Source organism: Lissotriton vulgaris, chromosome 12 (genome assembly GCF_964263255.1).
Source record: "Lissotriton vulgaris chromosome 12, aLisVul1.2, whole genome shotgun sequence".
NCBI lineage: Eukaryota > Metazoa > Chordata > Amphibia > Caudata > Salamandridae > Lissotriton > Lissotriton vulgaris.
Genome location: NC_141700.1, coordinates 10,007,333 through 10,584,048, shown reverse-complemented (window position 1 = coordinate 10,584,048; position 576,716 = coordinate 10,007,333). Strand labels below are relative to the sequence as shown.

The window sequence follows — 576,716 nt, the reverse complement described above, 5'->3', positions numbered from 1 at the left end:
CCAATGGGTCAGCTCAGGCAGGTCCCCCAGTTCAGCGATCTGTTCCCCCGTAGGCTCCAGGGCATCCCCCTCAAGGTCTGCCTCCTCCTGGACCGTAGGAACTTCCGGGGCCGGTTTCCCGCGCCCCCTGCGCCTTCTCCCTAAGGCCGGTTCCTGGGCCTCTCCATCAGGCCCCAGGACCTCTCGATCACCCTTACTGGCTGCCATCGACCGGGTGGTTACGCACGCCCAGTCAGGCAGACCCACCATCCGCAGGTGAGTCGTTTTCTCCACCTTTTCCCAAGGGGAGTGCTCCAAGTCGTTCCCTAGCAAACAGTCAACAGGCATGGTTTTTCTCACACAGACCTGCAGAGTACCAGAGACCCCCCCCCACTCGAAGGGAACTTGAGCCATCGGACACTGACTCTCAGAATTATCAGCGTTGATAACCCTACAGTAGGCATGGGGTACAACCTGCTCTTGAGACACCAGGTGCTGCCTCACTGCAGTCACACTGGCTCCTGTGTCTCTAAGAGCCTCGGCTTCCTTACCATTGATGATCACCACCTGCCCATATTTTTTAGTGTTAGAGGGCAGGTAGTTCGTAGGGATCATCTCGCTGTCTCCTAACGAGACCAGGGTCATGTGAACGGGATCTCCACCCCCCGGGACCATCATTTCTTCTCCCAGGTGAACGCTAGTCACTTGTCGGGGCGGAGCACCAGTGGGTGCGGGTCTTCCAAATAGGCGACACTTGGGGTCACTGGATATGTGCCCAGGCTCGCCACATTTGAAACAATTGAAGGGCCCCTTTGGAACAGGTTTACCTGTCGGGGCCCCATTCTGCTTCGGGGGTGGGGGAGGCTGAGAACCCTGCTGCGGATTCCCTTGGGAACTACTTTGGGGGCCTTTTTGGAACCCTTTCTGTTTTCCCCCTTTGTCCCCCCCACTCTTCTGCTGGGGACCCTGCCCACTCTTGGCGGAATCTCCCACGGGACCCTTGTGGACCCTGGTGCTGAGCCAGCGGTCCGCCTCCTCAGCAAGCTTCCTCGGGTTGGACAGCTTGCTATCGATCAGGTGTTGGCGTAACTCAGGAAAACAGTGATCAGACAAGTGCTCCCATGCAATTAAATCAAAGAGACCTTGAAAATCATTAACTTTGTTACCTTTCACCCAACCATCCAGCGCTCTGCAAAAGTAAGTCACATACTCCACATACGTATTCCCAGGCCGCTTAGTACATCCCCTAAACTTCTGTCTATACATTTCAGGGGTAAGCCCGTACCTGTTCAACAAAGCTTCTTTCATGTGGATATAGGACCTCTGATTCTCAACGGGCAAATCTAGCAAGGTATCTCTCCCTTCGCTAAGGAACCTTCCCCACAACCCCGCTCCCCAATCCTTGTCAGGGACCCGGTGGGAGGACATGGCTACCTCATATGCCCTAAACCATTGTCCTATGTCATCCCCCTTAAAGAACTCCTTGACTACGTCCTTCGGGATATGCACTCTTGACTCTACCTGCACTGGCGATGTGCTGCCACCAGAGGGAGGACGATCCAAGTCTCTCTCCTTGAGACTTATCTCCCTCATTTTCACCTCATAATCCATCTGGTGCTTTCGCTCTTCCAGCGCCATTCTTTTCGTTTCGAGCTCCAGCTGGATTTTCAATTCTGCCAACTTCCTTTCGTGATTCCGGGTTTCCTTCCTGTCCGCCAGTTCCTCTGGCGACAGGCCTTTTCCAAAGCTGTGTTCGCTGTCCTGCCGCTCGAGATCGATCAGATCCCCAAGCGCATTCTGCTCCTCCGTTGCATTCTGCTCGGCGAGGACGTCTTGCTCTTCCGGGGTCTTTCGGGACTCTATCCAGGCTTTCAGGGCCTTGGAGAGCTGCGTTTTGTTTTTGCAGCCAGCGTGCGGAACTTTGAGTTTCTTGCAAAAGAATTTCAGTTCGTCCTTGGAATATTTATCCACTTTGGCGGGGTCCCACTCTACCTCCAACACCTCGGAGGTTGTGGACTCCGCTCCATCCAGGCTCTTTGTGCCCGGCATGGTTTCTGCACTCGGAATCTTCTTTCGGCAAAATTCAAAAAGCAAAGTCTGTGGCCAAGTACCTGGACCGTAGTCCTTGTGCAGTGGTCAGAAGCTTAGGTATAGATATCGCAAGTGTAAATTCGAAATCCTCACCGCTGCGTCCAATGTAGGAAGGGGGAGGCTCTAGTTGGCGCAGTGTAACACTAGCGACAAGCAGGGACTCTCTCTTCCTCGTCAGGGCTGAGGGTTACCTTCCAGACAACCTCTGCTTACCCTCTAGGTAGTGTGGCTTAAGCAGTCGTAGGCTAATCTTTGGGGCACATAGGGTTAAACACTTGCAACAGTACACCTTCACAACCAACCCACCACACAACGAGACCAGACTGTATTCTTGTAAAAATATATATCTTTATATAGATTTTACGCAGGCTTGTGAATACAGTCAATAACTTTATGGATACGGTTGCAGGATACTTGATTCAGGTTACCACAGTTCTTATCTCAGTTCTCTTGAGGCCCGTAGGCCGGGGTTAACCAAAGTTCTTTGTGGAGCCGGCGGCTTCCAGGGGATCTGTCCCACGTCGCGTTGCCTTCCCGGGGTCGCTGATCGTTGCGGCTCTTCGGCCGAGCAGGTCACTGGTCGTCCGGGGCAGCGGTGCTCTGTGGCGGCACGGTCCTCTCCTCGTCGTCCGCTCCGACCTTGGAGACGGCGGCTGTGCGGCGGTGACAAGTGGCAGTACGGTCCCCAAGTGCAGGACGTACCCAGCCAAATGTCGGTGCAGCTGTGGGCTCACAGCTGGGCTGTCGGGCAGGCTACCGACCTTGTGGATTCTCGTAGGGCAACTGCCCGTCCTTGCAGGTGAGTGACTGCTCGCTGTGCAGTCTCCTCGAAAGCTCAGACCGGACGGGTCCTCCTTCCCTTTGCTCTCGGGCTCCCGGTGCAGTTGCGGTCACGGTGTTCGGACTAGCGGCGGCTGGTCCTTGCTTTGCTCCCGCTGTTGCTGTGGGCCCCGGTCACGGTGGTCGGGATGACGTTGATGCCTTAGAGGAGATTCCTCTTTGTCGATGCTGCGGCGATGGTCAGCACCCGCAGTCGCTTTCTTCCAAGGGGGTAGCGTCCACTGGTCCTGGGACGCTGGTCAGGGGGCAAGTTCAGTTGCAAGCCCTTGGAGATCTCTTTGCAGAGTTTGGCACAAGTAGCACAAAAGTCTTTTCGTAGTCTTATTGTCTTCCTCTCCTTCAGCAGCAAGGCACCAGACACAGGCAAGAGTCAGCACCCTTCCTTGTCTCTCACGGTCCTTCTCGTAGGGCAGAATCTTTCTGTGGCCCAAACCGGATCTAACTTTCAAGGAGCAGGGCTCCTTCTTTTATAGGCCAATTCTTTTGTTCTCGCAGGCCAGGGGGGCCTTTGCATAGCCACTCTCAGTTCTGGAGTACCCCGGCGGGTGTACTCCGGCTTCTGCTTTCAGTGTGAGGGGCAGGCGCATCAGACGCCCCACAGGAGGTGGAGCCAGCATTGTCCGGACAGGGGTGGCCAGAGTACCTTGTTGATGGGGCTTCGCCCTTCCTGGGCCAGGTGCCGGCAGAGTCATCCGCCGCTCCCCAGGAGGGTGGAGCCAGCATTGTGGTGGCCGAGCACAGTGACAGTTCGAGTCAAGAGGCACTCCTACCTCCCACTAAGGTGTAATCTGCACATTCACCACCTGTCATCCCTCCAGCCCTGTCACTCACACATCCCAGACAGTCGGATACACATACTGGCAGAGGCAACTGAAATGGTTAGGCAAGCAAATGCTAACTTTCTAAAAGTAGCATTTGCAAACCCAGGATACTGAAATAAACTTGCCTACAAGAAATATCTCATTATCCTGAGTTCAGGCATACTAAACATGACTCACTACCATGCTCCTTGAGCCTGCGGGGGTTATAGGTTGTAATAATCCTCGCAGCTCAGTCTGGCCTAATGGAGCAGGTAGCCTTCAGTAGTGAAATACGGTCTTCGTTGTAAGTCACTACCAGGACATGCCACGCACATCAGGGCTTGTCCTACCTTACACCTACAACGCACCCTGCCCGCAGGCCTACCATAGGGGTGGCTAATATGTAGTCAAGGGAAGGGTCGGTGCTGGCAAGTGGGGACACTTGCCCAGCTAGCGTGACAGTACGAGACCGCACGCGGGTTCTGCGGTCGCAGTTCCCAGACACATCTTTACGGCTGCTTGGGTGGGTGGCGCAACCAGCGCTGCAGGCCCACCAGCAGTATTGGCATCTACAAGCCCCGGCACTCTCTCGTGCGCTTTACTAGGGTCTAACAGTAAATCCAATGCACCAATCAGGGATACCAATCGTATATACAATTTACAGTAGGGAGCACTTGCACTGCGGCACGGATCAGCCGTGGCGCAGTGCCCTGAGTATCGGAAAACCAGCAAAACATCGGAGGCACATCAGCAAAAAGTGGAAGGGAGACTCACGCCAAGGTGCCAGGTCTAACATCCTCCATGAAGGACCGCGTGACCGGCGGCTCGCCCGCAGTTGCGTCCGTTGATGCCCGGGAGGCCCCCGGGGACGGCTGCGTCCTGTCGCGTAGTTGCTGGGACCTGCCGAGCATTTCCGGCAAGGTGCGATCTCCTCGTGCCGCGCCACGTCTTCCAGTCATCTTGGGGCCCGGCAAAGCCCAGGGTCAGTTGCTGTAGGCGAGCGCCGCCGCTCGCGGGCACCAGATGTGAGGCCCTCGCCGAGGACAAGGGTAGTGCGTCACAGGCGACAAAATGGCGGTCCGGGCCTGGGCAAGACGGCCCCCGGGCCAGTAGGGCAGGCAGCAACGTCCGAATGGAGGCCTCCCGCCTCGTGCTCCCAGGGAGGGCAGCAGATGAGTCGGTGCCAGGACGAGTCGAGGCTCCCGTGTGAGAAGGGTGCGGGCAGGGGTCACTGGGCTCAGCCACACAAAGACAAGATGGCGGGAGGGTGGGACCCTGGAAGGCAGCCCGGGCCAGCAAGTCCGTGGGCAACTCTCAAATGATAACGGGTCCGGAAAGTATGAAACCGGTGCCCCCCTCCTTCACCAGTTGATTTGCCCGGCTCGGGCACTGCTCGAACTCCGCCATCCAGCGCCTCCAGGCGCGGAGTTCGCAAGGTGTCACCCTTCGAGACCCCGAGTAGGGGGGGGATTGCCGGTGCAGGGCTAAGGTCCGTTGCCCAGCAATGGTGCCTGCCACCAGGGCACCGGCCAGGAAGCCGCCTCACTCCGCGGAGTCCGTCTAGTCCGCTCCCTCTGGATCTCCGGCGTTCCGCTTTTCAGCACTCGGGCCAGCCAAGGCGCGCGGACAGCGCCGCACTACGCTCCGCCTCCAGGCTCTTCTCCTCGGGGCGACCCGGGCTCCACTCCTCGGAGCGATCTCCGAATAAACTTTTCGGGAACTTCCCCCGGGGCCACAGAAGTCAAAGTGGCACCAAAATGTGCCCCACGGACTCCGGCACAGTCCTCTCACCCGCGGAGCAGCCGCGGGGGGAGAGAAGCGCAGAAATCAGGGCTCAGGCTGAGCTGGGCCGGAGGAGCTACGGGAGGAAGCGTCCGCTCACCCCGCCATCTTGGCCACGCCCCTCAAACCTTCCTTTTTAATATTTCTAAATCAGCCCTAAGGTAGACCTAACAAGCCATTAGGCTGGGTGCTGTATACCAAAAAGTAGAATATGTACTTTTACATATCCCAGTAGTAAAAAACCCAAACTTGTCATTTTTACTGTGGAAAGGCTAAGTAGTCCCATTGGCAAGTACAAAGCAAGCTACCGACTGACACTTCAGCCCTGCTAACTTCTGAATTTGAATACTAAAGTCGGTGCTGTAAGGTATCAAAAGAATCAGTGCATTAAATCAGATTTAATGGTTGAATCAAATTAAATGTTACTGGTGAGCAAAGTGCAACTTAAGAAGTTGCCACTTTAGTTGCCCATGGTTTCATGTGCCCAATTACTGTTGTACTCAGGGTCTGCCTGCAGACACCTTTCTATCCTCCCGAGGGGACGTGCTGACGCCTCCCAGGAAAGATGACAATAGAGGCCTGCCACTGGAGGAGGTGTTACCTCCTCTGGGCTGGAAGCCACATGGGTGTTTGGCCAAAAGGCGAGCTTCAAACAAGAAGCTGCCTTTGAAGGGCAAATGGGGAACACTTGGGGGAGCGGCTGCTCTATTGTTTAGGTATCATAAAACAATGTCTCAAAAGGGTGTACATTAAAGGTCAGTTGCACGTTGAACAATTAGTAGCTGAGAATAGAATCAAAGCGGGAGAATAAACCAGGGAGACAACATGCTTTTGTAACATAAATTGTATTTTAGTGAATATACACATTTGACTTATTAAGCTTGATATAATTCTACCATCTTGGGAATGGGAGTGCACCCTGGAATAGCTAGATGTCACACTTCCCAGTATGTGGTCGTCAGGAACAAGGGAACCTGGTAGCACATTGCCTACAAACTGCATCCTACCCTGAGGACACCCCTGGCACCCAGAACCCAGATCTGGACTAGACTCAAAGGAGGACCGAAGAAGGACTGCCTTGCTGCACTGTGGAACCAGCAAAGATGGGCTGCATTGGCGTAGACTGCAGCTGACGAATCTGGTGGCTAGTAAAGGAGAGGGACTGTGTCCGTTGTGTCCTGCCAAGGAGAAGCCATCTCCAGAGCCCAGTCAAAGCCAAAATACTCTCCGGGTCAGTGAGCTGGCCTCCTGCTCACAGCACAGGGACAAAAAAGCTGAGAATCCTGCTGGGGTAAGTTGATAGCGAAAAGTCTTCAACCCACCGCCAACCACCCGAGTTCCCTTTACCCAGGAATGTTGTTGAAGTGCAGCTGGGACTTCTGAGTTATTGACCCAGGAAGGATTGGCCTGTCACTGCAATACTGGGAGACTGGTCTTCTGCCAGCACCAAGGTGACTTTGAGGGACGTCATCTCTGTGACCAGGACCACCTCACCCCTTGTGTGGACTGAGAAGTAGTTGAAACAAGATCTCCTGTTGCCTGCATTGCAGCCACAGTATCCCTTGATCATTTTCAGCATCCTTCATCCCTTGCATCAGAACAACTTCCAAAGGAAAGCTCTGCAAAGGATTTTAGGCCTGATACCGACTGAAAACTGCTTCACCTGCTGAGGGAACTGCTTCTGGGGACCTGGCTGGTCCTCCTGCCTGGCTCTACACTGGAGCTGGTCACCTAAAGTGACCCCCGTGTGACCACATTACACCTACTCTAAACGTTTTGCTGAAAACATTTGTTTCAAATTTCTTGAATTTGTTTGGGGGTTGAGTGATATAACCTGATTTACTATACAGTGTAAATTCTATATCTCCAGAGCCCTCTGGTGGATCTTTGTTGTTGTGGTGTCCAAAAATCTATAAAAATGCAGTCTATTTTTATAAATTGGTGTTGAATTTCTTTGGTGTCTTCTCGTTCTTCCTCAATGGTTTGGGTGCTGTTTAAATGCTTTACACTTGTTCCTCTGTGTGAGCCTCGCTGCCAACACCCAGAGCTCCCCATGTTTAACCTGAGGGTTTGACAGACGAACCTCAAGGGTCCTAAAGAGGTTGGTGGGTGTTTTACACAGAGAGGTTGCACAACCACACCATGTAATGCACTGCATTTCCTCACAATCCCACATGGTATTTTTGGTGAGAGGGGGCTTCGGTCCATACTGGGTGAATCCCACAAAGTACTCTTTTTGGGGAAGGGGCTGCTCTCCCTAATTGTGAAGATCCCATATAGTGTTTGCAATTTGATGGGGGCTTCTCTTCAACCTTTGTGGATACCATATACTATTCTTTCTGAGGTGGGCGCTTCTCTCCCTCCTGGGTAAATCCCATATAGTATTCTCTTTGGGAAGGGGCTTCGTTCCCTCCTGGTTAGATCCGATATAGTATTCCCTGGCGGGGTAGGGGCTGCTCTCCTTCTGGGAGGATCTCATATAGTATTGTTTCTGGGTAGGGGGATTATCTCCCTCCTAGGTGAATCCCATATAGTATTCTCTCTTGGGATGGGCTTTTCTTCCTCCTGAGTGGATCCCATATTGTATTCTCTCTGGGGAGCTGGCTTCTGTCCTCCCAGGTGGATCCCAAATAGTATTCTCTTTGGGGAGGGTGTTTCTCTCCCTCTTGGGTGGATCCCATAAAGTATTCACTTGGGAGGGACTTATCTCCTTCCCGGATGGATCCATATAGTATTCACTTTCGAGAGGGGCTTTTCTCCTTTCTGGGTGAATCTCATATAGTATTCTCTTTGGGAGGGGGTTTGTCTCCCTCCCTGGTGGATCCCATATAGAATTCACTTTCAAGAGGGGCTTCTCTCCCTCCCGGGTGGATCCCATATAGTATTCTCTTTGGGAGGGGCTTCTCTCCCTCATAGGTGGATCTGATATAGTGTTCTATGGGAGGGCTTCTCTCCCTCTCGGGGTGATCGTCCCATATAGTATTTGCATTGGAGAGGGGCATCTCTCCATCCTTTGTGGATCCCATATAGTATTTGTGAGAAGTTGGCCCGATATGCAGCGTTCGCTATTCTAGCGACCACTATGTATCGTTCCAAACGACCCTTATGGTGATTGGTTGTAGGTCAACCTTAGACCAGCTATCCCTGTAGCGTGGATACGAGCAGTCTTCGGGCTAAACTCTAGAGGGCGTGTTAAGCCAGCTGTTATACCATCACATACCCCTTGAACACCAAGTGAAAGGACACCACACAAGTGTTATGAAAATAAACTGTATATTTATTAAGAATCACAACAGCCCTGGACTCTTTATGAGGACAGGGTGCTAAGCACAGAACCAAAGCTCTTAGAAAATACTTCAAGTGCACAATTAAACAAATGCCCGAGGGCACGGAAAGTTCTAATGGTCTCGGGCGGACCCGACAAGGCAAGTCGGAAGCGAGGGACTCAGGACCCTAGAGTAAGGAGGCTATGCGGACACCGGAGTGCCGAAGTTACCTAGCCACGAGGGCTGCGGCTGCATAAGTCTTACAGGCGTCGGGGTCTTCGCTGACGAGCCAGGAGCCGGAAGAAAAGGAGTTGCTGGCCGGCGACCAGTGCTGAATAGTTCGTAGAGATCCAAGCCTGGATCAGAGATCGTTGATACCTGAAAGCTGAGGGGACCAAGTTCGTACTACTAGCCAGTAGTCAGAGGGTACCAGGAAGGCACCGGATGGCCGTCACCTCGACTAGGTGAGTGGGCGACGCTAGGCTCTGCAGTCTCACGGACCAGGAGGCGTTGTCGGCGACCAGGATGGAGGTGCGAGCTGTCCCACGAAGATCGATGCTGTCGGCGTCGCTGGGCCCAGGATTGGGGCAACAAGCCTTGGCAGATTTCAGGGCCACGAGGTGGGCCTAAAATGGCGTCTTGAGTGGACCAGGAGGGTCCGGGGTGCTTCTCTCAAAAAAGGAAGCAAAGGCCAGTCTGGAGCAACCAGACCAGCAGCGTTGGTTGTCGGGTGACGTCAAAGAAGGGCACAAGCCAGCGGCTAGTGACCAGACAACGTGTTGAGCGGCGAGCAGAAGGGCCCCACGCAGATCGTGGAGATGCTGGGAGGCTGCACTTCGGTGCTGGAGAGGCTCAGGGTCGGGGCTTCTCGGACCCCAGAGCACTCACCAGAGGATTCCTTCGGTGATCGTGCTGGTTTAAGAAAGCGTGCAGGTTTTGATGATGGCCGGTCCCTCGAGGTCTCGTCGCACCCACAGATCTCAGCTGAGCTGACGACGTGGGTAGAGGTCAGAGGTGCCAGGGAAGCCGGTTCTCGTCGAGCTGGGCAGTCAGATTCCTGAGGAAGGACTTGCAGCAAACCGCAGAGTTCTTAGATGGTGCCTGTGGATGCAGGGTGACTACTCCTTAGCCACAAGGGAGAAATCTTGAGAAGAGTCTTGAATGTCCTTTCGTAGAAAGTAGTTCTTGATTCAAAGATGATCTGATTTGGAAGGGTCCCCGCTCCGGCCTTTATCCTAAAGAAAGGGGTGGGTACATGACTAGGTCCTGCCCTAGGGGTGGGACCAGGAAGGGGGGTAGTTACACCCCTCTCCCCCTGCTGGACTTTCCCCAGGTCAGGGGCTGCGCGCCCCTGGAACTGGTTCTAGCCGGCAGATGCGTAGTGAGCACCGGGGTGCCACTCCGCAGTCACCTTCTTGCAAAGCCCTACCTACCCAGAATACACAAACCCTGTCTGGGACGGTGCGACACCGCCCTCGACAGGAAACCCTTTGTCCGAGATCTCCTCGCTGGAAGGTCTCCCAGCAGCAGGAGGTCAGACTCGTGTCTGTGGTGGCAGCGTCCATTTTGTGGAGCTGAGGCTTCAGTTAACTTTAACCGGGGTTCACAGTTACGTACATGTCGTGTCCCTCTAGAAGGGTGGAATGCTAACCTCATCGCCAGTATTGGTACGGGGTCAGCATCCCGATTCGTATGACACCTTACTCGACATGTCTTGATAACGCGATACCGAAGTTACCGATATGGTACGCGTTATCATGGAACAGCCATTGGGTCTTGGTTCCGCAAGCTGCAACCGGGCTCGGCTCGTGCCAGAGTCCAATTCACACGATTCCACGCACTCTGCCTTCAGGATTGTCAAGGCCTGCCATAGGAGTGGCTGATAGGAATGCGGGTGTCCATTTTAGGGTTAGATATAGGGATACTATATCTATAGCAACGGGCGAGTACGCCACGTTGCCCCAGCTGTCGCGCAGCCAGTTGTGTCAGATTTAGATGGCCATCCAGGGGTGGCATAATACATGCTTCAGCCCCTGGTAGGCCCTGGGTACACCGATGCCCTGAGTTACAGGGTCTGACAGGGTGGCCCAGTTCCAATTGGAAATGTACCTAAGGTACATGGAATCCATTTTAGAGAGAGAGCAGTAGGCCTGGGGTCCTGATTGGCAGGGCCCCAGGTCAACTAAGTCGGAAAACCAGCAAAACACCAGGCAAAAAGTCGGGGGTAACCATAGTCAGGTATCTACCTTCCTACACAACCCCCCCCCCTCCCCCCCAAACGAAAGGAGATAAGGCTATCCTTGACCAGGTAAGCCTATATTGCCTGAGTGGCCATATGAGGTGGTACATGCACTGACATTGTTACCCCCTGTATCATGGTCCACTAAGCAATCCCTCACCCTAAGGGTATCTGAGGGTCTCCACCATAGGGAATCACTACCTGTGGTGTGCTTTGGCAAAGTAAAAGGCTGGTGTGGGAATGGAGTACTGAAGTGAGACTCCACTACTGTTGGGCTCAACTTCCTCCAATCACTATCCACCATATGTGCCTTTCTTTCCAGTACTGAGTTGCTATGAGCTCTCAGGGTCAACCTCTGGCTACCTAAAGCTGGAGGCTGAGTCCCTCTGTTTGGCTTACTGGAGGGACAGGTCAGGTTTGGGGTTTTTAGGCCCCAGGTTTGGCTGTGCCCAACAGTGTCCAGCTGTGGGAGTTCCCTAACTAAGTTTAAGGGGGATCCCTCAGGAGTGTGTTTTATTTTCACTTGGCTAGGACTACTAGCTTCAGTGATCCTAATCTGCTGATTGGGAAATTCTTTTGGACAGGGGGCCCTTTGGGGTCCACCACTGGCCTCCCTGACCTTTACAGCCCTGGGCTGACTGAGGCAGGGTAGAGAGGGGCAGGTTACCTGCTCCAGACTGGGTCCCACCTGGGAAGGGTCCACTGTCATCAGGGGCTCTGCCAGGCTAGGCCTGACTACCTCTGGGGCAGTTCCTTCACCAGGGGTAGAGTCAGTTCCCTGAGGAGGCTGGCTCTCACCTAGTGTCTGGGAGGGGAAGACTTTTCTTCCTCCTCAATGCTCTCTGTCTGAGTGGAGTGATCCATTGTTTCAGGCTTCACAACACTATTATCGGTCTGAGTTTGAGCTGTGGCCGTCACAACTCCACCAACCTTTTCAGGAAGGGACTCAGTTTGGGTTTGGGCTGTGACCATCACAGCCTTGCCAACCTGTTCAGGTAAGGCATCTTTCTGGGATAGGGCTGTGACTGGCACAGCCCTCCTGACCTGTTCAGGGAGGACATCTTGGACTGGGGCTGTGGCTATCACTGCCCCACTACCCTTACCATGGAGGTTTACCATTTTAAAATGGGTTTCTTGCTCTACCTCAGCCCAGGCTGAGGTCTCTAAATCATTCCCCAGTAGGCAATCTACAGGCAAGTTTGGTGACACTGCCACTCTCTTGTGACCAGTGACACCTCCCCAGCTGAGATTTACCACTGCTATGGGATGATCTCTCTGTACTCCATCAATGTTCACTACCTGGTATGTGGCACCAGGCATAAGTTGCCTCGAGGGGACTAGGCTCTCAGCCACCATGGTGATGCTAGCCCCTGTGTCTCGGTAGGCCTCAACTTTTGAACCATTGATGAGGGGCTCCTGTCTGTACCTGCCCAAAGTGTTGGGACAAGTGGTGAAGTTGGCAAACCCCATGCCAGTCTCACAGACAAGAGTATCTAAGTCCGGGGACCTGGTTAGGCCAGAGTCCCCAAGCACTCCCAAAGAAAATGCACCCAGATTCTTGGGGGCACTCCCACCACCTGGGGGATTACTACTAGTAGTAACAGGAGGCTGGGAAGCTTTATTTGGGGGTATGTTCTCCTTATTATTGTTGGCCTTGGGACAACTGCTGTCAGTTTTGTAATGGCCCACCTGTTTGCAGGTGTGACAATAAGGTTTCTTTTGGGTTTTGGGAGAAGTTGGGGACCCACCCTTTTCAGAGGAATTTTGGGGCCCTGTGGTTTGATCAGAAGATTTATTCCCACCCTTCTCTTGAGGCTTGGTCGATTCCTTCTTTTGGTCACCACCCTGGTTCTACGGCCTGACCCTGGTTCTGACCCATTTGTCCGCCCTCTTACCCAATTCTTGTGGAGAGGTCAGATCAGAGTCTACCAGGTGCTGGTGTAATAACTGGTTCTGACAATTACTTAAGATTTGCTCTCTCATAATTAGATTGTACAATCCTTTAAAATCAGTAACCTTACTTCCCAGTAGCCAGCCTTCAAAAGCCTTAGTGGCACAATCGACAAAGTCAGACCAGTCCTGAGACTGAGCTTTCTGGGTATCCCTGAACAGCAACCTGTACTGCTCAGTGGTTAAGCCGAACCCATCAATCAGTGTGTTCTTCAGGACCTGGTAATTGTTAGCGTCCTCGACTCTAGTAGTGAGGAGCTTATCTCTACCTTTACCGTCAAAGGAGAGCCACAAGATAGCTGCCCACTGACTCTGGGGGATGCACTGTACAGTGCAGGCCCGCTCCAAAGCAGTAATCCATTTGTGGATGTCGTCCCCTTGCTTAAAGGGGGGCACTATCTTATTCAGGTGCTTAGTGTCTAAACTCCTGGGTTCCCGTGGGGGAATGCTGCCACCAGTGGGAATTGTCCCACTCAACTCTTGCTCTCGAGCAAAGGCGAGTCTCTCTTTGGCTAGGGCAATGTTGGACTTGGCCCGCAGGGCAGGTTCACCCCTAGACTTTTTGCCTTATTTGTGACCCTGTGTCAGTGATTTTTGGGTCTCTGCGCACTTTCCCCTGAGTCCCAGAGTGAAAGTGCGTGCGTGTAGTATGGCTGGCCTGCCCTCCCATAGGAATGCATGGGGAATGTGTGTATCCCTGGTAGTTCCTGATGCGTGGGGAGTGCAGGCTCGAGTTTGGTATGCCTGAACTCGTGAGAGTGAATGCTGCAAGATGGTGTCTGCGGCATGTGTGTGTCTAGTTGGGAAGTGCTACTTCTGGACATTGAGATATGTGTGCAGTGAGGGTGCTGGAGCGTGATTGGCTGGAGCTGGCTGGCATGCCAGGCTCCAGGAAGTCTGGATGGGTCTGCCCGGTGGTGAGTGGGAGATTAGCATGAGTGATGTGTGGGAGGAGTGTACCTGTGTCCTGGATGGGCTGGGTTTTCCCCACACAATGCTGGCTCCGCCCCCCTGTGGTGTGTCTAATGACCCTGGCCTCCCCAGTGAAAGGAATGGGTGGTTGGGCCATCAAGAGTGCTCCAGAACCAGCTGCGACTGGTTTTCCCCCCACCCTGCACATTGTAACAAAGGATTTGTTGGTATAAGAAGGGGCTGTGTCCCCACTGAAAATGTTCTACTTTGGAATCCTGCCAGAGGGGGCTTGTGCCGCTGCTGGGGCCAGAAGGACCGCCACTTGGGGAGTCTCCCTGCCTGGAGACCCAGTGTGCTGGCTCTGGCCCAGCCTTGCCCCCCCTGCCTGCCTCCAGCCCTGCTGGAGCCCTGTCCTGTCCTCCAGTGCTGGGGAGCACTGGGGATTCCTTGCCTGCAGCCTGAGAGCGCTGCTCTCTGCCCTTCAGTGCTAGGAGCGCTGAGATCGCCTGCCTAAGCGCTGGAAAACGCTGTATTTTTGCCTGAGCGCTGTGAGCGCTGTATCTTGCCCGCTTTGTGTGGGGATTTGACGGCGCGGGTGCCACCCCGCTCATTGCCGCTGTACTTTGCCCGGTTTTGATCGATCTCGAGGGAGCCCACTCCTCGGATCCTCTGGTAAGCCGCCTGCCTGCCTAGAAGCGAGCCGCCGCGCTGCCCGCGGCGACCCGGAAGTGGTGAGGCGGCCGACCAATCACTGTGCGGCCCCGGAGAGGCCGACCGGAAGTCCCGCCCCGCTGCCGCGACCCGGAAGTCAGGCAGGCCGGGGGCAGGACGAGAAGCAACCGGCCGAGGAGCGCCCCGGGACCAGCGGGAGAGACCCGCCGCCGCTGGAGAGCCCAGCGCAAGACCGGTGAGTGCCTGCCTGCAGAGGAGGGGGGGAGCGTCGGGACACATTGCCGGTGTCCGCCCCGCCCCCTCTCTGTAGCGTGACCTCGCGCCTGGGTGTGTTGAGCCTGAGGGCTCAGGGGGCCTTTCTTCATTTCACGAGCCCTGAGAGGCTCTGAGCGCCCCACAATCACGTCGAGTCCCCAGAGGGGGGACTCCCAAAGAGAAGCGCCCGTGTGTTTTGAGCCTGAGGGCTCAGGGAGCATCTCCACGTTTTGGAGCCACGAGGTGCCCCGGGGGCACCAGTAGCGTTCGAGCCCAGCGAGGCTCTTGGCCAGCATTCTTGCTTTGGGTCCCCAGAGCGAGGGACCCCCCAGCCCAGCGAGGCTGTACCTTTCTGTTGCTGGAGCCCTGAGAGGCTCAGCAGCCCCCCCCCTTTCTGGTGAGAGAGCCTAAGAGAGGCTCACCAGTGCCACAGTGGTGGTTCTTTGAGCCCCGAGAGGCTCCAACTTTGTGCTAACTTTCCCTGCTCCAGTTGTCCAGCACTTAGTGGACAACTGCCACGTTTAGGCCCTGACATTGGGACACCGGGACAAGTCACAGGTGGTGACTGGTGAGTTTGGGGAGAGAGTTAGTGACTTTTACACCTCTGAATGTTACGGCATCATGTGTTTTGCTTACACCTCTGAATGGGTAGTTTATTCATCATGTGTTCTCTTTGTCCTTTTACACCTCTGAATGTTACGACATCATGTGTGTTGCTTTTGCACCCCTACAGGTAGTGTGACGTGTAGGTGGTTGTTTTCTCCCTAGGTACAGGTGGTGCTAGGGAGGCCCTGTTACCAGTAATTACTGGTTGGATGCTATTACTGAAAGTATTGCTTTATTACTGAAGGTATTGCTAAAGTGCTATTACTGAAAGTATTGCTTTATTACTGAAGGTATTGCTAAAGTGCTATTACTGAAAGTATTGCTTTATTACTGAAGGTATTGCTAAAGTGCTATTACTGAATGTATTGCTTTATTACTGAAGGTATTGCTAAAGTGCTATTACTGAAAGTATTGCTTTATTACGGAAGGTATTGCTAAAGTGCTGAAAGTATTGCTGCTAAAAGTGTTGATACCCTTGACAGTGGTTCAAGTGGCCCTGTCCTGTACAAATATCCCTTGTAAATTCCGCCCGTGCCTGATTGGCACAGTGTAATAAGATGTGTGTTTTATCTGGTGTATATTTTTATAATACAAAGGCTATTTTTACATAACCTTGTGTGGAGTGTTTCTTTGTGGTGGGCCTTGGGTGTTTTTGCTGGGGTGCGTGCGCAAATACTTAACTTACATCGCCTCCAAGTTTAGCCTTGACTGCTCGCGCCACGTTACCTAGAGGGCGAGTGAGGGGTTATCTTGGCGTGTAACTCCCTTGCCCTGACACTTAGAACTGGCGATCCCTGACTGACCTTGACGCGAGTCTTGGCCGGCCAGGGTCCCGGGTCTAACATTGGCGGCAAGCGGTGAGGATAAGGATTTGTGTTTGCGTTGTACCACAGTAGCAACTGGCCACTACAAAGCTCTGAATTTTAGATGACCACATTGTTGGGGATTATTGTGTTTTGGTGAAGTTCCATTATTGCTTCTCCTGAAGAGTGTCATTTGATAATTGTGTTCAGTACATTTGTCCCCCGCCCTGCTTCCAGAGTTTGGTACCTGTGTCACTTGTGGTCAGGTTGAGAAGTCAGGGGTGGTAGAAACTGCCTTACCGATCCGAGGGGAGGGTGTGTGTGGATGAATGGTGTGTTTCCCTGGACGCATGAGTGAGTTCTTTTTTTTAGGAGAGTGGAAGTTTTGGAATTGTGTACTTCTACTTCAGATTGCTAGTTCCCTTGTGTTGCACGTGTCTGTGAGCATCCTGTCAAGATGGAATCTCCTTTTAACCTGTGTAGCCTGTTTAAGTACAGTATGCATGAGTTGGTACGGTTATGTAAGGAGAGAGACATCCCAGTGAGTGAGTCAGACACCCAGTCCAAGCTTAGGGATAACATGATCCTGTGGCAGAAGAGTGACTGGGAGCGTGAGCACAGTGAGAGGGAGAGGGCCCGGACCGCACACCATGAGGGTGGTGGGTCTGAGGAGAGCCCTGAAGAGTCTGATGTGGAGAGTGAGGTTGACAGTGGATGGGCGCCAGCAGAGAGCGAGTACCCCCTAGATAGGGAGTCCCTTGCTGGGTCCAGTGTCAGATGTAGCACCCCATCCCTTTCCCTGTCCCCAGAGGAGTGGATGGATAGGAGAGAGGAGAGGGAGCACCAGTTGGCCATGGAGAAGCTCAGGTTAGAGCATGCCTGGAGGATGGCGCAGCTGGGTGTGAATGAGCAGAATGCAGAGGCTGAGAGGGCCTTGGCCAGGGAGAAGATAGCCCTAGAGTGTAGGTTATCCCCTGACCGCAGTCCGAATTTTCTGGATCCCCCAGGGAGGGTGGAGTCCAGTGGTGGCAGCTTTTTAAGTGTTGGTGTTGACAGTCCCACTCCCAGTTCCCAGGGTATGGTTCCTGTTTCTCCAGAGGAGGAGAATAGGTTGAGGTTTAGGAACCTTAGAAAACCACCTCACCAGGAATGGAAGTATTTTGTGGATGACTGTTCAGATGCAATGTGGGACTGGCTGAAGGATAGCTTGACCGATGAGGTGAATGATGAGGTGGACAATGTGGTAAATATGTTCCTCAAGGAGCAGTTGCTCAGTATTGTCTGTCCAGAGTTGCGTCAGCACCTGCTGAAGTTGAAGAGTTTTAGTCCTTGGACCCTTGCAAGGGAAGCAGAGCGCTGGGAGAGCGCCAGAGGTTCTGCAGAGTCGCTAGAAAGTGAGTCCAACAGTAGTGGTACAGGGAGCTTCCAGCCCAGCGTGGTGGAAGAGGCTCAGTGTAGCCCAGCTAGGTCCCAGTATAGTGAGAAGGGTGAAGGGGCTGACTGCCTGGCTCAGTGGAGCAGGAGTCAGGGGGTGGCTGAGAGCACCCCGAGGCCCGAAGCCCTGTCTCAGAACTTGGGTGGTTTCTTGAGGGAACACCAGGTTGGGGACCTAGGCTGTCCTGTGAGTACACATGAGGAGGATCTCCTAGTGTCTAGGGAACCTGGAGTGTCTGTAACCAGAACTCCAGGGGTTCCAGTGTCCGGCAGTGTCGCTCCAGTTGGGAGGGCACAGAAGTCCGAAGCGAGGAGTGATTGGGGGACGAGTGTCCCAGTGGATGCACCAGTGGACCAGAGACTAGCCAGTTGGGCTAGGTCTTGGGTGGACCCGGGTGGCGCCACTTCTGGTCTGGGGGATCTTTGCGCCCTGTCAGGTGGACAGGAGGCGGGAGATCTGCGCCAGACAGACCGTCACACGACACATGGGTCATGTGTCAGCCTCAGGGGGATTGCGTGTGAGTCCCCAGAAGTCCTGGAGTGCCAGGCAATTATTCCACCAAAGGTTTTAGACCGGAGGTTGGGAGGCCAGGTGCAGGTTCGGCCTGACCTGAAGGGTAGGACGACTGTAAGCAGTGTCCTGACCGGTTCTTCCAGAGGAACTTCTCCAGTTGGGAGAGGGCAGAGCTCTGGAAGGGGGTGCAGAGGGTGGGAAAGCCCACCTCTGACCCCGGTGCAACCTGAGGGGTTAAACCTTAGGTTGGAATGGCGTTCGGGGTGTCCCGCTCGCAGGAGGAGGAACCCTGGAAGAAGAGGTAAGGGGAGGAAAGCCTTCTCTGAGACTCCTGGTCCGCCTGAGGTTGTAGGCCAAAGGTTGGTGAACCAGTGGCAGTCTAGTCCTGTCTTGCAGACAGGGAGAGTGGAGAATGGACACTATGTGCCAGGGGTTACGACCCCCCGCTCTGCGAATTGGCAAGGACTGGTGGCACCTGGGTGGCCCAGGGCCGGGTCCTGGCCGCGGACAGCTGAGGAGTACCAGTGGGGTAGCCCAGTTGGTCCTTACAGGAGCTTTAGAAGGAACCCTAGGGGTTCACCGTGGCATAGAACAGGAGAGTGTCCCGGCAGTGGCGGGCCTGCGTCCGTGTTCTATCGCCCCAAGCAGGGAAGTCCATCACGGTGGTGATTGTTCTCCCCTGCGTTTTGGCTGGAAGGGGGTTGTGTTGGACTTGGCCCGCAGGGCAGGTTCACCCCTAGACTTTTTGCCTTATTTGTGACCCTGTGTCAGTGATTTTTGGGTCTCTGCGCACTTTCCCCTGAGTCCCAGAGTGAAAGTGCGTGCGTGTAGTATGGCTGGCCTGCCCTCCCATAGGAATGCATGGGGAATGTGTGTATCCCTGGTAGTTCCTGATGCGTGGGGAGTGCAGGCTCGAGTTTGGTATGCCTGAACTCGTGAGAGTGAATGCTGCAAGATGGTGTCTGCGGCATGTGTGTGTCTAGTTGGGAAGTGCTACTTCTGGACATTGAGATATGTGTGCAGTGAGGGTGCTGGAGCGTGATTGGCTGGAGCTGGCTGGCATGCCAGGCTCCAGGAAGTCTGGATGGGTCTGCCCGGTGGTGAGTGGGAGATTAGCATGAGTGATGTGTGGGAGGAGTGTACCTGTGTCCTGGATGGGCTGGGTTTTCCCCACACAATGCTGGCTCCGCCCCCCTGTGGTGTGTCTAATGACCCTGGCCTCCCCAGTGAAAGGAATGGGTGGTTGGGCCATCAAGAGTGCTCCAGAACCAGCTGCGACTGGTTTTCCCCCCACCCTGCACATTGTAACAAAGGATTTGTTGGTATAAGAAGGGGCTGTGTCCCCACTGAAAATGTTCTACTTTGGAATCCTGCCAGAGGGGGCTTGTGCCGCTGCTGGGGCCAGAAGGACCGCCACTTGGGGAGTCTCCCTGCCTGGAGACCCAGTGTGCTGGCTCTGGCCCAGCCTTGCCCCCCCTGCCTGCCTCCAGCCCTGCTGGAGCCCTGTCCTGTCCTCCAGTGCTGGGGAGCACTGGGGATTCCTTGCCTGCAGCCTGAGAGCGCTGCTCTCTGCCCTTCAGTGCTAGGAGCGCTGAGATCGCCTGCCTAAGCGCTGGAAAACGCTGTATTTTTGCCTGAGCGCTGTGAGCGCTGTATCTTGCCCGCTTTGTGTGGGGATTTGACGGCGCGGGTGCCACCCCGCTCATTGCCGCTGTACTTTGCCCGGTTTTGATCGATCTCGAGGGAGCCCACTCCTCGGATCCTCTGGTAAGCCGCCTGCCTGCCTAGAAGCGAGCCGCCGCGCTGCCCGCGGCGACCCGGAAGTGGTGAGGCGGCCGACCAATCACTGTGCGGCCCCGGAGAGGCCGACCGGAAGTCCCGCCCCGCTGCCGCGACCCGGAAGTCAGGCAGGCCGGGGGCAGGACGAGAAGCAACCGGCCGAGGAGCGCCCCGGGACCAGCGGGAGAGACCCGCCGCCGCTGGAGAGCCCAGCGCAAGACCGGTGAGTGCCTGCCTGCAGAGGAGGGGGGGGAGCGTCGGGACACATTGCCGGTGTCCGCCCCGCCCCCTCTCTGTAGCGCGAACTCGCGCCTGGGTGTGTTGAGCCTGAGGGCTCAGGGGGCCTTTCTTCATTTCACGAGCCCTGAGAGGCTCTGAGCGCCCCACAATCACGTCGAGTCCCCAGAGGGGGGACTCCCAAAGAGAAGCGCCCGTGTGTTTTGAGCCTGAGGGCTCAGGGAGCATCTCCACGTTTTGGAGCCACGAGGTGCCCCGGGGGCACCAGTAGCGTTCGAGCCCAGCGAGGCTCTTGGCCAGCATTCTTGCTTTGGGTCCCCAGAGCGAGGGACCCCCCAGCCCAGCGAGGCTGTACCTTTCTGTTGCTGGAGCCCTGAGAGGCTCAGCAGCCCCCCCCCTTTCTGGTGAGAGAGCCTAAGAGAGGCTCACCAGTGCCACAGTGGTGGTTCTTTGAGCCCCGAGAGGCTCCAACTTTGTGCTAACTTTCCCTGCTCCAGTTGTCCAGCACTTAGTGGACAACTGCCACGTTTAGGCCCTGACATTGGGACACCGGGACAAGTCACAGGTGGTGACTGGTGAGTTTGGGGAGAGAGTTAGTGACTTTTACACCTCTGAATGTTACGGCATCATGTGTTTTGCTTACACCTCTGAATGGGTAGTTTATTCATCATGTGTTCTCTTTGTCCTTTTACACCTCTGAATGTTACGACATCATGTGTGTTGCTTTTGCACCCCTACAGGTAGTGTGACGTGTAGGTGGTTGTTTTCTCCCTAGGTACAGGTGGTGCTAGGGAGGCCCTGTTACCAGTAATTACTGGTTGGATGCTATTACTGAAAGTATTGCTTTATTACTGAAGGTATTGCTAAAGTGCTATTACTGAAAGTATTGCTTTATTACTGAAGGTATTGCTAAAGTGCTATTACTGAATGTATTGCTTTATTACTGAAGGTATTGCTAAAGTGCTATTACTGAAAGTATTGCTTTATTACTGAAGGTATTGCTAAAGTGCTATTACTGAAAGTATTGCTTTATTACTGAAGGTATTGCTAAAGTGCTATTACTGAATGTATTGCTTTATTACTGAAGGTATTGCTAAAGTGCTATTACTGAAAGTATTGCTTTATTACTGAAGGTATTGCTAAAGTGCTGAAAGTATTGCTGCTAAAAGTGTTGATACCCTTGACAGTGGTTCAAGTGGCCCTGTCCTGTACAAATATCCCTTGTAAATTCCGCCCGTGCCTGATTGGCACAGTGTAATAAGATGTGTGTTTTATCTGGTGTATATTTTTATAATACAAAGGCTATTTTTACATAACCTTGTGTGGAGTGTTTCTTTGTGGTGGGCCTTGGGTGTTGTTGCTGGGGTGCGTGCGCAAATACTTAACTTACATCGCCTCCAAGTTTAGCCTTGACTGCTCGCGCCACGTTACCTAGAGGGCGAGTGAGGGGTTATCTTGGCGTGTAACTCCCTTGCCCTGACACTTAGAACTGGCGATCCCTGACTGACCTCGACGCGAGTCTTGGCCGGCCAGGGTCCCGGGTCTAACAGGCACGTTCTTCCCTTTCGATCCGCAGATTGACTTCCCGCTCCTTCGCTTCGTACACTCTCCTCTGAGGTGATGTCATCACTCTTCGAGCAGAGCCTCGAGAGCCATTGGTTCGAACAGATCTGTTAGAGCCTCTTGACAGAGATCTAACTCGTCCGTTCCCAATGTTAAGCTGGCCCGAGAGAGGGCCCAGGGGTCTCCTAGTACCAATCTTGTGCCGGCTTAAGTTGTCCTGAGTTAGCTGACTAACTAAGACTGGACCTTCGTCTGCCTCGTCCCCAGATGTCTCTGGTTCCTCATCCTCCTCTTCGCCCTCGGCGGAGAGATGGATAAGGTCAGGGTCACCTCGGGTTCCCTCGAGGGGAGGCATATCCACTTCTGGATGAGAAGGGTCGGTGTTACCCGCCCTCCTGGCATCATAAGTCTCCAAGAGACCAATCAGAAACGGAATGGTAGGGTTTGCACCCTGTTTTAGCTTTCGAGATGTACAGATTTGTCGCATCTCGTGGAAGCTAAGTGCAGCATATCTGGAGGTGACCTGTGGAAGGTCGACTGACACAAGGGGAGACTCAGAGTTTCCTCCTTTGTCTGACATGCTGCTTCTAGTGTGGTGTAAGTGATGCACCTACCTACACTATGGGTTTACCTACTGATCCCTTGCTAAGAGTTGTAGCCAAGGTGTGCTAAGCCATGAGGAGCTACAACAGCTGGTTCAGTAGAACTCAGAGTATTCTAAGCTAAGTTATATGTACCTGGAGTACTTATGCGATCTTTCACAAGATATTCTTAGGATACGCGTGGTAAAACAACAGCAAGCTCAAATCCCACCGCTGCCACCAATGTGAGAAGTTGGCCCGATATGCAGCGTTCGCTATTCTAGCGACCATTATGTATCGTTCCAAACGACCCTTATGGTGATTGGTTGTAAGTCAACCTTAGACCAGCTATCCTAGTAGCGTGGATACGAGCAGTCTTCGGGCTAAACTCTAGAGGGCGTGTTAAGCCAGCTGTTATACCATCACATACCCCTTGAACACCAAGTGAAAGGACACCACACAAGTGTTATGAAAATAAACGGTATATTTATTAAGAATCACAACAGCCCTGGACTCTTTATGAGGACAGGGTGCTAAGCACAGAACCAAAGCTCTTAGAAAATACTTCAAGTGCACAATTAAACAAATGCCCGAGGGCACGGAAAGTTCTAATGGGCTCGGGCGGACCCGACAAGGCAAGTCGGAAGCGAGGGACTCAGGACCCTAGAGTAAGGAGGCTATGCGGACACCGGAGTGCCGAAGTTACCTAGCCACGAGGGCTGCGGCTGCATAAGTCTTACAGGCGTCGGGGTCTTCGCTGACGAGCCAGGAGCCGGAAGAAAAGGAGTTGCTGGCCGGCGACCAGTGCTGAATAGTTCGTAGAGATCCAAGCCTGGATCAGAGATCGTTGATACCTGAAAGCAGAGGGGATCAAGTTCGTACTACTAGCCAGTAGTCAGAGGGTACCAGGAAGGCACCGGATGGCCGTCACCTCGACTAGGTGAGTGGGCGACGCTAGGCTCTGCAGTCTCACGGACCAGGAGGCGTTGTCGGCGACCAGGATGGAGGTGCGAGCAGTCCCACGAAGATCGATGCTGTCGGCGTCGCTGGGCCCAGGATTTGGGCAACAAGCCTTGGCAGATTTCAGGGCCACGAGGTGGGCCTAAAATGGCGTCTTGAGTGGACCAGGAGGGTCCGGGGTGCTTCTCTCAAAGAAGGAAGCAAAGGCCTGTCTGGAGCAACCAGACCAGCAGCGTTGGTTGTCGGGTGTCGTCAAAGAAGGGCACAAGCCAGCGGCTAGTGACCAGACAACGTGTTGAGCGGCGAGCAGAAGGGCCCCACGCAGATCGTGGAGATGCTGGGAGGCTGCACTTCGGTGCTGGAGCAGCTCAGGGTCGGGGCTTCTCGGACCCCAGAGCACTCACCAGAGGATTCCTTCGGTGATCGTGCTGGTTTAAGAAAGCGTGCAGGTTTTGATGATGGCCGGTCCCTCGAGGTCTCGTCGCACCCACAGATCTCAGCTGAGCTGACGACGTGGGTAGAGGTCAGAGGTGCCAGGGAAGCCGGTTCTCGTCGAGCTGGGCAGTCGGATTCCTGAGGAAGGACTTGCAGCAAACCGCAGAGTTCTTAGATGGTGCCTGCGGATGCAGGGTGACTACTCCTTAGCCACAAGGGAGAAATCTTGAGAAGAGTCTTGAATGTCCTTTCGTAGAAAGTAGTTCTTGATTCAAAGATGATCTGATTTGGAAGGGTCCCCGCTCCGGCCTTTATCCTAAAGAAAGGGGTGGGTACATGACTAGGTCCTGCCCTAGGGGTGGGACCAGGAAGGGGGGTAGTTACACCCCTCTCCCCCTGCTGGACTTTCCCCAGGTCAGGGGCTGTGCGCCCCTGGAACTGGTTCTAGCCGGCAGATGCGTAGTGAGCACCGGGGTGCCACTCCGCAGTCACCTTCTTGCAAAGCCCTACCTACCCAGAATACACAAACCCTGTCTGGGACGGTGCGAACACCGCCCTCGACAGGAAACCCTTTGTCCGAGATCTCCTCGCTGGAAGGTCTCCCAGCAGCAGGAGGTCAGACTCGTGTCTGTGGTGGCAGCGTCCATTTTGTGGAGCTGAGGCTTCAGTTAACTTTAACCGGGGTTCACAGTTACGTACATGCCGTGTCCCTCTAGAAGGGTGGAATGCTAACCTCATCGCAGTATTGGTACGGGGTCAGCATCCCTTACTCGACATGTCTTGATAACGCGATACCGAAGTTACCGATATGGTACGCGTTATCATGGAACAGCCATTGGGTCTTGGTTCCGCAAGCTGCAACCGGGCTCGGCTCGTGCCAGAGTCCAATTCACACAATTCCACGCACTCTGCCTTCAGGATTGTCAAGGCCTGCCATAGGAGTGGCTGATAGGAATGCGGGTGTCCATTTTAGGGTTACATATAGGGATACTATATCTATAGCAACGAGCGAGTACGCCACGTTGCCCCAGCTGTCGCGCAGCCAGTTGTGTCAGATTTAGATGGCCATCCAGGGGTGGCATAATACATGCTTCAGCCCCTGGTAGGCCCTGGGTACACCGATGCCCTGAGTTACAGGGTCTGACAGGGTGGCCCAGTTCCAATTGGAAATGTACCTAAGGTACATGGAATCCATTTTAGAGAGAGAGCAGTAGGCCTGGGGTCCTGATTGGCAGGGCCCCAGGTCAACTAAGTCGGAAAACCAGCAAAACACCAGGCAAAAAGTCGGGGGTAACCATAGTCAGGTATCTACCTTCCTACAGTATTCACCTGAGGTCTGCCTGAGTAGCTCTTGGGAGAACCTCCTATAGATGGTGGGAGAAGGGTGGTACAAAAGGGATGAGAAAGAAACAGATAGCAAGAAGGGAGAAATGTCAGGGGTGACACAGGACAGAGGAGATACAATCAGCGAGAGAGGGAAGAGGGAGGAGAGAAAAGAAAAGAAGAGAAACAGGACAGAGTACAGTTTGCAGATCAAGTAGGCAGAGGGAGTGGGAGGAAAGAGAGTAGAAGAGCCGGGGAGATACATGTTACAGCAGAGACACATGCAGAGAACAAGGAGAGAGGGAAAACGAGGATGGAGGAGGAGGTGAAGCTGCAGGACAGAGGCGAAAGAGAGACATGCTTACTGGGTTGGAGAGAAATGAGAGAGGAGAGAAGGGGGTCCTAGATTAAAACCAGTAGGCAAAGCTTGAGAGTCTACAGGTGTTTCATGACCCTGGCACTCTGCGGGGCCCCGGCGGTGTCCCGGGGTGTGGGTCTGAGATGCTGGGATAGCCAGCTACTTCCCTGCCCTCAGGTCGTCTCAGAGAGGTGGTTAGAGTCTGTGCCAGGGGGCGCTTGTCAGCACTGCACATGCCAGGGTGTGGCAAGGGGGGTGTAAGGCACGGCACTGAGGCCCCTGCGGAGCAAGGGGCCGAGCTAGGGTGACCAACCGTTCATACATTTCACGGACAGCCCGTTATTTGGGCCTCCTGTCCGTTGTTAGTGAGAATTTCTTTCACAGACGCCTTTTGTCCGTAATTTTGGGGATGGCAGCAAGCTGTGCTGTTCCCCTGCCGCAATCGCAGGCAGCTCGCGCTCATCTTTTGAGCACATGAGGCTGCAGCGGCCCCTCCCTGACCTCCCTCAGTCGGTGGACAGGCCATGGTCAGTCTGACTGTGGATGATTATCACTTAAAGAATGACAACGGGCCAAAGGTGTGAAGGACCCGATATATCTGCTTAAGTGGGGGTGTCACAAGTGGGGCTCAGATAAGTGTTTCTTGGCCCTTTCTGACTTTGATCTGTGGCTCTCAGGTCAGCATAAGGCAGAATAACAAATAAACACAGCAGAATTTAGAGAGACACTGTGGCCTACAGAGTACCCCATGCCAAAGTCCATCGGCAATCCGGCTAGGAATTTGGGGGGTGGTCTAGTGAGGACCTACGATTCTACCCACAGATAAAGAGACTTGCTGGCGTGTGCTTCGACACACTGAAATCGCTCAGAAAGTTCCTTCCCCTGCTCCCCTGACCAGCTAAAGAAATGGTGATACGAGCCCTCATCTTGTCGCGCATTGACTATGCCAATGCAGTGTACATCGGCTAAAAACACTACAAACAATCCACAATGCTGCTGCTAGAGTCCTGCTTGGCATTCCTGGAAGATCTAGAATGAACCGACACCTTCGGGACCTGCATTGGCTACCTGTGGCCGGTTCAAAGCCCTCATTCGCTCATGGAGCTCTGCGTGGGTCGGCCACCCTATCTTAGGAGACGCTTTAGCTTCTAGGAGCCCAGGAGAGTGGAGACACTAGTAGCTTCTAGTAGTGGTTCCCCGCTTCCGCCTCACTCACAATGGGGGGCAGCTCTCTATCTTTCAAGGCCGCAGAACCCTGCAGTGCCCGTATGGGAAGCCGTTCATGTCAAAATTACAGATCCCCATATAAGACACCTCCTGCAATGCATGGAGTGCTGCAAAATAAATTTGAGACACACCAGAATGAATAGAACATATGTCTAAATAAAAACTAAACATGGCAGAGTGAATATACTACCTAGTGGACAACAGGAATAACACACACTCTGAATTGGATAAAAGGTATGTCGAGATGTATAGCAACAACGCTGAAAGAAATATGACTGTTGCTGAAAAGAATACAACAAGAAATCAAGTGAATATAAATCTTATTGCAATTATATAGACTCATGCTGAAATGAATAAACTAACACTGACCTGAATATGACACATGCTCAAAAGAATACAAGGTACGTTGAAATAATTATGACTAGTGTCAAAATTAATATAACTAAAAATAAACTGAATATGACACGTTAATATAAATATGATTGCAGTTGAAATGAATGTGGTGCACATTAAAATGGATATGGCCCTCACTGAAATTAATATGAGAAGCTTTAAACTGAACACAATATCCATTAAAATCGATGAAACATGGCAGAATAAATATTCTACCTATTGGAGAATGTGAATAACGCACTTTGAATTGGATAAAAAATAAACTGAGATGTTTAACAACTAGCTGAAAGGAATATGACTGTTGTTGAAAAGAATACAAGAACTCAAGTAAATATAAACCTTATTGAAGTGATATAGACTGATGCTGAAATGAGTATAACCCTCATTGAAACAAATATGGCACATATTAAATTGAATTTAACATGCTTTAAAATGACTGTGACACACATGAAGTGAATGTCAGACATACATCAATTAATATAAGCCATTTCAAAATTAATATGACACATGTTCAAATGAATATAAGATCATTTGAAATAAATATGGCACACAAGCTAATTAATACAAGATTTTCAAAAATTAACATTACTGAATGGTTTAAATATGACAAATATCGAAATTGATATAAATAATAGTGAAGTAAATAATACTCCTCTCGAAATGAATATGGGCTCCACTGAAATTGGATACGAATCACACTGTGTTTCATACTGCATGAACTGGAAAAGAGGGTGAGTGAATTGGATATGGTGAATTGTGTATAACATGCACTGAAAAGCACATGACACTATCAGCCAATCACAGAGAAGTTCAAGGCAAGCTCAGGAAGAAGAGAGGTTGTGGACTGGAGGAGCACATTGAATGAGCAGGCGCCCCCGTGCCTAGCGGAGGGGCGCCCTTTGTAGCGCCACGGGGCGGATTGGCCCTGAGAAGTGGGGCTGGATAAAGAAGGGCTGGACAGACTGATGTCAGTAGGAAGAAACGAAACTTAGCAGGTTATTTAAAAGTGGGCTCTGGGAGTTTCGTTCTCTTTGTCTCCTCTGACCACAGCAGGGCCACAGGAGCGTCGTTGAGGTGTATGGCAGGCTGGGTTGGAGGGGGCCTTGACGTAGTGTAATAATAGGTTAAATATGTTATTTGCTTATAAATGTTAGTTACTAATAGAGGCGTTTAGGGTTAGGGGGGCGCTGGTTCCCGCGCCTGGTTCTCTGCAAGTTGCTTCAGCCATTGTGTAACTGGGTGGCTGTAAGGGGATCCGCGGCATTATTCGAGCAGGACAGCTCGTTAATTTTACCGTTCGCGGATTTTTGGTTATTTCTCATGTTGTTTGTAGGTGTGTGGTGCAGTGGTCGCCCACCACAAGAGGCATGACGGGAACGGCGGTCCGGTCGTCCCTTCCGGTCGCACAGAGGGCTCCAAGTATGAGTGAGGTTCCGGGGCTCTCCTTCCGCTGATGAAAGAATGAAGAAAAGTCACGAAGTACAAGGAAGGTATTTATCTTCATTTGGTGGCAGAAATAACATTAGTGTGTTGGCTACGGACAGAGTGACTCAGTAACCGGAGGGTGGAAAGAGGCCAACGGTGTAATTGGAACACACAGGCTTTTGGTACACCGCATGTTGTATGTCAGCGGCGGGCAGAGCGGTTTGTATCCCTGCGTTCCGGAGTGTATATTGGCTAATGGGGCTCAATTCGCTTTATTTTAATGGTCGCAGGCCTTTAGTTTGACCTCATGCCCTTGTTCTCGGGTGTATATTTCTTACAGAGGCACAGCTCATTTTTAATTTTCCTGGCTACGTGCTTTTGGTAGACTGTGTATGGTGGGTTGGTTGCAGGCAGATCGGCGAGTAGCGCTGCTTCCTTGAGGGTATATTTGTTATGGGGGCATTAAGGTTTGCAGGTGTTGGTGTCGTGTTGCATGCACTTTTACCGTTTTTAAGGTGTTATGTTGATAGCGCTTTTCGACATATGCATCGGGTGCATAAGTGCTACACTTTGCCTGTAGTGATCTGTGCAGTTTCATATATTCACGTGTGCTTTACAAACACAACACAGGCTATGTTATATCGTGAATTTTGAGGAGTTGTGGCAAGTGGTTGTGTGTTTCTCCGAGAGTGCTTCTGTTTGGGGGTGTGTTAGCAAACGCTTATTGTTTTATGGGTGGTTGTTAATGATTTATGTCTTTAACAGGGCCTATGAACCGTGGTCCCTAATGAGATGGGGCGGCAAATTCCACTATTGGCGCAATTAACGTCTGCCCTCAGTTTGCGAGTCTTTCTATCTCTACTTTCGGCAGACAGAAACTAACACATTCAAATAGCACACATGCCTTGTTGGTAAAGGCAGGATTGGGCGTGAAGGCACGAATTGGGAAACATGTGATATTTGCCTGTAGTTGTGCAGTCGGAAAGGCAATGTGTATCCCGGCCTTAAACATGCAGTATTTCATGAGGTGAACTGCAGGAGAGGGTTAGGAGCTAGGGGGCTATGAGGCGAACGAAACTCAAGCGCGGTAATGCAGGTTACTCCATACTTGATGTGATTTAGCGTCTAGGAAGGCATTTGCAAAATTGGGCTACTGCTTACATAGATTGTGCGCCATCGAATTGTGTGGACTTCAATTGACCTTAAGGTTTTGAGCATGAGTTGGTACACTTTCATTGGTTTCTTTCACCAATTCAGCGCTACAACGCAGCAGATTCAGAGCTTACTCTAGGTTATTCTACGACTGAGCAAGGGGAGCTTAAAAGGGAGTAAAATACCCTTGTTTACCAGGAGCGAGCGGAAAGGTTCAGTCATATGTTTATTTTAGTAATGGGTTTGGCGATTTCTTAATACACACGTAACGGTTTGCAAAGTTTTGTTTTCACTCCCAGTGCCTGTTGGGCATGTGCATTAAATAGCTGGCAGGCCCGAACAGCAACCAGCAAGGAGTTGGAGGAGTCCGGGTTATGTGTGGTAACGGTTAACAGTTGGTATGTATGTATGTATGTTTATATTATGTTGGATTAAAGCATTCCACTATTAGTAAAACTGGGTACTTAATTCCTCCTGGGATTGCATTTCTTACAGTTCGTGCTACTTAAAGGTTCATAAAAGTTTGAAAACTGGATGGTGCATAATTTGCAAACACAATACATGTGTCTTTCAAACGCTAACCACGTTAAGTCCTTATAGTACGGAGAACGGACGTTAATAAATAGCATTTTCATCAATAAGTATTTGTCTCATCAATGAAGACAGTATAAACACGATTTGGAATTCACTGGAGTCAATTTCACTTCATTCTAATACCGCTAGCAGGTCTTATGTAGTTTATACACAGTGTAATTGGTTAGTGATTCAATGTAGGCTGCTAGGTACAAGGAACTATAAAATCGTTGCTGTTTCATGTTGGGATTTCCCATGGATACGGCAGGTACCAGTACGACTCGCACATCATCTGCACTCTCCATATGGTTTAAGCAGTCAAGGACCTTAACTATACTGCAGCAGTAATGGTTCAGTTTTGTTGTTTTTCATGGCGCATGTTATCATGTGATGCGGATAGGCTAGCTGCTCTGTCAAGCATGCCTTATTTGTTTTATTCAGTATCAATTTCAAGCAAATACAGGGTATAATTTATTTTCTACAAGGGTACGCGGGGCCTCGGGAAGCGATCTCACTGCTGTACTCTAAGGGCAGCTGTTGGTGCAGTGAGCAAAAATAACAATACAGTGGGCCGGTGTGGTCCAGGTAAATTTTGCACAGAGATGCAGGTGTGTATGTGTATATATGTGTAGATATATGTATGTGTGTATATGTGTATATATATATATATATATATATATATATATATATATATATATATATATATATATATATATATGTATATGTGTATGTATATATAGCGGGTGGCTTATTTCGAGTGGAAAGCGGGACAAAGGCCAATAACCAATGCTACATTCCATTGCCAGTCTCAGCCAGCAATAACAGTATCTATCTAGGTTGTTCGTTAAGCAAGTTTCTGCATAGGACTTACCTCATGGACAGTATTAACCTTAGTATCAGATTAGGCTTCCTGGTTTCAGCTGCTAGCTTTTAAGCCAATGCTTTAACAAACTAATATGCTAGGGTGAATTGGAACTGGTGCTCATGTAACTCGCGCCACATACTTCATTCCCATGTTCAGAGCGTGGCTTAGCAAGGCTGCAAGCACCGCAAGCTTCTCGCATATATATGTGTATATATGTATATCCATACAAATATAATAAAGAGAGAGCCCAAGCCTTTGAGGCGGGTAATCTCAGGAACCAAATCACCAATCACAACACCCAATTCAGCGTTGGAAAGGGCAGTTGCAGCAGAAGGACATAGGCTATGCAGACGCCCACCATATACATTTAAAAGGTAAAAGAACCGTGCCAGCAAAGTAGTCCCTTGTGGGCGTGACTGTGTTGTGCTGTGGGCGTGTGCTGGGGGCGTGACAAATGCTGGGGGCGTGTGGTACGTTCCGCCCTTCATGCCATGTCTCATATCGTGTGCTGTGGGCGTGTGCTGGGGCGTGGGTGTGTGCGGGGTGTGGGATTACGGAGAAAAAAAGCAAGCATTATGCCCAATATTCATTGCTTATTTCTTCCCAGGTTCTGTACATTCCAGCTCCGGGTGTCCACCCTGCTCCCTTTAAATACCTCTGCACCCCATAATTATAACCCACCCTTACTCCTTAAAATACCCCAACACCCTTAAACACTAACCCATCTTAACCCTATGAATATACCCTGTACCCCAAAACCCAAACCTATCCCTAAACCCTAAAATACCCCTGTACCCCCAAACCTAGCCCTGAACCATAAAAATAACCCTGTACCCCAAAACTAGCCGTGAACCCTTAAAATACCCCTGTACCCCAAAACTAGCCGTGAACCCTTAAAATACTCCTGTACCCCAAAACCCAAACCTACCCCTAAACCCTAAAATACCCCTGTACCCCCAAACCTAGCCCTGAACCATAAAAATAACACTGTACCCCAAAACCCAAACCTACCCCTGAACCCTAAAAACACCCCTGTACCCCAAAACTAGCAGTGAACCCTTAAAATACCCCTGTACCCCAAAACTAGCCCTGAACCATAAAATAACCCTGTACCCCAAAAAAACCCAAACCTACCCCTAAACCCTAAAATACCCCTGTACCCCCAAACCTAGCCCTGAACCATAAAAATAACACTGTACCCCAAAACCCAAACCTACCCCTGAACCCTAAAAATACTCCTGTACCCCAAAACTAGCCGTGAACCCTTAAAATACCCCTGTACCCCAAAACCCAAACCTACCCCTGAACCCTAAAAATACCCCTGTGCCCCCAAACCTAGCACTGAACCATACAAATAACCCTGTACCCCAAAACCCAAACCTAGCCCTGAACCCTTAAAATACCCCTGTACCCCAAAACCCAAACCTACCCCTGAACCCAAAAAATAACCCTATACCCCAAAACCCAAACCTAGCCCTGAACACTAATACCCCTGTACCCCAAACCCCATCCCTATCCCTAAACCCTAAAACTACCCCTGTACCCCATAACCCAAAACTATATCTGAACCCTTAAATTACTCAAACACCTCAAAACATATACCTCAGTATCCCAAAACATATACCCCTATACCCATACTTACCTTATCCAAACATAAAAAAACACATGCTTTTACCATTCATGCATTTACAACGAATTTCCTTGTAAATATATGCATGGTAAAAGCATATAAAATGTAATGCCATGCGTTATAATTGCATTGCGGAGTCATGGTACTTTTGTAATGAAAGTATGCAGAGTGATGGTATGTGGAAAGAAAGTTGTGGAATAATGGCTGTTTACCCTCCCCCGGTAAGTACATTGGTGGCACGGCGGCCCACATCTCCAGCAACATACTCATATTTTTTCACCACCGATTTTAAAAATGCACAGGTCTCTCTCATTGATGGCCAGCACCGTCATACACTTTTAGACACACCTCCCACCACAAGTTCTAGAACTTAGAACTTTAGAGCTGGGGAGCTACGTTTTAATCTCGGCATCAGCTCAACATCCTGTGAAGCCAGGCAAATCGCATTGTCTCCCCGTGCCTACCACAAATGAATGTGTTCTTCTGTAATGTAAATTGTGCTCATGCCATGTTGTTGAGTTCGCGCTATATAATATTGCTAGGAAAAATAAAGTAGGGAAACTCGAGTTCACACACTACTGAACGCGCACTCTGAAGTGCATCAGCAGTGCACTGTGAATCGGAGCGTTTCACATGCCTGTCACAGATAAGAAATGCTATCAAAACGAAATCCTACAAAACAATATACTACTGGCCGGCAGCAATTCATACCCGGACAACGTCGGGACGGGCTGCTAGTTTGTAATAAAGCTTGAAACATTGAGAGAACATATTTGAACCAGTTGTTGTTGAATGGTTGCACAGATTGATACTGTGGTGGCGCTGAGTGATGCTGTGGCGTTCAGTTATGCTGTGGTAGCACATAGTGATGCTGTGGTGCCCCTGAGTGATGTTGTGGTGCCCCTGAGTGATGTTGTGGTGCCCCTGAGTGATGCTGTGGTGCCCCTGAGTGATGCTGTGGTGGTGCCATAGATAGAGTGAGGGCCATAGAGAGAGAGAGTGAGGGCCATAGAGAGAGAGAGTGAGGGCCATAGAGAGAGAGAGTGAGGGCCATAGAGAGATAGAATGAGGGCCATAGAGAGATAGAATGAGGGCCATAGAGAGAGTGAGGGCCATAGAGAGATAGAGTGAGGGCCATAGATAGATTTGTGTGTGTGTGTGTGTGTGTGTGTGTGTGTGGTTGGGTGTGTGTGTGGTTGCGTGTGGTTGTGTGCGTGGTTGGGTTGATGTGTGTGTGGTGTGTTTGTGTGGTTGTGTGTGTGTGTGTGTGCGTGGTTGTATGTATGTGTGTTTGCAGTTAGAGAAGGATGTATGAGGAAGAGCAGCAGATCAGCACAGGAGAAGAGAACGGAGTTGAAGAAGGAGGCGCGTGGAAGAGAACAGCAGTTCAGCACAGGAGAAGAGAAAAGACCAGGGAGTTAAAGATGGAGGTGGGGTGGAAGAGAGCAGCAGATCAGCACAGGAGAAGAGAAGAGAACAGGGAGTTGGAGAAGAAGGTCGGTGGAAGAGAGCAGCAGATCAGCTCGGGAGAAGAGAATGGGGAGTTAAAAAGGAGGTGGGTGGAAGAGAACAGCAGATCCGCACAGGGGAATAGAACATTCAGTTAGAGAAAGAGGCGGGTGGAAGAGAACAGCAGATTTACTAACTCGCTTCCTGCTCCGTCATTTGCTCTTTTCCGCGCCAGGACACTCCAGAGTAACAGTGCGCGCTACAAATCCAATATAACATAACAATATAACATATAACAAGAGAAGAGAACAGGGAGTTAGAGAAGGGGGTGAGTGGAAGAGAGGAGCAGATCAGCACAGCAGAAGAGAACAGGGAGTTAAAGAAGGAGGTGGGGTGGAAGAGAGCTGGTGATTAGCACAGGAGAAGAGAACAGGGAGTTGCAATGAAATTATTGGTGAGACAATGGAAAAACTAACTTCAAAATTAAATGATAATTGTAAAAAAACTAAACGCTAAAGAATATTTATTTAAACATTTTTTAATCTGAAATATTGGTACAGATGTATATTAGGCAAAACTGTCCTAATCCAAATTGATGGAATCTAAAATAGTGGTACAGGACATACAACTTTAGGTGCACATCTGCCTCAATCAAAATGTACTTAAGTAACAGGGTTGGTGAGTTCATAGATCACCAATATTTTTTTCTTTTCATTCTTTATGCTTCTTTTTTGTAAACTTTGTTTTTTTTTGTCATCCTTGTGATGAAACTGTCTTCAGGGTTCACTCATTCAAAGCAGTATTCACTCATTCACAGTAGAATATAACAAGTCTGAATTGCCCTTTCTAGATCTTTTGATCACTGCAAAACCAGATGGACTCCATTCAGAGCTATACAAAAAACCTATGGCTCACAACTCCCTCTTGAGTTACGAAAGCTGCCATCCTAGGTCTTTGCGTAACAATTTACCTTTTGGCCAGTTTTTAAGAATTCAGCATAACTGTTCAGATAGACTCAGCTTCAACAAATATGCTTCTGAGTTAGAAGAGCAACTCATAGAAAGAGCATACCCCAAAAAAGTGGTTCGTCAATCAAAGAAACGCGCATCACACAATAATCGTGAAGGACTGTTGGAGCCCAAACCAACAAAAGAGAAAACAGAGCGAATCACTTTCGTGAATACCTTCAATACTAGATCTAATGCATTACAAAAAATTGTCAATAAACATTGGTCCATTCTAAACACAGGGGGAGACCAAATAGCGCGCCCTTTGTTTGCCTTCAAGAGAGGACCGAACTTGAAAGACAAATTAGTTCACACAAGACCTCCAACTAAATTACCACGCCAAGTAGGCACACTCTGGGACTCACCTACTGTCACAGGCCATCACCCTTGCGGTACATGTGCCGCATGCCCCCAGACAAGTAAATCTACCTCTATTAACATTGGAACGAACAGACCATGGGAACAACGCAGGTTCACGAATTGTAACAGTGAAAATCTAATCTACCTAATTACGTGCCCTTGCCAATTACGTTATGTTGGTATGACGACTAGGCGCATCAAGGTCAGAATATCCGAACACAAAAGTACCATTCGGTGTCGAAGGCAGGCAACTAGATTAACAGCACACTTTTTAGAGAAAGGTCACAGTCCAAATGATTTCCAGTGGACAGTTCTGGAGCAACCGCTAATACCAGAGCATGTTACTGATATATCAAACTTTCTCTTCTAACGGGAGCAAAAGTGGGTCTATCGATTAAATAGTGACGAGGCAGGACTCAATGAAGACATCCAGTGGATGTCATTATAAAATCTGAATAAACATTTGCAGAGATAATTTCTCTAATAATCAGTCCACTATATTGTTCCACAGTAAGATACTGTGCAAATGTAGACCTTCAGTGAACATCTGACATACAATAACATCTGAAAAATACGGATTTCTCCAATTAGATCATTCAATTAGGCTGATACTTGAGAACAGCGCTAAAATTATACAAACAGGGCAATGAAGCCCAGGATAGCTAGCTCTTCTTGAGATTTCGCAATATCTACTTTAGTAGGAGAGTTCCACAGTCATACCACACAATCGGCTTCCCGATTGTAGAAATATATATGGTTTTATAGACAATCAGTTGCGATTACCAGGCAAATACGCGGCTATGTAATTTGCGTATCCTGCGTATTTTTCCCTGCAAATTCATACAGTATGTTCCATGTTACAACTCGTTGGCACACCACGCGGATCTATGACAGAATATCGACTACAAAAATATCGACCTACAAGAATATCGAGTCAACAATATCGAGGGCAAAAATATCGACATCCTATCTACAACATGGTAAGTACAAAAATATCGAAAAAATAATATCGTTGTAAAAAATATCGATGTTAAAAATATCGATTTTTTTTAAAATATATATAAATGTAAAAGTAAGTATATAACACTAATAAATAAAATAAACATATTTAAAAGTATCTAATAATGTTTAAAATTAATAAATAAAAATATATACAGTAAAGATATAATATATATGTACTAAACAATAAGTATTAATAATTAATTTACTAAAAATACCCCTTTACCCAAAAACTGAAAACTGACCCTGAACCCTAAAAATACCTCTTTATCCAAGAACTGAAAACTGACCCTGAACCCTAAAAATACCCCTTTACCCAAGAACTGAAAACTGACCCTGAACCCTAAAAATACCCCTTTACCCATGAACTGAAAACTGACCCTGAACCCTAAAAATACCCCTTTCCCCATGAACTGAAAACTGACCCTGAACCCTAAAAATACCCCTTTACCCATGAACTGAAAACTGACCCTGAACCCTAAAAATACCCCTTTACCCATGAACTGAAAACTGACCCTGAACCCTAAAAAAACACCCCTTTACCCAAAAACTGAAAACTGACCCTGAACCCTAAAAATACCCCTTTACCCATGAACTGAAAACTGACCCTGAACCCTAAAAATACCCCTTTACCCATGAACTGAAAACTGACCCTGAACACTAAAAATACCCCTTTACCCATGAACTGAAAACTGACCCTGAACCCTAAAAATACCCCTTTACCCATGAACTGAAAACTGACCCTGAACACTAAAAATACCCCTTTACCCATGAACTGAAAACTGACCCTGAACCCTAAAAATACCCCTTTACCCATGAACTGAAAACTGACCCTGAACACTAAAAATACCCCTTTACCCATGAACTGAAAACTGACCCTGAACACTAAAAATACCCCTTTACCCATGAACTGAAAACTGACCCTGAACACTAAAAATACCCCTTTACCCATGAACTGAAAACTGACCCTGAACCCTAAAAATACCCCTTTACCCAAAAACTGAAAACTGACCCTGAACCCTAAAAACACCCCTTTACCCAAAAACTGAAAACTGCCCCTAAACACTCAAAATACCCCTTTACCCAAAAATGACCCTGAACCCTAAAAATACACCTTAACCCAAAGTTAAATAATATTTTTTAATTAGCAATTAATAATTAATTAACAATAACAATAAACTAAATATATTAGCACATAAGCTGTAATTAATATAATTTAATAATTATTATCATTTTTCCCCAATTAATTAATTAACAGTAACTAAAAATTATATATAAATAAATAACTAATAATGTAATTAACTAACTAATATTATTTAATTACCAATTAATTACTAATTTAAAATATGTACCAAATTATATTAATTAATTAACTAATTAATATTAATTATTTGCCAATTAATTAGTTATAGATATTTAAAAACATATATTAATTAATTAATTATATTAAATTACTCCCCACCCTATTCCCCTATAAACCCACATCCCGCTACAGAAAATATATATCAATTAATCAATTAATTATTTCCCAATTAATCAATATTAATTAGCAAATAATTATAATTAATTAATTAATCCTACTAATTATTAATCAATTTACCATAATTAAATTACTTCCCACCCTATTCCCCTATAAACCCACAACCCGCTCCGGTACTAAAACATCAAATTTACTTATAAATTTCTATATTATTATAGAAAATGTATACACATATAATAGTAATTATTTTAAATACTTAAATTAAACATATAACACATACATAATAAAAAACTATAAAATAATACAAATATCGATATTAGTGTCATCGAAATTATTAACATCGATATATATGCTATCGATATTACTAACTTCGATATTACTTACATCGATATTAAGTATTTCGATATTACTTACCTTGGGTCGATATTCTGTCCTACGATATTCTTGCCTTCGATATTATGCTCCTTCGATATTACAGACTCGATATTATGGTAAGTCGATATTTACAACTCGATATTTTGACTGTCTACCACACCACGCAGCTTTAAAAATGATACACTACAACTCCCATGCACACCATGCAGTTTTGGTAGTTTCTAGTGCACTAGAGGTCAATGCAACTACAATTCCAAAGTTTACTATGGTTTTTTGTAGTTCTAAGTGGTCACAAGGGCGATGTAGTCACATGACCGCAGACAAACAAAATGGCTCTTCACCAGAGCTCCGGCGCCCCCCCAGATTGCACAGAGGGACGCTCGGAGTACCGACAGGAAGGTAGGGAAGGAGTCATCATAACTAGTCAATGCGCTTTAATTGACATGCATAGAAAGTTTGCGTTTTTTTAAATAAAACGGAACAAGCTGCGCTCCGCATATTTGAGTTGCACAAATAAGTTTTCTGTGCAGACCCGCGTTCCTCGAGTATAGCGCAAAGTGTTTAAATTAATGCGTTAAATAGATGCCTCCTGTAAACACAAGTGGCATGCAGCGCTGAAACCTTTCCCCCCTTTTGGAATAAGCGGCGTGTCCCGCTCGCTACATTTCCAGGATTGCAGTTCCATGCCTCCTGTAAACACAAGCTGCAAGCAGCGCTGAACTGTCCTCCCCTCCTTTTGGAATAAGCGGCGTGTCCCGCTCGATACATTTCCAGGATTGCAGTTCCATGCAGCGCATGCGAGACCCCAATACAGATCGGGTGTGCCTGATGACAGATTAGATATATTAGATATATCAGAGAATAATGGTGTCCTAATCATTTATCATTTAATATATTTACCTGGTGCATTTTAAGATGTTAAAACGAGCCAATCAGTCTCTTGGTGTGCAAACCGGTTTTCAAATAAAACCACTCTCAAACAAAACTATTGACAAATATTATCTAGGTTTTCCGGCTGGGAACATGATATCTGTGCCCTTGGTGGTTATAACAATTAAACAAAATGTCTGCAAATTGAATGCCTCGACAAGGGCATCAACTTTACTTACCTTGACACGCATCATTCTGTATAATCAGATAGGCGTGGGCATGTATCTGTATATGTACTCCTGTACACATAGTCAATCATGTACAGATTAACAACGATAGTTCCAATGAACATAAGATAGTGATATCTATCTATAAGCAAATGAGATTGTGCTAACACGCGCACATTATCTGTGCGAACTCAAGCGTCATATTCTGTGTTTTTACTAGTGCGGTGCTCCTCATACCTGAGCAGCGGCCAGGTGGGGTGATGCTATTCCTCCAATAATTTGAGGTAAGAAAAATAGCAATTTTGCTTTCCTAATGACATGATATGGTGATTAATCAACCAATCTCATCCATAAATGTTGTCTTAGCCCGAATATGAGCTTAAGATCTTTCGCCTTTCTAAGTTTCTACTTTGTTTTCACAATTGCACGTATAATTGTTTTTTTGTTCACCAATAACAGTGGAGAAGACAGAACAGAAGTGAAAATATACAGGTGATATTTTTCCTTTATGTATTTAGACAGTAGCCATTAAGAACTAGGTCCTGAAGAAAGCAGTGATAAAATACATCACACTTGCTGAAACATGTTGACCATACTGAATAACAGATATTTTGTTAAATCTGTTTGTTTATTCACATTTTAATATTGGGAGCTTTGAGGGAACTGAATAAATATATGCATCCACTCAATAGTTACCTAATTTTAACATCACACTTTTTTTCACATTCACTTTGGCACTGTAATTTGGTTACCCGCATAACAACATTTTGACAGTCCTCACAATATACTTTAGAAATTTTCTAAAGTTATACTACCATTGTCAAACTGGTAGTAATACCACACTTTCTTCTGGGCAAGGAGAGCCCAGATGATGTAGGGCGGACTCAGGCGGGAACTGATGGGCACTTTTTTCCAAAGAGGAGAATTAGTGTACAGTAAGACACATAGTCACGTCACTACAATCACCATACAATGTGGTTTTTTGTTGTTTTCATAGTAGATTCTGGTTTGGCCTATTCGACTCCCAGACACTATTTCTAGTTGTTTATTGTTAGTAGGGCATGTATCTGGTGTGTCGTTAAACGAGCCCTAGGACCCCATCCTAATGTAATTGTTTTTTTAGGCCTGATAATAGTCCACACCTTCATCAGGGCAAACTAAGGACCAGGAGGCGTCGACGACAACCAGGAGCTGGATTTGAGCTTTCCCACGTCGAATGTCGAGAGCTGCAATGTCTGTATCTGGATTGAACCCAACAAGCCTTGGCAATAGCAACCCAGGCAGAAAGCAAAGATTGGCTTCGGAGCAGACCAGCAAGGTCTGAGGGACTCACCCGTTGGAGGGGAGTCAGGCCACGTCTGGAGCAACCAGGGAAGCCCAAGAAACAAAAGAGTTACCTTTGTGCGGACCCACCAGTCGACAGGCCAGGGATCGCAAAGGGGCCTTGAGCAGAAATGCTAGAAGCAGATGGTGCTCAGGGTTTGGACTACAAGTATCCCAGTGCAAACTTCGGGAAAGCTTGTGAAGTAGATGCACTAGCAAATGTGCACCGTGTCCAGGAGTTCCGGTCCCACGTCTCTTGTGATGACTGCGGGTCCCAGCTTTGCTGTAAACTCGTGTCGCCCTCGGAGATGTCTGGAAGTCCGTGTCCTGTGTTGCAAATCCTTCAGGATCTGGCGGGAGCCTTGGAAATGCAGACTAGCAAGATGCTTCTTTGGTGCCTGTTTGAACAGGGGAGTCACTCCTTTACCCCAAGAGGAGATTCTTCCGTCTTCTAATCGAAATAGAATGTCGAAGTACCAGGATATATGTTGCAGATTTTCGTCCAGATATAATCTAAAGTCCTAAGGACTGGGTTCCTATACTTATATACTAAGTTTAGGGGTTGGACTTACTCTAAGGTCTCACCTATGGGAGGACATGGGGAGGGGGTGGTTACACCCCTTCACCTTTGTCCAGTTTCGCACCACAGCAGGGGCTGAGTGCCCCTGCCGCTGGCTTGAACTGGGTTATGCACAGGCACACCAAGTGTGCCCCCAGCTCTGTCTGAAAAGCATTCACTGAATGCACCAGCCCAGCCCCAATACACTAATGCCTGCCTGGGGAGGTGGTTAAACCTCCCTGTGACAGGAAACCTATTGTCCAGGCCTCCCCTGCTGGAGTTTCATCCAACAGCAGGTCAGACTCGTGTCTGTAGCAACAGCATCCATTTTGTGATGCTGGGGCTCTTTCAAACTATTACCGGCCAGGTAAGTGTGTAGATGTCTTCTCCCTCTAGAAGGGTGGAATTCTACCCCGCTGCCAGGACTGGTGGGAGGGTAGGATTCCAAAGTGTTTGACAGCAAACACGACATGTTTTGATGCAGCCATTCCAAAGTTAGCATTTACAGCGAGGTTATAATGCACTTAAGAGTAAATGGTATGGCTGTATCACAAAACAGCCTCAGAGAATAGATTCCGAAAGCTGCAGAGGGGTCCTGCTCATGCATGGGCACCCTCTCACACAAAACCAGGCACTCTGCCTTCAGGATTGTTAAGGCCTGTCATAGGAGTGACTTAAAGGTTTACATGTGCCAGTATTTAAAGGTAGACATAGGTAACCTATATCTTAGTAAGGGGTGCTTACACCACCTTACCCAGGCTGTAGTAGCGGACCTGTGGTGCCATTTTGGAAGGATTCCCAGGGGTGGTATAATACATCCTTCAGCCCCTGGTAGGCCTCTGGAGTACCTATGCCCTTGGTACCTAAGGTACCATTTACTAGGGACTCACAAGGGTAACCCAGTAACCAATCTGGAGTGTACCTAAAGTACATGCAATCAATTTAGAGAGAAAGCAGCTAGGCTGGGGTCCTGAATACCAGAGCCCCAGCCAGACTAAAGTCAAAAAATAGTGAAACACCAGCAAAAATTGGGGGTAACCATAGTAAGCAGATCCTACTCTCCTACAGTCGGAGGGGGTGAGAAAGGAGGAATAAAATGAGTACAAGTGAGGGAAATGAGACAGTGGGAAGGAGGGAAAAAGCAAGAAAGAGGACAAAACGGGAGGAGGAGAGAGAACATGAACAACACATATTTGAAAAACTGTTTTTGATAAGGATTAGCTGCGAGTTCCTGCTTTTTACTAGCTTAGTGCCCTTCCTTTTCTGGTGCTTTACAACAGTTGTAAGCTTTTATTAGGGTTTCTTGTTTCTGAAATGGGTTTAATTTCTTGTATTTATATATTTCCCTCTTTTTTATTGCACGATTTTGCTTGCGAGAAAGTGTCACTCATAGTCGTTGAATGTCACTCATAATTACACTGTAATTATGAAAATGTCACACATAAGCAATCTGAAACCTTGACAGCTATGCAGAGGCCGCAGTGTTAAGTGTGTGGGAGAGGAGGATTACATGGCAGGGCGGTGTGGGCTCACACAATAGAAGCCTGTGGGAGAGCCCAGAGGCTTCTGTCCATCACAGGTGGCACTGCAGTGTTATTCAGGGGCGATCAGCTGAATGGGCCAGGCATGCGGACAGAAAGGATGGACAAGCCACTCGGACCTGCCTGAAACTGTGCTGCGGACCGATATAAATGCACCCAAGCCCTGGGCAGAGCAAGTGTGAGCGGAGAGTGTGTCACGAGATGCATAAAACCTATTGTGCCCGTAGGAGATGCCGGACTAGGCAGCAGTGTGTGTGGCCGTTACACTTTACTCATACAGATTTTCGAACGATGAGCCCCTGCCCACCGATTTAGTGATCCTGTCGCTTTTGAGGGGGAGGGACTGTTTTGCTGTGGTTTGATCCTGCAGTGAGTCCTGAACAGTAGGATAAGGAGCACCATGACCCCTTGAAATACGCATGCTACCTATCGGCCAATGCATGCTTTACAACAGCTGCTTGAGTAACTTAAAAAGTACTGTCTGCACTGCTATCGTCGCCAGTGAAAAAACGATTATGAGGTTAAAGTTGGTTAGAGCATTTATTGGTAACTCGCATACTCTTCTGTTTTATTCTCATTATGTCATCTGGATACGATCATCTGGATAAGAGACCAAATTTCCGTTTCCTCTTATGTGAGTCTAATATACTGATATGATTTTCCGAGATGTCATCATTGAGGTGAAAGTTACGTAATAGTTTTCCAGGTTCACTTTCATTACACACATTTTGGATTCTAAAGCTCAAACTTCCTACCTCTTATTGGCAGTGGTCGAAGTGGATCGCATCGGCAGGGCAAGGCGTGGCTCTGCTTTTCTAATTCAACAGAATCCGTTCCCCTACATATTTCATTTTCAAAATGTGTCCTAGGAGGGTTGAAATAGCATAGGCCTTTAGATAAGGCTCGGCCGTTGGGTAGCAGGCTGAGGACTTTGTCTTTTACTTCTTTTGCCCAGAGAAGACCAGGACAGAGTCCACTTCTCCTGGTCTGCAGCTGGCAGCTGCCCCACCTTCTCTCTTTCTCTTATTCCCTCTCTTTCTGTCACGCTCCTCCTCACTTGCTGAAAACCGTTACTTCAAGAAATGGTTCTCCGTTTCTTTTCTCTCCTTTCCTTTATTCGTTCCCTTGAGAAATAGATCCATAAACGAAGAAATACTTTTGCTGAAATTTCCTTTTTCTCTGATATTTTTCTGCACCAAATGCCTCAGGACAGAGAGAAAATAATGGTTTAAAATACGAAAAATAAATAACGAAATAAAGCAAGACACAGTTGTTGCAAAGTGGACTGGTTCATTTTAATCGCACCCAAACACCATATCGCCACTCTGCAGAGGTTGCTAGTGAAGCGCTACTTTCGTTTTCTCCTCTTTCTTTGAACAGCATTGTTTTCCCTGATTGGGGAAGTGCACTGTTTCTAGAGGTAATGCAATGCCTGGTTGATGCATGGAATGGAACACATTTAATGTTATCATTATCAGCTGTTTTTCTTATTTTTGTTTATATAAAATGTGTACAACAGCTCTGTGTTCAGGGATGCAGTATTTTTAAACTATACTGCTTCCATTTTGTAAGGATTTAAGCAGTGGACTTTGAAACGGGTTCTTCTGGGCCCTGTAGTCATGTCCTTAACTTTTCTGGCAAACACCATGTTGTTCCTGCTTACATTTCCCATGCTTTAATGTATCTTACATTCCCTTGGAGTGTTCGCTTTTTCCCAGAATGCTGTTACATTTTTTCAGGGGGCATATAATGCTTGTCCTGTACATAACTTAAATTGAATCTCATCCATGTGTGTATTGCGGGGCACAATTGGGGGTTGTAGTTGAAGGCCGTGTGAGTTTCTCTCAGTGGGGCAGTATGGAGTTCAGTGCTAGAGAGGATGTGGGACTACGGCCAGAGCTGCAGAATTTGGAACTGGGGAACCAGGTTCAGCCTTCATGACCAGTCCCCCAGACCACTCCCCTAAGGAAGCAAATTCCTGTGCTTGACCTTAGAAGGCCCCGCTAGTCCTTAAAAGCCTTGGTGTCTTAGCACCAGCAGGTTGGCCCTAGCAGTGGCAAGTGTGAGTTAACCTTGAAGGCCTGTCCACCACAATCCATACAGAAGTTTACCTCCAGTTTTGCGGGCAGGCCTACGAAGAAGCACACCCTAGAGCAACAGTGACTCTGTCAATGAGGTCTCAGGGCCCTTTAGACCAGAATGCCTCACCCATTGGTACCTCCATTGGCCTTGTTTCAGCAGTAGTGGTGCAACTCACCAGGGATCAGCAATGCATGATTTGCACACACACCGAATAAGGGCCATATTTACAAGTCCCTATCGCCACCAGAAGTCACTTATTTTAACTTTGTGGTGGTCATACGGGCTACACCTTATTTGTAAGGCAGTGTTAAGTCACTTGGCTTAACGATGCCTTATAAATAAGGCGCCCTTTCACGCTATAATTAGCGTGAACAGGATGGGCGGTGGGCGTTCCGCCGCAACAGCCATTAATTTTGAAGCTGCCCCATATTCACAACAGTGGAGTAAATATGGGGCAACACCATAATTACGACTAGGGAAAACCTGTCCATAAGAGGGCGCAATGAGGAGATGTACTTTATTTCTCCTTGTTTTTGCTTTTTTTATGTGTGCTGCATTGTGCAGCACACAAAAACAGCAAAACGCCATGCATGATTGTTTGTGCAGGAAGGTGTCCCTTCCTACACATAAAAAATCATTTTTAAAATGACGAGTTGAAATTTCTGTGTGCTGCACAAAGGAGCACACATAGAAGTGAAAAATCGCCATTTAAATTTGTCTATCTGCTTCATACACAAGCACTTTAAACATGTGCTGCCTGTTTTGGGGCCACTCGAATAATTCAGAAATAGAGGACAAAATGATGTTGCAGTGTTGACTAAATTATACAGCAAAAAAAAGGCTGCCGCATAATGCGGTACATTTTCAGATATTTTATTATTTTGACATTTTTACACAAACTAACAGTCTCTGCAAAGATTTTGCCTCTTAGTACCAGTGTAACGTTAAAAAGCAGCAGTGAGAAAGGTGACCAGTCAACCCTTGCGTAGGACCCTTCAATTCGCAGCAACACAAGGCACATTTCTTAGTAACTTATGATCTGTTTGAGCTACTAACAATTTTCAAGTTAAAATCATTAGATTATGCAGCAGATTATGTGGTAAATATGACAGAGCCATAATTAAGAGGAAAACATTTCCAAACTAGAATATTTTGCCATTTATGTTTAAACTGCTCTCGTGGAAAAAGGGAGGAGAGGTACTGATGACAGAAACTGCATGGCTCGGAAAAAAATGTATTGTGATTCCACTTTTATGCATATTTGGGATATTCTGTGATTGGAAACGTATCCCACTTTGTGAATATATTTTAATGTCAATAACTCATATTAAACCTTACACATGTATATCCATTGGTTGCATAAAGTAACGTAATATGCTGTAACTGGTCAGTGAAATGCCAAACAAATACTAAAAATTGTGATGTTTTGCTTTTTCTTGCCACACCTTACTGACCCAATCTCGGGTTGTTCCCGCCATCTGATTATCCTCCCACAGTTCCCCTACTTTTTCCCCCTACTTCAACCACTGCTTATTGGTCACAGAATGTTGGCATGAGTGAGTGTGGATGCACAAGAAGCCTGTATCTAGGTTGCACTATGTATGGATGAGAAGCTGTGTATGATACACAGAGGGTGTCGTTTGGGCATCAGTGTGTGAATCAGAGGCTGTGCACTGGGCATTGGTGCTCATGAATAAGAATCTTTGGATAGGGGACAGACAGAGCATATTAATGAGAACCTGTAGAGTGGACATCAATGTGTATGAATGAGATACTGTAGAGTGGGTATCGATGTGTATAAATGAGGCGGTGTGACAGGACTGCAGGGTGCATGAATGAGAAACTGTGGACTGGCCAGCATTGTTCATGAATGGCCATGTCAACTCTGCCTCACTGACGGGTCCCACCCACTTTAGACTCATATTCAGCCTCCTCATGCTCATCGACTGGGGGGAGTCACTGTCCTTTCAAACATATTTCTCCCTCTTAGAGCTGTATATTTTCCATTCATTGTAATGGGTTCACACTGCTAAACATAAGACTTCACCCAAATTTATTTTGTTGCCAGTTCGAACCTAGTAAACAGCGCATGCACTGTCTGTTGTGAGGCATATTGTGACTTAACAAGTACATAAAGGGGTTGGAGCGTTACTTGAGAATTATCAGGCTGGCTGGTATGTGAATGAGAAGCTGTGTACTGGGCGGCAGTGTGCCTCAATGAGAGGCAGTAGAATGAGCGGCATTGTACATGATTGAGAAACTATGGGCTTGGAGACAGGGTGTTTCAATAAGAAGGTGTGATTGGGCTGCAGTGTGCATGAATGAGAGGCTATAGTTTGAGCAGCATGTGCAGTCTGGGGTGCAGTGTGCATCACTGACAAGGCGTGCATTAGGTGTCAGTGTGCAGGAAAGAGAAGCTGTGATCTGGGGGCAGGTGTCTAGTGTGCGTAAAAGAGAGGCTGCAGTCTGGATGCCAGTGGAGGCAATGTAATGAACGTGAAGCACTGTATTTGCTGCTATGGAGATCATTTTAACGACCAGCAAAAGTTACCTTGTGCCTGATTTATCTTTGTTTCCTCCATTGTTTCCTTCTTCCTGCTGGTGGTGCCTCCCTGTCTGACCATCCCCTGAGCGCACACTTAACACCTCTTCTAACAGTGACAAGCTAGTGCGTTCAGGTAAGGGTGAATGGTTTAAGGCGCCTTACTGTGACATCTGCCCTGTTTAGGCCTGGAAAGGCTAATTATGGTCTAGGGCTGGAATTTCGGTCCTTTTTCCCTGTTGACCTGACCACTGTCCTTTTACCATTTCCCCAGTCCTCTCACATTCCTTCCATTTTTATTTATCCTAACACCTTTTCCTACAGGTGCCCTTGGCCCAGCCACCTTTGTGGTGTGATTGCAGTTAATGAAGTCCTTAGTTTACTATATGCTAAGGATTACTCGGTGGTCTGTACTTAAAACCCATTGGTGGTTTATAGAAGCTGGCCATATATCAAACCTGGGTGAATTCTCTACAATACTTGCATTGCTTTAGATTGCCACCAGAGATTGTCTTGATAGTGCTTCATTATGCTGGGCACATACATGACATGAGTGCATTCCATATAGTATGTAGTGGTGACCACTTTAACTGTAACATCAGTGTTTGGGTTTATGTCCCTTCTAGATGCCTCCACACCAAATATCTCCTCTGGTGAAGCTCTTAATCTTTCATGACATGCAAAGCCTGGAGCACACTCCCAAAGAAATTAAGGATCATCATAAGCCATTTAAAAATCACAAAAAACTCATATGTGCCGCTGCACCAAGTCTAAAGCAAATCTACTCACAGCTGACACCTCAACCAACATCCTTCTCTGGCCATGCGCAACAAATATAGTTGCCACCTACTGGACTATTCTGAAAGTGCTTTGGCACTTTGTCAAGGTGTAAAACAGTGCTATAGAAATACTATGCTACAGGACGATACTTGGCAGCAGTGTGCATGAAAGTGAGGCTATGAGCTGACAGCATTGTGCAAAAACGCGGGCCTATGGACCAACAGTGTTTATTTAAAGGCTGTAGACTGGGCTGCAGTGTCTACCGAGTGAATGACAGGCTGTAGATTGGCAGCTTGCGTATAAAGGAGAGTTTGTGGACTGGGCTTCAGTGTGTATAAATGAAAGGCTGTGTAGATTGCAACTCATGCATAAGTGAGAGGATGTGGACTGGGCTTCCCCTGCAAAATGTAATGAGGGGGCCTCGACAATGGCGATTAGAAAGGTAACCTGGCAGATATAGGAAAAGTTGTGCTGTGCATGGTCCCTGGTGTGATGGGATTACCAACGCTGCTAGGGTTGTACATGCCTATATTATGGTCCCTGCTTTACCTCCTGGAAGACTTCCCTCAACCTGACCTCAACCTGACCTGGGGAGGGGCTGCTCCACGTCTTCATGGCAGACGGCTTGTCTACCTCTATGGTCCTGAGTTCTGAAACAAACAATATCTTTTGTAAATTGAAGGTACGCCGAGGACACCCAATAAAAGGTACCAAAGCCACGAGGATTCCTGCTTCCTTCTTGCCAGTGGGAACATTCAGCTTGTATGCCACACAGTATGGTAGACTTTGTGCAAATAGTGAAACTGTACGAACTTAAGCCTGGTGTTTCCGCAATACTCTTTCACATATTGCATACCTCATCCCTTGCAAGTAAGTACTGGCAGAGGAGCTCAGTACACCGTTACCCTGTATTGCAGGTATAGGGATTCTACTAGTCTGCTATGCTTCGTCATGTTAAGCTTTGATTTGTTATGCTACAGTAGGAGAGGCTCTGCGGTGAACAATACGTGCTTAATGGAACTACTTTTTCTTGCATTGTTTTATATCAGATGTTTCCATTTTTAAGCAGTGAAACATCGTGGTACTGTAGAGGCCTGGACCCCTCTTTATGAAACGAAGCCATCTAGTGGACAATATTAATAGCGGTACGATTATAGAAGGCCAGACTGGACTAGAAGGACTGACTGCCTACATTACACAATTAAAATGGTGGTCAGTTTCTCAATACCTCAGAAGGCCAAAAAGTGGAATTGGCCTGTCCAGGTTTCAAACATGTGGCCCTCAGTATGCACACAAATGCCAGCAACGAGCATGTTACTTATTAAACTAAGTTCTGTATCAGGACATGGGTGTGTTAACTTTCCACTAATTATCTATTCCCTATCGGACCGGCAATCACAGGGAGTTCAGTGTATAAAATGGACCCCAGTCTGAGCTTGTGTTTAAGGCTCCAGCTCCAGAAGCAGATGTCTTCATCAAAACCTCTACTTTCTGTTCTACTGGGGAGCATCAGGCAGGCAAGAAATTGTACATTTAATTCAGGGCAACCACTTTGTCAGGCTGTCTTGCCTCATCACAATATTTTTGTTCGGCCGATTTGGGGCACCGCTGATCCACCAAGCAGGCTCTCCCCTGCAGTCTGCCTCAGAGAGCTCTCTGCATTACTCAGCCACCGGGCCCCACCTTATCAGAGTTGGACATAGGAAGCCTGCAGCACAGGTATTTTCTACTTGTACTCCCTTCCAGCAGTAGATAGGGTGATAACCCATCACTTGTCAGCTGAACAAAGGCCAGGGAATAAGGTGCTGACCATGCTCTGGCTGCATTATAATGTGGCTGAGTGAGGCACTTACTCTGTGGCGCCTGGCTTTTTTGTTGCGATATGGTGTGTCCCACTGCGGTTCTTTACTATCAACGTGTCATCTTTACTCGATCCAGAAACATTCACAAGCCCTTTGCCTTTGTCAATTCTTGATGAAGTCAATTCAAACGCCTGATGTCTCAGTCGCTTCCCAAAAGCAAAAGGATGAGTTTAGGCCCGCAGTGGCTCATGTTCATCTGGCAAGAATGCCAAACCCCATTCCTTTGAATTTACTTTGATTTAATATCAGTCATACTGTTAAAATACTATAAAGTCAGTGTTGATTTTTGGCCGTGCTACTCTACTAACAAAAGCAAGATGTACATTTTGTATGGTCACAAACCACTGTTTTCAATATCATAAAACATTCTATACTCGTTCCTAAAATGGGTTTGTGACTCCATACCAAGTCGATATTTTGAGGGAGTGTATTGTAGGCGTCCCTTCAAAATACTGAATCTGTATGAGATGATTAAACAGTTTTTGAATACAATCCTGTTTAAAGCATTGAGAAATTATTGGCTCCCAAATTGAGGTGGTATTTCATTAACAAACATAGTACTCCATTCCCTTTGTGAAGGTTAAAGAAAAATGTTTGCTCGAGAGAACGCTGTGGGCCGAAGATCCAGTGCTAAATCTCAAACAGACTTGGGGGGAAAATACCCCTTTTTTTAACTTACCTGTTTCCTTTAAAGAAAATGGGCTGCTTTAACCAAAAACGTTTAATTTATTTAAAGGTGATCAGAGACATGGTTTGACAGCCACATATTGTAATAAGTTGAAGTTTTCTATTTACCTACTTAATAGTCATGATGTAGGTCAAATTAAGACCCACTCCAAATTGGAATTTCAGAAACCAACATATCGGTCGGAAAATCATAAAATTACTGGTCGCAAATTGTGACCCAAGTTTGCCAATGATTTGGCTATTTGCCACAATAAGTGTTAATTGAGGCTGTTCTTAATGTTTAAAAACAGAATTTTCGACTTCAGATACCCCCCCCCCCTCTCCCCCGGTTCATGGTGAGCTAGCTGACACATGCGTGTTTCCTGCATACAAAAAATGTAGGTGGCAGATCAACAAGGACACTCAAAGCTGCCTTCGGTATCGCAATGCTTGTTTTCCACAAAGGTTTTCTTGCAAACTCTGTAAGATGTTCTATCACTATAAGTAGTATTTTTTCTATCCAACTGCAACAATATCAATGAATAGATGTCCAGGTAATTAGATGCAAAGCTAAGAATAGTAAATCTGCGAATCCCTGGAATTAGTTACCTTGACTACATTTTAGTTTTCAACGTTCTATACAATATTTTTACAGGTTATTAAAAAAGAATATTTAGAAATATAACCATTTTTATAAGATGCCTTATGGAGTACAGATTCAACCGGAATTAGGAGTGGAAATGTATTCTTTGACATGTACTGCCACTTCCAGCATGCTACCTTCCAGTGAACTCCCACGGTTGATGTGAGCATGAACCCTGAAGACATTAACAGGTACATCATGCCCACAGTTTTGTCATCTAATGCATAAAATAACATTTTATTTTTCATGGTGGGCCAGTCCTTACTGAAAGTCCAAGCACAGTCTCTTAGGTCCCATTCAAGCATTCCACTGGGTCCACAGTTTGAAGTCGAAAATTGGCACCCAAAAGGCTCAGATAAAACACAGTTTGCCCTCTAATAATGTGCATGCTCAGTTTGTTTAAATGTTTTCAAGAAAAGGTGCAGGTCGTGTGCTACCTTTCTGCTAGAAAATCATCACAAGACCCCAGGAGGACGAGAATTGGCCTTTGTCAGTGGTCTCCAGCAGCTAGCTTCAGATTTTCCTGTTTAGACTGAACTTTTTACAATCCGTTTGAACATAGGGCATTGAAGGACCTCTAACTGTGTCATTGACATATATTCATTTTTGAATTACTTTTAAATTATAATTTGACCAATAGTTTGACTTATTATAATTAGGTATTATTTATTATTTATTGCCGATTGAAGGAGGGCTTACCAACTCTTGGAGTACTTCATGCAATGGAAATTTATAAACAACTTTTTGAAGAGGCATTTATTTGGATGGAACAAGAAATCACCACTGATATCATTAATGGAATGCCCCGGTTACTTACCGGTAATCTTCATTACTCCGAGTCCTAGTCTTCCTCGCCACAGTAATTACTAATGAGCATTTTGCTCCTATAGAAACTCCAAGCAAACGTTAACCTACTAGTCTCCCCTATCCCTCCAATATGGCCCCCAGTGGCAACCACCAATCACATAAAAGGATCCAAGATCCACATCATGACCTGCAAACCAAAGCCATATACATGAAGCCACAACAAAGGGCCAGGAGGGAAGGGAAACTATACTGTGGCAAAGAAGACTAGGACTCTGAGCAATGAAGATTACCGGTAATTAACCGGGGCATTACCTCCTCGTCCGTCTTCATCGCCACAGTCATTTCTAATGAGCAGATACCAAAGCAATATCAGCTTCATGGATAGGAAACACCGCCCACATGTGGAAGGCAGTACAACAAAAGACACCAGTGACAACAACGGAGAGAGACACCTCTCAAGAAACCACTGAGTACGGAACCAAAGAGGCAAAGGCAACAGAAGCACCAACCTCAAGCCGGCAATGAGAAAAAAAGGCACGAGGTGAAGACCAAGTGGCCGTCCTGCAAAACACCCATGGAAACAACCTGAAAGGTGGTCCAAGAAACAGCAACAAAATGAGTAGAACGCCACCGAAGCGGACGAGAGGGAACCACCGACTGAAACAGACACCAAAAGGAGAGCTGCCCAAATTCACCGATGAAGAGTGGAAGAGATGTCAACAGTCCCCGATGGCAGCCAAAATGACAAACAAAAGGCCACCACAGAATAAGCAGCCGTGCAAGGCAAATAAAACACCAAGGCATGCCACATGACCAAAAATGAGCAAAGAGTCAACAGGAAGCATCACCTCCGCCAACCGACTAAATAAAGAGCACAAGCAGGCACAAAAGAAGGAAGAGCAAACAAGAGCACCCAAACCTTTAGAACATATATATATATATTTATGTTGAAATGTGATAACATTTTTTGATTATCAATGTAAAATGAAAGGATATATTTGTTGTTGAAATAGGTTATAAATACAATTATTTTTGAAATCCCATTAGTGTTCAAGTATTTATAAACTTGTAGCGGTTTTTCCGCCAATAGTAACAGTGCGCAGAGGTTAAGTGCTGTATACACTTAAGATAAGGTTTCTGAATCAGAGTGGCCCACCGGTCACAGCGAGGCCCCCCAGCGTTTCAGAGTCCGAGTCCACCGTGGGTTGGCCCCTCCAAGACTCCCTGACATCACCTGCAGCCTCTGCAAGGAGACCCCCAACCGCAAGTGGTCCGGTAGGGTGAAATCCGACCTCAAAAGACACCCATGCATCCAGCTGACCTGCACCCTGGAGAAGAGAACCTGAGGTGCACCTACGTCCCAGAGCACTCAAACTGACCTGCCCAGCTGTTGGTTCCTCCCGAAGTCTTCCTGGACCAAGCCTGCACCCAAAATCCAAAACCACCAACTCCCATTGAAAACAACAGGGCCCATGATGCCAAAACAGCACCCCGCCGCCCCTGTGCCGCTGTGGGTGCACCTTGTGTGCTAAACTGGATCCCCTGCCACCCTGAGCATAAGTCCAGGAGCTTTGCACCCACAACCTTGTGGCCTGCCGGTGAGGAGCCACCAACCGGAGGCCCCCTATACCCCATTGGATAAAATTGGACCTCATCACTCTGCCCCCGGCTGCCCTAGTGCTGCTGAGGGTGTTCTGGGATTCCATCCTCGACCCTGGGGGGAACCTGGTTTTAACCCCAGAAACAAAACTCCCACAACCAAGTACTTACCTTTAAACCGATAACTCCATTTCCTCCCCTAGGACTGCATTGACTGCTTTCTTGTGAAAACATTTCTGTGTGGAGTTGGTTTTGTATGAGAACTTGAAAAACTGCATATAACTAAAAACTGCTTTACTTACCTTTTATCTAGGAAATGTCCTAGTGTGATATCCAGGCATATCACACTGAGTGAAAAAAGCAATCTAAATAGTAATCAAAAGTAATCTGAGTAATTTCTACTGTATTGAAAGTATTTACAAACCTGTAACAGTCATTTTCATTCAGTGTGCTTGTATTGTTTAACCTGCCTTGAAAAGTACCATTTACACTTACCTGTGCCAGGCTTGCTTGGTTCAGTTCAGTCTTGATTAAATGACATCATTTGCTGACTTAAACACAACATGCATATACCACACAGGACACAAACGCATTACATACAGTTGGCATGTTAGCAACAGGATCTAGGTTAATGCATGAACTGCTACATGAGTGGCCCAGTAGGTCTCTTCTCCACTAATACAAGTAAAAAGGGCTTGTTATCTGTAAGGACGCCCAAGTTTTGCTAGCATTACATTTAGTTAGCCGGGTTTCTAAGACCTTGCAGATTTGCGATCTAACAAGGTTTGTAAGGTTTATATGTAAATTAATCTGATATCTGAGTGGCACTCTGACACCCCTACCACATTTGATTCACTTATTCTTCTGCTTCAGCCCAGCGGTGGGCGCCATCTTGAGTGTGGCAGGTGGGGACAGTGCTCAAGTCGGGCCGTCCTTCCCGCCCTTCTGGTGTATTTAACATAGCCCTTTGCAGCGCTCGGCGCCCTACAGTCGCTCTCCCTGGTGAGGGAAACTGGGGCTGCGAGCGACAGAGGAATATTAAAAACGAATTAGGCGAGCTATGTTCTAGAAATCGGCGCGTTTTTGCGTCTTGGAATTAATTTTAAAAACTGTTTCATTTTATCTTTGGGGGTCTTAGCTAAAGGGGAATTGATTTTAGTAGGCACTCTGACACCGCTACCACATTTGATTCACTTATTCTTCTGCTTCAGCCCAGCGGTGGGCGCCATCTTGAGTGTGGCAGGTGGGGACAGTGCTCAAGTCGGGCCGTCCTTCCCGCCACTCTTCCTCCCTATATAATGTGTAAGCCAACCAGACGGCTCAGCGGGCTGGCGCAGCGGGCGCGCCGGACGCGCGCCGAAGCCGCGCCTAAGCCAAGCCCGTCTGCGCCCGTCCGCGCCAGGACGGCGCCGGGCGCGGGCCATGCTGCCCAATTCAACCCTGTTCTCAGGTACGACTCTAACACGCTACTCGCTATGCGCCCGCCAACATCAAGCCATAGCTGCAAGGATCACCGTCCCATTGCTCACCTTTGGGGACCATTTTCATGCCGCTCCTGTAGATGGTCATCCTTGGGACCCACTGGCACCATCCCACACCCCTCCTCTCCACCGTCACATAAGCCGATTACCTTTCGTTGTGGACTCATCAACGCCAGATCCTTAGCTTGTCATGGACAAGATATCCATGACCTCGTACTTTCCCATGACCTAGACGCACTGTTCATCACTGAGTCTTGGCTAAATGACTCATCTAATCCTGATCTGGCAACTGCCCTTCCCCCTGATTTTACGATACTCAGACGAGACAGACCAGCCGGCAGGGGAGGTGGGTTAGCTATTATCATCAGAAAAGATGTTAGATTCCACACATTTGAACTGACCTCACTCAAGGACTGTGAGAGCTTAGGCTTTGTGATTCACATTAACTCCTCCACCTCTTTTACGGGTGGACTTGTGTATCGCCCCCCCGGAAACGCCACGCCCTTTCTGGACTCCCTGGATGACACCCTTGGATCTCACTTGACTCATTACCCCAGCTTTACTCTTCTCGGTGATTTCAATCTTCATTTGGAATCCCGCGCAGACTCCCACACTTTAACCTTTCAACAATCCCTTGATATCTTTGGCCTTTCTCAACTGGTCGTGCCCCCCACGCACTCGGCCGGACACACATTAGATGGCATCTGCACCAATTCAGCCACTATAACTGTATCCCCCCCAATCCCACAAATTTGGACTGACCATCATTTTATACCTTTTTCTATCAAGGCAAAACCCTCTCCCCACCCACACAGTAAGAATTCCCCCTCAACCTTTGCGATAAACTGGAAGAAAGTAGCTGAGTCCATTAAATCTCATCCTCAGCTCCCTACCCATCCTCCCACTATCGTAGGAGATGTATCGCAAGATTCCAAAAACTTCCACATCTGGATCAACAAATTGGTCCTGGATAAGTCCAACTCAACCAACCAAAAACCAATTTCCCATAAAAGGAAGCCCAATGCCCCGTGGTATACTCAGGCCCTCACCGATAGCCATCGTACGTGCAGGGTCCTTGAAAGAGAGTGGAGGAAAACATACGACCCCACCTCCAAAACCCTATACATTCGGCAGAGGAAACTATATCTGTCACACATAAAGAAAGCCAAAAAAGAGTTTTTCACCACAGCCATAGAAACAGCTAATCAAAAACAACATACCATCTTCAATATTGTTAAGTCCTTCACCCACCCCAAAGCCCTGGCACTGGAAATCCCCCCATCCCAAACTCTTTGTAACCAAATCGCTGATTTCTTTGTTGACAAAATTAATAACATCCACAAGGATTTCCCTCCCCCTGCCACCCCTCCCTTACTTCACAACTCTGATACACCTTCTTTTTGCAGTTTTTCACCAGTATCCTTGCCTCAATCCCAGAAGGCCATCATGACCTGCCGCTCGGGAGCCCCTACTGACTCCTGTCCCCCGGCCATCCTACATCTTCTCATTGAGGCCGTCAACCCTCTCATCAATTCCATCATCAATCAATCCCTCAGCTCAGGCACTGTTCCGGCTGAATGGAAGAAAGCCATCGTAAAGCCTCTAATGAAAAAGCATAATAAACCCCCGACAGACCTTTCCAACATGCGCCCAATTTCCCTACTTCCAGCATTAGGCAAAATTACCGAGCAAATAGTACATGCTGAGCTAAAAGCCTTCGTGGAAAACAACCATATTCTCCATCCTCAGCAATCTGGTTTCCGCTCCGGCCATTCTACTGAAACTGCTCTGATCGAGTTATCCGACACCATCAAGTTCCTGCAGGATGAGGGGAAACACGCTGTTCTCATCCTGCTCGACTTAACCGCAGCATTTGATACCATCTCTCATGCAATCCTCATCCACAGAATGCGCGAAATTGGTGTGTCGGATACCGCTCTGAAATGGATATCTTCATTTCTGTCTAACAGATCACAAACAGTCTCACTTGGCCCCTTTCTCTCCAGCGAAAGAACCATTCTATCAGGTGTGCCCCAGGGGTCCATTCTGAGCCCACTTTTCTTCAATATTTACATGGCCCCCCTGCTTACCCTGATTGAATCTCATGGCATCCTTGTAACATCTTACGCTGACGACACTCAACTTGTCGTCACCCTTGACAAAAAACTCCCCGATGCCGCTCTTAGATTCCAGAATTGCCTTTCCCAAGTCTTTGCATGGCTCAATAATAATCACCTCAAGTGCAACAGCGCCAAAACTGAGATTATACCCTTAGGCAAAGACACCCTTTTTTCTCCAAAAGATTGGTGGCCCCAACACTCTGAGGCACCTCCCAGTGCAGTCTCATCGGCCCGCAATCTGGGTGTCCAATTCGACTCGTCCCTCAGTTTTGACGACCATGCGCGCATTACTGCAGGGTGCTGCTTTAACCTCATTAGACAGCTAAAGAAATTCTTCGACTTTCTCCCTATTTCCGCCAGGAAATCAGTGGCCGTGGCTCTGATCCTGTCCAGACTCGATTATTGCAATGGTCTCCTGGCAGGTATAAAAAAGTCCACCCTTAAGAAGCTACAGAGCGTCCAGCACGCGGCGGCCAGGCTCGTTCTCGGACTTCCGAGAAGGTCCTCGGCCTCGGCGGCCCTCAACACCCTCCATTGGCTGCCCCTCCACAAAAGGATCCTTTTTAAACTCCTTGTTACTGTCTTTAAGGCCACTAAGAACACAGGCCCCTCCTATCTTCTCAAGCGCTTCCCTCAGTACACTCCATCGCGCTGCCTGAGGTCATCAGGAGCTAATCTGGTTACCATACCCAGGTTTAAGCTCAAAACGAAAGGTGGAAAAACCTTTTCACTCCTGGCGGCTAAGGCTTGGAATGGCCTTCCCTCTAACCTCAGGCACGCCCCTTCAGAAACCCTTTTCAGAAAACTTCTGAAGACTTGGATCTTCCTTCGACCCGACTCTTTGGTCCTCGCAGCCATATGATTCCCATTTCCATCAAGTTGGGTTCTTCTGATTGCTCAGCGCCAAGATGCTCCTTCCGGAGCGATAGTCGCGCTATATAAAAATGAATAAATATCAAATATCAAATATGGTCAGTCCTGCAGAGTTAACTCTCAAGCTTGGGAATGGGGAGAAGCAGGCCCACCGGTTGTTGGGCTTTGAGCTACATGCACCAAGAGACCCATAGCAAGGGGGAGAAGCCACTGATAAGGATGTTGAACACCCTGGTGTTGTGACCCATGCAGCCAGTCTCAGAGTGGCCTTCAGTTCAGAGAGGGAATATATCTGGGTTCACTGTTAAGAAGATGTCTTAGTGATAATTTGGTGCATGTATAATCAGGAGAGATAATAGTAAGGTGCATAGGTGGGTAGGGGCAAACTCCTGGGGTCACAAAAGGTTACAGGAGTAGGCGATGAAACACTGCAAAAATATTAATCATTTGTGGATAGACTGAATGGGTGTTCAACTAGTAACGGGAAGGAACAGAATAGTGGAATTAGAGAATGGAGCTATCTAGAAGAAACAAGCAAAGGTTATTGTCAGGATGTAACCGAGATTAGCATCTAGGCCATGTATCGCTAGCGACATGCAAAATATACAAACCAGCACAAGTAGAAGATAAAAGCATAATCAGAACTAATGTAAATAAATACCACAAGGAAGATGGAGGGTTTTGAGAATGGAAATTATAATGATACAGACTGAGTAGGGCCAGGGTGGAAGAGGTAAAAGCAACAACCAGGTGTATGGGAAGGGTAAGGGCAGGGAACGGCACAAGAAACTGGTGTATCTGATAGAGGCTTCTAGCTGCAGATTTCTCACCTTACATTATTTCCCAGGTGTCAGACTGGTTTTTGAGCAGTATCCTTTCAGGCGGTAGATGACATCATTCTGCTCTACGTATGCCTTGGCTGCTCTGTAAATTGCATGGTCTGAGCCTATATTGGAGCCACTCCAGCATGCTGACTTAAGTTCTTTCCTTTCCATGTCAGATACCACTGATCCATTCAGAGCTACCCTAGTAGCTTTCTGACTTTTTTCTTGCATTTTATTGAACCTTTTTGTAGATTTCTCTCCTGGTGTGACATGATATCCCCAAAGAGACCTACTGTTTATAAAACATGTGGTGCCTGTCACTGGCATATATCTGTGACAGACCCACACTCGGCTTGTCTATGGTGCTTGGATAAAGACCATGATTCTAAGATCTGCCACTACTGCTGAGCCAAGGACCCAAAGGCACTAAGGGAGTATTCCCTCAATCTAATCATCCGATGTCAGATGACCCCACGATGCTCAAGATCCCAGTTGAGCTCCACCCAGTGGTCGTCTCATTCTAAGTTGTTGGCTAAATCCCAACGCGAGAAGAAAACCAAGAAGCCGGAGAGATATTAGACTTCCTCACACCGATCTAAGTCATCAGGAGCGTCGGCCCTCCAGGCCATGCACTTCAGCGGAGCCTGAGACAGACTCCGTTCCGTGCTTTTACGTCTTTCTCTGAACCAGAATGAGCCCCGCCCAGCTGATAGGATTTTCTAAGGTCATGTACATCATATTTGGGGGGCCCGGCACCTCTGGAGTGCCTTCAGGCCCAACAGACTCAGGAAGGGCCCTCACTGGAGCCTCACTGGTAGGTTCACCGTAGGCAGCAAAACTTAAGAAGGAGTGAGAAGTCTTTACAGGAGATATATCCTCATCTTCACCAACAAAATGCTTCAACAAGCTATAAGAGGAAATATCTTGAATATCATAAAGTGCATGTATATGGTCTATCTGAGACCGGTAAGTAACGACACCCAGATAAATTGGTGCTCAGCTTACATTTTTCTCTGACTTGTGTGAGATTAAAGAAGAGTTTTTACGGATATATACCTGGGTATGTGTATATATATATAATTTAATATAGCCCCTAAACCTACACCATTAAATCACTTTTCTAGGTTTTGAGGGTTATTTTAACTCTCCAAGATCCCCTACCTTCACTCACAGTTATCACAGAACTCTGCTTACAAGCATGTCGAGTCCACTCACACACCTTATTTGTGTGGGTGAGGGTCCAATGATGAAGCAAGCAACAGGTGGTACCTGTGGGTGAGTCAAGATGAATGTCCTGACAGGTGCTTCAACCGAGTGTCGCCCCATCTGAACTCTAATTCTTTTTAATGAAGCCCTTACTGATCTCCTACTCAGGGCCTGGTGGAAGCCCGGCATAGGGCCTCATGTGCATAGTACAATTTCCTGTCAAAATTGTTCCACTCTTGGGGACCCCACTTTCCTTAACTAGCACCCCACCCTGGAGAGCTGAAAGGCCCAAGCCTCCAACTCTAGAGTGAAACCTTGTATGTTGCATACCACTCCACCGGATAGGGAGTACAAGAGGTTGAACACCTTTGGGAAAAGGAAGTTCTCTGTGTCTTCTGCCAGCCTTGCACTGCGGTCATCGAACACAGCATGCATCTTGGACCTATACTCGCATATGATATGGGACTCGGTTGCTCAAGTGCAGCCTATTGTCTCGGAGACCAGAGCCATTGCTGAAGGGAGAGATGCAGCAAAATTCAATTTTAGCTTAACTTATGGATGTGCCTTTTGAGAACTTTTCTCTTTTTGGAGAGAAGACGGGCTCATTGCTGGAGCACTTTAAGGATAGAAGAGCTACAGCCAGGTCATTGGGCTACTCCATGGCCCCTTGCCAATCTCAGTTCAGCTTCCACCAGAGAAGAAGTTTTCAAATGCATTAATACCTTTCCAACCTTTTCATGGCATTGGATGCAGGCCTCACAAACCAACTGGTAGAGGTAGCCAAAGAGCAGGCCTGTAACCCCACCTCTCCATCAGCCGTAGCCTCAAAACTCCTTTAGTTTGCCCTCCTACCATCATGTGCATCCAGTGGATAGGCCACCAGCTGCACCACTGAAGTTTGGAAACATCAGACCATTGTGTTTTACAGATTGCCAAAAGGGGCTACTCCATCCCCTTTGTGACAACCCCTCCACCTTTGTCATCCACTTACAATGGGTTGATGGTGGACCACCTCTCCTTGCTCTATCAGGAAGTGTTGGCTCTTTTGGCCAAGTAGCTTAATCATGAGGGTGCCGACATCAGAAGTAGGTCACAGATTCTATAGCTGCTAATTTCTGGTGCCCAAAAAGGACAGAGGCCTTCATACTATTCTAGACCTGCACCGTCACAATTTATTTCTGAGAAATGAGAAATTCAACATGCTCATGCTAGCTCAAGTCCTGTCTGCCCTGCATCCATGAGACTGGATGGTTGTGTTGGACTTGCAGGACACATATTTCCACATGCCTGTCCTGCCTGTCTACAGGCGTTACCTGCTATTCACGTGTGCCAAGAGCACTTTCAGTTTGCTCTGCTCCCATTCAGCTTTACCAGCACCCCTTGAGTGCTCACCAAGGTGATGACAGTGGTTGCAGCATGTCTGCAGAGGTCAGGGATTCCAGTCTTCACCTACCCCGATGATTGGCTGTTTAAGGCGGGCTGACAACAGTTGCCTGCCATTTCAAGACTACTGCGAAACTCCTGCACGTGTTGGAGGTTTACTATCAATGTGCTGAAGTGAAACCTGACTTCCTCCAATGTGCTCCCTTTCATCAGAGCTGTAGTGGACAAAACAGTTTCAGAAAGCTCAAGATATTCAGACTATGATACAGATGGTTTTAGACATTATCCTGGATTTTGGAATGAATGACCCTGAGGCTGTTTGCCTCATATCATCAGTTATCTTACTTGTAACACTTGCTCGTTAGCATATGCGGGCTCTGCAGTGAGACCTGAAGTTCCATTGGGCACAGCATCAGGTGAATCTCTCCAACATAGTCCAGATCTTGGCGGTAACTGTGAAAGATGTGCAATGGTGATTGACGAACCACGATTGGGTCAATGGCAACCCTCTCTACCTTCCTCAACCAGAGCTGACTATAGTGACAGATGCCTCACTCCTGGGCTGAGGTGGTCATCTGGGAGAGAAGGAGATCAGAGACTCTGGTCTCTGGCGGAGTTTGAGCTTCACATCAATATGTTGGAGCTTTGGATAATCAGCTTGGCATTAAAAGCCTTTCTTCCGTCAATCATGGGAAGACTGGTGCATGTGTTCATAGACAATAGTAGGGTAGGGTCGTGGACTCTTTCTCAAGGGGCTCTGCGTATCTGGACATGGCTGGAGGGTCATTTTCCTGGTGGTTCAACACCTGGCAGGCTCTTTAAAGGTCATAGCAGACAAACTCAGTCGATGATGCCTAGTGTATCACAAACGGCGTCTCCATCTAGAGGTGGTACAAGGTCTCTTTCAAGAGTGGCAGAGCCTTGGCTACATTTGTTTGCCACCGCCAGGACGCACCATGTCCACAATTTTGTGCAAGGGAGTTTCCAAGGCATCTTTCTCTTGGAGACACTTCATCTCAATTGGAGCTCCGGCCTACTGTATGTCTTTCCGCCAGTACCACTTCTGCACAGAGTTCTCAAGAAGATCAGGAATGACTGGGGCCCAGTCATTCTTGTGGGTCTGGATTGGGCAAGGAGAGACTGGTATCTCAGGCTGTTCCCCAATCATATTGCCTCATTGACAGAATCTTTTGTTGCAGCAACAGGAGGGTCCTGCACTCAAACCTGCACACCGTTCAGCTTTATGTTTGAATATTGAGCAGTAACAGCTGACAGTTTTCAAACTTTCTCACAAAGTCTGTGATGAATTCATGCAGCCAAGCGTACCTCCACAAAGTGGGTATACGCCAGCCCGCAGGGATAAAGTTGTTGCATGGTGTTTATCAGGGAACATTAATAGTCTATCTGCACCCATTTCTCAGATTGTTTTGTTTGGTCTATTATTGGCCCTGCTCTTGGCACAGTTATTTATAGGCCATTTCAGCCTTCTTGTGGTTACCAGACCAATCTACTTTGTTCAATGCTCCTGTTTTGGCTCAGTTCGTCAAAGATTTGCAACATATATTTCCTCCCAGGCATTCATCATGCTCCATTGGGACTTAATGTGTGCACACTTTCAGCCACTGCACGATTGCTCCCACCGCTGATTAACCATCAAGACTGCTTTTTTAGTGCCCATTACATCGGATAGAAGGGTAAGCAAATTGCAGGCACTCTCTGTACATCCTCCCTACACCATCTTCTATCTGGACAATCTGGTACTCCGGACACATGCCTCCTTCCTACCGAAGGTTGTGACTCCTTTTCATTTTGGCCAGAGCATCACACTACCTAACTTTTTTTCTACGCCTCACAGTTCAAAGGAGGAGGAGCGACTCCATTGTCTGGACCCAAAAAGAGAGTTGTTGTTTCTAACTTTATCGCACAAAAGATTTCTAGGTGGACGATCAACTCTTTGTGGGGTACGAAGGTGCTAAGAAAGGGAAGGTTGTGCAGAAATGGACCATCTCAAGAGGGATAGTGCTCTGCACAAATAACAGCTATGTATTGGGCAACTAGCAACCCCCTGAGGGGTTGCTTGCTCATTCCACCAAAGGCAAGGCGGCAACCACTGCATTAGCCTAAGTAGTCCCTGTCCTGGTCATCTGTGAGGCAGCACCATGGGCATCTCTGCTGATGCCTACCAAGCACTACTGCCTGAACAGCAGTCAGATCCTTTGGGAAGAGCACTTTGTCTGCTTAGTCCTGTAGGACTTCCTGGTTTAAATTAGCTTTGTATGCCCACCTCCCAGGAGAAATGCTTCAGTTTTGTATTTTAAGGTAAGAAATCTGTGGCTAGAAATCTCTATCAGATGATCAAGTTACTTACCTTTGGTAATGCCTTATCTGGTAGAGTATCTATGTAGCTGTAAATTGCTTACTGGTCATCCCATCCTCCATGATCGCAGACCTGATTACAGTGTGAGGGTCACCCTTCTAAGGGCCTTAGAATTTCAGTTCAGTTGTCAGTCTTCATCATAGTTCTGCATTCATGGGGTGGAAAGTCGCGAAAGGAACTGACATCAGTGCTCCAGGGTGGTATTTATATAGGCACCACGCATTGCATTGCCGGTGCAGACTCCACCAACACAGAGCCAAATGAGGCCACCTACGAGTGTGCAAGGGTACTGCTTGAAATCTTCTGGATCTAGTCTGACTCCTAGGTAATATTCTATGGTTAGGAATCTGCAGCTAAGTAGAGTCTCTACCAGATAATGCATTACCAAATATAAGTAACTTCTTGTGAGAAACAGACTGCAATGGTTAGAGGGACCAGGTAGACAAATTGTACAGGAACAGGAGTGTGGCACGGGGGAGATAGATATGGAGGTAAGATCTCAATGGGACCAAGTGAGGAAAAATGCATTATTGTGCAAAAGAAAGGTAGGAAGCATGAGTGTGTCTAGGAGCCCAGTCACAAAAACAAAGCAAAGTAAGAACAAAGCACGAAGAGATACAGGGCAGAAAATGGCACCACCAAAGAATAAAGAAGGAAAGGAATACAACTGATTGCATGGGATACTCCGAGTATGTACAGGAGAGTGGAAGAAAGAAACTGCACAACATTGAGAGTAAGCCAGAAAGAGAAGTATACTAAAGTTCATACCCTGTTGAGGTGGGATGAGGCGACAACACCAGGAAGGAGTACACATGGGAAGCTAGAGGTCTAAATGAAGGGAATAGATCCAGGTTGGAATGGGATCTAAGGAGAAATGGTACATGGAAGTACGCAAGAAGGGCGGGAAGTAGACAAATCAAAGGGGTCAAGGCTCTGTAAGGCACAGGACTGAATGGAGGAGGTAGCCCAAACATACAGAATACAAACTACAACACCATGGAAGCTGGCACAAAGATACTACATGTTAAATTGAGTGCTGGATGCTAAAGGAACAGGATTCTCCTAAGGGCTCCCCTCGAAATTGTCTGAAAAACGTAAGCAATAAATTGCCTTCAGCTAAGCTGTAGGCTGTGTGCCTGTTGGAAAGTGGATTATTGGTAGGAAAAATGTAGGTCTGCCAGTGGCAATAAGACCACTAACACATGGTAGGACTCAGCATAGGTCTTAGAAAATTATTCCTATGCTCAACCCTGGGTAACGTGGCTGTGAGCAGTCAGGCTTAACTTCAAAGACAGGTTTATAAAGCATTTAAAACACAATTTCAAAACAACACATAAGAAAAATCCATCATAAATTTATAAAAATAGTAAATACTTGTATCTCTAAAATGACACAAAAACCACAAAAATGAAATGTACGGAACCGGAGATATGAATTTTTAAAGATTTAATAAAATATAGCACTTAGAAGTTTATAGCATCATATTGTGATACCTGCTGGCGATAGATCGCGGCAAAGTCAAAGTTTCAGGCCGACCACGATGGAGCCCTGGGCGGCTCCAGCTTGCGCCAGGTCCCGGTTTCAGTTTCTACCTTCAGAGTTAGAAACTTTTAGGGAGTTTTTTCTCGCGAGGTCCCTCGAAGCTCCCAGCCAGTCCGGATCCAGTGAGGGTTTGCCAGATTGACTTGTGATGAGGTCCCGGTCAACTTCTCTGGAGCAGACGTAGAACATTTTTCAAGATCGCTTCAGCGGGACAACCCAGGAATCCAGGCTGACTGCGATGGAGCCCTGGGCGGCTTGCCGTTCGCGGTTGCTCCGGGTCACCTTTTCTACAAGTGGACTTATAAACTTTTCTGGAGCTCTTTCTCGTGGGGTCTCTCGATGCTCATGTAGCCAGATCCGGTGAGGGTTTGCCGGCTTTATATTTCTTCTAGTTCCTGTCAATCTCAGGAAGTTGGTGCGATGGAGCTTTTAGCGGGACGAACCTGGTTGGCTTGGCCGGCTCGCAGTTGAAGGCAGGCGGCCTGGCTGGCCAGGTTGAGTCGGTCCCTCTATGGAGCTTTTTTCAAAGTTGCTCCAAAGTTCTCCAAACTTTTGAACTTCTTCCTGAAGTTCCTTGAGGAGTCTCAAAGTGTCTCAAACTCACTCCAAGAGTCTGGAAGCTCCAAGATGGTCCTTGAAAGTTGAAGACTTCAGCTCCCACAATCCACTAGTACAAAACCCTTACAAATCCACTGGTGGTTCTCCAAGGTGCAGATTTAGTTGGTGATGTTCCAGATGATGAGATATTTTAACCTGCAGCCTTCAGGGAGTCAACTCTTTAGTCCTTTTTCAGCAACGTAATCCACAGAGCTGTAATTTCAGATGGTACAGTCCTCATAGGTCAGGCCTTAGAAGTCTTTGCACAACAATCTTCTCAGCTAGGCAACTTCTTGCTTCAGTAAGTTTCAAGCAGCAGACCTGAGAGGCTCTGCCCCTCTCAGATACTTATTCCAAGTTCTCTGGATCAGGCAGGAAGTCACTTCTGACCAATGGGAGCAGGATAGCTCCTTAAAGTTATGACCACATCCTGTAGAGTGTGGCATTATTTTGTCCCAGAGTGCATCATTCTTCCAAATCCATAATGGCTGATTTTCCAGCAAGGAGGTAAGGGCTGGCTAAACACATCCCTAGGATGGCTAATTTACTTAGACTCTCCCCCGCTGCATCTGCTCATACCTTCCTTAATCCTACCATCTGCCTGAAGTAGTAAGTTCAGAGCTTTAAAGGACACTGGTCTCTGCTCTCTTCTTTTAAGAACTTAGTTTACGACTCCTCCCTCTGGCCTGGCATTGCTATGGAATAGCACACTGACCTGCCAGCAGAGCTGGTTAACGGCAGGGGCTCATTATCACCTCTTCAAGGCAACCTGGCTAATCCACTTAACTCTGACCAATCAGGGCAGACCACTGAAAGGCTGAATTTGGACCTACAAACAAGAATGTCTTCTAACTTCCTGGATGTACATTTTAGGAGGAATTCAACAATATTATATTGTTGGATTTATTAATACCATTCTGGGAAGTCTTTGAATGGTAGTTTTATTCCCTTCCTATAAGGAGTTATTCTTTAATAACTTCTTGCAATGTTAATCTATGGGCCAGGGGATTTACAATGGAGAAAATGTCCTGGGCCAGTTTCCTAACACTAGGGCTTATAAACACATATTTTGTACATATTTCACTAGTTTCTACAGGAACCCCACCCCATGTGCATCTAGGGGAGACTTAAGGGGTTCTGAATCTGTAGAAATATTGCAGATTCTCCATCCACAGTGCTCCTAGCATTAAAGTCGAAATTTGAGCAGCACTTTCCCACAATGTGGGGAGTGAAATGTGAAATTTCACTTAACACAGGGCCTATGAAACTTAGGGGCATATTATCAAGGGGGTTTATCTCCGCTTTTTTGGCTTTAAAAGCCAAGAAAGCGGAGATAAAATTATCTCCCTATTACCAAGCTGTCTCTAACACCAGTTAGTGACAGCTAAAAGGAGATAGCGACCATCTTGGGCCCCACTTTGCATGTCAGTGATATTTATCACTAATGAGATGCAAAGTGGGCGTGCCAAGATGTTAGCGACTGGAAACAGTCCCTAACATCGCTATCTCCTATTACCAACTTTTGGAGATATTCGAGCTAAGCGCGAATATCTCCAAAAGCTAACACCTCCCCTGAGCAGTTCTTAGCCATGCTATCCAATGGGAGGTGGATAACATGGCTAAGAGCATTTGCTCGATAATGCATGAATATCGCTGACTTTTCAGCGATATTCATGCATTGCGGCCGTTTTTTATCGCATTTGCGATAAACCTTGCTAATAGCAAGGTTTATCTGCGATAAAAATCGCCGATGTGCGGCGATAATTTTTGTCTCTAAACAAGTTAGAGACAAAAATTATCGCTAGTTGTTGGTAATATGCCCCTTATTTTATAAGGGCATACGTTATAAATACCGAACCCCCCCCCCCCTCCCTGGGACACATAGGGGAGACCCTGGGGGTACGTAATATGCCCTAACATTGTAGGTAAACCATTTTTAAGTGCCTCAAACCCAAAAGTCGAGTTTGGGCACAATTTACTTTTTAACAGCAGTCCTGGCACCTAGGGCTGTTTTTAAACTGACCTCAGGCTTCAGCAATGCACACATGCAGGTGCAGAAAAATCTGCTGGCCTCCAAACTGCCATGCCCCAGGATACTGGGGGCTTCTATGTAGTTTCAATCCCCTGCCCTGTTATATACTAGGGGCTTATAGGGTGGGTCATGCCAATCACATGGGTACCCCATCATACCACTGTGTACCCTAGTGTATGCAGGTGTTTTAACTGTATTCTAATGTGTCTCTTTCAGCGTAGCCCTGGCCCTGGGCCTGGTTAGGCAGATCCCAGGGTCAGTCAGAGTCAGTTACCACCAGTACCATACAGCAAAAAGTTGGTGGGTGCCCAGGGCACAGAATGACTTGGTAACAGTACCCTTGCAAGTAGATTTATAACAAAAATGTCATGGGACCCAACATGGATCTAGGTGCAAGGGTGCACCTTCCAGACATCATCAAACCCCACAATCCAGGGTTGAAAAAAAGAAGACACAGCTGTGCTACAAGATCAGCAGAATCAGGTCTAGGGGAAAATTTAGTATGAATTCGTGAGACGCAGTGCAGCATGGCAAGTTTCTGTGGTGCATTACGTGAATGGGATAGAGCTCAGAAGGGCCATATTTCACATATATGGCACTCTTCAGCTTTCTTCCAGTGCTTTCACACTTGTTGCTGCTTAGCAACAATGCAGGCACCCTTGCATCAACTAAAAGGGTACCTGCATTACAGGCAGGACTGTTTATGTGCAATTCTACAAATAATACACATTACAAATGCATTTTTATTTTTCTATATGTGAAAATGTGGGAAGAATTTGGTCTGATTTCTGTTTCTGTTCTCATTGAAGCATAAGAAAGAGATATATTTCATTATCCCTTCGTCCTCTTTTGGCATAATCATCTATGGAATAAAAGCCTGGTCCTTTTTACAATGCCAGCATCAGTAAAAACCATGACCTTATGACCATACAACAATTACAGTGCCCCAAATTCAGAACAACATTTTTCCAATCACTGGCATAGCTAGCCTATGTGGTGATGGTGACTACCAAGTGGAAACTGAAGAACCTAGCCATGCTAGCTACAGACTCACTGCATACGTAATATGGGAAATGGGAGAAATATGTTAGGTATGGAAGTACTTATGATTCATTGTGACTGTGTTGATGTCTAAATGCAAAAGGGAAATATTCAGAACTATGAATACTACAGTGGTCTCTTCCGTCCCGATCCTACCTGATGCGCAAAACATTATACCCACAGAGAGCGAGAGAGATATACCAATTATTGACAACCAGACGCCCTCACATGAGGGCATTGCCTCAAAAGTGAGTGGAATTTCATCAGATAAAAGAGTTGTACATTTTAACATCAGTGCCGCCTCACTAAGTTGGATACACCAAGCAGATTGGCCCCGCTAGGGACAGGAAGTAGGGAAGTTTGAAATAATGTCCAAATCAAAAGTTATCGTTTTTCTGAGGAATTTCAATCTGACTCTGGTAACTGGCAATCAAATACATTTTGCCATTGGTCCCTTTAAACTGTGGAGCAAAGGTCCCAAAGTTCATGTGGTGTCAGAACAACCACAGGAGGACACTAATAATGTCCACAGGATGTCAGATGAAGTAGTTTTAGACTCTCTGAGACAGCTTTACCAATGAGTTGCATCGCCTTTGCGACACAACCACTAAGTCAGATTTATCAAGCCACACAAGACCACCTTACGTAGCCCTGCATGGCTTGATAAATCTAGAGTAAATTTCTGTGGTGCATTACACTATCCCAAGGAGGTATTTAATGGGTGGAGGGTGGGTGTTCCCCAGTGGCGGCTGGTGGATTTTCAAAGTGGTGGGGCGAAAAGTTCTGTACTATTCAGTGGCGGCTGGTAGATTTTCAAAGTGGTGACATGCTCCTATCACTCGAGAGTACTGCTCTGCTTCCGGAGATGTGTACCTGCCCCATAGAATAATACTGTGCGTGCCCCATGAGACGTGCACTGCCTGCCCCCCAGAGACTTCTACTGGCTCTCTCTCGGCCCCAGAGGTTTTTTTTTGCTCTGCTCCTACCCATGAGGTCACCATACCCTTTAGGGGGCTCCGCGCCAGTCACCAAAGCTCCTCACATCCAGAGAAACCCAGCTGCACGTGAAATGCTGCTTTACTCGTTGCCTGATTAATCGTAACAAATGGATATGCCCTAATACTCTTTTTGTGAATCGTACATTTCTCCCTGCTTCTTCAGTGAGAAAACTCAAGGTCAAAGAGGACAGGGGAATGAATACATGGCGATGATTCTGCCAGACGCAGTCGCGTGCAGACAGTATCCCCAGGGTTTCGTATACATTTATGGGCAATAAATTGGAGACAGCAGGGTCACAAGCTTATATTTCAAAAGGACCAAAGTGCATGGCGCATCGACTCATTACCGCGTTGCACAAATAACAGCTTGTTTGCATTCTGCTGGACAGAGATATATAATTTAGTTCCAGGACCATTACAGATGCGAACCCCAGGCTATATAGTTTACAAAGTTCGACCATTTTCTGTTACATAACACTCATTTGATCGCGACATCTGCTTTAGTTTGAGTGCGTACCTCGAGGACATATACATGTTTTTGAAGACTGTCCCATCACTTCTAAGACACCAACCACAATAGATCAGTCACGGCTCGCTCACAGGGGGGTGGGGATAAATAAAATAAAAAACTTACCTTGTCTTCACTTGACCGGGTCCGCACCATCTCTGCTCTGGGGTCCCGTTGGCGCCTAGACTGATGGCTGCCAACTTGCCGATGACGAGGGACAGTAGTAGCCAATCCTGATGCTGCTCTCTTTAGAGGAGAGCTGCTCTCTAAAGAAAGTAGCATCAGGATTGGGCTGAGCATTAAAAAAACGTCGTTCGTTTTTTGAGCAATGGGGTACGTTGCATTAGGCAGGCAAACCCCTAATCGGTGGTTTTTTTTAAAACCACATAGTTATCTAGTTAAAGAAGCCCTGCCGGGCAAACACCACATGCGCAGTGAGTGCGCACTGTGCCGGCACAGAGTCAGTCCAGCGCCACCCAGTGTCAGACAGTGCATACTGTCCAAGTCCATGACACACACCACGGCCGCAGGGCAATAATTATCGGGCAATTTATTCGAGCGGCGCGTTAATTTATAAAACTTTTACTAACGCGCCGCTCGAATAAATTGCCTGATAATTATAGGTGGGGCAACGCCCAAACGCCCTAATGGTAAAACCGCCACTGGTGTTCCCACACATTCACCCATGGATTTTGGCTCATTCCAAAATTACTGTCAGACCTGGGAATTAGTCAAAATGCTAAGCCTCCGTGGGTAAAGCGTAAGGAGGAAAAATACCTCTATTTCTCCTTTTTTGTTCCTTTTTCTATGTGTTCTGCAGCACACATAGAAAGAGGAAACTGCCTCAGGGGATTGTTTTAGTGCAGTAAGGTTTCATGCACAAAAACAGTCCTGTCTGCAAGGAAAGCACCCTTGCACCACGGTGCAAGGGTGTCTGCGTTAGAGCTGGGCAGCACATAGTGCGCCAGCGCAAACAACAGACAGGAATGCACCACTTTGGGTTAAATAAGGTGCAATTTTGACCTTTCTCTTTCACGCAGCATAGCTCAGCAAGGTGGCTTGCTGCACTGTGGGGCATGAAATAATGATAAGTCTGCCCTTCAGGGTGTCTGGCAGAGGGAAACAGCAAAGTTCAGTCTTTGTCCAGTTGCCAATGGTCAACTGGCATTCTTCATTGGAACGCTCTTTTCAGCTTTTTTAGGTTCCTGGAGATGCCCAGGGAATCAGCCTCATGATCTTTGGAGACCTTTCAGTCCTTGGGTTTCAAGAGGAAGGGGGTCTAAACTCCTCAGGTGCCTCTAACAGGTCGCAAAAGGCAAGAGCAGCAGATTCAGACTGCCTGGCATCCTTTCGCAAGTCTGGCATTTTTCTGAGAAAGGTGCCATACATTTACCCCCAGTCAAGAGATCTGGGTTAAATCCATCAATCTTTTGCTCACCATGCCACCCCAGTTTAGACCCAGCCGTATGCAAATCAGTGTTGACCCTGTTCCTGTACCAAGGGGAACAGGGTCAAAACTGATTTGCATATGGCTGGGTCTGAACCGGAATGGCATGGGGAGCAAAAAAACAATGGAGTTAGGCCCAGATCTCTGTACTGGGGTGAATGTTTGACATTGTATAGCATTCTGGCAATCAATTGTTCTTTTTGCATTTGTCACCCATGCTCTCCATGCCACTGGAGTCAAGCTAACCTGGCTGATGAGAAGTGATTCCCCAGGATGCTTGTTTCCAGTCAAGGGAAGACGTGGCTGGCGTTTCGGGCTGGACTGTTCCCATGGAGAACAGGGTTAAGACTGATTTGTTTATGGCTGGGTCTGAACTGGATTGGCATGGGGATCAAACACACGATGGATTTAGGCCCAGATCTCTGTACTGGGGTGAATGTTTCACATTGTGCAGCATTTTGTCCATTGTGCATTTTTCCCCATGCAGGAACGTGCTGCACTGGTCTCACAGCGGTGCATGTCTTAGGCACACCTAACCTTAGACACGCACTCCTGTGGGACCGCCCAACCTGGATTAACTCAAAATCCGGCGGATGATCTGACTACGGGTTTGGCAGTCTTGCAGTGTGGCGACCCGCTACGAGACTGCCAAACTTGTAATCAGGTCCTTAATATCTTAGTTGCCATATTCCTTTGAAAGTGTGTAAATTCAAATCCAATGAATATGTTACTTATGTCAACATATGTCATGTATGTTGTAACATGTGTCAGAATTATTTCAAGATGTGCAATATTCATTTTACCGGATGTTGTATTTAATTCAAAGCTTCTTATGTTTATTTACGTGTGGGCCATATTCATTTTAAGGTGTGTCAAATTAATTTGAACTACAATCCTCTTCATTTGACCATATGTCATATTTAGCTCAGTGTAGGTCATGTTCATTGTGACACTAGTCATATTTATTTCAACTTATCTTACATTTATTGGAGCATGGGCCATATTCATTTGAACATGGCTTGTATCCATTGCTGATTGTCCGGCATTCATTTCATATGTATTATTTCATTATTCTTTATTTCGGTTAAACAACCTTAAAAGAATGCAGTACAATACAATTTTAAAACATTACAATACAATATACATGTCTACCCAGTACCGGGTTAAGATTAAAAGGAAACTAGCAGCAGGGTCCTTCACGGTTAGATTAACACACATGTTCGAGGAGCACTTGATAGATAACAATTCATTAAGTTTAAAATAATACTATAAAAACAGCACAACGTCAAACGCTAAGATCAGGCCAGTTTCTAGTATCATTATTCTAGTTAAGTCACTCGATTTAAAGTGCAATATAAATCTAAATCAAATTCAATTACATGCACCACTTAATAGTAGTATTATCAGTCCAGTTGCATTTATAGTTACATGTTACACACACGTTCCAATGGGCATTACATATATACAATTAGTTCAGGTACGATAGAGTACAAATCAAGGTGCATTTCAGCTGCTAGACTGCAATCATGCCGACTGTCTGCTTACATTTTATAGCCATTTCTCTTCCTGACTATCGCTACTGATAGGAGGAAGCGGCTCAAACTAAATACTATTGGGCGTGCAGTATCTCTTTAAAAACTCTTTCGCCGTCTTTAATATGGCGAAGACCCAAGAGTTGGCATATGGGTTTTAACCATTTTTTCCTTGCCTGTAAATAAGCAGTGGGCATATCAATAGCACATGGGGCTCATCTTCCCTCAGACCCATTTCACATAATTCGCATAGATCAGATCCAATACTACCTCTTGGTCCTTTGTTGCAGTGCCATTTCGAAGTCCTAGATTTGATTTGAAGGGCACTATAGCGAAATTTTAAATATAACGATTTGGCCATAGGTGGGTAGATTTCATCCATAAAGGATTCTAATTTCATGTCCATTTTTAGTTCAAAGAACCTGAGGGTCAAAGTCCCCAGGTTGGAATTTCCCAACACAGAATCTTTGATATATTCCCAATACCTATTCTTAAGCAGTTTCTTAGAATTGTTGTTAATCGAATCCGGGTCTGACCAAAAGCTACTTAACCCTAGCTTTATAAACCACTTTTCAATGTAGGCCAACCATGCTAAACATGTGGAATTTTTTATTACCATTATCTCTTTTAACGCCTCTCTATAGTCCGCTAGCTCATCAGTGGACCAAAGACGAACCCAGTACAACAATGGGCGCAATGCAGCGTGGTCATCTGATCGGCGGAAATTAAGATCCCATAGAACCGGGGTGAGGGGAGTGGAGGCAGGTACACCTAAAAGCTGTCTGATGAATTTTTTTTCCTGAACTAAGAACATGCCTTTCGAAACATGTCCCCAAAGTTCTGCACCATAAAGGGAGGCAGATTGTGCTTTGTATTTGAACAAACTAATTGCTGGAGAGACTGATTTATAATAGCTATTTTTGTGTTTCCTTAAAATAGGAGCTTGATTCTGGACTAGTCAGATCTTTGAGGTTTCTAGTTGGGATTTCCAAGATATTTTACTATCTAAAGTGATACTCAGGTACTTAAAACTTTGGACTACTTCCATTTTTTCATTATTTATAGTGAACATTTTATTAAAACCTTTGTGTGGGTTGATTGTCATGACCTTGGTTTTGGATGAATTAATTTCAAGCTTCTTGTCCTGACAATACAACCTAAATTTGTTAAGAAGGTTCTGAAGTCCTTTGGGAGTTTGGGAAATTAAAATAGTGTCATCCGCAAATAATAATGCCGGAACGGCTTGACCATACAACTTGGGAGAGTCATACTCGCAGCCCAAGAGGGTGTCAGAGATGTCATTAACATAAAGGGAAAATAAGGTAGGCGCCATAACACATCCTTGCCTAACTCCTTTCACTATATCTATTTTCTCACTCAACTCCCCATTGGGCCCCCATCTGACTCTTGCAAAATTATTTTCGTGCAGTCTGATCAGTTGTTGGAGAATGTTCCCAGGGACACCCATATCATTTAGCATCCTCCAAAGTTTCCCCCTTGGAACAAGATCAAAAGCTGCTCTTAGGTCGACGAAGGCCACATATATATGGGAGTTCCTTATGTTAATATATTTCCATCCTAGACATAAAAATCTAAAAACCTGGTCCACTGTGCTAATTCTAGATCTAAAACCAGCCTGGTACTTTGTGAGAATAAAATGGTCCTCGACCCATGCACTAAGCCTAGTAAGGAGTTGGCGGGCAAAGATTTTTTGAGCACATCGATCAAGCTAATAGGTCGATAATGGGATGGATTGAACCTATCGCCTTTCTTAAATATAGTCACGATTTCTGCGCCCCTCCAGGTTTCCGGAATTGGGGCCCCTCGAGTTATTTTATTTGTAAGTAAATTAATATAGGGGGCCCAGATAGAATCCTCATGCTTCCAGAGGTCCCCAAGTATTCTATCTGGACCTGGAGCCTTGCCCGGTTTCACCGCCTTAATTGCTAAAATGGTCTCCGTTAAGTTGAAAGTTAAGGGGTTCTCATATGGAGCTAGCCTAATTTGTTTTATTACACAGTCTTCCTCTTCTCCCTTGCAAGAATAGAGCAAGGAAAAGTGTTTAACCCAGGTACTTTCTTCAAGAAATCTATCTTTTGCCACTGTAACCCCTTTCATGCCTCTTGCAATAAGGCTCCAGAAGGAGGTCTGATCATTTAGTTTGCAGGCCTCAAGCAAATCCGACCAGACTCTCTCGTCCCATTCCATCTTGGCTAGGTGGACAGTTTTTTTATAATGTGTCCTCTTAGCTTTAACGATGTCTAGTTGGTTCCCTTTCACGGCTTTGATAAGATCTGTTTTGGCTCGTCGACAAGCTTGATTGTACCAAGGATTTTCCTGTGAAGGGGACTGGCGACCGAGGTCCTTCCTTTTTATCGCCTTTGTCAGGATAATGCGAAGTTCTGTAATTAACTGGTCATGGGTCTCCATGACGAAGGAATTATCAATAACAACATCAGCATCAGCTAATGGGGTCATATGTTTAACAAAAAGTTGATAAATCTTCCTGATAGTACCCCCATTGCCCAACACCGCAGGCCACTTCAGACACCTGCGATTGTTGGATTCTATAGGTTCATGTGAGGGTATAGAGTCCATACTACCTTTTGGGCTAGAGGAAGTAAAAAGTGAGTTTTGAGCGAACAAAGAGAGTGGAAAGTGATCACTTTCGGTACGCTTATCCACCTTTATGTCCACTAGCATTGGCCATAAAGCCAAGGAGACTAGAATACAGTCTAGGTGGCTTATACAGTCCCCTCTAGCAAATGTTGGTCGGGTAGGACAGTCAGAGGAAAATCGCCCATTACATGCACGTAATCTATATTCCAGTGTCATGCTTAAAATTTGTAGAGCACTTGTTGTGCAGGCTACTTTATGCTCTGTATCAACATAAGGAATGTTATTAATACTATCCTCGTCCCTGTGGACATCTTCCAGGCCCAATATAGGCTCAAAATTCCTATTGAAATCACCACCTATAATTAGCATAGGGTTGTGACCAAGCTCCAAAATGATATTACATAACTGCGTTATTACTGGTGACTCCTTACATGAATTATGCGGTCTGCTATAAATATTGATCACATAAAGTGTGGGTCCTTTGTTTTTTTTTAGTTCTATGATCAATATATCGGGGTTGTTTCAATCTATTTGTTTAAAGGTAACCCCCATTGTGATTCTGGCCCAGATCATCAAGCCCCCAGATGGTCTGCTACCATGTATGTTAACAGCTGGGATAAAAAAGGACCTATATCCAATTTTATAATAGTTTTCTAGCCCCCAGGTCTCTTGGAATAAAATGAGGTCCCCGCTATCAAGATATTGGTGCCAAGCTGGATCAGGCAGATTCTTTTTTTATTCCTGCAATGTTCCAGGAGATTAGCCTGGCCTCCCTTGTTCCATTACAGGTCACATGCCCAGAGGCCATGATAGTACTCTCAGGAGCAACTAATATTGGTAGATCTGCGTCTACTGGACAAGCCATTAAGGTAGATGGATACGTAGCCCTAGGAGTACATTGGGTCCCGTCATCTAGTATAGGCAGAGATATTTCACTGGCCGGTGGGTTACCAAGTATCGCTACTAATTCTGGTGATTCTTGCCCTTGATAGTTGTATGGGTCAGGAACATTAAGGTTGAAAGTTTGGCTAGCACAGTTCAACCTTTCCAGATCCTCAAATATATTGCAGTTTCCCATCCTATTTATCTCTTTCATGGGAATGTCATTTGTAGAGGCAAATCTCTGGGTTATAGAATCGCATACTCCAAGGTCATCAGATACTATGCTACATGCCATATTATGACACCTCTTGAGTCAGTCAAAGTCATTTAGGCCTGACAGTATCCCGAATCTATTTTCTAGGCTTACCCCCCAATCATTTGCTGGAGCGCCCGCATCCCATCTATGTACCCCGGTATTCCACCTGGGCCTTAAAGTATTAGGGTGTGCCACCCCAAATCTATTTCCTAAGCTTATCCCCCAATCATTTACTGAAGCACCCGCATCCCATCTATGCGCCATGCGTTCCACCTAAGCCTTGAGGTATTTGGGTGTGTTACACTTTTCTGCTCACCATAAAAAAATTCAAGAGTAAGGGGGATAATAGTTCCACTCCTGCGTTGGGGGGGGAGTATGTTTGACAAGACATTAGGTAATACAGCCGAGTTAAAGAAGTTCAATACTACACAATCACCTTTGAACTTTTTGGTCTGTTCCCTATCCAGGCTACCCTCCTGGCCATCTTGATCTCCCCCGCTAACTGTTGTTTCCCCCATGGAGCCATCTGCATGTTGCCTGACAGCCAGTGTAGTGCCTTGCTAGACAGGGATCAAACAGATTCTGACTGGCCAGGTGGCAAGACGGGTACATTGGCCAACACCAGCACTAAAGGTGAGGCCTCTACCATAAATTGAAGAGAATCTTTTTCCGGGCACGGTGCGGTTGGCACAATAGGTCTTAATAAAGGGTCTTCTCTTGTCACTGCCTCGTTATCTGTATTTTCTGGTACCTGCCCATGGAGGATAGTCAATGCGGCGTTTCCACAGCCCTCTGCCACGCTCATAATATGCTCGTTATTTTTGTCTGCTAAATTTGATACTAGGGTTGTCATACTACCCACCTCCTCAGCTATCTTGTTCTGGACCCCACCCAATCTTTTTACCTCAGCAGTGAGCTTGTCAATTTTGCACACCAGCGGTTTGATAATAGCCTTTATCTTACAATCGATCATGTCAGCTATCCTATTAAATAGCTCATCATCCATGATTTGCCTAACACTATCTTCCTCATGATCCATACTTATAACCTTAGTTTTTGGTGGCGGTGTAACCCTTTTTCTCCCAGACCGTAATCCCCCACGCCTAAGCTGTGTTTTTCTACACTTTCTGACTGCCCTAGTTACAGGTCCAGGGGGGGGGAGCTTCCTCAATTATCGCATCCACCTGTGTGTCGGGGACAGTTTCAGCATCAGTTTCTGCGTCAGCCACCAACAGTGCGCTTTGATCGAAAATTTCATTGACATGGAGGTCAGTGTCAGGGGCGTCACTGTTGACAGCATGCAGTGGTGTAACTATCGGTGGCGATTCAGAGTGTTGACTCGGGGGTAAAGAATGGGGGATTGGCTCAGTCCTAATGACTGCCTTCTTTCACTGTTGATTTTAGTTACCACCTGAACCAGATAGTTATCCATGGTATTGGACGCGGTAGCCGCAATTTTTTTAGGCATATTATACAATCCCAAAAATTGATAAAGGGATTGATGCTAAAGAGTAATCAATGCACGAATTAAAGGAGACTAAATTAAGTAATGTCCCTTAATGCAGTAGGTTCAATTAGGCAATGTAGTCTTACTTCAGGGGTCTACCTCTGTCACAGAATGGGCAGGGGTCCTGGCCAGTCCAGTCACGGACAGTCTCGGATTGTCTAAGACTGTCCGCCCTTTGTCCGGGCTTCGTCCGGGCGTCCCGCTCGCGTCCCGCAAAGCGAAGGTGATGTTGCTTTTAAGCGCCTCCTGGCGCTGGTAGGTGACGCGTGAGCCACTAGGGCTGCTGGGGCTTGTAGTTCTGCCCCCGAGCCCGCTCTCCACACTGCGGCCCCACTCGTGATGTGAACTGAGCAGCAGGGCGGCGGGAGGCAGGCGGCAAGGTCTGCTAAGAGGGCTCTGGTAGCTGGCGCTTTCAGGAGCTTTCAGGCGTGTCAGCAGGAATTGGCAGTAGAGATCACAAGAGATTCCCCAGGCACAGCAGGGTGATGCTGCTTTTAAGCGCCTCCTGGCGCTGGTAGGTGACGCGTGAGCCGCTAGGGCTACTGGGGCTTGTAGTTCCGCCCCCTAGCCCGCTCTCCACACTGCGGCCCCACTCGTGATGTGAACTGAGCAGCAGGGCGGCGGGAGGCAGGCGGCAAGGTCCGCTAAGAGGGCTCTGGTAGCTGGCGCTTTCAGGAGCTTTCAGGCGTGTCAGCAGGAATTGGCAGCAGAGATCACGAGAGATTCCCCCCATATGTATCACAATCATTTGAAAAAGTGTCACATTCAATTTAATATGTGCCATATCGATTCCAATGGATGTTGTATTCAGTTTAAAGCTTCTCATATTCATTTCAGTGTGGGACATATTCATTTTAATGTGCACCAAATTAATTTCAACTGCAATCATATTTATATTAACATGTGTCCTATTCAGTTCAGTGTTAGTTGTATTCATTTTGATACTAAACATAATTATTTCAACGTATCTTGTATTTATGTGAACATATGTCATATTAAGTTCAGTGTTAGTTATATTCATTTTGACCCTAGTCATATTTGTTTCAACTTATCTTATATTCATTTAAACACGTGTCATATTCAGTTCAGTGTTAGTTTTATTCATTTTGACACTAGTCATAATTATTTCAACGTATCTTGTATTCATTTGAACACGTGTCATATTCAGTTCAGTGTTAGTTATATTCATTTTGACACTAGTCATAATTATTTCAACGTATCTTGTATTCATTTGAACACCTGTCATATTCAGTTCAGTGTTAGTTATATTCATTTTGACACTAGTCATATTTATTTCAACTTATCTTATATTCATTTGAACATGTGTCATATTCATTTGAACATGGCTTGTATTCATTTTAAAGAGTGTCAAATTCAATTTAATATGTGCCATATTCATTCCAATGTGGTTTAAATTAATTTCAGCACCAGTCTATATCATTTCAATAAGGTTTATATTCACTTGAGTTCTTGTTGTATTCTTTTCAGCAACAGTCATATTCCTTTCAGCGTAGTTGCTATACATCTCAACATACCTTTTATCCAATTCAGAGTGTGTGTTATTCCTGTTGTCCACTAGGTAGTATATTCACTCTGCCATGTTTAGTTTGTATTTAGACATATGTTATATTCATTCTGGTGTGTCTCAAATTTATTTTGTAGCACTCCATGCATTTCAGGAGGTGTCTTATTTGGGGATCTGTAATTTTGACATGAACGGCTTCCCATATGCCCGACCTTTTGAATTACGGACATCCGAGACCTCAGCTGTTTAAGAAGCAACTAAAGACTCCGTTTTCTTTTGTTTTCTTTTTTAAATCATGGTTTGCTTCGCTGTACATCTATGATTTCCAGGAGTATTTCTGAATAGAAATGAAGTGGAGCATTATATCAGTCCCTTGATGTTTGGTAAAATGCAACCCCCGTTACAAATCAATAGCTGTTAGTATGATGAATCAAACTTTTCACTTTGTGCTTGTGCCCAGGAGACCAATTTGCTGCGATAGTCACAGTTAACAGGTCGCCCCATTCCTTGCAGACACTGTATAAATACATATAGAACGCGGCCAATTAAATTGTTGACAAAGTATTTCAACATTTGACAGTGTTTGGTCAGAAAAGAGTAGGTTCTTTAATGGCAGCTCCACGCTCAAAGCACTAACAAGGAATTTCAAAACAAGTCTTGCAGAAAGGATGCGCAATCTCTGAAAAGAGTATGAAACCACATCGACCCCCGTTTGAAAAACGGCTCTATACAGATGAAAGCTTTGCTTATGATGCTTAATCCTTCTTTGTCCGTTTGGCTTGAGCAATGTTTTCCTGGCGGTGTATTTTTGTTGGTCTTTTTCCTTAGCTTCTATCAATTTTGCTATCTTCCAGGATAGCACAGCACTTGCCAGGAATAGTGGGAGAAGGGCCAAGATGACGAATACTCTAGGGCCTATTAGCAAGAAATAGTGATATTTATCGCTGAACGTGGTTAGCGACTTCTTTTTTATTGCTGGCTATCGCTGCATATTTTAGCGGAGAAAACATGCTATTAGCAACGTTTTTCTCCATTGTGCTAAAATATCCAGCGATACCAGCGAAATGCGAGAATATCTCTGGTAATCCAGTGATATTCTCGCATTAACGCCAATGGGGGCTTAATCTGATAATCCACCCCCATTGACTATACAGGTAAGGCGTTAGTTTATAGCGATTTTTTTTATTGCTTCGCCTGCCTTGCTAATATGCGATAGCAGTGTTAGCAACTGTTTGCAGTAGCGAATAGTTTGGGTACGCCCACTTTGCATGTCATTAGCTATAAATATCGCTGACATGCAAAGCAGGCCCCAAACCTGTAGCTATTGCCTAAAAGATGTTGCTAACTGCTGTTAGTGGCAGCTTGCTAATAGGGCGATAAAAATATCGCCGCTTTAGCGGGAAGAAGTCCTGCTAAAGCGGCTATATTGCCCTTGCTAATATGCCCCACAGTTTTTTAGTTAAGCTGCGCCACTTTCAGTTTCAGAGTTTTTCAGATGGCTTCCGCTCCAGGACACTCTTGAGTAGCCGAGCGCGATACAAATGCCGATACATAACATAACAGAATAATCACCATGATGCAGCTATGGGGAGGAGGCTAAAGGGTGCAAGAGTAGCCAAAAGGGGTGACAAGAAGTGAAGTGCACGATTGTCTCAACCTAATATAGACTTATTTTGACGTCTACTTATGCTGGTTGTCTATTTGCTTACTTATGTACCATTGTGCGACCTCCACTGATGGACCGTTTGTCCCAAACTTTTGTCCTGAATTTTGACCTTCTGTCCGTCCTGAATTTTTGTCCTGAATTTTGAGCCTTTGTTCTGAATTTTTATGCTCACTGTCCTGAATTTGCACCTATGTTGGTCACCCTAGGCCGAGACCCATTATAAGGTCCGACTTTCGGGGGCCCACTTCAGCCCATGATGAATTTTTTTATTTTTAAAGTTTTGTATAGCGCTAGCTAGACCCGTAGGTATCAGAGCACTTCACATACACATTGTGAAAAACAAAAGGGCCTTACATTACCTAGAAGGCTGACAGTAAGTAAGCAAACCACGGATAAAGAATATAGCATGAATAATAAATAACTGTGCAACAGAGGAGGAGAGAAAAAAAAGAGAAAACAAGGTGATTACCATAGTCCGTTCGCCAACAATCCTTGAATGGGAGTCACCTCGGAATATTGAGGTCTAGGTTAGTTGACGTTGTTCAGGAAAGTATTTGTTAAGGAGATGGAGTTTGAGGTCCCTTTTGAAACAGGAGTAGGAGGGGTTGCATCTGAGGACTCCAGGGAGAGCGTTCCACTTCCTGGGAGCGTTGCCAGAAAACGATCGGTATTGGGTGGTTTTCTTTTTCATTTTTGGGGGAATGAGAAAGAGTGAATTGGAGCTTCTCAGTGTTCTGGCTTGACCTGCTCTTACCAGTTTGTTGTTCAGGTAGTTGGGGGCTGGAGAGTGTAGGGTTTTGTGTGTGATGCAGGCCAGCTTGTAAATACATCTCCCTTCCATGGCAAGCCATTTGAGGGAGTTGACAGCTGGAGTGATGTGTTCAAATCTTTTTACTCCAGATACAAGTCGAGCAGCCATGTTCAGCACTGCCCTTAGAGGGGCTAGGCGAGCTTTTGGAGTCCCTGTAAAGATAGCGTTCCCGTAGTCGATTTTAGAGAGAACCAGGGATTGAACTACTGTTTTGAGGTCATCATGGGGAAGAAAAGGTTTCAGTTTGTTGAGGTGTTTTAGAGAGAAAAGAGCACATTTTGCAGAGTTTTTGATGTGGGCCTCCATTGATAGTTTCTTGTCAAGGGGGATGCCTAGAGACTTAACTGAGTCGGATAGAACGAGGGGGCAATTTAGGGCATCCAGATTCTTGAGCCACTCTTGCATAGGACGATGGTTGCTTTTTGGAGAGAATAGGATCAGTTCCGTTTTATCTGGGTTGAGCTTTAAGTGATTGACGTTGAACCAAGTTTGGATCTCCGTTAGAGTGGTATTGAGGTGTTGGATGTCATCGGGGGACTTGATTTTGGAATAGATTTGGGTGTCATCCGCGTAAAGGTGGTAACTCACTCCAGCTTTTTTCAAGATGATTGTGAGGGGCTCCATGAAGAGATTGAAGAGGGACGGGGAGAGGACTGAGCCTTGTGGTACCCCAAGTGTGACTTTTGTTGGCTTCGAGAGACAGGAGTTGATTTTAATTTGTTGTGAGTGGTGCTGAAGGAAGGAGATGAACCATTTTAGTACTGTGCCATTGATGCCGGAGCGCTTCGACAAGGTCTCTAGAAGAGCTGGATGATTAACTGTGTCGAATGCCGCAGATAGGTCAATAAGGATGAGTAGGCAGGCATCACCATCATCCAGGGCTATGCGAATGTCGTCCGAGACGTTGAGTATGGCTGTTTCAGTGCTACAACCTTTCCTGAATCCCGATTGAAGGGTGTCGAGGAGGTTGAATTCATCAATGTGTTTATTGAGTTGGTGGAGAACACATGACTCCAATGTTTTTGCCCCTCATAAATTCTGGAGAGGGCACCATCAAGGGGCAAAGATGAACAAGATGCACCCTCACAAGTCTCAGCCCGCCTTTCCCCTCCCCACTCACCAACAGCTTCACAAAGTGCAAATACAGCGAGATTAGTGGGCACAGGACTGCACCTTAAGAAAATGGTGGCACTCCCACTGGGATACAGGAGGGCACCATAAGGGAGCAGTGGCACACCCATCTGGCATACAGGAGGGCACCATAAGGGTGCAGTGGCACTCCCACTGGCATACAGGAGGGCACCATAAGGGTGCTGTGGCACTCCCATTGGTGCACAGGAGGGCACCATGAGGGCGTGGTGGCACTCCTGTTGGCGCACAGGAGGACCCCATAAGGGTGCGGTGGCACTCTCACTGGCTCACAAGAGGACACCATAAGGGTGCAGTGGCACTCCCACAGGTACACTAGGGCACCCTAAGGGTGCAGTGGCACTCCCATTGGCGCACAGGAGTGCACCATAAGGGCGCAGTGGCACTCGCAGTAGCACGCGAGGGCACCCTAAGGGTGCTGTGGCACTCCCACTGGCTCACAGGAGGGCACTGTAAGGGCACGGTGGCACTCCCATTGGTGCACAGGAGGGCACCATAAGGGTGCAGTGGCACTCCCACTGGCGCACAAGAGGGCACCATAAGGGTGCAGTGGCACTCCCACTGGCGCACAGGAGGGCACCATAAGGGAGTAGTGGCACACCCATCTGGCATACAGGAGGGTACCATAAGGCTGTGGTGGCACTCCCACTGGCACACAGGAGGGCCCATAGTGTGCGTGGCACTCACACTGGTGCACTGGCTCGCCTGCTTGCCCCTCAGGACTGCTTGTGAGTAGCAGTGCATGTACATATCCCCTGCTGTCGGAAGTGCCAGTCGATGAGAGGTAGATGACAGTCGCCACAGAGAAGGCAGGTGACAGCTGTCACGTAGGAGGCAGGTGGCAGTCTCCACTGAGGAGGCAAGTGGCGGTCTCCACATAGGAGGCAGGTGGCAGTCTCCACATAGGAGTCAGGTGGCAGTCTCCAAATAGGAGGCAGGTCGCAGTCTCCACAGAGGAAGCAGGTGGCAGTCTCCACCTAGGAGGCAGGTGGCAGTCTCCACATAGGAGGCAGGTGACAGACTTCAAAGAGGAGGCAGGTGCCAGTCTCTACATAGGAGGCAGTTGGCAGTCTCCACATAGGAGGCAGGTGGCAGTCTCCACAGAGGAGGCAGGTGCCAGCCATCACATAGGAGGCAGGCTGCAGTCTCCACATAGGAGGCAGGTGGCAGTCTCCACATAGGAGGCAGGTGGCAGTCTCCACATAGGAGGCAGGTGACAGTCTACACAGAGGAGGCAGGTGGCAGTCTCCACATAGGAGGCAGGTGGCAGTCTCCACATAGGAGGCAGGTGACAGTCTCCACAGAGGAGGCAGGTGTCAGTCTCCACATAGGAGGCAGGTGGCAGTCTCCACATAGGAGGCAGGTGGCAGTCTCCACATAGGAGGCAATCTCCACATAGGAGGCAGGTGACGGCCTTCACATGAGAGACAGGTGGCAGTCTCCACATGGGAGGCAGGTGACAGTCTCCACATAGGAACCAGGAGGCAGTCTCCACATAGGAGGCAGGTGGCAGTCTCCACATAGGAGGCAGGTGAAATACTCCACATAAGAGGCAGGTGGCAGTCTCCGCATAGGAGGCAGGTGGCAGTTCCACACAGGAGGCAAGTGACACTCTCACCATAGGAGGCAGGTCTCAGTCTCCACATAGGAGGCATGTGTCAGTCTCCACATAGGAGGCAGGTGGCAGTCTCCACTTAGGAGGCAGGTGGCAATCTCCACATAGGAGGCAATCTCCACATAGGAGGCAGGTGACGGCCTTCACATGAGAGACAGGTGGCAGTCTCCACATGGGAGGCAGGTGACAGTCTCCACATAGGAACCAGGAGGCAGTCTCCACATAGGAGGCAGGTGGCAGTCTCCACATAGGAGGCAGGTGAAATACTCCACATAAGAGGCAGGTGGCAGTCTCCACATAGGAGGCAGGTGGCAGTTCCACACAGGAGGCAAGTGACACTCTCACCATAGGAGGCAGGTCTCAGTCTCCACATAGGAGGCATGTGTCAGTCTCCACATAGGAGGCAGGTGGCAGTCTCCACTTAGGAGGCAGGTGGCAATCTCCACATAGGAGGCAGGTGAGAGTCTCCACAGAGGAGGCAGGTGTCAGTCTCCACATTTTTTTTATTACAAGCCGTAGGAAGAAAAAATACATTGGTACATTAATTTAATTAGGGATACATTAGACAAGAATTTACAATATCCAAGAGACAACCCTAGACAATAAAATCCCACAGCGATATTACAAAAACTACAATAATGCACAACTAGCCATATCGATATAAAAATACTATTAGAGAGACAACTAATATTATGCTTCAAAATTTAAACCTACCGATTTAATACGATAATAATATACAACATATTATTACCGTACTTAAAATATTAATTCCAAAACATATTAAATTACCCAATATAAAAACAACTGATAATGAGCTGCATCAAGATTATTATTATTATACCGTTTATAAAGTGCTAATGCAACAAGCATTAGAAATGCAATAGGTCTCGCAGCATTAGAGTTAGTGCTTTTAGAATTGTTTATGGGTTTTTTTGTAAATCTTTAGCATGAGGTTGAGGGTGAGTGAGGGTGAGGGGTTGAGGGTGAGTGAGGGTGAGGCTGAGGGGTTGAGGGTGAGGGTGAGTGAGGGTGAGTGAGGGGTTGAGGGTGAGGGGTTGAGGGTGAGTGAGGGTGAGGGGTTGAGGGTGGGTGAGGGGTTGAGGGTGAGTGAGGGCGAGGGGTTGAGGGTGAGTGAGGGTGAGTGAGGGTGAGTGAGGGTGAGGGTGAGTGAGGGTGGGTGAGTGTGAGTGTGAGTGAGGGTGAGTGGACTTCCATCCTTCCAAGGTCGGGAAATTAATATTTAAATGTATAATAATAAAACATGTCATTTACCTTCCTTAGAATCTGCAGAACTATAGTATGAAGCGCTGCATATACAACCTGTTATTCCAATTACCCACATCAATGGCAGTCATTTTATCAAGCATGAAACGCTGAGTTGGCCCTGTAGGAATACAAACTAGTAGTCTGCATTTAATGTACCCCTAGATTAAGTTTGTAACTTGCGTACAAACAACAAGCTTTCCAAATAGTTCCAACTCTGCAATCTTGTCGTTGCAGCAAACTGTTAACCTTCATTTTAAATGCAAAGCAATTAATTATGTTGCTGGTGCAGAAAGTACATCCGAATTGTGTCATGGTATAGTGGGATAAACATATAACAGACTACTAGCGATTTACAGACTTTCCAAAAACACTTTGAGACTATGCTACCCTAGCTCTCCTCAGGGTCCAGAAATACATGTATCAAATTATCTCAGTATAATGGGTCCACTATTTGGGGGGTGAGCCTCACCCCACGGGTTTCAGTGCGCTGTACAATCCGGGTGGAGATTTACAGTGGCAACAAGGGGAATAAACATGCTTTTTTGTAGCAGAAAACTGTTTTTGAAGGAATGGTCAGACCTGTGGGACAAGACAGCTTATATACTGTGATCACGCTCTACTTATGTCATACTTATGTCACAACCCCAGGGTGTCGGACACACATCTGCCCTATTGGACTGCAAAGTCTGCTGAGCGTCATAAATCAGTCACACGTGGAGAAAAAAAAAGACTACTCGTGTCCGCAACTGCACAGAAAGTTAAATATTAGCAGATTAGTAACGTATATACACATTAAAAAGGCAAAACTTAAAATACATTTTGTTTATGCTGTGTAAACGTGAAGGAGTTCAAAATTAGAGGCTATAATCTAAGTTGGGGCCCATAGTTTGATTTGCGGAAGTAGCATAATTTCAGCAAACAGTAGTGCTGATGACTGGCGGCCGCAGTTGGAAAAAATAGACACTGCTTTAGGCAAACAAAAAAAAAGTGATAGATCAAACTCTTCAGGGCGCTGCGACATTAACATTTCATCATCCCCCCACGGCCCCCCCGAGTCCCCGACAATGGCTCACAGCTCGGATGACGAGTCTGCTCTGCACCAAGCAGGCAGCGGTAAATTTCCATCGTCGGAGGCGGAGGCATCGGCTAAGTCCGGGGGGGTTGCTGTCTTGAGAACACGCTGTACATTTCCACAGGCAAACCTGGCCAGTCGCAGCGCTTCGAATGCAGCTGGCAGTCTGACGGTGTCACGAGAGGCACAAAAAAAAGAAGCAGGAAACAAGCGGATATTTTAACGGAGCAGTCGGTGCCGCCGCAGCTTCCTGCGAAGCTCTGGGCTCGGATTGTGGCGGGAGAGCTGGCGGCGGAGACACCAGGCCGCTGCCGAGGGGCACACGGTGCGACAGAGGAGGGCTAGAGGGACACGGGGACAATCTAGATCAGGGGCATGGCAGGGGAGGAGAGGAGGAGAGTAGGGGAGGCACGGCCTAGCGGCCGTGCAATCAAGTAGTGAGGGGGCGGAGAGGGACACGGGGACAATCTAGATCAGGGGCATGGCAGGGGAGGAGAGGAGGAGGGGGGAGGAGAGTAGGGGAGGCACGGCCTAGCGGCCGTGCAATCAAGTAGTGAGGGGGCTGAGCTGGGGGAGGCTGTGGAAGAGAGTAGGCAAGGCGACACGGCGGGAGGGGGCGGAGCGGGTAAACAAAGACGGACATGCACGCGCCCGTGACTTTTAAGGTCAATGCGCATGCGCATAAGCTTAATGTGCATGCGCATTGACCTTAAAAGTCACGGGCACTGCAAGGAATCGCCACGATTCCTTGCAGTGTGGATAAAGAGTGGATAACTCGCAATACTCTCGCCTTGCTCGATGCGCATGCGCATCGACAGGCGAGACCTAAAAAGTGGAAAGTCCGACACTTTAAAACCACCAAAAAAAACCACATTAATATAGTTCTGAAAGTGCTATTGTTATTACGTGCAAAATTGGCCTATATAAAGTGACCAATGCAATAAAGTGCCGATGTATAGTAGCACCAATAGAAAAACATTTCATGAAGTGCAAATATAATAACGTACAAAATGTTGTTTTTTTTTTGACTAATATACATGATAAAAGTGCTTAGCAATTTGATATAGCACGGCAAATGGATACTTGTATTTCCTCAAATGCAAATGAATTACCATCTTACAGTTAACTAAAATATAACAATCACCTTCCTTTTAGCAGTTCAAGCTTGTTAAAATGTTTCCAATTCCTTTCAAATCTTGCAATCACACCCACTCTACCTGCATAGGCTCTCTCAAAACTATATGTTCTTCTCATTTTATTAACCCACTTAACATGACAAGGACTCACCATAGATTTCCAATTTTGCAAAATCAGGGACCGAGCCACGGCAGTGGAAATAAAAATAAACACTTCTTCTGATTTATTGAACCTGTTCCTTTCTTTACAGATGCCGAAAAGGGCCACTTCCGCTTCTGGAAGAAGAATTTTCCCAGTTGCTATCTCCAAATCTGCGAAAATCTCTTTCCAGAAGGGTTCTAACTTAGGACATGAGAAAAAAATATGATACCAACCACCCTGTCCCCTGGTTTTGCATCTAAAACATTTATTCTCGCTTTCAGGGAACATTCTCTGTAGGGCCTCCGGGCTATAATATGCCAGCCAGCGAGAAAGAAAGGACATTCTCTTATAGTTAGCTGCTCGAAGTGCTCTGTTTCCTAAATAGCATATTGTCTCCCAATCTTTATCTGACAATACACACTGTAATGTGAGACTTATTTTCTCCAGGTGGTTAATTATTATAGTAGAAGATCCAGAAGGGAGTAACTTTTTATACCAGAATCCAATACCCTTATGTTTCTCCCCATATAACGCTGTTAACAAAGCATTGGGTGTTGTATCTAGATTTCCTACTTCTTTTCTTATAAAATAGATCAATTGCAAATATTGAAAAAACATGAGCCGCCTCGGATTCGTTCTATCTCTAACCATTTGCCAGCTAATTATCGTATTTTGAGTGAGAAGGTGCCTTATTTCACAGAATCCGGACGATTCCCATTCTGTCATATGACTTGAAGAAATCCTAAGGCCCATTTTAGCACATTCTGACAGTTTCAGATAAATAGATCCATCTGAACCGTGTTTTTCAAATAGAAGTTGTAATCTTGATGAATACCCCACCAGTGTCTTGTATCGTGTTCTCTTTGGGAGCTTTGCAGTTTTTAAGAAAATAAAAATTTGAAAACCTGATTCCTCAAGCATTCTATTTACAAAAAAGTTGTCTCTAGTCTGTCTATCCTTTAATAATCCTGCCATTATATCGAAAAAAGCTGCTTCGTAATATGTATTAAAATGGGGAAGTGCAAGCCCGCCTTGGTTAACAGGAAGTTGTATCACCGCGAGTTTAACTCTGTTGGCCTTTTTGTTCCAGATAAATCTTCTCATCATGGATTCTAGTTTGTTAAAAAAGGCCATATTGACTTTGATTGGAATGTTGCTAAACAAAAATAGAAGCAGAGGTAATATGTTCATCTTAATCAAAGCCACTCTGCCAATCAAAGATAAGGGCAGTATATCCCATTGTTCTAAAAGGCTCTTGATTTTATTCTTTGTTTTTATATAATTCAGTTGGAAAAGTTCTTGATAGTCTCTGGTCACATCAATCCCTAAATATCTTATTGGGTCCCTTTTTTCTGCTTGGGACTGAAGATCTAACGGAAGGAAATCTAAAGTTGAGTTTAAAATAAGAACTTCCGTTTTTTTCTCGTTGATTTTATAACCCCCAATCTTCTCATATTCCTGAAGCTCATTCATAAGATGTAAGATATTTTCTTTATCAGGAGCCATATATAGGATAATGTCGTCGGCAAATAGTTTTAACTTAGACATTCCAGCAATTGGGGGAGATATAGCATCATTATTTCTTATTTTTATTGCCAGGGGTTCGATAAAAAAAGTGAAAAGCAGGGGTGATAATGGGCAACCTTGCCTGGTGCCCCGGTTTATTTTAATCTTCCCTGCTTGCTTGGCATTTAATATCACCTGGGCTGATGCCCCTTCATAAATATTTTGTAGCATGATAATAATAGGGGCGGGGAATCCAAAATAACCCAAGGAAAAAAATAACGCTGACCAGTTAACTAAATCAAATGCTTTTTCTGCATCAATCATAAGAATGCATGCAGAAATTGAATTAATATTAAAATAATCTAGCGCCTGTATTAAATATTCTGTGTTGGCAGCCATACAACGACCGGCTATAAAACCCGTTTGGTCTTGATGTATTACCTCTTGGGCTGCCGACACGAATCTTTGAGCCCAAATTTTCATAAAAACCTTATAGTCAGAGTTTAATAGACTAATAGTGTCAGTCTCCACATAGGAGGCAGGTGTCAGTCTCCACATAGGACGCAGGTGGCAGTCTCCACATAGGAGTCAGGTGACATTCTCCACATAGGAGACAGGTGGCAGTCTCCACATAGGAGGCAGGTGGTCTCCACATAGGAGGCAGGAGGCAGGCTCTACATGGAAGTCAGGTGGCAGTCTCCACATAGGAGGCAGGTGAAATACTCCACATAAGAGGCAGGTGGCAGTCTCCACATAGGAGTCAGGTGGCAGTCTCCACACAGGAGGCAAGTGACACTCTCAACATAGGAGGCAGGTGTCAGTCTCCACATGGGAGGCAGGTGTCAGACTCCACATAGGAGACAGGTGGCAATCTCCACATAGGAGGCAGGTGGTCTCCAGATAGGAGGCAGGTGACAGTTTCCAAATAGGAGGCAGGAGGCAGTCGCCACATAGGAGGCAGGTGGCAGTCTCCACATAGTAGACAGGTGGCAGTCTCCACATAGAAGGCAGGTCGCAGTCTCCACATAGGAGGCAATTGGCAGTCTCCACATGGGAGGCAGGTGGCCGTCTCCACATAGGAGGCAGTCTCCACATAGGAGGCAGGTGACAGTCTCCACATAGGAGCCAGGAGGCAGTCTCCACATAGGAGGCAGGTGGCAGTCTCCACATAGGAGGCAGGTGAAATACTCCACATAAGAGGCAGGTGGCATTCTCCACATAGGAGGCAGGTGGCAGTCTCCACACAGGAGGCAAGTGACACTCTCAACATAGGAGGCAGGTGTCAGTCTCCACATAGGAGGCAGGTGGCAGTCTCAACAAAGGAGGCAGGCGACAGTCTCCACATAGGAGACATGTGGCAGTCTCCACATAGGAGGCATGTGACAGTCTCCACGTAGGAGGTAGGTGGTTCCTCCACATAGGAGGCAGGTGACAGTCTCCACATAGGAGGCAGGTGGCAGTCTCCACAGAGGAGGAAGGCGATAGTCTCCACATAAGGGGCATGTGGCAGTCTCCACATAGGAGGCAGGTGGCAGTCTCCACATAGGAGGCAGGTGGCAGTCACCACATAGGAGGCAGGTGACAGTCTCCACAGAGGAGGCAGGTGTCAGTCTCCACATAGGAGGCAGGTGTCAGTCTCCACATAGGAGGCAGGTGACATTCTCCACATAGGAGACAGGTGGCAGTCTCCACATAGGAGGCAGGTGGTCTCCACATAGGAGGCAGGTGACAGTCTCCACATAGGAGGCAGTCTCCACATAGGAGGCAGGTTGCAGTCTCCACATAGGAGGCAGGTGAAATACTCCACATAAGAGTCAGGTGGCAGTCTCCACATAGGAGGCAGGTGGCAGTCTCCACACAGGAGGCAAGTGACATTCTCAACATAGGAGGTAGGTGTCAGTCTCCACATAGGAGGCAGGTGTCAGTCTCCACATAGGAGACAGGTGGCAATCTCAACATAAGAGGCAGGTGGTCTCCACATAGGAGGCAGGTGACAGTCTCCACATAGGAGGCAGGAGGCAGTCGCCACATAGGAGGCAGGTAGCAGTCTCCACATAGGAGGCAGGTGACAGTCTCCACATAGTAGACAGGTGGCAGTCTCCACATAGGAGGCAGGTGGTCTCAACATAGAAGGCAGATGACAGTCTCCACATAGGAGGCAGGAGGCAGTCTCCACATATTGAACCTGCCTGGAAATTGCCTGACGACGTTTCTTGTCGACTGTGTGGTAGCCCTAAAGAGGACCTAATACACATAATCTGTCACTGTAAGATGCTATCCAAGGAACGGTCACACCTAAAGGAAAGTTATCGGTCCATGAAACTACGAACATGCAGATCAGCCATTATTGGAAGCCTGGATACTACTGCTCCAAGAATACACTGCAAGCTGGTGAAGTTCTTGCAGGCATTTGAGAAACGTATAAAAACCCCTGGCCAGAATGTGGTTTACTCAAGGGGTGAATTACTGCAGCTTAACTTGGGTAAGTCCCATCTGGAGCCGGCTACCATACATCGGCTGGGTTGCGAGGGCTTGCTAATCTCACCTAGGAGCATTAGAGGGTGACAGCGCACTTCAAACACCCATACCCTGAGCTACGGTCTATTGAATACCCGCTCTCTGCAGAGCCATAGGCTGGAGGTCTTCACACTTCTGGAAGACGGGGAGTTAGACGTCCTCGCGCTCACCGAAACATGGCTGGAGAATTGCTCAGCGCCAGATTTAGTGGAGGCCCTTCCAGATAACTATATGGCAATTCATTTTAACAGGGAGGGGGCCAAGAGAGGAGGAGGAGTAGCCTTTTTATATCAGTCATGCCTCCGTGCCGATAGGTTCCTCTCTGAAACCCTCGGAGGAGCAGAGGTTATGGGGGTTAAGCTCAGGCGGGGAGCGGTTTGTGTGGTGTTCTTGGTGGTATATCGGTCACCTTGGGCGTCGCCAGACTTCCCCACTCTCTTCGTGAGACTGGTCCAGGACCTGTGCACAAGATATGACAAAATGTTGATTGTTGGGGACTTCAACTATCATTGGGAAAAATCCCCCAAAGAATGACAAGCATTACAGATCGAGGAGGCGATCTCCTCCTTAGGTCTTACTCAACAGGTCAAGGGACCGACACATGAGAAAGGACATGTGCTCGACCTAGTCTGGACTACCATGCCAGCCCAGGGCGCTACGGAAATTCTCCCTTGTGCTTGGTCTGACCATTCTCTAATAAAGGGTAGACTCATACTGAGGGGCCCCCTGTCCAAACCTGGGGAGGGCTGGAAAACGGCCCGCTAATGGAGAAACCTTGATGGGGAGAAATTGGTCCACCTCTTAGAACACCGCCCTTCAGCAAAAGAGCAGGATGTCAACGTTGATGCTCTATGTGGACACCTCCAGCATAAACTGGGGAGTGCCATTGATGTGGTGGCACCTCTTCGCAGGATGAAGAAGGTGGCGAGAGGAGCTGGGGCGCCTTGGTATAATGATTCCCTTAGGGAGATGAAACGTGGGGTGAGGAAGAAAGAACGGGCATGGCGTAAAAAATATGACGCCATCTCCAAGAAAGAATACGTCTCATCCTTAGCCCATTACAAACTAGCCATACAATCTAGGAAGGCTGTGTTCTTCGAGGAAAGAATAGCTGCTGCAAGAAATCCGCAAAAAGAAATCTTTCGGGTCCTGGCGGAGCTCAGGGTGAACAAAGAGCAAAGTCCCGAGTTCACTCAGGAGGACTGCAAGAGGTTTCAGGACTTCTTCGTAAAGAAGATATCCGATATCTTGGACGAAATTGCGGAAACCGCACCCCTCGAATGTCCTTGCCTACCGGACCTTATCGCCCCGTTAAATATCCCACCATTAGCTGAGTTCTCCCCTATCTCCAAACAGGAACTACTTAAAATCATAGGCCGAGTTAAATCGGGTTCCTTGGTGGACCCTTGCCCTCCTGACATATTCAAGGTGGCAATGCCAGGAATTGAGGAAGAGGTTCTGCATCTACTGAACACTTCTCTTCGCACAGGACAGATCCCTCTAGCTTTTAAAGAGGCTCGCCTGATCCCCTAACTGAAGAAACCTGGTGCAGACACAAAATGTCTGAAAAATTTCCGGCCCATCTCTCAGTTGCCTTTTTTGGCTAAAGTGATTGAGCAGCATGTGTTAGCTCTACTCTCGGGCCATCTAGAGAGTAACAACCTGCTGGAGACCAATCAGGCAGGGTTCTGTGCTAATCATAGCACGGAACTAGTTATGTTATCCATTCTAGATGAGCTAAGAACTCTGGCTGATGTAAAAACACCGAGCGCCCTGATACTACTGGATCTCTCCGCGGCGTTTGATACCGTGTGTCACAAACAGCTTCTGTCGCGGTTGAGATCCTTTGGCGTCATGGGTACAGCACATGCATGGCTTACATCATTCTTGCAGGGTAGGACACAACGAGTGCAGCTGGGTGATCTACTTTCCACCCCTGCTCCGATCACCTGCGGGGTCCCACAGGGCTCGGCCTTGTCACCCCTACTTTTCAATATCTACCTGCAGCCACTCATTGCTCTCCTGAATAGGATGGACTGCCTAGTGTATAACTATGCCGATGACACCCAGATAATCATCCGGCTGGATGATGGTCCGGGAGCATCCACTAGGCTACAGGACATACTGAAAACCACAGTCAACTGGATGTCCGAGAACTCTCTGAAAGTCAATCCGGATAAGACGGAAGTGTTGCCCATCTCCATCTCGGGCAACCCTTGGAGCGAGAAATTTTGGCCTAGGGAGCTGGGCGCACCACCGAAACAGGCAGGCGCAGTCAGAAGCTTAGGCCTATATGTGGATAACAAACTATCCATGGAAAAACAAGTTACCACCGTAGTGGGCACCTGCATAGGCCTCCTAAGACAACTAAGGAAGATCTCTGCCCTACTTTCATTCCCTGCTTTGAGACACGTGGTCTCAGCCACAATTCTGGATAGGCTGGACTACGGGAACTCCCTATATTTAGGTTTGCCCCAGCGGCTGCTGGACAAACTACAGGGAGTTATGAATGATGCAGCGAGGCTGATATTTAAAAAACCAAGGACTGCTCATGCCTCTCCCCTGATGCAGGAGCTGCACTGGCTCCCAATTCGTCAGAGAATTGTCTTCAAAGGACTGTGTATCGCTCACAAGGCTCTGTATGGCAAAGCACCAAAATACCTGAAATCCCGACTATCCCCCTACACACCGGGTAGGACTTTGCGTTCGTCGGACGCCACTCTTCTGTCCCAATCCCGCTTCAAATTGACCACGGTGGGGGGCCGTGCGTTTTCCAACACGCTCCCAGCTTTATGGAACAAATTGGATCCAGAGCTCAGGAAGGAAAGTAACTTACTTTTCTTCAGAAAAAAACTAAAAACTGTATTGTTTAAACAAGCATGGAGCAGATCTTAGGTGCACAGTTGGTTTCAAGTGAATATAACATCTTATCACGTAAATCTGGACAGACAGCGCTTAGAGATCCCTGTGGTTATAACGTGCCATATAAATTAAATAAATAAATAAATAAATAAATAAATAAAAACAATATGAACAATTAATGCTTTGAATTTTTAACAGTGTAACATTTTTTTTGCGATAAATTTATAAATTTATAAATTTTATAATTGTGTGTGACATTCATCAAAATTGTTATGGTTTTAATTAACTAAACAATAAAATTTAAATTTCAGTGAAAAATTTCGAAAAATTTCATAGGAGGCAGGTGGCAGTCTCCACATAGCAGGCAGGTGAAATACTCCACATAAGAGGCAGGTGGCAGTCTCCACATAGGAGGCAGGTGGCAGTGTCCACACAGGAGGCAAGTGACACTCTCAACATAGGAGGCATGTGTCAGTCTCCACATAGGAGGCAGGTGCCAGTCTCCACATAAGGGGCATTGGGCAGTCTCCACATAGGTGGCAGGCGACAGTCTCCACATAGGAGGCAGGTGGCAGTTTCCACATAGGAGGCAGGCGACAGTCTCCACATAGGAGGCAGGTGAAAGTCTCCACATAGGAGGCAGGTGGTTCCTCCACATAGGAGGCAGGAGGCGGTCTCCACATAGGAGGCAGGTGTCAGTCTCCACATAGGAGGCAGGTGAAAGTCTCCACATTGGAGGCAGGTGGTTCCTCCACATAGGAGGCAGGTGTCAGTCTACACTTAGGAGGCAGGTGTCAGTCTCCACATAGGAGGCAGGCGACAGTCCCCACATAGGTGGCAGGTGACAGTCTACATAGGAGGCAGGTGACAGTCTCTACATAGGAGGCAGGTGACAGTCTCTACATAGGAGGTAGACGGCAGTCTCCGCGTAAGAGGTAGGTGGCAGTATTCACTGCCTCAGTTGTGATGTGCTGCAGTCCTGGGTAGCAGCGGGGATGTACAATGCCCGGCAGCGTGATTTCCACCCCATGTCGGCCGGGCAACCACGTTCAGGGAGTGTCTTGGGTGGAGCAAAGTTGTGCGCTCTACCCATCGTTTCAACAGGTCAAGGTTCCCGAGTCCACAGTGTGGGTCGCACTTTGCCCACCCCACAGATAATGCCAGAGGGGTTGTTCTAGTGCATTTCAAACATGCATGGTCTGGGGGTTGAGGCTCAGGTGCAAGGGGTGGTCCTAGGACTGGTGCAGGTGCCACTGAGCTGTGGTGTCCAGGACTGGACAGATGTTAAAGGGGCCATCCGGCAGACAGGACATATTATATCTCAAAACACCAGATGATGTCATCAAACAAAGGGGCATTCTACAGGAGTGATTCTTAATGTTTTTACTGTTTTGGACCCCCTCTTAATCTGTACTGGAATCTGGGGACCCCCACTGAGTCATTTTGGAATCTAGGGGCCCCTGCCTAAACAGTTTTGATGATTTGAGCTGCAAAACATTACCGAAAAATACAGAAATAAGCGTCAGTGAAACAAATACGCAAATGATGAAATATTTAATTCACAATCAAATATTTTTTTAAAAAACATTTTAATAGGAACTTTACTAAATTGAATTGAGGTCACACTTGGTGCATGCTGTAATCTGTTCGATGCAGTTGCACGGTTTCCATGAACAAATCTGGGGAGATGAACTTAGTTTTTAGATTTTAATTTAAAATGTCATCTCATTTACAGAACATATTCGAGTTTTTAATTGTGCGACTTTGTACACCTTATTGATCCATTAAAATTATTTAATTTTCTAAGCAGTCATGGATCCCCAGAGTAGTGGTGATTACTCCTGGGAAACAGTAGTGGGGCAGGAAGTGGGAGAGTGTTAAAAAAATCACGTACCTGCCGACCATCGCCTCTCCTCCGTCCTCTTCCTTCTGTAGAAGCAGGAAGCACTCAGGCTCCCCTGAGGCAATCACAGCGCTGCAGTGCAGCATTTTGATTGGTCTGAGTGCTGTGGTTCAGCGCTCAGACAGGGACTGGGAGTCTGGGCATTTTCTCCGCACAGGCTTTTCAATACAGCCAGTGGAGAGCATGCAAAGTGCGCATGACTGTTGGGACGGCCAAACAGTCACGCATGCTCAGAGAGTACCACCCCTTCTCCTCCCTGCCTCGCCCGCAAAACTGCCTCCGCCCGGAAAAATCAAAGGATAATAACGTTTCGTTATCTTTTCCTTTTTCCTTTTTTGCAGTGCTGAAAGGCAGTGGGGCGACGCTCCTCCACCTTATTGGAGGAGCCGCCTCTGCCCCTGAGAAGGTTTGGTGGAACCCGAAGGGTCCCCGGACCACAAGTGAAGCACCGCTGTTCTAGTGCGCGGATTATTGATGAATGTTAGAAATGCAGGTGTGGGTCAGGGGTCATGGGAGTAGGGACTGAGAGAGCGCAATTTGAATAGAAAGTATATCGTAGCCATATTTAGACGCATATATTATAACCGTAGGAATGAAATGCATATCGTAATGTGAAGTCGACGACTATAGCATAAAGTCAACTAAAGTGATAACATGGTATAGGAAATGTAAATGTATTTACACGTTAACATACATTAGATTTAGAAGGCTCGTATACAGAATGGGTAAATGTAGAAATGTGTAGAAATGCTTACGAAATGTAGAACGTGCACAGTAGAACTTATGTACGTGTGTAACTTTAAATGAAGAAACGGCGTGAAATGTAACATGGAAGAAATGTGCAGAGAACTTATATAACGATGTAACCAGTGAGAATATAAAAATTATACTCTACGTAGTTTATGTTCAAGTATAACCAAGACTTTGCTAAAGTACGAATATATAAATGTATGCCAAAGGTTATACGGCGTAGAAGGCCTTTTTGTAGGAATGCTAGAAGAGTTTAGGTCATTTGTGATTGTAACCTGACTGGTCAAGAGTTTGCAGGACCATAGTCAGATGTATGTAATTTAGTGGGCTTGTAAAAGTCGTAAATAGCTTGATGTGGACGTGAGAGCCAAGAAGTCTAGCACTTGTTAGATTTAAGGTGACAATGCCGGACGGAGCTTATTGCTCGTACGTGAGGAGAGACACTTAGAATTTGAACTATGTTTTGACAAGACCATTCACAGGACCTAGAAGGGTCAAGTTAAGCGACATAGAGTTAAAGTCTTGTCTAAGTTCATATGACATTTGATCTGAAAGAGTCAGTAAAAGTCGCCAACGAGATGATGAAGATGACATCTAAAGAGAAGGGTCAACTTAACGAACGACGCAAGGAAGTGGACCAATGGAAGAAGCAGAAGTTGACATCATCGGGGAAAGTCCGTGGTGGGCGTCAAGGGGCGTTTCACCCACACTGTGATTGTGTATTTTAGGGACAGCACCCCGGGGAGGAGGTAGCAATTGGCAAATGGGGATTAGGAACAGCGAGGCGAATTGCTCAGAGCGAAGGCAAGGGTAGATGCCTTGAGCAGATGCGCTGAGAGAGATCAGAGCGCAAGGGAGCAGTAGGCCGAGGACCCTTAGAGAGCGGATGGGTAGGCAGATAGGGTACTGCTTCTGAAACTTAAGAATTCCTTTAGAGGCTAAGAGAGTTTGAACTTCTTTGGGAGTCAAACTGCTGACACCTTTTTAGGGAAGAAACTTGCGAAGTAGGGATGTCACATAGCATAGAGTAGGGACAGTTTTAACTTGATTAATTTTCTCTTTCTGTAGATGACGCAAAGGAACCACTTCACATCGATGCTTTAAATTGCTGATTCTGGAATTGATTTTGTATTCTTTTGTACTTTTTGAGATTTATCCTAAGAGGATTGTATTCGCATTTAAATTTGACTTTTATATAAAACTTTCAAAACTTTATCAGTTGTAAGTGGTTCTTCAGAGTGGCGTCAGTTAATGGGGTTTGTCTAATCTATGCGGGGGTTGTCTTTTACTCAATGACAGGTACTAGCGGTCCAAAAATTGACGAATGAGATAAGTAATTAAATTGACTATAAATTGATATCAAAATCTCATTCCCCGCAGTTGGTAGCAGAGGATGGTTATCTTCTTGAGGAAGACGACCTAGGCCAGGTTAGTTTACCCCAAGGTCCCTAGTCATCATCGACCAGAAGAAGAATTGCAGCCGAAGACGGTGCTGACGGTGCGTCGAGAGAAAAGCAGCAGAGTCGGTCGAGAGTGAGTATAAGGGTCATGCGTTGTAAGATTGCGGTGTTTTATGTTGTTCCTGTGTTGTAATGTCAAGCGGAGTTGAATGCCTGTAGTGTGATTGAGGGAAGGTTGTGAGCGCGCGCAACCGGATGAAATCTTATGTCCAGAGGACTTAAGTGGTTCGGGTGTATCGAACACCCAGAGTAATTTGACTACCATTGAAAGGGGGTCATGAGGTACCATTGATTTCCCGACAGACCGATGATAGGGGGAGCGTATGAGTGAGTGTATGAGTAACGGACGCTGGTCGAACGTTTACTGTGTGTAAGTAACCTATCAGTTGAGGCAAGTGTCCGACCGTAAGAGGAAAGACGCTGTGCCAGTTGAGGTAGCAATTACAGTTAGACTGTGGCCGTACAGTCAGAGAAAAGTGATCGCTTGGACGGAAGTAGTCATTTTTCAGTGTATGAATGAAACGCATGTAAGATCGTGAGACGAGTTGAGAAACGAGGGAAACTGCTGAAGGAGAGACAAGTGACGTCAGCGTAGAGCCGCGCTGAAGATTGGTCGGTTGGTATAGAACCGCGCTGGGATAGGCTGATTAGCGAGAGTCGCACAGGGATTGGTGGTTGTCGTCAAGACGTAAATAAGGAAGAGAATTAGTAAGGAACATCGTACGTTATCAAAAATGAAGTGTTTCAAGGGTTTAGGAAAAATCTTTAAGAGAAAAAGGAGAAATTTATATGCAGAAGAAGAAGCTCCACCAGAAGGCACACCAGCTTTTCTTATGGCAGAAAATGTGGGCTTACACTCGATACTCTGGATCTCCGAGTGGCACAGGCTGACTGAAGGGCATAAGGAACTGGCGTTTCCAAGATTCGGAACGTTTAAACTAGACGTGTTGAACCAGCTGAAAGCGACAATGCTTTCAACGAGACCTCTACCGAGGCCAACACAATTTGAAGCCCTTGGTGCGTGGTTTAGAACAGCACACGAAAAGAACGTAAAAAGGCGCCAAGAGAGAGTGAGACGATCAGTAAAGGCAGTACAGGATGCCAAATGGGATGAAGAAGCTAAGAAGTGGAGAGTACAAAAGATAGAGGCCGACAAACTGTTCACCATGATAGAGGCCACGGGAGAAAGGAAACCTCTAGAACAGGAAGACGAGGAAAGCGAGTCGGAGGAGGATCTGATAGATAGGCTATTAACAGATAGACCACCTCCATACAGCGGGGAACTTGCGAGTCCCATATTACCGCAAGCGGACGGAGCTAGGTGGGGGGAATATAAATCGATCCCAGTAACAGAGTGGGATGCTAACAAGACCGAGGAAATACCCCAGACTAGTTCTGAACAGAGAGTAGTGGGAAGATTTGTGGTCCAGAAGGTGCCAGAGGCGCAATGTGCAAGGTCGTACCAAATGCCGGACGCTTTGCAAGTTCCGGTTACCATAGGCCCTATTGTGTCGATCTACAACCCAGAAGGGGTCCAGCAGGAGGAACAGGCACAATGGGACAGTGAAAGAGCAGAAGCGGAGAATAGGAATGCCACAATGAATCCCCAGAGGCAAACACTAGCACCAATGAGTCGGAGTACCCCATTAGATTCTGCAACGGGTCCTAGGATAGAACAGAGAGATCAAAGAGGGCCAATGGATTTGAGGGGTCCTAAACCGAAGTCCTTTAAGGAATTAAGAGAGTATTTGAGAGAATGGGAAACTGTCGAAGAGGCTCGGAATAGAAGTTTAGAAACGGGACCTGGGTGGAGAGAAGAGGACAACAGGATTCTCTCTCATTGTGGAGCTGGCGAAAGCAGCCCCGAGTGGGAGAGAGGGAGTCAAGAAAGCAGAAGGGATACTTGTCCTACTGTTAGCGGCAATAGGCAAATGTGCGATGACAGGAGTGCAGGGTGTGGCGAAGTGCCTCGCGTCACCTTCAGTGAAGGGGAACGTAGGACACAGGAGTACCGGAATACCTTTAGGTGCACACACCATGCCCCAGGTGAGGATGTGAGACACTGGAATCATGGAAACATGGAGAGTCGCGAAGCGTCTCGACATGCATCCGGGGATAGTGGACAGAGTCATGAGAACATAGGAAGTCGCGAAACGTCTCGCCATGCATCTGGTGATCAGGAACGAGATCACGGGAACGTGGAGGCTCGGCGAGGGCCTTTCATATTATTGAGCGACACTAGACAGCAAGCGAGTTCTAATGGGTTAGAGCAGAACGGTGGATCCTATCTCATATCTGGAGAAACCGAGCCGAAAAGACGGAATGTAGGGTTGGGGGATGGAGCATTATTCCACCATACCCCACGGGAAGATGGAAAGGCTTGGGATCTAGAGAGGTGGGAACAAAGAGATGGAAGCAAGACTCCTCATAACTCACCTGTGCTCAGGCGTAGGGCGCATAGTGGAGGTGAGAGGGATATGAGAGAACAACCTAGGACTGATGTACTGAAAGCTGAAATAAAAGCAAAGCGGCTCGATGTGATGAGTTTGAAGTCAGACTTGGATGAATTAATTGATGGCACAGTGGCACTAGAGAGATTAGATTTGTACACACCAGACAAGATATTGTTCTTATCCAAGGATATTACTCGAAGAGCAAGGTCAGCTCATGAGAACCTATCTAATTTGGCAAACAGGTATATGGTAGACCTGTCGCGAACTAAGGCTTTACAGAGTAACCATAGGCTAACTTGCACGGATCGGGATCTGGATGAGCGTAGAACGATCGCGCTGAAGGTACACATAAGGGAATTGATCATAAGTATCCGAATATGGAAAGATCTGGATAGATGGGAGGAAAGGTGGTCCAAGAAGGGCTCGGTCAGACGGAGTGCACTTGGGAAGTCCCAGGACGCAGATTTAATGCGAATGGAAGCCTTCCCTTTGCGAGAAATCGCGAATGGAAGCTACGTTCACGTGCCCTGGAGTAGGGGGGATTTGGCGGCATTTACCAATTCCTTCCCAAAACTTAGAGATAATCCCGTCGAATGGTACAAACAGGTAGAAAGATTCGTGAAGATCTCGAAGGTACTGTGGATCGATTTGAACACACTGTTCGATATCGTAGTACCCGGAGATTTGTGGACGGCATGCAAGCTTAGTGTTGAATGGCCTACTTGTGAGCCACCGAGAGACACTCGGACGAATGGTCCATCACTTAGAGTCATGGAAAAGTACGAGAGAGTAATAACATGGCTAAAAGATAAAGTGCCGGTGCAAGACATAGACTGGGTTAAGATAGATCGAACTACTCAGGAACCGAAAGAGACAGTTCATGAGTTTTATGAAAGGTTGCTGAAAGCATTCAAGCAGTACAGCGGGTTAGATGTAATGGATCCTAAGGACATAGGACAGTTTGTATCGAAGTTTGTCCTCGGATTGAGACCAGAAATATGCCTCATGATCCAACAGCATCTGATCTGTTGGCAGAACAAACCTTTAGATGAAATTCTGAGGTATGCAAGGTACTGTAGTGACGAGATAGACTCTAAGGCAAAGAAGCTCAAGGAAAAGTTAATGCTAGTGCAAATGCAAGCTGCTGGAAAGGATAAACAGCGGCAACAGGGAACGGGAACGCAAGCGAAAAAACAGAATAATCAGAGCAGAGATGAGGAAGAAAGACCGAGACCGAGAATGGATATCGCAACACTGAAAAAGACGACGAGATGCCATCAGTGTAACGAGGTGGGACACTGGCGACGCGAGTGTCCTTACAATGTTGAGACAGGGGAATTAGAACAGGAGGAGGAAGAGGTTCAGAACAACGCGGTTAAGGGAGCCACAGTCCCGAAGGGCAAGTTTGTCAAAGGGGGGACTCAGACTCCTCGAGCCCCGTTTCCTCAACCACCTCGCATTTCAAACGGAGGGAAAACCTACAGACAAATGCCATTGTTTGTAGGAGGAGAGGAATGCTACTACGTTGATCCACTTACAGGGCAGCGGGCGAATAGGGAGGAAGGTTGTACTCTAGGAGCCGCCTTGGAAGTAGATCAGAGAGGACCATACGTAGAGGCTGAAGTCGCAGGATGTCCTACAACCTTTTTGGTGGATACAGGGGCCACTCGATCCACGTTGAGATCTGCGGTAGTCCCAGGTCTGCCAATATCAGGAGAGATGGTTCAGGTGGTAGGAGTCGCAAACAAAAGGATGACGAATCCTCTGTCCGAACCAGTGTCAGTAAGGATAGGGAGTTACAGTGACGAACATCAGTTTGTGATCTGTGATTCTAGTCCTGTGTGCTTGCTAGGGAGAGACTTATTGTGTAAACTGAATTGCACGATACATTGCACACCAGAAGGAGTAGAAGTGCAGACAAATGACGAGGATGCTGATTTTAAAGTTGTGAACTCGCAGGAATGTGTGGAACTATATCCTACCTTAACAGTGGAGGAGCTTCCACAGGACTTGAGGGAGAAAGTCTCAGCTGAGGTATGGGATTTTACTGGGGAAGAAATAGGATTGATCAAGGGAGTAGAACCGGTAAAGATCTTGGTAAAACCCCATGCTGAGTATCCAAGAACACCACAGTATAAGCTAACGCCAGAGACGATCGCAGGAATAAAGCCTGTGATCGAATCCATGATCAGACAGGGAATACTGAAGGAGATCGTGGGTAGTCCATGTAACTCCCCGATCATGGGTTTGCAGAAACCTAGTGGAAAATATAGAATAGTGCAGGATCTACGAAAGATTAATAATATTGTTGTCTCATGTTGTCCAGTGGTACCGAATCCATCAGTGATATTATTTCAGATACCGTTCCAAGCTGAATGGTTTACCGTGATAGATTTGTGCCAGGCTTTCTTCTCGATACCGTTGGACGAGGATAGCCAGTATCTTTTCGCTTTTAAGCTGGAAGATCGCGTTCTAACATGGTGTCGTATCCCCCAGGGGTATACAGAAAGCCCATCGATCTTTAATCAGTTATTGAAGAAAAATCTTGAGAGTCTAGTACTGCCCAAGGATTCAGTTCTGGTCCAGTACATAGACGACCTCCTGGTTGCGTCAGAAACTGAGGAAGCTTGCAGAGAAGACACCATAACCTTGTTAAATCACTTGGCCGAGAACGGGCACAAGGTGTCTCCAGGTAAATTGCAATATTGTAAGACTGAGGTGCAATACTTGGGTCATAGGATTGAAAAGGGAAAGCGGAAGGTGTCTCCAGACAGAATAGAGGCGATTATGAAAATGAACGCGCCTACAACACAGAGAGAAGTCAGGATGTTTCTAGGCATGGTCGGTTATTGTCGACAGTGGATAGCAAACTTTTCACTGAAGGCTAAACCGTTATTACAACTGACGCACAAAGGAGTAAGTGATCCGGTACCATGGGACAAAGATTGTTTGATGGCATTTTTGCAGCTGAGGGAGGACTTATGTCGCGCCCCGGCTTTAGGAATGCCAGATTACACTAAACCTTTTTTGCTTTACTGCTGCGAGAGAGAGGGATGCGCCTTAGCGGTTTTAGCTCAGATCCACGGAGATGCGCGCAGGCCAGTGGCGTATTTTTCGGCTACATTAGATCCAGTAGCCGCAGCGTTGCCCGGATGTCTCAAATCCGTAGCTGCAACGGGTGTCAGCATTGAGAGATCGGAAAGCGTAGTCATGGGACACCAGCTAGTGGTGTATGTGCCGCATTCTGTGGAATTGTTAATGACTAGGACGAAGACCCAGCATCTGACGAATAGCAGGCTCACACGCTACGAGCAAGTCATACTGGCTGCCGAGAATGTGACCCTAAAAAGATGCTCTGTCTTGAATCCTGCAACTTTGATGCCACTTCCGAATGAAGTGGATGATGAAAATTGTACAGATCATGACTGCCTCGATGTGACTGAACTATGTACCAAACCGAGACGGATATCGTAGATGAGCCATTGACAGACCCAGACGAAATTTTCTTCGTTGATAGTTCATGCGTAAGAAACGATGTCGGTCAGCTGAGAGCAGCTTATGCAGTATGCACGATTACCAGAGTTATAGAAGCCGCTTGCCTGGAAGGAGTACACTCCGCTCAGGTAGCTGAAATTGTTGCTTTGACTCGTGCTTGCTTAGCAGGCGACAAACTTCGAGTCACCATATACACCGATAGCCAGTATGGTTTCGGGGTAGTTCACGATTACGGGCAGTTATGGTCTCAAAGAGGTTACATGACCTCCTCGGGTTCTCCCATTAGGAATGGAGAATTCGTGAGACTTCTGTTAGAGGCTTTGCAAAAACCTATGGCCATAGCTGTGGTCAAATGTGTTGCGCATACAAAGAACATTGATTTTGTGTCACAAGGAAACCGCTATGCGGATGAGGTAGCGCGCTATTGTGCAGAGCAGGGATATTCTCACACTGATGTAAAAGTGGGGGGAGTCCAGGAAAGAACTGAATTGACAATGTTGTTAGATACTGTAGATACATGGGATGAATTAAGAGCTGTACAGGAAAATGCACCAGATGATGAGAAAAGGAGCTGGGAAACAGCAGGTTGTGTAAAAAGCGAGATGAATTTTTGGGTTTCTGCCGACGGAAGGGCAGTTTTACCAAATGAACTTGTTAGTCCAATGGCAAGGAAATTGCATGGATCAGCACACATAGGAAGAGATGCTATGGTGAGAGTATTTAGACAAACGTGGTTTAATCCTAAGTTTAGAGTAGCGGCAGAAGCAGTGTGTTAGCGATGTGCGATCTGTCAGCAACTAAACGTGGGAAAGAGAACACCAGTTACCTTGAGTCACATAGGAAGGTCTGGGGGGCCTTTCAATCGGATGCAGATTGACTTTATAGAAATGCCTCCATGCAACAGACTCAGATACGTTCTAGTGATTGTTTGCATATTTTCTAGATGGGTTGAGGCTTACCCTACACGTAGGTGCGATACACTTACAGTAGCAAAATTATTGCTTAGAGAGTTAATACCGAGGTTTGGGGTGCCATCCTCTTTGGAATCAGACAGAGGAACTCATTTTAATAGCGAAGTGGTGAAGATGCTATGTTCAGCTTTGAATATCGATCAGAAGTTACACTGCAGCTATCGACCAGAAGCTTCAGGGATTGTAGAACAAATTAACAGTACCATCAAGTCCAGACTGGCTAAAGTTTGTTCATTGACATCCCTGAGTTGGCCAGACGCACTTCCAGTAGTTCTTATGAGCATACGTAGCACACCTGATAGAAGAACAGGCCTCTCTCCACATGAAGTGCTAATGGGGAGAGCTATGAGATTGCCATCGGTTCCGACTGCAGCACTAGTAAACATCACAGACGATTTGATCTTGGACTACTGCAAGGGACTATCTGATGCCGTTAATTCTGTGTCCCTCCAGGTCCAGGCTGCAGAGGTTCCATCAGCACAAGACTTGTGCCATGACCTGAGTCCAGGAGACTGGGTCCTGGTGAAGAAGCATGTCAGGAAGAACTGCTTAGATGTGCGTTGGCGAGGACCGTTTCAAGTCATACTTGTAACGCACACTGCGGTGAAGTGTGGAGGTCTACCAAACTGGATACATGCCTCCCACACCCGAAGAGTGCCAACACCTCCAGAAGAAACAGCTCCTCTCTCGGATGAGAATCCGGCGGGAAGCGGAGAAGCCATAGAGGGGGGAAGCCAAGCTGTAGAGGTGATCGAAGAAACTGAAACTGTGTTGGAACAGGACGACGAAGGTCAGGACACAAGTGGGACCGAAGTCGCCTCAGGAGAAGAAAGTAATTGGGAGTCCGACACGGATATCGAGCAGACTGAGAGTGACCAAGAAACAGGTCCTGGAACAAGGAGCGGGAAGACCAGAAGAGACGAAGCCAGTTGGCCGGAGAGAAGAAAAAGGCCAAGTTCGGAAGGAAAGCAAGAAAGAACTCTTGTCCCGATCGCTGAAGAATCGGATCAGGAGGAAGAAACGACAGACTCAGGAATTGAGAGTCCACGAAGATCGAGAAGGGTACGTGTGCCCTGCAGAAGGTACGCCACTCCAGAGTGGACTTATCTAGCAGATGTCTTGGGGACAGAAATCTGGGAGAGTGAAGAGCGTGAAAGTAATCGATCTCGATCCATTTGTGGCAGTGGAGATATGGATGTTGACGCCTGGACTCGAGACTGAGGGGTTACTGACTTTCACACTTCCCATACCCCCATACTTGAGTCGGATTAAAGATTTAGTGTTGAACAGATTACAATTTCCAACATTTGGTCATCAAATATCGGAGGAAGAAGATAAAGTCATTCGTTTCGGGTTGTTGGAACTTGTTGCAAGAGCTGCAGGTACGAGAATAATTGTTGATACTTAAAGACTTTTGTATGTATGTTGTAAAGAAGAAGATAACCTAGCGCCGAGTGGAAAGAAGAATAAAATTAGGGATTACATTTAGAGGACGGAGAAGGGCTAGGGTTGTCTGCTGCTAAAAAGAGAAAAGACATTGTTGTGAAAAAGAGACTTTGTTGATAAAAAGCACTTTAAAGGCTGAGAAAGCAAACAAGCAACCAAAGACTGGAAAAGAAATTTTCGCTAGAGAACGAGCTGCGCTGTTTGATGACATGGAGAACGGCAACCCAAACAGAAAAGCTAGATGCATAGTAGGTACACTTATAGCAGTGGTGATATTTCTCATAATTACAGTAGTAACAATATCTTACATAATAGGACATGAGAACGATAAAGAAATAGCAAATGTAAAAACTGTAACGACTTTGAAACCTGCTCTTGTGGGAAAGAAGGAGGAGAGCAATGTTTTACGTGAAAAGGCGTTACTTGCAGATGAAGCTCGTAGATTGCACGTAGACGAGTCACAGGGAAATTTTAGGTCAAACGCATACGCTAAATTGTTATATGAATATATCGATGCCATGGAGGCCAAAGATTGCTACGTTTGTATGCAGTTGCCGGCTTCTGTCGACGAAGGCATTAGGTATCACCATCTCCCATTGACTTATGGGATAACATGTAGTTTACTGCTTAGTATATTTTATGGTAGAGAAGGATTTGAGTACTACTTTTCAAATTATGATTCGGTACTGCCTGAAGTTCCGAATTATAAGCAAATGAATAAGTGGGACTATTACAAAAAGGAGGATAGACTGGCTAAATTCTTTCTTCCTTGGGATACACTAGATACATCATATGCACGTAGAAATAATCTGACTTGCAAGGTGTCAGAGGTAGAGAAAAAGTTTATTGGACAAGTAGATGACCGATACAGAAGGCAGAAGATTCTAAAAATGTCAGGACAATGGAAAATAGATTGGACAGAAGAAGAGAAGGCACATAAAAAGAAAGGTAGCAATGGTCCAATAGCATTGGATAGAACTCAGAAGGGAAAGTTATGTTTAGCTCGAAGCAAGACATATTATGAGAGTGAATTTGTAGGTGAAGTAAATTGCGAGCACGCTTTTAAGCTGGAGTATTACACGAAAGATTTTATGAAAGGGATGCAAGCTATTCCGAATGTGTATTTTGTATGCGGGAGAAATGCCTATGTAAAACTGCCTGACAATTGGTATGGTTCGTGTTACTTGGCAATTGTCTTCCCCAAAATATATCATGCAAAGGATTTAGCGATAATAGAAGGAAAGGCTTCGACGAGAACGAGAAGGGAAGTAGGAGATGCAGAGGTAGTAGGAGATGTATTTGGAGCGATGTTTCCATTGTTAGGTCTGATTCTTAACGATGTTAAGATTAGGAGGTTAGCGACAGTCGTAGATAGATTGTCTGCCAGTACTGCAAGGTCATTAATACTAGTCGAAGGTGAGATGCAGTCGATCAGAGCAATGGTTTTACAGAACAGACTTGCTCTAGATGTGATATTAGCAAAAGAAGGCGGAGTTTGCAAGGCTTTGAAGGTTCAGGAATGTTGTACTTATATTCCTGATAATTCAAAACCACTTGAGAAGGTCATAAGCAACATAACACAGATTCATCAAGAAATCGAAGATTTGTCAAAAATAAATGTTTGGGAAAAAGTAGGAAATGGAGTGGGAAAGGTTGGAAGTTGGTTTGCTAATCTTGGTAAAAGTATAATATGGTACATATTAAAGCCTTTATTAATAGTATTAATTTGCATAATTACGTTATTAGGATTAGTAAAATTATATAAATGGTATAGGTCGAACCAGTTACAAAGAACGATGAGAGATCAAGAAAGGAGACTAGCTGTGTTACAAGATCAACAGTATAAAAGTCTGAGAGCACTCGAATCGATAAAAAGAGGAAATGATGTAACTAGTTCTGTATAAAGGGATGTATTCAAATTGCTTTTAGTGATGACTCCTAAAAGTCATCAAAGGGGGGAACTGAGAGAGCGCAATTTGAATAGAAAGTATATCGTAGCCATATTTAGACGCATATATTATAACCGTAGGAATGAAATGCATATCGTAATGTGAAGTCGACGACTATAGCATAAAGTCAACTAAAGTGATAACATGGTATAGGAAATGTAAATGTATTTACACGTTAACATACATTAGATTTAGAAGGCTCGTATACAGAATGGGTAAATGTAGAAATGTGTAGAAATGCTTACGAAATGTAGAACGTGCACAGTAGAACTTATGTACGTGTGTAACTTTAAATGAAGAAACGGCGTGAAATGTAACATGGAAGAAATGTGCAGAGAACTTATATAACGATGTAACCAGTGAGAATATAAAAATTATACTCTACGTAGTTTATGTTCAAGTATAACCAAGACTTTGCTAAAGTACGAATATATAAATGTATGCCAAAGGTTATACGGCGTAGAAGGCCTTTTTGTAGGAATGCTAGAAGAGTTTAGGTCATTTGTGATTGTAACCTGACTGGTCAAGAGTTTGCAGGACCATAGTCAGATGTATGTAATTTAGTGGGCTTGTAAAAGTCGTAAATAGCTTGATGTGGACGTGAGAGCCAAGAAGTCTAGCACTTGTTAGATTTAAGGTGACAATGCCGGACGGAGCTTATTGCTCGTACGTGAGGAGAGACACTTAGAATTTGAACTATGTTTTGACAAGACCATTCACAGGACCTAGAAGGGTCAAGTTAAGCGACATAGAGTTAAAGTCTTGTCTAAGTTCATATGACATTTGATCTGAAAGAGTCAGTAAAAGTCGCCAACGAGATGATGAAGATGACATCTAAAGAGAAGGGTCAACTTAACGAACGACGCAAGGAAGTGGACCAATGGAAGAAGCAGAAGTTGACATCATCGGGGAAAGTCCGTGGTGGGCGTCAAGGGGCGTTTCACCCACACTGTGATTGTGTATTTTAGGGACAGCACCCCGGGGAGGAGGTAGCAATTGGCAAATGGGGATTAGGAACAGCGAGGCGAATTGCTCAGAGCGAAGGCAAGGGTAGATGCCTTGAGCAGATGCGCTGAGAGAGATCAGAGCGCAAGGGAGCAGTAGGCCGAGGACCCTTAGAGAGCGGATGGGTAGGCAGATAGGGTACTGCTTCTGAAACTTAAGAATTCCTTTAGAGGCTAAGAGAGTTTGAACTTCTTTGGGAGTCAAACTGCTGACACCTTTTTAGGGAAGAAACTTGCGAAGTAGGGATGTCACATAGCATAGAGATGGGACAGTTTTAACTTGATTAATTTTCTCTTTCTGTAGATGACGCAAAGGAACCACTTCACATTGATGCTTTAAATTGCTGATTCTGGAATTGATTTTGTATTCTTTTGTACTTTTTGAGATTTATCCTAAGAGGATTGTATTCGCATTTAAATTTGACTTTTATATAAAACTTTCAAAACTTTATCAGTTGTAAGTGGTTCTTCAGAGTGGCGTCAGTTAATGGGGTTTGTCTAATCTATGCGGGGGTTGTCTTTTACTCAATGACAGGTACTAGCGGTCCAAAAATTGACGAATGAGATAAGTAATTAAATTGACTATAAATTGATATCAAAATCTCATTCCCCGCAGGACCAAGGGGGTTTAGGGGAGCAACGCAAAGTGGAGGATTTAACCCCTCCCCTTCTACACCCCCCAGCAAATTTCACTCGTTTGTATTTCAGGCCTCGAGAAAAACAAACAACACATCTTCTCCGAGCTGTGAAATGCAACAGCGTCTGTGACTTTATTCTGCAGCTCCTGTCATCTAAATTGAGACGCCCCCTTGTGTTGAATGAATGAACTGCAGAGAGTGGTTGAGAGCGCCTGTGGTGTGAGATGGTGTCTCAAACACTGGTGCAGGGTGCTTGCTCGCACTGGATTTCTAGCAGCAGGACCGGTGCTTGCTTTGTAATAGAATATGTGCCAGGGCTCAAGCTTTCTCAGAGGCCTGCTGGTGCCAGAGCTGGATGTCAGGGGTGACGGGTACCAAGGCTGCCTGCCTGCTCTTCAGTAAACCCCAGGCGCCCTTCATCCAGCAGTCCCCGTCCCCCCCCCCCCCACCCCCACGCCTTTATCTCACTTCTGCAGCTTCTTTTCCGCCCCGGCTCTCTCCTTCTGTCTCCTTTTCAATGTTAGTCCTCCTTCTCCCCCTCCCCCTCTTTTCTCCCCTTCTCTCTGTCTTGTAAAAGTCTGAGCATGAAAAATAAATCCTGGCGCCCACAAATGAGTGTAAGTAAGTTACTGTATTTGTATAAATCATTTTCAGTATCTATAATAGTTAAAAGCAATAAAAACAGTATACATACAGCAACTGATCCATATTACATATCAACCATCCTCTCCTTAGGTTCCAGTAGCACAAGACACTCTACTTTATGCGCTGTTAGTTCAGCTTGGTCTGACTGCCTCCATCTGCTTCCGGAAATGATGTACATACACATTTTCTTCATAAGCTTCGTAATTTTGGCTAAGACTAATTCTATGATCCAGGGATTCGATCTTGTAATCACATAACCTGCAGCTTTTTGAAGCGCTGAATCCTGTTTTTCAGGAACGTTGGGGTGCATAACCCTGGATATTCATCTTTGGTTCTGCCTCCAAGTTGGAATCGATGTAAGGTTGTTTTGAATCTAAGGTTCACTCCTCGTGTTTGAAATCCTCAGAGTGAGTGCACCTTGTTCCAGGGCTGCATCCCTCAGAGCAGCTATCGGCATCCCTCCACAGCCGAGCCTCGTCCTCCCCAGGAGTGAGCTCAAAGGCGGGAGATCACACTCCGGGATGCATTTCTCTGCAGTGCTCACATTTAAGCCAGGGTTGTCGATGGAAGTTAGAATGAGTTACTCTCCCCGACCTCCCCCCCGCCCCCACACTTCAGTCCCAAGCATGATGAGTCATTGAAACAATTGGAGAGATTTAGAAGAAGTTCCAGATGAAGTCTGGAATGCAGATTTTCCAACGATCGGAGTTGTTTCCTATGGGTAGCACCGAGTCCTTGCAGACTTCTCTATGTGCAGGGCAGGCTCCTCGTGCACACAAAGAGGGGGGAGGGGCTTAGAGTTCAACCTGGTAATGGACGGACCAATGGGGCTTCTACTATAGATATCTGAAAATCTTCTGACTGACTAAGTTGCCTTATTTTTTGTTGCTTGTAGATATAATCTGCCCAGGATAGTTTACTGTGCATGGTTATTCCCAAATAATTATATTTGCCTACTTGATATGTGGGTTGTTTCCTTAGCTTCCATTTTTGAAGTTTCCATTTTTAGGTCGAGCCTGGGAGCGCATGCGCTGCTCTGCGAGACATGCTGTTTTGAAGTATGTACCGCCCACTCTCAGCACATATTTGTCATTGGCTTGTGTCATTCTCCTTCGAAAATGCTGGCTTCTGATTCGTTAATAGGCTTGTTCATCCTTTCTTAGTCCCGCCTTGTCTTCATTTGTAACCTCCCATGAAGACTGGCCCTTTCACTTCAGTTGTTACACGGTACGTCTTCTTTAGTCTGTAAAAACTATGGGGCATATTATCAACAGCTTGTGATAAATATCGCAGAGCGCGCTTAGTGCTATTTTTTTATTGCCGGCTATTACTGGATTTCAGCGCTGAGATAGAGCATGATTAACAGCGATTATCTCCAAGGTGTAATGAAATGCAGCAATAGTGGCGAAAAGCGCCTTTATCGCCGGAAAGCAGAGCTAAATATTTGAGATAATGGATTCCTTGCTGATGCGCCCCTGTGACCTTAGCCCTGCAATCCACCTCCCAGTATGTAGATGGCTAAGTCCACTTTGGAGCAGGTGTTAAAATCCAGCAATAAGGGGGGTTAGCGCGATTATTCCTGTTGCTAAGTGGGTCAGCTGCAGGCTTGTAAATACAGCGAAGCCTTGTTAGCGACTATTTCCATGTTGTTTTGCTCCAGTACGCCTACTTTGCATGTCATTAGCGATGTCATGCAGGACGATATGAAACAGGAGCAAAAACCTGGAAACTAGCGCTAACAAGGCTTAGCGCGAGCTTGTTAATAGGGTGATGTGAATATCGCCGTTTTAGGCAAAAAGTGCTGCTAAAGCGGCAATAAATACCCTTGATAATATGCCCCTATTTTCTTTAATGAGTTTTTCTTTCTGGAGGAGGGCAGGAGCATCTCTCGTGGCATTTGTGACCCCGGCTTCTTTATTTTACTCATAGCAAATGGGAGCTCTTCAGGGGCCATGGGGGAGAAGGGGCAACTCAGCGATGCCATCAAGCATTTGCAATGCAACAGGTCTCGCATCTGTGAGAGTTTAAGCTGTTGGCATTGTAATTGAGAATGCCTTTTATTTATATTTTAAAAAACAAAACATAAATAAAGGTGACATGTACAATGCCAAAAGCTCAAACTTGCGTAAATGCGAGACCTATTGCAATGCTTGTTTACCAAAAGCCATTATTTCCGTTGTTTTGAGATTCACAGGCAGTCCGTTGACTCACCAGGCCATCAGCTAAAGCTGTAACATTATCACTGGTGGAGACCCAGCCTGGATCCTAGGTTGATCTGCTGTCGAAGGTTTGTCCTCATTCACACATTCACCCACTTTTGTCCTCACTCGATAAACATGTAGCAAGAAGCGTCCGTTCTACATCGAGTAATATTGTAAGGCAACGAGTTTGGAATATCCTTAGAGCCCTTGTGTGCATTGGATGGAGGGTCGAGCCCTTCCGGGTGATGGAATCTGTCCAATGGGATTGCTTGATGACCAGGGCGAGTGCGGATCAGGCTGTATCCGGTCTCTGGGCGCCGCTCGGACCGGCAGCTCGCACTGACCGGCTCTTTCTGATCAGGGAAGCCATATCCTCTTGGGTAGCAGTGAAACGATCACTGTCATCAGATCTCAAAGGACATGTGGCTTCAATGAAGGTCTTGTAAATACACTTGCCAAGTGTTGTTTGTGAATAACCAGTGTACATATTCCAAGCTGAGGTTTCCGACCCCATGGCTGAGCAGTGCGTCCGCAGTTGCGTGTGTTTGTTGCCGCCGCAGAGTCATCCTGTTCCTGTGAATCGTTTCACTTGTTTCGTATCACTGCCCTGTATTTATATTTCAAGTATTTCACCTGATTGTCTCGTTTGTCAGGTCGAGATTCTGTCAAATATGCTGCAAGGTTCCTCATGCGGTCCCTTTGCAAGGTATTTGGAGATGGGTCTAGTTGTGTCTTGATTGTTAGGTACAGATCTTTGCTTCATTGTGAGGGCATCTCGAAGTCGCGCTCAGTACCGCCTCCCAGGCAGACGCTCGAGCACGGGATTCCAGCTTGCTAAGATTGCTGCTCGGAATTTAAGATATAATAATGTGTTCTGCTCTCTTATTCGTTATCACTGGAGATCAAGGATCCTGTTCCAGATGATGTGATCATTGAAGACTTGGAAAAGGGGCGATTTGCAATTCCGGAGTCACCCAGTGGAGATCCAACCAGCGCGAACTCAGGTGACTCTCGCGTCCAGGGCCTCAGCATCATCCATCCATGGACCTAGCAGGACTAGAGGCATCAAGAGATGACGGACCTCTGCCCTCTCCCTTCCCAAACCTGGCTGCCACCTTCAATGACGTCAAATACCAGCTGTGTGACACAACTGGGGCTCCCAAACCTTTTCAGACACCCCCTCTTATCCACTCACTGGAAACAACCCGAATACAAAGGGGCGCACTTCTTCCCGTGCACAAGTGTGTCTGGACAGCACTTCTGCACGTGACCCTTGCAACTTCACAAGTGTACAAAGAAAACAGCTGTAGTGAAAGGAAAGAGGGCCGGATTCCTGGAAAGGGTGAGCGATGACATGCTTAGAGGGAGGTTTGCAGGACTTGTAGTAAGGGGTGAGCAATGCTGGGTTTAGGAGGAGGGGGCTGGACTCACAGAGAGGGTGAGCAATGCTGGGTTTAGAGGAAGAGAGCTGGACTCACAGAGAGGGTGAGCAATGCTGGGTTTAGAGGAAGAGAGCTGGACTCACAGAGAGGGTGAGCAATGCTGGGTTTAGGAGGAGGGGCTGGACTCACAGAGAGGTTGAGCAATGCTGGGTTTAGGAGGAGGGGGCTGGACTCACAGAGAGGGTGAGCAATGCTGGATTTGAAGGGAGGAAGGCCAGACTCGTAGAGAGGGTAAGTGATGCTGGATTTAGGAGGAGGGAGCTGGACTCATGGTGAACACCCAAAATATCGAATCCAAAATATCGAATGGACAGAATATCAAATCAAAAATATAGAATGGACAGAATATCGAATTATCAAAAAATAGATAGGATACAATATCGAAACTGGGGTAGGAAATATCGAATTCCACAATATCAAATTTTATAATATAGATTCCTATAATATCGATTTTTTTTAGTCTTATGTATGGTAGTATATGTGTTAAAATTATGTATTATTTTTCTAATGTATGTTTAATTTTTTTTAAGTAATGAATGTTATGTAATTACATTTTGCGTAATTTAATTCCATAGCAGGTTGTGGATTTATAGGGGAATAAGGTGGGAAGTAATTTAATTATATAAAAAAAATTTTTCTTTATATATATTGATAATTCATTGATAATTCATTAATTATTAATTGATAATTACCTTTTATTAATTGGTAATTAATTTTTATTAATTGATTAATTGATCATTCTGTTAATTGTATTTTTTATTATTAGGAGAGGGTTGTGGGTTTATAGGGGAATACGGTGGAAGTAATTTAATTGTAATAAAGTTAATATTTATTTTTATTTATATGTATTGATAATTGATAATTAATTATATATTGGTAATTAATGTATTAATTGGTAATACATTTCTTAATTGGTAATTAATTGTTAATTGATCATTATTTGTAATTAATTTTTTATTGGTATTGATAATTAATTTAATCTTACTTGAATATTAAATAATTTCTTTCCCTACTGTTGAACTCTCTGGAATGGGAATAGTAGTTTTTACCCCTACGCTATCCAACGTTTTCCCTACTGTTGCACTCTCAGGAGTGGGAATAGTAATTTTTAACCCTATGCTATCCAACGCTTTCCCTACTGTTGCACTCTCTGGAGTGGGAATAGTAATTTTTACCCCTACGCTATCCAACGCTTTTCCCACTGTTGCACTCTCTGGAGTGGGAATAGTAATTTTTACCCCTACGCCATCCAACGCTTTCCCTATTGTTGCACTCTCTAGAGTGGGAAAAGTAATTTTTACCCCCACGCTATCAACCCTTTCCCTACTTTTGCACACTCTGGAGTGGGAATAGTAATTTTTACCCCTACGCTATCCAACGCTTTCCCTACTGTTGCACTCTCTGGAGTGGTAATAGTAATTTTTACCCCTATGCTATCCAACGCTTTCCCTACTGTTGCACTCTCTGGAGTGGGAATAGTAATTTTTACCCCTACGCTATCAAACGCTTTCCCTACTGTTGCCTCTCTGGAGTGGGAATAGTAATTTTTACCCCTACGCTATCCAACGTTTTCCCTACTGTTGCACTCTCTGGAGTGGAAATAGTAATTTTTACCCCTACGCTATCCAACGTTTTCACTACTGTTGCACTCTTTATTAATTACAAAACTTTTTTTATTTTTAATATTGTAATTATTATATTTTATTAATTTTTATATTTATATACTATGTTTATTTATATATTTATGTCAATATATTTTTTATAATGTTCTAAATATTTTATAATTAAGATTAATAATTATTTTATAATATTATAAAGTAAATTTATATTTAAAAAAATGTTTACAATTCATTTATTATTTTTACATTTTAAGCTTTTTTACATTATCTTAATTATGTTTTATTTAATTATGTTCATTATTTAATTACATTTCTAGTAGTTTTAATACATTAAAAAAATTCGATAGTTTAGTTAACTATATTTTAACATTCTATATTTTGGAAACGATATTTTAGTACTTACCTGTTTGTAGATAGGCATTCTATATTCTGTCCCTCGATATTTGGGCGTCGATATTTTGATTATTTGATATTTTGACCCTCGATATTTTGATACTGACCCTGATTCACAGAGAGTGTGATCGATGCTGGATTCGAAGGGAGGAAGGCCGGACTCGTAGAGAGGGTGAGCAAAGCTGAATTTTGAGGGGGGAGGGCTGAATTTGGAAAGAGGTTAAACAATGCTGGGTTTAGAGGGAGGGGTCCGGGCTCGTAGTGAGGGTGAGCTATGCTGGGTTTAGCAGGAGGAAGGTCGGACACGTAGAGAGGGTGAGCGATGCCATGTTTACAGGGAGGTTTGCTGAACTCGTAGGAAGGTGTGAGCAATTCTGCATTTAGAAGGAAGGGGCTGGACTCATAGATAGGGTGAACAATGCTGTATTTAGAGGGAGGAAGGCCGTATTCATAGAATGGGTACAATGCTCGATTTTCAAGGAGGGGGCCGGACTCATAGAAAGGGTGAGCGATGCTGGATTTAAAGGGAGGGGGGACGGACTGAAGGAAGTCACCCAATTAGGGCCACCCGGGTCATTCGTGACCACCTCTCAGCCTTCCATACAAATGAAGAGTTGATCAGATAGTAGAGAATACAAATCAAAGTTACTTATTAGTCATACATTCAAGCAGAGTCCGGTCTGACCAGCCTCCTTAGATAACTGCTGAGGAACTGACCCCCGTCCACATGGTAAAGTCAGATTTATATTTCCAACACCCTTAAGACCCGTCTAGACTGGAATTTTCCAGCCTGGGTGCTGATGAACAAAGGAGGTACAGAAAGATGGGCTACCATCCTGAGACTGGGTACACGCTATCTCAGTTTCAAGGTTACTCTCCCCTTGCTCGTCTTTCTGAGAGTGGGAGCAGACCTACCTACAGGGAAAAGCATGCAGTTACAGAATTATCTATTAATTAGTGCAGCGAAGCTCAACCTTGAATGATAAAGAGAAACAATTGAGGCTGCTTTCTGTTGAGGCGGACTGTATGAGATAGAAGCTTCATTTTGATCATAGTACAAAATGGCGGCTGGATACAAAATGGTGCTGCAAATGCTAACCTAACTTGCACAATGCTAGATGAAGTCCGCCTGATGCATTTTCAGTCTAACAGGACTCGTAGAGAGGGTGAGCAATGCTCTATTTAGATGGAGGAAGGCTGCACTCGTAGAGTGTGAGCAAAGCTGGATTTAGAGGGAAGAAAGCCGGACTCAAAGAGAGGGCGAGCAATGCTGTATTTAGAGGGAGGAAGGCCGGATTCATAGAAAGGGAGAGCAATGCTGGATTTAGAGGGAGGAAGGCTGAATTTGGAAAGAGGGTGAGCGATGCTGGGTTTAGAGGGAGGGGCGGGGCTCATAGAGAGGGTGAGCAATGCTGAATTTAGAAGGAGGAAGGCCGGACTTGTAGAAAGGTGTGAGCAATGCCGGATTTAGAGGGAGAAGGGCCAGACTCTGGGTATCTGGGATGATGCTAGGTTTAGAGGGAGGAGGGTTCAACTTGAAGAGAGGGTGAGCGATGCTGGGTTTAGAGTGTGGGGCAGGACTCGTAGAGAGGTTGAGTGATGCTGGGTTTGAGGGTGGAGGGCCAGACTCTGGGTTTCTCGGGCGATGCTGGGTTTAGAGGGAATAACTGAACCTTCTCTGCAAGTGCCAAAACCTGCAGTGCGTGTGGTAAGCAGAACCACTTCTCCAAAGTCTGTCGCTCGTCACAGAGAAGATGGCCCAAAGGCTCACAGAAGCAAGTGCGCTCAGTCGAGCTGCACCCAGATTACTACCCCAGCAGCGACATGGATGAAAATGATGTAGCCACTGTCCACTTGGTGAGGATGTTGAATATGCTCACAGTCACCCAGCAGACCACACTGGTTTGAAAGATCGGAGTGCAAGACCACTCCATCGCCGCGCTTATTGACACAGGAGCCACCATCAACCTCATGGCCTTTAATATCTACTGCAGCCTACCTAATCCACCAGCACTCCGCAGCACCACGGTGCAAGGTAATGCATTCGGCAACCATTCACCGTTGAAGTTGTGTGGCGTCTTCCAAGCAGATCTCTCTCACGACGCTACCCACCAACGTGCAAAGGTCTACGTGTTGCAGGAAGGGTAAGGGTTCCTACTTAGCTACTTAGCTATCGCACCGCTCAAGACCTCAACCTAATCCAGTTCACATTCAACGTGCACGCACACGACCTGGGCCGCCTGCTGTAGGATTTCACACCATTGTTGAGGGGATTGGGTATTTGAAAGGACCAGCCATCCAGTTACGCATCAATAAATCGGCTTCAATAGCTCTCAGGCACCAAAGAATTGCCTTCCATCTCAAGCCGGAGGTGGAGGCCGAGCTCCGACCCCTGGAGAGAGCAAGAAACACAGTTGATGGACAGAATGCAGAACAATGTCTTACATTCGCACCAGTACAAAGACCTGGACCTAAATCCATCGTTTTTTTGCACTCTACACCACCCTAGGTCAGACAATGGCTATATGCAAATCAGCCTTGACCCTGTGCCTCATGGGAACAGTCCAGCCCGAACAACCAAGCCATATCTTTCCTAGACCGGAATCAAGCATCCAAGGACCGGTTTCTGGCTATCAGCCTTCTTCAGCCTGGATAGCTTGACTCCAGTGATGTGGAGAGAGCCTGGGACTCACGTCTGAGCATACCCAGCCCACTCGGGGTGAAAATTGCAAAAAAACACAGTTGATGGACAGAATGCAGAACAATGTCTTACATTCACCCCAGTACAAAGATCTGGGCCTAAATCCATCGTTTTTGTTGCACTCCACACCACTCTAGGTCAGACAATGGCTATATGCAAATCAGCCTTGACCCTGTGCCTCATGGGAACAGTCCAGCCCGAACTACTAAGCCATGTCTTTCCTAGACCGGAATCAAGCATCCAAGGACCGGTTTCTGGCTATCAGCCTTCTTCAGCCTGGATAGCTTGACTCCAGTGATGTGGAGAGCCTGGGACTCACGTCTGAGCATACCCAGCCCACTCGGGGTGAAAATTGCAAAAAACACAGTTGATGGACAGAATGCAGAACAATGTCTTACATTCACCCCAGTACAAAGATCTGGGCCTAAATCCATCGTTTTTTTGCACTCCACACCACCCTAGGTCAGACAATGGCTATATGCAAATCAGCCTTGACCCTGTGCCTCATGGGAACAGTCCAGCCCGAACTACCAAGCCATATCTTTCCTAGACCGGAATCAAGCATCCAAGGACCGGTTTCTGGCTATCAGCCTTCTTCAGCCTGGATAGCTTGACTCCAGTGATGTGGAGAGCCTGGGACTCACGTCTGAGCATACCCAGCCCACTCGGGGTGAAAATTGCAAAAAACACAGTTGATGGACAGAATGCAGAGCAATGTCTTACATTCACCCCAGTACAAAGATCTGGGCCTAAATCCATCGTTTTTTTGCACTCCACACCACCCTGGGTCAGACAATGGCTATATGCAAATCAGCCTTGACCCTGTGCCTCATGGGAACAGTCCAGCCCGAACTACCAAGCCATATCTTTCCTAGACCGGAATCAAGCATCCAAGGACCGGTTTCTGGCTATCAGCCTTCTTCAGCCTGGATAGTTTGACTCCAGTGGTGTGGAGAGCCTGGGACTCACGTCTGAGCATACCCAGCCCACTCGGGGTGAAAATTGCAAAAAACACAGTTGATGGACAGAAGGAGTTAAGATCTTAAAGTATTGAAAAAAATGCATTTTGCAGGGTTACTGCTTTTTCTGATTTTGTCAACAAAGTAGGCCGCCCTTTCCTTTTGGTTGGCCCTTTCGTAGTTTGTGGTGGCTGCCTGATAATGCCCCGTCAAAACAGAGGGTCATAGTCCTGTCTCCATGCCCATTCCAGCCTTTTGCATGCTTTCCGGATTGTGACCAGCTTGCGGTTGTACCATGGGCTGGATTGGCTGTTACGACTCTGTGACCATCTAACTGGGATGAGTGTGTCAAGAGACCGCCAAATCCAGTCAGATAAGGCATTTTTGGCCACATCAGGATCATCCGGCATGCTAGGAATATGCATACAGAGGAGGGCATGAAACTGCTCAATGTCAAGTTTGTGCCGGGGTGTTTAAGGACTGACTTCTGGGCCACCCTCTGGAGGGGCTCTAACCCTGGGAATATCAGGGGTACAAGATAGTGGTCAGACCAGGTCATCGGAATAGGTGGATTGACCGTGAGGGTGGGTAGATTAGAGAAGGCAGGGTCTAGCAGGTGACCGGCAGAATGAGTGCAACCTGGTACAAGTTGTGTCAATTGAAGGGAGGCAAGGTCTGTCTGTTAGAAAGTTACCGATTTCACAGTCATGTTTGTTTTCCAGGTGCAAGTTCAGGTCGCCCATAATACTGAAGTTGGCTGTTCTAATAGCCAGTGTACCTGCTGCAGCAGTCAGCGCATCCCTAAACTCTTTAGAGGTCTCAGTCGTGGGGCAGATCAGGAGCCCAGACATAGTGAAAGTGGCATTAAAGGTGATCCGAAAACGCGCACATTCACAGTCCAAACAAACAGCGAAAAAGCAGTCGGAATCAACAGTTGCACTACCCTAATATATACACATCAGTCAAAGCAAAACCTTATTTGCCATAGTTGCCCACCTCTTAGGTCCACTGCTATAGAACCATGATTAAACAGAAAAAATATAGAACAGAGAGGCAACAAAATAAACTACAGTGCATGAATCAAGTTGTTTTTACAAAAAAAGAGTGTTCATATATGTTCACAAAAAGAGTAGTGGTCCTACAAGTTTTTCTTCAAATGTTTTTATTGTAGTCTTCAAACAATATCTTGACAGAAATGACAGCCAACGCGTTTCTCCCAGATTGGGCTTCCTCAGGGCAAAAGTGTATTAGTACACCAACGGCACTTCAGTACGATGCCACATGGATGGCGGACCTGGCTTTTTGTTGCCGAATTAGAAGCTGTCTATAAGTAGTGAGGTCGAGAGTTAGGAAAGGTCTATAGCAAAGTGACAGACATTGATTAGATAATACAATTTACGGTTTTTTGTAAATAAAAACCTAGAATGAAACAGTATATTAAGTCCACTTGTGTACAGAAACCAATGAGCAAAATCATTTCTGATATTGCTTTATTGTTTATTGTTGTTGACTATTTTTCTTTTGTTTTCTACTGTTTTTTTTAAAATATATATAGTTTTTATAAGTGATTATGTGTTTAAATTTTATATAGTCTTGAATTAAAAAATACAAAAGAGAAAATACAAAATCAATAGACATGAAACATATATACAGTGATGAAGGCAAAGCGGTAGACACCACTACGCGCGTTTCGGCTCTTGAGCCTTCTTCAGGTGACCGTCTATTGTTAGAGTTTCAAAGAGTCCAGGACTCACAGTTAGGTGTGGCGTGAATATAAAAGGTCAGTCGGTAAAGGCAGCTTCTTAAGATCTTGAGATGTGGAACGATGTAGTCCTATAGCTTGTCATATGATGTTATGACATCAGAGAAAAGGAGGTGGTAGAACAGTATAGTGGAGGTAGCTTAGATTCAGATCGTTATTTGTGTTGACATTTGTAGAACCTCCACGAGGATAACTTCCAGTGAGTAGATGGTAAGATGATGAGAGCAATAGTGAAGGAAACGAGTATTTATCTCCACAAGTTGATAAAATATCCGGAGGCGAGCAATAATGATGTATAATTGTTAGCACGAATATTTTGTATCCACCTAAAGATAAAGTAGAAAAGATGTCCCAGGAGCGGAAAATACTATGGAGGATGATCTGGTCATAGCATCGCCCGTGAGGTTTGATGAAAATAGTGACGCTCCTGGTAGAAAAGGACTGGTAGCAGTACTCGACCGCCAAAAGACCACACACCAGTATGCTAGAATGCAAGCCTTGCATTCTAGCATACCGGTGTGTGGTCATCCTCCATAGTATTTTCCGCTCCTGGGACATCTTTTCTACTTTATCTTTAGGTGGATACAAAATATTTGTGCTAACAATTATACATCATTATTGCTCGCCTCCGGATATTTTATCAACTTGTGGAGATAAATACTCGTTTCCTTCACTATTGCTCTCATCATCTTACCATCTACTCACTGGAAGTTATCCTCGTGGAGGTTCTACAAATGTCAACACAAATAACGATCTGAATCTAAGCTACCTCCACTATACTGTTCTACCACCTCCTTTTCTCTGATGTCATAACATCATATGACAAGCTATAGGACTACATCGTTCCACATCTCAAGATCTTAAGAAGCTGCCTTTACCGACTGACCTTTTATATTCACGCCACACCTAACTGTGAGTCCTGGACTCTTTGAAACTCTAACAATAGACGGTCACCTGAAGAAGGCTCAAGAGCCGAAACGCGCGTAGTGGTGTCTACCGCTTTGCCTTCATCACTGTATATATGTTTCATGTCTATTGATTTTGTATTTTCTCTTTTGCATTTTTTAATTCAAGACTATATAAAATTTAAACACATAATCACTTATAAAAACTATATATATTTAAAAAAAACAGTAGAAAACAAAAGAAAAATAGTCAACAACAATAAACAATAAAGCAATATCAGAAATTATTTTGCTCATTGGTTTCTGTACACAAGTGGACTTAATATACTGTTTCATTCTAGGTTTTTATTTACAAAAAAACGTAAATTGTATTATCTAATCAATGTCTGTCACTTTGCTATAGACCTTTCCTAACTCTGTTTCTTCCCTATGTATAGCAAGTGCTACTATATTATATAGGGGTCCCCTTTTTCCAAATATAAGTAGTGAGGTCCACACACTTTCTATTTAAATGTGGATACCAGTGTGCATTGAACAAGAACACGATCCTGACACAGAAGTGAATTTTCAAGTAAATCTTCCTCGAATACGTATGGTGGTCAAGTCTCAATGAGTAGTGCACTTATTTCAGGGTGGACACTATGATAGGTGTCCCTGGATGTGACAGGTTATAACGCAGAGCGCGATAAAGCCATCCAGTTCCATGTCTCGTGTCTTCGTAAGAATTAGTCTCTCCACAAAAAACCTGCACATTCACAGCCCACCAGGACCTCATTCGTAAGGGTGGCGACCCTGAGGGAGGGGTTCTGGACTCCGAGGGAGGGATGATGGAATTAGAGGGAGGGGTTCTGTACTCTGGGGGGGGGATTGGAATTAGAGGGAGGGGTCCTCGACTCTGAGGGCCAGGGTTCGGTTTAAAGGGAGGGGTTCTTGACTGATGGCTGGGGTTAGGTTGGAGGGCGGGGTCCTGGATAACCCTGGGCGTAGTTCGCGAAGTAGCGCTACGCGTAGCTAGGCGAAGTGCACTACTTGAGCTACGCGTATCTACACGTAGCTACGCGAACTGCGTAGTGCACTGTGCAAGATGCTGTTCTCACTGATTGCACAGTGCCGGATGCTTGTCCGCACTGTGCAATTAGTGCAAACCGCATCTTGCACAGTGCAACCGGTCGTTTTCTGCCGCTCGAGTAGATTTGTACTCGAGCGGCAGCTTTCTCAACGCGGACTAGTAGTTTCTCATCGCGAGCGGCCGCGAGCATACACGACCACTCGCAATGAGAAACCTGGCCTCCCCACATTGAAAATCTTGCCTGGAGGTTTATTTTCCACGCTGGCGATCAGCAACTTGATGTTGCTGATCGCGAGTGGGGAAAAAGTCTCGCCGGGATGTCATTTTGCTCGCTCGCGGTCACCAACTTGACGTTGAGGTCCGCGAGCAAGGAAAAAATGCCAGCTACACTATGCATTTTTGCACTGTGCTACGTGCAATTCGCGTAGCGCGTAGTTGCGCAAACTACTCAAGTGTAGCGTAGTCCTACGCCCAGGGTTAGTCCTGGACTCTGAGAGATGGTCTTGGACTCTGAGAGAGGGTCCTGGACTCTGAGAGAGGGTTCTGGACTCTGAGAGAGGTCCTGGACTCTGAGAGAGGGTCCTGGACTGAGGGGGTGGGGTGTCTAGACTCTGAGAGAGGGTCCTGGACTCTGAGAGAGGGTTCTGGACTCTGAGAACGGGTTCTGGACTCTGAGAGAGGGTCCTGGACTGAGGGGGTGGGGTGTCTAGACTCTGAGAGAGGGTTCTGGACTCTGAGAGAGGGTTCTGGACTCTGAGAGCGGGTTCTGGACTCTGAGAGGGGGTCCTGGACTGAGTGGGTGGGGTGTCTAGACTCTGAGAGAGGGTGCAGGACTCTGAGAGAGGGTCCTGGACTCTGAAGGGGTGGGGTGTCTAGACTCTGAGAGAGGGTCCTGGACTCTGAGAGAGGGTCCTGGACTCTGAAGGGGTGGGGTGTATAGACTCTGAGAGAGGGTCCTGGACTCTGAGGGGGTGGGGTGTCTAGACTCTGAGAGAGGGTCCTGGACTCTGATGGGGTGGGGTGTCTAGACTCTGAGAGAGGGTCCTGGACTCTGAGAGAGGGTCCTGGACTCTGAAGGAGTGGGGTGTATAGACTCTGAGAGAGGGTCCTGGACTCTGAGGGGGTGGGGTGTCTAGACTCTGAGAGAGGGTCCTGGACTCTGATGGGGTGGGGTGTCTAGACTCTGAGAGAGGGTCCTGGACTCTGAGAGAGGGTCCTAGACTCTGAAGGAGTGGGGTGTCTAGACTCTGAGAGAGGGTCCTGGACTCTGAGGGGGTGGGGTGTCTAGACTCTGAGAGAGGGTCCTGGACTCTGAGAGAGGGTCCTGGACTCTGAAGGGGTGGGGTGTCTAGACTCTGAGAGAGGGTCCTGGACTCAAATCAAATCAATTATCTTTATTTAGATATAACACATATATCTTTAAAAGAAGGTTACAAAATTCACATTGTGTATCAATAAATAAGATTAAAAAATCTTGAAGAATAAAAACATGGTCAGTTGACAGTCATTATAAAAATGGAAATTGTCTTCTCTTAAGCCTCTTTAAATAAAATAGAGTAGCTTGAAGCATGATGTATAGGGAAAAAAGTTGTCTCTTCTTCCCTTTTATATTATACTCGGCATCAATGGTATCCTACTTTTAGGAAGCAGCCGACATTCCTGAGGTTACTGGTCGTTTTATTTTAACCTCCCTAAGAGTTGGAAAGTGGAAGGGGCACTTTAGCAGGGCCTCTTTTGATTGAAATTGATGGAGCTGGGATTCGCATGTAAAGCGCCTTGCTCGTATGCAAAACCCTTGTCTAAACTGCATAATAATATTAACATCATTGTTCGTCATTCATAAAGTGTTTTCCCAACACGCGGGTGTCCCCAGGATGCTTGCTTGTTTGTCTTTTCTCGTACTAAACGAAGCTTGCACTAAAAATGGCTGCTTTGCCGAAATTCAGTCTGCGCATGCGTCGGTCATACCCATGTGATGTGACGCACTCGCATTCTGGAGGGATTCTGTGCTCATGCGCACTGTTGCAAACATGGCCGCTTGTCTCTCACCACGCTCTCCGCTTGCTACTGCTGCTTTAGCCTATCTATCTTTTCGCACTAAACCATAATGCTATAGTCATTATAAAGTAAGGGTTGGTTAGAATATTATCATGGTATACAGTGTGATCATTTTATATGTGATTTTAATTTGGTCTCGCTTACTTTTCATGTACCGCGTCTTTGTGGGCTGGGGCATACATGAGCGACGCCATGCTGAGGCTCCTCTGAACCCTGTCAGGTGACCAGGGAAAGTTCTAACTGCGCAGAAGCTAAATCTAGCCAGCTGGCTCCTGAAGCACAATGCGCCTGGGAACATCGCTGGGAATACGGAGTCTTACCTTGGAAAAAGCAATACTGTTGCTACCTATTGTGAACTGTCCTATACTGCTGTATTCCATGCATGGGAACGTGAACCCGGGGGGCGGGTGTGCAAAATTGAATATTAAGTATGAGAAAACTGAATTCTAGGAGGTGGTAATGACCGCACCACCTCTCCTGACCAATCACAATGTGGGAAACTGTCACTTGCAACATTAGTGGGTGGTCTGAGGGACCCCAAAACAGTATAACTGCCCTAGTTTAGCTTAGGAAAATTGTCCGACTTGTCCGAGTAGCAGACCTGTCACTGACCCTACGAACTCTATAGGTGCTCAATCTGAAGTGCTGCGGAGCACTCTGTCCATACTTTCCACAAACTCCTAAGGGGTGGAAATAATCCTAAGTGCTGGCGAAGCACTTTGCTGGGAAATTCGAAAACCCAAATCGGGGTTACTGGCGGATTACTTGCAGAGAGGGGTAACGCTGGCGTTGCTGCTGAAGCTGTGGGTGTTGGTCGTACCTTGGTGAGCCCAGTCCTGATCCCAAATCCTGAGGGGTATCCTGTCCTTACTGTCCGTGAGCTGTACCTGCTCGCATTCTGGCATTCCTTCCTGAGGGTCCTTGTCCCCGTCCTTCCAACTGACCCGTGGCCAGGGTTAGTCTTCTCCCAGACCTAGGTAAATATCAACCTGGGGGTTTGCGTTTCTCTCTCTCTCCCTCTTTCTCGTCTCCACTCTCTACTTTCTAAATAAATCTCTCTTGCCGAGATATTGCTCTATCTCATTGAGAACAAGTTATATGCTATTGTTTATTAGAATTGTTCCACTTCTCTCCCTACCTTTAGAGAATCGCCAATTGTTATATTGTGTTAGTATGTTCCTATTTTTCCCTTCCCTTTAGCCGATTGCAGTGATCTTAGCAGGAATAGCCTAGTACACATAGGTTAAGTACATGTTCTAGGTCCCATCTATGTCCTATTGTTTCTAGTATAAAGTTGCAGTGACTAGTTTGTTCTAAAAATCCTACCTCTAGTCTTCCCATATACACTAATGGTCTTAGCACTTATCTATAGCTACTTTATGGTTTTGATTTTGATATTAGATGCTTTATACTGCCTATCACTTATTGCCTTGTCATATTCTCTTTGAACTTCATATAAAACTTTAAACATCCTCAGGTGTCTGTGGTCATTTTACGAAATTGTGGAAAGTATTTTACTAATTATAAAGAGTATCTGATGTTAGGCCTGTCTACTATTTTCCCTGTTAGCTCCAGATCTGTCATATGAATTGTGCCTGTGGTAAGTCAGGTGCATGGTAAGCAGAGGTGAAACCAAACCTTAATTACTCATAGCAGCGTGCAGGAGGAGAAATCCTCACCCAGTTCACCCAAACTAATTAGTGTGGTAGTAAAGGTTTGCACGCCAAGGGCCCAGTGCGTGTAAAGAATTGGTAACTCAGGTGACCCGGGAGAACTGCGCGCTCTATCAAAATTACGGTATGCTTGCAGAATGAAGTTTATGAGTCTTATGTTTAGGGATGTGTTTTCCGGATTTAAAGCTACCATGATAGCTTGCCTGCAAGTCCTAGCACCCAGCCTATTCCATTCTGGTTTTAGTCTCCGCCTGCGTTCTGAATTAAAAGCTGGGCAGAGGCAGATCACATGCGACATAGTTTCAGCTGTTTTGCCATACCCTCTACAAGTTAAATCTTCAGCGGTGCGTCGCCAGGAGGGTAAATCTTTCAGGAATCGCCAGTCGCCCATTCTAATGGCGATAAGGCTGCGCTTTAGATGGAGTGAATATGTACAGGCCAGATAGGAGGCGGGGACTAGCCGTCTATAAGAGTTTACAAGAGCCCAGGCGTGACTGCGTTTCAAAAAGAGTGCTTTATCGATGATACTTGATCTCATTCTCACACCCTTTTTGATCCCTATTTTGAATGCTGTCTGACTAGGATTCAGGGCCCACAAATCACTTGCTGACATTTGCTGAATGGCGTCTTTAAAGAGACGGCCGTATGTTCCACCTGGATTTTTCTGGGTTATTTCTTCCCAGACTAGGGATTCTAATGTATTGGGGTCTGCTTGTCTTAGTTTGTGACAGAGATTAAGATATGCCCCGATGTTGGAGGCATCGTAGTTTATCAGTCCCATCTCCAGTCTTATCTGTGCAGCAGATGCGGATTTTGGCAGCTGGAGAACCTTTTTATAAATTTGGTTGTGTGCTGGTTCAAGGCTGTATTCATTTTCCCCCCAAATAACTCTGCCATACGATAGAGTAGGGCCAATTTTTGCTCTCATCACCTCCAAAAGAGGCGATAGGGTTGGGCCTGAGAGATTTTTTGCAAGCTTGCCTAGTGATACCGCAAGGGTTATTGCTTTGACTGCGATCTCGTTACGCTGCTTTCTAAAATTGTATTTAGAATCCAGGTGGACGCCTAGATATTTATATGACTGGCCTGTTACGAGGCTTATGTTGTTGAATGACCAACCACCACCTGTGTGTCGTTTCTTACCTAAAGGAACGACTTGCGTTTTTTTTAAGTTGACCTCTAATTGGTTAATAGTCGTATAGTCATGCAGTTTATCAAGGAGCCTTTGTAGGCCAACCCTGGTGAGGCTAAAAAGGACAAGGTCATCGCCGTACAAAAGGTTGCTTAGACCCAAGCCACCGACTTTTGGAGAATGGCTGTTGGTATCGTCCAGGGTCGCCGACAGATCTGCTATAAACAGGTTAAAGAGAAGGGAGGCCAACACACATCCCTGCTTCACGCCCCTAGTTGTCATTATTTTCCGCAAGAGATGTGTGCCGGACCCGAGCTTCACTCGAACCCATGTACGCGAGTGGAGTTCGATAATTGCCTGTAATAGATTCTCTGGAATCCCCCACTTTCTTAATTTTACCCATAGAGCCTCCCTAGGGACTCTATCAAATGCTGCTTTGAAGTCGACGAAGCAACAAAACACTAACCTAGATGTGTTTAGTGCCTTGTCGACTATAGTTGAAATTGCTAGCAAATTAGTGCTGGTCCCTGAGTTTGCAACAAACCCTGTTTGATTCATTGGCAACAGTTTATAGTCCTTTGCCCATAACCTTAGATCCTCCAGTAGGAGGCCTGCATAATGCTTGGCTTCAATATCCAGGAGGGCAATGAGTCTGTAATTGCTTGGTTGGGCACGTGATCCTGATTTGTAAATTGGGTGGATTATGGCGCCCCGCCATGAGTCCGGGATTGTTGCTGTTCTCAGAGCATAATTGAAGAGATTAGTTAGTGTTCCGGACCAGAAGACAATGTCAGATTTAAACAGGCTCTGTGGCAGGCCGTTTGGGCCAGGAGCCCCATCAGATCTTGCTTTTGTCATTGCTGTGGCTACTCTTTCTTGTGTCACTTCAAGGTCCATGTTGGCGGGGTGTAAGCAGTCGGCGGGTAGACTCTGTATGGTGGCAGGCCCATGGTTAATCTCATTTAAAGAGCTGCTTCCTTTGGAATCTGGGTATTCTGGAGACTTGAAGTGGTCAGATAGGCATCTTACCCAGTCTGATTCCTGGATGTTTGCAGATCCAAAGCTCGATGTGCTAGGATTAGTGTGGTTAATAAGAGCCCAAAATTTTCTAGAGTTTTTTTGCTTACTCTCCCACACCAGTTTGCACCAAAATTGGTTTTCGTGAGACCATTTATCTTTTTTGATCGCCAGCTTGAAGGATCTTTGAGTAGTTTGATAGTGAATTGTTCCCCGGAGATTTAGCCAGTGCCCGCAGGGCTGCGTTTCTTGCTTTCTTAAGTGACTTGGTATGCTGTGAGATTGTAAATGGACGTGTCTGAATTACCCTTTCGGCCTGATACTTTGCTGGAAAAAGGTGAGTCAGGTGGGAACAGGGCATTGTCCAGGTTAAAGTCGGGATTGCCTCTTGCTCGGGTCCTGGACTCTGAAGGGGTGGGGTGTCTAGACTCTGAGAGAGGGTCCTGGACTCTGAGGGGGTGGGGTGTCTAGACTCTGAGAGAGGGTCCTGGACTCTGAAGGGGTGGGGTGTCTAGACTCTGAGAGAGGGTCCTGGACTCTGAAGGGGTGGGGTGTCTAGACTCTGAGAGAGGGTCCAGGACTCTGAGAGAGGGTCCTGGACTCTGAAGGGGTAGGGTGTCTAGACTCTGAGAGAGGGTTCTGGACTCTGAGAGAGGGTTCTGGACCCTGAGAGAGGGTCCTGGACTGAGGGGGTGGGGTGTCTAGACTCTGAGAGAGGCTGCAGGACTCTGAGAGAGGGTCCTGGACTCTGAAGGGGTGGGGGTCTAGACTCTGAGAGAGGGGTGCTGGCATTAGATTGAGAGGCTCTGAACTCCTAGGGCGTGGTGCTGATGGACAGCTCCCGGCTGGGCACAACTAGAGACAGCTGGCACAGGTGACAAGGCACGAATAGAGAGCGCTGGAACAGGTAGAAGTGGCCACAGGACTCGAGGCGGTTGCGGGCGCAGAGAGAGACGGGTGATACAGTCAAAGACAGCTGGCGCGGGACAGGGCGGGAACAGGCTGGGTCAACAGGCACAAATAGAGACCGCGGGTACAGGCAGTGACAGTGGGCACGGGAAGAGACAGAGAAAGAGCCCATCCTCAGGAGAGACGTGTCTGCCCCGAGTCAGAGGCTGGGAGGAGGAGAGGGAGACAAGGAAAGAGCGAGGGGCGAGAGAGGGAGGGAGGGTGCAAGGTGAAACGAGAGAGGGGATCATTAGAGAAAGAGAGAGGGAGGAAGCAGGAGAAATGAGGGAGCGAGCAAGAGCGAACAAGAGAGAGGAAGAGAAAGAAGGAGACACAACGAGAGAGAGCGAGAAAAAGAAAGAGAAAGCGCGAGAGGAAGAAAACGAGAAATAAAGAGAGAGAGGGAAGATGGAACAGGGAGAGAGAACGAAAGAGAGGGAGCGGAAGAAAGGGCGGAAGAGAGAGGAGTGAGAGAGTGGAGAGAGAAGAGGGGGAGGGAAGAGAGTGGGAGAGAGACGGAGGAGGTAGAGAGACAGAGAGGAGGGTGGGAGAGGGAACGCTGGGGTTGTCAATGACCCGCTCCGGGCTTACAGACAGGCTACAGAAGAGAGAGACAGTCGGAGAGAGACCACAGTCCACGAGGGAGCAGAAGGGCAGGTGAGAGGGCACACGAAGGGAAGAGGCGAGAGAGAGAGGGCAGCGTTTGGGTGAGAAAAGTAAATGAGAGAGAGAGACTCTCGAGACAGCCGGACTTGGAAGGAAGGAGACAGCTGGAGAGACGTCCATGGGCAGAGAGACCAGGGGAGCAAAATCAAGGAGACTCCCAGGAAAAAGGGCAGCCTTTAAGAATAGAGGGCAAGGGAGGAAGAGACGCCTGCACAGAGGCAGAGAGAACAAGGTGGAGAGACAGAGAAGTCGTGGGCAGAGAGGACGAGGAAGAGAGGGAGGGGGGGGGGGGGTGTTGTGTGCCGGGTCGGAGAGGTGAAAGAGTGAACTCGGAGGTAGAGAGGGAGGTGCGCTGCACTGAGAGCTGGTGGTGGGGAGAGAGGACTGAAGTGGAAGAGGAGAGAGGTCTGGACCCGGAGAGAGGGGAGAGGAGGAGAGGGGAGGGGAGGGGTGCTGCTGGGGAGAGGGAGAAGCGCTGCATGCCAGAGAGGGAAGAAGAGAAGAGAGAGACGGACAGAGGGGAGAGAGGGAGGGATGCGGCGCTCTCAGCGAGGGCGCGGGGTTTAGAAGCACGAGGGCTGGACTCAGGGGGGGTGGGTTTACAGGGGTGTCCTGCACTCAGGGGAGGGGGATGGACTCTGAGGGAGGGGCTAGATTTAGCGTGCTCTGAGGGAGGGGTGCTGAGGGACAGCTCCCGGCTCATGTCTCTGCTTTGCTCAGGGTACAAGTTACTCAGATGCCTGATCAGCCAGGTACAGGACGGAATCCAAGACCCCTGCACCTCACGGGCGGGGGGAGACCCAATCAAATACCTGACCCCTACACCCCCTGCAGGGAGACATCGTAGAGTCTGAGACCCCCGCACAGCGCTGAGACGACACCGGAGGAATCTAAGCCGGGACCCCACATCTGACTGAGAGGAGGAGACCCCGGAGAATCGAAGCTGGAACCTGTGCACCCCCTGGACAGAGCCACCGGTCACCCCCGCCTATGCCACCGCCCACTCACCAGCATCCACTCCCGGCTTCGTCCCCTGCAGCCACGTGGACCCACACTCCTCCACCTCTGGAAGCCTCCCCCCTTCTGCATCTGCCTATGCCAGGCTTCAGCACCTGTGCCAACTACCCCCTCCTGAGCTACACTCGCCCTCGCCAAGCGCCCTCAGCCTATGCCAGTCTCTGTTAATCTGCAGCCAGGTGCACCCGCCCCATCCCCCACCTCTGGAAACCTCTCCCCTCTGCATCTGCCTATGCCAGGCTTCAGCGCCTGTGCAAACCTCCCCCCCCCCCCCCAACCAGTGCCAAGCGCCCTCAGCCTATTCCAGTCTCTGTTAATCTGCAGCCACGTGGACCCGCACCCTCGGAAGCCTCCCCCGTCTGCATCTGCCTGTGCCAGACTTCAGCACCTGTGCCAACTTTCCCCTCCTGAGCTACACTCGCTCAGCCAGTGCCAAGCACCCTCAGCCCATGCCAGTGTCTTTTCTCCTGCAGCCAGGTGCACCCGCGCTCCCCCCCTCTGAAGCCTTCCCTCAGCTGCACCCGCCTGTGCCAGTCTTCACCCATTTTGCCAGACTTCCTCTGTCTGTGCCAGCCTAGCTTGAGCAGTCCTTCACTCGCCAACATCAACGTGGGTCGTCCTGTGCCAGTGTGCGTCCTCCTGCACCCAGGTGCCTGCGCCGCCCTCCCCCCGCCTGTGCCAGCCTTCCTCGGGCTGTGCCAGTCTCTGTTCTACGCCCACGTGGGCCAGCGCTCCTCCACTCGACAGCCTTCCTCCAACTGCACTTGCCTTTGCAGACTTCATCCGCCCGTGCCAACCTTCCCCCTCCTGTGCCAGCCTCACTCCCCTGCATCCGCGCGCGGTGGTTTTCCTTCACCTGTGCCCGCCTTTGCCCACCTCTTCCACCCGTCACCCACCTGTGGCAACTTTTGACTACCTGTGCCAGCTTTCATCTACCAGTCCCAGCCGACCTCCTCCAGCTACGCGCACTGGTGCCACCCTTCCTCCACCGTCAGTCCCCTCTGCCAGTCTCCCTACACATGTGCCAGTTTGCTCCACCTGTGCCAGGCCACCGCTCCTGAAGGGGGCGCCTGCCGGACTCCGCGCCCGCCCCCAAGGTGGCCATGTGGGAAGCCTCTGCCAGCCCAGAGCTGGGCAACGAGTCCTTCCCGCTCAACGAGTCGTACCCGGGCAGAGCGCACTCGAGGGGCAACAGCACGGACCCCCGCAGCCCCCCCAGGCTGGTGGACGCCTGGCTCGTGCCCCTCTTCTTTGCCATGTTGATGGTGGTCGGGCTGGCGGGCAACGCCCTGGTGATCTACGTCATCTCCAAGCACAAGCAGATGAGGACTGTCACCAACTTTTATATAGGTGAGGGGTGTGGGGGCCTCGGGGTGAAGGGAGGGGGGGGGGGTGAGAAGGGCAGGGGATGGAGGGCTATGGAAATGAAGGGAAGAACCAACACGGGGGGAGGGGGATATTCAAGGGAGAGACGTGCAGGCAAGGAAGAGAGAGTGCTGACAAGGAAGGGAGAGTGATTTAGTGCTGACAAGGAAGGGAGAGTGCTGACAAGGAAGGGAGAGTGCCGACAATGAAGGGAGAGCCCTGACAAGGAAGGGAGAGTGCTGACAAGGAAGGGAGAGTGCTGACAAGGAAGGGAGAGCGCCGACAAGGAAGGGAGAGCGCTGACAAGGAAGGGAGAGTGCTGACAAGGAAGGGAGAGCGCCGACAAGGAAGGGAGAGCGCTGACAAGGAAGGGATAGTGCTGACAAGGAAGGGAGAGTGCTTACAAGGAAGGGAGAGCCCTGACAAGGAAGGGAGAGTGCTGACAAGGAAGGGAGAGTGCTGACAAGGAAGGGAGAGCCCTGACAAGGAAGGGAGAGTGCTGACAAGGATGGGAGGTGCAGGCAAGGAAGAGAGAGTGCCGATAAAGAAAGGAGAGTGCTGACAAGGAAGGGCGAGTTCTGACAAGGAAAGGAGAGTGCTGACAAGGAAGGGAGAGTGCTGACAAGGAAGGGAGAGCCCTGCCAAGGAAGGAAGAGCCCTGACAAGGAAGAGAGAGTGCTGACAAGGAAGGAAGAGTGCTGACAAGGAAGGGAGAGCCCTGACAAGGAAGGGAGAGTGCTTACAAGGATGGGAGGTGCAGGCAAGGAAGAGAGAGTGCCGATAAAGAAAGGAGAGTGCTGACAAGGAAGGGAGAGTTCTGACAAGGAAAGGAGAGTGCCAACAAGGAAGGGAGAGTGCTGACAAGGAAGGGAGAGTGCAGACAAGGAAGGGAGAGTGCTGACAAGGAAGGGAGAGTGCCGACAAGGAAGGGAGAGCCCTGACAAGTAAGGGAGAGCCCTGACAAGTAAGGGAGAGCCCTGACAAGGAAGGGAGGTGCAGGCAAGGAAGAGAGAGTGCCGATAAAGAAAGGAGATTGCTGACAAGGAAGGGAGAGTGCCGACAAGGAATGGAGAGTGCTGACAAGGAAGAAAGTGCCGACAAGGAAGGAAGGTGCAGGCAAGGAAGGGAGAGTGCCGACAAGGAAGGAAGGTGCAGGCAAGGAAGGGAGAGTGCCGATAAGGAAAGGAGAGACCTGACAAGTAACTTAGGATAGTGCCGACAAGGAAGGTAGAGTGCCGAAAAGAAAGGGAGAGAGTTGACAAGGAAGGGAGAGTTCTGACAAGGAAGAAAGATGCAGGCAAGAACGGATGAGTGCCTACAAGGAAAGGTGTGCCCTGACAAGGAAGGGAGAGTGCTGACAAGGAAGTGGGAGGGCTGACAAGGAAAGGAGAGTGGTGACAAAGAAGGGAGAGCCCTGACAAGGAAGGGAGAGTGCTGACAAGAAAGAGAGAGCCCTGAAAAGGAAAGGAGAGTGCTGACAAGGAAGGAAGAGCCCTGACAAAGAAGGTAGAGTGCTGACTAGGAAGGGAGAGTGCTGACAAGGAAAGGAGAGTGGTGACAAAGAATGGAGAGCCCTGACAATGAAGGAAGAGTGCTGACAAGGATGTGAGAGTGCTGACAAGGAAAGGAGAGTGGTGACAAAGAAGGGAGAGCCCTGATAAGGAAGGAAGAGTGCTGACAAGGAAGGGAGAGTGCTGACAAGGAAGGGAAAGTGCTGACAAGGAAGGGAGAGCCTTGACAAGCAAGGGAGAGTGCTGATAAGGATGGGAGGTGCAGGCAAGGAAGAGAGAGTGCCGATAAAGAAAGGAGAGTGCTGACAAGGAAGGGAGAGTTCTGACAAGGAAAGGAGAGTGCCAACAAGGAAGGGAGAGTGCTGACAAGGAAGGGAGAGTGCCGACAAGGAAGGGAGAGTGCTGACAAGGAAGGGAGAGTGCCGACAAGGAAGGGAGAGCCCTGACAAGTAAGGGAGAGCCCTGACAAGGAAAGGAGGTGCAGACAAGGAAGAGAGAGTGCCGATAAAGAAAGGAGATTGCTGACAAGGAAGGGAGAGTGCCGACAAGGAATGGAGAGTGCTGACAAGGAAGAAAGTGCCGACAAGGAAGGAAGGTGCAGGCAAGGAGGGGAGAGTGCCGACAAGGAAGGAAGGTGCAGGCAAGGAAGGGAGAGTGCCGATAAGGAAAGGAGAGATCTGACAAGTAACTTAGGATAGTGCCGACAAGGAAGGTAGAGTGCCGAAAAGAAAGGGAGAGAGTTGACAAGCAAGGGAGAGTTCTGACAAGGAAGAAAGATGCAGGCAAGAACGGATGAGTGCCTACAAGGAAAGGTGTGCCCTGACAAGGAAGGGAGAGTGCTGACAAGGAAGGGGGAGGGCTGACAAGGAAAGGAGAGTGGTGACAAAGAAGGGAGAGCCCTGACAAGGAAGGGAGAGTGCTGACAAAAAAGAGAGAGCCCTGAAAAGGAAAGGAGAGTGCTGACAAGGAAGGAAGAGCCCTGACAAAGAAGGTAGAGTGCTGACTAGGAAGGGAGAGTGCTGACAAGGAAAGGAGAGTGGTGACAAAGAATGGAGAGCCCTGACAATGAAGGAAGAGTGCTGACAAGGATGAGAGAGTGCTGACAAGGAAAGGAGAGTGGTGACAAAGAAGGGAGAGCCCTGATAACTAAGGAAGAGTGCTGACAAGCAAGGGAGAGTGGTCACAAGGAAGGGAAAGTGCTGACAAGGAAGCTGGAGTGCTGACAAGGAAGGGAGAGTGCTCACAAGGAAGGGAAAGTGCTGACAAGGAAGGTGGAGTGCTGACAAGTAAGGGAGAGTGCCGACAAGGAAGGTGAAGGCAATGAAGGGAGAGTGCTGACAAAGAAGGGAGAGTGCCAAGAAGGAAGGTAGAGTGCCGACAATGAAGGGAGGGTAAATTCAAGGAAGGGAGGGTGCTGCCAAGGAAGGGAGAGTGCTGACAAGGAAGGGAGAGCGCTGACAAGGAAGGGAGAGTGCTGACAAGGAAGGGAGAGTGCTGACAAGGAAGGGAGAGCGCTGACAAGGAAGGGAGAGTGCCGACAAGGAAGGGAGAGTGCTCACAAGGAAGGGAAAGTGCTGACAAGGAAGGTGGAGTGCTGACAAGGAAGGGAGAGCGCTGACAAGGAAGGGAGAGTGTTAACAAGGAAGGGACAGTACTGCCAAGGAAGAGAGAGTGACGACAAGGAAGGTGCAGACAAGGAAGGGAGAGTTCAAGCAAGGAAGGGGGAGTGCGGACAAGGAAAGGAGAGTGCCGACAAGGATTGGAGAGGGCTGACAAGGAACACCTGTTGCAGACAAGGCAGGAAGGTGGAGGCAGTACAGGGGAGCTGGGCTGGTAGTGATAGGACCACCGGCAGTACAGCGGAGCTGGGCTGGCAGTGATAGGACTACAGGCAGTACAGGGGGGCTAGGCTGGGAGTGATAGGACCACAGGCAGTACAGGGGAGCTGGGCTGGCAGTGATAGGACCACAGGCAGTACGGGGAAGCTGGGCTGGCAGTGATAGGACTACAGGCAGTACAGGGGAAGCTGGGCTGGCAGTGATAGGACCACAGGCAGTACAGTGGAGCTGGACTGGCAGTGATAGGACCACAGGCAGTACAGGGGGGCTGGGCAGGCAGTGATAGGACCACAGGCAGTACAGGGGGGCTAGGCTGGCAGTGATAGGACCACAGGCAGTACGGGGGAGCTGGGCTGGGAGTGATAGGACCACAGGCAGTACAGGGGAGCTGGGTTGGCAGTGATTGGACCACAGGCAGTACAGGGGGAGCTGGGCTGGTAGTGATAGGACCTCAGGCAGTACAGGGGAGCTGGGCTGGTAGTGATAGGACCACAGGCAGGACAGGGGGGCTAGGCTGGTAGTGATAGGACCACAGGCAGTACAGGGGAGCTGGGATGGCAGTGGAATGAGGTACCACAGGCAGTACAGGGGAAGCTGGGCTGGCAGTGATAGGACCACAGGCAGGACAGGGGGGCTAGGCTGGTAGTGATAGGACCACAGGCAGGACAGGGGGGCTGGGCTGGCAGTGATAGGACCACAGGCAGGACAGGGGGGGCTAGGCTGGTAATGATAGGACCTCAGGCAGTACAGGGGGGCTAGGCTGGTAGTGATAGGACCTCAGGCAGTACAGGGGAGCTGGGCTGGCAGTGAAAGGAGGTACCACAGGCAGTACAGGGGAGCTGGGCTGGCAGTGAAAGGACCACAGGCAGTACAGCGGAGCTGGGCTGGCAGTGATAGGACCACAGGCAGTACAGGGGATGCTGGGCTGACAGTGACAGGACCACAGGCAGTACAGGGGAGCTGGGCTGGTAGTGATAGGAGGTACCACAGGCAGTACAGGGGAGCTGGGTTGGCAGTGATAGGAGGTACCACAGGCAGTACAGGGGAGCTGGGTTGGCAGTGATAGGACCACAGGCAGTACAGGGGAGCTGGGCTGGCAGTGAAAGGAGGTACCACAGGCAGTACAGGGGAGCTGGGCTGGCAGTGAAAGGAGGTACCACAGGCAGTACAGAGGAGCAGGGATGGCAGTGATAGGACCACGGGCAGTACAGGGGAGCTGGGCTGGCAGTGATAGGGCCACAGGCAGTACAGGGGAGCTGGGCTGGCAGTGATAGGACCACTGGCAGTACAGGGGGGCTGGGCTGGCAGTGATAGGGCCACAGGCAGTACAGGGGAAGCTGGGCTGGGAGTGATAGGACCACAGGCAGTACGGGGAAGCTGGGCTGGCAGTGATAGGACTACAGGCAGTACAGGGGAAGCTGGGCTGGCAGTGATAGGACCACAGGCAGTACAGTGGAGCTGGGCTGGCAGTGATAGGACCACAGGCAGTACAGGGGGAGCTGGGCAGGCAGTGAAAGGACCACAGGCAGTACAGGGGAGCTGGGCTGGTAGTGAGCGGAAGGACCATAGGCAGTACAGGGGAGCTGGGCAGGCAATGATAGGACCACAGGCAGTACAGGGGAGCTGGGTTGGCAGTGATAGGACCACAGGCAGTACAGGGGGGCTGGGCTGGCAGTGATAGGACCACAGGCAGTACAGGGGAGCTGGGCAGGCAGTGAAAGGAGGTACCACAGGCAGTACAGGGGAGCTGGGTTGGCAGTGATAGGACCACAGGCAGTACAGGGGAGCAGGGCTGGCAGTGATAGGACCACAGCCGGTACAGGGGAGCTGGGCTGGCGGTGATAGGACCACAGGCGGTACAGGGGAGCTGGGTTGGCAGTGATAGGACCACAGGCAGTACAGGGGAGCTGGGCAGGCAGTGAAAGGAGGTACCACAGGCAGCACAGGGGAGCTGGGTTGGCAGTGATAGGACCCCAGGCAGTACAGGGGAGCAGGGGTGGCAGTGATAGGACCACAGGCGGTACAGGGGAGCTGGGTTGGCAGTGAAAGGAGGTACCACAGGCAGTACAGGGGAAGCTGGGCTGGCAGTGATAGGACCACAGGCAGTACAGGGGAGCTGGGCTGGCAGTGATAGGACCACAGGCAGTACAGGGGAAGCTGGGCTGGCAGTGATAGGACCACAGGCAGTACAGGGGAGCTGGGCTGGCAGTGATAGGACCACAGGCAGTACAGGGGAAGCTGGGCTGGCAGTGATAGGACCACAGGCAGTACAGGGGAGCTGGGCTGGCAGTGATAGGACCACAGGCAGTACAGGGGAGCTGGGCTGGCAGTGACAGGACCACAGGCAGTACAGGGGAAGCTGGGCTGGCAGTGATAGGACCACAGGCAGTACAGGGGAGCTGGGCTGGCAGTGACAGGACCTCAGGCAGTACAGGGGAAGCTGGGCTGGCAGTAATAGGACCACAGGCAGTACAGGGTGTAGTGTAGTTCCTATTTTCCCAATAGGCCCGGCGCATTGGAATAACATAAACAGTAGTATCGACGTAGAAGTGCGGATCTTCCAGGCCTCCACTGACTATGCTAAACTTAATTGGGTTTGTTACCAAGTAGCTCAGAGGTCACTGGAAACTTTGTTGACTGAATAGGAAGTGATCAGCTTCCCTGGTACAGACAAGAAGGGATTCAGTTTTCCAGTACAGGGGAGCTGGGCTGGCAGTGATAGGACCTCAGGTAGTACAGGGGAGCTGGGCTGGCAGTGATAGGACCACAGGCAGTACAGGGGGGCTGGGCAGGCAGTGATAGGACCACAGGCAGTACAGGGGGGCTGGGCTGGAAGTGATAGGAGGGACCACAGGCAGTACAGGGGAAGCTGGGCTGGCAGTGATAGGACCACAGGCAGTACAGGGGAGCTGGGCTGGCAGTGATAGGACCACAGGCAGTACAGGGGAAGCTGGGCTGGCAGTGATAGGACCACAGGCAGTACAGGGGAAGCTGGGCTGGCAGTGATAGGACCACAGGCAGTACAGGGGGGCTAGGCTGGCAGTGATAGGACCACAGGCAGTACGGGGAGCTGGGCTGGGAGTGATAGGACCACAGGCAGTACAGGGGAGCTGGGTTGGCAGTGATTGGACCACAGGCAGTACAGGGGGAGCTGGGCTGGTAGTGATAGGACCTCAGGCAGTACAGGGGAGCTGGGCTGGTAGTGATAGGACCACAGGCAGGACAGGGGGGCTAGGCTGGTAGTGATAGGACCACAGGCAGTACAGGGGAGCTGGGATGGCAGTGGAATGAGGTACCACAGGCAGTACAGGGGAAGCTGGGCTGGCAGTGATAGGACCACAGGCAGGACAGGGGGGCTAGGCTGGTAGTGATAGGACCACAGGCAGGACAGGGGGGCTGGGCTGGCAGTGATAGGACCACAGGCAGGACAGGGGGGGCTAGGCTGGTAATGATAGGACCTCAGGCAGTACAGGGGGGCTAGGCTGGTAGTGATAGGACCTCAGGCAGTACAGGGGAGCAGGGCTGGCAGTGAAAGGAGGTACCACAGGCAGTACAGGGGAGCTGGGCTGGCAGTGAAAGGACCACAGGCAGTACAGCGGAGCTGGGCTGGCAGTGATAGGACCACAGGCAGTACAGGGGAGCTGGGCTGGCAGTGAGCGACCACAGGCAGTACAGGGGAGCTGGGTTGGCAGTGATAGGACCACAGGCAGTACAGGGGAGCTGGGCTGGCAGTGAAAGGAGGTACCACAGGCAATACAGGGGAGCTGGGCTGGCAGTGAAAGGAGGTACCACAGGCAGTACAGAGGAGCAGGGATGGCAGTGATAGGACCACGGGCAGTACAGGGGAGCTGGGCTGGCAGTGATAGGGCCACAGGCAGTACAGGGGAGCTGGGCTGGCAGTGATAGGACCACTGGCAGTACAGGGGGGCTGGGCTGGCAGTGATAGGGCCACAGGCAGTACAGGGGAGCTGGGCTGGCAGTGATAGGACCACTGGCAGTACAGGGGAGCTGGGTTGGCAGTGATAGGACCACAGGCAGTACAGGGGAGCTGGGCTGGCAGTGAAAGGAGGTACCACAGGCAATACAGGGGAGCTCGGCTGGCAGTGAAAGGAGGTACCACAGGCAGTACAGAGGAGCAGGGATGGCAGTGATAGGACCACGGGCAGTACAGGGGAGCTGGGCTGGCAGTGATAGGGCCACAGGCAGTACAGGGGAGCTGGGCTGGCAGTGATAGGACCACTGGCAGTACAGGGGAAGCTGGGCTGGGAGTGATAGGACCACAGGCAGTACAGGGGAAGCTGGGCTGGCAGTGATAGGACCACAGGCAGTACAGGGGGAGCTGGGCAGGCAGTGAAAGGACCACAGGCAGTACAGGGGAAGCTGGGCTGGGAGTGATAGGACCACAGGCAGTACGGGGAAGCTGGGCTGGCAGTGATAGGACTACAGGCAGTACAGGGGAAGCTGGGCTGGCAGTGATAGGACCACAGGCAGTACAGGGGGAGCTGGGCAGGCAGTGAAAGGACCACAGGCAGTACAGGGGAGCTGGGCTGGTAGTGAGCGGAAGGACCATAGGCAGTACAGGGGAGCTGGGCAGGCAATGATAGGACCACAGGCAGTACAGGGGAGCTGGGTTGGCAGTGATAGGACCACAGGCAGTACAGGGGGGCTGGGCTGGCAGTGATAGGACCACAGGCAGTACAGGGGAGCTGGGCAGGCAGTGAAAGGAGGTACCACAGGCAGTACAGGGGAGCTGGGTTGGCAGTGATAGGACCACAGGCAGTACAGGGGAGCAGGGCTGGCAGTGATAGGACCACAGCCGGTACAGGGGAGCTGGGCTGGCGGTGATAGGACCACAGGCGGTACAGGGGAGCTGGGTTGGCAGTGATAGGACCACAGGCAGTACAGGGGAGCTGGGCAGGCAGTGAAAGGAGGTACCACAGGCAGTACAGGGGAGCTGGGTTGGCAGTGATAGGACCCCAGGCAGTACAGGGGAGCAGGGGTGGCAGTGATAGGACCACAGGCGGTACAGGGGAGCTGGGTTGGCAGTGAAAGGAGGTACCACAGGCAGTACAGGGGAAGCTGGGCTGGCAGTGATAGGACCACAGGCAGTACAGGGGAGCTGGGCTGGCAGTGATAGGACCACAGGCAGTACAGGGGAAGCTGGGCTGGCAGTGATAGGACCACAGGCAGTACAGGGGAGCTGGGCTGGCAGTGATAGGACCACAGGCAGTACAGGGGAAGCTGGGCTGGCAGTGATAGGACCACAGGCAGTACAGGGGAGCTGGGCTGGCAGTGATAGGACCACAGGCAGTACAGGGGAGCTGGGCTGGCAGTGACAGGACCACAGGCAGTACAGGGGAAGCTGGGCTGGCAGTGATAGGACCACAGGCAGTACAGGGGAGCTGGGCTGGCAGTGACAGGACCTCAGGCAGTACAGGGGAAGCTGGGCTGGCAGTAATAGGACCACAGGCAGTACAGGGTGTAGTGTAGTTCCTATTTTCCCAATAGGCCCGGCGCATTGGAATAACATAAACAGTAGTATCGACGTAGAAGTGCGGATCTTCCAGGCCTCCACTGACTATGCTAAACTTAATTGGGTTTGTTACCAAGTAGCTCAGAGGTCACTGGAAACTTTGTTGACTGAATAGGAAGTGATCAGCTTCCCTGGTACAGACAAGAAGGGATTCAGTTTTCCAGTACAGGGGAGCTGGGCTGGCAGTGATAGGACCTCAGGTAGTACAGGGGAGCTGGGCTGGCAGTGATAGGACCACAGGCAGTACAGGGGGGCTGGGCAGGCAGTGATAGGACCACAGGCAGTACAGGGGGGCTGGGCTGGAAGTGATAGGAGGGACCACAGGCAGTACAGGGAAGCTGGGCTGGCAGTGATAGGACCACAGGCAGTACAGGGGAGCTGGGCTGGCAGTGATAGGACCACAGGCAGTACAGGGGAAGCTGGGCTGGCAGTGATAGGACCACAGGCAGTACAGGGGAAGCTGGGCTGGCAGTGATAGGACCACAGGCAGGACAGGGGAAGCTGGGCTGGCAGTGATAGGACCACAGGCAGTACAGGGGGGCTGGGCTGGCAGTGATAGGACCACAGGCAGTACAGGGGAGCTGGGATGGCAGTGGAATGAGGTACCACAGGCAGTACAGGTGAGCTGGGCAGGCAGTGATAGGACCACAGGCAGGACAGGGGGTCTGGGCAGGCAGTGATAGGACCACAGGCAGTACAGGGGAGCTGGGATGGCAGTGGAATGAGGTACCACAGGCAGTACAGGTGAGCTGGGCAGGCAGTGATAGGACCACAGGCAGGACAGGGGGGCTGGGCAGGCAGTGATAGGACCACAGGCAGTACAGGGGGAGCTGGGCTGGCAGTTATAGGACCACAGGCAGTACAGGGGGATACCGTGCTTCTATAGGTGAAGTCCTGCCTTCCTTACTCTATAGGTGAAGTTGTCTGTCTATGCTTCTATAGGTGATGCCTCTTTCCTACCTCTGTAGATGATCCTTGCTGCTACGATCACAGACTGAGTCTTTCAGCGCATCCCTGATCTGTGTCCTGTGCTGACTGCCTCCCCTGTGATGTAGAGCAGCATATTACTCAGTGCCGGAGCCTGTGGCTGTGCCTGTGGCTGTAGGCGGTGGACGGGGTGCTGTAGATGGGTGGAGACACATATAGACTAGACTAGAGTTCGATGCATCTCTAGACAGCACACAGGCTGGGAGCCAGCCTGTAATGTACGTCCAATGCACTCCCAAGGCAATTTGTGTATCCGTATTTGTAAAGCGTGAACTACTCACCCTTACGGGTCTCAAGATGTGTGTGTGTGTGGGGAGGGGGGGGGGGGGGTTGGGGCTTTGTGGATATTAAGCAAGCTATTGCCCAGAGTCACATGGTGCTGAGCTGAGCTGATCTGTCTCCGGAGCCGGGATCGAACCGTGAGCCTTGAGCTCCCAAGTCAGCTGCCTTGGCCGCTGCACCACATGCCACCGGAGCTTGAAGACCGTACCCCTGCAAGTGACGGCACCACCCCTGTGTCACACAAGCTGATAACCGCGAGTCACTGCACTCTTACAGACAGCTGCTCCAAACTATAGCTGCACACACAAATATGAACACCCAGGCGCCACAGTTACTTCTGCCCCCCAGTAAAGGTCCCTCAAAACAAGGGCGGCCTTAGGATAGCCTTGTCGACATCGCACTTAGGGTCTGATTGCGAGTCAGGAGGAGCGGTCTCCCTCCTGGAGTCACAATCCACCCGGTGCTCAGATCCATGGGAATCACCCGAGGCTTTGGAAGCCTCAGCCCCTGGTCCTTTTTGTCTCACAAGAGGGGACCATACATTGAACCCCGTCGCCATGGCTCTGCTTCCCTTTCCTTGCCCCCCCTACCCTCTCACCCTCCCCTGCTGTCATTTAGACCCCTGCACACATTACCTACCTGCCTCGATCAGATGCTACTTGTTCACATTAATCCACATGGAGCCGCAGGTCCTCGATTCAAAGGGATTGACCGCGCTGCACCAGCAGGATCCCCACGCGGCGTCCCAGGATTAACACGAGAAATGTCCCCACACTCGTGATTGGAACCCAACAACATGTATACATGCAAATCTGATTATTTACACTTCTAAGACATAAATCAAGCAGTTAGGCCACAGTTCCTATTCGTCCTACCCTATACTTTGGATCATTAAGTAGCCGTGATGACGTCTTCGGGTCATGCGGAGTATCTTTGGCTCACATGCTCGTTCATACAACCTTCATGTCTCAAGGGAGATGTGTGTAGCATGTACTGTGCCTTACCTCAGTGCCTTTCCACCTTAGGCATGTGCCATGGTGTCTGCGGGATCTGTTTGAAGGAGGGGGAGAATTCTTTGAATCATGAAGGTTTGCAAGTTGATCCCTTTGAGAACCACATTGATTTGAGAAGGTCTGAATCAAAGATGAGGCCATGTTTGTGTCCTTTAGGGTGGTCCATGATACAGTCCAAGGCTAGCAGGCCAGTGGAAGGGGAGAGAGACAGGTTGTGCTCTTCCATTAGGACTAAGATTTCAGGGTTTTTTCGCAGTCGAGGCCCAGGGCATTTATTTAACCTAGAACTGAGGGGCATATTAATAAGGAACAGGGAAAATTAACCCTAAGGGCGCTTAGCCTGGTTATCGCGTTATTAACAACGCTAACCGCCTAGGCGATAAAAAATCCAGCGATGGCGGCATTTTTGGGAGGTGATCGCTGGTAATGCAGCGATAAAACTACAAGGAAAAGGATATCCTTGTTGATAGCCCATGGTGGACTTAGCCATGTAATCCACCTCCCTTTGGATTACATGGCTAAGTCTGAAAATTAGCAGACGTAAAAAAGCAGCGTTAACCTTGGTAAACAATGCTTTTTTTGTCTCTAACAGGGTTAGCGTGAAGCTTGAAAATAGGAGAAATGTCACTTAGCAACATTTGCATGTTAGCACCCTGTTGTAGATAGGGCGATATTTTTATCTCCGCTTCTTTGGCTTTTAAAACCAAAAAAGCGGAGATAAAGCCCTTGTTAACATGCCCCTGAATGTGGTTGAGGCAGGCGATGATGTTAGGCAAACACAGTGCACTATTCTCGAGATGTGAGTGTCATCTGCGTACATCTGGAAACAGATCTCAGACGAGTCTAGCAGCTGGAACAAGGGACGCATGTAACAGGTAAAGGGTGGTGGGGAGAGCAGAGCCTTGTGTGGCACCGCACTTCACTTTGCGAGAGGAACCTTCTGCGGGTCCCAGGCCTTCCTGTTGACTTTGGTTCCAGAGGAATGACTTGAAGAAAGTTAGAGTACTTCACAAGACCCCCAACCTGCTCAAAAGAACAGTGTGGTTGACAGTGTCTTGGGTCACCAGAAGCCCATGAGATTGGAAGCAGCTAGCCAGCCCTTCTTGAGGCTGATAAGGCATCCTCTAGGTCCTAGAGTCTAGGTTGTCTGCCGGGGCGGCCTCTGTTCCTCTGCCGCCCTGATTGAAGTTGTGATGCAGCAGGTGTGAGTCCACATGTCTTTCGACGTGATCTGTTAAAACTCTTTTCAAAATTTCACTTTGGCGTAGGAGACTGAGCTCAGACATGAGTTTCCCCGGGTCTACGGTCTGCAGTGTGTTTTGGAGGGGACAATAGTGTGTTTCCCTTTCCCCATTGACAGAGAAGATTAAAGTGCTGTGGTCTTGTTTTTGGTGGAGGGGTGCACACCCTCGAGTAGCCAGCAGCCAAGATCCTTTTCAAAGGGACGGGTGTCAATCGCTCCCTTCAGAATCCTTTGGAATCTTTAGATGAAAGAGCGGTGTCTTCATGGACCTTCTCAGGATAATGCAAGCCTGCCTTCCATCCACCACTGTCGCTGCAGATGGAGAGCCGCGCGCTGTCTACATACATAGGGTTCTGCAAGGCTCTGCTCAAGCATAGGTGGGAATATGTTAAAGACCAAGGCGGGCACAAGACCCGGTTGGAACCTGCACTGCCTGCTTGGCTGTGGGGGCGCCCCAGCCAGGCAGAGTGCACCGCTCCCATAAAGGGCAGGTGATTACACACACTGTACAACCAGTGCTCACCCTTGGACAGCTTGGCACTCAGCAGTCAGGCGTCCCGCAGAAGCAATGTATAAAGCAAGAGCACAGCACGCAAACACAATAATTATTCTGAATGACACAAATGAGAGACTTCAGACTTGACATCGAGAAATGTTGTTTATATTCAACACTCACGTTAAACAATGTAACATGAATATCATGGAGTTCTGGGCATAAATCACACGTAGCATATTACTAGCAGTATTAGGCCCAATTTGTGTTAATCAGATCTTTATAATATGAACGGATCACTGACATAATATCGAAGGACAAAATATAGAGTACTAATAATATCGATGCCAAAATATCGACAGACAAAATATCGAAATCCTATCTACAAACAGGTAAGTACAAAAATATCGACTCCAAAATATCGTTTAAAAATATGTACTTTGTAAAAATATCGAATGTATTAAAACTAATGTAAAATTAAAAAAAAATAACTAAAATATACTTAAAAATACTTAAATAACCTTATAAATATTAAATAATTAATTTAAGTTATAAAAAAATAATACAATTTTATTTTTTTAAACATATACATATATATATATATATTAACATAATATTATTAAAAACATATACAATATTATTACCGTAGGATAGCGGGAGTATTAAAATTACTATTCCCACTCCAATGAGTGCAACAGTAGGGAAAGCCTTGGATAGTGTAGGGGAAAAAATTACTATTCCCACTCCAGTGGGTGCAACAGTAGGGAAAGCGTTGGATAGCGTAGGGGTAACAATTACTATTTCCACTCCAGTGAGTGCAACAGTAGGGAAAGCGCTGGATAGCGTAGGGGTAAAAATTACTATTCCCACTCCAAAGAGTGCAACAATAGGGAAAACGTTGGATGGCGTAGGGGTAAAAATTACTATTCCAACTCCAGTGGGTGCAACAGTAGGGAAATCGTTGGATAGCGTAGGGGTAAAAATTACTATTCCCACTCCAAAGAGTGCAACAGTACGGAAAGCGTTGGATAGCGTGGGGGTACAAATTACTATTCCCACTCCGGTGAGTGCAACAGTAGGGAAATCGTTGGATAGCGTAGGGGTAAAAATTACTATTCCCACTCCAAAGAGTGCAACAGTACGGAAAGCGTTGGATAGCGTGGGGGTACAAATTACTATTCCCACTCCGGTGAGTGCAACAGTAGGGAAAGTAAATACTTCATATATTATTTAAATATATATATATATATATTAATATCTATAAAAAAAATAATTAAAAGTAATTACCAATTTAACATAATCTAATAATTAATCAATTAAAATTACAAAAAAATTAATTATTACAATTAGTTACCTATTAATACAAATTAATTACAAATTACCAATGAATTAATTAACAATTAAAAATTAATTAACAATTAATTCAAATTAAATACAAATAAATAATTTAAATTATTTAATTAATTATAATTAAATTACTTCCCACCCTATTCCCCTATAAACCCACAACCCGCTACAGAAAATAAATTAGTAACATTAACATAATTAGCAATTAATCAATTAAATAAAATTAATTGGCAATTAACATTTAATTAATTACCCCCAAAAATAATTAAAAATTAATTCAAATAAATACCAATAAATAAATGTACATATTTAATTAATTATAAATAAATTACTTCCCACCCAATTCCCCTATACACCCACAACCCGCTACAGAATTAAATTACGCAAAAAATACCGCTACAGAAAATAAATTAGTAAAATTAACATAATTATCAATTAATCAATTAAATAAAATTAATTGCCAATTAAAATTTAATTATTTACCAAATATAAAATTACCCCCAAAATTAATTAACAATTAATTAAAAATAAATACCAATAAATAAATTTACATATTTAATTCAGTTTCAAAAGCTTTTATTCGATTTGTAAACAAATCATACAAGCAAACATGAGATCAATTCATTGCATTAAAAGATTGTTATAAAATACGAAATTTATACAGGGGAATCCAAGATATTTCATAAGGGATTAGGACACATACTGACATGCGTTTAAACATTGGATCACAATTGAAAACATAAAGGTGACCAAAAGGTACGGAAGTTAAAATCGTACAGACAGGAATAAATATATTTGTCACAAAATGCTTATCCTGGCAGCTGTACGTTAAATAACAAGCCCCTGCCTAAGTCATGGGATATGTAAATTTTTAGTTTAAAATTCGATATCACATTACTTACCTTCAAAACAATATTTTTGATGACTATATTCTGTCCATTCGATATTTTGTTCATTCTATATTTTGAACTCGATATTTTGACTGTTTACCAATATGCACACATGGAAAAAGTCCAATTCTAATCCCCCCACAAAACCCTTATGCGGTGGGACACGTTGTCAGCCCCATGTAATTTCACATGGCTATAGGGTTCTCCCTGGGCTACAACAATATCAGTAATATGTGCATAAACAGAACGATAACACTTTTAGCAGCACCGCAGGATGAGGCCACTACAATAAGCCCAGTGTTGAGAAGTAAAGTGTTTTTGGAAAGAGAACAACATATAAACCAACACTGTCGACCAGTGCCTTGAAGTACCGGCGGTCCACAGACGGTCACGTCTGCACACTCACACTCACTTTGCACCGCTACGCAATGCAACAGGTACCAGCTTAGCACCCGATACCCTAATACAGTACCTCTGATACCAAGCAGGTCAATAGATAATACCCTGCAGAACTCCTGGCTCCAAGTCTCCTGCCAAACTCCAATTCACCCCCACTCTTCCAGATACCCCAGATGGAAGTTAACCAGCCCCTCCATCTGGACACAAGGCCAGTCATGGCTGGGGTACACCTCGTCTTGGTCCCCGGAAAGCACGTTGGGATAGGCAGTAAGCATAAACAAGAGGTTGACGTAAACAAAGACAGTCTGGGCGCCACTCAGGATGTCCACCAACTAGTTGTGAAGCAGAAACGGGCCACGAGCTACAATTTGTTACAAACAGGGTTCTTCCAGGTCTTCTGGCACCATCCCAGATCGGCAAAGCACATGGGGGTCACCAGTCTCTTGTCCTAATCCTGAAACTTCTCAGAAGCATCCCTCCAGCCTAGTCAATTCCTCTCACTCCTACCTGGCGCCATGCGGTCTTCAGAAGGGCCAGATGGGGATAGGGCAGTTGGTCCACCATGATGGGATCACTGGGGGAGCAAGTAGTTAATGGGGAACAACACACTGGGGCGCTTCTTGGCTTGAGGAGGCACCCCATCTGGTACACGTTGATCCAAGTGGTGCTCTGGCAATCCGGGCACAGGGTCTGGCGCTCAACAAAATGAGTCTCACCAGAAACTTCAGGTTACACGAAGTAGAATTGCAATTCCATACTCCGGACACACACAGAGGCACAAGTTCAGCAGTTCCTCACGAAGTAGAGTGATACTCTGCAACGGGTGTGTTCCGTGCCTTCGAGAGATGCAACCTGTGAATCCGACACCGCATGCAATGAGCATGCAGTCGGCGTGGCGCACAAGAGAAATGCAGCACAGTCGATGAAGCCGATCACTTTTGATCCCGCAATCGGAGAATCCTCTAAAAACCAACAATACACTTATGTGTGCCCGGGCCCCTGCAGTACAGGAACCACTGTGCTGTAGATGCAGGCAGCGTCTTGAGCTCTGCACTAGGCACTCCAGTCTCCAGGCTTGATTCTGTAGTTCCAAACACACACCGTGCTCTCCAGCTTTCAGCAGGCGATGTGGCCACTTAGAGGGCACTGCCCTCCAGATGTCACCAGTAGATGGTGTGGGCCCCTCGTAGGAGACCCTTTACATCTCTGAGAGAACAGGAGACCAGCCAACAGGTCCTTGGGAACCCACTTCAGGGTGCCACCCGTCAGCAGGTCATTGGCCCAGGCCAGCCACTAATCAGGAAGGCACGCAGTCCTTTCCATGGGTAGTTATCCTCCATGTGCAGAACAGAATCCTCCGGGTATGTGCACCACGCAGACCAGGTTCTCCCGTCCTGCATCTCCACAAGCGGATCTCTCCTCATGGCGGGGTGACGCTGGGTAGTTATACCCTATTGGGCCTTTGAAGTTGGGGGGTGGTTCAAAGGGTATTCCTTTGAACCACAGACGTATCCCCTAAATGTCCCCTCCTGTCTGCCATGAGGCCGTGGAATGCAGATCTCTATGTGTATGGGGGCCGTGATCTGGCCTAGAGTCCAGGTGTCATAATCTCTGCTCCATATATTCCGCCAGGCCCGCAAACGACAGAGGTCGGCGATCTTGATTGCATGCCCAATGGTTTATGGCTGTCACTGAAGAATGCCCAGATGTGCTCCGCCGGCCTACGATTTTGACCGACCAAAGAGTTTGCCGCATACAAAAGTCCACTTTCCATACGTGGCATTTCCACATAAGATATGCCAAGCCCACCATTACCATTGGAACGGGTTTGGCCGAGCCAATCCATTGATAGGACACATAACGAGGCTGCGCCACTGAAACCCATTATTGTAGCTTGCAGTACAGGGGACCCCTTCCCCTGGCTAACTTAAGGGAAGAGCAAACCTCCTCGGTAGGGGTACCCTTGTGGGTCTTCCATACTACATGGGCAGCGAACACCAGTGGGTGCCTGCCCAGCCTTACCTTCCATCTGAGTGGAGGTGAAAGGCCCACTCTGGCTGGACCGGGCTTGTTACAGGCCAGCTGGAGTCCGCACGAAAGGGCGCTCTCACAGACCTGCTGTGGCAGGTCAGACGCATGTTTCAACCCACAGTCCGTGTGAGTCCACACACCAGCATGCAATAGAAGGTCAGACGCGTAGGTAAACCACACCAGCGGTACAAGTGCGCACCCAGGCCGCCACAGCAGGTCTGACCTATGTTTAAAAACATAATGTCCGCACCACTTCCTAACATGTGTCCGAAGGGTGCCTGCACTTTCGCACTGCAGTACAGTGGGAAAGGGGCCACACCCTTGAGGCTCCACATGAGAACCAGCAACATGTAGGAGGAGGAAGCAAAAAGTCTGAGGAAATGCTACCTGACAAGTATCAGGTGAAACAGACCCCTTTAAGGTCCCAGGGCTGCCCACATAGGGAATGTTGAAAGGAACCAGGGACAGTCTGACCTTCCTTCTAGACCAAGAGGAGGATCTGGAATTCGGACACGATGAGGCTGATTTCTGTGGATACCCGATCTCTATCTGGAAGATGTATCTGGGCCCAGCAAAGTGTCCATCCTGCAGAGGGATTATTGCTCAAACATGCCTCATGGTGAGTGGATCCTTCATGGAGCATTGCTCAGCTAGATTCCAGCCGGATAGTAATCAGTACAAGCGCAGGTCATCAGTCGTCAGATTATGGCAACGCTCTATTAGCCTTGGCAAATGAGACGTCGCTTTCTAAACTCCAAGTGGTGGAAAGCACGGCTGCCAATCTCATCTTCAACCTGCCATCCGGAGCTGCTTCCTCCCCTCTGTAGCGTTCACTGCACTGGTTACCAGTCCATAAAAGGAATATTTTAAAAATAAATCTGTTGCCTGACACACAATTCTTTGCTTGGAATTGGGCCCAGCTATCTATTGCCTACATTCTCTCATTACCGCACTCCCACACAGGCTAGATCTAGTGTCAAAGCGTTGCTGACAGTCCCACGGGTCGAAGGACCCATATAGGAGTCAGATCTGTTTCATCTCTAGCCCGCTGTACTGGAATAGGTTCCCTCTGCACATTTGAATGCGCATCGATCATCTCCAGTTTAGAAAATTACTGAAGACAGTGGGGCATATTAGCAAGAAATTGCAATATTTATCGCAAAACGCACCTAGCGCGCTTATTGTTATCGCTGCCTATCGCTGGATATGTTAGTGGAGAAAACATGCTATTAGCAACGTTTATCTCCTTTGTGCTAAATTATCCAGCGATAGCGGCGAAATGCCTGAATATCGCTGGAAATCCATCAATATTCACGCATTAACGCCAATGGGGGCTTAACCTGACAATCCACCACCCATTGAATAAAACAGGTAAGTCATGTTTTTAGCAGGCGTTAGATTCTAGCGATAATCACGCTTAGCGCGACTTTTTTATCGCTTCGCCCATGTTGCTAATAGGCGATAGCTGTGTTAGTGACTGCTTTCAGTCTCTAACAGTTTGGGTACGCCCACTTTGCATGTCATTAGCGATAAATATCGCTCACATGCAAAGCGGGCCCCAAACCGGTCGCTATCGCCTGAAAGTTGTCGCTTACTGCTGTTAGCGACAGCTTGCTGATAGGGCGATAAAAATATCGCCACTTTAGCGGAAAAAAGTGCTGCTAAAGTGGCGATATTGCCCTTGCTAATATGCCCCAGTGCTTTTTTAATGCTGTAGTTTCTTGCCGGGCTTGTGTGATGGCTGGGTGCCAACTTACCTCTCTGGGTGTGATTCGTGCGACATAAAATATATTAACATAACAACATAATTTGTATTCCTAGTGTCAGATGTGCCAGGACCGGCGGCACCCGCTTGCGGCTCTGGAAGTTGCACAGAGGACAGAACATCCCTGGAGATACAATCTTCGACACACATGAATGTCTTTTGACATGTTGCTGAGCTCTCCTCCCGGCTTCCCCATGGGTCCACGTTTTGAGATTTTGAGCACTTGAAAACGCCGCGTCAGCCTTTCAGTGGACCATTGTCTTCAGCTGGAAGGGACGCCACGGCTCACTGTCCTTTCAAGCCCAGACTAACTCCACTCTGGAACCTTTCTATTCTTTTACTTACCTTGGGGTTTGTATGGCACTCACATATGGGAAGAGCTTGAAGGAATAACGGGAGACTTCAGTGAGCCTGGACTCTGGCTATTGCCCTGGGTACGAGCAGGTCCTACCCTGACCGTCTGAGTTGCGGGGAACAAGTAGGGTTCAGATGTCTCCAGACCCAGAAGGGATTTGCTTTGAATCTTAGGGTGGAGACCCCAGAGGTTGGAGCCTTGAGCATGGCTGGACGGTGCCTGGAAGGTGACCAGGTACAAGGTATAAGGTTGACTGATAGTTTTGGAAGCTCTTGTGTAGACTTTGCATGGCTTTTTGAATAACGCACAGTGTTTTGTCAAATCATGTCAGACAGTACTTGTATAGTACGGCTAATCACCTCTAGGGGTATCGGGTATTGTATTCGGTTGGCTCATTTCCCAGTAGCCAGTGCTGTTCCGTCAGCACCGGGGTAAAGTGGTTGGAGCTGCACTACTTGAGAGGCCGTCGTGCCGGGTGATTCTTGTCCTCAGTAGACTACAGGGGTCCAGTCTGCAAGGGCCACCGTGAGGACTTGTCAGATATGGCAAGCCAGACTCAGCATTCTAAGCATTGCCCCAGTTGAAATGGAGGGGGGTGGGGGGGCAGATATAGTCAGTTTAGAATCAACTCTGATGTACTCCTGAGTTCAAGCACCAGAAGCTCCTTTTCTGGGATAGAAAAACAAGCAACCATCTCCAACTGGACACCGATCCCTGCTGAAGACACCGCCTTGACCATGAAAAGTATCCACTCGGGCCCCCACCGACCCCTGCCCCCCTCATATCTACCACAGAGCCACCGCCGCACCTGAACTACTACACCATCAACACCATCTTCAAAACAGGCGCCTTCCCAGACGACTGGAAGCGTGCAGAAGTCAGACCCTGCTCAAGAAGCCACAGCTGACCCCTCCGACCTCAAGAACTATCGGCCCATCTCGCTCCTCCCCTTCACAGCCAAAGCTGCAGAGAAAACAGTCAACAGGAAACTGACACCATTCATTGAAGAGAACGCCATCCTCGACCCGTCCCAATCCGGATTCCGAACAAACCACAGCACAGAGACCGCCCTACTCGCCGCCACAGACGACATCCGCACCCTCCTGGACCAAGGCCACTCCACAGCCCTCATCCTACTCGACCTATCAGCAGCCTTCGACTCCGTCTCCCACCGCACACTAGTCGCCAGACTACAAGACGCAGGCATACACGGAACACGGATCCAAGCATTCCTCACCAGAAGAAGCCAAAGGATCAGACTCCCACCCTTCCTTTGTGACCCCTTGAAAATCACCTGTACAGTGGTGCTACTGTTCAAGCACATGGGGGTGGTGGCTGGCCCAAGCAGCCTGCTAGCAATGATGCATGTGTGGAAATGGGCCTTAATGTTTCATGGCAATGTGGTTCTGGCATGACTATGCTGCTGTGCATACCAGGGCAATGTGGTTTCTGACTGGACAGTGGTGCTGCACATACCAGGTAAATGTGGGTTCTGGCATGACAGTGGTGCTGCACATACCAGGTAAATGTGGTTTATGGCTGGACAGTGGTGCTGCACATACCAGGTAAATGTGGGTTCTGGCATGACAGAGGTGTTGTTCATACCAGTGCAATGTAGTTTCTGACAGGACAGTGCTGTTGTGCATACCAGGGCAATGTGGTTTCTAGAATTACAGTGGTGCTTTACATACCTGACCAATGTGGTTTCTGGCATGACAATGGTGCTGCACATACTAGGGCAACGTTGGTATCTCGGGTGACAGTAGTGCTTCGCATACCAGGGCAATGTAGTTTCTGGCACAATTGCATTTTAGAAACAGGGGCAATATAGAAACTGCTTTAGCATTATGTGGTTTTCATACTACGGAATCTGGGTATTAGTATCATGGCAGTATCTGTGTAGGAAAGTAGGGCCTGCTTTCATGGTCACCACCACCTTTTGCTGGTGTCATTATGTTTTACTGACTAGTCTGACTGGGATCCTGCTAATCAGGAACCCATTCTCTGTGCTTCTTCCCTAAATTGCACTTTGGTGATTACTTAGGTACGCCCAGATTGGCCACTGGTGTATCCTTATAAGTCCCTAGTATATGGTACTATGGTATCCAGGGCATAGGTACACCAGGGGTCTCCCATGGGCTGAAGCATGTATTAATCTACCCATGAGAGACCACTTACATTGTGACTACAGGCCAGACATTTTAGCTTGTGTAAGCTGGTGCTAGTATCACTTATGACAGATATACGTTTTCTTACATCTGAGGTCACTTCACTTAAACCTATTAGTCACCCCTAAGGCAGACCTTTCAATCCTGAAAGCAGAGTGCTTGGTTATAAGTGTGAAGGTGCCCCACATGAGCAGGACCCCCCTATGACACTCTCCTGGGTTATAAGTGCATCAGCCATTATGATATATAGAGTGACCATGCGTCACTAAGCAATGGCCAACTCTAAATTGGGTGTAACGAACGCTGCTGTGTTTGGTATCAAACATGTTCATGGTGTGGGGGTTTGATTCCATGCTCTGTAAAGCTCCTCCGGGAAGCGTTCAGTGCTCCGGGTACCAGTCTTCTAGACCCGGAACAGCAAACTATGGCTGCTGCTGACCAGAGAGATAATTCTGCCTGTCTGCTGCTGAGCCAAGCTCGAGCAGAAGAAGGCAGGACAATAGGTTTCCTGTCATGGGGAGGTGTGACCACCTACCAGACAGGACTTAGTGTACTGGGGCACGGTGGGGGCGCTTGCAAGTTCCATTAGTCTGCTTTGATGGGCACATTTGGTGCCCTCATTGCATATGCCAGTTGAAACCAGTTTGGGGAGCCATTGGCTCCCACTCTGGCATGAATCTGGACAAAGGACATGGGAGTATCTTTCCCACTGTCCAGCCCCTCCGCTGGGAGGGACCCCTGAATCGCCCCAACCATTTCCTGAGGGTACTTAAGAGCTTAACTGTGGGTGGGTCCCTACATTTGTCGTGGGGCAAGATTCAGATCCAATACCACTTTAACTTCAATCATCTGGACACTGGACATCGCTGGACTTCACTTTGGGAATCGAGACTGCAACTGGGAAGTCTCCTGCTGTTCCTGGTCTCATCGTCATGCAAGTCTGCTGCAACATCTATGCCTGTGCTCCATACAGGTTCTTCACAAGGCCTGTGACATCCAAGACACCCAAAGGAATCTCCCTTTGAGGGAAGGAGTCGCTTCTTGACATCTACAGGCACAATCACAAAGCTGGCCGATCTGCTGTTACTTAGCTCCTACAGACTCCGAAAGGTTCAGCAACACAGGTCATGGTTCTGCAACACCCTTGAAGCCTGCCCTGCTTTACTAGCAAGTTGAAAGCCAGTATCCCTCATCTAAACCGCTGGAGCAATACCCATGTGCACCTCGTCAACTTGCCGTTGCCAAGGCTTGCTGACTCTCTCCTCCAGAGATCTTCGGGCTGCAGGAAGCTCCAGCCTCAAGCATCTCCTGCAACCAGGATCTGCGCCTGCACCGCATCCTTTGCACCGTGGGCCGTCATCCTTTCGTGAGCTGCTCAAGGTCCTCTTGCGAATCCTGTACCTTTGGCCTGTGGGTCCTCTTGAGGGTCTTTTTTGGGTCCAGTGGGCTCCCATGCTTCCTTGGGCCTGATCTGACTTACCTGCTCGTGGTGAGTCACTTGGACCTTGCTGGTCCCAACACTGCGCCTAGCAGTGTCAACCGTGAATACCACTCCACGTAGAGGGATCTTCAGCTGTCCCAGTGTCAGCCGTGAATACCTCTCTATGTAGAAGGATCTCACACTGTCCCAGTGTCAGCCGTGAATACCTATCCACATAGCGTGATCTACAGCTGTCCCAGTGTCAGGCGTGAATACCTCTCCTTGTAGAGGGATCTCACGCTGTCCAGTGTCAGCCGTGAATACCTCTCCTTGTAGAGGGATCTTAAGGTGTGCAGTGTCAGCCGTGAATACCTCTCCACGTAGAGGAATCTCAGGCTGTTCAATGTCAACTGTGAATACCTCCCCATATAGAGAAATCTCCAGCTGTTCCAGTATCAGCCATAAATACTTAGGGTGGGTGTAGCACCACAACACGGAATTCTGCAAAATTTACCAAAAACGTTGTGAATTCTGCTCCGCAACTCCGTCTCACCACAATTATGAAAACAGAATCCTTACACAGCCTTAGTACAACAACAAGTAACCTTATTCCATACTAAAATGCATATAATCATTTCACAAAAATAAAAATAACCCAAGCAGTGAGAGAGGTGATGATTTTGATGTCCTCACTAACCTAGGGAGAGAACCAAGCTGATGCCTTGAACACAAAGAACACATCATGCTGAACGATTGGTGGTGGTCCCATCCTTCTAGGACCACCACAAACACAGTCAGTTATGGGCATAAATATAATCCCAGCTAAAGGCCCAGCAAAGCATTATGGGACAATATTCTAGGGTGCAGTGAATATTATAGTATTCATTATTAAAACATACCTCAAGGGGGAGGCTCTCATGCTCAGCTGAGAGCTGATACTATAAGATTCACTAAACTCTGAGAAGTGTGGCTCACTGGTTAGAGGAGGCATACCCTGAAGCAGAGGTCAGACCCGGGACCAGGGTTCAATTCCTGACGTGGCAGGGTCTTGAGCCCAATTGTCCACGGACTCGATAATTCTCGCTTCGGTGCCCACTCTAATCATGGGTTCACACTCTGCAACTCTGGGCAATAGCTTGCTTAATCTCCACAACGGGCCCCCGCGGCGGGATGCCTGGCTTTTACCTTGGGGATGCCCAGTACGGGTTATCTCACAGGGAAAAGCCAAGATGGGTTCCCAAGGCAAGCACCGAGATGCCCTAGGGTAAGTCGTGCGCTATATAAGAACATACATACATACATACATACATACTCTAGAATCTCGCCCCATTATGCTTTGCTGGGACTTTGGTTGGCATTGTATTTATTTGCCCATAACTGTGCTTGGGGTGGTCCTAGGAGGACGGGCACACCACAATCATTGAGCATGATGTGTTCTTTGTGTTTAAGTCACCTGCTTGGTCATCCCCCTTGGTTACGAGGGGACCCCAAAATCATCCCCTCTCTTATTGACTGCTATTTTTTTAAGCTCACTTTTGTGAAAGGGTTACATGCTTTGTAGCATGTAAAAATTACATTGTTGGAATGTGGTTACAGAAACCTATTTCAGAGCTTTTGTATGAACTCCATTCTTATGTATTAATAAACGTTTTAAACAGAAATCTCACATACCTTTATTAAAAACAACAAAAATTTTCTTTGCATGCGAAAATACATATAATATAACCATCTTACAAAAAAATGAAAAGATAGCAAGCAATGCTTTTAGTTTTACAACAAATATATCATATTTATAAGCTAAAATGCATATAGTCATCTCACAAAAATGAAAAATAGCAAGCAGTGAGAGACCTGATGATTTTGGGGTCCTTCTTAACCTAGGGTGAGGACCAAGCAGATGCCTTGACCACAAAGAGCACATCATGCTGAATGATTCAGTGGTGGTCCCATCCTCCTAGGACCACCCCAAGCACAGTTATGATCAAAAAATACAATCCCAACCAAAGGCCCTGCAAAGCATTATGGGACAATTTCTAGAGTGCAGTGAATATGTAGTATCCAATATCAAAACACTCCTCTAGGGGCAGGCTCTCTATAATATTCACTGCACTATAGAATCTCACCCCATAATGCTTTGCACCTTTGGTTGGGATTGTATGTTTGCCCATAACTGTGCTTGGGGTGATCCTAGGAGGATGGGACCACCACTGAATCATTCAGCATGATGTGCTCTTTGTGTTCAAGGCATCTTCTTGCCCTCCCGCTAAGTAAGGGGTGACCCCAAAATCATCACCTCTCTCATTGCCTGATGTGGCACAAAATTCAATTTTGTGAATTGGTTATATGCTTTGATTTTTTTTTTGGCATCTGAAGGTAAAGTTAATTTACCAAAGTGTTGTGGGGACAATAGGTAAGTTCATTGCTTAGTGGGGTGGGAATTCTTGTATCTCTGCAACTTCAACTAGCAGAGTGGGATTCATTATTCTGTGTTAGATAATATCTCTTCATTTAGAGGGGTCTCCAGCTGCACAGTGTCAGCTGTGAAGACCTCTCCTCGTAGAGCGATGTCAAGCTGTCCACTGTCAGGTTTGAATTGATCGCCCAAGTTCAGAGATCTCCGGCTGTCCTATGTCAAGTGTAAGTGTCACCAGTCAAGAGAGCTCATCCTGTCCCATGCCATGTGTGAGTAGCCCCATCTTTCTCTCAAGGGAGGTGTGAGGGAGTCTATGGCTCTCATATCACATGTGAGTAGGTGACCCTGTCCTTGGATCTCCAAACATCATGTGTCAGGTGTGAGTAGCACAAGCCATCTTTGTGGGTTAGCTGCAGGTCCTTGCGCCAGGTCCCCCTCGATGCCCAGCAGGTCTCGCTGACACGGACGCTCGCTCCTCTGTTTCTCTCCCGGTCGTCGATTTGCCAATCCTGCCCTCATCTGTTTAATTGTGTTGTTTCTCTGCACTGTATTGCTACTGCATCACTTCACTTTGTAATAGCTCAGTTGTTTCAACCTTGTTGTTCTCTGCACTGTACTGCTACCATATTATTAGTACCCTTTGTATACTGTTAAATCCTTGCTGTTGTGCCCATTTCTTTTAGTTTGTATCTCTTGTGCATTGTATTCAGCCCCATTTCATTACTGCTGCACTTTGCTTTGTGTTTTGTATTTTTGCTCTCAGCAAGCCGGCCTGCCTTGCAGCTCGCTTTCTTGCCGTTTCACCCCTCCCGCCTCCTGCCACCCAGCAGTCCCTCCCCCCTTTCAGGACCTGCGCATCAGACACACTTGTAGCGGGCACATCAAAGGCACGCCCATCAGTGCCCATTCATGCCTGATCATGCCCAGTGCCTGGAACGCTGCCCGCCGCCACCCCCAGATATTTCACTGCTGAGCTGCTAACCCTGGACCCCAGATGCCGGAACAACCACTGCTGCTTCAACTCACTTTGATCAACAGTAGGACCGTTTACATGCTGGCACTGTCACTTCTGCTACCCTGGACATCCCACCCACATGGAACCTTCCACCACACTTACTCACCCACCACAGCCCCCCCGGAACCTCCCCACTGTCTCCTGCTCAATGCCCTGTCATTCTGCAAACAGGCCACCAACATCCTGGACACCATCCCCTTCCTCGTCCCTGAAGTCAGCTTTATCACCAAGATCAGCCTCAACCACGCGTCTGCTCTCGAAATCACCACTACCGCTCCCAATGGCTTCAAGATGATTCACCAAGACCGCGCCAACAAATACGGAGGCCGCGTTGCAATTATCCACAAAGAATCCATCTGCTGCACCATCACATTAGACAACACTACACCAAGCATGGAACACCTCAACTTTCAACTCCACGCCGACTGTTGAGCTACCATCAGAGACACCCTCACCTTCAGACCCCCGGGATCTCACCCCACTAGCTGCAAAGCATCCCTGACTTCATCGACCCACTCCCCATTGACTCCAAATACTTAATCTTCCTAAGCGACCTCAATTTCCACCTAGACGACCTCAATGACATCAACGCCGTCAACCTCCTGGAGAGCATGAACAACATCGGCCTCACCCAACTGGTCACATTCTTCACAGATAATGCAGGGGACACACCCGACCCCATCTTTATGACCAGTGATGGAATCAAGTACAGCCATGTCACTGAACTCATCTGTACTGACCACGTCATCGTCCACTTCACCATCATAGAACCCCCAGGCACCACCATCAGGCCTCCCAGCTCCTCCCACTGCAGCTGGAGCAAAATAACAGAGAACCTGTGGACTGACACCCTCAACACCATCCAGCCTGAACCCTCTACCGACTTCAAACTGAACGTCACGAACCTCTCCACCTGGATCGCCAACTGTGCCGATAGAGTGGCCTCAGTCACTCCCTCCAAACCCAGGAGATCCACCAAACAAGCCAGCTGGTATAGTTATGTTATGGTATGTTATATGAGATTTATAGTGCGCACAGATACTCGAGAGTGTCTCGGTGTGGAAGCCACTTTGAAGGAGACTGAAGGGGAGTGTACAGAGGCTGTATGTTAATTAAAAAGCAAGGTTTTTAACTGTTTTTTAAACAGCTTAAGGTCTTGGGTGTTTCGCAGATCATAGGGGAGAGCGTTCCAGGCTTTCGCCGTCCCGAATGAAAGGGAGCTGCCCCCTGTTCTGGCAAGGCGGAAGCCTGGGATAACTGCGAGGCATTTCTCTGTTGATCGTAGATGTCTTTGAGGCACATAGAAGTTAAAGCGTCTCTTTAGCTAGGAGGGCCCGGATTTGTATAAGGCACCATCGGCAAGGGTGAGGGCCTTAAACAGAACACGCTGCTCCACCGGGAGCCAATGCAAATCCCGGAGAGGTTGCATTGTACTAGATCTAGCAGAAGTGCCCAACAGCACTCTCGTTGCTGCATTCTGAATGGTCTGTAGCTTTTTCAGCTGTTAACCGGGAAGGCCAATGTATGAAGCATTGGCGTAATCGATCCGTGACAGGAAGCACACTCCGGACAGTTTTTTTTATCTGTGGTGAGAATCTGAGGCCCTCACTGAACAAGACCCCCAGATTCTTCACTGGACTCCCCGTTGAGTTAGGCATGGGGTAACCCGCTAGCCAAAGGTCTTCCCTGGAGTGCGGAGGGAAGTACCCGTAAAGGAGGACCTCAGACTTGTCCTCATTGCATTTGAGCTGAGCCCCAACGAGCCATTTAAAGACTGCTGCAAGACAGTTTTTGGCTAAATCAGGGGACAGATCTTTTTCCTTCCACGTAAAGAGGAGCTGGGTATCAGCAGAGTAGGCTATGATCTTTGCACCCATCTCCTCCGTCAAATGGATTAAAGGCGTGATGTAGACTTTGAAGAAAAGGGGGCTCAAAGTTGATCCTTGAGGGACTCCCGTAGTCACCTTTCTTGGTGCCGAAGAAAACGGAGGCAGCCATACCTGCTGTGTTCTGTTCTCTAGAAAGGATTCAATCCAGTCCCACGCCAAACTCAAGATTCCAATATTAGAGAGACAGGCTAAAAGTTGACGATGAGGCACTGTGTCGAAGGTGGCAGAAACGTCCAATAATATAAGGGCAGCTCGTCTACCTGCATCTAGGCATTCTCTAATAGCCTCCAACATCTCAACCAGGGCAGTCTCAGTGCTGTATGTGGCCCTAAATCCCGACTGGGCTGGGTAATGGGCACCAGAGGTCTCAACAAACTTGGAGAGATGTTTGTGGATTGCCTGCTCACACACCTTTGCCACAGCCGGGAGAAGTGAGATAGGTCCGTATCTGGCTAGTGTAGCAGGGTTTAAGGAGGGCTTTTTTAGCAGGGGGAGTAGTTTCGCCTGCTTCCACTCCTGTGGAACCGTGGCAATTTGAAGCAATAAATTAATGATGTTGTTAACTTCAGGGTTAACCACCTCCGCAGCAGCTGCTAACTGCCTAGCTGAACAAGGATCAGCAGGGGAACCTGATTTGAGGGATTTGAGAATGACCATTGTATCCAGCAGGGGAATGGGTAAGAAAGCTGTCAGGGAGGTGCGGGCTGAGTCTAGTCTATAGTCTGGAACTTAGAACAATGAAACACAACTAGAAAGGAGATGACTCGCCAGCAAGAACCCCACAGACCGAGGTACACTCCAGACAGCCCTCCATATGTACCACCAACGCCTGAAAGTCACAAAAAGACATGCCCTGGCCAGCCGCATTGAAGCCAGCTACAATCACAGCAAAGAACTCGTCAACATCATAAGAGAATTCTCAAGCCCGTTAGCCACCGAGAACACCATCACCCCATTCCAAGAACTCTGCGACTCTCTGACGGACTTCTTCCTCAACAAGATATCCACCATCTATGAAAACTTCGAACCCCAACCCATCGACCTCTACAGCCTCCGCGCTCCCACTGCTGCCAACTCCAACAATCTTCTCAACACATGGGAACTGCTCACCACACTTAACACCAAGGCCATCATGAACTTTGTCCACTCTGGATCACCCACGAACCCCTGTCCCCACCACTTCTTCAATCTTGAAAGTGAGAAATTCAGCAACAAACTTACCTCCCTCATCAACACATCCATCACCATGTCTACTTTCCCAAAAGACTGAAAACACACAGAGGTCAAACTTCTCCCAAGAAACCCTCTGCCGACCCTAGCAAACTAAAGAACTACCAACCCGTCTCTCTGCTTCCCACCAAAGTCCTCGATAAGGCCATCAACAGACAGCTCACAGGACACTTGGAGAACAACAATCTGCTGAACACCTTCTAATCTGGTTTCTGCGCCAACCACAGCACCAAAACTGCCCTGATCACTGACGCAGACAATATCAGAACTCCCTGGACCGGGGAGAAAGTGCAGTCCTGAGCCTCCTCGACCACTCAGCAGCATTCAGCACCATATCCCTCCACACCCTGATCAAGAGACTTCATCACATTGGAATCTAGTGAACCACTCTCAAATGGATCGCCTCCGTCCTCACAGGACGAACTCAGAGATTCCGCCTTCCACCATTCTACTCCGAACGCAAGAGCATCATCTGTGGCATCCCTCAAGCCTCATCCCTCAGCCTTACCCTGTTCAACATCTACATGACACCCCGGGCCAGCATCGTCAGAGCCCACGGCCTCAGCACTATATCCTATGCAGACAATCCCAGTTCATCCTCTCACTGTCAGAAGACCCCTCCACTACTAGAACCAACTTTCACATATTCATAAAGAGATTGCCGACTGGATGAAGAACAACTGCCTAAAGCTCAACACAGACTAAACAGAAGTACTGATTTTTGGGAACAACACCTTCCTTTGGAGCTACTCCTGGTGGCCCTACGAACCGAGGCCCTCAACCTCACCGACTGACCTCACCCACAAGCATGGCATCATCGTAGACAGCAAATGCACCATGACAAGACAGATCAATGTAGTCTCTTCCACCTGTTTCCTCACCCTCTGCGTGCTCTGGAAAACCTTCCGATGGCTCCCCGTCAACATCAGGAAAACAGTCACACCAACCCTAGTCACCAGCTGCCTGGACTATGGCAGCGCACTCTACATAGGAATGACCACGCAACTCCTGAAGAGACTCCAGATGATACAGACCCTGCTGCTAGACTCATCCTCGAGCTCCCTAAACGGACCCAAACCACCCCTCACCTCAAGAAGCTTCACTGTCTCCCCGTCCAGAAGAGATTCCACTACAAGATGATTATACATGCCTACAAAGCTCTTTACGACCAAGGACCCTCATTCTTCAACCACCACCTTCTCTCCAGACACCAGTGATCCTCCCCCCCTCACCCACACCCCCGCTTCCTCCGAAGTTACAGTGGACGCGCCTTCTCCTACCTTGCCGCCAGTTCCTGGAATGATGCACCCCTTCACCACCAAACCTCTGCCTCCCTTCCAGAACTCAGAGAGGGGATCAAGCCCTGGCTGTTTGACTGACACCACCCTCAGCAGCTAGATCCTAGCGCCTGGACACGCTCACAGGTGATTAGCTGCGCTCTACAAATCCTCTTTGGTTGATCGGTTGTTGTTCACTCTCAATAGCATCCGTCGAGAAGCAAGGGGTGCCCTGTGACGTGTAAATCTGCAACCTGCACAAAGTGGATTAACATGATGTTATCTGTTTTATTCAGAAGGCTAAATAATGGATGAAACAAAATCCGGTCCCATGTGGAGCTGTCTTGTGTGTCCGCGCAGTCGTGGATGGCAAGCAATCCTGCAGTGCGGAACCTTCCGGCTGGGCTGTACCAGTCTGCCCTGGATGTGGGTGCGTACAGCAGGTGCAGTGGCACCAGGGTCCAGGAGTATGAGCCCGTGGCAGATAAGTTAGGGTTATTTTTTATAACCTGCCTAGGGTAAGGAGGAGCCACAGCCCTCACATGCATAGGGACCGTGGCGCCCTTGCCAGGCCCCTGTGTATGTGGGAGGTTTAATAAACAACAGCGGGCAGGGGACCAACATCCCCATCTTCCAGAAATAGCTGTAAAGTCCTCCTGCCTGCCGTTGACACTCTTCTCTCAGCCGCCAGCTGCTCCGTTGATTGCTGCCTTCCTCGGATGGAGTGGTGAGATTTTTCTGACCCTTTCTAATTACAGTTATTTGCTTTGTACTTTTCGCTGTAATTTCTGTTTGTGCCTCGCCTTGGCATTCAAGGTTCTGTACACAGATTTGCCAGGCAGCGGCAGATAAACTGCACAGTGCCTGCAGCGCCGCCATCTGGAGGGAGCAAGCACGCAGTTCCATCCTCTCAGGTCCTTCCTCATTTACAAGAGGCCTGTGCCGCCGGAGCGTCACTTTTTGTGAAGATCTGGTGGTCCAAACCTCTCAATCATATCTATGAGGCGATGCAAAGCCTTCCTGCGCGGCTTTTCTTGGACCCATAGATATGGAGTAAAACAAGGCAGGCCAAAGTGCTGCCTTGTCTTACTCTATGGCAAGAAGGCGTTCCACTGGTGTTTTTTGTGGGTGTTCCCACTCAACACCCATGGAATTTGACACTGCCCCAGCTTTACAACATCACCTAAACCAGGGGCAGCTACAAAAACATGCACCTCCCCAGAGCAGGCGCAACAAGGAGAAATGTTTATACTACCCCTCGTTTATTCCCTTTTCCATGTGTGCTGCATTCCAGAATGAGGAAGATGCCTATTGTGGTTGTTTTTGTACAGGAAGGTCCCCCTTCCTGAACAAAAACAATCATGCGAGCAACATAACATCTTTGCACCATGGTGCAAGGGTGCCTGCGTTGGCCCTCGCCTGCAAATTGTGCACCGGCACTGGCTGAAAGGACAGGAATGCACCATATCTTGTTAATACGCTGCAGTTCTGTCCTTTCGATTTGGCATAGGGTAGCGCAGCAAAATTACTTGCGGCACATTGAGCATTACACATCTCATGCTCATTGTTGAGTAATTTGATAACATTTCCACATCTTTTCATGGTAATTATTGAATATCATATACATGATTCAGTTGTAACGCTCCTCAGCCTAGCATTACCTACGGACATTATTTGACGGGTTTCAAATACTATCTTATATCTGAATTCATTCTCATGCACAGTGGACGTGCACCCTAATTATCTTCTTGTCCATTTATCAAAATTCCTCCCCAGTGGGCCTGTATCATGAAACATTCATAACCACCCATCCTTCATCTCACCTCAACTCCTAATATTGAAAATGACCCAGATATTGTAGCTCTTTTGCATTCTTCTTCTTCATATGATGATGGCCACGTCTCCCACAACAATAAAAAGAGTGCATGATCAATTAGGATCTACCTATTACCATTAAAACCAACAAACTTGAAATATAGAGATGCATTTAAAATACTCGATTACAGAATTACTCTTCTAAAGATACTTGCATACAGGTTTAGACACCTAACTTGAGTGGACAGATAGTTCTTCGTCCTTATTCAAACCAATAGGATGCTTCGTCTCATACTTTATAATCAGTCTGGATTCCAGATGTCGCAGATCACGAACCCTATTCCCCCCTTTGTCTGAGAATGGGATTCTACTGATCGCACAATATTTAAGTAGCCTAGCATCTTTATCATGACAGTCTTTAAAATGCCTCACAATGGGATACTGTTTATCCTCTCTTGTTATGGCTCTCATATGCTCCAGAATTCTTTTCTTTACTTTGTGGATAGTACTCCCAATATAAATCAAAGAACAAGGACATGTTAGTGCATACATACAAAAATCGGAGTTGCATGTTGGAGGTTTCTTAATTGAATATGGTCTCTTGTTTTTAGACAATTCTATATGTTTACAGTTGGTACTATGACTGCATGCCTTACATTCTACACACACAAAAAACTGTATTTGATGTAAATTGGGTTTAGACTGCACCGTGCTTTTACTCAGAACATCTTTTAATGATGTGCATTTTCTGAACATGATCTGTGGATTTTGCACCTATATGTATGGTCAAGATTTCATCAGGCCCTAAGGCTTCTTTTTTCTTCCAATCCCTGATTACTAAGTGCTTATAAATCTGACAGGTTCCTCTTCAATCTCATCTTTGGTTTTTACAATCAGTAAATCGTCCCTTTTCACAGATCTTATTTTGTTACAAGCCTGTTCAATCACTTTAATTGAATAACCTTGTTCTCTGAAGCTCTCTTTCATTTTGTTCATTTCATCACAAAAATCATTGTCCGAACTACAATTAATTCTTGCTCTAAGAAGTTCTCCGTACGGTATGCTACTGATCAAATTCTAAGGATGACAACTGTCTGCACTGCATGAGGCAAACTATTCCCAGCAGTGTTTTTACGAAATAGTGTGCTTTCCAACTTTTTGTCCACAACCTTTATTTTCACATCTAAAAACTCTAATTCATTTGAGATGTGGAAATGTTATCAAATTACTCAACAATGAGCATGAGATGTGTAATGCTTAGTATGGTAAAAGATAAATGGACCCTTTTAAAATGTCTGCCAACTTTCACTATGATGTTTATGATCTTGTAGACCTACTTTAATGTGGGTGATAAGTGCACTGCTCTTTACGTATTGTGTCAGCAAATGGTATTGACTCGTGAACAAGGAGCGGCTGCTCCGAAACGCGTCAGGCGTTTTCGCTGTAATGAAATAAATACACAGTGCTTCCTGTAAAAATGAATACATTTCTCCTTGTTGCGCCTTGCTACGCCATCCCTGGGGTGGCGTAGCATTCTGACGCATTTCCAGGTTTATGGTTGCTCGTAAATCTGGAAATGCATCAGTGGACATGGGTGTTGTGTGGGAACAGCCACAGCAACACCCATGCCACGCCCCTAACACGCTAAGGGCATCATTAGGATGGCGGGCAGACTTTGTCCGCCCGCCATCCTCACGGTAAATGGGACCGCCCGCCATAAGGGCCGGGGTCCCGTGGGGGCAATTAGGATGCGCCCGCCACAGCGGGGGGCGCATCCCCTATTTTTAACATTGCGGCGGTCATTGCTTTCAGCACCGCCCGCTGCAATGTTAAAAATGCATGATGTGTGTTTCAAAGCACAACGTGATAGGCACCGCGCGGTGCCTGCCATGTTGTTCTTTGAAAGTCAGGTGGGTACCATAGGTACCCCCATGTGCACCCCCACCCCCCGGAGTCTATGGGGGCCCGCAACAGACCCCCCAAGCAGACTCTGCATGCCTTTCCATGGCGGCAATGCAGCCACGGAAAGGCATTCAAGAATGCAGATTCTAATATGGCTGGCGGTGTCTTTCAGACACCGCCACCATATAGAACCTTTTTTCGTCTTTTTTTTTTTTTTGGTCTTTCCGTCCGCCGCAGATCCCCCAGCCATTCTAATATGGCGGGGGGTCTTTTCTAGGAGGATGGCGGGTGACTACCGCCCGCCATCCTAATGGGGGTCCTAAGTGTTGTGTGAAAAGGGGCGATATTTACAAGCACAAGTAAAGCCATGCAGGGTGGCTTTATGTGTGCTTGTAACTATCATGCAGCAGGTTGCGCTGCTGGTGCGTCACGCAACGTGATGCACCGGCAGCACAAGGGACTAGCAAATATGCCCATCAGGGTCAATTGCTGAACAAATCCTGGGGTTTCTTCGGAAAAGCATAAAGGAGCAATCAACATCTTAATTAGGTCCAGGCGAAATTCTCATTACCCTGTCGTAATCTCTTGTAAATTTGGTGAATTCACATTACATAAAATTACTAAAACTTCACTAATTCACCGCATCACTCAATGCTCACTGTTCAGGTCAAAGATTGAAGGACTTATTCACAAGCCCCTTGCGCCACCTGTGCGTCACTTTTAACATGGAAAAAGCGGCGCACCGACGGCGCAAGGGGCTCGTAAATAAGTCTGTTAGTTGCGAGTAAACAGGAACAAACCAAATGACAAAAATGCGAACAGCTACTACTTGCAGTTCTTCGTTTTTGTGCATATTTTTGTGGGTGCCAAATGCACTCTTACAACCATTCATGCCAAACTATAGTGACAAATGCTGGTATGCATATATTTGCATTTTTGTCTGAAATTTCACATAATTACGCACAAGCAAATCAAGCAAATTTCGCACACCGCTAATGTTAATGATATCATACATGACTCCCGAATAACAGGAATATTCCCAGGGCAGAACATTTAAAACATGTACTTGCATGTCCTTTACTAAACAAACCTTCACTAGATTACTTTGACCTGAAAATCTATTGGCTTATCTCCTCGCTACCGCCCTGAAAGCATTAAAGATGGAAGGAATGCTGAACAATTGCAAATATTCACCACCAGTGAAGAGATATGGGTTAAATCCATCGTTTTTTTGTTCACTGCTGGACCCAACCATATGCAAATCAGTCTTGACCCTGTGCCTCATGGGAACAGTCCAGCCCAAACTGCCAAGTAAGCATGGGCGAATTTTGCGAATCTCGCGTTCGCGAATTTTGCGGATTTGCGAACTCGCAATCCGCAAAATCCGCGAATTCTCGCGAATTTGCGGATTTTTTTTTTGTGTGTTTGCGCGGGTTTCTGCCAGTTCGCGAGGGTTTTGTACAATGTCGCAAATTGCGAACTTACCTGTCGGGTCGCAAGTTTCGCGAACTTGTTGTTTCTACGTGTCCAGCCTGTTTGGGACACTCTTCTTCATCACTGCCACTCTCTGTCACCACTGCCACTCTCTGACTACTCATGCCACCCTCTGGCCCACCCATGCCACCCTCTGTTTCATCACAGCACCCTCTGGTTGTCCAGTCAGTGTACATTATTGTGGCAACGCAAGCACACCTTCCCTGCCTCAAGTGACCTGAATTAATTTGGGGCTGATTAATGTGTCACAGAATATTTTTTTAGCTGGCACCTGCTTCCTTAGTGCTTCCTGATTAGTGAACTTTTGCACTTGCTAAGTGCTTTCATTGTTGCAAAATTAGTTACAACACCTGCCCTGCCCCAACTGACAATAATGAATTAGGGGCTGATTAATGGATTTGAACTGCCAGCCTGGCTCCTGCTTGTCTCCCTTAGCTGTAATTCAGGACCTTTGTGGCATATGTGTAACTATTCTGAGGTTCAGAGCAGGGTCACATAATAGTTGCAACTGGCAACTGAACTCTGGAGGGGCCCCTCAGCAAGCACTACAGGAAATGGCTACTAATGATGAGCCTGAACTTTTGAACCTGGTAAGTAGTTACTTTCAGTTTGCTAAAATCGTATTTCTGCAATTTTGCACTTATTCGCGGGGCGCGAACTCACGCGAACTCACGCGAACAGTGCGAGCAGTGCGAGCAAAATCCGCTGCTCGCGGATTTGCGGATTTTGCGGGAGATTCGCGAATCTCGCGGATTGCGAATTTCCCGAAAATCCGCAAAATCCGCGAGCGAAACGGATTTTCCGCCCATGCTTACTGCCAAGCCAAGTCCTCCATGAACCATAAACAAGCATCCTGGAACCAGTTTCAGGTCATCACCCATCATCAGCCAGGATAGCTTGAAAACAGTGGCACAGTGAGCCCTGGACCCACGTCTGGACATACCCAGGGCACTTAGGGCGAGAAAGCAAAAGACATACAGATGATGGACAGAGTGCAGAGCACATCAAACATTCACCCTTAGTCAAGAGATCTGTGTTAAATCCAATGTTCTTTTGCTCACCAAGCCACCCCAGTTTAGACCCTGCCATATGCAAATCAGTCCTGACTCTGTGCCTCATGGGAACAGTCCAGCCCGAGCTGCCAAGCCAGGTTCTCCCTGGACCAGAAACAAGTATCCTAGGACCAGGTTCCTGGCACTTTTTGTTCCTCTCAGCCGCCTCTAGTATTATTGATCATGCCATCCTGCTGCAGTGTCTCTTATGTTTAGTGTTTGGTGACCCAGTACTGGCTTGTGCTGCTTCAATTCTGTCAGGAATCCTACAAACACTCCAGTTAGGTCCGTGTCGCTCATCCTTAAGCCTTTGTTATGGGGCGATCCTCAGGAAGCCATAATCTCCCCCTTTAATGTAACTTATATATAAACAGTTTAGCATCTTAATTGCACAAAGTCAGTATTCAAACATGTTTCTACACCAGCAACAGTTTGTCCTCCAGCTTTCTGATAACCCTACCGTTGCTTCCTCTGGCCTTAGAAGCCACCAGGAACTGGATTGCCGCACTTTGATAAAACCCGACCAGATCAGAAATTCTACCCATCCAAAACAAAGGGGCATATTACCAACAACTAGCGATATTAGCAAGTTTTTTTTATCGCCAAGCATCGCCGGATATTATCGCAGCGATAACGTGCTATTAGCAACCTTTATCTCTAAAGCAATAAAATATCCGGCGATAGCGGCGAAATGCGTGAATATCGCTGAGAATACAGCGATATTCGCGCATTAACGCCAATAGGGTCTTAGCCATAATATCCACCTCCCATTGGATATAATGGCTTAGAACTGGTCTGAGGAGGTGTTAGCTTTTGGAGATATTCACTCTTAGCGCGAATATTTCCTTCGCTACGGCTGCGTTGATAGTAGGCGATAGCGATGTTAGCGACTGTTTTTGGTCGCTAACAGGCTGGGTACGCCCACTTTGCATGTCATTAGCGATAAATATCGCTGACATGCAAAGCGGCCCCCAAACCGCTCTCTATCACCTAAAAGCTTTCGCTAACTGCTGTTAACGACAGCTTGCTAATAGGGTGATAGAATTATCACCGCTAAAGCGGCGAAAATTCCCTATCGCCCCCCTTGGTAATATGCCCCTGGATTTTGGTAGCAAGGACCCCTGACCTCCTTAGAAAAGTCTGGATCGTCTGGAAAGGCTACAGAACGTCATTGTCAGGTGAGTGTGTAACCTACAAACATTCAGCCATGTGTCCCAGTCAGCTTCCCTGGCTCCCTATCAATAATCAATTCCAATTCAAATCCGCTTACTTAATGCATAACATGTATTAGGGCCAGCCCGCCATTCTTTCCAGAAAAATGTACCCAGTGCACACAAGCACACACATAAAATCTCCTGGAAAACAGGACGGAGGGATGAAAGCCCCCCTGGAACCCCTCCGCCTCGCCTGTGAGAGAATGAAACCTCTCGAGATGCCGAAAGCTCCTCACCCCCGGGGGGGCCTCGGCCTCCACCATCGGATGCAAGAGGTTTCTGTTCACATCAGATCTTTGGTCATTGAAGACATTCAGGGCCAAGCGGCTCTGTGTGTGCGACGAAGGACTCTTTATACATATTCATAATAAATAATAAAACGACCAGACTGGGCTCCTGTAGAAGTAAGGCGAGGATGACGCGGTGGTTGGTCGAGTGAAATTAGAGGCGAAAGAAAGAAGAAGCTAAAGAACAGCGAACAGGAAATGACATTTTACATGAAGGGAAATTGAAGGTGCTGCAGAGGCGCAGATAAGGGAAGAGACGCAAAGAGGCTGGAGGGCTATGAAGATCAAACTGAACGAAAAGAGACGTGGGAGCCAGGGAAAGGTGGATAGCATAAAGGTTTCATCTCAAGGACACTAGGGGGCAGATTTGCAAGCCCCTTGCAACACTTTTACGCCGCCGCTGCGACACTTTTGAGAAGCAGCGTCGCCGTAAACAATGCGCCACATTGCAACATACTTACCACGTGGCGCATCTATGGAGATGCGTCACTTTGTAAAGCCCAGCGTTACATCATACCTGATTTTGGAAAAGGGGGTGGTGATGGACAGAGTTTCTGAATGATGCAGAATACTCTTACCCAGTCAAGAGATCAGGGCTTGATCCATCACCGTTTTTTAGCTCACTGCACCATCCCAGCTCAGAACCTGGCTACATGCAAATTAGTCTGTTCCTGTCCCATTGTATGATGGGAACAGGGCAAACCAAACTACCAAGCCAATTCTTATACTGGGAAGGAAACAGCATGCAGCACTGCACTCAGTGGGCCTAGGTGGACTCTGGGAATGCCTGAGAGAAGGGCGATTCCAGACTCTAGTCTTGAGCGAACAAGACACTGCACCGCTATTTTGAGGTCTTCTTCCGGAATCAATTGTCTGATGCCCTAAAGCTGCTGAAGTTGGTGTTGTGCACTGTTGGCCATGGCTGAGATGTAGCTGTGAAGATTGAAATGATTATCAAGGGTGATGCTGAGTGATCTGGCACTCTGTACCATGGCGGGGAAGCCGTCCAAAGCAGGAAGTTCTGTTGTCCATTCTTGTACTGATGTTTTTGCTTTCGGAGGTGGGATCAAAAGAAATTCTGTTGTAGTTGGGGTTGAGTTTTAAATAGTGTTTGGACATCCAGTTTTGACTCTTCAAGCGTGTTTTTGAGAGTAGGGCAACGTCTTCCAGGGATGAAATTTTCAAGTATATTTAAGTGACGTCGGCCTAGAGGTGGAAGAGAATCCCAGGGTTTCTGAGATTAGCACAAAGAGGTTCTAGGAAGAGGTTAAAGAGGGTTGGGGAGAGTATTGAGTCTTGAGGGACCCTTTGGAGAACGCTGACTGTTCTCAAGGGCGAGTTGCCTAATTTCACAATTTGGGAGCGGTTGGATAGGTATGAGGAGAACCAGTTGAGGACAGTGCCTCCACGTCCCATGCGCAGTTCAAGAGTATGAAGGAGGTCCAGATGGATTGATAGTGTTGAATGCAGCGGATAAATCTAGGAGGACCAAGAGGCAGGAGTTGCCGAGTCGAGGATTCTGATGGAGTCATCGACTATTTGGAGGATTGTAGTTTCTGTACGGTGACCCTGGCAGAAACCTGATTGAGAGATAACTTTGCCTAAGAGTGGGAGTGTGGCGACTGGGTGGTAGTTGTTCAGGTTCTCCAGATCGAGAGGTTGTTTTTTCAAGAGATGGGTGATCTGATCAATTTTTAGTCATTTTGGGAAGAGGCCCTGTCTAAGAGAGGCGTTCACCATGGTGGTCCAAACGGGGAGAAGGTGTGTGGCAAGGGATTGGCTGATAGAACCTGGAATGGCTTCCTGATGGTGGTTCGAGGGTTTTACTTTGGAGATTGTTCGTTGGAGGTCCTATTTGGAAATTGGAGCCAAGGATGACTCTGATTGCTGTGCCTTGCATGGTAGAATCTCAACCGTTTTGAGTGAGTCATTGATGGGCAGCGAGATATGGATGTTTCTAACTTTTTTATCAAAGAAATCCATGAAGTCATTGCAAGGGGCCATGGATGACTTAGGAGCCAAAGTCGTGGAGGGGTTAGTAGCCTGCGCGATTACCTCGAACAAGCACTTCCTGCGCGATGACCTCGAACAAGCACTTCGGTCAGTTATTTTCAGAATGTGTGCTGGCTTCGATGTGGGGGATTTGGCTCTGAGGATTCAGTCTTTGTATTGTTTCCTCACTTTGCAAAGCTCAGTCAAACTCAAGTGAGATGGCGCTTGTCTCCCTGCTTTCTCATATTTTCTGATAAACTTTCTTTCATTAAGCTCTTTAGAGAACCGTGGCCTGGAGGTCTTTGGTCTGGATAATGCGCACTTCTCGGGTGCCCATTTGTCGCTAAGGGATTCCATGCATGAGTTGTGGTTGTCGGTGGCCTCGTTAATGTCCAGATGACGTGTTATCGAAATGAGGGTGGGGATGACCATGAGGGCCATGGCTTGTGTGTCAAAGTTGGGTGCGTCCCTGAACCATATTTTCCCTTTCTTGGGCTGTCCCTGTGTTTTAGTTTAAGAGCCGGTTAGAGAGAAGGGATGTGATCAGACCAGTCGACTGGAATGGGGGTCGCATGTCTTTAGTTTGGGTAGTTGACGATTATCAGATCTGGAATGGCACCTTTGTGGGGTGTTCATCCTTCCTCTCAGCCACTGAACAGGAACACGAGTTTAATGAGCATCACCCATGTGCGAGGGCTGGGCACAGGGAGGGCTCCATAAGAGGGATATTCAGGCGCATCACGTCTCCTCCTCGCATCCCTAAGAAGGTGAGTAATGGCAGGCTGACACCGAGGGAGCCGCGGCGCTTAAACAGCTCTCAGCAGGCGGGCGGGCGCACAGAGAGAGATAAAAGGATGCGCTGCACAAAACTGATAGGATGTGTGTGAAGAGAGGCAGCACAATTACTACAAACCAGCAGGCTCTCTGAATTCTCTCGGCGAGCTCTCCAGATCCTGCACCCTTCTCAGCCTCTCTCTTTGGCACTCTGTGGTCTCCACACCCGCCAGTGCCTGGCTGTCTCACTGTGAGTTACTGTAGGGTGACACCCGGTGGTCTGGGGTTACCGAAGGAAGACAACCTGCACTCTGAAGATAATATACTGTAGGGTGGCAGCCTGTGCTCTGAGGTTAGTGCAGGGTGACAGCCAGTGCTCTGAGGTTATAGGGTGGCAGCCAGCACTCTGAAATTAAAGGGTGACAGCCAGTGCTCTGAGGTTATAGGGTGACAGCCAGTGCTCTGAGATTATAATGTGGCAGCCAGTGCTCTGAGGTTATAGGGTGGCAGCCAGTGCTCTGAGATTACAGGGTGGCAGCCAGTGCTCTGAAATTATAGGGTGACAGCCAGCGCTCTAAGAATATAGGGTGGCAGCCAGTGCTCTGAGGTTATAGGGTGACAGCCAGCGCTCTAAGATTATAGGGTGTCAGCCAGTGCTCTGAGATAATAGGGTGACAGCCAGTGCTCTGAGATTATAGGGTGGCAGCCAGCACTCTGAGATTATAGGGTGACAGCCAGCGCACTGAGATTATAGGGTGGCAGCCAGCACTCTGAGATTATAGGGTGACAGCCAGCACTCTGAGATTATAGGGTGGCAGCCAGGGCTCTGAAAATATAGGGTGGCAGCCAGCACTCTGAGATTATAGGGTGACAGCCAGTGCTCTGAGATTATAGGGTGGCAGCCAGCACTCTGAGATTATAGGGTGACAGCCAGTGCTCTGAAATTATAGGGTGGCAGCCAGCACTCTGAAATTATAGGGTGGCAGCCACTGCTCTGAGGTTATAGGGTGACAGCCAGCACTCTGAATTATAGGGTGGCAGCCAGTGCTCTGAGGTTAGTGCAGGGTGGCAGCAGTGCTCTGAGATTATAGGGTGACAGCCAGCACTCTGAGATTATAGGGTGACAGGCAGTGCTCCGAAATTATAGGGTGACAGCCAGTGCTCTGAAATTATAGGGTGGTAGCCAGTGCTCTGAGGTTATAGGGTGACAGCCAGTGCTCTGAGATTATAGGGTGGCAACCAGCACTCTGAGATTATAGGGTGGCAGCCAGTGCTCTGAGAATATAGGGTGACAGCCAGCACTCTAAAATTATAGGGTGACAGCCAGTGTTCTGAGGTTATGAGGTGACAGCCAGCTGGGTGACAGCCAGCACTCTGAAATTATAGGATGACAGCCAGTGCTCTGAGGTTATAGGGTGACAGCCAGCGCTCTGAGATTATAGGGTGACAGCCAGCGCTCTGAGATTATAGGGTGACAGCCAGTGCTCTGAGATTATAGGGTGGCAGCCAGTGCTCTGAGGTTATAGGGTGACAGCCAGTGCTCTGAAATTATAGGGTGACAGCCAGCACTCTGAGATTATAGGGTGGCAGCCAGGGCTCTGAAAATATAGGGTGGCAGCCAGCACTCTGAGATTATAGGGTGACAGCCAGTGCTCTGAGATTATAGGGTGGCAGCCAGTGCTCTGAGGTTATAGGGTGACAGCCAGTGCTCTGAAATTATAGGGTGACAGCCAGCACTCTGAGATTATAGGATGGCAGCCAGTGCTCTGAGGTTATAGGGTGACAGCCAGTGCTCTGAAATTATAGGGCGGCAGCCAGCACTCTGAGATTATAGGGTGGCAGCCAGGGCTCTGAAAATATAGGGTGGCAGCCATTGCTCTGAGATTATAGGGTGGCAGACAGTGCTCTAAGGTTATAGGGTGACAGCCAGTGCTCTGAAATTATAGGGTGACAGCCAGCACTCTGAGATTATAGGGTGGCAGCCAGGGCTCTGAAAATATAGGGTGGCAGCCAGCACTCTGAGATTATAGGGTGACAGCCAGTGCTCTGAGATTATAGAGTGGCAGCCAGCACTCTGAGATTATAGGGTGACAGCCAGCGCTCTGAGATTATAGGGTGGCAGCCAGCACTCTGAGATTATAGGGTGACAGCCAGTGCTCTGAAATTATAGGGTGGCAGCCATCACTCTGAAATTATAGGGTGGCAGCCACTGCTCTGAGGTTATAGGGTGACAGCCAGTGCTCTGAGATTATAGGGTGGCAGCCAGTGCTCTAAGGTTATAGGGTGACAGCCAGTGCTCTGAAATTATAGGGTGACAGCCAGCACTCTGAGATTATAGGGTGGCAGCCAGGGCTCTGAAAATATAGGGTGGCAGCCAGCACTCTGAGATTATAGGGTGACAGCCAGTGCTCTGAGATTATAGGGTGGCAGCCAGCACTCTGAGATTATAGGGTGACAGCCAGCGCTCTGAGATTATAGGGTGGCAGCCAGCACTCTGAGATTATAGGGTGACAGCCAGTGCTCTGAAATTATAGGGTGGCAGCCAGCACTCTGAAATTATAGGGTGGCAGCCACTGCTCTGAGGTTATAGGGTGACAGCCAGCACTCTGAGATTATAGGGTGGCAGCCAGTGCTCTGAGGTTAGTGCAGGGTGGCAGCAGTGCTCTGAGATTATAGGGTGACAGCCAGCACTCTGAGATTATAGGGTGACAGGCAGTGCTCCGAAATTATAGGGTGACAGCCAGTGCTCTGAAATTATAGGGTGGTAGCCAGTGCTCTGAGGTTATAGGGTGACAGCCAGTGCTCTGAGATTATAGGGTGGCAACCAGCACTCTGAGATTATAGGGTGGCAGCCAGTGCTCTGAGAATATAGGGTGACAGCCAGCACTCTAAAATTATAGGGTGACAGCCAGTGTTCTGAGGTTATGAGGTGACAGCCAGCTGGGTGACAGCCAGCACTCTGAAATTATAGGATGACAGCCAGTGCTCTGAGGTTATAGGGAGACAGCCAGCGCTCTGAGATTATAGGGTGACAGCCAGCACTCCAAAATTATAGGGTGACAGCCAGTGTTCTGAGGTTATAAGGTGACAGCCAGCTGGGTGACAGCCAGCACTCTGAAATTATAGGGTGACAGCCAGTGCTCTGAGGTTATAGGGTGACAGCCAGCGCTCTGAGATTATAGGGTGACAGCCAGCGCTCTGAGATTATAGGGTGACAGCCAGTGCTCTGAGATTATAGGGTGGCAGCCAGTGCTCTGAGGTTATAGGGTGACAGCCAGTGCTCTGAAATTATAGGGTGACAGCCAGCACTCTGAGATTATAGGGTGGCAGCCAGGGCTCTGAAAATATAGGGTGGCAGCCAGCACTCTGAGATTATAGGGTGACAGCCAGTGCTCTGAGATTATAGGGTGGCAGCCAGTGCTCTGAGGTTATAGGGTGACAGCCAGTGCTCTGAAATTATAGGGTGACAGCCAGCACTCTGAGATTATAGGATGGCAGCCAGTGCTCTGAGGTTATAGGGTGACAGCCAGTGCTCTGAAATTATAGGGCGGCAGCCAGCACTCTGAGATTATAGGGTGGCAGCCAGGGCTCTGAAAATATAGGGTGGCAGCCAGTGCTCTGAGATTATAGGGTGGCAGCCAGTGCTCTGAGGTTATAGGGTGACAGCCAGTGCTCTGAAATTATAGGGTGACAGCCAGCACTCTGAGATTATAGGGTGACAGCCAGCACTCTGAGATTATAGAGTGGCAGCCAGTGCTCTGAGGTTAGTGCAGGGTGGCAGCAGTGCTCTGAGATTATAGGGTGACAGCCAGCGCTCTGAGATTATAGGGTGACAGGCAGTGCTCTGAAATTATAGGGTGACAGCCAGAACTCTGAAATTATAGGGTGACAGCCAGTGCTCTGAGGTTACAGGGTGACAGCCAGTGCTCTGAAATTATAGGGTGACAGCCAGCACTCTGAGATTATAGGGTGACAGCCAGCACTCTGAGATTATAGGGTGGCAGCCAGTGCTCTGAGATTATAGGGTGACAGCCAGCACTCTGAGATTATTGGGTGGCAGCCAATGCTCTGAGGTTATAGGGTGACAGCCAGTGCCCTGAAATTATAGGGTGGCAGCCAGAACTCTGAGATTATAGGGTGACAGCCAGTGCTCTGAGATTATAGGGTGGCAGCCAGTGCTCTGAGGTTATAGGGTGACAGCCAGTGCTCTGAAAATATAGGGTGGCAGCCAGCACTCTGAGGTTATAGGGTGACAGCCAGTGCTCTGAGATTATAGGGTGGCAGCCAGTGCTCTGAGGTTATAGGGTGACAGCCAGTGCTCTGAGATTGTAGGGTGGCAGCCAGCACTCTGAGATTATAGGGTGACAGCCAGTGCTCTGAGATTATAGGGTGACAGCCAGCACTCTGAGATTATAGGGTGGCAGCCAGCGCTCTGAGGTTATAGGGTGACAGCCAGTGCTCTGAGGTTATAGGGTGACAGCCAGTGCTCTGAGATTATAGGGTGGCAGCCAGCACTCTGAAATTATAGGGTGACAGCCAGTGCTCTGAGGTTATAGGGTGACAGCCAGTGCTCTGAGATTATAGTGTGGCAGCCAGTGCTCTGAGGTTATAGGGTGACAGCCAGTGCTCTGAGATTATAGGGTGGCAACCAGCACGCCGAGATTATAGGGGGACAGCCATTGCTCTGAGGTTATAGGGTGACAGCCAGCACTCTGAGATTATAGGGTGGCAGCCAGTGCTCTGAGGTAATAGGGTGACAGCCCGTGCTCTGAGATTGTAGGGTGGCAACCAGCACTCTGAGATTATAGGGTGACAGCCAGTGCTCTGAGAATATAGGGTGACAGCCAGCACTCTGAGATTATAGGGTGGCAGCCAGCGCTCTAAGGTTATAGGGTGACAGCCAGTGCTCTGAAATTATAGGGTGGCAGCCAGCACTCTGAAATTATATGGTGGCAGCCAGTGCTCTGAGGTTATAGGGTGACAGCCAGTGCTCTGAGATTATAGGGTGGCAACCAGCACTCTGAGATTAAAGGGTGACAGCCAGTACTCTGACGTTATAGGGTGACAGCCAGCGCTCTGAGATTATAGGGTGGCAGCCAGTGCTCTGAGGTTATAGGGTGACAGCCAGTACTCTGAGATTATAGGGTGGCAGCCAGCACTCTGAGATTATAGGGTGACAGCCAGTGCTCTGAGATTATAGGGTGACAGCCAGCACTCTGAGATTATAGGGTGGCAGCCAGCGCTCTGAGGTTATAGTGTGACAGCCAGTGCTCTGAAATTATAGGGTGGCAGCGGGCACTCTGAATTATAGGGTGGCAGCCAGTACTCTGAGATTATAGGGTGACAGCCAGTGCTCTGAGATTATAGGGTGGCAGCCAGTGCTCTGAGGTTATAGGGTGACAGCCAGCACTCTGAGATTATAGGGTGGCAGCCAGTGCTCTGAGGTTATAGGGTGACAGCCAGTGCTCTGAAATTATAGGGTGGCAGCCAGCACTCTGAGATTATAGGGTGACAGCCAGTGCTCTGAGATTATAGGGTGCAAGCCAGTGCTCTGAGGTTATAGGGTGACAGCCAGTGCTCTGAAATTATAGGGTGACAGCCAGCACTCTGAAACTATAGGGTGACAGCCAGTGCTCTGGGGTTATAGGGTGACAGCCAGTGCTCTGAGATTATAGTGTGGCAGCCAGTGCTCTGAGATTATAGGGTGACAGCCAATGCTCTGAGATTATAGGGTGGCAACCAGCACTCTGAGATTATAGGGTGACAGCCAGTGCTCTGAGGTTATAGGGTGACAGCCAGCACTCTGAGATTATAGGGTGGCAGCCAGTGCTCTGAGGTTATAGGGTGACAGCCAGTGCTCTGAAATTATACGGTGACAGCCAGCACTCTGAAATTAAAGGGTGGCAGCCAGTGCTCTGAGGTTATAGGGTGACAGTCAGTGCTCTGAAATTATAGGGTGGCAGCCAGCACTCTGAAATGATAGGGTGACAGCCAGTGCTCTGAGGTCATAGGGTGACAGCCAGTGCTCTGAGATTATAGTGTGGCAGCCAGTGCTCTGAGGTTATAGGGTGACAGCCAGTGCTCTGAGATTATAGGGTGGCAACCAGCACTCTGAGATTATAGGGTGACAGCCAGTGCTCTGAGGTTATAGGGTGACAGCCAGCACTCTGAGATTATAGGGTGGCAGCCAGTGCTCTGAGGTTATAGGGTGACAGCCAGTGCTGCTCTGACATTATAGGGTGGCAGCCAGCACTCTGAGATTATAGGGTGACAGCCAGTGCTCTGGGATTATAGGGTGACAGCCAGCACTCTGAGATTATAGGGTGGCAGCCAGTGCTCTGAGGTTATAGGGTGACAGCCAGTGCTCTGAAATTATAGGGTGACAGCCAGCACTCTGAGATTATAGGGTGGCAGCCAGTGCTCTGAGGTTATAGGGTGACAGCCAGCTGGGTGACAGCCAGCACTCTGAAATTATAGGGTGACAGCCAGTGCTCTGAGGTTATAGGGTGACAGCCAGTGCTCTGAGATTATAGTGTGGCAGCCAGTGCTCTGAGGTTATAGGGTGACAGCCAGTGCTCTGAGATTATAGGGTAGCAACCAGCACTCCGAGATTATAGGGTGACAGCCAGTGCTCTGAGGTTATAGGGTGACAACCAGCACTCTGAGATTATAGGGTGGCAGCCAGTGCTCTGAGGTTATAGGGTGACAGCCAGTGCTCTGAAATTATACGGTGGCAGCCAGCACTCTGAAATTAAAGGGTGGCAGCCAGTGCTCTGAGGTTATAGGGTGACAGCCAGTGCTCTGAAATTATAGGGTGGCAGCCAGCACTCTGAGATTATAGGGTGACAGCCAGTGCTCTGAGGTTATAGGGTGACAGCCAGCACTCTGAGATTATAAGGTGGCAGCCAGTGCTCTGAGGTTATAGGGTGACAGCCAGTGCTCTGAGATTATAGGGTGGCAGCCAGCACTCTGAGATTATAGGGTGACAGCCAGTGCTCTGAGATTATAGGGTGACAGCCAGCACTCTGAAATTAAAGGGTGGCAGCCAGTGCTCTGAGGTTATAGGGTGACAGTCAGTGCTCTGAAATTATAGGGTGACAGCCAGCACTCTGAAATTATAGGGTGACAGCCAGTGCTCTGAGGTCATAGGGTGACAGCCAGTGCTCTGAGATTATAGTGTGGCAGCCAGTGCTCTGAGGTTATAGGGTGACAGCCAGTGCTCTGAGATTATAGGGTGGCAACCAGCACTCTGAGATTATAGGGTGACAGCCAGTGCTCTGAGGTTATAGGGTGACAGCCAGCACTCTGAGATTATAGGGTGGCAGCCAGTGCTCTGAGGTTATAGGGTGACAGCCAGTGCTCTGACATTATAGGGTGGCAGCCAGCACTCTGAGATTATAGGGTGACAGCCAGTGGTCTGAGATTATAGGGTGACAGCCAGCACTCTGAGATTATAGGGTGGCAGCCAGTGCTCTGAGGTTATAGGGTGACAGCCAGTGCTCTGAAATTATAGGGTGACAGCCAGCACTCTGAGATTATAGGGTGGCAGCCAGTGCTCTGAGGTTATAGGGTGACAGCCAGCTGGGTGACAGCCAGCACTCTGAAATTATAGGGTGACAGCCAGTGCTCTGAGGTTATAGGGTGACAGCCAGTGCTCTGAGATTATAGTGTGGCAGCCAGTGCTCTGAGGTTATAGGGTGACAGCCAGTGCTCTGAGATTATAGGGTGGCAACCAGCACTCTGAGATTATAGGGTGACAGCCAGTGCTCTGAGGTTATAGGGTGACAACCAGCACTCTGAGATTATAGGGTGGCAGCCAGTGCTCTGAGGTTATAGGGTGACAGCCAGTGCTCTGAAATTATACGGTGGCAGCCAGCACTCTGAAATTAAAGGGTGGCAGCCAGTGCTCTGAGGTTATAGGGTGACAGCCAGTGCTCTGAAATTATAGGGTGGCAGCCAGCACTCTGAGATTATAGGGTGACAGCCAGTGCTCTGAGGTTATAGGGTGACAACCAGCACTCTGAGATTATAGGGTGGCAGCCAGTGCTCTGAGGTTATAGGGTGACAGCCAGTGCTCTGAAATTATACGGTGGCAGCCAGCACTCTGAAATTAAAGGGTGGCAGCCAGTGCTCTGAGGTTATAGGGTGACAGCCAGTGCTCTGAAATTATAGGGTGGCAGCCAGCACTCTGAAATTATAGGGTGACAGCCAGTGCTCTGAGGTCATAGGGTGACAGCCAGTGCTCTGAGATTATAGTGTGGCAGCCAGTGCTCTGAGGTTATAGGGTGACAGCCAGTGCTCTGAGATTATAGGGTGGCAACCAGCACTCTGAGATTATAGGGTGACAGACAGTGCTCTGAGGTTATAGGGTGACAGCCAGCACTCTGAGATTATAAGGTGGCAGCCAGTGCTCTGAGGTTATAGGGTGACAGCCAGTGCTCTGAGATTATAGGGTGGCAGCCAGCACTCTGAGATTATAGGGTGACAGCCAGTGCTCTGAGATTATAGGGTGACAGCCAGCACTCTGAGATTATAGGGTGGCAGCCAGCGCTCTGAGGTTATAGGATGACAGCCAGTGCTCTGAAATAATAGGGTGGCAGCCAGCACTCTGAAATTATAGGGTGGCAGCCAGTGCTCTGAGGTTATAGGGGGACAGCCAGTGCTCTGAAATTATGGGGTGGCAGCCAGCACTCTGAAATTATAGGGTGGCAGCCAGTGCTCTGAGGTTATAGGGTGACAGCCAGTGCTCTGAAATTATAGGGTGGCCGCCAGCACTCTGAAATTATAGGTTGACAGCCAGTGCTCTGAGATTATAGGGTGGCAGCCAGCACTCTGAGATTATAGGGTGACAGCCAGTGCTCTGAGATTATAGGGTGACAGCCAGCACTCTGAGATTATAGGGTGGCAGCCAGCGCTCTGAGGTTATAGGGTGACAGCCAGTGCTCTGTAATTATAGGGTTCAAAAAAGGGGGTGGTGATGAACAGAGTGTCTGAATTAAGCAGACCACTCTTACCCAGTCAAGAGGTCAGGGCTTGATCCATCACCGTTATTTAGCTCACTGCATCACCCCAGCTCAGAACCTGGCTATATGCAAATTAGTCTGACCCAGTGCCTCATGGGAACAGGGCAGACCAAACTACCAAGCCAATTCTTCACCGGAAAGGAGACAAGCTTCCGGGGACCGGTTTCTGGCATTTCAGCCGTCGTCGGCCCAGCTTGCTTGAATCCTGGTGGTGCAGTGAGCAAGGGACTCATGTCTGAGTATACCCTGCCACACTTGTGGTGGCCAAAAACGATTCAAACAAGCATTTTCAATGCAATGGTTTCGCCTTTGGAAAAGTTTGAGCTATTGGCATTGTTAATGACAACATTTTTATTTATGTGTTGGTTTTGAAAACAGATAAATAAATGGCATTGTCACTTACATTGTTATTAGCTTAATCTCTGGAGTCTCTAGAACTCCATAGCACTCCCTAGCACTGTGCACTTCCTAGCTTCCCTAGTCCCTCCGCACCTCTTAGCATTGTGCACTCCCTAGCTTCCCTAGTCCCTCCGCACCTCTTAGCATTGTGCACTCCCTAGCTTCCCTAGTCCCTCCGCGCCTTTTAGCATTGTGCACTCCCTAGCACTCTCTAGTCATTTCCTAGCACTCCTTAGTCACTCCCTAGTCAATCTGCACTCCCTAGTCACTCTGCACTCCCTAGTCACTCTGCACTCCCTAGTCACACATGCACACTTAGAGCCACACCCCCCAAAGCCACACACTCCTCCCAGAGCTACACACACCTCCCCCCAGAGCCACACACACACCACCCCAGAGCCACACACACACCACCCCAGAGCCACACACCACCCCAGAGCCACACACACATACACACTTTGAGCTACACATATATAGCCAGAGCCACACACATACACACTGATTACAAACACACCCAGAGCCACACCCAGATGCACACACAGAGCTACACATACATACCCAGAGTCACACACATATAGAGTTATACATACACCCAGAGTTACACACACATATACACACACATACAGAGCCACACACACATACACACCTAGAGCCACATACACACACCCAGAGCCACACAAAGACATACACACACAGAGCCACACACACACACACACATCCTGAGCCACACACACTCAGATCCACACACACAGAGCTCCACACACACACACCTAGAGACACACATACACCTAGAGCTACACGCCGCTTGCAAGCTGTCTAGGCTCGACCTAAAAATCAGAGTGGAGAAAATAAGAGTGGCAAAGTGTTTTGTTTCTAATAGATAGATTACTGTTGTGTGGCAAAGTTCGTAAACAAACTGGGGAATTTTCATCTGGGATTTGTATACACTAGGGTACTGCAATCTACAAGTCAATATGCTAAGCGTAATTACTGGCAAATGTAAAACATTGGCTTTATCAGTCATGTGACAGTACCAAAACTTATCCTAGTAGAAACCACCTTTCACAGAATGCAGAGTTAAAATGATTCATTTTGTACAAAACTGGTAGCGACAGAAGTACGATGTTGAGATTCAGCACCGTGTTGGTTGCAGCTACTGGGCACATGCATTAGTCGTAAAGCTAACATTAATTTAGAGGCTTTATACCTGCCAACAATTATGCCGACATCGCCGCAAAAAGCCGCAAAACAATGTCACTGAAGCCAAGCATGCATGCTTAGATAGCTGCAGTACCTTTTTTAGTACAGTAAATTCATCAAACATCCTGGCCATTTACAATTAAGAGTGGAAGTACGGATAGATAGATTTTTTTTTTTTTTTAAACAACGAGATAGAAACAATTACTTTCATATGTAAACCTAAGGAGGCATGCAAGACTTCTTCCCCGTGACCTACGGTTATACTAACGCCCTGTATATACAGTCTAAGAAAGGCTACGAAATCAGAGAAGCTGTTTGAAGAAGAGAACATTTTTTAAAGAAGCAATAACGCTAAGGATAGAAACATGGGTAAAGCAGAAACCTGATAAATGTTGACTCCATGGCAGGCATGTGGTATTGAAAATCGGTAGGGCAAAGTGTAAAATAATTTGACATGGCAAACATTATCTGCCCTAAATTTAACATACGTAATAAAATGTAACTCATTAAATACCTGAAGGAAAAACTAGACCAGTGTAAAAAAAATATTTAGATAACAGAAAGCAAGGTTCCAAGTGGACAATCAGTAAATGGGTGAACCTATGTGGCACAAATTATAAATAAAATTGTTTCAGGAGCACCATTGCATATCTCCTTGGCATCCCTTTTATGTACAACTCCCTTAAACATGCATCTACTCCATACATTTAATCACCTTATTATCTACTTAGACTCCTTTGAAATCTCAACCCTCGTGTCTGATTATCGAAGGCAAAGGTTAAATGGAGGGCAAGGGAATCTACTTTCACTTGCTAGATAGACCTACATCTCATTTGACAAATAGCAGTAGCAAAACCAAGGTAGGGTGGAGGCAAGGAAAGGTGGGTGCAACCCCGGCAGTGTAGGTGGAATCGAGACCACAGCAAAGAAGGGTAGTGAAACCATGTGGGTGGAACCAAGGCAGGAGCAGAGGGAGGGTGATTGTAATCAAGGCAGAGGTGGTGGAACAGAGGACGGGTGGGTGGAACTGAGGTGGGCTGGGGGCACCCCGGAGGCGTGAGGCAATGAAGACGAGGCGGGTCTCGGGAGGAGACGGGCAGTATCAGAGGGTCAGAAGGTAAGACTTGTGGGAACAAGGAGGGCGAGGCAGGATGAATTAAACTAGACGTGCGGAGGCCTTCATGCCAGGCTGCCCTCTGCTGACTGCACTTCGGGGCTTGGGACCGGTCACATTGGAGATGCCAGGGGGGAGGGCGCCGCGCTGTAACCAAGAGGCGGTGTCAGCAGAGCGGGCCTCACCACCACGCCCGGGGCGCCGGGCTATGCGCACAAGCATTTACAAGTACAGCCCCCCCCCCCTCTCTTTGAAAGCACCCGCACTCACCGGCTGTCTTCTGGCGGGCGGGGCTAACCTCCTCACACGGGAGCCTTGCTCCCTGCAGCACTCCTCCGGCGGTCGCTTTGGGGCCGCGGGCGGGGTTCCTCTCCTCCTGGGCTCTCCTAGATGCAGCAGGGCTCCCTCGCATCACGGGAGCCCTGCAAACCGGCCGCCAGGCTTCTTCTTTCTTCCCCCCGGGCTGCGGGGGCGGGCACTTCCGGCCAACCACTGCCGGGTCGCTGCGGGCAGCGCAGCGGCCCTTCTCCTTAGGCAGGCAAGCGGGGGCTGATTTTATCGGGCAAATGCCGGGTGGGCACCGGCTCTTTAAAGATAACCATCAATCGAGGTGGGCACTCGATCGGCCCACAAGTCCGCCACAAAACGGTCCAGATGCCGGGTGGGCGAGGGGGGGCGTGGTCGAATGACGAAAATAAACCCAGGGGGCGGGAAAGGGGGGAGGAGAGACGCAGTAGTGCCGGCAATGCCGGAACAGACTCGGGGGCGTTCCAGGCTTTCGGCTGACGTCGCGTGACGTCGGCAAAAGCCAAAGATTCTCGGGAACGCCCCCGAGTCTCCTCCGGCCATGACGGACGCCTCTCTGTTCCAATGGCTAGCCTCCATTTATGGAGCTAGCCAATGAAGCAGAGGGGCGTGTTCAAGTCACCCATACTAGAAACTACAGATTTCTCTGGAGGCGGAGCCTAAAGGCTCCGTCCCCCAGCGAAACCTAAAAAGGGGGTGGTGATGAACAGAGTTTCTGAATTAAGCAGACCACTCTTACCCAGTCAAGAGATCAGGGCTTGATCCATCACCGTTATTTAGCTCACTGCCTCACCCCAGTTCAGAACCTGGCTATATGCAAATTAGTCTGACCCAGTGCCTCATGGGAACAGGGCAGACCAAACTACCAAGCCAATTCTTCACCGGAAAGGAGACAAGCTTCCGGGGACCGGTTTCTGGCATTTCAGCCATCGTCGGCCCGGCTTGCTTGAATCCTGGTGGTGCAGTGAGCAAGGGACTCATGTCTGGGTATGCCCTGCCACACTTGTGGTGGCCAAAAACGATTCAAAAATGGGGGTGGTGATGAACAGAGTGTCTGAATTAAGCAGACCACTCTTACCCAGTCAAGAGATCAGGGCTTGATCCATCACCGTTATTTAGCTCACTGCATCACCCCAGTTCAGAACCTGGCTATATGCAAATTAGTCTGACCCAGTGCCTCATGGGAACAGGGCAGACCAAACTACCAAGCCAATTCTTCACCGGAAAGGAGACAAGCTTCCGGGGACCGGTTTCTGGCATTTCAGCCATCGTCGGCCCGGCTTGCTTGAATCCTGGTCGTGCAGTGAGCAAGGGACTCATGTCTGAGTATACCCTGCCACACTTGTGGTGACCAAAAACGATTCAAAAAAGGGGGTGGTGATGAACAGAGTGTCTGAATTAAGCAGACCACTCTTACCCAGTCAAGAGATCAGGGCTTGATCCATCACCGTTATTTAGCTCACTGCATCACCCCAGTTCAGAACCTGGCTATATGCAAATTAGTCTGACCCAGTGCCTCATGGGAACAGGGCAGACCAAACTACCAAGCCAATTCTTCACCGGAAAGGAGACAAGCTTCCGGGGACCGGTTTCTGGCATTTCAGCCGTCGTCAGCCCGGCTTGCTTGAATCCTGGTGGTGCAGTGAGCAAGGGACTCATGTCTGAGTATACCCTGCCACACTTGTGGTGGCCAAAAACGATTCAAAAAAGGGGGTGGTGATGAACAGAGTGTCTGAATTAAGCAGACCACTCTTACCCAGTCAAGAGATCAGGGCTTGATCCATCACCGTTATTTAGCTCACTGCATCACCCCAGTTCAGAACCTGGCTATATGCAAATTAGTCTGACCCAGTGCCTCATGGGAACAGGGCAGACCAAACTACCAAGCCAGTTCTTCACCGGAAAGGAGACAAGCTTCCGGGGACCGGTTTCTGGCATTTCAGCCGTCGTCGGCCCAGCTTGCTTGAATCCTGGTGGTGCAGTGAGCAAGGGACTCATGTCTGAGTATACCCTGCCACACTTGTGGTGGCCAAAAACGATTCAAAAAAGGGGGTGGTGATGAACAGTGTGTCTGAATTAAGCAGACCACTCTTACCCAGTCAAGAGATCAGGGCTTGATCCATCACCGTTATTTAGCTCACTGCATCACCCCAGCTCAGAACCTGGCTATATGCAAATTAGTCTGACCCAGTGCCTCATGGGAACAGGGCAGACCAAACTACCAAGCCAATTCTTCACCGGAAAGGAGACAAGCTTCCGGGGACCGGTTTCTGGCATTTCAGCCGTCGTCGGCCCGGCTTGCTTGAATCCTGGTGGTGCAGTGAGCAAGGGACTCATGTCTGAGTATACCAGCATGAGCGAATTTTGCGGATCTCGCGTTCGCGAATTTGCGGATTTTTGAACTCGCAATCCGCAAAATCCGCGAATTCTTGCGAATTTGCGGATTTTTTTTTTTTTTTGTGTTCGCAAGGATTTCTGCCAGTTCGCGAGGGTTTCGTACCAGTTCGCAATTGCGAACTTACATTTCGTCGCGCAACGGTCGCGAATTATGTTGTTTCTACGTCTGGTTCATCATCACAGGTTCCCAGCACCCTCTGTTTCACCACTGCAACCCTCTGTTACATCAATGCCACCCTCTGGTTCATCATTACTGTAGATTATGGGGGGGGAAAGCAAGCACACCATCCCTGCTTCAACTCAGATGAATTAATTTGGGGTTAGTTTATTAATGTGTCACTGTTTTAAAATTCCAGTCTGGCACCTGCTTCCTTATCTGTAATTTTGCTTTCTGTTGCAGTGCATTTTTTTTCCCCAGGACCTTCTTTGTGGCCTACTTGTAGCTATTGTATGAGCCTGCTGTGAGGGTCAGAGCAGGGTCATACAATTGTTGCAACTAGCAACTGAATTCTGGAGGGGCCCCAGTCAGGAAGCACTACCGGGAATTGCTACTAATGATGAGTTTGAACTCTTGCCCCTGCCGAGTGCTTTCACTTTTGAAAAACTCGTTTTTCTGCAATTTCGCGGGGTTCGCGGGGTGCGAACACGCGCAAGATCGGATTCGGAAGCCGCAAATTCGTGCGAATATGCAATTTGTTTTTTTTGCGGCGTGTTAGTTGGCAAGGTTTTGTGCGTTTTTGCGAGCCGCTCGTAGCGCAAGACGCGAAGTTACCCTCGCGGTCGTTCAAGGGCGCAGCCATCTTGTTTGCCTGACGTATTTCCGTTTCCGGGTGCGAAGTGTAATCTCGCAAAGTCCGCGGTTTGCCAGTACAGTCTCGCGCGTGTTCGCAAGGAAAATCTCGCGCGAACTTACCCGCGCGGTCGTGAACGGGCGCGGCCATCTTGTTTCTCATTCATTGCTATGGTTCTGGGCATGGTCTTTGTATCCTCTGTCAATCTCTGCCATCCTTTGCTTGTTTGAAGTTTTTTTTTATCTATTTTACTTATTATCTATCCCTCTATTTTTCTAGCCCTATATTTTTGTGTTTACTGCTACTTTTGGTTAATTTTAAACTACTTTTGTAAACTCTTTTCTTTTCTTCTCTTCCCTATTCTATTTTCTTTATTCCTTTCCGCCCAGACCATGGTGAAGGGAGCCGGGAAGCATCCCGAGAAGGGGAAGGGTCCCGCACCCCGTGTCCGGCTCCCGTGCGGGCGTTTGAGGGGGGAGCTAGTGATGCCACGGGAGATCTTTACCCCGGAGGAGGTGGCCCAACTCATTTTTTATGTTCAGCGCCGCCTCCCCAGGACCATCATGGGAGGCGGCAAGATCAGTGCCGGGTACGGGGCCCGGGAGCGCCGGAAGCGGTGGGAGAAGGTGTGCCAGGCCATTTACCACCACTCTCGGGTCTGGCGCACCTACAACCAGGCCACCCACCGCTGGACGGATGTCCTGACCCGTGAGCGAGATCTGCTCGACCTCCTTGGCCTTGAGATCCCCGGGCTTGGTGAGTAGTAGTAGCTATGTCTTTACTACTATGTTTTCTCCTGCTGTGTTATTATATTGCAAATTTTTGTTTTTTACCAAGAGCAATAATGCTGCTCATTACATTGTAGGTACATTTTATTTCAAAATCTTCTGTGCATTTCAGGTACACTGCTCTCCTTCTCAGTAGTGTTGCTACTATGCTTATTTGTTTTAGATTTTGTGTTCATTTCATTGGCCTGTGAAATTATGTATGAGTGTAGTTGAAAGAACTGCGCAATGCTACACACTAAGGTTCAGATTTTTAATTACCGGCGCATCCCTGCAAAGTTGCAGGGATGCGCCAGTAATTGTGCGTCACGCCACCATCACCCATGGTGCGCCGTATTACAATGCGGCGCGCCATGGGCCCAAAACGTCACCAAAGCGTTACGCATCTGTGCCGTAAAGGTGGCGCATTGCTGGAGTTGCGTCGCAACGATGGTGCAGCTCCATCAATTCTCTGGGGTGCCCTATCTCCCCAATGCTGCGTCAAGCCGTACGTCTGCTTCAAGCAGGCGCAGGGTTTGAGTCACGCATCATTGTCCTCAAAGTGACTGATTGAAATCTTGTAGATTTCCCTCAGCCACTTTTAGGATGCGTTCCTGCGCAGGAACGCCCTCCCTTGCGCCGGAACACCCCTATTGGCGCAGGGCTTTACAACGTGATGCATCTCCCAGATGCGTCACGTTGTTAATATACGCCGCACCATTGCGCCTCTTTTGTGCTGTCGCTGCGTCACAAAAGTCACGCAACAATGGAGCAAAAGAGCCGCAAGGGCCTTATAAATCAGCCCCTACAGACTCAAGTCCAGTCCTTCCTTTGTACACATGGCGATAGGAAGAAATAGTGGTGGTGGATTAATAGTTTGAGTATTTTAATGACTGGTGAATGTAGTAGGAAACTTTAGTGTTGTCGCTGATCTTCAATCACGATGGACTTTGGCTGTCACTTTGCGTGCTGCGGACTGCTGCCTGCCAATCCTAGGCAAACCTTTTTAGTACTTTGTTTAGTGAGTTACATAGGGTAGTTTCCAATTCGACGGTCCGCAAATCAAGCAATACTAAAGTAATGACGTAGTCGACCACATGAGATTGGTCAATAATATATCCCGTGGAGTCGTTCCCTATTTGCTATTTCGCAAAAATATTTTGTTACTTTGTTAGTTCTTTTTTAAATGTTTGATTTGGTTGAGAAATAAATATCATCCATGTTTTCTGTTTTTCTTTCTTTCATGTTGTACATCAGCTTCCCCCAGGGGCAAGAGGAGGACACAGGAGGAGGAGGAGGAGGGTGCTGTTGTCGATGCAGGCCAGGACCGGGCAGTCGAGGGCTCCTTTGCTGGCCCCAGTAAGTTTTAATTTTAATATAGAGTACTTATTTTTTCCTAGCGTTCCTCATTCGATTTTTTCTAAATCGTCTTTGATCTTCTTGTAGACAGGATCTAAATTCTTATCCCTATGACTCCGTGTGGTATTACTAGATTATTCTTATTAGTCTGTCTGTGTAGCTAACTAAGATTGCACATTTGGCATTTCCATTGGACTCCCATTCTAGTCAGCAATAGCTCTATGCACTGAGTGTAGTCCTCTGGGATTGTCCATAATGTCTTTTCAAGTATTCTAAATGTTTATGCTTTGACCATTGCCAACAATAAAAAGGTGAATGACCACCACCAAGAAATAATAAGATACTACTTTACTTTTGGTTTGGATAGGACAATCCATTCTACTACTGTTGCAGGGACAAATCTGCACAAACATAACTATGGACACTAAATAATGCATCGCTTAGCTTATCAATTATAATAGGTGCTGTAACTGTTAGACTTTCCACATACCTCAGTGATAACAGACTTTGTAGTTGAACCCCCAATCTCCTTACTGACTAGATAGTGTGGCAGAGTCATTTCGCTCCCAAAGTCACCGATGGCAGAGGCACGGAATCATGCTTGCAAAAATTCGAAAACCTTTAGCTCATCCACTCTAGTCTGGAGGACCAAAAACCACAGAGTCTATTTAAGTTTAAAAGCTTTATTAAAAGTAAACACATTTATTAAATTCAAGTTTGTCATAAAAGTGAACGTGTAACTGAAAATGGAAAAGTGCTTAGTGCTGACGATTAATTGGACACATTTCTTGTGGTCGAGCCGAGCTCTCACCTGGTTTGAACTTGATCCTGCTCGTGTTCTTAGAAGTCAAGGTTCTGTCTGTTAGGAGAAAAAGTGGTGCGTGTTAAAAAGTAAAAAGCAAACATTCATCAGTTGTGCCAAAAAGTGCAGCAAGACAACAGCCTTCCCTGGAAAAAGGGACATTTTTACTCTAGAGTACACAGTCAAAAATTATTAAATTGTACACTTTTTTCACATTTCTTTCTTCCTCCTAGACCAAATATTATATAGTAGTGAGTGGTGTATTCTAACATTATTAAATGTACTTTGTAGGTGGAACATCTGGAGACGGGGCCAGCGCGGAGGTGGTGGCATTGGACGAGGAGGACAACTCTGGGGAGGAGGCGGTGCAAGTGCCGGAAAAGGACATGCCTGTGAGGGTTCACACGGTGGTGGCGGGCAGAGGTAAGCTATACATTCCTTAGTCATTGAGATTGAAGACTGCAGAGTGTGCTTTCTGCACGGGTGTATTATAAAAAAAGCAGGTAGTAGCCTCCTCTAAATGTACTTCGACTTAGCTGTGAAGTTTTTGGCGAGAAGAATCCCAATCAGATCTGAGGTGAACTTGATGGATGGGATGAACGAAAAGCGAAAGAAGGGTGTCAGTAAGTGTGGAAGCACGAGAAATGTAATGATGACTGGCAAAGAAGAATGATATGTGTTTGCTTGGTCCCCGAGGTGGCTGGGAAGGTAAGAAAATGGTATGGTGCATGGCTGGGTGAATGATGAAGCAAGGATGGGTGGAAGGAGAACAGCCTGGGTGGGTGAGACAGAAACTGTATGTCTGCAATATACTTTGAATGGATGGATGCCTGGATCATTCATGGTACTATCTGACTCTTAGATAGCATATGTGAATCTAGAGAGAGTAGACGGTCACTGGATGAACTAAGTGTTACTTTGAAGAGCATGTAACACCGCACCCGCACGTCCGTTCCAGTGTAGGAAAGGCAAGGAAAAGAAGTTGTAACGTTGTCCAAAGACTACCATGAATAGTAGCAGTAGTTTGTATTGCAACTGCAAGCACAGCATATATCCAGTTATTACGATGGGCACTCCCTACCTCCCTTAATAACTTTAGTTTAGTAGTAGTAAGTCATTCATGTGTGGGGGTATCACTGTTCACTCAATAATAAGCAAAGCACCTAAAGTCATCCCATATGTCATCAAATACATCCCATGTGAAGTGATAGATAATCAGATAATTTAGCTTCTTCATTTTCCTTTTCTAATACTCATTTGCACTGTAGGGTGAAAGCTAAATTAATTAAGCAGTAGCCCTTTTAACAGAGTATTCTCAGTGCCACCCGTAATAGAAAAGTAAGAGCTTCACCACCTGCATGTACTGGACCGGTACAGTAACGCAAGTCTGTCTCACTCACCATGGTGTGCGTCTGTTTTTCTCGGGTGCAAGTTCACTGCGCTGGCATTATGCCGGCTTGCATAAGATAACGTACCAATTGTCCTAAACAAGAGAGAAGAAGAAGAATAAGAGTGGTGTACTGTCATAGTCGACTGTAATAGAAGTCCATAGTGCTCGTAGAATTTGTTCCTTAAACTCCCACTAATGTTAGAGCAAGGATGAAGAAGTCGGAGGTTACATAGATACTGTCCTCAATAGTTATGCACTGTGCTTTCAATTTGCTACTTGTACTGTGACAACTTTCTGCTCAATCATTTTGTGTTAATCTTAAGGAGCATTGGTTACAGACTATGTCTTTCTTTTTTCATGTAGTTGCTCCTTCCAAATCCAAGACACCATCAAGGAGGAAGGAGCAGGCTCGAATGGCCCGGCAACGGAGGCTGGATGCCACTGTGGCTGAATATCGGCGGCTGGTGGCCCTGGAGGAGGAGGAGACGCAGTCTGGAACAACAACAACGTCCACTGGGACAGCTGCCTCCTCCTCCGTGCGGGCTGCCAGCCAGCGCAGTGCTCCAGCGGTACGGAGCCGGGCTACCAAAGCCAAACGCCACCGCCCAGCAGCAAAGAAAGCAGCTGCCCCTCACAGGATTTGCAAGGCACACCGGCGCCGCTTATCCCTCAGACTGTCCTACCTGGAGCAGGAGGTCCATAATTATAAGAACGTGGTGGAGGGCCTCCGCTTCGAACTTGCCACCCTCCGCAAGGAGCATGATGCCCTGGCTGCTAATTCCAACAGCACCCTGCCATAGTGTCCCTTGCCCCTTTTTTAGAGACTTTTGGGGGGTGGGAATTGGGAGTTGTGATTTTTGGGGACTTTTGAAGGACAATCGTTGGGGTTAGGGAGGGTCTTGCGGGAGATTCTTTTGTTAGGGCTATAAAAATATACTTTTTGAAACTTTATCTGACCATACCTGTTTTTTACTGCTTTTGAGTCTGGTGGGTGGGGGTTTAACATAACAGTAAGTTTGTTTTCCTGAATAGTCCTAGGACTTTAGTAGTACTACCGTCAATCAAATCTCTCGTCTCTCCTAATACTCCATTATACTACCTCCAACCAAACGCCTATCTTACCTGTAATTTCTGTTTGCAAGTAGGGCTAGGCCCAGGGCTGGCTCCACGGGAAACAGCAAATAAGGTTGGCAATCCTGGGCGGATAAAATTTCCTCATAGCGGTGGTACTACTGGTGTGACACAGTGGCAGTTGCTTGCCTATGAAAAAAAGAAAATGAAATCTGGTTTGTCCTCCTGAGCAATACAAAGGTACAATACAGAATATAGCAGGTGACAGAAGTACACTAGAACAGTGCCACGTTGTAGCCTAACAAATGTTAAAGTATAACTAATTCGTTTGAAGTTCTTTGACATTAGCCATGGGTCTTTGTCAAGCAGAGTAAGAATATATCCTCGGATTTCTTCACCAGCCTGTTGCTATCACCTTATCCTCCCCAGCAAGTGTGTGGATTTATTGCTGTAATTTAGTCACACATCAATCAAAACCACACAGCCCGGGGGAAGAGGGTTAGGGTTTGAAAAATGGATGGGTACGGGGGTTTTTGGGAAAGGTTTTGGGAGACAAGAAAAAGTAGCACAGCATGGACGAACAATTGTGAACATAAACAAATCTTTGGGTACAAACCTATCCCTCAATCTTTGAAAGTGCATACACTACTGTAACTGCATGCATGTCAGTTAAAAGTAATTAGTACTTTCGACAACTGTGGAAGAAAGAATGCGACAGTACAGGGCGTGGGTGGAAATATTGATAACTATATTCAACATAAGGTCTCTGTAGCCAGATACCTGAGAGCCTTGCTGGTCACTATAAATCCATTCACAACAACACTCAATGGGGTTGGTCTGGAAGGTGTCAGGTTTACTCCCCGTGATCCAGTCGATGCAAATATGGTTCCGCCTCCAAATGTCACCAACACCCAGAAGTGTAAACACAGGGTGTTCGAGGCATTAGGCGGGGGAGAAAAATAACAAACTAAAATAAAAAATGTGGGATGGGTAAAGGTAGGGTCAGCAGGGAAAGGATACCTGTAACAGAAGACAAGACAGGCATCAGTGAAGTGCTGTCCTAACATACAAGGGTACTCTCATATAGTCTCACTAAATAGTCTGCAAGTCTCCCGCCTACTCATGGGAAATGTAGTTTCATAGTACGGTAGGCGCTTAGGGGCTGCGTAACCTGACAGAAGGTATAGTAGATAGAAAAGGAGAAATTGCTTTTTTTCTAGGTGTCCCCTCACTCACCAGGGTTGCCCCTTGGTGACATGCTTCATCATTGGGGCCATCCCAGTCCTCTACGGCCTGGGGCGTGCTGCGACTTGCGAATTACGTAGGAGCACTTACAAATGACTATGTGTGGTGCAGATGTGATAGTGGAGTGGACTAAGTGATGTGTTAAGGGATCAATGTAGAAGCAGAGAGAGAGCCAAGAAATGCAGTCACAGTCAGAGAAAAAGGCAAGGGATACTGTATCTATGTGGTTGTAGTGGTCCTGTTGGAAGTGGTAAGTAAGTTGCCCGCAGAAAAAAAATCCTCCTATTAGCGGCACTCCTCCATTGCAGCCGACGCTTCGTCCATCGATGTTGGTCACCAGAAGACACCCTGTCCACTGCCTGCCTGATGCTGAATTGTGGCTCGCTACTGTGAAGCCTGACTCCATCCTTTTTTCCCCATTGCAGAGACTGAAACCCGGCCTGTAATTATTCAACGAAAAACAGGAAGTGATATAATATTACAACACCACTGATAAATAAATATAAGGCATGTAGGCTGTGGAGTGCAAAAAGTCACAATTTGTTTTTCCTAGTAGACAGTACAATGTTTTTGAAAGTGCGTACTCTGAGTCACCTTTTGAAGGATGTATGGGCAAATTAATGTATCGGATCTTGCCCCTCAAGCTAGGTGTACTGTAAACTGTGTTTTAGAACAAAATTAGATCTTCCTAGCAGTGCTCCCACCCAGACCCTTACTAAAGCCAGTCGCAAAAATGTAGAAGACCCCCAATCAAATCTCAAAAAACGAGGCCTAGCAGAAAACTGGTGACAAAACTTACTTTGAAAGTAAAAGTAGGCCGAAGTACCCTAATTACCCATTACCCACCGTGGATTGCATTCAAACCACTTACAAGCAACCAAGCAAAAGTAGCCATAGCCAGCATCGCTCCAAGACTCGAAATCCCCCCCACTCAAACACATGCAATAGAAATACTGCTAACCCTAACGAACCCTAAGTTAAGAATAGTGGCAAAGGCTTTCTTTAACTATGCCAAATCCCCCCTTTCCCACCATGGATTTTCTTCAAATGACTTGCAACCAAAATTACACATTCTCACGAGTGCTCTAAGACCCCAGAACTCAGTTTGAAAAATCTAGAACACCCCGAAACACATGCAATCCTGCTGCTAGGGCTAACCCTAACGAACCCTAAGTTACAAAAAGTGCCAAAACTAAAGGCTTTTCCGCGCGGATTTTGTCCCAACCACTTCTACCCGGTATTAGACCTTCCCAGGAATGCCCCAAGACCCGGCAACCCACCCGCCAAGAAGCGTAACACCCCCAAACAGGCCAAAAGCAAAATCTCATACTTGCAATATTTCTGGGCCTTCGGTCCAAACGCGCTGCGTAGCTAGGCCATAAGTCGGGGTTGGCACGACGGATTTCCTGAAAAGCAAATGCAATCAAGATTAGAGTGTCCCAGCAGTGCTCCCAGACCACGAAACTCACCCGCAAACAGACGGAACCCCCCCTAAGAGCACCTCAAAGGCAAGCAAGTCATCAAAAACACAAAAAAAATTCCGCCTAGGATTTGGTCCAAAACACTTTTATCCGGTATTAGAGCTTCCCAGCAATGGCCCCAGAGCCGTCAACCCAGGAGAAAACGAGTAGAAGACCCCCAAACAGCCAAAGAGCAAAAGTACAAAAATGGGGACTTAGTCACTTTTTCACAAATTTCCCAAATCACTCCGCGCGCGCTCTGCAGCTAGGCCCTAAGTCCCCTCAGCCACCATGGATTTGCTTCAAACCTCTTGCAAAGTAAAGTATATATAGCCAGCAGTGCTCCCACACCACGAAACTCACCCGCAAACACCAGGAAGCCCCCCAAACAGGCCCCCGAAAACGCTACATAGAGCAAAATGTTTGAAATAGCCCAAAAAAAAATCGGCCTGGATTTTGTCCCAACCACTTCTACCCGGTATTAGACCTTCCCAGGAATGCCCCAAGACCCGGCAACCCACCCGCCAAGAAGTATAACACCCCCAAACAGGCCAAAAGCAAACTCTCATACTTGCAATATTTCTGGGCCTTCGGTCCAAACGCGCTGCGTAGCTAGGCCATAAGTCGGGGTTGGCACGACGGATTTCCTGAAAAGCAAATGCAATCAAGATTAGAGTGTCCCAGCAGTGCTCCCAGACCACGAAACTCACCCAGAAACACCAGGAAGCCCCCCAAACAGGCCCCCGAAAACGCTACATAGAGCAAAATGTCAGAAATAGCCCAAAAAAAAATCGGCCTGGATTTTGTCCCAACCACTTCTACCCGGTATTAGACCTTCCCAGGAATGCCCCAAGACCCGGCAACCCACCCGCCAAGAAGTATAACACCCCCAAACAGGCCAAAAGCAAACTCTCATACTTGGAATATTTCTGGGCCTTCGGTCCAAACGCGCTGCGTAGCTAGGCCATAAGTCGGGGTTGGCACGACGGATTTCCTGAAAAGCAAATGCAATCAAGATTAGAGTGTCCCAGCAGTGCTCCCAGACCACGAAACTCACCCAGAAACACCAGGAAGCCCCCCAAACAGGCCCCCGAAAACGCTACATAGAGCAAAATGTCAGAAATAGCCCAAAAAAAAATCGGCCTGGATTTTGTCCCAACCACTTCTACCCGGTATTAGACCTTCCCAGGAATGCCCCAAGACCCGGCAACCCACCCGCCAAGAAGTATAACACCCCCAAACAGGCCAAAAGCAAACTCTCATACTTGCAATATTTCTGGGCCTTCGGTCCAAACGCGCTGCGTAGCTAGGCCATAAGTCGGGGTTGGCACGACGGATTTCCTGAAAAGCAAATGCAATCAAGATTAGAGTGTCCCAGCAGTGCTCCCAGACCACGAAACTCACCCAGAAACACCAGGAAGCCCCCCAAACAGGCCCCCGAAAACGCTACATAGAGCAAAATGTCAGAAATAGCCCAAAAAAAAATCGGCCTGGATTTTGTCCCAACCACTTCTACCCGGTATTAGACCTTCCCAGGAATGCCCCAAGACCCGGCAACCCACCCGCCAAGAAGTATAACACCCCCAAACAGGCCAAAAGCAAACTCTCATACTTGCAATATTTCTGGGCCTTCGGTCCAAACGCGCTGCGTAGCTAGGCCATAAGTCGGGGTTGGCACGACGGATTTCCTGAAAAGCAAATGCAATCAAGATTAGAGTGTCCCAGCAGTGCTCCCAGACCACGAAACTCACCCAGAAACACCAGGAAGCCCCCCAAACAGGCCCCCGAAAACGCTACATAGAGCAAAATGTCAGAAATAGCCCAAAAAAAAATCGGCCTGGATTTTGTCCCAACCACTTCTACCCGGTATTAGACCTTCCCAGGAATGCCCCAAGACCCGGCAACCCACCCGCCAAGAAGTATAACACCCCCAAACAGGCCAAAAGCAAACTCTCATACTTGCAATATTTCTGGGCCTTCGGTCCAAACGCGCTGCGTAGCTAGGCCATAAGTCGGGGTTGGCACGACGGATTTCCTGAAAAGCAAATGCAATCAAGATTAGAGTGTCCCAGCAGTGCTCCCAGACCACGAAACTCACCCAGAAACACCAGGAAGCCCCCCAAACAGGCCCCCGAAAACGCTACATAGAGCAAAATGTCAGAAATAGCCCAAAAAAAAATCGGCCTGGATTTTGTCCCAACCACTTCTACCCGGTATTAGACCTTCCCAGGAATGCCCCAAGACCCGGCAACCCACCCGCCAAGAAGTATAACACCCCCAAACAGGCCAAAAGCAAACTCTCATACTTGCAATATTTCTGGGCCTTCGGTCCAAACGCGCTGCGTAGCTGGGCCATAAGTCGGGGTTGGCACGACGGATTTCCTGAAAAGCAAATGCAATCAAGATTAGAGTGTCCCAGCAATGCTCTCAGACCATGAAACTCACCCACAAACAGACGGAACCCCCCCTAAGAGCACCTCAAAGGCAAGCAAGTCATCAAAAACACAAAAAAATTTCCGCCTCGGATTTGGCACAAACCACTTTTAGTGCTTCCCAGCAATGGCCCCAGACCCGTCAACTCACCTGCAAAGAGGTAGAACAACACCCCCACAAGTGCTGAGTCTTTCTTCATTGGGCGTAAACCAGCCCTCTGCTTTGATGGAAATAGGAGTCTGGAGGAGGAGGATAGAGGAGCATGTTCTTCTGAACTTGTGAACCTGAGGAATGCAGACTGCGGCACCTTCAAATAAATTAGCAAACAAGTGAAGACAGTTCTGCTGATGGGCTTGTCTTTGTGATTATCTGATTAAAGTTTGAATTATATTAACTGTGCACAACAAAGAAAGACAGACACACAGGAATAAAAGTGAATAAGGATGAAAAAGAAAGTTATTGATTCGTTGTCTCATTTTCAGGGCTCGAAGTCGGAATCACGGTCCAGGAATAAGAATAAGGCTTCGTCATCATACTCTGCGAATTCAGCCCGGGTGAGGTCAGTGCCACCTGACAGAGTAGAAATTCCCTCATCTATGGTGCTGGCCACCTCCTCTTCATCCGGCACGCTCTCTCGTACTCTTATATCTGGTGGTATGAGGTGCTGATTCATCTTGATCATTGTTAACCTCTCCACATTTTTGGGCGAGAGGCGGCTCCGTTTGGGAGTTACAATCCCACCAGCCGCACTGAAAACCCGTTCAGAAGACACACTTGCGAGTGGGCAAGACAAGTAGTTTAAAGCCAGGTTGGTGAGCTGTGGCCACAATTCTTTTTTCCCATGCCAATACGCCAATGGGTCAGAATTAACATAGACCTCTGTGGAGTCATTCAGATAGTCCTTCACCATCGACTCAAGGTCCTCCTCCAAGGTTCCTCCACTTTGCGTAGCTCTTGCTGTGCCTCTGGCCTTTTGAGAACCAAACCCACGCAGAGCTAGCCAATCCTCTTCAGCCTCCAATGTTTCTGCTGTCTTTCGTGCAGATGATGCGGTTGCCGGTGTCTTTAACGGCTGAGAGGTCACTTGTGCCACAGCCACAGGTGCAGAAGTGGATTGTTTTGACTGGGGATGGCCTGCTGATGTACTGCCATTTCCTTCAATTTCCAGCCGTTCTGTTTCAAACTTCTTGGCTGACAAGGCTAGCCAACGTTTGTACTTTGTAACATCTTCATCAGCAAAAGGAAAGAATGCTCTGCCTGCCAGCGCCTTTTTGTAGCGTGGATCCAGAATAGTAGCACAAATGTAATGCTGTTCTGAGTGGATCTTTTGAAGACGTTCATCACCTTGTAGGAGCTCTAATAATTTCTCAGCCAGAAGCAAAGAGTCTTTCTTTTTGTCATCTTTTCGAAACACAGAACACACCTCCTTCAGTTGGTCCTCCAGCATGTACAACAATGGGATAGCTTTTCCCAAATTAGAGTCCTCCTTGCTGACTGCACGTGTGAAGACCTCAAAAGGACGAAGCATGCGTGTTAGGCTTTCAACTATGTTCCATTGCGGCCCACCCATCCTCAGCTCCTCTATACCCTCTTTCAAGAAATATTGATCGAGTTGCGTATACTGCTCATACAGACGCTCAAGCATGTAGAAGGTTGAGTTCCAACGTGTTACCACCTCCTGGATGAGTGCTTTCACTGGCATTTGACTTTGATATAGCATGCTCCTCAGCTGCTTGCGGGCCTTAAAAGAATGCCTGAAATGCTTGCAAATTTTTCGGCAGTTGTCCAATACAATGTACGCTGCACTGTGTTTATTACCCAAGAATTTTTGGACAACCAGGTTTATACAGTGCGCCAAACACGGCACTCTGAAATAGTAACCGTCCCTCATGGCCTTAACTATATTGGAGCCATTGTCTGTGGAAACATAACCAACCTTGCGTTTTAGTGGGGACAGACAGTTAAGGACCTTTGTGTTAAAGACATCCAAAATGTTTTCTGCTGTGTGACGTTTCTCCAAACCAAACATGGCTAGTGTTGCATGTTTCCGAGCACCTTTAAAAACAATGTTAGTGTCAACACCTGAGTTTAGCTTTGCTTTAGCCCCTGAAAAAGAGACCCAGTGTGCAGTGATGCACATGTAATCAGCGCCTGCGCCACTGGTCCACATGTCTGTTGTCAGATGTATAGTGTGAACAGCACTCTTCTCCAAAGCTGCCCCAATCAACTTCAGAACATCTTCATGTAGTGCTGGAACCGCAACTCGGGCAAAATAGAACCGGCTAGGAACCTTCCATTTAGGGCAGAGCACTGTCACTAATTCTAGAAAACCAACCCCTTCTACAAAAGAAAAAGGGAGAAGGTCCAGAGCTAGCATTTTAGCCAGCTTAGTGTTATACAGACGGGTCATTGGGTGGTTGCGTTCATATTGCGCTTCTGTAAACAACATCTTTTTAATGTTGCCCTGGACCAATGATTTACGGGATGATGATGATCTCTTCGACCCAGTTACGCTCGCTGATGAACTTTTCCGCATTGATGTCTCACTCTCTCCCACACTCTTAGTGTGGCTCCCATGGGGTGTGCTGCTGACATGGGAACTGGGTGTAAGTGAAGTGTTTGAATCGTCTTCTTCTACCTCCTCGTCATCAGCAGATGACAAATCAACGTTTTCATTACGTGCAATTCCGGCTTTCTTGACCGCCTCTAGGTGCGGAAACCATTCGACAGGGTGCCTTCTCTCAAGATGACCTCTCTGGCCTCCGGTACCATAGTTAGAACCAAGCTTACCACGACTATATCGAAGCTTACAAAGGCTACAAATGGCTACGTTTTCCTTTTTTGGGCAAACACTAAAGAAGTCCCAAACTGGAGACTTGAAATGTCTTCGGGGGCCGGAGGAGGCGGCGATACTGGTGGTGGTGGTCCTGCTGCTAATGACAGATGAAGTGGAGGATGTGGATTGCCGAACTTCAGTACGTTTTGCACTTTCACCACCACGAATTGAGGTCGAGGACGAGGTGGGTACCTTCTTGCGAGGAAGAAATATGGAAGCGGTAGGTTTTGGTGTACTACTTAACTCCAAATCTAATGATTCCATTTCCATTGCCTCCTCGCCGACATCATCATCACGCTCAGCAGCTTCTCGGGATAGGGTCAAAATGTCTCTTTGCTGCATGCCCGGTGGGGCTGCAGTGACCTTTGTGATGACTGCCTCGTCGTCATCGTGAGAGGCTTCATCACCAGCAGTATCTGTCACTTCTTGTTGAGCCTCATCACACTCCATAGGTTTGAGTTTTTGGACGACCTTCCTTTTACGCTTAGGTACCGGTGGCAGATCATGGTGTGCCTCTGCCTCACTGTCAGACCGCAGTTGTCGTGGTTCCCAAGACAGATCACTTGCATCAGAACGAGGTGGGCTTGAAGAAGATGTAGACACCCCCCTTGATCTTTTCCTTGCTAGGGATGTGGAAGACAATGAATGATCATCAGGAGGAGTGGCTTCCAATGATACCTCAGCTTCATTGTCGATTTCCAAATGTGCCCCTACTTCGGGAGGAACAACTATTGTGGGCACTTGTGAACGTCCATGCACCTTTGCTTGCGCATCTCCTTTTGCTGCCTCTCCTTCCACATGTACTTGGGCGTGTACTTGCACATGGTGTTGTTGTTGCGGCTGTGGTTGTTCAACACTTGTCAGATGAGTTACAACAACCTGTGTTGATTCAGGGACATTGCTGCTACTTTCTTGCGATGAGCCAACATCACTGGTCGATGGTGATTGGAGAAGTACACTGACTGCCTCTGAAGCACTCAAGGGCTTTGACTTAAGTTGGCGTGGTGGTGGAGGCACTGAACCCAATGGAGCAGGGGTGCTGCTCTCAGGTTGGTCCCCAGCAGATCCTGCTGCTGCAGGCGTACTTTTTTTTTTGCTCCCAAAAAAAGTGGTGGGTGGCACACCAGCCTCCTTGGTAACTTGCTTCTTCTGCTCCTTACTAGCAACTTTCTTGCTAGAGGAGCTACGGAGACCTTTCTTTGGGGCCATCTTCTTCAGAGCAGGTCAGACAGCAGGCCGCAGTTGCACGAATTGTAGAGTTGTCTGAGGCCAGACGTGACGTCGCGTGACGTTATGCTGCACACACACACCGCTGCAGGACTTCTTCCTGGCACTGGTGGTTCTCTTGAGTCTTGTGCACCTAAAAAAAATGGAAGACAGAGGAACATCAGTTCAGTTATAGAGCACAAAAAAATCGAAAAACACTGCAAAATCAGCACAATCCCAATACATCCATGCCCTCCATAATGTTTAAATTCAAGACAACCCACAGAAAGACTAGGCCCATGCAAGACTCACTACCCCTGGGCATAAATAAAGGTTGAAAAGTAGGCAAAATGGTTGGAGGCCTAACAACAAAGCCTGCATTCAAAATGGCCACTTGCCTGCCAAGCACATGGCCAGTGCCTGTAGCTGCACTCAAAATGGCCACCAGCCACATGGCATGTCCCTCCCCATGAACACCCCCAAAAATCGAAAAACACTGCAAAATCAGCACAATCCCATTCCATCCATGATGTTTAAATTCAAGACAGCCCACAGAAAGACTAGGCCCCATGCACCACTCACTACCCCTGGTCAAGGCCCCAACAACAGGTCAAAAATCGAAAAACACAAAATTTTACAAAAAAAAAAAATCGAAAAACACAGAAAAATCAGCACAATCCCAATTCATCTATGGCCTCCATGATGTTTAAATTCAAGACAACCCACAGAAATACTAGGCCCATGCAAGACTCACTACCCCTGGCATAAATAAAGGTTGAAAAGTAGGCAAAATGGTTGGAGGCCTAACAACAAAGCCTGCATTCAAAATGGCCACTTGCCTGCCAGCACATGGCAAGTGCCTGTAGCTGCACTCAAAATGGCCACCAGCCACATGGCATGTCCCTCCCCATGAACACCCCCAAAAATCGAAAAACACTGCAAAATCAGCACAATCCCATTCCATCCATGATGTTTAAATTCAAGACAGCCCACAGAAAGACTAGGCCCCATGCACCACTCACTACCCCTGGTCAAGGCCCCAACAACAGGTCAAAAATCGAAAAACACAAAATTTTACAAAAAAAAAAATTCGAAAAACACAGAAAAATCAGCACAATCCCAATTCATCTATGGCCTCCATGATGTTTAAATTCAAGACAACCCACAGAAATACTAGGCCCATGCAAGACTCACTACCCCTGGCATAAATAAAGGTTGAAAAGTAGGCAAAATGGTTGGAGGCCTAACAACAAAGCCTGCATTCAAAATGGCCACTTGCCTGCCAGCACATGGCAAGTGCCTGTAGCTGCACTCAAAATGGCCACCAGCCACATGGCATGTCCCTCCCCATGAACACCCCCAAAAATCGAAAAACACTGCAAAATCAGCACAATCCCATTCCATCCATGGCCTCCATGATGTTTAAATTCAAGACAACCCACAGAAATACTAGGCCCATGCAAGACTCACTACCCCTGGCATAAATAAAGGTTGAAAAGTAGGCAAAATGGTTGGAGGCCTAACAACAAAGCCTGCATTCAAAATGGCCACTTGCCTGCCAGCACATGGCCAGTGCCTGTAGCTGCACTCAAAATGGCCACCAGCCACATGGCATGTCCCTCCCCATGAACACCCCCAAAAATCGAAAAACACTGCAAAATCAGCACAATCCCATTCCATCCATGATGTTTAAATTCAAGACAGCCCACAGAAAGACTAGGCCCCATGCACCACTCACTACCCCTGGTCAAGGCCCCAACAACAGGTCAAAAATCGAAAAACACAAAATTTTACAAAAAAAAAAAATCGAAAAACACAGAAAAATCAGCACAATCCCAATTCATCTATGGCCTCCATGATGTTTAAATTCAAGACAACCCACAGAAATACTAGGCCCATGCAAGACTCACTACCCCTGGCATAAATAAAGGTTGAAAAGTAGGCAAAATGGTTGGAGGCCTAACAACAAAGCCTGCATTCAAAATGGCCACTTGCCTGCCAGCACATGGCAAGTGCCTGTAGCTGCACTCAAAATGGCCACCAGCCACATGGCATGTCCCTCCCCATGAACACCCCCAAAAATCGAAAAACACTGCAAAATCAGCACAATCCCATTCCATCCATGATGTTTAAATTCAAGACAGCCCACAGAAAGACTAGGCCCCATGCACCACTCACTACCCCTGGTCAAGGCCCCAACAACAGGTCAAAAATCGAAAAACACAAAATTTTACAAAAAAAAAAATTCGAAAAACACAGAAAAATCAGCACAATCCCAATTCATCTATGGCCTCCATGATGTTTAAATTCAAGACAACCCACAGAAATACTAGGCCCATGCAAGACTCACTACCCCTGGCATAAATAAAGGTTGAAAAGTAGGCAAAATGGTTGGAGGCCTAACAACAAAGCCTGCATTCAAAATGGCCACTTGCCTGCCAGCACATGGCAAGTGCCTGTAGCTGCACTCAAAATGGCCACCAGCCACATGGCATGTCCCTCCCCATGAACACCCCCAAAAATCGAAAAACACTGCAAAATCAGCACAATCCCATTCCATCCATGATGTTTAAATTCAAGACAGCCCACAGAAAGACTAGGCCCCATGCACCACTCACTACCCCTGGTCAAGGCCCCAACAACAGGTCAAAAATCGAAAAACACAAAATTTTACAAAAAAAAAAATTCGAAAAACACAGAAAAATCAGCACAATCCCAATTCATCTATGGCCTCCATGATGTTTAAATTCAAGACAACCCACAGAAAGAATCAGTCCACCCACCACTGAGTACCCCTGGGAAAAGGCCCCAAAACAGCCCAAAAATCGAAAAGTCCCAAAATTTTAGTTGCAGCAACTGTAATGCCCCAAACAAACTTACTTGTAAAATTTCTAATCCAACAGTGATCCAAAGAAAGTCAAAAAGGCCTCAAATCCAAAGATCCAGCAGCATCCACAAAAGGTAATCCTTCCAGGTCCACATCCGAATGAAAAGTGACCAGGAGATGGACAAAGCACTGGGAGGAGCCTGCTGAACAGGAACAGGAAGTTGAAGACTATGGGGCACTTCCTTCCTCCCACCCCCCTGCCCCCCTCCCCAAAATGGACTCCTCGCTAAAAAAGTGCAGGCAAATGTCAAACTAAGGAGTTATTCACATAAAAATCATCATTTCTAGAAGGTTTATGCTGCTTGCTGGTGGATTTCTTGTGCAGAATTGCAAATTTATATTTTCGCGCGCCGCATCTCAAATCTCGCAATTTGCGAAGTACCGCGAGACGTGATCTCGCCGTACTCGCGTTGACAAACTCTCGCTGGCAAGCCGCGATGACGTAATCGCGCTCGCCAATTCCCGCGGGATCACACAGCAAGATCCAAAATGGCGCAGCACTCGCAAACTATCGAAAAAAACAACTCGGCAAACGATGATAAACGCCGCGCGCCGCAAAAATTGTATCACCAACGCCGCGCGCCGCCAAAAAAATCCGCTGCGTGCGAATTTGCGGATTTTGCGGGAAATCCGCAAATCTCGCGGATTGCGGATTTCCCGAAAATCCGCAAAATCCGCGAGCGGAACGGATTTTCCGCCCACGCTTATGCCACACTTGAGCCAGTGCTCTGAGATTATAGGGTGGCAGCCAGCACTCTGAGATTATAGGGTGACAGCCAGTGCTCTGAGATTATAGGGTGAAAGCCAGCACTCTGAGATTATAGGGTGGCAGCTAGTGCTCTGAGATTATAGGGTGGCAGCCAGTGCTCTGATGTTAGCGCAGGGTGGCAGCCAGTGCACTGAGGTTAGTGCAGGGTGGCAGCCAGTGCTTTGAGGTTAGTACAGGGTGGCAGCCAGTGCTCTGAGGTTGGTGCAGGGTGGCAGTCAGTGCTCTGATTTTGGTGCAGGGTGGCAGCCAGTGCTCTGATGTTAGTGCAGGGTGGCAGTCAGTGCTCTGATTTTGGTGCAGGGTGGCAGCCTGTGCTGTGAGGTTAGTGCAGGGTGGCAGCCAGTGCTCTGAGGTTAGTTCAGGGTGGCAGCCAGTGTTCTGATGTTAGTGCACGGTGGCAGCCAGTGCTCTGAGGTTAGTGCAGGGTGGCAGCCAGTGCTCTGAGGTTAGTGCAGGGTGGCAGCCAATGCTCTGATGTTAGTGCAGGGTGGCAGCCAGTGCTCTGAGGTTAGTGCAGGGTGGCAGCCAGTGCTCTGATATTAGTCCAGGGTGGCAGCCAGTGCTCTGATGTTAGTGCAGGGGTGGCAGCCAGTGCTCTGAGGTTAGTGTAGGGTGGCAGCCAGTGCTCTGATATTAGTGCAGGGTGGCAGCTAGTGCTCTGATGTTTGTGCAGGGGTGGCAGCCAGTGCTATGAGGTTAGTGCAGGGGTGGCAGCCAGTGCTCTGAGATTAGTGTAGGGTGACAGCCAGTGCTCTGAGGTTACTGTAGGGTGGCAGCCAGTGCTCTGATGTTAGTGCATGGGTGGCAGCCACTGCTCTGATGTTAGTGTAGGGTGGCAGCCAGTGCTCTGAGGTTAGTGCAGGGTGGCAGCCAGTTCTCTGAGGTTAGTACAGGGTGGCAGCCAGTGCTCTGAGGTTAGTGTAGGGTGGCAGCCAGTGCTCTGAGGTTAGTGCAGGGTGGCAGCCAGTGCTCTGAGGTTAGTGCAGGGTGGCAGCCAGTGCCCTGAGTTTAGTGCACGGTGGCAGCCAGTGCTTTGAGGTTAGTGCAGGGTGGCAGCCAGTGCTCTGAGGTTAGTGCAGGGTGGCAGCCAGTGCTCTAAGGTTAGTGCAAGGTGGCAGCCAGTGCTCTGACGTTAGTGAAGGGGTGGCAGCCAGTGCTCTGATGTAATTGCAGTGTGGCAGCCACCGCTCTGATTTTAGTGCAGGGTCGCAGCCAGTGCTCCGAGGTTAGTGCAGGGTTGCAGCCAGTGCTCTGAGGTTTGTGCAGGGTGGCGGCCAGTGTTCTGATGTTAGTGCAGGGGTGGCAGCCAGTGCTCTGAGGTTAGTGCAGGGTGGCAGCCAGTGCTCTGATGTTAGTGCTGGGTGGCAGCCAGTGCTCAGAGGTTACTGTAGGGTGGCAGCCAGTGCTCTGATGTTAGTGCAGGGGTGGCAGCCAGTGCTCTGAGGTTAGTGCAGGGTGGCAGCCAGTGCTCTGATGTTAGTGCAAGGTGGCAGCCAGTGCTCTGAGGTTAGTGCAGGGTGGCAGCCAGCACTCAGAGGTTACTGTAGGGTGGCAGCCAGTGCTCTAATGTTAGTGCAGGGGTGGCAGTCAGTGCTCTGAGGTTAGTGCAGGGTGGCAGCCAGTGCTCTGAGGTTAGTGCAGGGTGGCAGTCAGTGCTCTGAGGTTAGTGCAGGGTTCAAGTTCAAGTTCAAGTTCAGGAATTTATATAGCGCACTACTCACCCAGAGGGTCTCAAGGCGCTTGGGGAGGGGGTTCGGAGGGAAAGGATCAGATGGGTGTCGTCAGCGTAGGAGATGATGTTAAGGTTGTGTTGACGCATGATCGAAGCGAGAGGACTCGTGTAAACGTTGAAGAGGGTGGGACTGAGTGATGATCCTTGTGGCACACCGCAGATGACTTCGGTGGCCTCTGATTTGAATGGGGGAAGTCGGACTCTCTGAGTTCTCCCAGCTAGGAACGAGATGATCCAGTCCAAGGCTTTTCCTTTTATGCCGATGTTGCTGAGGCGTTGTATGAGGGTGCTGTGACAGACAGTGTCGAAGGCGGCGGAGAGGTCGAGTAGAATGAGGGCCACAGTTTCTCCGTTTTCCAGTAGTGTTCGGATGTCGTCTGTTGCTGCGATGAGGGCGGTTTCGGTGCTGTGTTTGGCTCGAAAGCCAGACTGTGAGGGATCGAGGGAGTTGTTGGATTCGAGGAAGGCTGCGAGTTTAGTGCAGGGTGGCATCCAGCACTCAGAGGTTACTGTAGGGTGGCAGCCAGTGCTCTGATGTTAGTGCAGGGGTGGCAGTCAGTGCTCTGAGGTTAGTGCAGGGTGGCAGCCAGTGCTCTGAGGTTAGTGCAGGGTGGCAGTCAGTGCTCTGAGGTTAGTGCAGGGTTCAAGTTCAAGTTCAGGAATTTATATAGCACACTACTCACTCAGAGGGTCTCAAGGCGCTTGGGGAGGGGGTTCAATATTTATCGAATAGCCAGGTTTTAAGTTTTTTTCTGAATGTGGTACTGTGTAAGGCGGAGGTGAGTGGGGAGTGTGTTCCAGGTCTTGGCTGCCAAGTAGGAGAAGGATCTACCTCCCATGGTGGATCTTTGGATACGCGGAACTGCGGCAAGGCCTTGATTGGAGGATCTTAGTTGGCGGGTGGGTGTGTAGAAGGATAGTCGAGTGTTGAGGCATTCGGGTCCTAGTTTGTAGAGGTCCTTGTGTGCGTGGGTCAGGAGACGGAATGTTATTCTCTTGTTGACAGGAAGCCAGTGGAGGTCTTTCAGGTGGCTGGTAATGTGATCTTGGCGAGGGATGTCCAGAATGAGTCTCGCTGATGCGTTTTGGATGCGTTGGAGTTTTTTCTGTAATTTGGCTGTAATTCCGGCGTATAGGGTGTTTTCGTAGTCTAGTCGACTCGTAACCAGTGCGTGGGTGACAGTCTTTCTTGTCTCGGCGGGGATCCAGTGGAAGATTTTTTTGAGCATACAAAGTACGTTGAAGCAGGAGGATGAGATGGCGTTGACTTGTTTGGTCATCGAGAGTGAGTAGTCCAGGATGAAGCCAAGGTTACGTGCGTGGTCTGTGGGTATGGATGCTGAGCCCAGATCCGAAGGCCACCATGAGTCGTCCCAGGCAGAGGGGGATGATCCTAGTATGAGCACTTCCGTTTTGTCTGAGTTAAGTTTTAGGCGGCTGTTTTTCATCCATACGGCTACTTCTTTCATGCCTTCGTGAAGATTGGTTTTGGCGGTGTTGGGGTCTTTGGTGAGGGAAAGGATCAGCTGGGTGTCGTCAGCGTAGGAGATGATGTTAAGGTTGTGTTGACGCGTGATGGAAGCGAGAGGACTCATGTAAATGTTGAAGAGGGTGGGACTGAGTGATGATCCTTGTGGCACACCGCAGATGACTTCGGTGGCCTCTGATTTGAATGGGGGAAGTCGGACTCTCTGAGTTCTCCCAGCTAGGAAAGAGATGATCCAGTCCAAGGCTTTTCCTTTTATGCCGATGTTGCTGAGGCGTTGTATGAGGGTGCTGTGACAGACAGTGTCGAAGGCGGCGGAGAGGTCGAGTAGAATGAGGGCCACTGTTTCTCCGTTGTCCAGTAGTGTTCGGATGTCGTCTGTTGCTGCGATGAGGGCGGTTTCAGTGCTGTGTTTGGCTCGAAAGCCAGACTGTGAGGGATCGAGGGAGTTGTTGGCTTCGAGGAAGGCGGCGAGTTGGCTATTGACGGCTTTCTCAATGACTTTGGCCGGGAATGGGAGGAAGGATATGGGGCGGTAGTTTTTAAGTTCAGAGGGGTCTGCTGTGGGTTTCTTCAGGAGGGCGCTGACTTCGGCATGTTTCCAGCTTTCTGGGAAGGTAGCAGAGTTGAAGGAACAGTTGATGACGTCACGGAGATGGGGTGCGATGATGGAGTCTGCTTTGTTGAAGATGTGGTGGGGACACGGGTCGGTTGGCGAGCCAGAGTGGATGGAATTCATTAGGAGGATGGTGTCTTCATTGGTGATTGGGTTCCAGGCGCTGAGGTTGTTAGAGGGCGGTTTAGGATCTGAGGGGGGTGGAGAGGATTGTTCGTTGGAACTGTTTTCGAAGCAGTTATGTATGTCGGCAATTTTGTTGTAGAAGAAGGAGGATAACGAATCGGAGAGGTCTTGGGAGGGAGTGATGTCGTTTGAGGCTGCGGTGGGGTTGGTGAATTCTTTGACGATGTTGAATAGTTCCTTGGGTGGCAGTCAGTGCTCTGAGGTTAGTGCAGGGTGGCAGCCAGTGCTCTGAGGTTAGTGCAGGGTGGCAGCGCGTGCTCTGAGGTTAGTGCAGGGTGGCAGCCAGTGCTCTGATGTTAGTGCAGGGGTGGTAGCCAGTGCTCTGAGGTTAGTGTATGGTGGCAGCCAGCACTCTCCAGAACCCCCATATGGCTAAGTATGACAGAGGCAGTTTGTGTTGCTTTTAAGGGGTCTACTGAGTTTTGAATGAGAGTAAATATGTGCTGTTGACAGCTGACAGAATCATGAAGTTGGCTCACATTGTATGTTTTGAGGGTTGCGGAAAGCCCTGAACAGCACACATATGTTGCTGTGACACGAACCCCCCCTCCTCAGTCTCGATGGTCTTGGTCCATCCTCCTAAGCTCACATCTCTGTCTGTTTCAGCTAACCTGGCCACCACTGACATCATCTTCCTGGTCTGCTGTGTGCCCTTCACCGCCGTGCTGTATCCGCTGCCCAGCTGGATCTTCGGAGAGTTCATGTGCAAGTTTGTGAACTACATCCAGCAGGTGAGCCTCGAGGCGCTTGTCCTGTCTCAGCCTGTGGAATAGGGGTGGGATATGAAACTCCAGGGAGTTCCTGGATGGCACTGAGTACGGGCCTCTCTTATTGGTTAGCCTCAGATGTATTCTTGTAGCTAAGGAGCTCCTTGGTGGCAATGAGTAAGGGCCTCTCTCATTGGTCAGCCTTAGATGTACTCTTGTATCTCATTAGCTCCTGGGTGGCACCGAGTAAGGCCCTTTCTCATTGGTCAGCTTTAGATGTATTCTTGTATCTCAGGAGCTCCTGGGTGGCACTGAGTAAGGCCCTTTCTCATTGGTCAGCCTTAGATGTATTCTTGTATCTCAGGAGCTCCTGGGTGGCACTGAGTAAGGTCTCTCTCATTGGTCAGCCTTAGATGTATTCCTGTATCTGAGGAGTTCCTGAGTGGCAATGAGTAAGGACCTCTCTCATTGGTCAGCCTCAGATGTATTCCTGTATCTCAGGAGCTCCTTGGTGGCACTGAGTAAGGACCTCTCTCATTGGTCAGCCTCAGATGTATTCCTGTATCTCAGGAGCTCCTTGGTGGCACTGAGTAAGGGCCTCTCTCATTGGTCAGCCTCAGATGTATTCTCGCATCTCAGGAGCTCCTTGGTGGCACTGAGTAAGGGCCTCTCTCATTGGTCAGTCTTAGATGTATTCTTGTACTCAGGAGCTCCTGGGTGGCACTGAGTAAGGCCCTTTCTCATTGGCCAGCCTTAGATGTATTCTTGTATCTCAGGAGCTCCTGGGTGGCACTGAGTAAGGGTCTCTCTCATTGGTCAGCCTTAGATGTATTCCTGTATCTCAGGAGCTCCTTGGTGGCACTGAGTAAGGACCTCTCTCATTGGTCACCCTCAGATGTATTCCTGTATCTCAGGAGCTCCTGTGTGGCACTGAGTAAGGACCTCTCTCATTGGTCAGCCTCAGATGTATTCCTGTATCTCAGGAGCTCCTTGGTGGCACTGAGTAATGACCTCTCTCATTGGTCAGCCGTAGATGTATTCTTGTGCTCAGGAGCTCCTGGGTGGCACTGAGTAAGGGCCTTTCTCATTGGTCAGCCTCAGATGTATTCTCGTATCTCAGGAGCTCCTTGGTGGAACTGAGTAAGGACCTCTCTCATTGGTCACCCTCAGATGTATTCCTGTATCTCAGGAGCTCCTGTGTGGCACTGAGTAAGGACCTCTCTCATTGGTCAGCCTCAGATGTATTCCTGTATCTCAGGAGCTCCTTGGTGGCACTGAGTAATGACCTCTCTTATTGGTCAGCCGTAGATGTATTCTTGTACTCAGGAGCTCCTGGGTGGCACTGAGTAAGGGCCTCTCTTATTGGTCAGTCTTAGATGTATTCTTGTACTGAGGCGCTCCTGGGTGGCACTGAGTAAGGGCCTCTCTCATTGGTCAGTCTTAGATGTATTCTTGTACTCAGGAGCTCCTGGGTGGCACTGAGTAAGGGCCTCTCTTATTGGTCAGCCATAGATGTATTCTTGTATCTCAGGAGCTCCTGGGTGGCACTGAGTAAGGGCCTCTCTCATTGGTCAGCCTCAGATGTATTCCTGTATCTCAGGAGCTCCTTGGTGGCACTGAGTAAGGGCCTCTCTCATTGGTCAGCCTCAGATGTATTCTCGTATCTCAGGAGCTCCTTGGTGGCACTGAGTAAGGGCCTTTCTCATTGGTCAGCCTCAGATGTATTCTCGTATCTTAGGTGCTCCTTGGTGGCACTGAATAAGGGCCTCTCTTATTGGTCAGCCTTTGATGTATTCTCGTATCTTAGGAGCTCCTGGGTGGCACTGAGTAAGGGCCTCTCTCATTGGTCAGTCTTAGATGTATTCTCGTATCTTAGGAGCTCCTTGGTGGCACTGAGTAAGGCCCTTTCTCATTGGTCAGTCTTAGATGTATTCTTGTATCTCAGGAGCTCCTTGGTGGCAATGAGTAAGGACCTCTCTCATTGGTCAGCCTCAGATGTATTCCTGTATCTCAGGAGCTCCTTGGTGGCACTGAGTAAGGGTCTCTCTCATTGGTCAGCCTCAGATGTATTCCTGTATCTCAGGAGCTCCTGGGTGGCACTGAGTAAGGGCCTTTCTCATTGGTCAGTCTTAGATGTATTCTCGTATCTCAGGAGCTCCTGGGTGGCACTGAGTAAGGGTCTCTCTTATTGGCCAGCCTTCGATGTATTCTCGTTTCTTAGGAGCTCCTTGGTGGCACTGAGTAAGGGCCTCTCTCATTGGTCAGTCTTAGATGTATTCTTATACTCAGGAGCTCCTGGGTGGCACTGAGTAAGGGCCTCTCTTATTGGTCAGCCGTAGATGTATTCTTGATCTCAGGAGCTCCTGGGTGGCACTGAGTAAGGGCCTCTCTCATTGGTCAGCCTCAGATGTATTCCTGTATCTCAGGAGCTCCTGGGTGGCACTGAGTAAGGGCCTCTCTCATTGGTCAGCCTCAGATGTATTCCTGTATCTCAGGAGCTCCTGGGTGGCACTGAGTAAGGGCCTCTCTCATTGGTCAGCCTCAGATGTATTCTTGTACTCAGGAGCTCCTGGGTGGCACTGAGTAAGGGCCTCTCTCATTGGTAAGCCTTAGATGTATTCCTGCATCTCAGGAGCTCCTGGGTGGCACAGAGTAAGGGCCTCTCTCATTGTACTGCCATCGAGGTGACCCTGTATCAAAGCAGCTCGCAGTAAAGATCTGTGTCAGCTGTCAGCGTTAGGTCCATTCCCACAAAAGTCTGCAACCACGTCTTTTTCAGCCTCTGCTGTAAAGCTTGGTGCCTTCTGTACGATTTATGGACACCTTTTGAGAAACGCTGACTGCGAAGCCTGTTGGGGCTTGTGGGGTGGAGCAGAGAGTGTTACTGGTCTATGGGGCTCAGACTTGTGTACTGGTGCCTGGGCTGTGTCCCAGGTGTGGAGCTGGTGGAATATTGGGTGTGGTGTGGGGTCGAGGAAATGGTGCTAGGTCAGCGGGCTGACGCTTGCGCACCGGTGCCAGGGCTGTGAGTGGGGTGTTCAGCCGAAGGAGTAGTGGTGGATTGTTGTAGTGTTACCAGGGCTGTGTCTGAGGCTCTTGGATTGGTGCTAGGGGAAAGGTGCCGGAGGTAGGGTAAGACTGGGGTAGCTGTGCCAACGCTGGGACTCCAGGGTGCTACCAATGGACTCTGGTTCCTGTACATGCTCCTATTGTGCAATAGTGGTCTTCTGTGCATGCTCGCTTTAAACCCTGCTGCATTTTTGTGCTTGCTTTTACTGGTAATCCGATGGTCTTTGTACACTCGTTCACTGGATGACCTTCTAGGCATGCTTCCGTGGACTTTAATGACAATCTATGTATCCTCCCAAGTGCATGCGTCCACTGAGCCCCGGGGGGCCCCAGTGCACGCTTCTGCTGGGCTCTCTCAGCTTCGGTTTGCCCCCAGTGGCCTCCATTGCATGCTTCCACTGGACTGTGGTGGCTCCAGTGCATGCTTCCACTGGACTGTGGTGGCCTCCAGTGCATGCTTCCACTGGACTGTGGTGGCCTCCAGTGCATGCTTCCACTGGACTGTGGTGGCTCCAGTGCATGCTTCCACTGGACTGTGGTGGCCTCCAGTGCATGCTTCCACTGGACTGTGGTGGCTCCAGTGCATGCTTCCATTCAGCCCCAGTGGTCTCCAGTCCATGCTTCCACTAGTCCCTGGTGGCCTCCAGTGCCTGCATCTACTGGGCTGTGGTGGCTCCAGTGCATGCTTCCAGTGGGCTATGTGGCCTGCAGTGTATGCTTCCATTGGGCCCTGGTGGCCTCAATTGCATGCTTCTGCTGGGTTCTGTGGCCACCAGTGCATGCTTCCACTGGGCTCTGATGGCTTCCAGGCATGCTACCACTGGGCTCTGATTGCCTCCAGGCATGCTACCAATGGGCTCTAATTGGCTCCAGGCATGCTACCAATGGGCTCTGATTGCCTCCAGGCATGCTACCACTGGGCTCTGATTGGCTCCAGGCATGCTACCACTGGGCTCTGATTGGCTCCAGGCATGCTGCCACTGGGCTCTGATGGCCTCCAGGCATGCTACCACTGGGCTCTGATTGCCTCCAGCCATGCTACCACTGTGCTCTGATTGCCTCCAGGCATGATACCACTGGGCTCTAATTGGCTCCAGGCATGCTGCCACTGGGCTCTGATGGCCTCCAGGCATGCTACCACTGGGCTCTGATTGCCTCCAGGCATGCTACCACTGGGCTCTGATTGGCTCCAGGCATGCTGCCACTGGGCTCTGATTGGCTCCAGGCATGCTACCACTGGGCTCTGATGGCCTCCAGGCATGCTACCACTGGGCTCCGATGGCCTCCAGGCATGCTTCCAGTTAGCTCCCGTGAACCTCTGGCCTTTCTTTCTTCCGAACAGTGGTCCCCACTATGCATCTATGCATTTTTCCATTGGGATCTGGCTGAGGAGTAGTGGTTTCTAGAGTGGATGCAAGACTTTCTCTGATTCGAATGTGTTTGAAGCACCATTGTCTTGCCTCTTCCCACCTTTTGTCACTTTTAGAAACCATCATTGCATTGCTCTTTCCACATCTTGCTACATTTGTGAAGCGCCGATGCCTTGCCGCTTTCCACATTTTGACACATTGTGAAGCTCATTGTCTTTTCTCTTTCAAATTTTGCCACATTTGTGAACCGCCATTGTCTTGCCTCTTTCACATTTTGACACATTTGTGAAGGGCCATTGCCCTGTCTCTTTCCACAAGTTGACACATGTGTGAAGCACTTTTGCCTTGCCTCTTACCACATTTTGCCACATTTGTGTAGTGCATTGCCTTGCCTCTTTCTACATTTTGCCACATTGTTGAACCACCTTTGCCTTGCCTCTTTCCACATTTTGCCAAATTTGTGAAGCGCATTGCCTTGCCTCTTTCCACATTTTGCCACATTTGTGAAGTGCATTGCCTTGACTTTTTCCACATTTTGCCACGTTTATGAAGCACCTTTGATTTGCCTCTTTCCACATTGTGCCACATTTATGAACCACCTTTGCCATGCCTCTTTCCACATTTTGCCACGTTTGTGAAGCGCATTGCCTTTCTTCTTTCCACATTTTGACACATTCGTGAAGCGCATTGCCTTGCCTCTTTACACATTTTATTTAACAACAAGGGGTGGTGATGGACAGAGTTTCTGAATTAAGCAGAATACTCTCACCCAGTCAAGAGATCAGGGCTAGATCCAACACCGTTTTTTAGCTCACTGCACCATCCCAGCTCAGAACCTGGCTATATGCAAATTAGTCTTTCCTTTCCCAGTGCATGATGGGAACAGGGCAAACCAAACTACCAAGCCAATTCTTACACTGGGAAGGAAACAAGCTTCCGGGGACCGGTTTCTGGCATTTCAGCCGTCGTCGGCCCGGCTTGCTTGAATCCTGATGGTGCAATGAGCAAGGGACTCACATCTGAGTATAACCTTCCACGCTTAGGGTGGACAAAATATTTAACAACAAGGGGTGGTGATGGACAGAGTTTCTGAATTAAGCAGAATACTCTCACCCAGTCAAGAGATCAGGGCTAGATCCAATACCGTTTTTTAGCTCACTGCACCATCCCAGCTCAGAACCTGGCTATATGCAAATTAGTCTGTTCCTGTCCCAGTGCGTGATGGGAACAGGGCAAACCAAACTACCAAGCCAATTCTTACACTGGGAAGGAAACAAGCTTCCGGGGACCGGTTTCTGGCATTTCAGCCGTCGTCGGCCCGGCTTGCTTGAATCCTGATGGTGCAATGAGCAAGGGACTCACATCTGAGTATAACCTTCCACGCTTAGGGTGGACAAAATATTTAACAACAAGGGGTGGTGATGGACAGAGTTTCTGAATTAAGCAGAATACTCTCACCCAGTCAAGAGATCAGGGCTAGATCCAACACCGTTTTTAGCTCACTGCACCATCCCAGCTCAGAACCTGGCTATATGCAAATTAGTCTGTTCCTGTCCCAGTGCTGGTGAAGAATTGGCTTGGTAGTTTGGTTTGCCCTGTTCCCATGATGCACTGGGCCAGGGACAGACTAATTTGCATATAGCCAGGTTCTGAGCTGGGATGGTGCAGTGAGCTAAATAACGGTGATGGATCAAGCCCTGATCTTTGGACTGGGTAAGAGTGGTCTGCTTAATTCAGACACTCTGTTCATCACCACCCCCCTTTTCTGAATCGTTTTTGGCCACTATAGGTGTGGCAGGGTATACTCAGACATGAGTCCCTTGCTCACTGCACCATCAGGATTCAAGCAAGCCGGGCCGACGACGGCTGAAATGTCAGAAACAGGTCCCCAGAAGCTTGTCTCCTTTCTGGTGAAGAATTGGCTTGGTAGTTTGGTCTGCCCTGTTCCCATGATGCACTGGGCCAGGGACAGACTTATTTGCATATAGCCAGGTTCTGAGCTGGGATGGTGCAGTGAGCTAAATAACGGTGATGGATCAAGCCCTGATCTTTGGACTGGGTAAGAGTGGTCTGCTTAATTCAGACACTCTGTTCATCACCACCCCCCTTTTCTGAATCGTTTTTGGCCACTATAGGTGTGGCAGGGTATACTCAGACATGAGTCCCTTGCTCACTGCACCATCAGGATTCAAGCAAGCTGGGCCGACGACGGCTGAAATGTCAGAAACAGGTCCCCGGAAGCTTGTCTCCTTTCTGTTGAAGAATTGGCTTGGTAGTTTGGTCTGCCTGTTCCCATGATGCACTGGGCCAGGGACAGACTAATTTGCATATAGCCAGGTTCTGAGCTGGGATGGTGCAGTGAGCTAAATAACGGTGATGGATCAAGCCCTGATCTTTGGACTGGGTAAGAGTGGTCTGCTTAATTCAGACACTCTGTTCATCACCACCCCCCTTTTCTGAATCTTTACACATTTTGACACATCTGTGAAGTGCATTGCCTAGTCGCTTTCACATTGTGCCACATTTGTGAACCACCTTTGCTTTGCCTCTTTCTACATTTTGCCACATTGGTGAACCACCTTTGCCTTGCCTCTTTCCACATTTTGCCACATTGGTGAACCACCTTTGCCTTGCCTCTTTCCACATTTTGCCACATTTGTGAAGTGCATTGCCTTGCCTCTTACCACATTTTGTCACATTTCTGAAGTGCATTGCCATGCCTTTTTCCACATTTGTGAAGCGCGTTGCCTTGCCTCTTACCACATTGTGCCACATTTGTGAAGCGCATTGCCTTGCCTCTTTCCACATTTTGCCACATTTGTGAAGTACATTGCCTTGCCTCTTACCACATTGTGCCACATTTGTGAAGTGCATTGCCTTGCCTCTTACCACATTGTGCCACATTTGTGAAGCGCATTGCCTTGCCTCTTTCCACATTTTGCCACATTTGTGAAGTACATTGCCTTGCCTCTTACCACATTGTGCCACATTTGTGAAGGGCATTGCCTTGCCTCTTTCCACATCTTGGCACATTTGTGAACCACCTTTGTCTTGTCTCTTTCACATTTTGCCACGTTTATGAACCACCTTTGCCTTGCCTCTTTCCACATTTTGCGCCATATGTGAAGCGCATTGCCATGGCTCTTTCCACATTTTGCCATATTTGTGAACCACCTTTGCCTTGCCTCTTTGTACATTTTGCCACATTCGTGAACCACCTTTGCCTTGCCTCTTTCTACATTTTGCCACATTAGTGAACCAACTTTGCCTTGTCTCTTTCACATTTTGCCACATTTGTGAACCACCTTTGCCTCGCCTCTTTCCACATTTTGCCACATTTGTGAACCACCTTTGTCTTGTCTCTTTCGCATTTTGACACGAAGCAGATTGCCTTGCCTCTTTCACATTTTGACACATTTGTGAAGAGCTGATGCCTTGCCTCTTTCCACATTTTGCCACATTTGAGAAACACCATTGCCTTGTCTGTTTCACATTTTGACTCATTTGTGAACCACCTTTGCCTTGCCTCTTTCACATTTTCCACATTTGTGAAGCGCTAATGCCTTGCCTCTTTCCACATTGTGCCACATTTGTGAAGCACCATTGCTCTGCATCTTTCACATTTTGCCACATTTGTGAGCCACATTTGCCCTGCCTCTTTCCACATTTTGCCAAATTTGTGAAGCGCTTTTGCCTTCCCTCTTTCCACATTTTGCCAAATTTGTGAAGCGCTTTTGCCTTGCCTCTTTCCAAATTTTGCGACATTTGTGAAGCGCATTGTCTTGCCTCTTTCCAAATTTTGCGACATTTGTGAAGCACATTATCTTGCCTCTTTCCACATTTTGCCACATTTGTGAAGCACCATTGACTTGTCTCTTTCACATTTTGCCACATTTCTGAACCACCTTTGCCTTGGCTCTTTCCACATTTTGCCATATTTGTGAACCACCTTTGCCTTGCCTCTTTGTACATTTTGCCACATTCGTGAACCACCGATGCCTTGCCTCTTTCACATTTTGACACATTTGTGAAGCGCCGATGCCTTGCGTCTTTCACATTTTGACAGATTTGTGCAGCGCATTGTCTTGCCTCTTTCACATTTTGGCACATTTGTGATGCACGTTTCCTTACCTCTTTTCGCATTTTGACACATTTGTGAAGCGCATTGTCTTGTCTCTTTAAACATTTTTACACATTTGTGAAGCACCTTTGCCTTGTTTCTTTCCACATTTTGACACATTTGTGAAGTGCATTGTCTTGCCTCTTTCACATTTTGACATATTTTTGACACCTTTTCCTTGCCTTTTTCACATTTTGGCACATTTGTGAAGCGCATTGCCTTGTCTCACTTCCATTTTGCCACATGTGTGAAGCGCCGATGCCTTGCCGCTTGCACATTTTGCCACATTTGTGAAGCGCCAATGCCTTGCCGCTTGCACATTTTGCCACATTTGTGAAGCGCCGATGCCTTGCTGCTTGCACAGTTTGACACATGTGTGAAGCGCCGATGCCTTGCGTCTTTCACATTTTGACAGATTTGTGCAGCGCATTGTCTTGCCTCTTTCACATTTTGGCACATTTGTGATGCACGTTTCCTTGCCTCTTTTCGCATTTTGACACATTTGTGAAGCGCATTGCCTTGTCTCTTTAAACATTTTTAAACATTTGTGAAGCACCTTTGCCATGTTTCTTTCCACATTTTGACACATTTGTGAAGTGCATTGTCTTGCCTCTTTCACATTTTGACACATTTTGACACCTTTTTCATGCCTCTTTCCACATTTTGACACATTTGTGAAGCACCATTGTCTTGCCTTTTTCACATTTTGGCACATTTGTGAAGCGCATTGCCTTGTCTCACTCCCATTTTGCCACATGTGTGAAGCGCCGATGCCTTGTCGTTTGCACATTTTGCCACATTTGTGAAGCGCTGATGCCTTGTTGCTTGCACATTTTGCCACATTTGTGAAACGCTGATGCCTTGCCGCTTGCACAGTTTGATACATGTGTGAAGCGCCGATGCCTTGCGTCTTTCACATTTTGACAGATTTGTGCAGCGCATTGTCTTGCCTCTTTCACATTTTGGCACATTTGTGATGTACGTTTCCTTGCCTCCTTTCGCATTTTGACACATTTGTGAAGCGCATTGCCTTGTCTCACTCCCATTTTGCCTCATGTGTGAAGCACCGATGCCTTGTCGCTTGCACATTTTGCCACATGTTTGATGCTCCGATGCCTTGCCGCTTGCACATTTTGCCACATTTGTGAAGCGCCGATGCCTTGCCGCTTGCACAGTTTGACACATTTGTGATGCGCCGATGCCTTGCCGCTTGCACATTTTGCCACATTTGTGAAGCACCGATGCCTTGCCGCTTGCACAGTTTGACACATTTGTGAAGCGCCGATGCCTTGCCGCTTGCACATTTTGCCACATTTGTGAAGCGCCGATGCCTTGCCGCTTGCACATTTTGCCACATTTGTGAAGCGCCGATACCTTGCCGCTTGCACAGTTTGACACATTTGTGAAGCGCCGATGCCTTACATCTTTCACATTTTGCCACATTTGTGCATTGCCATTTGCTTGCATCGTTCACATTTTCCCCAAGCCTAAAGCAGGGTGACTAAAGCAGTTTATCTGCTCTTCCCTGATAAGTCGAGCATGTACTACAAGCAAACAGAGGAACCACAGCCATAAACACAACACATGCATTGTCATTTTCTAGTGTTCCTGAACAAAGCATGAATCGAGCTGAAATCCACTTTATTGATCTGTTTACTCACTTGGCCTCACAATGCTCCCCCGAGGGGTCAGGCGGAACAATGGTTGTGTAGCTACGGATAGCGATGCAGGATCAGTCACCCACAGTGACTCATCTCCAGTCCACTAAGTTAAAGAGGGTCGCTTCCAGTCCGCCTCTCTGATGGATGAAAGGGGATAGGCACACGCTGCCATCATGTCTCAGCGTCATTACCTCTAGGTATCTTGGTCGATATAGTGCATGGTTTTTTGCTCAGTATAAAGTTTGAAATGATAATTGGCTACTGCCATGCTGTTAGTAGCGTATCCCTAGACACATGTTTCTAGATTCCTCCGTCATCAGTTGGGAAAAGGTTAGTAGGTCGCTGGACATGCTGCCACTTAATTTTCACAGGCACAATTGCACTCAGAGGAAGCAGGCGCTCCCAAGCTCGACAATCCATGCGGCTCAAGGGAGCCTTTTAAAACGGTGACAGGGGATAGGGGCACACTGCTATCACGTCACAGCGTCATTACCTCTAGGCATCTTGGTCGATGTAGTGCATTGTATTTCGCTCAGTGCAAAGCTCGAAATGATAATTGGTTCTCTGAGGGGACCTGCGTAGCGCCACGAGGGATGCTTTGGGTTAGTAGTCCACTTCCAGGGGGTCGCCGCCTCTCTGAGGGGACCTGCTTTTAGCCATGAGGGATGCTGCGGTGAGTGGTCCACAAACTTCCAGGGGGTTGACTCGAGACCGCCTCTCTTAGGGGGCCTGCCTGTAGCCTCAAGGAATGCGGCGGGTGAGTGGTCCACTAACTTCCAGGGCGTCGCTTCCAGTTGGCCTCTCCAAGGAGACGTGCCTGGGCCCATGAGGGATGCTTCAGTTGAGTGATCCTTTCCCAGGGGGTCACTCACCTCCTGTTCACCTCTCCGAGGGGACCTGTGTGTAGCCACAAGGGATGCTGCACGTGTGTGGTCCACTTCCAGGGGTCCCCTGTAGTCCACCTCTCCGGGGGGACCTGTGGGTAGCCACAAGGGTTGCTGCCGGTGAGTGGTCCACTAACTTCCAATGAGCCGTCTCCAGCCCTCCTCCCTGATGGGACTTGCATGTAGCCACAGGGGATGCTGCGGGTGAGTGGTTCCCTAACTTCCAGGGGTTTCCCCCAGTCCACCTCTCCGATGGGGACCCGAGTGTCGCCACAAGAGGTGCTGTGGGTGCTGTGGGTGAATGGTCCACTTCCAGGGGTTTGCCCCCAGTGCACCACTCTGAGGGCATCTGAGTGTTGCCACAAAAGGTGCTGTGGGTGAATGGTTCACTTCCAAGGGGTCGCCTCCAGTCCACCTCTCTGGGGGGTCCTGAGTGTCGCTGCAAGGGATGCTGAGGGTGAGTGGTCCACTTCCAGAGGGTCACCTGATGTCTGCCTATCCTATGGGACCTACGTGTACCCACAAGGGATGCTGCGGATGAGTGATCTACTAACTTCCAGGGGATCACCTCCAGTCCGCCTCTCCAAGGGGACTTGCGTGTAGCTACGAGGCATGCTGCGAGGGTGAGTGGTCGACTTCTAGGGGGTCACCTCCCTCCACCTCCTAGAGGGGACCTGCGTGTAGCCCAGGGGATGCTTCAGGTGAGTGCTCCACTTCCAGGGGCTCGCCTCCAGTTTACCTCTCCGAAGGGACCTGCGTGTAGTCCCGAGTGATGCTTTGGGTGAGTGGTCCAGTTCCACGGAGTCGCCTCTAGTCAGCCTGTGGCCTCGAGGTATGCTGTGGGTGAGTGGTCCACTTCCAGGGGGTCGCCTTCAGTCCGCCTCTCCAAGGGGACCTGCGTGAAGTTACGAAGATGCTGGGGGTGAGTGGTCCACTAACTTCGAGAGGGTCGCCTTCAGGCTACCTCTCCGAGGTGACCTGCGTGTAGTCCTGAGGGATGCTGGGGGTTAGTAGTCCACTCCTACAGGGTCACCTTCAGTCTGTCTCTCTTAGGGACCTGCGTGTAGCCATTAGGGATGCTGGGGCTAAGTGGTTCACTTACAGGGGGTCGCCTCCAGTCCGCCTCTCCAAGGGGACCTGCGTGTAGCCCAGAGGGATGCCGGGGTGAGTGGTCCACTCCCAGGAGCTCACCTTCAGTCTGCTTCTCCTGCGTGTAGCCCGGGGGATGCTTCAGGTGAGTGCTCCACTTCCAGAGAGTTGCCTGCAGTCCGCCTCTCCAAGGGGACCTGCGTGTAGCCCAGAGGGATGCCGGGGTGAGTGGTCCACTCCCAGGAGCTCACCTTCAGTCTGCCTCTCCTGCGTGTAGCCCGGGGGATGCTTCAGGTGAGTGCTCCACTTCCAGAGAGTTGCCTCCAGTCTGCCTCTCCGAGGGGACCTGCGTGTAGCCCAGAGGGATGCCGGGGTGAGTGGTCCACTCCTAGGAGCTCACCTTCAGTCTGCCTCTCCTGCGTGTAGCCCGGGGGATGCTTCAGGTGAGTGCTCCACTTCCAGAGAGTTGCCTCCAGTCTGCCTCTCCGAGGGGACCTGCGTGTAGCCCAGAGGGATGCCGGGGTGAGTGGTCCACTCCCAGGAGCTCACCTTCAGTCTGCCTCTCCTGCGTGTAGCCCGGGGGATGCTTCAGGTGAGTGCTCCACTTCCAGAGAGTTGCCTCCAGTCTGCCTCTCCGAGGGGACCTGCGTGTAGCCCAGAGGGATGCCGGGGTGAGTGGTCCACTCCCAGGAGCTCACCTTCAGTCTGCCTCTCCTGCGTGTAGCCCGGGGGATGCTTCAGGTGAGTGCTCCACTTCCAGAGAGTTGCCTCCAGTCTGCCTCTCCAAGGGGACCTGCGTGTAGCCCAGAGGGATGCCGGGGTGAGTGGTCCACTCCCAGGAGCTCACCTTCAGTCTGCCTCTCCTGCGTGTAGCCCGGGGGATGCTTCAGGGGAGTGCTCCACTTCCAGAGAGTTGCTTGCAGTCCGCCTCTCCGAGGGGACCTGCGTGTAGCCCTGAGGGATGCCGGGGTGAGTGGTCCACTCCCAGGAGCTCACCTTCAGTCTGCCTCTCCTGCGTGTAGCCCGGGGGATGCTTCAGGTGAGTGCTCCACTTCCAGAGAGTTGCCTCCAGTCCGCCTCTCCAAGGGGACCTGCGTGTAACCCAGAGGGATGCCGGGGTGAGTGGTCCACTCCCAGGAGCTCACCTTCAGTCTGCCTCTCCTGCGTGTAGCCCGGGGGATGCTTCAGGTGAGTGCTCCACTTCCAGAGAGTTGCCTCCAGTCTGCCTCTCCGAGGGGACCTGCGTGTAGCCCAGAGGGATGCCGGGGTGAGTGGTCCACTCCCAGGAGCTCACCTTCAGTCTGCCTCTCCTGCGTGTAGCCCGGGGGATGCTTCAGGTGAGTGCTCCACTTCCAGAGAGTTGCCTCCAGTCTGCCTCTCCGAGGGGACATGCGTGTAGCCCAGAGGGATGCCGGGGTGAGTGGTCCACTCCCAGGAGCTCACCTTCAGTCTGCCTCTCCTGCGTGTAGCCCGGGGGATGCTTCAGGTGAGTGCTCCACTTCCAGAGAGTTGCCTGCAGTCCGCCTCTCCAAGGGGACCTGCGTGTAGCCCAGAGGGATGCCGGGGTGAGTGGTCCACTCCCAGGAGCTCACCTTCAGTCTGCCTCTCCTGCGTGTAGCCCGGGGGATGCTTCAGGTGAGTGCTCCACTTCCAGAGAGTTGCCTGCAGTCCGCCTCTCCAAGGGGACCTGCGTGTAGCCCAGAGGGATGCCGGGGTGAGTGGTCCACTCCCAGGAGCTCACCTTCAGTCTGCCTCTCCTGCGTGTAGCCCGGGGGATGCTTCAGGTGAGTGCTCCACTTCCAGAGAGTTGCCTCCAGTCTGCCTCTCCAAGGGGACCTGCGTGTAGCCCAGAGGGATGCCGGGGTGAGTGGTCCACTCCCAGGAGCTCACCTTCAGTCTGCCTCTCCTGCGTGTAGCCCGGGGGATGCTTCAGGTGAGTGCTCCACTTCCAGAGAGTTGCTTGCAGTCCGCCTCTCCGAGGGGACCTGCGTGTAGCCCTGAGGGATGCCGGGGTGAGTGGTCCACTCCCAGGAGCTCACCTTCAGTCTGCCTCTCCTGCGTGTAGCCCGGGGGATGCTTCAGGTGAGTGCTCCACTTCCAGAGAGTTGCCTCCAGTCCGCCTCTCCAAGGGGACCTGCGTGTAGCCCAGAGGGATGCCGGGGTGAGTGGTCCACTCCCAGGAGCTCACCTTCAGTCTGCCTCTCCTGCGTGTAGCCCGGGGGATGCTTCAGGTGAGTGCTCCACTTCCAGAGAGTTGCCTCCAGTCTGCCTCTCCAAGGGGACCTGCGTGTAGCCCAGAGGGATGCCGGGGTGAGTGGTCCACTCCCAGGAGCTCACCTTCAGTCTGCCTCTCCTGCGTGTAGCCCGGGGGATGCTTCAGGTGAGTGCTCCACTTCCAGAGAGTTGCCTGCAGTCCGCCTCTCCAAGGGGACCTGCGTGTAGCCCAGAGGGATGCCGGGGTGAGTGGTCCACTCCCAGGAGCTCACCTTCAGTCTGCCTCTCCTGCGTGTAGCCCGGGGGATGCTTCAGGTGAGTGCTCCACTTCCAGAGAGTTGCCTGCAGTCCGCCTCTCCAAGGGGACCTGCGTGTAGCCCAGAGGGATGCCGGGGTGAGTGGTCCACTCCCAGGAGCTCACCTTCAGTCTGCCTCTCCTGCGTGTAGCCCGGGGGATGCTTCAGGTGAGTGCTCCACTTCCAGAGAGTTGCCTCCAGTCCGCCTCTCCAAGGGGACCTGCGTGTAGCCCAGAGGGATGCCGGGGTGAGTGGTCCACTCCCAGGAGCTCACCTTCAGTCTGCCTCTCCTGCGTGTAGCCCGGGGGATGCTTCAGGTGAGTGCTCCACTTCCAGAGAGTTGCCTGCAGTCCGCCTCTCCAAGGGGACCTGCGTGTAGCCCAGAGGGATGCCGGGGTGAGTGGTCCACTCCCAGGAGCTCACCTTCAGTCTGCCTCTCCTGCGTGTAGCCCGGGGGATGCTTCAGGTGAGTGCTCCACTTCCAGAGAGTTGCCTGCAGTCCGCCTCTCCAAGGGGACCTGCGTGTAGCCCAGAGGGATGCCGGGGTGAGTGGTCCACTCCCAGGAGCTCACCTTCAGTCTGCCTCTCCTGCGTGTAGCCCGGGGGATGCTTCAGGTGAGTGCTCCACTTCCAGAGAGTTGCCTCCAGTCCGCCTCTCCAAGGGGACCTGCGTGTAGCCCAGAGGGATGCCGGGGTGAGTGGTCCACTCCCAGGAGCTCACCTTCAGTCTGCCTCTCCTGCGTGTAGCCCGGGGGATGCTTCAGGTGAGTGCTCCACTTCCAGAGAGTTGCCTCCAGTCTGCCTCTCCAAGGGGACCTGCGTGTAGCCCAGAGGGATGCCGGGGTGAGTGGTCCACTCCCAGGAGCTCACCTTCAGTCTGCCTCTCCTGCGTGTAGCCCGGGGGATGCTTCAGGTGAGTGCTCCACTTCCAGAGAGTTGCCTCCAGTCTGCCTCTCCAAGGGGACCTGCGTGTAGCCCAGAGGGATGCCGGGGTGAGTGGTCCACTCCCAGGAGCTCACCTTCAGTCTGCCTCTCCTGCGTGTAGCCCGGGGGATGCTTCAGGTGAGTGCTCCACTTCCAGAGAGTTGCCTCCAGTCTGCCTCTCCGAGGGGACCTGCGTGTAGCCCAGAGGGATGCCGGGGTGAGTGGTCCACTCCCAGGAGCTCACCTTCAGTCTGCCTCTCCTGCGTGTAGCCCGGGGGATGCTTCAGGTGAGTGCTCCACTTCCAGAGAGTTGCCTCCAGTCTGCCTCTCCAAGGGGACCTGCGTGTAGCCCAGAGGGATGCCGGGGTGAGTGGTCCACTCCCAGGAGCTCACCTTCAGTCTGCCTCTCCTGCGTGTAGCCCGGGGGATGCTTCAGGTGAGTGCTCCACTTCCAGAGAGTTGCCTCCAGTCTGCCTCTCCAAGGGGACCTGCGTGTAGCCCAGAGGGATGCCGGGGTGAGTGGTCCACTCCCAGGAGCTCACCTTCAGTCTGCCTCTCCTGCGTGTAGCCCGGGGGATGCTTCAGGTGAGTGCTCCACTTCCAGAGAGTTGCCTGCAGCCCGCCTCTCCAAGGGGACCTGCGTGTAGCCCAGAGGGATGCCGGGGTGAGTGGTCCACTCCCAGGAGCTCACCTTCAGTCTGCCTCTCCTGCGTGTAGCCCGGGGGATGCTTCAGGTGAGTGCTCCACTTCCAGAGAGTTGCCTCCAGTCTGCCTCTCCGAGGGGACCTGCGTGTAGCCCAGAGGGATGCCGGGGTGAGTGGTCCACTCCCAGGAGCTCACCTTCAGTCTGCCTCTCCTGCGTGTAGCCCGGGGGATGCTTCAAATGAGTGCTCCACTTCCAGAGAGTTGCTTGCAGTCCGCCTCTCCGAGGGGACCTGCGTGTAGCCCTGAGGGATACTGGGGGTGAGTGGTCCACTTCCAGGGGGTCGCCTCCATCCACCTCCTATAGGGGACCTGCATGTAGCCACAAGTAATGAGGCGGGTGAGTGGTCAACTTCCAGGGAGTCACCCCCAATCCCCCTCTCCGAGGGGACCTGCGTGTAGCCACAAGGGATGCTGCAGGTGAGAGGTCCACTTCCAGGGGGTAAGCTCTAGTCCAGCTCTCTGAGGGGACCTGTGTGTCCCCACGAGGAATGCTGCTGTGAGTGTCCACTTCTAGGGGTCGCCTCCAGTCAGCCTCACCGAGGGGACCTGCGTTTAGCCACGAGAGATGCTGTAGGAGAGTGGTCCACTTCCAGGGTGTCACCTCCATCCACCTCCTGGAGGGGGCCTGCGTATAGCCCTTGGGATGCTTCAGGAGAGTGCTGCTCCACTTCATGGAGATCTCCTCCATCCCACCTCTCCAAGGCAACCTGCATGTAGCCACAAGAGATGCTGTGGGTGAGTTATTCACTAACTTCCAGGAGATATCCTCAAGTCCACCTCTCCTAAGGAACCTGTGTGTAGCTACGAGGGATTCTGAGGGTGAGTGCTCCACTTCCAGGGGGTCGCCTCCAGTCTGCCCTTCCGGAGGATGCTGCGGGTGAGTGGTTCACTAACTTCCAGTGGGGTCGCCACCAGTCTACCTCTCTGAAGGGACATGCATGTAACCCAGAGGGATGCTTTGTGTGAGTTGTCCACATCCAGGGGGTGGCCTTTAGTCAGCCTCTCTGACAGGGCCTGCGTTTTGCCATGAGGGATGCTTCCAGTGAGTGGTCCACTTCCAGGGGGGTCGCCTCCAATCTGCCTCTCTGAAGGGACCTGCGTGTATTCCCGAGTGATGCTTTGGATGAGTGGTCCAGTTCCACGGGGTCGCCTCTAGTTGGCCTGTGGCCTCGAGGTATGCTGCGGGTGAGTGGTCAACTTCCAGGGGTTCGCCTCCATCCACCTCCTAGAGGGGACCTGCGTGTAGCCACAAGGGATGCTTCAGGTGAGAGGTCCACTTCCAGGGGTCGCCTTCAGTCCGTCTCTCCTAGCGGACCTGCGTGAAATTATGAAGATGCTGGGGGTGAGTGGTCCACTAACTTCCAAGGGAGTCGCCTCCATTCACCTCACCGAGGGAACCTGTGTGTAGCCACGAGGGATGATTTGTGTGAGTGGTCCACTTCCAGAGGGTCGCCTCCAGTTGGCCTCTTCGAGGGGACCTGCGTGTCCCCAAGAGGGTTGCTGTGGGTGAGTGGTCCACTTCCAGGGGGTTGCCTCCATCCACCTCCTAGAGGGGACCTGCGTGTAGCCCAGGGGATGCTTCAGGTGAGTGCTCCACTTCCACAGGGTTGGGCCCAGTCCACCTCTCCCGAGGGGACCTGCATATAGGCGCGAGGGATGCTGCGGGTGAGTGGTTCACTAACTCCCAGCCTCACTATTATTGCACCCATTGGCTTCTCCTAAGCTGTTATACTGCAGCTGAGAAGTTGTCACTTATGCTGTTCAGAGTTTGAAGCCAGCAGGAACTCCTTGGATCAGAGTTCCCATATTCATTTTAATACAGATTACTTGCTTTACTTATAGAAAAGAAAAAAGAAATGGCATTCCCGACAGGCAACAGGGTTCTGGGAGTGCTGCCCATGGTGTCCTGCATTGCCTACCTGTGGCACCCGCAAAGGGGTTCTCATTTTGTGGTGCAAAAAAGCTTATGAACAGGACCCCAGGTAAGGATAAGTGTGTGGCTGCCAGCTTGTTGGTGCACTTACCTGTGCAGGAAAACCCATCTCTGCCACTCCACTCCAAGAGTGTGGCATCTTTATCTCAATAACTGTCACTGCCTGTTTCAGATGGAAAACCAACTGAGGCTGTGGTGGCCCCACGTCCATCCGTGACACTATCATTCAGGTTTGGATTTTTTAACAACGTGCATTTGAGGACTTGTTGTTTTTGCTTTTTTTCTCACAGCTATCAGTTGGGGAATCCTTAGGTTCATGGCACAGAGGGGCACGCTGATCGCAGCACCATTATCATCACCACCTCACCGCCCCCACATCTTTAGGCCCAACATCTCAGTTCCCATACTTATTTGCATTTGGAGCATTTAGTAAACATCTGGACACCCAGCCTGCCTCTTGCCTGTGGCATCCTGTTCCTGCTTGTTCCAGCCCATCCTGTGACACCGCCACTGGGCAGGTTTTCCCACACGGGTTTTCCCACTCACTGTTCTTTATGCCAACAGGACTTACTTAAAGCACACCCCACCTCAGGCAACTCTACTGTCTCCCTCTACAGAAGAGATGCCAATTGAAGCTGCTGAGCCACACACACAAGGCTCTACACAACCAAGGACCCACCTCCATTAACCACCGCCTGAACTTACACCAACCATCAAGAAGACTACGCTCCGCCCTGCTCTCACTTGTCCATACTCCCTGCATCTACAGAAGCAGAAGTGGAGGACGCTCCATCTCCCACATCGCAGCAAAGATCTGGAACAGCCTCCCCACGCAACTCTGGACCAACTCCTCGCTTTTGGAATTCCGAATGGCCCCTAAGACCTGGCTGAGCGCATAAGCCTCCAGGGCCTGTCAGTGCCTGCATACCCTATCAGGTGATTAGCCGCACTTTATAAATCCTGATTGACCGATTGATTGATGGTATTAATCCCAGCAGAAAAAAGCAAAGGACGACACTTTACGTGGGATGAAAAAGTCGAAGTTTCTAAAATGGGGCGTGGTCCAGGAATGGTGGCCACAAATACGTGAACTACAGTCCACTGCTTTACACAGCATACAGCCTGACCTGCATCTAAGAACCTTTGTTTGTGTTTTTGGTTGCTGTTCAATATTTCAATAGACGCGTATCCTGAACACACGCTTTCCCATAGACTAGTAATTACAATTGGCAAAAATGTGACCAGTACCCTTTGTGCCCTGTAGAGACGTCTTTGATTGGATGAGCATATAGTCTGGTCACCTTTAACTCCCTTATCACTTAGCAACCGGCACTGTCAGAAAGAAGAACCGCCTTCAGCCTTAACTCTGGCACCGTCAATCATGCCCGACCATAAAACCCCACCCACACCCTGAACTCACCCAGACACCTAGGGCCCAATTCAGAAAGGTAAAATAAGACCTGAAGTCTAAGTTTACACACACGAAGTCTAAGGGCCTCATTTACAGTATTTTTCCGTAGCGTAGCACCACAAGCCTTCCTACTGCAAAAGAAAAGAGCAGGAATGTGCTGTATCGATCGTACATGGCAAACACAAGGAGATGATGGACGGAGCGCTGAAACTTTACAGACACAGAACCCCCAGTCACAGATGTGGGTTTATTTATTTATTTATAAAGCGCAACAATCATCCCATAGAGATATCACGGCGCTAGCGTAGCGGGAGGGTGGTGAATTTATTATTTATTTATTTATTTTCACATTTGTAGAGCGCTCTGTTACCCGGAGGTGTCCTGGCGCTAACGTGATTGTACCAGTGTATGTGGGTGTCTGAGAGCTTAATGAGTAAAGAGCCAGGTCTTAAGCGCTCTTCTGAAAGCCATCAGGTCCGAAGATTGTCTGAGATTGAGTGGCAGTCTGTTCCATGCCTCTGCTGCGCCGAGGGAAAAACTCCTGCCTCCCCAGCGTGCTTTCTTAACTCTGGGGACTGTTACCAGCGCCAGCTCCCCAGATCTCAGGGTTCTTGCTGGTTTATGCCAGTAGAAGAGCAGTTTCATGCACCTAGGGCCCATATCATGCAGGGCCTTGAAGACCATGCAGAGTGCTTTGAAAACTATTCTTTTGCGGACTGGCAGCCAGTGGAGTTTCACTAAATTGAGCTGGTCTGTTGAGATTGGAGGCAACAGTCCTAGGGGAATAAATGAGTTTTGAGATTCTTCCTGAGCACGGTGTAGTCCTCGATCAGCCGTAGTTCTATCAGAAGCTCGTTCCAGTGCAAAGCTGCAAGGTACGAAAAAGTGGGTCCAACTGCCCTACTCTTACCAATCCTTTTAGTCTCAGCTAACACCTGAAAGCGTGAACTTAGGCACCTGGACGGGGTGTAGAATCGAAATTTGCCTAGCTTACGTAACGGTAAGTTTCAATTCTATTAAGGACACGGAGGCGAGGATTATGCTATATCTTCCTTCGCTTTATTAACATAAAGAAACCACAGCAGCTTAGGAAAAGATATAATACGAACAAAAAATGCTTTAAACATAAAGCATTGACGTAATGTTCAACAAAAAATCAACAACAACTCCCAAGAGTCTCTTTGCGTATAATAATAGTCCATAGTCCTTTGTCTCTGTCCATCAACACTATATAACCGGACTTCCCATCATCTTCCTCCTCTTTCTTCGCGCAGATCACGCTTAAGCCTCATTGGTCCTGTTTAGCACCGTCGTTGCCTGTCAAAAAAGGAACAGCATCAGCGAGGTGGCCCAGGAAAATGCGACAACAAGGCGAGGAGCATTCAGTGAACAACACAGTACTGACAACGTAAAGGAAAACGCTTTACTTACTGCCATACGGGTGGGTAGAGACACCACTGTAGTCCGGGTGGGATAATCCTCGCCTCCGTGTCCTTAATAGAATTGAAACTTACCGTTACGTAAGCTAGGCAAATTTCGATTCTATGTCAGGACCGGAGGCTTCAGATTATGCTAGTTTAAAGCTTACTTACCACCAACTGAGCTAAATCCACCACCGGCTTAAAATAAAACCTCTTGAAGGTGGAATCCGAGGACCAGTCCGCCGCTCGCATAAGGTCCTCCAGACGAGCACCCACCGAGAATGCCTTAGAGGCCATGGCCCCCCTGGCGGAGTGTGCTCCAAAGAGAGAAGTATTGATGCCCGCTTCGTGCATGACCCACCGCACCCACCGAGCAATAGTGGGGGAGGAGACAGCTCTGTGTGGCTTCCGCAGGGCAATCAACAACTGACGCTCGCCCGGAGGGCGCAGATCCAAGGTCAGGTCCTCATATGCTTTGAGGCATTGCACGACACACAACTTAGGAGTGTCAGTAAAAGCTGGATAAGAAATGGAACGCGACGACGTCTTAGTGCGTCGGCCCACCGTAAAAGTAACCCCATCCGGGGAAAAAATGCGTGCAGAAACATCCAGCGCGCGCACGTCCGAGACGCGCCTACAAGAGACCAGACATAACAACATGGCTAATTTCGCCGAGAGCTCCTTAAGAGACAGATAAGAATTCGCTGGCCACGACAGGAACAGATTCAGAACCAAATTGACGTCCCAAAGGACGGAGTACCTGGGTTCTGGCGGCAGAGCGAGGCGAACCGCTCGCAGAAGCAGGCACACAAAAGGGTGTTCCCCTACCGGATGGCCATCGATGTTATCACGGCCCGCAGATATCGCCGACCGGATAGCATTGATCGTCCTATACGCTAAACCCTTGTCGGCCAAATGAGCCAGGAAATTCAGCACGGGAACAAGGCCGGCGACCATGGGATCCAAATCCCTTCGTAAACACCAACGCATCCACTTAAGCCAAGCGGATCTGTAACGCTTCGTCGTACTATCGGCCCATGCTTTGGAGAGCAAGTGCGCAGCTGACCCCGAAAGGCCCGGGAGCGTCCAGCGTCTCCTGAGAGCCTCCACGCCACGAGGCGGAGAGTGTTCTGCATGACGAGAGGGTGAGGTTCCTGATCCGGGCTCGTCAGGAGCAGAGGAAACAGGGGGAGTAGGATTGGAAAATCCCAAGAAAGTTCCAGAAGAACCGGAAACCATACTTGAGACCTCCACAGCGGTGTAACCAACACCAGTTCCGCACCCTGGCGGCGTATTTGAGCCGCCGTTCGCATGATCATGGAGAACGGGGGAAACGCAAACGGCTGTTCCCGACTCCAATCCTGCAAGAACGCGTCCGTGGCCTCCGCCAGAGGGTCCGGCCTCCAGCTGTAGAACCGCGGCAGCTGGTGGTCGAGACGGGACGCGAAGAGGTCCACCGAGAAGGGGCCCCAAAGGGAGTGTAGCCACCGGAAGACTCCCGGATCCAGTTTCCACTGGCTGGCATCCCTGAGATGTCGAGAGTGCCAATCCGCTACTTGATTGGATTGGCCTGGCAGATACTCCGCCGTCACCGCAATGTGACGAGACAGGCAATAATCCCAGAAGTCTTTCGCTAAGTCCGCCAAAGCGCGGGACCGAGGACCTCCCAGGTGGTTCACATTTCGGACCGCCGAAATATTGTCCATCCGTAGCAGGACACAAGCCTTGACCGAATCTTTGGTCCAACAGCGAACCGCGAAGGAGCCCGCAAGGAGCTCCAAACAATTGATATGCAATTGTTGTTCTTCTGACGACCAGGCGCCGCCGGTGGAAAAATCCCCGCACCGGGCGCCCCAGCCCGACCTGCTGGCGTCGGATTCTATGATCAAGTCTGGAGCCGACCCGAAGATCGCTCGCCCATTCCATGCCTCCATGTGAGACAGCCACCATGACATCTCCTCCTTCACTTCGTCCGTGAGGGGAACCCACTGATCGTAACACATCCCACGGCACAAGTGCTGCGCCTTCAGGCGCTGAAGAGCCCTGTAGTGCAGCGGGCCTGGGAAAATCGCCTGGATGGAGGACGATAGAAGACCCACCACCTTGGCGACATGGCGCAGTGACGTACGATCCCTCGCGATCGTCTGCCGAAGCAGGTGTCGAATCTTTGCGACCTTCCGACCCGGTAGGCTCAAGACCGCCTGTACCGAGTCCACCACGAAACCTAAAAAGGTGATCTGCTGAGTGGGAACCAAGACCGACTTGGAGCCGTTGATGACGAACCCCAGTCTCTGAAGCAGGCCGACAGCTTGACGCAGCTGTCCTGCCAGTACCTCTGGGCACTGCCCCATGAGGAGGATGTCGTCTAAGTATACTATCATACGGACCCCTTGACTTCTGAGAAACTCCACTACCGGGTGGAGGACCTTCGTGAAGCACCACGGGGCCGAAGAAAGGCCGAACGGCAGGGCGGTGAATTCGAACACCCTGCCGTCCCACAGGAATTGTAGGAAACGACGATGAGGGGGGTGGATGGGAACGACCAAGTAGGCATCCTTGAGATCCAGTCGCACCATCCAATCCCGAGGGAGGAGCACGTCCCGAAGGAGGTGGATCCCCTCCATCTTGAAGTGACGGTAGACCAACCACCCATTGAATTCCTTGAGATTGATCACAGGCCTCTTGCCCCCATCCGTCTTGTCTACCAGGAAGACGTTGCTGAGGAACCCATGTGGGTGGCGCGTTGATAGACGGATGGCTCCCTTGCGCAGCAAGTCTGAGACTTCCCCGTCTATCAATCGTGCGTCGGATTCTGAGAAAACCATCGGGCGCGGGGGCCTCACCTGAGTTGGTTGGTCGTGAAACTCTATATGGAAACCTCTGACAGTTTGCAAAACCCAAGCATCGGCAGTGAGCAATTCCCACTCCCCGTAAAAGCTTGCCAGCCGCCCCCCAATCGGAACTTGATCCAAGCAAAGTACACTTACCGGGGGCATTTCCTTGTCCGGAGTTCTTCTTGAACCCTCTGCCACCATAGCGCTGTCCCCTCGTGGGGTAAAAATTGGTGTAGTTGGCCGAGGTCTGGTACTGACCTCTTCCGGAGCCCTGTCCACGGTTGCTGGTCTGCTGACCACGGCCGATCGCGCGGCCCCTGCCGCGACCGGCCCCTCCAGAAAAACGCTGGTGGAACACCCTCTTGATGCTGGACTGGGCCTTGTCCAGCGACGTGAACGTATTCACGAACTTTCCCAGCTCGCGGATGAAAGGCTCACCGAAAAGGCCACCCTGGGCCACGGCACCTGCCTCCGACGAGGCCAGGTCCCCCAGCTTCGGATCCAGCTTGATAAGGAGCGAACGCCGCCTCTCCGTGGATAGGGCACAGTTGGCGTTGCCCAAAAAGACGATCACCCTCTGGGCCCAGTTGGAGAGCACCTCCGGTGAAATGGCGGTGCCATTCGCTCGGGCCTCCTCCGCCATATCAAGGATCTTCGTGGCGGGCCCGACCACATCCAACAGCTTGTCCTGGCAGGCCCGCCAGGACCGGTCGATCCCCTTCCTGGGGTCCTTCATGAATTTCGCCAGGAAGGTGGCCATCTTGGGGTCCAATTCTGGCGTCATGGCCACTTTCCCCTCCAGAGTAGGCCGAGGGCATTCCCCGCGCAGGCAACCCCTCGCCTCCTTCTCCAGGGGCTTGCGCAGCCTGCCCGCGACAAACTTCGCCACCGTCTCCCCCGGGGCCCAGGCCGCGGATCGGGGGTGGACGATCTCGTCCGGGTCCAGCATGCCCGACTCGTCTCGGGGCATCTCCTTTCCTGAAGGCGTCGGGAGCCAAGAACGGGTCGACTCCCCGTCGTCATCCGTGTCCGGAGAGTCGTAGATCGGGGAGGCGGGCGCCGTCGACAGGTCGCCCGAAGTGCCAGGGCCTACCAAGGGCGTCGGAGGCACCGCCGTCGCCTTGGCCAGGAAGGCGTCGCGAAGACGCTCGAAAGCGCCCTTATCCACGCCATGGGCCTCCGATGAGGGCCCTTCACCCCGGGGTCTCTTCGGAGCGGGCGGCAACCCGCCGGACGTCCCCGGGAGTTCGGGGGACGGAGGCACCTGCGTCGCTGCCAGCTTCGCACACTCCTCCACGATGCGGGCCGAAAGGCGGTCCTCCATGGGCCCTACCACCTCCGTCACACAACGATAGATGGAGTTGTCCACCGCCTGGTAAAACTCGTCATCCTGCAAGTAGGGGCAGGCCTCCTCCTCGTACTCCCCTTCCATCTCGGAACCAAGGGGCAAATGCGGGGCACCCAAGAGGGCGGCAACCGAGAAAGTTCTCGAATGTGGGCAGGCCCAGCGGCTGCGATCACGTTTTGGGCCAGCTGACGTGGCAGGTGGGCTGCACCAACCCCCAAGCGCGCAGACCCTCCTCGCCGGGACCGGGTCTACGTACCCCTCAAGCGCGTTAGGCCACACACGGGTAAAGAGGTGCACAGATCTCGCCCGAAGGCGATTCACGCGGTCAAAACCGCTGTACAGACCCCAGAGGGCGTCAAAATTGTGAAAGTACAGACCCGGATCACCAGGTGTCAGAGGGGTACGCGAGGGTCGGCCCCTGCGCAAGCAGACCCCACGGCGTGGCTCCTCGCACTGCGGAGGCGCGCCGGAGGGTCGGCGAGGCGACAGGCCGCCCCCTTGCGGTCTATGTACACACCGCACACAAGTGGGAATAAAGTCGCGTAGGAACGACAGAACGTTCCCGCAACCAGGGACTCTGAAAGGGAATAAACCATGCAAGGAGTCCCCAAAGACCGCACACAAGACAATCAATCACAATAAAAGAAGACAAAATAGAAAAGCACTTATCTGGCTGCGGGAGCAGCGAAGAAAGAGGAGGAAGATGATGGGAAGTCCGGTTATATAGGGATGATGGACAGAGACAAAGGACTGTGGACTATTATTATAAGCAAAGAGACTCTTGGGAGTTGTTGTTGATTTTTTGTTGAACATTACGTCAATGCTTTATGTTTAAAGCATTTTTTGTTCGTATTATATCTTTTCCTAAGCTGCTGTGGTTTCTTTATGTTAATAAAGCGAAGGAAGATATAGCATAATCTGAAGCCTCCGGTCCTGACATAGAATTTAATTCATTTCCGCAGATTCCTGGGGCCGGTATGATGAAGTGCCCTGTGTGCATGCCCTAAGAGCTTAAATCTTGCTCTTTGACACATGGGCAGCCAGTGGAGTTGCCTCAAGCAATCTGTCGCTGAGCTGTATCTGCCCTTGTTTCACACCAGTTTGGCCACTGCATTTTGCATCACTTGCAGACGTTTGAATAGGTAGTCCGGCATGCGTCTGGCATGCCAACAAAAAGTGCATTTCCACAGTCCAGCCTTTTGGCAAGCAGGGCCTGTGTTACTGTTCTCCTGTTTTCCAGAGGGATGCAGAGGAAGAGCCTTTTTAAAAGCTTCATGTTTGGCGAAGCTTCTACCACACAAGATCTGCACGGGGTCCTGCATTGATAGGGTGTTATCAAGGATGACACCCACATTTTATGCGCACTGCTTGGGTGCTGGGGCCAAGCCCAATGAGTGGGGCCACCATGACATATCCCAGATATGGTTGACTCCGCCGAGAAGCAAGATTTCGGATTTCTCAGCGCTTTAAGCAGTGTTCTGACATCCAGCTTGCCATTTCAGTGAGGCAGTTGTTGAGTTTGGCCCTAGTGTCCTCATGCCTGTCTTCGATAGCTATTGTCAGTTGAGTGTCATCCGCATAGGAGCAAATCCCAAAGCACCATTTCGTGCCAATTTGGGTTGAATCCATCATCGTTCTTTAGCTCACTTCGCCACTTTAGTTCAGAACAAGCCATGTGCAAATCAGTCTGACCCTGTGCCTCATGGGAACAGTCCAGCCTGAACTGCCAGGTCAGGTCTGCCATGGACCAGAAACAAGCATCCTGGGTCCGGTTTTGGGGTTTCACCCCTCATCAGCCAGGCTAGTTGGAATCCAGTGGCAAAGTGAGCAAGGGACCCACGTCTGGGCATACCCTGCCACACTTAGGGCGAACAAAGCAAACACAAGGAGATGATGGACAGAGCGCTGCAACTTATCAGACACTCACCCCCAGTCACATATCAGGGTTGAATCTATCATAGTTCTTAGCTCACATCGCCACCTCAGTTCAGGCCCAGCTATATGTTAATCAGTCTTAACCCTATGCCTCATAGGAACAGTTCCACCCGAAATTCCAAGCTAGGTATTCTCTGAACAGTAAACAAGCATCCTGGGACCACATTCAGAATAACACCCCTCACCCTCCGCCATTTTGGGTGAGGAGACGGTCTAGCTGTTCAAAACTTTGCACAAGCCCAGTGAAAAGGGGCCGATGGCATGGAAGCGCAGCGGATGCATGCAGCGGGCGCACCGGCGGCATGCTGAAGACCCGCCAAAAGCAAGCTCGTCTGCGCCAGTTCGTCTCCAGACGCCAGACATGCTGTCGCCCACACAAGAGACAGACTCTTCTGTGCCCGGAATGACCTCCTAAAAATCAGGAACGCGGTGAGCAATTGTACACAGTCCTGTGGGGATGCCATTGAGGGCCCTTTCTGTTGTACTCAGTGTGGCTTCAGTGCTGCACTATCCCCGTCTCCACGCTGCCATCCAGCGTCCCAGTAAGCCTATTAACATTCTCAATTTGAACTGTCGCTCCTTAGCCAAACATCATGCGGATGTCCATGACTTATTAGAGGACACCTCCCCCGACGCCCTCTTCTTTACCGGTATGGCACTCTGATGCCATGACAGCCGAGCCAGGCGTTTGCGCTTCCCTTTGGCTACTGCATCCTTACTTTGAACAGGGAGTCCAGAGGCAGGGGAATCGCGGTTATTTTTAAATCTTGCTATCCCTGTACCTTTGTAAAACAGGTCGTAACCGGTTGCGAATGCGCACACTTTGAGATTGCCCTGAGCCCCAACTACACAATGTCATGGCTCCTTGCATATCGGCGCCCTGGGCCATCCACAGACTTTAGGAGCGCCCTCACGGAGGCGGTCAGCGTATTAGCGGTCAACGCGGCTAACTTTACCGTCACTGGGGATTTGAACCTCCATTTGGATATACACGAAGACACAGACATGGCTAACTTTGTAGCTGATCTTGCGGCTTGCCAGCTTGTGCAACTGGTATTGGGTCCAACGCACATTGCCGGCAACCTTTTAGACCCAGTCTTCATGACCATACCCTCACTTACAGTGCACATGCCCATCCCCATGGGATGGTCAGACCATTATCTTGTCCCTATGTCACTCCAGGGTATAAACCCGGCACGGATTGAGGATCGTTCGACCTCGCTCAAACGCCCATGGCACAAATTGTACTGGGAACAACTCGATGCATGCCTTGCAGCCACCTGCCCTAGTCTTCCCGTTGACACCAACGAGGCTTATAGGGTGTTCTCCGATTGGATCAGACATCCGTTAGACAGCTTAATTCTGGAGAAATTGTCCACTAATCGCGAATCCAAAACTAGACCATGGTACAAAGGCGATTTGGCAGATATGCACAAAAACTGTATACGACTGGAGTGTATATGGAGACGGGATTTCGATCCCACCACGAAGGACATCTACCGGACGGCGATTAAGAAATACCACAGGGCCATTCAATTGGCCCGAGTGGCCTTTTTAGCCAATCAAATCCTTGAAAGTGATAACCCTGTAAAAAGCGTGTTCTCATTACTCTCTAGCCTTCAATCCCAGCAGACTGCCGCTGGTCCAACCATTAAGTCTCATGAGCAGTGTGAGTACCTGGCCACCTGCTTTGTTAGAAAGGTGGATAACATCTACAGGTCCTTTCCAATGACCCACAGTAACAAACAAGTGGCACAGGGTCCTCAAAAGGCAAACACCTTGGATACTTTCCCACCTATCCCGGCCGACCAGCTGCGAACACTGTGCAACAAAGTCAAGTCTGGTTCCCCAGCAGACCCGCTCAGACCTGACCAATTCTGGAAAATGCTTCCTACAATTTTACCCTCAATGGGCCAAGTGATAAACGGGTCACTTGCCACAGCCACCGTGCCCAGGGCATGGAAACAGGCCAAGGTGATACCCTTGCTAAAAAAAACCTTCTCTCCACCCTGCCAAGCCAGAGAACTATCGTCCTATTTCCTTGCTCCTCTGGGTAGCTAAGATCACTGAGGCCTATGTCAACTTCCTCCTGTTGGACTTTCTGACCAGAAATAACATGCTAGACCCCTCCCAGAATGGCTCCCGACCAGGTCACAGCACAGAGTCTGCCCTCCTGGCTGTGACAGAACATCTCTGGTCCGCTCTTGACGCCGGCCAAACATCGGTGTTGATCTTGTTGGATCTGAGCGCCGCGTTTGACACTGTGTCCCATGCCATACTGCTGCACCACCTGGAGGAGTCCGGTATCACCGGGCCGGCATTGGAGTGGCTCACCTCCTTCCTCCATGAGAGGTCGTTTGTGGTGACAGTCCCCCCGTATACCTCATCAAACAAGGGGAGCCACAGAGTTCCTCCCTCAGTCCACCGCTATTCAATCTCTACTTCCAACCCCTAGCCGTAGTAGCTAAGAGCAGAGGACTGACCATGGTCTCCTACAACGACGATACCCAGTTGGTGGTGGTGCTCTCGAATAACACCGAGCGGGACGCCCTTAGGTTTCAGGGCAACCTAGCGGCAGTCCCCGAGTAGATGACCACCAACTGTCTCCAACTGAATGCCAGTAAGTCAGAGGTACTGCTGGTGGGGAAGGACCATGGTCAGTGGAGTGAACGCTGGTTGCCCGCAAGCCTTGGTTGTGCCCCCCTCCCAAGGTGGCTGTGAAAAATCTGGGGGTGTGGCTTGACTCATCTCTCAACTTCCGAGTCCAAACCAAAAAAGTGTCCGGCACCAGCTTCGGACTCCTTCGGGGGCTTCAGCCTCTATTGTTTTCTTTTTTACGCCCCCACACACCAGATCATCATTCAGGCGTCTGTATTATCAAGACTAGACTATCTTCCTCGCTGTATCTAGGGTCCAATAAGGCTAAAATCCTTAGGCTACAAAGGGCACAGAACGTGGTAGCAAGAACCCTTCTAGGTCTGCGCAGGTCCTGCCCAGTGTCTAACGCCATCCGGCGCCTTCATTGGCTGCCTGTGGCCAGGCGAATTGAATTTAAGGCTCTTTGCATTGCCTTTAACGTCTTGAAACTGTCCACCCCTAACATTTTGGTAAACCTCCTTTTGCCAGATGTTCCCTCATGCCATCTCCGCTCACAGGGTCAACACCTGGTATTGGTTCCCTGAACACAGAGAGTCCACGCTGGAGGCCGCTCCTTTGCAGTAGAGTGGCCCTCCTCTGGAATACACTCCCAGTCTACATTCGGGGCCTTAACAACTATTTAGAATTCAGGAAGGCCAATAAAACTCAAGTTTTTCCTGCAGCATAGTCCTACCTTCAGGTCCACCTGTTTGTGTCAGTTGCTTAGCTGTCAGCGCCGGGACGCCCCTTATCTGGGGCAGCTGTTTGCACTATACAAGTTATGATACCATAACATCAGGCAGGCTAACTTGAATCCAGAGGCAAAGTGAGCACTGTAGTGTGGGCATACCCTTATCACCTAGGCTGATTATAGCAACATAAAAAGATAACGGGTAGAATGATGAACATTCTCATAAATTCACCCCATCACAGATCTGGGTTAAATCTATCATTTTGTGCTCACTATGCCACCCTAGTTTGGGCCCAGCCATATGCAAAGTAACTTGATCCTGCTACCAATGGGGAAAATCCTGCCCAAACAGCCAGGCCAGTTCCTCCGTGGTGGACAGAAATCAAGCATTCTGGTACCACTATCAGGGTATCATACCTCACAAGCCAGGCTAGCTTGAATCCAGTGGCATAGTGCGCAGAAGACCCACAGAAGGGCATTCTCTTCCCACTTCGGGCGAAAATAACAACACAAAAAGATGATGAACAGAACACTGAACGTTTCAATCATTCACCTCCAGTCACAGATCTGGTTTAAATCCATAGGGCCTTATTTATGAAGGTCTTGCGCCGCCGGTGCGTCACTTTTAAAATAGGAAAAAGTGACGTATCAGTGGCGCAAAGCCTTCATAAATGATGCCCATAGTGTTTTTGCATGTAGTGTCACCCTTGTTTGGGCCCAACTATATACAAACCCATTTAGACCCTGCTTCCCATGGGAACATTATCCAGTATTATGGGTATCTTTCATAGATTCACATGCCTGAATCATTCCCCACCCCGACGACGGGGAATGATTCAGGCATGTGAATCTATGAAAGATACCAATACTGGATAACTGCAGTTACAGGTAAGTAACACATTTCGTCCAGCCTGAACTTCCAGGCCAGGTCCTTTCTGCACCTAATAACAAGCATTCTGGGATCACTTTTGGGGTATCGCCCATCAGCAGCCAGGCTAGTTGGAATCCAGTGGCCTAGTAAACATGGAGACCTACATCTGGACATACCCTTCCCACTATGGGCGACTATAGTAACACAAAAAGATAACAGACGGAAGACTGAACATTGCAAATATTTACTTTCAATCACAGATATGAATGAAATCGTTCATTGTTTTGCACACCATCCACCCCAATTTGGACAGTACCATATACAAATCAATCTTCATTCACTTTCCCTTAGAAACATTCCTGTCCAAACAACGAGGCAAAGTTCTCCCTGGACTGAAAACGAACAACCAAGGAACTATTTCAGAGTATCAACGAAACTAACTTGACACCAGTGGCATAGCGAGCCCTGGACACACGTATAGGCATACCCCTCCCACTTAGGGTGACTAGAGCAACACAAGAAAATGACGGGCAGAACGCTGAACATTCTCAAAAATTCACCCTGTCATAGATCTGGATAAATCGCTTTTTTGCTCACTACGCCACCCTAGTTTGGGTCTAGCAATATGCAACTTGATTTGACCCTGCTACCCATGGGAAAGTCCTGCGCAAACAGCCAGGCCAGGTCCACTGTGGACCAGAACGCAAGCATCCTGGTACCAGTATCAGAATATCACACCTCATCAGCCAGATAAGCTTCAATCCAGGGGCGTAGCGAGCATGAGACTCACATCTGGACATACCCTTCCCACTAAGTGTGATTGTAACAACACAAAAAGATGATGGACGGAACGCTGTCACATATTTATTCCCAGTCACAGATCTATATCAATCCCCCCATTGTTTTGCTCATCATGCACTCCCACAGTGGGCTAAGGTGTAAGCAAATCCTTCTTTGTTCTTTTCCAATGGAAGCAGTCCAACCTCAACTGCTAGGCCGTATCGGAAACAGATTTGGAATAACACCATTTATCATCCAGGCTAGCATAAATCAGAAGCATAGTGAGCACAGTACCTAAGTCTGGATATACCCTTCCCACTTAGGGTGACTACAGCAACACAAAAAGATGACGGGTGGAATGGTGAACATTCTCAAAAATTCACCCCTTCACAGATCTGGGTTAAATCTATCATTTTTCAGCTCACTCTGCCACCCTAGTGAGGGATCAGTCATATGCAAATTCACTTGAGCCTGTTATCCATGGGAGAAATTCTGCCCAAATAGCCAGGCCAGTTCCTTCGTGGTGGCTGGAAAGCAAGCATTCTGGTACCACTATCACTCAGGGTATCATTATCAGATCTCATAAGCCAGGCTAGCTTGAATCCAGTGGCATGGCGTGCAGAAGACCCACAGAAGGGCAACCATAACAACACAAAAAGATGATGAACAGAACGCTGAACGTTGTCAAACATTCACCCCCAATCACACATCTGCTTTACATCCATAGTGTTTTTGTTTACTGTGCCACCCCAGTTGGGGTACAAGTATATGCAAACCAGTTTAGACCCTGCTTCCCATGGCAACAGTCCAGCCCGAACTGTCAGGCCAGGTCCTTCCTGCGCCAAATAACGAGCATCTTGGGCCCACTTTTGGAGTATCACCCATCAGCAGCCAGGCTAGTTGGTATCCAGAGGCCTAGAGAACATGTGGTCCACATCTATAGATACCCTTCCAACTAAGGGTAAATATAGGAACACTAAAAGATGATGAGTGGAACGCTGAATATTGTCAAATATGTATCCCTAGTCACAGATTTGGGTTAATTTCATCATATTTTTTTCTCACAATTTCACACAAAAGTGAAACCAGGTATATGCAAATCACTCATGACTGTACTTCAATGGGAGTAGTAACAAAGGACAGTGAACTCTCCTCCTCTAGCAGAGTTTTGCTAACTTCGCCTGCTACTGGGAACACGGAGCTCAAGCAAAAACTCCAACTCCACCATGTAGTTGAGTTAGCTTCTATCCCCACATATTTTTGGTAAAACAACTTTACCTTTACATGCAATAAAACATATAACCAGTTCTCAAAAGTAAACTTTGAAAGAGTTCAGGCAGTGTGAGAGGTGCTGATTTTGGGGTCCCCCCTAACCTAGGGAGAGACCCAAGCAGACGCCTTGAAGAAAAAGAGCAGATCATGCTGAACGATTCGGAGGTGGTCCCATCCTCCTAGGACCACCCCAAGCAAAGTTACGGGCAAAAATACAATGCCAACCAAAGACTCCGCAAAGCATTATGGGGTGATATTCTAGAGTGCAGTTGATATTGTTTTATCAGCTCTCATGCTGAGCCGCGAGAGCTGTCTGGTGGGTCTGATGGAGGTGCCCATCCCACCGGGGACTAGGCGTGGGCGGAAAATCCGTTCCGCTCGCGGATTTTGCGGATTTTCGGGAAATCCGCAATCCGCGAGATTTGCGAATTTCCCGCAAAATCCGCAAATCCGCGAGCAGCGGATTTTGCTCGCACTGCTCGCACTGTTCGCGTGAGTTCGCGCCCCGCGAATAAGTGCAAAATTGCAGAAATACGATTTTAGCAAAACTGAAAGTAACTACTTACCAGGTTCAAAAGTTCAGGCTCATCATTAGTAGCCATTTCCTGGAGTGCTTCCTGAGGGGCCCCTCCAGAGTTCAGTTGCCAGTTGAAACTAGTATGTGACCCTGCTCTGAACCTCAGAATAGTTACACATATGCCACAAAGGTCCTGAATTACAGCTAAGGGAGACAAGCAGGAGCCAGGCTGGAAGTTAAAATCCATTAATCAGCCCCTAATTCATTATTGTCAGTTGGGGCAGGGCAGGTGTTGTAACTAATTTTGCAACAATGAAAGCACTTAGCAAGTGCAAAAGATCACTAATCAGGGCGCACTAAGGAAGCAGGTGCCAGCTAAAAAAATATTCTGTGACACATGAATCAGCCCCAAATTAATTCAGGTCACTTGAGGCAGGGAAGGTGTGCTTTGCTTTGCCGAAAATAATGTACACTGGACAACCAGAGGGTGTGGTGATGAAACAGAGGGTGGCATGGGTGGGCCAGAGGGTGGCATGAGTAGTCAGAGAGTGGCAGTGGTGACAGAGAGTGGCAGTGATGAAGAAGAGTGTCCCAAACAGGCTGGACACGTAGAAACAACAAGTTCGCGAAACTTGCGACCCGACAGGTAAGTTCGCAATTTGCGAAAGTGTACAAAACCCTCGCGAACTGGCAGAAACATGGGCGAACACAAAAAAAAAAAAAATCCGCAAATTCGCGGGAATTCGCGGATTTTGCGGATTGCGAATCCGCAAATCCGCAAAATTCGCGAACGCGAGATCCGCAAAATTCGCTCATGCTTACCGGGGACCTCAACAGTGATGCTTGGTGGAGGGCAGCTCGGGAGCCCACCCCGGCTGTCATTGCTCGCTCCCTGCCCCAGCAGCACCCATGCGTGCTGCCTCGGTCAGGAGCCGGCAACAGCGGGCAGATGGTGGCCCTCTGAGGCCGCCTCCCGATCCCCTCTGACACCAGCACGGGGGAAACACACGGGGCGGGGATGGGGTCCCGAGGAAGCAAGAAGTCCAGCAGCAAGGAGGAGGACAGCCCGACGCCAGAGCATGCCCCGAGCTGCCCTCCACCAAGGACCACTGTTGAGGTGCCCGGCGGGATGGGCACCTCCATCAGGCCCACCAGACTTAGAGGAAACCATTCCTCAAGCACAGGGGCTCTGCTCAGTGGGAGAGCCGAAACTAGAATATTCACTGCATTCTAGAATCTCGTCCCATAATGCTTTGTGGGGCCTTTGGTTGGGATTGTATTTTTGCCCATAACATTTCTTGTGGTTGTCCTAACAGGATGGGACCACCACCTTATCGTTCAGCATGATGTGCTCTTTGTTTTCAAGACATCTGCTTGGTCCTCTCCCTAGGCAGACCCTCCAGCATTTCGTGATTTTGCGATTCGCAAAATAATCACGAAATCAGCAGAGGAGCGTGATTACCGGCTGTAAGTGCCGTACAGCTGTAATACCTGCCTGCTTCGTACTGCGGCCGGCATTAGGGAATACGCAAAAAGTACAGGCTTGTCAGTGGGCCCTTCTGAAGCTATTTTTATTCAAACGACATCGCTGCCTTTAGCTAATTCTGTCATCTGACCTGCAGAAAATTAATTCGATGGTTGAAGTCAATGCTTGCAAACACAATCCTGTTCCATCCATCACAGGTCACCAGCTCCCTTTCTAGATTACAGACTTCTAAAGAGCGTTGGGGAGTCGTTTATTAGAGCGAAATAAACGCTGACTCTAGTCCTCATCTTTTGGCAGCTGCATCTTTTCACTTGCACAAAGTCAAATCAAATAAATTAGTAGGGCCAAAAACGATGAATGCTGAACAGTTATTATTCAAACACTAACTGCTCAAACACACGTGGTGCAATGCGCCATCTTTGGCCATTACCGAATTTTGCTTCCATGGCTCATTAGGATGACCATTTGTCAGAAAAACACCAGAAAATCTACGTAATTAGGCCTAATTGTGGTAGTGTAAGAACACAAACCAACCTTTATGATTTGTAGTTTTATATTTATATACGTATATGGAAGCCTTTTTGTCTGGCCGGATTGGCATGACTTGGTTGTGTTCAAGCTTCCTGCAGGTTGCAGCATTACCTCGACAACATACTTACTGTATGCACATACATTTTCATTTCTACACCACAGGAAACCACTTAAAACATATTATTGCAAAATTAACAAGCATTTGCAATGCAATAGGTCTCGCATTAGGAAAGTTTGAGCTATTGGTACTGTAAATGACAAATTTTTTATTTATGTGTTGGTTTTGAAAATAGCGAAATTAATAGCTTTGTCATTTACAATGCCAATAGTTTTAACTTTCGCAAATGTGACACCTATAGCATTTGTAATGCAATATGTGTTGTATTTACGTGACCTACATGTATTGATATTACAAATAAAAATGGCTTTTAATTTTTTTAAGAATTAATACTTAAATAAAAGTTATTGTAATTTATAATGGCAATAGCTTTTGTAAATATTTAACGATTATGTTCATTGTATTTTATTGTGACGGAAATCCAAGAACAGAAGTGAAATATTAACATCTTTTTGTGACATTTGTAATAAAGCTTGAAACATTGAGAGAACATATTTGAACCAGTTGTTGTTGAATGGTTGCACATATTGATGCTGTGGTGGCGCTCAGTGATGTTGTGGTGGTGACGAGTGATGCTGTGGCATTCAGTGATGCTGTGGTAGCGCATAGTGATGTTGTGGTGGCCCTGAGTGATGCTGTGGTGGCCCTGAGTGATGCTGTAGTGATGCGCTAGCTAGATAGAGTGAGTGCGATAGATAGAGTAAGTGCAATAGATAGATAGAGGGAGGGCGATAGATAGATAGACAGATAAAGTGAATTTATGTTGCATTGAGTAGAGTGTAAGTATGAGGTGTGCAATTATGTTGCATATAATTATGTGGCACTGAGTGGTATTTGGAGTGTATGTTCCATTACAGAGTGTGTGAGGGTGCAGAGTGTGTGAGGGTGCAGAGTGTGTGAGGGTGCAGAGTGTGTGAGGGTGCAGAGTGTGTGAGGGTGCAGAGTGTGTGAGGGTGCAGAGTGTGTGCGGGTGCAGAGTGTGTGCGGGTGCAGAGTGTGTGCGGGTGCAGTGTGTGTGCGGGTGCAGGGCGTGTGAGGGTGCGGCGTGTGAGGGTGCGGCGTGTGAGGGTGCGGCGTGTGAGGGTGCGGCGTGTGAGGGTGCGGCGTGTGAGGGTGCGGCGTGTGTGAGGGTGCGGCGTGTGTGAGGGTGCAGCGTGTGTCAGGGTGCAGCGTGTGTCAGGGTGCAGCGTGTGTCAGGGTGCAGCGTGTGTCAGGGTGCAGCGTGTGTCAGGGTGCAGCGTGTGTCAGGGTGCAGCGTGTGTCAGGGTGCAGCGTGTGTCAGGGTGCAGTGTGTGTCAGGGTGCAGTGTGTGTCAGGGTGCAGTGTGTGTCAGGGTGCAGTGTGTGTCAGGGTGCAGTGTGTGTCAGGGTGCAGTGTGTGTCAGGGTGCAGTGTGTGTCACGGTGCAATGTGTGTCAGGGTGCAATGTGTGTCAGGGTGCAGTGTGTGTGCAGGTGCAGTGTGTGTGCGGGTGCAGTGTGTGTGTTCGGGTGCAGTGTGTGTGTTCGGGTGCAGTGTGTGTGTTCGGGTGCAGTGTGTGTGTTCGGGTGCAGTGTGTGTGTTCGGGTGCGGGGTGTTCGGGTGCTGGGTGTTCGGGTGCGGGGTGTTCGGGTGCGGGGTGTGAGGGTGCGGGGTGTGAGGGTGCGGGGTGTGAGGGTGCGGTGTGTGCGGTGTGTGAGGGTGTGGCATGTGAGGGGGTAGTGTGTGTGAGGGTGCAGTGTGTGTGTATGGGTGCGTTGTGTGAGGGTGCAGTGTGTGTGGGTGCGGTGTGTGTGGGTGCGGTGTGTGTGAGGGTGCGGTGTGTGTGAGGGTGCGGTGTGTGTGGGGGGGCGGTTTGTGAGGGTGCGGTGTGTGAGGGTGCGGTGTGTGAGGGTGCAGTGTGAGGTTGCAGTGTGTGAGGTTGCAGTGTGTGAGGTTGCAGTGTGTGAGGGTGCAGTGTGTGAGGGTGCAGTGTGTGAGAGGGTGTGTGAGGGTGCAGTGTGTGTGAGGGTGTGGTGTGTGTGAGGGTGTGGTGTGTGTGAGGGTGCAGTGTGTATGAGGGTGCAGTGTGTGTGAGGGTGCAGTTTGGCTATAGACATGATCTATCAGCCATAAACAGGACCAGGCAGCTGTGCTCAGATCTTAAAGGGAGCAAACTTTCCAATGAATGAAGAAAATAACAAATAAGCTGTGTGTGAGGGCGCAGAGTGTGTGAGGGTGCAGAGTGTGTGAGGGTGCAGAGTGTGTGAGGGTGCAGAGTGTGTGAGGGCGCAGAGTGTGTGAGGGCGCAGAGTGTGTGAGGGCGCAGAGTGTGTGAGGGCGCAGAGTGTGTGAGGGCGCAGAGTGTGTGAGGGCACAGAGTGTGTGTGGGTGCGGTGTGTGTGGGTGCGGTGTGTGTGGGTGCGGTGTGTGTGGGTGCGGTGTGTGTGTGTGTGTGGGTGCGGTGTGTGTGTGGTGTGTGAGTGTGTGAGTGTTCAATGTGTGTGAGGGTGCGGTGTGTAAGGGTGCGGTATGTGAGGCTGCGGTGTGTGAAGGTGCAGTGTGTGTGTGAGGGTGCAGTTTGTGCGTGAGGGAATAGTGTGTGCGAGGGTGCGGTGTGTGAGGGTGCATGGTCTGTGAGGGTGCAGTGTGTGTAAGGTTGCGGTGTGTAAGTGTGCGGTGTGTGAGGGTGCGGTGTGTGTGAGGGTGCAGTGTGGCTACAGACATGATCTATTAGCCATAAACAGGACCAGGCAGCTGTGTTCAGATCTTAAAGGGAGTAAACTTTCTAATTAATGAAGAAAATAACAGATAAGCTGTGTGTGAGGGTGCAGAGTGTGTGAGGATGCAGAGTGTGTGTGTGTGAGGGTGCAGAGTATGTGTGTGGGTGCGGTGTGTGTGTGGGTGCGGTGTGTGTGTGGGTGCGGTGTGTGTGTGTGTGGGTACAGTGTGTGCAGTGTGGGTGTGGGTGGGTGTGGGTCAAACTCACATGTGCTTCTAAAGCAATTATGTGGCTCTAAAAATCTTTCCGCTTTGATATGGATGCAGACTGCCTTTTGTCTCATTCACTATGAGCCCACGCTGTCCTGCAAACATACTGCAAGAGTGAAACCCATCACTTACATGTTGTGAAGCTATATGAAGACATGAATGCGAACCAGCCACAGCAAGATAATCATGTACAGGGGAGAGACCGGAGTGTGAGTGCTACCGTTCAAGATATACCCAACTAAATACACAACTGTGACCAAGAAGATGCCAAGTTGCATTGCTGAACGACGCCGGTCTAAAGATGTTTCCTACATTTTTTCAATGTGGTCAGACATTGTCATTGAGCAGTTCAAGAAACAGGGGAGGGTCTCGTTTTTTTCAAGGCATAAATGCCCAGAAAATAGTTCTCTATGATTTTGGTTGGTTTTTATTATGAGGATCATGGTTCAAGCCTGATGTAACAGGAAATGCAGCCGACACGTGTTTCGTCCAAAGTGGCTGGCACACCCAGGTCTTTCTCAAAGCAAAATATCAGAAATAACAGTGTTTCAGTCTTAGTTTAGTCTTCACAGCACATGAAAATATAAAGATCTCTACGCTTGTCATAGAGCAGGAGGGGCTGGTCAACAGAGGCTCAGGTGACCCTACCTGTTGGCAGCGGGTGGTTCAGCGTTAGAGATACTAATCTTTCAGCGATTCTAATGAATCAGTTATTATTACAGTAAGTAAACACACTGTTACACAACTGCTGGGGTGAAAAACAGGTGTTGCACAGGCATGTGATTACCCTACGAGTCAGTGTTCTAATAACAGTGTTGTGCACAGTGTGAGTTTTACAGGTTCTCTTAAACATATGTACATTTTAAGTGTGATGAATCCGCACGGGGAGATTCCAAGGTACGGAATGTTACCACCCGTGCTCCGTGTTATTCCCAGGACTTCCGGTCGTGATCCATGGCAGACTAGGAGGGATGGGTTCAGAAGCTGTCTGTCTCCATGGCGCCTCAGACACAGTGCTGCGCTGGTGCCTTGAAGAAGGATGCTCTCCTTGCAGGCACTACTTAAGATCAGACCTTCTGTCCCCGTGTCTGCCAGCCCGCAACCTTGGTGACTAGCGCGAGGCCGTACGGGCAGCAAGAGATGCTACGGTGCCTGTGCCCAGTGACACTGCCCTGCCTAGCACAACATTCGCACTCGTACACGGAGGCGAGAGGGTGGGGCTAAATGCCCGCAGTGCTGCAATGAGCAAAACCGTAATTTGGACAAAGTCACAGCTCGACAGGACTCTATGTTCAGTTTAGGTCACAGGGCAGCAGAGTCCAGAAAACGTCACTAAGTCCTGAGCGTAGAGCAGTTAAGGCGACTGGCTTCTTTCAGGGCAAGGGGCCTTTCAATCGGCCTCATTATCTGAGGGAATATAAACTGGTGCCACAGCTCTCTCTATAATATCCCCACACTGGACACCGCGTCAGGGGAAGCCTGTCCTCCTCAAAGTGTGACTTAGCTCCTCAGGGTTCCCCGCTCTAGTCGGCTAATGACATCGACACTCGTTAGGCCCCCTGGAGGGTTCGTCATCTACATCTTCATGTGTAGGTAGACTTCTGATGTGCGGGGCGGGAGCATCGACTTCATCGGCGTGACGTGTACTCTAAGGTCATCTGTGACGTCGATATGGAGAGCTGTTTCGAAATGGGGTTTACCTTACCTTTGGAAACGAGCATTTGACGTCAAGGAACACTGACCCACGTATGGAAAAGTCAACGTTTTAGCAGCTGCAGTGGAAAGATAAGAGCCGCTGTTGCTGCCGGCGATATCGACAGTAATGACACGTTTTTGATGCAAAGGAAGTTAAATCGGAGAGAAAAGTTTCTTTAGAGATTGAACTCCCCTCGGAGATGCTGACTTCCACCTCGCCCTTTCTTTTTGCTGGTGGCAGCTTTGTTTTTTTCTAGATTTATACAGCGGGAACTCGACCCGGAGTTATCGGAGAGCCTACATGAGCACCAGTTACACAGGGACACATTCGGGGAGAAGCTGAGTAGACGCCGAGCTCAAACCTGGTTCAACAGCTTCGAAGTCGGCAGCTCTGGCCGTAAGGCAGCCTCTCCCCATGGCAGTCTCGGAGAAGAACCTCGCTTCACATACCAGCCAACGGGACAGGCGATAACGCCTTCAAAATGTGGGGCCTGCGACACGTGTGTCCCTCAGCCAGAAAAAAATGGGATCCTCCTATTCTGAAAGACTACCCAAAATAAAATGCCAACAAATGCAATTCCTTTTCCATTCATAGTAACTTCAAAAACATCTTTGCAACCTAGCGCACTTATACTTATTCAAAAACAGCAAGAAGTGCGACGTAAAACACAGACAACTAATGCACCCCAGAAGAGAAAAATGCATAAATAAATAAATAAATACCGCAAATCTCTGCCGGCCTGCGACCAGGAAGTCAGGCAGGCCGGCGCGACAACAGGAAGTAGGAGGGCGGGAGCCTACCCCGCCTCCCACGGAAGAGCCGCGATTGGATGGGGCCGTGTTTGGAGCACCGGAGCAGGCAGGAGCCTACCCTGCGCCCCGGTGCCGAAGGAGGGAAGAAGAGTTATGCTGCCGGGCCCTGCAGCTGAGAAGAGCCGCCGCAAGAAGAAAGCCGGTGAGTGGGTTGCTGACCAGGGGGCAGGGGGGGGGGAGAGCATATGCGCGAGTGCGGGCGGGGGCGGGCGGGCTTTGTATGTATGTGTGCGTGCGTGTGACTGTGGGGAAGGTGTGTGTGTGTGAGCGAGTGTCTGTGTGCCTGTATGTGTGTGCCTGCGTGTGCATGCGCTCGCCTGTGTGTGCGTGCGTGCATGCAGAGGGGTGGGGGCTGCCTGCCTGCGTCTGTGTGAGCAAGGGCTGAGTTACTCTGCGCATGCGCGGGAACTCTGCGCATGCGCAGGTCAGACGCTCGCTCCCGCGGTGAAAACTGCGAGGAAAAACGCTCGTGACAGATTGGTGTCCTCATTCCCAATAACACGGGCCTACGGGCCGCAAAAGGTCTGAAGCAGACACTCTCAATGCTCACGCATTGAGAGTAAGGTCTGCTCGACCTAAAAAAGCACAAGGGCAAAAACAACGTTTGAATTTCATTGAAGGTCTTTTTTTTGTTATTGCAGTTTTATATAGCGCAAACTCAACACAAAGGTATCCGAGCCCTTTACATGAGCACTTGCTGCTTTACAGAAAGACACATTGGGGCATATTATCAAGGACCTATCGCCAATTCATTGTCGCTTTAGCGCCGGAAAAGTGGTGATAGATTTATCGCCCTATTCTCAAGCTGGTACAAACTGCCGATATCTCCAGTTTTCCAGCGATAGCTGCTGCAAAAAACATCGCCACGGATAATAGTGCCAACTAACGCTAACGACATGCAGAGTAGGCGTTCCCGCGCAAAAACACACAAAAGCACCACTTCGCAATATTCTCAACGACCAGCCAGATCTGCGATGCGATCCAAAAACAGGCAATAAGGTGCGTTAGCAGCAGGGATTTAACACCTGCCTTTTACCACAACACCCACCGCCACCACCCCCAGGAACCTCACCCCCGGACCCCCTATCCCTGGTCGTTACTCACCCTGTTGCTGTTGACTCACGTCAGGTTGTGCAGGGCCTCATTTATGAAAAGTGACGCATCGCTGAGTGAAAGCAGCGATGCGTCACTTTTCACTGCGCACTCCTTGCGACACCAATGATGCGTCATATTTAATGTATGACGCATCATGTCGCAAGGACTTACAGATACGTCAGTATTTCTGACGTGTCTGTAAGCGCAAAAGTGACGCATTGCTGGAGTGTGTCACAAAAGTGACGCAACTCCAGCAATGTGTCCTTTCACGTGAGTCAAGCCCCATGTGAAAGGGCCTGCATTAGTCTTACGCCTGCTGTGAGGCAGGTGCAAGATTTTGACGCAACAGCATCCTAAAAGTGACGCAGTGAAATCTCATAGATTTCACTGCGTCACTATTACGAGGCTTTTTGCGGGGGAATGCCCCCTCTGCATACATTATACCTGGCGCAGGTATAATGTGGCGCAGGGGTTTAAAAAGTGACGCATCTACCTAGATGCGTCACTTTTTAAATATGGCGCAACAAGGCGCATATTTTACGCCGCTGGTGCGTCACAAAAAGTGACGCACCGGCGGCGCAAAACTGACGCAAGACCTCATAAATAAGGGCCTGCAGTGTCCAGTCCCCCTACTCCTGCCACCGTCTCCCCAATGATGGTCCCAGGCTGGTTCTCCGTGGGGCTTGTGGGGTTCTGGTTGTCCTCTGTACTTGCTCCAGCTACATCCATGGTGCTTCACAGTTGTTTGTGTTTTCTTTGTGGTTTTTTTTGCTGCTTTTATAGTGATTTTTCCTGCCTGACTTGTAGGACTTGCAGGCACTGCGTAGCGCAGAATTTTTTATCGCAGTTGGACCCATCGCAACTTTTTTCACGTTCGGGTTTAGATTTTTATCGCCGTCCCAGTGATTTTATTGCAGACATTTGGCGGTTTATCGGGAAACTATTGCATGTTACCACTGTGTTGTGATTACGATGTTAACACAGAGTTATTTTCCCACGATAGACAGCTTTATGAAAATGTGTGTTAACCTATTTTGGCGATGATTATCGTATGTTTTTGAGACTGTCCCCCATTCTTTTTTAGGCACGGGGAGAAATACTTCTCCCTCACCTCCTCGGCTTAGGGGGTATTAGTCTGACTTCAGCTGCTGTCAGAAGGTGGACTGCTCTGTTCAGTGACTATGGGAGTTTGACAAAGTTCAGTACCTCTGAAAGGCCCAAAGGACTGGGCAAGGGCGTAACATGGGAGGGGGCAGCTTTTAAGGGGTCCAAAACCCTTCCGATGGGCCCCATTCCTCCCAAGGCTATTGAATGCAGTATAATCTTGCACTACATGCTTGGTCACATGGAGTCACAATGTAACATTGACACAGGGCGCGGACACGTAAACCCTTGCTTTGGGGAAGATGTTGGCACTGTAAGGTGAACAGGTGAGGGATTCTTCCTTTCCCATCATAGTGGGGATGAGCGACTTGAATACTTTTCAGCTGCATGAGTAGTGCTGGGTGTCAGGGTTGCATACCACAGCTCACATTGTCGTGTTGCCTCTTACACTCATATATTTATCAGACCCTCAAGCATTTCACGATTCACGCAAAAAATTGAGAATCATCTGACTAGTGTGAAGGCCGCAATATATACAATTTTGGCTGCGAAATTTACAAAAAAGTGTCTACCGGGAGACAGCAAAACAAACAATGCCCTTTAATTGGCTGTGCGCGCACACCTCACTACGTGCCGCCATCCAATATCTGCTTCCTTCTGGCCAAGCTGTGAGAGGCGATGTTCGTATTACAAATTCCCATTTCGATTAATGAGAGAGCAAGAAGTCTCCAGCCATGAGAGCCCTCTACGGCATATTATCTATCAGAGGGAGCGCTGGAGCTCAGACATATGCATGTCGTCCATTGCATGGCCACTTGTGCTATATATGATTGTACAGAGGCAGCAAAATATGATTCGGGCCGCACAGTATACTGAGTTCAGATTTTTAGCTTTAGTGTTTTAAGTCATGCCCTTAATTACATGGGCCACGCCCCTATGAGAGACCCCCAGTGTTAGACGGACCGGGAGGGTCGGCCGAGGATAAGGGGAGAGGTCTCCGGGGAGAGCCGTCTCCGACGATCGTACAGACAAGTAACTTCCCCCCCACAGACGGACACCACACAAGGGCAAAGTTCAACGATACTTTATAGGCAATTCTTTAAGTACGATAGAATGGTACAAGGAGGTCTGGACTCAGGGGTCCCCTCGATTCTGGTCTCTGGTTAGGGAGAAGGGTAGCGGGACAGTCTTGTTACCAAAAGATGGAAATAGCTCTCAATCCTCGAGCTCGGCGTTCTAGATGATCGGGCCGCGGCGGAGCCAGCAGGTCCCGAGATGGACGAAGGAAGCGACGGTCCGCGGCGGAGCCAGCAGGTCCCGATGAAGATGGTAGTTACAAACGGTCCGCGGCCACGCCAGCAGGTCCCGACGACGATGAAGGATTACGAAGGTTACGAAGGTTGCGGCAGCGCCAGCAGGCAGGACGATGAAGCGCAAGGCAGAGCTACGGCAGCGCCAGTAGTCCGTCAAGGATGAGTTCTTCTCTGCGTCTCTCGACTCCAGGATACAACTGCCTTCCTGCTCTGGAGCTGCCCCAGTTATAGGGCTGGTGCCCTTTGATGTCCGGACCCTCGCACTTGGAGGTCGGGAGGTCCGGGATGAGGGAGTCCAGACACCCAGCAGGGGGGTGGAGCCAGCGCCCGGGGAGGCGATGGGCGAGCGGCACTTGGCGGGGGAGAGCCATCGACGCCTCTTTCTCCCATTGACTTGCCAAGTAGCCCGCTCACCTCCTGGGTGGATGGTGGTGCCGGGATGTCTGAGGCCTGGCTAGGCCCAGGGTTGAGGTCGATCGGGGGCCAGGCGGCCTCGTGGTGGAGTGTCCAAGATGGCGCCCAGGCTGGGCGCGCGGGCCAGTAGTGGGTCGGGCCCACGAGGTTGATATGTTCAGGTGCAGGGGTCCCGGAGGGGACGGAAGACGGGCAGTGGTGGTGTGTGGCACTTGTGTGACCGGGCTCGGGCCTGGTCAGGCCGAGGGGGGAGCGGCCCTTCATGTGGCCTGTCCAACATGCGTCCCCCCCAGCTGAAGGCGGGGAGAGTCACCCATCCTCTTGGGGACTCTCTTCGTCGAGGCGGAAAAACCGGGACAGGCCATCCGCGTTGGCGTGATCTGGCCCAGGCCGGTGCTCAACAGTGAAGTCCATCCCTTGTAGGGAGATGGACCAACGTAGTAGTTTCGGGTTTTCCCCCCGCATCTGCATCAGCCACTGCAGGGGTCGATGGTCGGTCTGCACCCGAAAGTGTGTGCCAAAGAGGTAGGGCCGGAGCTTTTTGAGGGCCCATACCACAGCGAAGGCCTCCCTCTCTATGGTGCTCCAGCGTTGTTCTCGGGGTAGGAGTCGCCTGCTGATGAAGGCCACTGGCTGATCAAGGCCTTCGGTGTTCACTTGAGACAGGACTGCCCCAATGCCATGGTCGGAGGCATCCGTCTGGACGACGAACTCCCGGCTGTAGTCGGGGGCCTGGAGCACAGGGGCGGAGCACATGGCGGCCTTCAATTGTTCGAAGGCTGTTTGACAATCTGAGGTCCAGTTGACTTTCTTGGGTTGATTTTTGGACGTGAGTTCTGTGAGGGGCCCCACTATGGTACCATAGTCTTTCACGAACCTTCGGTAATAGCCCGTGAGGCCCAGGAAGGCGCGTACCTCGGTCTGGGTGATGGGGGGCTGCCAGGACTGGATGGCGGCAATCTTGAGCTGCAGAGGGGCCACCAGGCCGCTTCCCACCTGGTGTCCGAGGTAGGTTACGGACCCCTGACCAATTTGGCATTTGCTGGCCTTGATCGTGAGGCCAGCCCGCTGGAGGGCCTGTAGCACCGCTCGGAGGTGGTGGAGGTGCTCGGGCCAATGGTGGCTGTATACAGCGATGTCGTCTAGGTAGGCGGCGCTGAATCCTTCGAGCCCTGCCAGGACCTGATTGACGAGCCGCTGAAATGTTGCTGGAGCATTCTTCATGCCGAAGGGCATGACCTTGAAATGGTAATGGCCATCAGGGGTGGAAAAGGCAGAACGTTCTTGGGCCCGGGGTGTGAGGCCGATCTGCCAGTAGCCCGCCGTCAGGTCGAAAATACTGAGGTAGCGGGCAGCTCCCATGCGGTCGATTAGTTCGTCTGCCCGGGGGATGGGATGTGCGTCTGTTCTGGTGACCGCATTCAAGCCCCGGTAGTCGACGCAGAACCGGAGTTCTGGTGTGGTGCCGGGAGCGGCTGCTTTGGGGACCAGCACTACAGGGCTGGCCCAGGGGCTGTCTGAGGGCTCGATGACCCCGAGCGTGAGCATCTTGGTTACTTCTTCCTGGATGCAGGCCCGTACCCGATCTGGCACGCGGTAGGCCCGGTGGCAGATAGGGGGGCTGTCCCCCGTGTCCACGTCGTGCACACACCAGGAAGTGACACCTGGGGTGAGGGAAAACAGGCTGGCGAACTGCAACAGAAGGTCTCGACACTCCTGGCGTTGTTCCCGGGTGAGGGCCTCCGAGAGTCGGACCCCATCCACGGAGCCGTCTTTCTCCCGAGTCCGTAGGAGGTCAGGGAGGGGCTCGGAGTCTTCTTCGGCCCCATTGTCTGTGGCCATCAGGAGGCTGAGTTCTGAACGCACAAAGTGGGGTTTCAGTCTATTAGCGTGGAGGACCCGGAGGGGGTTCCGGGAAGATTCCATGTCGATGAGATAGGTGGCAGGACCCTTGCGCTCGACTACTTTGAAGGGCCCCGTCCACTTGTCTTGCAGGGCGCAGGGTTCGGTGGGGGACATCACCCATACCTGTTGCCCGGGCTCAAATTCGATGGAGGAGGCATTCCGGTCATACCACTTTTTCATGTCCTCTTGACTGGCCTCTAGGTTGGCTTTTGCCAGCTCTCTGAACCGCCGGGTCTGGTTGCGGAGGGTTAGGAGGTACCTGAAGACATCTGGGGGGTTCTTTAGAGGGGGCATCTCCCAGCCTTCCTTGACTAGGCTGAGCGGCCCCCGTACTGGATGTCCATACAGCAGTTCAAACGGGCTGAAGCCGAGGGACTTCTGGGGGACCTCTCGATATGCGAAGAGGAGGCACGGCAGCAGCACATCCCACTGGCGACGGAGGGGCTCTTCCAACCCCCCAATCATCCCTTTGAGCGTACGGTTGAACCGCTCAACGAGTCCGTTTCCTTGAGGGTGATAGGGGGTCGTGAATCGGTAGGTAACCCCACACTGTTGCCAGAGGGACTTCATATATTTGGAAATAAAGTTCGTGCCTCTGTCGCTGACGACTTCTCGGGGGAAGCCCACACGGGAGAAGATTCCCATCAGAGCCCGGCCGACTACCGGGGCTGTCACAGTTCGCAGGGGAACAGCCTCGGGGTAGCGGGTGGCGTGGTCCACGAGCACCAGGATGAACCGATGGCCTTGTTTTGTACGCGGGTCCAGGGGCCCCACAATGTCTATCCCGACCCTCTCGAACGGGGTGGTGACCACGGGAAAAGGTTGCAGGGGGGCTTTTAGTTTGCGGCCGCTCTTTCCACTGGCTTGGCACGTGGGGCAAGATCGGCAATGCTGGTGTACATCGTTCCTCATTTTGGGCCAGAAGAAGTGGGTCACCAGGCGGCTGTAGGTTTTATCTTGACCCAGGTGTCCAGCCAGGGGGACATCGTGGGCCAGGTTTAGCAGAAAGTCTCTAAAACGGAGGGGCACCACTAGCACTCGGCTGGCCCCCAACTCCGCGATTCTTTGTTCACTGTACAGCAGATCATTGTCCCAGTAGATCCAATGTGTTCCGGAGGTATCCCCTGCGCTTTGGGCGAGGGCTTGTTGGCGGAGTCCCTCGAGGGAGGGACAGGTCTTCTGTTCTTGGCGAAACTGTTCTTGCGTGGGCCCCCCCTCTTGAGGCCACTGGTCGAGGTTAGCGAGGTCTGGAGGTTGAGCTGGTTCTGGGGGGACGTCACGGTCGGTGGTTTCGACTGGGGCGACCGGAGGCGGAGGCGCCGGCCATTCGGGTTCCTCGGGTCGGGGTTTGGCACGGGCGGCCATGGACCGGGTGGTGACGCACGCCCAGTCCGGGATGCCTAACATCCCCAGGTGTTCTCTTCGTTCTACGGCTGCCCACGGAGAGCTTTCAAGGTCATTCCCCAGGAGGCAGTCTACGGGGGCATCGTCTCGGACCGTTACTTTCAACATGCCGGAGACCCCTCCCCATTCGAAAGGGACGCAGGCCATCCGACACAGACTTTCCGAGTTATCGGCTGAACGGACAGGGCAGAGAATGTTTGGTAGGAACTGTTCTGGGGCCACCAGGTGACAGCGGACGGCTGTCACACTGGCCCCGGTGTCACGGAGGGCTTCGGCCCGGCGTCCATTGATGCTCACCCATTGGCTGTACTTCTGGGTGTTAGCGGGTAGGGGGACCCGCGGGACCATGTCTTTCCCCCCTAAGCAGGCTAGAGCCATGGCGGCTGGCTCCCATTCTTGATGCTCTTGCTCATATTCTTCTTGTTCCTCTGAGATCTGTTCCTCCCCCAGAGCAGCAGCGGCTACTTGGCGGGGTCTTGGGCTCTAATACTGGGGGCAGTTTGGGTCGTTTGCATAGTGGCCGACTCGTTGGCATCGATGGCACGTAACATTGGCTCGATATCCCGGTCGCGCCGGGGTGCTGCCCCGGTTGGCCGGGGGGGTGGTGCTGGTAGCGGGGGCGACCGGAGCGTTGTCTCTTCCGCGTCCTTGGCCTCCTCCTCCTCCTCGGGGACGGTGCTGACCGTTGTTGTTCCGGCTCTGTTCATAGGACCCATTTCGGCCCACTCTGGTGATTTCCCACCGGTCAGCCTCGGCTGCGAGCTGCCGGGGATCGGTCAATTTGCTGTCGAGGAGGTGCTGGCGGAGCTCAATGAAGCAATTGTTCGATAGATGCTCCCATACCATGAGATTGAAGAGTTGTTCGTAAGTTGTGACCTTGCTTCCTTTGATCCAGCCCTCGAAGGCTCGGCTAAAATAGTTTACATAGTCCACCCAAGTTGTACCCGGGATGCGGGTGCAGTCTCGGAACCTCTGACGGTACATCTCGGGTGTGAGGCCATAGCGGGTGAGGAGTGCAGCTTTCATATGGTCATAGGAGGTCATCTGGTGGTCCGGGAGCTGTAGCAGGGCGTCGCGGCCCTCATTGAGGAATCTCCCCCATAGACCGGCTCCCCAGTCGCTTCTATCGATCCGGTGGGCGGTCATAGCGATTTCGTAGGCCTTAAACCATTGCTGGATGTCGTCCTCTCGGAAGTATTCTCGAACGACATCCTTGGGGATGTGTACCTTTTTCTCTGTTGCCCCTGGGGTGTGGGGTTGCTCGGGCACCCCTACTTCTTTATTCTGCTTGCGTAAGTCGATCTCAGCTAATTTTCGCTCGTGTTCATATGCCAGTTTCTTTTCCTCGAGCTCCCTTTGTCTCTGTTTTTCCTCTCTTTCTTCTCGGAGACGCAGGTGCTCTAAGTTTATTTTTTGTTCGGCCAACTTAAGTTCAACATCCATTTTGAGCCGGGCCATTTCTAGCTCGTGTAGTCGGGTTTTTTCTCGTTCCTGGATCTCGTCTTGCGAGAGACCCGTTCTTCGCTCCTCAGGGGCCGTGGTGTTTTTTTCTATTGCTGCGATGTTTTGGTCGGGGGTTCCGGCAGCCCCGGTTTCTGCCCAAGACTCTAGGGCATGCTTGAAATCGTCTTTGGTACTTAGACCGGTGGTAGCGATACCTAGTTCGATGCAGAATTGTTTTAATTCACGATGGCTGTACTCGTCCAATTTCTCCATCTGAAATTTCTCGGTGGATCCGCTTTCTTTGTTTGACATCGTGATTTCGTCGTGGGGTGAGCTACTTTCTGTACGATTATGCAGTGATTCGGATCGCGCCGCTGGCCACCAATGTTAGACGGACCGGGAGGGTCGGCCGAGGATAAGGGGAGAGGTCTCCGGGGAGAGCCGTCTCCGACGATCGTACAGACAAGTAACTTCCCCCCCACAGACGGACACCACACAAGGGCAAAGTTCAACGATACTTTATAGGCAATTCTTTAAGTACGATAGAATGGTACAAGGAGGTCTGGACTCAGGGGTCCCCTCGATTCTGGTCTCTGGTTAGGGAGAAGGGTAGCGGGACAGTCTTGTTACCAAAAGATGGAAATAGCTCTCAATCCTCGAGCTCGGCGTTCTAGATGATCGGGCCGCGGCGGAGCCAGCAGGTCCCGAGATGGACGAAGGAAGCGACGGTCCGCGGCGGAGCCAGCAGGTCCCGATGAAGATGGTAGTTACAAACGGTCCGCGGCCACGCCAGCAGGTCCCGACGACGATGAAGGATTACGAAGGTTACGAAGGTTGCGGCAGCGCCAGCAGGCAGGACGATGAAGCGCAAGGCAGAGCTACGGCAGCGCCAGTAGTCCGTCAAGGATGAGTTCTTCTCTGCGTCTCTCGACTCCAGGATACAACTGCCTTCCTGCTCTGGAGCTGCCCCAGTTATAGGGCTGGTGCCCTTTGATGTCCGGACCCTCGCACTTGGAGGTCGGGAGGTCCGGGATGAGGGAGTCCAGACACCCAGCAGGGGGGTGGAGCCAGCGCCCGGGGAGGCGATGGGCGAGCGGCACTTGGCGGGGGAGAGCCATCGACGCCTCTTTCTCCCATTGACTTGCCAAGTAGCCCGCTCACCCCCTGGGTGGATGGTGGTGCCGGGATGTCTGAGGCCTGGCTAGGCCCAGGGTTGAGGTCGATCGGGGGCCAGGCGGCCTCGTGGTGGAGTGTCCAAGATGGCGCCCAGGCTGGGCGCGCGGGCCAGTAGTGGGTCGGGCCCACGAGGTTGATATGTTCAGGTGCAGGGGTCCCGGAGGGGACGGAAGACGGGCAGTGGTGGTGTGTGGCACTTGTGTGACCGGGCTCGGGCCTGGTCGGGCCGAGGGGGGAGCGGCCCTTCATGTGGCCTGTCCAACACCCAGTTTTTTCATCCTACTTAAAGCCCTGCACACACCTCTCTGCTGTTACTCAATTGCGGACCTCATTCCAAACCTAAGTCCTGTGCAGATGAAGACGTGCAGATTGGTAAAGAAGAACACTCGCTCTGGCCCTGAGGCGAACACTCCTCTTGGCCCACAGGTGTAGCACATTCTGCATGGGTCCAGGTGGCAGCGGTGCCTCGGCAGGGGTGCATACAAGGGTGCTACAACACCCTAGGTAGAAATAGGGCCCCTCTCATGAGGAGCAGATTGGAGCTGTGCTTCTGTAGAGCAGCAAACACTTTAAACATGCCTATTTCACAGTGGAAAACTGCTAAATCAGTTTAGATTGATTTAAGGCTGAAAAGGAATGATTTCAAGTAAAATGAAGTGCTGCAACAATGCCGCTAGATTTTAATTTTTGTGCCGCCAAATTTCCATTTTTTTGCCGCTAAATTTGCAAATCTATGCCGCAATGTCCTGGGGGGTCTGCCTTGGTTGGGGTGGGGGCAAAATCATCACCTCTCTCACTGCTTGCTATATTTCCAATTTCACTTTCTGTGAGATAACTATTAGGGGCATATTATCAACAAATAGCGATAATTATCGCTAAATGAGCTTAGCTGAGCTTAGCGCATCGCCGGATATTATCGCTGAGATAGCGTGCAATTAGCAACGTTTATCTCTAGCGATAAAATATCCGGCTATTGTGGCTCAATGCGTGAATATCGCTGGAAATCCAGTGATATTCATGCATTATCGCTAATGGGGTCTTAACCTGACTATCCACCTCCCATTGGATATACAGGTTAAGTCCTGGTCTGAGCAGGCGTTAGTTTCTAGCAATATTCGCGCTTAGCGCAATTTTTTTTATTGCTCCGCCTGCCTAGCTAGTAGGCGATAGCTGTGTTAGCGACTGCTTTCAGTCGCTAACAGTTTGGGTACCCCCACTTTGCATGTCGTTAGCGATAAATATGGCTGACATACAAAGCGGGCCCCAACCTGTAGCTATCGCCTGTAAGCTGTCACTAATTGCTGTTAGCGACAGCTTGCTAATAGGGCGATAAAAAAAAGTAGCGCAGCATCAACAATCAGACCAGCACTTTTAAACCAAATAACACACACCAAGAACCCAGTTGCGTTTCAGAACATCACCCCTCTTAAGTCAGGCTAATTCGAGCACAGAGGCATAGTGAGCACAGGTACCCAAGCCTGGGCATACTCTTCCCACCTAGGGTGACTATAGCAACACAAAAAGATGACGGGTGGAATGCTGACCATTCTCCGAAATTCACCCCCTCACAGATCTGGGTTAAATCTATTGATTGTTTTCTCACTATGACACCCTCGTTTGGCCCCGCCATATGCATATTAACTTGACCCTGCTACCCATGGGAAAAGTCCTGCCCAAACTGCCAGGCCAGGTCTTCTATGGATCAGAAAGCAGGCATCCTGGTACCAGTATTAGGGTATCATCACTCATCAGCCAGGCTAGCTTGAATCAGCAAAGTGAGCAAGAGCCCCACAGAAAGAGCATTCCATTCCCACTTAGGGCAACTATTACAACGCAAAAAGATAATAAACGGAACGCTTTCAAACATTCACCCCCAGTCACAGTTCTAGGTTAAATCCATAGTGTTGTTGCTATGGTTGCAACTATATGCAAACCAGTCTTGACCCTGCTCCCCATGGGAACAGTCCAGCCCGAACTGCCAGGCTAGATCCTTTCTGCTCCTAAAAACAAGGATCCCTGGATCTCTTTTGGGGTATCACACATCAGGAACCAGGCTGGTTGGAATTCAGTGGAGAGCGAAAACAGGACCCACATCTGGACATACCGTTCCCACTGAGGGCAACTATAGCAATACAAAAAGATGAAGGACGGAAAGTCGAACATTGTCAAATATTTATCCCCAATCATGGATCTGGGTTAAACCCAGCATTGTTTAGTTGACCATGCCATCCACACTGTCCAGCCTCAACTGGCAGGCCATCCCTGGATCGGATTGAGAATCACACCGGTTATCAGCTAGGCTAGTATAAATCAGGCATGGCGAGCACAGGACCCACCTCTGGGCACACCCTTCCCAATTAGAGTGACTACAGCAACACACAAAGATGACAGGGGGAATACTGAACATTCTCAAAAATTCATCCTGTCACAGATCTGGGTTAAATCTATCGCTTTTTTACTTCCTATGCCACCCTTGTTGGGTCCAGACATATGCAAACTCACTTGAGCATGCTATCCATGGCAAAAGTACTGTCCAAATTGCCAGGCCAGGTTCTCCCAGGACCGCAAACAAGCATCCTGGGATCGGTTTTGGGGTATTACCCCTCATCAGCCAGGTTAGCTTGAATCCAGTGGCTCAGCAAGCAAGGGACCCACGTCTGGGAATACCCTTCACACACAGGCTGTCTATAGCAAAACAAAAAGATGATAAACGAAAGGTTGAACATTGTCAAACATTCGCCGTCAGTCAAAGATCATTGTTTTTCACACCTTGCTACCCTAGTTTGGACCCAGCTATATACAAATGAACGTTGACCCTATTATCCATGGGGACAGCCAGCCTAAACTGTCAGCCCAGCTTTTCCCAAGACCGACAAATAAGCATTTTGAACAAGTTTTTGAGACATCAGCCACGCTAGCTTGAATCCAGAGGCATAACAAACATGGGGTCCTTGTCTGGGCATTCCCTTCCCACTTAGGGGGATATAGCAGCACCAAAAGATTATCGACGTAATGTTGAACATTGTCAAACGTTCGCCTACATTCACATATCCGGGTTAAATGATCACTTTTTGGCTCATATTGCCTCTCCATATGCCAATCAGTCATGACCCTGCTCCCCATGGGAACAGCCCACCCTAACTGCCAGGCAGGTCCTCCTTGGACTGGAAAACAAGCATCCTGGGAGTGGTTTCAGGGTATCACTCCCTCAATAGTGTGAAACCATTGACAAACAGCTTAGCCAAAGATATTACCCACAGCTTTAGTAACCCCACCATGACCAACAGGGTCAGGGGGCCTAGCTTATTCTTTGACAGGGAGTCAGACCACCATGCCAAGGACAAGGTAGCCATAAAGGCTAACACCCATCAAAGGCCACTGACAGCTGCCAGTGCCCAGAACCACACCTTTAGCTCTTCACTGGTAGGCGAAGGAGCTAACTTACAGGCTTCTTTGGGTTCTGGTTGCCTATCTGCTGTTTTAGCTTGAGGGATCACTACACTTTGAAGTTGTGAGAAGTTGGCGTGGCATATGCTGTCTACTAGTTATAGTGGGCACCTTGCACCCGTCCAAACAGCCCCTTAGAGATGAAAGGTTAAAGACAACTTTTATTGAAATCTATCCTATTGGTAGCTGTGGAGAGCAGCCTTCAGGCTAAGTCTTGAAGGAATGTAAAGCAGCTTGTTTTACCAGTCTATAATCTTGTGAATGACCAAATGAAAGGAGAACCACACCTGGTATATATATAAAATGTATGTATTTATTCTAAACACACCCCTCTAGTCTCTTTATGAGGCTAAAGGCAAAAATACATATGTTACACTTAATATCACACAGTAAATTAGCACACTATACGTTGAGCCCTAGGGGCGTACCAAACCATATATTAAGAAAGTGGTATAAGAACCACGACTTGACTAGACACAAGGCCTAGAGCCTGTAGAATCGCTTGGTCCACAAGGAACCACCCAAGGTAGTGACACAGGGGACCCACGGTGGACACGTGCAGTGTGAGAAGACAGCCGCGAGACGCTGTTAGCTTCTATGGGGAAAGGTGCGGTTCGAAATTTAAAGATTAAGGACACTTAGGAGAGGACTTTGAGCAAACCCCTTTAGACTTAAGGGGTTCTAGGGCCAACACCCCCTACTCGAGTTACCTCACCCAGGGAAGCCGGGTGCATATGTGTCTTTTGGTGTCGGGAATCGTCGTTGATTTCAATGGCGATCTCCAGCAAAGTGCTGCTGCCGTCGAAGTGGAAAGTGTCCGGTGTGATCCAAGCCTGTATCGAAGATGAGAAGAACCTGAAAGCAGAGGGGACAGAGTCTGGGTCACTTGCCAGGGGCACGATAGTCGAATGCCCACCGATGTCGGGTGATTTCAGGTTGAAGAGGTGAAGCTTGATTCTGCAGCCATGCGGACCAGGAGGCGTCGGCGTTGACCAAGATCTGGATTCGAGCTGTCCCACGAAGGATGTTGAGTGCTGCGGCGTCGGTGACCGGATTGGACCCAACAAGCCTTGGCAACAGCAACCCAAACGGAAAGTGAAGGGAGGCTTCGGTGCGGCCAGCAAGGTCCGAAGGACTCACCAAGTGGTGGAGAGTCAGGGCCCTGTCTGGAGCAACCAGAGAAACCCAATGAAAGTTAAAGTTGCCTTCTCAGGGACCCACCAGTCAACGGACCAGGGATTGTGAAGGTACCTCGAGCGAAAACACAATGGGCCGGCTCACGGAACACTCGTGGAGTGTAAGCCAGTAATATTTGGTGGAAAAGGAACTCATTTTCACCAGTGTCCAGCACATGTAGTTAAAATGGCTTCCTTGATCACTTGTACTGGCAGCAATCGAACTGACCAGCACAGGGGCATCTCTGCTCACGCAGATATGTCAACACATGCAGTGTGGTGCGCACTGCCTTAGGGCTGTAAGGCCTGCTGTAGGGTGACTTACCTAGACTGTATGCAGTGTCTGTGGGCATAGTACACAGGGATTTATTTGAGTTATTTATGTATTTAAAGAGTGCTATATAGCGCTGGCAAGACCCCGCGGTATCTCAGAGCGCTTTACAGCATTGTAGGGCAATACCAATCATTCACAATACAATATGATTTTAGTGTTGAGAGTCCAATCATTATCAATTAATAACCATACAGAACAATTATAGTGACAAATGTCAAATCATTGTAAAAGACCATGGGAGACATATGCATATAACGTGGTAATTTCCCAGTGTGCATTAGGAGTTAATTCTCTCAGGGTTAAGGTGCTGATTTAGGAGGCATTATTTTAATTGTCCCGTGAAGCTCATGAAAGACGGGTTAGCTCTGATATGTCCTGGGAGGGAGTCCCAGATTTTTGGTGCATTGCCTGAGAAAGAGCGAGAAAGGGCTTTTTGTTTATGTTTTTTAGGTAGGATGAGAAGAAGTGTGTTGGAGCTTCATAGATTTCTCGTTGGCCTGCTTTTGTGAGTTTAGATGTGAAATAGTCTGATTTACCAATGTGTAAAGCTTTGTGGGTGAGACAAGCAGTTTTGATGCAGCAGCGTGCTTTGATTGGTAGCCACTTTAGATATTTCAGTGAGGGGGAGATGTGATCCTATGTCTATGCTCCAGTGAACATCCTTGCTGGTGCGTTTAGAGTGGCTCTCAGGTGGGCTAAGTATTTATTTTAATTTTATTTATAAATGCTTTTGGTGCTCCTGTGAGGGTGGCATTCCGTAGTATACTCTGGATAGGGCCAGTGCTTGCATGGCGATTTCTTATGTCATTTGGTGGGAGGAAGGGCTTAATTATTCTGAGGAGTCTTAGGTTTTAGAAGGCTCCCTTCTCTGTAGACCTTATGTGTATGCTCATGTTTGAACTTGCGTCCAAGGTGCTTCCCAGACATTCGGCGGAGTCAACCAGAGTCAGCTTGCAGTTCAGAGCATCCTGGTAATTTTGCCATTTTTAGGTCGGTGGTGATTGGCTGTGGTTGAACAGAACAAGAATTTCCGTCTTTTCTTGGTTGAGTTTGAGGTGGTTGTATGATAGCTAACTTTAAACTTTTACGAGCGTGGCATTAAGCCGGGGCATGTCTTTCAAAGAGGATATTTCCAAGTAAAGCTGGGCATTGTCTGTATAAAGGTGGTAGGCAATGTTTGCGTGTCTGAGTATTGTGGTGAGGGGTTCCATGTAGATATTGAAGAGTGTCCTCGGGTGATGGCAAAAATATCGGACGCTGAGTTGTTTATTTTTATTAAGTGGAAGTGCCTGTGCAGAAATGAGGTGAACCATTGCTAAACGTGCTGTGGGTTCTGATTAGTTGTAGGGAGTCCAGAAGTAGCTTATGGTCGACTGTGTCGAAGGCTGTTGATAGATCTAGGAGGATGTGTTCTTCTTGAATAAACTTGTGTCCAATCTGCATTTTTATTGCATTATGCTGGTGATCTGCATTTTTAAGCTATGGCCAATAGTTCAATCTAAATTTATCAACTTTGCAAAATTTTTAACAGCCATATGCCAACAAAAGACAGAAGAGAAAATCTAAAGTTAAATCTTACAGAAATGGAGATCCGGCGGTGACAGCTTTAGCAGCTTACTGAGTGGATAGAAGAGTTTGAGTCTGGCTGCCTGCCCACCTTGGCTTTTTTTGTCTGAAGAACCTTTGGTTTCTGCTTGACCAAGAACTGCCCTTATGGCCAGGAATCTCAAATGTTATTATAACAAGCTTCTGTTTAGGAAACTCAGGTCTAAAATGCACTTCTGTATGATTTACGAATGGCTGTAAACCATGCAGAGTTCAGTAAGCCGCAGACAACCCATTTCTTCAGACTTCAATTGATTCCCAAACACCGTCATGGCACAGCGTTTGCTTGCTTCTGGAAAAGGGGGTCATATCATAATCATCCCTGCAGTAAAGCATTAGAGGGGGGCATAAATCATGTATGGCTGCATTGAACAAGCTTCACCATGGAGCAGCTGTTCCACTTTGTAAACTTTAATGATGACAACTGAAAAAAACTGCAGAGAGTCCAGGTGGTCCATGGCAACAGGAACTTATAATCCTGTGTTTTTCAGTTCAGAAATGTGAGGAGGTCCGTGATGAACCCAACACAAGCAACACCGCATCAACACAAGCAACACCACATCTTTAGGAGGGATAGAACACTGGGTAGAGGAGGTGGAGTAGCTCTGATTGTGAAAAAGAGTATTTCCTGTTCAACCTTTCCGGTGGAGAATATTCAGGGTTGTGAAGCACTTGGCTTCACCCTACATTTATCCCCTCTCCAGGCTTGTACTGGGATACTTTTGTACAGAACCCCCGGATCAACGGGACCATTCTTTGACGAATTGCAAGTAGCTCTTTCAGTTCCCTGTCTTAGGTCTGATCATTGCATTCTTCTCGGAGATCTTAATGTCCATATGGACTTAAGCTGTGACCCCGACGCTACTAAACTTATTGATATCACGGCTCCGTTAGGGTTATCTCCGTTTGTGAAAGGTCCTACACATAACAAAGGCCATACCTTAGATCAGGTATTCTCAACGAGACCTATCTCTGTCTGTGCTATACAGCCAGTACTCTGGTCGGACCATTTTTTAATCTCCTTCTCTCTGCCTGTCACTGCCCTTATTCGGGAGAGAGAGGTTGAGACTACACGGGCTTCACGCCCGTTTCATCTGCTCTCCGGGGATATGCTATCTGAGGCTCTTATCACCTTTCCCTGCCCCCTTTTGGGAAGTTTGGAAGAGAATCTTGTCCTCCTCCAAAAATGGCTTTTAGCCAGATTTGAGACTTTAATCCCCGCTAAGACACCTAAACCTGGAGAGCGTAGAGCGTCAGCCCCATGGTTTTCGCCTCAGTTGAGGACACAACGACAGGAGTGTAAAAGGGCTGAGAGGACCTGGAGGCGGGCTTATGATCCAATTGAGAAAGTGAAATTTCGTGCAGCAATTAAAGCCTATCATCAGTCAATCTGGGATGAAAAAAAGGCCTATTTTGAACATCGTATTGATGAGGCTGATAATGTCTGCAAAGAAATCTTTAAAGTGGTTCAGGATTTTACTTCTCCTGCTGTCTGTACCCCTAAACACACTCACACGGACTCTTGGATACAACAACTAGCCATATTTTTTGTTAGTAAGATCACCGATATCCAGGCCTCTCTCTCCAGCGCTCAATCGGACTTGAGCCATCTAGTGCCACCATGCTCTGTGGAATGTCATGGTCCTTTCCTCTCCGAATTCCCTAACATGGATCTTAGTACATCTTTGGAGCTTTTGTCAGGCTTGAAATCCGGCTCTCCTTTAGATCCATGTCCGGCTAAGTATTTGGGGAAAGTGGCATCCGCCATTAACATCTTGGTGAACCCCCTGCTGAATACATCTTTGTCGACAGGGGTGGTGCCGCAGGCATGGAAGCGTGCCATGATTCTACCTCTGCTCAAGAAACCCACCTTGGACCCCCTCATCCATGCCAATTACAGGCCAATCTCCCTTCTCCCTGCTCTGGCGAAAGTGGCCGAGCGATACGTGCACAGGACAATTTCCAGTTTCATCGAAGGAAACGACCTGTTGCACGCCTCGCAGTCCGGCTTCCGCGCTAATTTTAGCACGGAGTCGGCCCTGCTTGAGGTCACCGATGCCATCAGGGAAGTACTCGACTCTGGGGGAAAGGCCGTGTTAGTCATGCTTGACTTGTCGACGGCTTTCGACACCGTTCCTCATGAGGTCCTGCTGGCAAGACTCTGGGAATGTGGCCTTCGCGGAACGGTGTGGAATTGGCTAAAATCTTTTCTGGCCGACCGCCGACAAACGATCTGGGCGCCTCCCTTTTCCGCTGATATGGCTCCGCTAGAGGTGGGAGTCCCACAGGGCTCCATTCTCAGCCCTATGCTGTTTAACATCTTTATGGCCCCTCTGGCGGAAGTCGCGGAATCTTTTGGCGCCCAGATCGTGTCATATGCTGATGATACCCAACTCCTGTTCACATGTGATAGGGGTGGGTTTTTCAATGGCAGACAGACCAGGGATTGCCTTGGTGCGGTGTTTGAGTGGTTTAGATGTCATGGCTTAAAATGCAACTCAGACAAGTCAGAGCTTCTCTTTTTCGGTTGCGCCCCTGAACCCGATTGGAAATCTTGGTGGCCACAAGATATGTTTCCTCCTGACAAGGTCTCTTTTAAGGCCAAGAATTTGGGAGTGATAGTAGATTGTGAACTATCCTTTAGACCTCACATCCTGTCTCTTGTTGGGAAATGCTTCGGCATTTTACGGATGTTGAGGAAATTTCTTCCTCTACTTTCACTTATGCACAGGAAAACAGTTGTTCAGGCATTGATCGGTTCACGACTGGACTACGCAAACGCTCTCTTTTTGGGTCTTCCAAAATATCTTATGACCCGTTTGCAAGTTGTCCAGAATTCGGCAGCCCGTACCATCTTTGGACTCCCGAGGAGAGCTGGTGCCACTGCCTTACTGAACACTCTACATTGGCTACCCATCTCCAAGCGAATTACTTTCAAATGCCTGACTGTGGCCTTTAAGGCCCTTCATGGTATTGGCCCCAAGTATATTGGGAAACGTCTTTCCCGGTATGCACCGAGTAGGACTCTCAGGTCATCTGGTCTGTCTATGATGACTGTTCCTGTAATTCGTCGCGCACGATTGGGAGGTCGGTCTTTCCGCTATTTAACACCTAAAGTTTGGAACAACCTACCACTGTCCTTGAGACAGGCTCCCTGTCTTCTTGCCTTTAGAAAGGACCTGAAAACATGGCTTTTTATGAAATAGACCCTTTTCATTCTCTGCTTTTTTCTGTTGTGTGACTGCCGTTTTTATGCTGTTATTCTTTGCTAAAGCGCCGGGATGCTCCCTGGAGTAGCCGTCCGCTATAAAAGAAATAAAGTAACATAACATAACATAACCACATCAACACAAGCAACACCGCATCAACACAAGCAACTCCGCATCAACACAAGCTTTTGCCATGATATGTAGCACCTACATAAGAATCCAGACAAAACCTGTTCCTTCAATACCAGGTACCAACGCCTTCGAAAAAGACCCAGCAGTGAAGAGATGCTCAGAGCACTCCTGATACTCCGATGCGTCTTACTTGATCTGGTCAGGCCTTTATTCAGCCCTATAATGGACCGGTGAGAACAATGTGACCTTAATTGTGTGCTTCAACCTTGATCTTCGCGGTGAACCTTTCAATGAGGTGTCTTGTCCTAAATAACTGACAAGAACAATGCATTCCTAATTGAGTCTCTGTGAGTGTTTTTCTGGGTTATCCAGTCACATCGCTTTCATGTCTTGAATGTACTGCAATAACTATGTGTCCCTATTTCTGTCTCTGTGGCTTGTTTTCTCAGTGACCTTCACAAAACATTATCCAGCCTGGATGTTTGCCATGTTATGTTTTCACTTTTGCCTGCAACAAGACACACAGCCTGCTATGGCAGTCTGCCTGTGCTTGGTGAGGGGTCCCCTAGGGTGACACAATTTATGATGTGGCCCTTGGAGACCCTCTTTAGTACCCCATGCCCTAGGTCCCACAGGTACCATTTACTAGGGACTTACTGGGGGTGCTAAAGGTATTGCCAATTGGGATACAATTGCACAGTTTTAGGGAAAGATATGTTGCACTGGGGGGCTGGTTAGCAGGAACCCAGTGCACTTCCAGTAGAAATTGAATCAAACACTAGGCAAAATATGGGGGTGACCATGTCAAAAAAGACACTTTCCTTTACCAGCCATATGCAACTCAATCTTGGCCCTGATCCCCATGGGAGCAGTCCAGTGTGAACTGACAGGCCAGGTTATTCCTGGAACGGAAAACAAGCATCCGGGAGCAGGTTTCAGGGTGTCACCCCTACCAGCCAGGAGAGCTTGAATCCAGGGGCAAAGCGAGCATGGGACCCACATCTGGACATACCCTTCCCACTTAGTGCAACTATAGCAACACAAAACGATGATGCACAGAATGCTGAACATTGTGAAACATAAACTCCCCAGCCTCAGATATGGGTTAAATTCATTGTTACTTTGCTCAACACCCACCCCAGTTGGGACCCAGCCATATGCAAACCAGTGTTGACCCTGCTCATCATCGGAACAGTCTAGCCGTAACTGAAATGAAATGAAATGAAATGAAATGAAAATGAGATTTATAGAGCGCTGCAGCTGCCCTGAGGCGTCCAGGCGCTAAAAAAACAGATGATGCCCTCAAGGTTATTATTTGTTAAAGAGGAGGGTTTTTAGCTGTTTGCGGAAGCTGGTTAGGTTGGGGTTATTTCTCAGCTGCAGGGGGAGGGTGTTCCAGAGTTTGGATACATTGTAGGAGAATGAACGTCCTCCTGCTCTGGCTCTGCAGATTCTGGGAATTTTGGCTAAGAATGCCGCTGAGGAGCGAAGAGTCTTGTTGGGTTTGTATGGAGAGATCAGGGAGCAGTTAATATCTGGGCCCATTTTCCAGAATGTCTGGTGGGCAATGCAGAGTGCTTTGAACTTTACTCTGTCCCTAACATGCAGCCAGTGTAAGATTTTTAGGCCAGTTTTTATTGAAGTCCTCCGAGGGACTCCAAGCAACGCCCGGGCAGCGCAGTTTTGGGTGCGTTGAAGCTTTTGTAGGGTGTAGTCTGGTGCTCCAAGGTAAAGGGCATTATTAAAATCCAGGCGGGATTGGATGAGGCCCTGTATAATTATTTGTCTGGCCTCAAATCGGAGGAGGGGAAGGACTTTCTTAATCACCCTAAGGAGGCCGAAACAAGTGGCTGATACTTTAGTGGCCTGTGTGTTAAGGCTCAGGGATTTGTCGAGCCAGACTCCCAGGCTTTTGATGTTGTCTCTGGGCGGTGGAGCCATACCCATGCTTGAAGGCCAGATCAGCTCTATGGTGGAAGGGGCCGCCGGACCCAAGAGCATGAGCTCAGTTTTGTCATCATTGAGTTTAAGGCATGAGCTCATCATCCAGCTCTTTACATCCTCCAGACAGGCCGCTAGATCAGGTGGGGATTGGAGGCCGCTCTTTTGTGCAAGGGAGACCACCAGCTGGGTGTCGTCCGCATAGGAGATGATATTAACACCATGCGGACGAACAATTCCAGCCAGTGGCCTCATGTATGCATTAAAGAGCGTAGGGCTTAAGGATGAGCCCTGCGGGACTCCACATCCCAGAGGTTTGCTGGATGAACGGGATGTACCGTCAAAGACCTGAAAGGTTCTGTCTGAGAGAAAGGATTCGAGCCATGTCAGGGCGTCTCCGGACACTCCTAAGTCGGCAAGGCAGTTCAACAAGATTTTGTGATGTACCGTGTCAAACGCGGCACTTAGATCGAGGAGGATCACTGCCACTGACCCCCCTCGATCCAGGATCCGTCTTGCCTCCTCAGTTACGGCCAGTAGGGCGGTCTCTGTCCCATGTTTAGGGCGGAAGCCCGTTTGGGAAGCATCGAGGAGGTGGTTTTCCTCGAGGAAAGACGGCAGAATGGTGTTGACGTGCTTCTCTAAGATCTTGGACGCCCACGGGAGCAGAGAGATCGGGCGATAGTTGCTGGGGTTAGCTGGGTCAAGGGAGGTTTTTTTTTAGCAAGGCCTGTACCATTGCGTGCTTCCAGGTCGTGGGTACTGTGCTACTCACTAAGGAAGAGTTCAGTAGTTCCAGGAGGGTGGGGAGGATGGTTTTGCTGGCCAGTCTCAGTGAGCCGGGAGGGGCAGGGTCACATGGTGAACCGGTTTGTATGTGTTGAGCCAGTTTCTCTAGAGTTTCCAATGTTAACAATGGGAAGGACTCCAGCTGTTTGTTCAGGTTAGAGGCTGAGTGTGAACATTGCAGAGGCGAGTCGGTGGGTGGGTTGGGGAAGGAGAGATACATTTTGTTAACTTTTTGAAAGAAAAATTCCACCAGATCATTGCATTTGGACGGAGAATTATTATGATCTGTGGTAGGTGGGGGAGGTTTGATCAGGGAGTTCACTATGCGGTATATTTCTTTTGGTTTTGATTTAGCCTAACTGCCAGTCAGGTTCTTCCAGGACTAGAAAACAAACATTCTGGGAGCAGTTTCAGGTTATTACCCCTTCAACACCCCTGCTAGTGTGAATACCGACATATGGTCATACCACTCCCGCTTATAGCAACTTAAACCTCATTGCTCTTTAGTACGGAGCTAATAAAGCTATTTCAAATAATGTTATATGTGAGTCCTTCTTGGCAGCTTTAAGAGAAGATGCGCCATTGCATTCTGCACCAACTGCAGTCTCCTTGCAAGTTAGGTCGGTAGGCCTAAATGCAATGAATTAGCATAATCCAGCTTTAAAGTAATCAATTTCTGGGTTACTGGTTTCTGATGTGGGGTAGGAAGAAGATAAAGAAACTTCTTTAGGGTCTTTAAAAGTCCAAACTAGACCCCAACAACATTTGCCAACTAGGTGGCAAATGTGCCAGAACTGTTGAACTTCACTCCGTGGTTGCGTTCCACCGGCAGGGTGGTGCCCCTTTAGGCCAGATGTTTATGTCCCAACCAGGTGGGGGAATCCAGAAAAGCAGATTTTCTGTTTTACTGACGTTACATTGAAGATTACTCAAATACAATCAGTGGAACACTGACGCAATCCAGGCCCTAAAATTGCACAAAACATTGGAGGTGTTTTTATCAAATGTGAGGAGAAGTTGAGTATCATTGGAGTAAAAGACTATTTGAACGCCAAATGATTCCACTAAGGACGCCAGAGGGACCATAAGGATGCCAGAGTGACCAAATACACGTTAAACAGGGTAGGGCTCGAAGCTGACCCCTGTGGCACCCTAAATCCCAGAGGCTTTGATTTAGAGGTAAAGGATCCATCTACAGAGCTTGATGCCTGTCTGTGAGAACGAAACTCAGTCAGGTCAGGGCTGGGCTGTTCACACCTAAGTCGCTCAAACGCTGCAATAATAGCGGGTGTGAGACCGTATCAAATGCTGCGGATAGATCCAGGAGAATCAGGGCTATCTAACGCCCTGGTCCACCCTGTATCAGCAACCTCTAACAACGGGGTTCGGTGCTGAATCCTGGGAGGAATCCTAACTGGGAAGGCTGTAGCAGCTTGTTCCTTTCTAGAGAATCAGCAAGTTGCTCATTTATCAGTTTTTCCAATATCTTGGCAAAAGCTGGAAACAAAGATACTGACCTGAAATTAGATAGATTGTATTCCTCCGCAGTGAGCTTCTTTAGTAGTGGAATTATGTTGGGCCGCTTCCAACATTTGGGAACTGTAGCTGACTCTAAGACACGTTGAACATGTGGTTAAGAATGGTATTTATAGTAAGGCTGGGAGGATAACTCCACTTTGCCAGTGAAGTGGGCAGAGTTTTAAAACTCCACACTCTGTTTGGAGTGCGAAGTTTTGCAAAACTCTACAATCACAGCTGAACGGAGTAAGACCTACCTTCTCCTCCAGTCCCAAATTGGTGTTCTGCCGGCTCCTGCTGATCCACTCGCCTTCTGCTGCGCTGCTCAGGTTCAATTAATTACCAACAGGAAGAACTGCAGTGTGCATGGCGTACTGCGTGAAGGCATGCCTGCCCCCAGTAGCTGCAGGGCTGGAAGTTCAGAGGGGGGCACTGGCATGGTCTACTTCCCATCACCAGAGGGAGCCGAGACTCTGATGGACCAGTGAGGAAGGACAGGAGTCACTGGACCACCAGAGCCAACTCTCTGACTGCCGGCTTCTGTACCTGGGAAAGACCTCTCCAAAGAGAGCTGTGGGCTGCCTAGAGAAAGGAGGGTTTGCCTGCTGAGGAGGTGGGAATGTCTGGCTGTCTGGAGGGCATACCCCAGAGGGAAAGACCTACCTAGTGGACTTAATGCTCCAAGTACCTGGTGCCTCGCGAGCTGTGCAAGGGAGCCGGGTTCAAGCCCTGCTACAAAAGTTGAAGCTGTCTCAATGGAAGAGGCTAAACTCGCTCTAGAGAAGGATGTCGGAGGAGGCCATCTAGAACAGTAGAAGAGCCTCAGCAGCGAGGGGACAGAACTGAGGTCAGTGAGGCCTGGAGTCGAGGAGGGCCTGAGAGGTGGACTGGTGGCTGCAGCCCATCACCCAGAGGAGAAGGCGGGTGCCTTGGACAAGAGAAAAGAGCTTCAGGGAGCCTACAGGAGTCTGTCTTTTGTAAAGGCCATGGGGTGCCCATCCCAAAGAGCTTATCATGTTGAACAATTCAGTAATGGTCCCATCCTCCTAGGACCACACCGAGCACAGTTATGGGCACTCTAGAATCTCGTCCCATAATGCTTTGCAGGGCCTTGGGTTGGGGTTGTATTTTTGCCCATAACTGTGCTTGGGGTGGTCCTAGGAGGATGGGACCAGCACTGAATCATTCAGCATGATCTGCTCTTTGTGTTCAATGTATCTGCTGGCCCTCCCTCTAGGTTACGAAGGACACCAACATCATCAGGTCTCTCACTGCATGCCACTTTTTCACTTTTGTGAGATAAGAGTATGCATTTTATCATGTAATTGTACAGTTTTTTTTGTTTTATTACAGGTTTGTTAATTGAGTGCGTTTGAATGGTTATAGGAGCCAGTTTCACTTTCTTGGTCCACTCAAGATTATTTGAATTCCTCAAGTTCAAGTTTCAGCGCTGGGTCAGAGTCTGGCAGCCGTTCTGGGGAAGGGTTGTAGTAATGAGGCCAAGTGAGAAGTGTACTCTAGCATTTGGCAGCGCCACACTCCTGGTTCTGCATTCCTGTGCTCTGGATTAACCGCATTGTCATTGCTGCTGTTCCTCTTTCTTTCTGGTTCTGGCTGGCTCTCGCGCTCTGTCTATTCTCCCTCCCCTCTTTCTCTCTTCATTTCCGGCCACTCTCTGTTTCCTCTTCTGCTGTTCATCTCTCATTTGTCCCGTCTCTGTCTTTCTGTATCTCTTTTCTCTCTCTCTCTCTCTCTGTGCTGTTGTCTTTCTCGATCCGTTTCTTTCTCGCCCTCTTTGTTTTTCTCTGCCTCTCCCCCTCTCGCTCTCCCCCGTCTGATAGCTCCTCTGGCTGTCTCTGATCTCCTTCCTGGCGCCTTCTTTGCACATTTCTAACCCCCTCCCCTCCCCCTCCCATATCTGCATCTCTCTCTCTCTGATGATTGTTGCCCCTCTTTCGAGACTGCTTTTCTCTTCCACTTACGCGCCTGACAAATGGACGCCAGTTTGACAATTTGCCAGAATGGGTTCTCTCGTTGGCAGAGTATGTATTTTTAGCCAATTTTCTCAGTAAAGGCGCTCTTGAGATACTACGGTGCTTCTGTGAGCTGCCTGTCATGCCCTGTCCTGTCCTTGGGCACGCTGCCGCCTCGTACTCATGCCCAGGGCCTGCGGCAGCCAGGAGGGGCCCTGACCGGGCTCCTGGACCCCTCTCTTGGTTGAAAGGCGTGGGCACAGCGTTGCCAGAACGGAAGCTTCAAGTGAGCTGCGTGGGATTCAGAGAAGTGCTTGAAACCTAGTGCCGCGAAGCCGCAGCTGTGCTAAGGATGATGTGTTCGGGAACAGGTGTGTTGGTGCAGCCGATCCAACCGCTTGGGGTCTGGTTTGTGCCGGTGGGTTGAGGTCCTCCTGGATTCATGGTGGATGTCCGATCTTAGGGCCATATTATCAAGAAAGGGCGATACATTATCGCTGCTTTTATTGGCAGGAAACTGACGATAAAGCGGTGATAATGGGCTTGATAATAGGCCCTTGTGAATTTTATTAGTAGCCCAGGTTAACACCAGAACCTGGGCTTCTATTGGAATTCACAAGGGCATATTATCAAGCACATTATCGCCGCTTTATCGTCAGTTTCCTGCCAATAAAAGCAGCGATAATGTATCACCCTTTCTTGATAATATGGCCCTTTGTACCCCAGTAGGGAACGACTGCTGGGGGCACTGTCTGGGCGAGAAGCTTCCACCAGCTTGAGACTCTTTGAAGCAAAGAAGGCCGTGTCGTCGGGCGGTCTCCTTAGGAGAGCATTGGAGACCCTTGGAGCGGTCCACGGACAAGCAGGGATCGAGGGAACCCATTGGGTGATGGCTGGAGCGGTCCACGGACCAGCAGGGATCGAGGGAACCCATTGGGTGATGGCTGGAGCGGTCCACGGACCAGCAGGGATCGAGGGAACCCATTGGGTGATGGCTGGAGCGGTCCACTGACAAGCCGGGATTGAGGGGAGCCATTGGCTCCACCGATGTCCCGGAGTCCCATGTGTTCTTGTAAACAAGGAAGTAGGGCTTCACCGCTGGCCTGGAGTCCCATGTGTTCTTGTAAACAAGGAAGTAGGGCTTCACCGCTGGCCTGCATTCCCCATGTGTTCACGTAAACGAGGAAAAAGGGCTCCACCGCTGGCCTGGAGTCCCATGTGCTGATGTAAACAAGGAAGCTGGGCTCCACTGCTGTCCTCGAGTCCCATGTGTTCAAGTAAACAAGGCAGCCCTCCTTGAAGTCGTGAGCACCCTCTTCTCAAAACACTGCAACCAGTCCTGGACTTGACAGCCCGCTCAGAGACGGTTTAAGGCCTGGGCAAAGTGGGCTTTGCCCGAGGGCCCCAGCCTTTCAGGGGGGCTCTGATAGAGCCAGCTCTGTTCTGCACAGTCTTGTCCTGATGACCTTTAATAATTGTTAAACAGATTACTTTAAATACTGTTTTCCTTTACTTTCCCGTTAAAAAACCAGCTAAGAGAGTAGTATCTTCACCCGATCCTCTACAGTCCGACTCTGGCCCCCCTTTCTCCACCATGGGACCTCCTGTCTGGGCTACTCATCGATTAATCGATCTCCAGGCCCACATGGAACAGCTTATCAACTCTCAATTATTTTAAACCTTGTCTTGCAGGATTGATAAACTAGTTTCGTTGATAAATAACAAAGGCTTAGGTGGAGTACAGCCAACCACCTTAAAGGGGAATTCTGCCACTAAAGTGGCTTTAGGTGCAACTAAGTCGGCCAGTAAAGGCATACATCCAGGCAATAGCACTTGCCTTGAGAACCTTACACTCGACCAGGCCCCTCTATACACACAGAAATCTATCTCTGCCTCGACTGGTTCTGGTCTAGCTATTCGACCCAATGTGCTTTCAGCTGCATCTGGCCCGATACCTTGTTTTCCACCCCCCACTCCAAAAACCCCTGGAAAACAGCGCCTAGAACCGGGTAGGTCTCATTATAACCCTGCATTGAATCCCTTCGAAAATGGACTCCAAAAATCTCCTCCTTGCCCCAGCTACCTCCTGAAGCATCTCCGTATGTGGTGGTGCTCACAGGAGTACCTTTACTGGTTAGCGAACAAGGTGAATCATATCCAGAGTTAAAGAATAAAATCATCTTCTGGCTAAACAGACATAGACCCTTAATGGGATCGGGACAGGGGGAGATCTTATTCGCTCGAGGAGTCAGTTGGTTAGGGACCAGACCCAAAGACATCTCTGGCAACTGTATAATTGTGAATTTTAGGGATCCTGGGGTGGTTAACACCATCGCTGCTGATGGTTTTCCCCCCGGTGCTGCATTCCCTGATTTACCAATGTTCATGACGAGCTCAGCTCGTCATGAGCATCGAAGGTGTTAAAAATATATTAGAGAATGGAGGGCCTTTTATCACGGGCTCAATTAATACCTGTCACCTGGGGTATTTTTACCCACGAGCTTTAGCACCAGGTAGGCCTATACCAACCTATTCCCATCAAGGCGGACGGGAACTAAAATATAATATACTTGTGACCAACAGATATAGTCCCTTGAGCAATGTTGATTGACTACCACCTCTCCCGGGCCCAGACGTAATGGTTTGGAATCTACCCAGGAGCCATGTTGAGGAGGGTTTGAGTGATGAGGTGGGGCTCCCCGAGTTGATCAGAAGGTAGATAGTTTGACAACACTACCATCATCCCTAAACATCGGCCCCATAGGAGGCAAAGGGGTGTTGGATATACATACACATATAGTATCTCCACCTTCTAACGGGTCTCAATCCACCGAAGATTCCCCAGCCCGAGTGGTGAGTCGTAGTCCACTAATCGGGTCTTGGAATGTAGCAGGGCTAGGGTCTAAGCTGCATAACCCGGAGTGGGGAGAGTTGATGGATAACTATGATTTGTGTCTGTTCCAAGAGACTTGGCTGCTGTCTGCTCCTGTTAGGGTAGGTTTTGCGACATTCGATGTACCGGCTGTGCAGGGACCCAGGGGAAGACCCTCGGGGGGTTGTGTATCTGGGGTGCTGCGTACTTGGGGTGCTCAGTCAAGGTAATAGACTCCCATTGCCCGGACATTCTTTGCACTGTGCTTAATTTTTTGGATGGTTTATCGCCGGCAGTGATTAACAAATACTTACGCCCCTCATCACACCAGTTGGGCTTATATATTTTAGAGGCCCTAGAGACCCTCCTTCTCTCATTTCCCTCGCCGTACCATAAAATTATCGGCGTAGATTTTAATTGCCATTTGGAACCGCTTCTCAGGATTCCCTCTGTAACTTCAGATGAGGATGATACTTGGCTTATTCCGGAATGCACTATGTACCCGGTAAAGCGCTTATCGCCTTTGGCTCACACGATCAACACGCTGTTTGTAACACACTCGCTTAGGGCCTGCAATGGTAGAATCCTTCCAGACGTCCCGGGTACAAGTACTTTTAACAGACCGGGGAAAAGCACGACCATTGATTATATCTTGGTTAATGTAGAATTCTGGACCCGACTGAGAGCTTTTTCTGTTATCCCAAGGGTTGATAGTGATCACAACCTATTGACATTAGAATTATATAACACATTGGGCCATCAAAACGAATTGGGAGCAGCGGAGACCATTACTAATTCGAACCTTGTTATAGCGGCGGGTGGTGCTAGCTCCTGATAAGCTAGCTGAGATATACCATCATGTTGCATGCTCCTTAGCAGAGGTTAGTGACCTCTTGAGCCCCAATTGTGATCTGCCCCATCGTCAGGTTCAAGAGTGTATTCATAATAAGCTTCTCTGTACTTTGGCTGATTATTTTTATACCACTGATATCAAGAGGCTAAGGGTAGAAAAGTAAGACAATTGGTTGGCTAAAAACAACCTGACAAAGGAGGTAAAATCAGGGTCCCAGTCCAGTATCAGAAACGCTAGGTAAATATACAAAAGACTGACTATGAAAGGCCAGGTCGGAGTGGGAGGCAGCAAGGTGGGAAAGCATTAAAGTAGCCCTGGATGCTCAAGACTACAGGCCTTTTTGGAATCTAGTTCGATCAGGGTCGGCAGAGGGGTCGTCTGCTATTGCTCCAAATCTTAGTGAAGAGGTTTGGCAAGCCCACTTTAGGCCCCTCTACTCACTCAGTGACCCTGTATCTCCAGTAGATCTAGCTGTTCAAAATAGTAGATCTGAACTTGTCCACCTGGAGGGTTCGGGTCTTGATTGTCCACCTTGCACCCTGCTTGAAATCCAGGCGGCCATCAAAATTCTGACTCCGGGGAAAGCATCGGGCCTAGACAGGATCCCTGGTGATCTTTACCTGAGTGAACAGAAGGTTTGGGCCCCGTACATATGGGTATATTTAAATGCCATCTTGCAGGGCCTGGAGATTCCTCCAACATGGCTGGGTGCTGAAATTATACCCATCCATAAAAAGGCTTCCCCTCTTGACCCGGCCAACTACCGCCCCATTAGCTTGATTGACGTCGTCCAGAAATTATTTTCCCGCCTCCTATTACCAAGGTTGCAGAGTTGGATGGATGATCATCACATCCTAACCTCCCTCCAAGCGGGCTTTCGTGCAAAGGTCTTCACTATCGACCAACTGTTTAGATTACAGTTGGTCTATTGGAAGACGGTTTCCCTGGGGGCGGGTAGTTTGTACTTGATTTTTTGTGGACCTTCGGTCTGCATTTGACCTGGTCCAGAGGGATAAGCTTTGGGCAATACTACTAGAGATGGGTGCCTCGGCCTACTTGTGCCATCTATTCAAACGTATGCATCAAGGAACATATGCAAGGGTGAGGTACGAGAGGAACGGGGAGTTGTCGGCTCCGTTCCCAGTGGAAAAGGGAGTGAGGCAGGGGTGCATGTTGGCCCCCTCTCTCTTCTCCCTCTTCCTCAATGGGTTGATTGAACACTTACTGGGAGCGAGAGACCTAGACTCTCCAAGCTTAGCAGGTCGCAAGATACCGGCCCTAATGTTCGCTGATGATACCCTTTTACTATCAAAATCATCCATGGGTATAGAGCGAACATTAGAGGCATTTTGCTCCTTCAGTAGATCGAGGAACCTGGAGATTAACCTCTCCAAAACCAAGTTCATGGTTTATAATACCAAACTATCCAATTGTCCTCACCCCCACTTGGATGGAACGGTGTTGGATCAAGTGTCTACTTTCGATTACTTGGGGGTCACACTAAACAATAGAATGGACTGGGGGTCTCACATGATTAAGGCTAACTTGAAGCTGGCCCAATCATCAGGCGGTATCCTAAAGGTCTTTAACGAGACCTCTCTTAAACTGTTGGGTCCGCCCGTGGAAAGAGGGGGTGCGCTATATGGTACAGACTTATGGGGACATGCCAGCGCCGTCCCTCTATCCCTCACTGAGAATAGCTTTATTAGGCGTCTTCTGAGACTTCCCCCGAGTACCCCCCTGACCCGCTTACGGTTGGACTTAGGTTTAGTACCTATACAGGAGATTGCCTCAAATGGTCCCCTGCTGTACTGGAGACGACTTTGGTCCACCCCGGAGCTTATAAGCTATAGGGAGGACCTAAGGGATCTTCTGTCCAGAAGGGGTGTGGGGAAAATCCCCTGGCAAAACCACATTAAGTACCTCTACCAGGTTCTTGGTATGTGGGACTTGTTGTCTTCCCCTGAGGAGACCTGCGTCTTGATTACCAAGAAATCGTTGAGCTTGGAACTCAAGCGTTACCGTATGGAACTCAAATTAACTAACTCCTCTATAGGTTGACCAACACCTTTCTTGATATCAAGGCCCACCCCTATTTCGAGAAATTTTTGGATGATATCCAGTCCCCTTTGGCTAAGAAATTATACATTCAGTTTAGACATGGTTCATTGCTTCTCAGGGCTGTAACACACAAGTGGTCAAATGTCCCACGCACAGCGAGTTCTTGCCCAGGGTGTGAGGGCAGCAGAGAGACAGATCTGCACGTTCTGCTCTTCTGCCCCTCCTATTCTAAGGCAAGAGCCAAATGAATCATCCAACTTTGCAAGTCCAGGGGTCTTAGGGACTACAGGGAGGGATGTATGTCGTTACAACGCATACTTTTACAACGCATACCGTTACAATGCATTTTTTACACCGCAATATCCATTACAACGCATTCCATTACAACGCATGCCATTACAACGAATTCTTTGAAACTACCTTTACAATGCATTCCACTACAACGAGTACTTAATTTACAACGCATACCATTACAACGCATACCATTACATTGCATGTATGGTAAGTATTGGATAGTGTAGGGGTAAAAATTACTATTCTAACTCCAGGGGGTGCAACAGTAGGGTAAGTATTGGATAGTGTAGGGGTAAAAATTACTATTCTAACTCCAGGGGGTGCAACAGTAGGGTAAGTGTTGGATAGTGTAGGGGTAAAAATTACTATTCTAACTCCATGGGGTGCAACAGTAGGGTAAGTGTTGGATAGTGTAGGGGTAAAAATTACTATTCTAACTTCAGGGGGTGCAACAGTAGGGTAAGTGTTGGATAGTGTAGGGGTAAAAATTACTATTCTAACTCCAGGGGGTGCAACAGTAGGGTAAGTGTTGGATAGTGTAGGGGTAAAAATTACTATTCTAACTCCAGGGGGTGCAAAAGTAGGGTAAGTGTTGGATAGTGTAGGGGTAAAAATTACTATTCTAACTCCAGGGGGTGCAGCAGTAGGGTAAGTATTGGAGAGTGTAGGGGTAAAAATTACTATTCTAGCTCCAGGGGGTGCAGCAGTAGGGTAAGTGTTGGATAGTGTAGGGGCAAAAATTACTATTTTAACTCCAGGGGGTGCAACAGTAGGGTAAGTGTTGGATAGTGTAGGGGTAAAAATTACTATTCTAACTCCAGGGTGTGCAACAGTAGGATAAGTGTTGGATAGTGTAGGGGTTAAAATTACTATTCTAACTCCAGGGGGTGCAACAGTAGGGTAAGTGTGGGATAGTGTAGGGATGAAAATTACTATTCTAACTCCAGGGGGTGCAACATTAGGGTAAGTGTTGGATAGTGTAGGCATGCGTTGTAATGGTATGCTTTGTAATGACTGCATTGTAATGACATGCGTTGTAGTGGTAGGCGTTGTAGTGACATGCGTTGTAATGGCATGCGTTGTAATGGATGTTGCGTAGTAAAAGTTTAGTTGTAAAGGTAGTGCGTTGTAAAAGTTGTGTTGTAAGTGTTGTTTCCCTACAGGGAGGTATTCAGAATTCTTAAATATGACATCACCCCCTTGACAGTGTTCGCAACTGCTAGATTCCTCCTGTCCATGTGGTACTTAAGGTGAGCAAAATTAAACAAGCATTAGGAATGCATTAGGGCTCGGGTTTGTTTTAAGTTAGAGATAATGGCATTGTAAATGGCAATGTGTTTTAGGCACTCTGCACTAGCAATCTGCACTCTGCACTCTCATTCTGCACTCTGCACTCTGCACTCTGCACTACCACTCTGCACTCTGCACTCTGCACTACCACTCTGCACTCTGCACTACCACTCTGCACTCTGTGCTCTGCACTACCACTCTGCACTCTGCACTACCACTCTGCACTCTATACTACCACTCTGCACTCTGCACTCTGCACTACCACTCTGCACTCTGCACTACCACTCTGCACTCTATACTACCACTCTGCACTCTGCACTCTGCACTACCACTCTGCACTCTGCACTACCACTCTGCACTCTGTGCTCTGCACTACCACTCTGCACTCTGCACTACCACTCTGCACTCTGCACTACCACTCTGCACTACCACTCTGCACTCTGCACTACCACTCTGCACTCTGCACTACCACTCTGCACTCTGCACTACCACTCTGCACTCTGCACTACCACTCTGCACTCTACACTACCACTCAGCACTACCACTCTGCACTCTGCACTACCACTCTGCACTACCACTCTGCACTACCACTCTGCACTCTGCACTACCACTCTGCACTCTGCACTACCACTCTGCACTCTGCACTACCACTCTGCACTCTCAATCTGCACTCTGCACTCTCAATCTGTACTCTGCACTACCACTCTGCACTACCACTCTGCACTACCACTCTGCACTGCCACTCTGCACTGCCACTCTGCACTCTGCACTACCACTCTGCACTACCACTCTGCACTCTGCACTACCACTCTGCACTACCACTCTGCACTCTGCACTACCACTCTGCACTACCACTCTGCACTACCACTCTGCACTCAGCACTACCACTCTGCACTCTCAATCTGCACTCTGCACTCCCAATCTGCACTCTGCACTACCACTCTGCACAACCACTCTGCACTACCACTCTGCACTCTGCACTACCACTCTGCACTACCACTCTGCACTACCACTCTGCACTACCACTCTGCACTACCATTCTGCACTAACACTCTGCACTAACACTCTGCACTAAAACTCTGCACTACCACTCTGCACTCTGCACTACCACTCTACACTCTTCACTACCACTCTGCAATCTGCACTACCACTCTGCACTCTGCACTACCACTCTGCAATCTGCACTACCACTCTGCACTCTGCACTACCACTCTGCACTCTGCACTACCACTCTGCACTCTGCACTACCACTCTGCACTACCACTCTACACTACCATTCTGCACTAACACTCTGCACTACCACTCTGCACTACCACTCTGCACTACCACTCTGCACTCTGCACTACCACTCTGCACTCTTCACTACCACTCTGCAATCTGCACTACCACTCTGCACTCTGCACTACCACTCTGCAATCTGCACTACCACTCTGCACTACCACTCTGCAATCTGCACTACTACTCTGCACTCTGCACTACCACTCTGCACTCTGCACTACCACTCTGCACTACCACTCTGCACTCTGCACTACCACTCTGCACTCTGCACTACCACTCTCAATCTGCACTCTGCACTCTCAATCTGCACTACCACTCTGCACTACCACTCTGCACTACCACTCTGCACTCTGCACTACCACTCTGCACTCTGCACTACCACTTTGCACTCTGCACTACCAATCTGCACCCTGCACTACCACTCTGCACTACCACTCTGCACTACCACTCTGCAATACCACTCTGCAATACCACTCTGCACTCTGCACTACCACTCTGCACTACCACTCTGCAATCTGCACTACCACTCTGCACTCTGCACTACCACTCTGCACTACCACTCTGCACTACCACTACCACTCTGCACTACCACTCTGCACTACCACTCTGCACTACCACTCTGCACTACCACTCTGCACTCTGCACTCTGCACTACCACTCTGCACTCTGCACTACCACTTTGCACTCTGCACTACCACTCTGCACTCTGCACTACCACTCTGCACTCTGCACTACCACTCTGCACTACCACTCTGCACTACCACTCTGCTACCACTCTGCACTACCAATCTGCACTACCAATCTGCACTCTGCACTCTGCACTACCACTCTGCACTCTCAATCTGCACTACCACTCTGCACTACCACTCTGCACTACCACTCTGCACTACCACTCTGCACTATGCACTACCAATCTGCACTCTGCTCTACCAATCTGCACTCTGCACTACCACTCTGCACTACCACTATGCACTACCACTCTGCACTACCACTCTGCACTACCTCTCTGCACTACCAATCTGCACTCTGCACTACCACTCTGCACTACCACTCTGCACTACCAATCTGCACTCTGCACTACCACTCTGCACTCTGCACTACCACTCTGCACTACCAATCTGCACTCTGCACTACCACTCTGCACTCTGCACTACCACTCTGCACTCTGCACTACCACTCTGCACTCTGCACTACCACTCTGCACTCTCAATCTGCACTCTGCACTCTCAATCTGCACTCTGCACTACTACTCTGCACTCTGCACTACCACTCTGCACTCTGCACTACCACTCTGCACTACCACTCTGCACTACCACTCTGCACTACCACTCTGCACTCTGCACTACCACTCTGCACTACCACTCTGCACTACCACTCTGCACTACCACTCTGCACTCTGCACTACCACTCTGCACTACCACTCTGCACTCTGCACTACCACTCTGCACTCTGCACTACCACTCTGCACTCTGCACTGCCACTCTGCAATCTGCACTACCACTCTGCATTACCACTCTGCAATCTGCACTACCACTCTGCACTACCACTCTGCACTCTGCACTACCACTCTGCACTACCACTCTGCACTCTGCACTACCACTCTGCACTACCACTCTGCACTCTGCACTAGCAATCTGCACTCTGCACTCTCAATCTGCACTCTGCACTACCACTCTGCACTCTCAATCTGCACTCTGCACTACCACTCTGCACTCTGCACTCTCAATCTGCACTCTGCACTACTACTCTGCACTCTGCACTACCACTCTGCACTCTGCACTACCACTCTGCACTACCACTCTGCACTACCACTCTGCACTCTGCACTACCACTCTGCACTACCACTCTGCACTACCACTCTGCACTACCACTCTGCACTCTGCACTACCACTCTGCACTACCACTCTGCACTACCACTCTGCACTCTGCACTACCACTCTGCACTACCACTCTGCACTCTGCACTACCACTCTGCACTCTGCACTACCACTCTGCACTACCACTCTACACTCTGCACTACCACTCTGCACTCTGCCCTACCACTCTGCACTACCACTCTGCACTCTGCACTACCACTCTGCACTCTGCACTGCCACTCTGCAATCTGCACTACCACTCTGCATTACCACTCTGCAATCTGCACTACCACTCTGCACTACCACTCTGCACTCTGCACTACCACTCTGCACTACCACTCTGCACTCTGCACTACCACTCTGCACTACCACTCTGCACTCTGCACTACCACTCTGCACTACCACTCTGCACTCTGCACTAGCAATCTGCACTCTGCACTCTCAATCTGCACTCTGCACTACCACTCTGCACTCTCAATCTGCACTCTGCACTACCACTCTGCACTCTGCACTCTCAATCTGCCCTCTGCACTACTACTCTGCACTCTGCACTCTGCACTACCACTCTGCACTACCACTCTGCACTACCACTCTGCACTCTGCACTACCACTCTGCACTCTGCACTACCACTCTGCACTCTGCACTACCACTCTGCACTACCACTCTGCACTACCACTCTGCACTACCACTCTGCACTGCCACTCTGCACTCTGCACTACCACTCTGCACTACCACTCTGCACTCTGCACTACCACTCTGCACTACCACTCTGCACTCTGCACTACCACTCTGCACTACCACTCTGCACTACCACTCTGCACTCAGCACTACCACTCTGCACTCTCAATCTGCACTCTGCACTCCCAATCTGCACTCTGCACTACCACTCTGCACTACCACTCTGCACAACCACTCTGCACTACCACTCTGCACTCTGCACTACCACTCTGCACTACCACTCTGCACTACCACTCTGCACTACCATTCTGCACTAACACTCTGCACTACCACTCTGCACTACCACTCTGCACTCTGCACTACCACTCTACACTCTTCACTACCACTCTGCAATCTGCACTACCACTCTGCACTCTGCACTACCACTCTGCAATCTGCACTACCACTCTGCACTCTGCACTACCACTCTGCACTCTGCACTACCACTCTGCACTCTGCACTACCACTCTGCACTACCACTCTGCACTACCACTCTGCACTACCATTCTGCACTAACACTCTGCACTACCACTCTGCACTACCACTCTGCACTACCACTCTGCACTACCACTCTGCACTCTGCACTACCACTCTGCACTCTTCACTACCACTCTGCAATCTGCACTACCACTCTGCACTCTGCACTACCACTCTGCAATCTGCACTACCACTCTGCACTACCACTCTGCAATCTGCACTACTACTCTGCACTCTGCACTACCACTCTGCACTCTGCACTACCACTCTGCACTACCACTCTGCACTCTGCACTACCACTCTGCACTCTGCACTACCACTCTCAATCTGCACTCTGCACTCTCAATCTGCACTACCACTCTGCACTACCACTCTGCACTACCACTCTGCACTACCACTCTGCACTACCACTCTGCACTCTGCACTACCACTCTGCACTCTGCACTACCACTCTGCACTCTGCACTACCAATCTGCACCCTGCACTACCACTCTGCACTACCACTCTGCACTACCACTCTGCAATACCACTCTGCACTCTGCACTACCACTCTGCACTCTGCACTACCACTCTGCAATCTGCACTACCACTCTGCACTCTGCACTACCACTCTGCACTACCACTCTGCACTACCACTACCACTCTGCACTACCACTCTGCACTACCACTCTGCACTACCACTCTGCACTACCACTCTGCACTCTGCACTCTGCACTACCACTCTGCACTCTGCACTACCACTTTGCACTCTGCACTACCACTCTGCACTCTGCACTACCGCTCTGCACTCTGCACTACCACTCTGCACTACCACTCTGCACTACCACTCTGCTACCACTCTGCACTCTGCACTACCACTCTAAACTCTGCACTACCACTCTAAACTCTGCACTACCACTCTGCACTACCACTCTGCACTACCAATCTGCACTACCAATCTGCACTCTGCACTCTGCACTACCACTCTGCACTCTCAATATGCACTACCACTCTGCACTACCACTCTGCACTGCCACTCTGCACTATGCACTACCAATCTGCACTCTGCTCTACCAATCTGCACTCTGCAATACCACTCTGCACTACCACTATGCAGTACCACTCTGCACTACCACTCTGCACTACCTCTCTGCACTACCAATCTGCACTCTGCACTACCACTCTGCACTCTGCACTACCACTCTGCACTACCAATCTGCACTCTGCACTACCACTCTGCACTCTGCACTACCACTCTGCACTACCAATCTGCACTCTGCACTACCACTCTGCACTCTGCACTACCACTCTGCACTCTGCACTACCACTCTGCACTCTGCACTACCACTCTGCACTCTCAATCTGCACTCTGCACTCTCAATCTGCACTCTGCACTACTACTCTGCACTCTGCACTACCACTCTGCACTCTGCACTACCACTCTGCACTACCACTCTGCACTACCACTCTGCACTCTGCACTACCACTCTGCACTACCACTCTGCACTACCACTCTGCACTCTGCACTACCACTCTGCACTCTGCACTACCACTCTGCACTACCACTCTGCACTCTGCACTACCACTCTGCACTCTGCACTACCACTCTGCACTCTGCACTACCACTCTGCACTCTGCACTACCACTCTGCAATCTGCACTACCACTCTGCACTACCACTCTGCAATCTGCACTACTACTCTGCACTCTGCACTACCACTCTGCACTCTGCACTACCACTCTGCACTACCACTCTGCACTCTGCACTACCACTCTGCACTCTGCACTACCACTCTCAATCTGCACTCTGCACTCTCAATCTGCACTACCACTCTGCACTACCACTCTGCACTACCACTCTGCACTACCACTCTGCACTACCACTCTGCACTCTGCACTACCACTCTGCACTCTGCACTACCACTCTGCACTCTGCACTACCAATCTGCACCCTGCACTACCACTCTGCACTACCACTCTGCACTACCACTCTGCAATACCACTCTGCACTCTGCACTACCACTCTGCACTCTGCACTACCACTCTGCAATCTGCACTACCACTCTGCACTCTGCACTACCACTCTGCACTACCACTCTGCACTACCACTACCACTCTGCACTACCACTCTGCACTACCACTCTGCACTACCACTCTGCACTACCACTCTGCACTCTGCACTCTGCACTACCACTCTGCACTCTGCACTACCACTTTGCACTCTGCACTACCACTCTGCACTCTGCACTACCGCTCTGCACTCTGCACTACCACTCTGCACTACCACTCTGCACTACCACTCTGCTACCACTCTGCACTCTGCACTACCACTCTAAACTCTGCACTACCACTCTAAACTCTGCACTACCACTCTGCACTACCACTCTGCACTACCAATCTGCACTACCAATCTGCACTCTGCACTCTGCACTACCACTCTGCACTCTCAATATGCACTACCACTCTGCACTACCACTCTGCACTGCCACTCTGCACTATGCACTACCAATCTGCACTCTGCTCTACCAATCTGCACTCTGCAATACCACTCTGCACTACCACTATGCACTACCACTCTGCACTACCACTCTGCACTACCTCTCTGCACTACCAATCTGCACTCTGCACTACCACTCTGCACTCTGCACTACCACTCTGCACTACCAATCTGCACTCTGCACTACCACTCTGCACTCTGCACTACCACTCTGCACTACCAATCTGCACTCTGCACTACCACTCTGCACTCTGCACTACCACTCTGCACTCTGCACTACCACTCTGCACTCTGCACTACCACTCTGCACTCTCAATCTGCACTCTGCACTCTCAATCTGCACTCTGCACTACTACTCTGCACTCTGCACTACCACTCTGCACTCTGCACTACCACTCTGCACTACCACTCTGCACTACCACTCTGCACTCTGCACTACCACTCTGCACTACCACTCTGCACTACCACTCTGCACTCTGCACTACCACTCTGCACTCTGCACTACCACTCTGCACTACCACTCTGCACTCTGCACTACCACTCTGCACTCTGCACTACCACTCTGCACTCTGCACTACCACTCTGCACTACCACTCTGCACTACCACTCTGCACTACCACTCTGCACTCTGCACTACCACTCTGCACTACCACTCTGCACTCTGCACTACCACTCTGCACTACCACTCTGCACTCTGCACTGCCACTCTGCACTACCATTCTGCACTCTGCACTCTCAATCTGCACTCTGCACTACCACTCTGCACTACCACTCTGCACTCTGCACTACCACTCTGCACTCTGCACTACCACTCTGCACTCTGCACTACCACTCTGCACTCTGCACTACCAATCTGCACTCTGCACTACCCTCTGCACTACCACTCTGCACTACCACTCTACACTACCACTCTGCAATACCACTCTGCAATACCACTCTGCAATACCACTTTGCAATACCACTCTGCACTACCACTCTGCACTACCACTCTGCACTCTGCACTACCACTCTGCACTCTGCACTACCACTCTGCAATCTGCACTACCACTCTGCACTACCACTCTGCACTACCACTCTGCACTACCACTCTGCACTACCACTCTGCACTACCACTCTACACTACCACTCTGCACTACCGATCTGCACTCTGCACTACCAATCTGCACTACCACTCTGCACTCTACACTACCAATCTGCACTACCACTGTGCACTCTGCACTACCACTCTGCACTACCACTCTGCACTCTGCACTACCACTCTGCACTCTGCACTACCACTCTGCTATCTGCACTACCACTCTGTACTCTGCACTACCACTCTGCACTACCACTCTGCACTACCACTCTGCACTACCACTCTGCACTACCACTCTGCACTACCAATCTGCACTCTGCACTACCACTCTGCAATACCACTCTGCACTCTGCACTACCACTCTGCACTCTGCACTACCACTCTGCACTCTGCACTACCACTCTGCACTCTTACCACTCTGCACTACCAATCTGCACTACCACTCTGCACTCTACACTACCAATCTGCACTACCACTCTGCACTCTGCACTACCACTCTGCACTACCACTCTGCACTCTGCACTACCACTCTGCACTCTGCACTACCACTCTGCTATCTGCACTACCACTCAGTACTCTGCACTACCACTCTGCACTACCACTCTGCACTACCACTCTGCACTACCACTCTGCACTACCACTCTGCACTCTCAATCTGCACTACCACTCTGCACTACCAATCTGCACTCTGCACTACCACTCTGCAATACCACTCTGCACTACCACTCTGCACTCTGCACTACCACTCTGCACTCTGCACTACCACTCTGCACTCTGCACTACCACTCTGCACTCTGCACTACCACTCTGCACTCTGCACTACCACTCTGCACTACCACTCTGCACTACCACTCTGCACTCTGCACTACCACTCTGCACTCTGCACTACCACTCTGCACTCTGCACTACCACTCTGCACTCTGCACTACCACTCTGCACTACCAATCTGCACTCTGCACTACCACTCTGCACTCTGCACTACCACTCTGCACTACCACTCTGCACTACCAATCTGCACTCTGCACTACCAATCTGCACTCTGCACTCTGCACTACCACTCTGCACTCTGCACTACCACTCTGCACTCTGCACTACCACTCTGCACTACCACTCTGCACTCTCAATCTGCACTACCACTCTGCACTACCACTCTGCACTACCCCTCTGCACTACCACTCTGCACTACCACTCTGCACTACCACTCTGCACTACCACTCTGCACTACCACTTTGCACTGTGCACTACCAATCTGCACTCTGCACTACCAATCTGCACTCTGCACTACCACTCTGCAATACCACTCTGCACTCTGCACTACCACTCTGCACTCTGCACTACCACTCTGCACTCTGCACTACCAATCTGCACTCTGCACTACCACTCTGCTCTACCACTCTGCACTACCAAACTGCACTCTGCACTACCAAACTGCACTCTGCACTACCACTCTGCACTCTGCACTACCACTCTGCACTCTGCACTACCACTCTGCACTCTGCACTACCACTCTGCACTACCACTCTGCACTCTGCACTACCACTCTGCACTACCACTCTGCACTACCACGCTGCACTCTGCACTACCACTCTGCACTCTGCACTACCACTCTGCACTCTGCACTACCACTCTGCACTCTCAATCTGCACTCTGCACTCTCAATCTGCACTCTGCACTACGACTCTGCACTACCACTCTGCACTACCAAACTGCACTCTGCACTACCAATCTGCAATACCACTCTGCACTCTGCACTACCACTCTGCACTACCACTCTGCACTACCACTCTGCACTACCACTCTGCACTCTGCACTACCACTCTGCACTACCACTCTGCACTCTGCACTACCACTCTGCACTCTGCACTACCACTCTGCACTACCACTCTGCACTCTGCACTACCACTCTGCACTCTGCACTCTGCACTACCAATCTGCACTCTGCACTACCAATCTGCACTCTGCACTAGCACTCGCACTCTCAAACTGCACTCTCACACTGCACTCTGCACTACCACTCTGCTACCACTCTGCACTCTGCACTCTGCACTACCACTCTGCACACTGCACTACCAATCTGACATGACTTCCCTGCGCATCACCCTCGGCCACGTGAGCACCATGGGCAGGGGGGCAGCCTCCGACTAGAAGCAGTGATAAAACATGGTGAACACCCCTCGGGCACCAGACAGCATCACCGGCGGGCAGAGATATCCGTCGCAATTGGAACACAAATGCAGCCCTTTCGCTGCACTCTCACCCAGGGGAATGTTCTACAGACACAAAGGGTAGGGCACAGACGCCACCAGACACGGCGGACTCGTGGAACATTAATGAAGTGACCTAGAGGGTGAGGATGGGATACTCCGCTACTATCGAGTTCGTACAAGAACAAGATTACATACGAAAAACAAACAGCACAGAAAGCGATCACTTTCGCTATCGCAATTGTTTAAAAAAAAAAGATCTGATGCATGTGATTCTCTACATTGCTGGCCGGCTGTTCATGCGCGCACACAGAGCTGAAGGGAAAAAAAACACAGCAGTGCACACGCTCTGCATAATGGTGAACGCGCCCACAGCATCTGGATTCCATTACAGCACCTCCCTGACAGCTCCTAATTAAGATTAATGGACGGCCGTGCGCGAAACCCCAGAGAAAATGCCAAAAATGGCCGACGGAAATTACAGATAGCCTATCGCGTCAAGGCTACTACAAACACAGCACAGCAAAGACGAATCACTATGCAGATGGCATAAAAACTAAGGAATGTTTCTTGCCCGAGCCCTAAAGAAACTTTTTTTTTCTTTAACAATAGGCGCTCGGAGCTCCGCCCCCGAGCCCTAAAAATGAAAGTCCTCAAACTACCGCTCTTGTAGTAGCATAAATATTGTAATACATGAGGTTCTTACAAATAAATGCTGAAGGACTGTTCATTGTGTGCGCCATTTTAAATCATGTAGATCCTTTTTATATTTGTAGTTTCACAATTTTCTTAATCATGTTATGAACATACTATGTTTTAGGACTGCAATGTACTATTGCTTAAATTTCTCCATTTTAACCTGTAAATGTGTATATATGTCTTTTTATGGTTTTTAACCGATAAAAAAGCTTTTTGACTGACTGTTAAACAGATTACTTTAAATACTGTTTTCCTTTACATTATTTTTAATATGGGCGATGTGTGAGAGTCTATTACAGACATTTAGCAGAAAAACGGTTCATTTAGGACAGGACTCACATATGAGAGTTGGGAGGGTGGCACAGAGAGGATTCGCAGCATTGTTACTGAGCTGCTGCTGTGTTACAATATTGAAAACACACATCACTCTCCCTGAATATTAGCTGTAAATACATTTTTAATTTGGAGGAGTGTGCCTATGAGCTCTCAGTGGTCTGGCCAAGGAGGGCATGAAAGATCTGAAACCGGATCCTAAAGTCAAAGCCATTCTGAACAGTGGCACCCAAAATATGTTTGGCCCCGGGCCCCAGAATCCTTAAGATGTCCTTGAGCCGGCTGATCTCCAGGGCCCGTCCCGGGACAATGTCACTTAGTCCTCAAAGCCTCACCCTGGCTCCCTCTCCAGGAAAGATGGAAGGGGGTGGCATCCTCATCCCAAGCCTTGCAGTCAAGTGGCGACCGCTCGCCAGGTTCCCTTCTTCCAAGCTGGTGCTGTTGACCCATCTGAACCAGGTGCAGTCAGAGAGGAGGACAAACAGCACGATTCTGAAACACGAAAACATTTAAGGACCAGTTAACACGGGTAAACATCCACTGTAGACTTACACTCGAAAACATAGACAAACAAGCATTTGCAATGCAACAGATCTCGCATTTGCGAGAGTTTAAGCTATTGGCATTGTAAATGACAATGCCTTTTATTTATGTGTTTTCAAAACCAACACATATATAAAAGGCATTATAATTTCTAATGCCAATAGCTCAAACTCTCGCAAATGCGAGACCACTTTCATAGTGGCCCCGCCCCTTTCTGTACATGTGGCTCGCTGTAACCTGAATGCGGCAGGAGCGTATAGAAAGGGGCATAGCCACTGTGTATGTGAAAGCATGGTATGGGGGCTCTCACTGCGAGGAAAAAAAATGTTTCGTAGCGCGGCCGCTAAAGTTAAAGCAGACAGCGCTGCCAAATTAAATAAATAAAGAAGTGCTGCGGGCTACTAAAGTAAAGAAAGAAAGAAACGCAGCCGCGATAGTTAAAGTGGCTGGATATTAGTAAATAAAATAAAAGCAGGCGTTGTGCTGCTTGTAGAAAAGCACGTAATGGGTGGAATAGGAGCAAATAATTGATGAAAATAGTGCTCACAGCCTAGATAAAGCAGGTAGTGTAACAATACAAGTAAAAAGTCCAGTCCTCATGGGAGGTTACAAGTGCAGACAAGGCAGTACCAAGGAGGGACTACTAAGCCTATTTATGAATCAAAAGCAACGATTTCGAAAGGACAGTAACAGGAGCCAATTGAAAAGATGGATAGGAAATGGGCAAAGCTTCAAGTCCCCACCTGAATACAGCATGCCTCACAGCGCAGCGCATGCGCTGCCCAGGCTCGACCTAAAAACATGGCTGCCACAGTATCTCAAATATTGAAGCATCACCCAACAACAAACACCCAAATGCACCCCCAAACATTTATTCCCACCTGCAGTAGCGGTGGAGTCCGAATACTAAATGAACCTAATTCTGTTGAGTTACGAATTTTAGATTTGGAAATTCACAACAGGCTGATTTGTGTAGGGTTATATGTTCTGACGCTTGGTAGATATGTTGGCAGTCGTTGTTTCAGAGTGCCTGGTTTTCCCTTCTGTGGTTTCACCTTTTGTTTTATTCTATTTGAGTGATTTGTAAAGCCGGGTTACACTCTGACAGGATTGCAGCCCTTGGAGAAAAGAACGTCTTCTATACAGGTGTCCAAATACAGGGCCATATTATCAAGAAAGGGCGATACATTATCGCCGCTTTTATCGGCAGGAAACTGCGGCTAAAGCGGCGATAATGGGCTTCATAATAGGCCCTTGTGAATTCCCATAGAAGCCCACGTTCTGGTTCTGAACAAAGGCTTCAGGGAGCCTGAGGGGATTCCAATCTCCTCGCGCCTTCAAAAGGCTTTGTTTTATTTTTTAGAACATTCTACCCTCTAGTGGCAGAATGTTCTAATAGCCTTATAGCCCTTCGTAGCTGGGCAATACTGGTTGTTAAAGTCCCTCTCCCTTGTTAAAGGCCCTCGCCTTCGGCTCGGGCCTTTAACGCTGGAGAGGGCCTTTAATAGCCAGTATAGCCAGCTTTGGCGGGCTAAAAGGCTATAGTAGTGGCCGAGGTCTAGTTGTTGAGAGAGGTTTTGCCGTTAGTCTGAAAGTCTTGCTCCTGTGGGAGTTGCTGAGGCCTAGCCTCTGAGAGAGGTTTGTGGTCTGCTGGCAGTCTCGCTCCTGTTGGAGTTGCTGAGGCCTACCCTCCGAGAGAGGTTTGTTATCAGTTGTGGATCTTGTACCTGTAAGGCTTACTGACACTTAATCTTCGAGATAGCCTGTAGCTTTCTGGACAGAGTCCATCTAACCCGCTCTTTTTTCCCCACCAGGTATCTGTGCAGGCCACATGTGTGACGCTGACCGCCATGAGTGTGGACCGCTGGTATGTGACCGTCTTTCCTCTGCGCTCTCTACGGCAGCGCACCCCGCGCGTGGCGGCTGCGGTCAGCCTGGGCATTTGGATAGGTAAGGAAGGGCCCTGGCACGGCCTTGATGACTACCCAGTTTCCATCCTCACACCTCCACTTGCTTCCCTCCCTCCCTCCCTCGCTAGCACTCTTTTCTCTTCTCTCTCTCTTTCACTTATGTGGCTATCCTCCCTCTCTCCATCACTTTCCATCTTCGTCATTGTCTTTCTTCTATTTCACTGCCCTCCCTCTTCATATCTCTCTCTTTTCTTATCCACTTGTATCTTTTTCTTCTTTCTCTCACTCTGTCGTGGTTGCTTATTCTCTTTTTACCCCCTATGTATTTCCCTCTCCATCCTGTTTCTGAGTCTCTCCCCCCACCCTCCCCCCCCCCACCCTCACCCTCACCCTCCCCTGAAGCTGCTGCTCGTGTCCCTCCTTCCAGCTGTCTTTTCTGGGCGCACGTGCTCCCCTCGATGATGTCTCCCTCCCTGGGTTTGTGTTTTGCTCCTTTGCCCCCTTCCTCCCCTCCACACACATATCTCGGCCCCTTGACGTCATTAGTCAGGGGTCTTCAAGGGCCTCATTCCGCCTCTGAAGGGGGCAGTGGGCCGCCTGGCTCCGGGTCACCCTAATTGCTAGAAACAAATGAGCAATTATCCAATTATCAATCAGGATCCAGGAAGGGACGAGGCACGAGCTCGGCGCCCATTAGGGGCACGTTGTACGTGGCGCACGCGACGCTCTCCCGCCCACCACGAGGACTTGAGAGGAAACAGAGGGGAGGGCTCCCTGGGAGGGAAGACACGATTAAGGGGCTTATTTACACGGGCTTTATCACCGCTTTTTTGGCTTACAAAGCCAAAAAAGCATAGATAAAACCAGCGCCCTATTTACAAGAGGGTGCTAACATGCATAATCGCATGTTAGCACCCTTTTCCCCAACGCCTCCCTTTGCATCTCCGATGAGATGCAAAGTGGGCGTCACTGGGCGTACCCCGGATGGACTACCTTGTAAATATCGCTGACGTTTACATCGCCATATTTACAAGGCAGCCCACATGATTTTAGCACACATTAGATTTTGGCAAAAACAGACGTTTTCACTAAAATCTAACGTCTGCTAAAATTCTGATTTAGCCATCCCTAACATAGGAGGTGGATTATGCTGATACAACTCTGTGGGTCGTATCAGCAAGGTTATCACCCTTTTGCAGGGAACATCGATGGAAAACCAGCATTGCTCCCTGCAAATGGACGATGACCCCCCTATCTCTGGAATCTTTATCACCCTGGAGTAACACGTTGTTAATTACGCGCTACCAGGGCGATAAATACCAGAGATGGACGGTGATAATAAAACTATCGCTCAGCACGGCCAGCAATAATCATCGCTGGCCATTGTTAATATGCCCCTAAATTATTATCTGTTATGGGAACATGTAAGGGTCTGTGTGGGGCCAGCTCGTCCCCTCAGAGATTGTGTCCAGAAGTTACAAAGAAGAAGACGCTAACGTCTGTAGTCAGGTGTGGCCCAGGTGTGTTTTTGGGGTGGTTGAGTGTGTAAAGGGGCTTTCGCCCCATGTTTGTCACACCTGCGTCACTAGTGGTCACCCTTGCTAGGTCTCTGTGAAGGAATTTGAATCACAGTAACACACACCGTACCGTCCTTGAGAGGTGGGGGCGTGGAGAAGGCCTGCAGGCTTCCTTCAAGTCAATAGGTGGTCAGAAGGCACTGCCATTGAGTGCCACAAGCTCTGGTGTACCCCAAAAATTCTACCATCTCAATAAGTTGTTGTTGAAATGCTGCCAGAAAGGGTGGGGCACGATCCTGAGTAAAGGGGGCAGTTTGGGCACCCGCCACCTGCAGAAGGGTTTCTTGGTAGGAGCACCGACAAATTGTGGGTCAAAACTGGGTGATCTGGATAGTGCATAATCAAACAAAATGGCAGCCTGGGAGTAGTTCTCACTGGGCGTTTCGGGCGCATCTGAATTCGAGCCATAGGATTGTGCTAGCATGACCAACTCCTAAAATCCTGCCACCGCCATGGAGGGCAGGACAGCACCCCACTAAGGAAACACAACCCCTCTGAAACAAGGATCCCCTTATTCAAACGTGTTCAAACTGGATTCACAAATATTGCCTTTAACACAAACACTCCCACTCCAGTCCAAGGAGGAAGACACAGCTCAATCCCAACTTTCACCCCCAATATTCAAAACAATTTGTGGGATCACCGACCACGAACATTCAATCCGCCCACCCCATCGACTTTAGAAACAATATGAACAGGAGTGAGTACCTGGGTACTTGATTCTCTCCACGCCTTGCTGCTATCAGACTCGGGCCAGCCGTGGTCCGTGCAGGTGAGGGGGGATTTCAAAGGACGATGGCGAGGGAAAATGAATTATTTATTTAATTTTCCCTCGCCATCGTCTGTCGAATTCTCCCTGCACCCGGCCCCACCGCCTCACCTCTCGTACCTGCACGGGCCGAGGCAGCTCAGGGCATGTCCTTCTGCTCCTAGACTGTGGGCATGCTGTTCTGTGGTTTGACTGTGGGCATGTCCTTCTGCTCTTAGACTGTGGGCATGCTGTTCTGTGGTTTGACTGTGGGCATGCTGTTCTGTGGTTTGACTGTGGGCATGTCCTTCTGCTCCTAGACTGTGGGCATGCTGTTCTGTGGTTTGACTGTGGGCATGTCCTTCTGCTCCTAGACTGTGGGCATGCTGTTCTGTGGTTTGACTGTGGGCATGTCCTTCTGCTCCTAGACTGTGGGCATGCTGTTCTGTGGTTTGACTGTGGGCATGCTGTTCTGTGGTTTGACTGTGGGCATGTCCTTCTGCTCCTAGACTGTGGGCATGCTGTTCTGTGGTTTGACTGTGGGCATGTCCTTCTGCTCCTAGACTGTGGGCATGCTGTTCTGTGGTTTGACTGTGGGCATGTCCTTCTGCTCCTAGACTGTGGGCATGCTGTTCTGTGGTTTGACTGTGGGCATGCCCTTCTGCTCATAGCCTCTGAGCATCCACTTGTGCTCTTAGGCTCTGGGAAAGTCATTTTACTGTCCGACGGGCATGCATTTCACTCACCCACCCACTGCAATTGCTCCGCCAGGTAGCTGTGCTCCATATTAGGTAGTGTGAGGCCTCTCTGAGCAACTGGTAAGTATAGCTTGGACAGTGCAACCCTGCACCGCGATCCGCAGTGGCGTAACAAAAGTTTAAGGGGCCCCCCTGCAATGTACATGGAGGGGACCCCGCTCCGGATGTAATACGGAGCGCTCAGGTTTAAGTACTGTACTGAAGGGGCCCCCTGCAGCTTGGGGGCCCCCGCACCGCGGGGGATGCGGGGCCTGTGTTAGGCCCCTGACAATCCGTTCCATATCCATTCCATATGAACTTACACATGACACATTAGAAGGAACAGAAGACAGGAGGCCAAATATACAAAAGCTAGTTAGTAAAGAAATACAGTAACCAGGGCAGCACCACCATTTTAAGTAGCACAATGCGGCCCATGGCGGCCAGGGGCAGACTCCGCCAAAAGAGCATTTGCAAATTTACAGCTGCTATCGACTGCAAGATGTTCCCCTCTTGTAGGTCCACTGATATACATGTACTCCAAAGTACAGAAAGACAGTGGGCTGCCACTCCACAGGTATATCGCCAATAACCAGTGTGGGGTTCGGGATGAGCCTGGTTGAATGGGTACAAGCAAGATTTCACACAATTCACTCTGAGACCAGTAATGGATGCAAAATCATTGAGGATCTGCACCAAGTCAACAGGCGTTCTCCTTATGTCCCGAACATACCGGAGCAGGTTGACTGCGTACAGAGAGATCGCATGCGTCCCATCACTCAAGGGGATACTCCATTCCACCCCACTTCCACAAATGGCTTCCACAAACTGCTCTATAGCCAGCAAAAAGAGCAGAGATGACATCTGGCACCCTTGCCTGGTACCATGACTTATGGGCACAGGGCCAGACACGAGGGCCCCTATTTTGACTCTAGCAGAAGGAGATATGTATAACAGCCGTATTAGGCAGAGAAAAGAAGTCCGAGTCCGTAGCAGAACAAGGCGGTGAATAGAAATCCCATTTTGTGGTTTCAGGGGGCATATTACTAAGTCCAAGCCTGGCGATATTAGATTATCACCGCTTTAGCAGCCGTTTTTGGCCGCTAAGCGGCGATAATTCTGTCGCCCAATTAGCAAGCTGTCGCTAACAGCAGTTAGCGACAGCTTGTAGGCGATAGCGAGCGGTTTGGGTCCCGCTTTGCATGTCATCGATATTTATCACTAATGACATGCAAAGTGGGCGTACCCAACTGTTAGCGACTGAAAGCAGTCGCTAACGTCGCTATCGCCTATTAGCAAGGCAGGCGCAGCGATGGAAATATTCGCGCTAAGCGCGAATATCTCCAAAAACTAACGCCTGCTCAGACCAGTTCTTAGCCATTATATACAATGGGAGGTGGATATAATGGCTAAGACCCTTTTAGCGATAATGCGTGAATATCGCTGTATTCTCAGCGACATTCACGGATTTCGCCGCTATCGACGGAAATATTATCACTTTTGAGATAAACGTTGCTAATAGCACGTTATCTCAGCGATAATATCCGTAGATGCGCGGCGATAAAAAAATTGCAGCTAAGCCTACTTAGCGATAAATATCGCTAGTTGTTGGTAATATGCCCCCAAGTGCCTTCTCCAAGTCAAGCACCAGACACCTGCAGTGAGGCCAACGTGAGGCTGAATAGCTGGCCACCTGGAAACATCGACACAGGTTAAGGGACGTGTTCTGGGGAGGCACAAATCTGTTCTGGTCAGTGTGCACTAGATTGGGCACTGGGGGGGCAACTAATCTGCCTGTATTTTGGTCAGGATTTTATAGTCAGTGTTTAAAAGTACCAGTGGCCAGTAAGAGTCCAAGAGCTTCGGGAGGATGGAGGCTTCAATCGAATCCTCATACAGGGTGAGCAGGTGAGGGGCCAACACAGGAGCCTGTGCCTTATGGTATTCCGCTGGCAGCCCATCTGGCCACGGCGTCTTGCCCATGGCCAGAGCTCTGATGGCCTCCCAGACTTCAAATAGTGTGATCAGCTCCTCCAGTTGCGGCCGCTGTTCCAGCGTAATGGTGGGCAAGCAAGTGGATGCAAAGAAGCCTGCTTGATCAGCCGGACAAACGCTGGCAGCAGACACATACAGAGCTGTGTAGTGTCTGGTGAGCTCCCCATGGATCTCCAGCTGAGTGTACAACAGCTGTCCCAAAAGGGAACGCAGTGAAAGGATAGTGTACCCCGCCTGCTGACGGATCAGCCATGCAAGCAACTGCCCGTTTGGTCTGCATCTGCATGAGTGCGGGCGGAATGTGCAGAATAATTCAGACACCGCAATCTCTTCAGTCGGTCTGCCTGCTCATGTCGCGCATCCGCCAAACGCCGAGTACCACTCAAGTATGTTACTGACGCAAACTCCAGCTTCAGGAGGGAGTGCTCAATACACATGAGATCCCCATCACTATGTTTGCGAGCACCCCAGCTGAGTTCCATGCAGTGCCCCCTGATCATGACTGTGAACACTTCCTATTCCACGTCTCTGGTGACAACTAAGAATGGGCAGAGTTGACAGAATACTACTACAGAGAATTATGCAGAATTGATCAAAACTCTATGAATTCTGTTCCGCAGTCCATCTCCCCGCAATTTATAGAACAGAAACCTCACAAGTAACTGTAATATCTCATGCTAAAATGCATATAACCGTCTTACAAAAGTGAAAATGAAAATTCAGCAAGCAGTGCGAGAGGTGATGATTTTGATGTCCTCACTAACCTAGGGAGAGAACCAAGCTGATGCCTTGAACACAAAGAGCACATCATGCTGAACAATTCGGTGGTGGTCCTATCCTCCTCGGACCACCCCAAGCCCAGTTATGGGAAAAAATACAATCCCAACCAAAGTCCCAGCAAAGCATTATGGGGTGAGATTCTCGAGTGCAGTGAATATTATAGTATTAGCTCTCAGCTGAGCCAGGAGCCTGTGCCTGAGAAATGTTTTGACATTGGATACTATAATATTCACTGCGCTATAGAATCTCGTCCCATAATGCTTTGCGGTGCCTTTGGTTGGGATTGTATTTTTGCCCATAACTGTGCTTGGGGTGGTCCTAGGAGGATGGGACCTCCACCGAATCATTCAGCATGATGTGCTCTTTGTGTTCAAGGCACCTGCTTGGTCCTTCCCCTAGGTTGGGGGGGGGGTAAAATCAACACCTCTCTTTTGACTGATATTTTCCAAAGCTCATGTTTGTGAATTGGTTGTATGTAAAGGTACAATTCATTTATCTTTTTTAATTTTTTTTAATTTTACTGAGAATGTAATACTTGTACAAAAAAACATAATTTGATGCATTATTCCAACTGGCAGGGTAGAAAAGGAGATACAATAAATACGATAAATAGACATATATACATTTACAAAGACTTTGATATTTACAAGAGAGTGATAGGCCCTCCATACATAAATAAGAATAGGTTATGCAGATATATATATACTAGCCTATATTTGCAGTCGTGAATCCCTCCAGGCTTTCAGGCGCGCCCAGATATTTAGCCCAAACTCCCGTGTTTTCCTGCCCTCATGCGCATAGAGTGTGGACTCGATATTATGGATACCAAGGAGCCTGGTCAGCCCCATCTGAAATGATGGAACAGTAACATCCTTCCATGCTGCTGATATAAGGATACGCAGTACTGCCACTGATACAAAAATACATTCTTCGGTCTCCCTATTTACACCCAGCTTACTTTCACTTCCCAAGATCACTAAGGTCGGGGATAAGATGATCTTTAAGCCTAGCAGCCCCTCCCAGCATGTCTCGATCTCCCCTTTAATAACACTTAGTTTATCACAGTGGTGGAACATGTGTAACAGGTCCGCCGGCCCTTTCAAACATCTGGGGCAGCTATTATCTTCCCTTTTACCCCAATCAAATAATTTAGAGGGTGAAAAATAGAGATTAAATAGTGTTTTAAAATGTTGTGCTTTTAAATTAGGCGAACGTAAAATCTCTTTGCCTAGGTGTAGCGCTTTCTCCAAATCCACATCTGGATCTTCCAGCTTTATGGCCCAGGCGGCTTCATTTTTTTCAAGATCATCTTGGATCCCAGCTATTAGGACCCTATAGATAGTTTTAATTCTGCTATCTATTCTGCTTCCCCCTTTTAACAAATACTCGAGTGTTAGACCTGGCACCTTGGCATGAGTCTCCCTTCCACTTTTTGCTGATGTGCCTCATATGTTTTGCTGGTGTTAGCTGCTCAGGCCACTGCCAATCAGTGCCACAGTGCAAGTGCTCCCTATGAAAAGTGTATACATTGATTGGTGTCCATGATTGGTTTATTTGGTTTACTGTCAGACCCCGGTAGCGGCCTAGCAAAATGTGTCTAAGGTCTGCCATTGCAGAACCTGCATGCAGTCTGGTACTGTCATGCTAACTGCACAAGTGCACCTACTTGCCAGTCCCTAAACCTTCCTTTAACTTCATATTAGTCACCCCTATGGTAGGCCCAAGGGCAGGGTGCATTGTAAGCATAAGGTAGGACAAGCCCTGATGAGTGTGGCATGTCCTAATAGTGAATTACAGCCAATTTCGTTTTTCACTATTGTAAGGCTACCTGTTCTCATAGGCCAGAATGGGTTGCTGGAATTATTACACTCTATAGTCCCAGCAGGCTCAGGGAACATGGTAGAAAGTCAAGTTTAGTATGCCTGAACTCAGTAAAATACTTATTTTAGTAAAGTTTATTTTAATATCCTGTGTTTGCAAATACCACTTTTAGAAAGTTAGTATTTGCTTGCCTAACCATTTCAGCCTGCCTCTGCCAGGATGTGTATCTGCTATCTGGTTTCTGTGAGTGACAGGGGTGGGGATGACAGGTGGTGAATAGAGGGATTACACCAGGATGGGTGGGGGAGTGCCCCTTGACTCTTAATAGGGCTGTGCTCTGCCACCTCAATTCTGGCTCCGCCCCCTGGGGAGCGACTGATGACTCTGCCCTGCACCTTGTGAAGAGAGAGGGGAAGACTGTCAACAGAGTACTCCTGGACTGTACTTGTCACCACAATGCTGGCTCCACCTCCTGCGGAGCGTCTGATGTCCCTGCCCTGCTCACTGAAAGGAGAAGCCAGAGTCTGCAAAACAAAAGTGCACAGGGACTGGACTGGATTAGGCAAAGGCCCCCCTGGCCTGAAAGAACAAAAGAAACTGTGTATAAAAAGATGAGCCCTGCTCCTAAGAAATCAGATCCTGTTTACGCCAAGAAGAAACTCTGCCCGAAGAGAAGGACCTGAAAAAGCTGCATGGAGGACTACTGTCTCTAATCCTGAGAGACTGGCCTGTGGTGGGTGCCTTGCTGCAAGAAGGAGAGGAGAAAGACTGAAGGACTTTTAAAATCTACTTGTGCATCTTTGTGAACAATCTCCAAGGGCTTGCTGGTGAACTTTCCCCCTGAACTGCGCCCCAGGAACATTGGGCGCTATCCCCCCCCCAAGGAAAAGCTGCTAGCTGTGCTGCTTATCCCGGCAGCCCTGTTCAGGAAAAGCAAAGTGCATCGTGAATCTGCATCATGCACTCTGAGAAACTGTGCCACTCCGTCCCCGCTGAACAACGCGACTTATGCCAAGCTACACCGCACTCGCACCGTAAGGACCAGCCCCCCGCCGGCCCGAGCATAGTGACTGTGGCGGAATCCGAGCCGTAGCTTGCATTGTAAGCTGGGACCTGTCCGCTCCAAACACCGCGATCTACTGGCCCGAGCCATAGCTCGCACCGCAACGTCAGACTCCACCTGTGTTCTCTCTTCTCCTGATCAACGTACTGCTATTGAAGTGAATAGCTGTGGTGCGTACTACGAGTAAGTACGTTGTGTCCAAAAGGATCGTACCGCCGTTCGCACCACAGCCGGCCGCTCCCCCTCCAGGGTAGAAGCGTACGCTGCGTGTCAGCCTGCCTCCCCACAGCGCATCATCAACCCAAGAGCACCGCGCCCACTAGAGCCTCGAGCCGTAGCTCGCATCGCCCCCGGTTAGACACCGCAACGTGGGACGACTGACCCCCGCATCCGTCCGCCTCGAACCGCTTCAAAGCAAAAGGTACTGTGTCCGTGTTGTACTGTGCGCAGCGCTCTGGACTGAGGTGTCCGTGAGGCGCGCACCTACTGTAGAAGCTTTTATCTCCAACGCTGTGCTCAATGTACATGTGAGACCCCCGCCAGCCTGTTTCACTGCCGCAGTACGAGTCACCCGGCAGCCTTACGCCTCGTACTCCTGGTTACCTCGACCGCGCCGTACGCATGGTACCTGGAGACGCGTGAGGTTTAGCGAGGCCCTTCCGGTAATTGCCGTACGAGACAGACAAGAGCGCTACGAAGCCCCCAAAGGAGTAAGCACGATTTAGACACTACCTTGATTACTGTGGAGCCGTTTTTAGAGCTGTAGAGACCTCTCAAAGAACTGAACATTGCTTTTTAAGAACTGTGGCAACATTTTAAGAGTAACTGGAATCGTGAAGTCGGTAATGCAAGCCTTGAAAGTCTATATATAAAGAGTATATTTTTACTAAACAACAGTCTTGTGTCTCTGAGTGGTGGGTTTATAGGTCACTGTGTATATTATGACAAATGCTTAGCCATATGTACTCTGGTAACTAGCCTTGTGTGCTCGCGCCACGCCGCCTAAAGGGTGAGCAGGGGTTAAGCATGGGCGAATTTTGCGAATCTCGCGTTCGCGGATTTTGCGGATTTGCGAACTCGCAATCCGCAAAATCCGCGAATTCCCGCGAATTTGCGGATTTTTTTTTGTGTTCGCCCGTGTTTCTGCCAGTTCGCGAGGGTTTTTACAATTTCGCAATTTGCGAACTTACCTGTCGGGTCGCAAGTTTTGCGAACTTGTTGTTTCTACGTGTCCAGCCTGTTTGGGACACTCTTCTTCATCACTGCCACTCTCTGTCACCACTGCCACTCTCTGACTACTCATGCCACCCTCTGGCCCACCCATGCCACCCTCTGTTTCATCACCACACCCTCTGGTTGTCCAGTGTACATTATTTTCGGCAAAGCAAAGCACACCTTCCCTGCCTCAAGTGACCTGAATTAATTTGGGGCTGATTAATGTGTCACAGAATATTTTTTTAGCTGGCACCTGCTTCCTTAGTGCGCCCTGATTAGTGATCTTTTGCACTTGCTAAGTGCTTTCATTGTTGCAAAATTAGTTACAACACCTGCCCTGCCCCAACTGACAATAATGAATTAGGGGCTGATTAATGGATTTTAACTTCCAGCCTGGCTCCTGCTTGTCTCCCTTAGCTGTAATTCAGGACCTTTGTGGCATATGTGTAACTATTATGAGGTTCAGAGCAGGGTCACATAATAGTTGCAACTGGCAACTGAACTCTGGAGGGGTCCCTCAGGAAGCACTACAGGAAATGGCTACTAATGATGAGCCTGAACTTTTGAACCTGGTAAGTAGTTTCAGTTTTGCTAAGATCGTATTTCTGCAATTTAGCACTTATTCGCGGGGCGCGAAGTTGTACTGGGAAGCCGCGAACTCACGCGAACAGTGCGAGCAGTGCGAGCAAAATCCGCTGCTCGCGGATTTGCGGATTTTGCGGGAGATTCGCGAATCTCGCGGATTGCGAATTTCCCGAAAATCCGCAAAATCCGCGAGCAAAACGGATTTTCCGCCCATGCTTAGCAGGGGTTATTTCTAGGAGTAGTCCTTTGCCCTGACTAGAGGAGAGGGTCCCTGTTTGACACAAGTGTATACCTGCGCCAACCAGAGACCCCCAATTCTAACATCGAGTATACTGCACCGGTTGCCAGGGGAGATGTGAGGTCTTATAGCTCTGAATATTTGCAAGACCTGAGCATATTTGAAGCCTTGACTACTAGATATCCTATATTTCTACTGGATCGCAGCAAAACTCATAACATTATCTCCCTTCATTATGTCCCCTACTGTCCGGATACCCTGCTGTTCCCAACATTTCCATGCGCCATCCACACTTAAGTTTGGGAAGAACCCTGACTTCCGGAGTGGCGTATGAGCATTGATCTTTGGGATTAATAATACCTTCTGTCATTTTTTCCACTGCTCCCAGGCCCTCACCAGTATTTTATAACGCGTTTTCTTGAAATACCTACGGTCCGTTTTCCTTAACAGGACCCCCACCACCTCCTTCCCCATTAATAGCTCATATATAGAAGGGACATTTTGATTACTATGTGACGGGTCTTGGGTATATGATTTACTTGAAGACGGATCAAATAGGATTGACATTTGGGTTAGCAAACATGCCCAATGATAGTACCTTACATTCGGGATTCCTAAACTGCCCAGTTCCTGTGGGAGAGACATATATTTTAATGAGCGCCTAATCTTCCCATATTGCCATAAAAAGCTCATAAAAATGGCCTCAATTGATTTTATCACCCCCTTGTCTATTAAAAAGGGAACGGAGCGAAACAGGTATAGGATTTTGGGTAGCAAAGTAATTTTCAGGACATTAGATCTACCTATTAGTGGCAGATGCAGAGTGTCCATTCTTTTAAGATCCTGCTCGATCGTTTTTAATAGTGGGACAAAATTATCCTTTATAATTAATTCTGTTGCTGCATTTATTGTCACTCCAAGATATATTGCAGAGTCTACATATCTGCTGTCTGATTTAGCAATATTTTTAGTACAAATCACCTGGGTTTTCCCCTCATTTAAACGATATCCCGAATGTCGCCCAAATTCCTTGGTGATTTCTACCAATGGCCGCATAGCCGAAGCGGGTTCCAATGAGGTTACTACCAAGTCATCCGCATAAGCTAATATTTTAGTCTCAAATCCATTAATTATAACCGGCTTGATCTCATCATTACGCAGAATATGTCTAATTAGTGGGTCGATGTAGATTGCGAACAGGATGGGTGAGAAGGGACACCCCTGACGGGTTCCTCTTGTTATATTAACTTTCCCCAAGCTTTCACCCATCAACTGAACCTTGGCCACTGGATCGAAATACATGGCTTTGATGGCAGTCAGGATTCTTGGGCCGAACCCTCTTCCTACCAGTACCCTCCACAGATAATCCCACCTGACGCGGTCAAAGGCTTTTTCAGAGTTGAGGAGGGTCATGGCCATCCCCTCCCCCTGGCAGCATGTGCCTCAAACAAAGATATTGCTCTTCTTATATGATCGGTTGTTCCTCGACCCGTAATGAAGCCATGCTGCCAGGGGGAAACCAGACCACCAATGACCCCCCACAAACGCTTCACCAAGATTTTAGCATAAATTTTATTGTCCGCATTTATAAGCGATATCGGCCTATAGGACCCGGGATTTTCTTTTGGTTTCCCTTTCTTGTGGAATGCCACTATATTTGTGTACTTCCATGTCTCAGGTATTTTACCAGTGCCCATTATACCGTTAAATAAATCTAATAACATTGGTGCCACCTCCCTGGATATACATTTATAAACCTCCAATGAAATGCTGTCCGGCCCACTGCCTTGCCAGTTGCTGGATCTTGTAATGCCTAGAGCACTTCATTGGTCATCACATCACTCTCCAATCCTTCCCTCTCTGACTCACCCAGTTTGGGGCCTTCATCCGGATAGCCCCCCTTTGACTTCTCCCCCTCCATCTCTTCCTTGTATAATGTTTGGTAGAAGCTTTTAAATACCTTGAGGATCTCCTGTGGTTCTACAAACTCTCGACTGTTCTCCTGGATACTAGTTATTATATTTTTTGTGTTGCCCTGTCTGATCCTGAGTGCCAGCGCCTTACCCGCCTGCTCCCCTGTTTCGTACATTTTACCCTTATATGCTCGATATTCTGACACAGCTTTTTCGGCCATCTGTTTGTGTAACTCTGCTTTAACAGAACTGATTTTTGACTGGCTTTCTTTACCTTCTTTCCCTTGGCCATGTTGCTCTTCCGCCTTTATCAATTCAGCTAATAGTCTATCCTTATCTGCCAGCAGTTTTTTCCTAGTCCGGGCTGCATAGCTAATTGTTTCCCCCCTTAATGCTGCTTTGAACGTATCCCAGACACTATTTCTAGCTGCGCTATAGCGATTGGCATCAAAGAATTCCCGGGCCCATTTCTTCAAATGATCAACATATTGACTATCGGCCAACAATTTCCTATCGAATGTCCAGGCCCTTTGTTTTCTTGCTGATCTTAGGCAATCGTAGCTCAGATACAGCGGGCTATGGTCCGATAGGACCTTAGGTAGTTTCCTGATACTGACTTTGCTCATTTCTGTGGATGAAATTAAAAAATAATTCAATTTAGTATACTTTTGGTATGGACATGAGAGGTAGGTGAACCCCGATTAGCGGGGTCCTTAATTCCCCATACATCTGATAGACCATGGAAGTATATCATAGAGCACAAAAGCCCGGAATACCATTGGCTTCCGGTCTAGATGCAGGTTTTTATTAACCAAGTCGGCTGTTATATTTAAATCTCCACATACCAGAATAGGGGCGGGCCAGCTCGACAATTCCTTCTCCAATACTTCAAAGACTTCAGGGTCATCTTGGTTAGAGCCATATATCCCACAAATTGTTACCCCACAACACATTTCGGCCAATGCCCATCTCCCTAATGGAGAGCTTAGCCCCCCCCCAGCCCAGTTTTCCCTAAAATAGCTACCACTCTTACTGTTGAAGTCTGTGATGAGCATGACAGAATATCGAAGCCTCCCAACTTAAGCAGCTGTTTTTTTGCCCAGGGTAGGTGTGTTTCTTGTAAACATAAAATATCTATGGGCTCTGATTTGACAAACTCGGCCAATCTACACCTTTTTCTCCAGTCAATAAGCCCTCCTATATTAATTGAGCATATACTAAGGTTCACCATTATTGCATTTGAACATTTCCTTCACTTTTAGTACCAACAGCTGAATAAAAGCAACACACATTCCCAAGATACCATACCCCTCTCCCAAAAGTGAGAAAACATTTGTACCATAAATTCTCTTTTTTTGATTTTCTCCCCGTTTGCTAACCCCCACATCTACCCCACCAACCCCCCTTGACCCACCCCCACTCCCCCCCTCCCTACCCTTCCCCCCACCTCCCTCCCTTGTAAAGCGCTCAGACCTTGGTCTGTGCTTGTGATGCTTGCAGTATTAGCGGTTTGGGCACTCCCACCAGTTCCGATACAGCACATAGTGCCCTTTTACTTCCCACAGCAAATATGAGAAAAAAAATGTTTTATTAAAAGAAGATTATAGCCACATATAATAATACAAAGTCCGAATGAAGAAATAGATCAAATTATACCACCACATCCCTCCCTGCCCAAAAACCAGCTAGTGTTGTCATCTCTCCGCTAGCTTCCCTAGGTACCAAGGGAGTCCAGATACTCTTGTGCTTTCACTTCTGACGCAAAGTACTGAGTCCGACCTTCATTTATTATTTTTATCTGCGCTGGATTGATGAGGTATACTTGAATATGCTTATCCTGAAAAGGTTTAATCAGTTGTCTCAGCCTTCAGCGCCTCTCCACTGTTACGGGGCAGTAATCTGGCCTGACAAAGAAAGTGACTCCCTCGCTAGACCTTCTTGCCTCCGGTCTGGCCTTTTCAGCTATGGCCTGTCGAAGAATGAAATTGCCCAGAAAAATTAGAATTGCCCTTGGTTTATCACCTCTCCCTGCACCAGATCGAATTTTAAACGGAGTGCGGTGCGCCCTCTGAATTTCCGCCGACCAGTTCCATTCGAAGAGCTCTGGAAAAGCCAATTTGAATAGATTTGTCATGTAAGCCCTGACATCTGACCCCTCCACCCCTTTTGGTATCCCAAGCACCCGTAGATTATTCCGTCTGAGCCTATTTTCCATGTCCTCTACTTTCCATTGGATATCGATCACCTGGGTGCTATGAGACTCTACTTTAGTGATGGCTGCGGCGGCCTCCGATTCTGTTGCGATGATCCTTTCTTTTAAGTTTGACACCCTATCTCCTACATTGGCATATGCCTTGGACAACTTTCTGACCCTGCCTTGCATCTTCCTCATTGCTGCTTGCGATTTACGACAGTCCTGGCGTGCTTCCTCTCGATGGGTAAGAATTGTCTGATAGATAACATCTAGAAGTGGAGGATGGGTGACCGGGGTTTCTACATTCGGGCTCCCTTGGAGTGGCATGGCTGATGAGTGATCCCAAATTAAATCGCACATAGGCTGCTCCTGGACGTTTGGTTGGGCATTAGATCTTTTAGCTGTACTAGGGGGGTCCTGTTCAAGATCGCTTTCAGACTCAAAGTTACTCTCCCCCTGAGATGAGCTCCGGTCATCTTCCGACCACTCCGCCTCTTCTGAGACAGAGTAGAAGCATTCACTGCTTTCCTTCTCTTTGCCATCAATTAGGGACATGGAAGGGCACAGCCCTCCAGCGCCTTCTTCCCCCGACGTACCACCATCGCCTGCTTGCACCGGCATCGGCGCTGCCGACCGCCCTTCGCCTCATTCTCTCCCTGTGGAATACAAGTGTCATTGCCCAGGGCCAGCCCCTCAGCCAGTGTTGCTTGGGTACTGCTAGATGCTCTGTCCCACATACGAAGGTGATTTGTGCTAGTGTCCCCATTTCACCATCAATAGACACCTCCTCTACCTCTGTTGTCGGATTTTTGCCCTGACAGTTATTTTGATTAATAGTATCCTTTAGCTTAGGGGTGCACACCGCATCCATACCTGACACTTGTGCTCCTGCTACCTCAATCTCCTGTGGGCCAAGTGCGGGGGCAGCTGCCTCCTCCATGCTACCATCCTTAGGGATCTGACCCTTGACACTTCGTGAAAACATCTCTGGAATTGATGCAGTCGTCTGCTGCGTTTTCACCACAGCTTGCTTCCCTTTCCTTGGCGGTTCCACCAGGTTGCTCCGCTATCTGAGCCTTCCTCCTAGCAGCCGCCGCTGCTGATTTCGCCGCCGCTCCAGCCACTGCCTTAGGAGCCATTCCGTCCATGTTCTGCTCTCTCCGATTGCTCTGCTTGCTTCGCCTGCCTCCTCCGCCACGCCCACAACGCTGATGCCGGATCCACAGAGACAGGACGCCGCTCAACACACGCAGCAGCCTGAGCCCGGACCCCGCCGAACGTGCTGTTTTCGCGATTACCGTCCCGCGCCCAGTGAGTGATAAACGGCATTAGGCTTTCTTCTTTCTTTGCTCACTACCGCTCATAGCAAGCTGACGCCAGTGCTGGGACTCAAATAAACCGTGCCCATTCTGCTGATACTGCTAAGCGACCACTACACGGCCGCCATCTTACTTCCTACGGTACAATTCTTTTATCAATGGAATGTAAGTGCAATAGCTCATTCTAGAATCTTTGCATAGATTCCATTGTCCTGTATTAATGAAAATTTTAAACAGAAATCTCACATATCGTTAGAAAGAAATAAAAAACAGTTATCTTTGCATGCTAATATACATAGAGCCATCTCGTGAAATTATAGCATGCAGTGCCTTTAACATAACATTAAATAATTCTATCTTTACATGCTAAAATGCATATAATCATCACACCAGAATGAAAAATAGCCAGCAGTGAGAGAGGTGATGATGTTGGGGTCCTCCCTAACCTAGGGAGAGAACCAAGCAGATGCCTTGAACACAAAGAGCACATTATGCTGAAATGATTCTGTGGTGGTCCATCCTCCTAGGACAACCCCAAGCACAGTTATGGGCAAAAATACAATCCCAACCAAAGGCCCTGCAAAGCATTATGGGTGAGATTCTAGACTGCATTGAATAGTATAGTATGCAATATCAAAACATTCCTCAAGGGGCAGGCTCGATGGCTCAGCTGAGAGCTAGTACTATAATATTCTCTAAACTCTAGAATCTCGCCCCATAATGCTTTGCGGGGCCTTTGGTTGGGATTGTATTTTTGCCCATAACTTTGCTTGTAGTGGTTGGAAGAGGATGGGACCACCACAATCGTTGAGCATGATATGCTCTTTGTGTTCAAGGCACCTGCTTGGTCCTCCCCTAGGTTAGGGGGGACCCCAAAATCATCACCTCACTTATTGACTGATATTTTTTAAAGCTCAGTTTTGTGAATTGGTTACCTGCTTTGTGGTATGTTAAGATAAAATTGTTTTATCAATGAAATATGGGTGCAGTAGTATTTACTGGAGTTTATGCGTGAACTCTGTGCCTTAATAGCAGTTTTAAACAGAAATGTCACACATCTTTAATAAAAATAAATAACATTATCTTTGCATGCTTAAATACATATTGCTATTTTACAATAATGAAAATTTAGCAAGAAGTGCCTTTCTTTAAACATTAAATAATTCTATCTATACATGCTAACATGCATATAGCCGTCTCACAAAAGTGAAAATGAAAAATAGCCAGCAGTGAGAGAGGTGATGATTTTGGGGTCCTCCCTAACCTAGGGAGAGAACCAAGCAGATGCCTTGACCACAAGGGGCCTCATTTATGAAAAGTGACGCATCGCTGCATGAAAACAGCGATGCGTCACTTTTCAATGCACCCTCCTTGCGATACCAATGATGCATCATATTTACAGTATGACGCATCATGGCGCAAGGAGTTACAGATACGTCAGTATTTCTGACGTATCTGTAAGCGCAAAAGTGAGGCATTGCTGGAATGTGTCACAAAAGTGACGCAACTCCAGCAATGTGTCCTTTCACATGGGGCAAGCCCTATGTGAAAGGGCCTGCGTCAGTCTTACACCTGCTGTGAGGCAGGCGTAAGATTTTGACGCATTTGAGTCCTAGAAGTGGCGCAGTGAAATCTTATAGATTTCACTGCGTCACTTCTATGACTCTTTATGCGTCAGAACGCCCCCCTGCATACATTATACCTGGCGTAGGTATAATGTAGCGCAGGGGTTTACAAAGTGACGCATCTACCTAGATACGCCACTTTGTAAATATGGTGCAACAGGCTACATTTTGTACGTTGCTGGTGCGTCACAAAAAGTGACGCACCAGCGGTGTAAAAGTGACGCAAGGGCTCATAAATGAGCCCCAAAGAGCACATCATGCTGAAATAATTTGGTTGTGGTCCCATCCTCCTAGGACCACCCCAAGCACAGTTATGGGCAAAAATACAATCCCAAGCAAAGGCACTGCAAAGCATTATGGGACGAGATTCTAGAGTGCCGTGAATATTATAGTATCCAATGTCAAAACACTACTTAAGGGTCAGGCTCTCGGGCTCAGCTGAGAGCTGATACTATAATATTCACTGCATTCTAGAATATCTTCCCATAATGCTTTGTGGCGCCTTTGGTTGGGATTGTATTTTTGCCCATAAATTTACTTGGGGTGCTCAAAGAAGGATAGGACCACCACCGAATCATTCAGCATGGTAGGGACTTTGTGTTCAAGGCATCTGCTTGGTCCTCCCCCTAGGTAAGGGGTGATCCCAAAATCATCACCTCTCATTGCCTGCTTTTTGTCAATGTTCACTATAGTGAATGGTTTATATGTTTTGTTAGTATGTTAAGGTAAAGTTGTTTTACCAAACGTTTGTGGGTACAGTAAATAATTATATTGTGTGAGGGAGTTCTTGTATCAATTCTGTGTTTTCAAAGAAATGTGTAGTTATCAAATTTCCACAACTTCTGTTACCGGAGCTGAATTTGTTGCCCAAGCTTAGGAGCAACAGAGCCAGCTTTTGTTTCATAGAAGTTCTCTGTGGCAGTGCCCAGCACTACCCATAAAGGAGGATTCTCCATTGCTGCAGGTTGTAGGTGCCAGATATGCAGCAGCTGTTTGGCGTCTTCCCATTCCAGCTGGAGAAGCTGGGAGTTGTGGTCTGAATGTGTGCGCCCCAGACAGTCTACATGCCGACAAACCGGGAGCATCTCTGACAAGCTCACAATGCGATCAATGCGGGCATGGAGGCCTTGCGACAAGGAATTAAACAAAAGAATCGGTCATACAGGTTCAACTCTCTCCAGACACCGGCCAAGCTCCAGTGATGTAGCAGATCTCCTAGTTCCCAGGAGTTAGACATGGTGACTGTATGGTAAAGCTGTGGAAAAGACCTGTCTAATCAGTAATAGCGTTGAAATCCTCCCTTAGGAGCCAGCGGATGGTGCTCCAGTGGGCTAGTGTACCGGAGATTGTGCGTAAAAAGGCCGCCTGGTCCATGTTAGGTGCAAACATATACCCAAATAATAAACGCCTCCCATTCAATCTCCCCAGTGGAGAAGTGTGGCTCAATGATTAGAGCGGCAGACCCTGTTGCAGAGGTCTAGCCCGGGACCAGGGTTCAATTCCCCGCCTCGGCGGGTCTTGGGCTCAAAATTACACGGACCTGATAATTCTCTCCTCGGTGCCTAGTCCAATCATGGAGTCCCACTCTGCAACTCTGGGCAATAGCTTGATTAATCTCCACAACGGCCCCCACAACGCTAAGGATGCCTGGCCTTCACCTTGGGGGTGCCCAGGAGTGGATGCCTCACAGGGAAAGCCAGGATGGGTTCCACAGCGGTATTCGTACAAGCGCCTTGAAACCCTTGCGGGTGAGTAGTGCGCTATACAAGTATCAATTTACATTTTAAATTTTTACGAATATGTAGCGGCCCTCCCCGTCCACCCCTGTCTCCTCCACAGCAAAGGGGATGCCCAGCCACACCCAGATAAGCAACCCCTCACGTATGCAGAGTAATCTGTTGCAAATATCCTATCACGGGATCGGCGCTTGGGATTGCGGGCTTCAGGCAGTGTAATATGTGTTTCCTGTAGTAACGCAATGTGGGCTTACCTGCCCTATGGTAAGAATACACAGCATAGCGGCACAATGGCATGTTCATGCCCCTCACATTCCAGGGGATTATGTTCATAACTGGCATGTGTGGAATGGTGCAGGCGTGTAGAGGTACACGCGGAACACAGCAGGAGGGAGAGAGCAGAGTATCCAGTCCAAAGCCATCAGATGTGGGCTGCACTTGCAGGACAACATTGTCAGTAATATGCACATGTTAAACAATAAGGTGAGGGGGAGAATGGGAGTATTGTAACATTTAACAGCATAAGAGCGAAGGGACAATATGTATCCACCCAAACTGGTCATAACGCCTTGTGGTAACTGCTGGCAAGTATCCCCAGCCGAACAGAGCTGAAGGCTCTAGGGATTGAGATTCTAGCACACCAGTGCCCTACATGTCCACAAGAAAGAGCGCTCAGTGTCATTTGTATGAGTCTTCAGTCCAGCTGTGAGGGCAGGCACGGAGCTTTCCAGACTACCTTTTATCTCTCCATCAATGGCCATCCCAGCCGATGCACCAGAGGCCCCTACTGAGTGCATCAGATATCACTGCACTACATGTTCCAATTGGTAGTCATCACCTTAAATTAGGTCATCTGCCATCTGAGGAGTAACATCCAGGGGCCGCCTGGACTCCGCACTGGATGGACACGTTGCAGTGGAGCCATCGTCGCTTGGGAGTGTTATGGGGAAGTGCTGGGATCCTGTCCCTGAGTGCCATCGTGCATCATCGCCACCACATGCAGCACCTTCCGCCTCTCTTGTATAACCTACTCCAGATTGGGGGGTCATTTGTAGCTGTGGCAGAGGACGCCTGCTCCTCCTATGCCTCCTACTACAACTGGCTCTGTGAATGATAGTTTGTTGTGCAGACCCTTCACTCCCTGTCCGCTGCACCTGGGGACCAGAAAATTCCAGCGAGGCCCAGACCTGTTCTACTGCGACAAAGAATCATGTATTACCATCTGAGACCACTCGCAGCCTTGCTGGGAAGAGAAGGGAGTATTTGATGCCCAACTCTTGGAGGCATCGCTAAACCACTAGAAATGACCCCCTCTGCCTCTGAACCCCTATGGTATAGTTAGGGAAGAAAAGTGTGGCGTTATCCACTTTCACCTCCCCCAGCTTGCGTACTTCCCTCAGGACAGCATTACGATCCCTGTAGGAGGCGGAAGAGAAAGGGTCTGTGACCTGTCCCTGGCGGCGGATGGCTCACCAGCACTCGATGGACCCGCTCCACAACAAAGAATGGGGAAAGTGTACCTGCTGGCAGTAGATCACACGATCATGTCTCAATATATGCAACAGCATCAGCTCCTTCTGCTCCCACTGGAAAATCCACCACCCACATGTTGTTCTGCCGGGAGCGCACTCGGCATACTCCTTTCTTCTTTCTAGTGACTTCACATGCGCCATTAGCTCCTGTACCTCCAACGCTGCGGTCCGGGTAATAGGGTGGACTTTGGCCAGTTCTTGCTCATTGTTGCTTACCTTCTCAGTCAGCTTGTGATGATCTGCGCGCTCCTGAGTGAAGCCAACTGTGATTTTGTCGATACGGCCCTCAAGGGAAGTGCAAGTTTGTTCGAGGGAAATGCCTATTGTCTCCACAGCTGTGAGTACAGAGTCTAGTTTGGAGTCCGAAGACAGCTGTAATGCCAGAAACCGGTCCCCGGAAGCTTGTTTCCTTCCCAGTGAAAGAATTGGCTTGGTAGTTTGGTCTGCCCTGTTCCCATGATGCACTGGGCCAGGGACAGACTAATTTGCATATAGCCAGGTTCTGAGCTGGGATGGTGCAGTGAGCTAAAAAACGGTGTTGGATCAAGCCCTGATCTCTTGACTGGGTGAGAGTATTCTGCTTAATTCAGAAACTCTGTCCATCACCACCCCCTGTTGTTTAATTATTTTGTCCACCATAAGCGTGGAAGGGTATACTCAGACGTGAGTCCCTTGCTCATTGCACCATCAGGATTCAAGCAAGCCAGGCCGAAGACGGCTGTAATGCCAGAAACCGGTCCCCGGAAGCTTGTTTCCTTCCCAGTGAAAAAATTGGCTTGGTAGTTTGGTCTGCCCTGTTCCCATGATGCACTGGGCCAGGGACAGACTAATTTGCATATAGCCAGGTTCTGAGCTGGGATGGTGCAGTGAGCTAAAAAACGGTGTTGGATCAAGCCCTGATCTCTTGACTGGGTGAGAGTATTCTGCTTAATTCAGAAACTCTGTCCATCACCACCCCCTGTTGTTTAATTATTTTGTCCACCATAAGCGTGGAAGGGTATACTCAGACGTGAGTCCCTTGCTCATTGCACCATCAGGATTCAAGCAAGCCAGGCCGAAGACGGCTGTAATGCCAGAAACCGGTCCCCGGAAGCTTGTTTCCTTCCCAGTGAAAAAATTGGCTTGGTAGTTTGGTCTGCCCTGTTCCCATGATGCACTGGGCCAGGGACAGACTAATTTGCATATAGCCAGGTTCTGAGCTGGGATGGTGCAGTGAGCTAAAAAACGGTGTTGGATCAAGCCCTGATCTCTTGACTGGGTGAGAGTATTCTGCTTAATTCAGAAACTCTGTCCATCACCACCCCCTGTTGTTTAATTATTTTGTCCACCATAAGCGTGGAAGGGTATACTCAGACGTGAGTCCCTTGCTCATTGCACCATCAGGATTCAAGCAAGCCAGGCCGAAGACGGCTGTAATGCCAGAAACCGGTCCCCGGAAGCTTGTTTCCTTCCCAGTGAAAGAATTGGCTTGGTAGTTTGGTCTGCCCTGTTCCCATGATGCACTGGGCCAGGGACAGACTAATTTGCATATAGCCAGGTTCTGAGCTGGGATGGTGCAGTGAGCTAAAAAACGGTGTTGGATCAAGCCCTGATCTCTTGACTGGGTGAGAGTATTCTGCTTAATTCAGAAACTCTGTCCATCACCACCCCCTGTTGTTTAATTATTTTGTCCACCATAAGCGTGGAAGGGTATACTCAGACGTGAGTCCCTTGCTCATTGCACCATCAGGATTCAAGCAAGCCAGGCCGAAGACGGTTGTAATACCAGAAACCGGTCCCCGGAAGCTTGTTTCCTTCCCAGTGAAAGAATTGGCTTGGTAGTTTGGTCTGCCCTGTTCCCATGATGCACTGGGCCAGGGACAGACTAATTTGTATATAGCCAGGTTCTGAGCTGGGATGGTGCAGTGAGCTAAAAAACGGTGTTGGATCAAGCCCTGATCTCTTGACTGGGTGAGAGTATTCTGCTTAATTCAGAAACTCTGTCCATCACCACCCCCTATTGTTCAACATATGCAACGGCATCAGCTCCTTCTGCTCCCACTGGCAAATCCACCACCCACATGTTGTTCTGCCGGGAGCTCACTCGGCATACTCCTTTCTTCTTTCTAGTGACTTCACATGCGCCATTAGCTCCTGTACCTCCAACGCTGCGGTCCGGGTAATAGGGTGGACTTTGGCCAGTTCTTGCTCATTGTTGCTTACCTTCTCAGTCAGCTTGTGATGATCTGCACGCTCCAGGGTGAAGCCAACTGTGATTTTGTCGATACGGCCCTCAAGGGAAGTGCAAGTTTGTTCGAGGGAAATGCCTATTGTCTCCACAGCTGTGAGTACAGAGTCTAGTTTGGAGTCCGGAGCATCTGTTGTCAGCTGTCCCAGTGGCTAGTGACCCCCAGCCGTTCGGTCCAGCGACACAGAGGAGCGGGCAGGTGTTGACGCCGCCCCCGTGCGCAGGCGACCCATCATTGCACCGGACACCCAGGCACTATATATGGCATGTGGTGCAGTGTAGTGGGGCCAGCAGGCCCATCTCCTCCAGGCAGGTGTATGCTAGCCAGGATCCTTCGCTTGGGCGGCCCTGATGGAAATCCCCCGTACACCCAAAACCACACTAACGGGGTAAGGAAAGGCAGCACCACCTGGTCGCTTCCTCCAATCTAACAGTGGTGACCAGATTCCATATCCCCCAGTGCCCCAGCAAGTAACGGAGGATCAAGCTGTGTGCCCAAGGGCCTGGGCCCAAACCAACCTCTGTCCCACTGGCACCCGCTGCCACTAATGGACGATATCAGTGACTAGAGGCAGTTAGTGGACTCCCCCACCAGTCTTGTATGGTGCCCTCTGTGATGAAGGTCCGCCCTAGAGCAGGGATTGCTCAGGGCACGGTGTGCACCGCCCACAGGCACTAGGCCTGGGCCCCACACAACCCCCGGCCTCATCCGCTCCCAGTCCCACCTTCTCCTCACCTGGGCATCGACACTGGGACTCTGTTAGTCTCCTAGCAGGAGCCTCAGCCAGGCTGGATTTCACAAGCCTGGGTACAGCAGTTGCCGCCGGGCCCTCTTAGGCGCAAAGTTGCAGCGCTCCCGCCACACAAGTTCGGTGCAGGTCACGGGCTTCACCCTCCACAGCTTCCGGGCAGCGCCACCTGCTCCGGCCTGTGATGCAGAGAGGTGTGGTCCACCATCAACAATCTCCTCTGTTCACCCCGGTGTAGTGGTGGCACGTGTTATGCAATGCAGACCTCCCCACGTCGGTGCACAGGAGTGCCTCTACCCATCACTGCTCCAAGGGACGCCAGGAGATCTTCTTACACAGGTCAGTAACGTGTCTCCATGCGAACTGCCAGACTTCACCACTAGGTAGGGGCTATCGCCAAAGCCTCAATGTCTACCACTGGGGCCCGTCTCCAATGTCAGGTTGTAGCAACTCCACAGTACCAGCGCCTCCAATTCCGAGTCTCGGATGCAGGCCCAGCGAGGACTCCAGTCCCCGGGGACTGTCCGCGCTTCCAGACATCGGCCACCATGGTGTCACAAGTGCAGCATCATTGGTTTCCCCCAGCGATGCTGTCCCGCTTTTCATAAATGAGGCCCTGATTCTGCATTTCCTCTTCCCCAGGGAATCTAGCTGGTCATCCTGACTGTTGGGGGATTTGAGGGGGGATGTCGACCTGTGCCGAACTTGGTCCTGGCTGCGGCATTCTGCATTCCAGTTTTTTTTTTAGAGGTGTATTTGTAAGCTCTTTTTGCCTCTAGATGCTGAAAAGTGACATTGGGCTGACTAACTTGAATTTTTTTGCTGCTTATTGGTCGGCCTTCACATTTTGTAACGCTTGTGTGTATTTTTCTATTCCTTGACGCTAGTGTTAGTGACAATTTTCCCAGCCGCTAGCTGATCCTAACGCCATGTAGAGATGTCTTGTAAATACTTCGTAAACATAGCATTAGGATTTGGGCATCGGCAGCGGTAAATAAATTGCCGCTAAGCAACATCAAAACTGCATAGCGGCAATTCTTGTAAATATGCCCCTTAGCATGCTGTTCTGCTGTCTGACTTTGGGCATGTCCTGCTGCTTCTCAATTCCAGATTTGTGTCTTGCTGTCTGAGTCTGGCATGCCCTTTTGTTTCTAGACTTAAGGAATCGCCTTCTATACACTATTGGCATCCTCTTCCGTTCTTAAGCTGTGCACATCTTTCTTCTCTCTGACTGGAGGCATGCCCTGCTGCTCCTCAGCTCTGGTCTTGTGATGGTGGCCGCAGATGGCAATTCCCTGTTTTTTTTTTATTGTGAAGAAAATCAATAAAGTTGGTTATAAGGGAAAAAACTCTGGTCTTCTTACTAGAATCTGGTCATATCCATCTGCCCCTTGACTGGATATGCCCTTCTGCTGTTTGACTCTGGGCAAACCTTTCTGCTCCTTTACTCTGGATGTGTTTCTCTTCTGTTCGACAGTGGACATGCGCAGCCTATCTGCTATGTGACTCTTACCCTTGTATGTTCTTCTGCTGCTTGACTCTGGCCAAGCCCCACGTTTGAACCCCTAAAAGCTAATGGTGGCATCACTGACAGACTGCTGACCCACCCCTGCGTGCCTCACCAAATGGTGAGAACATACCACCCACAGGATCTGCTCTCACCTCACTCGCCCCACTTTGACTCACAGATTAAACTGTGCTTCTCTGGGGTAAAACAGTGCGCAAGAAGCAAGGAGGGTCTGTCTTTGGGAGGCAGATTTATGGAGAAAGTTAGTGAAAAAATCTACTAACAGAACGGGGCATATTATCAAGGAACAACGTTAAAATTATTGCCGCTTTAGCGGCAGGAAACTGCAGCTAAAACATCGATAATGGGCTTGATAATATGAGTAGAGCAGCGTTTCCCAAACTGTGGTCCCCGGACCCCCAGGGGTCCGTGACACATTCCCAGGGGGTCCGCAGGACTTGATTGCCTACTGTCCTTGTAAAAAACGAAACGCCCATGCGCCCTCACAGCACTTAAGAGGAATGAATGTTGCTGGCGCCAGGGCATTAAGATACAATACAATGCAGCAACACCACACTGGCCAATCACCATTCCGCTTTTGGTGCAAGCTGAAGGGTGATTGCCCTTATTTTACTATTCGCTTCTGCCCATCACCCAAAGCAGTGCATGCGTTTCCTCCTCTGTTTGTGGCCAGGCCCAGGGCATTTTGCTTATGTCCCCATTTGCGCTGAAAGTGAGGCACAGCTGTGCCTCGTCTTCCGAGACTGAAGAGCATTAGAGGCTGGAGCACCTCGAACGGGCAGGAGAACGTTTCTCCGTTTGGAACTTCATGGAAGGGTTTCACTTGTGTGTACTTATTTACAGTAAAAGCGCACGCTCGCATTTGGGACCTTATAAGTCAGGGTTAGTCAGGGCTCAAGTCCTAAAAAAAGAAGTGGGGGGGCTCTCCAATTTAGGCGGTGTGACAGGAAGTGACATCATGACAGGAAGTGACATCACGGCAGGAAGTGACATCACGACAGGAAGTGACATCACGTGTGAGGCAGAGCTATCATTTGCACATATTGCAAGATTTAACAATTGAAGCTGCTCAGTACTTAAGCCAGTGACTTAAGGTCCCTGTGTGGGGGAATTAACAGCCCTCAGGTGGTTAAACAACAGCATAGATATGTAACTGGTAATTGTGGTTTGTAGCGCAACAATTGTAACTCGAGTTACCCTCTGACTGATTTTTACTGGTGTGACCAATATTTTAATGTCTTAGTTGGTACAAAAAAAAGCTATGAAAAATCACCTAAATCTGTTTTTCCTCTAATCAGTACATATTTAAAATATAAACAGAAGACACTTTAACATGTGTCCTAGAGCTGCCTGAATGATCCATGACTGATAGTTAAAGTAACAGACAGCAAAGCATATTAAAATGGATACTGACGATTTTATATACCATACTGCCAAATTTATATAACGTCCTATTAGCTCTCATGTCTGACCGTTTGCAAAATCTTAAAAGTTGGGTAGATAGCCGGGATGTTTCGCCGAGATATTTAACGTTTATTAGGATGTTGGCGAGGAGGTGGGGGTACATTGGCTCATTATGCCTCTCGTATGCTAAGAGCAAATGCCAAGCTTGACACATCTCCCTGTGCTACCCAGACAACTTGTCCCAGCACACACAGACTGCCTGTCTAGCACTCTGCACTAACAGGAGAAGCACCATTCACCTGGCGGGTTCTGCCTCCAGAAAAAGAGGTGCCTGGAAGAGTTTCTCTGTCTTTGTAGGGGTGGGTGCCTGGCAGGCAAAGGGTCCCTGGCTTAAGACGTGTGTCTGACAGAGGGTCCCTTCCAAAATAGAGGTGGGTTTCTGGCTGTCGGAGGGCCCTTGGCTCCAGCCAGAAAAGAGTGCCTGGCAGTGTGTCTCTTACTATGTAGGGGTGGGTGCCTGGCAGGGAAAGGGTTCCTGGCTAAAGAAAAAGGGATTGTGTCTGAGGTCTCATTCTAAATAGAGGTGGGTGACATGCAGTTAGAAGGACCCGTGCTCTAGAAGATGGGTGCCTGGCAGAGTCTTTTTCTGTATAGAGTGGGGTGCCTCGCAGGCAGAGGGTTTCGCTTTACAGAAGAAGAGTACATCACAGACGGTCTCTGCTTTTCCAGAGAAGGGTTATTAAAACTGCCTTTCAAATTCCCGTCCTATCACAGGCTTGCCGTGTCTTATGAAAATCACCTGAAACTGTGTCGCCTCCGAGCTTAAGGACTATTTAGAAGGAAACAGTCTTATCTGTATCTTTCACCCTAGTTTCCTCTCTGGTCACAGCACTGAAGGAAACAACGGGGGAAACAGCAGGCATAAAAGCACAAAAACAAGGGAAAACGAGTCGAACAGAGGGCAGAAAGGCACAAAAACAAGGGAAAAACGAGTCTAACGGAGGGCAGAAATGCACAAAAACAAGGGAAAATCGAGTCTAACAGAGGGCAGAAAGGCACAAAACAAGGGGAAAACAGGGGAAACAGCGGGCAGAAAGGCACAAAAACAAGGGAAAAACGAGTCTAACAGAGGGCAGAAAGGCACAAAAACAATAGAAAAACGGGGGAAACAGCGGGCAGAAAGGCACAAAAACAAGGGAAAATCGAGTCTAACAGATGGCAGAAAGGCACAAAAACAAGGGAAAAACGAGTCTAACAGAGGGCAGAAAGGCACAAAAACAAGGGAAAAACGGGGGAAACAGCGGACAGAAAGGCACAATAACCAGGCGAAAAACGAGTCTAACAGAGGACACAAAAACAAGGGAAAAACGGGGGAAACAGCGGGCAGAAAGGCACAAAAAAAAGAGAAAAACGAGTCTAACAGAGGGCAGAAAGGCACAAAAACAAAAGAAAAACGAGTAACAGGGCAGAAAGGCACAAAAACAAGGGGAAAACGAGAGAATCAGCGGGCAGAAAGGCACAAAAACAAGAGAAAAACGAGTCTAACAAGGCAGAAAGGCACAAAAGCAAGGGAAAAACGGAGGAAACAGCGGGCAGAAAGGCACACAAACAAGGGAAAACGGGGGAAATAGCGGGCAGAAAGGCACAAAAACAAGAGAAAAACGGGGGAAATAGAGGGCAGAAAGGCACAAAAACTTACCTTAAAAGTGAAACTGTCTCCAAGCCAAAAATGGTGTCCTAGGTGACTGTAGATGCAGGAAGGGAAGTCTCCAGCAGGCGAGGTCAGGCAGGGACTAAGAACCGCATCGATATCCGGATCCGGTCAAAAGGGAAAGGAGCCAGAGCAAGAAAAGCCCGAAAAATAAAGGGACAGCTGAGGTGCAGTAACACCCACCCACTGACGTCTGCTATGACCACTGATTGGTCGCAGACGCCTCTGTTCCACTGGTAGGTCCGAGTCCGGACTCCCCACAAGGTTAAGAAGGGGTGGGGCGGGTTGCGTGAGCTGCGATAGGCGTGGTGATCAGCAAGCTTCACCCGGAAATGTGTGCTTTGGTCAGTGCGCGCTGTGTGTGCTTCATCGCGTTTTGAAGGAGCAGACCAGCGCAGGGTGGACGGCGTTTTAATAAGTAAGCAGGGGGGATGGCGTCCCCCTGGAAAATAAGTGGGGGGACGCCATCTACCCGCGTGGTACCCCGACTCGAGCCCTGGGGTTAGTCCTGCAACACATTATCAAGTTACGCTACGTTAGACGAGATTAATGCACTTTTGATAACGTACTGATGCCTTCAGGTTTAGTAATGGCAGCGGCAGCGTGGCCTTGCAGGTCACGTTATCATTCCATCACCTAGCTCTCTGTACCAAGGTATTCCAGCCTCCTAATCGGCCTGATGGGAATCTAGTTATTTTAAATACGAGCGCCAGAATGAAGATGAGCAGAGCTGTAGTCACTACAAATAGCATCATGGGACGGCATGTTTTTATATTTATGCAAGGGAGTTAGGCTAAGTGACCGTAATAACTAAAAGGAATAATAGCTGTTTAAGTCTAAGAGGAGCACTTGCAAAAGGCAGCAAGATGTTGTATGCTTCAACTGTATGAAGGTTTACTGGTCTGAACTCGGAGGAACCAGTCGCTAGGGTCTTCAGGGAACTACGAGCTGCCCCTGTGTAAAACACCTATTTGTGTATGCCTGAATGGTTGTGGTATATGCTCTCTTTATCAGGACCACTTAATAGACACTGACTTCGAAGAAAAGGTGCCGTAAAAAATTTAAAGTGCGCCCCCAGCCTTCATCAAGAGGAAGCTAGAAGAACCAAGCATTGTCATAGTCGGTAGGCCCGGCACTGTCTGCGAGTCTTGTTTGTCATTGCTTAGTTTGTCCTCTACAAAACTTTGTTAGGGGGCTACCGGGGGACAAGTCAATATTAAAACATCTTTGGTTGGAGGCTTTTGTGTCCAGAAATACACATGTATTAGAGTCCCTGGAAATAAGTACTGTGTGCAAATTACAGCGTGAGATTAGCTAAAGTGGGCTGGCACACTGACTTGTGAATGGCGCAACTGTCCAACAAAGTATTACTACAACCAAAATATTTGCAAACGCGAGACCTAGAAGGCATTAAAGACTGCAAGAAAGAGGGGGGAGAAAAGTGAGAGGTAAATAAGTATTATGAAAGAAGGTCTACTTTGTCAATAGGCGGAAAGGTGGGCGAGTAGTGTCTGGGTAGAAGGGAAACAAGGGCAGAAAGGGACAAAGGGTGAACAAAAGAAGATACTGACGCACAATCACGGCTGAATTTCAGTGTAATTTTGAGTGACATTCAAATACTATGAGTGACACTTCAAGCATTCATAGGTTATCTCAAGCACTTACCTACTTTAAACTGCCTCAGTGTGAGTTCCTGGCGCTGGGCTCCAGCCTCAGGCCATTCCCTCTGCAGTGCACACCAGGCGCCCAACGCCCATTGGGCTCAAAGTGCTTCAGCCCCCCCCCCCCCTCCCCTGTTGTGTTAGGCAGCCCGGGCAGAGACAGCTTCCCAGGCTTACACACAGCCGCACCCGAGTACTTCATAGGTCTTTAAAAGACAATTTGCTTGTTAATGAGGCCGAGATGCAGCACCATCCTTCCCATTAAAGTTTTGATTTTTGCATATTTGTCAATATATAATAATAAAAGCTTTAGTAATGGAGACATTTATTTGGTGTGTACTTGTTTGTGTATTTTTTGCAAATTACTGTTTGAATTTTTTGAAATTTAAATTGTACAAATTGCTTGGGGGTCCTCAGCTTTCAGTAGTGACTCAGTGGGGGTCCTCAGGAGTCAAAAGCCTGGGAACAACTGCAGTAGAGAATTCCAATAGAAGCCCATGTTAACACCAGAACATGGGCTTCAATTGGAATTCTCAAGGGCATATTATCAAGCCCATTATCGCCGCTTTAGCTGCAGTTTCCTGCAGCTAAAGCGGCGATAATTTTAACGCCATTCCTTGATAATATGCCCCAACATTTCGATTTTTTTTTTTTTTAAAGATGGCGAAAAACTGACTTTTAGGTTGAACGCAATCCTGGTGCTAATTGCTCCCCCCTTACATACTGACAGAGTAGGTTATGGTATTTACGGGGTACAGTATATCTCTGGTACGCAACTGAGCATCGTTCTGAGTTTCGGATCATGGAATGGAAATTAACGAAGTAATCAAGAGTGGCCTTTTTTGCCATTCCCAATTACGCAAACTCGGAATGTGCGCTATTTGCCTTTCTGATTCAAGCCAGGTTTAACCCAACAAAAATCATGCTGGCAAAGATCTCAGGGGGCACGGCAGACCCCACATTGGAACCCCAAAGTGGGCTCAAGCAGGAGTTTAAAACTAAGCCTGAGCAAAATTGCCGTCATGCCACTTTAATTTAGTGTGAATTCTGAAATTTCACATTATGCTTGTTACAAGAAATTCCCGAAATGATATAGCCAGAGTCCATGCAGCTGTTGTTCGCCGTATTTTCAGGGGTGCTGCCTTATCCTTTATTGTTAACGACTTTGATATTATTGATTCTATTTGTCTCTGAACTATTAAAAGCGCTCTGATATCCGCAAAGGTCATATTTGCGGTATATAAAACTTTCTAAATAAATATTTGTGTTTTCTGGGCGATTTTTTAGCGCTAAATGCATCCTCGCATCCAAAAATGCATTTTGCACACCGCTACTTAGAACTGGCACCTATATTGGAAAACGGTCTCCTCCTTCCCTAAAAATAGGGGGCATATCAGCAAGGGCCTGCGATAATTATCGCTCAGCGCATTTAGCGTGGGGATGATTATCGCCGGCTAATGCTGGATACTATCGCGGAGATAGCGTGCTATCAGCAATGCTTATCTCCCAAGCAATAGGAATCCATGCGTTAGCTGGAAAACAGTGGGATTATCGCTGGAAATCCACCAATAATCGCACTGCGACCAGCGATACCTTGCTGATAGGGCAGGGTGTTTTAGCCATGTGATCCACCTCCCATTGGATTACATGGCTAAATCAGATTATAAGCAGGCGTAAGGAAAGTAGCGATAACTGTGGTTAGCGCTCCTTTTATTATTGCTCTGCTTGTTTGCGTGCAGCTTGATAATTGGAGAAATGTCGGTTAGCGACATTTCTCCAGTTATTTTGGCACGGAACGCCCACTTTGCATCTCATTAGAGATGCAAAGCTGGGCGGTGTTGTAAGGGGCGCTAAATCAGCAAAACACCCAATAAAGTGTATTTGCTGATAAGGCAATTAAATTATCGCCGCTTTTCGCCCGAAAATGGATGCAAAAACGGCGACAATTTCATAGCACCGCCTTGCTGACATGCCCCAGGATTTTTCAGGGAACCTTCTCATGAAATGTTTTCTTTCAGAAACACTTGTCCAGAGGAGGGTTAAGTCCACAAACTTCACAACTTTGCCCAGTCCACAATCTGGCAGCTTTAATTCTGCACACCCGCTGCTGGAAGAGGCCTGAAGGACAAGAGCGGGGTCGGAGCTCAGGCCTCGCTCCTCCCAATGAGCCCCACACACTTCACTCGGTGATGTGACTGGTGTAGCAAGTTCAGTTCGTAGCAGGTGCGGAAAATTTCTTGTCACCCCTCCCCCATTGAAATTATTAAAGAAAGTAGGAAAAATAAGATACTTACAGTTGCAAGTGTCATTTTTTTATTTTAAAACACATATTTTTGCCATTTTGTCACCCCCCTCAGTGATGACACCCGGGGCGGCCCGCACCCACCGCACCCGCCGCTGTGTGAGACCACCCTCTTCTGCATCCCGTCTCTCACTTCCTTTCTTTCGAGAACATTCTCCGGCCCTGACCTTCAGCCACTATTCTCTGCTGATGCTGCGGCCCTGTCTCGTGCCGGAGCTTGTTCTGTGCCACCAGGGCACAAGTCCTAAAAAAAGAAGTAGGGGGACACTGACGTCACAACAGGAAGTGACGTCACGAAAGGTGGCTTGCACTCAATTGCAGTTTATAGTTATTGAGCTCCCGGTAAAATAAGTGGGGGACTCCGTCCACCCACGTGGTACCCTGACTCGAGCCCTGCGTGCCACAGAACAGCTTCAAAGGACGGGGACCATCTTGCTGTGTTTATTGCTCCCACTGCATTCTCCGGCTCCATTTTCTCATGTGTGCCCCTGCCTGCAGCTCTCGCCGCCTCCACCGTTTAAGTGCCTATCTTCCGCTCTCCGAGCAGCAGGTCTGCATTCACACAAAGCAGAAGAGAGGGGGCTCTGAGAGGAAAACTGCTCAGGATGGAGGAAGCACATAAAGAGATGTAGTACATAATAATAATAGTAGCAATAGTCTGAGTCAGAGAGGGAGGGTTGGGGGAAAAAGAAATGAGAGGATTAGAGAAAGAATCTTAGAGGAGAAACGTGCGGGCATATTATCAAGGACGGCGTTAAAGTTATCGCCGGTTTAACGGCAGTAAACTGCTGCTAAAGCGGCGATAATGGGCTTGATAATATGCCCTTGAGAATTCCAATAGAAGCACATGTTGACACAAGAACAGGGCTTCTATTGGAATTCTCAAGGGCATATTATCAAGCTCATTATCGCTGCTTGAGCGACAGTTTCCTGCCGCTAAAGCAGCAATAATTTTCAATGCTGTCCTTGATAATATGCCCCATAAATGTATGCACAGAGAGCCTGGCTGAGAAAAAGGAGGACATGTAGACAGGCGGATGGATGAATGCATGGATGTTTCACTGCCAGACTATGAGAGGGGAGACCAAAGTGTTTTTTTTATTGAGCAGACATAGCAGATAAATGAATGATAAATAGTACAATTAAGATAAACCATGAAGAAAATAGCATCACACATCGTATGGAACAAATCATCTAAAATGCACCGTAAAACATCTATAAATAATTCCATTCATTATGTACATTGTACGTGTTCATTTCTTCATATATTGTTTCATTACTTAGAATAACTAGAGAAATGCAGACCAATAAAATGAAACTACTTCTAAAATCTACTTATCCACTTCTCCACCGCCTCTGCTCTAATCCAGGTAGTCAATCCTGACCTAGCATTTATAAAGAGCAAGGGCAGGAGTGCTATTAAACTGACATAAACACTTATCATTCTGCCCATTTATTAATTCATTAAAGGAATGGTGCTAAGAATAATATAATCAAATATAAATACCCTGATTCAGAATGAAGTGAGCGAGTGCTTCTAGCGTGTAATATACCTTTGGGTGCACTGTAACTTCAGTTCAAGAAATTACCAGATTAGAAGTAGATCTAGATGTACCAGTGTTTTCATATAATAAAATGTTAGAAAAGAACCCCCAATTTATCTAGCAATGGATCACCAGTTCATTCTTACCTCCGTGTCCTACTTACAACATTGCACAGTGGCGTTGTATCTTTTGAGTCCCCCTACTCGCTTTGCAGAGGCCTCTTCAAACCTCATGGTAGGGGTCCTTTTGTCTTTCCATTGCATCTTTGTTAGAGCCTTACTAGTTCGCCAATTCTGAAGGATCAAGGAGCGTGCAATCAACAATGCTACAAAAATTCAATATTGATGACCCTTTGTTAATTGTTGACTCCTTTTGGAGACACCAAATAAATCCAAATTAGGATCTAGAAGAACTGTACAGCCTATGGCCTGACATATCCTGAAATACTTGCCGCCAGAAATTGGTATGGTGTGGGCATATAAAGAACGTATGGAGCCATCCCCCTTCACCTAATTGCTGACAGTGAAAGCAGTTATTGGAGACTGCTGGATACATTTTGTGGAGAATTTCCGGAGTATAATATGCCAGCCATCTTGACAGAATTGCCATTCTTTTATAATTGGCTGCCCGTAGAGATTTATAGCCTAACTCTGCAATTAGTTTCCACTTGTTCACTAATAGCTGACATTGTGTTTTTTCTAGCACCCTTGAAAAAAAGTCTGCTAGATTTAACTTGCCCGAAACTACCTTAATGTTCTATACCAATTTCCAATTCCTTGCAATTTGCCCATATCGATAATGCTGCTAATCGATTGAAGCTCTTGTGTCTGATTTTTGTAGTGAAGCTGCAAGAAATGCTTTATCTTATTAAAACTTAGAAAGTGTTGCTCACACTGAGGGCCCACCCTAGCAATTAGATCTCCAAATGAGATAGATTTCCCTTGATCCATAAAGTCGCAAAAAATTTTGAAGCCTAAAGAATTCCATAATCTGATTTCACGAGCTGTCAAGAAGAGGCCCAAGTAGCTGCCCTCCTCTAACTTTAATGAAAATACATCAAAACTTTACATATACTTTACCCAGAGCATCCATCCGACTGTATATATCACCCTAAAAACGTATATCTAGTTTATTTTGAAAGCTTGGCTATTTAAAAAAAAATAGCTCACTTATATCTGATCCCGGAATCATCTTTGTGATGAAAAGATTATCTAATAACCCACTTCTATTTGAACACCGAGAGAGAGCATCTAATAAAGCTGCCTGGTAGAAAATATGCCTATTGCAACATGCCAACCCTCCTTCTTCCTTTTCCGATTGTAGCACCTCCAACTTCACCCTGGCCGTATTTTTATTCCAAATAAAACTCCTAAAAACTGAATCAAGTTCACAAAAAAAAAGCTATTCTGAATTGTTAATGGTACCTTAGAAAATAAGAATATTAAGAGAGGGAGAATACACACTTTGATCATGGAAATACAACCTATGATGGTTAAGGGGAGCCTTGACCACCTGTCTAATAATCCCTTAATTTTACACAGCATTTTTTCATAATTCAGATGGATAAGACTAGATAAATTATTTGTGACCAAAATACAGAGATATCTACTTGGAGATGCTATCTCGCTTGCGGCTGTAAAGAAGACGGAAGGTCTTCAACTGTCACGTTAAAAAGTAACAACTGACCCTGCCATTTTGGAATTCACCAACACCTTGGCTTGAGCGCCATTATATAAATTAGATAGCTTCGACAAACACTGGGAGGGAAATCCAAATCTCTGAAGACAATAGAATAAAGCATCCCAATTCACAAGATCGAATGCCTTTTCGGCATCAACCATCATGACTAAGGCTTTTGATATGATTCATTGAAAAATAATTTATGGCCGTAATTAGAAACTGGGTGTTTTATGCCATTGACCAGCCTGCTATCAAACCGCTTTGATCTATATGTGTTAGCTGTTGTACAGCAGGCATTATACGAACAGCCCAGATCTTCGTAAACAATTTATAATCCGAATTAAGCAGACTAATCGGCTTATTTGAATGAACAGATATTGCATTTTTATCTTGTAGGAAGGTGGATATCTGACTATGGTTACCCCCAAACTTTTTGCCTGGTGTTTAGCTGGTTTTTGACTTAGTTGGCCTGGGATCCTGCTATTCAGGGCCCCAGGCTGATTGCTCTCTCCTTAAAATGGACTCCATGTACCTTAGGTGCATAACACAATTGGAATTGGTTCACCTTATAGGCCCCTGTAACAGTGTACCATAGGTACCCAGGGCATAGGTGTAGCCAAGGCCTACCAGGGGCTGCAGCATGTATTGTGCCACCCCTGGCCTGGCCTCCATATTTGACACAACTGGCTGATCACTCAGCTGGGGTAAGTTGGTGTAACCACCTCTTACTTAGGTACAGTATGCCTGTGCCTAACCCTAAACTGGACACATATGTTCCTATCAGCCACTCCTAAGGAAGGCCTCATCAATCCTGGAGGCAGAGTGCTTGGAAATATGTGAGATGGTGCTCTAGCATGAGCTGAGCCTGTCTGCAGCTGTCGGGAACCACTCCCTAAGCTGTTCCGGGATATTGCCATACCATATACTCTTAAGTGCATTATAATCCTCGCGGTTAAATGCTATCTTTGGTTTGGCTTTATCAAAACATGTCGAGTAAGGTGTCATACGAATTGGAATACTATCCCCTCGCCAATTCTGGCGACGGGGATAGCATTCCACCCTTCTAGAGGGACACGACATGTGTGTAGCCTTAACCCCGGTTAAAGTTAACCAGAGCCTCAGCATCACAAAATGGATGCTGCCACCACAGACACATGTCTGACCTCCTGCTGCTGGGAGTCCTTCCAGCGAGGAGGGCCTGGACAAAGGGTTTCCTGCCTGGGGAGGTGCGAGCACCACCCCAGACAGGGTTTTGTGTATTGGGTAGGACAGGGCTGAATAGATTGAGACATGCCTGGGGCACACAAGGTGTCCCTGTGCATAAGCCAGCCCAAACCGGTTCTGGGGCTTTCCAGCCCCAGTCCTGGCGAGGAGCTGGACAAAGGAGAGGGGGTGTAACCACCCCCCTTCCTGGTTCCACCCATAGGGGAGGGACCTAGTAGGTGATCCACCCCTCAGATTGGGAATAAGAGAGGGAGCAGTGCCATTGCACAGCAGATCATCCTGAAATCAACTTTAAACAAAGAAGAAGACTGGACTTCGACATTCTGCTGCTCAGAAGACTGAAGAGAATCTCCCTTGTGGCCTAGGAGGGGCCACCCTGTGAACACAGGCATCACCCAGCACCTCGACGTCTGCTTTGCCGCCGCCTCCCGCCGGAGCCCGAGAGCAGAGCCTGACAAGACCCAGCTTTTCAGACTTCTCCCAGCCCGATCCACAGTCCCTGCAAAGAAGGGACCCGTGGAGGCACCGAGAGACGTGGGAGCGGCCATCTTGAAAGACCCTCGAGACGCTGACTGCGAAGCACCCGAGGCACCCTCGACTCTGTGCTTTGGGGTTTAGGAAGCCCTAGAACCGAGCAGCATTTGCACCAAAGATCAGCCCTCCAGCATTTCCACGATCTGCGTGGGGCCCTTTTGTTTTGTGCCACTCGACTCGCCATCCCGGCCGCTTGTCACGTGGTCAGCGGCCATCTTGGCAACGAAACCTACAATTTACACTGTGGGTCTGGTTGCTCCAGACCTGCCCTCACTCCTGTAGAAAGGAGTACCCGCTCTGACCTTGCTGGTCTGAGTAATAAGCCTTTTTCACTTTCCCCGTGGCTTGCATTAGCCAAGGCTTGTTTGCTTCAATCGAGTTGCTGACACCGCCATCAGCTAGAGCCTTTGAGGGACAGCTCGTGATTGACTCCTGGACGTCCTTGACTTCTTCGTGTCCACGCAGCTGCAGAGAGAAGCAACCCTTGATCACCTGTTTGCACCCGACTTTGCCTGGTTCCAATCTGGTTCCACGGTGGTCACTGGTCAGTGACTTTGAACATTGTCCCCTCTGCTTTCAGGTCTTCACCACTTCAGATCCACCCTTGGATCCACCGGACACTTCTCCTTCACATCGCCTGCAGCATCTTCAGCTTCAAGCGCCAAGAACCTGCGTGTCAAAACCCGACTTCACTTCGACCCTGTGCACCCACTTCCTGTGGGTGAGGTAACATTGCAAAGCCGGTGTCCCTACACTGGTACACACCTCTAGGGTCTGTGTCTTAAGTTTTGTTCCTCTAGGTTCAGCGGAAGTGCCCTAAACTAACTTTGTGTAACTTTTACGCACCATAGACTTTACATTGGAAAGTGCGTGCACTTTGAACACTGCACCCGAGTCCCGCGGGCCTTTCCCGACTTAGTCACTGCTAGTCTCGAATAGCTCCAGCGATTCCCAAGGCCCTAGGCCTGTTCCCTTTCTGATTGGTATCTCTTATACCACTTTCTTAGTATATGGTTTAGGTGGCCCCTAGGGCTCATCCATATTGTGCAACTTTTGTGTATTTTAAACTGTCTTGTGATTTAACGCTTGTGCTTCTGTGCTCATAAAGAGTCCAGGGGATTTTAATAGTTAATAAATCAATATATATTTTCAATATATATTTCATTTGGTATTCAAGGGGGTTGTGTATGGTATAACAGCTGGCTTCACATGCCTTTCAGAGTTTAGCCTAAGACTGCTTTGTCCACGTTACCACTAGGATAACTGGTCTACAAGGTTGAATTACAACCATCATCATAAGGGTTGCTTGGCATGGTACAAAGTGATCACTAAGAATTAGTGAGCATTATATACCAGGCCAACTTCTCACATTGGTGAGCAGCGGATTGGGATCTGAGCTTGCTGTTGTTTTACCATTACAATCTTTGAGATTATCATTTGAAAGATCATACAGGTACCTGCTAGGTACATATAAAACAAGACTAGTATACTTAAGTTCTACTGAACTTAGTTGTTGTAGAGCAAAGGGAGTAGCACACCCTAGCTACAACTACTAGATAGGTTTAGTAGGTAAACACCAGTGTAGGTAGATTGCAACACATCCACCACACTAGAGCAATGTCTGGAACAGAGGGGTCCAGTGGACTTACTCCTGTTGAGAGTGACCCTCCAAGGGCACCATCCAAATTTGCTATTTTTTCCTTTAAGGAATTAAGACAGCTTTGTGTCTTAAGGGGTCTGAAGACAGGGCCTTCCCCTACTACAGACCACCTAAGAGAGCTCTTAGACCAGTCTGAGACTCTAAAGCCCTCTAAGGCAAACCCCACAGGGAATGCTGAAGGAGGCCATCCTTCGGAGGATGACACTGTAGACACCCCTGCCCCTATCATCCTGGTAGATGAGGAAGCCTCCACCACTGGAGCTCCTCAGGTAGATGAAGAGGAAGAGGAAGAGGAGGAGGTGGAAAGCAGTGAGTCAGATGATGACAGAGATAGTCAGGTGCTGGTCAGTAGACTGAACCAGGCTAACTTAAGCTTACTTGGGAATGAATCAGGTAACAACCCATTCAGACCCCCAGGTGGACTTAACCAGAAGCCTAGGAGGAGAAGGACTCACTCAGGTGACTCTGACAACTCACATGCTTCTAGAGGTTCTCATGGTCACTCCAGAAAGGAGATGACTAGCCCTCAGAGAAGGGAACATGAGGCCAAGATGAGAGAGGCTGAGCTTAGGATTCAGAGGCAAGAACTAGAGGTTGCCCTGGCCAAGGAGAAACTTGCTAGAGCAAGACAGCCTAGAGAGAGTGGATTAGGATCCACTGGTGGCAGCAATATCCAGAAGGATAAGGACAGGTCCTTTGATACAAGAAACCTGAGTAAGATTGTGCCCCCCTACAAAGCTGGGGATGACATCCACAAATGGATGACTGCACTTGAGAGAGCCTGCATGGTACAGCAGATCCCTCAGGAGCAGTGGGCAGCAATCTTGTGGCTCTCCTTTGAAGGTAGAGGCAGAGACAGACTCCTCACAGTTAGTGATGAGGATTCTAGAAACTACATGGTCCTGAAGAGTGCTCTGATTGATGGGTTGGGCTTAACCACTGAACAGTACAGGTTAATGTTCAGAGACACCCAGAAGACACAGACTCAGGACTGGTCTGAATTTGTTGAGTGTGCCACTAAGGCTCTGGAGGGCTGGTTGCTGGGAAGTAAGGTTACTGACTATACAGGATTGTATAATTTAATTATGAGAGAGCAAATCTTAAGTAATTGTCAAAATCAGCTTCTACATCAGCACCTGGTTGACTCTGATCTGACCTCCCCACAAGAATTGGGTAGGAGGGCAGACAAATGGGTCAGAACCAGGATCAGGCCTAAGAACCAGGGTGGTGACCAAAAGAAAGAGACTACCAAGCCTCAAGAGAAGGGTGGGGATAAAAGTAAGGAAAAGACTTCCCCAGGGCCCCAAAACTCCAAGAATGGGGGTGGGTCCCAAGACACTTCTACATCCCAGAAAAAGCCTTATTGTCATACCTGTAAACAGGTGGGGCATTACAAAACAGATAGCTGTTGTCCCAAGAATGGCAATAAGGAGAATATACCTCCAGGTAAGGCTCCAACACCTCCTGTCACTGTTAGCAGTGGTCCCCCAGGTGGTGGGAGCACCCCCAAGAATTTGGGTGGGTTTACTTTTGGAGGACAGGTGGACTCTGGCCTATCCAGGTCCCCTAACTCAGATACTCTTGTCTATGAGACTGGCATGGGGTTTGCCAATTTCACAGCTTGCCCAAACACTTTGAGCAAGTATAGACAGGAGCCCCTCATCAATGGCTTGAAAGTGGAGGCCTTCAGAGACACAGGGGCTAGCATCACCATGGTGGCTGAATGTCTAGTCCTCTCAAGGCAACTTTTACCTGATGCCAGATATCAGGTGACAAACATTGATGGCATAGAAACCAATCATCCCATGGCAGTAGTCAATCTTAGCTGGGGAGGTGTCACTGGCCCAAAGAGAGTGGCAGTGTCAGCAAACTTGCCTGTAGATTGCCTACTGGGTAATGATTTGGAAATCTCAGCCTGGGCTGAGGTTGAACAGCAAACCCATTCTAGAATGGTAAATCTCCATGGAAAAGTTAGTGGGGCTGTAATGGCTACAGCCCCAATTCAAGATGTCCTTCCTGAAAAGGTTGGGAGGGCTGAGCAAACCTCAGCCCCATCTTTAGATAACTTCCCTCCTGGAAAGAGTAGCAGGGCTGTACTAGTAACAGCCCATACCCAAACTGAGTCTCCTCCTGAAAAGGTTGGTGGGGCTGTGATGGCCACAGCCCAAACTCAAACTGATACATGGGTAGTGAAGCCTGAAATGATGGATCACTCCACCCAAACAGAGAGCATTGAGGAGGAAGAGAAATCTCCCTCCCACCAGACTTTAGGAAAGGATCAGCCTCCTCAGGGAACTGATCTTACCCCTGATGAAGGAACTGTCCCAGAGGTTGTTAGGCCTGGCCTAACAGAGCCTCTGATGGCAGTGGACCCTTCTCAGGTGGGACCCAGTCTGGAGCAGGTAACCTGCCCCTCTCTACCTTGCCTTACTCAGCCCAGGGCTGCAGAGGACAAGAAGGACAGTGAGACCCAAAGGGCCCCCTGTCAAATAAAGCACCCCCATCCACAGATTAGGGGCACCGAAACTAGTAGCCCTAGTGAGGTGCAAACTTTAAAAACTCCTGAGGGATCCCCCTTAAAAGTAGTTAGGGACCTCCCCCAGATGGATATTGTTGGGCACAGCCAAACCTGGGACCCTAAGGGCCCAAACCTGAACTGTCCCTTCAGTAAGCCAAACAGAGGGACCCAGCCTCCAGCTTTAGGTAGCCAGAGGTTGACCCTGAGAGCACAGTGCAATTCAGTCAGAGAAAGAAAGGCACACATGGTGGAGAGTGATTGGAGGAAGCTGAGCCCTACAGAGGAAACTCACTTCAGTACTCCATCTCAACACCAGCCTTTGACTTTGCAAAGACACACCACAGGTAGAGATTCCCTATGGTGGAGACCCTCAGATACCCTTAGGGCGAGGGATTGCTTAGGGGACCATGAAACAGGGGGTTACCAAGCCAGAGCTGGTACTTCCTTATATGGCCACTTAGGCAATATAGGCTTACCTGGTCAAGGATAGCCTTATCTCCTTTCGTTTGGGGGGGGGGGGGGTTATGTAGGAAGGTGGATATCTGACTATGGTTACCCCCAAACTTTTTGCCTGGTGTTTAGCTGGTTTTTGACTTAGTTGGCCTGGGATCCTGCTATTCAGGGCCCCAGGCTGATTGCTCTCTCCTTAAAATGGACTCCATGTACCTTAGGTGCATAACACAATTGGAATTGGTTCACCTTATAGGCCCCTGTAACAGTGTACCATAGGTACCCAGGGCATAGGTGTAGCCAAGGCCTACCAGGGGCTGCAGCATGTATTGTGCCACCCCTGGCCTGGCCTCCATATTTGACACAACTGGCTGATCACTCAGCTGGGGTAAGTTGGTGTAACCACCTCTTACTTAGGTACAGTATGCCTGTGCCTAACCCTAAACTGGACACATATGTTCCTATCAGCCACTCCTAAGGAAGGCCTCATCAATCCTGGAGGCAGAGTGCTTGGAAATATGTGAGATGGTGCTCTAGCATGAGCTGAGCCTGTCTGCAGCTGTCGGGAACCACTCCCTAAGCTGTTCCGGGATATTGCCATACCATATACTCTTAAGTGCATTATAATCCTCGCGGTTAAATGCTATCTTTGGTTTGGCTTTATCAAAACATGTCGAGTAAGGTGTCATACGAATTGGAATACTATCCCCTCGCCAATTCTGGCGACGGGGATAGCATTCCACCCTTCTAGAGGGACACGACATGTGTGTAGCCTTAACCCCGGTTAAAGTTAACCAGAGCCTCAGCATCACAAAATGGATGCTGCCACCACAGACACATGTCTGACCTCCTGCTGCTGGGAGTCCTTCCAGCGAGGAGGGCCTGGACAAAGGGTTTCCTGCCTGGGGAGGTGCGAGCACCACCCCAGACAGGGTTTTGTGTATTGGGTAGGACAGGGCTGAATAGATTGAGACATGCCTGGGGCACACAAGGTGTCCCTGTGCATAAGCCAGCCCAAACCGGTTCTGGGGCTTTCCAGCCCCAGTCCTGGCGAGGAGCTGGACAAAGGAGAGGGGGTGTAACCACCCCCCTTCCTGGTCCCACCCATAGGGGAGGGACCTAGTAGGTGATCCACCCCTCAGATTGGGAATAAGAGAGGGAGCAGTGCCATTGCACAGCAGATCATCCTGAAATCAACTTTAAACAAAGAAGAAGACTGGACTTCGACATTCTGCTGCTCAGAAGACTGAAGAGAATCTCCCTTGTGGCCTAGGAGGGGCCACCCTGTGAACACAGGCATCACCCAGCACCTCGACGTCTGCTTTGCCGCCGCCTCCCGCCGGAGCCCGAGAGCAGAGCCTGACAAGACCCAGCTTTTCAGACTTCTCCCAGCCCGATCCACAGTCCCTGCAAAGAAGGGACCCGTGGAGGCACCGAGAGATGTGGGAGCGGCCATCTTGAAAGACCCTCGAGACGCTGACTGCGCAGCACCCGAGGCACCCTCGACTCTGTGCTTTGGGGTTTAAGAAGCCCTAGAACCGAGCAGCATTTGCACCAAAGATCAGCCCTCCAGCATTTCCACGATCTGCGTGGGGCCCTTTTGTTTTGTGCCACTCGACTCGCCATCCCGGCCGCTTGTCACGTGGTCAGCGGCCATCTTGGCAACGTAACCTACAATTTACACTGTGGGTCTGGTTGCTCCAGACCTGCCCTCACTCCTGTAGAAAGGAGTACCCGCTCTGACCTTGCTGGTCTGAGTAATAAGCCTTTTTCACTTTCCCCGTGGCTTGCATTAGCCAAGGCTTGTTTGCTTCAATCGAGTTGCCGACACCGCCATCAGCTAGAGCCTTCGAGGGACAGCTCGTGATCGACTCCTGGACATCCTTGACTTCTTCGTGTCCACGCAGCTGCAGAGAGAAGCAACCCTTGATCACCTGTTTGCACCCGACTTTGCCTGGTTCCAATCTGGTTCCACGGTGGTCACTGGTCAGTGACTTTGAACATTGTCCCCTCTGCTTTCAGGTCTTCACCACTTCAGATCCACCCTTGGATCCACCGGACACTTCTCCTTCACATCGCCTGCAGCATCTTCAGCTTCAAGCGCCAAGAACCTGCGTGTCAAAACCCGACTTCACTTCGACCCTGTGCACCCACTTCCTGTGGGTGAGGTAACATTGCAAAGCCGGTGTCCCTACACTGGTACACACCTCTAGGGTCTGTGTCTTAAGTTTTGTTCCTCTAGGTTCAGCGGAAGTGCCCTAAACTAACTTTGTGTAACTTTTACGCACCATAGACTTTACATTGGAAAGTGCGTGCACTTTGAACACTGCACCCGAGTCCCGCGGGCCTTTCCCGACTTAGTCACTGCTAGTCTCGAATAGCTCCAGCGATTCCCAAGGCCCTAGGCCTGTTCCCTTTCTGATTGGTATCTCTTATACCACTTTCTTAGTATATGGTTTAGGTGGCCCCTAGGGCTCATCCATATTGTGCAACTTTTGTGTATTTTAAACTGTCCTGTGATTTAACGCTTGTGCTTCTGTGCTCATAAAGAGTCCAGGGGATTTTAATAGTTAATAAATCAATATATATTTTCAATATATATCTGTGTGGTGTCCCTTTCATTTGGTATTCAAGGGGGTTGTGTATGGTATAACAGCTGGCTTCACATGCCTTTCAGAGTTTAGCCTAAGACTGCTTTGTCCACGTTACCACTAGGATAACTGGTCTACAAGGTTGAATTACAACCAATCATCATAAGGGTTACTTGGCATGGTACAAAGTGATCACTAAGAATTAGTGAGCATTATATACCAGGCCAACTTCTCACATATCTTTCTTAAGGAAATAGACTATTGTTGCTTTTATAAATCTTTTGGGAAAACCATTGTTTCCACATGCTTTGGCATTTTGCATTTTCATCAAAGCATTTTAATCCCAGTGGGTGTTATGGGCTCCATAATTAGCTGGAAGAGCGACTCTTATAAATGAGGAAGAGGCATGTTCTCACAGTACTGTTGCATCTGACTTAGTGGCACTGTATATAGTTTGATAAATATCTATATAACGCTGCACCAAGAGTTTTACAATCTCTTCCTTATCATGTATTCATTTTCCTTTTATAAGACTCTCTAAAGACTAAGGGGCATATTACCAAGCAATAGCGATAATTATCGCTATTGCTTGGTTAAAGACAAAAATTTACCGCTGAGCTGCGGCGATTTTTATCGCAGATAAACCTTGGTATTACCAAGGTTTATCGCAAATGCGATAAAAATCGGCCGCAATGCATGAATATCGCTGATAAGTCAGCGATATTCATGCATTACCGAGCTAATGCTCTTAGCCAAGTTATCCACCTCCCATTGGATAACATGGCTAAGAACTGCTCAGGGCAGGTGTTAGCTATTGGAGATATTCGCGCTTAGCGCGAATATCTCCAAAAGTTGGTAATAGGAGATAGCGATGTTAGCGACTGTTTCCAGTCGCTAACATCTTGGCACGCCCACTTTGCATGTCATTAGTGATAAATATCACTGACATGCAAAGCGGGGCCCAAGATGGTCGCTATCTCCTACTAGCTGTCACTAACTGGTGTTAGCGACAGCTAGGTAATAGGGAGATAATTTTATCTCCGCTTTCTTGGCTTTTAAAGCCAAAAAAGCGGAGATAAACCCCCTTGATAATATGCCCCTTAATTGTTGCCTTTTTCCTTCTTAACTCTTGTGGACCAAGCAAGGAACTTCCCAATGTGTTGATTTTCATCATGTATTTTCAGCTGGTGGCTATTAGAATTATTCGTTTATTCTAAAATAAAGAAATCTCTAACATTTTGTTTTGCCGTTTCTACTTGGCCAACCTCAGGCTCCATCCCTCCACTTCGCTCCCTAGAACCAATGGTGCTATCCAATGCTAACTGGAGACATACTATCTGCTAAGATCGTTCTTTTCTTTGACGTGCTTTATATGCTATCACTCTCCCTCTTAACGTTGCCTAGGAGCTTCCCAAATTGAGAATAAAGAGGCCGCATTCTGATTAATAATAAAACACTCAGCAATCAACTGTTTCGTTTCGGCTACCCATTGTGGATTTGAGAGCAACGATCTATCCAGTCGCCATCTTGGTCTGTTCCTATGATTTAGACCTATCACTATTGCTAGGGAGACTACGGAATAACCTGAAAAAGCATTAGCCCAAATTTCAGGCTCCCCCTATTTACTGATTTTGAAACTAAAAAGAAATCAGTTCAGGAGACTGTTCTAAATCTATGAGAAAAACATGTATATTGTTTGGTTACTGGGCGGTCCTCTCTACAGGGATCCACTAGCTGGAAGCTTGACTTCAAGGCTTGTATTCGGTTTTTCATTCTAGGTTTAAGCTGTTGTTTATTATTATTTGAGGTGTTTTTAGCCAGATTCTGGACAACGTTAAAATCCCCACGCCAGATCAAAGGCCCAATGCTCCCAAGGCAGTATCAAACATCTTTAAAAGGGGGTCCGTCTCATTAGTTGTAGGGCCATAATAATTAATCAAATGTAAGTCTTTGCCACTAGTTGTTACTTTGAGCCAAGTCCACCCTCCCAATGGATCCCAAATCACTTCTCTCACATCCCAGTCAATGCTCCTTCCTAAACAAATTGCAGCTCCCCTTACAGCCCCCTGTGCGGATGCAAACAATGTGTGAGAAGATCTTTGGGGGTTGACAGATTTGGAGTGTTACTTTTTTAATGGGTCTCATGTAAAAAAAGAACCTCTGGCGAACGAGATGCCAACCAACCCATTAAGATGCTACATTCGTTTTTGTTTGCGAGCCCGCTGACATTGCATGATAGGATCCTAACTTTACACTTCTCCAAAGGCATCATCATAGAAACAATGCATGATAGCATTTACCATCCTTTCTGCCACCGAGCCCACAGTTAATAGATTTTACCACCACCTTTGCCCTGAATATGTCTGCTCTTTTCTCCAAATACAACAGTGCTTCCCCCTATCCCCTTACCGGCCTCCCTCTAAGCCCACTGTGTAAACCCCCTGTACCCCATGCAGAACCACACCCCTAATGGGAGTGGTAGAGCCCTCCACTGAAAACCTGTCTAAGATTGGTGCCATGATATTGCACCCTTGCCCCCTCTGCCCTCCTGCCCTGTCAACAATCTTGAAAATATCAACATTGATTGCCTAAAAAAAGTCCAGGACCCTTCTCGTTCACTTCACTATGGGCCATATTATCAAGAATGGGCAATAGATTATGTAGCGTTCTAGTTTACGCACGTCACGTAGACGTGACGTGGGGCGGCAATGTTGGCGCCGGATGCGCGCGCAACCAGTAGCGCGCTGAGAATTGCACGGAGGACAGCGCCGGCCGGCGCTCCTCGGATAAGATAATATTGTACTTAAATAAAACAGAGTTCCACTGAATATACTTGCTGCCTGTGATTATTAAACATCATTACAGTGGCGACGAGGTCGGGAGGCACATCCAGACGACCACGAAGAGAAAAAAACGTCGGACCCCCACGTGGGCAGCCACAAGGAACAGACGGACCTAGACACGGTCACCTGGCCCACCCAGACACGGGCAAGGTCTACCCGGCACAGCCCAGCCGACGAGACGAAGCACCAAGACACGGCAGGACACACCTGAGGTACGGCGAATCCGAGGAGCGTGGCAGTGCCACAGCTAAACACAAAAGCGGCGAATAGGCCAGAGTGGTGGCGCAAACACCCCACAGTCAATAGGCCACACGCACTACATTCCTGAGAATCCACGCCAGGGAGGTGTAGCGCTGGCTACTAAAGAGGAGGAGGTGGGGACCAGCACCAAGAGTCCCCAGGGAGATACGAGCACAGGGTTCAAGGACAGCACCCCAGGCAGCCCCACCGGCAAAGGCACCGACATAACAGTTACCAGGGAAGTGAAAATGAGCACGCCGGCGGGGTATGCAATAGCACCTGTGCAATTCCTACCAAAACCCGGAGAACCACTAATGAAGTGGGAGGACTGGAAAGAATATATCGATAACTTTATAGGGGTCCTGGAGGATGAAAATGAAGAAAAATTCACCCCCCAAAGAAAGAAACGCATTCTGTTGCTGAACCTGGGACCGGAGGGACTCAGAATCTACAAGAGTCTGGTGCCCAAAAAGAGAGAGGACACTGATGACGATGTGTATGCCCATGCAGTGGAAGACCTAGATGAACGTTATCGGCCCACCATCTGTGTGTTAGTGGACAGATATAACTTTCAGCAGAGAAAACAACATGCTGGAGAAACCATAGAAGAATATGTAGCGGCCTTGAGGAAGCTGGCGGCCACGTGCAAATACGCACTGTGGGAAGATGAATTCATCAAGGATCAGATAGTGATGCACACCACGAGCATGAACGTGCAAGATAAGTTATGGGCAAGCGGTGACACCACGCTCAAGGACGTCTTGGTCATCGTAAAAAGAGCAGAACTCGCACGGAGATGTGCTAACGCAACCAAGAAAGAAGCGACGACTCCTACAATGGTGAACAGGGTACAAGAGGAAGATCACCGCAGAGACCAGAGGAGCAAGAATCCAACCCCCAAAGGAACCAACAGATGGCAGGGAAACGTAGGATCGCAAGGAAAGCAAAAAAGCAACGACAGCAAGAAAACGTGCTACAGGTGCGGTAGCTGGTCCCACGAGGCACACGATAGAAGATGTCCGGCGTTCCGGGCCAAGTGCCAGCACTGCGGCATCATGGGCCATTTCGAGAAAGTGTGTCGGAAAAAGCTATCCAAAGGTGTAGTGAAGTGTGTCGACCAAAGTGAGGAAGATTTAGAGGAGGTCGCGGAGGAAGATGTTGTCACCGTCCTATGCATCTACGACCAGGTACTATGTGTGGAAGGGAAGAGGTCGACCAAACCCGTATTGGAAATGTCAATGGGCGGAATCACCATCAGCGTGGTGGCGGACACAGGTTCCCCATACACCATTGTTCAACGTGCTGTGTGGGAGGAAGAGTTCAGACCGAAGTTGGGCCCGAAGTTGGAAAAGCTAGACATCAGACCGGTCACATTCAATGGTGATCGTATCCCGATGGTGGGGTTCCAACGCTTGATGTTCGAGTTCAGGGGCCGATCAGCATGGTGCAAGCTGTACATTGCGGAGAAGGGACCCTCCGTCTTGGGGTGGCTTGACCAGGGCGACCTAGGAATCAAACTGGACCCAGGAGGGAAAGAACAAATATTGCTCACGGAACCGGAGGAGTGGCCCGATTTGAACAAATGGAAGGAGAACTACCCAAGGGTGTTTGGAGGCACAGTGGGGAAGATGGAAAAATTCCAACACAAGATTGTGCTCAAGGAAGGAGCTACCCCTGTAGCCCACAAGGTGAGGAACGTGCCCATAGCGGTGAGAGAGGCAGTTCAGACAGAACTCCAAGAGTTGGAGAGGAAGGGCATAATTGAACCGATCACCTGCGCAGAATGGTTGGCGCCCTTAGTGGTAGTTATGAAACCCAACGGGAAGGTCAGGCTCTGTGTGGATTTGAGAGAACTGAACAAGAACATTGTCGTGGAGAAATTTCCCCTCCCTAGAATCGAGGAGATGTTGGCAAGGACCAGGGGAGTCAGGTGGTACTCCACTATCAACTTGACCTCAGCCTACCATCAGATAGCACTACATCCGGACAGCAAAAGCCTAACATCCTTCATCACCCCGTTTGGGTGCTACGGGTTCTGCCGCATGCCGTTCGGACTGGCCTCGGCGGCCGCAGTCTTTCAGAAGATGATGCACCAACTGTTCAGAGACATCAAAGGCGTCCAGTATTTCAGGACGACATCCTGGTAATGGGTCGTGACAGACTGGACCACGATCAGAAGCTGGGAAGAGTGCTACAGACATTGGAGGACAAAGGCCTCACAGCTGAGTGGTCCAAGTGCCGATTGGGTCTGGAATCGGTGACATACCTAGGCCATGAAATCGGAGTGCAGGGCATCACGCCCAAGGCTGAAAACGTAAGAGCCATCGCAGAAGCTCCACCCCCCAAGAATAAGGAGGAGGTCAGGTCATTCTTGGGGATGGCGGAGTACTACAGCAAGTTTGTGGTACACTTTGCATCGAAGACCTACCATATGAGGTTGCTGACCAGGGAGAGCACATCGTTCCAATGGACACCGGAAGCGCAAGCCGAGTTCGAGATCATCAAGAAAGACGTCACTGGAGCTGTCCCACTCAAGGGATACGACCCACAAGGCGCCACAGTGCTCACGACCGACGCCAGTGACAAGGGCCTAGGGGCCGTGCTCATGCAAGACCGAGGAACAGGCGAGATGGAGACAATCAGCTTCGCATCAAGGGCGTTGACGGACACCGAGAGCAAATACAGCGTGATTGAGGGTAGACAGTCAAAATATCGAGTTGTAAATATCGACTTACCATAATATCGAGTCTGTAATATCGAAGGAGCATAATATCGAAGGCAAGAATATCGTAGGACAGAATATCGACCCAAGGTAAGTAATATCGAAATACTTAATATCGATGTAAGTAATATCGAAGTTAGTAATATCGATAGCATATATATCGATGTTAATAATTTCGATGACACTAATATCGATATTTGTATTATTTTATAGTTTTTTATTATGTATGTGTCATATGTTTAATTTAAGTATTTAAAATAATTACTATTATATGTGTATACATTTTCTATAATAATATAGAAATTTATAAGTAAATTTGATGTTTTAGTACCGGAGCGGGTTGTGGGTTTATAGGGGAATAGGGTGGGAAGTAATTTAATTATGGTAAGTTGATTAATAATTAGTAGGATTAATTAATTAATTATAATTATTTGCTAATTAATATTGATTAATTGGGAAATAATTAATTGATTAATTGATATATATTTTCTGTAGCGGGATGTGGGTTTATAGGGGAATAGGGTGGGGAGTAATTTAATAATAATTAATTAATTAATATATGTTTTTAAATATTTATAACTAATTAATTGGCAAATAATTAATATTAATTAGTTAATTAATTAATATAATTTGGTACATATTTTAAATTAGTAATTAATTGGTAATTAAATAATATTAGTTAGTTAATTACATTATTAGAGTAATTTATTTATATATAATTTTTAGTTACTGTTAATTAATTAATTGGGGAAAAATGATAATAATTATTAAATTATATTAATTACAGCTTATGTGCTAATATATTTACTTTATTGTTATTGTTAATTATTAATTGCTAATTAAAAAATATTATTTAACTTTGGGTTAAGGAGTATTTTTAGGGTTCAGGGTCATTTTTGGGTTTTTGGGTAAAGGGGTATTTTGAGTGTTTAGGGGCAGTTTTCAGTTCATGGGTAAAGGGGTATTTTTAGGGTTCAGGGTCAGTTTTCAGTTCATGGGGAAAGGGGTATTTTTAGGGTTCAGGGTCAGTTTTCAGTTCATGGGTAAAGGGGTATTTTTAGGGTTCAGGGTCAGTTTTCAGTTTTTGGGTAAAGGGGTATTTTTAGGGTTCAGGGTCAGTTTTCAGTTCATGGGTAAAGGGGTATTTTTAGGGTTCAGGGTCAGTTTTCAGTTCATGGGGAAAGGGGTATTTTTAGGGTTCAGGGTCAGTTTTCAGTTCATGGGTAAAGGGGTATTTTTAGGGTTCAGGGTCAGTTTTCAGTTTTTGGGTAAAGGGGTATTTTTAGGGTTCAGGGTCAGTTTTCAGTTCATGGGGAAAGGGGTATTTTTAGGGTTCAGGGTCAGTTTTCAGTTCATGGGTAAAGGGGTATTTTTAGGGTTCTGGGTCAGTTTTCAGTTTTTGGGTAAAGGGGTATTTTTAGGGTTCAGGGTCAGTTTTCAGTTCATGGGGAAAGGGGTATTTTTAGGGTTCAGGGTCAGTTTTCAGTTCATGGGGAAAGGGGTATTTTTAGGGTTCAGGGTCAGTTTTCAGTTTTTGGGTAAAGGGGTATTTTTAGGGTTCAGGGTCAGTTTTCAGTTCTTGGGTAAAGGGGTATTTTTAGGGTTCAGGGTCAGTTTTCAGTTCTTGGGTAAAGGGGTATTTTTAGGGTTCAGGGTCAGTTTTTAGTTTTTGGGTAAAGGGGTATTTTTAGTAAATTAATTATTAGTAATTATTGTTTAGTACATATATATTATATCTTTACTGTATATATTTTTATTTATTAATTTTAAACATTATTAGATACTTTTAAATATGTTTATTTTATTTATTAGTGTTATATACTTACTTTTACATTTATATATATTAAAAAAAAAATCGATATTTTTAACATCGATATTTTTTACAACGATATTATTTTTTCGATATTTTTGTACTTACCATGTTGTAGATAGGATGTCGATATTTTTGCCCTCGATATTGTTGACTCGATATTCTTGTAGGTCGATATTTTTGTAGTCGATATTCTGTCATAGATCCGTGATTGAGAAAGAGATGCTGGCGGTGGTATGGGCCATGACGAGATTTCGGCAATTCCTGTGGGGCACCCGATTTCTACTAAAGACAGATCACAAGCCGCTGGTAAAGGTACTAACGTCCAGTGGGCATGCCAGCGCCACTCCCCGGATATCAAAAATGACTTTAAAATTACTTGAGTTCAGGTATGATGTGGAGTACATCCCTGGGAATAGGAACCGAGTAGCGGACTACTTGAGCAGAGCGGCCGCCATGGAACCAGGGGAAGAAGACCCTGCAGGCAGAGGGGAGCTGGTTGCTCTTGTAGAAGACCAGGAGAAGCTCATCAGCCTGCAAGAATGGACGGAAGCATATGAGGAAGACACAAATATGAAGGAAGTGAAAAAGCACACCGTACAAGGATGGCCAGACAAAAGGAACGTGAGTGAGAGCATGAAGCCGTACTATGAGGTGAGGGAAGAACTGTCGATTGGAGATAAGGGGGTATTCATATACAGAGGAGACAAAGTGATCCCCCCAAGGAACCTCACCACCAAGCTCTTGGACCTGCTGCACGAAGGCCATTTAGGCATAGGAAAACTCAAGGCGAGAGCTAAACAAAACTACTGGTGGCCCGGCATGGACATAAGGGCGGAAAGGCATGTCAGGGAGTGTCCACAATGTTAAGGAGCGGACAAGACCCTAAAACCGTTGAGACCAGCATTAGGGAAGTTTGACCCCCCCGTCAATCCGTGGGAAGAGCTATCTATAGACATTTTGGGACCCGTTCTAGATGATCAGGGCACACAAAAGTACGTGTGTGTACTCATGGATCGATACTGTGGCCGGAGTTGAAAGTGGACGAGTCCATGGACACAGAGAACATCTTAAAGTTTCTGTCAGAGACCTTCACTAGGGAAGGAATCCCCAAGTCCATTCTGAGCGATAATGGCCCCCAGTTCACGTCGGAAAGGTGGCACAAGTTTATGCAAAGAAATGGCATCACCATCAGACACACGGCAATTTACCATCCAGCTGGAAATGGCCTAGTGGAGCGATTTAATAGGGTAGTGATGGGAGCCATACAAGCCGCCATATCTAGCAACAAAGACTGGGAGAAAGCGCTAGAGAACATGGTGTGGGCCTACAGAATAACCCCCACAGGCACGGGGTACAGCCCGTTTCAAATATTGAGAGGACGAGAACCCTTCACGCATGACAACAGAATCTGGAAGGAAAAGGTTGTCACCAGTGAGTGGTCCCCTGCAGTGGTACGGGCCAACCTGGAAAGAGCACAAACAATCTACACCAACCACTACAACAAACGGAGGAATGTGAAAGAGACTGGTCTGGAAAGGGGAGAGTGGGTGAGAGTAAAGCTAGCCACTCTACAAAAGAAAGGAGACAGCAAGTATAGCAAGCCTATGCAAGTCAAGGAAGTGTATGATCGAGCGGCCCTGCTGAGCGATGGTAACGTGTGGTCGCAGGACCGCATGGCCCGGTGCAACAAGGTATTGAGATGGGAACGACTTGGAACGGAAGGTGAAGACATGGATGAATTGAACGTGGAGAGTAGGCAAAGTGGAAGTGAGCAATGTGATGGAGCAAGTGCAGAGAAGGTGCGAGAAGGTGAAGAAGCGAGCGAGACTCAAGGAGCTGAGATGGACCAGTCGGGGAGGAGCATGAACGGTGATGGAGCGGTGAGTGAAGAAATGGAAGGAACTGGAAGGCAGTATCAAGGGACTCAAGAGAACGCCGGTAGGGTTACCAGGAGCGGAAGGCAGGTGGTAAGGCCCTCCAGATTTCGAGACTTTGAATTGGACAATGACGTGTAAGTTACTGCTTAAGACTTTGGTAAAAGGGGGAGATATGTAGCATTCTAGTTTACGCACGTCACGTAGACGTGACGTGGGGCGGCCATGTTGGCGCCGGATGCGCGCGCAACCAGTAGCGCACCGAGAATTGCACGGAGGACAGCGCCGGCCGGCGCTCCTCTGATAAGATAATATTGTACTTAAATAAAACAGAGTTCCACTGAATATACTTGCTGCCTGTGATTATTAAACATCATTACAGATTATCGCCGCTTTTATCGGCAGGAAACTGCTGCTAAAGCGGCGATAATGTATCGCCCTTTCTTGATAATATGGCCCCAAGTTTTAGAAATCCGGTGCAAAAACTCCTGAGCTTCTGGAACCTTCGAAAGCAGATGAAACTGCCCGTCCGAGAGAAGCTTCCTTTATGATTGCTGAGCTGTAGCTGGGCTAATGATGCAAGTGCAACTCATCTCTGGACCTGACCTTTGCTCTCCTTTGGTAGATTGGCCTGATCAACATGACAGTCCTAAAAAAACGTTTGTTTGATTTTGATTGCTGAGCAATACTAGCCTGTACCCCTTGCGCTTTATATAGAGGGAGCATTTGAACAAAGCCCCTTCGGCGCCTGGCTGCAACTGCACAGCAGAAGATTCCACACAGGGGCACTTCTGGCAAAGAGAACTGGCCCTGCTGCATTGCCTTTCCCAGAGCCAGCTCTTTAATTCGAGAATCCCCACGATTGATTAGGATTGTCCTCGGAAATTTAGATGTAGCAGAGCGCTGTGCTGGAGCTCGATGACCTCGCATTAAAGTTAGATCCCCCCAAAAACTTGGCAGGACGTAGGAACCACACACCAAATAATTATAGCCCAGAACCCAAGAAATGAAGGTGCACCTAAAGTTAAATAGAAAGAAAATAAGCTGATAAAGAAATAAAATGAAAATGTTGAAAATAGTTCACGAAACCAAAAGTTCCAATCAAGAAAAATAAATCCATAAAGGAAGTGAAGGGCTAAAATCAGTCTCTGTCCCACTAGCCGCTGCCAACAAGTATTGGCAAAACCTATAGGTTTGGCATTGGCTGCCAAGCCATTTGGCCTTGTCAATGTTTGTTTTGTTTGTCTAGCTTTTGGTAAAGCTTTACTACAGTGGGTGCTGCCAGACCCATACCATTATGAAGATAAAAATTGGCTACCAGCAGAAATGCTTTTGTTCGAGGCATGTGTGCTGTAGATACACATACTTTGCATACTCCTGCCATCTAGTGTTGGGTCTGGGTGTTTGCAAGTTGTTTTACGCCAAGAATCACTAGAGGAAGATTTTCTATGTGAAACATTAGGGAACACACACAGAACAACACAAATGTTGCCTATCCTTAAAGGTATGTTGAGACATACTAATTATATTTTAAAAGACCTAGTTAGAACATGTATAGTAACACCTAGACTGGACAAAAAATATAACCCCCTCCATCTGACCCAGTTTTTTTCAGGGGTCAGTTGCCTTTGGATTCATTAGTGGTCTCTAATGCCCGTAAAAGGGCAAATTCGCATCGCATCAGGGGAAGCACCACCTCCGGATAAAGAATCCAAACTCATCGATCCATTGGGATAAAGAGTGGCTGCTCAATCAGCCAACCATTGGCGTATAGATAATACACAGGGTCTCATGTCCAGGTACGATAGAGCTCACTGGGGTGAGATGGCAGAATTATTAAAATATCTCCCAGAAGAACACAAAAAGAGGGGGCAGGCAATAGTTTCAGAGGGGAAACCTATTTCTAATTCATCTATTAGGTGTGCTTTAGATACGGCAGATACTGCAGCTAGAGGAATCAACACTAGCCTTCTGCTCAGGAGACATGCACGGCTCAGAAGCTCTGGTTTCAAACCTGAGGTGCAACAAACCATCCTTAATGTACCTTTTATAGGAAAACCCTTCTTGGGCCTCAAATAGACCAGTCCCTTGAAAAAATGAAAAAAGATACTGAATTGACAAAGTTATGGGAGCACTTCAATCTTCTTCTACCAGAGGTTCCTTTCATCGCTCCTTTTACAGAGGAGGCTCCAAAAATATCACTAACACCTCAGACGTGGCTGCATCTTCATATAAAACACAAACACTATCACCCCCCTCTAGAGGATTCTATAGGGGAACTATAGAGGAAACAATTGTAGAGGAAGAGGGAAAGGTACACCAACACATACCTCCCAGTCCCCTAACCAGCAGTAACTTGCTTCTACTTCCCCGACCATTCATCACCTGTCGGGGGAAGATTACAACAGTTTCTACCCGTTTGGCAATCCATCACAACAGACAAATGGGTTTTGGGTATTATCCAACATTGTTATTGCCTGGAGCTTACCAGCAATCCTCACGATATTCCACCTCGCATTCACTCTTGTTACAACACCAAGAGCTTCTCAAACAAGACGTACAAGCTCTTCTAACAAAAGGAGCTATAGAACCAGTTCCATTAAAACACCAAGGCTCAGGGGTTTACTCACTTTACTCCTAACCCCCAAAGAGGACGAGTCCCTACGACCAATTTTAGATCTCGGGCTGTTAAACCTATACATACTGTCAGAACACTTCCATATGGTTACCCTTCAACAAGTGCTTCCACTCCTACAACAAGGCGACTTTATGACCACACAAGACTTAAAGGACGCATATTTCCATATTTATATCCATCCAGCACATTGCAAATCTCTCAGAAATGTGATAGCAGGAAATCACTATAAATTCAAAGTACTTCCTTTTGGAGTGACTCCTGCACCCAGAGTATTCACAAACAGTCTGGCAGTAGTTGCAGCTCTTCTAAGAAGACAACAGATTCATGTCTTCTTATATCTGGAGGATTGGCTCATCACAGCCAACACATAGAAAAAGTGTTTACAATGCACCTTCTCCATCAACTGGGATTTACAATGCACAAAAGTCCCATCTTCAACCCTCACAACTGCAAACATATCTAGGAGCAACGGTAAACACTCACACAGCTCCAGCCTCTCCCAATGCAGCCAGAATTTAAAACGTTCAAACTGTATTACTACACTTTCAAAACTACCAGTACCTAACAGAGAAAACTTTCATGCAGCTGTTAGGAATGATGTCATCATGCATTACAATAGTACGCCATGCAAGACTGCATATGTGGCCTCTACGGGAATGCTTAGCACGTCAGTGAAATCAATCAAAGGCTCAATTAATAGTTCTTATTGTTGGTAGACAGCAGCACTCATCGCTCCGTGCAGTGCTGGAACATACAAAACCTATCGAAAGGGCAGCCATTCATCGACCCTATTCCACAAATCGTACTAACAGCAGATGCATCTCTCACAGGTTGGGGGCCCATTACCAGCATATGACATTTCAAGGTTGATGCGACACCAAACACAAAAGTCTCCACATCAATTACTTGGAACTTCTAGCAGTTCAATTAGCACTAAAAGCTTTCCAGCCCCACCTAGTAGGAAAAGTTGTCTTAGTCTGGACGGAAAATATGACAGCAATGTACTATGTACAAAAACAGGGGGGGGGGCACTCTCTACATTTGTCATGCCTCTCTCAGACCATATGGTGTTGGGCAATGCATCACAAAATTAATCTTCTGGCCGACCACCTTCCAGGAATAAACAAACAATTTGCTGACCTCTGCAGGATGCGGCAACAAATACATGAATGGGAAGTTCATCCCCATGTTCTCCTCCCATACGTCCAGAAAGGGGGATTCCCACAAATAGTCCTCTTTGCCACAGCAAAGAACACAAAATGCCCAAACTTCACCTCCAGATTCCCACACCATCTATCCAAAGGCAGTGCCCTATGGATGAAGCGGTCATGGATATTTGCTTACGCTTTTCAGCCTCTCCCTCTCCAATTTCTGGTGCGGAAACTGAGGCAGTCATCACTGACACTTATTCTAGTGGCTCCCTTGTGGGCTCGTCAACCGTGGTTCACCACACTACTAGAATTGTCAGTAGTTCCACACCAAAAACTGCACTTCACTTCCAACCTTCTCACACAGAACCATGGAGAAATCAGACATCCAAACCCCAAGGAGCTCAACCTAGCGATCTGGCTCCTGAAATCATAGAAATCGGATACCTATACCTACCACCAGATTGTATGTCAGTTCGTAAGGAAGTCAGAAAACCTACCACTAGAGCATATTGTGCAGCAAAGTGGAATAGGTTTGTGATATATTGTAATAATAACACAATTGATCCGCAAGATGCATCTATATAAAACATTATTTGCTATCTTTTGCATGTACAGCAAGTTAGCTTAACCTACACATCCATCCGACTATACCATGCGGCAGCAGCTGCATATCTGCAAAACAGACAGCATTTGTCCTTATTCAAAATTCCAATTATTAAAGCTTTTATGGGAGAGCTGAAAAAATTATATCACCAAAGGTACTACCTGCACCTGTCTGGAACCTTAATATTGTTCTCACAAGGCTTATGGGTCCACCTTTTGAGCCTTTACACAGTTGTGTATTACAATTTCTTTCATGGAAGGTTGCCTTTACAATTGCTATCACTTCATTAAGATGAGTTGGTGAGCTACATGCATTAACCTTAGAAGAACCTTTCTTTCAGCTTCACAAAGACTGAGTGGTTCTTCGTACAAACCCAAAATTCCTTCCAAAAGTAGTTTCTGCGTTTCATATTAACCAATCAGTTCAGTTACCCGTGTTCTTCCTTCAACCAGATTCAGTAGCAGAAAGGGCTCTACACACACTTGATGTCAAAAGAGCACTATTGTACTATATTGAGAGGACAAAAGATTTCCATAAAACAAAACAACTTTTTGTTGCATTTACTCCACCTCGTAAAGGAAATCATATTTTAAATCCGGTATTTCTAGGTGGATTGTTAAGTGCATTCAAACTTGTTATGTTAAAACTAAAAGAACTTTAACCATACCTCCTAGAGTATATTCTACACGCAAAATAGGAGTGTCTATGGCCTTTTTAGGTAACTTTCTCTTAGTTGACATATGTAAAGCAGCTACATAGGCTACAGCACACACATGTACAAACATTATTGTGTGAATGTATTAGTTTGTCAACAAGCTAATGTAGGGCGAGCAGTGCTAAAAACACTTTTTCAAACAATGGCAACACCCACTGGTTAGCCACCACTTTTGGAGGGTACTTCTACACAGTCTATGTAAGGCATGTGTATCTACAGCACAAACGCCTCAAACGGATTATGTTACTTACCCTGTAAGCATCTGTTCTTGGCATGGAGAGCTGTAGATTCACATGCGCCCTCCTACCTGGATACCTGTGGTTGGTGTTGTTCTTATTATTCACACTGCATACGCATGGACATATTTATACTACACTTGGTTACTTCATTCTCACACTCTTGCTGGAAAACAATCGAACAATGGAGTTGATGCCCATGTGCAATATCACCGAAAGGAGGAGTCACCTTACCTTGTGACTTGAAAAGACTTATTCGAAGAAATACAAACTTGCAAACATCTGGACCCAACACTAGAGGGCAGGAGTAAGCAAAGCACGTGAATCTACAGCACTACGTGCCAATAAGAGATGCATACAGGGTAAGTAACATAATCCTTGTCTCAAAACACACACACACACAGCAGCCCTGACCCTAAAGGGAACTACATTGGTATCCAGATGTATCACTTGTAAAAGATCAGGAGGCTGTCACTCACAGTGGGGTTGGCCAATGTCTGAAGCGGGCCAGGCTGCTGCCCCATACTATATGCTGCAGTGGGAGGAGACATTTGTGAGTGACAACAATTTGATACAGCCCTTTCCTTTGATGATCACGTCAGGATCACGGCAGGCTGCTGTTTCGGACTTATCAAATCTTTAAAAAAATTCTTTGACTTCCTCCCCATCGCATCCAGGAAATCGGTCGTGGTCGCATTAATACTCTCCCGACTCGACTATTGCAATGGGTTGATGGCTGGAGTGAAAAAGTCCACACTGAAGAAGTTGCAAAGTGTACAGCACGCAGCTGCAAGATTAGTGTTAAAACTTCCCAGGAAATCCTCAGCCTCAGCAGCATTAAATCGTCTTCACTGGTTGCCCCTGCACAAGAGGATCCTCTTCAAGCTTCTACTAACAGTTTTCAAAGCACTTAAAAACATCGGTCCGAAATACCTTGTCAACCGCTTTGTTCACTATGACCCCGTACGAAGTTTGAGATCCTCCGGTGGTAACCTTACCAAGATTCCGAGGTATAAATATAAAACCAGGGGCGGAAAAACTTTCACAGTCCTAGCAGCAAGGGCCTGGAACAACTTACCTTTACACCTCAGACTGGTTGAGACTGAGAGTCTTTTCAGGAAACAACTGAAGACCTGGGTCTATCAACAATCTGATGCTTATGTTATGGCCGCTATCTAGAGCTTCCATCATCCAATCCCATCCACACACAATCTCTCAGCGCCAAGATGCTCCTTCCGGAGCGATAGGCTGCGCTTAATAAATACTCACAAATACAAATACAAATACAACACAGAGCAGTGGACAAAAAGAGCAGGCTGAAGCCCCTGTCGGTATAATATACCAATAATGTCAGTAAAACAAAAAAAACTCAGATCTTGGCCAAGGTCACAGGTATGGCCTAGAGGTCAGCCGTGCACCAAGACTCCGCCCTCGGGCTTGGAGCCCAAAGGAGCTCGGAGCCGCTTCAGGCCTCAATGAGGGGGTTGTTCGCCGAGCCTGGCCAGTGCCTGGGCTGTGCATGGTCAAGATATGGAGCCTGGCTCTCCGGCCCTGACTTTCATTCCTGGCTCTTTCTGTACTGATCCCAGGGCCCCCTGGCCCCTTGAAGAGAATCTGAAAGGAACTGCGGGGTGAGGGGTGATTGCAGACTGGTACAAGGGTGAAGTTAAAATCATTTGCAAAACGCACAAAGTCTCTAGGCGCTGTTCAAAATGTAGGTGAGAAAAAGACCAAGTCAGTGCTCCTCTTCTGAAGGACAGAGGGGCATATTTACAAGGGCTTCATCTCCGCTATTTTAGCTTAAGAAGCCAAAAAAGCGGAGATAAAACTATCACCCTATTTACAAGAGGGTGCTAACATGCATAATCGCATGTTAGCACCCTTTTTCCAAACGCCTCCCTTTTCATCTCTAATGAGATGCAAAGTGGGCGTTACTGGGTGTACCCCGGCTAAACAACCTTGCAAATATCGCTGATGTTCACATCGCAATATTTACAAGGCTGCCCCAGCATTTTAGCACATGTTAGTTTTGGGAGAAAAATGCTGCTATCTCCAAAAACTAATATCTGCTAAAATGCAGACTTACCTATCCCTGACATTGGGGTGGATTATGCTGTGGGTCGTATCAGCAAGGTTATCGCTGTTTTGCATGGAACATCGCTGGAAAACCAGCGATGTTCCCTGTAAAACGGCGATAAACTCGCTATCTCTGGAATTTTTATCGCCCTGGAGTAACGCGTTGTTAATAACGCCCTACCAGGGTGATAAATTACAGAGATAGCCTGCGATAATAAAATTATCGCTAAGCACGGCCAGCGATAATTATCACTGGCGGTTGTTAATATGCCCCCAAATGCTTGTCTGGATGGCCAGGTCTGTGGGTGGCGAAGAAACTGGAGCAAGGAAGCTTCAGAGCGGAGATACAAGTCTCCGAAGCACCCCAGTTAACTGGGGATTTGTGGAGCAGGCAGGCTCCTGGCCAGATTGGCTCCTCCCCCTGGCTGCCTCTTTTCTCAGGAGTGGCCATTGACGGTCCCTGAGAGGCTGTTGGGGACACTGTGAGCAAGGCAGTCTTTCTTCTTTCCTGATTCAAGCTGCTGCTCAGAGGCGAGGGCTTCTCAAGTGCCCACCTGAATGCTATTAGAAGGACGAGTGGCATTGATCTTCGAGAGGAGAAACAAACACCACACAAGACAAAAAAGAAGTCATCAATAACTAGAAGCAGAAGCCAGAGCAGGGGGCGGGGGAATATTGAGTGCATTTAGATGTAAAAAAAAAACCATGAAGGGGGTGGTGAGTACAATGACCTTTCTTTGACCCCGAATCCTGCCTTTTCACATTGACGTCGGGCCACAGATTCTGACATGTGACCTGTGGCACTGACATTTGGCCTCTGACCTCCAGTTTTTAGAGGGTTTTTTCTGCCCTTCATGCACCTGGGACGTGCCATGTGAAGGTACACAGGGGCATATTATCAAGAAACTGCGTTAACATTCTCGCAGGAAACTGCCGTTAAAGCGGCGATAATGGGCTTGATAAAATACGCCCTTGTGAATTCCCATAGAAGCCCAGGTTCTGGTGTGAACATGGGCTTCTATGGAAATTCTCCACGGCGTATTATCAAGCCCTTTATCGCCGCTTTAGCGGCAGTTTTCTGCCTCTAAAGCAGCAATAATGTTAACGCTGTGCTTGATAATATGCCCCACCGTTATTTGCTCATCCCATCTTTCCTGAGGTGAACGTCCCTGTTCATCCTTTAAAGTTGATAATGTTTCCCTGATGAAAGTACAACTTCTCGTACGCATGCATGTTTGTTACATCCTAACCCCCCGTGTCCATCTTGGCTGTTGTGAAAGTGAAGTAAAGCTGCTCCTGCTCTTCCCTCCAGGATCCTTCATCGTCTCCATTCCTGTTCCTATCTACAACCATCTCACCGAGGGATACTGGTTCGGGCCCCAAACCTACTGCAGCGAGTCCTTCCCCTCCGTCTACCATGAGAAGGCGTTCATCCTCTACAACTTCCTGGCCGTCTACCTTCTGCCACTGCTGACCATCTGCATCTGCTACAGCGCCATGGTGTACCAGATGGGCCACCCTAGTGTGGAGCCTGTGGACAATAACTACCAGGTATCGTATCTGCGTGCACCAGCATCGCTAGCATCTTCAGGCGCGCATCCTGTCATTGGGCCTATGACACATGACAATCGCCACCCCAACACCCATAAACGAGCATCCTCTCATTGAGTCTACCAAACATACAACCACCACCACCTCAACACCCAAAAGCATGCATCCTCTCATTTAATCTATAAGGCATGCAACCTCCGCCTCAACACCCATAGGCATGCGTCCTCTCATTTAATCTACAAGGCATGACGACCACCACCTCAACACCTTCAGGCATGCATCCTCTCAATTAATCTACAAGGCATGCAACCACCTCCTCAACACCCATAGGCGTGCATCCTCTCATTTAATCTACAAGCCATGCAATCACCACCTCAACACCCATAAGCGAGCATCCTGTAATGTAATCTACAAGGCATGCAACCACCTCCTCAACACACATAGGCGTGCCTCCTGTCATTTAATCTACAAGCCATGCAATCACCACCTCAACACCCATAAGCAAGCATCCTGTAATGTAATCTATAAGGCTTGCAACCACCACCTCGACACCCATAGGCATGCGTCCTCTCATTTAATCTACAACGCATGACGACCACCACCTCCCCACCCATGAGCATGCATCCTCTTATTTAATCTACAAAAGCATGCAACTGCCACCTGAAAACCCATAAGCATACTTCCTCTTATTGAGGCTACTAGACATGCAACCACCACCTCAACACAAATAGGCATGTGTCCTCTCATTTAATCTACAAGGCATGCAACCACCACCTCAACACCCATAGGCGTCCATCTTGTAATTGGGCCTACAACGCATGATGGCCACCTCCTCAACACCCATAAGCATGCATCCTCTCATTTAATCTACAAACCATGCAACCACCAGCTCAACACCCATAAGCGAGCATCCTGTCATTTAATCTATAAGGCATGCAACCACCACCTCAACACAAATAGGCATGCATCCTCTCATTTAATCTACAAGGCATGCAACCACCACTACAACACCCATGAGCGAGCATCCTGTCATTTAATCTACAAGCCATGCAGCCACCACCTCAACACCCATAAGCATGCATCCTCTCATTTAATGTACAAGGCTTGCAACCACCTCCTCAACACCCATAAGCATGCATCCTCTCATTTAATCTACAAGGCATGAAACCACCACCTCAACACCCATAAGCATGCATCCTCTCATTTAATGTACAAGGCTTGCAACCACCTCCTCAACACCCATAAGCGCACATCCTCTGATTTAATCAACAAGGCATGAAACCACCACCTCTTCACCCATAGGCATGCATCTTGTCATTGGGCCTACAACATATGACAACCAGCACCTCAACACCCATAAGCATGCATCCTCTCATTTAATCTACAAGGCATGCAACCACCACCTCAACACCCATAAGCAGGCATCCTGTCATTTAATCTATAAGGCATGCAACCACCACCTCGACACCCATAGGCATGCGTCCTCTCATTTAATCTACAAGGCATGACGACCACCACCTCAACACCTACAGGCATGCATCCTCTCAATTAATCTACAAGGCATGCAACCACCTCCTCAACACCCATAGGCGTGCATCCTCTCATTTAATCTACAAGCCATGCAATCACCACCTCAACACCCATAAGCGAGCATCCTGTAATGTAATCTACAAGGCATGCAACCACCTCCTCAACACCCATAGGCGTGCCTCCTGTCATTTAACCTACAAGCCATGCAATCACCACCTCAACACCCATAAGCAAGCATCCTGTAATGTAATCTATAAGGCTTGCAACCACCACCTCGACACCCATAGGCATGCGTCCTCTCATTTAATCTACAACGCATGACGACCACCACCTCCCCACCCATGAGCATGCATCCTCTTATTTAATCTACAAAAGCATGCAACTGCCACCTCAACACCCATAAGCATGCTTCCTCTTATTGAGGCTACTAGACATGCAACCACCACCTCAACACAAATAGGCATGCATCCTCTCATTTAATCTACAAGGCATGCAACCACCACCTCAACACCCATAGGCGTCCATCTTGTAATTGGGCCTACAACGCATGATGGCCACCCCCTCAACACCCATAAGCATGCATCCTCTCATTTAATCAACAAACCATGCAACCACCAGCTCAACACCCATAAGCGAGCATCCTGTCATTTAATCTATAAGGCATGCAACCACCACCTCAACACAAATAGGCATGCATCCTCTCATTTAATCTACAAGGCATGCAACCACCACTACAACACCCATGAGCGAGCATCCTGTCATTTAATCTACAAGCCATGCAGCCACCACCTCAACACCCATAAGCATGCATCCTCTCATTTAATGTACAAGGCTTGCAACCACCTCCTCAACACCCATAAGCATGCATCCTCTCATTTAATCTACAAGGCATGAAACCACCACCTCAACACCCATAAGCATGCATCCTCTCATTTAATGTACAAGGCTTGCAACCACCTCCTCAACACCCATAAGCGCACATCCTCTGATTTAATCAACAAGGCATGAAACCACCACCTCTTCACCCATAGGCATGCATCTTGTCATTGGGCCTACAACATATGACAACCAGCACCTCAACACCCATAAGCATGCATCCTCTCATTTAATCTACAAGGCATGCAACCACCACCTCAACACCCATAAGCAGGCATCCTGTCATTTAATCTATAAGGCATGCAACCACCACCTCGACACCCATAGGCATGCGTCCTCTCATTTAATCTACAAGGCATGACGACCACCACCTCAACACCTTCAGGCATGCATCCTCTCAATTAATCTACAAGGCATGCAACCACCTCCTCAACACCCATAGGCGTGCATCCTCTCATTTAATCTACAAGCCATGCAATCACCACCTCAACACCCATAAGCGAGCATCCTGTAATGTAATCTACAAGGCATGCAACCACCTCCTCAACACCCATAGGCGTGCCTCCTGTCATTTAATCTACAAGCCATGCAATCACCACCTCAACACCCATAAGCAAGCATCCTGTAATGTAATCTATAAGGCTTGCAACCACCACCTCGACACCCATAGGCATGCGTCCTCTCATTTAATCTACAACGCATGACGACCACCACCTCCCCACCCATGAGCATGCATCCTCCTATTTAATCTACAAAAGCATGCAACTGCCACCTCAACACCCATAAGCATGCTTCCTCTTATTGAGGCTACTAGACATGCAACCACCACCTCAACACAAATAGGCATGCATCCTCTCATTTAATCTACAAGGCATGCAACCACCACCTCAACACCCATAGGCGTCCATCTTGTAATTGGGCCTACAACGCATGATGGCCACCCCCTCAACACCCATAAGCATGCATCCTCTCATTTAATCAACAAACCATGCAACCACCAGCTCAACACCCATAAGCGAGCATCCTGTCATTTAATCTATAAGGCATGCAACCACCACCTCAACACAAATAGGCATGCATCCTCTCATTTAATCTACAAGGCATGCAACCACCACTACAACACCCATGAGCGAGCATCCTGTCATTTAATCTACAAGCCATGCAGCCACCACCTCAACACCCATAAGCATGCATCCTCTCATTTAATGTACAAGGCTTGCAACCACCTCCTCAACACCCATAAGCATGCATCCTCTCATTTAATCTACAAGGCATGAAACCACCACCTCAACACCCATAAGCATGCATCCTCTCATTTAATCTACAACGCATGACGACCACCACCTCCCCACCCATGAGCATGCATCCTCTTATTTAATCTACAAAAGCATGCAACTGCCACCTCAACACCCATAAGCATGCTTCCTCTTATTGAGGCTACTAGACATGCAACCACCACCTCAACACAAATAGGCATGCATCCTCTCATTTAATCTACAAGGTAGGCAACCACCACCTCAACACCCATAAGCATGGATCCTCTCATTTAATCTAGAAGGCATGCAACCACCTCCTCAACACCCATAAGAGAGCATCCTGTCATTTAATCTACAAGGCATGCAACCACCACCTCAACACCCATAAGCAAGCATCCTGTAATTTAATCTATAAGGAATGCAACCACCACCTCGACACCCATAGGCATGCGTCCTCTCATTTAATCAACAAGGTAGGCAACCACCACCTCAACACCCATAAGCATAAATCTTCTCATTTAATCTAGAAGGCATGCAACCACCTCCTCAACACCCATAAGAGAGCATCCTGTCATTTAATCTACAAGGCATGCAACCACCACCTCAACACCCATAAGCAAGCATCCTGTCATTTAATCTACAAGGCATGCAACCACCTCCTCAACACCCATAAGAGAGCATCCTGTCATTTAATCTACAAGGCATGCAACCACCACCTCAACACCCATAAGCAAGCATCCTGTAATTTAATCTATAAGGCATGCAACCACCACCTCGACACCCATAGGCATGCGTCCTCTCATTTAATCTACAAGGCATGTAACCACCACCTCGACACCCATAGGCATGTATCCTCTCGGTGGGCCTTAGAGGCATGACAATCACCACCTCAAAACCCACAGGCATGTATCCTCTCGTTGGGCCTACAAGGCATGACAACCACCCCCTCATCCATAGGTCTACATCTTTTAACTGGGCCAACTTGGGGAAAGGTCTGTCAGAACCCAAAGGTGGGCTCGGTCCTTGAGGGTCTTTCGGGCAAGGGGACACCGTCAGTTTACGTGAACTCGGACTGTGGAGCTCGGATGCAGAGGTATTGTGTTGAGCAGGTCACTTGCGTTGGAGCCTCTCACTCTACTTGGGTGACCTGGAGAGGGGAAGAAAACAGGGTAGCAGGGCCTCTCTCAGTGCAGGCCTCGTTGATCCTGAAGTTCCTTGTCAGCAGGTCAGCTTTGGTGTTGGTGGTGCCTGGGCTGGACACTCAACAAGTCTTGGTTGCAGCAAATGCCCAGGGTATTGGTGCTGTGCAGATGGCTCCTGGCAGGCCTGGCGTCTCCAAACTTGGCAGGTAGACAGAACTGACCTCCTAGGACCACAGAGACCTCCTCCTGAAGTATACCTCCCTCGGTGGACCCAACATGGCGGACCGGGCAGATGCGGTCAGTGGGGAGTGTATAACAGTATCCAATGGACTACTGACCCCTGGGCTGATTACACACCCTATATGATACCTTCCTGTGGAGAGTGGGCATATTCCTGATCCAGAGTTCCTAGTTTCACCAAATTCAAAATGGGGAAACCCTTTCCCAGCTGTCCAATTCAGGTGACCCACCTTATGAACCCAGAGAGTCCGCCTCCCCCCGTTCTGATCCGCGGCCACCGAAGTCATCTGCGGCGTTCCGCAAGGATCCTCGCTCAGCCCCACCCTCTTCAATGTCTACATGAGCCCCCTCGCAACCATCGCACGCCAACACAACCTCAACATCATCTCCTACGCTGACGACACCCAGCTGATCCTCTCCCTCACCAATGACCCCGCCACCGCCAGAGCCCGCCTCCAGGAAGGAATGAAGGACGTCGCGGAATGGATGAAGCTCAGCCATCTGAAACTGAACTCAGACAAGACGGAAGTCCTCATCCTGGTACCATCCCCCTCGACCTGGGACGAATCCTGGTGGCCCCCTGCCCTGGACACCACCCCCAAGCCAACGGACCATGCACGCAACCTGGGCTTCATCCTGGACTCCTCCCTCACGATGACCAAGCAAGTCAACGCCGTCTCGTCATCCTGCTTCAACACCCTGCGCATGCTCCGTAAGATCTTCCAATGGATCCCCACCGAAACCAGGAAGACGGTCACCCAGGCCCTAGTCACCAGCCGTCTGGACTACGGGATACCCTCTACGCTGGAACCACAGCCAAACTCCAGAAAAGACACCAGCGCATACAGAACACTTCGGCACGACTCATCCTGAACATCCCCCGTCACAGTCACATCTCGGCCCATCTGAAAGACCTGCACTGGCTCCCCGTCAGCAAAAGGATCACATTGAGGCTCCTCACCCACGCACACAAGGCTCTCCACAACATGGGACCCAAATACCTCAACAACCGCCTCACATTCTACACACCCACACCCCCTCCGATCCGCCAGCCTCGCCCTCGCCACCGTCCCACAAATTCGCAAATCTACCGTCGTAGGAAGATCTTCATCCTACCTGGCGGCCAAGACACAGAACTCCCCCCGATCCGGCTGACCCAGGATCATCTCTCCTTCAGGAAACAACTCAAGACCTGGCTGTTCGAGCAGTAGCGACTCCCCCCCTCCCTGCGCCTTGAGACCCTAGCGGGTGAGTAGCGCGCTATACAAATTTATTTGATTTGATTTGAATGCAGCAGATGACTTGTGTACTCAGGAAGGGTTGAGGTCGGAGGGGCCATGGGTATGAGGGCAGAAAGAAGGGCAGCACAATGTCAGAAGAGCCTCATGGGAAGGATAGCGCCCAGAAGGGAGGATCGGTGAGATCAGCACCCACTGGGGGATAGAGGGGGCTCCAAACCCCTCGAGGTCTGCTCACTTCTGCAGCCCACACTTTGTGTAGAAACAGCAGCCATTGTTAATGAAACAAGGCAGAGGAGATAGAGTGCCTGCAATGGGCCGATGGGTTCCTGCCAGAGTGCCCCACGCGCCTCCGTCTCAGTCTCGCAGGGCGGGGGAGGCTGAGGCAGCTCTTCGTAGTGCCTGTGAGGTGGCGTCAGGCAGGTTTCTTCCACTCCAGCTGGTGGACTCCATTGTCGCTGGGCCTGTGTCCTTGGAATATGCGAACAATGACATCACATCTTATTCATGCAAGTTGTTGTTGGAGGGGCATCTGTACGCTTAATTTCATGATAAAGAAAGGGGTTTGCAGTTGCATGTAGGTTCATGTCAGATTGGGGCGGCGGGGGTGAGGGCGTCGGAGGGCTGTGAGCGGTAAAGTATTACCTCTGAGAAGGCCTGCCCGAAATCCACAAGTCTTAACCTTGCATTGAAATTGGAAACCGTGAGGGTTGGGGTGCAGTTCTCAGAATTTGAGTTGAGTATATAACCTCCACTTCCAAAGTTGGGGAGCAGTTCTCAGGGTCAGACCTGGGTATATAAGCTCCACCTCCAGGGTCGGGGTGCAGCTTCAAGGGCCAGAGTTCGGTATATAACCTTCACTTCCAAAGTTGGGGTGCAGTTCTCAGGGTATTTTCTCACTTCCCATAGGCCGCCTTCCCCGGATATGCAGGGCTTCCCGGCAGGTCGGTGGGTTCCTGGAGGTAAACGTCTTTGCAATAAGACGCAGGCCCATTCGAAGGCCATTGCAGTGTAGAGCGCTCTACGGTGAGACACAGAGGGGATACCGATTGAGCCGGCTCGCCATGAGTTGTGCATTGGGGTGTAAGGTCGTTTTAAGGGAATGTTGGGAGGGTTTTGGGAATTCTGGAGAAGATGGCACTTCTGAAGTTTATATCAAAAGTAAGGATGACTGGGGCGCTTCTAGGTCCAGCATACATGCCCCTGGACATATGTATTGAAACAAAGGTATGCAGTTCTTTGGAAATACCAAAGAAAGGACAGTAGAGGACTAGTCGGTACAATGAAATGTCCAAAAGTCGGAGCGGGAGTATGACACTTTGGAGCACGGGCCCTCACACGCAGCTGGGTGTCATGCTTCATCATAGGGCTCACTCCTCGTCAGGCCGGCGCTGCAACGGATGATGGGCACCCTATGAGGGGCTGTTTTTTGGAGATCTTTTGTTCCCAAAGTCGTAAAGTGCGGCGCGAGTTTAGGGCCTAACGGTGTCGAGGAGTGTGAAGCGTGTGAGTAAAATATGAGGGAAATTTAAAACTGGGCACACTGGTACTTAAAATTAATTTTAATTTGAATTAGCGAGTCCACTTACCCTGGCTAAAACTTGAGTTGGCGCACCACTGGTATAATGTTCCGCGGTGGCTAAAGGGTAGAGGTCAACATGTTTCATGCCTAGGTTGTGGGGCGATCAGTTGGCATTTGTCAAGACCATGAATAAAATAACTATCTACACCGTGGTTGGTGTCCTCATGAGTATCAAGGGTAAACCAAACACTCAAACAACTTAACAGTGAGGTACCTTGCGGTAATACCGACCTAGAAAACAGCTAGAAGGCAAGACAGTGCGGCACGTAGTAGTGACACATCCGTGTGTCATACCTAGTCTCAAAGGTGAGCGCCATATTAGAACATATGCAGAAGGAGCGGGTGGCATGCGAAGAATGATCACCGCAGCAGTAGCCAACTGCGTGGTGAAAACTGTAATAGCATTCGCTAGAAGGAACCTACTGGAGTGGTCAATAACAAAATCAAATAAATGCAGCAGCGTGTTAGCCACAGCAGTGACACATTTGGGGGGTGTAAAACCTAGTCACAGTGTGGGCGCCATATTGGAACATGTAATTGCTGATCCAGCCAATGGTATTGCTGAAGGCCAGCCTGGAGAGTCATCTGTTTGCAAGGAATGAAACTCGTGGCTACAGCTGATGGTGAACACCCGGGTGGAAGTGGAGTTATTGAGGGCCATGTGTGAGTCAAAGGCACTTCGTGTAGAGGGGGCGGCCATACATGGAGAAGCTTGGGAGCCAGGGATTGGCTGGGAAAGGTGAGTTTCCATGGGGTGGGTATAAGGATCTCTAGCACAGGGGTTGTGTGTCTGATGCTGGGATACACCCAGACCCTTCGAAACAGGGCGCGCAATGCATGGCAGAAGGTTCTGGGCCTGCGTCCAAGACTACAGTGTTCTATCTCAATGAGATGTATCATGTTATTTCCATCCCTTCGTGGGGAGTACAACAATGTAATGAACTTTGGGCTCTATACGAGTTTCATAGAATCCTGGTTCAACAAGACCCGGGTGGTGTGCCCATGAGATGCAGACCAATGCACAGGTGCATTCTGGGATTATATATTTTGATATTTCCAAGGTCCATTCCCCTCCCAGTGTTTCTCTATCAGTCTTCCTCCTAGCGTTGCATTCTGCGGTACACTGTGTGTCACATACTTCCAACTGTTGTCTCTTTGTTACCCAACACAGGTGCAGCTCCTAGCGGAGCGATCGGAGGCCATGCGCGCCAAGATCTCTCGCATGGTTGCAGTGGTCGTCATGCTGTTCACCCTCTGCTGGGGGCCCATCCAGCTCTACATCCTGTTCCAGGCCTTCAGCCCCAGCTTCCAGCGCAACTACTACACGTACAAGGTGAAGATCTGGGCCCACTGCATGTCCTACACCAACTCCTCCATCAACCCCATCGTCTACGCCTTCATGGGCGCCAACTTTCGCAAGGCCTTCAAGAAGGTCTTCCCCTTCGTCTTCAAGCAGCGAGTGGGGAGCACCAACGCTGCCAATGCCAACGTCAACACCGAGATGCACTTTGTCTCGTCCGGCACATAGCGCAAGGCCGCAGAACATGGGATGAGGCATCCAATGGGGAATGTCAACGTCAAGGACAATGTTGACTTTTTGACAAACTCCTCTAGAAGATGTGGAGGAAAAGGAGAAACAAGTATTTTTGTAAAATAGAGAAGAAGATCCTTTTTCTTCACGACTATAAAAATGTATATTTATGTACAGGTATATATTTTTGTGGGGGATGGTAGAAAGCCATCAGAACCAGCTCAGACTTCAGGTATTTTCTCAGGACACTGGACTATCGTGGTAAAGGACACCGTCACAACACATCTTCGAGCTCCGACAGAAAAAGTCTACAAAGTGCCCTGAAGGGAGCAAGCATTTGAGAAGCTGCTTCACTGGAAAGCTTCTTGTAGAAGAGTTGGGAATGAAGGAACACATCCTCAAGAGGGAACAATATACTGTCTGGAATATCCAGGAACAGCAGCTGGGACTAAGCCTGAACAGAGGCAGACACCCCGAATATAATTCCCAGAAAAAGCGAGAAACTCGCCTAGGATTCTGAGACCCATATACTTAAGAACAAAGGGAAAGGCATTTGAAAAACCTCACCACCATTGGACAGAGGCATGTCAGTGGGAATTTGTTAAAGGGACTTGAAACAATTCTTAAGACCTGCCCATCATGCTTGACTCTCAGAAACGGCATTCAGCACTCAGAGATGTAAACCTAAGAACGAGTGTTCAGTGCGCCAACTGATGTATGTGATCCAAAGAATGTGTGTTCAATGTTCTGACTGATGTGTAATCCAAAGTATGGCTGATCAGTGCTCCGACTGATGTGGAGATAAAAGAATGAGTGTTCTGTGCTTTGATTGGTGGGTTGACCAAAGACTGTTTTTCAGAGTCCCATTGACATATAAAATTTATGTGTAACCTTAGAAGAGGCTTCAGAGCTCTGATCGACATGTGAACCACAGAAGGGGCGTTCAGAACTCTGATCGACATGTGAACCACAGGAGGGGCGTTCAGAGCTCTGATCGACATGTGAACCACAGAAGGGGCGTTCGGAGCTATAATCGACATGTGAACCACAGAAGGGGCGTTCGGAGCTCTGATCGACATGTAAACCACAGAAGGGGCGTTCGGAGCTCTGATCGACATGTGAACCACAGAAGGGGCGTTCAGAGCTCTGATCGACATGTGAACCACAGAATGGGGATTCAGAGCTCTGATCGACATGTGAACTACAGAAGGGGCGTTCGGAGCTCTGATCGACATGTGAACCACAAAAGGGGCGTTCGGAGCTCTGATCGACATGTGAACCACAGAAGGGGCGTTCAGAGCTCTGATCGACATGTGAACCACAGAAGGGGCGTTCGGAGCTCTGATCGACATGTGAACCACAGAAGGGGCGTTCGGAGCTCTGATCGACATGTGAACCACAGAAGGGGCGTCCGGAGCTCTGATCGACATGTGAACCACAGAAGGGGCGTTCGGAGCTCTGATCGACATGTGAACCACAGAAGGGGCGTTCGGAGCTCTGATCGACATGTGAACCACAGAAGGGACGTTCGGAGCTCTGATCGACATGTGAACCACAGAAGGGGCGTTCGGAGCCCCAAGTGAGGTGTAACCTGGTGCATTCTCCGGATGCACATCAGACGGGGCTCTGAATTCTCACTCCTAGGTTCCCATATTAATGAGAGCACTGAACACCCATTCTCAGGATTCTCATCAGTCAGGGCTCTGAATATTCATTCTGGGGCTTACATGTTTATCAAAGCACAGATTGCTAATTCTCAAGATGCAATTCAATCAGGGCTATGAATGACCATGTTCCGAGCCCCTAGTAACATGTAATCCTGAGAATAGGCATTCGGTTGTATGTCGGAACTACTCAGGTGTTAATCACGCCTGCCTTAATAACACAGTCCGTACCATGCATGCGTCTTCACAACATATTTCGTTACCATGCTGACTTGCCTCAGGTAGAGCACAGGAGTTGGAATAGTATAATTTACTATTCCAACTTCAGTTTTTGCAACATTAGGGAAGCATGAATCCAACAATGGTTTCCCTAAGGCAAGTCGTTGTAATAAATTGCACAGTAAAGGAATGCGTTGTAAAGACGCATTCGTGGTTCGGACCATGCTGTTAAGACACATTGTGGTTCGAGCTACGGTGTAAAGGCTGTTTCCTGGGAAGTCAGACCTTCAACTGACGTGTAACCTGAAGAATGGGCATTCAAAGTCGCGACTGACGTATATCTCAGAAGGGGTTTAAAGAGCTCTAACTGAGATTTTAACCTCGGGATGGGCGTTAGGAAGTCCGGCAGACATTTCGTATCAGAATGGACATTTAAACCTGGGACTGATGTGAAGACATGGGAATGGGCATAGGTGATTGAGGTCAACATGTAGACTGAGAATTCAGATCTGTCCTCACTGACCTGGCAACCGTAGAATGACTATTATGACCTGGGATTCACATACCAATGTTAGAAGAGTTGGATGAACCTATAAACCTTATTTATTTGTTGACATTTTATATTATCTTAAAACCAAATACTTGCAAGCTTAGAGTTCTGCATAAATTATGTAAAATACAAGCTTGGAACTCTGGTAATTCCCAGGTTTAGGTGAGGAGCTGCTCCTTTATGTGGAGGTCAACTACAACCCACCGCAGATGTCTGTTTCTATAGCAGAATTTCTAATCACTTGATTGGAATTCTTGCCTGAATGGCACAAATATTGAATCAGAAATATTGTTTTACTTTCATATCGTATCATAGATATCATCACCGCAAACATTTTGAGGAACGGTATATACATGTGTGGTAAGTGAAGGAGACTGAGACAGCAGCAGGATTGAGGAATTAATTGCTAAGGAACTCGCCCAGGACAGGCAGCAACTGCGTTTGAATGAAAATCTGAAATGTTGCAAATACTGTTGCCACCCTCAGTATCTACTTCATGACTTTGTCTAACTTCCCTGGTATCTTAACCAGGCTGTGGTCACTGTGTCCAATGTGAACCAGACCTGGAGCCCTTCCTGCAGTCAATGATGCTGGCTTCCTGTGGTGTGATTTTAACCAGACTATTGGGCCTATTACGATGGAGGATTTTCCGCATCCTCCGGGCCGGCGGAAGCCACCGCCGGCCCGTAGGATGCAGAAAATCCTCTGCGGACCCACCAAAGACCCACCGCCACATTAGGATGGCTGGTGGGTCCTGGTTTCCGTCCGCAGCTTTTCCGCCGTGGTTGGCTTACAACCGTGGCGGAAAAGCTCTAATATGGTGACGGTGTCTCTCAGACACCGTCAGCTAGATTAGGATGGGCTGTGAAACATGCTTTTCCGCGGCGGCTTTTCCGCTGTGGAAAAGCATGTGTAACTACACTGCAGGGGGCCGTTGCGGGCCCCCTAGGTGAAGGGAGGGTGGGGGGTGCACATGGGGGGTACCTTTGGTACCCCCCTGCATTTGTATGCAGAAAGCGGCAGGCACCGCGCGGTGCCTGCCACTTTCTACATACAAATGCAATGCGTGCATTTTTAACATTGCTGCGGGTGCAGCTTGAAGCCGCATCCGCCGCAATGTTAAAAATAGAGGATGTGACCGCCAGGGTGGCGGTCACATCCTAATTGCACAGGAGGGAACTCCGCAAGCCATGCGGAGGTTCCCTCCTACTCTGGGGTCGCGGACGGACTCAGGTACGTCCGCCATCATAATCGGCCCCTATGTTTGTTCCACCAGTCTCTATTTTCCAGAAGGACTTATCCCTTTACCAACTCTGGAAATTCTTGTAGAGGAAGAAAAAAACAACTCCCCCCTCCTGACCATTCCTGTTTTTTTAATTAAAAGTTTACCTCCAGCCACAAAGCCAGAGTCACAGCTATGGCCTTACCAAAAACTTGTTTCATCCTCAACTGTTTTTCAAAAACCCTTGCAGAGACCTCTTCTTTCCAAGTGGTTCTCTTCTTTGTCTCATCGGTGATGCGGTCCCTTAGCCACGTAGGAAACAAAGCTGAGTGATCTTTATGCCCTCGCAACAACAAGAGTGGAGTGACCCCAGTGATACAATGAGGTGTAGTGTTGTACTCCCATACCTTTTGCTTGAGGAACTGTTTGACATCCATCGCTGCTGCAAGAGCTGTCTGTACCCCTTCCCTGCTCACTTTGTTTCCTCTCTATTGGTAACAAGGGACATGGGCAACCCCTCAACGGCAAACACCTGCTCCAGAAATTTGATTGCCGAGTCCACGGAGGGAGAGTTGACAAAAGAAAAATACAACCAATCGGAAAAGTAGTCACAAAAACAGTGGTTCCCAAACTGAGCGCAGTGACTCTCTGGGGAGCCACCAAACCTAGCCAGGGGAGCCGTGCACCAAGCACTTTAATGCATTTAATGTTGAAGGGTCTGTTGGCTTCAGTTACACTAATTAGGCTTAAACGCATGATGTTGATGGTTTGTAAGTGACTAAGTGACATGCCTAAAGCTGTAAACGCAGTGCTTAATTGATGGCATGTTGAGGGAGATGACCTCCATATTTCACTGGATCCCCACGTTCCAACACTCCCAAAGTAAGCAGAAGATTTATTTTGTTACTTGTTAATAGTTTCATTTTTTTCCAAATGCATTTTACACCAATGAAAGTTACCAGGAAAGTACAGTTGTCCTGTCTATTAAACAAAGTAAATTGTATTAAGTATTGACATTTGGTTCACATTTCTTTCAGTACACACACATTTCTAGACAGGCCAGCTCTCTCCTTGAGCATAGGGAAGTAAAACACCATATACAGCATAATGCCAACATTTGGAAGCAAGAAATAGGGAAGTATAATAAAAAAAAATCTGAGGAATTAATTTTATTTGCATAGATTTGGAGGCAATTTTAGGGAGGAAACAGCAAAAATAAAGCTGTATGTGGTTTACAAAATTGTTAGTCACCCTGCTGAGACAGGTGTGTTGGCACGTATGACATGGGTAGAAATTGAAGTGCATGTAAATATTCTTCAAGCGCAGAAACACTTTGGCAATGGGGCCAACATGCATACGAGTGCTATCTAACATTGCAGGTGGGATAAAAAAGTTTGAGAGGGTACTCTAAAAAAAGGCATGGGCAAAGAAGTACTCCTGAGGCTTACATCCCCCCATCCTCCAAAACAAATAGCAATGAGGAGCCGCGGGCAATGGCCAATTGGTCAAGAGAGCCGCAGGTCAAAATAGATTTGGAACCATTGAACTAAAAGAATTACATATTTCATGTCGCCAGGAAGTGAGTTAAATGGTCCGAAAAGTCAAGGCCTAACTTGACCTAAGCTGCTTCATGGTATGGAACATGGTGTATGGGATGTTCTGTTCAATAGCCAATGTTTATCAGAAACCAGGCACTCGGCATTTGTCAACCACTGGCTACACCTAACTACCAAGAGCAAGCCACCAATAATGTGGCTTGATGTTCGTGCACGTCTTGGTGGTACCTAAATGCCCTTGATGTGCCTTGGAAATGATGTATTCATGTAACCTGAAAGGAGGAACATATAAATCCCCTCTTAAGACCAAGCATCTGACTTCGGGTCAACCTTGGATTATATACGCACTGATCTTCTTGAAAAGCATTTAACCAATCATCAACTACAAATGGGGAACCACCATCTTAAAAGGTCTGAACAGCATTAATGGAAGCAACACACACAACTGCATCCATGCCGAACTCCTCAACTACTTCTGGCAGAGGCATTCAAGATAGGCAATCTACCCGAAAATTCTTGCTTCCTGCCACATGGCTAATGTTAAAAGTGCACTAATGCAGTTTTTAATCTAATCTAGTCAGTCTTGCAGCCACATTGTTGTGTATCTCCCACCCACCCTGTGAAAATGTAAACTAGGGGCTTGTGGTCTGTGTGTAACTCGAATCACTGACAGAATTTCGACTACAGAAATATCGACCTACAAGAATATCGAGTCAACAATATCGAGGGCAAAAATATCGACATCCTATCTACAACATGGTAAGTACAAAAATATCGAGAAAAAAAATATCGATGTAAAAAATATCGATGTTAAAAATATCGTTTTTTTTTAAAATATATAAATGTAAAATTAAGTCTATAAGACTAATAAATAAAATAAACATATTTAAAAGTATCTAATAATATTTAAAAGTAATAAATAATACATATATATTAAGAATACATTATTAAATATATACAGTAAATATGTAATATATATACACTGAACAATAAGTATTAATAATTATTTTAAGAATTTATAAATTAATGAAATATATTCTAATTTACTAACACATTTACAAACATAAAAGAGTAACATAAATAAAATGTAAGTAATATAAAAAATAAAATAAATATTTGATATTTTAACAATTAATTAAATAAAACTATGGATAGCGTAAGGTTAAAAATTTCTATTCCTACTCCAGAGAGTGCAACAGTAGGGAAAACTGACCCTGAACTCAAAAAACACCCCTTTAACCAAGAACTGAAACTGACCCTGAAACCTAAAAATACCCCTTTACCTAAAAACTGAAAACTGTCCCTGAACCCAAAAAATACCCTTTTACCCAAAAACTGAAAACTGACCCTGAACCCAAAAAATACCCCTTTACCCAAGAACTGAAAACTGACCCTGAACTCTAAAAATACCCCTTTACCCAAAAACTGAAAACTGACCCTGAACCCAAAAAATACCCCTTTACCCAAAAACTGAAAACTGACCCTGAACCCAAAAAATACCCCTTTACCCAAAAACTGAAAACTGACCCTGAACCCAAAAAATACCCCTTTACCCAAAAACTGAAAACTGACCCTGAACCCTAAAAATACCCCTTTACCCAAAAACTGAAAACTGACCCTGAACTCAAAAAATACCCCTTTACCCAAAAACTGAAAACTGACCCTGAACCCAAAAAATACCCCTTTACCCAAAAACTGAAAACTGACCCTGAACCCTAAAAATACCCCTTTACCCAAAAACTCAAAACTGACCCTGAACCCAAAAAATACCCCTTTACCCAAAAACTAAAAACTGACCCTGAACCCTAAAAATACCCCTTTACCCAAAAACTCAAAACTAACCCTAAACACTAAAAATACTCCTTTACCCAAACTTAATTAATATTATTTAATTAGCAATTAATTATTAATGAACAATAACAAATAAAGTAAATATATTACCACATTAGCTGTAATTAATATAATTTAATAATTAATATTATTTTCCCCAATTAATTCATTAACAGTAATTAAAAATTATATATCAATAAATTACTCTAATTAATTTAACTAATTAATATTATTTGATTACCAATTAATTAATAATGTTAAATATGTACAAAATAATAATAATTAATTAACTAATTAATATTAATTTTTTACCAATAAATTAAATATAAATTTTTAAAAACATATATTAATTAATTAATTATTATTAACTTACTCCCCACCCCATTCCCCTATAAACCCACATCCCGCTACAGAAAATATATATCAATTAATCAATTATTTTTTTTCCCAATTAATCAATATTAATTAGCAATTAATTATAATTAAATAATTAATCCTACTAATTATTAATCAACTTACCATAATTAAATTACTTCCCACCCTATTCCCCTATAAACCCACAACCCGCTACAGAACATATATATATATCAATTAATAAATTAATTAAAATTATTTTCCTATTATTTTCACATAATTACCAATTATTATAATTTATTAATAAATTCTACTAATTACTAATCAATTTACCATAATTAAATTACTTCCCACCCTATTCCCCTATAAACCCACAACCCGCTCCGGTACAAAAACATAAAATTTACTTATAAATTTATTTATTATTATATAAAATTTATACACATATAATAGTAATTATTTTAAATACTTAAATTAAACATATAACACATACATAATAAAAAACTATACAATAATACAAATATCGATATTAGTGTCATCGAAATTAGTAACATCGATATAGATGCTATCGATATTACTTACTTCGATATTACTTACATCGATATTAAGTATTTCGATATTACTTACCTTGGGTCGATATTCTGTCCTACGATATTCTTGCCTTCGATATTATGCACCTTCGATATTTCAGACTCGATATTATGGTAGGTCGATATTTCCTAATCGATATTTTGACTGTGTACCGTGTAACTCAAAGCGTCGTCCCGAGACTTACATTTTAAAATTCTGGACTAACCAAATGCAAGTCAGGGCCTCTTGCACAATCGTGCTATATTGTTGCTAATACTTCCAGAGGGAGTGAGGCAACTGCAACAGGTTGCTCTCCTTCCCATACCCTCTGGCTCAGAACCACCCCTAAACCATGGAAGTTGGCATCTACAGTTATCACAGATGTGCAATCTTCCCTGAAATCAGATACAGCTGGTGCTTTCACAATCATATATTTTACTTTGTCAAAAACAGTCTGCACTTTCTCTGCCCACATGAACGTCTGTCCCTTTCACAACAGAGATCTGAGCAGCTCTACTGCTGATGCATATACTGACACAAACTGAGCGTAATAATCTGCAAGACCTAAAAAGGAATGCAAAGTATCATGGTTGGTGGGTGCACTACCTTCTTTGATGGCCTTAACCAGTGAGAACTTGGGTTTGATGCCAGAGTCCGTGACAGTGTGACCTAGGTATTCTAATTCTTTGGTGGCAAACTTACACTCAACCAAAATATTGGCATTCAAAGTGCGCAACTCAGCACACAACCTAATATCGCCTGATTTCTTGCGTGCAATGACAATCGGTGCAGTCCATAGGGACGATTCTACAGATTCAATGACACCTTGAGTACACATGTCTTTTAGCATTTTTTGACTTCCTCCCTGACTGACAAGGGAACTTGACATACTTTGTGTTCAAACGGTTGTGCTTGGGCCTTTAACTTGATGTGGTGAACAAAACCCTTTACAGTGCCCACCTGTTCATGAAATTGCTCTTTATGCTTAGCTAGAATTGTATCAACATGTTCCTCTAAAGTACACCCTGAGCTAACAGACATTTCACCCGCAACCACAGGGCTACTTGAACCAGGAACGACATACAAACCCATTTTGGCAATAACCTGCAAACTAATGATGTCCTTACCTTTAATGGCAACATAGACCTTGATGTTAGTCTCCCTACCCATGCCCTGTATGAACTTTACATATAAAGAAACCCAACAGGTCAATGGGCTTCTTACCAAAAGCTTTAGGACAGACATCAGAGGGCATGAGTGACTTGCTTTTACCCCATTTGTTATGAAAGGTAGTATCTCGCAGAATAGCAATTGGCAATCCGGAGTCCGCCATGACCTGTATCAAAATATTGTCAACAATAGCATCACAGGTGGGACCTTTCTCTGTTGTGGTAACATCATTGCATTTAACGGTTAAATCTACATTGTTCACAGAATCTAAACAAGACTCAAGTTCAACATTTACTTTGCTAATGGGAACAGGGGTTTTGCTCCTCCTGCACACAGTCTGAAAGTGTCCTAATTTTTTGCAACTAAGACAACATTTTCCTATAGCCAGACACCCTAGGAAATTGCTCAAATGGTTCTTTGATCCGCTTCTGTAACAAACTGTAGAAGCTTTTTTTATGTGTCCTTTTGGAGCTTGCAGTCTTCCTTTGGTATGCACGGCACACAACGAGTCAACCTCATGTCCAAGAGTGGAACCAGCAACAAAATTGACATCAGGGTTTAATTCTTTAGATGAAATTAAAGAACATTGAATTCTTTTGGATAAATCCAAGACATCAGTAAGAGTAGAACTGCGACAGCTGAGTAACCACTCCTGAATCTTTTTTGTCATACAATTACGAACAAACTGGTCCCGAATATACCTATCCAAATTCGGACCAAACTCGCACGTAGCCGCAAAGATTCTAAGTGCAGCTACATATGCTTTCCACCCCTTCACCAACTAGTTGTTTTTTGTTTAACAAAGTTTTGTCTTTACAGCATAACGTTGGGTTCCTCTGTAAATTTTTTCTGCAACATTTCAATTACCTCCACATGCACATTCCAATTGTCCCTAGCTTGAGCTGGAGAAGCAGCTACCAGTGGTACATTCTCAAATATTTGCTGTATGGTGAGACCCAAACTGCTGAATAAAAGTGCAAATTTCCTCTGCGGGCTGGAACTGCCCACATCTATGGCAATAAGATGATTTTCAAGTAGGTGAAACCACTGAGCCCATTAGATGGTGGGTTTACCTGGTTGATCCAAGAAGGGAGGTGGCTGAGTAAATTTGTTGAGGGGGGGCCATGATAAATCACTTAAATCTCCCCCACAACTGGGTGCAGAATCAAAACATGTTTGTGCCAGGAAGCTATTAGTGCCAGAATAGAAGCTGCCAAACAAATCCAAAAATAGAAGGAAGAAACTGAGGCAAGTGTCAATATCTGCAAATTATAAGCACAAGAGACACAGTGGCATATTATCAAGAACAGGCGATACAATTATCGCCGCTTTATCGGCAGGAAACTGCCACTAAAACGGCGATAATGGCCTTGATAATATGCCCTTGTGAATTCCCATAGCAGCCCAGGTTAACACCAGAACCTGGGCTGCTATGGGAATTCACAAGGGCATATTATCAAGGCCATTATCGCCGTTTTAGCGGCAGTTTCTTGCCACTAAAGCGCCGATAATTTTATCGCAGGTCTTGATAATATGCCCCACAGTACGCAAAAAAAGTAAATGTATCCAATGCCAAGAATTCTAAATCACTGAAGTGTAAACTAACTAAGGGAAATGACAGTGTCTGCTTAAGTAGAGAAAGATTGCTGCACAACTTTGATAAAAGAAAACAAAATACCTTTAACTGTTGTAAAGGTAGTACAACAGTGTGGTCTTATGAGTAGACCCATGTTGCTATCACGGAGAGGTTCTGGAAAACGCCCAGATCAAAATGCTGAGGAAAATATGATGTGCTTTGTGCACGCTTTCATAAATTGCATCCAAGGCACGATCCAATATGGCCGCTGCGTGTGATGCTGAAGACGCTCCAAAGATCGTTAAACCCGCGTCAGCGCCGCTTCACTGGACAGAAGTCTTGCCAAAATATTTCCCAAAAAGGTGCAAAGTGCCGAAGAGTATCAGTGGTGAGACATACTTGTCACCAAATGTGGTAAGTGAAGGAGCCAGTGACAGCAGGAAGATTAAGGAATGTATTGCCAAGGAATTAGCCCACAACAGGCAGCGACCTGCCGACTCGCATCCCAAGAACGACTGACCAGGTCAGCTGGAATCCTCGCCAGCCGTTGCATCAGCCAGCATGGGTCAGGTTTGAACATAAACACAGTAAACACAGAGCGACTGCATCTTGGGCACAGAACACAACGCACGAGATGCCCTCAACATATTGCAATGCACTACAAAATGGTAAGAATGCTGTTTTTAAAAATATTGTATATATTGTTTTCTATAATATATTTGCAGTTAATATTGTTTTACTTAATGTAAAATATATTAGCCGGTATATTAATTTTAGGTGTTAATGTCATAAATATAATTCTTTTATTTTTTAGTGTAATTTATTATTTTTAATCTGTAAATAAGAATTTGTACATTCAATTGGTAATTTTTTATTTAGTAGCAGATTGTTGGATTTGTAAGGAAAGAGGATGGGAGAAATTAATGTATAAACTATTGTTTTTATTTAGGACTATTTTTATGATAATTAAATATTTAATTAGTGATTATATATAAAAATTGATTGAATTGTTGTTATTTGAACTAGATGCATTTTTCTTTGTAATATATATTTTATTTTTGTATAGTGTAACTATTAATTTATGATTTAGTAATGGGCTGTTGGATTTGCAAGGGAATAGGGTGCAAAGTTATTTAAATTATAATATTTGTATGGTCATTAAATATATAATTGCCAAATAATTATGTTATTTTGTTAATTGATCATGTATGTAAATTATTTGTTATGGAAATTATTTGTTGTACTTTTATTAATTGTTTATTTGATAAGTGTATATCATTAAAAAAAGTTTGTAAATGTATTTATATTTATTATTGGTTTTACCTTTGTTTCTTTCATTTAGTTACAAATTTGAAGTTATTATTGGTTTACTTACAATTTATTTTTAAATTTTTGAGGATTAATGGATTTTTTCCGGTAATAGAGAGGGAAGTGTATTTATTTTAAATTTATTTATTTTACTTTAAATTTATTTCTGTATTATACAAATGTATTTACATTTAATGTTATTCATTTGTTTTGTATATATATATATTTTAATAAGGTTTAGTATTTTTCGTTGTTAGCTAATTAAATGTTTATATAATAATGATGATGAGCTGGAATGGTATATGTAAGCCTTCAAAACTTTACCTGATTTCCTGACTCTGGAGTGGGAATAGTATATCTAACCTCTTCAAAGTCCACGACTTGTCCTACTATCGTTTAGGTTGGAGTGAGAATATCAATCAAGTAGAATAGTAAATCTAAACCCTCAAAGTCCAACATTTTTCCTACTTTTAATTAAATGAGAGTTAGTTTAGTTATTATGACTCCTTTGAATTCCGACACTTTTTCTAGTGTTGTTGAATGTTGTTACTTTTTTAATATGTAGTATTTTCTTATTTAATGTTTATATGACTATTAAAAAATTTAATTTCATTAATTGCATTATATATTAATGTCCATACATGTCTGTTAACTTTATTGTAAATGTTATTGTTGATAATAATGTATTTTCTTTGTTTTATATATCTGTTTCACAGTAGTTAGGTAAAACTATGTTATATTGATTTCAATATTTAATTTTGGTCAGATATATGGTTGGGTATGTATACAATTGTCAATTTTACTTTAAAGTTTTTATTAATTTTATGTATTTCAAAATGTGTTAATATGTGGTTTAATTGTTTTAATATGAATATACATTTGATTCACATTGCTTATTAAAACTATTTTTCAATTACATTTATATTTTGTAATTTAATATTTTACATAAATTACTTATAATGGTATTGATATAAAAATGTCAATATACTTACCCTATTTTTGATGCGATTGTGGTCCACCATAGTGCTGACACAATATTTTTGTAGCTTACATTCAAAGAATGTAAATTCAATATTTCTGCAGATTATATACTTGACACAATACACTTGTAATTCAATATTTTTATTATTGATATTCTGTCATAGAACTTGCTTGCTCTTCCGAAAGCTTCATGGTACTTTGGGCCACATGTGCATAGCTTTTTTCATGTTGCAAACGTCCTGATTCGACCAGAAGAAAGCATTTTTCTATGTACAAAGACCAATTTTACGATTGAGTAACCTATTACTGAATCATAAAATGTGTTAGCGATTCAGTATTAGGAAGGGACGTGTTAATGGCGTCCCTTCCTAATAGAGACTCGCAGTGGCATGTAAGAATGTTTTGCGACCGAAATGCGGTCGCAAAACATTTGCATTTTACCACCAATTTCATGGTAACCTATTCGCAAACAGGAAGGGGTCCCCATGGGCCCCTTTGTGAATGTATGCAAAAACGTTTTTTAAGCAGGCAGTGATGCCACAGAACATGGCCTACTCTTAAATGATTAAAAGAAAACTTCATTTTTGTTTTTGAAACACATTTTTTCTTAATGTTGCTTTATTTAAAAGCAAACACAGGCATTGTGGTCTGCAGTCCCCAGTGGGTTTTTAGCGATTTCCAATGGTTCACAAATTGCAATCTACCTAATGAATATTAATGAGGTAGGTCAATTGTGAGCCCATTAGGAATGGCTAAATGTATCACATTAGTACATAGGTGTTTGCTATCACCTAAAATGTAATGTGTGTAATGAAGATGAGTGGTGCTTGTTTTTGATTTTGGACCTGGCAATGGTGCATCGTATATCGAAGTTGGTTTGGGTTGAGTCAGAAATGCAGTAGAAGAAATCACATACTTGTGTGTAGTGTATTTTGTAAAGCGCACAGCTGCCCCAACGGGGCGTCCCAGCGCTGTATAACGCTGTGGAACCCTTCCTGGCTCTCCCTGTGAGATGCCCCTCCTGGGCACCCCCAAGGTGAAGCCAGGCATCCCAGCGCTGTTCGGTCCGTTGTGGAGATTAAGCAAGCTATTGCCCAGAGTTGCAGCGTGGGACCCATGATTGGAATAGGCACCGAGGCGAGAATTATCGAGTCAGCGGACATTGAGCCCAAGACCCTGCCGCGTCGGGAATTAAATCCTGGTCCCGGGCCTGATCTCTGCTGCAGAGTCTGCCGCTCTAACCAGTGAGCCACATTTACATTTGTCAGTCGCTTCTGGGAGAATGTCAGTGACGGTTACGTTTGTAAGGTGGATCTTTGTATGAGAAGGTTTCTGACTGGTGGTATGCGAACAGTGGTGTTTGTGAAGGGGGCTTTGCCTGGTAGGGAGGACGAGTGACCGGTGGCACCTCTGACAGGCTAGTCATTGTTTGCGAGAGTATGTCACAGGGGAGGCACCCTTTTAGGGATGTCTCCAAAGTGTTTCGTTCTGGGGCAGGGTCCTATACACAAGCCAGTATGTGTCACGGTCAGTCCCCGACCTTATGAGGAAGTAAGCCCTGAAACATGCTTTCCTTTTTTATTATGATCATTATGATAGAGGGCACATCCCCATTGTAAGTAACTTGTTTCAGGAAACTTGAACGTTGGTAGGGGCTTTATGCACAAGAAAAAGTGAAGCGGTAAAAACGCTCTTTATATATATATCAAGCATTCATGCAGATATATTTTCCTTATGAAATTGTCAGTAGGGATGATTGTCATCTGAATTTATTCAGTATATGTATTATTTGATGGGTTAGCAATATGACTCGTTGCCCTTCCATTACGAATCAGAGAACCATACACATGTCAAGTAGTATGTTTTCAATATCTATGATCACATGGTGTTCACTATTGCATTTAAAAAAATGGCACACATTAGCTAGACTATCTGTGAGCAAGGGCATCTGCCCGAAACGCGTCAGACCGTTTTTTGACGACAAATTTTGCCTGAAAAACTTGGGACTCGCCGTGGTTTCTGTTCGCCAGATACGAGCTGGAGGTGCAGGGCCAGTATTCTTGGACATATATATATATACACATCACAGGTGTATTTTTGAACCACACTTCGATAATATTAATGCTAAAATTCAAGCAGTTTATACTGCTTGAGAAAATGTGATGCTTTTATGTAAAATTGCATATGCAAGGCAGTCGTAAATAGTAAACATGCTGGAGCGACACATGCTCTAACGTTAATGAAAGCAGCTGTCCTTCCCTCAATTTCTGTCGTTTAAATCATGTGAATAGTTATTTTGTTTCACTACAGAGCGTTGCACAGTTGCTGCTGTTTTACTTGACTTTCTGTGCCACACGATTCAATTTGCCTGTGTTCTATGCTGTAATGAAAGATGTCTTTTGTACCCATCTGCTTGTGATTTTATTTTATATTACTTACTGAGTATCCCCATAGCCCCCATCAAAATTGTCTATCAAACTAAGGGTGGTCAACAATGTGAGTCATGTGACTGCATGTGACTGGTGATGCATGCCAGTGAAAGTGTCTTTACACTGGCACTCTGTGGTATTTTGACGCACACACATGACAGCATGACGACACATGCATGTGGACATATCATTGTGCTTTTTTTTCCTTTTGCTAATCTGCACAACATCAGTAAAACCATCTTTTTCCCCAAAAACACAAAATGTTGTTTAGCCACACAAAAGGCAAGACCTATTGGCTTTACCGATGCTTGTTTGACTTGGGAGAGACATCTCCTTTTCAGTTATGGGGTTTGGAAGCTATAGGGCCTGTTTACAATCTTGGCGGATGGGATACTCTGTCACAAGCGTGACGGACATCCTGTCCAATAGGTTACAAGTTCCATAGGATATAATGGAGCTTATAATACGGCGGACGGATATCCGTCAAGTGTGCGACGGAGTATCCCATCAGCTAAGATCGTAATCATGCCAATAGTTTTAGGATAATGTTAACCAAAGGCAACATTTTATTTTCATTGTAGTGCCTCACCAGGTAAGCACTATAATGTCCATGGGTTCGAATCTCAGTGGGTGACAGAACCTTTTGATATCTTTTAGCTACCTTATATGTCCTGGTTGTATATGTTGACTTATTTTTAGATCTCGCCTAGGCAGTGCTTGCGCTGTCTCTTCAAGACGTGCTGTATTAAGGATGTGTGAATAAAGCTATGCCCACTTTCCGCCCATCTCTTTAATTGGCTCCTGTCCTGTTCTTTGTAAATGGTGGCTTTTTATTGGGCAATTGGCTTAGTAGCTCCTCCTTAATAACAAACTTGTCTCTCCTTGTAACCACCCATGAGAACACGCCCCTGTTACATGTGTTGTTACTCCCTAGATCTTAACTACATCCACAAGGAACTAAAGGACATATTAGCAAGAATCTCATTAAAATTATCACTATTTTAGATGCAGGTATATGCGTTATAGAACTCCAATAAAAGCCCAGGTTAGATGTGCAGGACATCTAACCTGGGCTTCTATTGGAACTCTATAACGCATATTAGCAAACCCACTATCACCTAACGGCGATAACTTTAACAAGGTTCTTGCTAATATGCCCCTATTTTCTTGAAAGGGTTTAACTAGGGGGCACACATGCTCCTAAAGCAGGCTTGCTGTGCTTACTTCACTCACAAGAACATCTCACATTTATATGAGAGCGTCTATTAATTTCCGTGATAGCAAGCCTAGTATTCCACTTACCCATGCGGGAACTTGAAGAAAACGGAGGACTATACCCGGCCGCCACACAGAACGAAGAGAACCCGGCAGCAAGACCAGGGAGACCCGCGGAGCCACGCAACACAGGTCCCCCGAGCCCAGGAGGAGACAGGGAAGCCCAGCAGCCCAACTCCACAGCATCCCACAACGGTCCATGGGAGCCTCACAGAGCCCAGCAAAGGAGGAATCCACAGCACAAGTGAAGAAGGTAAGTGCCCGGCACTCACCCAAGCGTCCCCCATCAGGTAACCACCGACAGGAAACAAAACAGGATGTGCTTCTAGTGGTTTGGAGTGTTATAGCACCTGGCAGGAGGGGGTGGAGCCTAAAAGCGTTTCCTGTTTTGTTTCCTGTCTTGTGGGATACCTCATGTGTAATGACTGGGTTGAGGACGAGGGACGTAGAGGTAATTTCCCTTCATCAGCTCCACACAGAGTAGAACCTAATCCGGAATTAATTCTTTTGTCATGTTTCAAAACTACTAATTTTATATTAAGACATAGCTAGTTGAATGTACTCGTGGTACTGTCTTGCATGCAATACATTATGGGTAGGTTGGATTTACCATATCTTCTGCAGGGTGCAGTACCATATGTGGCCAAAAGAGGTTCCCTGGGACCTCTTTTGCCCACATATGGCACTGCACCCAATAACATGGCTAGGTAAAAAACATTGGGGGATATTCTCAATAATGTGATAATTACCGCAAAATTAGAACTCTTCACATAGCAGTCTATTGTGGGAAAATAATGCCATGTTAACGTCATATTCTCAACACGGCGGTATCATTCGATAGTCTCATGATAACGCATCAAATATCTGCGAAAAAGTCAATGCAATCCTGCAAAAATGCGAAACACAAACGCAAAAAACTTGCGATGAGGTCAATCGCGATACAAAAAGCAGCGAAAACCAGCAACAGTCCTGCAATCCTCACGCGTCAAGTGGGAAAAGGCACCATAAAAGCATAACAAAAACAAAGGGAAAGAAAAAGAAACCGCGTAGCACAATGGATGCACCCAGACCAAGTGCAGAGGTCAGCACGAACCCCACAAGCCCCACAGACCACCAGAAAGGAACAACAGGGTCAGGGAAGGCCAAGGAGAAGACAGAGAGGAAGACAGGCTGCAGTCCGCAGGAAAACCAGATCAGCGTCACGGAGGTGACAGAACACTACCATCAACTGAACTACAATTAGGCAAACATGAATGCAGTCGAAGTATCGAGGAGGTCAATGGAGGAGGCCAAGAGGCCCTGGCATGATGTGAAAGCCAAGCCAAGACCTGCGCCACAGGAGGAGCTGAAGGAAACGGAACCCACAGTCAACAGTGTGGAGACGGTGCAGGGAGCTGGGAGTCCGAACACAGTTTGATATGACCAGACACAACATCAACAGGGTGAGTAATGACAAGAGACTGGGGGGCCTGGGGAAGATGTACAACGATGTGTACCACACTGCACACCCACAATGACCCTGGATCATGTCCCTGATCCCTATGGCACACTGCAGCACACACACATAGCAATAACAGCACATCCACATTGACGACAATGTGGTATAATGTGCAACCCCTACACTGCAGAACAGAGGAGACAACTGGGTCATCTTAGGCGCAGAAACAGGCCAATTACATCTAACATAGCAGGAAACTGTGAGATGGAAATGTACACATACAACCTCACATCCGTCATGTAGTCCAAATGTCCACTGTCCGGCATCAAAACCCAGCACCTCCCAAACAATCACAATGTACATTGTCATACAGTCTGCATGTAAGCAAGAACAATGCGCCAACATACATGTCAACACAATGTCAACATGCATCTCCCCTTCACATTGCAGAGGGACAAACAACACTTCCAGCAGAGCACACCAGACAACTCATCAGTGATGCTGGAGACGACCACCACACCTTCGACACTTATGCCCTACAACAGCTCATGGACATCCCAGGCAACCCACCACCAGGAGCAGGGCAGCCAAGCTACATAGAGGAGACCCCAGCCCCTGCACAGACCACACAGCAGGAAGCACCCGCCAGCACGGCTGACTCCCAACACTTCACCGAGGCACACATGGCATTTAAATGCCAGGTGTCAGAATGCCAAAAGGAGGTGGCCGAACAGGTGAGGGTGGGGTCAGAGCTCATGGAAGCCGAACTAGATCACATACGTGGGTGTCTAAGTCCCATCAGGGACCACCTACACCCCACAAATGAGACCCATACTGCGACAGAGACACATGCATTTGCACATTTCCTGTACTGATCCATGCCCAGAGCCCCGCAATTATCATTCACACACCCACGCTGGACCTGCATACGAAGGCCCAGCCCACTCCTCTTACGTATTGAGTGGGTGACGACAAAGCTACATGTCCAAGGTCTTACCCACTGCCTTTGGTGACATGGTTGCGTCCGCTGTACACAGAGCAATGTAATGTTGTAGGGCCCGGGGCCCTCTTGCATACATTATGACCACACGGACACAGGCAGATAGTTTGTGGAACTGGCTAGGGGTAAGTGCGCCGGGCCCTTTTATTGGCATGGCCACATACACAGTGACGCCTGTGCTGGATGTGTGTGGTGTGAGTGTAAGCCAGCCCTCACAGAGAGGTTGGTGCTGGCAACAACTTGAACAGTGAACACTCTTAAACCGGTAACAGAAAACACAAGCATTACAGAGACAACTGCAGAGCATCATGGTGGCCGCCGGAGCAAGTACAAAGGACACCCAATATGCAAACAGAAGTGTCCATGAGTTGCAGTGCACTGAGGTTGGGGCACTAAAGCTGAGCGCTGTCATGTGAAAAAATTGTCTAGGATTGTGTCCCTTCGAGATATTCCTGATGCAGTGGGGTGTGTTAGACCTGCATCATCTTCCTCATCATCGTCCCAAGTCTCCCACACTGCCTGAGGTGACATTGCTGCGTGATCTTTCCACAGCACAAAACTCAATCAGTAACGGTCCATGGGTTGCGGTGCACTGAGTCAGTGGCACCTGCAGTGCTGATCAGGGTATCAGGCAGATGACGGCATCCACGACAGGTGTGAGCAACTCTGTTAGTCTGCAAGTACGACTGTTTCAACTCTGGCAGTTGGCGTTTGGAGGTGGTCCTGGCGGTGGTGGCGTGATGCCATGTCCCGGCCGGATAGGACTCGATTTGATGTGTGAGCCCTGGTGGGCCGCAGTTGACACTGGAGGCAGCGGACAGTGCAGGGCCACAGACACATGGCGTAGATGACCCTAAGGCCACCGACCCAGAGGCCATACAATATCTCATCAGACAGGGTCCCTGACTTGAGCTGCACAGAGTTAGTTGCCCAGGATGCACTGCGGCCGGCACAGGCACACTGCCACGGGACGGTGACTTGCAGTGCACTGAGGTAGGGCCACACGAACTGAATGGGTCCTCGTCGATGTCGATAGTGAATGTGACTGAGGGTTGCGGGGGACAGTGGAAGGTGTCCTCCAGGGCATGATGCAGTGGGCAGAAGCCATCCGGAAGTGGCAAATTGAGGAGTGGAATGCTACAGCCTTGTTATTTCCACCAAGTCGGTATCAAATACATGAGGATGAAGACAACCCCCAGTCCATAGACTCAGACACCACCAAAGTTCAACCAGAGTGTGTACATGAATGTCGGGAAACAGACTTAGTGGCACCGGGGCTGAGAGGGGATGCCGTCTGCAATGAGGCCAGTACAATGATATGAACTCTGCCATTGCTAAATCAAGACTCAGTCCCAAATGTGTGACCTATTCGACCGCAGTGTAGGACGGAGGCAGTGGTCAGCAGGGACCCACAGCCACGTGCCGTTGGCTTGCGATGCACAGAGTTAGTGACACCAGGACAGTTGTTGGTAGTGTTCGATCACCTCTGTAAAGATGATTGTTTTTTCCTCTTGACTGAAACGCGTCTTCCTCTTACTCCTCTCCTTGCGTGCAATGATATGAACTCTGCCATTGCTAAATCAAGATTCAGTTCCAAATGTGTGACCTACTCGAACGCAGTGTGGACCGAGGGCAGTAGTCCGCGAGGTCCAACACACACGTGTGGTTGGAATGCTATACACAGACTTGGTGGCACCACATCGAAGGGAGTATAGTGATATAAACTGTGCCATAAAAATGTACTCTGCCATAGTGTAATCTAGACTCTCTTCCAATTGTGACCTACTTGTCTGCTGTGTATATCGGTGAAGTACTTCAACGAGAAGGGATGGTCTGAGCAGGCTGCCAAGATTGTGGCCTTAGGGATTGGAGCTTGCACCAGCACGTGGTCGGCCCTCTTTGATACATGCCGGTGTCGGCAGGTGAGCAGTGAGGCCTGGGTGTGCAGGGGCTGGCAAGACGGGTTCGGGGACCAGCGGCCCAGGGTGCAGCAAGGGCACAGGATCGCGGGCAACATTGCTCACGGCGACAGGATCGTCCTCGTGGCGGGCTCAGAGGCAACGCCCTGGCAAAGACGTTGGGCATTCCAGAAGTGAACCACGCCCAAAGCTACGTGCTTTTTATTCACACCCCTACGCTGGTTGGCGTACACCGGGCCAGCCCGCTCCGCTCAAGCATACAGGGGGGATGTAACAGTCTACATTTCCGTGTTCTTCCCCCCTGGCTGGGGTGACATGGTTGCGTCCGCTGTCCACTACACTCCATACACCAGCAGTGTGTTTCGACATGGATATGTGTTTGGTCTGCATACTGCCGTCTGGCCCTCACATCCATGCCACACTTGAAATTGTGTACATTCTCATTCATCGGTCACTTGCCTCCTTCGCACATGCCTGGTCCCCACCTCTTCCGACATTCTGCTGTTGTGTGGCTGAGGTGCCATGCCGTTGATGCCTTATGTACATGGCAGGGCCACGTTCCCACAGTGAGTTGTGCAGCCATGTCTGGTGGGTGTGCATGTTGTATGTGAGTTTGTGATGTGTGCATTTCTTGTGTTGTGAGTTGCATTATTGTGGGGTTGAGGTGTGTGGTGTGTGCCTTTGGTAGTGGTCAACAAGCAGTGCATTTCCGTGGATGCCATCCTGGTAGCACAGGTTGATGAGGGGCTGTCGGAGGTGTATGCATCATGCACACTGCTTGAGTGTTTGCCAGCAGCATTGGCGGAGATCCCCAGGTGGTCCACTAGAGCCTGCACATTGGTGTGATACGTGCACTTTCTGTTGCGCTCATGTGTGCAGTTTTGCCAGGCGGCACTAGTGGGACATGTGTGCAGTCAATTGCACCCTGACACGTGCGGGAAGCCAGATGTGGTGTAGATGCCTTGATTGGTCTCCGGCTGTTCCTGCGCAGTGTGGGGGAAGTATTGGTACTGGGGTACCAAGTTGATGGTGTCATCCATGACAGTTGTGAGGGACTTGGATTGGGCTGGCTGTGTGACTCCACCGACTTGGGCAGTTGTTGGTTGGAGGGAACCAGTGGCCAACAGGTGCATCACTGGCAGCAGCTTTGTCTGAGGTGGGATGTTGGTTGTCCATTGGGTTGGTACCGTCAACCGGTGGCCAATGGTGGTCAGGATGCGGAGGTGGGTTGTCCCTTTGGCCTGTAGTGGGCAATGTCATTCTCTGGTGTTGGGGCTGTGAGGTTGGTGCATTTTCTGGGGTTGCTGTGTTTGTCTGCGCTGCCTCAGTGTTGATCCGGGGGTCATGGCGGTGGGTGTTGTGGCCCTCTTGGGAGTTCAGCCTGCATGTTTGCTGGCTCCATGGCATCTGTTGTTCTTCAGGTGTGGATCTGGCCTTGGCTCCCATTTGTGGTGCAGGCTGTGGTCCGACTTTGCACCAGGTCAGAACAGGTGTTAGTTTCCTGCTACTAACATACCTTATCGCATGTTTTGGGTTCTTATTGCTGATCAGGCTGGTAATTGAGAATGTTGTGGATTGGTGCTGTCTCGGCTTTTGGCTCGGGAACGCCTACTCTGCATCTCGTTAGCGATAGTTCCCGGGGTTGTCTGTGGCGATGTTTTTTGCGGCTGCTATCAACAGTAAACTGGTGCTATGGACTGTTGGCACCAGCTTGGGAATGGGGTGAAAACTTTACCGTGATGACTTTGGCTGCAATAAAGTGCTGTTAACTTGGCAATAGCTTCTTGAGAATATGCCCCTTGGTGGTGTCATTTTCAACGCGGGCACGTGACACCTTTCATACCTAGATAGGTGTTGCCCACAACACAGGTTTCATTTGAACTTTTTATTTGCTGTCAGCTCCTGAACTATTCTAAGAAAAAAATTCCCATGGTCCGTTGCTGCTGGTTCTGCATTTGTTCAACAAAGTTGCTGGAGTCCAAGACGTATGTGTTTCTTTTCCATGTATCTGTTACATTGTAACCCAATGCCCCATTCAACGACCACCCATTTAAAGCTGCTGTTGTGGAAGTAATAAGCTCCAGGATGCAAACTGGGAGAGGATTAGAAGTTATTGTCTTGTGAAGGTTTAGTCATTTTATTGCAGCAATTGTGTTTTATAGAGAATCCTACTTTGCTTTGTTCTATCTGACCCATTCTTCAGTAAAAGCAAAATAAACCTTGCACTCACCGGCTCAGCTGTCAATACTATGAGCATTTACTGTAGCGTAATGTGATGGACATATTTTTTTATTAGTGTATACTTCTGATCGGACTGCTCTTGTTTTTATAAAACAGTTATAGTTGATGTAAGGGGATAGACCCGGGGACCCGTATTAAAAACCCTAATATACCTGTGGGAACGCCCACATTAGAAGGAAGTCCAGAAATCTTCCATACACGCCGACTTCAACTACAGGGGAAAACACCGCGCCAGCCAGCTACGCCCACCTCTCGTATTTTCCCACAGCAGGACGAGAGGGCGGAAGGTGGAGGGGCTGACCCCAGAACCAGTGAGCCTGAACCATTGAAAAGAAACGCGACCCAGGGAGGAGCGTCATTGACCAGGAAAGGAGTCGTAAGTCAAGCGGACCCGGGAAATAAGGAGAGTAGCAGAGATGCCGAACGGACCCAGGAAGAAGACGCCAGTCGGAGCCAGGACGGGGAAGCCGGTCGGGACCAGGACGGAGACGATGGGGAAGCCGAAGAACCGGAAGACAGCTGGAGCGAAGAGTGGTGGTGTCCCCCGGAGGAGGCTGTCAAGCGGCCGCAACTCAGGAGAGTTGCGGCAGGGCCGGTGAGTGACGGGGTTCTGGGGGAGTTCAGGACGGGAGCTGGGAGGAGGGAGGAGGTTGAATAGGGGGAGGATACGGGCGGGTCACTCGGGAACACGGGCTCATTTCTTGCACTGATGTCCCTGCACTGATATCCCTGCACGTATCTCTTGGCACCTCCTGATCTAACCCTCCTGGGTACATTTTCCCTCACGTCGGAATTTGGAAGCAAAATTTAACCGTCCCGTGGCTGCAAACCTTTGTGTTGGAAATACGACACTAAGAGAAGTGTCTTCGTTTTTTAGGTTTTGCCTCGCCAAAAAGATGCGCTCTGCGCATCTTTTTTGCGCAGCAAAAACCTAATGAGAACTGTAGTGTGGCTTTGGGTCGGCCCTCGTCATTCATTGGCTGGCTCCATAAATGGAGCCTAGCCATTGGATGAGGGGCCTGTCCGTCAATGCCGGACCAGACACGGGGGCGTTCCCGAGATTCTTTGGCTTTTGCCGACGTCACGCGACGTCAGCCGAAAGCCGGGAACGCCCCCGAATCCGGTCCGGCATTGAAGGCACCCGGAAGAAGTCCAGGTGAGTGCTTGCTTTAATTTCCCGCTGTTCCCACCCCCTCTCCTGCTCGCAGCGTCTCCCGTCCCCGTTCCCGCCCCCCTCCCGCTGGTGACCGTGCTTTCCTGTTGTCTCAGCCAGGCCCGCTCCCCGCAGACTCCCCTCCCCCTGGTCTCCGTTGTTCCCACCCCCTCTCCTGCTCGCAGCGTCTCCCGTCCCCGTTCCCGCCCCCCTCCCGCTGGTGACCGTGCTTTCCTGTTGTCTCAGCCAGGCCCGCTCCCCGCAGACTCCCCTCCCCCTGGTCTCCGTTGTTCCCACCCCCTCTCCTGCTCGCAGCGTCTCCCGTCCCCGTTCCCGCCCCCCTCCCGCTGGTGACCGTGCTTTCCTGTTGTCTCAGCCAGGCCCGCTCCCCGCAGACTCCCCTCCCCCTGGTCTCCGTTGTTCCCACCCCCTCTCCTGCTCGCAGCGTCTCCCGTCCCCGTTGATGGCCGCGCAGGTGGCCTCGGCCGCAGCCCCCCCTTCAGGCCTCGGCAGTCCCCCGGAGCTGAAGCCAAGCGGGGGACCCGAGGAGCCGGGCGAGGTGGCCGCAGACAGCGGGCCGGAAAGTGGCCCCGACGAAGAAGAGGCCTCTCCTCCCGGCGGCGGAGAGCCGGCCGCCCCCGAAAGCAACGGACCCACCAGCCCCCCGGAGCCTATCAGCCTGGTGGTTATGGTGCGCCCTACCGAGAGCCCCCAGAATCTTACTACCCGGCATACCCTCCCTATCCAGGCCGGGCCTACCCGCCCTACCCTCGCGCTAAGCCCTACCCTGGAGGCCCCCAGCGCTTCCTAGGGGGCTCTCCCACCGCCACCCCGACTCTGAACCAGTTGCTGACCGCGCCCGCCCGCGCTTACCCCGGCTACCCTCCCGAAGGTCCTGACGGAGCCCCGGCCCCGCAATATGGAGGTCCACCTGGAGCTGGAGGCTGAGGGGCCGCACAGCAGAGAGGACACCATGGACCTGCCAGTCCCGGCAGCAGCGGGCAGCCCTTGCCCAGGACTCCGCAGGTAAGAGAACTGGAAAGTGGGGCAAAACATGCGATTTATAGAGCCCTGTGCTTCCAAGGGAAGGTATGGTTGGCAAGAGGAACGGGGGTGGGAGGTGGTATGGAACAATGGGACGAAGCATTTTATAGTTATTTTTTTTAATGTAAAATAAGAAGTTACAAGATAAAAGCTCCTTGCAATACGGAATTTTTTCCAAACAAAAGTTGTCCTGGCCGCGTTGTCCGACCTCGCTGTTGCTGCTCGCAGCTGGGCGGAAGTGCGTCGGGTTGCAGCGGGTTTTTCGGATGCTGCAGCGCTTTGTAGCTCTGCTCGGATAGAGCGGCGGCTGTTCTCTCCCTGAGCATTGGCAGGTGGAGCAATTTTTGCCAAGGTTATGGATCGGTATCTGCTGTTCCTCACTTGGGAGAGTAGACCAGAGCCCGGGATTGCCACCAGTGGAGGTCTGTTTTGGAAATGTTTTTTTATACTGCATGAACACGTTCGATAAAATACGCTCATTCTCCTCGTGTGATGTAGGTCAATGTCCTCTCTCTTTTGGTCTTCCTGTCTTTGAGATCACTGAACGAAAAATTCACTTGCTGTTCTCCACAATCTAAGGGAAGGCAGGGCACTCCGTTCTTATATTAGTATCATGGGCTTCCCAGGAGTTAACTAACTATACGAGCAGTTCTTTGTCCATCTTTGTGTATTTGCTGCTGTATGTGTATTCTGTTGCAGTGTCTCTATGTGCCTGTCCTTTTATTTGTATGACTGTCGGAATGTGTCTCTATGTGCCAGTTTGTGGATTGTGCCTGCTTGATTTTATATTTCTGTGTCCGTTTGTTGGCGTTTCTCTGTGCCTGTCTTTCCTTGACTTTGTGCCTTTCCCCAGTGTGTGTCTGCCTCTTCGTGTTTTTGTGTGCCTGTCCGATCGCGTGTCTCTGTGCCGTTTTCTGTCGGTACCTGACATGAAGTATTTCCCTGAGCCCAAGGTTGTGCTTGGCGATGTGCGGGTTGGCCTGTTGTCCGTTTACCAGGATACTTATTTTACCTATCTTATAATGTGCGCAAGAATTTATGTATATATTGTGTGCGGCAATTTTGGGTCTATCGTGTGAACGAGTTGTGGTGTACTCGGGTCTACTGATCTTGTTTGTCGCTTCTTGTCTGGCTACATGTGTCATTTAATTTCTTCATATATTCTTGCGAGCATGTTGGGCTGCATTGTTCCTTATGCTGTGTGCACAAACCATGCTTCCAGGTGTTTGTGAGGTTGTCTTTCTGTCTGAGTGTAACTGACTCTGTTGTGGACTGTGGTATGCATGCGAGTCTGTCTCTGTATTAGTTGAAGCTTGTTGTTTTAGATTTTGATTCCTGAATGCGACACAAGTACACGGATCTCAGCGGGCTGAGTTCTGAGATTTCCCAGTTGATAACTAGTGATTGTGGAACGGTGAAACCAGCTATTACCAGCGAGTTTGGGTGAACTGTTTGGTAAGTAGCGCTCAGGACTTGAGGGATACCCGGGGAAAATGAAATAATGATTACCCCTTTAGGGAACCTGGGTTTGCCATCCTGGCTTTGACGAATGTGCGGTTCTGATTCGAGGCACATGTTTGTTTTTATCTGTCCCTCTTACAGAATTTGTCCCCATGTGACTCTCCTTCATGAGTTTGACAACTCACCGTTGCCTTTGAGTCATGCCCTAAACCCAGGAAGCTGATACAGTGAGTGCAGATAGTGCTTACTCTGTGAGAAGAGGTGCCGAGCCTCTGAATACTGTTTTTGAGAACCGAAGGGCTAGTTGGGGTTATGTGCCTTAGCTCCTGACATCTTCCTTAACCTGGTTCACGTTGTTGTATGTGATCCCCTGTCACATAATTCGTTGCTCCACTGTCACATAATTCTTTGCTCCCCTGTGATGCTGTGTGTGTGTGTGATGCTGTGTGTGTGATGCTGTGTGTGTGTGTGTGATGCTGTGTGTGTGTGTGATGCTGTGTGTGTGTGTGATGCTGTGTGTGTGTGTGATGCTGTGTGTGTGTGTGATGCTGTGTGTGTGTGTGTGATGCTGTGTGTGTGTGTGATGCTGTGTGTGTGTGTGATGCTGTGTGTGTGTGTGATGCTGTGTGTGTGTGTGATGCTGTGTGTGTGTGATGCTGTGTGTGTGTGATGCTGTGTGTGTGTTGGTGTGTGTGTGTGTGTGATGCTGTGTGTGTGTGTGTGTGTGATGCTGTGTGTGTGTGTGTGTGTGTGATGCTGTGTGTGTGTTGCGGTGTGTGTGTGTGATGCTGTGTGTGTGTTGCGGTGTGTGTGTGTGTTGCTGTGTGTGTGTGTGTGATGCTGTGTGTGTGTGTGTGTGTGATGCTGTGTGTGTGTGTGTGTGTGATGCTGTTTGTGTGTAGGGCTGTGTGTGTGTGGGGGTGGGCTCTGTGTGTGGCTCTGTGTGCGTGTGGCTGTGTGTGTGTGTGGGGGTGTGGGTGCAAATGCAATAGGTCTCGCATTTGCAAAAGATTAAGCTATTGGCATTGTAAATGACCATGCCATTTATTTATCTGTTTTCAAAACTAACACATAAATAAACAATTTGTCATTTAAAGTGCCAATAGCTCTAACTTTGTCAAAGGCAAAACCGTTGCATTGTACTTGGTATCGAATCCAACAGCGGCCATGATGCTATGGAAAGAAAGGACAAAGCATATTGACCCACTGTTGACACTATGGAAAGAATGGAGGAAGTATCAAAAAAAGACAGGTGGAGCTAGGGGATGCTCATCCATGAAAAAGGAGACTGCTGTTCTTTCCATGCCCTCAGAAAGTTCTCTTTAGGCCACAGCCCCCTAGATTTGAAATGGCTTGCTACCTACCATTTTCAGAACAAAGAAAGGGGTGTGGCAGTTATTTTGATGAGGAGAAAAGATAATGGGCCAGAAGGTGTGTGTGTGGGGGGGCTCTGTGTGGGTGTGTGTGGGGGGCTTTGTGTGGCTGTGTGTGGGGGGGCTCTGTGTGGGTGTGTGTGTGGGGGGGGGGTTTGTGTGTGTTGGGGGGGCTCTCTGTGGGTGTTGGTGTGTGTCATTTGCGAGAGATAAAGCTAGTGGCATTGTAAATGACAATGCCATTTATTTATGTTAAAAAAAAACATAAATAAAAATAATGTCAAGAGCAATGCCAATCGCTCTAACTTTAACAAAGGCAAAACCATTGCATTGTAAATGCTTGTCTTTGTATTCACACTGGTGAGGTGAAGGGCAGCATAACGCATGTGGAATAACAAGTACATATCACTTATGGCCCCTTTCTCCCTCTCTTTATGAGCCTTCGGGAGAAACCAACCACGGCCATAGTTCCTTGCATTCTTTTGGAGATTTTTTTTTTTTTTTTTTTTTTTTTAAATATACTTTATTTATAATTTTAGAGCTGCACAGTTACATATCAACCAGTCCCATAGGGTGGTATACATTTAACCTGTTTAGGTGGTGCACGCAGGCACTGACCTAACGGTTTTCCATCAAGATTTCTTGTACTTTTTTCCAAGGTACCTTTTTATGCTAAAGTGTTTGTTCAAGTGACCCATTCTGCCCATTTCTTTTGTTTCCAAGTGGCTTCTGCCTTTTGTTTACCCATGTGCTTAATATCAGAAAAGTAAAAGGTCATCATTTTGTCTAAACAGATATGTATTGTATCTTTTACCTCTAAGTTTTTATGTTTGAACAGAATTAGGTTCCTTGTTATCCATAGACTTTCCTTAGCTGCACATATTATTCTCCATAGGGTTCTGTCTTTATTTTTTGACACTGAAGACCCTAGGCCATACAAGATAATTTCATATGTAACGGGGTCTTGGTTTGTGATCCCTTTGATTAATTTACTTATTTTTGACCAAAATACATTTGCAAAGACACAGTTCCAAAAAAAATGGACGATGGATTCATCCCCAGGGCAGTCTGTTCTGGGGCACTTTGCTGAGTTTGCCAGGCCTCTTCTGTGCTGGAAGGTTTTGACTGGCAAGGCGTTGTTGACGGCCAACCATGCAATGTCTTTTTGAGTGTTCGTGATGTCTGGGTGGTTAACTTTTTCCCATACTTTCTTAGAGAGGTCTTCTGACAAGTTGTTAACCATTTCCAGTTTCTCCAGTGTCACCAATTGCTTCTTCAGGGTTAGTCTGTTAGCCATGTCCTCTGGTTCTATCTCCAGTTTCTTCAGCATCAGTAAGAAGGGCTGAAGTACGGCGTATAGTTTGTGTGGGAAGAATGCAACAGGCATCCTATTGTCTCTGGGTATGAGTTGGAATTTGTAGAAAATGTCTCCTGCTCCATATCTTATGTAGTGAGCCGCCAGGTTTCTCATTTCCCTTATTGCAGTAAAACAATGACAGAAGTAATTCAAAAAGATATACATGTATAGGTTAGGTACATTTTTCCCCCCACTTTCTGTGTGTTTGTACATTATAGTTCTTTTCACTTTCTCCATTTTTGAGTTCCATAAGAAGGTGAATAAACTTTTTTGTAAAAGTCTCAAAGTCTCTTTGCATGGAGGAAAAATCATGTCCGAGTACAAGATGAGTGGGAGTATCACTGCCTTAATCACCATGACTTTCCCCGTCATGGACAGTGATCTTGTTTTCCATAGGCCCAGCTTTTGGTTGATTTTTTGCTGGACTGGGGGCCAGTTGACCTGGCCTTCTGTATCCTCAGAAAACAGGATCCCTAAGACTTTTGTTGGTCTTCTGGTTGTCTTGACATCAAGCTTTGCCAAGTTATTCCATTTCCCAATAATGAGGCAGGTACTCTTGTCTATGTTTAGGGATAGACCTGACGCATGCGCAAATGTTTTGTAGTGTAGCAGGACTCTCTTAGCTGAAGAGGGGTCTGGGCATAGCACTGTCACGTCGTCCATATATGCAATGCATTTAGCCATCTTTCCTTTTGCCCCGGGTACGAAGACTCCTTTTATTATCTTGTCTTTCCTTAGCGTGGAGAGTAGTGGTTCCAGGGCACATATGAAGAGTGCTGGGGACAGGGGGCATCCCTGGCGGACTCCAGATTTAATCTTTACATTTTGTGTGAAGTGACCATTTACAAGTATCTTGCTAGTTGCGTTGGCATATAGGTTTTCTATTATCTTGACAAAGGTGGGTGGGAACCCCATGGTATTTAAGACTTTGAACAGATACTCATGAGACACACTGTCGAATGCTTTTTGGAGATCCAGTGAGAGGACCCCCTATGAATTTTTTTCCTCTGTAGTTCTGACTATGGCGTCTCTGATTGTGATCAGACTGTCCCATATTTTCCTCCCTGGGACAGCGCATGATTGGTTCGGATGGATGATTGTTTTAAGCACTCTTTTCATCCTGTTTGTTAGAAGTTTGCTCAGTATCTTGTTATCTACATTTAGTAGGGTGATGGGCCTCCAGTTTTTTATATTGTTTGGGTCTCCTTTTTTATGTATCAGGGTTACTGAGCCTTGGTTAAAGGAGGGCAAAAGATGGTTTTGATTGATCCCTTCGTTAATCATGCTAATATAGTCTACTGCCATTTCTCTCCAGAAGGTTTTGTAGAACTCCCATGGGAGTCCATCTTCTCCTGGTGTTGAGTTTTTGGGAGCTTTTTCAATGATGTCCAAGAACTCCTGTCCTTGTAGGGGGCTTTCTAGATATGTCCTTTCTTCTTCTGATAGCCCCAGGTTGTAGTTAGATAGTAGGTCCTGACTGGCTTCACTATCAGATTCTTTGACTGAAAAAAGGTTGGTGTAGAAGTCCTGTATGATTCTGCTGATTTCTCCCTGATCTTTTTGGAGGGTATTGGTGTTGTCGTAGAGCCCCTCTATCATTTTATGGTTTCTTTTGGCTTTTTTGAAAAAGAAATTGTTACATTTCTCATCCTGTTCGTACATTTGTACTCTGGAGTTGAAGATGGTTTCTTTCCCTTTGCTATGTAACCATTTCTTAATTTCTATTTTAGTTTCCTTTATCTCCTGTGCTACCTGTACACCTGCGTCTTGGAGTTCGACCAGGTATGTAAGGTGTTCTTGCAGGTTTTCAAATTGTTGTCTTTTCTCTCTAGCTTTCTCCTTCCCTTTGGTTGAGAAGAAAGTCTTTGTTTTGGCTTTTGTGTCCTTCCACCATTCTTGTTGAGATCTAAACAGGTGTTTCTGTTTCTGTAGTTTTTGGTAAAGGTTTGTGAACTCCTTTTGTATCTCTACATCCTGTAAGAGTGTGGTATTGAGCTTCCAGTAGCCTCCACCTTTTTTTTTGGTGCCTTGGAATGTTAGTTTTGCACTTAGGGTTTTGTGATCTGTAAGACAGCTGTCCTCTAGAGTTGTTGATAGGCATGCTATAGACTTGGATGCGAAAATAAAGTCTATTCTGGAGGAGGTGGCGTGGTCATTTGATGTCCACGTGAAACCCGGTGTGTTAGGGTTGGTGTTTTTGTATGTGTCCTCTAGGTTTATATTCTCTAGTAGTTCTTTGAGTGCTTTTGAAGACTTGTCCAGTTTGTAGGTTGTGCTAAGGCCTCTCCTGTCAGCGGCAATTATAATACAATTGAAGTCTCCTACCAAGATGGTGGGGGTGGCTCCTATTAGGAAGAGTTGTAGGCTTTCTGTTAGATCATATCTTTCATTTTTGGTGGCATGTCCATAGATGTTGCAAATACGGAAAGTATTTTCCATGTATTTGACCGTTAGGATGACTGCCCTCCCATGTTCCACTGATTCTTGTTTAAGGATGGAAAAATTATGGTTTTAAAAAAGGAAACAAATCCAGCGTTTTTGTTGCCTAGCCTCCAGACCAAATGGAGGGGCCTAGTTCCCATTCTTCTTGTAAAAAAGAGTAGTCATTGTTGAAGGGTAGATGGCATTCTTGGAGGCATATTATGTCTGCCTGGAGTAGTTTGCAGTATTCTATAACTGCCGCCCTTTTCTTCTGTTGCTTAAGGTCTCTTATATTTAGCGTGGCTATGGTGATAGCCATGAGGAGGATAGTTTTGGCATTCATTGACAAATTTATATTTTGTCCACATCTATAATTTCAGTGGGATCTACTTCTATATCTGCGTTTTTTTGTGATATATCTTCCTCACTCCCCAGGAAGGGGTCAAAGTCATAAAAGCCTATTTTATCTTCTTCCTGTAAAGGGGTGGATAAACTTTCTTTAAAGGCTGTTGTGAGCCCTGACATATCTTCGAGTTCTCTACCTGAGAGTAGTAGGTAGGTGTTGAAGATAGTGCAAGTATTCTCTTTCACTTGTTGGAAAAAGGCGGTGCCCCTCCTCTAGTATTGGTTCCCCCTTTCTGGGGTGGTGATTTCCTTTTTTGACGTGTGGTGGATGGCGTCTTGGGAAAATTTTAGGTTTTGGTTCTGCTTCCTTTTTAAGGTCTTGTGGTGGAGTTTAACTATTTTCTTTTGTATGGCTTTGAATTCTTTGCTTGCTGCTAGTTTATCACAGGTATCCTCCTCTGTGTCTAGGTCTTGTTCCTTGCTCTCCCTTGTGCTTGCTTCTACCTCCATTTCTTCTCTGTCTTGTGGGGTCTGTAGTCTCAGGACTTTCTTTTTTGTTTGACATTGCAACCACCCATTCGTCTTCTCTCTCTTTCCTCCTTTTCTATTCTTTTTTCCTCTTCTTCAATTTCTAGATTAGTGATATGGGTGCTTGCATCACTTGGGTTTATTTCTGGCGTGGCACCCGTTTGCTCTTTGTCTATAATATCATCTTCTGGTCTCTGGCTTTCTGGTGTTTCTGAGACTGTTTCTTGGGAGTCTTTGCCTATGCTGGTTTGACTCTGTGCTAATACTGGTGCCTGCGACTGGTTATTATCCTCTGTGGTTTGGTTCCCTCCCTAGGTTTGAGGAGTATAGATCTTGGGAGTCTGGGAGGGTGTTGTCTTTTGGCTGTTTTCCCTTTTCCTCCTCTTTTCCTTTCCCTGGTGCTCCTGTGGTTTCTTTGTTTGGGTTCTCATTTCTTTTTGTGGCGTTCCACTTTTTAGGTGGCATTCTTTGTTATAAATGGTCATTTGTCCCGCATAAGTTGCAAGTTTTGGCAACTGTGCAGTTGTGTGCCTTGTGTCCTCTTGCACCGCAATTCCTGCATACATCCCCTGTGCATATTTCTCTAGTATGGCCAAATTGTAAGCATTGCCTACAGAATATGGGCTGACCTGGGTAGTAAAGAAACCCTCTATTTGGGCCAATTGAAAAGTTCAGGGGGGGGTGTTTGGTCCCTCCTATGCCCTCTTGATCTGGCGATAGTACCACCATAAATCTCCTTTTCCCATTCCATGCCCCCCATTCATTTTTTAGTTCCGTCCCACCCTAATTTTGTCGCAGTACCTGGACAGGAAATGCTCAATTTCGTAGGTGGGGGCAAAGGGGTTGAACATATGGACTGTCATAGGTATTTCTCTTTGCGATTGTTATGGGAGTTACCTTGTAACCTGCTAGTTCTGGGTGGTTCCTATTAGCGTTGTAATTATATAGGAAGCTCTGGTAGTCAGTTTCTGAGGAGAGTGTGATGTCAAAGACGCCTTTTTTTTCTAAAGTCCTGTATGCATTTTGTTTGCGCTGGCTCCCTTTTAAAAACAGTGTCTCATTACTACCTCCATGAGGTGTTTGATGCTGCGCTTGTCCCTAGCATTTTCTTGGATTTCTATCCTCACTGTGAACCTAATGTTCGATGTGGGTATATTACCTCTTGTTGCTGTCATCTGCGGAGTAGTCTTTGCTGCCATGTGGATTTCCGGCTGCTGCAGCATATGATCTGGGTGCTGCTGTGGCCATGGTGCTGTGGTGTGTGCCCCTGGCCGAGCGCCGTGCGCGCCTGGGGGCTCACTGTCTGTAGGCTCCTTTCAGCCCCTCATTCTGGTTTGGCTGTGTTTTCCTCTGTTGTCCCTAGAGGGCGCCACTGAGTCCCCTCGCGTGCCCCCTGGCCGAGCACCAGCCGGTGCGCCTGGGGGCTCACTGATTTTGGCTCTCTCCTCTCTCCTCTATGGCAGGAAAGGTGCGTGCCCCCTGGCCGTGCACCAGCCGGTGCGCCTGGGGGCTCGCTGTTTATAAATCGATTTCCCTCGGGTGACTTCTATTTCGTTTTGTGCACTGGCGTGCCCCCTGGCCGAGCCTCTAAGGGCGCCTGGGGGCTCGCTTTACTGTTTTCCGCTTTTGGTCCCTAGGGGGAGCCTGTGAGTGGGCTTGGTATTTTGTGCTGCCCAGCTGTGGTGAGGGTGAGTGAGGGTGAGTGAGAGTGAGGGTGAGTGAGGGTGAGGTTTTGAGGGTGAGTGAGGGTAGAGGGTGAGAGAGGGTGAGGGTGAGTGAGTGTGAGGTGTTGAGGGTGAGTGAGGGTGAGGCGTTGAGGGTGAGTGAGGGTGAGTGTGGGTGAGGGTGAGTGAGGGTGAGGTGTTGAAGGTGAGTGAGGGTGAGGGTGGGGGAGGGTGAGGGGTTTAAAATGTTACTCAACAAGTGATTAAATTGCATCCTAAAGTACGTAACAGCTTTTTACTAACAGAGCCCCTTCTATCACTCAGAGTAAAATATTTATTGAAAAGTTGCAATTTGCACTTAGCACAAAAAAGTCTATGTGCACACTTATAATAAAAGGTGCCCCTCTTTTATTATGTGCATTCCGGTGATGATAAGGTTTTTTTCAAGCACAGCAGTGAACTGAAAGAATTTGCTGCAGGGGTGTGTTTACCAAAACATATGGTAATAGCATGCGAGATAGTTTGTTTAAACGCTCTCTCCAAATATTTGTAGGTGAAAGGTATAAATCCATACAGGGCCTGCCTAGCATTCCATCCTTTTGAAGTAGACAAACAAGAACCACGGCGTTGGCTAACAAGCCAGTATATAAGTAAAAAGCGCTTGTGTTTTTTTGCAGTGCTGTAACAATGGAAACGATTATTCCACATTACATTCGTACAGAATTCCACCCTAGACAATTGTCAAGCAAAAGCTTAGATTATGGAGTGGCGTGTGTAAAATCATCTGTAATCAGGCTTATTACAATACGGAAGTTAAGCTCTTTCTTTCTAAAATGTAGCCTACTTTAAAGCTGTTAAAAATGTAGCTCATGTCATAACAACAAACGTAACTATAGACTGCTTGGGTAAATTAACAAAAGGCACATCGAGTTTTCCCGCGCTCACTTGACACAGTCGATCATCGGACAGAGTATTCTGAAATAGGACAGCAGTTTCTACCTACGATTCTCAGGAAAAAATATTTAGGCCCAAAAAGAAATCCACTGAATTATCCATCAACTGCGTGGACGCTTCGTCCAAAAGGGGCCGCGATATTATCAGGAGGAAAAGATGGAAGCCAGCTAGTCATATTATTTATGACAAGCCGCACGTGACAAACTGTTTAACTCCAGCGCTCCTAATAACACTTACCGCACCAAGCCACAGAGCCAAAGGACGTGAAGACGAACCTCTCTGAAGGGCAGCTAGACATGCTGGACACGGACATGGACACATCAGGGGTGCGGGTTCAGGGTCGACGGAAAACTGAGGCAGGGAGTGAAGGATAGAGGGGGCTTCCACATGTATGTGGGCAACGGAGCCTTATAGATCAGTGCAGTGGATGAAGTGAACAACATCCTGTACGCAGTATGAAGAGGGGGAAGTGGGGATTTAAAAAAAAATGCGACACGGCGGGCAGGGGAGGGGGCGGGGGCGGAGCGGGTAAACAAACAAGACGGAGGGAAGAGAGGGGAGGGGGGAGGAGAAATGCGACACGGCGGGAAGGGGACGGATACAACAAACTGAATCCAAGCTACACTATACTAAAGGACTAGAAGATTATTTTAGTCAGGTTATGTTCTGCTTGTTTCAGGTTTAAATAAACGAACATCTAAGCAGATTGAGGATAACCAAATGGCCACACATCAGAAAACTGCCTGATTAACTATACCTGGTTAGGAAACATAATTTGCGAGTCTGTGACAGATGTGCAAACATATGGAAAAAATGTACGCCAGTAACTTTGCTACCAGAAACCAGCTTGGCTAAAAGTATAAGAATCGCACGAACACAAAACATCTGCTCTGAAATGCGAAAGCTTAAACTGATAACGCAGCATGTCCAGACAAAATATTCAATTAAGAGCGTGAAGGAAACCGTAGCCATGTAACAAATCGTGTCGACAGGGAAACCTACAACAGAAACTAAATGCCAGACAGTACTAAAACAAGACGGAGGGAAGAGAGGGGAGGGGGGAGGAGAAATGCGACACGGCGGGAAGGGGAGGGGGCGGAGCGGGTAAAATAAACAAGACGGAGGGAAGAGAGGGGAGAGGGGAGGAGAAATGCGACACGGCGGGAAGGGGAGGGGGCGGAGCGGGTAAAACAAGACGGACGTGCACGCGCTTTTAAGCTCAATGCGCATGCGCATTGAGCTTAAAAGTCACGGGCACTGCAAGGAATCGCCACGATTCCTTGCAAGTTGGGGAAAGAGTGGATAAGTCCCAATACTCTCGCTTGCTCGATGCGCATGCGCATCGACAGGCGAGACCTAAAAATTAAAAAATAGCATTTATAATGCCAGTAACTTCAACTCCAACAAATGCAAGTCCAATTGCATTTCCAATTCAATAGGTCTCGAATTTGTTAAAGTTAGAGCTATTGGTGTTGAAAATGACAATGTTTTTTACTTTTGCATACCATTGCCAATAGTGCAGAGCAAATATAATAATTCCACTGCAAATAAACACAAAAAACAAGATTCTGCCCCATTTTTATCATTGGCTCCTGACCCTGTCTTTTATAAACGCTGGCTTTTCATCGGTAAATATGTTTAATAGTTCCTCCAACTGCTTTCTCAAAAGCCTTCAGGCAAGAGACTTGGTCCTAAGCTAGGCTGGCAGTGGTTACTTTACTCACTAGCTTATCTCACATTTATATGAGACCTTCTAGAAATTCCCCTTCCTCAGCTCCACACAGAGTGGAACCTAATCCGGAATTAATATAATAATTCTTTTGTCACATTTCAAAGCTACTAGTTTTGTATATGGACATAGCTAGTTGAATGTACTCATGGTACTGTCTTGCATGCAGTGCATTATGGGTAGGTGGATTTATCATATCTTCTGCAGGGTGCAGTGCCATACGTGGCCAACTCTATTGACCACATATAGTACTGCACCCTGCAACTTGACTAGGTTAAAGTGGACATTGGCATTTATAATGCCAATAACTCCAACTCCAACAAATGTGAGAACAATTTGCTATAGATATCGTTTTTGAGCTGTTGGCATTAAAAATGACAGTGTTTTTTACTTACACGTTTTTGTACCATTGACACTAGTGCTATGTAAATAAACTAATACAACTACAAAGGCAAAGGTTTATAACTCATGTGTTTAGTTGGGTACTATTCCTTTTAAAGAGTGGCTTTTCATTTATCAACAGACTTGAGAGTTCTTTTTCAATACACCCTTATCATTACTTATAAACTCCCAAAATAACACATACTGATACATGTATTGTTACTCCCTAAGTTTGATTGGCAGCCTTAAAGCTGTTTTCTTAAAAATTTGCAAGTAGAGCACAAACGTTACCAACTGTTAAGGGGTGGTGGTTCCTTTAGTTACTAGCACATCTCATATTTATATGAGACCTTCTATTAATTTCCCTACAGCAGCTTCACATAGATAAGAAACTAATCCGGAATTGATATAATGAATATTTTGTCACATTTCAAAGCTACTGATTTTATATATGAACATAGCTAGTTGAATGTACTTGTGGTACTGTCTTGCATGCAATGCATTATGGTTAGGGTGGATTTACCATATTGTCTGCAGGGTGCAGTACCATAGGTGGCCAAAAGAAGTCCACTTGGACCCCTTTTGGCCACATATGGTACTTCAACCTGTAACATGCCTAGATCAAAAAAATTAAAAATGGCATTTATAATGCCAGTAACTTTAACTTCAACAAATGCAAGACCAATTACATTTCTAATGCAATAGATCTCGAATGTGTTAAAGTTTGAGTTGTTGGTGTTGAAAATGACAATCTTTTTCCTTTTGCATACCATTGACAATAGTGTAAACCAAATATAATAATTCCACTGCAAATAAAAACAAAACTAAACGTTTTGCCCCATTTTTAAGTTGAGCCTAGCATTGCACTGCTCGCTCTGCAAGGCATATTGAAGTAGTGACAGATGTGGAAGTGCCGTGGAAGCTCCGCCCATATTTTTTATTGGCTGGCGTCATCGTCCATGGTAAATGCTGGCTTCCGATTGATAATGAGGCTTCTTAGTCCCATCTTGTTACCGCCCTGTCTCCTTTTGTGACTGCCCATCAGGACTGGATCTTTTATTTGTGGCGTTACACTGTCTTCTTAATTAAGTCGGTAAGCACTTTCTTTTTTTTCTTTTGTGCAATGGTGGCAGCTTGTTTTAATGTCCAGGGCAGCAGCACTGCACACTTCAGTATATGTTTTTGAAGGAGAACATTGCCTCTAGCTGCACTTTATTCGGACTTGCATCACCAGAATAATAAATATTTATATCCCGCATGCATGATATCCGAACAAGTGCAGAAGCACTATTTTTACTGCTGTACATCACACTAGTAACTCCAAAGGGAAATTTGCATTCTTTAACAAGACAATTAAAACACACACTTGTGTTTTAGTCTGTGCAAGAGATCGTGTGCGCATGGGCGGAGCACCGGTAACCCCATATTTATGACTTGCGTACTTAGCGTAAGGCGACACTGTAACAGTTTGATTTGTTATTTATTAAAAATATATCACAGTTCATTTACCCGGACACCAGGTCCCCGCAAAAAGTCATCATTGCAAGTGCATATTAGGCAGTCATAAGCAAGGTTTATCAAGCATTGTCAATACCAATAGGTGTGGCATTAAAGAAGAGATGCACAACAATGTGAAGCTTTACAAGTGGATGGTAGCAGACTGCAGTTGTACCGCAACTATCCTGTCATTTGAAGGTGTGTGAAGAGAGGGGTTTGGATGGGAGAGAGAAGCGGACAGAAAATGGCATTAACAATCTACTGGGAGGTTTCTGATGCCCAAGATGATGATGATAAAGAAAATGGCCCACAAAGGAATATTGAAAACAGGCTTGGAAGAATCAAAGAACTGAAGAGCCTGGGAACATTGAGGCAAAATATACTGAAGGAGCAAAGAACCCTCTGAATAAACTAAGTCATGTTGCATTAGTATGGATTCCTTCATACCCTGGAACAGGAGAAGAACATGATTTGACTCAAAAGGACTAATGGCGGCTATGTTGGATTGGGGATGAGGAAACAGAGTGTAGGGCTGTGACAGTCATTTAAATAAGCATTTGCAGTCCAATAGGTTTTGCATTTTAGAAACTTACACCTATTCGTATTGCAAATGACAATGCCTTTTATTATTGTAGGTGTTTTTAATCACATAAATAAAAGGCTTTGTCATTTACAATGCCATTAGCTCAAAATCTCGCAATTACAAACCATACTGCATTGCAAATGCTTGTTATAATTGGCTCTTATCTTTGTCGTTTGTAAATGGTGGCTTTACTTTTGTCAATAGATTTAATAGATCCTACTTAGTACTGCCTTGTTTCTTCCTCTAACCTCCCATGAGAGCCCTTCCTGATACTTGTGTTGTTACTCCCTATTTTTTAACTACAGCCTCAAAATTCAGCTTTCTTAAAGAATTTACAGACAAGGCACACGCTTTGTACTCTGTAAAGCTGGTGGCGATTACTTTACTCACTAGTACATTTCACATTTATTTGAGACCTTCGATTAATTTCCCTTCATCAGCTCCACACAGAGTAGAACCTAATCAGGAATTTATATAATAATTCTTTTGTTGTATTTCAAAGCTACTAATTTGATATGTGGACATAGCTAGTTGAATGTACTTGTGGTACTGTCTTGCATGCAATGCATTATGGGTAATTTCACTGCAAATAAAAACTAAACTAAACGTTCTGCCCCATTTTTAGGTCTCGCTCTCGAGACCTATTGTGGTTGAGAATGCTCTCAATGGAACAGGCCGGGGCACGAGCAGATTGTGGTCTGTGGACGCGCTTCGCGCGTGCGCACACACCACACACAGCGTTACTGAGGCCGGCGAAGGCACGTGCATACACACACAGACTCATACACACATGTGTGCACACACACACACACACAACAGCCGCCGCACCTTCCCCACGTGCACACACACACCGCCGCCGCCCCTCCCTACCATCAGAATGATACGTGTATTCTGTTGCTCCGCAGCTTCATGTGCAGTGTCCGTGACATCCAGGCCTCTCTGCGCATGCGTGCCCGAGATTACAGGCAGACATCCAACGAGACTGTTGGGTGGGGGCGAGCGAGGAAAGTCCACCAATGGGAGCTTCGGAAATTAGATCGCAGTTGTAGACTGAACATCTGCCCAGGCCTGTGTAGTGTTCTGGTCACACAGGTTAGAATCTCAGGCAGAAGCTAGTCGCTCTTTCAATGGCGATACATTTAGTTTCAATTGTAAAGAAATCATGCATGCTAAAAAGCATTTAAAATCATTCTCGTGCGTGTGCGTAGTGTTTTTTTCCAAAATGCCACGCCTGGCCCACCCGTACGCACCTCGCGTCATCAGTGGTTCAGGCAGACGACTTTGAGTGCAGGCAGCAGCAGGCCTAGGCCACCCGGCCTATCGAATAAAGGCAGGCAGTACTAGTACTGCCCCCGGCTGCCTACCACCACCACCAACCGTAAGTACTGTAACAGCAGCCAGTACCAACGCTGCTTTTTTTTCTTGAGTGGTGGCTAGCGTGACACAGCGTTATGGTCACCGGCAGTAGATTAGCTCCTGCTGGGAAAGAATATCATTGAAGTCCGGGCCTCCGGGGTTAAGTTAAAGGCCCTGCACCGGCCCCTGCCTTTCTTGCAGCCTTCTTCAATCCAGGGCCGCGAAGTGGCATTGTACTTACTTGCACGTAGTCACATGCCCTGTGCCCGACCCGGAGGCAAAGTTTGCTCAGGGCAGGCCATGGACTCGCATGAAGTAAACAGTAAACTGCGAGTGTGATGTGAACCAGGAGTGATGACTCCGAGTCCAAGGCCTGCCTTGAGCCATCATGCCTCTATGTCTGCACGCACATTGCGTTCTAAATATCTCCTAACCCTCCACAGCCCGTAGATCGCTACTGTCTATCTTAACTGCTCCCTACATTCAATAGCATGAGGAGCAAGACAGCAAGATGTCCTCGAGAGCCGCAGTCTCTGACAAAGTCATCACTGCAGTAGCACGTCTATAGATTGTGCTCTCCAGACTGTTCGGTAGGTCTGTGGCTGACGGCCGACTCTGCAGTGATGTATTATATTCATATCAGCGCCTAAAGGATTCAGAGCGCTATATAACTGAGAAGGGCATTTGCGCTCGGTTTAATGGGCCTTTCTTATTTTTAAACAATGCTGTCAGTATCTGTCTACATTAAGTTTAATGCACGTCTTTATAGTTTTCAGTATTATTTATTTTGTATTCGGTGAAAACATTAAGTTTCAACTAGAATATTTCGATTCCTATTTAGTGTTAAATGTGCACCCACTTATGATTCCTGACAGTTTTCAGAACAATAACAAGCTGTTTTTCCCACAGGACTGCACTCGTATGAAAACATTAGATCATTGTGCAAAGACAAGTGCTCAGTTCTAGTTACTTAAGCAGCACGCCTTTATGTGACTATTCCCCCGCTCCCTTCCTTAATTTCCGTCAGATTTCTTTTGAATTGCACATCCCATATTTGTAAAAGTACATTACTATATCGTAATTAATTTAGGATTATGTACATTAGGCCTCTTCCTTGTACCATGTGAACGCACTTAACTTGAATTTAGATGCACAGCTGCTCTTCGTACAAGTATAAAATGTATTTTGTTATTTCAAAGATGTGACTTTACACAGACAAATGGATTTACTCACTAGTACACTTATGAGAGCATGCCGTCATTTGAAGTGTGTGAATATCTACACACAGTGGAAAGGAGTAGGTGATGTGATGCCTTGAAAGTAGGCAAACGCCCATAAGTTGCTGGTTTCTTGTTTGTGTTCTTCTACAAACGATTGTGAATTCCAGCCTTGGGTAATGTCAAATATTTACTTCTGTGTAGGTAAGAGTGGGAAGAGAACAGAAAAGGCTTCCTACATGAAAAGAAGAGTTGTGTCTATAGATTGTATAGTTGTGTGAGGCTGTAGATACAAGTCAATAAAATATGCACAGCGCTACAAAGTGAGACAGCAATTGCATTAAGCGCTATATGAAAATAGCATGTTACATTGATAGACTGATGGTCTGACTCTGACGGAAGGAAACGGTGCTCCCAATCTGCTACTGAAATGAACGCAGCCTCTGCCAACTCCCGGGGAATTCTGCCTCCATTAGCCAGGGATGCCCGTGTCCACGCGCCGTCCTCATATGCGGTGCACAGACGGGCTGCCGGGGGGGAGGGCGATGGACCGAGGTCGGTGCGACCAAAGCTTATTATCTGCAGTCACACCTGATCCCGTGCAGAGAGAGGCCCTTCGGAGCTCCGAGCGCAAACAGAGGCCGAGACTGCGCCTGAGCCCGCCCGCGAGGCAGGCACCAATTTCGTGGGCGAATATTCTCCTAAAAAATAATAAGATGACATTTTATTCAACACTAGCGACGGGCAGGCTGCGTATAAATCTCTGAAGGGATTACTTGCACGGCAAGGAATCCAGAGTACATTCAGCCCTTGGTCTCTTTAGCTGCAAGGATGGAGTTGTGTTCATTCAGTGGGTGGCCTCTCTGCTGGAAAGATGAGGCCACCCTTGCTCCGTGCACAATCCGTTACTAGCCTCTGCATACAGTGTGCAAGGCCTTTAAGTCCTTGGCCTTTGTTGAATAGGATGCCCTATGCAGGCGAAAGGAGTTCAGTCTGCTTGGTTTTTAGGTCGAGCCTAGACGAAAGCAAAGCAAAGCTTTGCTGTCTAGGGTCGACAACTTATGTAATCACTTTCAGGGGAATGTGGACAGCAGACTCTCACGGGCGTCTCCTGCCGGAGATTCTACCTCGTGAGCGCGCACGCCCAGCCCGGCGCCGTGCACGTCCCCTGCCACAGACACACACATGCACACGCAGGCAGGAAGGCCCACACACACACACAGACACACGCGCGCACCCCCACCCCCCCACACACACGCAGGAGCGCACCTACACACACGCACGCACACACACATACAAAGACACCACCCCCCACCCCCGCCTACATAGAAGCGCCCCCGGCCGCCGCATACATACTGTAGCGATACGCAGCCCCCACGTGCTACTGCGAGGCCACCACGGGCATTCTGCGAGGGTCTGATAACACTCAGGGGGCCCCGTCGGACGTGGTTGGAGCCTCTCGGGGCTCAGGGCAACAGCAGGGCATGGGCGGAGTCCCTCGCGGGGGTATTCGGGACTCACCGGGTCGGCTGGCGCTCGGCGGCGGGCCGGTCTCTCCTTCTCCAGCGGGGGCTCCCTCTTCTGCACGGGGCCCCCGCCATGGCTGGCACGACAAACTATGTCCTTTTTAAGACTGACTGACAGTGGTTACTTTACTCACTATCACATCTCACTTTTATATGAGACCTTCTATTAATTTCCCTTCATCAGCTCCACACAGAGTAGAACCTAATCAGGAATTAATATAATAATTATTTTGTTGCATTTCAAAGCTACTAATTTGATATGTGGACATAGCTAGTTGAATGTACTTGTGGTACTGTCTTGCATGCAGTGGATTATGGGTAGGGTGGATTTATCATATCTTCTGCAGGGTGCAGTACCATAAATGGCCAAAGAGGTCCCCTGGGACCTCTGTCCACATATGGGACTGCACCCAATAACATGGCTCGTTAAAAAACATTGACATAGTTAAGACCAATAACTCTACTTTTCAGGGTGCAGTACTATATGTGGCCAAAAGAGGGCCCATGGGACCTCTTATTGGCCACACATAGTACTGCACCCTGCAACTTGGCTAGGTTAACCAAGCATCGGCATAGCCAATAGGTCTCGCCTTTGGGACCTTATAAGTGTTTAGCCATGGAACAGTTGATGTTGAAAAACATTCAAAAGAGATCAATATTTTTAGACCATGGAAAATCAGAAAGTATATAAATCAAACAAATCATATATCTTACTTAGCAGACTGTACATGTGAGATATGTAAAGGATTTGTATCTATTTGATGAGTGATGTTCTTAAATGGTGTTCTTAAATAGTGCCATACAGCATAGCATACTCTTTTGGATGTTGTTCATTTCTACAGGTGAAGATTTTATTGTTTTTCCAAGCCATTCTCTTTTCGAGGATTCTTAAATGTGTGAAATTCTGGAGGAAGTTTTGGAACCTAATTTAGTTTCATGTTAAATGTGTTAGCATTACTGGAGTGAAGTATTTGATGTACGCCGTTTTCACTTCTAAACCAACCTGTTTAGCAATATGCCTTACTGAATTTATAATTGGTTAAAAGAAAATCTTGAAGCTGCCCAATATAGCCTGGATGTGTCAATTACAACGAACATTCGGAAGGGTGAAATGCACAGAATTAACATTGGGCTGGACATTCTCATCTTATTTAGGCTTTCAGTAATTTTGTAAGTTGGGCATTTTCCCACCACTGTGATGAAAGTAGAATTACTTGCATATATCATGATGCTAAAAATACGTTGCAATGCAAATTTACACATCTGGAGTGACACAGGGTACTAAGACAAACTAATCTAAGCCGGTCAAAACAAGCTGGTGCTTTGGTTAATGATCGTTATAGACAGAGTAGTAAAAGACCTTCTGCTATTTCTGCAGTATGCAGACGTCAGAGCAGGAGAGCAGTATACTTGTCCTCGGATTCAAGATATGAACATAATAAAAGAACTGCCTACTGCTATGTCCATAATGTATAGAAATAAAAAAGTACTGTTTCCTATATTTTCACATAAAAACTACCCTCTCATATGTATATGACTTACACCATCGCTCCCCAATGATAGTCCATGAAGGCCTTAATTACACTGTGCTTTTTGTATAGCCAATGTCTATCTAAAAGATTCCTACATTTTCTATTTGGATAGCCTCAAACTGTGGCATGGAACTGGATTCGGGTACAATTGATGACACTCCTACTGTAGACGCGGAGGAGAGGGTCTACGTCTTTCTACTTGGTTTACAGCACTAGTTGGGGCAGGACTGCTTTTTTAATTTAAATAACACTGCACTGCTCTGAGGGTGATGACCACGACTTCAGGGAATTTACATAGTCAAAAGAGGCTACACTCACCTGTGGTATTCTTCTATTACATGTAGGATTTTAAGATGCTCAATTGAAAGGATATTCATCTCAAGAGTGTGGTCATGTCCTCCCATGCAAGCATTTAAAGGATTTAAAACATGTTTAAATTGTTGTTCCTTTTGGAAATGTGTGCGAGAACCTGGATCCTAAATGGATCCACAAATAGTAGCCAATCATTCCCAGTTCCACAACCAGTCCCTGGCATATTATTTTGACTATTCTAGTGTGTAAGTTCCAGACCTATAAGACAAAACAAGAAACAGAACGGTGGAATGAAAACATTTGTCTTCATTGTTGCTGCATCATTTAAATCGCCTCTGTGACGTGGGAGGGGAGTATTAATCACATGAACATTTCTCTGGTTCATGACCTCAGCACAACTTGGCTTCTCACCGTTGGAAATAGTATTCTCTCATTTTCTGCTGGAAACAATATTCAACCTCATTTCATGGTTACAAGCACTAAAAATGTAAGGTAGATAGTAAACTCAAACGTAAAATGGGTCCCGAGATTGAAAGGAACATTGTTCTGTTTTTATTGGTTGCCTCCTGGCTGTGATCACAAACCTGTCCTCCTTTTGCTGTTTATAGGCCTTATACTTCTGTAGCTCAAACAGCATTGTGTATAGATGTTAAAAAAGATATTTTTCTCAGGCTCAGCAAATTAACTGTAGATAAGAAAAATAAGGATCCAAGCACTTTCATCACCTTAATGAAATGTTTGCAATACTTAAATAATTTACAGAGAAGAGGTCACTTCGGCTGGTTTCATAGAATAGGACCGGATTGTTGTTTTTTTTTCTTATTTAAAATGATGTATTTTGAATATGAGAAGACTGAAGCTACATAAGTCACCTCATATTTTTAATACAATTTACAAAATAAGGATACACTTCCTAGTTTCATTGTCCTTTGTTAGAAGAGTTATGTGAAAATCAGTAAAATGACGTGCATTCACTGAGATGTGACTTGAAAGTTATTTTATGTTATCATCATGGACTCACGTTCTTTCCTAGTGTCTGCATCTGGTACAGCAAAATAATGTCAAGCGGTGTTTACTCCACTAGTAGGAAAAAAAGTGGTACGGATGTCCATCTAGTAACCAAAGGATGTGGGTGTCTTTTCTAGAGGGTCCTGTTACCCAGAAGCCCTGACTCTCACCATCCTGACCCAGTCTCCGATTTTCTTGAAAATGCAGCTACCAAAGGAATATATACCAAATGCCAACGTTTGGTCTCTTTTGATCGATGAATGAACACACTCACCATAAAGTCTTTCATTTTGAAGCCGTGCCATGTCTGTGAGAGAAGTAGTTATAGCCCTGCACAAAACAAATAGAAACACGCTGCCTTATTAACTGATTGAAATGTAGTAAAACGTATTGGCTGCCTCTCTGATGGACCTTAAAGTCTGCAGATAACAAGAAATGTTTCTTCACTTGGATTGCGAGGCTTGCAACTATCTTTCTCTACATGAGAATGCTCATGTGGTAAACTGCAGGGGGAGCGGGCCATGAAAGAGCGGTCCTGCCATAAGTGTGGGCGAGGAGAGAGGCGCGCGCACGCTGAGGAAAGCTGTCTGCTCTTTTTCGAAGCACACACTTGTGCTTGTGGCGTGCTCCTGCACGCTCCTGCAAGGTGTATGCCGCTACAAGCACGAGTATGTGCTTCGAAAAATAGCTGAACTACGGCTAAAGGTCTCCTATGAAGAGCATGCGCGCTGCGTAGGCGAGACCTAAAAAAAGACATTGGCCTTTATAATGCCAATAACTCCAACTCCAACAAATGCGAATCCAATTCGGGTTCGACTTGTTAGCATTGAAAATGACAGTGTTTTTACTTATGCTTTCATATACGATTGACAATACTGCTGTGCAAATATAATAATTACACTGCAAACAAAAACAAAACTAAACTTTATTCTCCATCTTTTGAATTGGTTCCTGTCGTTTAGAAATAGTGGCATTTCATGTTATTCCTTAAGTTTTAATTACAGTCTCAAAACTATACTTTCTTCAAGAGTTTACAGACAAATCACAGACTTTGTGCTCTATAAAGCTGATAGTCGTTACTTTACTCACTAGCTTATCTCACATTTCTGTGAGACCTTGTAATAATTTGCGTACATCAGCTCCACACAGAGTAGAACCTAATCTGTAATTGATATAATAATGTTTTGGTCACATTTCAAAGCTATTAGTTTTATATATGGACATAGCTAGTTGTATGTACTCGTGGGACTGTCTTGCATGCAATGCATTATGGGCAGGGTGGATTTACTATATCTTCTGAGGGTTGCAGTACCATATCTGGCTAAAAGAGGTCCCCTGGGACCCCTTTTGGCCACATATAGTACTGCACCTTGTAACATGTCTAGATTAACAAGCATTTGCAATGCAATAGGTCTCACATTGACGCAAGTATAAGCTATTGGCATTGTAAATGACAATGCCTTTTATTTATGTTTTGAAAATCAAAACATAAATAAAAGGCATTGTCATTTACAATGTCAATAGCTCAAACTCGATTAAATGCGAGACCTATTGCATTTCAAATTCTTGTTTAAAAGATCTTGCTCTGACTGGATGTTAACATTTATAATGTTTTTTTCTGAGACACCTGCCCTTTCCAAATTCTTCACAGGCATGCCCCCACAGATTCTACCCAGTAACCACTGACTGCTGGAGCACTCAGAGGAAAGGCCTCACAGTCTCTTTGAGTCCAGTTTGAAGTTTTGCTGGAGCCGAGCCACCCATTCGCGCAGTCTACCTCGTGCGTTCTCAGTCCTAAATCGAGGGCGAATTACTTTCGGAGTAGCCCCGGTTACCTATATTTCACCCAGGGTTTAAGGTTAGATTTAATCCCAGTTCAATGCTAGTCTATGTTTAACACAATCTCATGCTGTGGTCTGTGGCAGGACTAGTGTTTTATATGCCATATGTCTTACATTCACTAGTTGGTTTCTTGGCCAAAGCTGTCAATGATCACTGTTTAATGGAACACAAACACCTCTGATCAACTAGTAATAAAAGGGAAAATAAACTAGAGAAATATTTGTGGTTTTGATTTCTTACAAAATGAGAAAAAAACATGTCAAAAGAGTTTGTGAGGCCCTGGTCATAAACGTTGTGTGAGACCCCTCTCTCGTTTTTTCATAGCAGAAGCACCTTTTTCAACAAGCACTGGCAAACTCAATAGGTCTCGCCTATGAAAGAGCTATTGGATTTGCCAAAGAGTGGAGTGGCAGAGAGGAGAGTGGCATAGAGTATTGTAAAGTGAAGTGGCAGAGAGGAGAATGGCACAGAGGATTGTAGAGTGGAGTGGGAGAGAGGAGTAGAGTATTGTAGAGTGGAGTGGCAGAGAGGGTCGTGTATTGCAGTGGTATAGAGGAGAGTAGCGAAGAGTATTGTAGAGTGGAGTGGCAGAGAGGGTCGTATATTGCAGTGGTATAGAGAAGAGTGGCATAGAGTATTGTAGAGTGGAACGGAGTGGCAGGGAGAATGGCTTAGAGTATTGTCGAGTGAAATGGCGAGGAGTAGAGTGGAGTGGCAGAGAAGTTCGTGTATTGCAGTGGCATAGAGGAGAGTGGCGTAGAGTATTGTAGTGTGGAGTGGCAGAGAGGAGAGGGGCGTAGAGTATTGTAGAGTGGAGTGGCAGAGAGGAGAGTGGCGTAGAGTATTGTAGAGTGGCATATCGAGGAGTGGAGTGGAGTGGCAGAGAGGGTCGTGTATTGTACTGGTATAGAGGTGAGTAGTGTAGAGTATTGTAGAGTGGATTGGCAGAGAGGAGAGTGGTGTAGAGTACTGTAGAGTGGAGTGGTAGAGAGGAGAGTGGCGTAGAGTATTGTAGAGTGGAGTGGCAGAGAGGGTGTGTATTGCAGTGGTATAGAGGCGAGTGGCGCAGAGTATTGTAGAGTGGAATGGCGAGGAGTAGAGTGGAGTGGCAGAGAGGGTCGTGTATTGCAGTGGCATAGAGGAGAGTGGTGTAGAGTATTGTAGAGTGGAGTGGCAGAGAGGAGAGTGGTGTAGAGTACTGTAGAGTGGAGTGGTAGAGAGGAGAGCGACGTAGAGTATTGTAGAGTGGAGTGGCAGAGAGTGGAGTGTATTGCAGTGGCATAGAGGAGAGTGGGGTAGAGTATTGGAGAGTAGAGTGGCAGAGAGGAGGGTGGTGTAGAGTACTGTAGAGTGGATTGGCAGAGAGGAGAGTGGTGTAGAGTACTGTAGAGTGGAGTGGTAGAGAGGAGAGTAACGTAGAGTATTGTAGAGTGGAGTGGCAGAGAGTGGAGTGTATTGCAGAGACATAGAGGAGAGTGGGATAGAGAATTGTAGAGTGAAGTGGCAGAGAGGAGAGTGGCGTAGAGTATTGTAGAGTGGAGTGGCAGAGAGGGGAGTGGAGTAGAGTATGGTAGAGTGGAGTGGCAAAGAGGGTCGTGTATTGCAGTGGCATAGAGGAGAGTGGGGTAGGGTATTGTAGAGTGGAGTGACAGAGAGGGTGTGTATTGCAGTGGTATAGAGGAGAGTGGCATAGAGTATTGTAGAGTGGAGTGGCAGACAGGGCCATGTATTGTAGTGGTATTGAGGAGAGTGGCGTAGAGTATTGCAGAGTGGAGTGGCGGAGAGGGTCGTATATTGCAGTGGTATAGAGAAGGGTGGCGTGGACTACTGTACAGTGGAGTGGCAGGGAGAAGAGTGGCGTAGAGTATTGTAGAGTGGAATGGCGAGGAGTAGAGTGGAGTGGCAGAGAGGGTCGTGTATTGCAGTGACATAGAGGAAAGTGGCGTAGAGTATTGTAGAGTAGAGTGGATGGCTGAGAGGGTCGTGTATTGCAGTGGTATAGAGGAGAGTGGCGTAGTGTATTGTAGAGTGGAGAGGCAGCGAGGAGAGTGGTGTAGAATATTGTAGAATGAAGTGGCAGAGAGGGGAGTGGTGTAGAGAATTGTAGAGTGGAATGGCGAGGAGTAGAGTGGAGTGGCAGAGAGGGTCGTGTTTTGAAGTGGCACAGAGGAGAGTGGCGTAGAGTATTGTAGAGTGGAATGGCGAGGAGTAGAGTGGAGTGGCAGAGAGGGTCGTGTTTTGAAGTGGCACAGAGGAGAGTGGCGTAGAGTATTGTAGAGTGGAGTGGCAGAGAGGAGAGGGGCGTATAGTATTGTAGAGTGGAGTGGCAGAGAGGAGAGTGGAGTAGAGTATGGTAGAGTGGAGTGGCAGAGAGGAGAGTGGCGTAGAGTATTGTAGAGTGGAATGGCAGAGAGGGGAGTGGTGTAGAGTATTGTAGAGTGGAGTGGCAGAGAGGAGAGTGGCGTAGAGTATTGTAGAGTGGAGTGGCAGAGAGGAGAGTGGCGTAGAGTATTGTAGAGTGGAATGGCGAGGAGTAGAGTGGAGTGGCAGAGAGGGTGTGTATTGCAGTGACATAGAGGAAAGTGGCGTAGAGTATTGTAGAGTGGAGTGGCAGAGAGGGACATGTATTGAAGTGGCATAGAGGTGAGTGGTGTAGAGTATTGTAGAGTGGATTGGCAGAGAGTGGAGTGTATTGAAGTGGCAGAGAGGAGAGGGGTGTAGAGTATTGTAGAATGGAGTGGCAGAGAGGAGAGTGGCGTAGAGTACTGTAGAGTGGAGTGGTAGAGAGGAGAGTGGCGTAGAGTATTGTAGAGTGGAGTGGCAGAGAGTGGAGTGTATTGAAGTGGCAGAGAGGAGAGGGGCGTAGAGTATTGTAGAATGGAGTGGCAGAGAGGAGAGTGGCGTAGAGTATTGCAGAGTGGAGTGGCACAGAGGAGAGTGGCATAGAGTATTGTAAACAGTAGTGGCAGAGAGGGGAGTGGCGAAGAGTATTGTAGAGTGCAATGGCGAGGAGTAGAGTGGCATGGCAGACAGGGCCATGTATTGCAGTGGTATAGAGGAGAGTGGCAAAGAGAATTGTAGAGTGAAGTGGCAGAGAGGAGAGGGGCGTATAGTATTGTAGAGTGGAATGGCAGAGAGGAGAGTGGCGTAGAGAATTGTAGAGTGAAGTGGCAGAGAGGAGAGGGGCGTATAGTATTGTAGAGTGGAGTGGCAGAGAGGAGAGTGGCGTAGAGTATTGTAGAGTGGAGTGGCAGAGAGGGACATGTATTGAAGTGGCATAGAGGAGAGTGGCGTAGAGTACTGTAGAGTGGAGTGGTAGAGAGGAGAGTGGCTTAGAGTATTATAGAGTGGAATGGCGAGGAGTAGAGTGGAGTGGCAGAGAGCGTCGTGTATTGAAGTGGCACAGAGGAGATTGGCGTAGAGTATTGTAGAGTGGAGTGGCAGAGAGGAGAGTGGCGTAGAGTATTGTAGAGTGGAATGGCGAGGAGTAGAGTGGAGTGGCAGAGAGGGTTGTGTATTGCACTTGTATAGAGGAGAGTGGCGTAGAGTATTGTAGAGTGGAGTGGCAAAGAGGGTAATGTATTGCAGTGGTATAGGGAAGTGTGGCATAGAGTATTGTAGAGTGGAGTGGCAGAGAGGGTCATGTATTGAAGTGGCATAGAGGTGAGTGGTGTAGAGTATTGTAGAGTGGATTGGCAGAGAGGAGAGTGGCGTAGAGTACTGTAGAGTGGAGTGGTAGAGAGGAGAGTGGCTTAGAGTATTATAGATTGGAGTGGCAGAGAGTGTCGTGTATTGCAGTGGCGTAGAGTATTGTAGAGTGGAGTGGCAGAGAGGGTGTGTATTGCAGTAGTATAGAGGAGAGTGGCGTAGAGGATTGTAGAATGGAGTGGCAGAGAGGAGAGTGGCGTAGAGTATTGCAGAGTGGAGTGGCACAGAGGAGAGTGGCATAGAGTATTGTAAACAGTAGTGGCAGAGAAGGGAGTGGCGAAGAGTATTGTAGAGTGCAATGGCGAGGAGTAGAGTGGCATGGCAGACAGGGCCATGTATTGCAGTGGTATAGAGGAGAGTGGCATAGAGAATTGTAGAGTGAAGTGGCAGAAAAGAGAGGGGTGTAGAGTATTGTAGAGTGGAGTGGCAGAGAGGAGAGTGGAGTAGAGTATTGTAGAGTGGAGTGGCAGAGAGGAGAGTGGAGTAGAGTATTGCAGAGTGGAGTGGCAAAGAGGGTCGTGTATTGCAGTGGTATAGAGGAGAGTGGCATAGAGAATTGTAGAGTGAAGTGGCAGAAAGGAGAGTGGTGTAGAGTATTGTAGAGTGGAGTGGCAGAGAGGAGAGTGGAGTAGAGTATTGTAGAGTGGAGTGGCAGAGAGGAGAGTGGAGTGGCAGAGAGGGTCGTGTATTGCAGTGGTATAGGAGAGTGGCATAGAGAATTGTAGAGTGAAGTGGCAGAAAGGAGAGTGGTGTAGAGTATTGCAGCGTGGAGTGGCAAAGAGGGTCATGTATTGCAGTGGTATAGAGGAGAGTGGCATAGTGTATTGTAGAGTGGGGTGGCAGACAGGGCCATGTATTGCAGTGGTATAGAGGAGAGTGGCGTAGAGTATTGTAGAGTGCAGTGGCGGAGAGGGTCCTATATTGCAGTGGTATAGAGAAGGGTGGCGTGGACTACTGTACAGTGGAGTGGCAGGAGAAGAGTGGCGTAGTGTATTGTAGAGTGGAGTGGCAGCGAGGAGAGGGGCGTAGAGTATTGTAGAGTGGAGTGGCAGAGAGGAGAGTGGCGTAGAGTATTGTAGAGGGGAATGGCGAGGAGTGGAGTGGAGTGGCAGAGAGGGTCGTGTATTGCAGTGGCAAAGAGGAGAGTGTCATAGAGTATTGTGGAGTGGCAGAGAGGAGAGTGGCGTAGAGTATTGTAGAGGGGAATGGCGAGGAGTGGAGTGGCGTGGCAGAGAGGGTCGTGTATTGCAGTGGTATAGAGAAGTGTGGCATTGAGTATTGTAGAGTGTAGTAGCAGAGAGGGTCATGTATTGAAGTGGCATAGAGGTGAGTAGTGTACAGTATTGTAGAGTGGATTGGCAGAGAGGAGAGTGGCGTAGAGTACTGTAGAGTGGAGTGGTAGAGAGGAGAGTGGCGTAGAGTATTGTAGAGTGGAGTGGCAGAGAGTGGAGTGTATTGCAGTGGCATAGAGGAGAGTGGGGTAGAGTATTATAGAGTGGAGTGGCAGAGAGGATGTGTATATAGGAGTGGTATAGAGGAGAGTGGCTTAGAGTATTGTAGAATGGAGTGGCAGAGAGGAGAGTGGCGTAGAGTATTGCAGAGTGGAGTGGCACAGAGGAGCGGGACATAGAGTATTGTAAACAGGAGTGACAGAGAGGGGAGTGGCGAAGAGTATTGTAGAGTGGAATGGTGAGGATAGAGTGGCGTGGCAGAGAAGTTTGTGTATTGCAGTGACATAGAGGAGAGTTGCGTAGATTACTGTAGAGTGGAGTGGCAGAGAGGAGAGTGGCGTGTAATATTGTAGAGTGCAGTGGCAGAGAGGAGAGTAGAGTATTATAGAGTGGATTGGCAAAGAGGGTCGTGTAGTGCAGTGGTATAGAGGAGAGTGGCATAGAGTATTGTAGAGTGGAGTGGCAGAGAGGAGAGTGGAATAGAGTATTGCAGAGTGGAGTGGCAAAGAGGGTCGTATATTGCAGTGGTAAAGAGAAGAGTGGCGTGGAGTACCGCACAGTGGAGTGGCAGGGAGAAGAGTGGCAAAGAGTTTTATGGAGTGGATTGGCGAGGAGTAGAGTGGAGTGGCTGTGAGAAGAATGGCATAGAGTATTGTAGAGTGGAGTGGCAGACAGGACCATGTATTGCAGTGGTATAGAGGAGAGTGGCATAGAGAACTGTAGAGTGAAGTGGCAGAAAGGAGAGTGGCGTAGAGTATTGTAGAGTGGAGTGGCAGAGAGGAGAGTAGATTATTGTAAAGTGGAGTGGAGTGGCAAAGAGGGTCGTGTAGTGCAGTGGTATAGAGGAGAGTGGCATAGAGTATTGTAGAGTGGAGTGGCAGAGAGGAGAGGGGCGTAGAGTATTGTAGAGTGGAGTGGCAGAGAGGAGAGTGGCGTAGAGTATTGTAGAGTGGAGTGGCAGAGAGGAGAGTGGAGTGGCAGAGAGGGTCATGTATTGCAGTGGCATAGAGGAAAGTGGAGTAGAGTATTGTAGAGTGGGGTGGATGAGAGGGTCGTGTATTGCAGTGGTATAGAGTCGAGTGGCGTAGACTATTGTAGACTGGAGTGGTATAGAGGAGAGTGGCGTAGTGTATTGTAGAGTGGACTGGCAGAGAGGGGAGTGGTGTAGAGTATTGTAGAGTGGAATGGCGAGGAGTAGAGTAGAGTGGCAGAGAGGGTCGTGTATTGCAGTGGCATAGAGGAGAGTGGCGTAGTGTATTGTAGAGTGGAGTGGCAGAGAGGAGAGGGGTGTAGAGTATTGTAGACTGGAGTGGCAGAGAGGAGAGTGGCGTAGAGCATTGTAGAGTAGAGTGGCAGAGAGGGTCGTGTATTGCAGTGGCATAGAGGAGAGTGGCGTAGTGTATTGTAGAGTGGAGTGGCAGAGAGGAGAGGGGTGTAGAGTATTGTAGACTGGAGTGGCAGAGAGGAGAGTGGCGTAGTGTATTGTAGAGTGGAGTGGCAGAGAGGGGAGTGGTGTAGAGTATTGTAGAGTGGAATGGCAGAGAGGAGAGTGGCGTAGAGTATTGTAGAGTGGAATGGCGAGGAGTAGAGTAGAGTGGCAGAGAGGGTCGTGTATTGCAGTGGCATAGAGGAGAGTGGCATAAAGTATTGTAGAGTGGAGTGGCAGAGAGGAGAGGAGAGGGGTGTAGAGTATTGTAGACTGGAGTGGCAGAGAGGAGAGTGGCGTAGAGCATTGTAGAGTGGAGTGGAAGAGAGGGTCATGTATTGCAGTGGTATAGAGGTGAGTGGCGTAGAGTGTTGTAGAGTGGAGGGGCAGAGAGGGTGTGTATTGCAGTGGTATAGAGGAGAGTGGTGTAGAGTATTGTAGAGTGGAGTGGCAGAGACGATCTTGTATTGCAATGGTAGAGGGTCGAGTGGGGTAGAGTATTGTAGAGTGGAGTGGCAGAGAGGAGAGTGGTGAAGAGTATTGCAGGATGGAGTGGCAGAGAGGAGAGTGGCAAACAGTATAGTAGAGTGGAATGTCAGATAGGGGTGTAGAGTACTGTAGAGTGGAGTGGCAGAGAGAAGAGTGGCGAACAGTATTGTAGAGTGGAATGGCAGAGAGGGTCATGTATTGCAGTGGTATACAGGTGAGTGGCATAGAGTATTGTAGAGTGGAGTGGCAGAGAGGGTGTGTATTGCAGTGGTATAGAGGTGAGTGGCATAGAGTATTGTAGAGTGGAGTGGCAGAGTGGGTCATGTATTGCAGTGGTATACAGGTGAGTGGCGTAGAGTATTGTAGAGTGGAGTGGCAGAGAGGGTGTGTATTGCAGTGGTATAGAGGCGAGTGGCGCAGAGTATTGTAGAGTGGAATGGCGAGGAGTAGAGTGGAGTGGCAGAGAGGGTCGTGTATTGCAGTGGTATAGAGGCGAGTGGCATAGAGTATTGTAGAGTGAAGCGGCAGAGAGGAGAGTGGCGTAGAGTATTGTAGAGTGGAGTGGTGTTGGACTTGGCCTTTCTGGCAGGTTCACCCCTGAACTTTTTGCTTTTTAATGGTGACCTGGTGATAGTGATTTTTGGTTTCTGCGCACTTTACCACTGTGTCCCAGGGTAAAGTGCGTGCGTGTGGTGAGGTTGGCCTACCCTTCCATAGGAATGCATGGGGAATGTATGTGTCCCTGGCAGTTCCTGATGCGCGGGGAGTGCAGGTGTGAGTTTGGTATGTGCGGACTCGTGTGAATAAATGCTACGCAATGATGTATGCAGCATGAGTGTGTCTAGTGTGGAATTGCCACTTTTAGACATTGGTGTGTGTGTGCAGTAAGGGTGCTGGTGTGTGATTGGCTGGATCTAGCTGGTGAGCCTGGCTCCATAAGTCTGGATGGGTCTGCCCCGGTGGTGAGTGGAGAGATTAGCATGCTGATGTGAGGGAGGGGTGCACCTGGGACCTGAATAGGGCTGGGTTTTCCCCACACAATGCTGGCTCCGCCCCCTGTGGAGCCACTGATGTCCCTAGCCTGGCCAGTGAATAGTGAGAGGGGCTGAGCACATCAAGAGCGCTCCAAAACCAGCTGCGACTGGTTTTCCCCCCACCCTGCACCTAAAGACAAAGGTTTTTACTGTATAAAAAGGGGCTGTGTCCGCTTACAAAATGTTCTCTTCCTGGATCCTTTTCCTGAGGGGGGCTGCTGCTCGGTGCCAGGAGGACTGCCACTGAGGATTGCCTCCCTGCCTAGGAGGACCCTGTGAGCTGGCTCTGGGCCCAGCCTTGCCCCCCCCACCCCCTAAAGGACTTTCCCCTGGACATTTTACTTCAAGCGCCTGGTGAGCGCTTTGCTTCCTTCAGGGGAGCGCTGGATTTGCCCCTAAGCGCTCAGAGCGCTTTATTTTCACTTTTGCAGGTGCCCACGCCGCCTGTTACCGGGATCCTTCTTTTAATTGGAATCCCTGGTGAATGCCCACCCCGCCAGGGACCTTGCCACTTTTTCTCTTGATGGCCCAAGCAAATGCCCACCTCGCTTTATATTTAAACTAAAGAGGGAGCCTACCCCTCGGGTTGCCCCGTTCATTATTTAAATTATCAGGAGCTTACCCCGGATTGTGCCACTAGCCGCTTTTTCCTCCCCGCCGGGTCGCCGCGCTGCCTGCGACGACCCGGAAGTGCCCCTCCAGAGACCCGGAAGCAGAGTGAACCGCCCAATTACAGCGCGTCCAGAAGGCCCCGGAAGCTGAGGAAGGCCCGCCCCCGGGCCAAAGAGACCGCAGGGACCGAGCCGGTGTCCCTGGAAACCGGAAGACCCAGGCGGGTGCCTACCCCGCACTGGGACGTGCTGCAGGAGAGGTCCGGAGCCTTGGAGGCTCCACGCAGAAGTCGGCATCTCCCAGCGGTGCTCCAGAGACGGAGGGAGATCCCCGCAGCCCAGGAGCCGAGAGGAGACGCCGCCTACTCAGCTCAGTGAAGAGCTCTCTCGTCTGCAGAGCCCAAAAGGGGCTCCAGGAGCCATTATTGCTAGTGGGGGCGTCGGGCACATTGCCGGTGCCAGCCCCCCTCCTGCTAAGTACTCCCTTCGTTTTTGGGGCATAAGTGTATTTCGGGTACCCCCACGAGGGACTCCAACGACGGGCCATATTTGTTTTAAGTGTATGTATAAGGGGGTTTACCCAAACATAGTCACTGGGACCTGGGTTCAATAAGTACTAGGAGGAGGGGGTCCCAGTGTGAACATGGAACAATAAACACAATTCAAAGAATTAATTGTCAAAAAAACAAATTAGTCCACAATGTTTTAATTCACAAAGGGATAGAGTATAATAAATATACATAACAAATTATCAAGCGTATTTAGCGGTTATACGGTGCCCCAGGGAGGAAGGGAGGTGGTGATCAAGTGAGGATAAGGTGGTGGAAGGTATAAAGTGACAGTGAAATCAATCAATTAAGCAAGACAGTGTTGGCAATATTATACACAACCAAAAAAGCCAACGTGTTCGGCAATTACATCAGAACAACATACTTCACAAAATACAATTAATGTTATGAGGGTGGCGTAAAGTTGACACAAGGAGAGTAGTTGTCGATGTTTCGACCCTCTTATGACTTCGTCAGACACGGTCGCTCCCACGCTCCCTGGCTCCTGGTGGTATTGTTACTCATCCATTGACTTCCGACTATCTGTGTGTCTGTACTTTAAATTGTGCATTTGTAATAGCGCTTCTGGTGATTTATCAGTCTGCTTAGTTTGTGCCACTTAATAGCGCTATATCGTTTCTGGTGTTCTGCATTGCAGCATAGTTTGTGCCATTTAATAGCGCTACAGCGTCTCTGGTGTTCTGCATCGCAGCATAGTTTGTGCCATTTAATAGCGCTACAGCGTCTCTGGTGTTCTGCATCGCAGCATAGTTGGTGCCATTTAAACAGCTCGACGGAAACAGAGCTGCGCTCTATCTGTGCACAATAACGCTGCCTGTTTAAAAGCGCTTGTGAATATTATATCAGTGCCCCAGCCTCACTCGACTTTTCACCGCCTCCATTTTGTTTGTTGTTGTCTCCCTGAGCCCTTCCTCCGCGCCCCGCTCCCGCCTCCCTGCTGCCCCTTCCACGCCCCTCCCCCCTCAAAGTCCTTTTAATGACAGATGCGTCAACGCGCAGAGTCCACGTGATACGGCCGCGCCGAAGGTGCGCCAAAGGTAAGCCCGTCTACGCCCGTCCGCGCCAAGACCGCGCCCAGCGCCAGACCCCCTGGTCCGTGCAATGCCCAGCCCTCCCGCATTACATACAACGCCTCCACCCTCCTAGCCCTTAACCCCGGCCGACTCCCCAACTGCGCCCAAGCCGCTCCTGGACACACCCATGGACCCTTCACATGCTACTCCTGCAAGTTCGACGGCACCAAGATAAACTCCTCATCCACGAACACACAATAGATATCTGACTCCAACCACCTAAAATGCATCTTGCTCAACACCCGCTCAGTCCACAGACACGCCATCGACCTCTGGAACCTACTAGACACCATTTCTCCCGACGTCGCCTTCCTAACAGAAACATGGATGAACGCCTCATCAGCCCCAGACATCACCATTGCCATCCCGGAAGGATACAAGATCATCCGAAAGGACCGCACCGACGAAACAGGAGGAGGCATCGCTATCGTCCATAAGGACTCAATCCGCATCTCAACCAGCTCAGACGTCAACCTTGCCAGCGCCGAACACCTTCACTTCCAGATCCACACTGACCCCAAGACTACACTCAGAGGCACACTTCTCTACCGACCTCCAGGACCCCGTGCACAATTCAGCGACGCTATCACTGACTTTATCACCCCACACGCCCTCCCCTCCGAGGAATACATTCTACTGGGAGACCTCAACTTTCACCTGGAAAAGAGCAATGACAGCAACGCCACCTCCCTTCTGGACAATCTCGCCAACCTTGGACTCAAACAACTTGTCACTACGCCCACCCACATCGCAGGTCACACACTCGACCCTATCTTCACCTCCAGCAAACATGTCTCCTTCAGTCACACCACTACTCTCCATTGGACGGACCACAGCTGCGTTCACTTTAGCTACAATAAGACCACAACTCACAACCATCCTCAACCTACTCTGCGAAGAAACTGGAACAAAATCACCATCGACCAGATCTCCTCATCGCTTCTTCAGAACCCCCCTGCCCACTCCTCAAACCCCGACCAAGCAGCCACTAACCTCACCCAATGGCTATCCAACAGCGCCGACATCCTAGCACCGTTGAAAAAACGTCATATCAAACTAGGCAGCAAAAACGCCTCCTGGTTTAACGATGACCTTAAGAAATCAAAGAAACTCTGTCGCTCCCTCGAGAAGGCCTGGAAAAAAGACCCAAACACCAGCACCAGGGACGCCTTCAAAAACACCACCCGCACACACCACCAACTTATCCGATCTGCCAAGAAAGCCGCATTCAAAAACCGACTAGACAACAACGCCCACAACAGCAAGGAACTATTCAACATCGTCAAAGAATTTACCAACCCCTCAGCCAACTCCAACGACATCACCCCATCTCAAACCCTCTGCGACTCCCTAGCTTTGTTCTTCCACAACAAAATCGCAGACATCCACAACAGCTTCGACAACCAACCCGGAGACCAACCCACCCAACCATCTGCAGAACCTTCACCCCCCTTGAACATCCTTAATGACTGGAACCCTATCTCCACTGAGGACACCATCCACCTGATGAACTCCATCCACTTAGGATCCCCCACAGACCCCTGCCCTCACCACATCTTCAACAAAGCAGATTCCATCATAGCACCACACCTCCGAGACGTCATCAACTGCTCCTTCAACTCCGCCACCTTCCCGGAAAGCTGGAAACACGCAGAACTTAGCGCCCTTCTGAAAAAACCCACAGCGGACCCCACCGAACTCAAAAACTACCGCCCCATCTCGCTCCTTCCATTCCTGGCCAAAGTCATCGAGAAAGCCGTCAACAACCAGCTCGCCGCCTTCCTCGAAACCAACAAATCCCTCGACTCCTCACAGTCAGGCTTCCGAGCCAAACACAGCACGGATACCGCCCTTATCGCAGCAACAGACGACATTCAAACTCTACTGGACAATGGAGACACAGTCGCCCTCATCCTCCTAGACCTCTCCGCAGCCTTCGACACAGTCTGCCATAGCACCCTTCTACAGCGCCTCAGAAACACCGGAATCCAAGGAAAAGCACTGGAATGGATCACCTCGTTCCTCACCGGAAGAACCCAGAGAGTCCGCCTCCCACCATTCAAATCAGAAGCTACGGAAGTCATCTGCGGCGTGCCACAAGGGTCCTCCCTCAGTCCCACCCTCTTCAACGTATACATGAGCCCCCTCGCGGCCATCGCACGCCAACACAACCTCAACATCATCTCCTACGCGGATGACACTCAACTGATCCTATCACTCACCAAAGACCCTAACACCGCCAAAACCAACCTACATGAAGGGATGAAAGAAGTAGCCGAGTGGATGAAGCACAGCCGTCTGAAACTGAACTCAGACAAAACAGAAGTCCTTATCTTAGGTACCTCCCCCTCCGCCTGGGATGACTCCTGGTGGCCAGAGGCCCTTGGAAAAGCACCCATCCCGACGGACCACGCACGGAACCTGGGCGTCATCCTGGACTCCTCACGCTCTATGAACAGACAAGTCAACGCCGTTTCATCATCTTGCTTCAGCATTCTTCGCATGCTCAAAAAAACATTTCGCTGGATCCCCACCGAAAGCAGAAAAACGGTCACCCATGCACTGGTTACAAGCCGGCTGGACTACGGAAACACCCTATACGCCGGTATCACCGCAAAACTCCAGAAAAAACTCCAACGCATCCAGAACGCATCAGCCAGACTCATACTAGACATCCCGCGTAAAGACCACATCTCTAGCCACCTGAAAAACCTCCACTGGCTCCCCGTCAATAAGAGGATTACTTTCCGCCTCCTAACCCACGCACACAAAGCACTTTACGAACTTGGACCCGAATGCCTCAACACACGACTTTCCTTCTACACCCCGTCCCGCCAACTACGATCCTCCAACCAAGCGCTTGCCACCATACCTCGCATCAATAAAACCACCATGGGAGGTAGCTCCTTCTCCTACCTCGCAGCTAAAACCTGGAACTCACTCCCCACTCACCTTCGTCTCACTCAGAACCACCTAGCATTCAGAAAGCAACTTAAAACTTGGATATTCGACAAGTAATTCCCCACCCTTCTTCAAGCGCCTTGAGACCCTCCGGGTATGTAGCGCGCTATATAAATCTTTTGACTTGACTTGACTTGACTTGACTTATCAATGCAGGGAATGGTTGTACCCTTGCTGCGGGGTCTTCATCAGGACCAAAGGGAGGGGGGGCAGGCAACCTAATTAAGGTGGGTAAAAAGGAAATATTGTTACTAAAGGGGTATTATTCCACTTTAGTTTATAATCACACGGGTAGAGGTGCAATAATAGGGTTATTGAATGGATTCATTGCCACTCGTACAAGTCAAATTAAACTGTGTCGGTAGGATCATAATTGCATCCTAGTGGAACCATACACATACAGATATCATAAATAACGTAATCGTTACTGATTCTGTGTTAGATCTACATTTACGTGGACAAGTAAAACATATTGCCCAGTGATAGTGTAGCGCAATTGGATCGAATCTAGAAAAACTAGACAAAAACATCAAATGAACGACCCGAGCGTGGGGGTCAGAGAACTGGCACGTCAGGTGGGGGAACCATCTGAGTCAAGGTGGGAAATATACAATGGTAAACAATCAAGGGTACCTTAATTTGGTCGAGTTGGACCTGGACTGACAAGGTTCTGTAGACAGTGATATTCCTCTAAGATGTGTCTGCAACAGAACGCGTGCATTAAGATATATACAGCGGAATCAACGAAGTCTATCACATGTGCTTGGGGAGAAACAGGCTTACCTGTTTGATAAAGTTATCAAAAATCGGTCGTTGATTGTGACGAAGCCGGTAGGTGGACCGTGCCTGAAATTGAGACAGGCGAACTAATTAATATCAAAACGTTCCAGATGGATACGTTGGACAACACAGTTCTAGATACACACATTATTGATATAACTCGCTGTGGCTTACCGTCAATGTAGACAGTGTGAAAGCGTATCCGTCAGCGAGCCGTGTTTAGTCCAACTCTGGAAAAGCGGGAAATGAATCCACGGTAGTATCTGAAATGGGGAAGACGGGGAACCATTGAATGATAGTCCGTAATGGGAGCTACCAGAAAAGTGTGGTAGGATAGGGGGAATGGAGACTACTTACTATTGCCGAGTGAATCGGAAGGCTCCGTTCGAAAGCAAACGTGAGCCAGGTTTCCTGTTAGTGATATCACCATGGCAATGGTGTCACGTGACGCCCAGGCAGCGCGTAGAGCTCGAAGAAAGACTATTGGTGTATGGTAGTCTTGGTGCGAAGCTATTGATCAAGAGTCATTGCAACCGGACATAATTGGTTAATTACCCATATTAGGAGGAACAGGAACGTGTTCATTAATCACGAGGTATATGTTGATGTGAGCACCTACAACGTTGTTAAATGAATAGGAATAGCAAAACCATGTAAATAGTGCATGTCATATCTGTAACACTGCATCATAGTCTAGTAAGACCTAAACCATTTCTATGCAGAATTGCTATATCGTGTGCTGTCTATAGGATAGAGTTTGAACAGGTGTGTACCATTGCATGTTCAATCTATGGGATGAAATTAAGCAGACGCTTAGACATTACATTTTCAATATAGGACAAATGCATGGATATGGCGTACAACCCAGACGCTTAGACATTACATATTCAATATAAGACAAATGCATGCATGGATATGGCGTACCTCCCAGACATGAGGCTAAAGGCCATCATGCGGGTACAGAAACTGACAGTTCAGTATAGCATCTGATTGATACAAAAGCACGGAGTTTGGTATGCCTTAAATAGGAGGGTCAATGCCAGATCGAATGATGTTAATAGATCTATACAGCCGCAATCTAATGTGGCGTGGGGATATAATACATGCGGGGTCTTGGTATAATGTGCAATATATGATGACAAAAGGGACCTTAGGGTAATGTAGCCAGTTGTGAGAAGGAACTGTCATGTTCATTGAGGCCAGTGTCAATTGAATCAAAGAAATACATCCATTTGAGTTTGCGTGTGTTGAGGATATCAGAGATATTCCCACCAAGTGGTCCCAATGTTGCCTTCTCAATTACCACCCATCTCAGACTTTCTGGGGGATGCGATTTCAGCTTAAAGTGGTCCACTAGCGGTGCACCCTGTACATTACATCGGATCCTACTCATGTGTTGTAGAATCCTTGCTTTTGCCTTTTGTTGGGTTTGCCCAATGTAGATCTTTGGACAAGGGCAAACTATCGCATAGATGATGTTATTGGAATTACAGTTACTCAGAGTCTTTAACTTGATATTTAGATGATGGTGTTGAAATTCTTTGGTCTGAATTGCAGAGTCGCAGGCTTTACACTGGCCGCATTTGAAACGGCCAATAACTGATGGCAAGTCCCACATAGAGGTAATGGTGGGCTGGTTGAGTGTAGGTAGAAATGAACGTACCACATAGTTCTTAATGCTCTTTGCTTTTTTGAAAGCATGTAAAGGTGTCTCAGGTTGTTGGATATCATCTGTTATCAATTGCCAATGGTGATTGATGATACGTTTAATTTTGTTGCTTTTGGTATTAAATGTAGTTACGCAAACAATGCGCTTCTCTTGTTGGGTATTTCTGTCTTTTGGTGAAAGTAATTCTTCCCTTGGATAGAACCGGGCGCGTTTGCGCGCATTCTTTATCAGACGTCTGGGATATCCTCGTTGCTGTAGCCGGTTGGAAAGATCCTCAGATTCAGAGAAGTAGTGTTCTTTACTGGAGCAATTCCTTCGAATTCGTAGGAATTGCCCGAAGGGCAGGTTGTCACGAAGGGCTCGTGGGTGGTGACTGTTGTATTCCAATAAAGAATTTCTTTCGACAGGTTTGCGATACAGTTTGGTAGATAATGATCCTGATTGTTGATAGATGGTGACATCCAAGAAATCAATGGTTTCATTGTGAGATTGGAATGTGAACTTCAAATGTGCGTTTTTTTGGTTTAGCCAAATAAAGAATGAACTTAGATCGTCCTGGTTACCATTCCAGATTAAAAGAATGTCATCAATGTACCTCATCCAGAGACCAAGATGGTCTCTGAATGGGTTCACCTGATTGAGGACGGTATCCTCCTCAAACGCTGCCATATACAGTATGGCCACGTCTGGAGCAAACGGAGCCCCCATGGCTACCCCGGATGTCTGGAGATAGAATTTGTTGTTGATAAGGAAAAAGTTCTTAGTCATCGCTATTCTTAGTAGGCCCACAATACATTCAGACGGAACTTGTACTGGAGCAGGGCGTTTCTGAAGGCATCTGGCGATCACCATAAGAGCTTCTTGTTGAGGGATGCAGGTATACAAGGATACCACATCACATGTAGCTAACCTTTGGAGCGCAGGGTCATAGGATACACTTTCAATGATGTTAATTGTGTGCATGGTATCTCGTAGGTACGATGGAGTCGATTCAGCCAAGGGCTTGAGGAAGAAATCAATATACTTCTCTAGTGGTTCAAGAATGGAGCCACATCCAGAGACGATGGGGCGTCCAGGGGGATTGTCCATACTTTTGTGGATTTTGGTTAAAGTACATAGGGTGGCCAAGCGAGGGTGTTTTTGGTTAAGGAATTGAAATTCATTGTCAGACAAAAAACTTTGATCAAGGCCGGCCTGGGTCACTTCCAAAATTTCCAGGGCAATGGCTTTGGAGGGATCTGACCTCAGTAGTTGGTAACTGGCCTCAATAAACATGACAGTTCCTTCACACAACTGGCTACATTACCCTAAGGTCCCCTTTGTCATCATATAATGCACATTATACCAAGACCCCGCATGTATTATATCCCCACGCCACATTAGATTGCGGCTGTATAGATCTATTAACATCATTCGATCTGGCATTGACCCTCCTATTTAAGGCATACCAAACTCCGTGCTTTTGTATCAATCAGATGATATACTGAACTGTCAGTTTCTGTACCCGCATGATGGCCTTTAGCCTCATGTCTGGGAGGTACGCCATATCCATGCATGCATTTGTCTTATATTGAATATGTAATGTCTAAGCGTCTGGGTTGTACGCCATATCCATGCATTTGTCCTATATTGAAAATGTAATGTCTAAGCGTCTGCTTAATTTCATCCCATAGATTGAACATGCAATGGTACACACCTGTTCAAACTCTATCCTATAGACAGCACACGATATAGCAATTCTGCATAGAAATGGTTTAGGTCTTACTAGACTATGATGAGTGTTACAGATATGACATGCACTATTTACATGGTTTAGCTATTCCTATTCATTTAACAACGTTGTAGGTGCTCATATCAACATATACCTCGTGATTAATGAACACGTTCCTGTTCCTCCTAATATGGGTAATTAACCAATTATGTCCGGTTGCAATGACTCTTGATCAATAGCCTCGCACCAAGACTACCATACAAAGATAGTCTTTCTTCGAGCTCTACGTGCCGCCTGGGCGTCACGTGACACCATTGCCATGGTGATATTACTAACAGGAAACCTGACTTGCGTTTGCTTTTGAACGGAGCCTTCCGATTCACTCGGCAATAGTAAGTAGTCTCCATTCCCCTTATCCTACCACACTTTTCTGGTAGCTCCCATTACGGACTATCATTCAATGGTTCCCCGTCTTCCCCATTTCAGATACTACCGTGGATTCATTTCCCGCTTTTCCAGAGTTGGACTAAACACGGCTCGCTGACGGATACGCTTTCGCACTGTCTACATTGACGGTAAGCCACAGTGAGTTATATCAATAATGTGTGTATCTAGAACTGTGTTGTCCAACGTATCCATCTGGAACGTTTTGATATTAATTAGTTTGCCTGTCCCAATTTCAGGCACGGTCCACCTACCGGCTTCGTCACAATCAACGACCGATTTTTGATAACTTTATTAAACAGGTAAGCCTGTTTCTCCCCAAGCACATGTGATAGACTTCGTTGATTCCGCTGTATATATCTTAATGCACGCGTTCTGTTGCAGACACATCTTAGAGGAATATCACTGTCTACAGAACCTTGTCAGTCCAGGTCCAACTCGACCAAATTAAGGTACCCTTGATTGTTTACCATTGTATATTTCCCACCTTGACTAAGATGGTTCCCCCAACTGACGTGCCAGTTCTCTGACCCCCACGCTCGGGTCGTTCATTTAATGTTTTTATCTAGTTTTTCTAGATTCGATCCAATTGCGCTACACTATCACTGGGCAATATGTTTTACTTGTCCACGTATATGTAGATCTAACACAGAATCAGTAACGATTACGTTATTTATGATATCTGTATGTGTATGGTTCCACTAGGATGCAATTATGATCCTACCGACACAGTTTAATATGACTTGTACGAGTGGCAATGAATCCATTCAATAACCCAATTATTGCACCTCTACCCGTGTGATTATAAACTAAAGTGGAATAATACCCCTTTAGTAACAATATTTCCTTTTTACCCACCTTAATTAGGTTGCCTGCCCCCCCTCCCTTTGGTCCTGATGAAGACCCCGCAGCAAGGGTACAACCATTCCCTGCATTGATAAGAAGGTCGAAACGTCGACAACTACTCTCCTTGCGTCAACTTCACGCCACCATCATAACATTAATTGTATTTTGTGAAGTATGTTGTTCTGATGTAATTGCCGAACACGTTGGCTTTTTTGGTTGTGTATAATATTGCCAACACTGTCTTGCTTAATTGATTGATTTCACTGTCACTTTATACCTTCCACCACCTTATCCTCACTTGATCACCACCTCCCTTCCTCCCTGGGGCACCGTATAACCGCTAAATACGCTTGATAATTTGTTATGTATATTTATTATACTCTATCCCTTTGTGAATTAAAACATTGTGGACTAATTTGTTTTTTTGACAATTAATTCTTTGAATTGTGTTTATTGTTCCATATTTGTTTTAAGAGCCTGAGAGGCTCAAGGGCATTAATTCAGTCAGAGCCTGCAAGGCTCAGGGGGTATTTCGCTCGAGCCCAGAGAGGCTCAGGGACATTAGTAGTTCGAGCCGCAGAGGCTCTTGGCTGCATATTTGTTTATGAGCCCTGAGAGGCTCCAGGGCACCCCAATTGTTTCTTCAGAGCCCCGAGGCTCAGAGCCCGCAGTGTTGTTTCTTGAGCCCACGAGGCTCCAACGTTGGCCCCATTGGTTCTACAGCTGCCCAGCACTTAGTGGGCAGCTGCCAAGTTTAGGCCTGGCGCATTTCTTCTTTGGCTACCTGCAGCCTGCCCTGACATTTGGGACACAGGGCGTCCTAGCCCCAGAGAGGTCAGTTGGCCTGGGGACAGTTACATGTTTCTGGCTTATGTGATTTCTGCGCAATTGTTCTTTGCTACACCGCTGAATGTATGTTTATGGATCATGTGTTTTCTTCCCTACACCTCTGAATGTTGTGATGCATAAGGTGTAATGTGTTCTATACCCCTAAATGTATGGTAATACTTAGGTGGTGGTTCTTTCTACTACAGGTGTTGCTAGTGAAGTCCAGGTTCCCTGCGTAATATTCTCCTAAGGTGGTTAGGGTTGCATAGGTGGTACTTACCTGTTACCAGTGAATTCTGGTTGTGTGCTCTAATTTCTATTTTGTGCTACAGTGATTTTATATTCTATGTTCTAAGTGCTAATTTCTACAAGTATTCTAAATCTACAAGTGCATATTCCTGACAGTGGTCCATGTGGCCCTGTCCTATACATATATCCCCTGTAAATTCTGCCTGTGCCTGGTGGCACATTGTAAAGTGTGTGTTTTTATCTAATGTGTTTTGGTATAATACAAAGGCTATTTTTATATATAACCTTGTGTGGAGTTTCCTTTGTGGTGGGCCTTGGGTGTTGTTGCTGGGTGCGCGCGCAAATGCTTAACTTACAAAGCCTCCGAGTTTAGCCTTACTGCTCGTGTCACGTTACCAAGGGGGTGAGCAGGGGTTATCTTGGTGTGTAACTCCCTTGCCCTAACTTAGAGTGGTGGTCTCTGACTGACTTCGGCGCGAGCCTTGGCCAGCCAAATATCCCATTTCTAACAAGTGGCATAGAGGAGAGTGGCGTAGAGTATTGTAGAGTGGAGTGGCAGAGAGGGTTGTGTATTGTAGTGGTATAGAGGAGAGTGGCATAGAGTATTGTAGAGTGGAGTGGCAGAGAGGAGAGGGTTGGTACTCTTCCATTGCAAGTACTGCATCAGTGCTGGTACTCTTCCATTACAAGTACTGCACCAGTGCTGGTACTCTTCCCTTGCAAGTACTGCACCAGTGCTGGTACTCTTCCATAGCAAGTACTGCACCAGCGCTGGTACTCTTCCATTACAAGTACTGCACCAGTGCTGGTACTCTTCCCTTGCAAGTACTGCACCAGTGCTGGTACTCTTCCATTACAAGTACTGCACCAGTGCTGGTACTCTTCCATTGCAAGTACTGCACCAGTGCTGGTACTCTTCCATTACACATACTGCACCAGTCAGTGCTGGTACTCTTCCCTTTTATCAGGGACTGGATGAGCCACAACCACCTGAAGTTGAACCCGGATAAAACAGAGTTGGTTCTCACTGGTGGCTCTTCCAGTCCCTGGAACTCTTTATTTTGGCCCTCTTCCTTAGGTTCCCCTCCCACTCCCTCTCCTACAGTTAAGACCTTAGGCATCAAAATGAATAATCATCTTACCCTACACTCACAAATTAGCTCTGTTTTCTCTTCTTGCTTTCTCACTCTTCGCACTATTCGCACTGTTTCCCGTTTCTTTTCTCCCCTGGCACTTAAACTGATCATGTCCGCCTTAGTGATCTCCCGGCTGGACTACGCCAATGCCCTGTACAACGGCATTCCAGCTTAGAGCCTACGAAAGCTCCAACTGGTACAAAATCAGGCGGCCCGACTAGTGTACGGCCTTTCCCGCTCCCACCACTCAACTCCGTTATTGAAGGCGCTTCACTGGCTACCTGTCAGGGAGCGATCCCTTTTTAAAACTGGCTGCATGGTCTTCCAGGCGCGCCAGGGCTCAGCTCCCGCCTTCATTACCTCTTTGATAAGGGAATATGTCCCTGCCAGAGAGCTTCGCTCATCCTCCCAATCTCTTTTGCAGGTACCCCGCTACAAGCGCAAAAAGTGGGGAGGGGCCAACTTCTCATTCTTGGCACCCACTTTTTGGAACTCCCTCCCCGACCACCTTCGGTCGGCCAACCACTATTCCCTCTTCCGTAAAGGCCTCAAAACCTTCTTATTCAATCAGGCTTTCCCGCTGTAACCTGTCCTCATTGCTCCCTTCATTGTACCAGTATCTATTGCCTCTCCTCTGCTAATTTTGCCTCCATAGCGCCAAGAAACCCTTTGGTGAACGCAGCGCTCTACAAGTATTTTAAATTCAAATTCAAATTCAAATTCAAGTACTGCACCAGTGCTGGTACACTTCCATTACAAGTACTGCACCAGTGCTGCTACTCTCCCATTACAAGTTATACACCTCTGCTGGTACTCTCCCATTACAAGTAATACACATGTGCTGCTACTCTTCCATTATAAGTACTGCACCAGTGCTGGTTCTCTCCCATTACAAGTAATATACCTCTGCTGGTACTCTCCCATTACAAGTGATACACATGTGCTGCTACTCTTCCATTAAAAGTACTGCACCAGTGCTGGTTCTCTCCCATTACAAGTACTGCACCAGTGTTGGTACTCTTTCAATACAAGTAATACACCTGTGCTGGGACTCTTTCATTGCAAGCACTGCACAAGTGCTGGTACTCTTCCATTGCAAGTACTGCACCAGTGCTGGTACTCTTCCATTGCAAGTACTGCACCAGTTCTGGTACTCTTCCATTATAAGTACTGCACCAGTGCTGGTACTCTTCCATTGCAAGTACTGCACCAGTGCTGGTACTCTTCCATTATAAGTACTGCACCAGTGCTGGTACTCTTCCATTACAAGTACTGCACCAGTGCTGGTACTCTTCCATTGCAAGTACTGCACCAGTGCTGGTACTCTTCCATTGCAAGTACTGCACCAGTGCTGGTACTCTTCCATTATAAGTACTGCACCAGTGCTGGTTCTCTTCCCTTGCAAGTACTGCACCAGTGCTGGTACTCTTCCATTGTACGTACTGCACCAGTGCTGGTACTCTTCCATTACAAGTAATACACCTGTGCTGGTACTCTTCCATTATAAGTACTGCACCAGTGCTGGTTCACTCCCATTACAAGTACTGCACCAGTGCTGGTACTCTCCCATTGCAAGTACTGCTCCAGTGCTGGTACTCTCCCATTACAAGTAATACACCTGTGCTGGGACTCTTCCATTATAAGTACTGCACCAGTGCTGGTACTCTCCCATTACAAGTAATACACCTGTGTGGGTACTCTCCCACTTCAAGTAATACACATGTGCTGGTACTCTTCCATTATAAGTACTGCACCAGTGTTGGTGCTCTTCCATTCCAAGTACTGCACCAGTGCTGGTACTCTTCCATAGCAAGTACTGCACCAGTGCTAGTACTCTTCCATTACAAGTACTGCACCAGTGCTGGTACTCTTCCATTGCAAGTACTGCACCAGTGCTGGTACTCTCCCATTGCAAGTAATACACCTGTGCTGGTACTCTCCCATTACAAGTTATACACCTGTGCTGGTACTCTTCCATTAAAAGTACTGCGCCAGTGCTGGTACCCTCCCATTACAAGTAATACACCTGTGCTGGTACTCTCCCATTACAAGTAATACACCTGTGCAGGTACTCAACCATTACAAGTAATACACATGTGCTGGTACTCTCCCATTACAAGTTATACACCGGTGCTGGTACTCTTCCATTATAAGTACTGCACCAGTGCTGGTACTCTTCCATTGCAAGTACTGCACCAGTGCTGGTACTCTCCCATTACAAGTAATACACCTGTGCTGGTACTCTTCCATTATAAGTACTGCACCGGGGGGGCTCTGGGGGGTTGTTTGTAGCTCTGAGGGGTTGTTTGTAACTCTGGGGGGTTGTTTGTAGCTCTGGGGGTTGTTTATAGCTCTGTGGGGGTTGTTTGTAGCTCTGGGGGTTGTTTGTAGGTCTGGGGGTTGTTTGTAGCTCTGGGGGGTTGTTTGTAGCTCTGGAGGTTGTTTGTAGCTCTGGGGGGTTGTTTGTAGCCCTGGGGGGCTCTGGGGGGTTGTTTGTAGCCCTGGGGGGTTGTTTGTAGCTCTGGGGGTTGTTTGTAGCTCTGGGGGGTTGTGTGTAGCTCTGGTGTGGTTGTTTGTAAGTCTGGGGTGTGTGTAGCTCTGGGGGCTTGTTTGTAGCTCTGAGGGGGGTCTGGGGGATGTTTGTAGCTCTGGAGGGTTGTTTGTACCTCTGGGGGTTGTGTGTAGCTCTGGGGGGTTGTTTGTAGCTCTGGGGGGTTGTTTGTACCTCTGGGGGGTTGTTTGTAGCTCTGGGGGTTGTTCGTAGCTCTGGGGGGTTGTTTGTACCTCTGGGGGGTTGTTTGTAGCTCTGGGGTTGTTTGTAGCTCCGAGTTGTTTGTAGCCCTGGGGGGGGTTGTTTGTAGCTCTGGGGGGTTGTTTGTAGCTCTTCGGTCGGCCAACCACTATTCCCTCTTCCGTAAAGGCCTCAAAACCTTCTTATTCAATCAGGCTTTCCCGCTGTAACCTGTCCTCATTGCTCCCTTCATTGTACCAGTATCTATTGCCTCTCCTCTGCTAATTTTGCCTCCATAGCGCCAAGAAACCCTTTGGTGAACGCAGCGCTCTACAAGTATTTTAAATTCAAATTCAAATTCAAATTCAAGTACTGCACCAGTGCTGGTACACTTCCATTACAAGTACTGCACCAGTGCTGCTACTCTCCCATTACAAGTTATACACCTCTGCTGGTACTCTCCCATTACAAGTAATACACATGTGCTGCTACTCTTCAAATTCAAATTCAAGTACTGCACCAGTGCTGGTACACTTCCATTACAAGTACTGCACCAGTGCTGCTACTCTCCCATTACAAGTTATACACCTCTGCTGGTACTCTCCCATTACAAGTAATACACATGTGCTGCTACTCTTCCATTATAAGTACTGCACCAGTGCTGGTTCTCTCCCATTACAAGTAATATACCTCTGCTGGTACTCTCCCATTACAAGTAATACACATGTGCTGCTACTCTTCCATTATAAGTACTGCACCAGTGCTGGTTCTCTCCCATTACAAGTACTGCACCAGTGTTGGTACTCTTTCAATACAAGTAATACACCTGTGCTGGGACTCTTTCATTGCAAGCACTGCACCAGTGCTGGTACTCTTCCATTGCAAGTACTGCACCAGTGCTGGTACTCTTCCATTGCAAGTACTGCACCAGTGCTGGTACTCTTCCATTATAAGTACTGCACCAGTGCTGGTACTCTTCCATTGCAAGTACTGCACCAGTGCTGGTACTCTTCCATTATAAGTACTGCACCAGTGCTGGTACTCTTCCATTACAAGTACTGCACCAGTGCTGGTACTCTTCCATTGCAAGTACTGCACCAGTGCTGGTACTCTTCCATTGCAAGTACTGCGCCAGTGTTGGTACTCTTCCATTATAAGTACTGCACCAGTGCTGGTACTCTTCCATTGCAAGTACTGCACCAGTGCTGGTACTCTTCCATTATAAGTACTGCACCAGTGCTGGTTCTCTTCCCTTGCAAGTACTGCACCAGTGCTGGTACTCTTCCATTGTACGTACTGCACCAGTGCTGGTACTCTTCCATTACAAGTAATACACCTGTGCTGGTACTCTTCCATTATAAGTACTGCACCAGTGCTGGTTCTCTCCCATTACAAGTACTGCACCAGTGCTGGTACTCTCCCATTGCAAGTACTGCTCCAGTGCTGGTACTCTCCCATTACAAGTAATACACCTGTGCTGGGACTCTTCCATTATAAGTACTGCACCAGTGCTGGTACTCTCCCATTACAAGTAATACACCTGTGCGGGTACTCTCCCACTTCAAGTAATACACATGTGCTGGTACTCATCCATTATAAGTACTGCACCAGTGTTGGTGCTCTTCCATTCCAAGTACTGCACCAGTGCTGGTACTCTTCCATAGCAAGTACTGCACCAGTGCTAGTACTCTTCCATTACAAGTACTGCACCAGTGCTGGTACTCTTCCATTGCAAGTACTGCACCAGTGCTGGTACTCTCCCATTGCAAGTAATACACCTGTGCTGGTACTCTCCCATTACAAGTTATACACCTGTGCTGGTACTCTTCCATTAAAAGTACTGCGCCAGTGCTGGTACCCTCCCATTACAAGTAATACACCTGTGCTGGTACTCTCCCATTACAAGTAATACACCTGTGCAGGTACTCAACCATTACAAGTAATACACATGTGCTGGTACTCTCCCATTACAAGTTATACACCGGTGCTGGTACTCTTCCATTATAAGTACTGCACCAGTGCTGGTACTCTTCCATTGCAAGTACTGCACCAGTGCTGGTACTCTCCCATTACAAGTAATACACCTGTGCTGGTACTCTTCCATTATAAGTACTGCACCGGGGGGGCTCTGGGGGTTGTTTGTAGCTCTGAGGGGTTGTTTGTAACTCTGGGGGGTTGTTTGTAGCTCTGGGGGTTGTTTATAGCTCTGTGGGGGTTGTTTGTAGCTCTGGGGATTGTTTGTAGGTCTGGGGGTTGTTTGTAGCTCTGGGGGGTTGTTTGTAGCTCTGGAGGTTGTTTGTAGCTCTGGGGGGTTGTTTGTAGCCCTGGGGGGCTCTGGGGGGTTGTTTGTAGCTCTGGGGGGTTGTTTGTAGCTCTGGGGGTTGTTTGTAGCTCTGGGGGGTTGTGTGTAGCTCTGGTGTGGTTGTTTGTAAGTCTGGGGTGTGTGTAGCTCTGGGGGCTTGTTTGTAGCTCTGAGGGGGGGTCTGGGGGATGTTTGTAGCTCTGGAGGGTTGTTTGTACCTCAGGGGGGTTGTGTGTAGCTCTGGGGGGTTGTTTGTAGCTCTGGGGGGTTGTTTGTACCTCTGGGGGGTTGTTTGTAGCTCTGGGGGTTGTTCGTAGCTCTGGGGGGTTGTTTGTACCTCTGGGGGGTTGTTTGTAGCTCTGGGGGTTGTTTGTAGCTCTGGGGGTTGTTCGTAGCTCTGGGGGGTTGTTTGTACCTCTGGGGGGTTGTTTGTAGCTCTGGGGGTTGTTTGTAGCTCCGAGTTGTTTGTAGCCCTGGGGGGGGTTGTTTGTAGCTCTGGGGGGTTGTTTGTAGCTCTTGGGGGGTTGTTTGCAGCTCGGGGTTGTTTGTAGCTCTGGGTTTTTTGTAGCTCTGGGGGTTGTTTCTGGGGGGTTCTTTGTAGCTCTGGGGGGTTGTTTGTAGTTCTGGGGGTTGTTTGTAGCTCTGGGGGATTGTTTGCAGCTCTTGGGGGTTGTTTGTAGCTCTGGGGGTTGTTTGTAGCTCTTGGGGGTTGTTTGTAGCTCTTGGGGGGTTGTTTGCAGCTCGGGGGGTTGTTTGTAGCTCTGGTTTTTTTTGTAGCTCTGGGGGTTGTTTCTGGGGGTTCTTTGTAGCTCTGGGGGGTTGTTTGTAGTTCTGGGGGTTGTTTGTAGCTCTGGGGGGTTGTTTGCAGCTCTTGGGGGTTGTTTGTAGCTCTGGGGGTTGTTTGTACCTCTGGGGGGTTGTTTGTAGCTCTGGGGGTTGTTCGTAGCTCTGGGGGGTTGTTTGTACCTCTGGGGGGTTGTTTGTAGCTCTGGGGGGTTGTTCTTAGCTCCGAGTTGTTTGTAGCTCGGGGGGGGGGGGTGTTTGTAGCTCTGGGGGGTTGTTTGTAGCTCTTGGGGGGTTGTTTGCAGCTCGGGGGGTTGTTTGTAGCTCTGGGTTTTTTTGTAGCTCTGGGGGTTGTTTCTGGGGGGTTCTTTGTAGCTCTGGGGGGTTGTTTGTAGTTCTGGGGGTTGTTTGTAGCTCTGGGGGGTTGTTTGCAGCTCTTGGGGGTTGTTTGTAGCTCTGGGGGGTTGTTTGTAGCTCTGGGGGGGTTGTTTGTAGCTCTGGGACATTTCCATCTTACCTTCTTCCTGCTACTGTACATATTGGTTCAACATAGCTGAATTGGTTAACCATCATTTCATCATGTTGTGGTTATAGGTATATGACCATTTGCTGATTGCAGGGCCTTGTGTGAACTCTGTAGGAATGAATCTGTCATTGGCATCCTATTTGATGACATCAGGTTACTAAGCCATACTACAAGAGCCAACCTATTCAAGGTGATCAAGTATCCTACTAAATACATGAAGATGGACATCAGGTAACTTCACTTATGGAATTGGAGGTGTCTGTGGTTATGACTAGGGGTGGGCGGAGCTCGCAGACTTGAACTCGGCAGAATTCCACGTAGTCACTGAAAAACTCTGGGACACTCGGCGTAATTCCGCCCACTGGTGAAGCAGTGTGTGGCAGCAATTTAAGGGAGCAAGCAGATAAATAAATGTTCAGCCCTGCCTTAAAAATCTTCAGATTGAGAAGGGCAGCAACCTAGAGAGTGATTGGTGATTTGCTTGTGAGATGTGTGGATTGGCTGATTGCCCTTAACCTCTTTGATTGGGGCACCGATTGGCTGGTATTTTTGCGTTAGGGTGATTGGTGCATTTACAGCGATCATGCTCAAAACTTTGGTACTCACCCTGTGAGGTGGGTCTGGAATGTCCTGTATTCGAAAGTTGAGGGAAGTAGTAGCATCATTGGAGGCAGCTTGGTGTAGGAGTGAACTATCTCCCATCTTAACTAGTAAGATGATCAGAGAAGGCATTTACATCTTGCAGCAACCATCTAAAAAGAAGCATTGACAAAGATATAACATGGTTTTACCATGCTTCATAAATGCAGAACACATGCAAACCAGGGCAGCTGCTGCTTTCACAATAGGAGTAATGCAGGTCGTGCAAACACGTGCCAGGCAGCATGCTGTAGTACAGATACAAGTGCACCAATCAACAGCGGTATAGACACAAGTGTAACAGTCAGCAGTAGACAAATGAATCGCATACACTGTTATGAATTCCTTCAGAGTAGTGGAAGCACTTGAAAGCAATGCTGCTATGGGTGAAGGCCTAGATCCTTTCAATCAATAGGAGGAGCCATTTTAGACACATCTCTGCTCTTTGGAGAGCCTCACCTTCATCTCACATCCACTGCAGGCACATACCTTCATCCAGGTATCCCGGATCAGCTGAGGCAAGTCCCAGGCAATGTGGGGATCGTTCCGCGCGAGGGGTAAGACGGCGATCAGAGCGTCCTGTTAATATTGCCAATGAAGCAACACCCCTGACGTCCTTTTTGCTCATGAAGCCAAAAAACAAGCTTCACAAGTCATTGTGCTTGTAGCAGACCGCTGTAGGCACACTTAGCCTATATATCTCATTTTGTAAATTTCACTTTTTTGTAAATACACATTTTTTACTACTAAGACGTGAGTACGGTGGGGAGGTCGTGCCCCCGTCCTGAAGAAGGAGCTTGACTCCGAAACATGTCGACAGCGCACACCAGAGGTCCTGTTCATTAATACAACAGACTTGACCTCACACTGCACTTCTTTTAACAGTACCAGCCAGAGTTCAGAATAAAACATTTTTTCTTTCATACTCATGTGCCAGGTACTTTTTAATTTTTCACCACATCCCACCACTCACTTATAACAACATACCCCACACACCGCACACCACACATAGTCAATACTATAGTGCTCCCACGTAGTCGTAGGTCGCATCCCGATAGAGGGGTGCGAAGACCCTGATGAAGAAGCATGACACCAAGGGGCCTTTTGGTGTGTGAGGGGTATTTTACAAAACACTGAGTGCTTCAACATTTATTGATCACTCTTCCCCCCCCCCCCCCCTTCTCTATTGTTGGATTCTTTGTGTTTATTTAAGTATCTTTGTGGAGCAAGAATCCATCCCTTGGCTCTACCTCCCTCTTGTGTTTTTGATACACTCACTAGTGATGGCAGAACACACAGGGCCTGCACCCACACCATTCTTGACGCCACCCCCCCTTCCATCTCCACCCTCCCTATTGCTCCCCACCCAGTTTGTGGCACCCGCTCCCCTGAGAGGGAAGCCATTTCCTTTGCTCCACAACAGACACCTACAAAACATGAAGAAGATACATCAGACACACATCCACACGTGCCAACAACACACCCACCCACACTTGACACTTCAACTCCCTCTGCCTCTCGACCCATACTCCCTCCCAAACATCCTGCCCATTTGCCTAGTGAAAGTGTTATTTTCCCTTGCCCTTACCCCTGTCAAAACCGACAACCTCAAATCCAAAAGAACCTTTGCCACACCCCAACCTAGGCCTTACACATCAATCCACCCTTGTGAAACCTGATCCCCTAACCGCTAAACCGATGCGTACCCCTAAGAAGACCAAAACCCCTTCCAAAACCACAGACAGCCCTCCCAAAGTCTGGACAACCCTTCCCAAAACCAAACCCACACTTCAATATTGACCCCACTCCTCCCAAGTGAGATAATTGAGATACCTGCACTGCCTGCTCGATACTCCTTCCTGGGGAGGTTCCAATGGCAGTATCACGAAGGGCAAGAATAGTGCACAGCAGTGTGCTGGACCACATAATGTGAAAATGGACTGGCCCTTGGTTTTTGGGTTATTACATCTAATTATGTTTGCAAAGTTGTTCAGAACACATTAGTCTTGCCATTTCTTTTCTAACTTTTTGATGTTATTGGACTTTGGGATGTGTGACTACAGTTGTTCACCCTGATTGATGATCCATTTGAAGTGGTTAGTATGATTTGACATTGGAATCAGTGCTGGGGACATGTACAATTGATGGATATGTGGGATCAATTCCAATTGGGGCTGAAACTGGATGGTTTTTCATATGTTAAGTATTTCAGCTTGGCTTGGCCAATGTCAACATCATTTAGCTTGCACTTCTCACTATGATATTCTGGTTATGTGTTTGATGTGTGCAAGTTAGATATTTGTTTATCCACACATGGAGAGTGTTAAACTGCCATACCTTTGTAGACATTGTTATGGACGTGTGTCAAATCTTCGTGTGTGTTGCTTACACCTACTTTATCCAAATGTGTGACAATGCTGCCACTGCTGTGTTTGCTTTCATGAATTGCACTTACACATTTCCTACATATGCGTGGCGCTTGGTTATGCTATTGGTTGTTCCTGATATATCTCAATCCTGATGTTCTGTGCACATAGAGATTTTGAGGCATGTGCAAAGTGCAGGCCCCAGCCTTTCAGGGGCCCCCCTGGTAGAGGCACACCTATTCTACAGAGAGTATTTACATTGTGACTTTGAATGTTTCTCACACTGATTATTTTGAATTCCATTTACCTGACAAAAACCTTTTAATGTGGGTGATGTATGAGAGTCCATTAAGAGAGATTTAGCAGAGAAGGTGTGTTCAGTTTCTTGACACATCCATATAGATGTATGTTTTATAACACATCAGTACGTAGCATATGAGCAATATGTGGGTATCACAGAGATAAATAGTAGGCCTGGGCAGAGTTTGCTGAGTCTCACTACAAGGAACACCGTGCAGTGGTCAAAAACTCTGCCACACTAGGTGGAGTTCCGCGGGTGGACAGAGTGTGCTGGTACGCTTGTTCGCGTTGCAAAACGCAATGTAGAGTACTTGTTTGCATTCCAGATTGCACCCAAATGGCACCACACAGTTGGCATGGACACGGTCATTTGGTTTTCTACTCTGTTTATGGTTCTGTGCCTAATTTTGAATCCCTCTATCATCTTTGTAATCCTCTGCTTGCCTAATTAATCCACCCCTCATTTGAGGGGTTGTTTGTTGCTCTGGGGGGGGGGGGGTTGTTTCTGGGGGGGAGTTGTTTGTAGCTCTGGGGGGGGTTGTTTGTAGCTCTGGTGGTTGCTTGTAGCTCTGAGGGGTTGTTTGTAGCTCTGGGGGGTTGTTTGTAGCTCTGGGGGTTGTTTGTAGCTCTGGGGGTTGTTTGTAGTGCTTGAGGGTTGTTTGTAGCTCTGGAGGGGTTGTTTGTAGCTTGGGGGGCGGTTGTTTGTAGCTCTGGGGGGCTCTGGGGGGGCTCTGGTGGGGTTGTTTGTAGCTCTGAGGGGTTGTTTGTAGCTCTGGGGGCTCTGGAGGGGGTTGTTTGTAGCTCTGGTGGCGGTTGTTTGTAGTTCTGGGGGGTTTGTACCTCGGGGGGGCTCTGGGGGGTTGTTTGTAGCTCTGGGGGGGCTCTTGGGTGTTGTTTGTAGCTCTGGGGGGTTGTTTGTAGCTCTGGGTGGTTGTTTGTACCTCTGGGGGGTTGTTTGTAGCTCTGGAGGGGCTCTCGGGGGTTGTTTGTAGCTCGGGGGGTTGTTTGTAGCTATGGGTTGTTTTTAGCTCTGGGGGTTGTTTGTAGCTCTGTGAGGGTTGTTTGTAGCTCTGGGGTGGTTGTTTGTAGCCTTTGGGAGGTTGGCTCTGGGGGGGTTGTTTGTAGCTCTGGGGGGTGTTTGTAGCTCTGGGGGGTTGTTTGTAGCTCTGGGGGGTTGTTTCTGGGGGGTTGTTTGTAGCTCTGGGGGGGTTGTTTGGAGTTCTTGGGGGTTGTTTGTAGCTCTGGGGGTTGTTTGTAGCTCTGGAGGGGTTGTTTGTAGCTCTGGGGGGGGCTTGTTTGTAGCTCTCGGGAGTTGTTTGTAGCTCTGGGGGTTGTTTGTAGTTCTGGGGGGTTGTTTGTAGCTCTGGGGGGTTGCTTGTAGCTCTGGGGGGTTGTTTCTGGGGGGTTGTTTGTAGCTCTGGGGGGTTGTTTGTAGCTCTGGGGGGGTTGTTTGTAGCTCTGGGGGGGGTGTTTGTAGCTCTTGGGGGGATTTTTGTAGCTCTTGGAGGGGTTGTTTGTAGCTCTTGGGGGGTTGTTTGTAGCTCTTGGGGGGTTGTTTGTGGCTCTTGGGGGGGTTGTTTGTAGCTCTGGGGAGGGTTGTTTGTAGCTCTTGGGGAGGGTTGTTTGTAGCTCTTGGGGGAGTTGTTTGTAGCTCTTGGGGGGTTGTTTGTAACTCTTGGGGGGTTGTTTGTAGCTCTGGGGGGTTGTGCGTAGCTCTGGGGGGTTGTTTGTAGCTCTGGGGGTTGTTTGTAGCTCTGGGGTTGTTTGTAGCTCTGGGGGGGGTGTTTGTAGCTCTAGGGGGTGTTTGTAGCTCTGGGGGTTGTTTGTAGCTCTGGGGGTTGTTTGTAGTGCTTGAGGGTTGTTTGTAGCTCTGGAGGGGTTGTTTGTAGCTCGGGGGCGGTTGTTTGTAGCTCTGGGGGGCTCTGGTGGGGTTGTTTGTAGCTCTGAGGGGTTGTTTGTAGCTCTGGGGGCTCTGGAGGGGGTTGTTTGTAGCTCTGGTGGCGGTTGTTTGTAGTTCTGGGGGGTGTGTACCTCGGGGGGGGGGGGCTCTGGGGGGTTGTTTGTAGCTCTGGGGGGGCTCTTGGGTGTTGTTTGTAGCTCTGGGGGGTTGTTTGTAGCTCTGGGTGGTTGTTTGTACCTCTGGGGGGTTCTTTGTAGCTCTGGAGGGGCTCTGGGGGGTTGTTTGTAGCTCGGGGGGTTGTTTGTAGCTATGGGTTGTTTGTAGCTCTGGGGGGTTGTTTGTAGCTCTGTGAGGGTTGTTTGTAGCTCTGGGGTGGTTGTTTGTAGCCTTTGGGAGGTTGGCTCTGGGGGGGTTGTTTGTAGCTCTGGGGGTTGTTTGTAGCTCTGGGGGGTTGTTTGTAGCTCTGGGGGGTTGTTTCTGGGGGGTTGTTTGTAGCTCTGGGGGGGTTGTTTGTAGTTCTTGGGGGTTGTCTGTAGCTCTGGGGGTTGTTTGTAGCTCTGGAGGGGTTGTTTGTAGCTCTGGGGGGATTGTTTCAGGGGTTGTTTGTAGCTCTGGGGGGTTGTTTGTAGCTCTGGGGGGGGCTTGTTTGTAGCTCTCGGGAGTTGTTTGTAGCTCTGGGGGTTGTTTGTAGTTCTGGGGGGTTGTTTGTAGCTCTGGGGGGTTGCTTGTAGCTCTGGGGGGTTGTTTCTGGGGGGTTGTTTGTAGCTCTGGGGGGTTGTTTGTAGCTCTGGGGGGGTTGTTTGTAGCTCTGGGGGGGGTTGTTTGTAGCTCTTGGGGGGGTTGTTTGTAGCTCTTGGGGGGGTTGTTTGTAGCTCTTGGGGGGTTGTTTGTGGCTCTTGGGGGGTTGTTTGTAGCTCTGGGGAGGGTTGTTTGTAGCTCTTGGGGAGGGTTGTTTGTAGCTCTTGGGGGAGTTGTTTGTAGCTCTTGGGGGTTGTTTGTAACTCTTGGGGGGTTGTTTGTAGCTCTGGGGGGTTGTGCGTAGCTCCGGGGGGTTGTTTGTAGCTCTGGGGGGTTGTTTGTAGCTCTGGGGTTGTTTGTAGCTCTGGGGGGGGGGGTGTTTGTAGCTCTGGGGGGTGTTTGTAGCTCTTGGGGGGTGTTTGTAGCTCTGGAGGCTCTGGGGGTTGTTTGTAGCTCTGGAGGGTTGCTTGTAGCTCTGGGAGGGTTGTTTGTAGCTCTGGGGGGTTGTTTGTAGCTCTGGGGTGGGTTGCTTGTAGCTCTGGGGGGGTTGTTTGTAGCTCTGGGGGGTATTGTTTGTAGCGGGTTGTTTGTAGCTCTGGGGGGTTGTTTGTAGCGGGTTGTTTGTAGCTCTGGGGGGAGTGGTACAGGCAGGCTGAGGGCAGGTGTAGGAGAGTAGGATCTGCTTCTTGTAGTTACCCCCACTTTTTGCTGATGTTTCACTGTTTTCGACTTGGTCTGGCTGGGATCCTGCTATTCAGGCTCCAGCCTCCAGGTTGAATTCTGGAGTACCCTTATAAGTTCCTAGTATATGGTATACCCAGGACATAGATACCCCAGAGGCCTCCCAGGGGCTGCAGTATGTATTGTGCCACTCCTGAGAGGCCACTCAGATTGACACCACAGGTCTGCTACTGCAGCCTGTGTAAGGTGGTGCATGCACCCCTTAATTAGATATAGGTTCACTGTATCTACCTTATCCCTGCACATATAAATCTATCAGTCACCCTATGGCAGGACTTATCAATCCTGAAGACAGGGTCTGGGTTTTATGTGAGGGTGCCCATGTATGAGCAAGGCCCCACTGCATCCTTCGCAATCTATTCTCTGGGGTTGTTGTGTGAGGCAGCCATACCATATACTCTTAAGTGCATTATAACCTCGCGGTAAATACTAACTTTAAAACTGCTGCACAGGAAACTGTTGTGTTTGGTGTCAAACACCTTGGAATCATACCTCCACACCAGTAACTGGTGTGGGAGGTATGATTCCACCATACTAGAGGGAAAAATGATGGCACCTGTAACTGCTTTCTTGACCCTGGCATCACAAGATGGATGCTGCCAGCCACAGACACAAGTCTACCCTCCTGCTGCTGGACGTAAGTCCGGCAGGGGAAGGCTGGACAATAGGTTTCCTGTCACAGGGAGGTTTTAGGCTTTAGTCTATTGGGGCTGGGTGGGTGCACTCCAAGAGTGCTTTGATTTCTGCACTGGTGGCACATTTGGTGTCCCTGTGCATAGTACAGCTCAAACCAGTTGCAGGGGCTATCAGCCCCTGCTCTGGCGCGAAAATGGACAAAGGACATGGATGTGCCACCTATGTCCTGACCCTCCCATAGGTGGGTCCCCAGATTTTGTTCCACCCCTTCTTTGGGTATAAAGTAGGAACCCCTGACTACAGGACTTTAGATTTACCTGGACGAAACTCTGCTACAGAAACCAAGTACTTCAGTCATTTAGCGCAGTGTAGATCGTCGTAGAATCTTCCTTGGTGGGTAAAGGAGTTACTCCCCTGCTAAGCAGGCACCAAAGACTTATCTGACCGGTTTGCAACTCTGAAGCTCCTGAGGACTCCGACTTTTGCAACACAGGTGGGGGATTCCAAGTGTCCCAGAGGCCGACTAGTGTGTTCAGCAAACCTGAGAACCTTATCCCTTGTGGGGACCGTGCAACCCAAACCCTTGGGCACCGTGTCCATTTGCAGAAGCATCTGCTTTCCGGCGACCCCTGAGCTGTGCTTTGGGCTACTTGTAGTCCAGACCGCAAGCAGTGATTGCACCAAAGATTACCGGCCTACACTCTGAGTGTTCCTTGGGTTGGTATTTTGTGATTCCTCTTGAGGTCCCTTCGCGATCCCTGGTCCGTTGACCTTTGGGTCCCTGAGAAAGGAACTTTAACTTTCAATGGGCTTTCCTGGTTGCTCCAGATGTGCTCTGACTATCCATTGCTTGGAGGGTCCCCAGGACCTTGCTGGTCCACACCGAAGCATCTTTTCTGGGTTGCAGTTGCCAAGGCTTGTTGGTGTTCAATCTGGACACTGACACCCTCTGCACTCAACGTTCTTTGTGGGACAGCTCGCCTGCAGACTTTGGTCGATGTCTCCTGGTCCCCTTAGCTGCAGTGTCAAGCTTCAACTGAAACACCTGACATTGGTGGGCATTTGTGTACCGAGCCCCTGGTCACTTGCAAGTGATCCTGTCTCTGTCCCTCTGCTTTCAGGTTCTTCTCAGCTTCGATCCAAGCTTGGATCACACTGGACATTTTTCCTCTTAATGTCAGCAGCATCTCCCCATTGAAAACGACGAAGATTCCCGACACCATTTGACACCTATGCACCTCGGCTTCCCTGGGTTAGCTAACATGAGTACTCCAGTGCTCACATGGGTGCTGGCCTTAGAACCTTCCTAGTCTAAAAGGGTTTGCTCAAGGTCCTCTTAAGTGTCCTTAATCTTTAAAATTCCAACTGTGACTTTCCCATAGGATTGTACGGAGCTCGCAGCTGTATTCTCACACTGCACGAGTCCCCCGTGGGTCCCCTGTGTCATTACCTTGGGAGGATCTTCGGGGTCCCAGTGATTCAACGTGTTCTAGGCACGGTCTAGTCAAGTCGTGGTTGTTACACCACTTTCTTAGTATATGGTTTGATCTCTCCCTGGAGCGTGCTGTGTATTGTTATTTACTGTTGTTCTAGTACTGTAATATTGTGCCTTGCTTTCTAATCTCAAAGAGGTTAGTAGAGAGTGTTTAGCAATAAATACATATATTTTATATATTCTTTGTGTGGTTCTCCTTTCATTTGGTCATTCAGGAGGTTATAGACTGGTAAAACAAGCTGCTTTACATTCCTTTGTGACTCCATAGCTACCACTACGATAGCTTTCTTTAACCCCTTGCATGCTCACGGTGGGCGTGTGCGGAGGACGGTTGGGGGGCGTTCGAATCCTGCCCAACTATTTAAATTGCCCGCACTACACGAAAATTCGCGCCACGTGCAAGGGGTGGTTGTCTTTAACCGAATCATCAATAAGGGTTGTTCGGACTGGTACAATTTGCCCACTATAACTAGTGGTCAGCAGATCACAGGCCAACTTTTCACAGGGAGATGTTACCTTTCTGAAGACACCAGTGATGTCAGGGAGAGAAGTACTGTGGCACTACTCACCTATCAACAGATTAGTGCCAAAAGTGCTGTTCTTCAAGGAGGCCACTGGGTGGCGGAATAGACTTAAAAATCCCAAGGTGTGGGAGCTGTGAAGCCTAAAACAATGATCTCGATAGCAGAGTAGCACATTTAAACACTCAATAGCATGCTCGCATTAATTATGACTATAACCTTCCAAATATAAACCTGAAATACGGAAAAAAACAAACGTAATGAACCAAGGCTATGCCTTACCCTAATGCCTTAAACCCAGGGGAAAGGCGAATCTACCCCATGACCATAAGAACAGCCATAACATTGCAACTAAGCCGACCTCTGATCTGGTAATCATCTGTGACTTTTGGGTTGAAAAATACTTGACTTGTTTTCAGCATAACACATTTCAGATATTTGTGTATTTGTCTGTCAGTATTGCACGGTGTGGATCTATCGTGAGAAGTCAGTGGCGTCTGTTAGTGACCCTACTCTCAGCTCGTCTCACTCCACCCCTGCCCTCAGCCCTGCCTGCACCCCTGCACACCGTCCAGACACCTGCCTGCACCCCTGCACACCGTCCAAACACCTGCCCTCAGCCCTGCCTGCACCCCTGCACACCGTCCAAACACCTGCCCTCAGCCCTGCCTGCACCCCTGCACACCGTCCAGACACCTGCCCTCAGCCCTGCTTGCACCCCTGCACACCGTCCAGACACCTGCCTGCACCCCTGCACACCGTCCAGACACCTGCGCTCAGCCCTGCCTGCATCTCTGCAGACCGTCCAGACACCTGCCCTCAGCCCTGCCTGCACCCCTGCACACCAGCACACCGTCCAGACACCTGCCCTCAGCCCTGCACACCGTCCAGACACCTGCCCTCAGCCCTGCCTGCACCCCTGCACACCGTCCAGACAACGGTCAGCCCCGCCTGTACCACTCCACCCTTGCACACCGTCCAGACACCGGTCAGCCCCTCCTGTACCACTCCACCCCTGCACACCGTCCAGACACCTGCCCGCAGCCCCGCCTGTACCACTGCACCCCTGCACACCGTCCAGACACCAGTCAGCCCCGCCTGTACCACTCCACCCCTGCACACCGTCCAGACACCGGTCAGCCTCTCCTGTACCACTCCACCCCTGCACACCGTCCAGACACCTGCCTGCACCCCTGCACACTGTCCAGACACCTGCCCTCAGCCCTGCCTGTCCCACTGCACCCCAGCACACCGTCCAGACACCTGCCCTCAGCCCTGCCTGCACCCCTGCACACCGTCCAGACACCTGCCTGCACCCCGTCCAGACACCTGCCCTTAGCCCTGCCTGCACCCCTGCACACCGTCCAGACACCTGCCCTCAGCCCTGCCTGCACCCCTGCATACCTTCCAGACACCTGCCTGCACCCCTGCACACCGTCCAGACACCTGCCCTCTGCCCTGCCTGCACCCCTGCACACCGTCCAGACACCTGCCCTCAGCCCTGCCTGCACCCCTGCACTCCAGCACACCGTCCAGACACCTGCCCTCAGCCCTGCACACCGTCCAGACACCTGCCCTCAACCCTGCACACCGTCCAGACACCTGCCCTCAGCCCTGCCTGCACCCCTGCACACCGTCCAGATACCGGTCAGCCCCGCCTGTACCACTCCACCCCTGCACACCGTCCAGACACCGGTCAGCCCCTTCTGTACCACTCCACCCCTGCACACCGTCCAGACACCTGCCTGCAGCCCCGCCTGTACCACTGCACCCCTGCACACCGTCCAGACACCTGCCCTCAGCCCTGCTGCACCCCTGCACACCGACCAGACACTGGTCAGCCCCGCCTATACCACTCCACCCCTGCACACCGTCCAGACACCGGTCAGCCCCTCCTGTACCACTCCACCCCTGCACACCGCCCAGACACCTGCCTGCACCCCTGCACACCGTCCAGACACCTGCCCTCAGCCCTGCCTGTCCCACTGCACCCCAGCACACCGTCCAGACACCTGCCCTCAGCCCTGCCTGCACCCCTGCACACCGTCCAGACACCTGCCTGCACCCCGTCCAGACACCTGCCCTTAGCCCTGCCTGCACCCCTGCACACCGTCCAGACACCTGCCCTCAGCCCTGCCTGCACCCCTGCATACCTTCCAGACACCTGCCTGCACCCCTGCACACCGTCCAGACACCTGCCCTCTGCCCTGCCTGCACCCCTGCACACCGTCCAGACACCTGCCCTCAGCCCTGCCTGCACCCCTGCACTCCAGCACACCGTCCAGACACCTGCCCTCAGCCCTGCACACCGTCCAGACACCTGCCCTCAACCCTGCACACCGTCCAGACACCTGCCCTCAGCCCTGCCTGCACCCCTGCACACCGTCCAGATACCGGTCAGCCCCGCCTGTACCACTCCACCCCTGCACACCGTCCAGACACCGGTCAGCCCCTTCTGTACCACTCCACCCCTGCACACCGTCCAGACACCTGCCTGCAGCCCCGCCTGTACCACTGCACCCCTGCACACCGTCCAGACACCTGCCCTCAGCCCTGCTGCACCCCTGCACACCGACCAGACACTGGTCAGCCCCGCCTATACCACTCCACCCCTGCACACCGTCCAGACACCGGTCAGCCCCTCCTGTACCACTCCACCCCTGCACACCGCCCAGACACCTGCCTGCACCCCTGCACACCGTCCAGACACCTGCCCTCAGCCCTGCCTGTCCCACTGCACCCTAGCACACCGTCCAGACACCTGCCCTCAGCCCTGCCTGCACCACTGCACACCGTCCAGACACCGGTCCGCCCCGCCTGTACCACTCCACCCCTGCACACCGTCCAGACACCGGTCAGCCCCTTCTGTACCACTCCACCCCTGCACACCGTCCAGACACCTGCCTGCAGCCCCGCCTGTACCACTGCACCCCTGCACACCGTCCAGACACCTGCCCTCAGCCCCGCCTGTACCACTCCACCCCTGCACACCGTTCAGACACCTGCCCTCAGCCGCGCCTGCACCCCTGCATACCGTCCAGACACCGGTCAGCCCCGCCTGTACCACTCAGCCCCTGCACACCGTCAAGACACCGGTCAGCCCCGCCTGTACAACTCCACCCCTGCACACCGTCCAAACACCGGTCAGCCCCGCCTGTACCACTCCACCCCTGCACACCGTCCAAACACCGGTCAGACCCGCCTGTACCACTCCACCCCTGCACACCGTCCAGACACCTGCCCTCAGTCCCGCCTGTACCACTCCACCCCTGCACACCGTCCAGACACCTGCCCTCAGCCCCGCCTGTACCACTCCACCCCTGCACACCGTCCAGACACCGATCAGCCCCGCCTGTACCACTCCACCCCTGCACACCGTCCAGACACCTGCCCTCAGCCCTGCCTGCACCCCTGTACACCGTCCAGAAACCTGCCCTCAGCCCCGCCTGTACCACTGCACCCCTGCAAACCGTCCACACACCTGCCCTCAGCCCCGCCTGGACCACTCCACCCCTGCACACCGTCCAGACACCTGCCCTCAGCCGCGCCTGTACCACTCCACCCCTGCACACCGTCCAGACACCTGCCCTCAGCCCCGCCTGTACAACTCCACCCCTGCACACCATCCAGACACCTGCCCTCAGCCCCGCCTGTACCACTCCACCCCTGCACACAGTCCAGACACCTGCCCTCAGCCCCGCCTGCACCCCTGCACACCATCAGACACCTGCCCTCAGCCCCGCCTGCACCCCTGCACACCGTCCAGACACCTGCCCTCTGCCCTGCCTGCACCCCTGCACACAGTCCAGACATCTGCCCTCTTCCCTGCCTGCACCCAGTCCAGACACCTGCCCTCAGCCCCGCTTGTACTACTCCACCCCTGCACACCATCCAGACACCTGCCCTCAGCCCCGCCTGTACCACTGCACCCCTGCACACCGTCCAGACTCCTGCCCTCAGATCCGCCTGTACCACTGCACACCGCCCAGACAGCTGCCCTCTGCCTGCACCCCTGCACACCGTCCAGACACCTGCCCTCAGCCCCGCCTGTACCAATGCAAAACTGTCCAGACACCTGCCCTCAGCCCCGCCTGTACCACTGCACCCCAGCACATGGTCCAGACACCTGCCCTCTGCCTGCACCCCTGCACACCGTCCAGACACCTGTCCTCAGACCCGCCTGCACTCCTGCACACCGCCCAGACATCTGCCCTCAGCCCCGCCTGTCCCACTCCACCCCTGCACACCGTCCAGACACCTGCCCTCAGCTCTGCCTGTCCCACTCCACCCCTGCACACCGCCCAGAAACCTGCCCTCAGCCCCACCTGTACCACTGCACCCCTGCACACCGCCCAGACACCTGCCCTCAGCCCCGCCTGTCCCACTCCACCCCTGCACACAGCCCAGACACCTGCCCTCAGCTCCGCCTGTCCCACTCCACCCCTGCACACTGCCCAGACACCTGCCCTCAACCCCACCTGTACCACTCCACCCCTGCACACCGCCCAGACAGCTGCCCTCAGCCCCGCCTGTCCCACTCCACCCCTGCACACCGTCCAGACACCTGCCCTCAGCTCTGCCTGTCCCACTCCACCCCTGCACACCGCCCAGACACCTGGCCTCAGCCCCACCTGTACCACTACACACCGCCCAGACACCTGCCCTCAGCCCCGCCTGTCCCACTCCACCCCTGCACACAGCCCAGACACCTGCCCTCAGCCCCGCCTGTACCACTCCACCCCTGCACACAGCCCAGACACCAGCCCTCAGCCCCGCCTGTACCACTCCACCCCTGCACACCGTGCAGACACCTGCCCTCAGCCCCGCCTGTACCACTCCACCCCTGCACACCGTCCAGACATTTGCCCTCAGCCGCGCCTACACCCCTGCACACCGTCCAGACACCGGTCAGCCCCGCCTGTACCACTCGACCCTGCACACCGTCAAGACACCGGTCAGCCCCGCCTGTACAACTCCACCCCTGCACACCGTCCAAACACTGGTCAGCCCCGCCTGTACCACTCCACCCATGCACACCGTCCAGACACCTGCCCTCAGCCCCGCCTGCACCACTCCACCCTTGCACACTGTTGGACAGGCCACGTGAAGGGCTTGCTCCCTCCCCGCATGACAGGGCCCGAGCCCCGGCCCTCCAGGTGTTACCCACAGAAGCAACCCGCACCCCGTCTCATACGGGACTCCTGCCCCCGGACATCTCTGCATCATGGGGCCGAATCACTACCGGCTCCCTCGCCGGCCCAGCCGCCATCTTGAACACTGCACCACGAGGCCGCGTGGCCTCAGATCGACCCTAACCCTGGGCCTGGCCAGGCCCCGACATCCCGGCACCACAATCCACCCAGGAGGTGAACGGCCCACTTGGCAGGTCAATGGGAGAAAGAAGTGTCGATGGCTCTCCCCCGCCAGGGTGCCGATCGCCCCCAGCTCCCCCGGGCGCTGGCTCCACCCCCTGCTGGGTGTCTGGACTCCCTCATCCCGGACCTCCCGACCTCCAAGTGCGAGGGTCCGGACATCAAAGGGCGCCAGACCTATAACTGGGGCAGCTCCAGAGCAGGAAGGCAGTTGTATCCTGGAGTCGAGAGACGCAGTGAAGAACTCATCCTTGACGGACTACTGGCGCTGCCGTAGTCCTGCCTTGCGAACTATTGTCTTGCCTGCTGGCGCTGCCGCAACCTTCTGAAACCTTCATCCTCGTCGGGACCTGCTGGCGCTGCCGCGGACCGTTGTAACCACCACCTTCACCGGGACCTGCTGGCGCCGCCGCGGACCGTCGCTACCTTCGATCATCTCGGGACCTGCTGGCTCCGCCGCGGCCCGACCATCTAGAACGCCGAGCTCGAGGATTGTGAGCTATCCATCTTATCATCGCATCTACCAGATTGGTAACAAGACTGTCCCGCTACCCCCTTTTCCCATCCCAGAGACTAGAACCGAGGGGACCCCTGAGTCCAGACCTCCTTGTACCATTCTACCGTACTTAAAGATTGCTTATAAAGAACGTTAAACCTTATCTTTGTGTGGTGTACATCTGTGGGGGGGAAGTTACTCGTCTGTACGATCGCTGGAGACGGCTCTCCCCGGAGACCTCTCCCCTTGTCCTCGGCCGACCCTCCAGGTCCGTCTAACATTGGTGGCAGCGGCGGGATCCGAATCAACGCGTAATCGTACAGAGAGTAGCTCACCCCACGACGAAACCACAATGACAACCAAAGAAAGCGGATCCACCGAGAAATTCCAGATGGAGAAATTGGAAGAATACAGCCATCGTGAGTTGAAACAATTCTGCATTGAACTAGGCATCGCTACCACCGGTCTGAGTACTAAAGACGATTTCAAGCACGCCATTGAGTCGTGGGCAGAAACTGGGGCCGTCAGACCCCCGGACCAAAACGTTGCAGCATCAGAGAGGAACACCACGGCTCCCGAGGAGCGAAGAACGGGTCTCTCGCAGGAAGAGATCCAAGAGAGAGAAAAAAACAGACTACATGAGTTAGAAATGGCCTGGCTCAAAATGGACGGTGAACTCAAATTAGCCGAACAAAAAACTGAACCTAGAACATCTGCGGCTCCGAGAAGAACGGGAAGAAAAACAGAGACAAAGAGAACTCGAAGAAAAGAGACTAGCGTATGAACACGAGCGCAAACTAGCAGAAATAGACTTACGTAAGCAGAACAAAGAACTGTGGGTGCCCGAGCAACCGCGCACCCCAGGAGCGACAGAAAAGAAAGTACACATCCCCAAGGATGTCGTTCGAGAGTATTTCCGAGATGACGACATACAACAGTGGTTCAAGGCCTACGAGATCGCCATGACCTCCCACCGGATAGATCGAAGTGACTGGGGAGCCGGTCTATGGGGGAGGTTCGTCAATGAGGGCCACGATGCCCTGCTACAGCTCCCAGACCACCTGATGACCTCCTATGACCACATGAAGGCTGCCCTCCTCACCCGATATGGGCTCACACCCGAAATGTACCGCCAGAGGTTCCGAGACTGCACCCGGATCCCGGGTACAACTTGGGTGGAGTATGTAAACTATTTCAGCCGAGCCTTCGAGGGTTGGATCAAGGGAAGCCATGTAACGACCTACGAGCAACTTTTTAATCTCATGGTGTGGGAGCACCTCTCTAACAACTGCTTCGTCGAGCTCAGGCAGCACCTCCTCGACAGTAAATTGACTGATCCACGGCAGCTCGCCGCCGAGGCTGACCGGTGGGAGATCACCCGAGTAGGCCGGAATGGGCCACACGAACAGAACCGGAATAACCAAGGTCAGCACCGTCCCCGAGGAGGAGGAGGCCAGGGACGAGGAAGAGACACCGCCCCGGCCGCTCCCGCTGCCAGCACCCCGTCCCCGGCCAACCGGGGCAACCCCCCGGCGCGTCCGGGGTACAGAGCCAATGTCACGTGTCACCGATGCCAGCGAGTCGGCCACTACGCAAATGACCCGAACTGTCCACAGAACCAGACTCCGAGACCCCGCCAGATGGCTGCCGCCGCCCTGGGGGAAGAACAAATCTCCGAAGATCAAGAGGAGTGCGAGCAAGAACACCAGGAGTGGGAACCAGCCGCCATGGTTCTAGCGTGCCTAGGGGGAAGAGACCTGGTCCCGCGGGCTCCCCTACCCGCCAACACCAGAAAATATAGTCAGTGGGTGAACATTAATGGGCGCAGGGCCGAAGCCCTACGTGACACCGGGGCCAGTGTGACAGCCGTCCGCTGTCACCTGGTGACCCCAGAACAGATCCTGCCGAACATTCTCTGCCCTGTCCGTTCAGCCGACAATTCGGAGAGTCTATGTCGGATGGCCTGCGTCCCCTTCGAATGGGGAGGAGTCTCCGGCATGTTGAAGGTGACGGTCCGAGATGATGCCCCCGTGGACTGTCTCCTGGGGAATGATCTTGAGAGTTCCCCGTGGGCCGCCGTAGAGAGAAGAGAGCACCTGGGGATGTTGGGCCTCCCGGACTGGGCGTGCGTAACCACCCGGTCCATGGCTGCCCGTACCATCCCCCGACCCGAAGAACCTGAATGGCCAGCACCTCCTCCCCCGGTCGCTCCAGTAGAAGACATCGACCGTGCCGACCCCCCAGAGCAAACCCCCGAAGGGCTCGCTCAGCTCCAGGACCTTCCCGACCTGGCTCAGTGGCGTCAGGAAGGGGGGCCCACCCAGGAACAGTTCCGTCAAGAGCAGAAGACCTGTCCCTCCCTCGAGGGACTCCGCCAGCAAGCCCTCGCCCAGAGCGCGGGGGATACCTCCGGAGCCCATTGGATCTATTGGGACAACGACCTGTTGTACAGTGAACAGAGAATCGCGGAGTTAGGGGCCAGTCGAGTGTTAGTGGTGCCCCTCCGCTTTAGAGACTTCTTGCTAAACTTGGCCCACGATGTCCCCCTGGCTGGTCACCTGGGTCAGGACAAAACCTACAGTCGCCTAGTGAGCCACTTTTTCTGGCCCAAGATGAGAAACGACGTACTCAACCACTGCCGGTCCTGCCCCACGTGCCAGGCCAGCGGGAAGAGCGGCCGCAAACTTAAAGCACCTCTGCAACCTTTCCCAGTTGTCACCACCCCGTTCGAGAGGGTGGGGATAGACATTGTGGGGCCCCTGGACCCCCGTACAGCACAAGGACATCGGTTCATCCTGGTACTGGTGGACCACGCCACCCGCTACCCCGAGGCTGCTCCCCTGCGAACTGTGACAGCCCCGGTGGTCGGCCGGGCCTTGATGGGGATCTTCTCCCGGGTGGGCTTTCCCCGAGAAGTCGTCAGCGACCGAGGCACAAACTTTATTATAAAATATATGAAATCCCTCTGGCAACAGTGCGGGGTCACCTACCGATTCACGACCCCCTATCACCCTCAAGGAAACGGCCTAGTCGAGCGGTTCATCCGCACGCTCAAAGGGATGATTGGGGGTTGGAAGAGCCCCTCCGTCGCCAGTGGGATGTGCTACTGCCGTGCCTCCTCTTTGCATATCGAGAAGTCCCCCAGAAGTCCCTCGGCTTCAGCCCGTTCGAACTCTTATACGGACACCCTGTGCGAGGGCCCCTCAGCCTAGTCAAAGAAAGTTGGGAGATGCCCCCCCTAAAGACCCCTCCAGATGTCTTCAAGTACCTCCTGACCCTACGCAATCAGACCAGGCGATTCAGAGAAATGGCAAAAGCGAACCTTGAGGCCAGTCAGGAGGACATGAAAAAGTGGTACGATCAAAATGCCTCCTCCATCGAATTCGAACCTGGTCAACAAGTGTGGGTGATGTCCCCCACCGAACCATGCGCCTTGCAGGACAAGTGGACGGGGCACTTCAAAGTGGTCGAGCGCAAGAGCCCCGTCACCTATCTCATCGATATGGAATCTTCACGGAACCCCCTCTGGGTCCTCCACGCCAATAGACTCAAACCCCACTTTGTGCGCTCGGAGCTCAGCCTCCTGATAGCTACCGACAGCGGAGCCGAAGAAGACTCCGAACCCCTCCCTGATCTCCTAAAGACTCGGGAGAAAGATGGTTCCATGGACGGGGTCCGACTCTCAGAGGCCCTCACCCCGGAACAGCGCCAAGGCTGCCGAGACCTCCTGCTGCAGTTTGCAACTCTGTTTTCCCTCACTCCAGGGGTCACCCCCTGGTGCTTGCACGACGTGGACACTGGGGACAGTCCCCCTATCCGACATCGGGCCTACCGCGTACCAGATCGGGTACGGGCCTGCATCCAAGAGGAGGTGTCCAGGATGCTCACGCTCGGGGTCATCGAGCCCTCAGACAGCCCCTGGGCCAGCCCAGTGGTACTGGTCCCCAAAGCTGCCGCCCCCGGCACCACTCCCGAGCTCCGATTCTGCGTCTCCTACCGGGGCTTGAACGCTGTCACCAGAACCGACGCTCATCCCATCCCCCGAGCGGATGAACTGATCGACCGCATGGGAGCTGCCCGCTACCTCAGCATCTTCGACCTGACAGCGGGCTACTGGCAGATCGGTCTCACACCCCGGGCCCAAGAACGATCCGCCTTTTATTTATTTATTTATTTATTTATTATAACACTTGTAGAGCGCGAACAAAGGCCCTTAGGCATCTCGGCGCTAGATAACTGAAATGTTTTTCCCATAAAGACACCAAAAAAACTGCAGGGTTCATCAGATGTTAAAAAGCCAGGTTTTAACGCTTTTTCGGAAAGACCAGAGGGAGGAACTGGTCCTTATCGATTGAGGTAGTGTGTTCCACAATCTTGGTGCCGCCACCAGAAATCGTCTGTCACCCCAGTTGACTGTTTTGGTGCGGGGGACCACCAGATCAAGGGAGCTAGAGGATCGCAGTGTTCTAGACGGGCAGTAGAGGATTAAGTTCTGGGTAAAGAACGCTGGCCCGGCATTATGTAAGGCCTTGTATATCAAGCACAATGCCTTAAACTTTATCCTCTTTTTCACCGGAAGCCAATGAAGTTGTCTTATGGTTGGTGAGACCGGTTGAAATTTCGGAATACGCCCTAGTAGCCTTGCCGCTGCATTTTGAATAGCCTGCATTTTGGCAAGCACTCTCTCCTGAGCACCCAGAAACAAGGCGTTACAGTAATCTAGGGTGGAGAGGACCAGAGCGCTCACCAGGGTTTTAGCAAGATATTCAGGCAGAAAGGGCATAATTTTCTTGATGAGCCGAAGTTTGTAGAAGGCAGAGGAGGAGATCTGGTTGGCATGAGGTAGGAAATTCAAACGGTTGTCAAACATGACACCCAGATTCCTGACTTTGTCAACTGGGTCCGGAGGCTGGCCCATGGACGGGGGCCACCATGAAGAGGACCACTCTGGGGAGAGATTGCCGAAAACTACCACTTCAGATTTCTCGGAATTTAATTTCAGGCAGTTGTGGGCCATCCAACTGCTAATTGCCTGCATGCCCTGAGTAAGCATGTTGGCTCTATGTGGCCCATCGTTCTTGACCGCTAGGACCAATTGGGTATCATCAGCGTAGGACGTCAGGCTCATCCCGTGTGCCCTGATGACTTTGGCAAGGTCCGACACATAAATATTAAAGAGTGTCGGACTGAGGGATGAGCCCTGAGGAACTCCACAAGGTAATGACAGGGGAGAGGATTCAAAAGGTCCCACGGTGACAATCTGGGTCCTATTAGCCAAGAAAGAGGCAATAAGATTTTTGGCATTGCCTCGGATGCCCATTTTCTCGACACGGTCGACCAGGATAACATGGTCGACCGTGTCGAAGGCTGCCGATAGGTCCAGTAGAATCAGGATGGCCGAGCCTCCTGCATCCCGGATAGATCTAATATCATCCGCCGCCTTGACCAGGGCGGTCTCAGTACCATGACATCGGCGAAAGCCAAACTGCGAATCATCCAGCTTTTTATTCTCCTCTATAAAGAAGGAGAGTTGGGTATTCATGGTTTTTTCCGCTATTTTCGCCAAGAGAGGCAAGCTGGCAATAGGCCGATAACTTTTAGGTTCTTCTTTATCTAGATTGGATTTCTTAAGGAGCGGTTTTATAATTGTTCTCTTGAGGATATCTGGAAAGATACCCGTGGAGAACATGGAATTACAAATCTCTGTTATGGGTGTAAAGACTACATCCATGATGGGCCGCATAACCTTCAACGGGCACGGGTCCAGAGCCGATCCTGATTTAATGGAAGATATAGTGTCTAGAACCTGTGGGCCTGTAACGTCACTGAACTGATGAAGAACAGGTCCATCTAGCTGAACCAAGGCATCGTGAGAGCTAATGGTAGTATTAGCGAAGATTCGATAAATGTCGTCAACCTTGCTAAAGAAAAACTTAGACAAAGCATCACAGATCATTTGAGACGGTGGGGGAGTAAGATCAACAGAGGAGCCGGCAAGCTGTTTGGTGGTTTCATACAGACATTTGTTGGAATTTTGTGCAGATTCAATTTTGTGACAGTAGTACATTTTCTTGGCTTCTATAATGAGATATTTGTATGAGGCCACTGACTCTTTGTACAAAACTTTTGACTCCTGAGAGTAGTCTTTCCTCCAGTGTCTCTCTCTGTTGCGGCACAGTTGTTTTTGTTTGCGTAAATCATCCGTATACCATGGGGCTGAAGGGGTGGATCTGTTCCGTGAGCGTAGCTTAACGGGAACCAGATCCTTAGCTGCTAAACTTACCCAGTTGTTGAATTGGGAAGTAGCAGTGTTAGGGTCAGTAGATAGCAAAGGAGTGGTAGCTGTAAGGAGATTTTTAAACCTACATTCATCCATATTCTCCCAAGCCAGATATGATTGACGAGGGGTAGAATTCGATTGATTGGGTGGAGGGTCACGTATTTGTATCGCTGTCAGAATGAGATGATGGTCGGACCAGGTTAACGGAAGTATTTGTGTAGCTTGAAAACCTGTAGCATTGGTGAAGATACCGTCTAACATGTGACCTCCATCATGCGTGGGGGCATGAACCAGGGGGGCAAGGCCAAATGTAGCTAGATCAGCTAATAATGTTGCTGAGTCAGGATTATCAAGGTCGTCAAAATGGAAATTAAAATCACCCAAAATGGTGAAAGAGTTGTCTAATGCAGATACTTCCAGCGTCGACCTAAATGCATCGATAAAATCAGTTCTTGGCCCTGGAGGGCGATAGAGAAGAATCCCTCTAAAAGTGTAGGAAGGAGACATTTTAATTGCAAACTCAATAGCTTCACAAAAAATCTGTGGGATAATAGTGAACCTTACAGTGTAAGTGTCACGGGCAATAATGGCGATACCACCTCCCTTTTTCTTGATTTGCCTATCTAGCCTATGGGTAGTGTATCCCACCGGAACAGCTATGACTAAGTCTGGATCGGAAGCTTGGCCCATCCAGGTTTCGGTCATAAATAAAAGGTCAATCTTATAATCTTGGATTAAATCATGAATGTCCTGGCTGTGTTTGCCCAGTGAGCGGACGTTCGTGAGGGCTATAACATGGGGTTTCAAGATATGGGGCTTGCTTTCCGAAGGTTTAGAGGGGATCATATTATGACAGCTAGGACAGTATATGACTGTGCTGGTTGACAGGGTGGTAGGATGAAATATCGAGCAGGTTCGATTTTCCACCCCTGATGGCCACTACCACTTCAAGGTCATGCCATTCGGCATGAAGAATGCCCCAGCTACTTTTCAGCGACTAGTGAACCAGGTCTTGGCGGGACTCGAGGAATTCAGCGCCGCCTACCTGGACGATATCGCTTTGTACAGCCGCCACTGGTCCGACCACCTCCACCACCTCCGAGAGGTCCTGCAGGCCCTCCAACGAGCCGGCCTCACGATCAAGGCCAGCAAATGCCAAATTGGTCAGGGGTCCGTGACCTATCTCGGGCACCAGGTGGGAAGCGGTCTGGTGGCCCCTCTTCAACTCAAGATCGCTGCCATCCAGTCCTGGCAGCCCCCCATCACACAGACCGAGGTCCGCGCCTTCTTGGGGCTCACAGGCTACTACCGGCGGTTCGTGAGGGACTATGGCAGCATTGTGGGGCCCCTCACGGAACTTACGTCCAAAAACCACCCAAAGAAGGTCAACTGGACCCCAGACTGTCAAGCGGCCTTCGAGAAGCTGAAGGCCGCCATGTGCTCTGCCCCGGTGCTCCAGGCCCCCGACTACAGTCGGGAATTCATCGTCCAAACGGATGCCTCCGACCATGGCATTGGGGCAGTCCTTTCCCAGTTGAACCCCGAAGGACTTGACCAACCAGTGGCCTTCATCAGCAGACGTCTCCTGGCCCGAGAGCAACGCTGGAGCACCATCGAGAGGGAGGCCTTCGCAGTGGTGTGGGCCCTCAAAAAGCTCCGGCCTTATCTCTTCGGTACCCACTTCCGGGTGCAGACAGATCATCGGCCCCTGCAGTGGCTAATGCAGATGCGGGGGTAAAAACCCAAAACTATTGCGTTGGTCCATCCCCCTGCAGCGGATGGACTTCACTGTGGAACATCGACCTGGGCAAGACCACGCCAACGCAGATGGCCTGTCACGCTTTTTCCGCCTCAACGAGGAGAGTCCCCAAGAGGATGGGTGACTCTCCCCGCCTTCAGCTGGGGGGGACGCATGTTGGACAGGCCACGTGAAGGGCTTGCTCCCTCCCCGCATGACAGGGCCCGAGCCCCGGCCCTCCAGGTGTTACCCACAGAAGCAACCCGCACCCCGTCTCATACGGGACTCCTGCCCCCGGACATCTCTGCATCATGGGGCCGAATCACTACCGGCTCCCTCGCCGGCCCGGCCGCCATCTTGGACACTGCACCACGAGGCCGCGTGGCCTCAGATCGACCCTAACCCTGGGCCTGGCCAGGCCCCGACATCCCGGCACCACAATCCACCCAGGAGGTGAACGGCCCACTTGGCAGGTCAATGGGAGAAAGAAGTGTCGATGGCTCTCCCCCGCCGGGTGCCGATCGCCCCCAGCTCCCCCGGGCGCTGGCTCCACCCCCTGCTGGGTGTCTGGACTCCCTCATCCCGGACCTCCCGACCTCCAAGTGCGAGAGTCCGGACATCAAAGGGCGCCAGACCTATAACTGGGGCAGCTCCAGAGCAGGAAGGCAGTTGTATCCTGGAGTCGAGAGACGCAGTGAAGAACTCATCCTTGACGGACTACTGGCGCTGCCGTAGTCCTGCCTTGCGAACTATTGTCATGCCTGCTGGCGCTGCCGCAACCTTCTGAAACCTTCATCCTCGTCGGGACCTGCTGGCGTTGCCGCGGACCGTTGTAACCACCACCTTCACCGGGACCTGCTGGCGCCGCCGCGGACCGTCGCTACCTTCGATCATCTCGGGACCTGCTGGCTCCACTGCGGCCCGACCATCTAGAACGCCGAGCTCGAGGATTGTGAGCTATCCATCTTATCATCGCATCTACCAGATTGGTAACAAGACTGTCCCGCTACCCCCTTTTCCCATCCCAGAGACTAGAACCGAGGGGACCCCTGAGTCCAGACCTCCTTGTACCATTCTACCGTACTTAAAGATTGCTTATAAAGAACGTTAAACCTTATCTTTGTGTGGTGTACATCTGTGGGGGGGAAGTTACTCGTCTGTACGATCGCTGGAGACGGCTCTCCCCGGAGACCTCTCCCCTTGTCCTCGGCCGACCCTCCAGGTCCGTCTAACACACACCGTCCAGACACCTGCCCTCAGCCCCGCCTGTACCACTCCACCCCTGCACACCGTCCAGACACCTGCCCTCAGCCCCGCCTGTACCACTCCACCCCTGCACACCGTCCAGACACCGGTCAGCCCCGCCTGTACCACTCCACCGCTGCACACCATCCAGACACCTGCCCTCAGCCCCGCCTGCACCCCTGCACACCGTCCAGAAACCTGCCCCCAGCCCCGCCTGTACCACTGCACCCCTGCAAACCGTCCACACACCTGCCGTCAGCCCCGCCAGGACCACTCCACCCCTGCACACCGTCCAGACACCTGCCCTCAGCCGCGGCTGTACCACTCCACCCCTGCACACCTCCAGACATCTGCCCTCAGCCCCGCCTGTACAACTCCACCCCTGCACACCGTCCAGACACCTGCCCTCAGCCCTGCCTGTACCACTGTACCCCTGCACACCGTCCAGACACCTGCCCTCAGCCCCGCCTGCACCCCATCAGACACCTGCCCTCAGCCCCGCCTGCACCCCTGCACACCGTCCAGACACCGGTCAGCCCTGCCTGTACCACTCCACCCCTGCACACCATCCAGACACCTGCCCTTAGCCCCGCCTGTATCACTCCACCCCTGCACACCGTCCAGACACCTGCCCTCTGCCCTGCCTGCACCCCTGCACACCGTCCAGACACCTGCCCTCTGCCCTGTCTGTACCCCTGCACACAGTCCAGACACCTGCCCTCTTCCCTGCCTGCACCCAGTCCAGACACCTGCCCTCAGCCCCGCTTGTACCACTCCACCCCTGCACACCATCCAGACACCTGCCCTCAGCCCCGCCTGTACCACTGCACCCCTGCACACCGTTCAGACACCTGCCCTCTTCCCTGCCTGCACCCAGTCCAGACACCTGCCCTCAGCCCCGCCTGAACCACTCCACCCCTGCACACCATCCAGACACCTGCCCTCAGATCCGCCTGTACCACTGCACACCGCCCAGACAGCTGCCCTCTGCCTGCACCCCTGTACACCGTCCAGACACCTGCCCTCAGCCCCGCCTGTACCAATGCAAAACTGTCCAGACACCTGCCCTCAGCCCCGCCTGTACCACTGCACCCCTGCACACCGCCCAGACATCTGCCCCCAGCCCCGCCTGTCCCACTCCGCCCCTGCACACCGTCCAGACACCTGCCCTCAGCTCTGCCTGTCCCACTCCACCCCTGCACACCACCCAGACACCTGCCCTCAGCCCCAACTGTACCACTGCACCCCTGCACACCGCCCAGACACCTGCCCTCAGCCCGCCTGTCCCACTCCACCCCTGCACACAGCCCAGACACCTGCCCTCAGCTCCGCCTGTCCCACTCCACCCCTGCACACCGCCCAGACACCTGCCCTCAGCCCCGCCTGTACCACTCCACCCCTGCACACCGTCCAGACACCTGCCCTCAGCCGCGCCTGCACCCCTGCACACCGTCCAGACACCGGTCAGCCCCGCCTGTACCACTCGACCCCTGCACACCGTCAAGACACCGGTCAGCCCCGCCTGTACAACTCCACCCCTGCACACCGTCCAAACACCGGTCAGCCCCGCCTCTACCACTCCACCCCTGCACACCGTCCAAACAACGGTCAGCCCCGCCTGTACCACTCCACCCCTGCACACCCTACAGACACCTGCCCTCAGCCCCGCCAGTACCACTCCACCCCTGCACACCGTTCACACACCTGCCCTCAGCCCCGCCTGTACCACTCCACCCCTGCACACCGTCCAGACACCGGCCCTCAGCTCTGCCTGTCCCACTCCACCCCTGCACACCACCCAGACACCTGCCCTCAGCCCCAACTGTCCCACTCCACCCCTGCACACAGCCCAGACACCTGCCCTCAGCTCCGCCTGTCCCACTCCACCCCTGCACACCGCCCAGACACCTGCCCTCAGCCCCACCTGTACCACTCCACCCCTGCACACCGCCCAGACACCTGCCCTCAGCCCCGCCTGTCCCACTCCACCCCTGCACACCGCCCAGACACCTGCCCTCAGCCCCACCTGTACCACTGCACCCCTGCACACCGCCCCGACACCTGCCCTCAGCCCCGCCTGTCCCACTCCACCCCTGCACACAGCCCAGACACCTGCCCTCAGCTCCGCCTGTCCCACTCCACCCCTGCACACCGCCCAGACACCTGCCCTCAGCCCCGCCTGTACCACTCCACCCCTGCACACCGTCCAGACACCTGCCCTCAGCCGCGCCTGCACCCCTGCACACCGTCCAGACACCGGTCAGCCCCGCCTGTACCACTCGACCCCTGCACACCGTCAAGACACCGGTCAGCCCCGCCTGTACAACTCCACCCCTGCACACCGTCCAAACAACGGTCAGCCCCGCCTGTACCACTCCACCCCTGCACACCCTACAGACACCTGCCCTCAGCCCCGCCAGTACCACTCCACCCCTGCACACCGTTCACACACCTGCCCTCAGCCCCGCCTGTACCACTCCACCCCTGCACACCGTCCAGACACCGGTCAGCCCCGCCTGTACCACTCCACCCCTGCACACCGTCCAGACACCTGCCCTCAGCCCTGCCTGCACCCCTGCACACCGTCCAGAAACCTGCCCTCAGCCCCGCCTGTACCACTCCACCTCTGCACACCGTCCAGACACCTGCCCTCAGCCCTGCCTGCACCCCTGCACACCGTCCAGAAACCTGCCCTCAGCCCCGCCTGGACCACTCCACCTCTGCACACCGTCCAGACACCTGCCCTCAGCCGCGGCTGTACCACTCCACCCCTGCACACCATCCAGACACCTGCCCTCAGCCCTGCCTGTACAACTCCAACCCTGCACACCGTCCAGAAACCTGCCCTCAGCCCCGCCTGTACCACTCCACCCCTGCACACCGTCCAGACACCTGCCCTCAGCCCCGCCTGCACCCCTGCACAACGTCCAGACACCTGCCCTCTGCCCTGCCTGCACCCCTGCACACAGTCCAGACACCTGTCCTCTTCCCTGCCTGCACCCAGTCCAGACACCTGCCCTCAGCCCCGCTTGTACCACGCCACCCCTGCACACCATCCAGACACCTGCCCTTAGCCCCGCCTGTACCACTGCACCCCTGCACACCGTCCAGACACCTGCCCTCAGATCCTCCTGTACCACTGCACACCGCCCAGACAGCTGCCCTCTGCCAGCCCCGCCTGTACCAATGCAAAACTGTCCAGACACCTGCCCTCAGCCCCACCTGTACCACTGCACCTCTGCACACGGTCCAGACACCTGCCCTCTGCCTGCACCCCTGCACACCGTCCAGACACCTGCCCTCAGCCCCGCCTGTACCACTGCACCCCTGCACACCACCCAGACATCTGCCCTCAGCCCCGCCTGTCCCACTCCACCCCTGCACACCGTCCAGACACCTGCCCTCAGCTCTACCTGTCCCACTCCACCCCTGCCCTTAGCCCCACCTGTACCACTGCACTCCTGCACACCGCCCAGACACCTGCCCTCAGCCCCACCTCTCCCACTCCACCCCTGCACACAGCCCAGACACCTGCCCTCAGCTCCGTCTGTCCCACTCGACCCCTGCACACCGCCCAGACACCTGCCCTCAGCCCCACCTGTACCACTCCACCCCTGCACACCGCCCAGACACCTGCCCTCAGCCCTGCCTGTCCCACTCCACCCCTGCACACCGCCCAGACACCTGCCCTCAGCCCCACCCGTACCACTCCACCCCTGCACACCGCCCAGACACCTGCCCTCAGCCACGCTTGTACCACTGCACCCCTGCACACCGCCCAGACATCTGCCCTCAGCTCTGTCTGTCCCACTCCACCCCTGCACACCGCCCAGACACCTGCCCTCAGCCCCGCCTGTACCACTCCACCCCTGCACACCGCCCAGACACACCTGCCCTCAGCCCCACCTGTACCACTCCAACCCTGCACACCGTCCAGACACCTGCCCTCAGCCCTGCCTGTACCACTCCACCCCTTTCACCACCTACCCACCAGGCGCTACCTACCATGACCCGTTTGTTACCGGGGTGTTTGCTGCTGCCTCAAATCTGCCCGCGGGGGTGGTGGGAGGTGCTAATAGACCCAGCATTAAGGGCTGCAGGGGCCCCTCTTTAGAACCCTGACACCGAGGGCCCTGCAGGTGCCCCTCTGCCATCCCTGATTCCAAGGGCCAAGCATGGGGGGGCTGCAGGGCCCCCCCTGCCCATCTCGGATTCCAAGGGCCAAGAATGGGGGGGGGGTGCAGGGCCCCCTCTGTCCATCCCTGATTCCAAGGGCCAAGCATTGGGGGGGCTGCAGGGCCCTCTCTGTCCATCCCTGATTCCAAGGGCCAAGCATTGGGGGGGCTGCAGGGCCCTCTCTGTCCATCCCTGATTCCAAGGGCCCAGCTGCAGGGCCCCTTTGTAGACCCAGGACACTTAAGGCCCAGCATGCATGAAGGGCTGCAGGCCCCTCTACAGACCTCTGACACCGAGGGTCCAGCATGTGGGTTTGAAGGGGCCCCTCTATAGACCCCTGACAGCGGGGGCCGAGCAGCCTGAGGGGCCCCTCTATAGACCCCTAGCACCCGGGCCAAATCTGGGTGCAGCTAGGCCCTTCCATATGCCCGTGGGCGGAAGTAGCTTCCCAGGCGCGGAAGTGACGTCGGCGGCGGGCGCGTGCGACTCAGGGGTCCGCCGGCAGGGCCGCCATCTTGTGGAGAGCAGCGGCGGCGGGAGGGGGAGCCGGGCCTCGCAGACGGAGGGAGGGCGGCCCCGGCAGTGTCCGGACCGGGCCCCCGCGGAGGGAGGGCGGGGCCAGGGGAGTCGGCCCCGGGCCCCGCGGAGGGAGGCCCAGGGAGCGCCCGGACCCTAAGGAGTGAGGCCCAGTGGAGCTCCCAGCGGCCTCCCCGGAGTGCAGAGCCTGTGGCCCCGCCGAGGGAAGCGGCTGCCGCCCCCACTGACTCCCCGTGTGTGCTGGGGGGCGCGAGGGAGCGGTCCAGCTGCAGCCCCCCCCCCACCCCAGCCAGACCCGGAGGGCCCAGATAGACAGACATCACCCCATAGGCCAGGAGCCCCACGAGCTGCCCCTAGCGTGTCTAGAGAGGGGTCGGAGGGAGAGAGGGAAGAGGGCCAGGGAGCCTGCTGGACCAGGGACAGCTGCACCCCCGCCCACCGACGCCTGCCACTCCACTGCACGTGGGGCCTGACCAGGAAGCACCCACAACAAATGACAGGGTCACAGGTGATGCAAAGCCCACAAAACCTTACAAGTCACCAGGACTCTACAGATGACTAGCTCAAAGCAACACTGCTTGAAGTGAAGGCCAGCCTCGAAACCACTCATAACTACATTGACTCTTTGACTACTAGACGAAAGCCACAATCCACCGGGCCAAAGAGAAGGGGAGAGCCAGTCTCAACAGCAAAACACAACTAGGCTTTTAGACTTGACAGCAGGCGATCGAGATAGGCTTCTCAGGAGGGAAAGCGTGTTTCCTCCTGCAGGGATGAAATACATAGTGCTGCACTCACAAAATTCACTTTCAAGGAAAGACACACCGCTAAACAGACCCTGCTGAAGCTACCGAATTCATCAAGTACCCCAAGGAAGACAGAAACAGCGTGAGGTAGTACCCCAGAGAGCTCTGTATCCTCAGCCATGAAGGATGGACCAGTAAAGCAGACTGATGCTCCGGTCTCCGGGATGCTATGATGGTAATTACAACGGTATACTACCTCTTGCTTCTCTTTTGTTGGGATGTCTTCTTTGAACTATATCATTATTTTTTGGTATGCTTCTCACTTTTATTGTTGATGTGCACTTCACTGCTAGTATTTTCCAGACTGGGCTGTTCCGTGCTTGACCAGGCGTCACACCCCTATGTGTGCCTCCTGAGTTATGCTGGGTTGTAGTGATACGAGTTTGTGTGGATCATACGCTAGTATTTGGGGAGCTCAAGGATGAGGACTTGTTATAAAACAACTGCTGAGGTGTGTTCGCAAGTTACACGGACACAGCTCATGCACTAGGCATTTTTTGACATCTGGAACACTTCGCCATCATGGCTCTCACTTTCCTTCATTCAGTACATATACCAGCTCAGTAGTGATTCGTAAAATCTGCCTGCACCCAAACATACAATGGCCATGCTTTAGATTTTGGAGATGTGTGGTATAGTGCATGTGGGGAAACTTCATAAATAAGAAGAGTGAGCATTCAAATACACTTTGTCACACCACAGAAGGTACTCATGCATAACCTATTGGCTCATGTCTAGCAGTAAAGCCCACTGGTCCTAGAACGCCATGTACCCGCCAAGAATGCCTTCGGATCACCAGTTCTCCAGGGGATTGAGAGCCCTACTCACTCACTGATGCGTGCACCACACATGAAGGTTCCCCCGGAGTGCACTGTTGGGGGCCCAGTGTTCTTGGAGGAACTATGCTCCGCATGAGAGGAAATCTATGAAAAATAGTAGAGCCAGTTCCAAGTATTTTATGATGTCTTTAAAGTGTATGTCAGAGTATTGGTCATATCGAAACATTCAGGTATTGTAATATCCAAATAATGTACCTAGATCAGCCTGAAACTCAATCAGCCCAGTTGGAAAAAGAAGAGACAGACTCTCAATAATGTCGGTACTGAATAGAACACTGCTGGCTCATAGAGAAATGGCCTAGTGGAAGGATAGTTCCTGGGTAAACAGGCAAAAGCCCATAGATACGGAGAAGGGGTGAGACCGGGCAGAACCCTGTATCCCTTCTGCAATCACCAGGATGAGATAAAACATGTGAAACTACATTGCACAATGCTGAGAACTTGTAACAGGAAAGGCATCTTTTATATAATTTTATACTGATTAATATGGAGCTAAGGAGACACGAGAATAAATGACAATTTGGGAAAGATGGCACTGGCTTTGGTAGACGAGGGAGACAGGACCGCGTTGCTGGAACTCCTAAATGTAGAGGAAATTAAGGCTGCAATAGATGGCTTTTCCATGGTTAAACCCCCATGTTCAGCTGAGATACTAGCAGAATATAGGAAACTCGTAGTATTGGGATACGAAGCTGTCACTATGGCGGGATATAGGAGACTCGTAGTATTGGGATATGAAGCTGGCATACTGGGAGGATATAGGAGACTCTTAGTATTAGGATACGAAGCTGCCATACTGGCAGGATATTGGAGACTCATAGTATTGGGATACGAAGCTGTCACAATGGCGGGATATAGGAGACTTAGTATTGGGATATGAAGCTGTCATATTGGCAGGGTATAGGAGACTCGTAGAATTGGGATATGAAGCTGGCATACTGGCAGGATATAGGAGACTCTTAGTATTGGGATATGAAGCTGTCACAAAGGCGGGATATAGGAAACTCTTAGTATTGGGATATGAAGCTGTCACAATGGCTGGATATAGGAGACTCTTATTATTGGGATACGAAGCTGTCACAATGGCGGAATATAGGAGACTCGTAGTATTGGGATATGAAGCTGGCATACTGGGAGGATATAGGAGACTCTTAGTATTAGGATACGAAGCTGCCATACTGGCAGGATATTGGAGATTCATAGTATTGGGATACGAAGCTGTCATAATGGCGGGATATAGGAGACTCTTAGTATTGGGATATGAAGCTGTCATATTGGCAGGATATAGGAGACTTAGTATTGGGATATGAAGCTGTCATATTGGCAGGGTATAGGAGACTCGTAGAATTGGGATATGAAGCTGGCATACTGGCAGGATATAGGAGACTCTTAGTATTAGGATACGAAGCTGTCACAATGGCGGGATATAGGAAACTCTTAGTATTGGGATATGAAGCTGTCACAATGGCTGGATATAGGAGACTCTTAGCATTGGGATACAAAGCTGTCACAATGGCGGACTATAGGAGACTCGTAGTATTGGGATATGAAGCTGGCATACTGGGAGGATATAGGAGACTCTTAGTATTAGGATATGAAGCTGCCATACTGGCAGGATATTGGAGACTCATAGTATTGGGATACTAAGCTGTCACAATGGCAGGATATAGGAGACTCTTAGTATAGGGATATGAAGCTGTCATACTGGGAGGATATAGGAGACTTAGTATTGGGATATGAAGCTATCATATTGGCAGGGTATAGGAGACTCGTAGAATTGGGATATGAAGCTGGCATACTGGCAGGATATAGGAGACTCTTAGTATTGGGATACGAAGCTGTCACAATGGCGGGATATAGGAGACTCTTAGTATTGGGATATGAAGCTGTCATATTGGCAGGATATAGGAGACTCGTAGTATTGGGATAGGAAGCTGCCATACTGGCAGGATATTGGAGACTCGTAGTATTGGGATATGAAGCTGGCATACTGGCAGGATATAGGAGACTCTTAGTATTGGGATACGAATCTGTCACAATGGCGGGATATAGGAGACTCGTAGTATTGGTATAAGAAGCTGTCACAATGGCGGGATATAGGAGACTCGTAGAATTGGTATACAAAGCTGAGATACTAGCAGGATATAGGAGACTCGTAGTATTGAGATACAAAGCTGAGATACTAGCAGGATATAGGAGACTCTTAGTATTGGGATACGTAGCTGAGATACTAGCAGAATATAGGAGACTCGTAGTATTGGGATATGAAGCTGGCATACTGGCAGGATATAGGAGACTCGTAGTATTGGGATACGAAGCTGTCACAATGGCGGGATATAGGAGACTCTTAGTATTGGGATACGTAGCTGAGATACTAGCAGAATATAGGAGACTCGTAGTATTGGGATATGAAGCTGGCATACTGGGAGGATATAGGAGACTCTTAGTATTAGGATACGAAGCTGCCATACTGGCAGGATATTGGAGACTCATAGTATTGGGATACGAAGCTGTCACAATGGCGGGATATAGGAGACTCTTAGTATTGGGATACGTAGCTGAGATACTAGCAGAATATAGGAGACTCGTAGTATTGGGATACGAAGCTGCCATACTGGCAGGATATTGGAGACTCGTAGTATTGGGATATGAAGCTGGCATACTGGCAGGATATAGGAGACTCTTAGTATTGAGATACGAAGCTGTCACAATGGCGGGATATAGGAGACTCGTAGTATTGGGATATGAAGCTGGCATACTGGGAGGATATAGGAGACTCATAGTATTGGGATATGAAGCTGTCATACTGGCAGGCTATAGAAGACTCATAGTGTGGAGTGGTGTGGCTCACTGGTTAGAGGCAGCAGACCCGAGAGCAGAGGACGGCCCGGGACCAGGGTTCAATTCCCGACGCGGCAGGGTCGTGGACCAGGGTCAGCGGACTCGATAATTCTCATCTCGGTGCCTACTCTAACCAGGGATCACACTCGGCAACTCTGGGCATTAGCTTGCCTCATCTCTACAATGAATGTCTGACAAAATATCGAAATCAAAAATATCGAAATACAAAAATATCGGAACAAAAATATCGAAGTCAAAAATATGGGAATCCTATCCCTAACAAGGTAAGTACAAAAATATCGAAAATAAAATATAGAATGACAAAAATATCGTTTTTTGTAAAATATCGTTTTTTAAATATAATAAAAATGTAATATTAACAAAATAATACTTATAAATGTAATAAACATATTTTAAAAAGTACTATAATATTTAAAATTAATACATAATGTAATACAAATTAATATTAATAAATATATAATACACAATATATTTTTCATTAATAAAAACTCTAAATTAATTATTGTCATAACTTAAAAACAAATAAAAATGTAATAAATTACTAATACATTTATTTGCATAAAAAATTCACATAAATAACAATTAATAACAACATAATACTAATAAAAAAGCTAAATACATTTTAGATAGCGTATGAGTAAAAATTACTATTCCCACTCCAGAGAGTGCGACAGTAGGGAAAGTGTTGGATAGCGTAGCAGTAACAATTACTATTCCCACTCCAGAGAGTGCAACAGTAGGGAAAGTGTTGGATAGCGTAGGGGTAAAAATTACTATTCCAACTCCAGAGAGTGCAACAGTAGGGAAAGTGTTGGATAGCGTAGGGGTAACTATACCTATTCCTACTCCAGAGAGTGCAACAGTAGGGAAAGTTTTGGATAGCGTAGGGGTAAAAATTACTATTCCAACTCCAGAGAGTGCAACAGTAGGGAAAGTGTTGGATAGCGTAGGGTTAAAAATTACTATTCCAACTCCAGAGAGTGCAACAGTAGGGAAAGTGTTGGATAGCGTAGGGGTAACAATTACTATTCCAACTCCAGAGAGTGCAACAGTAGGGAAAGTGTTGGATAGCGTAGGGGTAAAAATTACTATTTCCACTCCAGAGAGCGCAACAGTAGGGAAAGTGTTGGATTGCGTAGGGGTAATGTTGGACAGGCCACATAAAGGGCCGCTCTCCCCCGGCCCAACCAGGCCTAAGTACCGTCACGCAAGTACCACACATCACCATTGCACGTCTTTCGCCCTCTCAGGGCCCCTGGCCGCGAGCACGTTAACCTCGTGGGTCTGATCCACTGCCGGCCCACGCGGCCAGCCTGGGCCGCCATCTTGGACACTTCATCACGAGGCCGCCTGGCCCCCGATCGACCTCAACCCTGGGCCTGGCCCGGCCTCAGACATTCCGGCACCACCCTCCACCCAGGAGGTGAGCGGGCTACTTGGCAAGTCAATGGGAGAAAGAGGTGCCGATGGCTCTCCCCCGCCAAGTGCCGCTCGCCCATCGCCTCCCCGGGCGCTGGCTCCCCCCCCTGCTGGGTGTCTGGACTCCCTCATCCCGGACCTCCCGACCTCCAAGTGCGAGGGTCCGGACATCAAAGCACGCCAGCCCTATAACTGGGGCAGCTCCAGAGCAGGAAGGCAGTTGTATCTTGGAGTCGAGAGACGTAAAGAGGAACTCATCCTGGACGGACTACTGGCGCTGCCGTAGCTCTGTCCTGTGCACCATCGTCCTGCCTGTTGGCGCTGCCACAGCCGTCGTAACCTTCATCCTTCATCGTCGTCCGGATCTGCTGGCGTGGCCGCGGACCGTTGTAACCGTCATCTTCACCGGGACCTGCAGGCTCCGCCGCGGACCGTCGCCTTTCCTTCGTCCATCTCGGGACCTGCCTGGCTCCGCCGCGGCCCGATCATCTAGAACGCCGAGCTCGAGGATTGAGAGCTATTTTGTACTCATTGGTAACTAAGACTGTCCCGCTACCCCTTTTCTCAACCAAAGACTAGAATCGAGGGGACCCCTGAGTCCAGACCTCCTTGTACCATACCATCGTAACCTAAGAATTGCATATAAAGTCTCGTTAACCTTCAGTCTTGTGTGGTGTCCGTCTGTTGGGGGGAAGTTACTTGTCTGTACAGTCGTTGGAGACGGCTCTCCCCGGAGACCTCTCCCCGTAATCTCGGCCGACCCTCCCGGTCCGTCTAACAGGTAACAATTACTATTCCAACTCCAGAGTGCAACAGTAGGGAAAGTGTTGGATAGCGTAGGGTTAAAAATTACTATTCCAACTCCAGAGAGTGCAACAGTAGGGAAAGTGTTGGATAGCGTAGGGGTAACAATTACTATTCCAACTCCAGAGAGTGCAACAGTAGGGAAAGTGTTGGATAGCGTAGGGGTAAAAATTACTATTTCCAATCCAGAGAGCGCAACAGTAGGGAAAGTGTTGGATAGCGTAGGGGTAACAATTACTATTCCAACTCCAGAGAGTGCAACAGTAGGGAAAGTGTTGGATAGCGTAGGGTTAAAAATTACTATTCCAACTCCAGAGAGTGCAACAGTAGGGAAAGTGTTGGATAGCGTAGGGGTAAAAATTACTATTTCCACTCCAGAGAGCGCAACAGTAGGGAAAGTGTTGGATAGCGTAGGGGTAACAATTACTATTCCAACTCCAGAGAGTGCAACAGTAGGGAAAGTGTTGGATAGCGTAGGATTAAAAATTACTATTCTAACTCCAGAGAGTGCAACAGTAGGGAAAGTGTTGGATAGCGTAGGGGTAACAATTACTATTCCAACTCCAGAGACACCTGCCCTCAGCCCCACCTGTACCACTGCACCCCTGCACACCGCCCCGACACCTGCCCTCAGCCCCGCCTGTCCCACTCCACCCCTGCACACAGCCCAGACACCTGCCCTCAGCCCCACCTGTACCACTGCACCCCTGCACACCGCCCGACACCTGCCCTCAGCCCCGCCTGTCCCACTCCACCCCTGCACACCGCCCAGACACCTGCCCTCAGCCCCGCCTGTACCACTCCACCCCTGCACACCGTCCAGACACCTGCCCTCAGCCGCGCCTGCACCCCTGCACACCGTCCAGACACCGGTCAGCCCCGCCTGTACCACTCGACCCCTGCACACCGTCAAGACACCGGTCAGCCCCGCCTGTACAACTCCACCCCTGCACACCGTCCAAACACCGGTCAGCCCCGCCTCTACCACTCCACCCCTGCACACCGTCCAAACAACGGTCAGCCCCGCCTGTACCACTCCACCCCTGCACACCCTACAGACACCTGCCCCCCTGCACACCCTACAGACACCTGCCCTCAGCCCCGCCAGTACCACTCCACCCCTGCACACCGTTCACACACCTGCCCTCAGCCCCGCCTGTACCACTCCACCCCTGCACACCGTCCAGACACCGGTCAGCCCCGCCTGTACCACTCCACCCCTGCACACCGTCCAGACACCTGCCCTCAGCCCTGCCTGCACCCCTGCACACCGTCCAGAAACTTGCCCTCAGCCCCGCCTGTACCACTCCACCACTGCACACCGTCCAGACACCTGCCCTCAGCCCTGCCTGCACCCCTGCACACCGTCCAGAAACCTGCCCTCAGCCCCGCCTGGACCCCTGCACACCGTCCAGACACCTGCCCTCAGCCCTGCCTGCACCCCTGCACACAGTCCAGACACCTGCCCTCTTCCCTGCCTGCACCCAGTCCAGACACCTGCCCTCAGCCCCGCTTGTACCACGCCACCCCTGCACACCATCCAGACACCTGCCCTTAGCCACCTGTACCACTGCACCCCTGCACACCGTCCAGACACCTGCCCTCAGATCCTCCTGTACCACTGCACACCGCCCAGACAGCTGCCCTCTGCCAGCCCCGCCTGTACCAATGCAAAACTGTCCAGACACCTGCCCTCAGCCCCACCTGTACCACTGCACCTCTGCACACGGTCCAGACACCTGCCCTCTGCCTGCACCCCTGCACACCGTCCAGACACCTGCCCTCAGCCCCGCCTGTACCACTGCACCCCTGCACACCACCCAGACATCTGCCCTCAGCCCCGCCTGTCCCACTCCACCCCTGCACACCGTCCAGACACCTGCCCTCAGCTCTACCTGTCCCACTCCACCCCTGCACACCGCCCAGACCCCTGCCCTTAGCCCCACCTGTACCACTGCACTCCTGCACACCGCCCAGACACCTGCCCTCAGCCCCACCTCTCCCACTCCACCCCTGCACACAGCCCAGACACCTGCCCTCAGCTCCGTCTGTCCCACTCCACCCCTGCACACCGCCCAGACACCTGCCCTCAGCCCCACCTGTACCACTCCACCCCTGCACACCGCCCAGACACCTGCCCTCAGCCCTGCCTGTCCCACTCCACCCCTGCACACCGCCCAGACGCCTGCCCTCAGCCCCGCCTGTACCACTCCAACCCTGCACACCGTCCAGACACCTGCCCTCAGCCCCGCCTGTACCACTGCACCCCTGCACACCGCCCAGACATCTGCCCTCAGCTCTGTCTGTCCCACTCCACCCCCGCACACCGCCCAGACGCCTGCCCTCAGCCCCGCCTGTACCACTCCAACCCTGCACACCGTCCAGACACCTGCCCTCAGCCCCGCCTGTACCACTGCACCCCTGCACACCGCCCAGACATCTGCCCTCAGCTCTGTCTGTCCCACTCCACCCCCGCACACCGCCCAGACGCCTGCCCTCAGCCCCGCCTGTACCACTCCAACCCTGCACACCGCCCAGACACCTGCCCTCAGCCCCACCCGTACCACTCCACCCCTGCACACCGCCCAGACACCTGCCCTCAGCCACGCTTGTACCACTGCACCCCTGCACACCGCCCAGACATCTGCCCTCAGCTCTGTCTGTCCCACTCCACCCCTGCACACCGCCCAGACGCCTGCCCTCAGCCCCGCCTGTACCACTCCAACCCTGCACACCGTCCAGACACCTGCCCTCAGCCCTGCCTGTACCACTCCACCCCTTTCACCACCTACCCACCAGGCGCTACCTACCATGACCCGTTTGTTACCGGGGTGTTTGCTGCTGCCTCAAATCTGCCCGCGGGGGTGGTGGGAGGTGCTAATAGACCCAGCATTAAGGGCTGCAGGGGCCCCTCTTTAGAACCCTGACACCGAGGGCCCTGCAGGTGCCCCTCTGCCATCCCTGATTCCAAGGGCCAAGCATGGGGGGGCTGCAGGGCCCCCCCTGCCCATCTCGGATTCCAAGGGCCAAGAATGGGGGGGGGGTGCAGGGCCCCCTCTGTCCATCCCTGATTCCAAGGGCCAAGCATTGGGGGGGCTGCAGGGCCCTCTCTGTCCATCCCTGATTCCAAGGGCCAAGCATTGGGGGGGCTGCAGGGCCCTCTCTGTCCATCCCTGATTCCAAGGGCCCAGCTGCAGGGCCCCTTTGTAGACCCAGGACACTTAAGGCCCAGCATGCATGAAGGGCTGCAGGCCCCTCTACAGACCTCTGACACCGAGGGTCCAGCATGTGGGTTTGAAGGGGCCCCTCTATAGACCCCTGACAGCGGGGGCCGAGCAGCCTGATGGGCCCCTCTATAGACCCCTAGCACCCGGGCCAAATCTGGGTGCAGCTAGGCCCTTCCATATGCCCGTGGGCGGAAGTAGCTTCCCAGGCGCGGAAGTGACGTCGGCGGCGGGCGCGTGCGACTCAGGGGTCCGCCGGCAGGGCCGCCATCTTGTGGAGAGCAGCGGCGGCGGGAGGGGGAGCCGGGCCTCGCAGACGGAGGGAGGGCGGCCCCGGCAGTGTCCGGACCGGGCCCCCGCGGAGGGAGGGCGGGGCCAGGGGAGTCGGCCCCGGGCCCCGCGGAGGGAGGCCCAGGGAGCGCCCGGACCCTAAGGAGTGAGGCCCAGTGGAGCTCCCAGCGGCCTCCCCGGAGTGCAGAGCCTGTGGCCCCGCCGAGGGAAGCGGCTGCCGCCCCCACTGACTCCCCGTGTGTGCTGGGGGGCGCGAGGGAGCGGTCCAGCTGCAGCCCCCCCCCCACCCCAGCCAGACCCGGAGGGCCCAGATAGACAGACATCACCCCATAGGCCAGGAGCCCCACGAGCTGCCCCTAGCGTGTCTAGAGAGGGGTCGGAGGGAGAGAGGGAAGAGGGCCAGGGAGCCTGCTGGACCAGGGACAGCTGCACCCCCGCCCACCGACGCCTGCCACTCCACTGCACGTGGGGCCTGACCAGGAAGCACCCACAACAAATGACAGGGTCACAGGTGATGCAAAGCCCACAAAACCTTACAAGTCACCAGGACTCTACAGATGACTAGCTCAAAGCAACACTGCTTGAAGTGAAGGCCAGCCTCGAAACCACTCATAACTACATTGACTCTTTGACTACTAGACGAAAGCCACAATCCACCGGGCCAAAGAGAAGGGGAGAGCCAGTCTCAACAGCAAAACACAACTAGGCTTTTAGACTTGACAGCAGGCGATCGAGATAGGCTTCTCAGGAGGGAAAGCGTGTTTCCTCCTGCAGGGATGAAATACATAGTGCTGCACTCACAAAATTCACTTTCAAGGAAAGACACACCGCTAAACAGACCCTGCTGAAGCTACCGAATTCATCAAGTACCCCAAGGAAGACAGAAACAGCGTGAGGTAGTACCCCAGAGAGCTCTGTATCCTCAGCCATGAAGGATGGACCAGTAAAGCAGACTGATGCTCCGGTCTCCGGGATGCTATGATGGTAATTACAACGGTATACTACCTCTTGCTTCTCTTTTGTTGGGATGTCTTCTTTGAACTATATCATTATTTTTTGGTATGCTTCTCACTTTTATTGTTGATGTGCACTTCACTGCTAGTATTTTCCAGACTGGGCTGTTCCGTGCTTGACCAGGCGTCACACCCCTATGTGTGCCTCCTGAGTTATGCTGGGTTGTAGTGATACGAGTTTGTGTGGATCATACGCTAGTATTTGGGGAGCTCAAGGATGAGGACTTGTTATAAAACAACTGCTGAGGTGTGTTCGCAAGTTACACGGACACAGCTCATGCACTAGGCATTTTTTGACATCTGGAACACTTCGCCATCATGGCTCTCACTTTCCTTCATTCAGTACATATACCAGCTCAGTAGTGATTCGTAAAATCTGCCTGCACCCAAACATACAATGGCCATGCTTTAGATTTTGGAGATGTGTGGTATAGTGCATGTGGGGAAACTTCATAAATAAGAAGAGTGAGCATTCAAATACACTTTGTCACACCACAGAAGGTACTCATGCATAACCTATTGGCTCATGTCTAGCAGTAAAGCCCACTGGTCCTAGAACGCCATGTACCCGCCAAGAATGCCTTCGGATCACCAGTTCTCCAGGGGATTGAGAGCCCTACTCACTCACTGATGCGTGCACCACACATGAAGGTTCCCCCGGAGTGCACTGTTGGGGGCCCAGTGTTCTTGGAGGAACTATGCTCCGCATGAGAGGAAATCTATGAAAAATAGTAGAGCCAGTTCCAAGTATTTTATGATGTCTTTAAAGTGTATGTCAGAGTATTGGTCATATCGAAACATTCAGGTATTGTAATATCCAAATAATGTACCTAGATCAGCCTGAAACTCAATCAGCCCAGTTGGAAAAAGAAGAGACAGACTCTCAATAATGTCGGTACTGAATAGAACACTGCTGGCTCATAGAGAAATGGCCTAGTGGAAGGATAGTTCCTGGGTAAACAGGCAAAAGCCCATAGATACGGAGAAGGGGTGAGACCGGGCAGAACCCTGTATCCCTTCTGCAATCACCAGGATGAGATAAAACATGTGAAACTACATTGCACAATGCTGAGAACTTGTAACAGGAAAGGCATCTTTTATATAATTTTATACTGATTAATATGGAGCTAAGGAGACACGAGAATAAATGACAATTTGGGAAAGATGGCACTGGCTTTGGTAGACGAGGGAGACAGGACCGCGTTGCTGGAACTCCTAAATGTAGAGGAAATTAAGGCTGCAATAGATGGCTTTTCCATGGTTAAACCCCCATGTTCAGCTGAGATACTAGCAGAATATAGGAAACTCGTAGTATTGGGATACGAAGCTGTCACTATGGCGGGATATAGGAGACTCGTAGTATTGGGATATGAAGCTGGCATACTGGGAGGATATAGGAGACTCTTAGTATTAGGATACGAAGCTGCCATACTGGCAGGATATTGGAGACTCATAGTATTGGGATACGAAGCTGTCACAATGGCGGGATATAGGAGACTTAGTATTGGGATATGAAGCTGTCATATTGGCAGGGTATAGGAGACTCGTAGAATTGGGATATGAAGCTGGCATACTGGCAGGATATAGGAGACTCTTAGTATTGGGATATGAAGCTGTCACAAAGGCGGGATATAGGAAACTCTTAGTATTGGGATATGAAGCTGTCACAATGGCTGGATATAGGAGACTCTTATTATTGGGATACGAAGCTGTCACAATGGCGGAATATAGGAGACTCGTAGTATTGGGATATGAAGCTGGCATACTGGGAGGATATAGGAGACTCTTAGTATTAGGATACGAAGCTGCCATACTGGCAGGATATTGGAGATTCATAGTATTGGGATACGAAGCTGTCATAATGGCGGGATATAGGAGACTCTTAGTATTGGGATATGAAGCTGTCATATTGGCAGGATATAGGAGACTTAGTATTGGGATATGAAGCTGTCATATTGGCAGGGTATAGGAGACTCGTAGAATTGGGATATGAAGCTGGCATACTGGCAGGATATAGGAGACTCTTAGTATTAGGATACGAAGCTGTCACAATGGCGGGATATAGGAAACTCTTAGTATTGGGATATGAAGCTGTCACAATGGCTGGATATAGGAGACTCTTAGCATTGGGATACGAAGCTGTCACAATGGCGGACTATAGGAGACTCGTAGTATTGGGATATGAAGCTGGCATACTGGGAGGATATAGGAGACTCTTAGTATTAGGATATGAAGCTGCCATACTGGCAGGATATTGGAGACTCATAGTATTGGGATACTAAGCTGTCACAATGGCAGGATATAGGAGACTCTTAGTATAGGGATATGAAGCTGTCATACTGGGAGGATATAGGAGACTTAGTATTGGGATATGAAGCTATCATATTGGCAGGGTATAGGAGACTCGTAGAATTGGGATATGAAGCTGGCATACTGGCAGGATATAGGAGACTCTTAGTATTGGGATACGAAGCTGTCACAATGGCGGGATATAGGAGACTCTTAGTATTGGGATATGAAGCTGTCATATTGGCAGGATATAGGAGACTCGTAGTATTGGGATAGGAAGCTGCCATACTGGCAGGATATTGGAGACTCGTAGTATTGGGATATGAAGCTGGCATACTGGCAGGATATAGGAGACTCTTAGTATTGGGATACGAATCTGTCACAATGGCGGGATATAGGAGACTCGTAGTATTGGTATAAGAAGCTGTCACAATGGCGGGATATAGGAGACTCGTAGAATTGGTATACAAAGCTGAGATACTAGCAGGATATAGGAGACTCGTAGTATTGAGATACAAAGCTGAGATACTAGCAGGATATAGGAGACTCTTAGTATTGGGATACGTAGCTGAGATACTAGCAGAATATAGGAGACTCGTAGTATTGGGATATGAAGCTGGCATACTGGCAGGATATAGGAGACTCGTAGTATTGGGATACGAAGCTGTCACAATGGCGGGATATAGGAGACTCTTAGTATTGGGATACGTAGCTGAGATACTAGCAGAATATAGGAGACTCGTAGTATTGGGATATGAAGCTGGCATACTGGGAGGATATAGGAGACTCTTAGTATTAGGATACGAAGCTGCCATACTGGCAGGATATTGGAGACTCATAGTATTGGGATACGAAGCTGTCACAATGGCGGGATATAGGAGACTCTTAGTATTGGGATACGTAGCTGAGATACTAGCAGAATATAGGAGACTCGTAGTATTGGGATACGAAGCTGCCATACTGGCAGGATATTGGAGACTCGTAGTATTGGGATATGAAGCTGGCATACTGGCAGGATATAGGAGACTCTTAGTATTGAGATACGAAGCTGTCACAATGGCGGGATATAGGAGACTCGTAGTATTGGGATATGAAGCTGGCATACTGGGAGGATATAGGAGACTCATAGTATTGGGATATGAAGCTGTCATACTGGCAGGCTATAGAAGACTCATAGTGTGGAGTGGTGTGGCTCACTGGTTAGAGGCAGCAGACCCGAGAGCAGAGGACGGCCCGGGACCAGGGTTCAATTCCCGACGCGGCAGGGTCGTGGACCAGGGTCAGCGGACTCGATAATTCTCATCTCGGTGCCTACTCTAACCAGGGATCACACTCGGCAACTCTGGGCATTAGCTTGCCTCATCTCTACAATGAATGTCTGACAAAATATCGAAATCAAAAATATCGAAATACAAAAATATCGGAACAAAAATATCGAAGTCAAAAATATGGGAATCCTATCCCTAACAAGGTAAGTACAAAAATATCGAAAATAAAATATAGAATGACAAAAATATCGTTTTTTGTAAAATATCGTTTTTTAAATATAATAAAAATGTAATATTAACAAAATAATACTTATAAATGTAATAAACATATTTTAAAAAGTACTATAATATTTAAAATTAATACATAATGTAATACAAATTAATATTAATAAATATATAATACACAATATATTTTTCATTAATAAAAACTCTAAATTAATTATTGTCATAACTTAAAAACAAATAAAAATGTAATAAATTACTAATACATTTATTTGCATAAAAAATTCACATAAATAACAATTAATAACAACATAATACTAATAAAAAAGCTAAATACATTTTAGATAGCGTATGAGTAAAAATTACTATTCCCACTCCAGAGAGTGCGACAGTAGGGAAAGTGTTGGATAGCGTAGCAGTAACAATTACTATTCCCACTCCAGAGAGTGCAACAGTAGGGAAAGTGTTGGATAGCGTAGGGGTAAAAATTACTATTCCAACTCCAGAGAGTGCAACAGTAGGGAAAGTGTTGGATAGCGTAGGGGTAACTATAACTATTCCTACTCCAGAGAGTGCAACAGTAGGGAAAGTTTTGGATAGCGTAGGGGTAAAAATTACTATTCCAACTCCAGAGAGTGCAACAGTAGGGAAAGTGTTGGATAGCGTAGGGTTAAAAATTACTATTCCAACTCCAGAGAGTGCAACAGTAGGGAAAGTGTTGGATAGCGTAGGGGTAACAATTACTATTCCAACTCCAGAGAGTGCAACAGTAGGGAAAGTGTTGGATAGCGTAGGGGTAAAAATTACTATTTCCACTCCAGAGAGCGCAACAGTAGGGAAAGTGTTGGATTGCGTAGGGGTAATGTTGGACAGGCCACATAAAGGGCCGCTCTCCCCCGGCCCAACCAGGCCTAAGTACCGTCACGCAAGTACCACACATCACCATTGCACGTCTTTCGCCCTCTCAGGGCCCCTGGCCGCGAGCACGTTAACCTCGTGGGTCTGATCCACTGCCGGCCCACGCGGCCAGCCTGGGCCGCCATCTTGGACACTTCATCACGAGGCCGCCTGGCCCCCGATCGACCTCAACCCTGGGCCTGGCCCGGCCTCAGACATTCCGGCACCACCCTCCACCCAGGAGGTGAGCGGGCTACTTGGCAAGTCAATGGGAGAAAGAGGTGCCGATGGCTCTCCCCCGCCAAGTGCCGCTCGCCCATCGCCTCCCCGGGCGCTGGCTCCCCCCCCTGCTGGGTGTCTGGACTCCCTCATCCCGGACCTCCCGACCTCCAAGTGCGAGGGTCCGGACATCAAAGCACGCCAGCCCTATAACTGGGGCAGCTCCAGAGCAGGAAGGCAGTTGTATCTTGGAGTCGAGAGACGTAAAGAGGAACTCATCCTGGACGGACTACTGGCGCTGCCGTAGCTCTGTCCTGTGCACCATCGTCCTGCCTGTTGGCGCTGCCACAGCCGTCGTAACCTTCATCCTTCATCGTCGTCCGGATCTGCTGGCGTGGCCGCGGACCGTTGTAACCGTCATCTTCACCGGGACCTGCAGGCTCCGCCGCGGACCGTCGCCTTTCCTTCGTCCATCTCGGGACCTGCCTGGCTCCGCCGCGGCCCGATCATCTAGAACGCCGAGCTCGAGGATTGAGAGCTATTTTGTACTCATTGGTAACTAAGACTGTCCCGCTACCCCTTTTCTCAACCAAAGACTAGAATCGAGGGGACCCCTGAGTCCAGACCTCCTTGTACCATACCATCGTAACCTAAGAATTGCATATAAAGTCTCGTTAACCTTCAGTCTTGTGTGGTGTCCGTCTGTTGGGGGGAAGTTACTTGTCTGTACAGTCGTTGGAGACGGCTCTCCCCGGAGACCTCTCCCCGTAATCTCGGCCGACCCTCCCGGTCCGTCTAACAGGTAACAATTACTATTCCAACTCCAGAGTGCAACAGTAGGGAAAGTGTTGGATAGCGTAGGGTTAAAAATTACTATTCCAACTCCAGAGAGTGCAACAGTAGGGAAAGTGTTGGATAGCGTAGGGGTAACAATTACTATTCCAACTCCAGAGAGTGCAACAGTAGGGAAAGTGTTGGATAGCGTAGGGGTAAAAATTACTATTTCCAATCCAGAGAGCGCAACAGTAGGGAAAGTGTTGGATAGCGTAGGGGTAACAATTACTATTCCAACTCCAGAGAGTGCAACAGTAGGGAAAGTGTTGGATAGCGTAGGGTTAAAAATTACTATTCCAACTCCAGAGAGTGCAACAGTAGGGAAAGTGTTGGATAGCGTAGGGGTAAAAATTACTATTTCCACTCCAGAGAGCGCAACAGTAGGGAAAGTGTTGGATAGCGTAGGGGTAACAATTACTATTCCAACTCCAGAGAGTGCAACAGTAGGGAAAGTGTTGGATAGCGTAGGATTAAAAATTACTATTCTAACTCCAGAGAGTGCAACAGTAGGGAAAGTGTTGGATAGCGTAGGGGTAACAATTACTATTCCAACTCCAGAGACACCTGCCCTCAGCCCCACCTGTACCACTGCACCCCTGCACACCGCCCCGACACCTGCCCTCAGCCCCGCCTGTCCCACTCCACCCCTGCACACAGCCCAGACACCTGCCCTCAGCCCCACCTGTACCACTGCACCCCTGCACACCGCCCGACACCTGCCCTCAGCCCCGCCTGTCCCACTCCACCCCTGCACACCGCCCAGACACCTGCCCTCAGCCCCGCCTGTACCACTCCACCCCTGCACACCGTCCAGACACCTGCCCTCAGCCGCGCCTGCACCCCTGCACACCGTCCAGACACCGGTCAGCCCCGCCTGTACCACTCGACCCCTGCACACCGTCAAGACACCGGTCAGCCCCGCCTGTACAACTCCACCCCTGCACACCGTCCAAACACCGGTCAGCCCCGCCTCTACCACTCCACCCCTGCACACCGTCCAAACAACGGTCAGCCCCGCCTGTACCACTCCACCCCTGCACACCCTACAGACACCTGCCCCCCTGCACACCCTACAGACACCTGCCCTCAGCCCCGCCAGTACCACTCCACCCCTGCACACCGTTCACACACCTGCCCTCAGCCCCGCCTGTACCACTCCACCCCTGCACACCGTCCAGACACCGGTCAGCCCCGCCTGTACCACTCCACCCCTGCACACCGTCCAGACACCTGCCCTCAGCCCTGCCTGCACCCCTGCACACCGTCCAGAAACTTGCCCTCAGCCCCGCCTGTACCACTCCACCACTGCACACCGTCCAGACACCTGCCCTCAGCCCTGCCTGCACCCCTGCACACCGTCCAGAAACCTGCCCTCAGCCCCGCCTGGACCCCTGCACACCGTCCAGACACCTGCCCTCAGCCCTGCCTGCACCCCTGCACACAGTCCAGACACCTGCCCTCTTCCCTGCCTGCACCCAGTCCAGACACCTGCCCTCAGCCCCGCTTGTACCACGCCACCCCTGCACACCATCCAGACACCTGCCCTTAGCCACCTGTACCACTGCACCCCTGCACACCGTCCAGACACCTGCCCTCAGATCCTCCTGTACCACTGCACACCGCCCAGACAGCTGCCCTCTGCCAGCCCCGCCTGTACCAATGCAAAACTGTCCAGACACCTGCCCTCAGCCCCACCTGTACCACTGCACCTCTGCACACGGTCCAGACACCTGCCCTCTGCCTGCACCCCTGCACACCGTCCAGACACCTGCCCTCAGCCCCGCCTGTACCACTGCACCCCTGCACACCACCCAGACATCTGCCCTCAGCCCCGCCTGTCCCACTCCACCCCTGCACACCGTCCAGACACCTGCCCTCAGCTCTACCTGTCCCACTCCACCCCTGCACACCGCCCAGACCCCTGCCCTTAGCCCCACCTGTACCACTGCACTCCTGCACACCGCCCAGACACCTGCCCTCAGCCCCACCTCTCCCACTCCACCCCTGCACACAGCCCAGACACCTGCCCTCAGCTCCGTCTGTCCCACTCCACCCCTGCACACCGCCCAGACACCTGCCCTCAGCCCCACCTGTACCACTCCACCCCTGCACACCGCCCAGACACCTGCCCTCAGCCCTGCCTGTCCCACTCCACCCCTGCACACCGCCCAGACGCCTGCCCTCAGCCCCGCCTGTACCACTCCAACCCTGCACACCGTCCAGACACCTGCCCTCAGCCCCGCCTGTACCACTGCACCCCTGCACACCGCCCAGACATCTGCCCTCAGCTCTGTCTGTCCCACTCCACCCCCGCACACCGCCCAGACGCCTGCCCTCAGCCCCGCCTGTACCACTCCAACCCTGCACACCGTCCAGACACCTGCCCTCAGCCCCGCCTGTACCACTGCACCCCTGCACACCGCCCAGACATCTGCCCTCAGCTCTGTCTGTCCCACTCCACCCCTGCACACCGCCCAGACGCCTGCCCTCAGCCCCGCCTGTACCACTCCAACCCTGCACACCGTCCAGACAACTGCCCTCAGCCCCGCCTGTACCACTGCACCCCTGCACACCGCCCAGACATCTGCCCTCAGCTCCGTCTGTCCCACTCCACCCCTGCACACCGCCCAGACACCTGCCCTCAGCCCCACCTGTACCACTCCACCCCTGCAAACCGTCCAGACACCTGCCCTCAGCCCCGCCTGTACCACTCCACCCCTGCACACCGCCCAGACACACCTGCCCTCAGCCCCACCTGTACCACTCCACCCCTGCACACCGCCCAGACACCTGCCCTCAGCCCTGCCTGTACCACTCCACCCCTTTCACCACCTACCCACCAGGCGCTACCTACCATGACCCGTTTGTTACCGGGGTGTTTGCTGCTGCCTCAAATCTGCCTGCGGGGGTGGTGGGAGGTGCTAATAGACCCAGCATTAAGGGCTGCAGGGGCCCCTCTTTAGAACCCTGACACCGAGGGCCCTGCAGGTGCCCCTCTGCCATCCCTGATTCCAAGGGCCAAGCATGGGGGGGGGGGGGCTGCAGGGCCCCCCCTGTCCATCCCTGATTCCAAGGGCCAAGCATTGGGGGGGCTGCAGGGCCCCCCCTGTCCATCCCTGATTCCAAGGGCCAAGCATTGGGGATGCTGCAGGGCCCTCTCTGTCCATCCCTGATTCCAAGGGCCAAGCATTGGGGGGGCTGCAGGGCCCCCTCTGTCCATCCCTGATTCCAAGGGCCCAGCTGCAGGGCCCCTTTGTAGACCCATGACACTTAAGGCCCAGCATGCATGAAGGGCTGCAGGCCCCTCTACAGACCTCTGACACCGAGGGTCCAGCATGAGGGTCTGAAGGGGCCCCTCTATAGACCCCTGACAGCGGGGGCCCAGCCTGAGGGGCCCCTCTATAGACCCCTAGCACCCGGGCCAAATCTGGGGGCAGCTAGGCCCTTCTATATGCCCGTGGGCGGAAGTAGCTTCCCAGGCGCGGAAGTGACGTCGGCGGCTGGCGCGTGCGACTCAGGGGTCCGCCGGCAGGGCCGCCATCTTGTGGAGAGCAGCGGCGGCGGGAGGGGGAGCCGGGCCTCGCAGACGGAGGGAGGGCGGCCCCGGCAGTGTCCGGACCGGGCCCCCGCGGAGGGAGGGCGGGGACCCGGGAGTCGGCACCAGGCCCCGCGGAGGGAGGCCCAGGGAGCGCCCGGACCGGCCCCTGCGGAGTGAGGCCCAGTGGAGCTCCCAGCGGCCTCCCCGGAGTGCAGAGCCTGTGGCCCCGCCGAGGGAAGCGGCTGCCGCCCCCACTGACTCCCCGTGTGTGCTGGGGGGCGCGAGGGAGCGGTCCAGCTGCAGCCCCCCCCCCCCACCCCAGACCCGGAGGGGCCAGATAGACAGACCTCACCCCATAGCCCAGGAGCCCCACGAGCTGCCCCTAGCGTGTCTAGAGAGGGGTCGGAGGGAGAGAGGGAAGAGGGCCAGGGAGCCTGCTGGACCAGGGACAGCTGCACCCCCGCCCACCGACGCCTGCCACTCCACTGCACGTGGGGCCTGACCAGGAAGCACCCACAACAAATGACAGGGTCACAGGTGATGCAAAGCCCACAAAACCTTACAAGTCACCAGGACTCTACAGATGACTAGCTCAAAGCAACACTGCTTGAAGTGAAGGCCAGCCTCGAAACCACTCATAACTACATTGACTCTTTGACTACTAGACGAAAGCCACAATCCACCGGGCCAAAGAGAAGGGGAGAGCCAGTCTCAACAGCAAAACACAACTAGGCTTTTAGACTTGACAGCAGGCGATCGAGATAGGCTTCTCAGGAGGGAAAGCGTGTTTCCTCCTGCAGGGATGAAATACATAGTGCTGCACTCACAAAATTCACTTTCAAGGAAAGACACACCGCTAAACAGACCCTGCTGAAGCTACCGAATTCATCAAGTACCCCAAGGAAGACAGAAACAGCGTGAGGTAGTACCCCAGAGAGCTCTGTATCCTCAGCCATGAAGGATGGACCAGTAAAGCAGACTGATGCTCCGGTCTCCGGGATGCTATGATGGTAATTACAACGGTATACTACCTCTTGCTTCTCTTTTGTTGGGATGTCTTCTTTGAACTATATCATTATTTTTTGGTATGCTTCTCACTTTTATTGTTGATGTGCACTTCACTGCTAGTATTTTCCAGACTGGGCTGTCGGTGCTTGACCAGGCGTCACACCCCTATGTGTGCCTCCTGAGTTATGCTGGGTTGTAGTGATACGAGTTTGTGTGGATCATACGCTAGTATTTGGGGAGCTCAAGGATGAGGACTTGTTATAAAACAACTGCTGAGGTGTGTTCGCAAGTTACACGGACACAGCTCATGCACTAGGCATTTTTTGACATCTGGAACACTTCGCCATCATGGCTCTCACTTTCCTTCATTCAGTACATATACCAGCTCAGTAGTGATTCGTAAAATCTGCCTGCACCCAAACCTACAATGGCCATGCTTTAGATTTTGGAGATGTGTGGTATAGTGCATGTGGGGAAACTTCATAAATAAGAAGAGTGAGCATTCAAATACACTTTGTCACACCACAGAAGGTACTCATGCATAACCTATTGGCTCATGTCTAGCAGTAAAGCCCACTGGTCCTAGAACGCCATGTACCCGCCAAGAATGCCTTCGGATCACCAGTTCTCCAGGGGATTGAGAGCCCTACTCACTCACTGATGCGTGCACCACACATGAAGGTTCCCCCGGAGTGCACTGTTGGGGGCCCAGTGTTCTTGGAGGAACTATGCTCCGCATGAGAGGAAATCTATGAAAAATAGTAGAGCCAGTTCCAAGTATTTTATGATGTCTTTAAAGTGTATGTCAGAGTATTGGTCATATCGAAACATTCAGGTATTGTAATATCCAAATAATGTACCTAGATCAGCCTGAAACTCAATCAGCCCAGTTGGAAAAAGAAGAGACAGACTCTCAATAATGTCGGTACTGAATAGAACACTGCTGGCTCATAGAGAAATGGCCTAGTGGAAGGATAGTTCCTGGGTAAACAGGCAAAAGCCCATAGATACGGAGAAGGGGTGAGACCGGGCAGAACCCTGTATCCCTTCTGCAATCACCAGGATGAGATAAAACATGTGAAACTACATTGCACAATGCTGAGAACTTGTAACAGGAAAGGCATCTTTTATATAATTTTATACTGATTAATATGGAGCTAAGGAGACACGAGAATAAATGACAATTTGGGAAAGATGGCACTGGCTTTGGTAGACGAGGGAGACAGGACCCCGTTGCTGGAACTCCTAAATGTAGAGGAAATTAAGGCTGCAATAGATGGCTTTTCCATGGTTAAACCCCCATGTTCAGCTGAGATACTAGCAGAATATAGGAAACTCGTAGTATTGGGATACGAAGCTGTCACTATGGCGGGATATAGGAGACTCGTAGTATTGGGATATGAAGCTGGCATACTGGGAGGATATAGGAGACTCTTAGTATTAGGATACGAAGCTGCCATACTGGCAGGATATTGGAGACTCATAGTATTGGGATACGAAGCTGTCACAATGGCGGGATATAGGAGACTTAGTATTGGGATATGAAGCTGTCATACTGGCAGGCTATAGAAGACTCATAGTGTGGAGTGGTGTGGCTCACTGGTTAGAGGCAGCAGACCCGAGAGCAGAGGACGGCCCGGGACCAGGGTTCAATTCCCGACGCGGCAGGGTCGTGGACCAGGGTCAGCGGACTCGATAATTCTCATCTCGGTGCCTACTCTAACCAGGGATCACACTCGGCAACTCTGGGCATTAGCTTGCCTCATCTCTACAATGAATGTCTGACAAAATATCGAAATCAAAAATATCGAAATACAAAAATATCGGAACAAAAATATCGAAGTCAAAAATATGGGAATCCTATCCCTAACAAGGTAAGTACAAAAATATCGAAAATAAAATATAGAATGACAAAAATATCGTTTTTTGTAAAATATCGTTTTTTAAATATAATAAAAATGTAATATTAACAAAATAATACTTATAAATGTAATAAACATATTTTAAAAAGTACTATAATATTTAAAATTAATACATAATGTAATACAAATTAATATTAATAAATATATAATACACAATATATTTTTCATTAATAAAAACTCTAAATTAATTATTGTCATAACTTAAAAACAAATAAAAATGTAATAAATTACTAATACATTTATTTGCATAAAAAATTCACATAAATAACAATTAATAACAACATAATACTAATAAAAAAGCTAAATACATTTTAGATAGCGTATGAGTAAAAATTACTATTCCCACTCCAGAGAGTGCGACAGTAGGGAAAGTGTTGGATAGCGTAGCAGTAACAATTACTATTCCCACTCCAGAGAGTGCAACAGTAGGGAAAGTGTTGGATAGCGTAGGGGTAAAAATTACTATTCCAACTCCAGAGAGTGCAACAGTAGGGAAAGTGTTGGATAGCGTAGGGGTAACTATAACTATTCCTACTCCAGAGAGTGCAACAGTAGGGAAAGTTTTGGATAGCGTAGGGGTAAAAATTACTATTCCAACTCCAGAGAGTGCAACAGTAGGGAAAGTGTTGGATAGCGTAGGGTTAAAAATTACTATTCCAACTCCAGAGAGTGCAACAGTAGGGAAAGTGTTGGATAGCGTAGGGGTAACAATTACTATTCCAACTCCAGAGAGTGCAACAGTAGGGAAAGTGTTGGATAGCGTAGGGGTAAAAATTACTATTTCCACTCCAGAGAGCGCAACAGTAGGGAAAGTGTTGGATTGCGTAGGGGTAATGTTGGACAGGCCACATAAAGGGCCGCTCTCCCCCGGCCCAACCAGGCCTAAGTACCGTCACGCAAGTACCACACATCACCATTGCACGTCTTTCGCCCTCTCAGGGCCCCTGGCCGCGAGCACGTTAACCTCGTGGGTCTGATCCACTGCCGGCCCACGCGGCCAGCCTGGGCCGCCATCTTGGACACTTCATCACGAGGCCGCCTGGCCCCCGATCGACCTCAACCCTGGGCCTGGCCCGGCCTCAGACATTCCGGCACCACCCTCCACCCAGGAGGTGAGCGGGCTACTTGGCAAGTCAATGGGAGAAAGAGGTGCCGATGGCTCTCCCCCGCCAAGTGCCGCTCGCCCATCGCCTCCCCGGGCGCTGGCTCCCCCCCCTGCTGGGTGTCTGGACTCCCTCATCCCGGACCTCCCGACCTCCAAGTGCGAGGGTCCGGACATCAAAGCACGCCAGCCCTATAACTGGGGCAGCTCCAGAGCAGGAAGGCAGTTGTATCTTGGAGTCGAGAGACGTAAAGAGGAACTCATCCTGGACGGACTACTGGCGCTGCCGTAGCTCTGTCCTGTGCACCATCGTCCTGCCTGTTGGCGCTGCCACAGCCGTCGTAACCTTCATCCTTCATCGTCGTCCGGATCTGCTGGCGTGGCCGCGGACCGTTGTAACCGTCATCTTCACCGGGACCTGCAGGCTCCGCCGCGGACCGTCGCCTTTCCTTCGTCCATCTCGGGACCTGCCTGGCTCCGCCGCGGCCCGATCATCTAGAACGCCGAGCTCGAGGATTGAGAGCTATTTTGTACTCATTGGTAACTAAGACTGTCCCGCTACCCCTTTTCTCAACCAAAGACTAGAATCGAGGGGACCCCTGAGTCCAGACCTCCTTGTACCATACCATCGTAACCTAAGAATTGCATATAAAGTCTCGTTAACCTTCAGTCTTGTGTGGTGTCCGTCTGTTGGGGGGAAGTTACTTGTCTGTACAGTCGTTGGAGACGGCTCTCCCCGGAGACCTCTCCCCGTAATCTCGGCCGACCCTCCCGGTCCGTCTAACAGGTAACAATTACTATTCCAACTCCAGAGTGCAACAGTAGGGAAAGTGTTGGATAGCGTAGGGTTAAAAATTACTATTCCAACTCCAGAGAGTGCAACAGTAGGGAAAGTGTTGGATAGCGTAGGGGTAACAATTACTATTCCAACTCCAGAGAGTGCAACAGTAGGGAAAGTGTTGGATAGCGTAGGGGTAAAAATTACTATTTCCAATCCAGAGAGCGCAACAGTAGGGAAAGTGTTGGATAGCGTAGGGGTAACAATTACTATTCCAACTCCAGAGAGTGCAACAGTAGGGAAAGTGTTGGATAGCGTAGGGTTAAAAATTACTATTCCAACTCCAGAGAGTGCAACAGTAGGGAAAGTGTTGGATAGCGTAGGGGTAAAAATTACTATTTCCACTCCAGAGAGCGCAACAGTAGGGAAAGTGTTGGATAGCGTAGGGGTAACAATTACTATTCCAACTCCAGAGAGTGCAACAGTAGGGAAAGTGTTGGATAGCGTAGGATTAAAAATTACTATTCTAACTCCAGAGAGTGCAACAGTAGGGAAAGTGTTGGATAGCGTAGGGGTAACAATTACTATTCCAACTCCAGAGACACCTGCCCTCAGCCCCACCTGTACCACTGCACCCCTGCACACCGCCCCGACACCTGCCCTCAGCCCCGCCTGTCCCACTCCACCCCTGCACACAGCCCAGACACCTGCCCTCAGCCCCACCTGTACCACTGCACCCCTGCACACCGCCCGACACCTGCCCTCAGCCCCGCCTGTCCCACTCCACCCCTGCACACCGCCCAGACACCTGCCCTCAGCCCCGCCTGTACCACTCCACCCCTGCACACCGTCCAGACACCTGCCCTCAGCCGCGCCTGCACCCCTGCACACCGTCCAGACACCGGTCAGCCCCGCCTGTACCACTCGACCCCTGCACACCGTCAAGACACCGGTCAGCCCCGCCTGTACAACTCCACCCCTGCACACCGTCCAAACACCGGTCAGCCCCGCCTCTACCACTCCACCCCTGCACACCGTCCAAACAACGGTCAGCCCCGCCTGTACCACTCCACCCCTGCACACCCTACAGACACCTGCCCCCCTGCACACCCTACAGACACCTGCCCTCAGCCCCGCCAGTACCACTCCACCCCTGCACACCGTTCACACACCTGCCCTCAGCCCCGCCTGTACCACTCCACCCCTGCACACCGTCCAGACACCGGTCAGCCCCGCCTGTACCACTCCACCCCTGCACACCGTCCAGACACCTGCCCTCAGCCCTGCCTGCACCCCTGCACACCGTCCAGAAACTTGCCCTCAGCCCCGCCTGTACCACTCCACCACTGCACACCGTCCAGACACCTGCCCTCAGCCCTGCCTGCACCCCTGCACACCGTCCAGAAACCTGCCCTCAGCCCCGCCTGGACCCCTGCACACCGTCCAGACACCTGCCCTCAGCCCTGCCTGCACCCCTGCACACAGTCCAGACACCTGCCCTCTTCCCTGCCTGCACCCAGTCCAGACACCTGCCCTCAGCCCCGCTTGTACCACGCCACCCCTGCACACCATCCAGACACCTGCCCTTAGCCACCTGTACCACTGCACCCCTGCACACCGTCCAGACACCTGCCCTCAGATCCTCCTGTACCACTGCACACCGCCCAGACAGCTGCCCTCTGCCAGCCCCGCCTGTACCAATGCAAAACTGTCCAGACACCTGCCCTCAGCCCCACCTGTACCACTGCACCTCTGCACACGGTCCAGACACCTGCCCTCTGCCTGCACCCCTGCACACCGTCCAGACACCTGCCCTCAGCCCCGCCTGTACCACTGCACCCCTGCACACCACCCAGACATCTGCCCTCAGCCCCGCCTGTCCCACTCCACCCCTGCACACCGTCCAGACACCTGCCCTCAGCTCTACCTGTCCCACTCCACCCCTGCACACCGCCCAGACCCCTGCCCTTAGCCCCACCTGTACCACTGCACTCCTGCACACCGCCCAGACACCTGCCCTCAGCCCCACCTCTCCCACTCCACCCCTGCACACAGCCCAGACACCTGCCCTCAGCTCCGTCTGTCCCACTCCACCCCTGCACACCGCCCAGACACCTGCCCTCAGCCCCACCTGTACCACTCCACCCCTGCACACCGCCCAGACACCTGCCCTCAGCCCTGCCTGTCCCACTCCACCCCTGCACACCGCCCAGACGCCTGCCCTCAGCCCCGCCTGTACCACTCCAACCCTGCACACCGTCCAGACACCTGCCCTCAGCCCCGCCTGTACCACTGCACCCCTGCACACCGCCCAGACATCTGCCCTCAGCTCTGTCTGTCCCACTCCACCCCCGCACACCGCCCAGACGCCTGCCCTCAGCCCCGCCTGTACCACTCCAACCCTGCACACCGTCCAGACACCTGCCCTCAGCCCCGCCTGTACCACTGCACCCCTGCACACCGCCCAGACATCTGCCCTCAGCTCTGTCTGTCCCACTCCACCCCTGCACACCGCCCAGACGCCTGCCCTCAGCCCCGCCTGTACCACTCCAACCCTGCACACCGTCCAGACAACTGCCCTCAGCCCCGCCTGTACCACTGCACCCCTGCACACCGCCCAGACATCTGCCCTCAGCTCCGTCTGTCCCACTCCACCCCTGCACACCGCCCAGACACCTGCCCTCAGCCCCACCTGTACCACTCCACCCCTGCAAACCGTCCAGACACCTGCCCTCAGCCCCGCCTGTACCACTCCACCCCTGCACACCGCCCAGACACACCTGCCCTCAGCCCCACCTGTACCACTCCACCCCTGCACACCGCCCAGACACCTGCCCTCAGCCCTGCCTGTACCACTCCACCCCTTTCACCACCTACCCACCAGGCGCTACCTACCATGACCCGTTTGTTACCGGGGTGTTTGCTGCTGCCTCAAATCTGCCTGCGGGGGTGGTGGGAGGTGCTAATAGACCCAGCATTAAGGGCTGCAGGGGCCCCTCTTTAGAACCCTGACACCGAGGGCCCTGCAGGTGCCCCTCTGCCATCCCTGATTCCAAGGGCCAAGCATGGGGGGGGGGGGGCTGCAGGGCCCCCCCTGTCCATCCCTGATTCCAAGGGCCAAGCATTGGGGGGGCTGCAGGGCCCCCCCTGTCCATCCCTGATTCCAAGGGCCAAGCATTGGGGATGCTGCAGGGCCCTCTCTGTCCATCCCTGATTCCAAGGGCCAAGCATTGGGGGGGCTGCAGGGCCCCCTCTGTCCATCCCTGATTCCAAGGGCCCAGCTGCAGGGCCCCTTTGTAGACCCATGACACTTAAGGCCCAGCATGCATGAAGGGCTGCAGGCCCCTCTACAGACCTCTGACACCGAGGGTCCAGCATGAGGGTCTGAAGGGGCCCCTCTATAGACCCCTGACAGCGGGGGCCCAGCCTGAGGGGCCCCTCTATAGACCCCTAGCACCCGGGCCAAATCTGGGGGCAGCTAGGCCCTTCTATATGCCCGTGGGCGGAAGTAGCTTCCCAGGCGCGGAAGTGACGTCGGCGGCTGGCGCGTGCGACTCAGGGGTCCGCCGGCAGGGCCGCCATCTTGTGGAGAGCAGCGGCGGCGGGAGGGGGAGCCGGGCCTCGCAGACGGAGGGAGGGCGGCCCCGGCAGTGTCCGGACCGGGCCCCCGCGGAGGGAGGGCGGGGACCCGGGAGTCGGCACCAGGCCCCGCGGAGGGAGGCCCAGGGAGCGCCCGGACCGGCCCCTGCGGAGTGAGGCCCAGTGGAGCTCCCAGCGGCCTCCCCGGAGTGCAGAGCCTGTGGCCCCGCCGAGGGAAGCGGCTGCCGCCCCCACTGACTCCCCGTGTGTGCTGGGGGGCGCGAGGGAGCGGTCCAGCTGCAGCCCCCCCCCCCCACCCCAGACCCGGAGGGGCCAGATAGACAGACCTCACCCCATAGCCCAGGAGCCCCACGAGCTGCCCCTAGCGTGTCTAGAGAGGGGTCGGAGGGAGAGAGGGAAGAGGGCCAGGGAGCCTGCTGGACCAGGGACAGCTGCACCCCCGCCCACCGACGCCTGCCACTCCACTGCACGTGGGGCCTGACCAGGAAGCACCCACAACAAATGACAGGGTCACAGGTGATGCAAAGCCCACAAAACCTTACAAGTCACCAGGACTCTACAGATGACTAGCTCAAAGCAACACTGCTTGAAGTGAAGGCCAGCCTCGAAACCACTCATAACTACATTGACTCTTTGACTACTAGACGAAAGCCACAATCCACCGGGCCAAAGAGAAGGGGAGAGCCAGTCTCAACAGCAAAACACAACTAGGCTTTTAGACTTGACAGCAGGCGATCGAGATAGGCTTCTCAGGAGGGAAAGCGTGTTTCCTCCTGCAGGGATGAAATACATAGTGCTGCACTCACAAAATTCACTTTCAAGGAAAGACACACCGCTAAACAGACCCTGCTGAAGCTACCGAATTCATCAAGTACCCCAAGGAAGACAGAAACAGCGTGAGGTAGTACCCCAGAGAGCTCTGTATCCTCAGCCATGAAGGATGGACCAGTAAAGCAGACTGATGCTCCGGTCTCCGGGATGCTATGATGGTAATTACAACGGTATACTACCTCTTGCTTCTCTTTTGTTGGGATGTCTTCTTTGAACTATATCATTATTTTTTGGTATGCTTCTCACTTTTATTGTTGATGTGCACTTCACTGCTAGTATTTTCCAGACTGGGCTGTCGGTGCTTGACCAGGCGTCACACCCCTATGTGTGCCTCCTGAGTTATGCTGGGTTGTAGTGATACGAGTTTGTGTGGATCATACGCTAGTATTTGGGGAGCTCAAGGATGAGGACTTGTTATAAAACAACTGCTGAGGTGTGTTCGCAAGTTACACGGACACAGCTCATGCACTAGGCATTTTTTGACATCTGGAACACTTCGCCATCATGGCTCTCACTTTCCTTCATTCAGTACATATACCAGCTCAGTAGTGATTCGTAAAATCTGCCTGCACCCAAACCTACAATGGCCATGCTTTAGATTTTGGAGATGTGTGGTATAGTGCATGTGGGGAAACTTCATAAATAAGAAGAGTGAGCATTCAAATACACTTTGTCACACCACAGAAGGTACTCATGCATAACCTATTGGCTCATGTCTAGCAGTAAAGCCCACTGGTCCTAGAACGCCATGTACCCGCCAAGAATGCCTTCGGATCACCAGTTCTCCAGGGGATTGAGAGCCCTACTCACTCACTGATGCGTGCACCACACATGAAGGTTCCCCCGGAGTGCACTGTTGGGGGCCCAGTGTTCTTGGAGGAACTATGCTCCGCATGAGAGGAAATCTATGAAAAATAGTAGAGCCAGTTCCAAGTATTTTATGATGTCTTTAAAGTGTATGTCAGAGTATTGGTCATATCGAAACATTCAGGTATTGTAATATCCAAATAATGTACCTAGATCAGCCTGAAACTCAATCAGCCCAGTTGGAAAAAGAAGAGACAGACTCTCAATAATGTCGGTACTGAATAGAACACTGCTGGCTCATAGAGAAATGGCCTAGTGGAAGGATAGTTCCTGGGTAAACAGGCAAAAGCCCATAGATACGGAGAAGGGGTGAGACCGGGCAGAACCCTGTATCCCTTCTGCAATCACCAGGATGAGATAAAACATGTGAAACTACATTGCACAATGCTGAGAACTTGTAACAGGAAAGGCATCTTTTATATAATTTTATACTGATTAATATGGAGCTAAGGAGACACGAGAATAAATGACAATTTGGGAAAGATGGCACTGGCTTTGGTAGACGAGGGAGACAGGACCCCGTTGCTGGAACTCCTAAATGTAGAGGAAATTAAGGCTGCAATAGATGGCTTTTCCATGGTTAAACCCCCATGTTCAGCTGAGATACTAGCAGAATATAGGAAACTCGTAGTATTGGGATACGAAGCTGTCACTATGGCGGGATATAGGAGACTCGTAGTATTGGGATATGAAGCTGGCATACTGGGAGGATATAGGAGACTCTTAGTATTAGGATACGAAGCTGCCATACTGGCAGGATATTGGAGACTCATAGTATTGGGATACGAAGCTGTCACAATGGCGGGATATAGGAGACTTAGTATTGGGATATGAAGCTGTCATATTGGCAGGGTATAGGAGACTCGTAGAATTGGGATATGAAGCTGGCATACTGGCAGGATATAGGAGACTCTTAGTATTGGGATATGAAGCTGTCACAAAGGCGGGATATAGGAAACTCTTAGTATTGGGATATGAAGCTGTCACAATGGCTGGATATAGGAGACTCTTATTATTGGGATACGAAGCTGTCACAATGGCGGAATATAGGAGACTCGTAGTATTGGGATATGAAGCTGGCATACTGGGAGGATATAGGAGACTCTTAGTATTAGGATACGAAGCTGCCATACTGGCAGGATATTGGAGATTCATAGTATTGGGATACGAAGCTGTCATAATGGCGGGATATAGGAGACTCTTAGTATTGGGATATGAAGCTGTCATATTGGCAGGATATAGGAGACTTAGTATTGGGATATGAAGCTGTCATATTGGCAGGGTATAGGAGACTCGTAGAATTGGGATATGAAGCTGGCATACTGGCAGGATATAGGAGACTCTTAGTATTAGGATACGAAGCTGTCACAATGGCGGGATATAGGAAACTCTTAGTATTGGGATATGAAGCTGTCACAATGGCTGGATATAGGAGACTCTTAGTATTGGGATACGAAGCTGTCACAATGGCGGACTATAGGAGACTCGTAGTATTGGGATATGAAGCTGGCATACTGGGAGGATATAGGAGACTCTTAGTATTAGGATATGAAGCTGCCATACTGGCAGGATATTGGAGACTCATAGTATTGGGATACGAAGCTGTCACAATGGCAGGATATAGGAGACTCTTAGTATAGGGATATGAAGCTGTCATACTGGGAGGATATAGGAGACTTAGTATTGGGATATGAAGCTATCATATTGGCAGGGTATAGGAGACTCGTAGAATTGGGATATGAAGCTGGCATACTGGCAGGATATAGGAGACTCTTAGTATTGGGATACGAAGCTGTCACAATGGCGGGATATAGGAGACTCTTAGTATTGGGATATGAAGCTGTCATATTGGCAGGATATAGGAGACTCGTAGTATTGGGATAGGAAGCTGCCATACTGGCAGGATATTGGAGACTCGTAGTATTGGGATATGAAGCTGGCATACTGGCAGGATATAGGAGACTCTTAGTATTGGGATACGAAGCTGTCACAATGGCGGGATATAGGAGACTCGTAGTATTGGGATAAGAAGCTGTCACAATGGCGGGATATAGGAGACTCGTAGAATTGGTATACAAAGCTGAGATACTAGCAGGATATAGGAGACTCGTAGTATTGAGATACAAAGCTGAGATACTAGCAGGATATAGGAGACTCTTAGTATTGGGATACGTAGCTGAGATACTAGCAGAATATAGGAGACTCGTAGTATTGGGATATGAAGCTGGCATACTGGCAGGATATAGGAGACTCGTAGTATTGGGATACGAAGCTGTCACAATGGCGGGATATAGGAGACTCTTAGTATTGGGATACGTAGCTGAGATACTAGCAGAATATAGGAGACTCGTAGTATTGGGATATGAAGCTGGCATACTGGGAGGATATAGGAGACTCTTAGTATTAGGATACGAAGCTGCCATACTGGCAGGATATTGGAGACTCATAGTATTGGGATACGAAGCTGTCACAATGGCGGGATATAGGAGACTCTTAGTATTGGGATACGTAGCTGAGATACTAGCAGAATATAGGAGACTCGTAGTATTGGGATACGAAGCTGCCATACTGGCAGGATATTGGAGACTCGTAGTATTGGGATATGAAGCTGGCATACTGGCAGGATATAGGAGACTCTTAGTATTGAGATACGAAGCTGTCACAATGGCGGGATATAGGAGACTCGTAGTATTGGGATATGAAGCTGGCATACTGGGAGGATATAGGAGACTCATAGTATTGGGATATGAAGCTGTCATACTGGCAGGCTATAGAAGACTCATAGTGTGGAGTGGTGTGGCTCACTGGTTAGAGGCAGCAGACCCGAGAGCAGAGGACGGCCCGGGACCAGGGTTCAATTCCCGACGCGGCAGGGTCGTGGACCAGGGTCAGCGGACTCGATAATTCTCATCTCGGTGCCTACTCTAACCAGGGATCACACTCGGCAACTCTGGGCATTAGCTTGCCTCATCTCTACAATGAATGTCTGACAAAATATCGAAATCAAAAATATCGAAATACAAAAATATCGGAACAAAAATATCGAAGTCAAAAATATGGGAATCCTATCCCTAACAAGGTAAGTACAAAAATATCGAAAATAAAATATAGAATGACAAAAATATCGTTTTTTGTAAAATATCGTTTTTTAAATATAATAAAAATGTAATATTAACAAAATAATACTTATAAATGTAATAAACATATTTTAAAAAGTACTATAATATTTAAAATTAATACATAATGTAATACAAATTAATATTAATAAATATATAATACACAATATATTTTTCATTAATAAAAACTCTAAATTAATTATTGTCATAACTTAAAAACAAATAAAAATGTAATAAATTACTAATACATTTATTTGCATAAAAAATTCACATAAATAACAATTAATAACAACATAATACTAATAAAAAAGCTAAATACATTTTAGATAGCGTATGAGTAAAAATTACTATTCCCACTCCAGAGAGTGCGACAGTAGGGAAAGTGTTGGATAGCGTAGCAGTAACAATTACTATTCCCACTCCAGAGAGTGCAACAGTAGGGAAAGTGTTGGATAGCGTAGGGGTAAAAATTACTATTCCAACTCCAGAGAGTGCAACAGTAGGGAAAGTGTTGGATAGCGTAGGGGTAACTATAACTATTCCTACTCCAGAGAGTGCAACAGTAGGGAAAGTTTTGGATAGCGTAGGGGTAAAAATTACTATTCCAACTCCAGAGAGTGCAACAGTAGGGAAAGTGTTGGATAGCGTAGGGTTAAAAATTACTATTCCAACTCCAGAGAGTGCAACAGTAGGGAAAGTGTTGGATAGCGTAGGGGTAACAATTACTATTCCAACTCCAGAGAGTGCAACAGTAGGGAAAGTGTTGGATAGCGTAGGGGTAAAAATTACTATTTCCACTCCAGAGAGCGCAACAGTAGGGAAAGTGTTGGATTGCGTAGGGGTAACAATTACTATTCCAACTCCAGAGTGCAACAGTAGGGAAAGTGTTGGATAGCGTAGGGTTAAAAATTACTATTCCAACTCCAGAGAGTGCAACAGTAGGGAAAGTGTTGGATAGCGTAGGGGTAACAATTACTATTCCAACTCCAGAGAGTGCAACAGTAGGGAAAGTGTTGGATAGCGTAGGGGTAAAAATTACTATTTCCAATCCAGAGAGCGCAACAGTAGGGAAAGTGTTGGATAGCGTAGGGGTAACAATTACTATTCCAACTCCAGAGAGTGCAACAGTAGGGAAAGTGTTGGATAGCGTAGGGTTAAAAATTACTATTCCAACTCCAGAGAGTGCAACAGTAGGGAAAGTGTTGGATAGCGTAGGGGTAAAAATTACTATTTCCACTCCAGAGAGCGCAACAGTAGGGAAAGTGTTGGATAGCGTAGGGGTAACAATTACTATTCCAACTCCAGAGAGTGCAACAGTAGGGAAAGTGTTGGATAGCGTAGGATTAAAAATTACTATTCTAACTCCAGAGAGTGCAACAGTAGGGAAAGTGTTGGATAGCGTAGGGGTAACAATTACTATTCCAACTCCAGAGAGTGCAACAGTAGGGAAAGTGTTGGATAGCGTAGGGGTTTAAATTACATACTTATAAATTACATCTATCAATTAATTAATTATTTTAAATTAATTACCAATTAATTAAATTTATTTAACAATTAATAAAAATAAATGTATTCTTCCTACTAATTAATAATTAATTCTACATAATTGAATTACTTCCCACCCTATTCCCCTATAAACCCATAACCCGCTACAGAACATATTTATCAATTAATTAAAAATAATTACCAAAATAATTAAATACAATTACCAATTAATTTTAATTAATGTATGATTCCTACTAATTAATAATTATTTAAACATTATTACATTACTTCCAACCCTATTCCCCTATAAACTCATAACCCGCTACAGAACATATTTATCAATTAATCAATTAATTAAAATTATTTACAAATAATTCTCAATTAATTAATTAATAATTCCTACTAATTAATAATTAATTTAACATAATTAAATTACTTCCCACCCCATTCCCCTATAAACCCATAACCCGCTACAGAACATATTTATCAATTAATCAATTAATTATAATTAATTAAAAATTAATTCTCAATTAATTAATTAATAATCCCTACTAATTAATAATTAATTTAACATAATTAAATTACTTCCCACCCTATTCCCCTATAAACCCACAACCCGCTACAGTACTAAAAGACAATATTTAATTAAATTACATTAAAAATAAATAATAAAACATAATAAATACTATATAATATACACAAAATTTATTTAAAAATCGATATTAGTAACATCGAAATTATTTATTTCGATATTATTAACATCGATATTTAAAACTTCGATATTACTAATATCATACTAATATCGATATTAAGACTGTCGATATTACTTACCTTCTATATTATGTCCCATCGATATTTAAACTTCGATATAATTGTATATCGAAATTTAAAACTCGATACTTTGTCTGTGTACCCTCTACAACGGCCCCCCACATACGCCTCATCTCTACAATGAATGTCTGACAAAATATCGAAATCAAAAATATCGAAATACAAAAATATCGGAACAAAAATATCGAAGTCAAAAATATGGGAATCCTATCCCTAACAAGGTAAGTACAAAAATATCGAAAATAAAATATAGAATGACAAAAATATCGTTTTTTGTAAAATATCGTTTTTTAAATATAATAAAAATGTAATATTAACAAAATAATACTTATAAATGTAATAAACATATTTTAAAAAGTACTATAATATTTAAAATTAATACATAATGTAATACAAATTAATATTAATAAATATATAATACACAATATATTTTTCATTAATAAAAACTCTAAATTAATTATTGTCATAACTTAAAAACAAATAAAAATGTAATAAATTACTAATACATTTATTTGCATAAAAAATTCACATAAATAACAATTAATAACAACATAATACTAATAAAAAAGCTAAATACATTTTAGATAGCGTATGAGTAAAAATTACTATTCCCACTCCAGAGAGTGCGACAGTAGGGAAAGTGTTGGATAGCGTAGCAGTAACAATTACTATTCCCACTCCAGAGAGTGCAACAGTAGGGAAAGTGTTGGATAGCGTAGGGGTAAAAATTACTATTCCAACTCCAGAGAGTGCAACAGTAGGGAAAGTGTTGGATAGCGTAGGGGTAACTATAACTATTCCTACTCCAGAGAGTGCAACAGTAGGGAAAGTTTTGGATAGCGTAGGGGTAAAAATTACTATTCCAACTCCAGAGAGTGCAACAGTAGGGAAAGTGTTGGATAGCGTAGGGTTAAAAATTACTATTCCAACTCCAGAGAGTGCAACAGTAGGGAAAGTGTTGGATAGCGTAGGGGTAACAATTACTATTCCAACTCCAGAGAGTGCAACAGTAGGGAAAGTGTTGGATAGCGTAGGGGTAAAAATTACTATTTCCACTCCAGAGAGCGCAACAGTAGGGAAAGTGTTGGATTGCGTAGGGGTAACAATTACTATTCCAACTCCAGAGTGCAACAGTAGGGAAAGTGTTGGATAGCGTAGGGTTAAAAATTACTATTCCAACTCCAGAGAGTGCAACAGTAGGGAAAGTGTTGGATAGCGTAGGGGTAACAATTACTATTCCAACTCCAGAGAGTGCAACAGTAGGGAAAGTGTTGGATAGCGTAGGGGTAAAAATTACTATTTCCAATCCAGAGAGCGCAACAGTAGGGAAAGTGTTGGATAGCGTAGGGGTAACAATTACTATTCCAACTCCAGAGAGTGCAACAGTAGGGAAAGTGTTGGATAGCGTAGGGTTAAAAATTACTATTCCAACTCCAGAGAGTGCAACAGTAGGGAAAGTGTTGGATAGCGTAGGGGTAAAAATTACTATTTCCACTCCAGAGAGCGCAACAGTAGGGAAAGTGTTGGATAGCGTAGGGGTAACAATTACTATTCCAACTCCAGAGAGTGCAACAGTAGGGAAAGTGTTGGATAGCGTAGGATTAAAAATTACTATTCTAACTCCAGAGAGTGCAACAGTAGGGAAAGTGTTGGATAGCGTAGGGGTAACAATTACTATTCCAACTCCAGAGAGTGCAACAGTAGGGAAAGTGTTGGATAGCGTAGGGGTTTAAATTACATACTTATAAATTACATCTATCAATTAATTAATTATTTTAAATTAATTACCAATTAATTAAATTTATTTAACAATTAATAAAAATAAATGTATTCTTCCTACTAATTAATAATTAATTCTACATAATTGAATTACTTCCCACCCTATTCCCCTATAAACCCTTAACCCGCTACAGAACATATTTATCAATTAATTAAAAATAATTACCAAAATAATTAAATACAATTACCAATTAATTTTAATTAATGTATGATTCCTACTAATTAATAATTATTTAAACATTATTACATTACTTCCAACCCTATTCCCCTATAAACTCATAACCCGCTACAGAACATATTTATCAATTAATCAATTAATTAAAATTATTTACAAATAATTCTCAATTAATTAATTAATAATTCCTACTAATTAATAATTAATTTAACATAATTAAATTACTTCCCACCCCATTCCCCTATAAACCCATAACCCGCTACAGAACATATTTATCAATTAATCAATTAATTATAATTAATTAAAAATTAATTCTCAATTAATAAATTAATAATCCCTACTAATTAATAATTAATTTAACATAATTAAATTACTTCCCACCCTATTCCCCTATAAACCCACAACCCGCTACAGTACTAAAAGACAATATTTAATTAAATTACATTAAAAATAAATAATAAAACATAATAAATACTATATAATATACACAAAATTTATTTAAAAATCGATATTAGTAACATCGAAATTATTTATTTCGATATTATTAACATCGATATTTAAAACTTCGATATTACTAATATCATACTAATATCGATATTAAGACTGTCGATATTACTTACCTTCTATATTATGTCCCATCGATATTTAAACTTCGATATAATTGTATATCGAAATTTAAAACTCGATACTTTGTCTGTGTACCCTCTACAACGGCCCCCCACATACGCCGGGGATGCCTGGTTTCACCTTGGAGATACCCAGTAGGGACCATCTCACAGGGAAAGCCAGGACGGGTTCCCCAGCGGTCTACTGCTCAGAGATACTCCTTCGGGAGTCGATTCTAGCGCATTACAAAACCACAATTAATTAATTAATTATTAGGATACGAAGCTGAGATACTAGCAGGATATTGGAGACTCGTAGTATTGGGATATTTGATATTTATTGAAATTTGTATAGCGCAACTATCGCTCCGGAAGGAGCATCTTGGCGCTGAGCAAAACAGAGAAACCCGCATGGCGAGGCGTAGATCAGATGGCTGCGAGGACCGATGAATTAGGCTGAGAGAAAATCCAGGTCTTCAAGAGTTTCCTGAAAAGGCTTTCAGTGGGAGCGTGTCTAAGGTTGAGGGGGAGACCGTTCCATGCCCTAGCCGCCAAGAATGAGAAGGTTTTACCCCCTCTCGTTTTTAGCTTTATTCGAGGGACAGAAACCAAATTGGCTCCTGATGACCTCAAGCAGCGCGAGGGAATATAGCGCGAAAAGCGCTTGGTCTGGTAGGAAGGGCCAGTGTTCCTGGTGGCTTTGAAGACCGTGACAAGAAGCTTAAAAAGAATTCTTTTGTGGAGGGGCAGCCAGTGGAGAGTATTGAGGGCTGCAGAGGCCGAGGACCTTCTTGGAAGTTTAAGTACGAGCCTGGCCGCTGCGTGTTGGACACTCTGCAGTTTCTTAAGGGAAGACTTTTTTATTCCTGCCAAAAGACCATTACAATAATCCAGCCGGGATAGGATCAAGGCCACCGCGACTGATTTCCTGGCTGAAATAGGAAGGAAGTCAAAAAATTTCTTCAGTTGTCTGATGAGACTGAAGCAGCACCCAGCAGTAATGCGCACATGGTCGTCAAAACTGAGGGACGAATCGAATTGGACACCGAGATTGCGGGCCGAGGAGATCGCACTAGGCGGTGCTTCAGAGTTTTGGGGCCACCAATCTTTTGGGGAAAAAAGAATGTCTTTGCCCAAGGGTATAATTTCAGTTTTGGCGCTATTGCACTTAAGGTGGTTATAGTTAAGCCAAGAAAAGACTTGGGAGAGGCAATTCTGGAATCTGAGGGCAGCGTCGGGGTGCTTTTTATCTATGGTGATGACAAGCTGAGTGTCGTCAGCATAGGAAGTTACAAGGGTTCCGTGGGATTCAATCAGTGAGAGGAGGGGTGCCATGTATAAATTAAAAAAAAGAGGGCTGAGGATGGACCCCTGGGGCACTCCAGATGTTGTGGGTCTCTCGCCGGAGAGGAATGGACCTAGAGAAACAGTTTGTGATCTATTGGATAGGAATGATGTAATCCATATTAAAGCAGTACCCGACACACCAATCTCACGCATTCTGTTGATGAGGATGGCATGGGAGATGGTGTCGAATGCTGCAGTTAAGTCGAGCAGGATGAGTACAGCTTGTTTTCCCTCATCCTGCAAGAACTTAATGGTATCCGATAGCTCAATCAAGGCGGTTTCAGTGGAGTGGCCAGGGCGGAAACCTGATTGCTGTGGGTGTAGAATGTGATTGCTTTCCACAAAGACTTTTAATTCCTCGTGAACTAACTGCTCAGTGATTTTGCCAAGTGCCGGGAGAAGGGAGATTGGGCGCATGTTTAATAGGTCTGTCGGGGATTTGTTCTGTTTTTTCATTAAAGGCTTGACTATGGCCTTCTTCCATTCAGCGGGGACAATGCCTGAATTGAGAGATTCGTTAACGATGGCATTGATTGAGGGGTTGACAGCCTCAATGAGATGGTGGAGAATGATCGGAGGGCAGGAGTCCGTGGGGGCTCCCGATCTGCAGGTCATAATGGCCTTCTGTGTTTGTGACAGAGAGACTGTAGTGAAATTACACAAGGAGGATGGAATGGTCTCGGCATCTTGTGTGTGGATTATTGGGGGGGGGAAATCCTTATGGATGTTATTAATTTTCTCAATGAAAAAGTCCGCAAGTTGGTCACAGAGGGTTTGAGATGGGGGGATTTCTAGTGCAAGGGCCTTGGGGTGGGTGAAAGACTTAACTATATTAAAGATAGTGTGTTGTTTCTGATTAGCTTCCTCTATAGCTGTGGTAAAAAATTCCTTTTTGGCTTTTTTTATGTTGTAGAGGTATTGTTTCCTCTGCAGGGTGTATAAGGATCTAGCAGTAGGATCGTACGTTTTCCTCCACTCTCTTTCTAGGATCCTGCACTTAAGATGACATTCGGAGAGGGCCTGGGTGTACCAAGGGGCATTGGGCTTTCTTTTGCGGGGAACTGATTTTTGATTAGTTGGATTGGAGTAGACAGAAACCACACTGTCAATCCATGAGTGGAAGTTTTTAGAATCTTGGGATACGTCTCCGACGATATTAGGGGGATGGGCAAGGGGCTGGGGGTTCAACTTGATGCGCTCGGCCACTTTCTTCCAATTGGTTGAAAAGGGGGTGGGGGCGCACTTAGTGTTCGGTGGCAATAAAGGGTTTGCCTTGATGGAGAAAGGAATGAAACAGTGATCAGTCCATATTTGTGGAATCGGAGGAGAAACAGTTAGAATAACAGAATTAGTGCAGATGCCGTCTAGCGTGTGGCTGGCCCGGTGTGTAGGGGGGGTGACCAGTTGTGAGAGGCCGAAAATATCGAGTGACTGTCGGAAATTAGAGGTGTGAGGGTCTGTGTGGGATTCCAAATGAAGATTAAAATCACCGAGAAGGGTGAAAGTGGGGTAGTGGGTCATAAGTGATCCCAAAGTCTCGTCAAGGGAGTCCAAAAAAGTTGTGGCATTCCCAGGGGGTCGGTAGACGAGTCCTCCTGTAAAAGAGGAGGAGGGGTTGATTTGTACCACGAAGCCTGTGCCCTCACAGTCTTTGAGAGGGGGCAAATCGAATGTGTGGCATATAAATGATTTCTTGACGATGATGGCTATCCCTCCTCCCCTGCCACCGGGTCTATCCCGCCTGTGAATGGTAAAATCAGGGGGGAGAGCGGTAGACAGATCGGGGTTGGATACAAAGCTGTCACAATGGCGGGATATAGGAGACTCATAGTATTGGGATATGAAGCTGTTGTACTGGCAGAATATAGGAGCCTCATAGTATTGGGAAACAAAGCTGGCATCTGGACATTGGAGACTTGTAGTATTGGGATACGAAGCTGTCACAAGGGCGGCATATAGGGTACTCGAGTATTGGGATACGAAGCAATCATACTGGGAGGATATTGGAGACTCGTGGGGATACCAAGCTGTTACAATGGCAGGATATAGGAGACTAGTATTGGGATACAATGCTGTAATACTGGCTGGATATAGGAGACTTGTAGTATTGGGACACGAAGCTCTCATACTGGCAGGATATACAAGACTCGTAGCATTGGGATACGAAAGTGAGATACTAGCAGGATATAGGAGACTCATAGAATTGGGATAAAAAGCTGCCATACTGGCAGGATATGGGAGACTCATAGTATTGGGATACAAAGCTGTTGTACTGGCAGGATATAGGAGACTCGTAGTATTGGGCTACGAAGCTGTCAAACTGGCAGGATATAGGAGACTCTTAGTATTGGGATAGGTAGCTGAGATACTAGCAGAATATAGGAGACTCGTAGTATTGGGATATGAAGCTGGCATACTGGGAGGATATAGGAGACTCTTAGTATTAGGATACAAAGCTGCCATACTGGCAGGATATTGGAGACTCGTAGTATTGGGATACAAAGCTGTCACAATGGTGGGATATAGGAGACTCGTAGTATTGGGATATGAAGCTGGCATACTGGGGGGATATAGGAGACTCATAGTATTGGGATATGAAGCTGTCATACTGGCAGGCTATAGAAGACTCATAGTATTAAGATACGAAGCTGAGATACTAGCAGGATATAGGAGACTCGTAGTATTGGGATACGAAGCTGTCACAATGGCGGGATATAGGAGACTCGTAGTATTGGGATATGAAGCTGTCATACTGGCAGAATATAGGAGCCTCGTAGTATTGGGAAACAAATCTGGCATACTGGGAGGATATAGGAGACTCTTAGTATTAGGATATGAAGCTGTCATACTGGCAGGCTATAGAAGACTCACAGTATTAGGATAGGAAGCTGAGCTACTTGTAGGATATTGGAGACTCGTAGTATTGGGATACGAAGCTGTCACAATGGCGGGATATAGGAGACTCGTAGTATTGGGATATGAAGCTGTTGTACTGGCAGAATATAGGAGCCTCGTAGTATTGGGAAACAAATCTGGCATACTGGGAGGATATAGGAGACTCTTAGTATTAGGATATGAAGCTGTCATACTGGCAGGCTATAGAAGACTCACAGTATTAGGATAGGAAGCTGAGCTACTTGTAGGATATTGGAGACTCGTAGTATTGGGATACGAAGCTGTCACAATGGCGGGATATAGGAGACTCGTAGTATTGGGATATGAAGCTGTTGTACTGGCAGAATATAGGAGCCTCATAGTATTGGGAAACAAAGCTGGCATATTAGCTGGACATTGGAGACTTGTAGTATTGGGATACGAAGCTGTCACAAGGGTGGCATATTGGGGACTCGAGTATTGGTATACAAAGCGATCATACTGGGAGGATATAGGAGACTCGTGGGGATACCAAGCTGTTACAATGGCAGGATATAGGAGACTCGTATTGGGATACAATGCTGTTATACTGGCTGGATATAGGAGACTTGTAGTATTGGGACACGAAGCTCTCATACTGGCAGGATATACAAGACTCGTAGCATTGGGATACGAAAGTGAGATACTAGCAGGATATAGGAGACTCATAGAATTGGGATACAAAGCTGTCATACTGGCAGGATATTGGAGACTCTTAGTATTTTGACTCAAAGCTGTCATACTGGGAGTATATAGGAGACTCGTAATATTGGGATACGAAGTTGCCATACTGGCAGGTATAGGAGACTCAGTATTGGGATACGAAGCTGTCACAATGGCTGGATATAGGAGACTCGTAATATTGGGTGGAGAAGCTGTCATACTGGCAGGATATAGGAGACTCTTAGTATTGGGTTATGAATCTGAGATACTAGCAGGATATAGGAGACTTGTAGTATTGGGATACGAAGCGGTCATACTGGCAAGATCTAGGAGACTCGTAGTATTGGGATACAAAACTGTCATACTGGCAGGACATAGGAGACTCGTAATATTGGGATACGAAGCTGAGATACTAGCAGGATATAGGAGACTCGTAGTATTGGGATACAAAGCTGTCATACTGGGAGGATATAGGAGACTCTAAGTATTGGGATACGAAGCTGTCATACTGGCAGGATATGGGAGACTTATAATATTGGGATACAAAGCTGTCGTACTGGCAGGATATAGGAGACTCTCAGTATTGGGATAGGAAGCTGTCACAATGGCAGGATATAGGAGACTTGTAGTATTGGGATGCGAAGCTGGCATAAGGGGAGGATATAGGAGACTTGTAGGGATACGAAGCTGTCATTCTGGCAGGGTGTAGGAGACTCTTAGTATTGTGATTCAAAGCTATCATACTGGGAGGATATAGGCGACTCATAGATTTACGTTGTTACTCGCATGCTTTTACCACGCATGCTGTAACAACGCAAGTTTTAAAACGCATTCCATTACAACGCATTACACTGGGGGTGCTGGATAGTGAATAGTTTAATGTACTATTCCAACACCAGTTCCCGTGGACACTAGGGAAGGTGTTGGATAGTAAATTAAAACTATTCCCTATCCTAGTGCTCCCCCCAGTGTAAATGCGTTGTAATGGTTTTCGTTTTAAAGTCTGCGTTGTAATAGCACTGCGTGCTAAAATTTGCGTTATAAAGGTTGTTCCCCGAGACTCATAGTATTGGGATACAAAGATGTCGTACTGGCTGGATATAGGAGACTCGTAGTATTGGGATAAGAAGCTGTCATAATGGCAGGATGTAGGAGACTTGTAGTATTGGGATACAAAACTGTCATACTGGCAGGGTATAGGAGACTTGTAGTATTGGGATATGAAGCTGTCACAATGGCGGGATATAGGAGACTCGTAGCATTGGGATACGAAGCTGTCGTACTGGCAGGATATAGGAGACTCGTAGTATTGGGATACGAAGCTGTCATACTGGCAGGATATAGGAGACTCGTAGTATTGAGATACGGAGCTGAGATACTAGCAGGATATAGGAGACTCGTAGTATTGGGATACGAAGCTGTCACAATGGCGGGATATAGGAGACTCGTGGTATTGGGATACGAAGCTGAGATACTAGCAGGATATAGGAGACTCATAGTATTGAGATACGAAGCTGAGATACTAGCAGGATGTAGGAGACTCGTAGTATTGGGATACGAAGCTGTCACAATGGCGGGATATAGGAGACTCGTAGTACTGGGATACGAAGCTGTCATACTGGCAGGATATAGGAGACTCTTAGTATTGGGATATGAAGCTGTTTTACTGGCAGGATATAGGAGACTGTAGTATTAACACTGGAGATTTAGTCGATTAAGATATATCTTCTTCATTAAGATGTCTTCATACAGCATAAAAGGGTGCATGCAGCAGCAAGCAGAGTAAAGGCAGAATGACACAATGCGTTCTACATTATAACTTAAATATATGTTGAGTTAATGCTCAGAAGAAGATTTAGTAGATTAAATCTTATTTATTGTAAGGAATACAAGCAGGTACTGCAGCCCGACTGGTCAGCTTGAAGTTCATCAAGACTCTGCCTAACTGCTCTTAGCTTCGTGTTCCATATTCTATGGAACGCAATTCCACAGAGCGTGCATAAGGGCATGCAGCATAACATATTAAATATAAACATAACATATTAAATATAAACAACATAACACATCCCCTTCGGAATACAATGAAAAAAATTTAACTATAAAGAATATATGTCATCCCCTTTCTTTTGAAAAGAGAAGAAAAGAGAAAAAAAAATATGGAGGGACAACTCAAAAAAAAATGTAACAATTATATATATTTACAAAGGAAAATTTTCAGATATATAATCTGCAAGCCAGACAGGAGGTCTTTTTTACGTTTGTGGTTCCTGGAAACCCTGTTAGAATCATCATGACAAGTAACATCAGAATCTTTTGAATCTGTCTCAAAAACATGTGAATCAGAAACAGCATAGTCTTGAATTACCTCTTGAGAGATAGTAACCGAATTGTCTTGAACATCTTGACGAGAATTAGAGTTCACATTCGAAGAGTTATTACCTAAAAAGTCATCAAAGTCATACCAGATAGGAACTTTATCAGACGAATCTGAAGGTGCAGAACATTTTGCAACTCTTTTGAGGTTCCATACTTTCCCATTAGTTAGTCGTACAGCATTATTAATAACTTCAACAACTTGCAGAGGTTCATAAAAACGACTAACCTCCTTAGAGATTTTGCCGTGTTTTTTATACTCTAACCCATTGTCCTATGTCAATGTTGACATTTTTCACACCGTGTTTAAGATCATACCGTTCTTTACTCTTAGCGTAAGCAGCATCACTTTTTAGGTCTTGTGCCTAGCGTTGCACTGCGCAGCAGTGCTTCGCGCAGCGCGAGGCATTTTGTAATCGAAAAATGGGGTTTCAGCAGTCACCTAGGACTCGCTCGTGCGTGTGCTTTTCCCGAGCTTTTTCGTTTGTGGGCAGCTATTGGCCTCTGCGGGAGTCTTTTAATTAAAGACTGCACGCAATAGGTCACAGGCGGGCGCATTGCTCCGTCCATGGCCTATTGGTGTCTATTACGCGCTTGGTTCGCGTAATAGACACCACTAGGCCATGTGATCACGTGTGTTGCAGTGGCGCGCACGCGCACCACTCCTTTCTTTTGATTTTGACCTCCGTGGCTGCCTGTTTCCTTTTACTGTGTCCTACCTTTTAACTTATAGCGGGCAAATTGAAGGTTTAGTAATTGCTTCCTGCCGAATGACATATTCACTGCTGAAGCCACACAGGAGTTTGCAGAGCAATACCACTTGTAGTCAAAATACCAGCTATTGACATTGCAAATGCAAATTTTTATTTCATTTCAAAGTATGCCGGTATTAGCATAAACAAAGAAATTATTTTCATGAAGAAAAGGGTGCAGTAACACAGGCTGTCCCTAGGTGTCCCTGGTCCTGCACCCTTTTCTTCGTGAAAGAAAATTCTTTGCCTACTTCTGGCATACTTTGAAAAAAATGGAGGGTGTATATATGACACAATCTCCACAGGGGATGTCCCACCCACTGCTCATTTTGATTTTTTCTAAATAGGCTCACAGTGTATTAGAAATTGGGTCCACCACATGCCTCTCTTTTTTTCGCTTAAATAAATTATTTTCACAAAAAAAGGGTGCAGTAACACAGGCTGTCCCTAGGTGTCCCTGGTCCTGCACCCTTTCCTTCGTGAAAGAAAATTCTTTGCCTACTGCTGGCATACTTTGAAATGGAGAGTCAATTCTGCCTCACGCTATCCCGTGCACAAGCTGCGGCTGCCCTCCTCCTGTTGCCCAATGGCTCCGCTCTTGCTTGCACTGGTTCCTGCCTGCAGGCACACTAATGCACAAAGGCAGGCAGGCTCGCTCGTAATGCTTGCCAATTCCGCCTCACGCTTCCCACTGCCCTGCTAAACGCATTCACTGTTAATTTTCAGCGCCATTTCGGTGCACTTCTAAATAGGAGTGGGAAAAACATTCACATTTCGGGCCATTTACTGTTACCAATTAATTCGGCAGCATTTCCTTTCAATGTACCCAATTTACACATAGCTCGTCTGGAAGGGCTCTTTCTCCACCTGGGAGAAGAGGCAGAATTAATCACTTACAAGGAAGACGACAGACAGTGCTGCCCGAAGACGTGCTCTTGTTTACAGACTGCAGCCACAACAGAAACTAAAATTAACATGCAATCACTGGCTTCCTCTAAGCGACCATGCATTAGAATTAACATGTGAAAAATGTCACATAGTTTTCCTAATAAATGGTCGGCGGAGAGGAAGCCAGTGGCTGCATGTTAATATTCGTTTCTGTTTTTGCTGCATTCTGTAGCTAGTCAATATGTTACAATACCAATTAAGTTAATTGATATTGTAACATATTTACTAGTTTGCAATGTGTCGGGTTTGGTGGTGAGCAGGGTGTGATGTGCGGAGGTCCACCTCAAGCACTTCAGTTCTTTCACTGAAAACGGCCGGGCATGCTTGGCTACTGCAATTTTAGCTTATGCAACGCTGTTTTGGTGTAGCACATCGTTGACTGTGGCATTGCCTCTTGGTGCTCTTAAATAGCGCAGTGTGCAGACGTGTGCCCGCCTCCTGTTGACAATGGCTGCGCTCGTGTTTGCACTGGTTCCTGTCTGCAGGCACACTAATGCACAAAGGCAGGCTCGCTCGTAACGCTTGCCAATTCTGCCTCCCGGGGGTTAGGTGAACGGGAAAAGCATAATTATGAATGGACATAAGGGGCGGTGAAGTATTAAATCCCGGGTTTGTATGAGGGTGCGCCCCCTTCCAGTACTAGCTTCTCATTTTTTTGTTGGGTTATCTGAGCAGGGTGCCCTCTGAACCCTGTTTTGCTGCTGCTGCTCACGCGAGAGGCGATTTATAGCACCAAATGGTTCTACGTGACTGGCCCGGCGCAGGTATCTGGTCATACTGGTACTGCAGGTCTGGGGGAGCAGAAATCCTGCCCTGTGCTACAGTGGGTACTTATCAGGGGACCACCTGCAGATATCCGTGGTGTGGGGATGACGTAACAAGGGAGGGGCATAGGCCAAGGGCCGGACTGGGAGCCCAAAGCAGCCGTGGCCCGTACCACATTGTCAGGCCAGTCCCATACGGTGCACAGTGAGTGTAGCGTGCAAGTCTGACCACACACACACACATCCAAACACAACACTCAAACACACACACAACCACACACACAAACACACACAACCACACGCAGAAACAAACAGACAAACACACACACCCACACGCACCCACACACAACCACACACATACACCCACACACACACACAACCACACACATAACCACACACACAACCACACACACACCCACACACACAACCACGCACAACACCACACACAACCACACACACAAATCCAAACACAACCACACACATCCCGAACACAACCACAATCACACACAACAACCACACATGCAACCACACACACAACACACCGTCCGTGCACACTTTCACCGAGCACAGACGGTACACAGTCAAAATATCGAGTTTTAAATTTCGACCTACCAAAATATCGTGTTTGAAATATCGAAGATGCAGAATATCGATGTCAAGAATATCGTTGGACAGAATATCGACCCAAAGGTAAGTAATATCGAAATTCTTTATATCGATGTAAGTAATATCGAAGTTAGTAATATCGATAGTATATATATCGATGTAACTAATTTTGATGACACTAATATCGATATTTGTATTTTTTTTGTTTTTTATTATGTATGTGTTATATGTTTTAGTTAAGTATTTAAAATAAATAATATTATATGTGTATTAATTTTATATATTAATACATTTTTTATAAGTAAATTATATGTTTTAGTACCGGAGCGGGTAGTGGGTTTATAGGGGAATAGGGTGGGAAGTAATTTAATTGTAATTAATAAAATATTTTTTTATGTATAATTTATTTTGTAATTAATTATTATTGGTAATTAATTATTTTAATTGATAAATTAATTATATAATTGGTAATTAATGTTAATTTCAATTAAATGTTATGTTTTAGTACTGGAGCGGGTTGTGGGTTTATAGGGGAATAGGGTGGAAAGTAATTTAATTGTAATTATTAAAAAAAATGTATAATTTATTTTGTAATTAATTATTAATTGGCAATTAATGATTTTAATTGATAAATTAATTATATAATTGGTAATTAATGTTAATTTTAATTAAATGTTATGTTTTAGTACCTGAGCGTGTTGTCGGTTTATAGGGGTATTGGGTGGAAAGTAATTTTATTGTAAATATTTAATTATTTATTCATTTTTAGTTATGGATAATTAATGTATTAAAAAATTATTATTTGGTAATTATTTATTTTAATAGATAATTATTTTGTAAATTGTCAATTAATATTTGTAATTTGTAAATATTTTTTAATAACTAGAAAAAAGTATTAAATATTTGTTCAACATTATTTTTTCAAAAAATATTAATTTGTATAATGTTTTTTAATTTTTAATATTGATTTAAATTTAAATAATATTTTATTGTTATGATAAATAAATTATTCTTTAATATGTATTATTTGGTGAATAATATTTAATAATTATTATTTATTGGTGTTTGTTGTTAATTTATAGTCAATAAATTATTGAAATGTAATTGGTTTTACTAAACATTAATAGTTTTTTATTGATGTTAATGTATTTGAAAAATTAATTATACATTATTTTAAATATAAACATTATTTAGAAGTATGTGACAATAAAAATCAATGTTATTTAACGCTTTCCCTACTGTTGCACCCTTTGGAGTTGGAATAGTAATTTTTCCCCCTACGCTATCCAAAGCTTTCCCTACTGTTGCACTCTCTTGAGTGGGAATAGTAATTTTACCCCCTACACTATCCAACGCATTTCCTACTGTTGCACTCATTGGAGTGGGAATAGTCATTTGTACCTATCCGATATCCAACGCTTTCCCTACTGTTGCACCCACTGGAGTGGGAATAGTAATTTTTACCCGTACGCTATCCAACGCTTTCTCTACTGTTGCACTCCCTGGAGTGGGAATAGTACTTTTTACCCACTCGCTATGTAAATGTATGTAAATGTAAATGTATAGGCATTTATATAGCGCACTACTTACCCGTAGGGTCCCAAGGCGCTTCGACCGCTGCGAAACCCTTCCTGGCTTCCCTGAGAGATGGTCCCTTAATGGGTATCTCCAGGGTGAGACCAGGCATCCCTGGCGGTCTGGTGGGGCCGTTAGTGAAGATGAGGCAAGCTAATGCCCAGAGTTGCCGAGTGTGATCGCTGATCAGAGTGGGCACCGAGGCGAGAGAATTATCGAGTCCGCTGACCCTGGTCCAGAAACCTGCCGCGCCGGGAATCGAACCCTGGTCCCGGGCCGTCCTCTGCTCTCGGGTCTGCCGCCTCTAACCAGTGAGCCACACTACTTCACTATCCAACGCTTTCCCTACTGTTGCACTCTCTGGAGTGGGAAGAGTAATTTTAACCCCTACACTATCCAACACTTTTCCTACTGTTTCACCCACTGGAGTGGGAATATTAATTTTTACCCGTACGCTATCCAACGCTTTCCCTACTGTTGCACTCACTGGAGTGGGAATAGTAATTTTTACCCACCCGCTATCCAACGCTTTACCTACTGTTGCACTCTGTGGAGTGGGAATAGTAATTTTACTCCCTACACTATCCAACGCTTTCCCTACTGTTGCACTCTTTGGAGTTGGAATAGTAATTTTTACCTTTACGCTATCCAACGCTTTCCCTACTGTTGCACTCACTGGAGTTGGAATAGTAAAAATTACCTGTACGCTATCCAACGCTTTCCCTACTGTTGCACTCACTGGAGTGGGAATAGTAATTTTTACCCACTCGCTACCCAACGCTTTCTCTACTGTTGCACCCTTTGGAGTTGGAATAGTAATTTTTACCCTTACGCTATCCAACGCTTTCCCTACTGCTGCACTCACTGGAGTTGGAATAGTAATTTTTACCCGTACGCTATCCAACGCTTTCCCTACTGTTGCACTCACTGGAGTGGGAATAGTAATTTTTACCCACCCGCTATCCAACGCTTTCCCTACTGCTGCACTCTCTGGAGTGGGAATAGTAATTTTATCCCCTACACTATCCAACGCTTTCCCTACTGTTGCACCCTTTGGAGTTGAAATAGTAATTTTTACCCTTACGCTCTCCAACGCTTTCCCTAATGTTGCACTCATTGGAGTATGAATAGTCATTTTTACCTACCCGCTATCCAACACTTTCCCTACTGTTGCACCCACTGGAGTGGAAATAGTAATTTTTACCCGTACGCTATCCAATGCTTTTCCTACTGTTGCACTCACTGGAGTGGGAATAGTAATTTTTACCCACCCGCTATCCAACGCTTTCCCTACTGTTGCACTCTCTGGAGTGGGAATAGTAATTTTACCCCCTACACTATCCAACGCTTTCCCTACTGTTGCACCCTTTGGAGTTGGAATAGTAATTTTTACTCTTACGCTATCCAACACTTTCCCTAATGTTGCACTCATTGGAGTGGGAATAGTAATTTTTACCTATTTGCTATCTAACACTTTCCCTACTGTTGCACCCTATGGAGTTTGAATAGTAATTTTTAGCCTTATGCTATTCAATATAATTTATAATTATTTATGTATTTTATAATATTTTTATTATGTTACATAATGATGTGCTTAAATAATTTTTTAAATAATGAAAGTATATTTCATTGTTTTTATGTATTAAATATAAATATTTATTATTTGTGTTATTATTTTATAAATGTTGATGTATTTGTAATTTATAGTATTTGTTAATATTTTTAAATTAATAAAAAAAAAAAATATTATAATTAATTAAATATATATTACATATTGTACGTTTAATTTTAATTAAATGTTTAACATTAAATATGTATTATTTAATCATTTTAAACATTCTAAAATATTTTTATATACGTTTAAATTATATAAAAGTTTATTTACTTTATATTTCTTTTTTTAATATTAAAAAAACGATATATTTACTTACGATATTTTTAACATCGATATTTTATTTTCGATATTTTTGTACTTACCCTGTTGTAGATAGGGTGTCGATATACTTGCCTTCGATATTCCAACGTCGATATTTTGAGTGTTGATATCCTGTCTCTCGATATTCTGTCAGAGATTCAGCACAGACACCATCAGTCAGTGCAGACTTTCACCAGGCACAAACACCACCAGCTGTCAGTGCACGCTTTCACCGGGCACAAACACCACCAGCTGTCAGTGCATGCTTCCACCAAGCACACTTCACCAGATGTCACTGCACGCTTTCACCAGGCACACACACACCACCAGCCTTCAGTGCATGCTTTTACCAAGCACACACATACCACCAGCTGTCAGTGCACGCTTTCACCAGGCACACACACACCACCAACCGTCAATGCCGCTTTCACCAGGCACACACACACCACCAGCCGTCAGTGCTACTTTCGCCAAGCACAAACCACCAGCCGTCAGTGCACACTTCCACCAGGCACACACACCACCAACCGGCAATGCCAATAGTTCCAACTTAATTAATGCGAGACCTATTGCATTGTAAATGCTTGTTTCTTTAACTAGGTCCTCAGACCAATTCACAACATTAGACTTGAACAACCAACCAGGAGTGAACTTGGTCCTTGGATTCCTTCCTCGCATTAGGACAAAAGAAGGATACCCAGTAACATCACATATAGAAACTGTATAGGCCCAAACCATTTTAAGAACCTGAGTTTCCCAATCATTACTCTTAGCAGCCATTTGAATTGTGTTCTTAATGACACGGTTGAAGCGCTCAACCATGCCATTACTGTTTGGATTATACAGTGATGTCATTTTATGTTTAATGCCAAGTCTATTTAAATATTCTACAGCTTTGGTTGACAAGAATTGAACGCCATTATCACTGAATAACATGGATGGAATTCCTTCCATGATAAATGACTGATCTAGAAAATGTAGCATAGTATCAGTGTCTGCTCTGTCAACATTTTTTACAAAACCCACCTAGAATATAAATCCATTAACACCAGAATGTAATAACTCTTTCACCTCGCCAGATGTTTTCACCCTGAATAGCGAGGTCAAACCTGACTTCCCAAAAAGGTTTAAAAGGATGAAGACTTTTTACTTTTCTTGGCCAAGATTGTGCGAGATGTAATTTCACTTGAGATAACTCTTCATCTTTAAGATATTCTTCTTCCCATTTATCTTTCATTATACCAACATTTCCTAAATCATGAACATACGCAATTTGAAAAGAATTCCAAATTTCATCTTCACACATATCCAATTGTTTAGGCATTCTAGAAAGGAAGTCAGCTATACAGTTTTTCTTTCCCGGTAAATACATCACTTTATAACAATAGTCTTGTAGTCTTATAGCAAGTCTAGCAACTCTTGCTGAAGTATTAATTGTACCCTTCGTGGTTAGGACTTTAAGTAATGGTTTATGATCACAACGCAAAATAAATTGCTTGCCCCATACAAATGCACGGAAATGATCAACAGCCCAACACATGCTAAAATCTCTTTCTCAATGGTAGAGTACATCTCCTCAGTAGGTGACAAGGATCTGGAAGCGTAAGCTACAATAGGTTTATTACCATTTGGGTCTTTCTGAGCCAAAACAGCTCCTAAGCCTTTAATTCTGGCGTCAGTAGTAATTAAGGTTTGCGCCTCAGGGTCAAAGCTCTTTAAGGAAGCAATTTTGGTGATACAATCCTTAATGTCTTTAAAATCTTGCTCACGTTCAGGTGATCAGCTACATTTTGTTTTCTTCTTTAAAAGTTGCCTAAGTTATATGTTCTGGCTGCGAAATTTGGAATGCACTTGGAACAAAATTCAGCAAGACCAATAAATGATCTAACATCATATTTACTATTTGGAGAAGAGGCACATTTCATGGCATCAATAAGATTAGGTTTAGGTCTTATACCATCACTGTCAATTCCATGTCCTAGACATGTGACATGATCACTTGCAATAGTGCATTTGGAGTACTCAATCGTTAAACCTTTTGATTCTAGAATATTTAGAACTGTCTCTTAAGTTTTGTCATGTTCCACTTTGCTTTTTCCAAAAATAAGGATGTCATCCTGGAAAAATTTAGTGTTTTTAATGTTAGCAAATAACGTATGCATCAGGCGTTGGAAAACAACCGCACGGATGCAAGGCCGAAAGGCATCCTTTTAAACTGGAAACAACCTTGTGGGGTAATAAAAGCAGTGTATTTCTTGCTATCCTTTGAAAGTGGAATCTGATGGTACGCAGCAGATAAATCTATTGTGCTAAACCACTTGGCACCATCTAGTAAAGCCAACATTTCATTAATCTTTAGGAACGGAAACTGATCCACTACAATATTTTCATTAAGATGACGCAAATCAACACAGCCTCAATTTTCCGTTGCTGCGTTTAACTACCATCTTCTTGAATGACAGTATTCCGCATGACGTTGGTGACTGTTTTGGGTTCAGAAAATCGTGGACACACCTTAGAATCAATCAATCAATCACAGTATTTGTAAAGCGCACTACATACCCGTGAGGGTCTCAAGGCACGGGGGGGGGAGGGCTGGGTCTGCCGTAGTTGGGTACGGAGGGTGTTCCAGGTCTTGGCAGCGAGGAAGGAGAAGGATATGCCTCCGGAGGTGGTCCGCTGGATTCGGGGAACGGCGGCGAGAGCGAGATTGGCAGAGCGGAGCTGGCGGGTGGGGGTGTAGTTGAATCTGCTGTTCTGGTAGGTTGGTCCGGCGTTGTGGAGTGTTTTGTGCGCGTGGGTGAGGAGCTTGAAGGTGATTCTCTTGTTGACGGAGAGCCAGTGCAGGTCTCTGAGGTGGGGGGTGATGTGGCTGCGACGTGGGAGGTTGAGGATCAGTCGGGCTGAGGCGTTCTGGATGCGTTGTAGTCGCTGTAGGTGTTTGGTTGGAGTTCCAGCGGAGAGTGCGTTGCCTTAGTCCAGTCGGCTGCTGACGAGGGCTTGGGTCACTGTTCTCCTGGTTTAGATAGTGATCCACTTGTAGATTCTGCGAAGCATGCGGAGGGTGTTGAAGCAGGAGGAGGAGACGGCGTTGACCTGCTTGGACATGGAGAGGGAGGAGTCGAGGATGAATCCCAAGTTGCGTGCGTGGTCTGTGGGTGTCGGTGTTGTTCCTAGTGATGTCGGCCACCAGGAGTCGTCCCAGGCCAATAGGGTAGGGCCGAGATGAGGACTTCTGTCGTGTCCGAATTCAGTTTCAGGTGGCTGTTCCTCATCCACTCGGCGTCGGCCTTCATACCTTCGTGGAGGTTGGTTTTGGCGGTGTGCGGGTCCTTGGTGAGGGAGAGGATGAGTTGAGTGTCGTCGGCGTAGGAGATGATGTTCAGGTCATGTTGGCGGGCCATTTGTGCGAGGGGGGCCATGTAGATGTTGAACAACGTCGGGCAGAGGGATGAGCCCTGGGGTACGCCGCAGATGAGGTTGGTTGCTTCAGCTCGGTATGGTGGGAGGCGGACACTCTGGGTTCTGCCTGAGAGGAAGGAGGTGGTCCAGTCCAGGGCTTTGTCCCGAATTCTGGCTTCTTGGAGGCGCGTTCTTAGTGTGCGGTGGCAGACCGTGTCGAAGGCGGCCGACAGGTCCAGGAGGATGAGGGTGGAGGTTTCGCCATTGTCTAGTTGGCGTCGAATGACGTCAGTGGCGGCGATGAGGGCTGTCTCTGGGCTGTGGTTCCTTCTGAATCCGGATTGCGATGGGTCTAGGATGTGGTTGTCCTCGAGGTGGCGGGTAAGCTGTATGTTGGCGATCTTCTCAATGACCTTCGCCGGGAAAGGAGCAGGGAGATGGTCCGGAAGTTCTTGAGGTCCTTGGGGTCCGCCTTGGGCTTTTTGAGGAGGGCGTTGATTTTGGCGTGCTTCCAGCTTTCCGAGAATGTTGCTGAGTCGAAGGAGATGTTTATGAGTTTTCGCAGTTGGGGCGCAATGGTTGCGTCTGCTTTGTTGAACACGTGGTGTGGGCAGGGGTCTGCTGGCGATCCTGAGTGGATTGATTTCAAGGTCTTGCGCGTTTCTTCGTCGTTGACGTTGGTCCAGGAGGTCAGTAGGTTGGTGTTGGTTGGGGTGGGGTCTGTCGTAGTCGGGGTGGGCGGGATGTTGAAGCTGTCATGGATGGAGATCTTGCGGTGGATGAAGGTGGCCAGTGAGTCACATAGATCTTGCGAGGGTGGGATGTCGGTGTTGGCGCTGGGGTTGGAGAGTACCTTCACGATGCTGAAGAGTTCTTTGCAGTCGTGTGCGTTGTTGTCAAGAGGGGTTTTGAAGGAGGCTCTCTTAGTCGATCAAATGAGATGGTGATGTTGGCGGGTGGCATCCTTGAAGGCAGCGTGGTTGTCCAACGTTCGGTCTTGGAGCCATTTCTTTCTTTTTTAGCTTCCTACGTGTGTGCTTTGAGGTCTGGAGTTCTTTGGTGAACCAGGTGGTCTTCTTCCTGTGATGGGTAATGGAGGTTTTTTTTAGCGGGGCGAGAGTGTTGGCGCAGTCTTCGATCCACTGTCTGAGATTCCGGGCGGCGGTGTCTGGGTCGGTGGGGTCGCTAGGAGAGTTCAGGGCGAGGGCGGAGGTCAGCTGGTCCTCGGTGACTGTGCCCCATCTGCGTCGAGGCAGCTGTTGGGTGTGGTGGTGCGTCGTTGTCTTCTTGAAAGTGAAGTGGATGCATCGGTGGTCGGTCCAGTGGAGTTCGGAGGTGTTGTTGAAGGCGACGTGGGTGCTTGTGGAGAAGATGGGGTCGAGCTTGTGGCCGGCTGCGTGGGTGGGATCGGTGACGAGTTGTCGGAATCTGAGGGTGGCGATCAGGGTGGCGGAGTTGGTGTCGTTGTTGTTCTCGAGGTGGTAGTTCAGGTCCCGGAGGAGGATGTAGTCCGTGGAGGGGAGTGCTTCGGTACTGACGAGGTCGGCGATGGAGTCGCTGAACAGTGCCCTGGGTCCGGGAGGTCTGTAGACGAGTGTTCCTCTGAGAGTGGTGTTGGGGTCGGTGTGGATCCTGAAGTGGAGGTGTTCGGCAGAGTTGAGAGGCTCGTCTGCGAGGGTGTGGATCCGGAGTGTGGACTTGTGGACGATGGCTATTCCTCCTCCGATTCCGTGAAAGCGATCTCTGCGGGAGATCTTGTATCCGTCTGGGATGGCTATGGCGATGTCAGGAGCCGAGGAGTGGTTCCACCAGTTTTCGGTCAGGAATGCTATGTCTGGTGGCGTTGTGTCGAGAAGGTCCCACAGTTCGATGGCCTGCTTGCGTGCGGAGCGGGTGTTGAGGAGTATGCAGCGGAGGTGGTTGGGTCCAGTCTTTGGAGGTTTGGTGGTTCTGTTGCAGGAGAAGCTGGAGGTGTGGCATGAGAAGGATCCGTGGGTTAGTTTCGGGGCAGCCTGGAAGCAGCGGTGGTCCCGGGCGGTGTTGAGAGCAAGGAGGGTGTTGGAGTCGTATCGGAGTCTGGCGAGGCCCCAGGGCGGTTATGCGCTATACAAATGCAATTTTTCATTTCATTTCATTTCATTTCGTTGCGGGGGGTGTGGGGTCCAGGGGTCCTGGTGCTGTGTGCGGTCCAGGCGCGGACGGGCGCAGGTTAAGTGAGAGGGAGGAGCAACTGGGAGTCGGGAGCGGCGCGGCCAAGGGGCGGGAAACAGAAGGAAAAAAGGGCGGGCCGCAGGGGGCAGCGGAGGGGCGGGAAACAGAAGGTAAAAGTGGGCGGGCCGCAAGGGAGCAGCGGCGAGTAGCGACAAGGAGAGAAGGGAGACAGAAGGACACAAGATAAGCGCTAAGGAGCGCTAACACTAACTTGAAAAGAATGCACAATTAAAACAGTACACGCGCTCAATCAGCAGACCAGTCAGTCAGACACGATGCAGGCAGGCAGCACAGGGGGGCACACCAGGGGCGAACTCATGGCGGCGCAAGCAGCGGGGTCAAAGGCACACGCTCACAGGAGGAGCCGTGCGGCGTTGGGAGCGACCTGATCCGCGACCAGGTCAGGGTCACACTCACTGCTGCGCGGCGTCCTCCTTAAAAGGACAAGTGGGAGGGAGGAGCAGCTGGGAGGCAGGAGCGGGGCGGCCAGTGGGCGGGATACATACAAAAGGAAAAGGGGGCGGGCCGCAGGGGGGCAACGGCGGGGCGGAAAACAGAAGGCAAAAGTGGGCGAGCCGCAGGGGAGCAGCGGCGGGAAGCGGGTAGCACGGCATCCTGCATAAAAGGTTAAGTGAGAGGGAGGAGCAACTGGGAGTCGGGAGCGCCGCGGCCAAGGGGCGGGAAACAGAAGGAAAAAAGGGCGGGCCGCAGGGGGCAGCGGAGGGGCGGGAAACAGAAGGTAAAAGTGGGCGGGCCGCAAGGGAGCAGCGGCGAGTAGCGACAAGGAGCGAAGGGCGACAGAAGGACACAAGATAAGCGCTAAGGAGCGCTAACACTAACCTGAAAAGAAAGCACAATTAAAACAGTACACACGCACAATCAGCAGACCAGTCAGTCAGTCACGATGCAGGCAGGCAGCACAGGGGGGCACACCAGGGGCGAACTCACGGCGGCGCAAGCAGCGGAGTCAAAGGCACACGCTCACAGGAGGAGCTGTGTGGCGTGGGGAGCAACCTGATCCGCGAGCAGGCCAGGGTCACACTCACTGCCGCGTGACGTCTTCCATAAAAGGACAAGTGGGAGGGAAGAGCAGCTGGGAGGCGGGAGCGGGCGGGATACAGAAGGAAAAGGGGGCGGGCCGCTGGGCGGCAGCGGCGGGGCGGAAAACAGACGGCAAAAGTGGGCGGGCCGCAGGGGAGCAGCGGCGGGAAGCGGGTAGCGGCAAGGAGGGAAGGGCGACAGAAGGACACAAGATAAGCGCTAAGGAGCGCTAACACTAACCTGAAAAGAAAGCACAATTAAAACAGTACACATGCACAATCAGCAGACCAGCCAGTCAGTCACGATGCAGGCAGGCAGCACAGGGGGGCTGTTAAATGTAGAAGTCAGAGACAAGCGTAGGTCCAAATTGGTATTTATTTCTGGTAACAATTTCCAGGTAATGCACCCACAACCAGAGACGTCCAGTCGTGAGGAAGCCAACGTCCAAAGTGACGTTCGAGGAATCCTCACAACTGAAGGTCTGAATTCCAGAACCATGGCAGAGATCTCTCGTGCTTGCAAGCACGAGAGGGCAAATGAGGAACGAAGTATAAACAAGCATATAACATCTTCCCCACTAAGAAGGGAAACAAAGAAAACATACAAAAGCAAACATAAGCAATAGCAATGAGCAAACAAAAGCATTTGCAAAATAAAGCAGAATTATTCTAAAACATAGTCCCTCAATCTGCAGGATAACTGTTTTAAACGAAAAGCCCTTTTTGTCACCACCTCAGAAGTTTCCTGTGGAAACGAATCGTGTGGTAAGGGTAACTCTGCGGGGACAGAAGGCTGTGACAAAGCAGAGGTGGAAGGGAGAGAATCTGGAGGAAAAAGGGAATGAGCGGAAGCAGTAGCCTCAGAGGACGTAGAGGTTCCAGCAACTGGATTGGAGGAGGATTCAACAACTGGTTTGGAAGAGGGTGGTTGAGCGTAAAAGAAATCAAACCAATCACAATGCTCAGAATCTGAAGTGGCATGTTCCCTGATGACATGGGCTTGAAGTGGAGAAATCTTAACAAGAGCTCGCTTGTTCCACCATCCACTGTCATCAAGAAGGGCTGAGGTTTTACTAACTTGTGTGACCAAATTTGGAGAGGAAAATTTAGACCTCCCTTTAGACACTCTTTTGGGATTTTTGATAAGAACAATATCTCCTTTTTGCAAAGGGTGATCAACAGAATGTTTACCTTCATCAAAACGTGATTTCATTGACAATTGTTTAGCACTCACATGATCTTGAACAGAAAAAGAAGAATCAGACAAATCACAGTCCTTATGCAACCAACTAGGATTGAGAATAGAATGAACTCTTCTTTTACGAAGTAAGCTAAAGGGTGAGACCCCAGTAGTGGAATGTGGGGAGGTATTGTAGGCCCACACTTTGTCATGAACGAAAGGCAAGGGGTCAAGCCTAGAAGAAATAGCAGTTTGAACACCCTCCTTAATAATGCGATTACATCTTTCTACTAGACCATTTGAGGATGGTGAGTACAAGGCAACTTTGAAGTGAGAAATATCGTGACACTTGAGGAAAGAGCACATCTTCTGAGAGACAAAATGGGTTCCATTGTCAGTAACGATGGACTTGGGAAAGCCCTCGACGTCAAAAACAGACTGTAAAAATTTAATGGCGTCAGTAGAAGCAGAATTGCAAAAAGAATAATAGAGCCATTTAGAGTGGTAATCAACAAGAAGGATAAGAAACTTGTGCTCTAAAGGCAAGACATCATATGGACCAGAAAAGTCCAAAGCTACTTTGTCCCATGGACCTGCCGGTAAGGGAACAGGGCATAAAGGTGTGGAAAGAGTTTTCCAATGCTTATCAGAGAGAATGCACTGGGTGCAATTGTCAATCATCTTTCTAATGTGAGAGTCCATGGAAGGCCACCAGTAGAATTGTTTGATGCGCTGACAGGTTTTAACAATACCAAGGTGACCCTGATGGGCAGAACGAATGATATGATCACGAACAGACTGAGGAGGAACAAATAAATCGTTGCGCATAACCATATCATTAACCAAAGAAAGTTCTTCTGAAACATTTGCAAAACCTTTTAGCTCAGAGGGTAAGGTTCTACGTTCAGGTCATTTGTTGATAATGAAATCCTTAACTTTGGAAAGAACAACATCATTTTTATAGGCTAAATTCCATTCTGCTTCAGAAATGGGTTGACATTCAGCAACAGCATTGATGGTGGCAACAACACACTCAATATCATCATTAACAATTGAATCATCAGTTAAAGACATTCTTGAGAGGCAATCGGCCCTGAAATTCTTACCCCCAGGAATGTGTTTGATGACAAAATGAAATTTGTGAAGCTTAGAAAGGAGACGAACGAGTCTGGCGGAAGCCCTATTGGAAGTACTGTCAGAAAGCATGTGCATAAGGGGCTTGTGGTCTGTGTAAATCTCGAACTCGCGACCCCAAATGTAAGATTTGAACTTTTGAATTGCCCAAACGCAAGCCAGGGCTTCTCTTTCAATTGTGCTGTACCTGGTTTCAGCAGGAAGTAGTGTTCTAGATGCGAAGGCAACCGTGTGTTCTTTGCCCTCAACCCACTGTCCCAGGACAGCGCCCAAACCAGTAAGACTGGCATCTACAGTGATAAAACACAAAGAGCCGTCACAAAAAGGATACAAAGCGGGTGAATCTTCGATGATCTTCTTGACTTGGTCAAAAACTTTTTGCAAGTCTTGAGACCAAACGAATTTTACACCTTTTCTTAAGAGCGTTCTTAAAGGTTCAACAATCTGTGCGTAACCATGAACGAACCTGGCGTAATATTCAGGTAAGCCCAGGAAGGAGCGAAGTGCGTCACGATCCTTGGGAGGTTTGGCATCACGAATGGCTTTAATTAAAGAGAACTTGGGTTTAATGCCATTGGGAGAAAGGGAGTGACCCAAGTAATCTAACTCTTGGACACCAAATTTACACTTGTCGTGTCTAACAGTCATGCCGGCTTTTTCCAAGACTTGTAAAACGGTATTGAGAGTGTGATTATGCTGAAAAGAGTCGTTGGCGTAGACCAAGATGTCATCTTGATACGCTTGCACGCCAGAGATGTCTTGAAACAGGTTGTCCATTAGTTTTTGGAAAATGCTGGCTGCAGAGGCCAAGCCAAAGGGAAGCCTACGGTACTTGAAAGCACCAAAGGGAGTGATAAACGTTGTTAACTCTTGAGATCTGAGGGACAAGGGAATCTGGTGATAAGCAGATCTAAGGTCAAGGAGGGAGAAGAATTTAGCCCCACCCAAATGAGCCAATAGGTCATGAATTTTAGGAAGGGGGTGACAATCAACAATGATATTGTTATTTAGGGAACGTAAATCGGCACACAATCTCACCTCTCCAGGCTTCTTGCGAACTAGGACAATGGGGGAAACCCATTCAGATGAGTCACAGGGAGCAATGATTCCTTCATCGCAGAGGTTCTTCAGAACGCTTTTAAGTTCATCTCTAGCGCTCAAGTGAAGAGGACGAACTTTGTGGACAACCGGCTGAGCATTGGGTTTAAGTCGAATTTCATGCTTAAAACCAAGCACTGTACCAACCTTATTTTTAAATAAGTTTGGGAAAGAACTCAGCAAAGTGTCTATTTTGACTATGGGAAAGGAAAGATCTGAAATATCGAAGTTCCCAGAATCATGACTAGTATAATAGTCATGAGGAAAGTCGCCTAAGGCAATGGGTTGGTCAGAACCAGGCTTGAGGATCAAGCCCATTCTGGCTAAATCAAACCAACCTACGACATCCCTGCCCTTGAGAGCAACATAAACTTTGGTGAAAGTGTATCTGCCTAGACAAGCAATGTTAGAATAAAAGAAACCCAACATATTGATGTCCTTTTCGCCAAATGCCTTGAGATTGAGATCTGACTTAGAAAGAACAACTTTACTCCAATTAGCATAAAAGGTAAGGTCAGATAAAATGGTGATGGGAGAACCAGAATCAGCTTTGACCTGGATTGTAATTGTACCAATCAACAATTCACACAAGGGACTCTTTAATTTTAGTAAATTCAAGAGAATCACATTCAATTGACAACATAACATCATTGAGTCTGGTGGAACAAGACTCTACATTTTCTTGAATCTCAATATTATTGACTCTAGTCAATCTTTTGCGACCCCTGCAAACAGAAGGAAAATGACCAATTTTCTTGCATGAGGAGCATTTTTTGCCAGAAGCAGGACACGTGGGAGAATTCCCAAGATGATTCCTGGATCCGCATCTGTAGCAAATGAGAGGTTTCCTATTTAGTTGTCTTGAAGAATTGTTAACGAGGTCAATGGAAGTGAAACCAGAAGCTTGTTCAACCAAATGAACAGAAGGTTGAGAAATGCTTTCTTGTAGAATCTTAGAAGAATAAGTTGCGCGTTCAATCCCCTTGGCGATATCAATTGTTTCAGTTAAAGAAGGGTTTTTGCAACTTAATAAACGTTCCTGGATTTTTTTTTGAAAAACAAGCAAAATAAATTGATAGAGGTATCTGTGCTAGCACCAAAGTCGGAAGTAGAAGCTAGGATTCTGAGTTGAGCGATATAGTCTTCTACGCTCTCATCAATGCTCTGTTTGCGTTTGAAGAAATTATGACGTTCTAATACGATACTGGGCTCATCGTCATATTGTTTATTGAGGCGAGCAATGGCTTCTTGGAAAACATCCCAGTTGTCACCAGACTCACCAGCTGGAGAAGAAATATGGGGTAAGTTTTCAAAAACTTGTTGAGCGGCAACTCCCAAACAACCATAAAGAATGGCAACCTTGCGAGGAGGATCATCTCAGACTTCAGACGCTCGAAAACCTTTTAGGAAACTCCTTAAAACTTGGATTTTTAATCTTTCCGATGACTGGACCAAAGCTTCAATCTAGCCCCCCCATACCACTCTGTGATCTGGTATCAAGGATTCATAGCGCCATGATGCTCCTTCCGGAGCGAACGCTGCGCTTTATAAATACCCCTCCAAATATCCAAATATCCAAATATCATATTTGGTGGCATCGATGGCTACCAAATAGTTCTCAAAGCCTTTGAGCCAGTTGCGCCAAGCAAGAGTAGGTTTTCCAGGAGTTTGGAGGAAAGGAGCTGGTGTTTGGAACTGTTGAGAAGAAGCCATGGTGAAATGAGATAAGAAAGACGAAAATAAAATATGACAGAGTTTGAGATGGACAATGGAGGGTGTCAACCGCAATGGTAAATAAATGACTGTAAGCGTGAAATAATATGGTCAAATACACATGGTAGGCAGTAAAGCGTGCCTATCGCTGTGGTCACTTGAAGACTTGTAATGAGGATGAAATATCAAATGAACATGGTAAGCAGTAAAGCGTGCCTATCGCTGTTGTTACTAAATGACTTTAAAATGAAAAAGTCAAATAAACATGGTAGGCAGTAAAGCGTGCCTATCGCTGTAGTTGATAAATGACTTTAAAATGAAGAGGTCAAATAAACATGGTAGGCAGTAAAGCGTGCCTATCGCTGTAGTTGATAAATGACTTTAAAATGAAGAGGTCAAATAAACATGGTAGGCAGTAAAGCGTGCCTATCGCTGTGGTTAATAAATGACCTTAAAAAGAAGAGGTCAAATAAACATGGTAGGCAGTAGAGCGTGCCTATCGCTGTAGTTGAAAATAAAATGAAACACTGCGAAACGTGCTTAAAGCTGCACTGTAATGACAGGCGAAGGCTTGGAAGGTCGTCGAAAATGGCCGCCGGCGTCGTCGTCAAGGATACGGTACGACGTGATTTTCCAAGGGCGGTGGGCTTGTCTTGAGAAGCGTAGCGCGCGTGAAGCAGCGCGAGCAAAAGTTAGAATGTTGCGCGCGTGACTGGGCGCGAGGCAGCAACCGGCAGAAACAAGCAGCGCCAGGAAAAAGAAGAGAAATCCACGCCGGGAGCCAGGTGATGGACGGGGAAAGTGTCCAAAAGCATACGACCTTAACTGGAGTTGAACTGGAGGCTGGTTCGCTGAGGAAGCAGGGGACGAATGGTAGTCAAGTTCGTTCTGGTGAGTCCTGAAGGCTTGACTGGCGGTGGGTGCGGGAAAATCCCGATCGTCGCCAAATATGTTAAATGTAGAAGTCAGAGACAAGCGTAGGTCCAAATTGGTATTTATTTCTGGTAACAATTTCCAGGTAATGCACCCACAACCAGAGACGTCCAGTCGTGAGGAAGCCAACGTCCAAAGTGACGTTCGAGGAATCCTCACAACTGAAGGTCTGAATTCCAGAACCATGGCAGAGATCTCTCGTACTTGCAAGCACGAGAGGGCAAATGAGGAACGAAGTATAAACAAGCATATAACAGGGGCACACCAGGGGCGAACTCACGGCGGCGCAAGCAGCGGGGTCAAAGGCACACGCTCACAGGAGAAGCCGCGCGGCGTGGGTAGGGACCTGATCCGCGAGCAGGTCAGTGTCACCAGGGTTAACTACTTTCTTTCCACACTTAATTCTAACAAGTTGACCATTCATCAAAAACACTTCCTTAGTGCCATATTTAGCATCAAAATATGCTTTGTTCTTGCTTTGGGAGTTAGAAATACACTCTCTGACCTGTGTGCTGTCCCAAACATACTTCCTACTTTTGCCCATCCAACTAGGATTTATCTTACAATACGGAAATCTTCCTCTCATAAGCCCAAAAGGACTCCCACCACACCTGTCATATATAATGATCCTGTAAGACCAAATTAATTTGCCTAAATCATTATTCCAATTCCTAATATTTTTACTGGCTAATTGAGGCACAGCTTTGACAACTCTGTTAACTCTCTCCACTACCGAATTACCTCTTGGGTGATACAGAGCTGAAAATGTATGCTCAATGCCAGTGGCCTCCATGAATTTCTTCATCCCATCTGATTTAAACTGAACACCATTATCTGTACGAATGGAGCCAGGTTAACCCTCTCTGATGAAACACTTCTCAAGAAAAAAAGTTCAGAATCAGAAAACTCTAAACAGTCAGCAGAACCATTAGAATCGCTAGCATTGGGACACAAGCACTAGAAATCCCCATCAGTAAAATTAGCTGAACCAGATTTGCCACAATCAAGAGAATAGCACAATCACCATATTCAACAGAATCGTCAAAATGTGTCTTAATCACAATGAACAGGCTTGCATCAGTCTCTGGGATCAAGAGAAAACTCACAAGAAGCAGCTGAAACAATCTAATTTGCATCGTCATCAGAATCTGACCAATTGCTCAGATCAACAGAAAGACAAGAATCGCTTAATGCAGTAGCCCCATTTCTGGTCTGGTCCACTCAGCCCTTCTCAGATTCCTTATTTAAACTCAGCCCTGGTGACTTCGGATGAGTATGGAAGGACCATTGAGGGGGCATGTGGACATGACTCAACTCCAAGACTGGGTTGTTCTAGATTTAAACCCTTCTTCCTGCACTTTCCCCTCCAACCCACCTCCCCTTCCACTCCTTTCCAAACCTCTCTGTCATGGAATTTAAAAAAAATATACAATTACAACAATCTTAAGAAGCGTCCTGTGTGAATACCCTGGAACCATCTTGTCTGGTACAAGATTGTGAGGATGGGGCAGTTCAGGCTCTCTATAGACTGGATGCCAGAGCTCTAAAACCAGCCTCCTCTCTGCTTCCTTTTCCAGAGGGCCCTAAAAGCCAGAGTCTTCCCCTAACCTTCAGAAGGTATGGGCCTGTCTCCACCTTCTGGGCCCAGACCTCCCAACTTTGCTCCATACACCTCTATTAAATACACTGAATAAACATTATATCTGAAGGGCGGGTGCTAAAGAGTAGCCCTAGTCTTTAGGCACTGCTGATGTCACCTCTGCTCTGTGACGTCATAGACCACGAGCCCTGAGGTCACAGAATGCAGGGAATCCTGGGATGGATGAAGCAGTCCCCTCCCTCTCGGGGCAGGCATCACCTGACTTCCAGCAATCCTCATGGGATCATGGACGCGCCTTCACCAGAAATGCCGTGGACAGCTTTAGCCCCAGTGTAGGTCCCCACTATCACCAGCCACGTCTTAAAGAAGGAACCAGCCCCTTCCTGCTCTTGTCTAGGAAACACCTTTATGATTTCCCTCGGTGTCCCACATAGGAAATGCTCCCAACCATGATGAGAATTTGTACTGCAACTTTCTTCTTCCTCTGGAAATATATTTCCTACTCTCTTGCAAGCCACCAACTGTCATTTTAGTGGCCTTCTCTGCCCTACATCCCCTCTATGAACCGCTGTAGGACCTTCCATTACATTCTTCAAGGAAAATTTACAGCCTCCTCTCTTGCTAGGGAAGTCTACTGGCCATGATATGAAAATGTGGCAGTCATCTTGTCCTGTTCTTTCCAGAAACCTTTTCTGTCCTGTCCAATGGAAAGTAGACATCCACTCAAGCCCACTTTCTAATATTTTCGCTCTACACCTCAAGGACACAGACATATCTGCTCTCTTAAGACTTGACCTTGTCAATCAAAAACATCAACCAACTTTTGCCTGCTTGATCCCCAAAACCCACCACTGTGTGTGAGTACTTGATTCTGGGGAAAGCTTGAAGAGTTTCCTCACAAGCTATTTAGTTGTCTGGCCTAGCTCAGTGCTCCAGCCAACTATCTCCCTCGCCCAGTAGGAGATTCACGTTTCTTCCCATCTTTTCCCTGAAACAATTGTAGACTGATTACCCCACTACCCAAGGAACATACGTCTATTACCGTCTCCCCATCGTCCCGCAATGAAATTTGTCCATCATCCGGTTGTGCACCCTCAACAGACTCCTCAACTCGCTAACGCCAAAAGATGCGTAGATCCCATCCCCCAAACACTGACCAGGAAAGCCTTCCCCTGTGTAGTCGCACACCTCTTGTGAAATACAGCAGCCATTGTCTGCCTCCAATAAAGCATGACAACCATCCTCTACCTCCAGTGAAACTCAACGTAAATGGTATGCCTCCAAAGAAGCTCGGCAATCCTCTTCGTCCCACAATGAATTTTGGTAGCCACTCCTTACCCCCAATTAAGCTCAGTGGCCACCATCCGCACTCAGTTAGTCTTGATAGCCATGAGCTGCCCCCTATTAAACTTGACAGCCACCATCTGACCCCAATTAAGCATGACCGCCACCATCTGCCCCCAATCAAGCATGGTAGCCATCTTTCATTCCCAAGAAGGAATACAATCCATGGTTTCACCTCACTTCGGAAAACACAACGCTCTCCTTCTCCTATTCCATTGAGGAAGTACCCCCGCCAGCTCCCTCCTCTTCCTCAGGATGGGCGTCATCCCCTGCCTGCAGTCAAGGAACACTTGAGCTGCCATTGGCGCAGGAAGTGCTTCTCCCACCTGTGCCCCTTACCAGACCTCAAAGAGGAGGAGACCGAATAGAGACCCAGGTATGGGGACTTGTCCAATGATGTCGGGTGGCGGGTGTGTCGTGCCTTTAATTACCTCATATGAATGGCTCCCACATTTAGTGTCCTCCTTCTGCCCATCAAGATACCTTCGGCTCCATTTCTGCCATACAATATCTCTTCCGGCCCCCCACCAAGGTACTGTATGCCTTTCAGGCTCCTTTAGTTTGGCTCATCTCTACTGCGTGCTGTGCACGTGCCCTACACCTCCCCACCCCTGTAGCCCACATGACCAATCAATTATCCGCCCCTTCTCTGAACCGCTTATGGGATCTTAGTAGAAAGAGGACTGGTGGAAAGCAACAGAGAGAACTGACAGGTTACTTTATTGTTATGGTTTAATGACACTTTTAGTGGCAGCTTGTACTCTATTGTTCTTTGCAAATGTAGTCATTTTTCCTTTTGTCGTGAGTGCACAAAAGTGATATGGTGTCCTGGGTCAGTTTTTGAAAGTTCTACAACAATATATATGTAATTCTATTTATATAGTGCTTACCCCCAGACGAGACGTCAAAGCGCTTTTTGGTGAGTAGCACGGTACTTTGGAATCCAAAGGATTAGTGGTGGATCAGTATAGGTCCAGGCCGCAACAACTTTAGCATTAATAGGCTAAAATGTCATTTCTCTGTTGTTTTCCAATGCCTTGGATTTTGATGATCAAAGGGAAATAAATATCCAATTTCTCTGGCAGCCCATAGGTGGCAGCAGAGCCTCCTGACTTTTCTCTATTGTTTAAAATTAATTAAAAAACGAATAGCCTTCTTTTCTTATTTACTGTTACGTAATGGATTATTTTGTCAGAGCATTTGCTAATGTTTGACATTTTCACTTATTATATATAATTTCTCAGTGTAAACATGGCATTGTTACTTTGTAATTGTTTCATTTCTTTTATTGTTCTGAATCATAATTCTGATTACAAAAAAAGATCCAAGTAAACCTTATTCATTCATTTATAAAAACAGGTTTTTTTTTGTCCGACGGATATTTGTAAAATATACGATGTGGCCCTCGCACTGAAATGTTTGGAGACCCTAGTATAGCGAAATATACGTTGTTAGTTTGAGTGGTGGACAGGCAGTCTGTCTGATTGAATAGGATAAAAGAGTCTAGATAGTGTTATCTGGGAGTTCATATTAGTTGAGGTTTGGGATGAGTCCAGGGAGGGAAGAGTCTAGAAAGGATTATTAGGGAGATCTTAGTAGTAAAATGAGGTCTGGGGTGAGCCAGGAGGGATAGAGTTTAGAACAGGTTAAATAGGAGTTCCCAGTAGTAGTATGAGGTTTGGGGTGAGTCAAGGAGGGATAGAGGAGATGAGATAAGAAAGGATCTTCAGAGATCATAGTAGTAGATTGAGGTTTGGGAGGAGTCAGAGGATATATTGAGAGCGTTATAGGATGAGACAGAGAGGAGCCAGTGAGTGGAGGTAGAGGATATATTGAGAGAGGTATAGGATGAGACAGAGGAGTCAGCGAGTGAAGGTAGAGGATATATTGAGAGAGGTATAGGATGAGACGGAGTAGTCAGCGAGTGGAGGTAAAGGATATATTGAGAGAGGTATAGGATGAGACAGAGAGAAGTCAGTGAGGAGAGGTAGAGGATATATTTAGAGAGGTATAGGATGAGACAGATGAGTCAGCGAGTGGGGGTAGAGGATATATTGAGAGAGGTATAGGATGAGACAGATGAGTCAGCGAGTGGGGGTAGAGGATATATTGAGAGAGGTATAGGATGAGACAGAGGAGTCAGCGAGTAGAGGTAAAGGATATATTGAGAGAGGTATAGGATGAGACAGAGAGAAGTCAGTGAGGAGAGGTAGAGGATATATTTAGAGAGGTAAAGGATGAGACAGAGGAGTCAGCGAGTGAAGGTAGAGGATATATTGAGAGAGGTATAGGATGAGACGGAGTAGTCAGCGAGTGGAGGTAAAGGATATATTGAGAGAGGTATAGGATGAGACAGAGAGAAGTCAGTGAGGAGAGGTAGAGGATATATTGAGAGAGGTATAGGATGAGACAGATGAGTCAGCGAGTGGGGGTAGAGGATATATTGAGAGAGGTATAGGATGAGACAGAGGAGTCAGCGAGTGAAGGTAGAGGATATATTGAGAGAGGTATAGGAGGAGACATTGAGGAATCAGCGAGTGGAGGTATAGGATATATTGAGAGAGGTATAGGATGAGACAGGAGAGGTAAAGGATGAGACAGAATAGGTCATTGGAGGGAGTTCAAGGCCTTTTTTTCTACTGTAGGAGTAAAGTAATAAATATACAGATACAGTGCATAGAAAAGGTATACATGTATAAGGAAAAGAATAAAGAGATATAAAATTGCATTTCATAAAGTTGCACATGTGCAAATATGTATAGATTGTTAGAATTTCAGACTTTCAGGTGTTGCTGTACGTAAAAGCTAGTTTATTTGTATTTTCTGTTTGTTTTGTTTTTTAATAATGAAAAGCAATATGTAGTACATTGTACTGTGCTAGTTATCCCTCTAGTCTTTCTAGAATACTTTAATAGAATGCTTAATGTGAGCAATGCATTTACTTCTGTGTTCTTTGTTGTTGTCTTGTGGGTTCTATTCTTTGGCAGTTTACTGGTTGCTGCTGTAGGGAAGAGTCCGCTCTTGTCTTACTCTACAACTTAATAAAGGACTTCTTCTACTTCTTTGGATTTGCCTCCCACTCTATTTACCACAACTTTTTTGCGACGATACTTCGAACTCATCGCATGCTTTTGACATCGTCTTTCATCCATTCTGACAAGAGCGGACAAAACTGAGGCTTTCATGTCAGCTTCATCCTCACTCTTCGTTTAGCAACCTCCTTGAGAGCTTCGCTGGTGAGGTGAGAGCTTTATTGACTTTGAGTTTCCTGTGGACTTTACACTTGTCTCTCTATTGACTCCGTGTGAAGAAACACTCTGTTTATTTATTGGATGAGCTGAACTTTCGTGATGGACATGCTGTGAACAGTACTCTGTGATTGCCTGCAGTGCGTAGGTTTACCTTCTGTTTTCGTAAATCGCGCTGGATCTGAGTCGCGTGTAACACTGCCTTTCGGCTTCACCTGTCCTGTCCTCTCTGCACTCCTTCGCAGTTGTGATGACTTCTTAGAATGCTCATGGGAGTTGGTGGAGACTCTGATGATGTGTTGCCTATTATTCAATCGTCTTGGTCAAGGTGATGTCTACGCTCTTTGCTGACATCTTGCGTTTGCAAACGTCCTTTCTTCCAATCACTGTTCAGCTACGTCAACACACCACATAGGGAAGCCATCTTGTTCACTATAGCAACCCGCCTCATCCAATCAGCCTTCAGCTACGTAACCGCGCTGACCTGTTTTCTTCGGTTACTACAGCAACCTGAGCACATAATGTACACGCCGGTGAACACTGCCCATTTATTCAGAGCCTACGTCGGCGATACACACGCCGCTTGTGTATCTGAACGCAAACGCTAAGTAATTTAGGTCTTCGATTATACACACGTCGTTTGTGTATCCAACTCAAGTACTGTCTTATGTTCCAGAGCTTTACTCGGCGATACACACGCCACTTGTGTATCCGAGCGTAAACGCTGAGGGATCCAAGTCTTCGACGATACACACGTTGTATTCATCCGGCTTCAGGTACTGTCTATTTGGCCTTCGTATTTGGCCTAAGAGTTGACTCATCTATTTATTCTAGCAACGGACATCACTCATTTAGCTATTTTATAATTACTTATTTGTTTTATTTCCTCATTTTGTAGCAATTGGTTATTACTATGTCCACACAAAGTGCTCCTCAAAACTGTTCTGTTGTACTTCCACCGAGTTTCCACCCTAACCCTGGCCAACCTAGCATATCTTCGGAGGACTGGTTTCCGATTGTTTGATAATTATTTAGATGCACTTGACGCGCAAGAGTTTTCGGCCAAGCGAAAAAAAGCGCTTTTATTGAGCTCATTGGATAAAGAAGGCCAGCGTGTTTTCAAGTTCCTACCACAAGTCCTACAAGCGGGTGCAGCAGCTTCTTTAGATGAATACAAGGAAGCTGTTTCACGTTTGGAAATTAGATATTCTAAAGAAGAAAACCTAGTCATGAATAGGTACAAGTTTTACACCAAAAGTCAAAAAACTGGTGAGTCTATCGATGATTTTGTTTCAAGACTTCGTGAGATGTCTGTTAAGTGCAAGTTTGGGAACATAACTGATGAACTAATCAGGGATCAGCTCATCGTCCAGGGCAATAATAAAAAAATTCAAGAACGGTTGTGGGCGGCCAAAAATCCAAACTTGCAAACTGCTATTGAATTGGCCAAAATAGTAGAGCAGTCCGAGGGTTGCATGAAGGAACTTGAGAAAAGGGCAGTTGCCAGTGACGTGAATGAGGCGTCTCTTCATGACTCTTTGGATGGTTTTCAGGGTGATGAGGATCAAAGTGAAGTTGCTGCAGTCAAAGTCAAGTCAAGTCAAAAGATTTATATAGCGCACTACATACCCGGAGGGTCTCAAGGCGCTTGAAGAGGGTGGGGAATTACTTGTCGAATATCCAAGTTTTAAGTTGATGGCAATGGGGAGAAGCAGCGCTACGATACCACAGCAGCGCTATGAGGTCGGGAGGAAGGGTGGAGCAACCGCTTTCCAAGGAGTCAAGCCTTTCAAAAAAGTTGCGGCCACGAAAGTTCAAAATCCTGTTAGAGCATACAATACCAAATTGTGTAATAGGTGTGGCAGTTCTGGTCATGCATCTGACTCCAAGTTTTGCTTTGCTGCTAAGCAAGAATGTCTCAAGTGTGTACGTTTGGGTCACTATGCAAGGGTTTGTAGGAGCAAAAATCGTCCCTCTGTTGCGTGTCAATCAATCAATCAATGATTGATTGACACGCAACAGAAGAAGTTGACCCGGCTGTTGAGGTAGCTCGGGCCTTGGTCGTGTAGGGCTTTGTGTGCGTGGGTGAGGAGGCGGAAGGTGATTCTTTTGTTGACGGGGAGCCAGTGAAGGTCTCTCAGATGTCCGGAGATGTGGCTAGTTCGTGGGATGTCGAGGATGAGTCTGGCTGAGGCGTTCTGGATCCGCTGGAGTCTCTTCTGGAGCTTGGCGGTGGTACCGGCGTAGAGGGCGTTGCCCTAGTCCAGTCGGCTGGTGACGAGGGCCTGGGTGACGGTCTTCCTGGTCTCGGTGGGGATCCACCAGAAGATCTTCCGTAGCATGCGTAGGATGTTGAAGCACGCCGGGGAGACGTTGTTGACTTGCCTGGTCATGGAGAGGGAGGAGTCCAGGATGAAGCCCAGGTTGCGTGCCTGGTCTGTCGGTTTGGGTGCGGTGCCCAGGGCGGGAGGCCACCAGGAGTCGTCCCAGGCGGAGGGTGAGGGGCCCAGGATGAGGACCTCCGTCTTGTCCGAGTTCAGTTTCAGGCGGCTGGTCGTCATCCACTCGGCTACCTCTTTCATCCCTTCGTGCAGGTTGGCTCTGGCGGCGGTGGGGTCGTTGGTCAGGGAGAGGATCAGCTGGGTGTCGTCGGCGTAGGAGATAATGCTGAGGTTGTGTTTGCGTACGATGGCCGCGAGGGGGCTCATGTAGATGTTGAAGAGGGTGGGGCTCAGAGATGATCCTTGAGGGACGCCGCAGATGACTTCGGAGGCCTCTGACTTGAACGGTGGTAGGCGGACTCTCTGTGTTCTTCCGTCGAGGAAGGAGATGATCCATTCCAGCGCCTTGTCCTGGATTCCGATGTTGCTGAGGCGCCGTACTAGGGTGCGGTGGCAGACCGTGTCGAATGCCGCGGAGAGGTCTAGGAGGATGAGGGCCGCTGTTTCTCCATTGTCCATCAGGGCTCGGATGTCATCGGTGGCGGCGATGAGGGCGGTCTCGGTGCTGTGATTGGCCCGGAAGCCGGACTGTGAGGGGTCGAGGGATCCGTTCGTCTCGAGGAAGGCGGCCATCTGCTTGTTGACGGTCTTCTCGATGACTTTGGCTGGAAACGGGAGGAGCGAGATGGGGCGGTAGTTCTTGAGGTCGGTGGGGTCCGCTGTTGGTTTCTTGAGTAGAGCGCTGAGTTCGGCGTGTTTCCAGCTCTCAGGGAAGATGGTGGTGTCGAAGGATGTGTTGATGATGTCTCGCAGGTGGGGTGCGATGACAGCGTCGGCCTTGTTGAAGACGTGGTGAGGGCAGGGGTCGGTCGGTGATCCGGAGTGTATAGAAGATACCACTAGAATGTGTGAAGAAAATAACAAGATTTTAGTAGTAGGTTCAGATCAATATTGTACGGATGAGGAGCATAAATGTAAAAATAGGCCCAAAGCGCCATTTACTATCAATGATAAAGTGGTTCACTTAATGGTTGACACTGGTTCACGCTACACGATAATTCCTAATGATTTATTTGTGGAGGTGTGGGGCACGGGACCACTTCTTCCCAAGGACATTTCTCTTGGGGGCTACCAAGGGGAACCTTTAGACATTCTCGGTTATTTTGAGGCTAACATTAAGTTCTCTACCAGTGAAATCCAAGGGAAGGTTTATGTGTCTGGTCCTGCCATCTTGGGGTTGGTTCACCAGTATGATCTAAGTATCATAGTTAATCCCCGTGCCGACCCACAGGTAATGATTATTGAAGATGGAGAGTTACATACTATTCTCTCTGGTGCTACAGACGTTTTTGGAGAAAGTCTTGGTCATCTTAAAGGGTACGCACACAAGATTATTTTAAAAAAGAATTCGATTCCGGTTCAACATAAAGTCAAGCGAATTCCTATTGTTGTCAGGGATGAAGTCAAACAGCTCATTGATGATATGTTAACAAGTGATGTCATTGAGCCTGTGGAGGCATCTCCATGGATTTCTCTGATTGTCGTCACGAAGAAGTCGGACGGCAAACTCCGCTTCTGTGTGGATCTGAGTTCCTTGAATCAGTGTGTGGTGGCAGACACTTATCCCTAGCCCAATATCACAGAGTTGGTCACTACGCTAAAGGGGGCTAAGGTTTTTTCGAAACTTGATCTTAGGAGTGCATACCACCAGATTGACTTGCACAAGGATTCTAAAAGTTTGACTGCCTTATCACTCCCTGGGGTACTTTTCAGTTCACTTGTCTCCCTTTTGGCCTCAACTCTGCGGCTAGCGTGTTTCAGAGAATGGTTCCCAGTATATTTGAGGGCGTAGGAAACGAGGTATACTTTCAGGACGATATTTTAATTTATTGACAGTCCGTTGAACAGCACAACTCCACTCTTAAAATTGTTTTAGACAAACTGTCTTCTGCTGGTCTTACACTTCGCAGAGAGAAGTGCTTGTTCTCAGTCGGTCATGTTGACTATTTGGGCTATACTATCACTCCGTTGGGCATTAAACCTAAAAGAGATTTGTGTCAAGCTATTCATAATGCGCCTCAGCCAAAAGACAAGGAACAGTTACGTTCCTTTATGTGACTTATCGAATATTATTAGAAGTTTGTAAAAAAAATTCAGATAAAACTGCATGTTTGAGGTCTCTCCTGAAGCGTGGGGTCAGTTTTACATGGAATGTTCAACATGGAGAATGCTTTCACAACATCAAAAAAGAAATCTGCAATGCCAATGTGTTGTCGCCTTTTGATGTACAAAACAAATCTATTGTTACTGTAGACGCTAGTGCGACTGGCCTGGGTGCTATGCTTTCCTAAATCAAAGGGGTGTCTGAATTTACTGTGGCATTTGCGTCAAGGACCTTGACTGAGTCTGAGAAAAACTATTCAGTCATCGAAAGAGAGGTGTTAGCTGCTTCCTGGGCAGTAGAGTATTTTAGAACGTATCTTTGGGGTATGAAATTTATCCTGAGAACGGATCACAAACCTCTCATTAAAGTTCTTTCCCCGGTGGGGCTGGAAAAGGTTCTGCTAGGCTTATGAAATTAGCTGCAAGACTTCAAGAATTTCAATATTCAGTGGAATATATTCAAGGGTGGAAAAAAGTGCAAGCAGATTGACTTTCTAGGATGTCTCTGGATTGGCGTGCCTTTCACAGGTCTGAGGTCTCTGTGAGCATGGATGACATTGCTGTTGCTTCTATTGAAGATGCTGTCTTTGTTGGGGAAGGTGTTTTATGGCTAGTGACTGGGAGAGGGAGATGGTCAATGACCATACCCTCCAGGAAGTTATTTAACTCCTTAAACTAGGTTCTAGGCGGGAGAGTGCTGTCTCTGTCTCAGTCAGACCTTTCATTAAGGTTTTGGAGGATCTATCCTTCATCAATGATAACATTTTCCTTAAAGATGAGAAGTTTATACCTCCATTTGGCCTTAGGAATAAATTGTTAGCCTTAGCTCATGAGGGTCATATGGGTCAAACTCTCACACAGCGTCAGCTTAAGAGTCACTTTTGGTGGCCGGGGATTGATGCTCAAGTGTTGGAGTGGGTGGAGAACTGTGTCATGTGCAGCGTTTGAAAGTGGGGCCAAAATCGGTTGAGACACACATACAAAATTCAGGCTTGCCCTGGCATACTGTTTGTCTTGACTTCATCGGTCCTATGGGTGAACTTAATGAGAAAAACAGGTTTGCCATTGTGGTGGTGGATGTTTATTCAAAATGGTTGGTTGTACATTTCACTAACGACGTTACCATGGAGAGTACAATTAGATTCTTGGGTAATCTTTTTAAAGATGAGGGTATACCTTCTGTCATTATCATTGACAACGGCACACAACTTATTTCAAAGGACATGCAAACATTTTTGAATGGGTTTGGCATATCACACCATCGCAAATCCTTGTATAATCCTCGGGGTAATGCGATATGTGAGAGGGCCAACAAGGTTGTTAAGGGTATCATCCAAATGGCATCTACTAATGGGGCATTGTCAGGAAAATGGTAAATGAAATGTTATGGGCCTATCGCACAACTCCTTTAGTTCATGGGCAGGAATCACCTTTTCAGTTAATGAGGGGGCTGATCCAGCGCAGCTATAGAAATTCCGTCTCTACATCACCATTCACTACCTAATACTCACCAAACTAATTAATAGCAAGGCCCATATACTGAGACAGGAAATTAGCGCAGCTGAATCATGTGGCCTAATTAATTATACTCCAAATCTAAATATGTACATTATATACAACTGCAGTATAACATTTTATTCATAAGTAAAGAAATTACATTTAACTAGACCACTTTGGCCGATGGTTCTAACTGATGGTAATGACTAAATAATCAAGACCAGCTTGACGTTTTAAGTCTTTTATTTTTAAAAGTTTCAATGATTCAAAATCTTTATTAGCTCATTTATTAAATTTCAAACATTTTAATTAAATCAGTTTATCCATTAGTTTATTGGCACAAAAAGGTCTGACACTTCAAAATTGCACAAAGTTAATGAATCAAAATTAACATCAACCCTAATTCCCTATGTTAACCTCATAGCTGCTATTACACATTCCTCCCCAGTGCTGCGCTGTCCATTAGAACTAGTGCTGAATGGACGTTCAATGGTCGTGCGCAGCACTGGGGAGGTAGTGCTGCCGTCGGCCAATGCACCGAGGCAGCACTTAAGGGGTTAAGCTTTCTGACCTGAAAAAGAAAAGCATTTATTATGCATTTAGAATCCTTACGTGTCCAAAGGAAAATCGGACAGCACTTCGCCCTCAGGAACAGACAGCCCCGCTCCCCTCAAAAGGCTAGGTTCTTATACTTTTCCTGACCTACTACTCTAACTAAAATGTTATATTTAATAAATCCAGCAACCCAATTGGTTGTTGCTCATCAGACCACCGAGAGGCCACCACATCAATATTTGTGACATCATTATGTCATTGTCCATTGACATGAAGCGGCACCGACTTCCTAGAGTTCGCAACATTAAACAAAGGGGCAGATTTATGAGGCCCTTGTGCCACGTTTACGCCGCTGTTGCGTCACGCAAGGCGGCGTAAACGTGGCGCATCCCTACGAACGATTTGCAACGTGACGCATCTAGGCAGATCCGTCACGTTGTAAATCCCTGCGCCGCTTGTGGGCGTTCCGGCGCAGGGTGGGCGTTCCGGGGCAGGTGCGCCTCGCAAAAGTGACTGAGTGAAATCTATGAGATTTCACTCAGTCACTTTTAAGCCAATGCTGCGTCAAAAGCCTGCGCCTGCTTCAAGCTGGCGTAGGTCTTGAACCAGCATTATAAAATGGGGCACCCCCGAGCCTTGCTGGAGCTGCGTCGCGCTCGCGACGCAACTCCAGCAAAGCGACACATTTCCGTGACGCATCTGTGCCGTTTTTGCACCATGGTGCGCCGCATTATAAATGCGGCGCACCATGGCTGGCGGAGCTGTGGCGCACTGTGGCGTATGTTAACTGACGCATCCCTGGGGATGCGCCAGTTAACATAAATCTGCCCCTAAATGTTCACAGTTTTTCTCCAGGATCTTAGCCAAACTGTCTCTACTCGCTTCCTTGGCCTTGACGTATTTAATTTCGGAGCACGTTGCACACAATGTTCTTTGTTTGAGCTTCAGAACGTTTCCGAGGAAATTCTTTATTAAAAAGCTCCAATTCTGCTGTGCTCTGCTCCTTTCAGTCAGGCCAACCAACTTCAATCAGAACTAGGCCTTAAGCCTTTCACTCGAGCTAGTATTTAAACAAACACAAAAAGGTGATTAATTCAAGCAAAATAAACCCTTCTGTTACCCACCCTCCATTGCTAATATTTAACTCGTTAATATATGTCACCTAGCAGAAGCGCACAAATAAAGCAGCACATTAATATCTACCATTCTTCATAAAGTCCAGCTGAAATCTTCATACATCTGAAAGAGTAAAAAGATAGACGAACACAACATGGATAAACAATCACAACATAGACAAACACATAAACACACATAATAAAAGCACATGCCATAAGATAATCAGCCGCATTAATGTTGACAAAGACAATAGGACAAACAAAACAATATTAGTTATGTGTTACAAAACAGACTTGCAAATGCAACATGAGCACATTAATATTAGTCCCACGTGTGATGTAAAGTAAAACTTTTAATCTAGATTGATTAATACAACAAATCATGCAACAATTCATTAATAAATTAGTTCATGTTACTGAGAATTAATTTCACGAGCCAGAATAAAATAATTTCTGAAACTCGCTCCATCAACTCCCTCATCTGGTGATTTTAAAATCACCAAACAACACCCAAAATTTTGAAAATTTTGAACCCAATTTAGAGACGTCACATTTTGATTTCTTTCAATATTAGTTTCCCTAAATGGAATGACAGCACCAAAGATATCTCCCAAGACTTCTGTAAAACTTTCTCTTTTGTACCTATTCAGGTGATCACCAAATTCAAAGGTACCTTTCTCATTTCTGTCAACATGAAAAATCTTTGGAAAAACTAATCCAAGATAGCACGTCCCATACCAATGGTCTGGGAGGCTAAAGAATTCTTTGTTACCTCAGATAAAATAAATTCCAGGAAAAATTAGATCTTTTCCACCTTTAAATCCCCATCCCCCCACAATACGATAGGTATCCTCACATTGACTAGCACCCACAAAAAAGTTATCATATAATGTGTTATCTCTTCTAATGCAAAATTTACCACTAACTGGTTCATCAATATGAATAGCTGCATTTGTGTTAACACCATTAAGCTTAGCATCTTCCATTTGCCAATATTTAGACTTAGCATGTTTAAGCATCTCATTTCTTTTGTAAACAGCCCTTCTCTCCTCAACCATATTCAGGAAAGTCTTTTCTTCTGCTCTCATGTTGCATGTTAAATTATTTCTGTAGGCATATTCATAGTTAAGTTAATTAGTTACTAAAAAAAATTCCCTCATCTGCTTCGCAGGCCTAACTTTATTTAAGCTATTACCAATTTTGAGATTTGCAAAAACCTCATCAAAGTCTGAATAATAATATTCCAGACGTCCAGTTTGATAAAACAGACTAGCAATTACACTGCAAGTGATGCCATATGTGAGAGGTAACATATTATAAGTAACCCCGTCTGAAACAGAAGCAGGCAGCTTCACACAAACATAGCAATCTTTTACATTCATTACCTTAACATATTCAGATAAAAGCCTAGAAAATGAATTGCTAGAAAAATCTCCAACAGATCTATCTGGATTATGCTCAATAACTCTGCTAGACTTACTAGCATGTTTCTCATGTTTAGTTTCTACCTTACTTGTTATATTAGTCATAAGTTTCTTTTTATCAATACCAAAAGGATACACTACAGCTAATATTAACCAGACTAAAATAATAGAACCACACAAATTGAAGACATTTTGCAACATCTTCTCAGGATTGAACACCTTGAAGTATCGGAACTAGGCATTTTAAAGAATAATCAAAATTGAAAAACAATTTTTTTAAATAATATAAGTAATTAAAAATGTAAAACTAAAACTAAACTATATACCCACCTTTTAATATTTTTTTTTAAAAGAACCCTAAATCAGCTTTTTTTCGACCTTGCGTCACATGAACATGTTTTCAGCTAAACACAATTTCTTCGACCTAAAGTCACCTATCACATTTTCTTCAGCCTTTTGCCAGGAATCAAAAACCCTTATCTAAAACTAAACAGCTTCAATCATTGTCACTAGCTTCTTCCAAATTCTCTTGACTACTGCTTCCTACCTCAACAATTGGCGGGATAATAATGTAAGTCCACTCAGGGGACTTATACTTATGATTTGGCTTTATTACTCTTTTTGTCTTACGAGTTATTACTTCTATTTTCTTATTTTTCTCGTCTTTCTTACCAAAGTCACCTCCCTGACTAGATACTTCGTTGATTTGTTCTTTTGATTTCTTCACCAGTTTGAATTTCAGGTTATCTTCTGGCCAAATATCGCCTTTTCTCAAGATTTTATTTTTTGGCACATTTTCGTTACTTTCAGCTTTCCAAGCTCTTTTTCTGAATTTTCTTATTTCAGACTCTTCATCACTCCCATCTGTGTCTGTTTCTGAGACTTCAAATCTGTATTTAGGAACTTCTTTACTCGGCAGCTTCACTCCATTAGGAACATCATCCTTACTGCTGGTACTTGGTAATTCTTCCTCTTCTTCAGGAATCACCTTCAGCTTCCCAGTTTCAGGTTTCTTGCTCCTATTCACAGAGCTACTTCTTTGCCTTTCAATACTCTCCTTGATTAGATTTCTGTCTTGCTTAGAATTTTCTGCCTCTGAATCTCCCTTTTCTTTTTGAGATTCTTTTTCTAACAGGTCTTCATCAACATCTTGATCTCCAGTTTCGATTCCCAGATCTTCTTCATTCAAGTTCTGATTCTCATCTAGATTCTCCAGATGTTGATTTTCTTGCTGATCATCAGATTCTGGATCTTCAGGGTCTCCTTCTGAATCTGAATCAGTTGTTGTCTCACTTTCTTCATCAGAATTTTCAGGAAGTGGTACACGAATAGTATGACTCTCATGCACCCACCTTTTCAGGCCTCTGCATTTAACTGCATTTGTTGTGACTAAAATGACTTGTCTTGCTTTTTGCCACCTTGGTACTAAACAATTTCTTCTTCGGTGAATTTTAGTCCTCACCCAATCTCCAGGCAACAAATCATGAGCTTGTTCTTTCTCCTTTGTTATTACATCTGTTCCCAGCAATATCATGGGGACTAAGGCCTGTCTTTTTCTCTGGAGTACTTCTCAATGACATTAGAACAAGTGGAAGAGCATCTGTCCACTTCACTCCTCTGGCTAGACACATTTTTGAGATTCTGTTTTTGATAGTTCCATTTATCTGCTCAACAACACCTGATGCCTCTGGTCTGTATGCACAATGCAGTTTCTGTTCAATGTTTAAAGCCTCACAAACTAATTTCAGCAATCTGTTTTCAAAATGCGTTCCGCGATCACTTTCAATAGTTACTGTAAATCCGTACCTTGGTATGATTTCCCTCAAAAGCAATTTTGCCACAGTGACTGAGTCATTATGATGAGTTGGGAAAGCTTCCACCCATCCTGAAAACAGACAAACAAACACAAGCACATATTTGAGCTTGTTGTGCTTCGGCATGTCAATGAAATCCATCTGTAATCTGGTAAAAGGACCACCCTCCCGTCCTATGGTTCCCAAACTTACAACAGTTTTCCTATTCGGATTCATTTGTTGACAGGTAAAACATCTTTGGCAAAGTGACTCCGCTATGATTCTGAATTTTGGACTAAACCATGTTTCTCTGAATAGTTTGATAATGGAATCTCTCCCTAAATGCCCTGGACCATGGTACATCCGTGCCATGTCAGCAATCATGCAGTTTGGCATTACAGGTCTTCCATCTTTGTAGACCCAAACTCCATCTTCCTCTCGCTGTCTACACTCTGCTTTTAACCATGTGTTTTTCTCTTCTTCTTCTGCCTCATCTTGCAATTCTTTCACCCCCTGCCATGTTTCAACTACAGAAATTAGCATGAGAGAATTCAACATGTGACTTTTGTCTTTTTCCCGATTGATTGAATAATTGTTCTTTGCGCAGTACCTTGCAATCTCATCTGCATATGCGTTACCTTTAGTAATGTAATCCTCGCCTTTTTTATGAGCTGCGCACTTGACGACAGCAATTTGTTCTGGTAACTGAGTGCCATTGATCAATCTTTTGATCAATTTTGCATTTCTGATTGGCGTACCTGCAGAGGTCAAATAACCTCTTTGAGACCATAGCTGTCCATAGTCATGAACCACGCCATATCCATGCTGACTATCAGTCACTATGGTTACCTTCTTACCAGCTGCTTTTTCACAAGCTCAAATTAAACCAATTAGCTCTGCAATCTGAGCAGAACGAATTCCATCAAGAGGTGAACCCTCTACAACATCTGAAAGTGTGTCCTGTCGAGGTTTTGTGCAATAATCTACAACATCCAGGCATTCATGATCAATGTCATTTTCATTATTTACCTCAGTAACGACTCCATCTGGCAATAATGTGGAAGGGTTCAAATTCACACATCTTGCAATAGAAATATTATCTGATCCCAGAATTGTTTTCTCATATTTTGTCAGTCTGCTACTGGTTAAATGCTGAGTTTTGCTTCTGGTTAGAAGAATTTCAACTGAATGAGGTACATATACTTTTACAGGAAATCCCATAATGATACCCTCACTCTGTTCAAGACTTACACTTGTTGCCGCCACTGCTTTTAAGCAACCTGGCAAAGCTTTTGCAACAGGATCCAAAACAGCTGAGAAATAAGCAATTGGCTTTCTCAGTTTTCCGTGTCTCTGAATCAGGACTGACAATGCACAACCTTCCCTTTCGCTGCAGTACAGCTCAAATTCTTTTTCATAATCTGGCATACCCAAAGCCGGAGCTTCACATAAGCTTCTTTTTAATTGTTCAAAAGCTTCCAGTTCAATTTTTGACAATCTAATTGGATCTTTTATGTCTGCTTTTGTTAGTCTTTGCAGTGGTTTCGCAATTACTGAAAATCCACTAATCCATTGTCGACAGTATCCAACCATTCCTAGAAACATTCTGATCTGTCTTTGCGTTGTCGGGGGCTGTATTGCTCGAATCATTTTAATTCTTTCAACTGTCACTTGTCTTATTCCTTTTGCAATTCTGTGACCAAGATACTTTACTTCTTGTTTACAAAACTGCAATTTCGCAGGTGACACTTTATGTCCCTCATCTGCCAATCGATTTAAAAGAGTAATGGTGTCAGTTACATAATTTTCTCGTGTCTTTGCTGCCACGAGCAAGTCATCAATATACTGAACCAATGTAGAATTTCCAGGCAATATCAGATCTTCCAAGGATTTCTTTAATAACTGATTAAAGATAGATGGACTCTCAGTATACACCTGTGGGATACGACACCATGCTAAAATGCGATTCTGGAACCTGAATGCAAAAATTTGTTGGCTCTCTGGATGCAGTGGAACTGTAAAGAAAGCATTACACAGGTCAATGACCGTGTACCATTCTGCATCGTGCGGAATCTGATAAAGAATTACCGCAGGGTTTGGAACAATTGGGCAACATGGAACAACAATCTGGTTAATTTTCCTTAAATCCTGCACAATTCTATATGTTCCGTTTGGCTTTTTAATACCGATTATCGGTGAATTTACATGGGCTGCTCTCAATCTCTTTTAGCACACCTTGACTTATGAATTTTTCAATCACCGGAATGACACCTTCAATTGTCTCAGCTTTCATTTAGTATTGAGGAACATTTGGGAAATATATTCCTTGCTTTACAGTAATTTTTACTGGATCTACATTTTTCATAAGACCCATATCATTTCCAGTTAGGTCCCAAATTTCTGGTTTGACTGGCTTTTTAAGCTCTTCTGGCAAATAATTTTTATCAAAAACAGGAAATAATTTCTTTTCTTCTTCAACCATTAGCATTGTCAATTTATAAAGCCCATCTTCTTCTGATGTTTGCAACTCAATGCCATCTGGTGAGCAATATATCTTGCAATTCATTTTGCATAATATATCACAACCCAACAGATTCACAGGACTGCTGTCACAAACTAGAAATCTGTGTTTATCTTTGTAATTTCCAATCTCCACTTTTACTGGTTCTGTCAGACTTGTTTTAATTTGCTGATTAGCTACACCTACAACTTGGATGGACTCACCAGAGAGAGGAAGGTTTTCTATTTCTGTTGATCTAACAGTAGAACATGTAGCACCTATGTCCACCAGAAAAGTGATATCTACATCGTTCACTTTACCATTAACAAATGGACCAGACTGATCTACCTCAAGAGTGGGTCCAAGCACACACTCTTCTTCCTCTCTCAGGCACCGTCATGAGTAATCTTCTGAAGAATCACTTTCTTCCTTACCTTTTAACCAGAACTGCTGTGAAGCATTTGACATGTTCATTTTTGATCCATTATTTACCTGATTTCCTCCACAGAAACCTGTTTCTGGTGTAAACCTTTGAGCATTTACACAATTTGGGAATGGTGCTTGTGGAATCTGGCTCTGCTGAATTTGGCTTTGTTGAAACTGGCTCTGCTGTATCTGACTCTGCTGATTTGCTACCTGTCGCTGTAGCTGTCGCTGCTGACTCAACTCATTTAACTGCTGCTGTAGCTGTTGCTGTTGCTGCTGATTTAACTCATTCTGCATCTGTGGATTCAATGAAGTATTTTTAAAATTTCTGGGCGTATTTTTACACTCGAGCTTCCAGTGTCCAATTTCGCCGCAATTAAAACATGGTAGCTTTTGTTTTAGCTCTTCAACATTTACATTAAATTTAGGCTTATCATTAAAATTATTCGTGAATTTGCCTTGATTCTGTGGCACAGAAGGAACTGCTGTTGCTGATGTTCTGCTACCTTCACTTGTGCCCACATTGCTTTTTCCTTCAGGTTCTTTTGCTTTGCATCTATCTCGTCACTGCAATATTTTGCCTTTCTCAGAATGTCATCAACTGAAAGTGACTGCCAGCACACAATTCCATTTTTAATCATTTCACCAGTTTCAGGTCTCAAGCCATAAACAAATCTGTAAATAAAATGGCTCATGTCCTTTTCACTTAATTTTTCATAGCCACTGTACTGTTTAAAGACTAACAGTAACCTTTCATAAAATGAATGTACTGATTCTTTTGGCTCTTGATTTGTTCTGTCAATTTTAACCCAATCTACTTCTTTCGGGGGAATTTTTCCTTTTAGCCAATAAATTACTTTATTATAAATGTCCATAACATCTTTTGATGGGGCACCTGTAATTGTGTGTCGAGCAGGTTCTTCTTTTGGCCAATCCACAGAAATTTTACATTCTGTCCAAAGATCTGATGGGACAACAATGTCAAAGAATCCATCCAAATCAATCCACAGAACTTTTGACACTTTAATAAATCTGTCTACCTGTTGATACCATTCGATTGGCTTCTCTCTCAAACGAGGGAAATCATGTGTAAAAAACAGAATATCCTGTCTTGACCAAGGAACATGCACATATCCTCCTCCTGCTATTTCCCTCATTGGAAACTCTGAGACCACTTCGCTCCTGCCCTTTTTATCCTGTTCTCTATTCCTTGACCATTTTATTCTCCATTTACCTATTTCACCTAGTTTTCTGAGAAAACTTATTAATTCTTTTATATGAGTCATCCTTCCAGAAATATTGAGACTATCAATATCCTTTTTAGAAAAATCCACTCTGTAGTGTTTCTGCAAATGTTTCTGTTTACTTAAATCAATTTCTAATTCAGCAGCCATTTCTTCCAGTTGCTCATACCTGTATTTCGTTTTCCACTGAATACTTTTACAAATGGAAAGAAGTTCATCATCTTGATACAATCTCAAATTGTCAGTACCAATTGTGCCAATAATTAATTCTTCTAAATAAGCCTTTAATTTTGGAACATCAAGCTTTTTATAATCGGGAGCTTCTGGAGACAATGCAGTTTGTGTTAAGTCTATTCTGTTTAAGCTTCTCTCTAACGGACCTGGATCTGATTCTGCAACAGATGGTGTCTGGGAACCTGACAGACTCTCATTTAAAGTTAAATTGGGCATCATAGATTTTTCTCTATGTATTTCTGAAAGTTCTGAATAAAATCTTTCAGCCACTTTTTGAATTTTTGCATTCAATGGAACTGTCAAAGCAGAATGTCTATTTTCTCCTTGATCAAAAACTGGTACATCAGGACCAATAGTTACTGGTACTGTCACTGCTTCTATGCTTTTTGTTAATTGTTGAATTAAGTCTTCCTTTGCTTTATTATAACTGGAAATGTCTGGCATGTCAGCAAGTATTCTTTCCTGACTTCTCGTAAAATTACTTCCCTGTTGAGGAATTCTATTTTCTCTAGGCGTACTACAATTATTTATTGACCCTACTCTTTCAGGTAAATTTAAAAATCTGGGAGAACCTTCCTCAGCTTCCCTAGGAGGTGCACTTGGAGAAGTTCCTGTAGAAACTCTCGGGGTAGATTGAGAATCTATTTGATAAGGTGGCGGTTAGCGTTTAGTAGCATAAATGTCTTCTAAAACTGCATCATCTAATTCCTCATCAAGTCTCTTCTGAGCTTTCTTTTGTTCTAGATCATCAGTGATCATTATTCTTACTGGATACAGACCATCATATATGTCCGCCTTTCTCCAGCGTCTCACTTTGTCCTCATGTGTTTCTCTGTTTAGAATCTGTTTTGAATTTCTAGGTGCTAAGCATTTGGTTTCACGTTCAAGTTCCTCGATGGATCGAAACCATCCTCTGCTACCAGAAGAATTGATCCAGCACAGCTATAGAAATTCCGTCTCAACATCACCATTCACTACCTAATACTCACCAAACTAATTAATAGCAAGGCCCATATTCTGAGACAGGAAATTAGCGCAGCTGAATCATGTGGCCTAATTAATTATACTCCAAATCTAAATATGTACATTATATACAACTGCAGTATAACATTTTATTCATAAGTAAAGAAATTACATTTAACTAGACCACTTTGGCCGATGGTTCTAACTGATGGTAATGACTAAATAATCAAGACCAGCTTGACGTTTTAAGTATTTTATTTTTAAAAGTTTCAATGATTCAAAATCTTTATTAGCTCATTTATTAAATTTCAAACATTTTAATTAATTCAGTTTATCCATTAGTTTATTGGACCAAAAAGGTCTGACACTTCAAAATTGCACAAAGTTAATGAATCAAAATTAACATCAACCCTAATTCCCTATGTTAAGCTTTCTGACCTGAAAAAGAAAAGCATTTATTATGCATTTAGAATCCTTACGTGTCCAAGGGAAAATCGGACAGCACTTCGCCCTCAGGAACAGACAGCCCCGCTCCCTTCAAAAGGCTAGGTTCTTATACTTTTTCTGACCTACTAATCTAACTAAAAATGTTAGACTGGATAGACGAAAACAAAATCCTTTCGGACTACCAGGCGGGATTTAGAGTGGGAACAGGTACAATTGAGCAAGCTTTTAGGTTGATGATGGTGTACTGGAAGGTTGTGGTTATAGGCAAAGGAAGCTTTACCTCGCGTTTATCGATCTAAAGACTGCCTTTGACCTAGTACCGAGGGAAATTCTCTGGAGAGTTCTTGATGACATGGGGATGCCACCCAATATTCTCTCATTACTTGTCAGGCTGCATGAAAAAGTTTTGCTCAGATAAGGTGAGGACCAGAGGGCGAAAAAACCATGAGTATCCCGGTTGAGAGAGGGGTCCGCCAGGGATGCGTTCTAGCTCCCACCCTCTTTTCCCTTTACATCAATGGGGTGGTTGAGCACCTTCGGAAACATCCTTCAGACGAACTATCCCTGGCTGGAGAGCGTATACCCACCCTCCTCTTTGCGGATGATACGCTTTTGATATCTAAAACTCCAATAGGACTCCAAAGATTACTTAACAACTTCCAATCCTTCTGTTCTAAGCGAGGCCTGGTAATCAACACTGATAAGACAAAATACCTTGTGTTGAACCCACCATCAAAAACAGTACACCCACCTACCCTGAATGCAGAACCTTTGGGGAGGGTAGAAGTATTCGACTACCTGGGCATTCGTCTATCTCACAAAATGCATTGGGGCCCACACCTTGATAAGATGTTGCTTAACCACAAGAGAATAACAGAAGCCCTACTGAAAGAACAACGATCTTGTGTAACTAGACCCATAGCTGCTGTCCTTGAAATCTACACAGCCAAAGGGGTGAGCTCTGCTCTTTACGGGGCGGAGCTATGGGGTTCTTCTATCACCAACGAACTGCCGAAGTCCGAGAGGAAATTTTGCAGGGCGATTATGTCACTCCCGCAAGGCACTCCCATGGTTCCACTAATGCTGGATTTAGGCTCTCGTTCCATTGACGACCTAGCAAAACTACGCCCACTCTTGCTATGGGCACGTCTGTGGAGAGTTCAGGAACTTGGTAAATATGCGCAAGGCCTCTCAGAAATTATGTCTCTACTAGGGTGGCACAAAATCAAATGGTTGAGAGACATGAAGACTTTGTTATTTAATTTGGGCCTAAAGGAAGCCTGGGAGGATAGATCTTCTCCTCCAAAAGCAACCCTCAAGACTCTTTACTGGAATTGGATTGCGTCTCAAAGGAACTCTAACGAATCCCTGGGTAGACTCACCGAGGACTTTTTGAAATTTAAGGACCTACCGAAACGGGCACTGTACTTGGACATTATTGAAAAACCTTTTGATAGGGCCCTTTATTTTAAATTTAGAGCTGGAACTCTCCCCTTGCATGCTTTTTCATCACGGTGGAAATCACCTGCGCAAACTACAGAATTTTGTCCAGTATGTATAAATAGACCTGAGACAGTGGCGCACTTTATGTTTGAGTGTGGAGAGTATGCCCTGCCTAGGAAGAAATGGCTCAAACACTTGTGCCGCCAGCTGGGTACTAGACGTCATGTGGAGGCCTTACGTATACTAATGTCTGATAGTCGCACTTTGTATGCTTGCGTTCTAGCCAAGTTCTTATCATGAGCCTGGACTATCAGAGCCAAAAGGCTTAAATTAACTGTTTAATTCCTTTTTAAATAATTTATGAAAAGCCTTTTTTAAGCGAATAGTCAAATTTTCCTAAAGTACTTTGCACACAAACCTTTTGCACAATTGTCCTTTTGTGTTGTTTTTAATGTAAAGCTTTTATGATAAATTTTATCGAAATAAAGCCTTTTTGACTTGACTTGACTTGAAAAATGTTATATTTAATAAACCCAGCAACCCAATTGGTTGTTGCTCATCAGACCACCGAGAGGCCACCGCATCAATATTTGTGACATCATTATGTCATTGTCCATTGACATGAAGCGGCACCGACTTCCTAGAGTTCGCAACATTAAACTAAATGTTCACAGTTTTTCTCCAGGATCTTAGCCAAACTGTCTCTACTCGCTTCCTTGGCCTTGACGTATTTACTTTCGGAGCACGTTGCACACAATGTTCTTTGTTTGAGCTTCAGAACGTTTCCGAGGAAATTCTTTATTAAAAAGCTCCAATTCTGCTGTGCTCTGCTCCTTTCAGTCAGGCCAACCAACTTCAATCAGAACTAGGCCTTAAGCCTTTCACTCGAGCTAGTATTTAAACAAACACAAAAAGGTGATTAATTCAAGCAAAATAAACCCTTCTGTTACCCACCCTCCATTGCTAATATTTAACTCGTTAATATATGTCACCTAGCAGAAGCGCACAAATAAAGCAGCACATTAATATCTACCATTCTTCATAAAGTCCAGCTGAATTCTTCATATATCTGAAAGAGTAAAAAGATAGACGAACACAACATGGATAAACAATCACAACATAGACAAACACATAAACACACATAATAAAAGCACATGCCATCAGATAATCAGCCACATTAATGTTGAAAAAGTCAATAGGACAAACAAAACAATATTAGTTATGTGTTACAAAACAGACTTGCAAATGCAACATGAGCACATTAATATTAGTCCCACGTGTGATGTAAAGTAAAACTTTTAATCTAGATTGATTAATACAACAAATCATGCAACAATTCATTAATAAATTAGTTCATGTTACAGAGAATTAATTTCACGAGCCAGAATAAAATAATTTCTGAAACTCGCTCCATCAACTCCCTCATCTGGTGATTTTAAAATCACCAAACAACACCCAAAATTTTGAAAATTTTGAACCCAATTTAGAGACGTCACATTTTGATTTCTTTCAATAGTAGTTTCCCTAAACCCTTGTTTCTGTTGTTTGTTCAACACTTTCAAACTGAGCCCTTCGCATCTCTTCTAACTCGTATTCCTTCTCCTGTTCCTTTCTGAGTTTGTAAATCCTCCTCTTTTCTTTCTGATGCTTCTTTCTCTTGTGAATCATGCAACTAATTTTAAGCAGCAATATCACCATAATGATGACAATTACTGGATAGAGCACTTTGCCAATGATTGAGCCATCAATCTCTGAAAACCATTCTTTAATTGCCTCAATTCTTTTGCCTATTCGTTCAGTGAAATTTTCTTCTTCTAGGGGTTCTATTTCTTCATGAAATTCTGTTATATTTTTAATAAGCGACTCAATATTCCGACTCTTGTCAGGAATATAGGTACAACAATGCTGGACATGTAAAACCCCACAGACTCCTCCCTCTTTTGCAAGCAGAATGTCTAATGCAAGACAATTCTGCATAACCATGCTCCTGGTAGCAACAAGTTCTGTGTTGACCAATTGAAAACCACTTGCTGTATCTGTAGACAATCTGTCTACAATTGTGGAAACTTTTCTAATTTTTATTGAATTCATGGTAATTCCTACCATAGGAATGACAGCACCAAAGATATCTCCCAAGACTTCTGTAAAACTTTCTCTTTTGTACCTATTCAGGTGATCACCAAATTCAAAGGTACCTTTCTCATTTCTGTCAACATGAAAAATGTTTGGAAAAACTAATCCAAGATATCACATCCCATACCAATGGTCTGGGAGGCTAAAGAATGCTTTGTTACCTCAGATAAAATAAATTCCAGGAAAAATTGGATCTTTTCCACCTTTAAATCCCCATCCCCCCACGATACGATAGGTATCCTCACATTGACTAGCACCCACAAAAAGGTTATCATATAATGTGTTATCTCTTCTAATACAAAATTTACCACTAACTGGTTCATCAATATGAATAGCTGCATTTGTGTTAACACCATTAAGCTTAGCATCTTCCATTTGCCAATATTTAGACTTAGCATGTTTAAGCATCTCATTTCTTTTGTAAACAGCCCTTCTCTCCTCAACCATATTCAGGAAAGTCTTTTCTTCTGCTCTCATTTTGCATGTTAAATTATTTCTGTAGGCATATTCATAGTTAAGTTCATTAGTTACTAAAAAGAATTCCCTCATCTGCTTCGCAGGCCTAACTTTATTTAAGCTATTAACAATTTTGAGATTTGCAAAAACCTCATCAAAGTCTGAATAATAATATTCCAGACGTCCAGTTTGATAAAACAGACTAGCAATTACACTGCAAGTGATGCCATATGTGAGAGGTAACATATTATAAGTAACCCCCTCTGAAACAGAAGCAGGCAGCTTCACACAAACATAGCAATCTTTTACATTCATTACCTTAACATATTCAGATAAAAGCCTAGAAAATGAATTGCTAGAAAAATCTCCAACAGATTTATCTTGATGGATCTCTGGATTATGCTCAATAACTCTGCTAGACTTACTAGCATGTTTCTCATGTTTAGTTTCTACCTTACTTGTTATATTAGTCTTAAGTTTCTGTTTATCAATACCAAAAGGATACACTACAGCTAATATTAACCAGACTAAAATTAATAGAACCACACAAATTGAAAACATTTTGCAACATCTTCTCAGGATTGAACACCTTGAAGTATCTGAACTAGGCATTTAAAAGAATAATCAAAATTGAAAAACATTTTTTTTTAAATAATATAATTAAAAATGTAAAACTAAAACTAAACTATATACCCCCCTTTAAAAAATTTTTTTTTAAAAAGAACCCTAAAACAGCTTTTTTTCGACCTTGCGTCACATGAACATGTGTTTTCAGCTAAACACAATTTCTTCGACCTAAAGTCACCTAACACATTTTCTTCAGCCTTTTGCCAGGAATCAAAAACCCTTATCCAAAACTAAACAGCTTCAATCATTGTCACTAGCTTCTTCCAAATCCTCTTGACTACTGCTTCCTACCTCAACAATTGGCGGGATAATGATGTAAGTCCACTCAGGGGACTTATACTTTTGATTTGGCTTTATTACTCTTTTTGTCTTACGAGTTATTACTTCTATTTTCTTATTTTTCTCGTCTTTCTTACCAAAGTCACCTCCCTGACTAGATACTTCGTTGATTTGCTCTTTTGATTTCTTCACCAGTTTGAATTTCAGGTTATCTTCTGGCCAAATATCTCCTTTTCTCAAGATTTTCTTTTTTGGCACGTTTTCGTTACTTTCAGCTTTCCAAGCTCTTTTTCTGAATTTTCTTATTTCAGACTCTTCATCACTCCCATCTGTGTCTGTTTCTGAGACTTCAAATCTGTATTTAGGAACTTCTTTACTCGGCAGCTTCACTCCATTAGGAACATCATCCTTACTGCTGGTACTTGGTAATTCTTCCTCTTCTTCAGGAATCACCTTCAGCTTCCCAGTTTCAGGTTTCTTGCTCCTATTCACAGAGCTACTTCTTTGCCTTTCAATACTCTCCTCGATTAGATTTCTGTCTTGCTTAGCATTTTCTGCCTCTGAATCTCCCTTTTCTTTTTGAGATTCTTTTTCTAACAGGTCTTCATCAACATCTTGATCTCCAGTTTTGATTCCCAGATCTTCTTCATTCAAGTTCTGATTCTCATCTAGATTCTCCAGATGTTGATTTTCTTGCTGATAATCATATTCTGGATCTTCAGGGTCTCCTTCTGAATCTGAATCAGTTGTTGTCTCACTTTCTTCATCAGAATTTTCAGGAGGTGGTGCACGAATAGTATGACTCTCATGCACCCACCTTTTCAGGCCTCTGCATTTAACTGCATTTGTTGTGACTAAAATGACTTGTCTTGCTTTTTGCCACCTTGGTACTAAACAATTTCTTCTTCGGTGAATTTTAGTCCTCACCCAATCTCCAGGCAACAAATCATGAGCTTGTTCTTTCTCCTTTGTTATTACATCTGTTCCCACCTGATGAAATACAGAATTAACTACATCAGAAAGATTCTGACAGTATTAAATGATTGCACTATCATTAATACTTAATAGCTTGCCAGCTGGAACAAATGCTTGCCTCATTCCTCTACCCATTACAATATCATGGGGACTAAGGCCTGTCTTTTTCGCTGGAGTACTTCTCAATGACATTAGAACTAGTGGAAGAGCATCTGTCCACTTCACTCCTGTGGCTAGACACATTTTTGAGATTCTGTTTTTGATAGTTCCATTTATCTGCTCAACAACACCTGATGCCTCTGGTCTGTATGCACAATGCAGTTTCTGTTCAATGTTTAAAGCCTCACAAACTAATTTCAGCAATCTGTTTTCAAAATGCGTTCCGCGATCACTTTCAATAGTTACTGTAAATCCGTACCTAGGTATGATTTCCCTCAAAAGCAATTTTGCCACAGTGACTGAGTCATTATGACGAGTTGGGAAAGCTTCCACCCATCTTGAAAACAGACAAACAAGCACAAGCACATATTTGAGCTTGTTGTGCTTCGGCATGTCAATGAAAT

The 576,716-nt window shown here is 48.2% G+C and overlaps 1 protein-coding gene across 1 annotated transcript; it reads left to right on the top strand.

Moving 5' to 3' along the window:
- The first annotated feature begins 135,437 nt into the window (after nucleotides 1–135,437).
- On the top strand, nucleotides 135,438–377,061 carry KISS1R (KISS1 receptor). The gene is made up of 5 exons (XM_086946308.1): nucleotides 135,438–135,933; nucleotides 215,656–215,780; nucleotides 304,149–304,284; nucleotides 367,330–367,568; nucleotides 376,604–377,061. Exons 1-5 carry the CDS (start codon nucleotides 135,687–135,689, stop codon nucleotides 376,958–376,960), a joined length of 1,104 nt encoding a protein of 367 aa, XP_086802434.1. The 5' UTR covers nucleotides 135,438–135,686; the 3' UTR covers nucleotides 376,961–377,061.
- The last annotated feature ends 199,655 nt before the right edge of the window (nucleotides 377,062–576,716 follow it).

Excerpts from the sequence above, each read along its gene's own strand:
- KISS1R (XM_086946308.1), top strand. The coding sequence starts at position 135,687 with ATGTGGGAAGCCTCTGCCAGCCCAGAGCTGGGCAACGAGTCCTTCCCG. Across the intron at positions 135,934-215,655 it reads TGTCACCAACTTTTATATAG|CTAACCTGGCCACCACTGAC; the intron begins GTGAGGGGTGTG and ends TGTCTGTTTCAG. Across the intron at positions 304,285-367,329 it reads CAGCCTGGGCATTTGGATAG|GATCCTTCATCGTCTCCATT; the intron begins GTAAGGAAGGGC and ends TCTTCCCTCCAG.